At 47.5% G+C, this 487,587-nt stretch overlaps 1 protein-coding gene and 1 long non-coding RNA gene across 2 annotated transcripts; both read left to right on the top strand.

Moving 5' to 3' along the window:
* Positions 1-514: 514 nt before the first annotated feature.
* LOC144806437 (uncharacterized) lies at positions 515-267,267 on the top strand. Its single transcript, XM_078672805.1, has 4 exons — positions 515-2,320; positions 128,575-128,589; positions 137,543-137,552; positions 262,897-267,267. Exons 1-4 carry the CDS (start codon positions 1,243-1,245, stop codon positions 264,314-264,316), a joined length of 2,523 nt encoding a protein of 840 aa, XP_078528931.1. The 5' UTR covers positions 515-1,242; the 3' UTR covers positions 264,317-267,267.
* LOC144806439 (uncharacterized) lies at positions 227,996-238,750 on the top strand. Its single transcript, XR_013605799.1, has 2 exons — positions 227,996-228,141; positions 237,932-238,750. It is a non-coding gene; the product is annotated as an uncharacterized LOC144806439 (long non-coding RNA).
* Positions 267,268-487,587: the final 220,320 nt, after the last annotated feature.

Genomic DNA, 487,587 nt, shown 5'->3' with positions numbered 1-487,587 from the left:
GGCAATGAAGCCAGCCAGATCCATGTACAAAAATATTCGATGAATGCCACAACACTGTGAGGTGCAGCCTACTGCCTTGGGTCTTCTGTCCATCTCTTACTCCAAGCGCTGTTCTCGTTTAAAACCAATCTTGACTATATGCAGCTACAGAGAGCTGTAACTATTATGCAAATGCGATGCAAGTGTTCTTTCTTTACTAATTTACTCTACGAACTATTATTTCCTGAAATAAATAAGTTGTAACATGTTCAACTGAACTTTTATTGAAATATCTGTTTATAGTGAAATAACCTTGATAAGTTTCAAAGATGGTACAGCAGAGATGTTTTTATGGCCGGTTAAATATTGTTTACGCAAATTCCATTATCTTTCCATGTAGTAATCTTTTTTTTTTTACATTCAACAGAAAAAAAGCCTTGAATGCACAAAATGTTTATGAATAAAGAAGAGAATGCTGTAAATCTGCAAAAATAGCCAGAGTAAATAAGGCTCAATATTAAAGAAAGCTTTCACGTCCGAGACAGAGGACCCTGAGCATAAACTGACAGATCCTGGAAGAAGCAGTCAAGGGCAGTTCAGTGGATGTAAGAGTCGGAGCTGTGCACCTCCACGCAACAAGACGAAGAAAAGAACTCTAGAGAATTAAGGCAAACGACCTCCCGTATAAACAAGTCCGATAACAGCATTTTATCGTGGGATCTGTAGGATGTGGTTACAGCAATGCTTTGCTGTCCACAATTATAACAACCCACCATTCAGTGCTGTAGGTGTACTGCAAACACTTTCTAACTAAACAACATCAACCAGAGAAGAGCACTATGGAGTGGAGCCAGACAACTGAAGGGTGAAGGAAAGACAAGTTCTGCTATCTACAATACAAACTTTTTCCCAATTTGTTGTGACCAGTAGTAGGATTCATCTTTATCCACAAGCACGCAACACCATTATTGAATCTAAAGACACAATCGCCCACTAAGAAGGGCATTTAGTGATAATTGTACTTTGTTAAATCAGAAAGAAAATTTCTGAAATATCACACACTTGCAAGGAATGTGAGACTAACGCAAGTGCTTTATCAACCATGTTGGCCCATCCGGAAAAGCAGTCATAGGATGAAGAAAAATATATACCTGACCTAAAGAAAGAAAAATCATATACATGCAGCGAAAGCTTTAGCTTTTCATCACTACTAAAGTGCCCTCAGCAAACGCACACAGATGAAAAATCATTCAACTGCAGTGAATGTGCGAAGAGCTTCATTCAATTATCAGGCCAAAAAGACATTTACAAAAACACGCAAGGGAAAAATCTTACCATTGCAATGAATGTGGAAGTAGTTTTAGTGACTCCTCAAAGCTAAGGATTCATCAGAGAATGCACACGGGGGAAAAACCATTCAAGTGCAATGAATGTGAGAAGAGTTTTAGTAGGTTATCAACCCTAAAACAGCATCAGAGAACACACACCGGGGAAAAGCCATATCACTGCAATGAATGTGGAAGTAGTTTTAGTCAATCGTCAACATTAAGGAAACATCAGCGAATACACACAGGAGAAAAACCTTTCATATGCATTGAATGTTTGAAGAGCTTTAGTCAGTTATCACACCTACAAATCCATCAACGAAAACACACGGGGGAAAAACCATACCATTGCAGTGAATGTGGAAGTAGTTTTACTGAATCGGCAAAACTCAGGATTCATCAGCGAACACACACAGAGGAAAAACCATTTAAATGCACTGATTGTGGTTGTAGTTTTAGAGAATCCACAACATTAATAAATCATATGCGAACACACACAGAGGAAAAACCATACCATTGCAATGAATGTGGAAGCCGTTTTAAGAACTCCTCATATCTCAGGATTCATCAGAGAACGCACACAGGGGAAAAGCCATACAAGTGCAGTGAATGTGTGAAGTGCTTTCGTCGGTTATCATACCTACAAAGCCATCAGCGCACACACACAGGGGAGAAGCCATTCAAGTGCAATGAATGTGAGAAAAGTTTTAGTCAATCGGCGAACCTAAAACAGCATCAGAGAACTCACACTGGGGAAAAACCATATCAGTGCAGTGAATGTGGAAGTAGTTTCAGTAACTTATCAACATTAAGATATCATCAGCGAACACACACCGGGGAAAAGCCATTCAAATGCAGTGAATGTGAGAAGAGCTTTAGTCAATCGGCACACCTAAAACAGCATGAGAGAACTCACACTGGGGAAAGACCATATCAGTGCAGTGAATGTGGACGTAGTTTTAGTAAATCTTCTACATTAATGACTCATCAGCAAACACATACAGAGGAAAAGCCAAGTGCAGTCAATGTGAGAGGACCTTTTGTCGATTATCAAACCTACAAAGACATCAGTGAATACACACAGAGGAAAGCCCACTCAAGTGCAGCCAATGTGTGAAGAGCTTTAGTTAGTCATCACTACTACATAAGCCTTCAGCAAACACACCCAAGGGAAAAACATTCACGTACATTGAACAAGTGAAGACCTTTTTCTGATTATCACCCCTATAATCCTTTGAAAACCATAAGCAAAAACTCACCTTAATGACACGCGCATAGAAGTAATCCTAGCGGTGCAGCAAATACGCAAACATTTAAGGCCATCAACATCCTGTCTGTGGACACACTCAGGAATAAAAAATTGCAGTGCTTTTGAGATGAAGGAATTACTCAAAATAATAAAATTACAGTTATATGGAACCTTCGAATACCAGATTATAAAAAATAGGTGATAAAAGACTGGATTAGTAGGAAAGAAGGAAAAAACAGATATTTGTAACATTATAAAAGTGTCTGTTCTCAGTGAATGTTCATTTCTTTAAACCCAGGAAAAAAATCTAAAATACCAGCAAAACATACTGGGAGACGAGCACAATGTGAACTAAAACAAAATAACCATTGTTTATTTTTATTTATTTAGGTATAGTCAGAAAGAAAAACACCCAAGGACACCTGATCATGCTGCAACAATGTGAACAATGCTTGGACTAAAAAGGGTCATTTAAAAGCTATTTTAAAGGGATTAGTTATTAAACCCATAAGCCCAACACACTAAAACTAATTTAACAAGCACATACTGGTGGAAATTCATAACTGGTTTGGGTGTTAGGTCATTTTGCGGAACATTGCTGGTTCTGTGGCCGCATCTAGAGAACAGTGTCCAAAAGCAGGAGAAGTGAAAGTGTGGAAATATGAGCTGCAACTCTCAGGCTTGATGCGTTCAGTTATGGTTGTTATGCCAACTGGATTTGCAAGACGCGCTGATCACCCAGGAGGGAATCCAGGTCCCCAAATGAACAAAAACAGGCTCTGATGGCGAGGGGGGAGTTCCTTCTGGTCTGGGGGGCGAGGTGGGAGAAGACATATCTGGGAGTGAGGTGATGGAGGATTTGGTTGCGGAGTCGTCCAGTCCATTTGAGTTGCCTATTATGGGTATGGAAGTGAACATGGTTGTTGAGCTACACAAGGAGTAAGATGTGGAGTGCCTTTGTAGGTGAATGTGGGGAGATTGAAGGTGGTGTGCTTCTAGATGGAGAGTAAGTGAGGGTTATGTGGGTCTGTGGATGAGATTGAGTTTGAGTCTGCCGCTGTGCAATGACCTGCTTGACATTTGTTGGTGAGCTTGGTGTAGGGGGTGGTTCCGCCTGCGTAGGGGGTGGTTCCGTAGTCTTGTCTACTGATGAAGAATGCTTGTCTGATACTCCTGCTGCTGTCTAGTGAGATCCATTTGAATATTCTTCCGAGCATCTTGACAGTTTGTAAACATGTAGCTGCTACTATGTTGTCATGGCTGGCCATGGAGATTTGGCTATCGATTACGATACTGATTACCTGGCATCGTAATTGGGATAGATGTGGGGCGTCTGGTGCTGGTTTGCCTGGCCAGAGTCCAGAGAGTGGTGTACTTGCCAGACAGTACCACTTCATATTTGTCAGCATTTAGCTTGAGGTAGCTTTTTTTCATCCATTATGCTATATTGGAACTGCACATGAGGAAGGGCAATTGTGTGATCGATGTTTCTTCTGAGAGGGAGAGTATGAGTTGCATGTCTCCTGTACATGAGACGATGATGAGGCCGTAGGGCCATACGATGGAGGCCAGTGGAGCAATGTAGACATTGAAGAGGATGGGGTGTAATGAGGAACCCTGTGGCAGTGCCCAACATGTGCCTTCCCACCCATAATGCAGAAGAAGTGATGCTCATTTCCATCACATGCATCTTTAATGCACGAGCCATAGGTGCACAACATAGAGCTGGATCCTTGGGAGATTTGCAGGCTTGCCACTATGTAAATGATTCACAATTAGTATTTTAAAAGTTTCTTTTTTACAGAGAATCATTCATCCAAATCCAAACTGGTGAACGAACAGAACTGGTGCATGATAGCAAAATTATTGATAGGAGAAAGGGCTGTTGAAAAGTGTAGTTCTCATTGGGTTTCTGAAAGTATGACAGCTAGGGAGAGATTGAATCTTGAGCAGTGAAGTGTTCCATCTCTGAAGAGCTAGAATCCTGAACTGTCGACTCCCTGCTAGACATTTCTGGAACCTTGGCACTGGAAATCAAATCTGGATTCAGAAGAGGATGAGCACAAACGATACTGAGTCTTGACACAAATGATATTCAGGTTTGTGTATACATGCAAAAAGGAAACCTCATTGTATAATCTCTGCCAGTGTTTGAATGGACTTACAAAATATGTGCTGCCTCGTGTGCAAACAATAAACTCTGTTATGCATTTGGGGCTGCCTCAGACCACAAATAAGATAAACCACAGCAGTCTGAAAAATCTGAAATGTGCTTTTGTGTTGCTGGAGCCATCAAATACGCAGTGTTCCCGTAGCCTAGACTTGCCTAGAGGAATGAGCTCACCAATATAATATGCAGATCAGAAGAAAGGAAAGGGCACATCTTCAGTAGCTGAAGATGGTAGAAACGAATGCCATCCACTAGTTCATTTTAACAAAGTGCTGAGTCGGGGAAGTTCTTCCTACCATCGTCCACCATCATCAACACCACCAAGCAAGTGAGGAATTAGACACATGACTGGTCAAAAATAACACACTACGGGGGTCTGTACCAGGATTAAACTCACTTTACTTTACTTTAACAGGAACCATTTTTAAACTCAACTCTACATATTTAGGAATAAGTGGCTGGTACGGCCATTAGTGGCATAAAGACTTTGAACACTGACACTTTTAAATTTCTACTAATGAAGCACAACCAAACATCCGACCACGGTCCATGTATGGACATCCAAGAGCCTTTAAAAAACACACTGCAGAGGCGGGTACCAGGATCAAACCCAACTTACGCTCACATTAACATGAACTAAAATATAATCCAGTAAAAAGCAATCACAATGCTATACAATGTACACACTTAGGATTAGATTTGGCATATTAATAAGAAATCTATGTTTTTTTAAATGTAATAAAGCAAAATTATGTCTTTTAATTCATGGTATTTCACTCCTGATTGTGTAGAAAGAGATGTTAAATGAGATTTGTTCCCTAAACTATAAAGATAATTTGCGATGTCAACAAGGAGCCTAGTTTATTTGGCAATAGAGGGGTCCTATCTTGACAGCATGCCAGCTTTCAGCATGAGTCTGACACAAGTGATATTACAGGGCCCCATTCTCACCAGTGTGCCTGCTTTCTGAGTGAGAATGGGTTCTTTGCCTGATATGGCACTACCATCTCTCCTTCTGTGTTCATGAAGTGAGACGTGCTGCTAGTAATGCTGTACACATTCTATGTGGGATCCTATCTGTTTGCCACCATTGTTATGAGACACAGCTGCTGCAGAAAGAAGGGTATGAGGACTGTAGCGATGCCTTTTTGCAACTAAAGATCTTTCACAAACATCTCAGGTGTTAACACGCACTGTTGAGAATATCAGCCCTCACTCTACCTCAAAGAGAATATTATTTTACGCTGGCAAACATTTTCCAATTCTTTTCTCAGGTTTGCTTGCTGCCCCTGCTGCTCCTTTCTTGTAACATATAGGGGTGGGTGACATATTCTACCCCCTCTGCTGAGTTCACTGAGATTTACCCACTCAGCGTGGATCGTAGAGTTCTGGAAAACTACACAAACGGGCACAGGGCTGAGTTTTCCCTCTTGCGCGGCTCGTCAATGTTAAGTTTGGCAAGCGAGAGTGAGAAGTATCATATGGCTGGCCACCTCCAGTCGAGATTTCTCAATGCAGGCAGTCGTGGCAGGTCGCTACCGCTCATGTTAAGGAAGCTGCCGTGTGAGTAGAACATCTACTCAAGTGGCAGCAAAAAGCAGTGCCCTCTTACTATACTCATAGTGCAGTTTGCACTGATTTTATTGTGCAGTACAATGTCTTGGCACTAAAAACCGGTCATGAGCAGAGCGACTTACCGCACTTCGCATTTTCAGAAATCCGCAGAGTGTGGCAGAGTTTTTTCAGCACTTCGCAGAGTTGCGCATAGGAGAACTCCGCCCAGGCCTAGTAACATACAATACTGTGCTATCAGTCTGTTCCAGGATGCGGCTTGAAAGTATAATAAATTACCTGCTTATAGTAACTCACCTTATTAGCTGCTTATAGTAGTTTACCTTATTAGCTGCTTATAGTAACTCGCCTTGTTAGCTGCTTATAGTAATTTACCGTATTAACTGCTTATAGATACTCACCTTATCAGCTGCTGTCTTTGACAATTACAAGTTTACTTGTAGAAAAAAAATTACAAACAAAATTACGCTCTGTGACTTCTGTAGAGAAGTGCTTTAATTTTGAAAGTGTATTCTAAATGTATAATGCCTGTCTCTTTAAAATGTGTGCTCTAAAGTGGCATTATGATGTTTCAAATATTCCAAACACTGTTCCTCTCGTCCTCTTCTTATTTTGGAATAACAACTTACGGTGTAGTAGTGCTCATTGTATCCAGTTTACGTCCTTCCTTTCTTTAAGCCTACACATTTCAACGCAGCAGAGCACATTTCACCTTCTGACAAAGGCAGTGTGTTGTCTCATGTAGTGACCGTGTACATTTAATGGCCGCGAAAGGGGAAGCTTATAACCATTGCTCACACTAATTACTCAGTTGAATTCCCTAGGTTTAAAATGAACAATGGTTGGCTCTTGTAACATGTGGATGAATCGCAGTGTACTAAGATGTATTACATCATGAGTATTAGAATATAAAACCTATTTATGGGACACAGTGTAGCATAAAAGCCAGTCTATATCTCATCGAAGCTAGGAGCGAATTCGCTTAACACCATCACATGTTGTTATTAAAATGTTACAGATCACAATGACGAGTTGCAATTCAGTCAAACTGACCATCTCTTTTAAATGCTGTACCTGTGTCACTATTGTAAATATTTTAAGCTGCCTAGCGTCTTCATCTAAGTCTCACAGAACGGTGAACACACATAGATCGACCATTGTCTACAGCACACTTTATCGATGGGAAGCCCGTAGGGAAGCATCCATTCATTTGACTATTATGAAAAGAAAAAAAGATAAGTAGAACTCCTTTAGCGCAATATCAAATGTTATGATATGGTAATGTAGTCTTTATTGTGTTAAATGCTTGGCTGAGAATCCCAATTTCTCTCTGATGGGTCGATCGGCAAAATTGACCATTCTATTGCGTTTCAGATAGCAATGCTTTGGGTCTTTCTCGCTAGACAATGTTCTCCTGGAGTTCTTTTCTCACTTTCTAGCTATAAAAACATTTTTAACACCAGTGGATTATCCTGCCTTTCCCAAGCATCCAAATCTCTGTGTAGCTCGATGTCTTAAAGAGTAGAAAGCTTGAGCATCGGGTCTCTGAACAGATGAATCGCAAATCCTTATTTACTTTAGGAAAAGTCATTGTCCTGTATCCTCTGCTACTCTTTCCAGATGGGTTATGTGGTCCATGCAACCATCTGCAATTGATATAACCTGTTTCAGGGGTCATTCTTTTAAGGCGGGCCATGGCTTTCTAAGATTTTGCAACAAGAGTACATTCTCAAAGCAGCTAATTGGTTGTCGGCCTCCATTTTAAAAATTCTCTATTGCAAACCGATTGTGCATGATTCTGCAATGAAGCAGCTTTAAAATAGCATGATTGGAGTCTCCAGTCTTCCGATAAGATCCAGATTCCCCCAGTTTTAATAATGGAAAGTTGTTATTTCATGAAAGAAACTTAGACGACAAGCTTTAATTTTGTCGATAGTGGTTTGTGTCTCCTTTATATATATTGTCCCTCCCAATTTAGTTCTCTTATGCAGTGATGCTTAACTTGTGGTCCGAGGAGCCCTTGGAGCCTGCTGCGCCTGCTCAGTGGGTCAGTGACTGTTTTTTACAAAATTAACCCGTTGGCTGCTTCCGCTTTTTTGCGGCAGCGCGGCCGTTTTAAAAAACGGGCGCGGTCGCGTCGGCCATTGGCCGACGGCAGCACCAGCGAGGTAGTGCTGTCGTCGGCCAATGGCGGATGGCAGCAGCCAACGGGTTAAATAATATAAAAATGATTACATTCAAATTAATAAAGTATGTTCAAATAAAGAAGGAAAACTGAAATTTTGAAAACTTTTTCAATATTTGATTGTGGATTAAAGAAAAGATTTGAATAGTTGGGAATTTGGTGATTACTTGTTCCTATATTTTTGAGTATTGTTATGAGGTACAAATCATAGAAATGTCTTAGGCAAGGGAAATACCTGGCTTTCAATAATAACTCAGTGGGCACCCTGGATTCGAGTAATGATTCAGTGGGGGGCCTCAAAAGTTCAAGAACCACTGCTCTAATGTGTTGCATCTTTAACATTTTCCTCAGAAAAAGGGCTCTTTAGGAAAATGGAAGCAATTTGGAGAGCCTGAGTCAGTAGCCCTGCATGTACTTCAACCAGCCCAGCCGGTTTAACCTATCATCTTGCTTCAAACAGTATTCATAACTTCTACTGTTAGAAACTTAAAAGGGATCAAACAACAAGCACTGGCAAAGTCAATAGGTTTCGCCTTCGCTAGCAGAGACAGACCACTCGGGTCCAAGATGGCGGATTGAAACCGCTAAGCGGAGGAACGCTGTATGGGTCCGGGCTAGTGATTCTGCTGCTTATGCCGTGATTTGTGACCACCTTTTGGGATTACGGTTTTCCACACAATCGACTCAAAAAATAAGTTATACCGCAAGCTATACCGCAGGTTTCTGTGATAACACGGATTATACACGGGTGCCGAGAATGCTGAACGCTGCTTACCTGAAATGCTGAAGGCGAAGCTACGGCTGATTGCGGGCCGTTTTCCGCGTCTGACCACATCTGACCCCCCGGAGCTACATCATACACCGGAGCGGGTGTAGGCGGAGGCACATATGCTGGCGCCGAGATAGATGAACACTTGGGAAACTGTGGAGCACTGCTGAATGTTGAAACTACGGCTGATTAAGAGCCGAGTACGGAGCTTGCTGCGCTCTGCTCGATTACCGCGTCTGACCCCTGAGACCACGAGGGGTTGGTCGGCGATTAGTTGGTTTGGCCTGCGGATTTATCGGCAGTTCCCCTCTACGTCGACGGAGATAGAGTGTTCAGTGATGGCACCGAAACCTCCAGCAAGGAATACTCGGACTACAGCAGGAACGGGGAAACAAACGCCAGCGCCGCTCTTAATGACTTCTAATTCCAGCAATCCAGTCTCTCTGGGGGGTCCTGCTAACAACCTATTGACTTCCACGCTGGATGTGAACAAACAATTCTCTGGTAGGCAAGAGAAACTGGGGGAAATTGTGGGTGGTGTAGAAGCTGATACAATGCTTTCAAATGTGGGTGCTCAGCCAGTGATGCTCGAGTCTATGTGCAACAATGCTATTGTAAATAATCAGGGCATTGCTACAGTTTCCAGCATTGCTACAGTTCTCACGGTTGAGGCTAATACTGGTTCTTCTGTTCTGACTAATCAATATACTGATACCAGCACAGCCCCCACACATTCTGACTCTCTCTGTATGGAAAAAGTACCAACTAATCAAGCGCTGCCTATTAACCTGTCTACTGATTTAAATGTTAATTCTGTTGAAATATGAGTGCTAGGGGCTGAAGGCGGCGACAATGCTGAAAGCATTGAAACAGATGAGGAGTATCTTGACCTTTACGAACATGGGAACAACTAGCCTTCAGGATTGATTAAAGATAAAACTATTAATTTCAAAAAACTTAGAGGCAAAACTAAGAATGAAGCCAAAAAGACTATTAGCAAATCTAAACCAAACACTATGTTATGTTATGTTATGTTATTTTATTTTATATAGCGCACAGATGCCGCAGCCAAGAGGCGTCCCGGCGCTTTTTGGAGATGAAGCACACAACACAACAGAGAAAACCAGGTAGCACTAAAGCTAAGCAGAGGAGAATAAATGAGTTTTTAATAGTTTCCTAAACTGAAACAGATCTGGGATGGAACGAAGTGATGCAGGCAAAGAATTCCACAGTGTAGCCGCCATCACCGAAAAGGAACGTCCACCCATTCTGGACTTTTTAAAGCGAGGAATAATGGCTAAGTTAGACTCTGCAGACCGAAGAGCTCTTGAGGGGACATAGTGGAAAATAGTCTGGGTGAGAATAGGAGGGGAGGCCAATTTAAGAATTTTAAAAGTAAGGCACAGAGCCTTAAACTTAATTCTTTGGCCTACTGGGAGCCAGTGAAGGTCGTGGATAGTGCGGCGAGCAGAAACAAATTTAGGAAGGCCGACCAGCATCCTAGCCGCCGCGTTTTGTACCCGCTGAAGGCGGGCTAGCTCAGCTTCATTCACACCCAGAAACAAGGAGCTAGCATAGTCCAATCTGGTCAACTCCAGAGCTTGGACTATAATCTGCCTGGTGTCCGCGTCAAAGAATTTAAAAATGGGCCGTAGGCACTGTAGAGCGCCGAAACATGTTCCAGCGACACGCTTGATGTGAGGAATAAAGGACAGTTTATCATCAAGCCATACGCCCAGATTTCTGATTTCGGCTACAGGAGTGGGAGCAGGACCCAGTTCAGAAGGCCACCATTGGTCTCCCCAGAGCCCGCTGTCTCTACCGAAGATAATGACCTCCGTCTTGGTGGCGTTAAGTTGTAGACGATTATTCGCCATCCATCCGGCCACAGCTTTAAGGGCTGCCTGAAAGGTAGGGGCGTTCATGCTGGAATCGCCATTAAGTGACACAGCCAACTGTGTGTCATCGGCGTATGACACCATTGTGAGACCAAAACTGACAGCTACCTGCGCCGGCGGTGCAACATACAAATTAAAAAGGGTGGGGCTGAGAGCCGAACCCTGTGGGACTCCCTGCAGAGTGGGGCGTGGGGCAGAAATATAGGGAGATGTAGAAACTTTAAAGGTTCGATCCATGAGAAATGATCGAAACCATTCAAGTGCTTGTTCTCCAACTCCTGCCTCCACGAGGCGATGTAGAAGGATCGGATGAGAGCCGTGTCGAAGGCGGCACTTAGATCCAATAGGATCAGTGCCGCCGTCTGACCTTGGTCTAATATTTTTCTAATGTGTTCCACCACAGCCAAGAGGGCAGTCTCTGTACTATGGCCGGTGCGAAACCCATTCTGGGAGTTGTCCAGTATGTTTGCTTCTTGCAGGTGGGAGGATAAAATCCTATTGGCGTGAGCTTCTGCTATTTTAGCCATCCAAGGAAGGAGGGAAATAGGTCGGTAGTGCTCTGATTTGGAAGGGTCAAGAGAAGGTTTTTTAAGGATTGGTATAATAGTAGCCTGCTTCCAAGCAGTAGGAACACTACCAGTTCTAAAAGATAGATCAATCAAGCTCTGCATCGCCGGGTAACAGCAGTCGGCGAAATCGCGGAATTGCATGGGTCTCATAGGGTCATCCGGAGACCCAGATTTAACTTTGATCGTCAGAGTTATAAACTCCTCTTGAGTGGGACCTGGAATGGCTAGCAGGGATTTAGAGACCGGAGGGGCACTATTAATTTCCCTGACAAAAGGCAGAGCAAACGACCTGTATATGGCCTCCACTTTTTCGACGAAAAACGAAGCCAAATCTTCGCAATGTGTCATAGAAGCAATGAACGTGGAGGCAGTTATTTTATTAGTGAGGTCTTTGCACACCCTAAAAATGGTCTTGGTGGGGTTCGTACTATTTTTTATCTCCTGTGAATAAAAGGCAGCCCTGGCTGAACATATGGCCCTATGGTACGTTCTGGTGCAGGATCTGTAGGCTGCTTTAAGATCAGTATCATAGTTTCTGCGCCACGCACGTTCTGCTTTTTTACAAGATGATTTCAACAATTTAAGGGATTCATCATACCAGGGACTGGGGGGGCTAAACCTGGCCTTGCTCCACCTAGCTGGTATAAGGGTATCCAGAGAATGCTCAAGCCACTTGCAAAAGTTGTCATAACCACGGGAAACTTCCTCAGGAGGTTGGGGATGATGCTGCAGCAGAAGATGATGAAAGTGCTCTAGGTTCAAATTTCTCCAAGGACGCTTAAGAATCTTAGGCAAGTTATTATTGGCTGGAGGGATATTGATAGTAATGTGCGTTTCGATCAGATAATGATCAGTCCAGGCCATAAGCTTTGGCTGGAGCACTTCAATATTAGGGGAGATGTTCGTCAAAAAGGGATCCAACAGGTGTCCGCCGATATGGGTCGGGAGATCAACCAGTTGGACTAATTGGAGTGCCTCAAGATCAGAGAGCAAGCTTTGGACTGAATTGGAAAGTGGGGCATCCATATGAAGGTTAAGATCACCAATGATCGTAAAATTATTGGTTTTCAAAACTAAAGAGGAGACCACTTCCGGAAGACTGACACGGAACGCTCCCTCGGGACCAGGAGGCCTATAGATTAAGAGTCCCGCGAAGGTGAAATGGGGACTTACAGTGATGTTAAAGTACGCACTCTCACATCCAACTATAGAGGTGGGAGACCAGGCACACGAATAGCAAGTTTTTACCGCGACTGCGATGCCTCCACCTCTAGCATTACGATGGAATGTATGCATGATATAGCCTACTGGGAGGGCTAAGTTAATCACAGCCATAGAATTGTCATGGAGCCACGTTTCGGTAAAAAAGAAGATGTCCGGATTTTCATCAATAATCAGTGAGAAAACTTCTTGCGAGTGGCAGGCCAATGACCTGACATTCAAATGAAGGACTCTGGCTGGACTCAGGCGCTATGAAAGCTATTGCAGAAAACAGCCCTATCAGACAATGGGTGCAAGCTAAGGGCGGTGTTAAATCAATGGCAATGAGATTATCAGGTAACAGCCCAACTGATTTAGGTATGATAACCAATGATGTTAATGCCTCTGTAGCAATGACTGACGCGCCCGGTTCGATGGGTTCTAGCCAACGACCAAATGTAACATCCACTGCCGGTCAGATTGCAGAAGTTGAGGCGGCTACAACGGAAAGACAGGAACTATCTGGCCTTGCCTCTGGCAACAAACCACTAGAAGAGTCTCCCTTTTCTTCACTAACAAGTCTGCAATTGCCTTCCTTAATACCGACAATACCTATGAGCGATACTCCTATACTCTCATCTAACAATAACACCTCAGCAGAGGATACAACAAGCATAGTAAGATCAACAAAAGGGGGCTACGCACCGGCTCCAGTGATAGAATCAACTAAAGAGAATAATTCTGAAGGACCGGCTCAACCGTCTATACTATCAGCAGATTGGACCCTTCAAGGGGAGGTGTCCGCTTCATTTCAGACGATATTACAGTTACTTAATGAACAGAAACAAGAAGCCAAGATTCATTATCAACAGATGCGGGAAGACAGCAATAAAACTCAGGCTTCTTTGCAAGAACTGTCATGTAAATTGGGAGCTGTATCCCAAGAGGTGGAGGAATTACAGCAGAGAGTGGTTCTAACAGAGGAAAAATCACACCGTTCAGAGATTGCTGTGAATAAACATACTTCTCAACTTCTTCAGATGCAAGCTAAACTCGAAGATTTAGAAAATAGACAACGGAGACAGAACCTACGCGTTTTTGGCATAGCGGAGGGAGTCGAGGGAGCTGACCCTAGGGCATTTATTGTCAGACTGTTTCAGAAGGCTTTTCCTGATTTATCAGATTGGGATTGGGACTCTCAGATCCAACGCGCCCATCGGCTTCCCTTATTGCAAAGGAATAAGAGTGGTAAATTTCCTCGCCCAATCCTGATCTGTCTTGGTAATTATCTGCTCCGACAAGCCATATCAATAAAAGCTCGGCCAAATACTCCAGTTACTATTGACTCAGTTATATTTTTTGTTCGATCTGATTTAAGTAAATTTTCTTTGGAACGACGCTGGAAACTGAAACAATTTATTGATCCAATTAAGGAGTTGGGTTACCAAGCTTTTTTGCAAGAACCAGCAAAACTGAAAGTATTCAGGAATGGTCGCTCTTACTTCTTTCTGGAAGAGAACGAGGTTGAATCTGCTATTGCTAAGTGGAGACTGGAAAAATGAAGTGGATATTGACTAATGCTATGCTCTTCCTATTGTCCTATTGTCTTGCTCTGCTGTTAACATTTCAATTTCTTCTTTGACTGGTCTAACTAGATGACTAGGTGGGAATAGATACATTAGTTACTGATGACTTTAAACACGGTTTTCTTTTGACCATTTTTGAATGCCCGGATCCTACAGGCGGCTAAATCCGCTTGTTGGCTGCCATTATAGCGGCAGCCGAATTAAGGGGGGGACCTGCAGGTAACTATGGGGTGGGGGGAGGTAGGGGTAGAGTGTGGGGTGGGCAAGGGGAAGATATGCTTTGGGGAAAAAAATGCATCAAAGGACACAAAAACTATAAAAAAAACTATGAGGAATTATAATGCTGTTATGGTTTACTATAGAGGTCATATAGATAGCGATATACTAAATTTGAAATGCATCAAATAAAATGCTTAACCTGGAACGTGTCAGGTTTAAATAATAAAATAAAGCGGCGTCTTGTATATGAGGAGCTTAAGATGTATAACCCTCAAATTGTGGTTCTTACTGAAACTCATATTGCTTATAAAGATAAACACTTGCTTAAACAACTAGGATATGATATTTTCGTTTGCACTGACTTTAATGCTTCAATTCGGGGGGTAGCGATTTTAAAACATAAAGGATTAAATTGTGAGATACTTAAGACATTAACTGATAAAGCTGGTAGATGGGCAATAGCACAGATAAAGCTAGAAAACCGAAAATATACAATATGTGGAGTTTATGCATCAAATCAAGACGAGCCTATAATTTTTGATCAGATTAACATGGAATTACTTGTATGGGAGGGGGAATATATTGTGCTGGGTGATTTTAATTGTATAATGAACTATAACTTGGACATTACCAGGAAAAATTCCCTTCAGAGAATGAGGAAAACTAGAGCTGCAATTTTGGATTTAGCTGCTATTCATCTCCTAAAAGATGTATGGAGATGTTTAAATCCCAAAGTAGCTGGCTATACATTTTATTCTGCTGCGCATAAGGTATGCTCACGCATAGATATGATTTGGGCTTCAGACTTTATTCTTGGTAATTGTTCGATGGCTATATACCCAAGGGTAACCTCGGACCATAACCCGATCTCTTTAACATTTGAACTAGCAACTGAAGAGTCTTCCCCTCGTCTTTTCTCATTTCCACGATATTTGTTTTCTGACACGCTGTTTGTAACTCAACTTAAAGAGCATATAAAAGAATTTATTGATATCAACATACAATCTAGCTCACCCTGGATAGTATGGGATTCTTGCAAAGCTAGTATACGTGGATTCACCCAACAATACATTTGGCGACAAAATAAAGAACTTCGAAATTTAAATAAGGGAAGGCTTATTGAAATTTGTGATGTTGAACTTCAAATATCCGATGCAATTTCTAACGGGGTTTTGAACTTAGATGTACTAAACTTTAAACTAATTGAGCTTAAAGCTGCATTAAAAGATCTTCTCAGGGGTAAGAGTATTAGCAAATTAAAGAAATATCAATTAGATCAGTATGAAAATGGTGATAAAATTGGTAAACTACTGGCTTACAAAGTTGCTGAAGATCGATCTCAGAATATGGTTAAAGAAATTAAAGGGGATATCAATCAATTATTTTGTGACTCAAAATCGATATTACAACATTTTGCTTCCTTCTATCAAGTTTTATATACACCAGAAACTGCTATATCAGATGATAGCATTAATACTTATATAAACCTAAACAAAGCTAAAAATCTAAAGCCGGAACAATCTGTTCAATTAGCGGCCGATATTACAGCAATAGAAATTAGGGATGCTATCAAGTCTTTAGCAATGGGTAAAGCTGTAGGTGAAGATTTTATTCCTCTGGAACTTTATAAACACTGTGCTGAGGAATTGATACCATTATTTACTGATGTGATTTGTGCTATAGGTAAAGGGCAACAAGCACCCAGATCTTGGAATTTAACACAAATTATTTTTTTTTTTAAAAAGGGCAAAGTACCCCAAGAGAGAGGATCATAGAGGCCAATTTCACTTATCAATAGTGATGCTAAAATCTTTGCCAAAATATTGGCTACTAGGCTTGCGCCACTCATGTCCCAGCTTGTTTCTCCCCAACAACATGGTTTTATTCCAAAGCGAGATACTACAGCGCATATTAATATGGCCATATCTGCCTTTGATGCTGCACGGACTAAACCCGCCCCACTCGGTATGATCTTATTAGATGCAGAAAAAGCATTTGACCGGGTGGGGTGGGGTTTTTTATGGGCAGCTTTACAGGCATTTGGCATCAATGGTCAATTTTTACGATGGATTCAATCGATATACGGTAATCCCATGGGTAAGATCGCGTATATGGGGAAATGCTCTATTATGTTTCCAATTAAAAGGGGGACAAGACAGGGGTGCCCTTTATCACCCCTGCTTTTCGCTTTAGGGATGGAACCCTTTTTAACCGCACTTCAACGCCAGGCTTTAATTTGTCCTTTTTTTAATGGCTTAAATAAACTAGATATTACTGTATACGCGGACGACGTTGCAGTTTTTTCCTCAGATGTGTCTCAAACCATGAAAGGCATTATAATAGAAGCAGGTATATATGGATCTGTTTCTGGCTATAGACTTAATACTACTAAAACTCAAGTTGTTATGAATTATCAATCACCTGCCCCTATCCCTGGAACGTGTTGCGCTGCAACCTATCTAGGCGTCAAAATCTCTTCTGATATTGACTCTATCATAGCATTAAACTACGAACCTTTATTAAAAGAGACCGCTATGCAGTTTAAGAAATGGCATAAATTACCAATTAGTATGATTGGCCGAATAAATTTAATTAAAATGAAAATTTTGCCTAAGTTCTTATATTTGTTTCGAGCAATTCCCTTACGGGTTAACAATTCTTATTTTCTTAGATTAGAGGGTATTATTAGCAGCTTTGTATGGGGATATAAAAAAGCCCGATGTGCAGTATCATCACTTAAACTCCCTTTCAATCAAGGGGTATTGGCGCTTCCGGACTTCAAACTCTATTATTGGTCAGCGTTTCTGATTCGGCTACGTAGTTTGACAGTCATTGATAAATGTTTGTATTTTCATAGGTTTCTACTAGGACCGGATGCTAATATGTTTCTTTACAGGCTGAATGACCCTAACTACTTCAAAAGGGTTAAATTCAAGACAATACGTGATACTGTTAGCATTTGGCGATCTATTATGGTTAAATGTAATACTTCTCTTTTACATTATAAAACACCTTTATGGGGTAATCCTGGCTTTCCTTTAATTTTTCATGACCCAACTTGCCGATTACTTTTAGATTCTGGTATCAGATTCTTGGGAGATTTATATGACCATCAGGGATTTTATGTCATTTGATAAAATGAAACATTGTTATAATTTATCCGAACTGGCAAGGTTTAAATGTTATCAGATTAAAGACTATTTGGTGAAGAAACTAGAACTTACTATGGTACTAGATTCCGAGATATGGGATTGTATTTATAGAGATGTAGACAAATCCATGATTAGCTTAGGATATAAGCTTTTTTCTGACTTCAGGATTAGCGATGTCATAAACTTAACAGAGAAATGGAATAGAAAACTGGCTTTGACTGTACCAACTGATCTAATTAGTACATCTCTTAAAAGCCTAAACTTATCTGTTCAATCTTCTAGTCTAAAACTGCAAATGTTTAAAACTGTTTGTCAATTATACCATACTCCTGAGAGAATCCTTAAATGGACAACGAATAATAATTATTGTGATCGCACGAAATGCCCTAAATGTGACCTGAGTGGCGCTGATATTCTCCACATGTTTTTTTCTTGCCCACGCCTTAGTGAGTATTGGGATGGAATAATTAAGATTATTGCTGATAGACTTGATCAACCCATTTCATTTTCATCTATTGATGTGTTGGTAGGCATCAGTAGGGGTAATTGCACACTTAGAGATTTGTTGAATATTTTAATCACATGCGCAAGACTAACTATTGCTAGAGCCTGGATTAAAAAAAAAACACCAATAGTTCTGGAATGGTGGAGCCTAGTTAAGGAAACATATAATATGGAGACTGCTATTGCTGCTTCAAGGGGTCTACAGGCTGAACGAAAAATTGCTAGAATTTGGGGTTCATTTATGCCTCAGTAATTGTATTTGTCATGTTTCTTTTTTTGAATCCTTCTCTTTGGTCTTTTTTTCTAAAAACGTATGTATGTATGACCTCTTTATTGGCTATGGCCTATGCAATGCTTAATGCTTGTTTACTGCAATTATTGCAAAATTTTATTTCTGGCTTATTTTGTGTATCCATTTGATGCAAATAAAAAATCTTTAAAATAAAAAAAAAGAAACTTAAAAGGGATTATAAGGTATTTTTGGGGGATACAGTTTGTTTGGTTTCTGTACTTCACAATGTAAGGTTCAATTTAGAGAGAAAACTCATCAGGAAATCTTCAATCACAAAAATACAAATACGTTTTTTTACCTGAAAATTGTTCACAGCTGACCTTAGGCGCTTCCGCGTGCACCGACACTCCACTGTTCCGGGTTCTTCTCTTCCGCCTTCCAGTGACGTGTGATTGTTCCCCTGTTATATGGTTATATGCTTATTACAGATAATAATTTTTTCCCAAATAGATAACTAGACACACAGCTGTTGAGCGATCCCAACACATTCGCCTCTCTACCCTTGGCCCATATACAGGATGTTGTTACCCTTTAGAAAACTTGGGAAAGTGCCAATTCATCAAAACAACAACTTTGCTAACATACATGCTACTGTCTCGATGATATCTGCCTTTCAAGGTCTTAAAGTGAATGTGCAAAGTAAACACAGTTGACATATTTTCATCATGCTGGTTCATACCAAGTACGTCTTAAATAATGGAAAGTCCATCAATATAGGGTAAAATTCAGTGGGCAACACTATATATACACCCCATTAATTGTCCACTCCATTAGAGAGATCTTCGCCACAGGTAATCGCAAGAGCTCCTGCCAGACTGCCACAGCATCCATTCTTCTGCAGAGCACCAATACAGAGAGGAGCAGAGCTGAACCCGGCTGATGTATGTTTTCCTTTCAATGAGACACTCTTTCTCGACTGAAGTCTGTGTCCTTGCAGGCGCCAATGCTTGTTTCCCTGCTGGAGCTTGGAGGCGGCGGTTCTGTCAGCGGCCACCAGAGGGCGCCCCTCGCCTGCTGATGGAAGCCACTGAGATGCACATGGAATTAAATGGAGAAGTGTTAGACCTGTCAGCCCTAGGTTGGTCTTTCCCCGTGATTTTTTGCCCTTGCCTCATTTTTTCCACCTACGTTTTGTTGGCCCTTAGGTCTTCGGGCACCTTTTCATAGCTAATCTGTGTTAGGGTGCAGGTGCTCTCTACTTCCAACATGGCTGCCACTGGCCCCTGCTACTGCAGCGTGGTCTTTTTAGTGTAGCACCCTAGTTGCCAGGAGCAGGCTGGGTCCCCATACAATGTTGCAACACCAGCCACCCAGCCCCTGTCCATAGTTAGAGTGGGGAAGCTCCTGGAACCTTCCAGAAGAAAGGCGGACCTGACTTTTCCCGCTTTAGAGAGTGGTCACCTGACCTGGGCATATATAAGCCAGGGAGGGAACTTTTTCCAGTCAGTTGGGGCATCACTGACCTGGGGAACCCACGCAGGAGTTTTACACGGGAGGGCCTAGTGAGGAACCTATGCTACTGGGAGTGACAGGATCTAGGTGCTGCCTCTTAAGCTGGGTGAGGTGTTCAAATCTAGCGTCCTGATCTGGCCCAGTGGTAGGGAACCCCAGGGCCCATCTGCAGTGACTGAGGAGAAATTCTTCAAGCCTTCAACTCATCACCCCCCCCCCCTTCCACTTCAAGAAACAAGCAACTAAGGGCGCAGAACCATCCAAGCGCCAAGAAAACTGCTTCCTGAGACCAGGTACTGGACTGTGCTGCCCTGCGCATCCCCTGCCTACAACTGGGAGACCTGTCTCCCCCTGACTGAACTGTATGACAAACGCTATTATTTGCTCCCATCCTGCCTGCTTGGGCTAACTGTGCCCTCGTGACTCTAGCGCTGAAGTCCCCTGTGAGGCACTGGAATTCCAAGGCGTTTTTCCCCTCAGGGATCATCCTGCCTGCGAGGCGCTGCGTTGGCCCCCAAGCGCTCACCTGCTGTCCCCGAGCGCTGTGCCCAGAAGTGCTAATTGCCAGGCCAACTCACCGCCACGGCCCGGAGCTGTCTGCGCCCTCCCAGGGTGTTGTGGAATCTCCTAAGAGGGAGCGTGTATCCCCCCTCGGCGGCCCCTGTATGCCAGGAGAGGGCCGCCGGAAACCCTGAGAGGCCGCGCTGGGCCGGGAAGTATCCTCCTTTGTCTGCCCCGGCGCTCCGGTGAAGATGCGCGCCATTGATCCCCCCTCGGCGGCCCCTGGTGTCAGGAGAGGGCCGCCTCAACGTAATCACTAGGCCGCTAGGCCTGAGGCCTTCCCCTACCTGCAGCACGTGACGGGGGAACTCCGGCCTCGTCATCGGCCACGCCCCCCCGCCACGCCGCACAGCCATTGGCTGCTCCGATCCAGCCCTTCTTTCAAGGTCAGCACCCGGAACAGGCCGCGATTCATCGCGGAGGGGGCCCGAAGCTGGAAACGCCCCTCCGCTTGGTCCCGCAGTGTGTGTTTCTCGCCCCTGGCGCCGCCGCGCTGTAGCAGCGTTTGGCACCGCGTCAGGCCGCGAGAGGTACCCCAACCGGCGGAAGCTTCTCCCGCCGACTCCAGCCTACGCAAGGGCCCCGAAGGGCCGAAGCAGAGAGGTAACCCCCTGGGGAGGAGGGCGGTAGGCCGAGTGTGGCCCGAGGTCGCCCCTCCCCCGGGGTTAACTGTGACTGGGCCCCGTTGGCCCCCTTTTGAATGTGCCTCAAGTATTTGGAGGCTGGAGGGTCAGACACTTTCCTAATTAGATCGTAGTGCACCATATTTACAAGCCTGATAGGTTCAACGTGCACCATATTTACAAGCCTGATATGTTCAAAGTGCACCATATTTACAAGCCTGATATGTTCAAAGTGTACCATATTTACAAGCCTGTTAATGAGAGGGAGAGTCACTTCACTGTACTGAATTTTCTTGCAGAGGTGGACTTCCAAAATATTCTGATGATCTGATCTGGGTCGCAAACCGATCTGTATTCACAAGAAGAAAGACTTGTAGTTGCTGACTAAAGGCTGTGTTCTTTGAAGTTCCTTGTTAGACTGATAAGTACTTGCTGATATGTTGTATTACCTTCTAGGAAGAGCGTCCATGAGAGGTCTGATGTGTTACTTACACGCAATACTATAGTCGCTTCTTGTAGGATCCTCCAGGTTTATACAATTACCCTTTTGCCTGTCAAAGAGTCTGATGCGACAGGCGGGGTTAGTTAATGCTTCATTGTTAGATGAGCTGGTTATTATTTTAATGAAAAGTCTTACTGAAATGCTTAATGAAACGGTTACCCCTTGACAGGAAATGCAATCTGCACGTGATTCATGAAATGTCTTAATGAAATGCTTATCTGAAATGCTAATGAATTACCAATGCATTGATCTAATTGAAAGCCTACATAAAAGATCTTGATTTTTCAACTACAACTACTGGTGTGGTCTCCATTATTGCGCCACTGTGTGTTTCATTGGATGTGTGTGTTAAGTAGCTGCTTTACACGCAAGCCCCTTGCTGCCTTCCTGCTCGAGCCATGCTACCCCCCAGAGAACTGGTGGTCCCAGTTCTTACAAGAAGGGTTTCCTCTTCCGGGTCAGAGGCGGCAGAGACAGCACCAGCCTGCTGCAGAGGAGAAAGGATCCCCTGTCTGGTGGGCAGTTCTCTTTACCTTTGGACCCACACAGACCCCCCTCAGACCCCAGATCTGCCCCCCCACCCCCAAGACTCCCAGGAGGAGGAGAGAGCCTGGACACGTCTGCACATGTCTCTGCTCAGGTAGGAGATTGTCAGCACCTTCTGCTGTGCTTGTAGAAATAGACTGAATAATCCTGGAGGGAATCTCTGCAGAGCTGGGCTCTTCTATCCAGGGCCCCTGGGCTCAGCTGGGCTCTTCTATCCGGGGGTCCTGGGGCTGAGCTAGGCTCTTCTATGCGGGGGCCCCTGGGGCTGAGCTGGCTCTTCTATCCGGGGCCCCTGGGGCTGAGCTGGGATCTTCTATCCGGGGTCTCTGGGGGCTGAGCTGGGCTCTTCTATCTGGGGGCCCTAGGGCTGAGCTGGGCTCTTCAATCTGAGGGGCCCTGAGGCTGAGCTGGGCTCTTCTATCCGGGGGCCCTGAGGCTGAGCTGGGCTCTTCTATCCGGGGGCCCCTGGGGCTGAGCTCGGCTCTGCAATCCGGGGACCTCTGGGGCTGAGCTGGGCTCTTCTATCCGGGGGCCCCTGGGGCTGAGCTGGACTCTTCTATCCGGGGCCCCTGGGGCTGAGCTGGGCTCTTTTATCCGGGGGGCCCTGAAGCTGAGCCTGGCTCTTCTATCTGGGGGCCCCTGGGGCTGAGCTGGGCTCTTTTATCCGGGGGCCCCTGGGGCTGAGTTGGGATCTTCTATCCGGGGGCCCTGAGGCTGAGCCTGGCTCTTTTATCCAGGGGCCCCTGGGGTTGAGCTGAGCTCTTCTATCCGGGGGCCCCTCGGGCTGAGCTGGGCACTTCTATCTGGGTGCTCCTGGGGCTGAGCTGGGCTCTTCTATACGGGGGCCCTGGGGGTGCTGAGCTGGGCTCTTCTATCCAGGGGCCCCTGGGGCTGAGCTGGGCTCTTCTATCCGGGGCCCCCCTGGGGTTGAGCTGGGCTCTTCTATCCGGGGGCCCCTGGGGCTGAGCTGGGCTCTTCTATCAGGGGGCCCCTGAGGCTGAGCTGGGCTCTTCTATCCGGGGGCCCTGGGGCTGAGCTGGGCTCTTCTATTCGGGGGCCTCTGGGGGCTGAGCTGGGCTCTTCTATCCCAGGCCCCTGGGGATGAGCTGGGCTCTTCTATCTGGGGGCCCCTAGAGCTGAGCAGGGCGCTGTGAGAAGTTAGCCTGGCATATGATGTCCACTATTCTAGTGGGCACCTTGCACCAGTCTAAACGACCCTTATTGATGGTGGTTGTAAAGTCAACCTTATAGACAAGCTATCCTAGTGGTAGCATGGACCAGCAGTCTTAGGCTAAAACTTCAGAGAGCATGTGAAGCCAGCTGTTTTACCATATATAATCCCTTGAATACCTAATGAAAGGACACCACACAAGGCATATATCAATTATATATGTATTTATTACTAACACAACCCCTCTGGACTCTTTATGAGGCCAGAGATCGAGATACATTACAAGTTACTCAGTAAGCATACTATAAGTTGCAAAAATACAATTCTGCCCTAGGGGCCTCACGAACCATATACTAAGTCTGTATTTATTTGCTTATTAAGCGCGTCTGCCACCCAAAGGGTATCCTGGCGCTGAGACTGCGTCATTCCTACAGCTAGGCTACAATTACATTACTCTGGGGAACAAGAAAGGTCTTTAGGTCCTTTTTAAAGGAAGTGAGATCTTGTCTACTCCTCAGCGTCAGCGGGAGGGTGTTCCAAAGAGTAGCGGCCGTGAAACTAAAAGCACGGCCACCCATCCTCACTCTATTGATCCTGGGGACCGTCACTAGAAACGCAGAGGACGATCTCAAAAGTCTGGCAGCGGAGTACCAGGAGAAAAGATTTTGGAGCGGTATCGGTCCCTGTCCATGTAGAGCCTTAAAGACAAGGCATAACGCCTTGAAAGAGATTCTCTGTTGGACGGGAGCCAATGAAGATCAGCCAGTGCGCCGGAAGAAGAGGCAGAGCGAGGGCGAGATAGAGCCAATTTAGCCGCCATATTTTGGATCCTCTGCAGCTTTAGAATCAGAGTTTGGGGGGCTCCCAGAAGTAGGGCATTGCAGTAATCTAATCGACTAAGAATAGAACTGCGCACTACCACTGCCCTGGCCTCTATGGGGAGGAGCGGTAAGATCTTACGTAGGGCACGGAATAAGCCCATACAAAGTAAGTGGTATAAGAGCCACTTCAGGAATGGTGAATAGACCTAGAGCCTAGGGAATCGCTTGGGCTACACTAGACAACCAAGGGATTGGAAGTAGGAGGCCCACGGCAGACGCGTGCAGTGTCTAAACACACGCATGAGTTACCATAGAGTTATAATGGGAATGTAAAAGTTACAAAGTAGTTGATTCAGGACACTTCCGGATGGACAACGGTAAAACCCTTTTAAACTAGGACACTTGGATAGTCAACACCGACGGGAGCACCGGAGTACTCAAGTTACCTCACCCAGGGAAGCCAGGTGCATAGGTGTCTTTTCGTGACTGGTTTCGTCGCTTTTTCCTATGGAGAGCTGCAAAGAAGTGCTGCAGGTGACCAGAAGAAAAGTGTCAGGTGGATGCAAGGGTGGATCAAAGATGTGAAGAACTTGAAGGCAGAGGGGGCAGAGTCTGGGTCACTAGCCAGTGACCAGGAAGGAACCAGGCGGTGTTTCAGGTGAAGAAGGGGAAGCTTGTTTTTTCAGCCACGAGGACCAGGAGGCATCGACGACGACCAGGCGCTGGTTTCGAGCTGTCCCACGAAGGATCTAATTGACTGCGGTATCCGGATTGGACCCAACAAGCCTTGGCAAACGCAATCCACGCAGGAAGGGAAGATTAGCTTCGAGTCAGACCAGCAAGGTCTGAGGAGCTTCTCCTTTGCAGGGGAAGCTGGGGCGAGCCTGGAGCAACCAGGCCAGTGGTGCAGATTCAAACATTCGTCTTGAGAGGGCTTACTAGCCAACGGGCTAGCTACCGGGAAGACATGCAGCTGAATAGCAGGAGCAGGCTACACGCGGCCCAAGATTCTTGGTGGATAGCCTCTTGCTTGAAGTTTCCGGGTGAGGCTAGCTGTCTGTTCCCACGGCTAAAAACAACTTGCTAGAATTTACTAGTTTTCACCCACGCCCACTAAAAGAAAATCTGCCATATGGGCAATACCTAAGAATTAGGCGCAACTGTAGTGATGTCAACGACTTCAAGGAACAGTCAGCTAGCCTCACCCGGAAACTTCAAGCAAGAGGCTATCCACCAAGAATCTTGGACAAGCGATATAAAAGGGCACAAAACCAATCCCGGGAAGCAATCCTGGAGGACAAGATTGACCCACCCCAGGAAATCTCCCTAACCTGTGTAACTACATACAGCAGCCTGTCTAACCAAATGAAAAAATCAATTAACAAAAACTGGAAAATCATTTCCAGCATTAAAAGAACATGGGATAAACCACTGTTCTCATTCAAAAAGGGACGCAGTCTAAAGGACGCCCTCGTCCATACACGTCCGAAAGAAACAACCCCGCCAGGCCCACGCTCCATCACAGACATCTGGGGCATGCCCAAAATAGTAGGACATTTCCCTTGCACAGATTGCAGTGTTTGCCACCTGACAACTGCGTCTAAACAATTAGAACTTGAGCCGGGGAAAGTATGGACCCAAAGAGCCCATACTAACTGCAACTCACTAAATGTCATCTATCTAATCACCTGCCCCTGTGGCCTTCGATACATAGGAATGACCACCAGAAAAACCAAGCAGAGAATATGTGAGCACAGAAGTAACATCAGGTGTCTGAAAGCAACTACAAAAATGAGCAGTCACTTTTTACAGCACAACCACACCACCAAGGATCTACGCTGGACAATAATCGAACAGATCAATGGGGGTAGAAACATCTCTAATAGACTTTTTGAGAAAGAACAAAGATGGGTTTATAGATTGGGGACCCACTTAAGGGGACTGAACGAGGACATCCCTTGGAACTCAGTCCTGAAATAACTTCCTTACAGGACCCTTCAAATTCCCTCTGTATCCCTGTACCCACGGGATTTTGTGTACCTGGCTGCCCCCGCTCCCCCACCTCTAGCAACCTGGCTGGGGCTATAACCGAGAATACCATCCCGGTATTCAAGTTAACTGACAGCCTACGCACGCCAACCCCCCTATGCCTCGCAATCCGACTGGGATCACAATCGAGAATAACAGCTCATTGTAATTCTGACATCAACTACCTGTTTTAGTCGCCCTGTTAACTTCTCTTTCGCAATAAAGTTTTATCTCCAACTGCTACCATGGTGACTCAAGTATACCTTGTTGTCCACGCGCCCTCTACTCGGAGACTTATTAGGTTCCGCCCGCATTTTTGGAGACACGCGAACACACCCACGCTGCCTCCTCCTTCCATTGGTCTACCCGCTGTAACAGAGGCTCCCACCCCCTGTACAGCACACGAGCATGACGCTTACCAATCATGCAACGCCTATCAGATGACGAATCCAAGCCCACGCCTACCCGTCCACCAAACCACGCCCACCACGGAAGTGTGGTGCGAAAACGTCCAGACATTTATACCGCTACACCGGAGTCCACACTCATCTTCAGGATCCGGTAACGAGGGTGTCAGCAGGTTCCGAACGGGTGCCTGGCGTCGAGGGCGTAAGTTGGTATCTGGACCAGTAGCCCGCCTTGATCTATGCCATTGAGCTAAGTAGAACCTTTTCATTTCACCGCATTTAATGTTCGGTTCATGTTATTCCTCTCCATAGGGTGTGCCAATTACGCCACCACCCCCCTCCCGAGATCCATGGTGTGTACTCGATCCACCATTTAAGTGAGACATTTTAATTTTATGTTTTTTACAGGTGGGGTCACTGGCCATTGTGGTCCATTGATCCTATATTTTACATGTGCTAGCGTCCTAGCAAGGGCTACTTAACATCCATGAATCACTTGTAGCCCACTGCACCCCCATTAAGTCTAGTGCAATCTCTCCTGGGGCATAGTATGGTGTTAACAATACTGTTATGTCGCCATCCACTGTCCTTGCGTCACAACTGGAGCACTGCAGATACACCTATGAGCCTAGCAATCCTCTAATCGTTTGTTTTGTCTCCTATGTGTATGTCTCTGTCCCCTTTCTCCACAGGTGCATTTTTTTCACAAATCGAGAGGTCGCCTAATTGGTAGAACCTCAAGAGGAGTTCGCTCCTTTTTAATGCACTTCTACACATTAAATTTTTCACTTTCACGTCCCTAGGTTAGGGTGGGCCTTAGTGTGCCCATACCGCCATGGTTTAGTACACCACTGTCCTGATGAATGCCTGGTAAATCTACACCGTTTCAAGGCAGAAACATGTTGACTGATTCTTAACTTACTGGAAATAACCAAACAATTTATTTGGACCCTTTTCCTACATGATTTTAAGTCTGTCCCAGTGATCAAGCAATAAATAATTTTTTTTGATACACTGTAGACATTTTTCAGACTTCACTTTCGCCTCTTAATTCACTCACTACACATCTATCTTCACAAAAACCCGCTCCGCAGTAGTTCTGGCGTTGCAGCACACTGGAGAGGCACTCGGCCTCTTCAGTGGAGCCCGATGATGAAGCATGTCACCAACCAGGTTGGTGAGTGAGGGCTTTTTATACAGACCGAGAGGGGTCATATACTTCTTCTTGCTCCATTTGGATCCTAGTTGTATCTCTGGACACTCTTGCTTTGGTTGTACAGTCATAACCAGGGACTAAGAGTGTTCTCCTGACTCTCCCTACCTCTACTTTTGTTATCCTATACCTCGACATATACTTTGTACATTTTTTAGGTCCCCTGGGAACTATATGTCTGCATTTGGAGAGGTCCTGAGGAAAGTGGTTTGCTCCACCGAACCGCGCGTCGACCATTCTAGTGCGGAATCTCATTTAATGCTCTGAGATTCACTTATTGATAAAGAATTGTCTTTGTCAATTAGATCCCATCCTTGTTCAGATTGTGTTTAAGTATTGAAATATGTGAGTATGATTGGTGTGAGAGTGGCATGATTCCAGGGACTGTGTATATTTACTTGTGATAAATTGTGAATTTCTTTTTGATGAATTGTGTCTGTTCTTTGATAACAGTTTTTTCTCTTTAATTGTATATATTGAAAGTAGATTTTTTCTATTTATATAAATCACTTAATAATGTGTTTATGCAATTTAAAATATTTTAGATTTTTGGGTGTTACAAAACATGAGATGTAATTTACTGTTCTAAAAAAAGAAAAAGAATGAGATATATATGAAATGGTTTGAAAAAAGAAAAAGGAAAATAGAACTTGTGCAAAGAATAAATAATGAAATGAATTTTTTGTGATTGTCACTAATGTACTTTTGAGACAAAATGCAAAAGTAAGGAAAATGAATTATATCATGAGTGAATAAGTACGGTCTAAGAGGGAAAAATATTTGTTGTGTACCAAACAAGTATGGCCTCACCTTCTTCAGGACCCAAACCACAGCAAAGGCCTCTCTCTCAATAGCTGACCAACGTTTCTCTCTAGGGGTCAGCATTCTGCTAAAAAAAGCTATTGGCTGGTCTGACCATCTTTATTCAATTGTGAAAGAACAGCTCCCACACCCAACTCAGAAGCATCTGTTTGGACAATGAATTCTTTGGAGTAATCTGGATTTTGCAGAATAGGTGCAGTGCACATGGCCTGCTTCAGGTCATCAAATGCCTTTTGACAGCTTACTGTCCACTGAACTTTTTTTGGCACCTTCTTGGAAGTGAGGTCATTAAGAGGAGTCACAATGGACCCATAGTTCTTAATAAACTTTCTGTAGTAACCAGACAGGCCCAAGAAAACTCTGACCTGTGTCTGGGTGGTTGGAGGAGTCCCGTCCTTTATGGTCTGGACCTTGATCTCCATTGGTTGAACCTGACACCCACCTACAAGGTGGCCCAGGTACACAACCTTACTAGCCCTATCTGGCAGTTGGTTGCCTTGATAGTTAGGCCTGCCTTTTGCAGGGCCTCCAAAACATTTTTCAGGTAGATCAGGTGATCCTCCCAGGTGGAGCTAAATACAGCAATATCATCTAGATAAGCTGCACAGTAGTCATCCAGACCTATGAGAACTTGGTTCACCAACCTTTGAAATGTGGCAGGTGCATTTTCCAGACCAAAGGGCATTAACACAAACTGATAATGTCCTCCTGGGGTTGAAAGTGCTGTTTTAGCTTTTGCATCATCAGCTAGTCTGATCTGCCAGTAGCCAGCTGTCAAGTCAAATGTGCTCAAATACTTGGCAGAAGCCAATCTGTCAATGAGCTCATCTGCCCTTGGTATTGGGTGGGCATCTGTCCTAGTGACAGCATTGACTCTGTAGTCCACACAAAACCTCATCTCTCTCTTACCTTCTTGGGTGTGAGGTTTAGGCACAAGGACTACTGGACAGGCCCAAGGGCTCTCTCTCTGAGGGCTCAATAACTCCCAACTCCAACATCTTTTGGACCTCTGTCCTGATACAGTCCCTGACATGGTCAGGTTGCCTGTAGATTTTACTCTTCACCGGCAGACTGTCACCAGTGTCCACTTCATGGGTGCACCAGTTTGTCTGACTTGGAGTGAGTGAAAACATATGTCTGTAGGACTGTAGAACTTGTCTGCAATCCTGTTGCTGTTGGTCAGTGAGGCTGCCTGCTAAGGCTACACCATCAACTGAACCATCATCCGGGTTCTGAGAAAGTAGGTCTGGGAGAGGGTCACTCTCCTCCTCCTGTCCCTCATCTGTAGCCATGAGCAAGCCCATGTCTTCCCTGTCAACATATGGTTTCAATCTGTTGACATGAAGCACCCTGTGGGGGCTCCTGAGAGTTCCAAGATCAACCACGTAGGTTACCTCTCCCTTCTGTTCAACAATAGTGTGGGGTCCAGACCATTTGTCTTGGAGTGCTGCTGGGGCCACTGGCTCCAACACCCACACTTTCTATCCTGGCTGGTAAACAGTCAGCACAGCCTCTTGGTCATGCCAGGCTTTTTGGAGTTCCTGGCTAGCCTCAAGGTTTTTGGATGCCTTCTTCATATACTCAGCCATCTTGGAGCAGAGACCAAGTACATAGTCCACAATGTCTTGCTTTGGAGCTTTGAGAGGTAACTCCCATCCCTCCTTCACTAGACACAGGGGTCCTCTTACAGGATGCCCAATCAGAAGTTCAAAAGGGCTGTAGCCAACCCCCTTCTGTGGGACCTCTCTGTAAGCAAAAAGAAGGCAGGGCAGAAGGATGTCCCATCTTCGCCTAAGCTTTTCAGGTAAACCCTTGATCATGCCCTTTAAGGTCTTGTTGAATCTCTCTACCAGACCATTGTATTGTGGATGGTAGGGTGTGGTGAACTTGTAGTTCACTCCACTCTCTTTCCACATAGCAGTCAAGTATCCAGACATAAAGTTTGCACCTCTGTCTGAGACAACCTCCTTTGGAAAACCCACTCTTGGGATAACTCCCAGGAGGGCTCTTGCCACAACAGGTGATGTTGTGGTCCTTAGGGGAATAGCTTCTGGGTATCTGGTGGCATGATCCACTACCACCAGAATAAACCTGTGCCCAGATGCTGTTTTGGGATCCGTTGGTCCAACAATGTCTATCCCAACTTTTTCAAAGGGGACCCCCACCACAGGTAATGATATTAGGGGGGCCTTTGTGGTGCCACCTGATTTGCCACTGGCTTGGCAGGTGACACAGGAGCAACAAAACACCTTGGTGTCTTCTGACATGTGGGGCCACTGAAAGTGAGGGACAAGCCTGTCCCAAGTCTTGTTCTGTCCAAGATGTCCTGCAAGGGGAATATCATGGGCTAAGGTAAGAAGGAAGCCCCTGAATGCCAAAGGTATGACCAACCTCCTGGAAGCACCAGCTTGGGGTATCTAGCCTCTGAATAAAGGAGCCCTTCATCCCAATATACTCTATGGGTTCCTGTAGCATTCCCAGCAGCCTCAGCAGCAGCTTACTGTCTGGGGGGTTCAAGAGAGGGGCAATCGAATTGCGCCTGCCTCAGGTCTGGACTTGAAGGTCCCCCTGTCCCAAGAAACTCAACCTGATCAGGTTCAAGCTCTTCTAGGACAGTTCCTTCATGGGTCTCACACTCAGTTTCCTAGGAAGACTGATCCTCATCCTGAGGCAAGGGGGAAGACACTGTCTTAACCCTTTTGATTTTTCTCTTGGAAGGCAACTGGTCCATAATTTCAGGATCCACTGTCTGTTCAGTTTGGCACTTTTTGGCCTGTGACCTGGTCACAGCAAGGACATGTGCTGATATGCCCAGCATCTCTGCATGAGTCCTATACTCCACTTCAGACCAGACTGAAGATTCTAGGTCATTGCCCAACAAACATTCTACAGGGAGGTCTGAACTTACAACAACTCTTTTGAGGCCAGTTACCCCTACCCAGGAGAAATTAACAATTGCCATACTATGGGTGATAGTGGCATTGCTAGCATTGGTCACTAGGTAATTCTCCCCTAGTATGATCTGTCCAGGGTCCACAAAGTTAGGTGTCACCATGGTGACACTGGCACATGTGTCCTTGTAGGCCTGAGCCACTTTATTATTGATTAAAGGTGTCTGTCTGTACTTGCCCAGGTTACTGGGGCTCACAGTAGAGGACATAGCCATGACCACATCACAGACAAGAACGGCTTGAGTTGGTACTCTGACTAGGCCAGAGTCCATCTCAGTACCCAGGGTTAACCCTACTGCACCCTTCTGTTGAGAACCACCACTATTAGCTGCACTAGGGGGAACAGTTGCCTTAGGGGCAATGGTGACTGGAGCTGTCTCCTTTTTGGTGCAATCACTGGTCCAGTGAGTATTACTTTTACAGACATTGCACCAGGGTTTTCTTTGACATTTTTCTTCTTGCATTTCTTGGAACCCCTCTCATTAGAAGGTTTTTGGGGACCTGGTGAAGACTTCTGGTCTTTAACTTTCTGATCCCCACCCTTTTGGTCTTGCTTCTTCTGATCACCACCTTGGTTCTGGACCTTCTGCCTCACCCTGGTTCTGACCCATTTGACTGCCTTCTTTCCCAATTCTTGTGGAGAGGTCAAATCAGAGTCAACCAGGTGCTGATGCAATAACTGGTTTTGACAATTGTTAAGTATTTTCTCTCTCATGATCAAATTATACAATCCTGTATAGTCATTAACGTTACTGCCCAGCAACCAGCCTTCCAGAGCCTGTGGCACAATCAACAAAGTCAGTCCAGTCCTGAGTCTGTGTCTTCTGGGTGTCTCTGAACAACAACCTATATTGCTCAGTGGTTAAGCCAAATCCATGTATCAGAGCACTCTTCGGGGCTTTGTAGTTGTTAGCATCCTCATCACTAACTGTGAGGAGCTTGTCTCTTCCGTTTTCTGAGAAGGAGAGCCATAAGATTGCAGCCCACTGACTTTAGGGTACCTGCTGTACTTTGCAGGCCCTCTCCAAAGCAGTTTTCTATTTGTGGATGTCATCCCCACTCTTGTAGGGAGGACAATCTTACTTAGGTTTCTATGGTCATATGACCCTTCCCTATTTCTAGGGGTATTGTTGCCACCAGTGGATTCTACTCCACTTCACTGTTGCTCTCTTGCGAAAGCCAGGGTCTCTTTGGCCAGGGCAAGTTCTTGCCTCTGGATCCTAAGCTTGACTTCTCTCATCCTTGCTAATGTTCTCTTCTCTCAGGGGAAGTCATTTTCCTGAGAGCAGAGGCATCTGACCCTATTGAGACACCACAGTGCTGAGATTCCCTGGAAAGGGATCTCTTCCTTCTGTGCTCAGTGTTAAGCCTGCTTGGGGGTCTGTATGGGGCTATGCCCCCTCCAGCCCCATGTAGGCTTAGGTTGGTCTGGCTAAGTACTCCCACTTGGACCAGGTCATCATTCTCTTCAGCATCCTCCTCCACTTCACTATCATCATCTTCTGCATTGCCTGATGGACCTGGGTTAGATGCTTTCTTGGCATCATACTCTTCAATTATTTCTATCAGGTGCTTAAGAGTAGGGTTTAAACCCTGCTTTAACCTCCTAGTTGTACACAAGTGTCTTAACTCATGGAAGGTTAGGGTGTCATATCTAGAAGGTGCACTGGGAGGGTCAGCCGCTACTGGGACCACTAGGTTCTGCTCTCAGAGACATGATCTAGTGAGGTGTGGTGTGTGCACCTACCTACACTAAGTGTTACCTACTAAACCTCTCTAGGAGTTGTAGTCAGGGTGTGCTAGGCCCTTTGCTCTACAACAACGAAGTTCAGTAGAACTTAAGTATTTAAGACTTGATTTATATGTACCTCTAGGTACCTTAATGTGATATTTTAAATGATATTTCAAGATTATATGGTAAAACAATCAGCAAGTTCTTATCCCAACTGCTGCCACGAATGTGAGAAGTTGACCTGATATGTGATGTCCACTATTCTAGTGGGCACCTTGTATCAGTCCAAACAACTGTTGGACTTGGCCCTTCTGGCAGGTTTACCCCTGAACTTTTTGCCTTTTAATGTTACATCATTGTAGTGATTTCTGGTCTTTGCGCACTTTAGCACTGTGGCGCAGTGTAAAGTGCGTGTGCTATCTGAGTGCGTGTGTGAGAATGACCTGCCCTCCCATAGGAATGCATGGGGAATATGTGTGTCCATGGTAATTCCTGGTGCGTGGGGAGTGCAAGGTTGAGTTTGGTATGTGCGAACTCGTGAGATTGAATGCCGCGTGATGATGTATGTGGCTTTATTGTGGCTAGTGTGGAAGTGCCACTTCTAGAAGTTGGCCTGCCTGTGCAGTAAATGTGAATTGACGGTCTGGCTTGTGATTGGCTGGAGTTGGCTGGTGTGCCTGGCTCAAAGAGTCAGGATGGGTCTGCCCCGGTGGTGAGTGGAGAGGTCTGCATGTTGATGTGCGAGAGGGGTGCACCTGGGACTTGAATAGGGCTGGGCTTTCCCCACACAATGCTGGCTCTGCCCCCTTTGGTACGACTGATGGCCCTAGCCTGTCCTGTGAATATGGAGAGGGGCTGAGCAAAACAAAGTGCTCCAAAACCAGCTGCGTCTTGTTTTCCCCCACCCTGCACCCTAGAGACAAAGGGATTTAGTGTATGAAAAGAGGCTGTGACCTCATGTTAAATGTTCTTTTTTCCTGACTTGAATCTACCAGGGGCGTGCTGCTGCTGGGGCCCTGGGGAAGGCTTGCCTCCCTGGGCCCTGCCCAGCCCCTGGATGCCAGGATCCTAACAGGAGGGGGCTGCTGCTGGTGGAGCCCAGGAGGGACCGCCATCGGGGCCGTCTCCTTGCTGGAGTACCCTGTGTGCTGGCCCCTGTGCCCTGCATTGCCCCTCCTGATGCCCAGGATCTCTGGGACCCCTTTTGTTCTTTAGGAGGTTCCTTCTTTGGGGGGGGGCTTTGGTGCTTTCTGTGCCCCCAGCGCCTCGTGAGCGCTTTATTTCTATTCCTGGGCAGAGCGCTGGCATTTTCCCCGAGGGAAGCACTCCTGCCCTTTTTGTGCCCTTCGCAGGTGCCCACCCTGCATTATGCCAGTTTATTTGCTTTATTTGTATTTATGGGTGCCACCCCATTTATATGCTCCTTAGCAGGTGCCCACCCTGCTTCTACGTTTATTTTGTGTTGCGAGGGAGCCTACCCCTTGTTTTGGCTCCCGAGCAGTCACCGCCGCAGCCGGGCCGAAGACAGGAAGTCAGGCGGCCGGGCGCCTGGAGCGGGCGGGACTTCCATTTGCTTCCAGGAAGTCCCGCCCACCGCTGCGCTTGGCTGCCTGCCCCGCCGCCGAGACAGGAAAGGAAGCTGGCCGGGTAGAGGTCTGCCGCGGCCCGGGGCTCCCATAAGCTGGAGGGAGCCCCGGAAAAAGGGAAATTGCCCGGAGCCTCGAGTGTTCCCTACTGGTAGTCCCGGTCCCGAGATGAGGGACCGGGGGAAGAGGACATCGAGGGGAGGGGGGGGAGATTGCGCAAGTGATTCCCGTTTCCATGGGGAGCAGAGAGCTAGGGCGGCCCCGGAGGGCAGTGGTCCGCCCCACCGTTTCGTAAAGAGCCTGGGGGGCTCCAGAAAGGGCTCCAGCAGTTGGCGCAGTCTTTGTCCAGAGGGCTAGTGAGAGCCCTGTCGAAGTTCTGTTTCCCAGCTGCCCAGCAAGTAGTGGGCAGCTGCACCGTTTAGGACTTTCTTTCTAGGGACTTGTCTTTGGACTCAGGAGTGAGTCGCACCCCTTCATCCCTTAACTTCGCCTCCCACAGCTGCGCAGCACTTAGTGCCAGCTGCAGCGTTTAGGCCTGGTCCTGTCCTCAGCTGCCCAGCAAGTAGTGGGCAGCTGCTACGTTTAGGTTTTGGCGCAGTGGCTCCACCTGAACCCTAATGTGATTTATGCGCTAATGCTTTGGGTGTTAGGAAATGTACTGTGTGTAGTATGTTTTGCGCACCCTGTGTTCTGATACCTCTAGACATATGTTTATGCTTAGGAGGTGGTTTTACCTGGTATAGTTATACTAGTGAGTTCATGGTTCCCTGTGTGATATTTGCCTAAGGTGTTTAGGATTGCATAGGTGGTACCTACCTTCTACCAGTGGTTACTGGTTGTGTGCTACATTTGCTATTTGGTGCTACAAGTATTATCTGTTCTAAAAGTGCTTATTCCTGACAGTGGTCCATGGGGCCCTGTCCCTTGTATATAACCCCTTGTAAATATTGCCAGTGCCAGTTGGCACAATTTACATCCTGTGAATATGATTCTGATGTTTTTTGATAATACAAAGGCTATTTTTGATATAACCTTGTTTGGAGTTCCTTTTGTGGGGGGCCTGGGATGTTGTTGCTGGTGGGTGCCAGCGCAAATGCTTTACACATCGCCTCCGGGATAAGCCTGACTGCCCGTGCCAAGCTACCAAGAGGGTGAGCAGGGGTTATCTTGGCAGGTGACTTCCTTGCCCTGACGTAGAATGGTGGTTTCTGCCTGGCTTTGGCGCAAGCCTCAGCCAACCAGGAATCCCCATTTCTAACAACAACCCTTATGGTGATGGTTGTAAAGTAAACCTTATAGACCAGCTATCCTAGTGGTAGCATGGACAAAGCAGTCTTAGGCTAATACTTCAGAGAGAACGTGAAGCCAATTGTTTTACCAATTATAATCCCTTGAATACCAAATTAAATGACACCACACAAGGTATATATCAAATATATATGTATTTATTACTAACACAACCCCTCTGCACTCTTTATGAGGTCAGAGTTCGAGATACAGCACAAGTTACTCAATAAGCATACTATAAGTTGGACACATACAATTCTGCCCTAGGGGCCTCACTAACCATATACTAAGTAAGTGGTATAAGAACCACTTCAGGAAAGGTGAGTAGGCCTAGGGCCTAGGAAATTGCTGGGGCTACACTGAACAACCAAAGGTTAGGAAGTAGGAGTCCCACAGGATGCGTGTGCAGTGTCAAAACACAAACGCGTTACCATAGAGTTTCAATGGGAATGTAAAAGTTACAAAGTAGCAGATTTCGGACACTTCCAGGTGGACTACGGGAAAACCCAGTTAAACTAGGACACTTGGATAGTTATTACCCACGGGAGCACTGGAGTACTGGAGTTACCTCACCCAGGGTGCATAGGTGTTCTTTCGTGTCGGGTTTTGTCGATCAATCCTATGGAGAGCTGCAAGAAAGTGCTGCAAGCGACCAGGAGGAAAGTGTCGAGATGGATCCAAGGGTGGATCAGAGAAGTGAAGAACCTGAAAGCAGAAGGGCCAGAGTCTGGGTCACTAGCCAGTAACCAGGAAGGAACCAGGAAGGAACCACTCGATGTCGAGATGCAATCAGGTGAGGAGGTGAAGCTTGTCTCTGCAGCCACGTGGACCAGGAGGTGTCGACAATGACCAGAAGCTGGATACGGACTGTCCCACAAAGGATCAAGCTGTTGGGGGTGTCGGTATCTGGATTGGACCCAACAAGCCTCGGCAAAGGCAACCCACGCAGGAAGGGAAGATCGGCTTCAGTTCATACCAGCAAGGTCTGGGGGGCTTCTCCTTCACAGGGAAGCTGCAGCAACCCGGAGCAAGCAGTGTTGTTTTAAAAGGATGTCTTCAGAGGGGCCACTAGCCAACGTGCTAGCAACCGCGAAGACACATCAAGGAGAAATGCAGGCGCAGGCCCCACGTGGCACTCGTGGAGTGTGGAGGGCTGAGCTTCAGTGCACTTACTGCTCGGGGTTGGGGCTTCTCAAACCCCAATGCACAACTTCGAGGATGCCTCAGAAGCTGCACAAGTAGCAAAAAGCAGGTACTGCCGGATGTCCGGTCCCAGGTCTCTCGTGTCTGCCACGGGTCTCAGCTTTGCTGTGAATGTGGATCAGAGTCAGAGAAGTCTGGAAGTCCAGAGTCTACATTGCTAAGTTTTCGGGTTCCAGCAGGAGCATCGACAAAGCAAACCAGCAAGTTACTGGTGGTGCCTGTTTGCACAGGGTGGTCACTCCTTGACCACAAGGGAGATGTCTTCAGTCTTCCACTCGAAATGGAATGTCGAAGGTCCAAGACTTCATTTCAGAGTTTCTTTCCAGGATAATCTAATGTCTCTACACACAGCTCCTAACTTTATACCAAACTAAGGGGCTGGATAACCTGCTAGGTCCCTCCTATGGGTGAAACCTGGGAAGGGGGTGGTTACACACCTTTCCCTTTGTCTAGTTTCATGCCAGAGCGGGGCTGGAGTGCCCCAGCAACTGGTTGGAACCGGACTATGCATGGAGCACTTTGTGTGCCCCAGGCAGTGTCTGGAAACAGCAGTTTCCATTGAACCCACCCTGCCCCAATCCGCTACAGGCTGTCTGGGGAGGTGCTAGCACCCCCAAGGCAGGAAACCTATTGTCCAGGCCTTTCCTGCCAGAGTTTCATCCAGCAGCGGGTGGTCAGACTCGTGTCTGTGGCAGCAGCATCCTTTTTGTGATGCTGAGGCTCTTTTTAACTTTAACCAGGTAAAGCTACAACTACATGTCTTCTCCCTCTAGAAGGGTGGAATGCTACCCCCGCCGCCAGGACTGGCGGGGTGATAGTATTCCAAAGTGTTTGGCACCTTACACGACATGTTTTGATAAAGCCAAACCAAAGTTAGCATTAACCGCGAGGATTATAATGCACTTAAGAGTATATGGTATGGCTATATCATAGAACAGCTATGAGGACATGGTTCTGAAAGCTGCAGAAAGGCTCAGCTCATGCTAGAGCACCATATCACATAAAACCAAGCACTCTGCCTTTGGGATTGTCAAGGCCTGCCATAGGAGTTACTTATAGGTATATATGTGTCTATATATAAGGGTAGATATAGGAATACTATATCTAAGCAAAGGGTGATTACACGACCTTGCCCAAGCTGAGTGATCAGCCTGTGGTGTCAGTTTGGATGGCCAGCCAGGGGTGGCATAATACATGCTGCAGCCCCTGGTAGGCCTTGGATGCACCTATGCCCTGGGTACCTATGGTACACTATACAGGGGCTCACAAAGGTGACCCAATACCCAATTAGGTAGGTACCTAAAGTACATGGTATGAATTTAGAGAGAGCACAGCTGGGCTGTGGGTCTGATAAGCAGGCCCACAGCCACACTAAAGTCGAAAAACCAGTGAATCACAGCAAAAGTGGGGGTGACCATAGGAAGCAGACCCTACTCTCCTACACGCACGGCTCGGTCCATGCCTGCATGACGTGTCTGCATAAAAGTCACCAGCGTCGGTTAACATTGCAGTCAATGGTTAAGGCGTGCGCAGAGCTCGGTCAATGCCTGCACGACGCTTCTGCATAAAAGTCACCCGAGTCGGTTAACATTGCTGTCAGTGGCCAAGCTCTGCACACGGCACACTGCTCGGTCCATGCCTGCACGACGTGTCTGCCTAAAGGTCACCCGCGTCAGTTAACATTACAGTCAATGGCAAAGACTTGTGTACGGCTCGGTCCACAACTGTACGATGCATCTCTGTTGAAGTTACCCACATCGGTTAACATTGGTGTAACTTGTTAACGGATTCCACACACAATTACTTGCCAGGGACTCAGGTGCACACCTACAACGCCAAACCTTTGCCACACTGCATCCCAAGGCATGTAATGCTGCATTACCTGTGTGTGTAAGGGGGCAACATTTGGTTTGTTGTGTGGCACTTTGGTGCAGCCCCTCCCAGGCTGTGCAGGGGTTGATGGGGACAGAATCCTTTGTGTGTTGTGCACATTACCATTGTGATGTGCAACTGTTCAGTTATGAGTCATGGACACAGTTGTAGATTGGATATATGTATGACATGTCACATACACCCTGAGTCCTGGGTGGGATGGCATGTATGTCACAGTGAGACCCATAGCCACAATTCTGATGTACACCCACAGTCTGTGTGCATGTTGTGTCTCAGATGTCTCTGATTTCATGTGCCCCATGGGAGACAGTTTCCACATCCATGTGGTTTGTGCATCAACATTGATGTTGTATGTGTGTCTCAGAGACGTCCATGTATGGCCTGCGGAGACAACAGGGGCCACTACCTGTGGGACTCATGGTTGTTTTGTGGCATGTACATGATACGCCATGTCATGCCAGTGTCCATGTGACAATACAGGGACCCTGGGTATCTACCTGTCAAAGAGCTGTGATGCCTGGTAGACATCAGTCCTCACTTGTCACTGAGGTGTGTGTTTAGAACGTGACAGCAGTACATAGGTACTGTGTCACAGCCTAATGGTTTGCCATTGCACTACATGGAACTTATGTACACATGTTACGTTGAGATATAAAATGATGGGCATGTAGGTGACATATGTGTCCATACCCAACAGCACACACCTCAGTTCATTGTGTATTGTCATGATGTATCATGTGATATTTTGCTTGGTCGTATCCACATGGGTGGTTGAATTGACAAACCTCCTTTGCCCTCTCTGTACTGCAGGGCACCAACTGTCCATAGACCGTTCCCAGACCTTGAAACCATGGTGGAACGCGACTGGATCCGACGGTACCGCTTCACTAGGCCACTGATTGAGGAGTTGGCGGAGCAGTTGGCCCCACATCTGCTACCTGGCCGGACATACCCTACAGGACTGACCCCAAAGGTGAAGGTGAATGCAGCCCTGCACTACTTTGCTACTAGCCCAGGTCAACTCACTGACATAAAGGCTGCTTTTTATACACTGGGGAGGGTGCCAAACGTCATTGGCTCTATTGATATTACACATGTGGCCCTGGTACCACCACGGGCACATGAGCAGACATACTGGAACGGGAAACATTTCCACTCCGTCAATGCTCTGGTGTTATGTCTAGCAGACATGTGTATCACAGTTGTGTGTGGACGTTTCCCTGGTTCTGCGCACAATGCCTACATCATGAGGAGTAGTCACATTGCGACTATTATGTTGCAGATGCCAGACCAGCGTGCCTTGCTTGTCGGTGTGTACTGACTGTTTTCCATTCTGTGTGTTTGGCAATGTTGTATTCCACCCTCTTTCAAAACTCAGCTAATGTGTAATTGTTTGTATGTAGGAGACTCCAGCTACCCCAACATGCTGTGGTTGCTGACACTCCTCAGGAACCCTGTGACAGCAGCCGAGATGCGCGACAGTGAGGCACATGGTCAGACCAGGAGAGTGATCAAGCGGACATTTGGTCTCCTGAAAAGCAGCTTCCGCTGCCTGGACAAGACTTTAGGGGCCCTCCAATATGACCCTGCAAAGGTGTGCAAAGTTTTCATTGTATGCTGCATGCTACACAACATTCCAGTGCGGAAGGAGTTGCCTCTCATCCAGGATGACAATGACCAACACCTGCCACCAGTGGAGGATCCTGGCCTGGGCCACGATGCCAGTGAAGATGATGATGAGGGTGACGTCCGCACAAAGCTCATCAACAACTTCTTCACCTGAATGTGAGTTTACAGGGTTGTTATGTCAATGTATTGAGTTAGCCTGAAATGTGTTGCTGCTGCTCTATTGCTGTTTGAGTGTTTCTGTGTGCTATTTGACTGGATGCGTGAAGTGATGTGTCCTTTCAGGTAGTCTGTACTCCACAACAGTGTCGAAATGCTAAATTGTTTCTGTGTAGGTTTCTTGTGACATGTTTTGTGCATCTATATTGCATTTCTATCCTGTTCTGCTGTGCTTTTGACTGTGTCTTAAGTCTGTCCTTCCCAGGGTACATTGCCTGTTGTTTGGTCAACTCTGACCCCCAACACCCAGCATCAAATTCCAGGGTGGAAGTTGTCGATTCCCATCAAGTGATGTACCACACACCCCTGGACTTCAATTCATCGACACTTGGTGAACCTGTGCCCACTGTCACGTGGAATTATCTTGCAACTGTTGTGGAATAAACATGTTGCTGATGTGTAATATACCTGTGCTTCACTTTGTTATGTGCGTTGTCTGTCTTCACAAATCTGACTGACATTTGCTTACCTCACCTGTGGGCTTCTTACCACTGACTGTGGATAGGTGTGGTGTCTGTGCATTCCACTGTATTTCTGGTCAACATCATTGTAGGTGATGAGTTACATTGCCATGGTGAGTATGTGTTGTGGTGCCCTAGTGGTGTGTCTCCCTCTTATGTGTCACATCACCATCACATAACGGTGATCACATTGCTGTAGTAGTTAGCATGCACTGTGTTCTTTAGCAGCTCATCATCTCTATGACACATACTAAGTTGAAATCCCAAGAGAGGCAAGTATAGTGTAATAGTGAGTTTATTTACAGGTGTGAGGATAGTGCACAGGATGGTAGGTGCTGTACAATCCAAAGTTCACAGATGAGTTGGAAGTGTTGGTAGCTGAAATGTTCAGAGTAAAGTCCACATTAATCTGCTACATTAGACCAACATAAACCCTCCATGTCATGTCGGAGAGTTGGGTTATATTCAACAAGGTGAACCGTTTTCACACAAAGGACAATTTCCAGAACAGGTTTTGTGTTCCTGGGGGATGTGCATGGCCATCTGCATCTCACTTGTCCTTCTTCGGATGACCCCTCTTCTTCGTCCGAGGGGATCCTCAGGTGCAGGTGTCTGTGGTGCAGAAGACTCTCCACCAGAGTCATCCTCCCTCCCGTAGCATTTGCAGATCTTGCGGCAACAGTTGTTGTGGGCACACAGGGAGGTGTGGACATGTTGGTACTTATCTGGGGGAGGCATGTCAGTATGTCCCTATGCACCGCAGTAAGTTCATCAAACTTGGACTCCATGCAAGCATGATGGGCAGTCTGCTCCTGTTGAATGTCCTTGAGTATCCGCACTACCTGGCCGAATCCTCCGGTACTATCGAGGTACGCATCTATGATACGGACCAGTTGGGGGCCATCATGCAGTCCAGACCCCCCTGCAAGCCGTGACCTCTACCTACCACCCCTCCTACCACCCCTAGCCACATGGGCAGGACTTGCGGTGGCACGCACAGGTGACCCTGGGGTCCCTTGCGTGTTGTTACTGGTGGTGTTGTCCATAGCTTCCCGGGTGACCTGTGTCCCTGTGCTGTCGGAATTCTGTGTCCTTGGTCTGTCCGTGTTGCCGGGGGTGCTCTGTCTGTTGCCAGATGTTGGCAGCGCGGGTGAAGGGGGTGCAGATGGTTGTACTGCTGGTGCTGCATGATGCCTCACACAGGAGGTGCCAGGTTGTTCTTCGTCATCCAAAGAGGACAGAGACTGATCTACAACAGAGAGCTCAGGGTCCACCGGAGTCTGGGACAGGGACTCCTCTTCGTTTGCTGCTGTGTTCCCAGCACCACCTGTGTTTGGAAGAGACACACAATGTAAGTTATGTTTCTACAGGCATCAATGGTTCACATGCATGACAGTTGCAACTGTACACTGCATTGTCCTAAGTTGTCACAGACAGAGATTGATATAGCACATTGTCCAGCCAACATGAAGCATTTCAATGTGCATGTCGAAGTGTGTGAATGACCAGCTCATGTATAGATTTTATTGTAGAAGGCCATTGCTATGCAAGGGCCATCACGTGGCTGACACAGGTGTCATCCCTGTCCACATTTGACCTTTTTACGAGGACATATGTGCAATTCCACTTAGGATATATTGTAAGATTGGGGCATGTGTGGTAGCAGTTTTTGCTAGTCTTTGTGTGTCACATTGGTGTGTTGGTACAACATGGTCACATGCCTGAGATCTCTTGGGAGAATCAGTTTTTTTCCTGTGTTCCTAGTTCCCATCTCATTTCATACAAGTAATGATGTCACCGTAGCTAATAATGCAGGTGCTGAGTTTATTTATCTTGTCAATGTCCTCCATGGTGATAAGGATTTAGCACGGCAGCTCTCTGGCTTTTCCATGCTCATGACAGTGATAGCCAGTGTTGTGTGTGTTGCGGTTTTGCTGCTGTGAGTAGCATGTCTCCTCCAATGCAGTCCAGGTTATTCCTTGTGTCTACAGTGTCTATGACAGTGAGTGGTGTGTTGTGTGAAGGATGCATATGTTACAGAACGATGTAGGAGTGGAATGCAGCTCACAACAGCACCTAGTGTGAATAAGACCATGCTACAGTATCAGGTACATTGGTGTGTCCATTCCATTCACTGTCAGGTGTCCCCTGTCAATGATGTATATGTGAGCTCCTGTTTGTTTTATGCTATGTACAATGTCTGGATCTCCACACTTGTCATCTGCAGGACACACCTTCACAGCCAAGCCAGGGGGCACCTCTGGACATGCATCCCCAGACAGTGAGTTTAAACATACGGTTGCAATGGCTGTGAGTGCGAACGTGTTTGGGTTGGCCAGTGAATGAATGAATGAATGAATGAATGAATGAATGAATTATTTTATTGTTTGGTTACTCAAAACCATTACATTAAAACAAAATACAAGGTTACAAAATTACAAAAGTTAAAAGCGAAGGAGTTTGTACCGCCCAAGGGGCGGGGTTGCGGTGAATAAGGATCATATTGAGGCGTGGATCTGCAAAGTCTCTATGAGGGGAGGCCCTCCGGGGCCATCAGCAGAGTTCGTGTCTGGTAAATGAACTTTCCGAAGGAGGCCATATGCTTTACCGTTGTCAAAGTATAAAGGTAGATGGTCGCCTCTTTTGCAGTGCGGATTCCTGATTGTCTTAGGATTGGCCTGAGATAGAGACTGCGGGCCGTGTGCAGGTCTGGGCAGCAGAATAGTAGGTGGGTCAATGACTCACGTTTGTACCTGCAGAGCCTGCATTCCCGGACTCCTGATCCGGCCGTGCCAAAGGCATATAGTTCTTTTAGAGGCAGCGGGTGTAGTCTATAGGCTAAGATCTTATGAAGGGCTGCACGGCCCACGGCCTGCTTAAGGTGGTGTTTGGGGTTATGCAGGATATGTGGTAAGAGCAAGGACTCGTGTAGGTCTTTTTTTGCCAGCGACTCCAGGTCCAGTTCTCTTGACCGCGCCCGCACTTGTTTTTGATGGAGTATTTGATGGCAGTATAGCTGACATATTCGGGATTCCAAGACTCAATGGCGAGATTGAGATGGTCCTTCGCCGCCTTGAGAGTGGCCGACCAGGGAATCCCTGGTTCTCTGAAGATGCAGTTCAGCGTTGCCTTAAGTGTGTTCTCCTTGGCCGTCGTTGTTAAAAAGTAGTATTTGCTTAGGGCGGCCATCTCTTCCAAGTATTGCTGATTGAGTGAAAACTCCAAGCGGATGAGAGTGTTTCTGATACACCTCGGAAGATGGAATAATCTCTTGTAGGCTCTGCAATGAATTTTTTCTAGTTCTTTATGCAGTTTGCCTGGAAATGCTTGGAGAGCATAATTTAGGGCCGGCATTAATTTTGCTTTGAGTACTCGTTGGATGGCCATTGTGGACGGGCTATATAAGGAGGCATGCAGCTTGCAAATAGCGTAAGTTATGGTTTTGCCTTTGCCTTGGATGGTCTTTAGGTGCGCGCTTGAGAGCCCCGACTCCTGAAAGCAAATGCCCAAGTAAGTATACCGCTGAGTGCTTTCCAGCAAAAGGTGACCAAGCCTCCATTTTAATGATTTTTTCTTTGGGTACTTTCCAAAGATAATGATTTTGGACTTGGATGAATTTGCTACAAGCTTATTTTTATCGTTGTATACGGCAAGTGCCGTCAGCGCCTTTTGTAGCCCAATTCTCGTATGGTCCAAGAGTACCAGGTCGTTGGCGTATTGCATAAAATGGATTTTTGTCCCGCCGATCTTTGGGATGAGCAGTGCAGCCCCAGACAAGGCTCTTTCCATGTCCGCTGTATATAAATTAAATAGCCTTGGGGCTAGCACGCACCCTTGTTTTAGACCACGGTCCGTGTTGATCTTTACGGATGCATGCTCCCTCGAGAGTTTGATTCTTACCCACGTTTTATGATACAAGGATTGAATCGCCCTCAACAAAGCTGGATTGATGTTCTATTGAGCCAGCTTTCTCCACAGGATTGCACGATCTACACCGTCGAACGCCGCCGAATAGTCAATAAAACAGGCGAATAAGGGGGGGCTTTTGCGTGTCCGAGCGTGGTGGACCAGATGAGAGAGTGCAGTGATGTTGTTGACTGTGGCGGACCCTGGTCTAAATCCAGTTTGACAGAATGGGAGGAGACCTTCAGCGTTCGTCCTGTCTGTGAGGTCCCTCAAGATCGCGCTGGCGTAGGCTTTTCCCTCGATGTCCAGAAGGGCAATCAGGCGATAGTTTGATGGTTCAAGTTTGGGGCCCTTTTTGTGAATTGGCTGTAGGAGCGAGCCTCTCCATGAATCAGGGACATCCCCCAGGAGCCAGCATTCAGTGTACAGGTGGGTCAGGGTCTTTGACCAGAAATCGATGTTTGCCTTAAATAAGTGACCAGGAAGGCCGTTGGGCCCCGGGGCACCATTTTGTCTGATGTTTTTTAGAATTTTGGACACCAACGGTCTTCCCGGCGGGGTGGTCATCTCGGTGATTGGGTCTGAGTCGGCTCCAACGTTAATTGTTTCATTTCGCTTGGTGACGGGGCCTGTTTCAATGTAAAGGGCTTTTACATGAGCGACCAAGATGGGAGCCTCGAGGGAGTTTTCTCTGTGGTTTGTGCATCGTCCGAGGGTGCTTAGGAAGTGCCAGAACTCCTGCGATTTTCCTGGGCTCAGTAGGTCAAAGATTTTCAGCCATTGTGCTTTGCAGTGGTCTCGTTTTGCCTCCCAGACCTTCTTGGAATGACTTTTGCTGGCCTCTTGAAGTTGTTTCTTCATTGAGCTTGTGCCATATTTGTAGAAGAGTTTACGTTTCTTGCTCAGTTGTTTAGCGCTGATTTTGAGTTCCACCTTGTGTCCATATGTGGGTGGAGAGTCCCTGTTAAATGTGCTGTTTAAGGTTCCAAGAAGGATCGTAGCCAGGGTCTCAGTGATGGCATTCCAGGTGGCTCTTGCGCCCTTTTTCTGTTCATTCAGTGGCCAGCCTGGCCTCTGGTTTACCCAGTTGTTAAAGGATGTGATAGAGGTCTGTGCCCATTTAATTCTTCTAGGCAACTTTATCAGATCTTCGCCATTGGATGCTCCAATGTATTCGAGCCTGTGGCGAGTGTTCGCTATGAGATTCAATGTGATGGTTAAGGCAGCGTGATCGCTATCGTTACGCGGGTGAACTGTGAAATTTGACATGAGAGGTTGTAGTTTTTCGCTGAGAATGATGTAATCGATCGTTGTTTGGTTGTTATATGTAGGGCCGACAAAGGACCCTGGACTGAGATTTAGGAGGACCGAGTGTGCTGTCGCCAGCTTGTAAGTTTTTAATAGGTCATTCAGAGCAATGGTGGCCCCAGGCTGAATACTTCGTGTGGTTGATATCCCTATATTATCGGTATTGAAGCCACCAAGAATGATGCATTCCAAGGCCGGATGTTGGAGCATTAAGGACTCAAGGAGGGTTGTCAGCGTGGCCAAATTGGATATGGGTCCATGTGAATTATGATAGAGATTAATTAATAAAAACGCAATGTGTCCATTTGTCAGGCGGCAGCCTTTCCGGATGCCTGCCTGGAGATTGTCCGGGAGATTAGGAATTACCACGAGTTCCAAGTTGAGTGAATGCTTTATGTAGACACATATCCCCCCCGACGGTCTTCCGAATATATTAAGCTTTTTTGCAGGTTTTCCATATTCTGCGTATCCTCTTAATGAAAGCGGGTGGAGCTGCCAGGATTCTTGTATGCAGATGATATCTGCCTCTTCCATGAATGTCACGGCTTTTTTATTAAGAAGCAGCCTCCTAAGCCCTGCGACATTCCAAGTCATGATTTTCAGACAATCTAGGGGTGGTCCCTGTCTGGAGGCTTTTGTTGGGCGATGGTCATATTGCAGAGGGGTGGCTCTAGGCATCGTGGCTGTGTTAGGATCTTGAGTTTAGTGCAAGTGGCAACCAGGACAAATCTTTACTTGCGCGTCCTAAAGTTGCGCATATGCATGTACCCTGAATTGTGTTAGTTGTTATTTTAATTGGGGTGCTGATGGTTGGGCCAGTGTTTGTGGTACCTTTGGACCCCTGGCGGGTGGGCACCACGTGAGGCGCGTCAAGGCGGTGGGCATGCAGGCATGAGATCCCTCCAATTCGCTGATCTATGTTTCCCATCTGGGAGTGTGCGGTTTGAGTTTTAAGAAGGAATGGGTATTTTTGTGTGCACGTAGGTTTTATTATTATACCCCAACTTTCCAATAGCTTGTGCTGGCTTTTCAGGGCCTCGGCCTTGTGCGGGCTGACGAAGGTTAGCTCCGTGGGTTCGTTTTTCTCCTCCGCATCTGGCGGGAGGAAAGAGATGGTTTGAATGTCTTTAGTATTAGTTCCCTCCAACCCTGGGATGCTTGCAAAAAGTTTTAGTAGATTGCTACGGTTGAGAATGTCCCACGACCCCTGGGAGACGTAGTCAGGGTACAACGTTATCTTGCGATCCTGGGGGTGGGTTATTCGGAAGACTGAGTCCGCCCCATGGCCTCCTGTTTGTGGTATTTGTACTGTGTCCAGATGACTGTCGTTTCCATGCCTGTTTAACCCCAATGGCCCCAATTGCCGCGGGTGGGCCTCCATCTGTAACAGGCTAGGGACGCATATGGTTAGTAGCAGCTGTTCAATTTCCCTGAGGTCTGTAACAGTCAAAGACGCTTGCGATGCGCAACCCTTCGCGGACGTTGATAAAACAGCGACCTGAGGGTCGTATCTGTTTGGGTTTGCTTGAGTTGCTTCAGCGGAGCTTTGACCGTGGGGGTCCATTGCTTGTTTTAAGTGTGGTGCTGTTAAAACTGGCTGGGGGGTTGCAAGTGAGGTTATTACTGAGTTAGTAGAATGAGTGTCTTCTACGTTTGACTCGATTGTTTCCAGTATTTTAATAGTTGCTCCCAGTTTAGTCGTTTCCTGATTCACGATGTGGGCGGACATTTCATTCTCAGGCCGTAGCCGTTCCCGGATTGTTCTGGGAGCAAGAGATTTATTTCTGTTTGCCTTATTGAGTTTTTAAAATTTTTTCTTGTTTTTCCTAGATAGAGTATGGAAGTCTGGGCTGGTTGGTGTGGTAATATGCTGGGGCTCATGATTTCGTGTTGTGGTCGTGATAGCGTCTAGCCTGCTCATGCTGAGCATGGGTAATGGCGCCTCCCAGACAGTTTCATCTTCTTTATTAATCTGTGTAGAGTGGTTTGTTGGGTTTCTTAAACCTTTTGTTTTTGGAAGGTACGGAGCTGGTTCCTGAGAGATCGGGACCTTGATCTTGCCTACTTCATTCTTGAGGTCCTCAACTAGTGTGGTCATGATGTCCGGAAGTTTTCCTAGCTTGTTCAAGATTGGACTGCAACTACATGGCTCGGGCTTGAAGTGTGTGCTGTCCTGTACTCTACGAATCAGGGAATTCAGATGGTCCAGTTTACACCCGATTCCAGATATTAAGTTTGCGACAGTTTGTAGTATGTTTATCTGGGCTTGTCGGCGTGCATTATTGCCACACCTGTCATAGAGATGAGTGTCTCGTTGATCAGGGTTAGATGTTCTGTGATCACTGAGGAATTCTCCCCCCTATCCGAGCTTCTACTCATTGGAGATGGTAACAAGGTTGTTTTATCTTGATCCCGGGGGCTCTGGTGCAACAAGTTCGAAGGTGGGGGGTGCCGGCCCGGTATTTCTGTGATGCCTCCTCCTTCATAGATTTCATGTTGCGTCAGGCGTGTGCTCCCCTGTTGCCGGGGGTGCGCTACATGTGCCGATCAATATGTCCGCCGCGAGGGCCCCATTTAGGATCGAGTTCGAATGAATATCTTCCGGTGAGCAGTGTAAGGATGTTGTTGGTCTGTTGAAGTCGGGTGTGGATACGGCCCTGCCCGGAGCCTCTGGTTTGAGGGGTATGCCACCCTGTAGCGTGATTATTGTTGGTGATAGGGGCCTTCCTGGAGCCTGTGAGGGAGTGGGGCTGGGGGGTAGGCTGTCCTCTGTGGCTTTGTTGGGTGAAGTGCAACTTAAAGGTCTAATTGGTGCAGCTGAACTTGTAGCCAGGGGGTAAAAGAAGCTTCTTATGTCTCTATTTCCTAAAGAGATGTTTGCCCCTGGGCTGGGAATAGGGTGAGCCGGGTTATAACTCCTCCCATCTTGCCCTACTTGCGACGATGTCAGAGCTGGGAACGCAGTTGGTAATCCTGGGGATGTTGGCGTTGCACCAGTGGCACCAGGTGTTCCCGGGGTTCCCCCTTCCAACAGCCCAGGTCCGGAGTAAAGGCCACCCGCACCTGGGGGGTAGAAAAGTTTTGCTTTCCGTCTCCTGGCTGTTCTGTGTGGCCGAGTTTTTTCCTGCTCCTGCAGTAAGGACGAATTTCTAGTCCTCATTGTTTTTCTCTGTTTTGGCTGTCGCTTTTTTCCAACAGCAAGGTAGTCGCTGCGATGTTTCAATGACAATCAGTCAGGCGTTTTCACCGGCGTCTACGCCCTTCTGTTGGAGGCCACTGAAGGTCTAGCTGGAGCGAGCAGGGCACGCAGGGGGGGGCTGCTGCCGAAGTCGGACCTAGTCAGACCAGCCTAGGCCACCACCCCCGGGCTCTTACTTCGCAGCTGCCTCTAACGGCAGCCGCGCTCGCAGCCTCTCTGATCAGCTGAATTTTCCAGAGTCAATTCAATACAGTTCTGTAGGGTCTTGCCTTGATTGTGGCTTAGTTGTGGCTTGATTGTGGCTGGGGTGCGGGTGTGGGCCTCCCGATAATGTTCCAAGGGGCCCGTCAAGAGACCCCCACAGCAGGTCTCAGGCTACAGTGGGGGAGATGACTTTAATGATGCAGGCGATGCAGGTGCAGGGGGTGAGATAAGGAAAGTGGGGGAGCAGAGAAGCAGCACTGACCTGCTTCTACTGCTCTGCTGTCCCCCCGTCAACCCCCCGTCCTGAGTGGCACCACCCCCAGCTCCGCTTGTCCACCAAACTGCCGCCTGGACCCGAACCGCTCAGCTGCTCACCTGCCGCCTGTCGAGCATGAAGCACGGCCCTGGGTAGACCGGGCTGAAACCCCGCCGTACCCGAGCTTTTCTCCGTGTTTTTCGGCGTTCTCGGCGTTCTTGTCGGCTTTCGCGGTCTTCACGACTCTCACGGTCTTCACGGCGTTTCCCTCTGTATTTGGTGCTGCCTGATCCTCGCGGAGCTACAAACTGCTTGCCGGCTGCTTGCTGACTGACGTGACTCCTCCTCCTGTCTGCTCTGTCGGGTTGGCCAGTGCATAGGTATGATTTGCAGCCACATCATTTATCAGGCCCATGTGTCAGCCATCTTGCCAGGGCATTTAATTTGTGAGTGACTGGTACCACGTGTGCAATGTGCTTTAGCAGAGAAGGTGTGTGTATTGACGTCATCGGTGGTATTTGTTTTAAATCAGGACCTTCTTCTCCCCCAGGCCAGTTATCCCACCATAAAGCGTGCCACCATTGCAGTGGGTGCAGGTTAACTTTCAGGATGTCAGTCAGTGTTGTCCTGTTGTTTGTTGGTGCACATTTCCCAGCAGGGCCTTGTGCTCCCCACAACAGAGCGCAGTGTCAGACATCTTGTCAGTCCATTTCCACTCCCTGTGAGGTGAGAATGGTTCAGTGTGTGCTTGCTGGGCCATGTAGGTGGGTGAGTATTGTCTGTGACTATAAATTCCATCATGCTCTTGGCTACACCCCCTTCCCAGAATACCCATACTTCCTTCCTTTTGACTCTGTTTCCCTGTGAGGTAGTGTGCCTGAGCTGACAAGGTGGCTGACAGTGCAGTCCTGGTGTTTGTTTGGCTAACCGCTGCACACCAATGTGAGAAGTTGGCCTGATATGTGATGTCCACTATTCTAGTGGGCACCCTGTATCAGTCCAAACAACCCTTATGGTGATGGTTGTAAAGTCAGCTTTATAGACCAGCTATCCTAGTGGTAGCATGGACAAAGCAGTCTTAGGCTAAACTCAAGAGGGCATGTGAAGCCAGCTGTTTTACCATATGCAATCCCTTTAATAACAAATGAAAGGACATCACACAGGTTGTATATCAAAATATATATGTATTTATTTCTAACACAATCCTCTGAACTCTTTATGAGGTCAGAGGCACTATCACATAACAAGATACTTAATTAAAATACAATAAGTTGCACAAAATACAGTAATGCCCTAGGGGCACTTTGAACCATATACTAAAATAGTGGTATAAGAACCACGTCACGAACAAAGGAAAGGCCTAGGGCCTGGAGAATCGCTGGGGCTACACTGTACTACCAAAGGATAGAGAGCAGGAGGCGCACGGGATGTGCGTGCAGTGTCTTTACACGCACGCGAGTTACCATAGAGTTAGAATGGGAACGAAAGAAATGGAAACTAGTTATTTTAGGACACTTCCGGATGGACTAGGGAAAAGCTACTTGAAACTAAGACACTAGGATAGTCAATACCCACAGGAGTACCAAAATACTCGCGTTACCTCACCCACAGAAAGCGGGTGCATAGGTGTCAAAGTGTGTCGGGTTTCGTCGCTGATTCCTATGGAGCCTTAGAGAAAGATGCTGCAGGCGACCAGGAGAGAAGTGTCCGGTTGGATCCAAGGGCGGATCATGGATGAAGAGTACCTGAAAGCAGAGGGGACAGAGTCTGGGTCACTAGCCAGTGACCAGGATGGAACCAGGATGGAACCAGGCGATGTCGCGAAGTAATCAGGTGATGTCGTGAAGCTTGTCTCTGCAGCCACGTGGACCAGGAGGTGTCGACGGCAACCAGGCGCTGGATACGGACTGTGCCACGAAAGCTCTCACTGTCGGCGGTGTCAGCTTCCGGATTAGAGTCAACAAGACTTGGCAAAGGCAACCCACGCAGAAAAGGAAGATGACTTCCTAATCAGACCAGCAAGGTCTGATGGGCTGCTCCTTTTCAGGGAAGCAGGGGCCAATCTGGAGCAACCAGACCAGTGTTGAAAATCAAAGGTTTCATCATCACAGAGGCCACTAGCCAACGGGCAAGTGACCAGACAGACGCGTCGAGCAGGAAAATGCAGAAGGGCCCCACGCAGAACTCATGGAGTGTGGAGGGCTGATCTTCGGTGCAGTTAGTGCTCGGGGCTGGGGCTTCTCAATCCCCAATGCACAACTTCGAGGGTGCCTCAGAAGTTGCACGGAAAGCAATTCGCTGGCTTTGCAAGATGGCCGGTCCCATGTCTCTTGTTGCCTCCATGGGTCTCAGCTCTGCTGTGATTGTGGATCGGGCTGTTGGAAGTCTGGAAGTCTGGGTCTTGTCAGGCTCTATGCTCAGGCTCCGGCAGGAGCATCGACAAAGCAAACTGTTGATCGCTTGATGGTGCCTGCTTGTGCAGGCTGGTCACTCCTTGACCACAAGGGAGATTCTTCAGTAGCCTTCTTGCAAAGTAGATCATCGAAGGTCCAGAGTTTCGTATCAGAGTTTCAGTCATGATAAATCTAAAGTCTTGGGACTCAGCTCCTACCTATATACCAAATTTAGGGGCTGGATTACCTGCTAGGCCCCTCCTAAGGGTGGGACCCAGGAAGGGGGTGGTTACACCCCTTTCGCTTTGTCCAGTTTTGCGCCAGAGCTGGGGCTGGAGTGCCCCAGCACCGATTTGAACTGGACTATGCATGGGACACCTTGTGTGCCCCAGGCAGTGTCTCATTTCATTTAGCCCTCCCTGCCCCAAAAACACTATAGCCTGTCTGGGTTGGTGCCAGCAACTCCCAAGACAGGAAACCTATTGTCCAAACCTCCCTCGCTGGAAGGACTCCCAGCAGCAGGAGGTCAGACTTGTGTCTGTGGCAGCAGCATCCATTTTGTGATGCTGAGGCTCTGGTTAACTTTAACCGGGATTAGTAGGAACAACATGTCTTCCCCCTCTAAAAGGGTGGAATGCTACCCCCGTCGCCAGAACTGGTGAGGGGGTAGTATTCCAAAGCGTATGACACCTTACACAACATGTTTTAATAAAGCCAAACCAAAGTTAGCATTTAACCGCGAGGTTCATAATGAACTTAAGAGTATATGGTATGGCAATATCCTAGAACAGCTATAAGGACATGGTTCCGAAAGCTGCAGACAACTCAGCTCATGCTAGAGCACCATCTCACATAAAACCAAGCACTCTGCCTTCAGGATTGTTAAGGCCTGCCATAGGAGTGACTTATAGGTGTATATGTGTCTAGATATAAGGTTAAATATAGGTATACTATATCTAAGCAAGGGGTGATTACACAACCTTGCCCCAGCTGACTGATCAGCCAGTTGTGTCAGTTTGGATGGCCAGCCAGGGGTGGCAAAATATATGCTACAGCCCCTGGTAGGCCTTGGGTGCAGCTATGCCCTGGGTACCTATGGTACACTGTACAGGGACTTATAAGAGTGACCCAATTCCCAATTGGTGATGTACCTAAAATACATGGTGTGAATTTAGAGAGAGAACAGCAGGGCTGTGGGTCTGATTAGCAGGCCCACAGCCACATCTAAGTCGAAAACCAGTGAAGCAAAAACAAAAAGTGGGGTGACCATAGGAAAGCAGACCCTACTCTCCTACAAAACCACAGAAGCAGATCCTACTTTTCTACAACACGTATTTTACATTTTGGTCCCTCTGTATCCAGTTTATCAAGGCTCACTGTTTAGTGTTAGGTTAAAACATAATGCTAATGGCAGTACTGACTCCGTGACCTCTACGCAGTGTACAGGAAGGGGCATTTGCTGCCTTTGTCTTGTAAACTGCAGTGCACATAGATTACCATAAGTATACTAAGAGGCAGTGCTGTGTGCACACATTTTTCATAGTGCAGTAAAACACAGTTCAGTGTGCACAGATGAATCAGAGAGCAGTTAAAAGCAATGCGGTGTGACCTGACCTCTCACAGTAAAGCAAAATGCAGTGCAGCATGCAGATTTCTCATGGTGCAGTAAGATGCAGTGCACCCATTCGACAGATCCCTCACAGTGCAGTAAGATGCAGTGCACAGATTTCCTCTTTAGGACACATGATGCCCATAAACAGCCCCAGGGAGGAAGGAAATCCCCCCAGAGTCCCCCGGATAGAAGAGCCCAGCTCAGCCCCAGGGTCCCCGGATAGAAGAGCCCAGCTCAGCCCTAGGGGCCCCGGATAGAAGAGTCTAGCTCAGCTCCATGGGCCCCCGGATAGAAGAGCCCAGCTTAGCTCCAGGGACCCGGATAGAAGAGTCCAGCTCAGCCCCAGGGGCCCCGGATAGAAGAGCCCAGCTCAGCCCCAGGGCCCCCCGGATAGAAGAGCCCAGCTCTGCCCCAGGGGCATCCAGATAGAAGAGCCCAGCTCAGCTCCAGGGGCCCCTGGATAGAAGAGTCCAGCTCAGCCCCAGGGGCTCCCGGATAGAAGAGCCCAGCTCAGCCCCAGGGGCCCGGATAGAAGAGCCCAGCTCAGCCCCCGGGGCTCCTGGATAGAAGAGCCCAGCTTAGCTCCAGGGACCCGGATAGAAGAGCCCAGCTCAGCCCCAGGGGCCTCCGGATAGAAGAGCCCAGCTCAGCCCAAGGGGCCCCCGGATAGAAGAGCCCAGCTCAGCCATAGGGCCCCCTGATAGAAGAGCCCAGCTCAGCCCCAGGGGCCCCCAGATATAAGAGCCCAGCTCAGCCCAAGGGGCCCCGGATAGAAGAGCCCAGCTCAGCCATAGGGCATCCAGATAAAAGAGCCCATCTCAGCCCCATGGGCCCCCGGATAGAAGGGCCCAGCTCAGCTCCAGGGGCCCCCGGATAGAAGAGACCGGCTCAGCCCCAGGGGCCCCCGGATAGAAGAGCCCAGCTCAGCCCCAGGGGCCCCTGGATAGAAGAGCCCAGCTCAGCCCGGCTCCTGCAGAGATTCTCTCCAGGATTATTCAGTCTATTTCTACAAACACAGCAGAAGGTGCGGACAATCTCCTACCTGAGCAGTGACCTGTGCAGACATTTCCAGGCCCTCTCCTCCTCCTGGGGCTGTGGGGAGGGGGAAGGTGGGGGGCAGATCTGGGGTCTGAGGGGGGTCTGCAGATGAAGGTATCTGCCCACCAGACAGGGCTCCTTCCTCTGCAGCAGGCTGGACACACCAGGAGAGGCCGGAAGTGATGTCACCACTGCTGCTGGTGCTGTCTCTGCTGCCGCTGACCCGGAAGAGGAAACCCTTTTCCTTTCAGACAATGAGCAGTTCAGTGGGTTTCATTAGCAGGCGAGGATAACCCTCTCGTGGCCGCTGACGGAACCGCCGCCTCCAGGTTCCAGCAGTGAATACATTTCACATAAACAAGCATTTATACCTGTAAAGAACTGGGATTTCAGATGTCACAGATGTGAATGTTTTTAAGGGTCAGACAGTTCAAGTAGAGGGCCTCCCACTTGGCTGCTGCTGTAGAAAAGCATTTATAGCTTCACTTCAGATGAACATTTCCCAAACACTGATGTAAAGGACTAAAGAGTATTTACAGAAAGGTGACAACTGGAAGTGACAGTCTGTATTTCAATGAATATATCTGTATTTCAATTAATATATCTGAATTTCAATGAATATATTGCGGTCAGTTTTGCAATTAAACTGGGCAGCTTATTTATTTTTTAAATAATTCATTTGCAGGTTTTTCAAATCCACAGTAAACAGAGGATAGAACCATGCAATTTTAAACACCGGATCAAATAAAATATGGCATAGGTCCGGCACTGCCAAGTGTCACACATCAGGCGTTAGACTAACGTATTTTAGTGCGGGGATCCGCATCACTGCACTAAAATGCAAAGTCACGAATCATAGTGCTGCAGCTTCTTCCTTGTGATTGCCGGGCTATAGTACATTATGTGAAAGTAGCAGTCATTTGAGCAAGCAGCAGGAGCGCAGACCACGCGCTGGCCAGGGTGGCGTATCTGTGGCAGAGGCGGCTCAAAAAAGGCACTGGACATACATGGGTTGAACTGTACCACTCTACACACTGTGCAGAAGTCATTATGCGCTCCCGAGTGTTAGCAGGCTATTGGATTCACTATTGCAGCGGCTGAGTTTATGTTACATGGCGTCAGGACTGCAACAGTGTTTCTATCTCTTGAGGGGGAGACAGGAAGTTAAGTTACTCCTGAGGCGGGAGGGGCCGCGGTGCGAGCGGGCAGCCGTTACAAATTGTTTGTGTAGTTTAAGTGGCAGCCACTGCTCGCGCGGCTGCCTGTGCCGAATTGGTCACGGTGCCTCATCATGCCGCCCTGCGACTGGACCTGTTCAGAGAAGAGAGGTCACAGACTGTCATCAAGGAGAGGCGGCTGCATGGCTCACTGAAGTATTAATAAATAGTTTTAAAACTAACAGCCAGACAAATACAGAGCCTGTAGCTCTGCTCACTGCTCTCCAGTCTTAGGGTGGTGCCGCTGTGGGTCAGGCTCCATTCAGATGTCCCTTGATTGCTTTATTTACTGATTTAAAGCACTGACTGAGGGCCTCTTGTCCATGCGCAACCTCTCAGTGCTGCTCTGCAGGAGTTTGCGCTCACACTGGTACCAGGCAGGAGTGTTTTTAAGTCCTGCTGTGCCCCCTGCTGTCTCATCAGCCCTGGCCCCTAGGCAGACATTCAGTCTGGGCGGGCCTTTGATGTAAATCTCTCCCAAGAACAACTCGCTCCCTATTCAACTCTGGATCGCAGACATTAATGCTCTCAACTTCTCTCTCGCCATCTTCAACTCAAACAAATCCCTCGGCATTAGCGTCGATCAGAGCCTCAGTCTTACTCCCCATATAAAAAACTCAGCCTAAGGTGCTCTCTTCACACTACATCTCCTTAAAAAAATTAAAAATTAAAAATTAAACCCTTCATTCCAGCAGATGAATTTAAATCAGTTGTACAATCATAAATCCTGTCTAGAATTGATTACGGTAATGCCACTCTTGCTGTTACCCCTAAAGTCCACCTAGCCCCTATCAAATCCATTCTTAACTTCGCTGCCAGTCTTATTACTGACTGTAAGCGTTACGATCACATATTCCCTGTTCTCAAAAACCTTAAATGGCTTCCGATCGAAGGCAGATCCACCTACAAGAATGCCTGCATCATGCACAAAGCCCTTCATCAAAATAGTCCATCTTACCTCTCTGACAAACTTCAACAAGCAGTTATAATGCAATGGTCTCGGCATCATTAAAGGTAGAGCTATTGGCATTGCTCGTGACATTTTTTTTTTAAAATCATAAATAAATGGCACTGTCATTTACATTGCCAATAGATTAATCGTTAAATAAATGGCATTGTCATTTACAATGCCAATAGCTACACCCCTACACAGAGCCACCCTCACACAGAGCCACCCACACATAGAGCCACCTACAAAAAAACTATCCACACAGAGCCACACACACACACACACACACACACACACACACACAGAACGGTGGCATGATGCGCTTTAGATGAATATGTTTAAAAGTAAAGTGCAGCATAGTGCGATTGCTACAATAGTTAATTGTGGATGCGTTAACAATTGATGCGTGCATTGATGGTTGGTGGTGTGTGTGCCTGTAGAAATTGTGCACTGATGGCTGGTGGTGTGTGTGCTTGGTAGAAGCATGCAGTGCCGGCTTGAGGTGTGTGTGCCTGGTGGAAGCGTGCACTGACGGCTGGTAGTGTGTGTGCCTGTCAAGCGTACAGAGATGGTTGGTAATGTGTGTGCTTGGTGAAAGGGTGCACTGACAGCTGGTGGCGAGTGTGCCTAGTGAAAGAGTGCACTGACGGCTGGTGTTGTGTGTGACTTGTGAAAGTGTGCACTGACAGCTGGTGGTGTGTGTGTGTGTGTGTGCGTGGTGGAAGCCTGCACTGATGCATGGTCGTGTTTGTGTTTGGTGAAAGCGTACATCGATGGCTGGTGGTGTTTGTGCCTGGTAAAAGCGTGCACTGACGGCTGGTGGTGTGTGGTTGTGTGTGTGGTTGTGTGTGTAGTGGTGAGTGTGTGGTGGTGAGTCTGTGGGGGTGAGTGTGTGGTGGTGAGTGGTGATGAGTGTGTAATGGTGAGAGGCTGGTGTGTTTGTGGTGTGTGTGAGTGTGGTATGTGTGTGTGGTGCATGTGTGTGTGGTGTGTGGTTTTATGTGTGTGGTCCTATGTATGTGTGTGGTGGACTTAGTTTGAGTGTTTGTCTCCTGCACACTCAAACAGTGCCCCTACACACATACACTGCTCACCCTGCACATTCACACTGTTCACCCGGCATAGTCACACACTGTTCATCCTGCACACTCACACATTGTGCACCCTGCACACTTACACACTGTTCACCCTGCATACTCACACACTGTTTACCTTGCACACTCACACACTGCAGTCACTGTCACTCTGCAGTTAGTTACTCTGCAGTCACACTCACTCTGCAGTCACTCTGCAGTCACTCTCACGCTGCAGTCGCTCTGCAGTCACACTCACTCTGCAGTCACTCTGCATTCACTCTGCAGTCACACTCACTCTGCAGTCACTCTCCAGTCACACTCACTCTTCAGTCACTCTGCAGTCACACTCACGCTGCAGTCACTCTGCAGTCACGCTCACTCTGCAGTCATTCTGCACTCGCACTCACTGCACTCACTCTGTACCTGCACTAACTCTGCACTCACTTTGCACCTGCACACACTCTACACTCACTCTCCCAAAATTGTGCACTGATAGCTGGTGGTGTGTGTGCTTGGTGGAAGCGTGCAGTGCCGGCTGGAGGTGTGTGTGCCTGGTGGAAGCGTGCACTGACGGCTCAATTCTTGTTTTTAACCTCTATGTCAAAGATATAAGTTGATTTAGCCTTAATGTTAAACTTACATTTTGTTCAAGGGTGTGTGACCTGGGTGTGTGTTTGCGTTGGACTAGGGTGGTATTATGACTTTTGCTCGATGTAAAGTTCTATGTTCTAAATTTGAGATTGCTTGTTGAACCCAGGCATTTGGAGGTCCACCTGGAGAGTAGCTGCAGGTGCCCCTGTGGCTGCAACAAACTTACTTACATTGAACCAACATGTGTAGAGCTTTTTTTTATACATGTATTACCTATAACAGTTTAAAGGAACCAATCTGCGAGTACGCTCTCCCTCTCAAAATGTCATTAGAAGGCATGTTGACAAACTACCTCTTTTCGGCAAGAAAGAAACCAAAACCTCGATAGGACTGTAACACTGACTAAGCCATGCCAGCTAATCTGTCACCTTCACCTGTGGCATAGTGGGAGTACCTGGCCTGTAAGATGGCCTGCCTCTCTAGTGGACTTCGAGTAACCCAGGCATTGAAAGCATATGATGATGGGCACTTTGGGCTTCCAAATCTTCCACACATTTAAAACATGAACAGGGTGATAGTCTGTGCTGCTCATCCTTTCTTTGTGAAATCCTGCAGAGATCTGAGTTCCAGATTAATGACACGCTGCCTCGCGTTTCTGAGCCCGTTCTGTCTGTGAAGAACAGATTTAGCAACGTCCACGTACGTCCACAGTGAGAAGTGCACGGACATTCCTCTCTGAAGTTAGATGTTCATGGCAGTGTTACGTTGCTAAACCTCGAGAAGAAATGCACTCGGCCGCCAGCCAGTAGCAGTCTCCACTTGTTACTGCAGTGTGTCCTGCAGAACACCTTACCATACAGGACTGGGCTCTGTACTTTTCATCCAAGGACTGCCCTCGCCTCAATCAAGCAGCATGCCCCTTCTCAGAGAGATGCAAGGAGCCACCTTCACTTTGTCAACACTACTCCTCAGAAATAGGCATGAGAAAAAGAAGGTCGGTTTCGCCAGCCTTACTGTATTTGCTCGTTTCCAGCCCCAGTTCCCAGGGCAGCTCTGTTCGCTAATTGGTTCCCGAGGGTTTGTAGGAGAGGGCGGCTTTGAAGAGAAGGGTAGAAATAACACACTAGGTGTAGTAACTGGCAGCGTTTGCCGAAATAGATCTTGTTTTAAAAACGTCTCAGTTCCCAGCTGACATTATCAACACTGTGGTATAACTTCGGGTTGGTTAAATAACAATGTAGATGTACTGCTCCGGCCCGGCCCTCTTGGGACAAAGGGAGGTACTGCAAGGTGTTTCTTTAAGTATTGCGGCAGCCTCCTTCAACGATGCAGGGGGCCAAAAGCGGGCTCGTCTGTTGTCCGTGTGTGCTCTGCTCGGGTTGTGGGGGCACTTAGCGGGAGGAGGGCGGGACACGAAAAGCGGACCTCGTGAGACGTCCGATGTTGGGAAGCGAGCTGCAAAATGGCCGAAAAAAGCTCTGAGATTTTTTCGAATTTGGGGGCGTGTTCTTGCTGTTCAAAACAGGCGTGGAAAAAAAGTCGAAAGAACAGCAAGGAACACGCCCCCAAATCCGAAAAAGACGGAGCCTATTCTGAGAGACAGTTCTCTCCTCCAATGGCTGGCCTCCATTTAGGAAGCTAGCCAATGGAGAACGAGCAAAAAGAGGGAGGGATAAATGCAGCACTCTAAGAATCATTAAATCTCCGACTTCCGGTTTCTGCCTTACGGCAGAACCGATAGTCCTCGACCTAAAAAGTTGGGTGTACTAGAACATTGAGGAGCACTAACGCTCTTATCCTTGTCCCTCCTCTGTAAAAAAGAAATCAACTCAGTCGCACTCATTCTCTGGTAATGTGCCTTCTATCTGGAATGCCCTTTCCAAAGATCTACGTTGCAACCCCTCCTGACCCTGCTTTAAAAAACCTCAAACCTCTCCTTCTCAACAAATACTGGGGTTCTTAATTAAACTTACTGTCACTGGCCACAATCTCCTTCCCTGTACACTGTCTATATTGGCCCCCCTTTACTTATAGTTTCACCTCCTCCCTCCCGTCCACAAATGAACCGCACTATCTCGCCACTCCATCTACTGACACACTATATAATCTTCACTGTCTTCCAGTTCTACTATCTTCGATCTGATACCTGATTTTTATCTTCCTAACTTAAAACATTCTTAAAGTTGAAATTGCCTTGCCTTATTTTTTCAATTGGACTAAGTTTTTTTACTGTGTTACCAAATCGTGTAAAGCGCTCTGATACTCTTGGGACCAGCTAGCCCTATATAAAACCTATTCAATAAAAAAATAAAAAAATAAAATAAATCATTCTTCATGTGTGTTGCGGGAATGGTGGGGTCCTTGTGTCCGTCCAGACAAGCTCTGTGCGGTAGTATTTTCAAAAGAGTCTTATGTTATCTGTTGACACGAAATCAGGAACGCCACTGCAAATACGCTGAACCAACTGCTGTGGCATGAAATCAAAGTGATACAAAAGGGGATGATGGACGGAGCGCTCAAGCAAATCAAACACTCTCTCCCAATCAACTGATCTGGGTTTAATCCATTACCATTCTTTAGCTCACTCTGCCACCCCAGTTCAGACATGGCCATATGCAAATCAGTCTGACCCTGTGCCTCATGGGAACAGTCCAGCCCGAACTGCCAAGCCACGTCTTCCCTGGACCGGAAACAAGCATCCTGGGACCGGTTTCTGGCATTGCAGCCGTCATCAGCCAGGCTAGCTTGAATCCAGTGGCAAAGTGAGCAAGGGACTCACGTCTGAGCATACCCTGCCAACTTAGGGCAAACAAAGCGATACAAAAGGGGATGATGGATGGAACGCTTGAGCAAATCAAACACTCACCCCCCGTCAACTGATCTGGGTTTAATCCATCACCATTCTTTAGCTCACTTTGCCACCCCAGGTCAGACATGGCCATATGCAAATCAGTCTGACCCTGTGCCTTATGGGAACAGTCCAGTCCGAACTGCCAAACCATGTCTTCCCTGGACCGGAAACAAGCATCCTGGGACCGGTTTCTGGCATTGCAGCCATCATCAGACAGGCTAGCTTGAATTCAGTGGCAAAGTGAGCAAGGGACTCACGTCTGAGCATACCCTGCCAACTTAGGGCACTGGGTCAAGACTGATTTGCATATGGCCATGTCTGAACTGGGGTGGCTTGGTGAACAAAATAACGATGGATTAAACCCAGATCTGTGACTGGGTGTGAATATTTTGCCATTGTGCAACATTCCGTCCATCATCTTGTGTGTTTTGCTGTTCACCCTATGTGGGAAGGGTATGCCCAGACGTGGGTCCCTTGCCCGCTACGCCACTGGAGTCAAGCTATCCTGACTGATGAAGGCTGATAGCCAGAAACCGCTCCTAGGATGCTTGATTCCGGTCCAGGGAAGACATGGCTTGGCAGTTCGGTCTGGACTGTTCCCATGAGGCACAGGGTCAAGACTGATTTGCATATGGCCATGTCTGAACTGGGGTGGTGTGGTGAGCAAAATAACGATGGATTAAACCCAGATCTGTGACTGGGTGTGAATATTTTGCCATTGTGCAACATTCCGTCCATCATCTTGTGTGTTTTGCTGTTCACCCTATGTGGGAAGGGTATGCCCAGACGTGGGTCCCTTGCCCGCTACGCCACTGGAGTCAAGCTATCCTGGCTGATGAAGGCTGATAGCCAGAAACCGCTCCTAGGATGCTTGATTCCGGTCCAGGGAAGACATGGCTTGGCAGTTCGGTCTGGACTGTTCCCATGAGGCACAGGGTCAAGACTGATTTGCATATGGCCATGTCTGAACTGGGGTGGTGTGGTGAGCAAAATAACGATGGATTAAACCCAGATCTGTGACTGGGGGTGAATGTTTTGCCATTGTGCAACATTCCGTCAATCATCTTGTGTTTTGCATGAAATTCAGCACATGAAACAAGGAGATATCTTCAGACATCAATGCAAAGTACCAATGTTACGGGTCTCTGGAGTACTCAACTTGGACATTCAGCTTTCAAGAAATTGGCATGGAAATGTGTTAAACAAATTGCGGTGGGAGGACAAGTTAACCTTTGCAGATAGATCCCATGCCTGGATGACATTGAACTCTTACAAATTACTTGCACTACAAAAGTACTTTAATCAGGGCTACTCCAAAGAGATGAAAATGAAATTCTTAAAGCACAGACTGGGCATCCTCCCGTGCATCCAGCATCTTCCACCATAGCTGAGGACCATAACCCAAAGCACGTGTAGGCTGTGCAACTCCAAGCTAGGAGACATCTTACACCTAATCTGCCCCTGTAAGGATCTACATCTAGAACGGTTACTGCTATTAAAAGATCGCCTTAAGCAGCTAGGTATCAGCACCAGGAGACAAGCATTGTTGGCTTGCTTTAATCCGGGAAATACGCAGCTGAATTGCAGACTAGTAAAATACATAAAGCTGGCTGAACAAAAAACACTTAGTATTGGAATAGCCATATAAATAAGCCAAACAAATAAGAAGCCCTAGTGGTGCAACTAACTTATAAACCAGGACTGGCTTCCCTCAAAGGATAGAGAATCAGCACTTTTCTTGAACAACAATTTTTGAGCAAGAACTAACAACAAGAACAATACATTCTATAGGGCACCTTAACCAGCCTACACCCAGTACAAGCTAGGAACTGCAAATGTACTGCACTTTATCTTGCGAACAGATGAACCTTGCCATCGCCTGCATAGCCGAATTTCTTTGTATAGTAATTTTGGTCCCTGTTTTATGGTTTTTATCATTGTACAACAAGAATTTTAATATTTTTTAAGCAAATGTAATGGTTTTAAATAACAATGCAAAATAAAATAAACTTGAAACTTAGTACTATTTTCAAAATATTCTGCAGACTGTCAACTGTGTAATGCAGCCCAGAGCCGCCAAAGTCAAGAAAGGCCCAGCACCAGCTGCTATCAGCGGAACACCAGCACCTGTTCAGGCAATTGGCCATCTAGCAGAACCCTGTGGACCCGAAAGTTGGTAGGTGGCTTGTCCAGCAGAGGCGAGCAATCAGTGCTGATAGAGTGATGTATGCAGTTGGAGGGCTGGCATACACCCATGAAATGTTATAGGCAGTATTTTAAATGGAAACATAGAAAAAGTGCTGCTACTTATTATCTTTAGGACGTGCAGATGCTCTTTGTTAGAATCGTCTGGTCTCTAGTTGGCAGAGGTATACACTTCTGACAAATAGGGACCCACCTCCTCTAGTCAGGGCATGGGGATCACACACTCAGATAACCCCAGCTCACCCCCTTGGTAGCTTGGCAGAGCAGACAGGCTTATCTCAGAGGCAGTGTGTTAAGCATTTATGACCACATACAGTAATAAAATGAATACACCACAAACGGACACAACACAGTAGGTATTATAAAAATAAGGATGTTTATATAAGGCTTAGCACAAGACCAAATAACGACAAAAATATACCACAATCTCAATAAATACTCTTTGGAAGGAAAAATAATAGTTCAGGTAAAGTCTCTTCTTAGTAAACAGTTCTTTAGCAATAAAAGCAATCTTCTTCTTTAAGCACAGTTCTTGGCAACAATGTAACCCTCACAGGAGTCACACAACGTCGAGGCAAAGCTATTCCAAAGGTTCGGCGTCGACCGCGAGGAGCGCTACGTCGAGCCCGGAGTCGAAACAGACCCCACAAAATAGTACCTTTTAGAATGAAGAAAGCGATGATCCACGGTGTCGAGATGTACCGGCGTCGAGTCGTCGGCGTCGATCGGGCCTCGGAGTCGGGGAGATCTGCAGCGGCGTTGACAGGTGTCAAGCTTGAGCAGCGCTCACGGTGGCGAAGCAGGATACGGCGTCGTCATCGATGTCGTTGTTGCAAGAATGAGCAGCGCTCACGGCGTCGAGAGGGGCTGCGGTGTCGAGGTGATCGGTAGTAGCGTCCCTACTGGCATCGATCGGGCCCGGCGGCCGGCGTTGAAGGTGCGGGATATTGGAGCCGTTACTCACGATGTCGAGCTGGATTCGGTGGCATCCGACGACGTCGATATTGCTGGTTTCTTTCAGATGCGCTGGACTCCCACTTTCCAGCAGCAGGCCACTCAAGCAGATGATGAAGTCCTTTAGCCCTGTGAAGTCAACAGGAGGCTGGCACTCTTTCAGCCCTTGGAGATTTTCTTGGCAAAGCTTGAGAGTACACAAGCAGTTCCTCTCTCCTTGTTCCTTGGCAAAAATAAAGAAGCAATTGCAGGATTCCCCCCAGCAAACAGCACTCTGGCAGAAGGGGTAGGCAAGTCCTTGGATCAGCAGGCTTCTTGTCCTTGGTGTAGGTTTCCTTGTCAGAAGTGATCTAAATTCTTTGGTTCAGGGGTCCTTCTCTTATACCCCTTTTCTGCTTTGATCCCTTTGTCCATGCAGGGGGATTTCCTAATCCTGGGTTTGTTGTGGGTGTTGCCAGGCCGAGGCACCTGGCCTATTCATGGTGCAGGAGGTGGAGCCAGTATTGTCACTGGTAGGGGCAGGGCCATCAGTCGCCCGGCAGGAGGTGGAGACAGTATTATGTCAGGCAGGGCAGGCTATCAGAAACTACTCTTCCCCCACTCTAAATGCAAATGCCTCATTCGCCCCACACTGACTCATTCAGACCTCTGGAGCCACCCAGCTCCTGTCACACACACAAAAACCAGCAGAGACCGGTAGACAGTTAGACAAGAAACTAGTCACTTTCTAAAAGTGCTAGTTTTAAACTCAGAATCTAAAAACTATTCATCCTAAAGGATGTGTTATCAAATTCTGAGTTCAGGGATACTAAACTCGACTTTCCACCATGCTCTCTGAGTCTGTTAGGATTATATAGTGTAATAATTCCAGCAGCCCAGTCTGGCCTAAGGAGAGCAGGTAGCCTTACAATAGTGAAAAACGAAAATGGCTGTAATTCACTATTAGGACTTGCCACACACATCAGGGCTTGTCCTACCTTATGCTTTACAATGCACCCTGCCCTTGGGCCTACCGTAGGGGCGACTAACATGAAGTTAAGGGATGGTTTTAGGGACTGGCAAGTAGGTGTACTTGCGCAGTCAGCATGGCAGTACCAGACTGCACGCAGGTTCTGCAATGGCAGACCCTAGACATATTTTTCTAGGCCGCTTCTGTGGGTGGCACAACCAGTGCTGCAAGCCCACCAGCAGCATTTGTATTTACAAGTCCTGGCACTCCTGGTGCACTATACTAGGGACTGACAGTAAACCAAATAAGCCAAACATGGAATCCAATTGATGTACCAATTTAACATAGGGAGATCTTGCACTGTGGCACTGATCAGCAGTGGCACAGTGCCCAAAGCAATATTCCAGCAATGCATCGTAAACAGAGGAGGCAAACAGACAAAATGGAGGAGAGACTCATTCCAATGATGCCAGGTCTAACACGTGTCCCCTCCAGCTGAAATGTGGGGAGAACTACCCTTCGCCTAGGGAGTCCTCAGCACTAAGGCGGAAAAATCTGGACAGACCATCAGCATTGGCGTGATCTGTACCAGGGCGGTGTTCCACCGTGAAGTCCATCCCCTGTAGGGAAATAGACCACCTCAACAGCTTTGGGTTCTCACGCCTCATCTGCATCAACCATCTGAGGGGCCTGTGGTCTGTCTGAACCCGGAAGTGAGTCCCAAACAGGTAGGGTCTTAGCTTCTTCAGCGCCTAGACCACAGCAAATGCTTCTCGCTCTATCGCACTCCACTTCTGTTCCCTGGGCAGTAACTTCCTACTGATGAATGCTACAGGTAAGTCTCGGCCCTCCTCATTCTCCTGTGCTAGACCAGCCCCCACACCATGCTCTGAAGCGTCCGTCTGGACAATGAATTCCTTTGAAAAGTTGGGGGCCTGGAGTATTGGTGCAGTAACATTGCAGTCTTCAGGGTGTCAAAGGCCGTCTGACAGGCGTCAGTCCAGATCACAAGTCTTGGCTGCTTCCTGGAAGTCAGCGAAGTCAAGGGGTGCACAATGTTGCCATACCCCTTGACATACCTCCTGTAGTAACCCGTGAGACCTAAGAAGGCTCTCACCTGAGTCTGGGTTTTGGGTGGTGCCCAAGCCAGGATGGTATCTATCTTGGGTTGCAGGGGGGCCACCTTGCCGCTCCCTACTGGGTGCCCCAAGTACACCACTGAACCCTGCCCAATCTGGCATTTGCTTGCCTTGATTGTGAGGCCTGCTCTGCGCAGGGCCAACAACACTTCCTGAAGGTGGCGCAAGTGTTCCTCCCAGCTGGCGCTGAACACTGCTATGTCATCCAGGTAGGCGGCGCTGAAATCCTCCAGTCCAGCCAATACCTGGTTGACCAACCTCTGGAAGGTGGCACGGGCATTCTTCATCCCAAAGGGCATAACCCGGAACTGGTAGTGCGCATCTGGTGTGGAGAATGCAGACCTCTCTTTTGCCCCATCGGTCAAGGCGATCTGCCAGTACCCAGACGTTAGATCAAACGTACTAAGGTACTGGGCAGCCCCCAACCGATCTATGGGCTCATCAGCTCTGGGGATGGGGTGCGCGTCAGTCTTGGTGACTGAATTGAGTCCTCGGTAATCCACACAGAACCGAAGTTCCGGTGAAGCACCAGGCGCTGCAGCCTTTGGGACCAAGACCACTGGGCTGGCCCAAGGACTGCTAGAGGACTCAACCACCCCTAAGACAAACATCTTTTTTTTTTTTCTCATTTTGCGAATATATAGATAGGAAGGTGTTTGGGAGTTTGAAGTTTTTTTACGAGAGCTATGCCTTCACTGCCCCATGATGTCTATCGAGGATCCAAGGGGAGTTTCCTACGATGCTCAGTTATGACCAGTCAATTTACTCCTGTTTACCTTTATCATACCCAAATATTCCGTTGTTCCTGGGAAGAGCTAGCCTATAAGGCCACTCGGCAGAGTTCAGATCCTGCCTGGAATTATTGTCTCCGCTTTAATCATTGGAATCTCAAAAAAAAAGAACAAAAAAAAGAAAAGTTTTAGGGTGTCCTCTAGAAGTAATATAGTTTTCCCAAATCTCGCAGTATAGCGATCTTTTGGAGCGTTTCCCTGTTCTTTCTAGTCTGCACGTTTTTATTACAGAATTTAGCCAGTTTTCATTGGTACCGGTTTTAGCCAATTAATACAAATTTCTCTTCGTGCTAACAAAATCAGAACAAATATTAAACTTTCTTGGTGTTTACTTAGCCGTATCGTGCCTGGTTGAGTGTTAGAAGGGGCGATCTCAGAGAGCCAGGTTATGCTCACCCGGTCACCCCAAGACCCACCTCTCCCACAGATCTTGCCGAGTCTTATCGTGAGGTCCTCACCGGGGAGGACTTCGAGTCTAGGATCGTACCCACTGGGCTCACACCACACTACGAACAGACACCACACCGTTGGATTAAAGTAACAAGTTCTTTATATAAGCAATGAAACGAAGAAAGCACTCTTATGTACAACGTGGTCGCGGGACCACAAAGTCTTTGAGGATCCGGGAAGGGGGAAGCGGGACAGTCTTTTAGTCTCTGGGACAGTACGAGGCGTACCCTGCGCACAGCTCTCAATCCTCAAGCCGGGGGGTACGGGAAGGGGGTCGTACTGGCTGCTCCAGCTCTGTCGAGTCGGCTCAGGTCGTGATGGTGATCTCGATGGTCCAGCCGGACCAGAGTACTCCTCGAGCCGTGACGAGGTCAGCAGGGCTCGATCTGGAGAAGTTCGGGAGGAGCCGCGACAGCGTCAGCAGGGCTCCGAGGGTCTTAGAGAGATCGAGCCGCGACACCGTCAGCAGGGCTTCGATGGTTACAAGAGGACGAGCCGCGACAACGTCAGCAGGGCTCTGATGGTTCAGCTTGAGCCGCGACAACGTCAGCAGGGCTCCAATGGTTCAGCTTGAGCCGCGACAACGTCAGCAGGGCTCCGAGGTTCCAGATGAGTCTTCAGCCGCGATCAGATCAGCAGGGCTTCAGGTCCAAGATACAACTGCCCGCTAGTTGTCGGGCGGGCCCAGTTATAGTCCTTTGGCTCTTTGATCTCCGGACCCTCGCAGGCGGAGGTCTCAAGCCCTGGGGGCTGGTCGTTGGCGAGGTCCGGCGGTTGGCTCTTTGATCCCTTTGAAGGGTGGGCCCGGGAATTCCCAGACGCCCAGCGGGTCTGGAGCCAGCCCTCGGGGAGGCCAGAGGGGTGATCGAAACTGGCCCACAGGGGAGGGCCCAAGGTGTGACTGATACCAGACTCTCAGGGGAGGCCGGAGGTGCCATCGAAACTCCCTGGCTTATCTCACTCGGGGAGCGCTTACCCCCTGGCTGGGACTGGCGTGCCTTGGGAGTCTGGGTTTCGCTGGGGCCGGGGTCACGCTAGGCCCAGGGAGGCAGGGATGTCGGGAAGGGGAGATGGCGTCCGAGCCTTGTGGGGCATGCAAGGGTTAGGTGCTCGGAGCCGGGCGTGGAGCGGGAAGGGCAGGCCTGGTCAAGGTCTTTTGGGGGATCTAGGCTTACTTGGAGTAGGTCGACCAGGCTTGGGGGTGCAAGCTACGCTAATGGGGAGGCTGCGCAGGAGACTCGGGGTACAGGCCTACGCTCACAGGGTGTGGAGGGACAGAGGCGAACCACGCCATGAGGCCGGGTCCAACACGCATCCCCCCAGCTGAAGGTGGGGAGAACTACCCATTCTCTTGGGGGTTCTCTTCGCTGAGGCGGAAGAATCGGGACAGGCCGTCTGCGTTGGCGTGGTCAGAGCCAGGCCGGTGCTCAACAGTGAAGTCCATCCCCTGGAGAGAGATGGACCAGCGCAGCAACTTGGGATTCTCCTCTCTCATCTGCATTAGCCACCAGAGGGGTCGGTGGTCGGTCTGGACCCGGAAGTGAGTACCGAACAGGTAGGGCCTCAGCTTCTTCAGGGCCCAAACAACCGCGAACGCCTCCCGCTCGATGGTGCTCCACCTTTGTTCTCGAGGGAGTAGCCTCCGGCTAATGAATGCTACGGGTTGGTCTAGGCCGTCCTCGTTCACCTGGGACAGGACTGCTCCGATGCCATGCTCGGACGCGTCCATCTGGACTACAAACTCTCGGGAGTAGTCGGGGGCCTGTAGGATAGGGGCGGTGCACATAGCGTGTTTCAATGTTTCGAACGCCTCTTGGCAGGTGGGGGTCCAGCTGACTTTCTTCGGCTGGTTTTTGGAGGATAACTCCGTGAGGGGGGCTACGATGCTGCCGTACCCCTTGATGAACCGGCGATAGTACCCTGTGAGCCCTAGAAACGCCCGCACCTCCGTCTGGGACGTGGGGGCCTCCCAGGCCACGATGGCATTGATCTTGGGCTGGAGGGGGGCTACGAGGCCGCTTCCGACCTGGTGCCCGAGGTAGACTACGGACCCTTGACCGATCTGGCACTTGCTTGCCTTAATGGTGAGCCCGGCCCTTCTCAGGGCCGTCAGCACCGCCCAGAGGTGCTGGAGGTGCTCGGGCCAGTGGGTACTGTACACTGCGATATCGTCCAGATATGCAGCGCTGAATTCCTCCAACCCCGCCAGTACCTGGTTCACCAGCCTCTGGAAGGTGGCGGGGGCGTTCTTCATCCCGAAGGGCATCACCCGGAAATGGTAGTGACCATTCGGGGTAGAAAAAGCGGATCTTGCCTTCGCTCCCTCGGTGAGGGCGATCTGCCAGTATCCACTGGTCAGGTCGAACGTGCTTAGGAAGCGAGCAGCCCCGAGGCGATCAATAAGCTCGTCGGCTCGGGGGATGGGATGAGCATCGGTTCTGGTGACTGCGTTGAGCCCGCGGTAGTCAACGCAGAACCTCAGCTCGGGAACAGCGCCGGGGGCGGCTGCCTTCGGAACCAGGACCACGGGGCTAGCCCATGGGCTGTCAGAGGCTTCGACCACCCCGAGCGCTAACATCTTTGTTACCTCGGCCTTGATGCAGGCCCGGACTCGGTCAGGGACGCGGTAGGCTCTGTGCCATACTGGTGGGTTGTCCCCGGTGTCCACGTCGTGGACGCACCAGCTGGTGATGCCAGGGGTGAGGGAGAAGAGATCTGAGAACTGTCCCAACAGCTGGCGACAGTCCTCGCGCTGCTCTGAAGAGAGGGAGGAGGAGAGACTCACTCCCTCTACGGAGCCATCTTTTTCTTTGGTGGACAGGAGATCGGGGAGAGGCTCCGTTTCTTCTTCTTCCCCATCGTCCGTGGCGAGGAGCAAGCTCAACTCGGTCCGGGCGAAGTGGGGCTTGAGGCGGTTCACATGAAGGACCCGCAAGGGGTTCCTGGGGGACTCTACGTCGATGAGGTAGGTCACCTGACTCTTGCGCTCCACCACCTTGAAGGGCCCTGTCCACTTGTCTTGCAGGGCACAGGGCTCTACGGGGGCCATCACCCAGACCTTCTGTCCGGGCTGGAACTCGACCAGAGTGGCATTCTGGTCGTACCACCGTTTCATTTCTCCTTGGCTGGCTTCTAGGTTGGCCTCGGCCAGCTCTCTGAACTTCCTAGTCTGGTTCCGGAGGGCCAGGATGTATCAAAACACATCGGGAGGGGGTTCTGGGGCCGCCGTCTCCCACCCTTCCTTGACCAGGGTGAGGGGTCCCCGGACGGGGTGCCCGTAGAGCAGCTCGAAAGGGCTGAATCCCAGGGACTTCTGGGGGACTTCGCGGTACGCGAAGAGAAGGCAGGGAAGGAGGACGTCCCACTTATGCCTCAGGGGCTCTGCGAGACCCATGATCATTCCCTTGAGGGTCCGGTTGAATCACTCCACCAGACCGTTCCCCTGAGGGTGATAATGGGTAGTAAATTTGTACGTCACCCCACATTGGTGCCAAAGGGACTTCATGTATTTCGAGATGAAGTTGGTCCCCCGGTCGCTGACGACTTCTCGGGGGAATCCCACCCGAGAGAAGATGGCCATGAGGGCCCGCCCCACCACGGGGGCTGTCACTGTCCGGAGGGGAATGGCTTCGGGGTAGCGGGTGGCATGGTCCACCAAGACAAGGATAAAGCGGTGCCCCAAGGAGGTCCGGGGGTCGAGGGGACCCACAATGTCGATTCCCACCCTCTCAAAGGGGGTACTGACCACGGGGAAGGGTTGGAGGGGGGCCTTGCGCCTCCCGCCGCTCTTTCCGCTGGACTGACACGTGGGGCAGGACTTGCAGTGGGCCTCCACATCGGAGCGCATGCCGGGCCAGTAAAAGTGCGTGACCAGGCGATGGTACGTTTTGTCTTGTCCCAAGTGTCCCGCCAGGGGCACATCATGGGCCAGGTTCAGGAGAAAGCCGCGGAAGCGTAGGGGGACCACCAGCACTCGGCCGGACCCTAGCTCGGCGGACTTTTGCTCGCTGTATAAGAGGCCGTTTACCCAATATACCAAGTGGGAGCCGGACTGGTCACCGGCGGCCTGGGCGGCGGCCTGCTGCCGCGGCCCAACCAAGGACGGACAGGAGGTCTGCTCTAGGCAGAATTCTTCACGGGACGGTCCTCCTTCCTGTCGCCACTGGGCCAGCTCAGGAAGGTCGTCCAGGCTCGGGGTCGGTTCGACGCCAGGACCGAGGGGACCTGCGTCGGGAGGGGAGCTCTCTCCGGGGAACAGCTCGGTGGTCTCAGAGGGTTCAGGGACCTCGGGGTCCTCAGGGGCCGCCGGTGCCGCCTCTAAGGTCGCCCCTTCGGGGGTGACCCCTCGGGCGGTCATCGACCGGGTACTCACACAGGCCCATTCGGGCAGGCCCACCCTCTCCAGGTGGGTCCTTTTCTCGACCCGCTGCCAGGGGGAGCTCTCTAGATCGTTGCCGAGCAGGCAGTCCACAGGCATGTCTGAGCGGACTGCCACTCGTAACTCCCCAGAGACGCCCCCCCACTCGAACGGGACTTGAGCTATCCGGCAGGTGCAGACGGAGTTGTCCGCTGCGATCACCCTGCAGGAGATGTGGGGAACAATCTGGGCTTCGGTTACTAGGTGCCGTTTGACGGCGGTGATACTGGCCCCGGTGTCTCGGAGCGCCCCTATGTGATGGCCATTGACAGACACCTGCTGTCGGTATTTCTCTGTGTTGTCGGGTAGGGGGGCTCCTGGGACCATCTCCCTATCACCCAGGGAGACTAACATCATCGCTGCGGGGTCAGCTCCCTCAAACTCCTCTTCTCCCCCCTCTTCTTCTAGGGCTACTGAGGTGATGTGGCGCGCTGGGGGCCCTATAGCGGCAGGCTTCTTAAATAAGGGGCATCGGGGGTCATTGGCATAGTGCCCGGGTTGCTGGCAATGGTAGCATGCTTGGCTGACTCGGGGCCCTGGCTTAGCTGGGGGAAAACCTGCGCGCGCTGCGGGAGGTGAGGAGCTTGGCTGGTTTCTAGGGGGACTGCGCGGGGACCCTACCTGGGATCCACTCTGTCTATTCTGGTTTCCCCCTCCCCTCTGGCGGGAAGACCCCTGTTCGTTTCGGCCAGAGTCTCCCCCGGGCCCCCGGGGTACTCTGGTGCTCACCCAATGATCGGCCTCGACGGCCAGCTTCCGGGGGTCAGCCAACTTGCTGTCCAGGAGGTGCTGTCGGAGTTCCACAAAGCAATTCAGGGACAAATGTTCGTAGGCAATGAGGTCGATAAGCCCCTCGAAGGTGGATACTTTGCTGCCCTTCATCCACCCTTCTAGGGCTCGGGTGTAGAAGTTGACGTATTCCACCCATGTGGTGTCGGGGAACTTCTTGCAGTCTCTAAAGCGTTGACGGTACATTTCTGGGGTGAGCCCGTACCTTGTGAGGAGGGCTTCTTTCATGTGGCTGTAGGAGGTCTGTTCGGCGGACGGGAGGTCGAGTAGGGTGTCTCTCCCCTCACTCAGGAATCGACCCCACAGCCCGGCTCCCCAATCTTTCTGCGGAACTCGGTGGGAGGTCATGGCGACCTCGTAGGCCTTGAACCATTGCTGGATGTCGTCATTTTTATAATACTCTTTGACCACATCCTTGGGGATGTGGACCTTGGGTTCCACCGGAGGAACAGCCTCTCGGGTCGCTGCTGTTTTGTTGCCTTCGTTCCGGGCCTTTAGTTCGAGTTCCAGTATGCCGCGCTCGTGCTCCAGCTGGAGCTTCTTTCCGTCATGTTCTCTCTGGAGTTTCTTTTCCTCCAGTTCTCCTTGCAGCCGCAGCTGCTCGATGGCTAGCTTCTTCTCAGCTAGCTTGAGTTCTCCTTCCATCTTCAGACGTGCAAGTTCTAGCTCGTGGTTTCGGTTGCGTTCTCGGTCGGTCATCTCTTCTCGAGACAGACCTCTCTCTGTGCTGCGAGTCCGCGTCGGGGACTCTGTTCTTTCTCGCTCTGGGGCGTGGGTTTCGATCAGGGGTGCTCCCTCTCCATCGACTTCTGTCGGGGCTGGAGGTTGGGCTCCGCCCGACACCCAGGCTGTCAGAGCTTGTTGGAAGTCCTCTTTGGTGTTTAATCCCGTTGACGGGATATGGAGATCTTTGCAGAATTGCTTGAGCTCGCGGTGCGAGTAGTCCTTCATAAGCTCCATCCGGAAGGTGGTTTCGTCGTTTGTGATGCTCATGTTTGCTCTTTTTTCGGGTAGTGTGTCAGTAATGTACGATCCCTAGACGTAGGTTCTTATCGCGACGCTGCCACCAATGTTAGAAGGGGCGATCTCAGAGAGCCAGGTTATGCTCACCCGGTCACCCCAAGACCCACCTCTCCCACAGATCTTGCCGAGTCTTATCGTGAGGTCCTCACCGGGGAGGACTTCGAGTCTAGGATCGTACCCACTGGGCTCACACCACACTACGAACAGACACAGTGGTGACTTTGCTACCCTTTACCCAACCATCCATGGCTCTGCAAAACAATAACACATATTCAACCCACGTAGTACCAGGCAATTTCTTACATTCTCTAAAGGCTTGTCGGTACTTTTCTGGAGTTAGGCCATACCTTAACATTAAAGCATCTTTCATATGAGCATAAGACATCCTATCCTCAACAGGCATGTTCAACAAGGTATCTCCCCCTTCATTGACAAAGCTACCCCACAACCCCGCTCCCCAATCCTTCTCAGGGACCCAGTGTGCCAACAATGCTAACTCATATGCTTTGAACCATTGACCAATATCTTCATTCTTATGAAAATCTTTTATTACATCTTTGGGAATATAAAACCTACTTTCTGCAGGCCCAGATGGAATGCTGCCACCAGAGGGATTCAATTCTAAACTCTTAGTTTTGAGCTCCATGTCCCTCACTGTTTTCTCATGTTCAAACGCTAATTTTTCTCTTTCAAAATCTAAACTTTTGCTCTCCATTTCAGCATCTCTCCTGCTTCTTGCATTCTCTAACTCCAACTGCCCTCCTAATTTAAGTTTTGCCATTTCTAACTGGAACTCTCGTTCCTTTGCCCTGTCTTCCAATTCATCAGGAGAAAGACCCTTAGAGGAAACGCTGCTGCCGGGAGATGTCACTTGCCCATTCAGGAGCTCTCCAGCATCCTCTTCTCCTGTCGGTCCCACCACCGGATCAGAGGGATCTCTGGCCTCTAACCAGGCCTCCAGCGCTTTGTGAAAGTCCTCTTTCTTTCTGAGGCCTGTTGTAGGGACTTTGAACTGCTTGCAAAATTTTTCCAGCTCCTTTTTCTCGTAGTCTTTTATCAATTTCCTATCAAATTCCTCCACAACAGCAAGGGCAGTGACTCCGGCATCACTCATGGTCAAAACTGGCAGTGTTCAAAAAATAAGCTCCAAGAAAGCGGAGAACAAAAATATAATATCCTACCAAAATAGATTGTGGCTGTGCTATGGTCTGCTTTCACTATGCAGCGTACACTAATCACTGCACATGAGTCATAAATGCAAAGTTCAAATCCTCACCGCTGACCAACAATGTTAGAATCGGCTGGTCTCTAGTTGACAGAGGTATACACTTCTGACAAATAGGGACCCACCTCCTCTAGTCAGGGCAAGGGGATCACACACTCAGATAACCCCCGCTCACCCCCTTGGTAGCTTGGCAGAGCAGACAGGCTTATCTCAGAGGCAGTGTGTTAAGCATTCATGACCACATACAGTAATAAAGTGAATACATCACAAATGGACACAACACAGTAGGTATTATAAAAATAAGTATGTTTATATAAGGCTTAGCACAAGACCAAATAACGACAAAAATATACCACAATCTCAATAAATACTCTTTGGAAGGAAAAATAATAGGTCAGGTAAAGTCTCTTCTTAGTAAGCAGTTCTTTAGCAACAAAAGCAATCTTCTTCTTTAAGCACAGTTCTTGGCAACAATGTAACCCCCACAGGAGTCACACGACGTCGAGGCAAAGCTATTCCAAAGGTTCGGCGTCGACCGCGAGGAGCGCTACGTCGAGCCCGGAGTCGAAATAGACCCCACAAACACAGTACCTTTTAGAATGAAGAATCCACGGCGTTGAGATGAACCGGTGTCGAGTCGTCGGCGTCGATCGGGCCTCGGAGTCGGGGCGATCTGCAGCGGCGTCGACAGGTGTCAAGCTGGAGCAGCGCTCACGGTGGCGAAGCAGGATACGTCGTCGTCGTCGATGTCGTTGTTGCAAGAGTGAGCAGCGCTCACGGCGTCGAGAGGGGCTGCGGTGTCGAGGCGATCGGTGGCGGCGTCGCTACTGGCGTCGATCGGGCCCGGTGGCCGGCGTCGAAGGTGCGGGACAATGGATCCGTTACTCACGATGTCTAGCTGGATTCGGTGGCATCCGACGACGTCGGGATTGCTGGTTTCTTTCAGATGCGCTGGACTCCCACGTTCCAGCAGCAGGCAACTTTAGCAGATGATTAAGTCCTTTAGCCCTGTGACTTCAACAGGAGGCTGGCACTCTGCCAGCCCTTGGAGATTTTCTTGGCAAAGCTTGAGAGTACACAAGCAGTTCCTCTCTCCTTGTTCCTTGGCAAAAATAAAGAAGCAACTGCAGGATTCCCCCCAGCAAACAGCACTCTGGCAGAAGGGGTAGGCAAGTCCTTGGATCAGCAGGCTTCTTGTCCTTGGTGTAGGTTTCCTTGTCAGAAGTGATCTAAATTCTTTGGTTCAGGGGTCCTTCTCTTATACCCCTTTTCTGCTTTGATCCCTTTGTCCATGCAGGGGGATTTCCCCCATCCTGGTTTTGTTGTGGGTGTCCAGGGAAGACATGGCTTGGCAGTTCGGGCTGGACTGTTCCCATGAGGCACAGGGTCAGACTGATTTGCATATGGCCATGTCTGAACTGGGGTGGCAGAGTGAGCTAAAGAATGGTGATGGATTAAACCCAGATCAAGTGACTGGGGGTGAGTGTTTGATTTGCTCGAGCGCTCCGTCCATCATCCCCTTTTGTATCACTTTCATTTCATGCCACAGCAGTTGGTTCAGCGTATTTGCAGTGGCGTTTCTGATTTCGTGTCAACAGATAACATAAGACTCTTTTGAAAATAGTACAGCACAGAGCTTGTCTGGACGGACACAAGGACCCCACCATTCCCGCAACACACATGAAGAATGATTTTTTTTTTTTTTTTTTTTTATTGAAAAGGTTTTATATAGGGCTAGCTGGTCCCAAGAGTATCAGAGCGCTTTACACGATTTGGTAACACAGAAAAAAACAGACAAACTTAGTCCAATTGAGAAAATAAGGCAAGGCAATTTGAACTTTAAGAATGATTTGCATATGGCCATGTCTGAACTGGGGTGGCAGAGTGAGCTAAAGAATGGTGATGGATTAAACCGAGATCAGGTGACTGGGGGTGAGTGTCTGTATTGTCAACGCTCCGTCCATCACCACCTTTGGTTTTTCTTTGTTCGCCCTAAGTTGGCAGGGTATGCTCAGACGTGAGTCCCTTGCTCACTTTGCCACTGGAGTCAAACAAGCCCGGCTGAAGACGGCTGTAATGCCAGAAACCGGTCCTGGGAAGCTTGATTCTGGTCCAGGGAAGACATGGCTTGGCAGTTCGGGCTGGACTGTTCCCATGAGGCACAGGGTCAGACTGATTTGCATATGGCCATGTCTGAACTGGGGTGGCGGAGTGAGCTAAAGAACGGTGATGGATTAAACCCGGATCAGTTGACTGGGGATGAGTGTTTGTATTGTCAATGCTCTGTCCATCACCACCTTTGGTTTTTCTTTGTTGTGGGTGTTGCCAGGCCGTGGCACCTGGCCTATTCATTGTGCAGGGCAGGGTCTTCAGCCGCCCAGCAGGAGGTGGAGCCAGTATTGTCACGGGCAGGGGCAGGGCCATCAGTCGCCCGGCAGGAGGTGGAGACAGTATTGTGTCAGGCAGGGCAGGCTATCAGGAACTACTCTTCCCCCACTCTAAACGCAAATGCCTCATTCACCCCACACTGACTCATTCAGACCTCTGGAGCCACCCAGCTCCTGTCACACACACAAAAACCAGCAGAGACCGGTAGACAGTTAGACAAGAAACTAGTCACTTTCTAAAAGTGCTAGTTTCAAACTCAGAACCTAAAAACCATCCATCCTAAAGGATGTGTTATCAAATTCTGAGTTCAGGGATACTAAACTCGACTTTCCACCATGCTCTCTGAGTCTGTTAGGATTATATAGTGTAATAATTCCAGCAGCCCAGTCTGGCCTAAGGAAAGCAGGTAGCCTTACAATAGTGAACAACGAAAATGGCTGTAATTCACTATTAGGACATGCCACACACATCAGGGCTTGACCTACCTTATGCTTTACAATGCACCCTGCCCTTGGGCCTACCATAGGGGTGACTAACATGAAGTTAAGGGAAGGTTTTAGGGACTGGCAAGTAGGTGTACTTGCGCAGTCAGCATGGCAGTACCAGACTGCACGCAGGTTCTGCAATGGCAGACCCTAGACATATTTTTCTAGGCCGCTTCTGTGGGTGGCACAGCCAGTGCTGCAAGCCCACCAGCAGCATTTGTATTTACAAGCCCTGGCACTCCTGGTGCACTATACTAGGGACTGACAGTAAACCAAATAAGCCAAACAGGGAATCCAATTGATGTACCAATTTAACATAGGGAGCACTTGCACTGTGGCACTGATCAGCAGTGGCACAGTGCCCAAAGCAATATTCCAGCAAAACATCGTAAACAGAGGGGGCAAACAGACAAAAAAAAGGAGGAGAGACTCATGCCAATGATGCCAGGTCTAACACTCTTTCTTTTAAATTAAAGTAGTGCAGATACTCAGTACCAGACACCATCTGCTCAGTTAAAGCAATAGTTTACATGAAGAAGTTTGGAATAAATGATCACTCTGCTAAGGCTTTGTATCAGGAATGGCAATTTTACACAGGAGAGAGCGCTGTCAATTATCTGCAGCGCAAGCAGGTGTAAAGCCAATCAGATGGCAGAATTCCCAAATATCGATATCTGTAAATTTCGATATTTCTCCAAAACTACTGAACCCTTGACGAATCACCCCCACCCTTTCAACATAGGAGCTGTTATGAACAAAGAATTTGTTTGGAAAATGTCATGAAGATTCATCAAATGATGCCAAAGTTATACGCAAAACAAAAAATGCTCTTCCTATGGAAACTTGGTCCTAACTATAACTACCTACTGTTGACCGCCAGTAGGTAAAAATTATATATACATATGTATGCTACGTGAACTGTATTGTATGTAATGTATTGAATGTAATGAATTTTGTGGGTCTACATTAACCTCCTGGTGTTAATAAAATGTCTGGTTGAATAAAGAAAAATAATTGAATGAAAAAATATAAATGAGTGGCATTTGTGTCCCTTCCGCTTCTCATGTAAGAGGCCCAAATATCGGAAGGTGTCAACCCTATAGAGGCACACCCCTCCAGGCACCATTATGTTTTGGCAATATGTTTCCCTCAAACTCATGTGAGGTAGTGAACCTGTTCCAGTCTAATTTAAACCACACCCAGATATCACTCCGTAGAGTCTGCAGAGCTTCTATCAAGTTTCTTGGAGTCCCCTGTCTAGCGCCCCCTATTAATGCCACTTCCCACTGCCCTCTCAAACAGCAAGCAGACAGATCAGTTTAAGACAGTTCAGTAAGCATCGGCGAGGTGAGGTTGTGACCAGAGGTATCCCTGTTCGGTCGTGAGCTGGTTTGTGAGTAGGTGACCGGCTGGCTTCCATTCTCCTCACTCCATGGAGGTGACCAGCTGGCTTCCATTCTCCTCACTCCATGCAGGTGACCGGCTGGCTTTCATTCTCCTCACTCCATTGAGGTGACCGGCTGGCTTTCATTCTCCTCACTCTATGGAGGTGACCAGCTGGCTTCCATTCTCCTCACTCCATGGAGGTGACCAGCTGGCTTCCATTCTCCTCACTCCATGGTGGTGACCGGCTGGCTTTCATTGTCCTCACTCCATGAAGGTGACCGGCTGGCTTTCATTGTCCTCACTCCATGAAGGTGACCGGCTGGCTTTCATTCTCCTCACTCCATGGAGGTGACCAGCTTGCTTCCATTCTCCTCACTCCATGGTGGTGACCGGCTGGCTTTCATTGTCCTCACTCCATGAAGGTGACCGGCTGGCTTTCATTCTCCTCACTCCATGGAGGTGACCGGCTGGCTTTCATTCTCCTCACTCTATGGAGGTGACCAGCTGGCTTCCATTCTCCTCATTCCATGAAGGTGACCAGCTGGCTTTCATTCTCCTCACTCCATGGAGGTGACCGGCTGGCTTCCATTCTCCTCACTCCATGGAGGTGACCAGCTGGCTTCCATTCTCCTCACTCCATGGTGGTGACCGGCTGGCTTTCATTGTCCTCACTCCATGAAGGTGACCGGCTGGCTTTCATTCTCCTCACTCCATGGAGGTGACCGGCTGGCTTTCATTCTCCTCACTCTATGGAGGTGACCAGCTGGCTTCCATTCTCCTCACTCCATGGAGGTGACCAGCTGGCTTCCATTCTCCTCACTCCATGGTGGTGACCGGCTGGCTTTCATTGTCCTCACTCCATGAAGGTGACCGGCTGGCTTTCATTCTCCTCACTCCATGGAGGTGACCGGCTGGCTTTCATTCTCCTCACTCTATGGAGGTGACCAGCTGGCTTTCATTCTCCTCACTCCATTGAGGTGACCAGCTGGCTTTCATTCTCCTCACTCTATGGAGGTGACCAGCTGGCTTTCATTCTCCTCTTTCCATGGAGGTGACCGGCTGGCTTCCATTCTCCTCACTCCATGGAGGTGACCAGCTGGCTTCCATTCTCCTCACTCCTGCTTCTTTTATCAGAATGTTTGCACAGTTCTAGCCTTTGCATCTCGCAATGTGATAAGTCGATGGTTCGCGGGTGGGCCCAGATTACGATTTTTCAGTATAAGGTGGGAGGGGGGGGTCAACCCCTTTCCAAAACTCAGAAAGAATATTTGTCTCTAAAGAGGCCACAATCTGTCAGCCCAAAAACCAGGGCCTGCATCATAAACAGGGGGACCCTCTGCTCCTGGCCCATCATCCAGCCACTAAACAATACTTCCTTATCCATTTGAGTTGTAGAAAGTTTCACATCTTGTCATGTTATTGTTTAGGAATAAACTCCTCCTTTGAATTACCTATATAAAGAGCTGATATACGTCGAAGGCACCCCTTAATTGTAACCTTATGTCCATAGGGTTCCCTCGGTCAGCATCAAAGTCATTTTCAAACATCTACAATTGTTTCCGTTCTGGCATTGCAGAAATGTCATGAGATTGGACCACTGCCCCTCCTGTGATCTCACACTGACCTCTTAATATGATTTAAGAGGGACACTGTCTCAACTTGCCTCCGACACAGGGTTCTTCTTTGCGGTTATATGTAGCCTTGACTTTAATCCACACATTTCCAGTTCAAGGTCCCTTCTGCACCATGTGACTCTGGGCAATAGCTTGCTTAATCTTCCAGGGCGGCCCCAGCACCGGGACCCCACTTCGGAGGTAGCTGTGCGCTTTACAAATACTGGTATTTCATTTCACTTCTGTGCCACAATTGTCCTCAGGTGACTCTTGCCTTCATCTGCATCATTTAATCAGTACTTAAGAAGCATTACTGTACCTTAGAGCTACAAATCAGACTAGCATCAAGAGCCCTTTGTAGGCAGTGTGCACTATATTAATGATTCATTCTTTCGTTCTAATGCAGAATATAAGGAATAACTTGCTTTTCCCATAAATTGCCATCGAGAGCAGACGTCCAGTCGTGCTGTTCTTTCACAGATCCATCTCCTTTCCATCTCCTAAACTGTGATATAAAATTAAGGTCAGATTTGATATTTTTCAACAACTTAACCCCAATGAAGAATTCTAGTTCCTAGAGAGTGGGTGCTTTAGATGTTACATTTCCTGTCTAAATTATTGGTGCAGTGAGATCAAGGTCTCCTGTACAGCAGGGGTGGGAAGTGGGTGATATAAGGCATATTACACTTTGTAGGTTTCTGAATACCCACACGCTTGTACGTTTGTGAGCATTTATCCATCTAGAGCTGTCCCATCCTACAACAGATCCCCCTAGATTTGGTGAGCATAGTGAATGGCTTTCTCCATGGGGAAAATGGAAAATAAGCATTAGAAAAAACTCATGCAGCGCAGCACAGTGGAGCAAGTCACCCTTGGCGTGCTGCAGGAGAGGGAAAGGGCAGAAAATGCCGTATTTAACAATATGCAGCAAATTCCTGTCTTTCCACTTTGCTGGCGCACAATGTGCTGCCTAGCGCCAACGCAGGCACCCCTGCACCATGGTGCAAGGGTGCCTGCGTTGTACGCACCTTCCTGCACAAAAACAATCCTCTGAGACATTTTCCTTTCTGTGTGTGCAGCACAGACAGAAAGAGGGAGTAACGAGGAGAAATAAAGCTTTGTTCCCCATCTCACCTCACCCGGGAAGGATAGGTTTTTAACGCATTCCCAGGTACACCTGTAATGCACCAAACACCAAGGGTGGATGCGTGGAAACACCCACGCTCCACCCATGGAACGCCTCTCTGGGGCAGAGTAACGCAACGCAGAGATTGCGCTGTGTTGCGTTACTTTAGATTTATCACGCAACGCACGGCCTTGCGCGGTGACCTTGCGCGGCTTGATAAATCCTACTTAGTAGTTGTGTCTCCTTGCGGACCATTGCATGACGCAAAGATAACACAACTATTTGATAAGTCTAACCCTGTGTAAGGATTTTCACAGCTTCTTTGTTCCACGTGCTTAACCCTTTGCATGTGCGTGACGGCCGGGAACCATCACGGGTCACGGTGGGCGTGTGAGGAGGATGGCCCCCGGCTGTCCGTACCCTGCCCACTCATTAAAAACCCAGCACCGCAGTGGAATTTTCACCGCGGTCAAGGGGTTAAATTCCTGCTATGTACACTTCGGAGCAACAAGAACAGGAGACCGCAGGAGACCTCCCATGACAATCCCAGTAGTATGTCTGGAGACCAGCACCCAGTGACCAGCGACCTGCAACCAGCGCAGCTTTCCAGGAGTACTACAGTGAACTTTACAAGCACCAAATAGTAACTCTGCACCTGTACATCGGCATGCTTTTACGAGTGCACATATTCGTGCATTGGAGAATTGTCACTGTGTGCAAAGGTGCTGTGTCTCTCAAGACACATTTCATCCTTGAGTAATAATTCCTCTGGTTCCCTTGTGCTGTGTGCTTTCTAACCCCTCCACACTTCCAGGATAGAATGCGCAGATTCTCACAATCTTTCACTTGTGAATATTTGTGCACCTTTGGAGTCCAGGGTGAGGATGAAACAGTGGGCCCACCTCAGGTGCCAGTGCCCTTGACACCTGTAAGGGGTGAGGATGAAACAGTGGGCTCACCGAAGGTGGAAGTGCCCTTGGCACCTGTAAGAGGTGAGGGTGAAACAGTGGGCCCACCTCAGGTGCCAGTGCCCTTGGCACCTGTAAGGGGTGAGGATGAAACAGTGGGCTCACCGAAGGTGGAAGTGCCCTTGGCACCTGTAAGAGGTGAGGGTGAAACAATGGGCTCACTGAAGGTGGAAGTGCCCTTGGCACCTGTAAGGGGTGAGGATGAACCAGTGGGCTCGCCGAAGGTGGAAGTACTCTTGGCACCTGTAAGGGGTGAGGATGAAACAGTGGGCTCACCGAAGGTGGAAGTGCCCTTGGCACCTGTAAGGGGTGAGGATGAAACAGTGCGCTCACCGAAGGTGGAAGTGCCCTTGGCACCTGTAAGGGGTGAGGATGAAACCGTGGGCTCACCGAAGGTGGAAGTGCCCTTGGCACCTGTAAGGGGTGAGGATGAAACCGTGGGCTCACCGAAGGTGGAAGTGCCCTTGGCACCTGTAAGGGGTGAGGATGAAACCGTGGGCTCACCGAAGGGGGATTGTTAATAAGCCAGAGAGCACGAGTCCCACACCGGCAGGAATACTCAGTGGGTTGTGTGTGGCTACATTTACCTCAGACTTCTAAACTAAGTGATGGTGCACCATACCAATTCCTTCAACCTGTGGGTTAGAAATCTAAACCCTGTAGACCTGGCTGCTAGATCCCACAATCTGCAACATTGTCTTTACTCCTGTATGGGGTGAGGATCAGACTAGACACAACATGTGCTCCCACTTAGGGTGGCTCTATCGCTATTTGGCTCTTTACTTCTCTATAGGGGGAGGATCAAACTAAACACAGCTTGGAAGCCCCCACCACACAAGGTTGCATTTCACTTTTTGTGCCCTTAATTCCTGTTCGGCGTGAGGATCAGACTAGACACATCATTTGTCCCTTTAAAGTGACAATACTACTGAGGGGGCGCTAGAGGGCGCACGAGCTAATGGCCGCACCTTAGTGAGGCTCTGGCTGCCTGGTCAGCACTATCCTTCATATCTCCTGAACCCCTGCAGATACTTGCCTGAAACTCGCAGCAAGTGTGAATCTAGGTGCCCTATGGATCCTGACCGAGTTTGGCGGCGATCAGACATCAGATGCCGGACTTCGTCGCGTGGGAAGCCTGCTGCAGAAGGGCGGCGCAGCAGCTTGGAGGCGAGACCACGAGAGGCCGGGGATCGCCACGAGGTGTATAGGCCCTGGACGTGGGACGGCCGGCCCGGGGTGCAGCGTGGCCTGCAGAGGCTCGGCGGACCCGGTGTAGTGGTGAGTCTTCCCCCTCCGCTACCAACCGCTGGAGGCAGAGACGCTTGGAGGAGGCGCGGTAAATTGCTGACAATACGAGAGAGGCGGCTGCCTGCCGCCTGCACCGGGAGGTGATTGAGAGGGGCCCCGGACTGACTGTACTGCTGCTCGGTTGTGTCAGCCCATCCTTCGGGGGCTTGCCGCTGCTCCCGGCGACGGATTGAGAGGCATCAGGAGCCTCCTGGGGGGCGCTGTCTTGGGCCGGTCCTTCCACTGAATGTCGCCTGCTGACAACGCGGGTGGGCCCCCCCCTGAGACTCTTCAGCGAGATCCTGAATGCGTCCCTGCGAAGCGGTGGCCCTGCTCAAGCGCAATAGAAGCGCACTATGGGCCACATTACTTGAAGACGCCATAAGACACCCACGGGCGCGTGATTGCTGCGGAGCTGGGGATGTGCCAGGTGTCTGGGGCCCACAGGAGAGCGCTTATTTCCGCCATACTGAGGTGAGGACAAGTGCTGATTGGGACCTCTGACCCCCCTTGGGAGTGACTGTGGGCAACCACGGTTGCTGAAGCGGGAGTCACCTTCACTGGTGGTGCATGCTTGTGTATTGCTAGACGGCACATTGCGCAGAGGGGGTCACCGTATGAACGACTGACGGTCTTCTACTACGGATGCAACACAGATCATTGAAGAGCGGTGAGGACCGCGCTGCTCGTACTCCTCCGGGCGCCTCTAGCCCCTACAAGAGACGTACGATGGGGAAGAATGACAATAAACAGCCGAAAATATCATTCGAGCCGGCGGCCACTAGAAAACAGCTGCGAGACACGGCGGACACTGGGGGTGCCCGTGGGCCGGCGGGCGCTGAACCCCCTTCCACGTCCATGACACCTGAGATGCGCATGATAATGGAGGAGATGAGACAAGGATTCGCCACGATAGTGGACAAAGTGGATCGGTTGTCCTCTAGGATGGACGGGGTCGCACAGAAACTAGAAGTCCATGAGGAACGACTGACAGAGGCAGAGAGACGCATATCGACCGCGGAAGACACGTCGGCATCCCACGATACCCGCCTATCCAGAATGGACAACATATTGCGGGTGATAGCGGCAAAGAATGAGGAGTTGGAGGCCAGGAGTAGACGCAACAACATACGCGTCGTGGGAGTTCCTGAATCCACCAACACGGGACGAATGGAAGAATACGTCGAACGCATACTCACAACTGCGGTGGGCAGGGAAGCCTTCTCCAGCCAATTTATCGTCGAGAGAGCACACCGCTCTCTTGGCCCACGGCCCGAACCAGGTAGACCGCCGCGGCCTATCATAGCCCGGTTGCTCAACTATCAAGACCGCGACGCGGCATTAAGGGCGGCGCGGACAAATCACAACCTTTCCTGCAATGGTGTGAACTTCTCAGTCTACCCGGACTTCACCCCTATGGTACAGGAACAGCGGAAGAAGTTCCTGGATGTGAAGAAGAAACTTAGAGAAATGCAGGTGGACTACGCACTCTTATACCCTGCTCGTCTCAGAGTGACCCATCAGGCCAAACAATTTTTTTTCACTAATCCGCAGCAGGTGGAGGACTACATTAAAAAAATCCGAGCCGCTAGAGGAGGTAGGCGTAATGCGGAGGATGATGGTGAAGATGGAGCACCTTTGGAGAATGCAGGAGACTGACGGAGCATCTCCTCTATACACTGATAGACATCGCACCATCGATTTGGTAGTTGTTATGTTCCACTGAACTTGACCAAGTCCCTGTTGGGCTACCTTTGCTATGAGATTGAGACGTTGATCCAGAGCTACGAACACGTGTTATGACTGAGTTGGCACAGGACATATTGTGACCCGATGGTTTGGTCTTTGCTGGAGCGCACGGATTGTTGACGCAACTGGTGGAAATGTGAGCTGCAGCTGTCAAAGGAGCACTCTCACTCGAATGCCCTGGAGGCTACTCCACCTGTGATGAACGCCGTGAGAAATGCTGGCATGTTGGACAGGTTCTGATCTGCGGGGGTAATGTATACCAGGCACCACCCCCCCTTCTCTCTGACTGTTCTTGTATGGTACATGCGGGGCGGGAGGAGATCATCGGGGTGGATTGGTGCGTTCCTCTGACGCCCCCGGAAGGGGATTCCCCATTCAGTTGTTTGATGGTTGGTGAGCGTGGGTTTCGGGGAGGGGGGAGGCGATGGGGTACTGGCAAGATTGGGTTGCTTTAGTGGGAGGGGGGGAGTGGGAATGTCTGCGTTGTCCTGTTGCATGCGGGGGGGGGTACGGGAGATTGTTGGGGATTGGGATGATTTAACTGTTGACACTGATTTTGGAGCTATCCATGACAAACATGCAGACGTTGGGACTAGTGTGACTGACAGCGGTACGGTATGGGTGATGCGAATGTGTCATGCGATGAGGAGATTTGCACTTGGTACAGGACGTATGAGGGCTACTACTTTGGACATGATCCTGTATCATGAGCACGATGGTTGCAATGGGTGACAATGCATTAGATAACATCTCAATTGTATCCTGGAATGTACGGGGCCTTAATGATCCCAGGAAATGTAGAAATGTACTTGCATACTTAGATAGACATCATGTGCAGATAGCGATGCTTCAGGAAACGCACCTGGACCCGCGCAGAGACCCTAAATTTGCGTGTAAATGGGCGCATGTGAGAGAATTCTCTTCTTATTCCACGTATTCCAGAGGCACGACCATTTTGATTCACAGAGCACTGCCGTTCCAAAAGTTGGGAGCGAGGGTGGATGCGGAGGGGAGGTATGTGCTGTTATGGGGCAGACTGGGCACGGATGTGGTCATGCTTGTGAATAGTTATGCGCCCAATGTTGACACACCTGAATTTTTCCTGACATTGTGGGGTCATGTATTGGAGGTTGAAGCTGCGCACGTTATCTGGGGGGGAGACTTCAACCTGTCGCTGGTGCCTGTGGCGGATAGGTCGGATGGGAGTGGCCAATACAACATTAGGGCTCGTGACACACTGCAAGGTATACTAACTGAGGCACGGCTTATTGATAGCTGGAGATTCACGCACCCAGGGATTAGAGAGGGCACACACTTCATGGCACACACACGTACATGGGATAGACTAGATTACTGTTTTGTGTCACGGGGTCTGGCCAATGGTGTAATTAAAGTTAAACATTTGCCTCGCACCTACTCTGACCAAGGTCCGGTCTTGGCTGTAGTTGTGTTGCCTGGGCTGCGCAACATGCGACCACCGTGGCGGCTATTCCCCTCTTCTCTTCTTGACCCTGTTTTTAAACTTGAACTTGGCGAGGAGATAGAGGCCTTCTTCCCTAGAAATAAGGGATCCGTTGACAGTGTAGAGACGATTTGGGAGGCCTTCAAGGTAACTATAAGGGGTATCACGATTGCTAAGAGCTGCGGGATACTGAGAGACTTAGTACGTACGCTGAATACACTTGAATCAGAGCTTAAGGCCCTGGAGGCGAAGATGGTCCACAACCCTGACCCTGAGATAGCACAGGAGTTCAGGTCTAAGCTATCATCCTTTGAGGAAGAGGCGGCCAGGGAGGTGAAATTTCGGGGCAAGTACTGGACGGCTAGGAGGTACTGCGAGGGAGACCGCCCAGGGAAGGTACTAGCTGCACTTACTCGACACCAGCGCTATGCTACCCATATATTGGAAATCGCTGATGGTCAGGGGGGGACCTTTCAGGACACGAAGCTGATACTAGACACCTTCCTACAGCACTACAAACGATTATACTCCACGCAGCAGCAGGGCGATGTGGAATTCGGAAACTTCCATGATGACATAGCGTTGTGCTGGCTTAGCGACAGTCACAGGGCCTTTCTTGGATCTCCCTTTGAGCTAGACGAGATTAGAGAAGCTATCATGTCCCTTAGTAATGGCAAAGCTGCGGGGCTGGACGGCCTTCCAGCAGAATTTTACAAGTGCTACATAGACATCATGGCACCAGTACTGAGGGAAGTCATTACAGAGTCGCTGGAGGTGGGGAAACTGCCGTGCTCAATGAGAGAGGTGGCTATTACCTCGCTCCTGAAGCCAGGGAAAAACCCGTTGGATACCGACTCTTATAGACCCCTTTCGCTTCTGCACTGTGACGCAAAAATCCTTGCCAAAGTGCTGGCGACTAGATTGTCCCTCCTCATGACTACCCTGGTGCTGCCGGATCAGTCCGGCTTTGTGCCAGGTCGAGCGACGTCGCATAACCTTCGCACGCTATTCTCTCTTATTCCCACCATAGCGCCTGAGCTCCCTGTTGCCGCTGTTTTTTTGGACGCCACTAAGGCGTTCGATTCTGTGGAATGGGGCTACCTTATGGCTATCTTGGACAGGATGGGATTTCCGCAGATTTTTATTTCCTGGGTGAAGCTTCTTTACACTGCCCCGGTTGCCAGGGTGGTCATTAATGGCGTGCTTTCTGCACAAATGCCGATCACAAGAGGTACCAGGCAGGGCTGCTCCCTATCGCCCCTGCTTTTTGCATTAGCAATAGAGCCACTGGCATGCAGGGTACGGCAACTACACAAGGCCAGTGCCTTTAACTGCCACCAGCGGCAGATAGGGATTTCCTTGTACGCGGACGACGTTACCTTGTACGTACGGCACCCACAGCAGAACCTTAACCCAATCCTGAGGGAATTTATTGTATTTGGTGGCATATCCGGAGTGCACATTAACTGAAGGAAGTCTCAATTCTTCCCCCTCACGGCTTCGGTTGCCCGTTTCCAGCTGGACTACCCCCTGGAATGGTGCGATTCAGAACTCAGATACCTGGGTATTGAGATATCGCTCAATAGAGACGATACTATTCGGATGAACTATGGCGTGGCGATCTCACAGTTATCAGACAATGTTACTCGATGGCTGGCCCTGCCGCTTTCAATGGCAGGTAGAGCCTCACTGATCAAGATGATCATCCTTCCAAGGTTCCTGTACCTTTTTCAGAATATCCCCTACTATCCAGGCCCCTATTTCTTTAAGAGACTGCAGACTGAGCTTCTTCGATTATTCTGGGGAGGTAAGCAACCACGGATTAGCTGGGCGATCTTGACACAACCATACGACAAAGGTGGGTTTGATGTGCCGGATTTTGCTGCATACTATCTTAGTGCTCAGGCGCAATACGCATACCACTGGGTCAATCCTGCTCCCTTTCTGCCACAAACTGCGGTTGAAGACTGGATCGCGCATCCGCTTCCACTTAATGGTATGCTGATGGGGGTGATTGGAGATATTGAGACACCAGCCACCACAGTCACCTGCACTATTGACGCCTGGAGGAGAGTGGTGACTATGCTCGAAGCTCCCATGCTCTATTCACCGGCACTCCCCCTAACGTACCACCCGAGACTGTCGCTGTTATTAGAAAATGGATTTCGGTATATGTGCAAGCGCCTTCACTTACATACGTGGGGGGATTTGTTCAGGGACGGGCTATTTCGTACCAAGGATCAGATATTTCAGGCGGCTCCCCCGACTCCGATGGAGGTGTTTTACTATATTAGGCTTCGTCAGGGAATGCGCGACATACTTCCCAGCTTCCCAGATGAACCTGGGGTGGTGCTGCCATTGCACGCGCTCCTGGTGTCGGATGGGAGGCACATGGTTTCTAAGTTGTACAATAACATCCAAACGCAACGTCCGCCAGTGAGGTCCAAAGCGCGAGAGGACTGGGACTCCGAATTGGCAGCTGATCTCACAGACGAGCAATGGTCCTATTGCTGCTCGGCCACGGCGAATGTCTCGTCCAGCTGTCGTCTGAAAATCATCCATTACAAATTTCTTCAGAGGTTTTATTACACGCCAGTCAGGAAGTTGCGATTTCATCTGTCTGATGACGACAGGTGTGCGAGATGCCGCTCTGAGGGCGCAGGCTTCCTCCATCTGGCGTGGGAGTGCGGTGCGATACGGGAATACTGGAGGCAGGTACACGAGGCGCTCCAGGTCATGATTGCAGGCCCTCTTCCCCTAGACCCGGTGCTTATGCTATTGGGGTATACCAAGGATGTACCCAAACCGCACAGACGGTTTGTGGATATTGCATTACTGCTCGCTAAAAGGAGAGTAGCCTGCAAGTGGGGAAGGGGCAGGGCACCAAAATTCAAAGAATGGCTAGATGATCTTACATACTGCCAGGACCAACATGGCGTATATGCAGACTTAATGCCGGCACGGTGCAGGCCAAGGGATCTATGGTCCCCGCTGCAGCTCTACTGGCTATCCCAGGCGTCTCGTGACGTCACCTGTGCGGTTGAGGGTCAGCAGAGTGAGCAATGAGCAACTTACTGTTGGGCGGCGCCCTGATACAAAGACGGCACCCTAGCTGGTGAAGACACCCTCTTTCTGCTGACAGAGTGATGGGCTGCTCAGAGTAGAGGCGAGGTGGAAGGCTATGGGACACCTGCGGTTTGGTTGATGCTGTCTGCGCGGCTTGTGTCGCGGCTCCCCAGTTACACTCATGCTGCGATCAGATTGGTACCTCCCATGCACACAGGGTTTAGGGGCTGGGCGCCTGTAGCTGCACCCCCTGGGGGATGGGGACCATGCATCACATTGCGACAGACGCCAGTTAGTGCGCGTGCGCTTATTGTGTTCAGGGGGGGTGCGGTGGGGACATTTTGGATGGTGCACGTTAGGCACACTGAGGCCACCAGGGCCACTGAATGTCAACCGATGAGATTTGTATAAGTAGCAATCCCCGAGAGGGTTGACACTCGTCCTCCCTAATACATTGCTGGTACATGGCTGGGTTGTTGCAGGATAGGCATGCCGGAGTAATGGATGGTTCCTAACACTTGCAATTCTCAATGTGTGGCGTGAGGGGCTGTGTTACTGGTGTTTCCACCCTAATACCTGATGCTCATTAATGTACTGTTTAGATATGATGTGAAGTTCTAGCCCACGTGACTGTACGATGCTATATTGATGTATCGCAATTGTAATGTGCTGTTTGTTTGGAAATGATTTGAATGTCTTGTAACTCTGTGAAATGCGATAAACAAAGGTTTAAAAAAAAAAAAAAAAAAAGTGACAATACTACTTATAGCTCCCTGTACTCCACTATGCAGTGAGGATCAGACTAGATGCAACTTGTACTCCCTCTTAAGGTGGCGAAACCCTTCTTGTGCCCTTTACTCCTGTATGAAGTGAGGGTGAGACCAGCACAACTTGGTCCCCTATTAAGGTGGCAATACTCTTGTGCCATTCACTCCTGCACAGGAGTAGGCTCAGACTAGACACACCACGTGCCCCTTCCAAATGCTGAATTAGCTTCACAATGGAACTATCATGCCAGAAATCACTGTCGTTTGCGATGGCAAACAGTTGGAGAGGGGCTCTGGGAGTGGTGCAGAGAAATGGCCTTCAGTCCTGCCCTGTTTATCATACTCGGGCAAAGCTGTGATAGAGAATGGCCACACACAGAGAGAAGTTGTGCTGTGCGATCCATCTTAAGAACCTCGATGTACAGGGTTTCTATGTGCTGCTTCTGCTAAGTTTTATCACAGAGAATTTGGAAATCACAAATGAAACAGTATGCACAACATAGCTCCCCGCCCCACATTGTAAGAGAGATGAGTGCTTCCCAAAGATGCGCAACAAACAGCCGTCACTGCATTAATAATGTCCAGATTAGACTACTGCAATTGTCTATATCTCAAAATCCAGGAAGCATCTTTAAACATACTTCAAATACTGCAGAACGCAGCAGCCAGACTCCTTACAGGCACGCCAATGTTCGACTCAATCCCAGCCAAAATTAAAAAACTTCAGTGACTGACGGTTAGGAAGCGCACTCAATTTAAGTCCCTCTGTCTGGTGCTTAAAGCCCTTCAGGGAACCAGACCAGAATTTTTAAAACAATAATTACGCCGGTATACGCCTCATAGAACACTGCGGTCTTCAGAGGCAAGACTCATAAATGTCCCAAGGGAAAAAAAGCCACTTGGGGAGGAAGAAGCTTCACTGGGAATGTGGCCAGAGCATGGAATGCTCTGGCCATTATATCTGCGAAGCATGACCAATCTTCTGGCCTTCAGGAAGGCACTGAAAACATGGCTGTTTACTAACTGATCTTGCCATCCTCTCCCACGCCTTTCAATCCTCTGACGGCCTTCACACAGCGCCAGGACACCTCCGGGTATCAGTTGCACTGTACAAATACCAATAACATTACCATTAACACACTCAAGTGTGAACACATTTCACCTTACATATATGTCTTAGCAGAATGCCATGACTATCGCTGCGAGGCATCAGAGCTCTGTACATGGTCCAGGACCTAGAGAGTCAACATGTGATTAGAGGGGAGATGGTTTCTAAGAGTGATAGAGGACTGTTAATGCGTCACAATGTGATATTCTTTAAAGAGGTGCATTTTCAGCTCTTTTCGATCACAATTTGTAGCTCTGACAATTTCATATATGCCTGATGTATTATTTCTATTACAGCTCCTTCTGCATTGAGAAGGCCCATCCTAGAACAGCAGAGGGGCAAAACACATGCTGACAAATCGAGAATGAAGGGATTGTGACAAGGTCGATGAACACTAACAATATATCCTATGACAAACCTCGAATTTTTAATTGATGGAGCGCAAAGAGCGATAGAAAGAGATAAACTGAGAAAAACATAACTTGGAGAATTACTGGAAATTAACATAAATTGAAAACTAACAAAGAACTACATAACCACAGCTGTGTGACCTGGAAGTTGATTATTTCTCAATATAGCCCTTGTTTGTGATTACCTTACAGTGCTCACGTTATCATCCACTCTAGAAGAGATGGGAGCCTGGGGTGTCTGGCGACAGAAGCTCATTTACATACAAAGGGGGTGATGCCTGTTCACAACGCACAACACAACTTGTTTACATAAAATGCTTGTACACATCACAGTGTAAAGTGACTCAGGTAACAGTGCGACCGTTGTATGACATGAGTGGGCGGTCTTAGTTGTTGAGACATGAATCTCTGACGGGTGCATCTTTAGCTCTTTCAACTGTTCGAGAGAGGGTGGCAGTCTCAAATACGGAGGGCACATCTACCAACAGCTTTCCTCATAATCTTTACTTTTTGCATCTACAGTGGGTGCAGATGCCACCTAAGACAGTAACCGTTGTCAGGTAGGTGATCTGCTTCCTGGAATCAGCCTGCTTTGCTTTTCCCTACTATGGTCGGCAAAGGTAAATGTGTCTTCCACTAAAATGACACTAGCTCGCTTTCGGTAACATGGCTTGAGCAAATAGGCCACGCTCGAAGGTAAATCAAAACAGTTGATGTCACAAATTTCAATACAATGTAGAAAAAAGAGACAAAGAAATTCAAAATTCAAAGTTTAGAGAAACAGGAGTATTTAATAATTACTCATGAGTGAAAATTAAAACCAGGTCAGTAGTTTAAGGGTTATTAATTAGAAAAAACAACTGTCACAAAGGAAATAAAGGACTCATTTAGTTGTGTGTTCAAAATCACAAAAAAGGAAAATGAAGAAAAAAAGCAGATCCACTGAATCAATCAGGAAGTCACATACAAAAAAGTAGGGGACCTCGCAAGCCATGCTCGAGGGGCACTGGTAAGTCCAATTTCTGGTGATGATCAACACTGGAATTTGATGCAATGTTTTGGGCTCAATCAGTTCCAGAAGCTGACAAGCTGTCTACTATGGCGATTTCAGCCGGTGAAGCCATTACACTCATAACCCATGATCGGAGTACTCCAACCCCATTGGTGGATGCTGCGATCACGTGTTATACAATTAAACCTATGAGAAGCTATGTTGTTATGCGGCAAGCAAACATTTCGAATCTACTTGGAGGCGCGAATGCGCTAAGATTGACGTGAGTGTTATGACGGCGCGTTATTCGTTTAATATATGCCTAGTTAAAGAGCATGGAGCGTAGGCTTGCAATTTACTGTCAATAGTATTGATGCACGATGGTAGTTAATGCTTGACGCTGATAAGTAGAGAACATAGATAATGAGTACCCAGGCAGACGAATGTGTTTTATTTTCTTTTTCTCTTTATGTGTCAAACTAATTTTCCATTGAGATAGCGCGCAGAGTGACTAATTTGGTGCTGTTTTGTTTTCAATCCACAGACCCCTGACGAAGGGTCATGTGTTTCCGACCCGAAATGCATTGGGTGTTGTAAAAAAGTGGCGCATTATTTGTAATGATGTTTGCGGCATAAGAATTGGATTATGTTGCCAAATACAAGATAAAAAATTGTACAAACCTTCAATTGAAACACGACAAACTTGAACGTTTCAAATAAAAACGCTGATGAACCTATTATAGAAAACGCTGTTTTCATTGTGAATTGGGAACCCAGTCTGGAGGTTAGCGAGTCTAAACTCAACAATTGTTACAGATTTAGAAGGCACGTTCATGACTACGTGCGACGACGTGGGCACCCATATGTACACTCAATTAACTTACACTAAATAGGAGTGCTCGGGATACCATTCTTTTAGATGCGCAGAAGTGTCATGAAGTGCAAAATTCCCACAGAGTAGAGTTGGGTCATCAAGTTGAACCTGAATTCACAGACATCAAAATTTATGAAACTTCAGGCAGTTACAACAGCTGCGAAGTCTTCGGAGCTTCCAAGTTATAGAGATGGTCCAAGGTTGATGATAAGAGCCAAAGCATGGAACGCGGTATGAGACAAGCAGCGTACTGGAGCCCACGCTGGAGGTTCAAACATGAAACTTGTAACCACCAAGGTGTATCACAGCAGCTTTAAAGGTTGTTCAGCGATTCAAACACATATCTCACTTATAAAAGTGGAAAGGATACCAATAAAGGCAGATCAAGGTGCAGGAATATCAGGGTTTGGGCTCACTGTGCTCACACTGTAGCCGTACAGCGAAGGTGTTCATCGTATAAAAATGTATACAAAGGATAAGACCTCAGAACCAGGTAAAAGTAAAGTACATTTCTGTGCTTATGTTGTGGTGAAACCAACAAAATTAGGTAAAAGGAAGAGAAGGGAAAATACAAAAGCAAATCACGATAACATGGTTAAGAACAAGGAGAAATTACCTGATCCTACTACGGTATTGATAAATTGCTGCTACAGGAGGCCCACAGGAGGCGAGTGACGTAGCAAGTCCAGGAAAATTACTTCAAAGTATTCATTGCCGCTCCCCAGCCAAACAAACACACCGGACCATCCCATTTGCTCTAATAACAGCCCAAGTGCCCGCGTCCACTTTAGCGTTACCACAAAAAGGAAACACTTAGGTTGAGTTGGACACCTCGAGCTTATTCACAAAGGTACCTTACACCTGTGAGTAATCTATACATACAAGGATGCTAGTAGAGTAACTTTGCTAGTTTTAGCTATTCACCATTACGATAAAGTTACTCAAAAGTGTGGACTTGCACATCTGCATATGCTTAAACAGAGGTGGAGTAAAATTTACAAATGTAACTTACTTCGTCCAAAGTGGAGCAATAGAAAGTGCAGCACCATACATAGCCAACCACTGGTAATGCAAAGCCCTCCCATAGAAAATAATGGAGAGAGAGACTTAAAAATCGAACCCATTCAAAAATAAAGATAAAATAAAATTATGTATTCTGCCTTTTAAAAATACACAATCCTTGAAATGAATGTTATAAAATTACATATATTTAAAATTAATTAGTTCATGATAATATGTTAATCTTTTAATTTTAAAAATATTGCAACTATTAAAAAATACTTTCAATTAATTCTATACATGATTTTTTAAGGATGTACCCCTCGGAATAGAGGTGAATAAGGCAAATCAGTAATTCGGAGCACATAGTAAGAAAATCAGATGATTTTAGCTAGTTGGGATTTTTGAAACAGATCTGTGAGAAAAACTTTTTTTTACTTTTAAAATCAATTAGATCTCTAAGTAAACTGTGAGTTTTTAATTTGTTCAATATTTAAAGTTTATTTCATTTACATTTGCATTTAACATAAAAAATATTTTTTACAAGTGTAATAAACAATTTAAATATTCTCTTTATTTTTTTTACAGAGGGAAAACTCCACCCAAGTTGAATATATAGAAGATACATTTGTATTAAGGTTTAATTAAAGGTGTCCCACCGAAATTAACATTTATAATATGTATTAATAATTTTTAAATGTATTGTATTGTAATTGCATTTATCTACAGGCATTTGCATCAAAGTAAATACCGGTCGCAAATGGGCAGATTCTCAGTATCTGCCCCTTTGCGATCAGTATTTTTGCACTTGGGATGCATCATCCCAAATGCAAAAATCGCAATTTAAGGAATCTCTAAATTGAAATTCCTTAAATTGCGGTTGCATTTAAGGAATCCCAAATTGAGATTCCTTAAATGGAATGCATGAAAGTAAAAAAAATAGCGAATTCGCTAATAGGAGTAGCAAATTACCATGAAGTTGAACTTCATGGTAATTTGCTAAAACTTTGAAAAAAGCACTTTTGTGCATTTTTCAAAGTTTCATGTTGTGCACATACATGCCCTTAGGGCAAGTGTGTGTGCAACATATGTGCAAAGATCAATTTCAGGGGTGCAACAGGGTGTCATTTTGACACCCTTGCACCTACTGGTACTCGCAAATTGCTCATGCAATCTCCAATTTATTCCTATGGGCCTGTAGGCCCATAGGAATGGATGATTCAGCATTCCTTAATTGCGACTAGCAATTAAGGAATGTTTAGGAATCGCTATTTTAATAGCGCTTCCTACATGCATAGGCTTTTGCTATTCCTAAATAGCGATTCCTTAAAAATCGCTATTTAGGAATAGCAAAAGGCTACGTTGATGCATCTGCCAGCTTGTGCTTATTACCCCTCACGAGGCATCAAAGCGCTTTTTCAGAGAGTAGCACACTACTACTGAACCCATTAAAGGATTAGTGGTGAATTAGAATAGTGAAAATTTTAATTAATTTGAGTGGTGGACATGTTAGTCTGTTATTTGGATTGAAAATATAAAAATCTCTGCAACGTGGTGTCACCTGATTGCCTGAAATAACCTGAAATTTTATTTTGGGCATTAATTATAACATATGTAATTATACTTCACTAAAAATGAATGTTATATTAGTGTTGCAATTCAACAAATGTTATTAAAACATTGTAAAATATTTTTTTCTTTTTAGATATTTTTTGCCTTGAATGACAATCGTTTAGATTTTTAATTAGTTTAAAATATTTCATTTAAAGCCGTTTTAATTTATGTCCGTACCTCCATTATTATTAATGGGAGTGTGTTGCAGTTCCAGTGGATGACCATGTGTGATGTTGGACTCTGTGCTCGGGTACATTTACAACTGTTTTAGGTACATCATGGCTGTTGTGACTGTAGAGGTGTGGTTTGTAAATAGCAATGGGATTACTCCTTTGTGGGTGAATGCTTGTCCGTCCCTACACCCCTCCTTATTCCTCCCTTAGCCCCTCCCCTTTATTCATAAATATTTCCCATTTTACACCCACTCCCGCTCTGTCCCTCTTGCATTTACTACAAAAAGTATATAAACATGTGCGGAAACTCTGCAGTCCAGGCAGGCAACTCCACAAAGAAAAAGATAGGAGCACATACTTTGTGAATCGCATTTTCTTGTTCTTTAGTCGTCCTATAGTAGTTTATGAATAGGCCTGATTATCTGTGAGACTCTCTTGGGTGATTCTGATGAGATTGTAAAGCTTGTGAAACTGTCCTCAGCAGATGGGAAGCAGGTCCATTTGTAGCAAAAAGGACATGGAAAGAGGCAGCTAAAGTGGATCTTTGTAATACGAGGCCATGTCCCCTCGGAACAGAAGTCATTAGAACTATCTAGGCCAAGAATGGTTTGCATATGGCTGGCCTTGTCTGTAGTGGTACAGAGACTAGAGAATGATGTGGCGGGATGTTGCTGAGATCAACTACCAGTCATTCCATCACTTTTCGTTTTTCTCAATGATCAGCCGTAAGTGGCACAGACATGAACAGACGTGGGTCCCATAGAGACCTACGACAAAGGGACTACTGCTGCAGCCCCCTGGTGAGGCTCATTAAGGCTGGAAACAGTTCCAGGTTACATGCATTCCCGACCCTTGGGGGCGTGGCCTCAAAGTTCAGGATCAAATGGACTTTGTGGGTTGGAGCCATGGCTTGTAAACACTCAGGGAATAAAACACGCTGAATGGAATGAGGCCACAAATAGTTGCAAAAGAATGAGGTTAATTCAAGCATTTCCATCCCTCGCTTTGTGCTTTTCTCAGTAGACGGTTTGTTGGACAATCAATGGAATGGTGTCTTTGTGGCTGCTTCATGTAAAGGTTTTGCGATGCTGAAAGCTCCTCCTCAGGGTTGACAGTGAGCACCTTTTATTCTCCCACATTGGCTCGCTTATGTAGAAAGGTTACATTTACAACTGAAGTTTTTGTCAGATTGAGAGTACAAGTCATTTTCTTTCTCATTGTGCCTTCTCTCTTGTTGAATGAAATTGAATCTCCAGCAGATGCTTCCCTGGCATTTAGAACAATGACTAGGTTTTTTCCAGGTAAGTTCTCGCAGGTTGAGTGAGACCCGATTTCCGACTTTTTCAGCATTCAGAGAGCTAATCAGGTATTTTCAGAGAGTGAGTTCCCTCATGGTGAGTGAAAGTTATTTTATGACTGAAGCTTTTCTGGGATTCAGAACACCGATACGGTTTATGCCCAGTGTGGGTTCTCTCATGTACAGTAAGGTGGGATTTCTGCCTGAAGCTTTTACAGCATTCAGAGCACTGATACGGTTTGAGCCCAGTATGGATTCTCTGATGTTGAGTTAAACTGGATTTGTAATAGAAACTGTTTTGGCATTCAGAACACTGATACGGTTTATACCCAGTGTGGGCTTTTTCATGTACAGTAAGGCTGGATTTATGACTGAAGCTTTTCCGGCATTCAGAGCACTGATAAGGTTTTTGTTCAGTGTGAGTTCTCTCATGTACAGTAAGGCTGTATTTCTGAATGAAGCTTTTCCAGCATTCAGAGCACTGATAAGGTTTTTGTTCAGTGTGAGTTCTCTCATGTATAGTAAGGCTGGATTTATGAATGAAGCTTTTACAGCATTCAGAGCACTGATAAGGTTTTTGTCCAGTGTGGGTCCTCTCATGTGCAGTAAGGCTGTATTTCTGACTGAAGCTTTTCCAGCATTCAGAGCACTGATAAGGTTTTTGTTCAGTGTGATTTCGCTGATGTTGAATCAGATTGCCACTAAAACTGAAGCTTTTTTGGCACGTGGAGCACTGATATGGTTTTTGTCCAGTGTGGGTTCTTTCATGTAAAGTGAGACTGAATTTGCGAGTGAAACTTTTGTAGCATTCAGAGCACTGATATGGTTTTTGTCCAGTGTGAGTTCTTTCATGTAAAGTGAGATTGGATTGGGTACGGAAGCTTTTACAGCATTCAGAGCACTGATACGGTTTCTGCCCAGTGTGGGTCCTTACATTCACAGTAAGGCTGGATGTATGACTGAAGCTTTTCTGGCATTCAGAGCACTGATACGGTTTATGCCCAGTGTGGGTTCTTTCATGTACCGTAAGGTTGTATTTGCGAGTGAAGCCTTTCTGGCATTCAGGACACTGATAGGGTTTTCGTCCAGAGCTAGTTTTCTCATGTTTAGTGAGGTGGGATTGATGACTAACGCTGTTCTCACATTCATTGCTCTTATTCAAGTTGTTTGTTTCTCCAAGTTGGGTTTGTTCCTGGATACATGCCATCTTAAGACTGAATCTGATTTCTGATCATGTACTTGTTTGTTACAACTCAGCATTAACTTGTAAAATACATTTCAGATGCTCTCTTAACATATGAATTTAACTAATTATAGTTTTTTCCTGGAGATCATTTTCCTACCTTTAAAGGCACCGATCTAACTTGTCTTATAAACTTTCACTGAGGAGCCCCTTGTATTGATTAAAAGGCTCCTCATGGATTCATTTTCTCCAAGTTATGCCCGGGTGAATTCTATCTAGTTTAATTAGTCTCATTTAGTTATTCTAGTTTATCACATTTGATTTAGGAGTTTTAAAGGCACTGATAAGGTCTTTGGGGTTTAGTGTTTGCCTGTTAAGTATGTTTGTCCATACAAGTAATGGCAGGTAATTAGGGCATGCCAGGGTGGTTTATGAATTGTCAATAGCGTAAAACTGGTCCCTTTTATACTTTCTGTAGCAGTATATGCTTTTTTTGCTCAGTGGCTAAGACAAGTACATGATCCACTCTGGAAGTTACAGAACACTTTGAAACTACTCAGATCAACCCAAGAGACAGAGTTGGTGGGGGAAAATCTTCCTATATTGGAAATGATAATCCGGCATCTCTGCCGAAACAACATCTAAGAAAGAGCATTTATAATTTGTTTCTTTTAAACAATCTTTAATCTCCTCTGAATCACAGGAGACGGAGTCAAAAGCTTGCACTTGTAAATCGGGGATGTTAGTCTTTTTGACGGTTCTGTCACATCACAACACGTCTACAGATACTGATCTGTTGGGGAGGGTTTCGGTCTCCAAACCATTTCTCATAAACCATCAAACAGAATTTACAACACTGAGTTTTCTCGAGTGCTCTGTGCGGGTATCAGTTGTGGCCAATGTTCTCCTTAATCTCAATTACTGACACTTATGATCATTTTCCTTTAGGGATTTGACAACTTTCACATTCACCAGTTTCTTCCGCTCCAACATCCTCACCATTCCTGGCATATAGAATGTGTTTTTTCTCTAGAGCTCGAGAATGTTTTAACTTTCCTTGCAATAATCCTTTACGTTGTGTTTCACTAAAATTTAAACCTTCTTTTTTCTGTTCATGCTTCTGTCACCTGTAAAAATGGAGATAAAAAATTGTAAATGAACACAAAGATAAAATATTTGTGACTTTATACTTTGCACAAAGAAAGCATTAACAAAAACAAGATAGGAAATCAGTTTGAGTTACATTTCTGATAGTGGTGAAACAGTGTTGATCGGAAGCTTGGGATCACTGGAAATCAAGGATGTGAGAGCAAAAGAAGTAAATATTTAAGAAAGAAACACAGATTCTCAGGAGCAGCCACACTATCAAATTGCAATTTCTGTGGCAACGGCTGGGAACATAGTGAGATATTTGTAATTCTTGTAATAAATTGCTAGATGTTATTTACTCCCCTGCCCACCTAGACTGTTAATCTAATCCCTTTTCCAGTGATCTAGGAAGGGACATTTTATTGAACAGCACAACAGTAATGGAAACCAAAAAGGGTCAAAAAAAGAAAAACAGAAAACAGAGGAAAGAGAAAAAAGGCTATCTTCCACTTTCACCACAGGGGTCAGGCGTAGGAAACTCTGCAGTAGGCCTGGGTGGTAAATTCCGCTCGTGGAATTTGCTGAATTTGGGTAATTTACCGTTCTGCGGAGAATACGAAATTGCCAAAAAGGGTGAAATTTTCTGTGGGGGATGTTGTATAGTTTTTATTGAGTATGGAAATGTTGTAATGAGTTGTATTTTGAAAAAAGAAAAATAATTGATAATTGAAAAAATAAATAGATTAATTCAAACTGAAAGAGTGGTTAAGAGGGACTGGTTTTATTATTTTTCCCCGTTCTGAAGTAGAAAAACAAGTGGCAGTATTGGCGGTTGTAGTTGTTTATTGTCATCTGGAACTACAGCCCTTTAAATGTACCTTGTTTCAAGAGGAATAAAGAGAGGGCTTCCTGCAAGCTGCAGGTTAAAAGAGCTCACCTGCATCAACTCCACCAAGAGTCCCCTGCTTAGGGTGAATCCAGTGGACTTTTATTCAAGTCAAATTAATCTTTATTTCGGAAATCACCATAAAAGATAGTACATATAAAAACTTTTGTTAAAAAACATTTTGTAATTACACATACGACATAGCAACTCATTACATGAATCACACAGTTTTTTGTTGTTTTTTTTTAAAAAAAACTATTTAAAAACAAGTAGAAAGGTTTAAAAGGATTGGTATTAGGTTAAAAATAGGATTAGGCAAGAGGCTATACAAGGCTATCAGTTTTGTGGCTGGGGGCGTTGGTAGACTTGATGTGGGACCATCGCCTCCGCCACACAGCATGCCAGAAATGTTATACCGAAAAAACTAATAGGATAGAGGTATCAGATTTCATTACTCTATAGGCGTCCTTGTAATGTACAAAGCCTAAATTACGGCATGCTTGTACAAGCCAATGTTTCCTGATACATTTGTATGTTGGGCAAACAAACAGAACATGGATTTAATTTTCAGTTGGAGCACCGCAGGTTGGGCATTCAGATGGAGTATTAAGGGACCATTTAGCAGTCACAGCCCTGAGAGGAAGAGTAAATGTAAATGTAAATGTCAAGGTATTTGTAGAGCGCACGGTCACCAAGCGGTTTCCTGGCGCTATTACTCATACCGCTGTGGAACCCTTCCTGGCTTTCCCTGTGAAGTGTCCACTCCTGGGCACCCCCAGGGTGAAGCCAGGCATCCTAGCGCTGTTGGGGCCGGTGTGGAGGTTAAGCAAACTATTGCCCAGAGTTGCAGCGTGGGGCCCATGATTAGAATAGGCACCGAGGCGAGAATTGTCAGGTCCGAGGAAATTGAGCCCAAGACCCACCGAGACGGGAATTGAACCCTGGTCCCGGGCCAGAAATCTGCATCAGGGTCTGCCGCTCTAACCATTGAGCCACACTCCTCCACGAGTACCAAGTCTAAATTGGACGTAAAGTTTCCTTGCTGCCCATTGTTCAATGTAGTCCAAAAAGTCCTCGAATTTGTACTCTACTTTAATATCAAAGAATTCTGAAGTCAATCTGCCCACCCCGCTGTTAAATGTTGCAGCCAATTTGTTTGCCCTATACAGGTTAACCAAATCAGTATGTGACAAGTTAGAAACAGTTTGTTCTGGATTAAGCCAGAGAGCTGGGATGCCGAGGATTGCACTCGTAGTTTTTATATGAGCGAACCAAGGTATTCTAATAATGCCGGGTAGGCCCAATAGTTGTTTGAGTTCATTTTTGTAGTGCGCCAGCTCCGGCGTTGTCCACAGCCTACGCCAGTAAAGTAGTGGCCTCAGCGCAACTTCATCTTGTACAGGTCTGATTTTTTTTTTTTTTATTTGTTTTTATTGTTGCATCATCAAGCATGAGTACAGAGTAAATCATCTGCTGGCGTGGCGTCAACATTCAGCTGTGGTCAGCCAGTCGCGCAACTTTTCTATACATAAACCTGAGTAATTTGGCATTTCGTCCACTGAACATTACAGACCAATCAAACAAGTATTCAGGCTAGGATACAAGAAATAAACTCCGCAAGGGAGGAAGAAGATTAACCATAGACCTGTGGGTCCATGCCATAGGGATCGGTAGATCAGGGCCTGTATAGTTCGCATAGTGGTGGTGCCAGGTAACTGGGGGGACGGAACTGTGGGAGGGAGCATGTGGGCGGTAGCAAGAGCATAGCAGAAGGAGACGGGTGTCGGGCATCGAGTGACAAGGGGGTCCATAGTATTCGCTCACAGTGAGGTAGAGCAGTCAGAGGGTGGAGGCGTCCCGTGCATGTGGGTAGCGGGGCGGTCGACCTGGGGGGTGGGGGGCGTTGACGAGGGGGCATGGAGTACCGGGGTCCGGTACAGGCAAAGGGGCATCAGTCAAGGATTACACCTCCCATAGCTATACTTGCTAATCTGGGAGATAAGGAAGGGAAACTGGTAGGTGAAGGAGAGTTAGCCGGGGGCATAGAGATGGGGGATCCAGCAGACGCAACCGCAACCTCTCCTCCAGATCAGCAAGCCCCCACTGTAGCAGCGGGAAGTAACACAAATGACTTGGATCAATGCAGCGGGGGTTGCGAAGATAACGGCAGTGGCGATACCATTCAAGCCATACTTCTCAGTATGAGGAAAGAGATCAGAAACGGATTTGAGGAATCAAAGAGATGTTTTGAGGAGTCCAGACTCACTCAAGCAGAGATCCGGACAATGTGTGAAAATTTGGAGTCCAAGGTGGATGGTCTCTCACTAAGAACTGGGGGATTAGAGAACAGTGTTGAAGAACTCAAGGCAAAACTGGAGCTTGCCGAGGGAAAGATTCAGTCACTAAGAAGAGAAGGCAATACAGTCATAGAGAGGGTTGAGTCTCTAGAAAATTTCTCCAGAAGAAACAACTTAAGGCTTCTTAAAATACCGGAGGGAAAAGAAGGAGGAGATCTAAAGAACTTTGTCGCAACTATATTAAAGGACTCTCTAAATATGGATGAACCTTTGTCTGAGATAGAAACAGACATTCAAAGGGTACACCGAGATCCGTTCCGCCTTAAACAAGGTAGAGATAAACCAAGGAAGATACTGGTAAATTTCTTAACATACTCCCTGAAAGAAAGGATTTTGACTTTAGCCTTGAAAGCTAAGACCTTGAAAACCCTAGATTTCTCTTTTGAAGTGAGATCGGATTTGTCCAAAACTACACTGGATAGACAGTGGGAACTAGGTCAACGGATGGATAAATTCAGAAGCTTAGGAGCTACTGTCCAAATGAGATTCCCCGCCTTTCTAAGGGTAATGTACAATAATAAAATGTACAATGTCAAGTCTCCCTTTGAAGCTGATGAGTTACTTGTGACTATTAGCGAACACGCGAATCCTCCGGAACAGGGGTGAATAATAAATAATTAAATAAATAATAGAGCAATCTGTTCAATCAGTTAAGAAAGGGGGGTAAAGGAAAAGGAAAAAAATAAGAAGAGTAAAAAGGGAAAAAAAAAAAAAAAAAAAAAAATAGGTTAAGAATAGGAAATAATAGGAAAATGAATAAAAACTCATGAAGGGGAAATAGGGAAGGAAAAGGAAGGAAAAAGGAGGAAAAAAAAGTGGGAAGAAGGGAAATAAAAAGGTGAAGGATAAATGGAAAAAAAAAAAAAAAAAAAAAGAAAAGAAAAAATGATAGGATGGAAGGAGGAAAGAAAAAAGAAAAAAAAAAAAAAAAGGGAAAAAAAAAAAAAAAAAGGGATAAAAAGGTGGGGATGTGGAAGGGAAAAAGGAAAAGGGGAAGGAAAAAGAAAGGAAAGGAAAAAGGGAAAAAAAAAAAAAAAAAAAAAAAAATAAGGAAAAATGAGGAATATAATATATATATAGTTTCGTTATTAAAAACATAAGAACACTAAACATTAGGACGAGACAATTAAGTACAAGTTTATTAAACATGGAATCTCACACAGAACTTATACTCCTAGCATACTTATCCTCAATAGTCTGGGGGTAAAAGCGTACTGGGTCTTACTTCTAGCTCCCACACTACAGCTCTAAATTACCCTTGGCCACCTAAGCATCTTTAATAGTATAATCACCTTACAAAAGATCTAAAATAGGGCTTTATGAGTCATTACTGCCTTCATCTTAAACATAGTGACCAATAATATAGATAATAGGGCATGGAGCAGGAAAACGCCAGAGACGACAAGCTGGCAACACATCAAGCCAGAGTAAGTTGGGGGGGGTTTTCCAGGGGAGGGGGGGGGTGGGAAGGCAAAATATAAAAGTCCTCATAAACCGAATTTTAAAATCATAAAGGATATAGATCCATCAGTATTTCAAAGCGGCTGCTTGGTCAAAATAGTAAGAGTTACAATTAACATCAGGCATTTTTGCAAAAAAAAGTATCAGAGGAGAGGGGAGGGCAACTCCCCTATATATTAATGTCGGACATCAAATTTTTATCCTGGAACGTAAATGGTCTGCGTGTCAGGGCTAGAAGAAATAGAATTTTACAGTACCTACGGGACTCACCCGCGCAGATCATTGCGATCCAGGAAACGCACTTGAACAAACAAGAGATTACAGACATACTTAAGAAGCTCAAATGGGTTGACATATTTATAACTACAGATCACAACACTAGCATTCGTGGTATAGCCATAATTTTCAAAAAAGCGGCAAGGGCCCAGATCACGAGCTGGGAAACAGATTTAAGCAGTAGGTGGCTGATAGTTAAAGCTCAATTACATTCGAAGGATGTTACCATCGTCAGCTATTACGGACCTAACCAGGACGACCCTTCTTACTTAAACATCCTGCAGAACCACTTGATTACTTGTTCCGATCCCATAATATGGGTGGGAGACTTTAATCTTGTCCTAGATCCAAAGCTAGACAAATCTCCCACTTCTAGAGCGGTCGTTCATAGTAATATGAGGGATACATTGCTCAGATGTATGTCGAACCTTGGCCTAATAGATCTATGGAGACAAAGGTCCGGCAAGGTTTTGGGAGTCTCTTACCACAACTATAAATACAGACATAAATCACGAATTGATTATGCTCTATTTAGTCGATCTATCAAAGACCTGGTTAAAAGTATAACATACCTCCCTCTACACTTGTCAGACCACTCTGCCATCTTTTTCTCTGTAAAATTAGATCAGAAACCTACCCACCATTCTTGGTCTTTCGACCGTACAATTCTACTGGAGGAGGAGGAGAAAGAGTATCTGACGCAGGAAACAGCTTCCTTCCTAGACCAAAACTTAGGTTCTACCTCCGTGGTTATAGTATGGGAGGCTTGGAAGGCCTTCATCAGGGGGTGCATTACAGGGAGGGCCTCATACAGGAGAAAGAAATACGAAGAAGGAATAAGAAATATAGAGCAAGAATTAATTCTTTTAGAATCACTAGAACAGCTCCCCTCAGATAATCAAGAGGAGAAAGTCGAATTAAAAGCCAAGCTAGACACACTATTGCAGGAGAGAATTAATAAAAGATGGCAGGCAAGTAAACTTGCACACTTTGAATATGGGGAATCTGCAGGAAAACTGTTGGCCTGGAAAATTAAAGCGGACCAATCAAGAAATTGTATTAAAGAAGTGAGGGTCACTGGGGAAGCTAACAGTAGGTCAACAACCACAGCCATAGGAGAAGCTTTTAGGGAGTTCTTCCAGAACATATACACAGAGGATTTGAATGTCAATGATGATGAAAGGAACGAATGGCTGAATAATATAATCCTCCCGGAACTGGAAAGTTCCCAAACAGAGAATATAGATAAGGAGATCACTGAATTAGAAGTCTATAACACCATTAAGCAATTATCACAGGGCAAAGCCGCGGGACCAGATGGCCTCCCTGGGGAATTATATAGGACACTCAATTCCACCCTTACCCCTGTCCTTACAAATCTTTTTAATGACATAATGATCAGAGGGCAGACACCACCAAGCTCCTGGGGGGAAGCCAATATAGCTCTAATATTAAAAACTGGCAAGGACCCAGCCGAATGTGGATCATATCGCCCAATCTCGCTTCTCAATAATGATTACAAGATTTTTACTTCAATTTTGGCTGCGAGATTGGGAAGCGAGATTGGTTCGATCATCCACCCTGATCAAAAGGGGTTTATCAGAGGTCGGCAATTGGCTGATTTAACCTATGATTTGGTGGGAGCCTCGGATATTGCCTCAACCTTCGGCCTACCCCTGGCTATCATGACCCTCGACGCCACTAAAGCGTTCGATAGGGTAAATTGGGCATACTTAAATTTAATAATGACCAAATTTCACTTGGGACCCAAATTTTGTAGGACTATAGGCTTACTATATAGCAACCCCAGAGCATCTCTACTAATAAACGGTACACGAACAGTTCCTTTTAAAATCAGCCGAGGAACAAGACAGGGTTGCCCCCTGTCCCCCCTTCTCTTTAATTTATATGTAGAACCGTTTGCACAATCCATTAGGGAGGATACCAACATCCCACATTTTAATTTTTCGGGCTGGGAAAAGAAGATTGGCCTCTATGCCGATGACATTCTCATATACACAACTGATCCTACATTGGCATTTCCCATCATTATAAAGAAAGCGGAAAATTTTGGGAAATTCTCTGGTTACGAAATCAACGCAGGAAAAACCGAAATTATGGTCTGGAACATTCACAATTCTCAACTTCCGACAAAATCCTCAATGAGGTACCTTGGCATCACAATAACTAAAGATCTGGATCACTTGGCTCAAAACAACTTAGCCCGTATTTCCCGAGAATCCCAAATTCTTATGAAAGCCTGGTCTTTTCTCCAGCTCAACATTTATGGGAGAACTAGCCTGATAAAAATGAGTATTCTCCCGAAATTCACTTTTATTTTTAATTCCATTCCATTAATTTTTGACACCAAGCAGCTTGCAAAATGCCAGCAAAACATTAACTCATTCATTTGGGGATATAAATCCAGCAGATTAGCTTGGAAAAAGCTGAGAAGGAGAAGAGAAAAAGGGGGGCTCGCTTTGCCAGACCTAGAATATTATGCCTGGGCATTTCATCTGACCCACTCTAGGATGTTACTTAAGCTCCCCTGGGAAAATGCAAATGGGCTTATGTACAAGGCAATGTTATTGGGTTCGGACCTTCCAGTGAATGGTTTTCTCTTCAAGTTCGGCCACCAGAAGTTTTTAAAAAAAATTAGACTAAAGACACTATTGAGTAGCTTAAAAGAATGGTTCCAAATAAAATCTAAGATCGGGATAGGACACTTATCCGAACACGCCCCAATTTGGGACCTACCTGGACTAGCACCACAGGAAGCCAACACAGTCAAAAGAATCCTGCTGGACGCAGGGATCACAAAGTGGGGGGATCTGCTGATGGAAGGAACAATCTTGGGCTGGGATATCTTCAAGCTTAAAGTAACATCACCACTCTCCTGGATAGTATATCTACAAATAGGAAGTTGGATTCGAACTCAAATTAAGAAGAAAGGAATGATGGGACAGGAAAGCCCTCTCGAGAATATCCTAGTGGATAGACCGGCGGGGAAAAAAGAAGTTGCGCTCTTCTATTGGCATATTATAGAGGATGGAGAGCGAGACTTTAACCTCCCGGAAAAACTTTGGGGTGCTGAGGGAGAACCAGATAGGGGAGATATTTGGGAGGAATCTTTTATCCTCCTCTATAAAATCGTCAAGCCAGCATGGCTGAGGCGCAATCATTTCTTCACACTTCATAGAGCATATTACTCTCCTAAACGGTTGTCGAAATTCCAAACAGGGAAGTGCTGTAGTAAATGTTCCTTACCGGCAGCGTCAGACCTGCATATGTTCTGTGACTGTCCGAGTATTGCCACCTTTTGGCATGAAGTTAGAACAACACTCGAATCTATTCTTAGTGTCACTATCCCGTGGTCATGGTCTTTGGTCATCTTCGGATTAAATCATAACATCAAGGGATCAGAGAGAGATTTTCTGTTTTATGCCATCTTACTGGCTAGAAGAGAGATCTGTAAAAACTGGATTAACATAAATCCCCCAACGCATGCAGAGTGGCTGTCCTCATTATACGCAACCTCAAAGATGGACTTAATGAGAACATGCAGCCCTCGATCTCTTACATTTTGGCACCTTTTGATCGATTGGAGGAGGGATAGTTAGCTTACCCGGGGGTTTTTTTTTTTTTTTTTTTTTTTTTTTTTCCCCCGGGTCCGATGATTAGGCCTAAAATCTCTCTGTCCAAAAGGGTGGTATCGTACAGCAACAGGACATCTGGCCGAACTGGTCTGAAGGGAGTACGTCTATTCAAGCTCTGCTGGAAGCATGGGGGCCGGCTCTCTGGGCACCTGGGGCTCAGCATTGGGCTCCTTGGTGCTATGGGGGGGACGGTCCTCGTGTCTGAGAGGCTAAGAGCATAGTTGGATCGACTTTATGGCTAATGAGGACAAAAAAAAAAAAAAAAAACAGAACATGGATTTAATTTTCAGTTGGAGCACCGCAGGTTGGGCATTCAGATGGAGTATTAAGGGACCATTTAGCAGTCACAGCCCTGAGAGGAAGAGTAAATGTAAATGTAAATGTCAAGGTATTTGTAGAGCGCACGGTCACCAAGCGGTTTCCTGGCGCTATTACTCATACCGCTGTGGAACCCTTCCTGGCTTTCCCTGTGAAGTGTCCACTCCTGGGCACCCCCAGGGTGAAGCCAGGCATCCTAGCGCTGTTGGGGCCGGTGTGGAGGTTAAGCAAACTATTGCCCAGAGTTGCAGCGTGGGGCCCATGATTAGAATAGGCACCGAGGCGAGAATTGTCAGGTCCGAGGAAATTGAGCCCAAGACCCACCGAGACGGGAATTGAACCCTGGTCCCGGGCCAGAAATCTGCATCAGGGTCTGCCGCTCTAACCATTGAGCCACACTCCTCCACGAGTACCAAGTCTAAATTGGACGTAAAGTTTCCTTGCTGCCCATTGTTCAATGTAGTCCAAAAAGTCCTCGAATTTGTACTCTACTTTAATATCAAAGAATTCTGAAGTCAATCTGCCCACCCCGCTGTTAAATGTTGCAGCCAATTTGTTTGCCCTATACAGGTTAACCAAATCAGTATGTGACAAGTTAGAAACAGTTTGTTCTGGATTAAGCCAGAGAGCTGGGATGCCGAGGATTGCACTCGTAGTTTTTATATGAGCGAACCAAGGTATTCTAATAATGCCGGGTAGGCCCAATAGTTGTTTGAGTTCATTTTTGTAGTGCGCCAGCTCCGGCGTTGTCCACAGCCTACGCCAGTAAAGTAGTGGCCTCAGCGCAACTTCATCTTGTACAGGTCTGATTTTTTTTTTTTTAATTTGTTTTTATTGTTGCATCATCAAGCATGAGTACAGAGTAAATCATCTGCTGGCGTGGCGTCAACATTCAGCTGTGGTCAGCCAGTCGCGCAACTTTTCTATACATAAACCTGAGTAATTTGGCATTTCGTCCACTGAACATTACAGACCAATCAAACAAGTATTCAGGCTAGGATACAAGAAATAAACTCCGCAAGGGAGGAAGAAGATTAACCATAGACCTGTGGGTCCATGCCATAGGGATCGGTAGATCAGGGCCTGTATAGTTCGCATAGTGGTGGTGCCAGGTAACTGGGGGGACGGAACTGTGGGAGGGAGCATGTGGGCGGTAGCAAGAGCATAGCAGAAGGAGACGGGTGTCGGGCATCGAGTGACAAGGGGGTCCATAGTATTCGCTCACAGTGAGGTAGAGCAGTCAGAGGGTGGAGGCGTCCCGTGCATGTGGGTAGCGGGGCGGTCGACCTGGGGGGTGGGGGGCGTTGACGAGGGGGCATGGAGTACCGGGGTCCGGTACAGGCAAAGGGGCATCAGTCAAGGATTATGGGCTCGCTCGATTGGGCGGGGGGGGAGGGGATGGAAGGGGGGGAGATAGTCGGGGCCTATGTCGGGTCATCAGTGCGAAAGGACTGCCGGAAGCTATGAAGGAGCATGACCCATTCCATAGAAATGGGATGTTTACGTGCACCCCTGGCCTCCTCCTCCCGGAGGGCATCTTCCTCGGCCGCCGCCCACTTACAGACTGCCCCTGTCCAAGCCGCTATGGGGGGACCTTCCGGAGAACGCCAATGCATAGCTATACATCTTTTCGCCAGCAGCAGCGCTAAGGATACAAAGCGTCTGTGTACCGGGACCTGTTTAGAGATGTGAAAAATGCCTAGCGCTCTGGATTCCCAGGTGGTTTGGGTCGTGAGGCCTGTAAGATCTCTCAGCGTGTTGTGTACCATCTGCCACAGGGACTGGAGGCCGGGGCAGCTCCAAAACATGTGGCGGAAGTCTGCAACGGGGGAATGACATCTGGGGCATAGGAATTGTGTCGTGGGATAAAACTTTTGCAGTCGTGCCGGTGTGAGGTATGCCCTATGTAGTATGTAGTATTGGATGTTTTTGAAACGGGCGTTCCTAGATACTCGTTTCGGGGCCTCCAACGCCTTGGTCGACTCCGAGTCATGTAATGCGCGCCCGATGTCTTTCTCCCACGTGGCCCGTAGGGTCGCCGGGGGGTGCACGAAAGTTCTCGGATCGATTTATAGAGCCAGGTGACTAAGTGGCGTCCCATTCCCATACGCAGGATAGTGTGTATAACTGGATGCGTGTCAGGTTCGCCGGCCTGGAGATTATGATAAGGACGGAAACCTTCAAGCAGCTGGCGGTATCTGAGTAATTGACCTGGGGGGAGCGCAAACTCAGCGACCAGCCGGTCGATTGGTTTCAGCTGACCCTCCTCAAAGAGCGACTCCATGTCCGTGATGTCGCAGTGCGTCCATTCGGCGAGCATAGGAGCCGAGAAATAGGATTCCCGTCTGGGGCAACCAACCAGCGGTAGTAACGGGGAGTACGGGGTCCTCCCGGGGGATATCCGGTGGATCCACATAATGCATTGGCGTGCTATCGCGACTTGGAGGGGGTATGTAAGTCGGGGTTTGGTGCCCGGGAGGAGAAGGCGGATAAGCTCCGGGGTCGTGACTCTGCCGGTCAGGGTGTAAGCCTCCTGGGTATGTCGGTCAGCTGTCCAATATGACAGCCATTGGAGCTGCGCCGCCAGGAAATAGGACTCAAAGGAGGGAGCTCCGAGCCCGCCCTGTGTTGTGGGGAGTTGGAGGGTTTTCAGGGCCACTCTGTGTCGACCCGAGCCCCATATAAGTGTGCCCAGGAGGGAGTTAAAGTCTCGGAAGAAGGATCTGGGTGGCACCACTGGTAGGTTTACAAAATGATAGAGGAGCCGGGGGAGCATTACCATTTTAGCCAGGGCTATCCGCCCTATCGGGGCTAGCGGAAGCTTGGCCCAGAAGGCAACCGTCAAGCGAAGGCCAGCTAGCGCTCTACGGTGATTACCGTCAGAGATGTCAGTTGGAGAGTGATACAGACGGACACCAAGGTATCGGGGGCCTCCGCAGACCATGAGAGTCTATGGGTCCCCAGCTTGACGTCACGGGGTGGCAATTCCGGGTGAAAGGGGTAGATTGTGGATTTGTCCCAGTTCACTCGGAGTCCCGAGGCATCTGCGAACTCAGTGAGCGTCACCCCTATGGGGGTAAGGTCAAGTTCGATGTCCCGGACATAGATGAGGAGGTCATCCGCGTACATAGAGACGCAGTGCGTGACGTTCGCGAGCGGGATGCCCCAGTGTATTCCCTCCTGACGCAGTCTGATCGCCAGTGGTTCGACGGCTTGGGCGAAAAGCAGAGGTGACAGGGGGCACCCTTGTCTGGTGCCTCGCCGGACCTCAAAGGCAGGCGAGATGTGTTTCCCAATCCTGACACGTGTCGTCAGATCGGTGTAGAGAAGGCGTGTGTATGCTGTGAGTATCGGGCCAACGTTGAGACGGCGTAGGACCGAGAAGAGGTACGGCCAGGTGAGGGTGTCGAACGCCTTCTCCAGATCTAAGATGAGGCAGGCGGCACAAGGGAATTTGTCCCGTGCCTGGTACTGGACATGGAAGACCCGGCGGATGTTTTGTGAAGTGCTTCTACCCGGAACGAAGCCGCATTGGTCAGGGTGGATCAGTGGACATATGACCTGGGCGTACCTGTCAGCCAGTATCTTCCCGAGGACCTTACAGTCCGCCGATAGGAGCGTGATGGGGCGATACGAACCCATGTGGTGTGGGTCTCTATGTGGTTTGGGGAAGGTAACGATCACTGATTCCCGTAATGAACAGGGTAAGACTCCTAGATCTAGGGCCGTTGCAAACACCTGAGCCAGGCGAGGGACCACCAGGGGGGAAAACGTCAAGTAGTATTCTAGCGGGAAACCGTCTAGACCCGGGGCTTTATTACGAGACATGGCACGCAATGCTTGGGTGATATCTGAGGGTGCTATTTTAGTGTCGAGCGCACGTTTGTCAACATCCGATATCGCGGGCAGCGACAGTGGATCGAGAAAGTGGTCCACGAACGACGGAGAGAACCGCGGTGGGGCCCCGTAAACCTGAGCATAATAGCGTTGGAACGCCAGGAGGATATCAGCTTGAGATCGTACTAACACACCCTCGAGGTTGATGATGTCCATGATCAGTTTGATCTCGGTGGCTTGCTTCGCCATCCAGGCTAGCAGTGCTCCCGTTTTGTCCCTGTCTTTATGGACTCTGGTGGCATAGGCCCTAAAGTTATATTTCCTAAGATCCGCACAGGCAGCCTGGTATGATGACTTCGCCTCGGCTGTGAGCGCGGCGTGTGCTTCCGAGTCATCGGTTTGTTTAGTGAGTGCAGCTAGACGCTGTTCCGTGGTTGAGAGTGTCTGCGCCAATGTGCGGCGAACCCCTGCGATCTGTTTGATGCATTCCCCCCGGGCCACCACCTTAAACGCATCCCATTCCACCAGTGCCGATGATGCCGTGTTCGCATTGTGTGAAAAGTAGTCCTGTATGCTGTTTTGGTGTGAGTCCCTGAACACCTGGTCTGTCAAACATTCTTTAGGGAGTCGCCAAGTGGGGACGGGCGGGTGCGGGGGGCACCAGGTCAGGCGCAATATGTGGGCGTCATGGTCTGAGATGATACGACCCAGGTAGTCCGAAGAGATTAGTCTAGGGAGGATCGATGCAGAGCATAAGAATCTGTCCAGGTGGACCCGGAGGTTGTGGGGTATCGAGTGGAATGAGTAGATGCGGGTATGAGGATATAGGTGTCGCCAAGCGTCAGTAAGCGCCCAGTGCGAGGTCCACGCTCTGAATAGCTCCGCTTGCCGGGAGACTGGGGAACGCGCAGGGGGGGTGTGATCGGTCCAGAGTAGGGTCCAATGTGCAGTTGAAGTCACCCCCTAAGACCCACGGGACTGTGGTGATTGGGCCATGTTGGACTTGGCCCTTAAGGCAGGTTCACCCCTAATCTTTTTGCTTTTAGTCTGTGATCTGTATGGATGATTTTCTGGTCTGTGCGCACTTTTTCCCTGTGTCCCAGAGTAAAGTGCGTGCATGTAGTTAGGCTGGCCTGCTCTCCCATAGGAATGCATGGGGAATGTCTGTGTCCCTGGTAGTTCCTGATGCGTGGGGAGTGCATGCTCGAATTTGGTATGTGCGAGCTCGTGGGAATGAATGCTTCGCAATGGTGTATGTGACATGTGTGTGTCATGTGTAGAAATGCCATTTATAGGACGTGGCATATTAATGTAAAATATGCCTGCCGTGTGATTGGCTGGAGCTGGCTGGTGAGCCTGGCTCCAGGAAGGCTGGATGGGTCTGCCCGGTGGTGAGTGTGAGATTAGCATGTTGATGGCCTGGGAGGAGTGCACCTGGTCCCTGATGGGCCTGGGATTTCCCCACACAATGCTGGCTCCACCCCCTGTAGTGCGACTGATGGCCCTAGCCCTGCCAGTGAATAGAGAGGGTGGTTGAGGTAAACAGAGTACTTCAAAACCAGCTGCAACTGGTTTTCCCCCCACCCTGCACCTACAGACAAAGGAATTTACTGTATAAGAAGGGGCTGTGTCCCCATACAATTTGTTCTCTGTTCTGCTTTGGACCTTGCCAGAGGGGGCCGATGCCCACCCGGCCTCAGAGCCGATTTGGCGATTTTTGGCGAGCGAGTGCCCACCTCGCTTTATATTTTGATTAGAAGCCGGAGCCCACCCGGCATTGCCCCGCTGCTATTTTATTATTGAAAAGCCGGTGCCCACCCGGCATTGCCCAGGAGATCACCGCCGCAGCCCAGGAGTGTGTGTTGCCCCTGCCGGGACGCCGCGCTGCCTGCAGCGACCCGGAAGTCCCGCCTCCTGACCCCCAGGGCCGTGCTGCCATTGGCGGCCCCGGCGGAAGTCAGGCAGCGTGCAGGAGAGACAGGTCCAGGCGGGAGCGCGTGAGGAGCAGCCGGCTCCCGTGTCCGCGAGGCTCCCCGTGTGGAGAGGAGCCCCGCGCTGCTGCTGCTTGGAGGCTCCCCGTCGGAAGAGGAGCCCCGCCCACCACAAGACACCCGGTGAGTGCCGAGGAGGGAGAGGGGCGGCGGGACACATTGTCGGTGTCTGCCCCTCCCCCGTAGCGCGATCTTGCACGCACTGCTGTATGAAGCCCGAGGGCTTCAGGGGGCATTTTTCTTGAATACAGAGTCCCCCGTGAGGGACTCCAACGCCCCCCATTTGTGCTGTGAGAGCCACGAGGCTCTGAGGGGCCATTCTGTTCCACGAGCCCAGCGAGGCTCAACGCCCACATCGTATTGAGAGCCCTGAGAGAGGCTCTGGGGCATTGTCATTATTTTTAGAGCGCTGAGCTCTACGGTGCCACATTTGCTTTGCGAGCCTGATAGGCTCTAGGGGGACACAGGCAGCCAGTTGGTTGTAGCCCCGAGGCTCCCACGCTGTGTCTCCCCACTTTGTTCTTGAGCCCTCCTGGCTCCAACGTTGCCCAGTCCTGTTTAACAACTGTCCAGCACTTAGTGGACAGTTGCTACGTTTAGGTTTGTGTGCTGTGCTGCCTGCGCAGCTTCCCTGACATTGAGACTCAGGGCATTCCGCCCCTTTCGAGGCCAGTTGGCCTGAGGGACAATTCTAGTGTTGTGCTACATGCACCCTGCGCATTGTTATTTCTTTGCTATGTGATTCTTGCGCAAAAGTTCTAACCTGCACCTCTGAATGTGTTTTACTGCCTAATGTGCAATTGTTGATGTCCCATTTTATGTTTATCCCCTTTGCTAAAAGTGACCTGCTTAGAGGATTGTTTATGTCCGCTTACCTTTGCTAAAAGTGACCTGCTTAGGTATTTTATGTTTATCCCCTTTGCTAAAAGTGACCTGCTTAGAGGATTGTTTATGTCCGCTTACCTTTGCTAAGAGTGACCTGCTTAGGTATTTTATGTTTATCCCCTTTGCTAAAAGTGACCTGCTTAGAGGATTGTTTATGTCCGCTTACCTTTGCTAAAAGTGACCTGCTTAGGTATTTTATGTTTATCCCCTTTGCTAAAAGTGACCTGCTTAGAGGATTGTTTATGTCCGCTTACCTTTGCTAAAAGTGACCTGCTTAGGTATTTTATGTTTATCTCCTTTGCTAAATGTGACCGGCTTAGGTGATTGTTTGGGTTTCCTTCCCTTTGCTAAGAGTGAACTGCTTAGGTGTTGGTATTCCTTCCTTAGGTCCTGATGATAAGGTCCTAGTTCCCTGCGTGATTTTCCTACAGTGTTTAGGTTTGCGTAGGAGGTATTTACTCTTTACCAGTGATTACTGGTTGTGTGCTACATTTACTATTTTGGTGCTACAGTCATTATATGTTTATGTGCTAAGTGTTATACCTACAAGTATTATTTCTAACAAGTGCCTACCCCTGACAGTGGTCCATGTGGCCCTGTCCTGTACATAATCCCTTGTAAATTCTGCCCGTGCCTGTTGGCACATTGTAAAGTTGTGTGTTATCTACTGTGTTTTTATTATAATACAAAGGCTATTTTTATATAACCTTGTGTGGAGTTTCCTTTGTGGTGGGCCTTGGGTGTCGTTGCTGGGGTGCGTGCGCAAATACTTAACTCATACCGCCTCCAAGTTTAGCCTTGCTGCTCGCGCCACGCTACCTAGAGGGTGAGCGGGGGTTATCTTGGTGTGTGACTCCCTTGCCCTGACTTTAGAAATGGTGATCCCTGACTGACTTTGGCGTGAGCCTTGGCCAGCCAGGGTCCCGTTTCTAACAGGCCAATACTCCCGTAAGGTGATCCCAAAATGTATCCTGCTCAGTGTTAGGGGCGTAAATGCTACCCAGGAGGATCCCCTGTCCGTCTAAGAGTCCTTCTAGTAGTGCATATCTGCCTTCCTTGTCCACCACCCGTCTGAGTGCTCGGAAGGGGGTTCCCGGCCTAACCCATATTAAGGCGCTGCGCGCAAATGCAGAGTATGTCGTGGCACAGAAGGTCCCCCGCCATTTGGCGTGTAACTGGCCCAATTCAGTAGCATTAATATGTGTCTCTTGTAAAAGAGCAATACTAGCTGTCATGCGCTTTATGTAGGAGTAGACGGAGTAGCGTGTACTGGGTGTATGAAGGCGCCGTACATTCAGTGAGAGGACATTAACGTCCGAACGTGGAGCTGTCATTACTAAGGGATCGTGCTTGCGGTCGGGTTCCCCGAGGACAGTGAGGTCTTGTGTCTCGTGTTTACTCCTGCGCGCCATGCTTCCATAGGTATAGGGGGGGAACTGTCGGGAGTAAAAACAGATAGAACTAAGTGTGGGAAACAGTCCCAATACAGGGGATACATCACCGGAGGTGGCATATTCAAACTAAGGTCCTACCAGGGGAGAAATATAACGGAATTCCGTGGGGGCGGCAGCATGTGTTACCGCTGGGCTTGTGCGCGGATTGGGCTGTTGTAGGAGAAGTGCCTATCGAGCACACACAGATAATCAGTTATGCAACATTAGCACACAAACAGCACATAGAGTGTCCAAGGAAAGAGGATACAGCAATAGTCAGTTCCCTCAGGAAGAGGTGCCAGGTGGTTCAGCCAGGGTAGCGTCCACCGTGTGTGCGACAAGGAGAGGGGAAGAGATTGGGCCAAACCCTGACATTGTTCCATCGCTGTCTTGGTCTTTCTCAGGGGTGAACAGATGCGGTTGGTGTTCCAGGTCCGGTGCAAGGGGAGAGAGGTGTAGGTCGGTCACCGCCTTCAAAGCATCGCGTCTCTCCTGCATGATTTGCGTGAGGTCGGGTGAGCCCAAGGGGGAGGATGCTTGGCTTTTGGATGAGCCCATCTGAGTACGTTTCGTGCCCCGTCTCCTGGAGCGATGCGAGGTGCTGGAGTGTTCCCGTTGGGGCCCGGCTTTAGGGATCAGCGGACAGTGGAACTCAGCCCAATCCTGTGCCTCATCCGCAGTGGTGAAGAATATGGCCTTTCCTTTGTGTAGCACCTTGAGGCGAGCCGGGAACAGTAAGGAGTATTGGATATCGTTCGCGCGGAGGCGTCTTTTAACGTCCAGAAAGGTAGACCTCTGCTGTTGGACTTCTCGGGCATAGTCTGGGAACACCATGACCTGTTGGTCCTCCACCTGCAGGGGACCCGCCGCCCGGGCCGCTCCAAACACCGCATAGCGGTCCCGGAAGTGCAGGAACTTGGCCAGTATGGGACGTGGAGGGAGACCTGGCTTAGGTTTCCGGGCGGGGACCCTGTGGGCTCTATTTCAATAGAGAAGAATGCCGAGCGCTCCGACTCGGGGGTGAAGGAGCTGGTCCATGATTCCATGTAGGTCAGGGGGTCTGAGTTCTCAATTCCTTCCGGCAGACCCAGGACGCGGATGTTGCATCGCCTCGAGCGTCCCTCCAAATCAACCGTACGTTCCTCGAGGGCCGCCACGCGGCGTAGGATCTCCTGCATGTCCGCCCCCTGAGTTTTCACCCTTGGCTGCAGCGCGGCCACAATCTGCTCCCCCTCCTTCACCCTGTCCGCCAGTTTACGATGGTCATCGCGAATCAGGCTGATGTCTGTCGTCAGGACACCCAACCGTTCCTCCATCGAGAGTCGGGACAGTTCTATAGCTGCCAGCACCTGGTCCAGTTTCGCCGACAAAGTGGGGTCAGTGTGTGGGGTGTTGACTTGTGTCCAGGCCCGCGTTTGCGGCATGTTGTCAGGGGCCGTTTCAGGGACGGCGGTCACCTGCTGGCCTCTCGGTTTCCCCATGGGGCCGATGGGAAGGGTCCCGTACCGCTGTGTATTTAGGGGGCTGCGGGCTTCCGGACACCAGCTCGCTGGGGTAGACAACAACCCGGTGGGGGTTGGGACGTAGCCTTCGTTGGTGCGGGGGTGGTGAAGGGGCTCGCCCGCCCAGTGACCTCGTTTCAGCGGTGCGCCGAGTAGCAGAAGGGTGCCAACAGCAAAGATAACTGGTGTCAGGGAACTCCGTCTACTTGGCAGTTCAGGATCTCGGGGGAGTTGAAACCGGGGGGCCCCCAATCCGGAGTGGGCTGGTGGCCCGCAGCCGTTGGTGGCTTCCGTGGGGTGGTAAGGGGTGAAGTGCGCTGTCGCAGGCACCTATGGTCTGGAGAGCGTACCTTCTGGTCAAGTCGCTGCCAGAAGTGGGGGTCCCTCGTCGCCCATGATGAAGCTGTGTTGGGGCGGTAGGCCCTTGTCTCGGGTGTGGCGAAGGGTCGTCCTCTGTGTGACTGGTGGCCGCCGCTGTTCTGGGGGCGCCGCCGCTCTCAGAGTGGGGGTGTGGCAGCGCGCATCATGCCCGGTACTTGGGTCCTCGCAGGCGCCATGTTGAGGTCAGGCACCACAACCCGGAGAGCCGCCCACGGGCCCAGGAATGTCTCGGACCGTCCGCCCGGAGGGACGGAGAGGCGGGTGTCCTCCGATGAGTCCCAGAGAGCCCGGGGGGGGCAGGCACTCACCGTCCAGGAGAGCCGCAGTCGCTAGGAGGGTCCGGCGCCGCGAAGCTGGCGCGATCACAGGCTCAGTCAGTCTGCGATGGCAGGCGGGGCTGGTGCAGGGGTCGGGTCAGACTCCCGTCTGGGACAAGGCGCTGGTGCTGCGGAGCCCTGGAGCTGCGGTCGCCATCTTGTGCCCAAACGGGCGGCTTCGGCAGGGAGCTTGGTCCAGGTTTACCCCCACGGGCCAGTCACGCCCCACGGCCCGGATCTCCGTTGCAGCCGGCCGGCCGCACCGCCCAAGGCCACCGATCGGGTGTCTCAGGCGCACCGTGGTGCAGGTATCAGTGAATCGGAGCCGCGACCGTCATTTTGGAGCTTGGCGCGCGGCTCCGGCGAGGAGGTGTCGCTGGGGAGTCCGCCCGGCAGCGTGATCCACACCGTGCCTGGGGGGTGCCGCTGGGACAGGGGGCACCCCGGTTGCCGAAACTGGAAGTTGAGGCTCCCGGCAATCACTGGAACTGGGCAGGATGCTAGCCCGATCGCGGAGCCTCAGCAGAACACAGCCGCCATCGTGGCTTGCTAAGCCACGACCCCATCTTGTACAGGTCTGATGACGAGATCCATTCTAAGAGGGATTAAAGGAGTGCTGACTGGAAGGGCCAGTAGGGATCTGAAAAATGAGTTTTCGGCTGTGGTGATTTCCTTAATCTTAGAATGGCCCCATAGTTCGGCCCCATATAAATTTGCACCCCGAGCTTGGGCTCTATACATTTCCATAATGGGGGCAATAGGTTTTGTGGGTTTTAAGGATACCGCCACATAGCTGAGTAAGGCGTAATTTTGCCTTAGCTAGTTGAGGACGCCAATCCATGTTATCCGTTAGGGTTTCCCCTAGGTATTCAAAAACGGTTACCCTGTCTAGAGTAACACCATTTAAGCGGGGGGTCGGACGAGAGGAGTTAGGAGGGTGGCAAATCATATATTTGGTCTTTTGTGTGTTACTTTCCAAACCTCTCAACTGACAGAATTCTGAGAAGCTGTCCAGAGCACGTTGGATTCCCATCGGGGACTTTGACAGCAAGAGTGTGTCATCCGCTAACATTAACGCCACCACCTGTTCGTTGTTAAGTTTGGGGGCATCAATGTCTTTGGATCCCCTTAAATGGAAGACCAGGCCATTTACGTAGAGGGAGAAAACCGTGTGCACCAGAACGCACCCCTGCCTGACTCCTCTACTAACGGGAAACCTAGACGTCAAATTACCCATTTTGCCACTCCTAACTTGAGCAAAATTATCTAGATGCAATCTCTGTACGACCCCTCGAAGGGAAGGGGTAAACCCCATTTCTGTAAGTACCGCCCAAAGAGTCTGACGCGGTACCAAATCAAACGCAGCCTTGAGGTCTACAAAAATTAGGTAGAGGCTGCCACCCTCTACCCTCACGGTTTTCCAATAAAGAAGTAATAATCGTAAAAGTTGGTCCACCGTGGAAGTTTTTTCCCTAAAGCCAGCCTGGTATGGACTGAGTATATGTTGGTCCTCAATCCTTACCTGTACCCTATCCAAGATGATACGGGAAAAGAGTTTTTGGCTGACATCTATCAGACTAATTGGGCGGTAATTAACTGGGAGGAGTGGGGAGCCCTTTTTGAAGATTGGGATTATTTCGGCGCCAGCCCATGTCTCAGGAATGGGTGCGCCGTTAATTATAGCATTAAATAATAGAAAATAAGGGATCCATATTTCAGGTTGGTCCTTATAGAGGTCCCCAGGAATTCTATCTAGACCTGGGGCTTTGCCCAAGGGGAGCTTATTTATGGCTAATTCCACCTCAGTGAAAGTTATAGCTGTAATACTCTCCTTTGGGTCATAGGGATCCTGGTTAGAAAAAGTTAGAGGGGCATAGAGGTTCTGGTAGTGGTCTATCCACTGGCCCGGTGCTATATTAGGGTCATCTGCCACTAGGTCCCATTTAGTATCTGATCTAACTATTGCCCAGAAGTCCCTCATATCCCTTTTGTTTAAGGCTTCTTTAATACTTTCCCATTTTTCTGATTCCCAAGATTGTTTTGCCTCCCTTATCGCAGCTTTGTAATCAATTCTCCTGGACGCCACCAGTGTCCTATCGCCACTTTTTAAAGACTCCAGAAGTGCAGATTTAGCCACCTTACATTTGGAGTTAAACCATGTTAAGACCTTCTGTAGCTTTCTTGAGTTAGATACCACAGGATTAAAAAGGTCAGCTAAAGTAGTCACCAACTGGATGATAGAAATCATCCTCCTTTCTTGGTTCTCAGCAAGGGAAAGGGTGAGATCTGAGAGTGCTTTAGAGATAGCATTATTATTATTATTATGTTTGCACTTGTAAAGCGCGCTGCTACCCGCAGGTTTCCTGGCGCTGTGCAACGCTGGGGAACCCGTCCTGGCTTTCCCTGTGGGATGGTCCCTGCTGGGAGTCCCCAAGGTGGAGCCAGGCATCCCCGGCGTTGGGGGGGCCGTTGTGGAGATTAGGCAAGCTAATGCCCAGAGTTGCCGAGTGGGACTCCTGACTAGAGTAGGCACCGAAGCGAGAATTATCGAGTCCGCTGACCCGAGTCCACGACCCTGCCGTGTCGGGAATTGAACCCTGGTCCCGGCCGACTTCTGCTCTCGGGTCTGCCGCCTCTAACCAGTGAGCCACACCACTCCACATTATAAGTACATCTAATTTTTTCTGGGGATTTACTAATTGTTGGCCATTTTAAACGTCTCCTGTCATTAGTAAGTAAGGGAGGATTGGAAATTGCTTCATTGTAATGACTACAGGAATTAGGTAGAGGGAGCTTAAAGAGAAGCATTAGGGCGTTGTGGTCACTGTCATAACAAACAGAAACCGCAAAGTCTTCTACAAAATGCCAGGCTCTTGCCTCAACCAAAATGTAGTCGATGCGAGAGTTCTGCCCGGGGCGAGTGTAAGTAGGGCACCCAAGTAGGTCTGACTGTGCACGGCCATTGCAAGCTCTTAAGGAATGTGCGAGAGTTAGAGAGTTGATTTGAATTGCAAGAGGTGTCCATGCCTTAATCGGTGGAATTGAAAGATCTGGGATCGACCACTGGTCATCCTCCTCTCTAGAGATACTCTCAATAATACCATGTAGTGGTTCGAACTGACAATTGAAATCGCCAGCCACAATCAGCGAACCCTTTCCCGCTAGGGAGTATATAAAATCGTCCAGAGCTGCCACTGTGGGCGATTCGCTCCCTAGTCTACTAGGGCGGGAATAGACATTGACAAGGATCAGGGTAAAATCATTAGGGAACAGTAATGATAGGCATTGTAAGTCTATTGTGGGGGTGGTAATTTGGGAGACTACGCAGCCCAAGTGGGACGCGATAAAGATGGTTAGGCCCCCCTCTAGAGCCAATAAGAGCTAGATTGTTGACCGCGTGAAACCCCTGCTTAGTTAACTCTTGCCTTGCCCATAAATGCAAATGTAAATGTAAATGTTTTTGTACTTGTATAGTGCACAGCTACCCAACAAGGGTCTCCCGGCGCTTGTATTCATACCGCTGAGGAACCCTTCCTGGCTTTCCTTGTGAAGTGTCCACTCCTGGACACCCCCATGGTGAAACCAGGCATCCCCAGCGCTGTTGGGGGCTGTTGTGGAGATTAAGCAAGCTATTGTCCAGGGTTGCAGCGTGGGGCCCATGATTAGAATAGGCGCTGAGGCGAGAATATCAGGTCAGAGGAATTTATGAGCCCGAGATCCGCCGAGGCAGGAATCGAACCCTGGTCCTGGGCCTGAGCTCTGCATCAAGGTCTGCCGCTCTAACCATTTGAGCCACACTTCTCCACATGTCTCTTGGAGTAGACAAATGTCGTATTGGTTGATAAATTGGTTCCATTCCGGGCAAATTAGCTTTTTGGGAGTATCTGCCACATTCCATGACAGGATTTTAAGTTTGGTCGTGAGTGAGTCTGTCGAGCTACTGCTAGTCTGTTGGATGCTTATTGAAGGGTTGTGAGACTGCATATGGTTATGGGGGTTATCTCGACCTTTGTAAAGGGAAGAGATGGCCATATTTGAACAGGGTGGGGGATGGCAGGGAGACGATGGGGAACCATTGGCAAAACTCTTAAGGGAAGGGCATGATGGTGTGGGAGGGGCCCCGGGATAAACAGATCGTAAAGTGTCTAGGTCGGGGTTACTTGGTCTATGTATAGTAGCCCTAGGTGATACTTGAGCAGAGTTAGAAAGAGGTGGAACTTGGTCTTCCAGTCAATCTACGTCCTCTAGCGAAGCAAATCGATTATTGAGGGGAATGCGGAAAGAAGTCAGGTCTTCGTAATGCCCCAAGGGCGGATGTTGGAATCGTATTGCACCTAGCGTTAGCGCTCTAGTAGGGCTAGTTTCACCTAACCTATTACTAGGGGGATAAAAAGATCCAAGATTAAATGCAGTTATAGATGTAGAATTTCCCCGGAGAGGTACCAGCTGGGTAAGGACTCTTTGCGTGAGTTGGCGATCTCTAAAGTTAATACTCACGCAATCGCCATTGATATTGTTTTCTGTAGGGCCCACCCAGGCAACTCTCCTTACCATCAGGATTTCATTGGCCAGTTAATATGGAACATTTTTATGCTTAGCCAGCCAGAATAGAACTTTGTTACGGAGATCAGACTGGACCTCCCTAGAAGTATTTGTAAGTTCGGGGATGCCTGTTAGTACAATTACATAGGGGGAAGCTGCAGGGGGAAGATCTATCATCGGGAGGGTTCCAAAAAGTGGATCATTACTAAAACTAGGATGATTCCGTTGGATGGGCAATCCAACTGCCGGAACACCTATTGGCTCATCAGTCCTTGGGTGAGCACTATGAGCACTATGATTGGAGGGATGGTATCTGTTTGTTGATTGAGTCTTCGTGGAGCTTGTTGGGAGCGGGTAGTAGTTATGTGGGTGGTACTGGGGTTGTTGTTCTGCGATGGTGTTTTTGATGATGGTTTGGCCATTGTGGGGTTAGAACTTCTGTCAGCATTCCCTAGCCCAGCCCCGGGGCATAACAATGCAGGACGATTTTGATCGCTTTCAGTAATAGAGATAGTTTGTGAAATTGGTGCAGGAAGAGGGCAGTGATGTATTGCGGTAAAATCTGTAATGAATTTGAGTATTGGAGCTACCTCCTCTTTTATAATTGCCCTACACTAGATAACTAAATCAGATAGTAATGTATCTATCCAGGGTGGGTAGGAGGGGTTAGATGAAAGAAGTAGGGGTGTAGTAGTTGGAGGTGGGTTACTACTACAAGTATACTTACATTACATTACATTACATTACTTGGCTGACTGGAGCTTGTTGTCTGCTTCTCTTTGGCCTTTCTATATCTAGTCCCACCCTTACTTCCTGTTCTTTTTTTCCTCCCAGTAGTTCGACCTATAACATTGGTTTCTCCCCGTATATCATTAGGATGTTGAGTCAGGTTAGAGGTACTAACTAGGGAGGAAAAAACCTCACTAGGAGTTGGAATATCGTCTAGGGCTGGCTCAATGGGGGGTAGTGGGTACCAGTAATGATAGATCTGGTGTTATAGATAATCGGCGTTCAGTATTCACTATTTCGGTGTTTACTACACCAATTGCTTTCTGAAGCATTAGATCTATGGCGGTAACGGATTTTGTGGCAGAGGGGTTAGCTTGGACTTTGTTGGGCTTAAGTGCACAAGCTCGCTTCCCTTGAATACGTTTAGGAGGATTTGGCTGGATCATCTTGTGCAGGGAGGATTAGATCAATTTTGAAAAAACAAACAATGTTAAATGGTCCCAGGTTTAGGATGTTGAATAAATGACAGTGAAGAATCAACAATACCTCAGTCCATTTGAATAGTGTCCCTGCTCCAAATGAAAAGAAGGTGGCCCAGCCCAGCCTCTTCCGGGCGATGACGGGCAAGGACGGGCCCGCCCTTGGCCCAGCCTTCGCCCGGGCGCTGCCCGCGCGCATACCGTGGAGCGGGATGTGCAGGCGGATTTTAAGAGGTGTTGGTCGCCTCTTGATGATGCCAGTAGATGGCGCCTTGGTGGAGGATGCTGGGAGTTGGAGTCTCCGGTTGGGAACTCCGTCCGTTTCCCTCACGGCACTTTAGAGCGGAAAACTTGTCCCCTGGCCCCCACTGGAGCCTCTCAAGAACTGCCGTTCCCCTCACGGCTGGCAAGGTAAGTGGTTGTCAGCATCCCACGGAGCGGGAGGTGCAGGTGGATTTTAAGAGGTGTTGGTCGCCTCTTGATGATGCCAGTAGATGGCGCCTAGGTGGAGGATGCTGGGAGTTTGAGTCCCCGGTTGGGAACTCCGGCCGTTTCCCTCACGGCACTTTAGGGCGGAAAACTTGTCCCCTTGCCCCTAGTGGAGCCTTTCAAGAACTGCCGTTCCCCACACGGCTGGCAAGGTAAGGGGTTGTCAGCATCCCGCGGAGCGGGAGGTGCAGGCGGATTTTAAGAGGTGTTGGTCGCCTCTTGATGATGCCAGTAGATGGCGCCTAGGTGGAGGATGCTGGGAGTTGGAGTCCCTGGTTGGGAACTCTGGCTGTTTCCCTCACGGCACTTTAGGGCGGAAAACTTGTCCCCTGGCCCCCACTGGAGCCTCTCAAGAACTGCTGTTCCCCTCACGGCTGGCAAGATAAGTGGTTGTCAGCGTGGACTTTTAAGGGTGTTGTACAGGTGCATTGTGGGCATTGTAGTCCTAACCTTTCAAGGACCATTTTTGAGATTCCAGACCCTTAGGTTGTGTTTTGGACACTTTGGACCATCAAGAGGAACTTCGGGAAGAAGTTCCAGAGGTTTGGGAAAGTTTGGTGAATTTTTGTGAAAAAGCTCCATAGGGAGACCAGACTCTCACAGAAAGGCAGTCCGGCGAACCCTCACTGAATCCGGCCTGCTGGAGGAGGTTGCCCGACGTATGGTGAGAAATCCTCCAGAAAAGGTTTCAAGTGTAAAGGTAAACTATTGACAGGGTCTCCAGCTAAGTGTACCCACCAGGGATCGATCTCGCCGGCCTCAAACTTTGACCGTGTCTCAGTCAGAGGCGACCAAATGTCCAGAAGTGACTCTATTGGTTCCTAAGTACTAAAAGGTGTTTAATCTTTAAAAAATCATATCTCTGGTTCCCTACATTGGATTTTTTTGTTTTGATGTTATTTAAAAGATAAACATATTTCCTATGTTCGTAAATTGGTGTTGGGTTTTTATTGTGGGTTGTGTCTTAATTATTTACTGAATTAGTGTTTCTGAATGCTTTACATACCTGTCTCTGAAGTTAAGCCTGCCTACTCACAGCCAAGCTACCAAGGGTTGAGCATGGGAATACTTTTATGAGACCTATTCTGAGCCCTATATTGTGTCTGTGGTATTATTGTCAGTGGTAGATATATATTGACCACAACTAATAATCCACTTTCCAACAATGGGCCTCACCTCTCCTGGCTGCCCTGGACAAACCTCCTCTTCTCTGCACTCCCCTCCGAGTTTTATTTATTTATTTATTAAACTTATAAAGTGCGCTATCACCTTGCAGGCATCCTGGCGCCAGGCATCTCAGAGGACAAAAGACGTGTGTCAAATAAAAGGCAGAGGACTACACCTTAGGGAGCAGCCAGGTCTTCCGTCTCCTTCTAAATGGGAGGAGCTCCTTGATTTGTCTAACCTCCCACGGGAGTTCGTTCCATAGTTTGGCCGCTACCACCCCAAACGATCTGCCACCTGACCTGACTTTCCTAAACCTCTGTACCTTCACCAGCCTGGCTGATGAGGAGCGAAGCCTTCTCATTGGGACATACCAATCAAATTTCTTTCGCATGAGCGCCGGACCCAGCCCATGTAGGGCTTTAAAAACAAGGCAGAGAGACTTGAACTGAACTCTCTGTTTCAGCGGGAGCCAGTGCAGTTTGACCAATCTCACCTCCTCTGCACCCCTGCACAGGCCTCACCACCTTCGCAACCCTACAGGACAGGCCTCATGTCCTCTGCATCCTACCTAGACACGCCACACCTCCTCTAAACTCCCACAAGCACAGGACAGGCCTCCCATCTTCTTCATCTCCTGAACAATGCTCACCTTGTGGTAAATAAATAATTAATTACCGGTACTATTTTTGATTACAGCGAATAAAACAGATAGCTCAATAAATAAGAGACAGGATTCGAGGTATCTTGAGTCTACAGGCTTTAATCAGGCATAAAGGACAGGAACAGGACAGCCTGCATGGGAATAGACGGATGGCAGCTGCCGGGGAAATGGGAGTAAGGCTAACTTTTAACATGGGTGCACAGTATATATATTAAAACAATTGCATTACATTCAATACAGTAGGCGTAGCAGTAGGCGTGACTCGTAGCAGTCGCGAAAGATAAGGGCAAAATGATGTAACAAGAAGGCGTGTACAGGGCGTATACATAGACATGTGATGTAAACGTAACAGAAGTGTCATAAACGGGGCGGAAACATGGAGGGGGCTACCTGAGCAGCCGGGACCTCTAACCTAGTGGTGCGCGCAAACGGGCAATGACGTGTTACCAGGGAGAACTGGGGGCTATGACTTCTGCGCTAGAAGAGGAGACTAAAGTCTGCAGTGTCAGAGCGACATGTACCTATATCAAATCTGGTATCTGGTGTTTGGAGTACATGTTGATAGAATCCAAAAGTTATCAGGGCAAAGGCTAATAGACACTAAGGCTGATGCATGCATAATTCTACATGTATTGCGTGTGCGAGGAATATTCTATGAATATTAATACAGTATTTCTCTTACATGGAGACAGAAAGGCTAGACCATGACGGAAACTATTGATGCGATTCAGTAGCTTAGGAATGCAGAGAAGGAGGGCTGGACTGATAACAAGAAGCATAACATACTCTTGGCAGACTGGCAGGCAGAGCCAGGCCGAGCCGGGCACTGCGAGGCAGAAAGTAAGCGAAGGGTCAGGGATGCAGGTGGGGGCTGTATCGCTCCTCGGAGACAGGAGCTGAATCTGGTGTCCGGGCCCTTTTGAGGCCTAGAAACGGGGACAATTCAATGAATTAACGTGCACACTGTAAAATGTGGCAACATAGGTTTACATAGGCCTAATACTCGTTGCTTTCACGAGAACTGGAAACTGGCATACTAGAGATGGACACAACTATAATTGCGTCTTTAATCGATCAGAGGGGGGATACATGCATATCGATCATGCACATATAGTATAAGATGGGGAACACGTAGGCACATACAACATGGCAAAATTTACTTTTCCACATTCCCTCCTTGTGCCCTACGTTTCCATCAGGAAACATCAATATTCATGATACCATCTATCATTTCATATAGCATCATTTGCTCGTCTCGAATTGTCTTGGAACGGGATTTAGGACTAGGAATACAAGAGGTAGCACACATGCCGCAAATCGCAGGGCCACATTGTATACAGAGGCAGCAACTGAATATGATCATTACTGCAATACCTAGGAATGACAATACTTTCCATCCCCAGGCGGATATGATACTCCAGAGCCAACCGGACCATGTCCAGGTGCCTGGATTCTGGTGTAACTGATGGGCAATTTTATGAAGTCTGGTTATAGCTGAATAAACAGACGGCGCGTTATTAGGAATGAAAATGCAGCAACTAGATCCGATGACTCTACATGCTCCTCCTCTATCGGCCAGTATGACGTCAAGAACGAGACGATTTTGGAGCACGACAAATCTCATAGCAGATTGCTCTTCGGTTAAATTACCTAGAGCAGAAGTAGTCTCATTCACTACTGCTTCAAGGGTTCTGGTTAACCTACGTATTAACTTACTATTCTGGACAGGTCCTATAAAGAAGAAGAAACCTTTATTGAAGTCTTGATATTGTTCTAGAGCAGTTTCAGTTCGATCGACAATTGGGGACTCGATCTCCCTTCTATGTCTGACGTGTACTAGATGTGTGTTTCTGTGATAATCAGATGGGGCTAGGAAAACTGGTGGCAGTAGGAAGGCAATATAACATGTTCCATCCCAATCGAGGGGCAGACGAACATATGCGGTCTGACCACAAACAAAATAAGAATGACGTGAGGCTTTGAAAATAGATTTCCCACTGTCACTATACTCAACAGTAGTAGTACAATCACTATGTCCTACATGTGCGGAACCATTCTTTCGGACACATAATTCGCCTTTGACTGGTAGTACTAAAATAGCAGGCAAATCTGGAGCAGTATCGGACTGAACATTCAGGACCATGAAATTCGAAGAATAATTACCTAAATCATACACTTCATTTTCTAGATCTAACCCTGTTCTATGGGAAAGACCTTGCTTGTCTGGAAAACATGTTCGATTCAGAAGGGACATATCAGTTGATGATGACGTTAACGTGGACCATGCTCCACACAAACCATTATGTGAAAACGGATAAGGAAAAAGTGGCAGAACTCCCTTCGGTGTCTGGAAAGGGGGGAGTCGACCACACACCCAACAATTAGTGGCATTGCTGGTCTGGTGTGAATAGTGTAACATTCGGATAAATGTATTGTTTCGCATAGCAAGACGATAGGATAGCTCGTGAGGAGGCAGATCACTAAATGTGTGCTCTACTGTAGCATTAGAAAACATATGTACATGTGAAATTGGAAAACATAAATATAAAGCATAACTTGTGCAGGTAACCATGAGACTCAAAAATAACAAGAAGAATAGAACGATAATACATCTTTTAGAGTTTTGACTAACTCTCTCACTATGGGGGTCTATCTCATACATGTCAGGAACCTGTCTAACCGTTTCACCCGAGAGGGACTTAGACAATTAAACTGGCTGACTTATTTTACTAGACCTCAATTTATCTTTATACTCCTGCTGCGGAGTTTTCTCTAACAGGGGAAGCTTGAGTTCAGAGTCTGTTTTTAGGCAGTCTTTAGGAATAAGGCAGTCCTTAGCAAAAGTCTTTTGTCGGAGTCCATGGAACTTTTTAATATGGCTGGTGTGGACCCAGCCCTTCCTGCCTTCAAGTTTCACGGCGGTCCTTGTTGTTAACAACACCATTCGAGGCTCTTTCCAACGGGGCTCCAGCGGACTTGAACGATCAAAATTGCGAACCAGGACATGTTCTCCAGGAACGACCTCATGCGGTTTCACCTCGGTGTTGTCTGGAAATGCGGCGGCAACCTGTGAACGACAAGAGTGTAGGGCAGACATCAAGGAAGCTAGGTAATCTGTCAGCATATTACTGGAAACGTCTGTAATACTACGGGGTCTAGGTGTACCCCACATGTTTGGAGGGCGGCCGAATACGACCTCATAAGGGGACAGACCTGATCTGGAATGTGCAACCATTCTCATATAGAACAGAGCAACTGGCAGAGCGACTAGCCAGTCTACACCTTTTTCTCTACATACTTTTGCAATGCGGATTTTCAAAGTCTGATTATGTCTCTCTACGAGACCGGCTGCTTCAGGATGGCGCACGCAATGGAACTTCCACTGGTACCCTAACAGAAGGGAAACATGTTTCATGAGCTCAGATGAGAATGGCCGGCCGTTATCTGAATACACGACCCTAGGGAGTCCATAGCGGGGAAAGAACTCACGAACCAACTGCCTGGCAGTGGTCGCAGCTGTGTAATCTGGGACTGGATATGCTTCTGTCCACCTGGACAAAGCACATACAACTACGAGGACATACTTGAAACCTCGACATCGCTCCATCTGAATATAATCCATCTGGAGGACTTCAAAAGGGTAGTCAGGAGGTTGGAATCCACCTTGTTCCACCGGGACACTTTTACCTGGATTGAACTGACAACATATCATACAGGTACGGACTTTCTGCTTGGCTGCAGCTCGTAGATGCTTGTTGAACCAAAGGTTCTGAATACTGTCTAACATAGCTTTTTCTCCTAGATGTGCTGGACTATGTGCGGTATTAATAATGACTTGAACCATAGAGTCGGGGAGAAACCATGTGGCTTTTCCCTTCGTCAACCATCCTTGATCTGTCTGGACCCCTCCTTGTTCGGACCATTTCTTGATTTCTTCAGGAGTAGCATGTAACTGTATGTCTATGACATCTTGTGTAGGGTCCTTAACTGTCATACAAGTAGTCTGATCTGGAGTGGGTGTCTGTGTCGTGTTAACTGGAATGTCTGGAGTCTGAGCTGTAAGCTTGGCTGTTCGATCTGCTAGATCGTTACCTTGGGAAATGATGTCAGTGACTTTCGTATGTGCCTTGCACTTCATGATAGCGATAGCTGTCGGTAAATGTATTGCATCTAACAGAGCTTGAATGAGAAGACCATGCTGGATCTTGGTTCCATGAGAAGTCATGAAACCTCTCTCCTGCCAGAGCACTCCAAAGTTGTGTACGACTCCGAATGCATAACGTGAATCTGTGTATATGTTTACTTTCTGGTTCTTGGCACGTATGCAGGCTTGGGTCAGAGCGACTAGCTCTGCTGCTTGAGCAGACAGGGTGTCAATACGATGTGTTTCTATAACTTCGGTTTCAGTAGTCACTGCATACGCGGCTACTAGTTCTCCTGTACTTGTTCTCATACATGAACCATCCACATAAAGTGTCAGGTCTGGATTAGGTAATGCAATGTCTGTCAAGTCTTGTCTTGGCTTTCACATGGTGTTAATAACTTCCACGCAGTCATGTGTGGCAGGATTTGAAGTAACTGACGGTAACAGTGTAGCAGGATTTAGAATGTTGCAGCGTCTGATTTCTATGTGTGGCTGAAACAGTGTCAGTTCATAACCTGTTAAACGTGCAATTGTCAAGTGCTGAGTCTGGGTTCTGTTTAAAAGAACTTCCACGGAGTGTGGAACTTGTACTGTCAGGGAATGTCCTAACACTATGGAATCACTTTGTCTGATCGCTAGAGCTGTGGCTGCAACTGACTTGAGGCACGCAGGCAGAGCCTGCGCCACTGGATCTAATGTGCTCGAAAAATAAGCACAGGGCTTGTATTGTCCTCCTTGATCTTGTGTAGGAACAGATAATGCAGTACCATCACGTTCTGTGACAAAAAGTGTAAAAGGCTTACTGTAGTTCGGTGTTGCTAGAACTGGTGCTTGGCATAAGGCTTTCTTTAACTCATTAAAAACAAGTGTATGTTCCTGGGTCCAAGGGAGGACAGTCGATACGGCTGCCTCCTGTGTCGTTAACTGTATCAGTGGTTTGGCTAGAAATGCATACTGAGGAATCCATTGTCTGCAGTAAGAAGTAAGGCCGATAAAAGCTCGTACCTCCTTCTGTGTCTTGGGCTGTGGAAGACTCGCTATTAACTGGATACGGTCAGGTGTCAACTGCCTACCCCACTTGGACAGTAAGTGTCCCAAGTAGACCACTTGCTGGACACAGAATTGTAATTTGGAAGGGGACACCTTGTGCCCCTGCTCGGCCAGAAAATACAGAACTGTAAGTGACGCACGCTCGCAGTCACGTTCAGAACGGGCTGTGATCAGTAGATCATCGACATACTGGAGCAGGGCAGTGTCAGTTGGCATGTGAATATTGTCTAGTTGTCTCTTAAGTGCTTGACTGTAAATACTAGGGCTTTCTGTAAAACCTTGAGGAGCTCGCGTGAATTTATAGCTTCTTCCATTTAAACAAAAACCGAAAAGGTACTGGCTGTCTGGATGAATGGGGACACTGAAGAATGCGTTCTTGAGATCGATAACTGTGAAGAACGTGGCTTCAGAATCAATGGCTGTCAATAGGGATGAAATATCTGGGACTACTGGGTACTGAGGTATGATACATTTATTAAGCTCTCGAAGGTCAATCACTAATCAATATACTGGAGGTGCATTTGGATCAGTACGTTTCAGGACTGGAATGATAGGAGAATTACATACATTGGAGTCAGTTTCTACAACCACTCCTTGAGCAATAAGCTCGTCAATAATTTTGGATAAGGCTGTTACAGCCTCAGGTGGCAATTTGTACTGTCGGATTCGTGGCAAAACTACACCTTGCTTTAGAGTCACACGATGGGGTGTGATATGCATACAACCTACATCAGTTGGACCTTGCGCCCATAGATGCTGTGGTACATTCAATAATCTTGGATCAAAATCACGTAATACATAATGACCTTTAAAGTCTCTCAAAACCAAACGGACCCCCTCTGGGGAACAGCAAATTACTGCACCTAATTCCTTCAATGTCTTAATGCCTAACAAATTTTCTGGACATGATTTCGTGAGTAACAAATCAGTAGTTCGGGACAATGGACCGACTTCTAGAGTAACTGGTTTTGAGATTTCATTAACAATCGGCTTTCCTGAAAATCCAAGGGAAACATTTCTAGAGCCTGAGAGCGGAGCCCCTGGAACCTCGTCATGACTAATAGTAGTCCTACTTGCCCCTGTATCAATCAGAAACTTTCTGTCTTTCCCTAATACTTGACTGTGTACATAGGGACCCTCTTGATCTACAGGTATCTCGATGAGAGGCAAGCCTACCTCCCTCTCTAGGCTGTTTCATGAATACGGCTGATAGTCTGGATACTCTGTCTGGGCATACTGGTACATCTGCTGTGTAACGTGCTGTGTAGCAGCGATAGGCTGCGGTGCTGGAACTGTCTGTTGTGCATTCTGTGGTGACTGAGAAGTCTGTGAAACTTGTTCTTGTCTAGGCGGGCGTGGTCTTTCTTTAGTTTTACCAGTAGCTATGTTGTGTTTCAGAACTGCACACTCGTTTATAAAATGACCTGGCTGTTTACAGTAATTGCATGTCCCTTTAACGGGAGCTGCAGGATGACTGGCTTGATTCGGACCCCTCTTCTGACTGTCTTGTGGAACAGATTGTGCAACTAATACTTTCATTTTCGTGTCTTTCATATGTCTCCTTTCGTGTTCTTGCTCTTCCCTGATTCTATTCTGGTGATACTGGAGCATTTGTAACATTTGTGACGGAGTATTAGCTTGTCAGGTACTTTCGACTTTCAAAACTCGATTTTTAACTTGTGGACTTGAATTCTCGACTAGTTTGGTAACAAAAAGATGAGGGTACGATTCACTACTTGTTTTCAGACCACTGTTAATAATAAAACATTTTTCAAATCTAGAATAAAAATCACTAGTGTCTTCATCTTGTTTCTGTTTACAAGCTGAGATTGCATCCCAATCTTCCTTTTTCGTGGCTAGTAATCTTGGCAAAACTTGTATCAATAACTCGGGCAAATCTTTACATTTCTCCCCAAGACCGGTACCTGGTACTCGTATATTATCTTCAGCTTCTAGAGCTGTCCAATCAATCTTTTTCTCTCCCACCTCCCATTCTTTTTCCTTGAGTTTTTCATATACCCCCGCGGGCAACAGGACCTTTAACATTTTAATGATATCAGGATACGTGTATTCTCCCATACGGAGCATGTCTTTTAATTCTCGATGGAACCCTGCTGGATCTTTATCATGACAGGGAATTAACTTTTTCATCTCTAAGAGTTCCATCTTTGTGATAGGGGTGTAAACAAATACTCGTTCTAGGTCACCACCCGTTCCTCTAACCGGGTGTACTTCTCGTAACGGATGCTGTCTATCTATGTAAAATGATTTACTTTCTGGGGGCGAGACATGAACAAAATGCGGATTCAGGAACGTTCGATATTTGTGGCGCTGTTCTAGAATGATACTAATTAAATCGGTACCTAGACCTCTCCATCTATACTGGAGTAACTCGTTCAAAACCTCATGTAGTGGACCTGGATCAGAATGCTGTCCCTCATACAGTGTAATGAGGTGCTGAATCATATACATACCCACCAGTCGCTGCTCGGCTGGGGGCAGTTTCAGAAACATTTGTGCCACTATTTCGTCGGGAAAAGTGGTAGTATCAGTAATCCATCGGACTGCTGATCGGGCTAGTTCTTGTTCATGCATTGTACTAAGCTCACTATAACCTATTCGTGATTTCAGAATGTGATCGGTAGCTTGGAATACTTGCTCAAGAGAACCCTGTTCTGGTGCTGGAGAAGGGAAAACTTTCTTGTGATCGGGACGTGAATGTCGGTCGGGAAGTCTAGTTTTACCTACATACGCGATTCTGGAGGGATTCTCGTCATCTACCTCTTCATTATCAGAGTTGTCTTCTTTCTCGGTTACTTGTGCTGCTTCTCGTTTCTCGTGTAACTTTATTATTTCCCTACGAATTTCCTTGTACATACTCTCTATACAGTTCTGTGTCTTGTGTCTTCCCTCCCCTATATGGTCACTCCACCTAGTCAGGACTTTCATTTCTTCCGGATCTTTATCCGGATAATCTTGTTCCCTTATTAAACAATTAATTAGAAACTTTAAAAGCATGAGCTGAATCTCGACTTTTCTTTGAGCCATGGCGTCGCGAACACTTTCTGGATCTACTCCTGTACGGATAAAACGATATGTTCTGTCTAGATATTCCTTCATATTGGGCAGGGTGTCCAAATATTCGGTCACCCGTCTTAAACGCAATGAATATATGACCATATTACCATCGCCTGAAACTGGATCATAACGGCATTCGGTAAGTGCTCGCTTGATATCTGCAAATGACTGAATTTTTGGCGAACGCTGTAACGCTCGTTCATGTAGCTCAAGTATCGTCATACGTCTGTGTTGAGGCGGGGTTCCAGGAGGACTTCCCCCCGTGGCTCCTAAACTAGAATCGTCGATGGGTATTGTACGTGCTGGGAGAGTGACTGATGTAGCGGGTACATGTACTGTGGGCTGGACCGGGGGTGCCGTAACAGATGCTGCAACGGGTGCCCCGGTGGCTGGAGGAACAGGAATTACATTATTTACAGGAGCAGGCGGAACAGGATTAGCATATGCTGGGACTGTATCATCCAAATAGGACGAGAGAAAAATATCAGCTGCGGTCGGTTTGTGACGTAGCTTGATCGGAACTAATGGTGGCGGAAAATTACATGGTGCTTCCGGGGTTGCTTTTGGCAAGCCCTCGGCAAGAAGAGGATACATACCCTTAATAAGGGCATTTCTCTGTCTGTCTGACTGTTCTGCTTTAACTCGTTCCCCTACTTCGATTAATTCCCTTTCTTGGGCTCTTTCTGAGGATTCCCTACTTAGTTCTGTTTTTCTGATTTCTTTTTCGGTTCTTCTATGAGATTCTTTGCGCCATAACTCGATGGCATCTTTCTGGGACTGTCTGGCTTTCTTTTTCCATAATGCTTCTTCTTCTACTCGCATGATGCACTCGGCATCCCATGTACCTGACATGGGCCATCTATATTTCTCTTCTAACTCCTTGGTATAATCCACCCATAAGTCTAGATATAATATGGCACTTAAGCCATGCTTGTGATACATAAAATGACCTGGACTGTCCCTAGGTGGGACAGGAACTGCTTCCTCTAGTAACCCTTTTCGGGTCTTTAACTGACGTAACTTGGAGAATAGAGGCATTGTCTAGGCTGGAATACTGAACACAATACAATACACGATAAACACAATAATGACTGGAAAAACAAATCACTCATACCACGACATTGAAAACACATTAAATAACATTTAGAATAACAGTTCGGACAGAATATTACCTGGTATACTGAGAACAGAACACATGAATTTCTCGAGAACGAAACTTACTAGAATTACTAGATGCACTGCTAAAACAGTACGAAACATACCGGTCCCATAAAGAGACACGTCAGGACCCGCGTCCACCTAGGTGAACACTTCGTGTTGGATCTGCGTACCCAAACCCACGGACCAGAGACAAATTAATTGACCCTGTCTAGATACTACCCCAGCAACGGTACTCACCGGGCAGCAAGAACGGAAGGCCTCGGACTGGACTGGACTGCTACGACGACGGACTACGAAACTTCGGACTTCAGTTACAGGTGGGCCTCCGGATACCTCGGACCCTGGACTCTCGGCTTGGGCTCTGGTCGGGACTCGCCGCGTTCCTCACCGCCTCGTCTGGATGCTGGACCGCAACCTCCGTCTCCTCCGTGGGCCTGAGGGATACTTGAAGCAGAAATATCTGCACGTGCACGGTATGGTTCCGTCACGGCTGCAGAGGATCAGGGGGCCTGCGTGGCTTCACCGGCGCGTGGGGAAAGGGCAAGTCCCTGTTCGGGCGCCATTATGTGGTAAATAAATAATTAATTACCGGTACTATTTTTGATTACAGCGAATAAAACAGATAGCTCAATAAATAAGAGACAGGATTCGAGGTATCTTGAGTCTACAGGCTTTAATCAGGCATAAAGGACAGGAACAGGACAGCCTGCATGGGAATAGACGGATGGCAGCTGCCGGGGAAATGGGAGTAAGGCTAACTTTTAACATGGGTGCACAGTATATATATTAAAACAATTGCATTACATTCAATACAGTAGGCGTAGCAGTAGGCGTGACTCGTAGCAGTCGCGAAAGATAAGGGCAAAATGATGTAACAAGAAGGCGTGTACAGGGCGTATACATAGACATGTGATGTAAACGTAACAGAAGTGTCATAAACGGGGCGGAAACATGGAGGGGGCTACCTGAGCAGCCGGGACCTCTAACCTAGTGGTGCGCGCAAACGGGCAATGACGTGTTACCAGGGAGAACTGGGGGCTATGACTTCTGCGCTAGAAGAGGAGACTAAAGTCTGCAGTGTCAGAGCGACATGTACCTATATCAAATCTGGTATCTGGTGTTTGGAGTACATGTTGATAGAATCCAAAAGTTATCAGGGCAAAGGCTAATAGACACTAAGACTGATGCATGCATAATTCTACATGTATTGCGTGTGCGAGGAATATTCTATGAATATTAATACAGTATTTCTCTTACATGGAGACAGAAAGGCTAGACCATGACGGAAACTATTGATGCGATTCAGTAGCTTAGGAATGCAGAGAAGGAGGGCTGGACTGATAACAAGAAGCATAACATACTCTTGGCAGACTGGCAGGCAGAGCCAGGCCGAGCCGGGCACTGCGAGGCAGAAAGTAAGCGAAGGGTCAGGGATGCAGGTGGGGGCTGTATCGCTCCTCGGAGACAGGAGCTGAATCTGGTGTCCGGGCCCTTTTGAGGCCTAGAAACGGGGACAATTCAATGAATTAACGTGCACACTGTAAAATGTGGCAACATAGGTTTACATAGGCCTAATACTCGTTGCTTTCACGAGAACTGGAAACTGGCATACTAGAGATGGACACAACTATAATTGCGTCTTTAATCGATCAGAGGGGGGATACATGCATATCGATCATGCACATATAGTATAAGATGGGGAACACGTAGGCACATACAACATGGCAAAATTTACTTTTCCACAACCTCCTCTGCACCTCATTGGATAGGCCCTAACTCCTATGCACTCCCCTGAAGAGGACAGGCCTCACCTCCTCTGCCCCTGGACATGTCTCACCTCCTCTGCATCTATGGACAGGCCTCACCTCCTCTGCACTCCCTGGAAAGGTCTCTCCTCCTCTGCACTCCCTGGACAGGCCTTACCTCCTCTGCACTCCCTGGACAGGCCTCTCCTCCTCTGCACCCGCTGGACAGGCATCTCTTCCTCTGCACCCCTGGACAGGCCTCACCTCCTTTGCACCTGTAGACAGGCCTCAGCTCCTCTGCACCCCTGGACAGGCCTCAGCTCCTCTGCACCCCTGGACAGGCCTCAGCTCCTTTGCACCACTGGACAGGCCTCATCGCCTCTGCACCCCCTGGACAGGCCTCACCTCCTGTGTACCCCTGGAAAGGCCTCACCTCCTCTGCCCCCCTTGGACAGGCCTCTCCTCCTCTGCACCCCTGGACAGGCCTCTCCTCCTCTGCACCCCTGGACAGACCTCACCTCCTCTGCACCCCTGGACAGGCCTCGCCTCCTCTGCACCCCCTGGACAGGTCTCACCTCCTGTGTACCCCTCTGGACAGGCCTCAACTCCTCTGCCCCTCCTCTGGACAGGCCTCTCCTCCTCTGCCCATCCTCTGGACAAGCCTCTCGGTGAAGGATTCTCATTAAGGACAGAGGAGCCCAGAGTTCATTCCACCCCATACAGCGCCTCTGACTCCGCCCTGAGCCTCGGAGCGCTATGCACAGGCCCCGAAGAGAGACTCTGCTCACCTGGACCTGCCTAGAGGCGCCCCCTGGGGGCAGGACTCTGGCTCGGACCGAGGCGCTTTAATACCACACACCAGACACGAGGCGCTACACACGAGGCACGTGTTCATCCCTCAGAATGAGGGAAATGAGGGAAATATCCTGATCCATTTCCATCTTTCAGCCCCGGGACCTGGTTCCGGTGATGCTGTTGTCCCCCCCCCACCCCCCTCAATGATCCGTCCCCAAAAGTGACCTTTAACCCTGAAGTGTCCTCTCTGGAGGGGGCAGATCTCTGGGGTATTTCTGACTTGTGGGGATGATCGTGTCTTGTGCAGCTGACACTGCCCCCCACTGTACCCCACTCCTGATGTGTGTCCCTCTGGGGGTGTTATACTGTGTGTATCTCTTCTTGGGCACAACTTGTGATAATAAATGTTTAATCCGAGGCGCCTTGACTCCCCCCCGGCCTCGTTCAAGCTTTATAAACATCCCAAAATAAAGACAGAATAAACCCCTCCCTGGGGGACTGCTGCTGCCAACCCCTGGGGGCCCCTGTAGGAGGTTAGGAGGGTCCCTCTGCTTCTTCTTCTGGGAGGGGCCCCTCTGCTGCTCCTTCTCATGTGTATGGAGTCCTTGTCAGTCACGCCTCAGACATGCCTCTGCCTCCCAAACAAACACCTCTTACCTCCTTGTACCAAAGGCCCTCTTCACAACCACCCCACCCTCATCCACAACCACACACCAGCCAGGGACAACCACACACCAGACAGGGAGAACCACACACCAGACAGGGAGAACCACACACCAGGCAGGGGCAAACACACACCAGGCAGGGGCAAACACACACCAGAAAGGGGCAACCACACACCAGACAGAGACAACCACACACCAGACAGGGAGAACTACACACCAGACAGGGACAACCATATACCAGGGACCAGACAGAGACCACCACACACCCAAAAGGGCAAACCACACTCCCAACAGAGAGAACTACACACCAGACAGGGACAGCCACACACCAGACAGGGGCAATCACACACCAGACAGGGACAACCACACACCAGACAGGGACAACCACATGCCAGACAGGGACAACCACATGCCAGACAGGGACAACCACACACCAGACAGGCACAACCACACGCCAGACAGGGAGAAACACATACCAGACAGGGATAGCCACACACCAGACAGTGACAACCACACACCAAACATGGAGAACCACACACCAGACAGAGACAACCACACACCAGACAGGCACAACCACACGCCAGACAGTGACCACCACACGCCAGACAGTGACCACCACACGCCAGACAGGGACAACCACACACCAGACAAGGACAACCACACACCAGACAAGGACAACCACACAGGGACAACCACACAGGGACAACCACACACCAGACAGGGAAAACCACACACCAGACAGGGACAATCACACACCAGACAGGGACATTCACACACCAGACAGGTACAATCACACGCCAGACAGGGACAACCACACACCAGACAGGGACAACCACACGCCAGACAGGGACAACCACACACCAGACAGGGACAACCACACACCAGAGAGGGACAACCACACACCAGACAGGGACAACCACACACCAGTCAGGGACAACCACACACCAGTCAGGGACAACCACACACCAGTCAGGGACAACTGCATAGCAGTGCAGAGTGGACAAATGTGCATTCAGTAGCAATTCTGATGGTGTGTGTCCAGTCCACACCAACTCAGAACATCTTTAACATACAGAAGCCAGAGTTTGAATTAATTCTCACGCAGCTTGCAAATTCCACTTTTCATTTGTTTCCAGGGATACGCAGGCTCTCATAGGCACACACAGGTACAAAACTCACAGGCACTCAAAGGCACATACAAACACATATGGGCACTTACAGGCACACATAGGCCCGCACATGCACACAGAGACACACACAGGTACAAAACTCACAGGCACTCAAAGTCACATACATGCACACATGCGCACAGAGAGGCACACATAGGCACACACAGACACTCATAGGCACACACAGGCACACAGAGACACACAAACAGGCACTCACATGCATGCACAGGCACAAACAGGCACTCATGGACACACACAGGTATACACAGGAACTCATAGGCACACACAGGCACACAGAGGTACTCAGGCACATACAGGCACACATAAGCGCACACAGGCACTCATAGCCACACAGGCACGCCAGACACACATAGGTTCACCAAGTCACTCATAGGCTCACCCAGGCATACAAAGGCACACACAGGCATTTATTGGACCACAGTCCCATATAGGCACTCATAGGCAGATACAGGCACTCACAGGCACTGAAAGGCACACATTAGACCACACACGAACCCCCCGGGCCACAGAAGCACACACAGGCAATCACAGGCACACAGATGCACTCACAGGCACACACATATGAATGCACAGGTATGCACAGACACAAAAAGGCACTGGTAGACACACAGGCACACACCGCCACTAAAAAGCACAAATGGTCACACACACAGGCATTGATAGGAACACACAGTCCCATATAGGAACACATAGGCACTCATGGGACACACAGCCCTCATAGGAACATACAGCCACTCATAGGCATACACAGCCACTCAGGGGCACACACAGTCACCCCTGGGCATGCACAGGCCCTCATGGACACATACAGTCACTCATAGGCACAAACAGGCACTCATAGGCACAAACAAGTACTCAAAGGCACAAGCAGGCACTTACAGGCACAAGCAGGCACTCATAAGAACAAGCAGGCACTCATAGGCACAAGCAGGCCCTCATAGGCACAAGCAGGCACTCATAGGCACAAACAAGCACTGGGATGGGTATGCTCAGACGTGAGTCCCATGCTCCCCACACCACTGGAGTCAAGCTATCCTGGCTGAAGACGGCTGATAGCCAGAAACCGGTCCTAGGATGCTTGATTCCGGTCCAGAAAAGACATGGCTTGGCAGTTCGGTCTGGACTGTTCCCATGAGGCACAGGGTCAAGGCTGATTTGCATATGGCCATGTTTGAACTGGGGTGGTGTGGAGTGCAAAAAAACGATGGATTTAGGCCCAGGTCTCTGTACTGGGGTGAATGTATGACATTGTTCTGCATTCGGTCCATCAACTGCTGTTTTTGCATCATTTTTTGGCCAGCATGCCAATTCAGATTAGACCAAGCCCTCTGCAAATCAGTGTGCTCCTGCTGCAACATGAACAGAACAGCCCAAACTGCCAGGCCAGGTCCTCCCTGAACCGGAGCACAAGCAGCCCCGGCCGGTTTTGGCGGAGTTGGGGCTCTAAATCAGGGCGGACTGTTCTCGAGAGCGGCTGGGTTGGGACTAATTTGCATAAGATAGGTGAGGTCATCTTAAATAAATCATCTTCTTTACACCATGATTTAAGAACTTCATTTATTACAAAAAGTACATCTTCTCTACAGAAGAGACAACCTGAAAGTAAGTGCCTCATCTGGAAACTTGGCCTGTCTTCCTTCACCTTCTGAAGTCTGGAGCCCATGTCAAGATTCCATATATAACCACGAGGATATTACACATTCCCTTCTGTAAATTTGAGTTGAAGTAACATATGTACAGTTTCCAAACAACTTACCATAACACTTTATCAACCTCAAAACCTGTCTACATTTGTTACCTATAACCACGGGTGGGAATTAAAACTGGTGGTGATTTGGGACATCTCATAATCATTACTCCAAAGGGGAGAGCATTTCAAAAGAGTCATCAATCTTCCATTCCCTTGACCCATACTCACCTCCATGAATCCCACCGTAGTGGATGCATCATTATCTGTTATATGCTTCTTAGGCCACAGATATCTGTTTCAGTATAGGCACTTTGCTCATGTTGCACACATTCCCATCAGTCAATTCTATCACATTATGACCAACTCTGACAACTTTCATAGGTTCAGTGAAATTGGATTATCCTGCTCTTACATACCTCCCTTTTTTCACACTGACCCAATCACCCACCTTAAGAAACATATGAAAGGGTCAGATTCACAGAACTAACTTAAGACAAAATCCTAAACTTACTACCATTTTGGTATTCAGAGAAGGCACTTACTCATTTCAGCATTCACAGGAGGCACTTACTAATTTTGGTATTCACAGAAGTTAGTCCTAACTTTAGGACTCCTAAAGGCCTTCTGTGAATACCGAAAGTCTTAAAGTTAGGATTTTTCTCAGTTTAGAAGTAGTAAACTTAGGAGTCCTAACTTCTGTGAATACCGAAATGAGTACGTGCCTCCTGTGAATACCAAAATGAGTAAGTGCCTTTTGTGAATACAAAAATGGTAGTAAGTTTGGGATTTTGTCGTAAGTTAGTTCTGTGAATTGGGCCCTACGACTCTGACAATCAGAATTGGACGCAGTTTCACCACTCTATCTATCACTGCCATGCTGATTGGCATACCTTTTAATTTTCTCAAACACATTCAACGTCCACCATGGTTTCATATTGCACCCAGCAGATCTTCCACGCATCTTTTCAAATAGAGATTTTCCTACCACACCCCTAGGAGTATTGCGATAATTCCAAAACACTTTTCTAATGGTTTCATCACAATCTTTACCAGAAGCCACGGCCAATTGCAACCCTCCCTTCAACACTTTTATCCACCTTTCCACAATGTCATTACTTTGTGGATAATACACAGATGTGCAAATGCGTTCAATTCCATGACTCGATAAAAACATTTAGTCTCCAGATACGTTAATTGGACCCCATTACCCGTCACTAAACTTTTAGGGAATCCTTCTCTTTCCAACACTTCTTTTATAAATAGAATTACATTTTCGGATGTGACCTGATTGACAAACTTCACTTCCGGCCACTGGGACAGTTGATGAATCAAAACTAAACAAAACACCGGGGTGAACAACCTTTACAATGCATCTTTTACCACGCAGTGCCTTTACAATGCGGTCATTACAACGCAAACCATTACAACCCATTGCGCTGGGGGACGCTCTAGGATAGGGAATACGTTTAATTTACTATCCAACACCTTCCCTAGTGTCCACGGGGACTGGTGTTGGATTAGTAAATTAAACTTTTCACTATCCAGCACCCCAAAGCGCTATGCGTTGTAATGGATTGCAATGTTTCAGTTTCATAAACTTTTATTCGATTGCCACATGTTATTGCAACCATAAAAAGTACATAGAAAAAAACATTAAATTTAAACAATGTTAAAAGACGTTTAAGGAGTAAGTCAGTCATGTTAAAAACAGAATAAAAAGAGTATAGGCTAAAATATGAATTACTCGTGATTACGTCGGTATTTGATACAGGCTTTTAAAAAATTTGCTACATACTTCGCTATAAAAGGAGACTCCAGACATTGCAATGATAAATATGCTGGACGACAAGTTCTTAGGCCGAATAATCTTAATAAGGGCAAAATCCAAACCTTCCTGGGAAAAGAATAAAATTTACAGAAAAAAGAATATGTATTGTTGATTGGGGGGAAACATTATCGCAGGGACAGGAAGTAATAATGGGGGACCAGTTTTGGATATTTGGAAAGGTTACAAGCCGAAAAAATGAATTAAAACGAAACCTTGTAAGGAGGTATTTTTCATAATTGTTCAAAAGGAAGGTAAGATATGGTTGGATACCCAGATGAGTCTGTACAGCAATAACTTGTGAGTTTGTGGGTTTCGCCAGTTCTGCTGAACATCGGAGTGCTCTTAGATGGGACAAACATAGCTTTTTGAGATCTTTTCTCGATATGTCACTCATGCTCGGTGGGTCATTGAAAAAGTTTGTGCGGTCCATGTCATAACAAAAGTTCCTAATGTATGCTAGCCAGGGGATTTTTTCCCAGTAGTCGAGGGCTGTACAATCTAAAATTAAAGAACGAGTTAGGTGGCACTCTTCTTTCGTCCATATACGATGCCACAGTAGCAATGGTTGGCAGCGGATGGTGTCCGTAATAAAATCCATGCCTAGTTCAGCTAGCGAGGCGTAGGTTGGGGCACTCTGCGGTAAGGCCAACAGATATTTAACAAACTCGTTCTCAATCACTTGGAGTGGACTTATCGGACCGTAGCCCCAAACCCCTGCACCATATGTTGCCAAACTGTGGCATTTTGCGTAGTATATTGTGAGTAGTTCGGGGGGAGCCGGCTTCCCCAGTTTCCTTGAAAAAGAAACTAGGGCTGCCTTGGCTCGCAAGAAGAGCAGTTTTTTACTTGCCACGGCCTGCCGCCAACTCAAAGAATCGTCCACCAAAATGCCCAGATAGGGATAGACGCAGGTTCTTTCAAGTTTGATTTTATCAACAAAAATGGATTTAGGGTTTTTTATTTTGGGGCCAAGGTGCATTACAAATGTATTTTTTATATTAACCTTGAGGCCAAGAGAATCCATATAAAAACAGTATTTATTAAGCTGTACTTGAAGTTGAATCAGCGTCCTGGCAAAAATGACTGAGTCGTCCGCATATAACAACGTTGGTATGGGGCGATGTTTAATTTGTGGAAGATCCTGGCTCCCTTCTAGCATGGCTGCCTCCAAGCCATTGGTGTACAGGTTAAACAAGAAGGGAGCCAGTACACAGCCCTGTTTAACTCCTTTTGTGATTTGGAAAGGGGGGGTGAGTTCTCCACTTATCCTGTACCTAACTCTTGCAGTTGCGTCAGAGTACAGTTCACGCAAGAATATTATCAGGGCAGGATCGACTCCCATCTCCTCAAGAATAGCCCAGAGTTTCGAATGCTGTACACAGTCGAACGCTGCGCTGAGGTCTACATATACCAGAAATAGGTGGCCCTTTTTTGCGTTCACGTACTTCCCGATCAGAAGGGCTAGATTCAGGGCCTGCTCTACAGTCCCAAGACCCTCCTGGAACCCATATTGGAGGTCGGTTAAGATGTTGTTGGTTTTTGCCCACTCCTGGAGGCGTTCCAGCAGTAGACAACCCGCTACCTTACCCAGGGAATCCAGGAGGGAAATGGGTCTGTAGCAGACCGGATCATTCCGATCGCCCTTTTTGAAGATGGGAAGGCGAATGGATGTAGACCAAGAGTCAATAAGACCCGAAGTTGTTGCTGCAGTCAGGACCTGGGTGAGAAGTGGAGACCAAAGCTCGATGTTATGGGTGAAAATGTCTACCGGCACCCCGTCTGGACCGGGGGCCTTTCCTGGCTTAGACATTTTTAGGGCCCTGATCACCTCTCCGTGCTCAAACCGGATGTTTAGTGGGTAGATCTTTGGGTCCAGTATTGAAGTGGTTGTGGAACCTCCCTCGGTTGATTTAGTTGGAGGTCCTCCAAAGATTCTTGAAAAGTGGGCCACCCATTCTTCTGCAGTTACTGCGACGTCGAGATGTTGGGATGACGACGAGTTAGACAGGAAGGGAGATTTCACGACACGCCAGAAATATCCACTATCCCTTGTTCGACAGCTGTTATGAAGTTGTAACCACAGATTAGCCTTGATATCTTTGGTTCGTTTTACCCTTTCGGCCTTGTAGAGTTTTCGCAGTTTTGCTATCTCTTGGGGGTCTCTTGGGGAAATCTGGAGAGCTGCTTTGAGGTTTGAAAGTGCTTTCCGACAACCAGTGTTAAACCAACCCTCAGCCGATGGTTTCCGGGCGATAGTACGAGTTAGTTCCTCTTTAATTGCTCCCAAAATCTTGCCGAAACTGGCCAGCACTGTTTGAGGCGATGAACAGGGATCTAGGCAATCGTTAACAGAACAGATGGTTTTTTTGAGGACTTTCTCTGTTACTGCGTCGGGATCTATTTTAGCCCATTTCACTGTGAACCCATTCAATTTGTCCATTTTTAAAGTTTCTTGTGTTAACAGGCTTCTGGCATTTGTGTGGAGTGATATTGATTTTGATTGTATTGTAATTCTGTTTGGGTAGTGATCACTGGAACTGTCTGTACCTGTGGAGAATTTTACCAGTTGGCCCCTTAGATTCTGTGAGCAAAGAATAAAGTCGATTGTACTAGACAGTCCCCTACCATGAAATGTTGTGGAGAAGTCAACTTGAGGGTGGACCAACTGATTTGCATAGTCCAACTCTAGCGTGAAAAGGCTCTCATTCAGAGAGTTCCCGTTGGTACTATGTACGAAGTGGGCCAGAGGGCAGTCGGTCTCATCATTCAATCCACAGTTTCCGTTTCTATAGTTAGGGCATAGTGAGATGTTAAAATCGCCTCCCCAAATGATGTAAAGGGGGAGAGGTGATGGCTTATTCAGCTGTGACTTTAGACAAGTAATAATTTCGTTTATTATCTGCTCACAATCGATGGGTGAAAGGTTATTGTACAGATTTACCAGAAGGTATACAAATCTATTGTCGATATGGATACTTAAAATTTGGTAACAGACCTCTTCTTTCAAGCTGGTAATTTTTGTAAGGGGAAGGGTGTTGGTTACGTAGACAGTTAGACCACCCATAGGTCTTCCAAACAAACCCTGGGTTGCTGGAACGAAGAAAGTTTTATAGCCCACCAGGTGAACGGGGACCGTTAGCCAGGTCTCCTGGAGGCAAAGGATGTGATTCTCGTTGATCATATCCGCCCAAGATTGTAGGTTGATCTTGGTACGGAGACCAGCAATGTTCCAATATATGACGGATAGGGACATCTCATTGGATGAGAGGGAGTCACGGGCTTGAGTATGTAAGGAAGTTGTAGTTGCATTGTCAGTCATCATTAGTTGAAGAGGGCTTGTCCGAGTCTCAGTATGGAAGAAAGATGTGGAACCCTCAGTCAAGGGGGGCATTTGACCAGGAGAGGTTTCCAAATACTCCACAGCATGGCCTGTAGGAACAGGGGAACAAGGTAGAGGTATTGGTGATTGATCACAGGTAGGGGTCGAAAGTGGCCGATTTGCATTAATCGGTAAATTTACTGAAACTCTCATTCTGGTCGGTAGAGGGGTAAATGCCCTTTGAGGCTGAATAATGCACTGTGGAGTGGCTAACGGTCAGTCGACCATTTCCAGGCAGTCGTATCTATTTCTAGTTGGGAGACCTTGCCACCCCACCAAGGGAACCTGCTCTCTGCTGGAAAACCAAGACCTGGGCTGCCATTCTCTGCTGCTATTTCTCTGCGTAAGCCAAGGGCCCTCGTAGTCCCAGGGCCTCCTTAGGGGGTGCTCCCAATTTGGAGCCATTGGGTATTGGTTGTTATATTGGTTATATTGGTTGTTATATTTTGAGGGGTAAAAAAAGGAGAGACGATAAGCGTCAATCCCCCCGCTCTTGGCTAGAGCTGGCCATGAACAGATGTGATCAACAGTGGCTGGGTCTTCACAGTTAACTATAATACAGTCTCCCAGTATACTCTTAGGTTCCGGGCCTATCCACGAAACTCTACGTACAGTGTATATTCTACTAGTATATGCAGTTTGTGTTGGCCTGTTAATGTTAAGCCACTGTAGAACCTTATTTTGGAGGGACCAAGATGGTTCCTTGGTTGTTTCTGGGAGTTCTGGGACCCCTGTAAGAATGACGGTAAAGGGGGATGCTTCTCGTGGAAGATGTATCGGGCGTCTGGACTTAAACCCCCTATTGCCGTCACCTGGTGCATTTAACATGGGGTGCTGGGGAACTAGAGGTGGGATTGGTTTCTGGGATTGTGGCTGGACGGGACCTTTGTCTAAGGTAGACTGAGTTAAGGCTGGTTGTGGGGGTGCTATCTGGGTGAGGGTGGTAATCGAAGTCACATCTATTGTCCCGCTTCCAGAAGTTGGAGTTGGGGGAACGGGGGTGAGAGGCTTCTTAACATTTGTTTGTGTAATTTGGTGTATTGTCGTCTTGGTAGGCTTAGGTACCCCGACTTTCTGACCACCTTGAACACTAGAGCTTGTGGAGATTCCCTCACTAGCCCCTATGTTTGATTGAACCATACTATGATGGCTAGATGGTGTTTGGGTCAGTTTTGCAAGTTATTTTTCGATAGCCATTATGCTACGTTCTAGGGGCTGGAGATGATGTTTTAGAATTTCCCTAAAACTTGCCAAAAGCTGGGTGTTTGTGCTACATAAACTACATGAACTGTAAGGCTCCCCCATGTTAACTGTAGGTGGAAAACTTAAGTTGCCAGGTTGATCTGTTAAATTGATAGACTGGGTGGGCGGGGCGTTTAATAAACCCTGCGCAGTTTGAGAGCTAGCTCCTTCTTTATTAGTTGAACCAGTTTTGGTGTTGTTTGGATTGTCTTTTTTCTTGTCTTTTTTCTGCTTGTCTTTTTTCTTCTTGGGGATAGCTCCCTCCTTTACCCCCGTTTGTTGGGAGCCAGAGCTAGGTTCCTGAGACTGTAATAACTGGAGGTCAGGTGTGATTTCCAGATTGTCTAAGGTAACTGAGTCTAGTGAAAGATTCGAGACAGAAAGATCGATAGATTTCGGAAATGAATGGATTTCTGCTAGAACATTTGACTGTGGTTGCAATGGTTGAATTAATACAGGTGATTGTGTTAACACTGGTATGTCTGATGACAATCTGAGCGGGGATTGGGCTAAAGCTAAAGGGCCCAGTGACGACCGTCTAGCGATAGCAAGGTCTTGTGACACCTTTCGCTCTAGAAGGGATATGCTCTGGTTAATGACTTCGTTAGTCCTTGAGATAAAGCGGTCGATGGGGCCAGTAAGTAAAGCGTTGGTCATAGCTGTCTTACTTCTAGTCTCCCGGGTCATGGTGGGTGAGTCTAGGACTCTTCCTAGGGAGTTACGTTAGGTCTGGTAGCGACAACAGCGAATGATAGAATAAACGTACCTGGGTTGTCGGGATGCATGTAGCTTGAATGAAGAACCAAGGGGAGTGGCCCAGCCCAGCCTGGAACAGTCTAGAATGGGCTAAAACGGGCCCGCCCTTTGCCCGGGCTTCGCCCGGCGTCCCGCGAGACTGGTCTGATGCGATTTAAATGCGCCGCCTGGCGCTCCCCGGTGACACGGACCCCAGCAAGGGCTTCTAGGGGATGTAGTTCGCCCCTCGCCGGTCTCCTCTCGGCGGCCCCGCTCTAGCTGGAATCAGAGCGGGCGGGCAGCGGGAGACAGGCGGGCGGGTCCGTGGAGGCAGTCAGGGGTCTAGAAAGGCCCGCAGTGCTCTCTGAGCGAGACTTTGTCGACAGCAGCAAGGGCAGTAGAGGTTCCCCCTCTCGATGGGGCTGATGCGATTTAAATGCGCCGCCTGGCGCTCCCCGGTGACACGGACCCCAGCAAGGGCTTCTGGGGGATGTAGTTCGCCCCTCGCCGGTCTCCTCTCGGCGGCCCCGCTCTAGCTGAAATCAGAGCGGGCGGGCAGCGGGAGACAGGCGGGCGGGTCCGTGGAGGCAGTCAGGGGTCTAGAAAGGTCCGCAGTGCTCTCTGAGCGAGACTTTGCCGACAGCAGCAAGGGCAGTAGAGGATTGCGATGTAAAAACCGCGTTGTAAAGGCATGCGTGGTAAATGCATGCGTTGTAACGTCATACATCCAAACACTGGACATTTGACTAAACACATAGGCCCCTCAATATCTAGCGATACTCTCTCCCAAACTCTGCTGGGTCTTGTCATGGGACCTTTCTAATATTTAACAACTTTCTGCGATTTATTATTTGTTGCACATTTTATGCACAATCTTTCCTTGCCTTCAATCTCCCTGTCCACACTAGGCCACCAAACATCACATCTTACCCTCTGTTTCATGCTACTCATACCTGGATGTCAACATCCCATTAAATTCAGACCATTCGCGCTCCACATCCCAATATGCTAATACATTTTCATCTAACATATTTTTCTTTGGCCACCTGGATTTAATGTCCTTTAGCACTAATTGCATCTCAATATCATCTTCACTAGCCTCCCTCCATTAATATTCAGCTAAACACCCTTCTGAAATGTCATAAATCCGTATTACTCTACCATATCAGTATCACCTAACTGTAATTCATCGCTGATGTGTATTGGTAGCCTTGATAAACAATCAGCAAGGACATTACTGGCTCCCAGAATGTATTTTACCTGAGAATGGAAATCTATGCTGCCATTTTGCCACTCTTTGTGTAGCCCTCCTACACCTGCATGTAAAAAATAAATCAATTAACGTACAATGATCTGTCCTTCTATCAAATTCCATACCATATGCATATTTTTTAAAATACTAAACTGCCCACCAGCAAACAACGACTTCTTTTTCTGACGTTGAGTACTTATTCTCCACACCCCTGGAAGGTTTGAAGCAAAAGCTGTATTTACCACCTTTCCATCCTTTTCTTGCATTAGCAACGCACCCAGACACACATCGCTGGCATCTGTGGTTATTATAGTCTTACCATTGGTGTCAAATTGTGCTAGTGTGGGTGCACTAGCAATGCATTGTTTTAAATTGCTGAATTCATACTTGCAATCATTGAACCAGTCAAACATGTGCTTTAGCTTAAGTAATTCTCTCGTGTGTACAGTCTTATTTGTAAAATTGAAATGAATTAAGCATAATATTCTGCTAAACCTACAAATTATCTTAGTTGATCCTTGTCTTCTGATGCATCTTCAATAGTTCTCACTAAGCTATCCTTGGGTGCAATACGATGACTAGAAATATTATGACCTAAATAATCTACAGAATCTCTTTCAAACCTACATTTCTCTTTAGGTATTGTCAAACCGCTATTCACAAGAATGGTTAACATTTTTACCAAAGTTTCTGCATGCTTTTGTTTTGATTTTCCCACACCAAAATAACGTCTTGAAAGTACATAACATTATTAATATCTTTAAACAATTTGTGCATAATGCGTTGGAATACAGCTGATGCCACATTTAGACCAAACAGCATTCTCTATTTGCAAAAAGCGCCCCCTGAAGTTATGAACGATGTATAAGGCTTGCTGAAGTTATGAACGATGTATAAGGCTTACTGAAGTTATGAACGATGTATAAGGCTTACTACCATCATGCAAAGCAATTATCTAGAGTTGTGAACACTGTAGCACCCTTTAGCTTTGCAAAAATGTCTCCAATATTGGGCAGAAATGGCGATCTACAGTTGTTTAAATCCCTCAAAGTCACACATAATCTAATGTTCCCACTATATTTGTGTACAACGAAAACTGGAGACAACCAATCTTAGGACTCCATTTCTTCTATATCTAAATTACATAATCTTTCCAATTCTTTCTTCAGAGCTTTTTGCATTGATATGGGCACGTTTCAAACTTTATGAAATTTCGTTTCAGCACCCTCTTAAAGAATTATCATGTGAATAAAATCTTTCAATAATCCTAAATCGGTTATAAATACCCTAGGGAACTGTTAGACGGGGACCCGGAGGGTCGGCCGAGTACAGGGGGAGAGGCCTCCGGTGGGGGCCCTCTCCGGGAATCGTACAGACAAGTAACTTCCCCCCCACAGATAGACACCACACAGAGATGAGTTCTGCACACTTTTATATATCTCTTTTAGGCAAGGTGACTGACGATACAGCAGGACCAGGATACGAGGGTCCTGTCAATTCTAGTCTCTTAGGGGAAAAGGGTAGCGGGACAGTCTGAGTACCGGTCCGGTACAGGGGCAGCAGAGGGAGAGCTCACAATCCTCGAGCTGTATGGTTCGCAAGGAGGGCCGCGGCAGCGCCAGCAGGCCTTGAAAATGGTTTACGACGAGAAGGGCCGCGGCAGCGCCAGCAGGCCTTGAAGATGGTTCACGACGAGGAAGGCCGCGGCAGCGCCAGCAGGCCTTGAAGATGGTTTACGACGAGAAGGGCCGCGGCAGCGCCAGCAGGCCTTGAAGATGGTTCACGACGAGGAAGGCCGCGGCAGCGCCAGCAGGCCTTGAAGATGGTTTACGACGAGGAAGGCCGCGGCAGCGCCAGCAGGCCTTGAAGATGGTTTACGACGAGGAGGGCCGCGGCAGCGCCAGCAGGCCTTGAAGATGAGTTTGTCTCGGTGTCTCTCGACTCCAGGATACAACTGCCTTCCTGCTCTGGAGCTGCCCCAGTTATAGGTCTGGCGCCCTTTGATGTCCGGACCCTCGCACTTGGAGGTCGGAAGGTCCGGGATGAGGGAGTCCAGACACCCAGCAGGGGGGTGGAGCCAGCGCCCGGGGAGGCTGGGGGCGATCGACACCTGGAGGAGGGAAGCCATCGACACTCCTTCTCCCATTGACCTGCCAAGTGGTCTCTTCACCCCCTGGGTGGATGGTGGTGCCTCGATGTCGGGGCCTGGCTGGGCCCGAGGCCGGGGTCGACCCGAGGCCACGAGGCCTGGTCGTGTAGTGTCAAAAATGGCGGTTGGGCCGGAGACCGGGGTTCTGGAAGGGACCCGGGCCAGCCGATGCGGTGGTGTTCAGGAGCCAGGGGTCCGTCGGGGAAGGGCCGGGGGTTGCCCCGGCGGGTTGCAGGGGTGGTTCTTGTCCGGGGAAAAGGAGGAGCAGGGGTCCGTGCCCCGCCATGCGGGGAGGGGACGGGCCGGCCATGAGGCCTGTCCAACACGCGTCCCCCCCAGCTGAAGGCAGGGAGAGTCACCCATCCTCTTGGGTACTCTCCTCGCCGAGGCGGAAGAAGCGGGACAGGCCGTCTGCGTTGGCGTGGTCTTGGCCGGGGCGATGCTCCACAGTAAAATCCATCCCCTGCAGGGAGATGGACCAGCGCAACAGCTTCGGGTTTTCGCCCCGCATCTGCATCAGCCATTGCAGGGGTCGGTGATCTGTTTGCACCCGGAAGTGGGTGCCGAAGAGATAGGGCCGGAGCTTCTTGAGGGCCCACACTACGGCGAAGGCCTCCCGCTCGATGGTGCTCCAGCGCTGTTCTCGGGCCAGCAGGCGTCGGCTGATGAAGGCCACGGGCTGATCGACTCCTTGGGTATTGAGTTGGGAGAGGACGGCCCCCACGCCATGATCTGAGGCGTCCGTCTGTACAATGAATTCCCGGCTGTAATCGGGGGCCTGGAGCACGGGGGCGGTGCACATGGCGGACTTCAGCTTCTCAAAGGCCGCCTGACATTCGGGAGTCCAGTTGAATTCTTTGGGTTTTTTTTTTGGACGTTAGTTCTGTGAGGGGCCCCACGATGCTGCCATAGTCTTTTACGAAGCGCCGGTAGTACCCGGTGAGCCCCAGGAATGCTCGGACCTCTGTCTGGGTGACCGGGGGCTCCCAGGCCTGGATGGCGGCAATCTTGAGCTGGAGGGGGGCCACCAGGCCACTTCCCACCTGGTGTCCCAGGTAGGTCACGGACCCTTGGCCGATCTGGCACTTGCTGGCCTTGACGGTTAGCCCGGCCTGCCGGAGAGCGTTCAGGACCTCCCGGAGGTGGTGGAGGTGTTCTGGCCAGTGGCGGCTGTACACAGCAATATCGTCCAGGTAGGCGGCGCTGAACTCTTCGAGCCCCGCCAGCACCTTGTTCACGAGTCTCTGGAAGGTGGCGGGTGCGTTTTTCATGCCAAATGGCATCACCTTGAAGTGGTAGTGGCCATCCGGGGTAGAGAAGGCGGATCGCTCCTGGGCACCTGGGGTGAGGCCGATCTGCCAATAGCCCGCCGTCAAATCGAAGATGCTCAGGTAGCGGGCGGCCCCCATGCGGTCGATCAGTTCATCCGCCCGGGGGATGGGATGAGCGTCGGTCCTGGTGACGACATTCAGACCTCGATAGTCTACACAGAACCTGAACTCGGGGGCGATGCCCGGGGCGGCGGCCTTGGGGACCAGCACGACCGGGCTGGCCCAGGGGCTGTCGGACGGCTCGATCACTCCCAGAGCTAGCATCTTGGAGACTTCCGACTGGATGCAGGCACGTACTCGATCAGGCACCCTGTACGCCCTGTGTCTGATAGGGGGGATATCCCCGGTGTCAACGTCGTGGAGGCACCATGGGGTGACTCCAGGGATGAGGGAGAATAGGTCGGCAAATTGTGCTAGCAGTTCTTGGCAGTCTTGGCGTTGTGCTGGGGACAGGGCATCGGAGAGGTGGACTCCCTCCACGGAGCCGTCTTTCTCGAGCGTTTTCAGGAGATCGGGGAGGGGCTCGGAGTCTTCTTCAGCCCCACTGTCGGTAGCCATCAGGAGGCTAAGTTCCGAGCGCACAAAGTGGGGCTTGAGTCTGTTGGCGTGGAGGACACGTAGGGGGTTTCGGGGTGACTCCATGTCTACCAGGTAGGTGACGGGGCCCTTGCGCTCCACCACTTTGAAGGGTCCCGTCCATTTGTCCTGGAGGGCGCAAGGTTCAACTGGGGACATCACCCAGACCTGTTGTCCCGGCTCGAACTCGATGGACGAGGCATTTTGATCGTACCAGCGCTTCATGTCTTCTTGGCTGGCTTCGAGGTTGGCCTTGGCAAGTTCCCTGAACCGCCGGGTCTGGTTACGGAGGGTCAGGAGGTACTTGTATACATCAGGGGGAGTCTTCTGAGGGGCCACCTCCCACCCTTCTTTGACCAGGCTGAGGGGGCCCCGGACGGGGTGTCCATACAAGAGTTCGAACGGACTGAAGCCCAGGGATTTCTGGGGGGCCTCCCTGTAAGCGAACAGGAGGCACGGGAGCAGCACATCCCATTGGCGGTGTAGGGGCTCGTCCAGGCCCATGATCATCCCCTTGAGGGTGCGGTTAAATCGTTCCACTAGTCCGTTCCCTTGCGGGTGATAGGGGGTCGTGAATTTGTAGGTGACCCCGCACTGTTGCCATAGGGACTTGATGTACCTGGAGATAAAGTTCGTGCCTCTGTCACTGACAACTTCTCGGGGGAAGCCCACCCGCGAGAAGATCCCCATCAGGGCTCGGCCCACCACGGGCGCCGTCACGGTCTGGAGTGGGATGGCTTCGGGATAGCGGGTGGCATGGTCCACCAGGACGAGGATGAACTGGTGTCCCTGCGCTGTCCGGGGCTCCAGGGGCCCCACAATGTCTATTCCCACCCGCTCAAAGGGAGTGGTGACGATGGGAAAGGGTTGCAGGGGGACTTTCAGTTTTCGGCCGCTTTTCCCGCTGGCCTGGCAGGTGGGGCAGGCCCGGCAATGGTTCGCTACATCGTTCCGCATCTTTGGCCAATAGAAGTGGGTCACCAGGCGGCTGTACGTTTTGTCCTGCCCCAGGTGCCCGGCAAGAGGCACATCAGGCGGCCAGGTTCAATAGGAAGTCTCTGAAGCGGAGGGGGACCACCAGCACCCGGCTGGCCCCCAGCTCGGCAATCTTCTGTTCACTGTAGAGCAGCTCGTTATCCCAGTAGATCCAGTGGGCCCCCGAAGCATCCCCTGCGCTCTGGGCTAGGGCCTGTTGTCGGAGTCCCTCAAGGGAGGGACACGCTCTTTGCTCCTGGCGGAACTGCTCCTGAGTGGGGCCACCTTCCTGGCGCCAAGGGGCCAGCTCCGGGAGTTCTTGGAGTTGATCCTGTTCTTCGTTGCCGGCCCCCCGAGGGCCATGCTGGGGGGGGGGCTTCTTCTGTGACAATCGGCGGAGGAGGTTCGGGGCACTCCTGTTCTTCTGGGCTGGGGATGGCGCGGGCGGCCATGGATCGAGTCGTTACACAGACCCACTCAGGGAGACCAAGCATCCCCAGGTGCTCCCTCCGTTCAACGGCGGCCCAGGGGGAGCTTTCGAGGTCATTCCCCAGAAGGCAGTCTACCGGGGCATCGTCGCGGACAGTTACTTTCAGCATGCCGGACACCCCTCCCCACTCGAAGGGGACGCGTGCCATCTGGCACAGGCTTTCGGAGTTGTCTGCCGACCGTACTGGACAAAGTACATTGGGTAGGATCTGGTCAGGGGTCACCAGATGGCAGCGGACTGCGGTCACACTGGCCCCTTTGTCACGGAGGGCTTCAGCCCGGCGTCCATTGATGGTGACCCACTGGCCGTATTTCTGCGTGTTGGCGGGGATGGGCGCCCGCGGGACCATGTCCCTCTCCCCTAGACAGACCAGGGTCATGGTGGCAGGTTCCCACTAGGGCTGGTACTGCTCGTACTCTTCGGCGTCTTCTTGGCCCAGCTCTTCACCCAGGGCGGCGGCGGTGATCTGGCGGTTCATGGGGCTCTGATTTTTCGGACAGTTCGGGTCATTGGCGTAGTGGCCGGGTCGCTGGCATTTTTGGCAGGTAACGTTGGAGCGGAACCCTGGTCGCGTTGGAGGGCTTCCTCTTCCGGCCGGGGTCGGGGGTTTGTTCGTGGAGGGCACCGTGACGGTGTCCCGGCCCCAACCCTGGCCTCCTCCTCCCCCCCGTGGGCGGTGGGGCCCTTGGGAGGCTCTGTTCTGTTCGCTGGGCCAGCTCCGAGGGACTCGGGTGCTCTCCCATCGGTCTGCCTCGATGGCGAGTTTCCGAGGTTCGGTCAGCTTACTATCAAGGAGGTGCTGTCTTAATTCGACGAAGCAATTATTGGAGAGGTGCTCCCCTACCATGAGGTCGAATAATTGCTCGTAGGTGGTGACCTGGCTGCCCTTGATCCACCCCTCGAAGGCTCTGCAGAAAAAGTTCACGTACTCCACCCAGGTTGTACCAGGGATTCGTTTGCAGTCTCGAAATCTCTGCCGGTACATTTCGGGCGTGAGCCCATAGCGAGTGAGGAGGGCGGCCTTCATGTGATCGTAGGATGTCATCTGGTGGTCGGGGAGTTGCAGCAGGGCGTCTCTTCCTTCATTGACGAATTTTCCCCATAACCCGGCTCCCCAGTCGCTCCGCGGGATTCGGTGGGAGGTCATTGCTACCTCGTAGGCTTTAAACCATTGCTGGATATCATCGTTCCGGTAGTATTCCCTGACGACGACCTTGGGGATGTGCACCTTAGGGTCCGCAGGGGCAGTGGGGTTCTGGGGCCCGGAGACGCCGAGGTCCTTGTTCTGTCATCGAATTTCTAGCTCCTTTAACTTGCGCTCATGTTCGTATGCTAGTTTCTTTTCTTCCAGCTCCCTCTGGCTCTTTTTCTCCTCTCGCTCTTCCCTGAGCCGCAAGTGTTCGAGGGATATTTTTTGTTCGGCCAATTTGAGTTCTCCATCTAAGCGGAGTCGGGCCAGCTCCAGTTCGTGGAGCCGGCTTTTCTCTCATTCTCAGGCCTCCTCGGACGAGAGGCCCGCTCTTCTTTCGTCCACAGGGGTGGTACTGGTTTCGGTGGTCTCGAGGCTTTGATTTTGGGGTGGGGATGTCTCCGTCTCCACCCAAGATTCTAAGGCGTGCTTGAGGTCATCTTTCGTGCTCAGTCCCGTAGTAGCAATGCCCAGTTCTATGCAGAATTGCTTTAGTTCTTTGTGGCTGTACTCTTCCAGCTTCTCTATCAGAAATTTTTCTGTTGCTCCACTCTCCTTTGTCGTCATGGTGGCTGTGTGTCGTGGGGTGAGCTACTCTCTGTACGATTATGCGTCGGCTCGGATCGCGCCGCTGGCCACCAATGTTAGACGGGGACCCGGAGGGTCGCCGAGTACAAGGGGAGAGGCCTCCGGTGGGGGCCCTCTCCGGGAATCGTACAGACAAGTAACTTCCCCCCCACAGATAGACACCACACAGAGATGAGTTCTGCACACTTTTATATATCTCTTTTAGGCAAGGTGATTGACGATACAGCAGGACCAGGATACGAGGGTCCTGTCAATTCTAGTCTCTTTGGGGAAAAGGGTAGCGGGACAGTCTGAGTACCAGTCCGGTACAGGGGCAGCAGAGGGAGAGCTCACAATCCTCGAGCTGTATGGTTCGCAAGGAGGGCCGCGGCAGCTCCAGCAGGCCTTGAAGATGGTTTACGACGAGAAGGGCCACGGCAGCGCCAGCAGGCCTTGAAGATGGTTCACGACGAGGAAGGCCGCGGCAGCGCCAGCAGGCCTTGAAGACGGTTTACGACGAGAAGGGCCGCGGCAGCGGAAGCAGGCCTTGAAGATGGTTCACGACGAGGAAGGCCGCGTCAGCGCCAGCAGGCCTTGAAGATGGTTTACGACGAGGAAGGCCGCGGCAGCGCCAGCAGGCCTTGAAGATGGTTTACGACGAGGAGGGCCGCGGCAGCACCAGCAGGCCTTGAAGATGAGTTCGTCTCGGTGTCTCTCGACTCCAGGATACAACTGCCTTCCTGCTCTGGAGCTGCCCCAGTTATAGGTCTGGCGCCCTTTGATGTCCGGACCCTCGCACTTGGAGGTCGGAAGGTCCGGGATGAGGGAGCCCAGACACCCAGCAGGGGGGTGGAGCCAGCGCCCGGGGAGGCTGGGGGCGATCGACACCTGGTGGAGGGAAGCCATCGACACTCCTTCTCCCATTGACCTGCCAAGTGGTCTCTTCACCCCCTGGGTGGATGGTGGTGCCTCGATGTGGGGCCTGGCTGGGCCCGAGGCAGGGGTCGACCCGAGGCCACGAGGCCTGGTCGTGTAGTGTCAAAAATGGCGGTTGGGCCGGAGACCGGGGTTCTGGAAGGGACCCGGGCCAGCCGATGCGGTGGTGTTCAGGAGCCAGGGGTCCGTCGGGGAAGGCCCGGGGGTTGCCCCGGCGGGTTGCAGGGGTGGTTCTTGTCCGGGGAACAGGAGGAGCAGGGGTCCGTGCCCCGCCATGCGGGGAGGGGACGGGCCGGCCATGAGGCCTGTCCAACAGGAACATATTTTCTAAGCCCTTGGAACTATCCTCCTTCACCTGAGCAATCAAATCTTCATACCCTAATAATTGCTCATGATTGTTGTCATCAAGCTTAAACATTAAATCCCTTTGTTGTGGCCACCCCAATAAACATGAACCTTCTTTGGCAACATATATCTTAGCATCACTTGTTTCCCTTTGTAAGCTAAAGAAAACACTCAATCACATCAACCGGGTTTATTCCCTTAACCCACCAATAAAATATCTGGTGGAGACATATGTACATCAAGAAAACTGTGTAATACATCATCTCCAATAAAAGTATGTTCTCCTATTTCTGCCACACAAAATGGTGCATCCTTATTATTCTCTATCACTCCTTACACACCTAGTATATCTTCCTCCAAATTAGGCTCTTCATCTTGTCTAACCTCTCTAATCTGACATTGTTTACTGGCTCCACCATTAACATTGTGAATTCTATTTTTGCAAACCTTAGCAAAATGACCTTTAACTTTGCAGTTTCTACAAAAGTGTCCAATAGCCGGACATGTTCTGTCATTAGCATAATGGCCCACTTCACCACATTTAAAGCATTCAATACACCTCATCTCCTCAGCCATATCATTACTTTCGATAATCTTGGGTTTTGTTTCCCCACTCTTGCTAGATTTGAATATCTTTATGAGGTAATTCTTTCATACCAATTTCATCTGGTGTTTAGACAAAATATCGAGTTGCAATAATCGACAGGCAAGAATATCAGGTTTAAAATATCTTGACATGGAAATATCGGCGTCAAGAATATCAATGTTAAAAATAGCGATATGAACGTAAGTAATGTCAATTTTTTAAATATAGAAGTCATTTATCGTTTGCAATAATATAGTTGCTTAAAACATCGTTTTTTAATCAGTGTTATGTATTTTAGTATTTATTTAAATGTATGTGATGTAACTTTTTTGTAATTGTTGTTTATGTTTTTTAATGTATGTGTTACATTTTTAGTAGTTATTACATTTAATTTAAATACATTTTGTGTTTTTTAGTTCTGTAGTGTATTTATGAATTTGATATTTAACTGTTAATTGTGATTTAAAATTTTTGGGGGTAAATTTTATGTGTGGGTTGTAGGGTTTATAGGGTGGAAAGTAATATAGTTTTAATCAATTAATAATTAGTTATTAATTAATATTAATTAATTAATTGATCATTAATTCTGGTAATTGCGTAATTGTTTTGGTCCGCGTTGTGGGGATATAATGGTAAAAGTGTGGGCAGTAATTCATTTGTATTTAATAATTAGTTGATAATAAATATTAATTAATAATTATGTTAATTGTGTACAGACACCCGGTGTGGCCCTCTCTGAAGTGACACATTCACCTCACACAGGAGACGATGAGGTGAGTCACTGCAGACACCTGGTGTGACCCTCTGTACCGAGGCACACTCACCTCACATAGTAAGATGGTGAAGCGTGTCAGCACAGAACCCAGTTTGACCCTTTGTGCAATGACACATTCCACTCACAGAGGAAGATGGTCAAGAGAGTCAGTGCAGACACCTGGTGTGACCCTCTGCACCGTGGCACATTCACTTCTAACAGGAGATGGTGAGGCGAGTCAGCGCAGCCACCAGGTGTGTCTGTGCAGTGACTCATTCATCTCGCACAGGAAGTTGGTGAAGTGATTCAGTGCAGACACCTGGTGCGACCCTCTCTGAAGTGACACATTCACCTCACACAGGAGATGGTAAGGCGAGTCAGCTCAGACACCTGGTGTGATCCTCTGTAGCGTGGCACATTCACCTCACACAGGAGATGGTGAGGCGAGTCAATGCAGACACCTGGTATGACCCTCTGTACCGTGACACATTCACCTCACATAGGAGATGGTGAGGCGAGTCAGTGCAGACACCTGGTGTGACCCTCTGTACTGTGACACATTCACCTCACACAGGAGATGGTGAGGCGAGTCAGTGCAGACACCCGGTGTGGCTCTCTGTTCCGTTGCACATTCACCTCACACAGGAGATGGTGAGGCGAGTCAGAGCAGACACCCGGTGTGACCCTCTGTACCGTGACACATTCACCTCACACAGGAGATGGTGAGGCGAGTCAGTGCAGACACCCGGTGTGACCCTCTGTACCGTGACACATTCATTTCACACAGGAGACGGTGAGGTGTGTCAGTGCAGACACCCGGTGTGACCCTCTGTACCGTGACACATTCACCTCACACAGGAGACGGTGAGGCGAGTCAGAGCAGACACCTGGTGTGATCCTCTGTACCGTGGCACATTCACCTCACACAGGAGATGGTGAGGCGAGTCAGTGCAGACACCCAGTGTGACCCTCTGTACCGTGACACATTCACCTCACACAGGAGATGGTGAGGCGAGTCAGCTCAGACACCTGGTGTGATCCTCTGTACCGTGGCACATTCACCTCACACAGGAGATGGTGAGGCGAGTCAGTGCAGACACCCAGTGTGACCCTCTGTACCGTGACACATGCACCTCACACAGGAGATGGTGAGGCGAGTCAGTGCAGACACCAGGTGTGACCCTCTGTATCGTGACACATTCACCTCACACAGGAGATGGTGAGGCGAGTCAGCTCAGACACCTGGTGTGATCCTCTGTACCGTGGCACATTCACCTCACACAGGAGATGGTGAGGCGAGTCAGTGCAGACACCCAGTGTGACCCTCTGTACCGTGACACATTCACCTCACACAGGAGATGGTGAGGCGAGTCAGCTCAGACACCTGGTGTGATCCTCTGTACCGTGACACATTCACCTCACACAGGAGATGGTGAGGCGAGTCAGTGCAGACACCTGGTGTGACCCTCTGTATCGTGACACATGCACCTCACACAGGAGATGGTGAGGCGAGTCAGTGCAGACACCAGGTGTGACCCTCTGTATCGTGACACATTCACCTCACACAGGAGATGGTGAGGCGAGTCAGCTCAGACACCTGGTGTGATCCTCTGTACCGTGGCACATTCACCTCACACAGGAGATGGTGAGGCGAGTCAGTGCAGACACCCAGTGTGACCCTCTGTACCGTGACACATTCACCTCACACAGGAGATGGTGAGGCGAGTCAGTGCAGACACCTGGTGTGACCCTCTGTATCGTGACACATTCACCTCACACAGGAGATGGTGAGGCGAGTCAATGCAGACACCTGGTATGACCCTCTGTACCGTGACACATTCACCTCACACAGGAAATGGCGAGGCGAGTCAGTGAAGATAGCTGGTGTGACCCTCTGTACCATGACACATTCACCACAGACAGGAGATGGTAAGGCAAGTCAGCTCAGACACCTGGTGTGACCCTCTGTACCATGACACATTCACTTCACACAGGGGATGGTGAGGCGAGTCAGCTCAGACACCTGTTGTGATCCTCTGTACCGTGGCACATTCACCTTACACAGGAGATGGTGAGGTGAGTCAGTGCAGACACCCAGTGTGACCCTCTGTACCGTGACACATTCACCTCACACAGGAGATGGTGAGGCGAGTCAGTGCAGACACCTGGTAGGACCCTCTGTACCGTGACACATTCACCTCACACAGGAGATGGTGAGGCGAGTCAGTGCAGACACCCAGTGTGACCCTCTGTACAGTGACACATTCACCTCACACAGGAGATGGTGAGGCGTGTCAGTGCAGACACCTGGTGTGACCCTCTGTATCGTGACACATTCACCTCACACAGGAGATGGTGAGGCGAGTCAGTGCAGACACCTGGTGTGACCCTCTTTACCGTGACACATTCAACTCACACAGGAGATGGTGAGGCGAGTCAGTGCAGACACCTGGTGTGACCCTCTCTGAAGTGACACATTCACCTCACACAGGAGATGGTGAGGTGAGTCAGTGCAGACACCTGGTGTGACCCTCTGTACCGTGACACATTCACCTCACACAGGAGACGGTGAAGCGAGTCAGTGCAGACACCTGATGTGACCCTCTGTACCGTGACACATTCACCTCACACAGGAGATGGTGAGGCGAGTCAGTGCAGACACCTGGTGTTACACTCTGTATCGTGACACATTCACCTCACACAGGAGATGGTGAGGCGTGTCAGTGCAGACACCTGGTGTGACCCTCTGTATCGTGACACATTCACCTCACACAGGAGATGGTGAGGCGTGTCAGTGCAGACACCTGGTGTGACCCTCTGTATCGTGACACATTCACCTCACACAGGAGATGGTGAGGCGAGTCAGTGCAGACACCTGGTGTTACCCTCTGTATCGTGACACATTCACCTCACACAGGAGATGGTGAGGCGTGTCAGTGCAGACACCTGGTGTGACCCTCTGTATCGTGACACATTCACCTCACACAGGAGATGGTGAGGCGTGTCAGTGCAGACACCTGGTGTGACCCTCTGTATCGTGACACATTCACCTCACACAGGAGATGGTGAGGCGAGTCAGTGCAGACACCTGGTGTTACCCTCTGTATCGTGACACATTCACCTCACACAGGAGATGGTGAGGCGTGTCAGTGCAGACACCTGGTGTGACCCTCTGTACCATGACACATTCACTTCACACAGGGGATGGTGAGGCGAGTCAGTGCAGACACCAGGTGTGTCCCTCTGTACCGTGGCACATTCACCTCACACAGGAGATGGTGAGGCGAGACACTGCAGACACCAGGTGTGACCCTCTGTACGATGACACATTCACCTCACACAGGGGATGGTGAGGCGAGACACTGTAGACACCAGGTGTGACCCTCTGTACGGTGGCACATTCACCTCACACAGGAGATGGTGAGGCGAGTCAGTGCAGACACCTGGTGTGACCCTCTGTACCATGGCACATTCACCTCACACAGGAGATAGTGAGGCGGGTCAGTGCAGACACCTGGTGTGACCCTTTGTACCGTGGCACATTCACCTCACACAGGAGATGGTGAGGCGAGTCAGTGCAGACACCTGGTGTGACCCTCTGTACCGTGACACATTCACCTCACACAGGAGACGGTGAGGCGAGTCAGAGCAGACACCTGGTGTGACCCTCTGTACTGTGGCACATTCACCTCACACAGGAAGATTAATGCAAACTCCCACCGACCCATAGCAGCAGTCACCAGCCGAATGAAGTCCATCAGTGAGACACGTTGGCGCCCTAGAGAGACACACAGCGGTGGAGGTCGGAGTGAAGGAGGTGGGGCGGGGCGGGGGGTGCAGTGGAGGTGGGGGGGAGGGGTGGCTACTCCCTCACCAGTGCCGGACGGTCATGGCCCCCTCTCCCGGGGGTATCCTCTCTCTATGTCAGCGAATAGAAGCTGCTTCAAGGCGCTAGAGTGCAGAGCGCCTGGACACCACGGTGGTGAGGCTGGAGTGAAGCAGAGGGGGGGGGGCTCTGCTCACCCACGAGGGCTGGGGGGGGCCTCTGCTTTCAGCCGTTGAGGGGCCCGAACAGGTGCGGACCCTGAAATGGCCAATCAGAGAGCGGGGGAGTGAGTGTGGTATAACCCACACGTTCCTCCCCAGCATATCCTCTCTAGACTGCATTAAACACAACCACACACTGAGCACAGCCACACACACTCGTGCACTACACACAACAACACAGAGCACAGCCACACACACTCATGCACTACACACAACCACACACTGAGCACAGCCACCACACACTCGTGCACTACACAGAACCACACACTGAGCACTGCCACACACACCCATGCACTACACACAACCACACACTAATCACAGCCACACACACTCATGCACTACACACAACCACACACTGAGCACAGCCACACACACTCATGCACTACACACAACCACAGACTGAGCACCGCCACACACACTCGTGCACTACACACAACCACACTGAGCACAGCCACACACACTCATGCACTACACACAACCGCACACTGAGCACAGCCACCACACACTCGTGCACTACACACAACCACACACTGAGCACTGCCACACACACCCATGCACTACACACAACCACACACTAATCACAGCCACACACACTCATGCACTACACACAACCACACACTGAGCACAGCCACACACACTCATGCACTACACACAACCACACACTGAACACAGCCACACACACTCGTGCACTACACACAACCACACTGAGCACAGCCACACACACTAGTACACTACACACTACCACACACTGAGCACAGCCACACACACACTCGTGCACCACACACAACCACACTAAGCACATCCACACACACTCATGCACTACACACAACCACACTGAGCACAGCCACACACACTCGTGCACTACACACAGCCACACACTGAACACAGCACCACACACTGAGCTAGATGTGGTGAAAGAGAGAAAGCTTGGCATTGGTGTGTGTTCCTTTGTGTGGTTTGAAAGGTGGGTGTAAGCTTGTATTTTGTGATGGTAAGTATTATGAGGTGTTGTGCTTGGAAGATCTTGCTGTGTTGGTGTGCGTGATAGGTTTTGTTTTTGAGGAGTAGTGAAAAGAGTTTCTGGTGTATTTGCTTCATGCAATGGATTTGTTTGTAGAGTATTGTTTGTGAGAGGAGATTGTAAGGTAGAGGGGGTGATCATGTGTTTATGAGTAGAGTGTATGTTTTGTGTAGAAGGGAATGAAGTAAAGGTAAGAGTGTTTGTCTTAGACTGGTTTGTTGCAAGAGTTTAAAAGTGTGGTGCTGTGCAGTGTATGTGTTGTGTGTTTGTGTTAATATGGTAGAAGGAAGAGGAGGGTGTTGGTTAGATAAATGATGGATGGCTGATTATATGTTTATTAGGGATGAAAAGTGGTCTGTTAGGAGTAATTAGAGCAAGGAGTGCATGTCTGAATGGGATGTAGTTAAGTATGGTGTGGAATGGGGTTGTGTTAGTGATGAGTGGATTGGTTGGTAATTTAGGATAGAGTTGTGTATTGTTTGTAGAAGATAGTGGAAATGTGTGGTAGCTGGGATAGAAGTGTGTATAGGTGTGGTTTGTGTGGATTTGTAGTGAGTGCTGAGACATGGATTTGTGCATAGTGTTGGTTTGTAGTAAGTGTGTGGTGTATATTTGGTGTGGTGAGTGTGTTGCTCTGTTTGTGAATGTGAATGGTGTAGGCTGGGTATTACTGAATGGAAAAATGGCCAGCATTTCTGGCCCTAGGCTCGACTAGTGGGCTCAAACATTCTCGACCAGGCTCAAACAAGCAATTGCCCTTGTCCTCTCTGCCTTTAGCCTCGACGCCCAGGCTGATATACCCTAAGCTTTACCTTTTATCACCCAATTAATCAGCTGACCCCCTTGAGTCAAAGGGAACCCTACCCCTAACACTATCCAATCACAACACTAGCCCTAAAATCTAAAACCAATAGGAGACCAGGACCTTACAGCCAATCGTAGCCCTAGTCCAAGCACCCAATCAGTTCAAAAATCCTGATCTCTACGTCCAATAGAGGCCCTAGCCATACCAATAGTCTCAACCCAAGCCCAAGCAAGCAATGGCACAGGAAGCCCTTGTCCCTACTTCCTATAAAAAGCCTAACTCTACTCTTAGTCCCATACCTAGCCCAGCAACCAATCACACCAGAAGCCCTAATCGCTACTTCCAATTAAAGCCCTAGCCCCAACCCTAGTCCCACCCTAGTCCCAACAACCAATCACACTTGAAGCCCTAGTCCCTACTTCCAATAGAAATCCTCACCCTAGCCATAGCCCTAGTACCAACCATACATTGATTGAGTCACCAACCCAGAACCCAAACAGAACCCTCAAATACCCAACCAATGAAGACACTAACCCTAATCCAATAGCAACACCAGATACAATCACCAATCAGTGCACACATGTACCAACCAATAGCAGACTATATAAGGTCGCAGCGACCTCAGACAAGGTTTGCTGGCCAGGGAGTTGGAAGCTGGTCCAAATATTCAGAAATCTCCTAGGAGACAAACAGGCTCAATCCAAACTTTGGACTTCTGCAGGTAAGGGCCTAACAAACTTGTCCTCTAACAATACTGTTTGTATAAAATTGTACTCCCTTTTCCTGGCCAAAAACGAAGTGCACAGTCCCTATTAAACACAGCTTAAACAGAGGATTACTGTTGTCTTAGAGCACCCTCTGATCTCTCTCTGATGTAGAAATATCCCAATTGCTTGGGGGGATGGCTGGTTTCACTCACTTGCTAACACAAAATGGGAGCTGGGGTGGACTGCTTCACATACAGGTCTTAGCACAGAGCAAGGGAAAGAAACAGATGAAGTCTGCCTCCCTACCACTTCCGGACTCTGCTGAGTCACTGCAATCTGGGGCACAGGTAGACTGCAACTCCCCAACATGGTGGCAAATGTTATCACAAACAATGCTTTTTTTTAAGTTGACTCAAAGTATAAACCTTGCTGTATGGCACACTGCCAATGTGACAAAGCAAGAAACACCTCTCTCTCCAATGTTCATAATTCACACATCAGGATATATTACTCCCAACATCAAAACACTTACTCAACATCCCCACTGATGTCAACTTTGGATCAATATTTTATCAGGTCATACTCCAATATCACTGATATTTCACAACACTTCTGTCCCTGTATACAACTCCAGTTGACAGTTTTACAAATAATTGCTGAATAATCCAGATAAAGTAAATCTTTTCAGAAAATTCCTTAATGAATTCTCTAATATTAATGACACAGACAATTTAAAAAAAGACGATTGTGCTGTGCCCACAAAGCATGTCTTCGTAGAGAAAATATAGCGCAAGCCACCAAAACAAATCTAGAGACTACCAAAGGCTCTGTAGCCCTACGAAAGAGAAGTAAAACAAAACCTAGAAAATGTGTACATTAACAAGAAATGTACATATGTTGAAGACAACACCCTCCGCAGCATTACATTGTGATGAAATATTGGTGGAAATGGAGAAGGGAAACTCCTGGCCACCTACAGCAAAGTTAAGAAATAAAAAAGCTAAATAATATCACTTAAAAGATAAACCAGGGACTCAGGTAAAAAGATAAAAATATGATTATACTCTTAAATGATTTAGAAGTTTCTTTCACCTATCAGGAAGCAACAACAAGAAGTCTAAGATAAAAGACTTCAGACCAGCTGGACTTGTCCCTCTCTGCAAGGTCACCACCAAACTTTTTGCTTTCACTGCTCCTGTGTTTTTTAACCAGTTTTAGATGGCTTTTAGGACTATGTTCACTGTGCCACTGCTAACCAAAGCAAACGTGCTTGGGCTACTCTTTTAAACAATGAAGTTGGCATGCATTCAACTGCCACATTTAATTTACTTGTTAGTCTCCAGTAATGTGGTACTATACATACCCAGGGACTGTAAATTAAATGCTATAAGTGGGCATGCAGCATCCATTATGCCAAGCACTAAAGTAGCATTTTAAAACATGTCTTAGGCCTGCCACTGCAGCTGGGAACTGCAGCCTAAAACTTCCATTTCGACCTGGTAAAATGAACATTTTGTTAGACCCATACCGTCTTTTCAAAAACATATGTCGCCTCTAGGGTAGGCCCTAAACAACCCACAGGACAGGGTGCACTGTATGTAAAAGGTAGGACATGTGTTTTTAAATATTACATGTCTTGGTAGTGAAAAAACCCTACATTCGTTTTCACTACTTGAAGGCCCATCTTTCCTATTGGATAACATTGGGATGCATCATTACATTTTATAAGTGATACGTTTTGACTAGGAGCAGGTAGAAATAATGTGTTTACACTCTAATGAATTCAAGCACAGGTGCTGCCTCTCTTCACCCTGCACTGTATTTGCCCTCACAGTTTCACCACTGTCTTCAGTCCAGGGCACAAGCTTTCTCCTTCCTGGCTCTCTTTTGTTGAAGGATTGACACCTGTTGCCTACAGGCATCAACCAGCCTCAAAGGCCTTTTAAGATTGACACCGGTTGTCTACAGGCATCAACCAGCCTCACAGGCCCTTAAGGATTGACACTGGATGTCTACAGGTATCAACCAGCCTCACAGGCCCTTTAAGATTGACACCGGTTGTCTACAGGCATCAACCAGCCTCACAGGCCCTTAAGGATTGACACTGGTTGTCTACAGGCATCAACCAGCCTCACAGGCCCTTTAAGATTGACACCGGTTGTCTACAGGCATCAACCAGCCTCACAGGCCCTTAAGGATTGACACTGCTTACCTACAGGCATCAACCAGCCTCATAGGCCTTTTAAGATTGACACCGGTTGTGGGATGCTTAATTGCAGATCCCTGGTGAAACATTATCAGGAGGTGTCCGACGTGTTAGAAAACATGGATATGGACGTCCTCTTTTTAACAGAACCGTGGACTCGTACTGAGTCGTTGGTACAAATGAGCTTTGCTTGCCCGGATGGATATAAAAAGTTTCACAAAACAAGGACTGTTGGGAGAGGAGGAGGGGTTGGGGTGATTTTCAAGGAAAAATTGAACTTCTCACCTTTACAAGTAGACGATGTTACTGGGATTGAACGGTTGGGCTTCTCATTTCAAGAGGCTAAAGGTAGGCTACTCACAGGAGTGGTCTGTTACAGACCCCCGGGTGCAGACACCCAGTTTCAAGATCTGTTCAACTCCATCGCTGACCTGAGCCTCACCCATTCGAGAACGATCGTACCAGGGGATTTTAACTTATGGGATAACGGCAGCCTAGATAACCATTTGAGAGACTTAAGGTACACTTGTGAGAACGTTAATTTACATCAAATGGTCCTACCACCGACTCATCTAGGAGGACATGTCTTAGATCTCCTGTTTGCGAACAGGCCGAGCCTGAGGTGGTTGATGTGCTGCCTCAAAGCTGGACCGACCATTCTTTAATTCATTTCCGTATCATGACACCCAGTTCAGAAGATAATAATAACCAGTCATCGACCTATCGAAAACGAAGAGAATGGGTCAAGCTGGTGAAAAATAGAGCACTGCCGATCTTTCAGGATCAGAATCTCTTTACTCCCTCGGCCCCTGTAGGTGAAAATTATCAGACGTACTGTAATTATATTGCAGGAACCCTGGATTTAATAGCTCCAGTAAAACGTATCAAAAACAGGAAAAAATCTCTGCTTCCTGGTATAATGATGAATTAAAACAGCCACGGGTACATGCAAAAAGGCCGAGAGGAAATGGAGGAGGGCCTACCTAGAATCAGATAAGAAAGCCTTGAAATCGGTACAGGCCCAGTACAAGGAATCTATTGTCAGGGCCAAAGCAGACTTTTATGCTAAATCGGTTCTGCAAGCTCCAAATAGCACAAAAGTGCTTTTTAATATTTTTAGGGATTTATCTAGTCCTGCTTGCACGAGCAATGAGGTGGTCGCATCGCAGAAACTCTTCGATGAGATTGCCATTTTCTTCGAGGAAAAAATAACAAAAATTGTTGGAGAACTACATCCTGATAGTCCGGATGATTTAGCCTGGACGTTAGATGCAGAATCTCAGATAGAAACCTCTTTGAATATCTTTCATGCCCCCACAGAGGATTCTTTTAACCAGCTGGCTCAAAGTATATCCTCTGGCTCCCCGTTAGATCCTCTTCCAAATAAAATCTGTAAAACGTTTGGTCAAGAAACCTTTCCCTGGCTATGGAAGATCCGTTGTCAGTCGCTGGAGGGGGAGGTACCAGAGGTATAGAAGCAAGCAGTAGTAACTCCTTTGCTTAAAAAAACATCCCTGTACCCTTCTAATCCAGCACATTTTAGGCCAATCTCTCTACTGCCATATCCTGTTAAAATGTTAGAGAAGGTAGTTAGTAAAAGTCTATTGTGCTACCTTGAAGACAATCTCCTGCTGGACAGGGACCAATATGGCTTCTGCCCGGAACATGGTACCGAGACTGCTTTGGCAACCGTAATGAACAATCTACGAATGGGTGCTGACAATGGGAATTCCTCTCTCCTAGTGTTACTGGACATGTCAGCTACATTCGATACGGTGAGCCATACCGTGTTAGCGGAGAGACTGAAAGGTACAGGGGTGTTTTCCCTGGAGGGGAAACAAGCAGTATCTATGGACACCTTCCAGGAGTGTACGCGCCAGACTGCTGGTTGGCGTAGGAAAAATTCTCTACAGTTTAAAGGGGGGAAAACAGAGGTGGTGTACTGTCCTGCCACTAGAATGTCTTGTCATCGATCGGTGGAGTTTAAACTCACCCCCGAGGATGAACCCCCGATTCCGGCTAAAGTGGTGGATGAAAATCTTCAAATGGACTCACAAGCCAAATAAACGGCCAGTGTTTGCTTCACCTTGCTACGCATGCTACGGAAGGTTCTTCCGCTACCTCCAAAAGACACTTTTAAATCTCTCTGCATTATATACAGGGCAGTACTTGGTCAGGGTCCTGTCCCCCTGCAGGAGATGTTTACCTGGTATAATCCTGGGAGGCTGCTCCGCTCTTCGAATGTAAATCTGATAACAACTGCCGGATTTAAGAGGTCGCGGATGGGGGCAGAGCCTGTGGTGTGACGGCCTCGCGTGTATGGAAAGAGTTACCTCTGGACCTTAGACAGGCCAGTTCCCTGACATGCTTTAGGAAGAGCCTGAAAACCTCGCTATTTCCAAAGGGTGATCTTTAGATCCTCTCACTGACAACTGAGTCTGCTTTGTGGTGTCTATTCGACAATCCAGGCGCCAGGATACCCGTAGGGCGGCAGTTTTGCGCTATATAAGTGTATATTTAATTCATTCATTCATACATGCATCAACCAGCCTCACAGGCCCTTAAGGATGGACACTGGTTCCCTACAGGCATCAACCAGCCTCACAGGCCCTGGAGGGTGAACACTGCTTGCCTGCTTGAGGGTGGGCACAGCCAGAGGAGCCCCCCAGCAGTGCCTCCTCAGAGGAGCCCCCCTTGCAGAGCCTGCTCAGAGGAGCCCCCCCAGCAGTGCCTGCTCAGAGGAGCCCCTCCCCCGGCTGTGCCTGCTCAGAGGAGTCCCCCCTTGCAGTGCCTGCTCAGAGGAGCCGCCCCTTGCAGTGCCTGCTCAGAGGAGCCCCCCCTTGTAGTGGCTGCTCAGAGGAGCCCCCCTTGCAGTGCCTGCTCAGAGGAGCCCCCCCTTGCAGTGCCTGCTCAGAGGAGCCCCCCAGCAGTGCCTCCTCAGAGGAGCCCCCCTTGCAGAGCCTGCTCAGAGGCGCCCCCCCTTGCAGTGCCTGCTCAGAGGAGCCCCCCAGCAGTGCCTCCTCAGAGGAGCCCCCCTTGCAGAGCCTGCTCAGAGGCGCCCCCCCTTGCAGTGCCTGCTCAGAGGAGCCCCCCGGCTGTGCCTGCTCAGAGGAGCCCCCCTTGCAGTGCCTGCTCAGAGGAGCCCCCCTGGAGGAGCCCCCCTTGCAGTGCCTGCTCAGAGGAGCCCCCCCTTGTAGTGGCTGCTCAGAGGCGCCCCCCTTGCAGTGCCTGCTCAGAGGAGCCCCCCTTGCTGTGCCTGCTCAGAGGAGCTGCCCCTTGCAGTGCCTGCTCAGAGGAGCCCCCCTTGCAGTGCCTGCTCAGAGGAGCCCCCCTTGCAGTCCCTGCTCCCCCCTTGCAGTGCCTGCTCAGAGGAGCCCCCCCTTGTAGTGGCTGCTCAGAGGCGCCCCCCCTTGCAGTGCCTGCTCAGAGGAGCCCCCCTTGCTGTGCCTGCTCAGAGGAGCTGCCCCTTGCAGTGCCTGCTCAGAGGAGCCCCCCTTGCAGTGCCTGCTCAGAGGAGCCCCCCTTGCAGTCCCTGCTCCCCCCTTGCAGTGCCTGCTCAGAGGAGCCCCCCTTGCTGTTCATGCTCAGAGGAGCCCCCCTTGCAGTGCCTGCTCAGAGGAGCCGCCCCTTGCAGTGCCTGCTCAGAGGAGCCCCCCTTGCAGTGCCTGCTCAGAGGAGCCCCCCTTGCAGTCCCTGCTCCCCCCTTGCAGTGCCTGCTCAGAGGAGCCCCCCCTTGCTGTTCCTGCTCAGAGGAGCCCCCCATTGCTGTGCATGCTCAGAGGAGCCCCCCTTGCAGTGCCTGCTCAGAGGAGCCCCCCTTGCAGTCCCTGCTCCCCCCTTGCAGTGCCTGCTCAGAGGAGCCCCCCCTTGTTGTTCCTGCTCAGAGGAGCCCCCCCTTGCTGTGCCTGCTCAGAGGAGCCGCCCCTTGCAGTGCCTGCTCAGAGGAGCCCCCCTTGCAGCGCCTGCTCAGAGGAGCCCCCCTTGCAGTCCCTGCTCCCCCCTTTGCAGTGCCTGCTCAGAGGAGCCCCCCCTTGCTGTTCCTGCTCAGAGGAGCCCCCCCTTGCTGTGCCTGCTCAGAGGAGCCCCCCCCTTGCTGTGCCTGCTCAGAGGAGCCCCCCTTGTATTGCCTGCTCAGAGGAGCCCCCTTGCTGTGCCTGCTCAGAGGAGCCCCCCCCTTGCTGTGCCTGCTCAGAGGAGCCCCCCTTGCAGTGCCTGCTCAGAGGAGCCGCCCCTTGCAGTGCCTGCTCAGAGGAGCCCCCCCTGCAGTGCCTGCTCAGAGGAGCCCCCCTTGCAGTGCCTGCTCAGAGGAGCCCCCCCCAGCAGTGCCTGCTCAGAGGAGCCCCTCCCCCGGCTGTGCCTGCTCAGAGGAGCCCCCCTTGCAGTGCCTGCTCAGAGGAGCCCCCCCTTGCAGTGCCTGCTCAGAGGAGCCCCCCTGGAGGAGCCCCCCTTGCAGTGCCTGCTCAGAGGAGCTCCCCTTGTATTGTCTGCTCAGAGGAGCCCCGCTTACAGTGCCTGCTCAGAGGAGCCCCCCCTTGCAGTGCCTGCTCAGAGGAGCCCCCCCTTGCAGTGCCTGCTCAGAGGAGCCCCTCCTGGCTGTGCCTGCTCAGAGGAGACCCTTGCAGTGCCTGCTCCCCCCTTGCAGTGCCTGCTCAGAGGAGCCCCCCCTTGCAGTGCCTGCTCAGAGGAGCCCCCCCTTGCAGTGCCTGCTCAGAGGAGCCCCTCCTGGCTGTGCCTGCTCAGAGGAGACCCTTGCAGTGCCTGCTCAGAGGAGCGCCCCCCTGGCTGTGCCTGCTCAGAGGAGCCCCTCTTGCAGTGCCTGCTCAGAGGAGCCCCGCTTACAGTGCCTGCTCAGAGGAGCCCCCCTTGCAGTGCCTGCTCAGAGGAGCCCCCCCTTGCAGCGCCTGCTCAGAGGAGCCCCTCCTGGCTGTGCCTGCTCAGAGGAGACCCTTGCAGTGCCTGCTCAGAGGAGCGCCCCCCTTGCTGTGCCTGCTTAGAGGAGCCCCCCCTGGCTGTGCCTGCTCAGAGGAGCCCCGCTTACAGTGCCTGCTCAGAGGAGCCCCCCTTGCAGTGCCTGCTCAGAGGAGCCCCCCCTTGCAGCGCCTGCTCAGAGGAGCCCCTCCTGGCTGTGCCTGCTCAGAGGAGACCCTTGCAGTGCCTGCTCAGAGGAGCGCCCCCCTTGCTGTGCCTGCTTAGAGGAGCCCCCCCTGGCTGTGCCTGCTCAGAGGAGCCCCGCTTACAGTGCCTGCTCAGAGGAGCCCCCCTTGCAGTGCCTGCTCAGAGGAGCCCCCCCCTTGCAGCGCCTGCTCAGAGGAGCCCCTCCTGGCTGTGCCTGCTCAGAGGAGACCCTTGCAGTGCCTGCTCAGAGGAGCGCCCCCCTTGCTGTGCCTGCTTAGAGGAGCCCCCCCTGGCTGTGCCTGCTCAGAGGAGCCCCGCTTACAGTGCCTGCTCAGAGGAGCCCCGCTTACAGTGCCTGCTCAGAGGAGCCCCGCTTACAGTGCCTGCTCAGAGGAGCCCCCCTTGCAATGCCTGCCCAGAGGAGCCCCCCCTTGCAGTGCCTGCTCAGAGGAGCCCCTCCTGGCTGTGCCTGCTCAGAGGAGACCCTTGCAGTGCCTGCTCAGAGGAGCGCCCCCCTTGCTGTGCCTGCTTAGAGGAGCCCCCCCTGACTGTGCCTGCTCAGAGGAGCCCCCCCTCCCCCTGCAGTGCCTGCTCAGAGGAGCCTCCCTTGCTGTGCCTGCTCAGAGGAGCCCCCCCCCTGGCTGTGCCTGCTCAGATTGCCCGGTTGTCCTCGTGCTCATGACTGTGCCCCCACCCAGGCACTGGAGTCGGTCACACTGAGCCCTAAACACCCCCCAAGGCTGCTGCAGCCTCCGCCCAGGTTAATGGGATCAGAGTATCAGCAAAACCGACCCCCAGCGGGGCTGCGCCATAGACCCCTCAGGCCAGTGCAACCTGACTCCCAAAGACTAGCGCTTAGAGACCAAGCGCTCGACGGAGAGCGCTGCACAGGAGCTGAAGTCCTCAGTCACTCACTCACCCGTGCTCTGCGCCCTCTGCTGGACGGTCGGTCCCCGTCTCCAGGGGGCGCCCTCTGTGCCACCCCTGGGTGCAGGTCGGTGCTCTGCGCCCTCTGCTGGACGGTCAGCCCCCCTCTCCAGGGGGGCTACCCCTGGGTGTAGGACGGCCGGCGGCAGCAGCTTCAAGGCGCTAGAGTGCAGTGCGCCTGGACGGGCAGGCTGGAGTGAGTGTGAGTGTGCGTTCTCTGCTCACTCCGGAGGATCCAGGGAGGGCTGAGGGGCCGGTCTCTGAAAGGGCCAATCATAGAGCGGGGGCCACACCCCGCCCTGCACAGCCTCCCCTCCTGTGCTGCTCGTGCACTCACACTTATTGATTGATTTATACAGGGCCGGTCCTAGGCCTTCTGAGGCCCCGGGCGAAAGGGAAGATGCGAGGCCCCCCTAATTGCATATTGCGTCACAAGAAGTGACATCACAGAAAGCGACATCGCAGTACTATTGATCTTATTTGGCATCACTGAAGCTAACTAATGTGGATATCAGTAACATGGACAAAAAGTAGAGGGGATTGAAAACAGGTGAGCAAATATCAATTTATTATAAAAAGTAGATAAAATGAAATATTGCAATCAAACAAGGTTGAGAGAATGAACACAATGCTTGTTGCAAAATGCAGTGAGGTCACAAACTCCAAACCAAATCGCTTGTAACCACAAAAATGCTTTGAACATCTGGCCCATGAAATGCTTTGAACATCTGGCCCATGGCTCTTCTAGCTGACAAGTTAAAACTTTTTGATTCTGCTGGTTTTAGTTTGAAAGTGAAAATTACATAGATTGGTCCAAAGATCGCCGACCTTGCACCAGGAAGCCCAGCACCTACAACAGTGGTTACTCAGGATCAAGCACGTTGCCCATTGGGCTCAAAGGGCTTCAGCATCTTTTTAATTGAGATTTTTCAAACAAAATGTACAGGCACAGTATAGAAGAAAGAGGAGCAATTGCATAGTGGGGTATGAGGACTGTGAGACGGAAAAGCATGCTTTGCTATCAAGTTGTAGAGTCAAGGTACCATCATGACGGAACATAACATAGTAACATTTAATCTTAGTATCCTACGTCATAGGTGCTTGAGATGAGTAAGGAGCTATAAGAGGACTGGCGAGTGTTGAAGCGCCAAGAATTCTAGAGGAGGCCACCTCACCTACCAGTAGTGAACAGCAATGTAGAGCAGACTTTGTGTGCAGTGGCGAGCGTTACTATTACGTAATCTATAAGGGTGTGTGATATACCGACCTTGGAAGGATAAAAGTGTTAGCTTGCCTAGGTACGATTTACGTGTAGGAACCGCAGGTAAAAACCGATGTCAGGAGTGAGCATCTGATTTACTGACACATCTTGCCAGTAACGCATAAAGAGCATCTTCTGGTCTATGCCGTACTTTAGGACTAGAGGATAAAATGCGTTTTGAAGCAATATGGTTGAGATGTGATAGCATGGCCATCGAAATGATCACTGCAAGAAGTCACTCAGCACCACCATAGCACCACTCAGCACCACCACAGCATCACTCAGCGCCACTCCAGCATCACTCAGCGCCACTCCAGCATCACTCAGCACCACCACAGCACCACTCAGCATCGCCACATCATCACTCAGCGCTACCCCAGCATCACTCAGCACCACCACATTATCACTCAGCACCACCACATTATCACTCAGCACCACCACATTACTACTCAGCACCACCACAGCACCACTCAGCATCACCACAGCACCACTAAGCACCACCACAGCAGCACTCAGCACCACCACAGCAGCACTCAGCACCACCACAGCATCACTCAGCACCACCACAGCATCACTCAGCGCCACCACAACATCACCCAGCACCACCACAGCATCACTCAGCGCCACCACAGCATCACTCAGCGCCACCACAGCATCACTCAGCGCCACCACAGCATCACTCAGCGCCACCACAGCATCACTCAGCGCCAGTACAGCATCACTCAGCGCAACCACAGCATCACTCAGCTCAACCACAGCATCACTCTGGAACACTACAACATCACTCTGGACCACCACAGCATCACTATGCGCTACCACAGCATCATTATGCGCCACCACAGCATCACTCAGGGCCTCCACAGCATCACTCAGGGCCTCCACAGCATCACTCAGCGCCTCCACAGCATCACTCAGCGCCTCCACAGCATCACTCAGCGCCTCCACAGCATCACTCAGCGCCCCCACAGCATCACTCAGCGCCTCCACAGCATCACAGCATCACTCAGCGCCTCCACAGCATCACTCAGCGCCTCCACAGCATCACTCAGCGCCTCCACAGCATCACTCAGCGCCTCCACAGCATCACTCACGGCCTCCACAGCATCACTCACGGCCTCCACAGCATCACTCACGGCCTCCACAGAATCACTCAGGGCCACCACAGCATCACCCAGGGGCACCACAACATCACTATGCGCTACCATAGCATCACTGAAAGCCACAGCATCACTCGTCGCCACCACAACATCACTCCGCGCCATCACAGCATCAATCTGTGCAACCATTCAACAACAACTGGTTCAAATATATTCTCTCAATGTTTCAAGCTTTATTACAAATGTCACAAAACGATGTTAATATTTCACTTCTGTTCTTGGATTTTCGTCGCAATAAAATACACTGAACATAATCTTTACAAAAGTTATTTACAAAAGTTTAAGCTATTGCCATTATAAATTAAAATCACTTTTATTTAAGTATTAATTAATAAAAAAAATATAAAGCCATTGTTATTTGTAATATCAATACATCTAAGTCACGTAAATACAAAACATATTGCATTACAAATGCTATAGGTGTCACATTTGCGAAAGTTATAACTATTGGCATTGTAAATGACAAAGCTATTAATTTAGCTATTTTCAAAACCAACACATAAATAAAAAAATTGTCATTTACAAGACCAATAGCTCAAACTTTCCAAATGCGAGACCTATTGCATTGCAAATGCTTGTTTAAAAGGTCCACTATACTTAAACGGCAAGGCGCTGTTGCATTCTACAATAATTTATGAACATGGTTTCCACTGCAACTGATTTTGCTTCACTTACTTTTTCACGTCTCTGCTTCCTGCCCAATAGCCACCATGGCTTCAATGCCCACATTACAAAGATGATAATGTATCACCAATATAAGAATGAGTCCTGCTTAAAGCGTACACTCTTTCTGGCTTTCTGAAACAGACACAGAAGGCTACAAGGCCCAGGGAAGGGGGCCCCCACACCATGACCTTGCAGCTCGATCCAGTGCTATGAGGCCCTGGGACGGGGCCCCCCTCCCCTGGGCCTTCAAACCTTAACAAGGCACTTCCCAAGACACTGAGCTCATCAGAGTGCAAAAAAAAAAACCCTCAGCTGCAGGGGTGTGCTTCAATTGTAGCTGTACCTAGCTTAGATGGCAACGAGAACATTAAATATATTTTCGTTTTGTATGTAATACTGCCCCCCTGTGTCAAATCAGTACAAGTCAAATATTGCTTCTGCATAAATGAATTGCGTTTAATTTATCGAGCTAGGAGTAATGTTATTACTAAAGATACGAGACACTGCCCTACCAAGATTCGAAGTATAACAAAAGCCAGTTGATCTGGCTGCTCCCTCCTCCCCTCACCCACCTCCTCTTACCTGTGTCCGGCTGGTGCTCGAAAGAAACAAAGGGGCCTCTGTGTTGCCTGGATACAAAATGCACAAACAGAGCCGAGAATGGCCGGTACTTAACCGAGGCACTGCCGGGGGCCCTGTAGTGAGCTGTGACAGTGTGACCTTTCACAGGGGCGCGAGGCCCCCTGTGTTTTGCTGAACGCGAGGCCCTGGGCGGCTGCCCACACTGCCCATGCCTAGCGCCGGCCCTGGATTTATATTATCTGATGCGTTTTTATCTCGCGCGGACTTTACCCGAAGGCGTCGGAGGCTTCACAACAGGAACAGCAAAGAGACAAGAGCAGAAGAAGACAAGAGAACAAAGTACAGAAGCAGAGGACGAGTTACAGGAGGCAAAAGGAACAATTGTGAGCAAACAAAATACAAGAGGAGCGAACGGAGTGTTACTCACAGCCCCCCCCCCCTCCCCGCCCCCCACACGTCCTCGTGCAGGTGCTGCACCCTAATAAACTTCACCCAGTCTCACAAATAAGCTTCACACACGGGCTCTGATTGGCCAGGGGGCATCGGACATGGCACTGCCTGTGCACCCCAAACAAGGCTGCCTGTGCACCCCATAAAGGCTGCCTGTGCACCCCATACAAGGCTGCCTGTGCACCCCATACAAGGCTGCCTGTGCACTCCATACAAGGCTGCCTGTGCACCCCATACAAGGCTCCCTGTGCACCCCATACAAGGCTGCCTGTGCCCCCCATACAAGGCTGCCTGTGCACCCCATACAAGGCTGCCTGTGCACCCCATACAAGGCTCCCTGTGCACCCCATACAAGGCTGCCTGTGCCCCCCATACAAGGCTGCCTGTGCACCCCATACAAGGCTGCCTGTGCCCCCCATACAAGGCTCCCTGTGCACCCCATACAAGGCTGCCTGTGCACCCCATACAAGGCTCCCTGTGCACCCCATACAAGGCTGCCTGTGCACCCCATACAAGGCTGCCTGTGCACCCCATACAAGGCTGCCTGTGCACCCCATACAAGGCTCCCTGTGCACCCCATACAAGGCTGCCTGTGCACCCCATAAAGGCTGCCAAGGCTGCCTGTGCACCCCATACAAGGCAGCCAAGTCTGCCTGTGCACCCCATACAAGGCTGCCTGTGCACCCCATAAAGGCTGCCTGTGCACCCCATACAAGGTTGCCTGTGCACCCCATAAAGGCTGCCAAGGCTGCCTGTGCACCCCATACAAGGCTGCCTGTGCACCCCATACAAGGCTGCCTGTGCACTCCATACAAGGCTGCCTGTGCACCCCATACAAGGCTCCCTGTGCACCCCATACAAGGCTGCCTGTGCCCCCCATACAAGGCTGCCTGTGCACCCCATACAAGGCTGCCTGTGCACCCCATACAAGGCTCCCTGTGCACCCCATACAAGGCTGCCTGTGCCCCCCATACAAGGCTGCCTGTGCACCCCATACAAGGCTGCCTGTGCCCCCCATACAAGGCTCCCTGTGCACCCCATACAAGGCTGCCTGTGCACCCCATACAAGGCTCCCTGTGCACCCCATACAAGGCTGCCTGTGCACCCCATACAAGGCTGCCTGTGCACCCCATACAAGGCTGCCTGTGCACCCCATACAAGGCTCCCTGTGCACCCCATACAAGGCTGCCTGTGCACCCCATAAAGGCTGCCAAGGCTGCCTGTGCACCCCATACAAGGCAGCCAAGTCTGCCTGTGCACCCCATACAAGGCTGCCTGTGCACCCCATAAAGGCTGCCTGTGCACCCCATACAAGGTTGCCTGTGCACCCCATAAAGGCTGCCTGTGCACCTCATACAAGGCTGCCTGTGCACCCCATAAAGGCTGCCTGTGCATCCCATACAAGGCTGCCTGTGCACCCCATACAAGGCTGCCTGTGCACCCCATAAAGGCTGCCTGTGCAACCCATACAAGGCTGCCTGTGCACCTCACACAAGGCTGCCAAGGCTGCCTGTGCACCCCATAAAGGCTGCCTGTCCACCCCATACAAGGCTACCTGTGCGCCCCATACAAGGCTGCCTGTGCACCTCACACAAGGCTGCCAAGGCTGCCTGTGCACCCCATAAAGGCTGCCTGTCCACCCCATACAAGGCTGCCTGTGCCCCCCATACAAGGCTGACTGTGCACCTCACACAAGGCTGCCTGTGCACCCCATAAAGGCTGCCTGTCCACCCCATACAAGGCTGCCTGTGCCCCCCATACAAGGCTGCCAAGGCTGCCTGTGCACCCCATAAAGGCTGCCTGTCCACCCCATACAAGGCTGCCTGTGCCCCCCATACAAGGCTGACTGTGCACCTCACACAAGGCTGCCTGTGCACCCCATAAAGGCTGCCTGTCCACCCCATACAAGGCTGCCTGTGCCCCCCATACAAGGCTGCCAAGGCTGCCTGTGCACCCCATAAAGGCTGCCTGTGCACCCCATACAAGGCTGCCTGTGCACCCCATACAGGCTGCCAAGGCTGCCTGTGCACCCCATAAAGGCTGCCTGTCCACCCCATACAAGGCTGCCTGTGCACCCCATACAATGAAATGAAATGAAAAGAAATTTATAAAGCGCATGGCTGCCCTTGAGCGTCCCAGCGCTGAAACCAAACACAGGACCACCACCCAAATACAACAGAAGCGAAAGCCTAAAGGGGGAAGAGATAAGTTTTCAATGCCTTGCGGAAACGCACTAAATTGGATTCTTTCCGCAGGGCCATCGGCAGAGCATTCCATAATTGGCCTGCATTAATAGAGAACCGGCGACCGCCGGACTTCACCTTTTTGGCTCTGGGTATCACCACAAAATTACCATCATCCGAGCGAAGGGCTCGCGTAGGTTTGTAAGGGCGCACCAGGTCTCTAAGGATTGGAGGGCCTAATCCTTGCAAAGCTTTAAACACGATGCAAAGGGATTTAAATTTTATGCGAGCTCGAATTGGAAGCCAATGCAAGGCCTTGAGAGCAGGCTTAGCTGATGATCTTTTGGCAGTACCAGTGAGCATTCGTGCAGCCGCATTCTGAGCTCTTTGGAGCACATTCAGTGTGGATTCTGGTGAACCAAGGAATAAGGCGTTGCTATAATCCAGCCTTGACATGACTAATCCTTGCACCAGTAGTTTCCGGGAGTTTTCGGGGAGTAGCGGGAGGATCTTCCGTACTGACCTGAGCAGACCATAGCAAGTCCCTGCCACTCGTTTAGCTTGAGTGGTCATTGACAGTTCGGGTTCTAGCCAGACCCCCAGACTTTTTATTGCTTCTTTGGGAGCTGGGGGAGCACCTAGACTATCCGGCCACATGGATTTGGGGAGTGTTGAACATAGATTGCCAAGAAGCATCAGCTCCGTTTTCGTCCCATTTAGTTTGAGCCGGGAGTCCGACATCCATGACATGATGTTAACTAAACACGATGCGAACTTTTCCCCCTGGCTATCCGAGAGGGACAGCGAGACGATCAGTTGAGTGTCGTCTGCATAGGTTGCGATTTTCACCCCGAAGGGTGAAACCACCGCCTCCAGTGGGGCCATGTAGATGTTAAAAAGCGTAGGGCTCAATGAAGAGCCCTGCGGTACTCCACACTGAAGGGGGGTAGGCAGAGATCAAAAATTGCCTTCGCAAACCTGATAAGTCCGGCCACTCAAGTATGACGCGAGCCATTTGAGGGATGACCCTCTCACTCCAATCTTCCCCAAACGGTTGATCAAGATATTATGATCAACCGTGTCAAATGCAGCGCTTAGATCCAGGAGGACCACCGCAGCGGATCCTCCCGAATCCAAGATGCATCTGCCTTCCTCCACCATTGAAATCAAGGCCGAGTCGGTTCCCTGGCCAGGCCGAAAGCCCGTCTGAGTACGACCCAGTAGATCGTTAGATTCCAGGAAATGCGAAAGCTGGCGATTGGCAAACTTCTCGGCGATCTTGTTCAGCCCGGGCAGAAGCGAGATGGGACGGTAATTCGCCAAATCGGCCGGATCAAGGCCTGTTTTTTTCAGAAGGGCCTTGACAATGGCTTGCTTCCAACTAGGTGGAACAATGCCATGGGTGAATGAGGCATTCAGCAGGTCGATAGCTGGGCCTGCAATGATGTTCGTAAATTGCTTGAGGATCCGAATGGGCATGGGGTCCGACGGGGAGCCGCTCTTCAGGGCTGAAAGCTCCTCACAAAAAGCCTCCTTTGAGACGGGGGAGAAGCTATCAAACACCTTTACGTCCAGTGCGGCCTCCGGAGCTGCTTTGTCTACCCTACCGGTGCTCAGAGGAAGACTGGCAAGGCTGCCTGTGCACCCCACACAAGGCTGCCAAGGCTGCCTGTGAACCCCATAAAGGCTGCCTGTCCACCCCATACAAGGCTGCCTGTGCACCCCATACAAGGCTGCCTGTGCACCTCATGCAAGGCTGCCAAGGCTGCCTGTGCACCCCATAAAGGCTGCCTGTCCACCCCATACAAGGCTGCCTGTGCACCCCATACAAGGCTGCCTGTGCACCCCATACAAGGCAGCCAAGTCTGCCTGTGCACCCCATACAAGGCTGCCTGTGCACCCCATAAAGGCTGCCTGTGCACCCCATACAAGGCTGCCTGTGCACCCCATAAAGGCTGCCTGTGCACCTCATACAAGGCTGCCTGTGCACCCCATAAAGGCTGCCTGTGCACCCCATACAAGGCTGCCTGTGCACCCCATACAAGGCTGCCTGTGCACCTCACACAAGGCTGCCAAGGCTGCCTGTGCACCCCATAAAGGCTGCCTGTCCACCCCATACAAGGCTACCTGTGCGCCCCATACAAGGCTGCCTGTGCACCTCACACATGGCTGCCAAGGCTGCCTGTGCACCCCATAAAGGCTGCCTGTCCACCCCATACAAGGCTGCCTGTGCCCCCCATACAAGGCTGACTGTGCACCTCACACAAGGCTGCCTGTGCACCCCATAAAGGCTGCCTGTCCACCCCATACAAGGCTGCCTGTGCCCCCCATACAAAGCTGCCAAGGCTGCCTGTGCACCCCATAAAGGCTGCCTGTGCACCCCATACAAGGCTGCCTGTGCACCCCATACAGGCTGCAAAGGCTGCCTGTGCACCCCATAAAGGCTGCCTGTCCACCCCATACAAGGCTGCCAGTGCACCCCATACAAGGCTGCCTGTGCACCCCACACAAGGCTGCCAAGGCTGCCTGTGAACCCCATAAAGGCTGCCTGTCCACCCCATACAAGGCTGCCTGTGCACCCCATACAAGGCTGCCTGTGCACCTCATGCAAGGCTGCCAAGGCTGCCTGTGCACCCCATAAAGGCTGCCTGTCCACCCCATACAAGGCTGCCTGTACCCCCCATACAAGGCTGCCTGTGCACCCCATAAAGGCTGCCAAGGCTGCCTGTGCACCCCATAAAGGCTGCCAAGGCTGCCTGTGCCCCCCATACAAGGCTGCCTGTGCACCCCATACAAGGCTGCCTGTGCACCCCATAAAGGCTGCCTGTGCACCCCATACAAGGCTGCCAAGGCTGCCTGTGCAGCCCATAAAGGCTGCCAAGGCTGCCTGTGAGGTTCCGTTTTAATCATTACGACGTTTTGGGCATCACCGAATATGGACAAGTTTGGTGTCTATGAACCGTAAATGACGAGTTTAGTGGGTGTACGCATTTTCGCTACGCTACTTAGAAGGGTTCGCCTTATTTACGGGTTTCTTCACCTGAACCCTCGGGTTCCATTTTAGATACGGCATCCATTTTGTATCTTGCCCTCACGTAGTCAGCGAGCAGGCAACTGCCCGCCACATGACCCTTTAGTTCCTAAGCCTTATGGAGGACGCATATTCCTTTTGTGCATCCTTTATGACCGGGGGGATGACACTAAGCATGGGCGGATCTAGCGGATCTCGCGTACGCGAAATTGCGGATTTACGGATTCGCAATCCGCGAAGATACGCGAACTCTCGCGGATTTGCGGATTTTCCCGTTTTTTGTGTTGGCGCGCGTTCGCGACGATTTTGGGACAATTTCGCAATTGCGAACTTACTTTTCGGCACGCAACGGCCGCGACTATGTTGTTTCTACGTCTGGTTTATCATCACAGGTTCACAGCACCCTCTGCTTCACCACTGCCACCCTCTGGGACACCCATGCCACCCTCTGGTACATCCTCACTGCCACCCATTAGGTTTGTTTATCACTGTAGTTTATGGGGGGTGAAAAAAGCAAGCACACCTCCCCTACTTCAACTGCCATGAATTAATTGAGGGTTGATTAATGTGTCAGTTATTTAGAAAGTTCCAGTCTGGCTGGCACCTGCTTCCTTCCTTATCTGTAATTTGCTTTCTGTTGCAGTGAAATTTTTTTTCACAGGACCTTTATGGTCTACTTGTAGCTATTCTATGAGCCTGCTGTTTGGGTCATAGCAGGGTCATAGAATAGTTGCAAACTCTGGAGGGGCCCCTCAGGAAGCACTACAGTGAATGTTACAAATGTTAAGTTTGAACTTTTGCACCTGCTCATTGCTTTCAGTTTAGCAAAAAACGTTTTTTCTGCAATTTCGCGCGTTTTTTGTGGCGCGAATCCGTGCGAGATCGATTTCGGGAGCCGCGAATGCTTGCGAATACACTTTTTTTTTTGCGACGTGTATGTTCGCGGGCTTTTGCGCGTGTTCGCGAGGCGCTTGTAGCTATACGTTTGCCAAGTTACCCTAGCGGTCGTACACGGGCGCGGCCATCTTGTTTGCGTGACGTAATTCCGTTTCCGGCCGCTATGTGTAATCTCGCAAACTGTGCTGCTCGCTAGTACAATTTCGCGCGTGCTCGCGAGGAAAATCTCGCGCGAACTTACCCACGCGGTTGTGAACGGGCGCGGCCATCTTGTTTCTCATTCATTGCTATGGTTCTGGGCATGCTTTCTGTATCCTCTCTGAATCTCTGCCATCCTTTGCTTGTTTGAAGTTTATTTAATCTATTTTACTTATTATCTATCCCTCTATTTTTCTAGCTGTATATTTTTGTGTTTTCTGCTACTTTTAGTTACTTTTAAACTACTTTTTTAAACTCTTTTCTTTTCTTCTTCACTATTCCATTTCTTCTTTATCATTTAAGTTTATTTCTGCCCAGACCATGGTAAAGGGAGCCAGGAAGCACCCTGAGAAGGGGAAGGGTCCCGCACCCCGTGCCCGGCTCCCGTGCGGGCGTTTGAGGGGGGAGCAAGTGGTGCCGCGGGAGATCTTCAGCGCGGAGGAAGTGGCGGCACTCATCTTCCACGTCCAGCGCCGCCTCCCCAAGTCGATCCTGGGAGGCGGCAAGATCGCGACTGGCTATGGCATCCGGGAGCGCCGGAAGCGGTGGGAGAAGGTGTGCCGGGCCATGTATAAGCTCTCTGGGGTCCGGCGCACATATAACCAGGCCACCCACCGCTGGACCGATGTCATGGACCGGGAAAGGGACTTGCTGGACGCGCTCGGCGTAGAGGTCCCCGGGCTTGGTGAGTAGTAGTAGCTATTCATCACTACTCTGTTTTATCCGGCTCTGTTATTTGCAAATCTTTGTTCTTTACCAAGAGCAATAATGCTGCCGATTACATTGTAGGTAAATTATATTTCAAAATCTTCTATGCATTTCAGGTGCACTGCTCTCCTTCTCAGTAGCCTTGCTTGCTACTATGCATATTTGTTTTGTACATTGTGTTCATTTCATTGGCCTGAGAAATTATGTATGAGTGTAGTGTAAAGATAAGAACTGCGTAATGCTAGACACTAAGGGTCATATTTTCAATTACCGGCGCATCCCTGCAAAGTAGCAGGGATGCGGCAGTAATTGTGTGCCATGCCACCACCACCACCCATTGGCCCAAAACGTCACAGAAGCCTTACGCATCTGTGCCGTAAAGGCGGCGCATTGCTGGAGTTGCGTGCCAACGATGGCGCAGCTCCAGCAATGCTCTGGGGTACCCTATCTCCCCAATGCTGCATCAAGCCGTACGTCGGCTTCAAGCGCGCAGGGTTTGACTCATGCATCATTGTCTTAAAAGTGACTGATTGACATCTTGTAGATTTCCCTCAGCCACTTTTAGGATTCGTCCCTGCGCAGGTACGCCCTCCCTTGCGCCGGAACGCCCCCTGATGGCGCAGGGCTTTACAACGTGATGCATCGCCCATAATTTCTTTTTTTTTAATATATACGCCGCACCAACACCATGGCGAGTCTTTTGTTCTGCCGCAGCATCACAAAAGTCACGCAACAATGGAGGAAAATGAGCCGCAGGGACTTCTAAATCAGCCCCAACAGACTGAAGTCCACTCCTTCCTTTAGACACATGGCTATAAGAAGAAATAGTGGTGGTGGTGGGTGGATTGATAGTTTGAGTATTCACTGATCTGCAAGCAGGATGGACTTTGTCTGTCACTTCGCGTGCTGCGGACTGCTGCCTGCAGTGCCAGGCCTAGGCAAACCTCTTTAGTAGTCTGTTTATTGAGTTACATAGGAACTTTCTAAGTCAACGTTCCGCAAATCAGGCAATACGAATAACGTAGTATACCACATGAGATAGATCCCGTGGAATAGTTGTCTATCTATTTGCTATTTCTCCAAAAAATGTTGTTATTGTTCTTTTGAAATGGTTGATTTGGTTGACAAATCTCATCCATGTTTTCTGGTCTTTCTTTCTTTCATGTTGTACATCAGCTCCCCCCAAGGGCAAGAGGACACAGGAGGAGGAGGGTGCTCAGGATGCAGGCCAGGATCGGGCAGGCGAGGGCTCCTTTGCTGGCCCCAGTAAGTTTTAATTGTAATAAAGAGTACCTATTTTTTCCTAGCGTTCCTCATTCGATTTTTTCTAAATCGTCTTTGATCTTCTTGTAGACTGGATATAAATTCTTATCCTGGCTCTAATATGACTCCCTGTGGTATTACTAGATTATTCTTATTAGTCTGTCTGTGTAGCTAACTAAGATTGGACATTTGGCAATTCCATTGGACTCCCATTCTATTCAGCAATAGCTCTATGCACTGTCTCCTTACTGACTAGATAGTGTGGCAGAGTCATTCAGCTCCCGAAGTCACCGATTATTGATCCCCAATGATCTCTAGATTATCGTACGCAGGACAAGAGAGTACGGAGTCACAGCACAGTCAAGAAGTGTCAGAGGCACTCATGCTTGCAAAAATTCCAAAACCTTTAGCTCATCCACTCTAGTCTGGAGGACCAAAAACCACAGAGTCTATTTAAGTTTAAAAGCTTTATTAAAAGTAAACACATTTATTAAAATCTACTTTGTCATAAAACTATTTAACTGAAAACGGAAAAGTGGTTAGTGCTGACGATTAATTGGACACATTTCTTGTGGTCGAGCCGAGCTCTCACCTGGTTTGAACTTGATCCTGGTCGTGTTCTTAGGAGTCAAGCTTCTGTCTGTTAGGAGAAAAAGTGGTGCGTGTTAAAAATAAAAAGCAAGCATTCATCAGTTGTGCATAAAAGTGCAGCAAGACAACAGCCTTCCCTGGAAAAAGGGACATTTTTACTTTGGAGTAGACAGTCACAAATTATTACATTGTATTCAGTTTTTTTAACATTTCTCCTAGACCAAATATTATATAGTAGTGAGTGGTGTATTCTAACATTCTTAAATCTACTTTGTAGGTGTAACATCTGGTGACGGGGCCAGCGCGGAGGTGGCTGTGTTGGGCGAGGACTCGGAGGACTCTGGGGAGGAGGCGGTGCAAGAGCCGGCGGACGGTCCTGTGGGGGTTCAAACGGTGGTGGCGGAAACAGGTAAGCTATATATTCCTTACTTATTGAGATTGAAGACTGCATAGTGTGCTTTCTGCACGGGTGTATTACAAATCAACCAGGTAGTAGCCTCCTCGAAATGTACTTCGACTTAGCTGTGAAGTTTTTGGTGAGAAGAATCCCAATAAGTTCTTAGACGAACGTGATGGATGGGATGAACGAAAAGCGAAAGAAGGTTGTAAGTAAGTGGGACACGAAATTGTATGATGGCTGGCAAAGAAGAACGATATGTGTTTGCTTGGCCCCCGAGGTGGCTTGGAAGGAAAGAATATGGTATGGTGCATGGCTGGGTCAATGATGAAGCAAGGATGGGTGGAAGGACAGCAGCCTGGGTGGGTGAAACAGAAACTGTATGTGTGCGTATACTTTGACTGAATGGATGCCTGGAGCATGGTATTCTCTGACTCTTAGATAGCACATGTGTATCTAGAGAGAGTAGATGGTCGCCAGATGAACTAAGTGTTACCTTGAAGAGCATGTACCACCGCACCCGCACGTCCGTTCCAGTGCAGGGAAGGCAAGGAAAAGAAATTGTAAATGTGTCCAATACTACCATGAATAGTAGCAGTACTTTGTATTGCGTCTGCAATCACAGCATATATCTGGTTATTACGGTGGACACTCCGTACCTCTCTTAATAACTTTAGTTTGCTTGTAGTACGTCATTCATGTGTGGGTGTATCACTGTTCACTCAATATTAAGCAAAGCACCTAAAGTCATCCCATATGTCATCAAATACGTCCCATGTGAAGTGATAGATAATCAAATTAGTTAGCTTCTTCATTTTCCTTTTCTAGTACTCATTTGCACTGTAGGGTGAAAGGTAAATTAATTAAGCAGTAGCCCTTGTAACAGAGTATTCTCAGTGCCACCCGTAATAGAAAAGTAATAGCTTCACCACCTGCATGTACTGGACCGGTACAGTAACGCAAGTCTGTCTCACTCATCATGGTGTGCAACTTTTTTTCTCGGGTGCAAGTTCACTGTGCTGTCCATGTCATTCTGCCGGCTTGCATAAGATAACGTACCAATTTTCCTAAACAAGAGAGAAGAAGAAGAATAAGACTGGTGTACTGTCATAGTCGACTGTAATGGAAGTCCATAGTGGTCGTAGAATTTGTTCATTAAACTACCACTAATGTTAGAGCAAGGATGCAGAAGTGGGAGGTTACATAGATACTGTCCTCAATAGTTATGTTCTGTGCTTTCAATTTGCTACTTGTACTGTGACCCAACTTTCGGCTCAATCACTTTGTGTTATTAATGCTAAGGAGCATTGGTTACAGACTATGTCTTTCTTTCTTCATATAGTTGCTCCTTCCAAATCAACAACACGGAGGGAGCAGGCTAGAATGGCCCGGCAACGGAGGCTGGAGGCCACTGTCGCCGAATATCGGCGGCTGGTGGCCCTGGAGGAGGAGGAGGACACGCAGTCGAGCGGTGCAACAACAACATCCTCGACTGGGACCGCTGCATCGTCCTCCGTGACCCCACGGGACGCCAGCATGCGCAGTGCTCCAGCGGGACCGAGCCGGGCTAACAAAGACAACCGCCACCGCCAAGCAACAGAAAGACCAGCTGCCCCCCACAGGAGCTGCAAGGAACGCCAATGCCGCCTACGAGTCCGAATGTCCAACCTGGAGCAGGAGGTCCAGAAGTATAAGAACTTGGTGAAGGGCCTCCGCTCCGAGCTTGCCACCCTCCGCAAGGAGTATGATGCCCATGCCGCAAAATGCACCAGCACCAGCACCCTCCAGTAGTGGAGTGTCCCTTGCCCTTTTTTTATAGACTTTTGGGGGGTGGGATTTGGGAGTTGGGATCGTTTTGGGACGTTTCAAAGACAATTGTTGGGGTTAGGGTGGGTCTTGAGGGAGATTATTTTGTTAGGGCTACATAAATATACATTTTTAAACTTTATCTGACCATACCTGTTTTTTACTGCTTTTCAGTCTGGTGGGTGGGGGACGGGGGTGTAACAGTAACTTTGTTTTCCTGAACAGTCGTAGGACTTTAGTAGTACAACCGTCAATCTCTTGTCTACTCCAAAATAATACTCCATTATACTACCTCCCACCAAACGCTTATCTTACCTGTAATTAGTGTTAGAAATTAGGGCTAGGCCCAGGGCTGGCTCCACGTGAAATGGGGATTAACGTTGTCAATCCTGGGCGGGTGACATTTCCTCATTGCGGTGGTACTAGTGGTGTGACACAGTGGCAGTTGCATGCCTATGGAAAAAAAGAAAACGAAACCTTGTTTGTCCTTACTGTAGCATTACAACGGTTACGGTACGATCGAGAATATAGCAGGTGACAGTACACTAGAACAGTGCCATAATGTAGCCTAACAAATGGTAAAGTATTTGCTTGCAAGTATAACTAGTACTTGCGTTGAATTTATTTGACATTGGCTACTACTACTAGAAGATATAGTACTGAAGCTGAGTAAGTCTAGAAGATATCCTCGTATTCCTTCACCAGCCTGTTGCTATGACCTTATCCTCCCCAGCAAGTGTGTGGAATTATTGATGTCATTTTAGTCAGACATCAAGCAAAACAACACAGCCCGGGGGAAGAGGGTTAGGGTTTGTAAAATGGATGGGAATGGGGGTTTCTTTTTGGGTAGGTTTTGTTGAGAGAAGAAAAAAAAAGCAGAGCATGGACAAACAATAATTGAAGATAAAGACAATCTTTGGTTACAAACTAAAGCTAAGCACATGCAGTCACACTCATAGAATAAAACAATGGATACTGTATCTGTATTGCGTATGTTGTTGGAGTTGTCCTGTTGAATTTGGTAAGTAGGTTGCATGCAGCAAACAATTCCTCTTATTGGCGGCACTCCTCCATTCCAGCTGACGCTTCGTCCATCAATGTTGGTGACCACTGACAGAAGACACCCTGTCCACTGCCTGCCTGGCGGATGTTGACTGAAACCCGGCCTGTAATTATTGAACGGAAAACAGGAAGTGCTATTACAATACCACTGATAAATAAATAAAAGGTATGTACGCTGTGTGGTTCAAAAAGTGACACTTTGATTTCCCTAATAGACAGTACAATATTTTTGAAATTGCGTGCTCTGTCTGAGTCACCTTTTTAAGGATAAATAAGTATGGCCAAAATATTATAGCGGATCTTTCCCCTCAAGGTAGGTGTACTGTAAATTGTGTTTTAGAACAAAATTTGACCTTCCCAGCAATGCTCCCACCAAGACCCTTACTAAAGCCAGTCGCAAAAATGTAGAAAAACCCCAATCAGATCTCCAAAAACGATGCCTAGCAGAAAAATGGTTACAAAACGTACTTTGAAAGTAACAGTAGGCCCAAATACAGACCGTGGATTGTATTCAAACCACTTGCAAGCAAGCAAAAGTATTCATAGCCAGCATCGCTCTAACAGTGCTCTACAACACCAGAACTGCGTTGCAATAGAACCCCCCGAAACACATGCAATCCTGCTGCTAGGGCTAACCCTAACGAACCCTAACTTACAAAAAGTGCCAAAACTGGTGTTTCCTTATGGATTTTGTCCAAAACACTTCTAGCCGGTATTAGACCTTCCCAGGAATGCCCCAGGCAAGACCCGCCAACCCACCCGGAAAAAACCACCCGACAACACCCCCAAACAGCGAAAAAGCTAAATCTCATACTTACAATATCTCTCGGCCTTCGGTCCAAACGCGGCGCTGTGCAGCTAGGTCATCATCATCAATCATCATAACTCCTGTTTTCCACCATGGATTTCCTGAAAAGCAAATGCAATCAAGATTAGATTGTCGCAGCAGTGCTTCGACAGAGACCCCGGCCGCAACCCACCCACGAACAGCAGGAAGCCCCCCAAAACGCTACATTGAGCAAGATGACAGAAGAAATAGCAAAAAAAAGGCTGTTCCTTAAGGATTTTGTCCAAAACACTTCTATCCGGTATTAGACCTTCCCAGGAATGCCCCAGGCAAGACCCGCCAACCCACCCGGAAAAAACCACCCGACAACACCCCCAAACAGCGAAAAAGCTAAATCTCATACTTACAATATCTCTCGGCCTTCGGTCCAAACGCGGCGCTGTGCAGCTAGGTCATCATCATCAATCATCATAACTCCTGTTTTCCACCACGGATTTCCTGAAAAGCAAATGCAATCAAGATTAGATTGTCGCAGCAGTGCTTCGACAGAGACCCCGGCCGCAACCCACCCACGAACAGCAGGAAGCCCCCCAAAACGCTACATTGAGCAAGATGACAGAAGAAATAGCAAAAAAAAAGCTGTTCCTTAAGGATTTTGTCCAAAACACTTCTATCCGGTATTAGACCTTCCCAGGAATGCCCCAGGCAAGACCCGCCAACCCACCCGGAAAAAACCACCCGACAACACCCCCAAACAGCGAAAAAGCTAAATCTCATACTTACAATATCTCTCGGCCTTCGGTCCAAACGCGGCGCTGTGCAGCTAGGTCATCATCATCAATCATCATAACTCCTGTTTTCCACCACGGATTTCCTGAAAAGCAAATGCAATCAAGATTAGATTGTCGCAGCAGTGCTTCGACAGAGACCCCGGCCGCAACCCACCCACGAACAGCAGGAAGCCCCCCAAAACGCTACATTGAGCAAGATGACAGAAGAAATAGCAAAAAAAAGGCTGTTCCTTAAGGATTTTGTCCAAAACACTTCTATCCGGTATTAGACCTTCCCAGGAATGCCCCAGGCAAGACCCGCCAACCCACCCGGAAAAAACCACCCGACAACACCCCCAAACAGCGAAAAAGCTAAATCTCATACTTACAATATCTCTCGGCCTTTGGTCCAAACGCGGCGCTGTGCAGCTAGGTCATCATCATCAATCATCATAACTCCTGTTTTCCACCACGGATTTCCTGAAAAGCAAATGCAATCAAGATTAGATTGTCGCAGCAGTGCTTCGACAGAGACCCCGGCCGCAACCCACCCACGAACAGCAGGAAGCCCCCCAAAACGCTACATTGAGCAAGATGACAGAAGAAATAGCAAAAAAAAGGTTGTTCCTTAAGGATTTTGTCCAAAACACTTCTATCCGGTATTAGATCTTCCCAGGAATGCCCCAGGCAAGACCCGCCAACCCACCCGAAAAAAACCACCCGACAACACCCCCAAACAGCGAAAAAGCTAAATCTCATACTTACAATATCTCTCGGCCTTCGGTCCAAACGCGGCGCTGTGCAGCTAGGTCATCATCATCAATCATCATAACTCCTGTTTTCCACCACGGATTTCCTGAAAAGCAAATGCAATCAAGATTAGATTGTCGCAGCAGTGCTTCGACAGAGACCCCGGCCGCAACCCACCCACGAACAGCAGGAAGCCCCCCAAAACGCTACATTGAGCAAGATGACAGAAGAAATAGCAAAAAAAAGGCTGTTCCTTAAGGATTTTGTCCAAAACACTTCTATCCGGTATTAGACCTTCCCAGGAATGCCCCAGGCAAGACCCGCCAACCCACCCGGAAAAAACCACCCGACAACACCCCCAAACAGCGAAAAAGCTAAATCTCATACTTACAATATCTCTCGGCCTTCGGTCCAAACGCGGCGCTGTGCAGCTAGGTCATCATCATCAATCATCATAACTCCTGTTTTCCACCACGGATTTCCTGAAAAGCAAATGCAATCAAGATTAGATTGTCGCAGCAGTGCTTCGACAGAGACCCCGGCCGCAACCCACCCACGAACAGCAGGAAGCCCCCCAAAACGCTACATTGAGCAAGATGACAGAAGAAATAGCAAAAAAAAGGCTGTTCCTTAAGGATTTTGTCCAAAACACTTCTATCCGGTATTAGACCTTCCCAGGAATGCCCCAGGCAAGACCCGCCAACCCACCCGGAAAAAAACCACCCGACAACACCCCCAAACAGCGAAAAAGCTAAATCTCATACTTACAATATCTCTCGGCCTTCGGTCCAAACGCGGCGCTGTGCAGCTAGGTCATCATCATCAATCATCATAACTCCTGTTTTCCACCACGGATTTCCTGAAAAGCAAATGCAATCAAGATTAGACTGTCGCAGCAGTGCTCCCAGACACCAAAAATCACCCACAAACACCGGAACCCCGCCAAAGAACACCCCAAAGGCAAGCAAGTCAGCAAAAACGGCAAGAAATTTCCACCTCATATTTGGTCCAAAACACTTTTGTCCATTATTAGAGCTTCACAGCAATGGGCCCAAATCCGTCAACTCACCCGCAAAGAAGTACAACACACCCACAAGTGCTGAGTCTTTCTTCATTGGGCGTAATCCAGCACTCTGCTTTGAGGGAAATCGCAGTCTGGAGGAGGAGGATAGAGGAGCATGTTCTTCAGAACTTGTGAACCTGAGGAATGTAGACTGCGGCACCTTCAAATCAATAAGCAAACAAGTGAAGACAGTTCTGATGATGGTCTTGTTTTTGGGATTAGGTGATTAAAGTTTGAATTAAATTAACTGTGCAAAACAAAGAAAGAGAGACACAAAGCACACAGGAATAAAAGTGAATAAGGACGAAAAAGAAAGTTCTTGATTGATTGTCTCATTTTCAGGGCTCAGTGTCAGGGAATAAGAACAAGATTTCGTCATCGTACTCTGCGAATTCAGGCTGGATGAGGTCAGTGCCACCGAACAGAGAACAAATCCCCTCATCTACGTTGCCGTCCTCCTCGTCTTCATGCGGCGTGCTTTCTCGTACTTTGTAATCTGGTGGTATGAGGTGCTGATTCATCTTGATCATTGTCAGCCGCTCCACATTTTTGGGCGAGAGGCGGCTCCGTTTGGGAGTTACAATGCCACCAGCAGCACTGAAAACACGTTCAGAAGACACACTTGCGAGTGGGCAAGACAAATAGTTTATAGCCAGGTTGGAGAGCTGTGGCCACAATTGTTTTTTGCCATGCCAATACTGCAATGGCTCATCATTAAGAAAGACCTCTGTTGAGTCATTCAGATAGTCCTGCACCATCGACTCAAGGTCATCAACGGTTCCTCCACTTTGCTTACTTTTTGCTGTGCCTGTGACATTTTTTCGAGAACCATACCCAAGCAAACTTAGCCAATCCTCTACAGCAGCCACTGTTACTGTTGTGTGTGGTGCAGATGATCCAGTTGCCGGTATCTTTAACGGCTGAGAGGTCACTTGTGCCCCAGCCACAGGTGCAGAAGTGGATTCTTGTGACTGGGGATGGCCTGCTGATGCTGATGCTGATGTACTGTCTTCTCCTTCAATAACCTGCCGTTCTTTTTCAAACCTCTTGGCTGACCAGGCTAACCAATGTTTGTACTTTTGAACATCTGCATCAGCAAAAGGAAAGAATGCTTCGCCTGCCAGCGCCTTTTTGTAGCGTGGATCCAGAATAGTAGCACAAATGTAATGCTGTTCTGACTTGATTTTTTGAAGACGTTCATCACCACGTAGGCGCTCTAATAATTTCTCAGACAAAATAAAATGGTTTTTTTTTTTTCATCTTTTTCAAACTCAGAAGACACCGCCATCAGTTGGTGCTCCAGTATGCACAACAATGGGATAGCTTTTCCCAAATTACAGTCCTCCTGGCTGACTGCACGCGTGAAGAACTCAAAAGGACGAAGCATGTCTGTCAGGCTTTTAACTATGGCCCATTGCGCCTTACTCATCCGCAGGTCCTCCTTCTGAGATGTAGCCTCTGTCAAGAAATAGTGATCGAGTACCGTATACTGCTCATGCAGACGCTCAAGCATGTAGAAGGTTGAGTTCCAACGTGTTGCCACCTCCTGGATGAGTGTTTTCACTGGCATTCCACGTTGAAGTAGCAGTCTCCGCAGATGCTTCCGGGCCTTAAAAGAATGGCTGAAATGGTTGCACATTTTGCGGCAGGTGGCCATTACCTCGAACGCTGGACTCTCTTTATCACTCAAGAATTTTTGAACTACCAGGTTGATACAGTGCGCCAAACACGGCACTCTAACATGGTGACCCTGTGACATGGCCTTAACTACATTGGCGCCATTATCCGTGGAAACATAACCAATCTTGCGTTTTAGGGGGGATAGCATTGACAACACCTTTTTGTCAAACTCTTCCAAAAGGTTTTCTGCTGTGTGACTTTTCTCCAAGGCAAACATGGCTAGTGTTGCATGTTTCCGAGCAGCTTTGAAAACTTGGTCCGGGTCAACACCTGCGTTTAGCTTTGCTATAACACCTGAAAAAGAGACCCAGTGTGCAGTGATGCACATGTAATCATCGCCTGGGCCACTGGTCCACATGTCTGTTGTCAGATGTATTGTGTGAACAGCACTCTTCTGCAAAGCTGCCCCAATCGCCTGCAGCACATCTTCATGTAGTGCTGGAACCGCAACTCTGGCAAAATAGAACCGGCTCGGAACCTTCCATTTAGGGCAGAGCGTTGCAACTAATTCAAGAAAACCTACCGCTTCTACAAAAGAAAAAGGTAGAAGGTCCACAGCTAGCATTTTAGCCAGCTTAGTGTTATACAGACGCGTCAGTGGGTGGTTGCGTTCATATGGCACGTCTGAAGTAAGCATTGTTCTAATGTTGGCCTGGACCAAGCATTTACGGGCTGATAATGACTTCGTTGACCCAATTTTGCTCGCTGGTGAACTTTTGTGCGTTGGTGTCTCACTCGCTCCAACACTCTTAGTGTGCCTCACATTGGGTGTGCTGCTGAGAGGGATACTGGGTGTAAGGGAAGTGTTTGACACGTCTTCTTCCTGCTCGTCAACATCAGATGAAACATCAACGTTTCCTTGATTTTGGCCTTTCTTGATCGCAGCTAGGTGCGCAAACCATTGGACACCGTGCTTTCTGTCAAGATGACCACTCTGGCCGCCGGTACCATAGTTGCTACCTGGCTTACCACGACTAACTGCAAGCTTACAAAGGGTACAAATGGCAAACCTTGGATTTTTGGGACAAACAGTAAAGAAGTCCCAAACTGGGGACTTGAAGTGTCTGTGGGACCTGGAGGAGGCGGCGATACTGGTGGTGGTGGTGGTCATGAAGCTAATGCCAGATGAAGTGGAGGATCTGGATTGGCCAACTTTTGTACGTTTTCCACTTTCACCGCCACTAATTAAGGTCGAGGTTGACGCAGGTCTCTTCTTGCCAGAAAGAAATATGGAAGCGGGACGAGTTGGTGTACTACTTAACTCCAATGATTGTGGTGTTTCCACTGCCTCCTCATCGACAACATCATCATCATCATCATCACGCGCAGCAGCTCTTCGGGCTAGGGTCAAAATGTCTGTTTGCTGCATGCCCGCTGGGGCTGCAGTGACCTTTATGATGACTGGGTCGTCGTTGGCAGAGTCTTCATCAGCAGCAGTATCCGCCACTTCTTGTTGAGCCTCATCACACTCCATAAGTCTGAGACTTTGGACGAGCTTCCTTTTACGCTTAAGTACCTTTGTTGGATCATGGTGTGCCTCACTCTCAGACGGCTGTGGTGCTGGTTCCCAAGTTTGATCCGTATCATCAGAAGGAGGTGTGCTTGAAGAGGATGTAGACACCACCCTTGATCTCTTCCTTGCTAGGGTTGTGGAAGACAATGAAGGATCATCAGGAGGAGTGGCTTCCTCAAATGATACCTCGCCTTGATTGTCGATTTCCTGATGTGCCCCTACTTCGGGAGGAACAACTATTGTGGGCACTTGTTGTGACCCTCCATGCACCTCTGCATGCGCATCTCCTTGCGCTGCCTCTCCTTCCACATGTACTTGGGCTTGTACTTGCACATGTGATTGTTGTTGCCGCTGTGGTTGTTCAACACTCGTCAGATGAGCTACAACAACCTGTGTTGATTGAGGGACATTGCTGCTGCTTTCTTGCGATGAGCCAACATCACTGGTCGATGGTGATTGAAGAAGTATACTGGCTGCCTCTGCAGCACTCAAGGGCTTGGACTTAAGTTGGCGTGGTGGTGGTGGTGGCACTGAGCCCAATGGAGCGGGGGTGCTGCTGCCAGCTTGGTCCCCAGCAGATCCCGCTGCAGCTGCTGCAGGCATACTTTTTTTTTTACTCACAAAAAAAGGGGCGGGCGGCACACCAGTGTCCTTGGTAACTTGCTTCTTCTGCTCCTTACTGGCACCTTTCTTGCTAGAGGAGCTACGGGTTACTTTTTTTGGGGCCATCTTCTTCAGAGCAGGTCAGCAGGCAGCAGTTGCACGAGTTGCAGAGGGTTCTGTGTCCAGACGTGACGTCGCGTGACGTTATGCTGCACACACCGCTGCAGGACTTCTTCCTGGCACTGGTGGTTCTATTGAGTCTTCTTGTGCACCTAAAAGCAATGGAAGACAGAGGAACATCAGTTCAGTTATACACCCCAAAAAATCGACAAAACACAGAAAAATGAGCACAATCCCATGCCATCCATGATGTTTACATTGAAGACACCCCACAGAAAGACTAGGGACATGCAAGTATGCAACACTCACTACCCCTGGGCATAAGGGATGAAAAGTAGGCAAAATAAGTGCAGGCCTCAGACACTGCCTCTCCTCAAAATGGCCCCCTTACACCCCAAGCACATGTTGCCTGTACCAGCCAGCACTCAAGATGGCCACCACCACCACCCACATGGCCAGTCCACATCAACAGTACACCCCCAAAAAACAGAAAAACAGCCAGAAATCACCACAATCCAATGCCATCCATGATGTTTACATCAAAGAGAGTGAGACAACACCACAGGCACACTCAGTCCATGCACCACCACCACCCCTGGGCAAGCAAAAGGCCACACCAGCAGCCCCCCAAAAACGACAAAAAACAATAAAATAAGCACAATCCCAGCCCATCCATGGCCTCAATTATGTTTAAATTCAAGAAGACACCCCACAGAAAGACTAGGCCCATGCAACACTCACCACCCCTGGGCAAAGGGCCACACCAGCAGGCCCAAAAAAACGACAAAAAACAATAAAATCTGCACAATCCCAGCCCATCCATGGCCTCAATGGTGTTTAAATTCAAGAAGACACCCCACAGAAAGACTAGGCCCATGCAACACTCACCACCCCTGGGCAAAGGGCCACACCAGCAGGCCCAAAAAAACGACAAAAAACAATAAAATCTGCACAATCCCAGCCCATCCATGGCCTCAATGGTGTTTAAATTCAAGAAGACACCCCACAGAAAGACTAGGCCCATGCAACACTCACCACCCCTGGGCAAAGGGCCACACCAGCAGGCCCAAAAAAACGACAAAAAACAATAAAATCTGCACAATCCCAGCCCATCCATGGCCTCAATGGTGTTTAAATTCAAGAAGACACCCCTCAGAAACACTAGGCCCATGCAACACTCACTACCCCTGGGCATAAGGGATGAAAAGTAGGCAAAATAAGTGCAGGCCTCAGACACTGCCTCTCCTCAAAATGGCCCCCTTACACCCCAAGCACATGTTGCCTGTACCAGCCAGCACTCAAGATGGCCACCACCACCACCCACATGGCCAGTCCACATCAACAGTACACCCCCAAAAAACAGAAAAACAGCCAGAAATCACCACAATCCAATGCCATCCATGATGTTTACATCAAAGAGAGTGAGACAACACCACAGGCACACTCAGTCCATGCACCACCACCACCCCTGGGCAAGCAAAAGGCCACACCAGCAGCCCCCCAAAAACGACAAAAAACAATAAAATAAGCACAATCCCAGCCCATCCATGGCCTCAATGGTGTTTAAATTCAAGAAGACACCCCACAGAAAGACTAGGCCCATGCAACACTCACCACCCCTGGGCAAAGGGCCACACCAGCAGGCCCAAAAAAACGACAAAAAACAATAAAATCTGCACAATCCCAGCCCATCCATGGCCTCAATGGTGTTTAAATTCAAGAAGACACCCCACAGAAAGACTAGGCCCATGCAACACTCACCACCCCTGGGCAAAGGGCCACACCAGCAGGCCCAAAAAAACGACAAAAAACAATAAAATCTGCACAATCCCAGCCCATCCATGGCCTCAATGGTGTTTAAATTCAAGAAGACACCCCTCAGAAACACTAGGCCCATGCAACACTCACTACCCCTGGGCATAAGGGATGAAAAGTAGGCAAAATAAGTGCAGGCCTCAGACACTGCCTCTCCTCAAAATGGCCCCCTTACACCCCAAGCACATGTTGCCTGTACCAGCCAGCACTCAAGATGGCCACCACCACCACCCACATGGCCAGTCCACATCAACAGTACACCCCCAAAAAACAGAAAAACAGCCAGAAATCACCACAATCCAATGCCATCCATGATGTTTACATCAAAGAGAGTGAGACAACACCACAGGCACACTCAGTCCATGCACCACCACCACCCCTGGGCAAGCAAAAGGCCACACCAGCAGCCCCCCAAAAACGACAAAAAACAATAAAATAAGCACAATCCCAGCCCATCCATGGCCTCAATTATGTTTAAATTCAAGAAGACACCCCACAGAAAGACTAGGCCCATGCAACACTCACCACCCCTGGGCAAAGGGCCACACCAGCAGGCCCAAAAAAACGACAAAAAACAATAAAATCTGCACAATCCCAGCCCATCCATGGCCTCAATGGTGTTTAAATTCAAGAAGACACCCCACAGAAAGACTAGGCCCATGCAACACTCACCACCCCTGGGCAAAGGGCCACACCAGCAGGCCCAAAAAAACGACAAAAAACAATAAAATCTGCACAATCCCAGCCCATCCATGGCCTCAATGGTGTTTAAATTCAAGAAGACACCCCTCAGAAACACTAGGCCCATGCAACACTCACTACCCCTGGGCATAAGGGATGAAAAGTAGGCAAAATAAGTGCAGGCCTCAGACACTGCCTCTCCTCAAAATGGCCCCCTTACACCCCAAGCACATGTTGCCTGTACCAGCCAGCACTCAAGATGGCCACCACCACCACCCACATGGCCAGTCCACATCAACAGTACACCCCCAAAAAACAGAAAAACAGCCAGAAATCACCACAATCCAATGCCATCCATGATGTTTACATCAAAGAGAGTGAGACAACACCACAGGCACACTCAGTCCATGCACCACCACCACCCCTGGGCAAGCAAAAGGCCACACCAGCAGCCCCCCAAAAACGACAAAAAACAATAAAATAAGCACAATCCCAGCCCATCCATGGCCTCAATGGTGTTTAAATTCAAGAAGACACCCCACAGAAAGACTAGGCCCATGCAACACTCACCACCCCTGGGCAAAGGGCCACACCAGCAGGCCCAAAAAAACGACAAAAAACAATAAAATCTGCACAATCCCAGCCCATCCATGGCCTCAATGGTGTTTAAATTCAAGAAGACACCCCACAGAAAGACTAGGCCCATGCAACACTCACCACCCCTGGGCAAAGGGCCACACCAGCAGGCCCAAAAAAACGACAAAAAACAATAAAATCTGCACAATCCCAGCCCATCCATGGCCTCAATGGTGTTTAAATTCAAGAAGACACCCCTCAGAAACACTAGGCCCATGCAACACTCACTACCCCTGGGCATAAGGGATGAAAAGTAGGCAAAATAAGTGCAGGCCTCAGACACTGCCTCTCCTCAAAATGGCCCCCTTACACCCCAAGCACATGTTGCCTGTACCAGCCAGCACTCAAGATGGCCACCACCACCACCCACATGGCCAGTCCACATCAACAGTACACCCCCAAAAAACAGAAAAACAGCCAGAAATCACCACAATCCAATGCCATCCATGATGTTTACATCAAAGAGAGTGAGACAACACCACAGGCACACTCAGTCCATGCACCACCACCACCCCTGGGCAAGCAAAAGGCCACACCAGCAGCCCCCCAAAAACGACAAAAAACAATAAAATAAGCACAATCCCAGCCCATCCATGGCCTCAATTATGTTTAAATTCAAGAAGACACCCCACAGAAAGACTAGGCCCATGCAACACTCACCACCCCTGGGCAAAGGGCCACACCAGCAGGCCCAAAAAAACGACAAAAAACAATAAAATCTGCACAATCCCAGCCCATCCATGGCCTCAATGGTGTTTAAATTCAAGAAGACACCCCACAGAAAGACTAGGCCCATGCAACACTCACCACCCCTGGGCAAAGGGCCACACCAGCAGGCCCAAAAAAACGACAAAAAACAATAAAATCTGCACAATCCCAGCCCATCCATGGCCTCAATGGTGTTTAAATTCAAGAAGACACCCCTCAGAAACACTAGGCCCATGCAACACTCACTACCCCTGGGCATAAGGGATGAAAAGTAGGCAAAATAAGTGCAGGCCTCAGACACTGCCTCTCCTCAAAATGGCCCCCTTACACCCCAAGCACATGTTGCCTGTACCAGCCAGCACTCAAGATGGCCACCACCACCACCCACATGGCCAGTCCACATCAACAGTACACCCCCAAAAAACAGAAAAACAGCCAGAAATCACCACAATCCAATGCCATCCATGATGTTTACATCAAAGAGAGTGAGACAACACCACAGGCACACTCAGTCCATGCACCACCACCACCCCTGGGCAAGCAAAAGGCCACACCAGCAGCCCCCCAAAAACGACAAAAAACAATAAAATAAGCACAATCCCAGCCCATCCATGGCCTCAATTATGTTTAAATTCAAGAAGACACCCCACAGAAAGACTAGGCCCATGCAACACTCACCACCCCTGGGCAAAGGGCCACACCAGCAGGCCCAAAAAAACGACAAAAAACAATAAAATCTGCACAATCCCAGCCCATCCATGGCCTCAATGGTGTTTAAATTCAAGAAGACACCCCACAGAAAGACTAGGCCCATGCAACACTCACCACCCCTGGGCAAAGGGCCACACCAGCAGGCCCAAAAAAACGACAAAAAACAATAAAATCTGCACAATCCCAGCCCATCCATGGCCTCAATGGTGTTTAAATTCAAGAAGACACCCCTCAGAAACACTAGGCCCATGCAACACTCACTACCCCTGGGCATAAGGGATGAAAAGTAGGCAAAATAAGTGCAGGCCTCAGACACTGCCTCTCCTCAAAATGGCCCCCTTACACCCCAAGCACATGTTGCCTGTACCAGCCAGCACTCAAGATGGCCACCACCACCACCCACATGGCCAGACCACATCAACAGTACACCCCCAAAAAACAGAAAAACAGCCAGAAATCACCACAATCCAATGCCATCCATGATGTTTACATCAAAGAGAGTGAGACAACACCACAGACACACTCAGTCCATGCACCACCACCACCCCTGGGCAAGCAAAAGGCCACACCAGCAGCCCCCCAAAAACGACAAAAAACAATAAAATAAGCACAATCCCAGCCCATCCATGGCCTCAATTATGTTTAAATTCAAGAAGACACCCCACAGAAAGACTAGGCCCATGCAACACTCACCACCCCTGGGCAAAGGGCCACACCAGCAGGCCCAAAAAAACGACAAAAAACAATAAAATCTGCACAATCCCAGCCCATCCATGGCCTCAATGGTGTTTAAATTCAACAAAACAGTTGTATCATGCACCCATAACCAACCCTGGTCCTACTGGATACTGTGGCTACCCACAATATAATTTATTTAATTTTCTGAAAAAGTTCCAAAATTGTACTTGCAGCAACTGTAATGCCCCAAACAAACTTACTTGTGAAAGTTGATTTCTAATCCAAAAGTGATCCAAAGACAGTCAAAAAGGCCTCAAACCAAATATCCAGCAGCACCCACAAAAAGTAATCCTTCCAGCTCCAGATCCAAATGAAAGTGACCAGGAGATGGACAAAGCACTGGGAGGAGCCTGCTGGACAGGAACAGGAAGTTGGAGACTGTGGGGCACTTCCTTCCTCCCCCCCCCCCCAAAATGGACTCCTTGCAAAAAAAAAGGCCATGCAAATGTCAACCTGAGGAGTGATTCTGATAAAAATCATAATTTTCTGAAGGTTTATCCTGTTTGCTGGTGATTTTCTTGTGCGAAATTGCAAAATCTCTATTTCGCAAGTGCGAGATTGTTCCTTTCCGCCGCAACTACATGTTCGCAATTGCGAACTCTCGCGAGGTGTGCTGTGCAAGGTGGCAAGCCGCGAGTACGTATTCGCGGGCGACAAACTCCCGCGGGAACACGCAGCAAGATCTAAAATGGCGCGTCACTCGCAAAGAAAAACAACTCGGCAAACGCTAAAATGACGGAAAGTGAACGCCGTGCACCACGCCGCGCGCCGCAACCAAGCAAAAAATCCGCCGCGAGCGGATTCACGGATTTTCGACAAATTCGCGAGCGTTCGCGGATTGCGGATTTGCCGAAAATCCGAAAAATCCGCGAGCGGAGCGGATTTTACGCCCATGCTTAATCATGACTGATGACACAATATACGTGACTCATTTTGCAAAAAATGGAGGCAAATTTTATAAAACATGCGTTTCATCACTGAATGATTCTCACCACTTCTAAGCATGGCACAGGCATGACAATGACCACAGGGCAGTGGCATGATGGTAACTGTATGCTGCACTCAGAATTATGGATCCAGATTGTATGGTTTTAGAATTATGGGCCACAACGTAAGGCATATTTTTTCACACATGTGACGTTATTGAAAAACATCATACATTCAACTTCACATTTTGTAGCCAAAAGCATAAAGTGTTCTTCAACACACATGAAAGTGAAAAATAAAAACTTTTCCTGAAGATTACACTTGATTTGTACCTTGTCCCTATAAGCCACAAATATGAGAGTTACCACTATAAAGTGTAGATGTCTTAGCTACATACTGTGATTGAAATTAGGTCAGTACCTCATATGGTTCAAGATTTATAGTGCACCACATACTATGTAATATATCCTATCCATTTCAATGGGTGACCAGATGGCCGCAAATTAAAAATCGCCTCGTATGGATTCAAATTGCTTTGTATGCACCTTGTGTGTGAGCCACATGCATATAAAATGGCACACTGTAGTCGGCTATGTTATAGAATGTGTTGCAGTTGGAAATCAAGCTCTATCTAATATGGATCTTGACTGATGACATAACATACGTGACACATTTTGCAAAAGCTGGAGGAATTTTTTTAAAAATATGTGTTTAATCGCTGAAAGATTCACACCACTTTGAAGCTTTCCACATGCATGAAAATGAACACAGGACAGTGGCATCATGTTAGCTTAATGCTGCACTTCCAATTATGGATCCAGATTGTATGGTTTTAGAAGTATGGGACAAAATGTAAGGCATACTTTTTCGTACATGCGACGGTATTGAAAAACGTCATACATTCAACCTCAAATTTTGACAACTTTACAATACGCCACACACATAATAATTCACATGGGTAAGATGCACATCACTAGGAACAAAGTGCTGTTTAAATTATGTCTCTATAATGTACAGACTATGAATTATAGCCAAAAGTATAAAGTGTTCTACAACACACATGAAAGTGAAAAATAAAAACTTACCTGAAGGTTACACTTGATTTGTACCTTGTCCCTATAAGCCACAACCATGAGAGTTACCACTATGAATTGTAAATGTCTTAGCTACATACTGCAATTGAAATTAAGTCAGTACATCATATGCTTCAAGAAATAGAGTGCACTACATCCTCTGTAGTATATCCTATCCATTTCAAAGGGTGACCAGATGGCCGCAAATTAAAAATTGCCTCGTATGGATTCAAATTGCTTTGTATGACTGTTTTCAGGTCCCTGTAGCCACCAGGACCCCATAATATATCTCAGATGATATAACAAGAGTGGCTAGGGCTCATTTCCAGCCTCCAGGTACATGTCTGACTCCTATTTGTGACATTTCGAGGTGTTTGGGATCAAACTCATTTTTCCCAATATAGGCCATAGAGCTCAGAGTCACATCACATTGAGCTCAGAGTCACATCAAATTTCTAGTTCTGGACCTAAGGACCCCTTAGTATACCTCAGATGACATACCAGGAGTGTCTAAGACCCATTTCTGGCCTCCAGGGATGACTTTTTGAAGTTTTGGGGTTTAAGGGGGCATAGTCACTTCTTCCATCTAGGCTACGTTGCTCAAAATCGTGTACGATGTCAGGTTCTTCCCTTGGCTGGAAGCTGAAAAAAAAACTTCAGATAATAGCAAAGGTAGATAGATCAAATGAAAGCATCAGATCTGAGCTTTCTAACAAGTATATTTAGGTCATGGGTACTCACAAAGTGACTGTGATATCCATTCTGAGCTATTTGGAAAATTAGCAATCTTGTCAAAAAAACTTTTTTTGACGATTTTTGCTAATTTTCGGTATCAACCCTCATGACTGTTTTCAGGTCCCTGTAGCCACCAGGACCCCATAATATATCTCAGATTATATAACAAGAGTGGCTAGGGCTCATTTCCAGCCTCCAGGTACATGTCTGACTCCTATTTGTGACATTTTGAGGTGTTTGGTGTCAAATTCATTTTTTTCCATTATAGCTCCTAGATATCAGAGTCACATCAGATTTCTAGTTCTGGACCCAAGCAGACCATAGTATACCTCAGATGACATACCAAGAGTGTCTAAGACCCATTTCTGGCCTCCATGGGTGACTTTTTGAAGTTTTTGGGTTTAAGGGGGCAAAGTGACTTTTTCCACCCGAGGTCGTGGAACTCGGAGCTGGGTAAAAGTTTAGCTTGAGTGCCCTCCCCATGGAGGTCAAAAATGTTATTGCATCAAAATAATTTAAAAACTATATAGGTGTAATTGTAGTGCCCTGAATGCTATATGGCTGCATTTGCCCCGTTCTAGGTATTTACAAAATGAATTTCTAACACTTTTGAAGTATCCATGAAGTGAAAAATGACTAAGTCCAAAAACTTCACTGGTGCATCAAAGTGGTCCAAAAAGGTCAACATTGGGTTAAAATTAACAAAACATAGTGCTGCAGTGGTCCAATAGCAGGCTAAAGACATAATGAATGACACAGAATGAACAGTTTTACTAAACACTTTGAAAATTCGATTTTCAATTTCAGGGGGACAAGGTCATGGAAGTCATGGAACTCCGAGCTGGGTAAAAGTTCAGCTTAAGGGCCCTCCCCATGGAGGTCAAAAATGTTATTACATCAAAATCTTTTAAAAACTATATAGGTGTAATTGCAGTGTCCTGAATGCTATGTAACTGCATTTGCACTGTTCTGTGTGCCTCCTAAATGAATTTCTAACACTTTTGAAGTCTCCATGAAGTGAAAAATGACGAAGTAAAAAGACATCATTGGTGCATGAAAGTGTTTAAAAACGGTCACAAATGCATAAAAATGAAAAAAACAAAGTGCTACACTGGCCCAATAGCAAGCTAAACACACAATGAATGACCCAGAATGAATATATTTACAAATTACTTGGAAAATGCTATTTTAAATTTCAGGGGGACGAGGTCACTGAAGTCATGGAACTCCGAGCGGGGTAAAAGTTCAAACTTTCCACCCCTCATGGAGGTCAAAATTTTTAATTCATCAAAATCATTTAAAAACTATATAGGTGTGATTGGAGTCTCCAAAGTGACTTTCTAACACTTTTGAAGTCTCCATGAAGCAAAAAGTGACTAAGTCCAAAGACCATTTGGAGCATCAAAGTGTTCAAAAACGGTCAAAAATGCATAAAAACGAAAAAAAACAAGTGCTACAGTGGCCCAATAGCATGCTAAACACACAATGAATGACACAGAATGAATAGTTGTACACATTACTTTGAAAATGCAATTTTAAATTTCAGGGGGACAAGGTCACGAAAGTCATGGAACTCCGAGCGGGGTAAAAGTTCAACCTTTCCCCCCTTATGGAGGTCAAAATTTTAATACATCAAAATCATTTAAAAACTATATAGGTGTGATGGCAGTGTCTTGGATACATCCCACATGAATTTTAAACACATTAGGAGCATCTCTGATCAAAATAACCATAAAAATCCCAAAGCTGCATCAGTGCTTCAAAGTGCTCCAAAACGGTCAAAAATGGACGAAAATGAAAAATATTCTCCATATCTGAGTTTTTATAACATTCCTTAGATAATGTATATCTTGAATTAGTTTTAAATCCTTTTATTAAAAAGTTTCTTTTCTATGCTGCACTGGTGCAACGCCTCAAGTCTGAGAAGCTGCACCAGTGCAGCCGAAGCAGCACTGGTGCAGCCGAAGCAGCACTGGTGCAACAAGAGTCAAGCTGGTAGCCTGACCTTTGACCAATCCGAGAAAAAAAAGGTGTTTTTTTCCCTGGGCCCCTCCCCCAAACGAAAACACATTGACCTGAAGCCTAAGTGTATTCTGAGTCATAAAAAGTTTATTAGATGAAAAAATATTGTACGGGCACTTTTTTGCACAAAAAGTCACTTTTTAGCACTTTTTTGAGAGAAATAAAATAGTTCGCAGATTTTTTTTAAATCGACCGAATTAAAAAAAAAATGCTCTTGTTGGATGGCTTTGGACATAAGGCCGCATAAACAAAAGGAATTTTTCAAATATCTGTTTTTCTCACTTTTTTATTGCTGTTTGAAATTTCTGACTTGACTTTTTGCATCATTGGTGATGCATGTGTTTAACATTGAGCTTTGGAAAAATGAAAAAAAATAGACTTTGGGGATTGTTTACTAGGGCAAGTGATACATCAAATTAAGACTCATATTAAACTGAACCTCAAGCTGAAAAAAAAAACAAAATAGCATTTACGATCACTTTTTATAAGCGACTTTAACAATTGTTTTTTTAGCTATATTAAAAAACAAGGTAACGCCGTAAATTTTAGAAAAGAGATTTTTTCAAAGTGAAACATAGGTGTGACCTGCCTTCACATTAGGCTTCATAAACAAAAGAAAAAACATCTGTATGTGTTATATTCACTTTTTAATAACACATTTTCGTTTTAGGCACAAGCAAAAAGCAGCATTGGTGATGCATGTGTTTTTCAATGGGGTTTTTTAAAGTCTACCAAAATACGGTTTACCAATACATTTTCATTATTTTCTCTTTGGTATCTCATTATGCACATGTTAATAAACAGGTTCATGCATTATTAGCTAAATAGCATAAAAACACACTGAATTATTAACAATAATCTTTGAGATTTGGGTGACCAGATGGCCGGAAATCGAAAATCGCCTCGTATGGATTCAACTTCCATTTCGTGCACTTTCTATGTGGGCCACATGCATACGAATTGGTACAATAATGCATACGAATCTTAGCTAGAATCTGCAATTGAAATTAAGTCTTTAACTTATATGCTTCAAGAATTATAGGGCACATTCTGCTATGTATAATATCCTATCCATTTCAATGGGACGACCAGATGGCCGCAAATTGAAAATCGCGTCGTATGGATTCATATTGCGTTGTATGTACCTTACGTGTAAGCCACATGCATTTAAAATGACACAATGTAGTAGGGTATGCTATAGAATGTGTTGCAGTTGGAAATCAAGCTCTATCTAGTATGGATCATGACTGATGACACAATATACGTGACTCATTTTGCAAAAAATGGAGGCAAATTTTATAAAACATGCGTTTAATCACTGAATGATTCTCACCACTTCTAAGCATGGCACAGGCATGACAATGACCACAGGGCAGTGGCATGATGGTAACTGTATGCTGCACTCAGAATTATGGATCCAGATTGTATGGTTTTAGAATTATGGGCCACAACGTAAGGCATATTTTTTCACACATGTGACGTTATTGAAAAACATCATACATTCAACTTCACATTTTGTAGCCAAAAGCATAAAGTGTTCTTCAACACACATGAAAGTGAAAAATAAAAACTTTTCCTGAAGATTACACTTGATTTGTACCTTGTCCCTATAAGCCACAAATATGAGAGTTACCACTATAAAGTGTAGATGTCTTAGCTACATACTGTGATTGAAATTAGGTCAGTACCTCATATGGTTCAAGATTTATAGTGCACCACATACTATGTAATATATCCTATCCATTTCAATGGGTGACCAGATGGCCGCAAATTAAAAATCGCCTCGTATGGATTCAAATTGCTTTGTATGCACCTTGTGTGTGAGCCACATGCATATAAAATGGCACACTGTAGTCGGCTATGTTATAGAATGTGTTGCAGTTGGAAATCAAGCTCTATCTAATATGGATCTTGACTGATGACTGATGACATAACATAACATACGTGACACATTTTGCAAAAGCTGGAGGAATTTTTTTTAAAATATGTGTTTAATCGCTGAAAGATTCACACCACTTTGAAGCTTTCCACATGCATGAAAATGAACACAGGACAGTGGCATCATGTTAGCTTAATGCTGCACTTCCAATTATGGATCCAGATTGTATGGTTTTAGAAGTATGGGACAAAATGTAAGGCATACTTTTTCGTACATGCGACGGTATTGAAAAACGTCATACATTCAACCTCAAATTTTGACAACTTTACAATACGCCACACACATAATAATTCACATGGGTAAGATGCACATCACTAGGAACAAAGTGCTGTTTAAATTATGTCTCTATAATGTACAGACTATGAATTATAGCCAAAAGTATAAAGTGTTCTACAACACACATGAAAGTGAAAAATAAAAACTTACCTGAAGGTTACACTTGATTTGTACCTTGTCCCTATAAGCCACAACCATGAGAGTTACCACTATGAATTGTAAATGTCTTAGCTACATACTGCAATTGAAATTAAGTCAGTACATCATATGCTTCAAGAAATAGAGTGCACTACATCCTCTGTAGTATATCCTATCCATTTCAAAGGGTGACCAGATGGCCGCAAATTAAAAATTGCCTCGTATGGATTCAAATTGCTTTGTATGACTGTTTTCAGGTCCCTGTAGCCACCAGGACCCCATAATATATCTCAGATTATATAACAAGAGTGGCTAGGGCTCATTTCCAGCCTCCAGGTACATGTCTGACTCCTATTTGTGACATTTTGAGGTGTTTGGTGTCAAATTCATTTTTTTCCATTATAGCTCCTAGATATCAGAGTCACATCAGATTTCTAGTTCTGGACCCAAGAAGACCATAGTATACCTCAGATGACATACCAAGAGTGTCTAAGACCCATTTCTGGCCTCCATGGGTGACTTTTTGAAGTTTTTGGGTTTAAGGGGGCAAAGTGACTTTTTCCACCCGAGGTCGTGGAACTCGGAGCTGGGTAAAAGTTTAGCTTGAGTGCCCTCCCCATGGAGGTCAAAAATGTTATTGCATCAAAATCATTTAAAAACTATATAGGTGTAATTGTAGTGCCCTGAATGCTATATGGCTGCATTTGCCCCGTTCTAGGTATTTACAAAATGAATTTCTAACACTTTTGAAGTATCCATGAAGTGAAAAATGACTAAGTCCAAAAACTTCACTGGTGCATCAAAGTGGTCCAAAAAGGTCAACATTGGGTTAAAATTAACAAAACATAGTGCTGCAGTGGTCCAATAGCAGGCTAAAGACATAATGAATGACACAGAATGAACAGTTTTACTAAACACTTTGAAAATTCGATTTTCAATTTCAGGGGGACAAGGTCATGGAAGTCATGGAACTCCGAGCTGCGTAAAAGTTCAGCTTAAGGGCCCTCCCCATGGAGGTCAAAAATGTTATTACATCAAAATCTTTTAAAAACTATATAGGTGTAATTGCAGTGTCCTGAATGCTATGTAACTGCATTTGCACTGTTCTGTGTGCCTCCTAAATGAATTTCTAACACTTTTGAAGTCTCCATGAAGTGAAAAATGACGAAGTAAAAAGACATCATTGGTGCATGAAAGTGTTTAAAAACGGTCACAAATGCATAAAAATGAAAAAAACAAAGTGCTACACTGGCCCAATAGCAAGCTAAACACACAATGAATGACCCAGAATGAATATATTTACAAATTACTTGGAAAATGCTATTTTAAATTTCAGGGGGACGAGGTCACTGAAGTCATGGAACTCCGAGCGGGGTAAAAGTTCAAACTTTCCACCCCTCATGGAGGTCAAAATTTTTAATTCATCAAAATCATTTAAAAACTATATAGGTGTGATTGGAGTCTCCAAAGTGACTTTCTAACACTTTTGAAGTCTCCATGAAGCAAAAAGTGACTAAGTCCAAAGACCATTTGGAGCATCAAAGTGTTCAAAAACGGTCAAAAATGCATAAAAACGAAAAAAAACAAGTGCTACAGTGGCCCAATAGCATGCTAAACACACAATGAATGACACAGAATGAATAGTTGTACACATTACTTTGAAAATGCAATTTTAAATTTCAGGGGGACAAGGTCACGAAAGTCATGGAACTCCGAGCGGGGTAAAAGTTCAACCTTTCCCCCCTTAAGGAGGTCAAAATTTTAATACATCAAAATCATTTAAAAACTATATAGGTGTGATGGCAGTGTCTTGGATACATCCCACATGAATTTTAAACACATTAGGAGCATCTCTGATCAAAATAACCATAAAAATCCCAAAGCTGCATCAGTGCTTCAAAGTGCTCCAAAACGGTCAAAAATGGACGAAAATGAAAAATATTCTCCATATCTGAGTTTTTATAACATTCCTTAGATAATGTATATCTTGAATTAGTTTTAAATCCTTTTATTAAAAAGTTTCTTTTCTATGCTGCACTGGTGCAACGCCTCAAGTCTGAGAAGCTGCACCAGTGCAGCCGAAGCAGCACTGGTGCAGCCGAAGCAGCACTGGTGCAACAAGAGTCAAGCTGGTAGCCTGACCTTTGACCAATCCGAGAAAAAAAAGGTGTTTTTTTCCCTGGGCCCCTCCCCCAAACGAAAACACATTGACCTGAAGCCTAAGTGTATTCTGAGTCATAAAAAGTTTATTAGATGAAAAAATATTGTACGGGCACTTTTTTGCACAAAAAGTCACTTTTTAGCACTTTTTTGAGAGAAATAAAATAGTTCGCAGATTTTTTTTAAATCGACCGAATAAAAAAAAAAATGCTCTTGTTGGATGGCTTTGGACATAAGGCCGCATAAACAAAAGGAATTTTTCAAATATCTGTTTTTCTCACTTTTTTATTGCTGTTTGAAATTTCTGACTTGACTTTTTGCATCATTGGTGATGCATGTGTTTAACATTGAGCTTTGGAAAAATGAAAAAAAATAGACTTTGGGGATTGTTTACTAGGGCAAGTGATACATCAAATTAAGACTCATATTAAACTGAACCTCAAGCTGAAAAAAAAAAAAAAATAGCATTTACGATCACTTTTTATAAGCGACTTTAACAATTGTTTTTTTAGCTATATTAAAAAACAAGGTAACGCCGTAAATTTTAGAAAAGAGATTTTTTCAAAGTAAAACATAGGTGTGACCTGCCTTCACATTAGGCTTCATAAACAAAAGAAAAAACATCTGTATGTGTTATATTCACTTTTTAATAACACATTTTCGTTTTAGGCACAAGCAAAAAGCAGCATTGGTGATGCATGTGTTTTTCAATGGGGTTTTTTAAAGTCTACCAAAATACGGTTTACCAATACATTTTCATTATTTTCTCTTTGGTATCTCATTATGCACATGTTAATAAACAGGTTCATGCATTATTAGCTAAATAGCATAAAAACACACTGAATTATTAACAATAATCTTTGAGATTTGGGTGACCAGATGGCCGGAAATCGAAAATCGCCTCGTATGGATTCAACTTCCATTTCGTGCACTTTCTATGTGGGCCACATGCATACGAATTGGTACAATAATGCATACGAATCTTAGCTAGAATCTGCAATTGAAATTAAGTCTTTAACTTATATGCTTCAAGAATTATAGGGCACATTCTGCTATGTATAATATCCTATCCATTTCAATGGGACGACCAGATGGCCGCAAATTGAAAATCGCGTCGTATGGATTCATATTGCGTTGTATGTACCTTACGTGTAAGCCACATGCATTTAAAATGACACAATGTAGTAGGGTATGCTATAGAATGTGTTGCAGTTGGAAATCAAGCTCTATCTAGTATGGATCATGACTGATGACACAATATACGTGACTCATTTTGCAAAAAATGGAGGCAAATTTTATAAAACATGCGTTTAATCACTGAATGATTCTCACCACTTCTAAGCATGGCACAGGCATGACAATGACCACAGGGCAGTGGCATGATGGTAACTGTATGCTGCACTCAGAATTATGGATCCAGATTGTATGGTTTTAGAATTATGGGCCACAACGTAAGGCATATTTTTTCACACATGTGACGTTATTGAAAAACATCATACATTCAACTTCACATTTTGTAGCCAAAAGCATAAAGTGTTCTTCAACACACATGAAAGTGAAAAATAAAAACTTTTCCTGAAGATTACACTTGATTTGTACCTTGTCCCTATAAGCCACAAATATGAGAGTTACCACTATAAAGTGTAGATGTCTTAGCTACATACTGTGATTGAAATTAGGTCAGTACCTCATATGGTTCAAGATTTATAGTGCACCACATACTATGTAATATATCCTATCCATTTCAATGGGTGACCAGATGGCCGCAAATTAAAAATCGCCTCGTATGGATTCAAATGGCTTTGTATGCACCTTGTGTGTGAGCCACATGCATATAAAATGGCACACTGTAGTCGGCTATGTTATAGAATGTGTTGCAGTTGGAAATCAAGCTCTATCTAATATGGATCTTGACTGATGACTGATGACATAACATAACATACGTGACACATTTTGCAAAAGCTGGAGGAATTTTTTTTAAAATATGTGTTTAATCGCTGAAAGATTCACACCACTTTGAAGCTTTCCACATGCATGAAAATGAACACAGGACAGTGGCATCATGTTAGCTTAATGCTGCACTTCCAATTATGGATCCAGATTGTATGGTTTTAGAAGTATGGGACAAAATGTAAGGCATACTTTTTCGTACATGCGACGGTATTGAAAAACGTCATACATTCAACCTCAAATTTTGACAACTTTACAATACGCCACACACATAATAATTCACATGGGTAAGATGCACATCACTAGGAACAAAGTGCTGTTTAAATTATGTCTCTATAATGTACAGACTATGAATTATAGCCAAAAGTATAAAGTGTTCTACAACACACATGAAAGTGAAAAATAAAAACTTACCTGAAGGTTACACTTGATTTGTACCTTGTCCCTATAAGCCACAACCATGAGAGTTACCACTATGAATTGTAAATGTCTTAGCTACATACTGCAATTGAAATTAAGTCAGTACATCATATGCTTCAAGAAATAGAGTGCACTACATCCTCTGTAGTATATCCTATCCATTTCAAAGGGTGACCAGATGGCCGCAAATTAAAAATTGCCTCGTATGGATTCAAATTGCTTTGCATGACTGTTTTCAGGTCCCTGTAGCCACCAGGACCCCATAATATATCTCAGATGATATAACAAGAGTGGCTAGGGCTCATTTCCAGCCTCCAGGTACATGTCTGACTCCTATTTGTGACATTTCGAGGTGTTTGGGATCAAACTCATTTTTCCCAATATAGGCCATAGAGCTCAGAGTCACATCACATTGAGCTCAGAGTCACATCAAATTTCTAGTTCTGGACCTAAGGACCCCTTAGTATACCTCAGATGACATACCAGGAGTGTCTAAGACCCATTTCTGGCCTCCAGGGATGACTTTTTGAAGTTTTGGGGTTTAAGGGGGCATAGTCACTTCTTCCATCCAGGCTACGTTGCTCAAAATCGGGTACGATGTCAGGTTCTTCCCTTGGCTGGAAGCTGAAAAAAAAACTTCAGATAATAGCAAAGGTAGATAGATCAAATGAAAGCATCAGATCTGAGCTTTCTAACAAGTATATTTAGGTCATGGGTACTCACAAAGTGACTGTGATATCCATTCTGAGCTATTTGGAAAATTATCTTGTCAAAAAAACTTTTTTTGACGATTTTTGCTAATTTTCGGTATCAACCCTCATGACTGTTTTCAGGCTCATTTCCAGCCTCCAGGTACATGTCTGACTCCTATTTGTGACATTTTGAGGTGTTTGGTGTCAAATTCATTTTTTTCCATTATAGCTCCTAGATATCAGAGTCACATCAGATTTCTAGTTCTGGACCCAAGAAGACCATAGTATACCTCAGATGACATACCAAGAGTGTCTAAGACCCATTTCTGGCCTCCATGGGTGACTTTTTGAAGTTTTTGGGTTTAAGGGGGCAAAGTGACTTTTTCCACCCAGCCCAATGTTCTCAAAATCGGGTACGATATCAGGTGTTTCCCTTGGCTGGTAGCGGAAAAAAAACTTTATATAATATCAAAGTTATATATATCACATGAAAGCATCAGAGCTGACCTTTCTAACAAGTGTATTCATATCTTGCACACTCAAACAGTGTCTCTGATATCCATTCTGAGCTATTTGGAAACTTAGCAAATCTTGTCAAAAAACATTTTTGGACGATTTTTGCTAATTTTCAGTATCAACCCACCTGACTGTTTTTGGGTCCCTGTGGCCACCAGGACCCTATATTATATCTCAGGTGATATAGCAAGAGTGTCTAGGGCTCATTTCCAGCCTCCAGGTACATGTCTGAGTCCTATTTCAGACATTTTGAGGTGTTTGGTGTCAAATTCATTTTTTCCATTATAGGCCCTAGATATCAGAGTCACATCACATTTCTAGTTCTGGACCCAAGAACACCATAGTATACCTCAGATGACATACCAAGAGTGTCTAAGACCCATTTCTGGCCTCCAGGGGTGACTTTTTGAAGTTTTTGGGTTTAAGGGGGCAAAGTCACTTTTTCCACCCGAGGTCGTGGAACTCGGAGCTGGGTAAAAGTTTAGCTTGAGTGCCCTCCCCATGGAGGTCAAAAATGTTATTGCATCAAAATCATTTAAAAACTATATAGGTGTAATTGTAGTGCCCTGAATGCTATATGGCTGCATTTGCACCGTTCTAGGTATTTACAAAATGAATTTCTAACACTTTTGAAGTATCCATGAAGTGAAAAATGACTAAGTCCAAAAACTTCACTGGTGCATCAAAGTGGTCAAAAAAGGTCAACATTGGGTTAAAATTAACAAAACATAGTGCTGCAGTGGTCCAATAGCAGGCTAAAGACATAATGAATGACACAGAATGAACAGTTTTACTAAACACTTTGAAAATTCGATTTTCAATTTCAGGGGGACAAGGTCATGGAAGTCATGGAACTCCGAGCTGGGTAAAAGTTCAGCTTAAGGGCCCTCCCCATGGAGGTCAAAAATTTTATTACATCAAAATCTTTTAAAAACTATATAGGTGTAATTGCAGTGTCCTGAATGCTATGTAACTGCATTTGCACTGTTCTGTGTGCCTCCTAAATGAATTTCTAACACTTTTGAAGTCTCCATGAAGTGAAAAATGACGAAGTAAAAAGACATCATTGGTGCATGAAAGTGTTTAAAAACGGTCACAAATGCATAAAAATGAAAAAAACAAAGTGCTACACTGGCCCAATAGCAAGCTAAACACACAATGAATGACCCAGAATGAATATATTTACAAATTACTTGGAAAATGCTATTTTAAATTTCAGGGGGACGAGGTCACAGAAGTCATGGAACTCCGAGCGGGGTAAAAGTTCGCAAATGTGTAAAGTATTTGCAACCACGCTCCCAGTGACCCAATGGTGACACCACAAAAGGACTCCACATGAGTTTCATATAAAAAGAAGTATAAGCTGACATAAAAAGATATACGATGAAACCACACGATAAAAATCCAACATATGCGTATTTGTAATTTACCTTCTGACCAGTTATTAGGTCAGCCACCTCTTGTACATTCTGGCGGTAATAATGAGTAATTCTAGGTGGTCCTATGCAGTCCTAATGCAAGGCTATGCAGTTTGTAAGCAAGAACTGGGCACTTTGCAATGTAAAAATAATGCAGTGATGCAAATGAATACATTGCATAATACAACAATCAGGCAGTTCGTTATGCAGAAATAATGCAATGCGTAATGCAACACTCAGGTAGTTCATTCTGCAAACGAATGCAATGCTTAAAACAACAATCAGGTAGTTTGTAAAGCAGCATTATTGCAATGCGTAATATACACCAGCACCGAGCAAGGTGCTTCAGACGGTCTCTCCACCCCTCGTACTGACTCGCGGTCAGCTTCGGTCAACATATGACCCCAACAGGGATCTGGTGTAAACCACAGTGCAGCTCCACGCTCCGGCCCCGGTACTGCCACTCCTTGGCATGTACAGGCCGCGATACGAGCTGGAACAGAGGCTCGCGCTGCCAGAAGCGGTGCATCTCTCACTGAGCCAGCACCCCGCCCAAGGCGCCAACACATGTTACCAGGGGGGTGCGACCTCACTCTCTTCTCTGCCTCTTGCAACTTGGGCCTCCGATGCAACTTGGTTGATTACGAGTCGATGATGATAATGGAGATCTCAGGCTGCAACAGCGCACACGCACACAGTGTCGCTGAGAGACCCTTGAGCATCAGGTGTGCACTGTCACAGGGCAATCCTCAAGAAGGTCTCAGGCTGCACAAAGCACATGCACACAGCATCGCTGAGACTCCCTTGAGCCTCTGATGCGCACGGTCACAGGGCAATCCTCAGAAAAGTCTCAGGCTGCATGAAGCACACGCACAGAGCGTTGCTGAGACTCACTTAGACTCCTGGCACCCCCAATCACTGGGCAATTCTTCCGAGAGTCTCAGGCTGCAAAAAGCAAACGCACAAAGCTTTGCTGAGACACACTTGAACTTCTGGTGCCCATGATCACAGGGCAAATATTTTGAGGGTCTCAGGCTGCAAAAAGTTTACGCACACAGCGTCGCTGAGACACTTCTAGAAACTTTGGTGTTCCTGAGTTTCCACAACAGGGAGCCAAAAGGCCCATAGGAATGAATGGGGAGTATCCTTCATTTGCGAGTAGCAATTTGCTACTCGCAAATCAGATAGCGATTTTAAGGGTGCCAGGGGTGTCCAAAGGACACCCTGTAGCACCCCTAAAATGCAAATTTCTACTCGCAATTAGAGAACATGTAGGAATCGCTATTTATTTAGCAATTCCTACATGAATGCCGTTTTGCGTGTCCTCAATAGCGAGTCGCTATGATTCGCTATTAGGGCCACGCAAAACGGCCCGTACATGAATCAGGCTGATAGACCTTACACTGATGCACACAGAGGAAAGAAATTTGAGGGAACATTGATTACAGTGTGTGTCTTCTTAAGAGCGGGTCAATTCTAACATTCACATGGACAGTTCCCTCTGGTGGGCTATGCGTTCCTTTTCCAAATGGTGGAGGCACTCGTTAATGTCCCTCTAAGGCTCACTTTCCCCTTTGCCATAGCATGTGAGCTGAGGGCACTGCTGTGTATGGAGTGTTGTGAGTAGGAATTGTTTTTCCTGGTGCAACTTGTAATGAGACATGTTCAATTGAACTATTGTGGTCTTGCTTAAACACAAAGTCATATTTAAATGTGGTTGTGGTCCGAGCTCCTACATGGTTTAATAACTACATCACACAATAAATTTGGTGGTGAAATCAAAGTCAAATAGCAGTATATCTAAAAATATGTTCATGTACGCAGGAAGTCTGTGTGTATTGTCTGTCTTCTCCGTTCTTGGAAGTGGGGTGATTAGATTTGTCCAGATATGGGTCGGGTGCACTGTTCCTGACGCCCCCTTCCAGTATATGTCATGGGTTTTGTGGAGTGGAGAAGTGTGGATCAATTATTAGAGCGGCAGACCCTGATGCAGAGGTCTGGCCCGGACCAGGGTTCAATTCCCACCTCGACGGGTCTTGGACTCAATTTCCCCGGACCTGATAATTCTCGCCTCGGTGCCTATTCTAATCATGGGTCCCACTCTGCAACTCTGGGCAATAGCTTGCTTAATGTCCACAATGGCCCCAACAGCGCTAGGATGCCTGCCTTCACCTTGGGGGTGCCCAGGAGTGGGCACTTCACAGGGAAAGGCCAGGAAGGGTTCCACAGCGGTATGTGTACAGCGCCTTGAGACCCCTTCGGGGGTGATACGTGCGTTATATAAGCACTACTACATTTACATTTTTGAAGTTAAATTCTTGTTAGCGCCCTGAACATCTCATTCTCAGTGGAGCTTGGTCTGTATGCAAAACCAATGATCATGGACTGGATCTGTATTGAGCCCCTAATGAGGACGAAATGGTCCCTGGGATCTCACAACTCTATATTAGGATTGCCACTCCTAATTTGTGATATGACTTGGAGAGAGAGGCAAGATGGGACATTTTTACCATATTTGGCAGCATTACCGTCTCTCCCTTCCCAGTGATGGCACAACCTACTACTCTTAGTGTCGAAGGGGTGTGTTTCTTGAAGAACGACTATATCAAGGCATAGTGAGTAGAGTTAGGCAGTAATTTCTTCCTCTTGACATAATACGTATGTACATTTGTATTCAGTGAAATTACCGACAGACAGTTCAACAGAGCCTGTCCTTATTTGGAGAGCATTAGGGAGGGGTGACCCACTCTCTGCTCTTTAAGATAGCAATGGAATGGTGTGTGTATCTTTGTAGACGTACTACTCATGCATGTACTGTTGTCTTGCTATAATGCTGTGTACTAAAGACTTGATACCCACTGGATACCTATGGGTAAGTCAAAAGAAAGCTATCCTGTCCCTCACTTGGGCTTACCTATAGGCAACTGTGACAATTGTGCAACTATAACGGAGGTGGGATCCTGATGCCCGGGGGCCTCACTCTTCAAGCCAAGTGTCTTGAGTCATTGATTTTATCTGGGTACCCTTACCATGATAGTAAGAAGAAACCAAGGATAACATGGGTAGGCAGATGGGTTATGAATCTTACAAAAACGTACATCTGGTCATAAAACACAAACAGAATGAAGGAAATCCAAAATATGTACACCAATGTATTGTGCTATATAGGACTGTATGGTAATGTAGGTAAGGTAAGTATACTTGGAAAGCGCACTGTTACTCCATCTTGCGTGTTCGTTCACTCCGGACCTCGGATCGGCAACTGGCCAGTTGCCGATCCAAGGTCCGGAGTGAACGAACACGCTCACACCGAACGTCAAAGGACGTACTGACACGTACCCGTGTCTGCCGGGATATTATGCAGTAAACAAGTATAACGAATGAAAACAGTTGGAATACACGAGGATTTGTGAATACTTTACCTTTAATGAGATTTCGACTCCTGGGTATAGTAAGGATATTATAGCAACAGAGAGACAGTGAACTTTGCCCTGAAGAAGTCTAATGGCATGATAGGAATGTCAGACGAAACACGTGTTGGCTGTTATTCACGAAAGATGGAAGAAGAAAATAAATAAACTTGAATGATGCAGTAACGATCCACATACCCTTGTGTTTCAATTGGAGCAACTTTACATCGTTTGATTGAATTTGGATATTATTTGTTGATCAGATAACCCTGGGCAACTATTGAGATATGGACTAAAATCATATTGTTATATACAGATAGTAGATATTAGAAGTGCTCAGCAAAGATTTGATATAACCTTTGTTAATGCAGTGTCTTTAGACGTCCTAGCGAAAGTCACACGGACAAGTAATGAAAGTCTAATTGACAAGTTGGTTACCTTATTCTAGGTGTAGTACTGCCGGATCAGGGAGCTAGATAGCCCGGGTGAAGGGAAGCTGTCCCATGAGAAGACATGTTCTTAAGCTCCCCCAGGACAGATGAGATGTTCAACTGGTGTCTGTGGGTGTGACTCTACAGAGGGTTTGGGAAACACTGCGGCCATTTGTAAAAATTATGCCTGCAGTCGGACCTGATGCTCAATAAATCTCCTGCTATATAAGTAACTGTGTGGGTCCTCTCTACTCATTGTGGCTCTCACTGCTGATTCCTGAGCTCCTGCAGTATTGACAGTGTGCTGCTTTTCATCACGTTGTGTGATCATTCATGGCAGGCCAGTGCTCTGAACGGGACGAGTCGATGACCCGAAAATCATGGCCAAGAAGTTCAAGATTTGTTTAACAAAGTGTTTCCATATGTAGCCCATTCCAGAGTAGTCCAGCCAGACCATAATGAGGCCAAGTCCCCTTTCTTTGGCCCTCAGGCCTTGTCGAGCGCTCCTGGCCCAGGACTTGTCCCTCGTCTCATCTAGTTGATTCTCCAGGGTGCTGCCCCATATTGTAGTTCAGTTGTACCTTGGAATATAAGGATCTAGTTTACGATCAGCTCTGATGCTTTACTCTATCACCATACTGGGGATCCTTTTTCATTCCCTGTCTCCAAGTCTGTCACTAGTGTGGACTGCGCTTTTCACCATTGCTCAAATTCTCCTCTCTTGGCATTCAATAGTTCATGTCATCCATGGTCTATTTTGACAGGGGCATGCTCTGCCACATTAGGAATTTTAGTAGTAGGCGCTGCTTCTGTATTGGGAATGGTGTCCCAGGGTGTTGGCCCATCAGTCATGAACCATTTGCAGTCTTTGAAGCTTGGAGGCCTACTACGCACCCATGTTGCTGGCCTGCATCCCATGTGACTCGCCGACCCAACAGACCTCTATTCCTATGTCGCAGAGGCTCCCCTGACACTGGGCCACACCACGGCTTCCATCCCTTCCTCATAAAGCAGCTCCAGCCTTAGTTGACCTCTCAGGTTCGTCATCTGTAATTTCTCTCACAAGGGACCTCAGGTATCCTGCCCTCTCCCTCTGATCCTCTCTGTGCTCTCCAACCACTCTGCATGGGCCTTCCAATGGACCTATTCACCAACTGATGTAAACTTTTGAGTAAATGACCCTCACTCCACATATGTTTAAGTCTGTATCAGGACGCCAAAGCGTAGCACCTTCAAGTACCTCTTGAAATTTGCCATTCAGCCATTGCCTGGCTACCCCCCCCCCCCCACTAGTGTCTGAATGTATTTCAGCAGCTGCCAGTGGAGTCGCTGAGGCATTTAGCTGTTGCCTTGAAAGAGAGGCTAGACAAGAAGAGGAAGTGGCAAACTGCTGTGTCCCGTCTCCACACAACATCTTTCTCTCTAAGGGAAGGCAAGTCTACATGTGCCAGTTAGCTCTACATCTGCTCATAGTTTCAAAATGTCAGCAAGGGAGTGGACATTGAAAAACAAACAACATGTTTCTTAATTGAATCGTGAATATTTGAAGGTGAAATCAGTACACCATACTGGTGGCTGAAAATTGTCTGCTTGTTGAGGTCATGAGCCTACTTTGACCATGCCCTAAAATATGTATGTCTGTTGTAGCACTTTGTAGGTGCAATTGGGTGAGTTACAAAAACACTCAACACATTGGCAGAGATATTTTTTACTCAAAACCCAAGGGTACAATGCACTCTGGAGTATGGCTGATATGCAGGTGTATAGTTGCCTGAATTCTGCCAGACATGAAGAACACGGGGCCTAATTCACAAAGAATTGTAATAGGACAGTGGTTGAAGGAATTCTGCTGCTCTGCCCTACACCAATTTGAAAGGGAAGGAATCCACCGTATTTACACAATGTAGCGCATTCCTCTCCTTTCAACTAGCGTCGGGACACAATTAACAATCGAGCGCCAATGGAGGCACCCTTGCACCATGGTAACAGCGTGTCTGTGTTGTTGGTAAAAGTGTTTTCATGCAGGAAAAGGCACCTTCCTGCACAGCAAGAATCACAAGTGGCGTTTTACTCATTCTATGAGTGCAGCAGATACAGCACATGTGCAAAGGGGGAAAAGCTCCTCATTGCACTGCTCTTGGGAGGCATGTATTGTGATGCCCCAGGTTAACATGATTTGATAAATCAGGGACAGGGTCAAATTCCATGGGTGTTGATCGGGAACACCCGCAGCAACACCCATGGAATGCCTCCTTGTTGAAAGGCAAGGCAGCCCTTTGAGCTACCCTTCTCTAATCCATAAGGCCATGCAACGCCACGCCGCATAGATATGATTGTGAGGCCTGTGCCACCAGAGAGTCATGAATCTCTACATTGCGAGGGTGCTGGAGTCGTGAAAATGAGTGACACAATGCACAGGTCTAGTGCGTTACCAAAAACACACACTATTCTACAGCAGTCAATGAAACCCAATTGTCATTCTGGGCAAAAATTAAGTGAAAAATCTGTGCCTCATAAGTTGAACATAACATTTGTTTTATTTTCAGACAAAGTGTGGGATTTAATGCTGGTGTTGTTAGGTTAGGAGTATTTGGCCTCCACTTTGCACCCCTTTTCTGAACAAAATTAGATTTCTCAATGCCTGTCTTGTGTTATTTCAGTTCCTGCAGTAGACGAGACCCCCAATGGATATCAATGTAAAGATTGCTACACTGACCAGGCCTTGGACGCCTGCACAGTGGCTGGAGATGTTCAGTGCACCGGGGAGCATACCACCTGCGCCAGCTTCCACGGAACAGCCTCCATACCTGGTGAGTTAAACCAATTTTTGTAATTTTGAGTTATTTCTCCCACTGCAACAATCTTCTAGATTTCTAATCCTTTCTTTCAAACTAAATGCTGCTCACACTAGTCCAACTGAATGTCTTCAGCGTGCTCGTTTCCACAAAATACTAAGCAGAAATCATGTCGCTTTGAACCTGATGATGTGGTATTTGTGTAGCATAAACCTAGACAATGTTGGAGGCACAACAAGAATAAGTATCTCTATAACTTCCTCTTTCCACATGTGCTGCATTCTGCAGCACTCTTACAAAGAGGATAACACCTCTAAAGGTGTCCCCTCATTCACAAAAACAATACTGCCTCCAATGCAGGCACCCTTGCACCATGAAGCAATGGTCAATACTCTGGCGCTGGGCTGCACTGACAGAGAGCAGGTATGCAGCAAAACTTTTTTAAGTTGTCTTTCTGAGTTGCGCTGCATCACAGTTTGATACATCTGACCCATTGGAATGTGTGTATCTCAGTATCCAGATAGCTGCTGCTGCTCTGTACCACAACCAGGTCACCAGGCTCATTTTCAGCCTGTTAAAGACAATGCACTCAGCTGCTAAAGTGTTTATGGGATATGGCTACCCCTTCCTTAGAATTACACACACACCTCACAGCAGTTAGCGTTGCTCCTCCTATGTGTGTGTTCGACAGATCTCAAGTGAAGTAAGCCACCTGCTGTATGGCGAATGCTCATTTCCTAATGCCAGAAAGGTGCTTATTAGAACAGTCTTAATGCGTAAAATCCACATCATGAAATAGAGTGACAAAGCACATAAGCACTATGTGCATTTATGTATATGAAAATGTCTCTGGTTTGATTGAGCAGAGCAGCCTTGTACGCTCATTTCAAATCAATCAATCAATCAATCAATCTTTATTCAGTTTACATATGAAACCATAAAAATATAACACATACAGTTATTGCAACCAAAAAATTAAATGCATAAATCTTAAAAGAATAGGAAAACATACAACCAATTCATGTGATGAAGAAACTGATAGGAGAGGACATTTACTAACTCTCACAACATTATTTTTAAAACTCAATTCAGATGTACAGATAGGCACAGTGAGATAACTAAGGGCCGGTCTGCATTGGGTAAAATTGAGATCTTTTTGTTTTTAAAACTATGTCTTCCGTATCTGTAGAACGTATAGAAGACGACAAAATTTAATGGGGCTTATATACATGCCCCTTGCGTCACTCTTGTGTCATTTTTTACATGGGAAAAGTGCATATGGGTGGCGCAAGAGGCTTGCGAATCAGCCCAAAAGTGCTTTGTAATGAGGTTCCATGTCAAGAATAGACTCCTTAAATCAGTGTCCCATTCCAGCGGGTGCCATCACACAATATATAGAAAACTGGTGAATATAAAGTGATGAACAAATACAACTGAGTGCCTTCTCCAGGTAAAGTTATAGCATGGGCTGAGACTGTTTACATTTCACACCCTTCCCTGCAGCCAGTGTGATCCCTCCTAATTTTCATTTCAGCTCTTCTTTTGACAGAATGATGCTAATGGTGCCTTCTTCAGAGTACACACTTAAGACTAGGAGAAAATGCAAAGTTCTAATAAAATCTAGTCAGGGTATTTTAAAAGTATTATCAAGAGAAAGACAAATAAGAAATGAGACATCTGTTCAGAGTGGTTTCATATCTGTCCCAGTTAGATTAGCATATATCCATTGGTTGTCATCTGATGGTATCCTCATTATAAGGTAGTCCCAGTTCTTTGTGGCAGATAAACCCGGAGGTACACCGAACAATCTTAAAACTATTGGACTTGACCGCTGATTTAGAGGCAAATCTGAAAATAGAACAGACAAATTTTAGGCTGCTGGCCCTTGAGCATTATTTGGGGTTTCCAATTTCCAGAGCCTTCAAATACAATCCTTACTTTACAAAAGGTATTCATTGTGGATGTCTGTAGCCTTTAATAGAAAACTGTTGTGTTTGAAAACTCATTCACCATACGTCATTGTGAATGTTTTCTTAAGGATCACCTTTAAATTGAATCTTTCCATACAGACCATAACAGAATCAAAGAGCATTTGCAAACCATTCATAGTATGTGCCATTGGAATGGTATTGTTTGTGTTCTTAAGGCCAGGAATTGGACCGGTACCAATCCTTCTCAAGTCTAAAGAGGTGTTGTTACTAGGGCCATTCAAGACTTTTTATTATAGATATGGCCCTTGCCATCCAGAACAGCGTCCAGCGCTAGTTTACAATCATCTCCCAATATGATATGGAATTTTCAGAATTCATTGATGGGGTAGTTGCGGTGTGAAAGAAAGGCGGATTTGTCACTGTTAGGAGAACAGGCAAACCCACGCTGAACACCATAGTGCCTCTCCAGAGCTTGTCCCTCATCATCTCACCAGTTATGTAGAACATTACAGGGAAGGCATTTGCAAACGTGAATGGCCAACCTACATAGTTTGGACTTAAGCATAGTGTCACTGAGTACGGTAGGGTCATGACTGTTTGAGGTTCAGCAGTTTTAGAGGACTTGTACCACTCAGTCCTGCTTGGGTTTCTACGGCTCCCTTGCTGAAAGATGTGTCTCTTGGAAAAGGGCTAATGTCAGTGTGCTTAGAGGTCAGGGAAGATACGCTCTCCTTCTATTCAACACGAGAGTTCAGCACATTACCTTTGCGTGTGAGTAAAGTAAGGGGTGGTGGGCTACGGTAGTGGCAATTAACAAATTAAACCAATGAAGTATACAGCAGGAAGAAAGAAGGCATGTGTATTTTGGTAGGAGGCTACTGCAGTGGTGTCACAGTACCAATGAGTAGAAGGTGGGGGAGGTAGTTTGCAGGACCAGGACATTTGGAGAAAGGAGGGAGAGCACAGTTTTTATGAAGTGCTGTGGGTGCAAAGGAGAGGGGCAGGCGAGGGGCAGCCTAAACCCCAACATGATCTAAGGTCATGTGCTGGAGGTAGGCAGATGGGGGGATTTGGCACTGGGGGGTTAAGCCAATGAGGTTGTGGAACAGACAAAGAAAAAAAAGGGTGGTAAGGGTATGAGTGGTAAATGTTTGTTCAGGCAGTTTTACAGTATCTGTCTGTTTTGTTTTCATACCACTCCAGGAGACATATGAGGGCGTGGGATACTCATGATGGCCATAGGTGCAAGAGATAATTATGGCCAATGTCCCATCTCTGGGGGAGAGAGGAGAGAAAATAAGGGAGGGGTACAGCAGGTCCCGAGGGAGCCAGTGAGAAGGGCATCTTCTGGTCTGCCACGGTCATATACCCTGGGAAGCATGGGAATCAGTGTTGGTTTTGGCTGTGGGCTTCATGAATGAACGCAAGTTTTCCCTCAAATCTATCTGAGTTAGGTCTGGCACTGACCTATGGGTCTGATTAGGATGGCGGGCGGCCCCACCCTAAAGGAGATGGGTGTCCCACATATGAATCTATAATACGATGGTGCCTGCGGCGGTTGCATTGTACAGGTTTTCCATTGCGACGGGTGTGGCTGCTGCAAAACCCACCGCAATGGAAAAAAGGGATATGTAACACATCCCTGTCCTATATACACTTGGTACATGGAGCTGGTGGGGGACACCACAGTGCCCCCCACACCCATAGAAAAGGGCCCAGGGTGGAGGGGGCCTACTATGGACCCCCCATGTCCATCCCTCCATCCTTTCCATGGCAGCTGAACTGCCAAAAAAAGGCTGGTGGAGAGTGACCATCCTAGTCCTTACGGCGGTGCCTGGTATTCACTGGCACTATTGTAGGGATTGGGAGACCCGACCCAGCACCGGCAGGCTCAAGGAGCCCATTGGATGCATGGGTGTCAGGCTTTCCGCCCACAAAAGCTGCTTAGGATGGTGGGGAGACTACCACCAAGACCCTGTTGTTGGCGGTCTCCCCACCATCCTAATCAGCCTCTACGTAACATGTTATATTCAGAATAACACCTTTATGATTGGTCAGGTGGACTTCTCCAGCAGGGTTGCCGCTCCCCTCCATGTGCAGCCCCATCCTCTCGTTGAGTTATGGGGCTGTGGTGTCCATGGCATACAGGGTATGGCAGTCCAGGAAACGGGCCAGTTCTGTGGAGTCCATGAAATCTCTGGAGCGGCAATCCAAATGTATCCACATGGTGTCCAGCTCAAGAAAGTTGTCCGTACTCATCCCTTCCTGGTGCCCAAATTGGTCTTCTGTGTTGTCTAGCCACTAGTCCACTGTGTCTACTGGGGCCTGAAAGGAGCTTATGTTGTTCTATGTGGTTTTGGTGTCTTCATATGATGGGCTATCTTCAGGCCCATGGAAGACAGCTGGGTCGCTAAGGATTTAACTTTCTTGAGGATGGGGTCTAGGGTTCTTTCCGGTGATGGCGATACATAGGCCTACTTCTTGCCTCCCTCCCTGACTACACCCTTGAAGAGTAGCTGGTGAGAGGATTTACATGAGGACATTGGGTCAGGAGCCAGTTTGAGTAATAAATGTAAAGAAGGCAAGGCCCAGGTGCACCGTGATGTGAGACAGGTGAGAGACAGCAATCACTGTCCAGTCCAGGTGGGGTTAAACAGTGTAGCTGACTGGCAGGCTGCCACTGCAGGAACGTGTGAATCAACCAGGCCAAAACATGTAGTGCAGTAGCATCAACAAATACAGGTGCATAATTTAAGGCCCTATACTCCAGTGGGTTGGCTCATAAGACAGGGGTATGAAGGAGACCAACAATAAGCAAGGCATCCAGTCATTGGTGATAGTGTCCAAGGTTCAACAGTCTCTAGAAGCTTGGGAGGCAAACCTGTAGACCAGGACCGAGGTAGTAGGGAGGATCTTTTGTAGTGATGCCCAAGTAAAGGGTGGGGGGGTGGGCCTAACTTCAACAAGCCCAGGAAAATCCAGGTTACACCATTGTTTTGATATTGGAGTAGCTCCAGTGTGAGGATAAGAATTGTGTCCCCAAATGAGGCCCTCACATTCACTTGAATGACTCTCTTCTGGAAGACACTGCTAGAGCTATGGGGCCTAGTCCAGCATTCTGGACCTCTGAGGACAGCACATGGCATCTGTGATGGGCCGTGGAGACATTAGTCCTGCCAACTCCAATCAGCATTATGTGAAGTCATTGGGCGGCACCGGCAGCATTCATCAGAAAGTGGGGCGAATGGGCAGTACTCTTTTATTCATTATTTATGTTTTGCATTTGTGAAGCGCCTGGTTACACCCCCATGTGTGTCCCTGCGCTATATCAAATATTCTGCAATCTTCAGGAGGTGGTGTCTTACAGATTCATGTACTATTTCTTACTATTGGGTGAACAGCCATGTTTTCAATTATTTACGGAAGAGTTTCTCTGACGGTTCCTCCCGGAGGGTCAAAGGTAGTGTGTTCCAGCTTTTTGCTGCCAAGTACTCAAAGGAGCGTGCCCCCATTCATGCCTTCTTGAGCCTTGGGACTTTCACCAGATGGGTCCCAGTGGATCTCAGTTGCCTTTCTGCTTTATATGGAGTCATGAGGTCATTAAGGTACGAAGGACATCTGCCCTGTAAGATGCGGTGTCCAATGCACAGTGCCTTAAATGTTACACATTTCTGGATGGATAGCCAATGTAGTGTCTTTAGGGCATTCTTCAAGGGTGCTTTCCTTGACAGATTAAATATTTGACAGGCCGCTGTGTTCTGAACAGTTTGTAGCCTTTGGAGTCCTTTTTTGTTGGCACCAAGATACAGTAGGTTTACATATTCCAATCTAGATCTGACGAGCGCATGGGTCAGGGTTTTTCTTGCCGCCAGAGGTAGAATATCTAGGGTCTTCCTTAATATTCAGAGGATTCCGAAGCATCTGCCTGCAACCCTCTTGATCTGGGTCTCAAAGGATAATCTATGGTCTCTCCATATCCCCAAGTTTTCTACCTCCGTCTTCGGGGTGGGGACTTGTCCTAAGCTTACTGGCCACCGTGCCGATGACCAGATGGATGGGGGAGTTTCCAACTATTAATATTTCCGTCTTACTGCCATTTAGTCTCAGGCAGTTATCTGTCATCCACCAGGCTAAATCTTTCAGGCATTCCGCAAAGCTATTGGCTGCTTGTGCTGAATTTGGAGTTAAGATGACCACAAGCTGTGTGTCATCTGCGTATGACACTATCGTGACACTGTGTTTCTCCACAATCTCGGACAAGGGGGCAACCATAGATTGAACAACGTCGGGCTCAGTATTGAACCCTGTGGCACTCCCTGTGCTAGCTTGATGTGCTCTGAGGTGTATGTGGATTGTGACACCAGAAAGCTGCGCCTTCTGAGTCGGTGCACTAGCATCTCATGTGACACCGTGTCGAAAGCTGCGCTGAGGTCTAAGAGAACCAGTAGAGTTGTCAGGCCTTCGTCCTCTCATTTTCGTACTGACTCTGTAGCATAGAGCAGTGCTGTTTCTGTTTAGTAGGATGATCTAAATCCTGACTGTGTTGGGTGCAATAGGTCATGTTTCTTAATGTGTGCTACTAACTGTACATTGACCACTTTTTCAGCTATATTTGAGAAATAAGGGAGCAGTGAGACTGGTCGTAGATTTTCCATTATGTTTCCGTCAGCTGTCGGCTTCTTTTTCAGTGGGCAGACAAAGGCTTTTTTTCCATATATCAGGTACCTTCCCTTTTCTGAAGGAGCACTCTAACAGCTGCTGGATGTATGGTAATATTGTCCCTAGTCCTGCACTGATGACCTTGGGTGTAACTGGGTCTTGTGGTGAGACCGATTTTATGCTCAGTGCTATCTTTCTCAGCTCTTCTAGAGAAGGAGGAGTGAAATGGGAGATGCTATTTTCCCCCCACTCCTTCATTTGTTCCTTGTGGCTTAAGTGTCCATTTTGAGCATTGTCTGGAAAGGTGTCATGAATATTAGACACCTTTTCCGTGAGGAATTCTGCGATTTTATTGCATGATTCTTCTGAACAAGGGGCTGGTGCTACAGTTCGTTCTAGTGAGGATAGTTCTTTCAAAATGCCGAATAATACCCTAGATGAGTTCTCTGCTGTTTCTATTCTCCCCGTGTAGTATGCCGCCCGTGTTTTCTTTATAAGTGCATGATACTGTCTCAGTTTTAATTTATATACCGTCTTGCCAGAGTATAAGAAGCCCTTCCTACATTTACGTTCTAGCTTTTTGCACGCCTGTCTTGCCATCCTTAAATCCTGGTTGAACCACAGCGCACTCTTTGTATTTCTGCGTGGGGTACTGGTTGACCATGGGATCACCACATCCAGTGCACCTTTAATCCAGTTATTTACTTCCTGACTCTCCTGGTTAGTCTCTGTGTTTAAGGGAGGGGGGGGTTGCTGACAGAGCCTGTGTAAAGCTGCTTTCCTTGAAATGTCTCAATTTCCTATGTCTGCTAATATAAGGCGTGTCATTCTTTGATAGAAGTTTTGTTAGAGGAATTACAAAGGTGACTAAATAGTGGTCCGAACACAGGGCCGCTGTTGGGCAGTCAACTGACAGCCCCTGGAGGTTTGAGAAAATGGAGTTTAAAAGATGCCCTAGTTGATGTGTTATCCATGTTGATTTTAATTCAGGTTAGAAGCCTGCCAACTCTTGGATTAAGGCTTGCGCTTCCCCGCATGTTTTGCTGTCAAAATGTAGGTTTCGATCCCCAGAACTAACAGGTTATGATGATGGAGTGCTGGTTGGAATGGACACTCCAAAAGCTTTCCCCGAAGCCTGAAGATGGCCCCGGCGGTCTATAAATCAGAAAACCATTTAGTGTGAGCTTGGCGTTTATTGTGAATGATGCAGCTTCGCAGTAACCTATCACTGCCTCTTGCATCGAGCAGTCTATAGATAATTTATGTATCACTGCTATGCCTCCCCCTTTTTTATCGGGCGGTCCACTCTCAGGATCCCGTATTGCGGTGGGAGTGCCTGTAGGACATCAGGAGCTGAGAATTCATCCAGCCAGGTTTCTGTCAAAAATAAGAAGTCCACATTCTTTTCTATGATGCAGTCATATATTTCATTTTTGTGTTTATTTAGTGACCTGAAATTAATGAGTATGCATTTCAGCCACTTGACTTCTTGATTTGTGCGATCAGCTAATGCTGTGGTTAGCTTGAATGGGCAGTGAGCGCATGTCTGTACTCCTTGTTCTACTGATATATTATGACTCCAGTGTGTTCAACCCCTAGGTGTAGCTTTCTAAGTTTGCTGCTTGAATACTTTAAACTTTGACCCTTAGAAAATTGGACAGCATTTGTGGCCCCGGACGGCCGCGGACGGGCGCAGACGGGCGCGGGCGGACTTGCTTTTGGCGCGCCCACTGTGTGCGTCCGCTGCACAGTCTACTCTACGCCAGTGCTTTCAAGCTTTAGGTCCACAGTGGCTTAGGAGGTTGTTGGGACCTGTGATATGGCTCATAGCATGCCCAGATGTGTACACGGCATGTTCCCACAGGGGGAGTCAGCATGGACTGCTGGGTGTAGAAAGACCACGCTGTTCCCTGAGTAATTAGGAGCCTCACAGAGTAGGGCCTTCTATGATTGTGGTGCAACTCTGTCCCACCTAATCAATATACATCTAGAAAATGTGTTTTCATATTATTTTTGGTAATCTGTTGGGGGATGAGATGATAGAATACATAATTAGATGCCAAATACTAGAATTCCCTCAGTTCCGGCAATTCTTACCTTTTTGCTCTGACTAAATATCTATCATACAGTACATTCCAAGGGATTGCACTACACAAGAGCAATACCTTCTGAAATAATAAGACACTATGGAATGCAGTAAGAAGCAGGTGATCAGGAGGGTGATAATCCAGCTTTTCTAACAGTAGCAGTTCACTCTTACGTGTGTCCTGTGCTCTATGCAAGCACAGCAAGTTACATACTCACCGTTTCATGCTCTGTAATTCATGACTTGAAACAGACACAACAGACAGCCAGCAACAATACCAGAACCAGCATAGTGAACATGTGTTTGTCTGAGCTATTCGTGAATACGGGTTATGCCAGGTGATTTCAGAAATGTAAGGCAGACTGTGCAACTCATCTAGGGTGGCAAATTCAGGTCAGTCTCCGCCAAACTACATGTTGAAGCCATAGGAACCACAGGATTGTGTTGTTGCTGCTGTACCCCCAGCAGAACAAGAGATGGATCATATTTTTTCTCACTTTGCAACATTGGTTGCCAGAGGAATGTAATGTGATAAACCACAAGGATAGCCTCGTCACCAAGAGGAAGTGGTATTTAAGGACTATGCAAGAATACTGAAGAGCCCCAGAGGTGTTAGCATAAAGAGATAAGAGATACAAATAAGAAATTTCTGTCATGAACGTGGTACAGATCGCTATGACATTTGCAGAAAAACAACTGAGCATTCTTGAGTAGAGGTAATCAGTTAAATTAACAAGTACAGTGTTCAACATTTACTGTAAATGACAAAGGTAAACAAGGATTGAAAAAAAAAAGATTTATTGGATAACCTCCTTAAAATAATGTGGATGATTGACATTTATTTTTGACACAATCTATTACTTACCAGTCCGGCCCACGGTGTCCTTGTTCATGGCAGACCTCTTAATTCCCACCTTAGCTTTCGTGACACTCACAATTCAACCTGGAATCCCAGGTCCTTGAATCAGGTCCAGGTTGCTTTCAACATCTACCAGTGTGTGTATTAATGGCCAATCTGAGATCTTGGGAACTTTGGACCAGGATAGGCATATTTCTTTCTTAGATTGAGAAAAAAAGTATGTAGCAGCATTGTTAATGACTGATTATTGTCTGTGTGTTTTTCCCACAGGTGAAGCTGCGAAACAGTATAGCTTGACAGGATGTGTTTCTCAAGATTACTGTGAATTATTTCACCTGCCGGCGACCCAAATGTTCAGTTATGATTTACAGTGCTCACCTGCCGAGAAGCTTTGAGGTCATTATTTAAACCTCTGATGCAATCACACCCCATCTTGTGAAGAGGAACAATGTAAGAATGAAACAGAAGAACTCATGTCAGCCTCCCTGGGACACAGAATACAAGGAAGCAATGTGTGTAGTACTGTTTATGCCGCCATGTTGTTTATGTACCACCAGCCTTTATATTCAACCATGTATAGCGCCTAGGCACCTCAGAGGGAATGCTCTACTTGGTGCATTGAATGATTGAAGCCCTGGCACTGCAACCGCCCAAAGATACTGACCTGGGAAAAGATAAGAGGCTCCTTCTGATAGGATACTAATGCTGACTTAATGTGTAACCATGGAGGAAACTGAAATCCCTTTATTTGAAATAACATCAAAAAATTATGATGGTTTAGTCTATGTACATCCTGCCAATAATATAAATATAAATTACATATCAAGTCCTGGTGTTGACATGTGTTACACAGGGAGTGTACCATGCTGCTGCATGCTTAAACACTAGCTGACTTTGAATGTCAGACTCCTTCAATTTTATAACTTCCTTTTTACCACTAAACACAGTTCAATTATAAACAAATCTGTACCAGAGCCAGAAAGAAATGTTTACACTCCTGTCTCAGATACATCTCATGTATTACAATTGTAGCAGTACATTTCTTCTGCATGAGAAAGAAGACTGTTTAATAAATACTTTTATTGAAAACGCCTGTCTCTCTATTTCTCTGCACCTCTGATGAAACGAACCATGTACGATTGACTGAGTAAAATATCTATCTATTGTTTCCACAACTCTGAAGATACGTTTTATCTTGGGGAAACAAAGTTGTCATGTTTATGCGGTTGTCAGAAACTAATCCCTTCTTGTTTATTCGAGAAAGTTTCTAGTGACCTCTGAGCTAGCTGGCACTCACAATTAAGTCTAATATATTTGATAGAGACCTAGTCGACCTCAGTCCTATGTCAAATCTATAGGATATATTATTCCAATGCGCAGAGCCTATTGGGAATATAGGAACTACACTATACCGCAACATAATCAAGACCCAGTTCATTATGCACAGAAAATGTTGGAGTTGAGTGGGGGACCTGGATCATTTACGCAAGAAATTATTCTCCATTATGTGAATCTGATTCAACTTAACATACCCCAGACCTCACTTCCATACCACAGCTCTGCAATATACTTGGCCTGATGAATTTGTAAGAGATCCCTTGGTACCCTAGACCTAAGCCTATGTGCAAAACTAGAAACCACCCCCATAGTTTTTTACAGACTCCTATCTTTTGGCTTCAATCAGAGGTTTCCAACACTTCTTAACATTAAATAAAATACCCAAATAGGTGAAGGCCTTGACTTTACTCAGGGTAACATTTGATACCTTGATGCTTTGGGGCCCACTACCATTATGTAGGACTTTGAAAAGTTAGCCGTCGAGTCTAGAAGCCCCCAAAAAAACATATTCAGCCAACAACAGGCCCAACCCTTGTGCAGTCCAAGCTATCAGGACCATGTCATCCACATATAATAGAACAGGGAGAGATCTGTCAATAATCTTAGGACAATTGGCCAAAACAGGTAATCGCGCATACTCCAATCCATTAAAATATAAGCTGAACAAAAAAAAGGTCCGGTAACACCCCTGCGGAACCCCACAACTCATTCCAAAATGATTGAGTGCACTTAGCATCTTGAGAAAAGGGCACCAAGGCTGAGGTAAATGAGTGGAGATCAGCTAAAGAGCCAGAATTCTGGGATTGACCCCCATCTCACTGATCAAAGCCCATAGTTTGGCTTGGTTCACCCTAGTTAGAGAAGTCGTCAAGTCCATTAAAGCCAGGTGTAAGAATTCAGGCCAAGCCACTTTATACTTATTATTAATTCTTCAGACATTGCTATGAAGTTGACCTTCCACACTAACGTCATACTGGACATCACTCAGAATCTTCTTTCTTTTTATCTGCCCAGTCGCACAGCCTATTTAGAATCACCCTACCAAGACCCTAACTGTAGAATCCAGTAAGAAAATGGACGGTGATATTCTGGGTTCTCTTTATCCCCCTTCTTAAAAATGTGGACCTGTTGATAAACGCACTAGAAGAGAGAGCTGTCCCCTGTTTCACTGGCTTGACATAGCTCCTCCTAGGCTAATTCCTGTGAATTATATTTACACACCTTTTGTTCCTGCTTGTTATTAAATACAAATGAAAGTTGGTTGTATATAAATATTGTAGATTTATTTCCAGAATACAAGATTGGAGCACAGCACGTCAGTTATCTCCAGGTTTCTAGTCCAACTGCTAAGTATGGAACTTGGAACCTAGGATGTAAGATGCAGGCACGCATCACACATTCCAGGTGTCAGATCCATTCAAGTTAATAAACATGGAAAACATAAGGAAACAGAATAACGGAATGTAACACTTGTACACGTGCCTACAATTTCTAATCAGCTGCCCGTCCTTCGTGATTGCTTCAACTCCATCTTCAAAAGTCACAGGGATCCCAAGCAATCACTATCAAACCATTTCGGGTTTCGTGCCACCCGATTGGTATGAGACTACACAGTCAAGGTTTGCCAAACCCCCGAGCTATGCATTTAAAAGCTTCAAATACCTCCCTCCCGCCAGCCTCCCTATCCAAACAAACGACAAACTCCCATTGGCAAGTTGTAGAGAGAGAGGTTTGGGAGCACTGGGGGTCAACCTGGGACCATTTTAACCTTCTCCCCACGTCAACGGCCAAAAGGCACTTCAGAGCCCCCCTTGAGTAATGTTTTGGGCCCAAAGCAATATCCAAACTTACGGATAAGGGATTGTGGTCACTAGAAGGACTAGCAATGATATTAAATAGGAAATGTAGAAATATAAAGGTGCTGAAACAAAAATAATATCAATAAGCCTTCCTCTGCCCCTTCCTTTGTAAGACGGGTGAATTACTGGGTTTGAAGAATTCCCTAGTGTCTTTGCTCTAAAAACCATATTATTTGAGTCTAAGAGCTCATTTAACTCCCTACTGCCTTGTGAGTGAACAAAGTGAAGTTCAGCCGACAACTGCCAGAAGGGGAACAGCCATCAAGTAGAGGATTATATAAGCGACAATTAAAATCACCAGCCAACACAATTTAGGCTTGTCCACCCCAATTAACTGGAAAGGACCTCAAGTGATGGTTCAAATTTGAAAGTCCTCGGGGCTCTAAACCCCGCACTTGCATTTGTAAAAATTAACCACCACCAATTAACAGGCCCCAGGGATTGGGAACAGTAGTCCCTGCCTTGTATCACCATAGCAGTTAAGGTCTGCAATGTAACCACTCAGCTAAAATCTGAAAAGTATCACTAAACCTCCTTTTCGCCTCACTGCCATTTAGATAACAGCTGGTACAAAAAAAGTCATGTAACCCTCAAGGAAAAAGATGTTATCGATTTCCAGCGGCCACTTAGGTGGTCTGCCAAAAACCAGGTAATCAATAGCAGGATAAGCCACCGAGAGATGAGAGTCTGCTGGATTGGCTAGGATACCCGGTCTGTAGAAGAAACTCAGTGACAAGGCAACGATCCCTGATGAGCCTGGTGTTGATCAGGGGGCAGAAACAAGTAGATTCCCAGGTAACAAATGTTTATTAAAGTTAACCATCACACAATCTCCCACCAAGGGTTTCCTATCCTTACCAATGAAACCTACCCTCCATGCCATAATGATAGAATCCGCAAACCCCCTCCTTAAAGAGAGATGAGATCTAAAACAATGCATCACCTTATTCTTAAGCTCCTGAAATAATTCCCTGGTGGAGCCACCGCAGGGGGAACATTTCCCAGAACAATGACATAATGGGTTGCTTCTGGTGGCAAATTTACCACCATACCACTCTTGCTTTGAGGCACTGAGTGCCAACTCCTCCCCTCGCGCAGATGGTGGGGCAGGGCATCAAGTTCGACAAAAAAACGAGTAACCCCCGAAAGCCCTTGTCATGGGTTGATGCAAACCCATCCTCGAGCCCTTTCAATCAACTGGACCTTGCAGCTCTGCTAATAAACCCTGCTCCTGACCACCCTTGTACCCCGCCCTTTCCTTGGTCACAAGGGAAAGTACACATAAAACCCTATCCTCAATGCGGGAAATTCTAAGCAGGATTGGCTCCAACTTGCTGTTTAATAATGTTTCCAAATCCCTCATCAAAGTAATCCTGAGGGGAGAGACCTCATCTCCCACTGATATTGAAGGAGGTTGGACCCCTGGAAAATCCTCTGTGCGGGGCTGGGTCAATATGCAAGACTTCATTGTCTGCTTATGCCTTAGGTTGGCAACTGGGGTAGTGAGAGTCCCTACGAGGATCCTCAGAATACCCCAATGGTCTCCTGTTGCTGGTGAGCCCCTTCCCACTTGTGTCAGAGAGCGACCCACGAGGGCGGGAAATGTCTCTGTCCAGTGAAAGCCTACTTTCTACAAGTTCAATTTCCTTCGCTACAGCCACCACAGCCCAATGGAAAAAGCCTTCTATAGATGATACTCGGATAGCAGCAGCGTGAGGTGTCTATTTCTGAGGGGGATCTTTCTTTTTGTTTGAGGTAGCTGTTAATACCATTTAGCCCCTAGTAGGACTGGAGGGCAACAAAACGATTCCAAGCCGGGGGTTAAAAAAAAAGGCCAACAGGGCTAACAGACAGATTACTAATTATCAAATCCAAAGGACACAATACCTTACTCCTTGGCCCTGTTCTATGTGGTAGACTCCCTTAATCCTCGTTTACAGGTAGCAAATAGCCTTCACTCTGCTCACCAAAGCTCAAACCACAGAGGGCGTCCCGCCCCACCTCCTCTTGGCACTGGTTGGTGCAGATGGGTCCCCTCTTGGCCACGCAGCAGGAGCCCGAAGCAGCTGATGTAGGCACTTTCAGACATCGGCTTTGATGAATGCAGTGGATGCCATGGGCGTTTCTGCGGCCTGCAGTCCCTCCTGGTGACTACCCCCTTCTCCAACAATGCAGGCATCCCGGAAAAGAATGCCCCCAAACTGTACCCCAGTAGAAAGGAGGTAGGCACAAGCAAGGACGCTGCCCGTGAACGTGCAGGGCAGCTGCGGCCCTCTTCAGTCTCCAGTGCTTTCTGTTATCAGATTCTGAGCCCTCTGGTGGTGAGTGTCAGTAAGGGGGAGGGGCGCACCTCACAGGGTCCCCCACCTATAACCAGAATCACGCTGGTTGTCGAGGCAGCTGCACACTACCACACTGGGCAGTTGCTGTACATGGCAAATGGAGCTGTGCAGACTGCGCTGTGTGCCTGGCCTCTCGCTGTGTTCCTTCTGTCTCCCTCAGGCTGCAGATCAAGGTTACCGGAAAACACATAAACAAGCCTATTTATTGTTGTTTTCAGTCTTACATGCAGGAAGGAACAAGCATTGAAAATGCAAAAGGTCTCGCCTTTGATTAAGGTAAAGTCATTTGCTTTGCTAACGGTGTTGTATAGCAAAGCAAATGGCTTTACCGTAATCAAAGGTGAAACCTATTGCATTTTTAATACTTGTTATTGGTATCATTGTGTTATAGCATATACATTTTGTCATATATATATATCGGACGGCATCCAGTATTCTCAAACAGTGGTTCTTCCCATGTAAATCAGAGATCAATTATGCGCAGTAGTCTAAGTGGGGAAAAAAAAGTAGGGGAACTGTGGGTGGAGAATCAGGGGGCGGGAATAACCGAAGATTGAATCAGTGGGCGGAGTCAGGGGCGTGGCTAGAAATAGCAAAACATACCAATTTTTTGTACGTTTAGCATTTTACTGACCAGTTACAGCTTATAACGTTATTTAATTAAAACAATGGATACACATGTTTGAGGTTTAATTCAGGAAAAAGCAAACACTCATAGGGAATACAGGTTTATGTAAAGCATGTGAAATATAACCAGGAACAACATGTTACCTTAATGCTTTTACTCTCATTGTTCAGAAATCCATGATTATTTTTTGTCTCAAACATTGAGGTCATGAATCAGGGCTCCTCCTGTACACATGTGTTAAGCAGGGCTCAGAAGAGAAAGGAACTCCTCAGGAGAATCTAGACTCACAGAAACCCACAAAGGCTCCTTCATATTCATGTCGTCAGCAAGGTGCTCAATCATAATGTAGCAAAAAGAACAACTGAATGCAGAACAATATCATACATTCACCCCAGTACAGAGATCTGGGCCTAAATCCATTGTTTCTTTGCTCACCATGCCATTCCAGTTTGGATCCAGCCATATGCAAATCAGTCTAGATTCTGCACCCAATGGGAACAGTCCTGCCCCCTCCCTTCTCCTGCCCCCGTCACCGCTCCTGCCCTGTCACCGCTCCTGCCCCTGTCACTTCTCCTCCCCCGTCACTTCTCCTGCCCCCGTCACTTCTCCTGCCCTGTCACTTCTCCTGCCCTGTCACTTCTCCTGCCCCGTCACTTCTCCTGCCCTGTCACTTCTCCTGCCCCGTCACTTCTCCTTCTCCTGTCCCATCACTTCTCCTTCTCCTGGTCCCTTCACTTCTCCTTCTCCTGTCCCGTCACTTCTCCTTCTCCTGTCCCGTTACTTCTCCTTCTCCTGTCCCGTCACTTCTCCTTCTCCTGTCCCATCACTTCTCCTTCTCCTGTCCCGTCACTTCTCCTTCTCCTGTCCCTTCACTTCTCCTGTCCCTTCACTTCTCCCCCTGAGCTCAGACAGAGGGTTTAACAGTATAAAAAGGGGCTGTGTCCCCTTACAAACTGTTCTCTTCCAGGATCCTTTTGCTGAGGGGGGCTGTTGCTGTTGGGCGCCAGGAGGACCGCCACTTGGACTGCCTCTCTGCCTGGAGGCCCAGTGAGCTGGCTCTCGGCCCAGCCTTGTCCCCCTGCCTGCCTCCAGAACTTTGCTGGTGCTCTATTTTTGCTGATAGCGCCTGGGAGTGCTGTATTTTACTTATAGCGCCTGGGAGCGCTTTTCTCTTGTCCTTAGCGCTTGAGCGTGCTTCCCTTGTTCTTCGCCGGCGCCCATCCGGCATCTGACCCGTTTTTGCTGATTTGGTACCCCGATCGAGTGCCCACCTCGAATTATTATTTACTTAGGAAGAGCCGGTACCCACCCGGCATTCACCCCCGTGATTGTGCGCTTCTCGAGGGAGCGCCGCCAGTGTGTGCCAGGGCGGGCTGCCGCGCTGCCTGCGGTGACCCGAAAGCATTGCCGGCCAAACCGGAAGTCCCACCCCGCAGCCGCGGAGCAAGGAGGGCCTGCGGCTTGTATCCTCGGCGAGGCTCTCACGAGGGAGAGCCCCGCCGCCCAGGAGAAGCGCCGCCCTGGGAAGCAGCTTGAGAGGAGGAGCAGCCCCCATCCCAGCAGCCGGTGAGTGGGGCCGGGGGTCCGTTCCCTGAGAGGAGGGCGTCGGGGCACATTGCCGGTGCCTGCCCCTCCCCTCTAACACGTGGGGCACTGGTGGTCATAGAGGTCCCGGGAGGGCCCGGGCAGAGTCCTTGAGCGGCCCCGAGATACAGTGGGCCGCTCCCACGGTATCTCCGCTCCCCCTGCGAGGCCGCATTCTTGTTTGGCCCACGAGGGCCCCAGGGGCACTTTTGTTGGTTTGCGAGCCCTGCGGGGCTCAGTGGCATTTCTTTGAACCCCGAGGCTCTGAAGGGCATTGTTGATTTTGAGCCCAGAGAGGCTCAAGGGGGAATATTTGTTTTACGAGCCCTGGGAGGCTCTGGAGTGCCATTTTGTGATTGAGAGCCCCAAGAGGCTCCAGACATTCCTTAAGTTGCAAGCCCAGAGAGGCTCGTGGGGGCATTTCTTTCTTTAGAGCCACGGAGGCTCAGAGGGCACCTTTTCACTTAGAGCGGCCCCAGAAGGCAGCGGGACGCTCCCACCCTGCCCACATTGTGTTTTTGAGCCCAGCGAGGCACCAAGGGGCCAGTCCTTTGTTTAGAGCCCAGAGGGGCTCAGAGGACAGTCATTGTTGTTCTTGGGCCCACGAGGCTCCAGCGTTGACCCAATCATTGTCATCACAGCTGCCCAGCACTTAGTGGGCAGCTGCTCCGTTTAGGTCCCTGACTTTGGGACACAGGGCATCCTAGCCCCAACAAGGCCAGTTGGCCTAGGGACTGCTACAGGTGGTGGCTTATGTGAGTACTGCGCAACTGTTCTTACACCGCTGAATGCTTTTAGGCATCATGGGTTTGCCTTCCCTGCACCTCTGAATGTGTTTTGATGCATCATGTGCCTTGTCCTTACACCGCTGAATGTATCTTTATGCATCATGTGTTTACTGTTCCTATGCCTATACCCCTAAATGTATGGTGAAACTTAGGTGGTTGTTTTCTCCTAGTACAGGTGTTGCTAGGGAGGTCCTGGTTCCCTGCGCAATATTTTCCTAAGGTGGTTAGGGTTGCGTAGGTGGTACTTACCTGTTACCAGTGATTACTGGTGGTGTGCTCTATTTTCTAATTTGTGCCACAGTGGTTTTATATTCTATGTTCTAAGTGCTAGTTATTAAAGTGCCTATTCCTGACAGTGGTCCAGGTGGCCCTGTCTTGTACATATCCCCTGTAAATTCTGCCCGTGCCTGTTGGCACATTGTAAAGTGTGTGTTTTTATCTGATGTGTTTTGGTATAATACAAAGGCTATTTTTACATATAACCTTGTGTGGAGTTTCCTTTGTGATGGGCCTTGGGTGTTGTTGCTGGGGGTGCACGCGCAAACACTTAACTCACATTGCCTCCGAGTTTAGCCTTACTGCTCGTGCTACGATACCAAGGGGGTGAGCAGGGGTTATCTTGGCGTGTAACTCCCTTGCCCTGACATGGAAGTGGTGGTCTCTGACTGACTTTGGAGCAAACCCTGGCCAGCCAGGGATACCATTTCTAACAACCTGTAACTACACTGTCGGAAAAACTGCTGAGGTACTTGAAGGACTATCACTCTGCTTCGCAGCTGCCCTGGAAGTACTGCTTTTCTCATGTGCTGCCCTGCTGTCTGCTATTCTCTGACCCTGCTGAGCACCAAAGTGATCTCCAAGGGTTTGTTGGATTGCCTTCTGTTATTGAGACTCAGGGAGATCAACATCTCTACACCTGATTCTGTCCCTCATTTACTGGAAGCGTTTACTGGAAGCGGACGCAGACAATTGCTTCAGGGAAACTGGTGCATCCACTGACTGCATGAGCAGAATTCGAATTATTGTCCCTGTGGCAGAAGCAGACCTAGTGCTTCGCATCGGAACAGAAGCATCGCCTGCAGAACTCATCCCTCGACTGTGTGGAGAAACCGGTGCATTACTTCGGAACAAACACATCTCGGTTTTGGAACTGACGCTTCACCACCACTGCGTGAAGAAAATCGACGCACCTCGCTGTTGTCCTAGGATAAGATACTTTGTTCACCGAGGCCTGCTTAGGTCCTGTAGCCGGCCTTTGACTTTGGCTCTGTCCAGCATGACCAGATAACCCGCACTGGCACTTATTGCTTCTAAGCACTAGAACTATTTTTATTCTTTAATAATTCACAACTCGACTTCTACTAATTGGATTTTTGTCTTTTTGATCTTAATTTATTTATTAATTTATTGTCTATTTTTCTAAATGTGGGTGGTGTGTGTGTGTCTGCATCTGCGTGCATGCATGTGTGTGTGTGTGTGTGTCTGTGTGTTGCACAAATACTTTATACATTGCCTCTTTAGATAAGCCTGACTGCTCTGTGCCAAGCTACCAGAGGGTGAGCACAGGTCCTCTTTTAATGTGTATCTAGGTTACCCTGACTAGAACCACGCTAGTCAGTGGACATGGTGCTTACTTTTGCCATACTGAAACCCCTTCTCTCCCTGCCCTTTCCTGCTACATTTAATTCATGAGGAAGTTAAGTGTCTTTTTTCTTGTCACTTGAATACACATATTGCAGACTTCGTTTTAATTAGTATTTTTTTCAATCTGCTCAAATTGTGCATATAGCATATTTTTATGTTATTTTACAACACCCAGTTGATAATTATTGTAGATTGAGATAATATCTCATAGCTGGAAGATTTTTAAATATCTGTATATGACTGAGCATACCACCATCTGAGTGGAAATATTCTTGGACACTTAATTATATAGTAAATAACTATAACTCATTTAGAAATGGCAGCAGTTAAGCAGCAGTAATAATCTAGTGTAGTGAAGGGCTAAAAACATGGGAGCGTTGTTCTTTTGGTCTTTGCTAAACAAGGGTTTATTGAGTGACGCACTGCCTGCACGTAAAGTAAAGGACAAATGTATCCAGGTTGTTGTCAAATATGCACATTCAGCCTGTTCTGTTTTTTTTTAGCAACACATAAGCTTTCTGAAAACTTGTCAATTTACTTTTTCACTGGATCAAAACCATCAAAAGTGAGAGACACCATCTTGCCTGCCTCTTTCTTTGCTGCTTAGCAATCACAATGAGTTCCTCCGAGTTCTTTTGTGATATTTGCCTGTTATTGTAATTTATCCTGCATAATACTAGACAAAGCACGTTGAGAGCTGGAATTGTATCCTGTTTTTAATTACACTTATAGTGGACTGCTTGTTGCAAAGAAAGAGGCAGTAAGATGGTGCCTTGCTATTTTGTCAACACTGGACACTTCAAAAAGAAAACTAATAAAATAGTTTCAGAATAATTGTCCTCGTTTCTGTTCTGCTGTGAGACTTAGGGTGCATTGGCTGCCCAAGCTGTTAGAGGTAAAGTCCATTTATGCATTACGGTATCCGCAGCCTCAAATTTCACTAGATATTTAAGACTGTCTTCAGTGAAGGGCATATTTCATGGAATGCTAAGAGGTTTGCCCTTGTACCTGCCTAAAGCTGAAAAATGCGTAACATCGTTCCTGGCAATTACAGCATTAATACTGTTTATTTTGTGTGTGCATTTCCTTGTTTTGTAATATTTGCAACATCAATACTGTTAATTGCTGTTGCGTGGCACAATGCTATATATTCTCGAGCGACACGGAAAAAAACAAGCAGACGTGCACACACAAGCATTCCACACATTTCCTTTAATATCTTTTCCAAGAGTGTCTCTATTCGCTCCCCTTTCTCTCATATTTCACTCACACAAAAACAAACACAGGCAAGCAGATACACATAAGCAGACACTTACACAAAAGAGTCAGGTGGAATTCAAGCCATTTGAGTCTTGTTACCCCATGGCTTTCTTGATAGCGCTGTCACCGGGCTGCCTCGATTTCTGTGTTTACAACACAGCATGATGGTGAACACCCGGACGGTATGCAAATGAGCCCAAGCTGAATAGTTCAGCGGGGGCTCGGCTCAGGTCTACAGAAATGCCTTAGCTGTCAGAGAGGCCGCCAGCACCAGCGTTTCATGAGTACCAGTACTCTTCTCAGCAGAAGAGAAGTGCTGGTACTCAGAGTGATAAAACTAAGAAGTGCCGGCACTCAGAGTGATAAAACTAAGAAGTGCCGGCACTCATAGTGATAAAAACTAAGAAGTGCCGCTACTCAGAGTGATAAAAACTAAGAAGTGCTAGTACTCAGAGTGATAAAACTAAGAAGTGCCGGTACTCAGAGTGATAAAACGAAGAAGTGCCGGTACTCAGAGTGATAAAACTAAGAAGTGCCAGCACTCAGAGTGATAAAAACTAAGAAGTGTCGCTACTCAGAGTGATAAAAACTAAGAAGTGCTGGTACTCAGAGTGATAAAACTAAGAAGTGCCGGTACTCAAAGAGATAAAACTAAGAAGTGCCGGTACTCAGTACCTGTGAGTACCGGACCATTTAAAGCTCTTATTTTAGCTTGAACAAAATGGGAGCGTCCCATGTAAATTGAAAGTGTTCGATTCTCTATAGGGTGTGTTCCTGCAGAAGCTGCAATAATACATGGGATACCAACACACCATGCACATACGTTGCACTCTTAAGCAGCTTCATCTTGGGACTTGCTGAGCGATTTATTTGATCAGCAGATGCAGAAAATGATGCTCTTGTCTAGTTCAAGAATAACAACATGAGTGCGGCCCCCTGGGGGTGCTCAGCTGTAGAATTTAAAAATATCCTGTCTGCAGTGAGACAAAGGACACACGTGCCAAGTGTGGGTGAATCTGTTTTGATTTCAGATTCCACTGGGACGGACCCTAGCGGGCATGAATGAATGAATGAATGGACACGTGAAAAGCGCATGGGTACCAAAGGCCTCCCACCGCTAGAGAGTGCATGGGAGTCTGTCTGCCAGTGCTGGTAGCTGCTCAGCCGTGGGGCTGCAGGATTACTTTCATGAAAACATCCTGCCTGCAAACAGAAACTCCTTGCCACACTTCAGCGTGACCCATGACCTTCTCAATGCTGGTGGTCACCAGTGCAGCGCACGGACTTTACTGTATCACTCTGACTGGGGCGGGCATGGCAAGTTACCAGAAAGCTGCCGCCTGTTAGTGGTCACTCTGATCCCGCGTGGCAACAGCTGGGTGGACGCCCTCTCGTAAAACAACAACAGGGAAGGCGCGGGCTCCGTGATCCAAGGGGGTGCTGGCTGCAGGACCTGGAATTGTTTGTGACACAGACGTCCTCAGGCTCAGCTAGAATCATTGATTCACCTGCAGGCACCAACATTCCTTTATGAGGCCCTGCAGTGTAAACAATCACTGCCACGCGAGGCAGCAGGCTGTTGACCCAGCGCAGGCCAGGATGAGCAGGCAATACTGTGCAGCTGCGCAGATAGAGAGCGCCTCGAGCCAGGGTCAAGAGCACTATACAGGCAGGCTGATGCATGTTAGTGTAGTGAGGCAGTCACCAGCGTGAACATGCGTGAGTCTAACGCCGGATGCGTGACCTTGGCAGGGCTGCCCCTGCGCTCAGTCCAAACACTCCAGATTACCCGAGGTCCCAAGCGGCCACTTCACAATATTTTGGGCCTGGAGGCTCGAGGAAAAAAGAGACGAGCAGACTCTGATCTATCTGGACCCGCTTCCAGCCTCTGTCATTCCCACAGCTGTGCTGACATTATCAACACAACTGTAACTTCCACGTGACACGAGACTCTCCTGTAAAGCGCTCGAGCACCTCTGGGTGACGTCCGCGGTGTGAATATAAAATAAATACATACATAAACAGATAGCATTGGCAGTGCCTCTTAGACAGATACACTATCATTGTGCAGAATAGTGTCACCGGCTCCGCGCATGCGCACCGCTGCTGCAAGTGTCTCCGAGATCTGAGCATGCGCAGAACAACAGGACGGATGAGGTCACTGAGAACGGGTGGAACGGCAGTGAGTGTAACAAGAATCTGGGCATGCGCAGTACAGAAGAACGGGCCACTTTGAAAGCTGGGCATGCGTGAGAACCGTGAGCGATTAGTGTGCCGTATTATGGACATGCGCAGTACAACAGGAAGCAGGGGTCTCCGAGAACACGTAGAACAGCAGGGAGCGTAACAACAATCTGGGCATGCGCAGTACAACGGTCCCAAGTCTACGAGACAAGGGCATGCGCAGTAGAACCGCCGATTGGTTAGTATTCCGTATTATACATATGCGCAGTACAATCATGACAGAATAGAATACCATATTGTGGAGCTGCGCACTACAATCATGAATGATTAGTATATTTGCGCTAGACATGCGCAATACAGCCGTGAGGGACCCAAACCATGCAGTGGACATGCGCAGTACAGCCATCAGTGATCAGTATTCCTGCTGTGCGCATGCGCAGTACAATCATGACAGAATAGAATACCATATTGTGGAGCTGCGCACTACAATCATGAATGATTAGTATATTTGCGCTAGACATGCGCAATACAGCCGTGAGGGACCCAAACCATGCAGTGGACATGCGCAGTACAGCCATCAGTGATCAGTATTCCTGCTGTGCGCATGCGCAGTACAATCATGACAGAATAGAATACCATATTGTGGAGCTGCGCACTACAATCATGAATGATTAGTATATTTGCGCTAGACATGCGCAATACAGCCGTGAGGGACCCGAACCATGCAGTGAACATGCGCAGTACAGCCATCAGTGAGTAGTGTTCCTGTTGTGCGCATGCGCAGTACAATCTTGAATGGATAGTGCACAGCTCTTGTTTACATTCAGGAGTGACAGGAAAAGGCACCAACGAAATGTAGAATATCTGTGGAGACGCCAAAAAGCGGGAACTCCAGCGCAACTGAAAGAATAGACAAAGTTAGAGGTTAATAAGCCGGCTGTGGGCTCTGAAAAGGGGCATTCTGACCTCCATTGGTGTGGAACTATTTTTTTTTTTGTTGCATGGTTTTATATCGCGCGAACTCGACCCGCAGATATTGTAGCGCTCTACATGAGCACCCTATTTACATGACACATTCAGGCGCGGGGAGATGAAGTGATTTGCCCAGAATCACAAGATGTGGACGCGACCCGAGGCTCGAACCAGGGCGTTTATGCCGACGGACCACATCCTTGAGGCAGATCATTCTCCCACCTCGCCACCAAGACATGGAACACTCTCCCCATCCACCTACGGCACATCCAAGACCTGCTGACCTTCAGGAGGACACTCAAGACCGGGCGCGTCGAGCAGTAGCAGCGTCTGCCCATCCCCCAGCGCCTTGAGACCCTCGCAGGTGAGTACCGCGCTTTACAAATGCTAGGATTGATCGATTGATTGATTTCTGATTCCGGCTTGAGAACTGTCTGGAAAGGCCCCTCCATGCCATTGTCTTGTCTTAAAGTGTACTGAGCGGTATATCAGTTTGGGTTGTTATCGGAATTTGGTAAGTCCCAGAGCAGCGCCGTCGACACTACTTGCAGAAGGCGCTGCACAATTTGTGATAACACAACAGAGAGACCTACGCTGCCGGGGTTTTCACTCAAACTCCGTAAATTACCTACCAGTCATGCATCCTCTTTTGTAGGAAGCATTTTCCAGTCGTTCCTAAGGCCTTTCACCTGAAGAGCTGTCATTTATTTGGCTGCTCATGTCATATGTTTTTGGGGCCTCCCAGCTTGAGTCTTTTGTACACCGCTTGTCCAAAGGACTGTGCAGTGTTTCTTGTTCTTTGAGCCGCCCGCCTCTGAATGGCTTAGAGTTGTTTCACCTTATGTTGGCTCTGCCGCCTGGAGAGTTTACTCTACGTCTGTCAGGCTTCCCACCTGGAGAGTATTGTCCGCTTCCACTAGACTTGTGATGTTTGGTTCTGCCATGACATGCTGTTCATTCTTCCAGGCCTGTAACCTGTACTCTTATTTATTTCTTCAGTACCCATTAATAGATTGTGTTTGGCTCAAGGTTTTTGCACCTGGGGTATTTTCCAAACAACACCTGCAACTTTAACGGAATACTGTCCCATAGCATAGGTCTGTCTTCCACCATGTCTTCTGTTTCCAAAGGCCTTGCGACTGGCAACATGGTGATTTCTGTAGTCTTGTTAAGGATGGAGTGTTGATAATTTCTTCAGGCCGCTCGTATTTAGTATACTCACATTCACTACATTTATGTGGCTTTCCACAACAGTTATACAGCACCAAAGTAACAAACTATGTGGCCAATTTGAGTAAATTACGCGGCTACAAGAGGCCAATGATGTGAAGCATATTACCATTAAGTAACTATTCAGAACCGCTTGGTGTGTTTGGTATTCTTCTCAACTCTGAATGCCTTGTTGAATAACAATGATGCGAATTTGAGTGTATATTAAAAGTGAACAAATGATAATGAATTCCTGTGAACTCGATGTGCCATGGGGGGGTAGGCCTGGAGGGAGGCCACGAGGAGTGTGGGCACGTGCAAGGGGGGAGTTATGGGCCCTCAGACAGACCGTGTCACGATGGGGGAGATGGTGCACAGGCGGTTTTGGAAGCCCGCAGTGGCATTGTGGCTTATGGCTGTCAGGCTGCAAACACCGTCACTTTTGATTCGACAGTGGTCTATGTTTATGGTCAGAGTAGCACCCTAGAGCTACGCTTCACTGTTTTGCAGAATGCATGTGGCGCGGTTGTTGCAGTGCCCAGAAGGGGTTGGAGAGCTTTGGTGGTCGGTGAAACAGGGGTTCAGTTGAGTCAGTGGTTCCTCACCCTCTGCATTTCTGGTGCATCTGGGTTGGGGTTTGCGGTGCCAGACATGGGGGTGCTGCGCCCATGAGTGGGCCCAGGGAAGCCTGCGTTTGGATTGTTGGTGTGGCCTACTAGTGGGTTTAGTCGCAGGCACTAGGCACTTTGCAGGTGCGATGGCAGCGCAGGACATGGCTTTGCCTCCTTACCAGGGATGACGTCTCAGTGGATGGGGGACGGTGTTTGTGGTGCTAGAACCGGAGGTGGAGTGGATGTGGGCTGCGTGGCTTGTCCATGTGTTGATGGTGTAGTGCTGGTCACTCAGGGTTGGTGGCTTTGGACAAGCGCTGAAGTTCCTTGGAGGGGAGCTTTGGGGTTGCTCTGGCAGGAGGGGCGGCTGGTGCAATGTGAGGTGGCAGTATTGTATGATATGGCTGGGAGGCCTTATCGGGCAATACTACCACCATACACAGGAGAGGAGCGCAGATTTACACTTAGCTTGGTCCGGGTAGTACGTCACAGAGCAGTCAGGCACACTTAGTAACATGTGTTGAGCATTTCACAGTACCAACATTGAGAATAAGTAAATGCCGCCACTCGAAAAAAATCCGGACACCAATGTTGTAAATTTAAAAAGCGTTTAAAAATCAACGCAATACAAACTGTCAAATTTCCACCATTGAAGCTCGGGGTGAAGGTCATTGAGAATATTTACCTCTAATTACTGAAAATCTTGAAGAGCCCTGGGCTGGATCCTCTTGGAGTGGAAGGAAAAAACAAAGACCAGGCTGACTCGGGCTCTCATTGTGCCAAAGTCGAGGCATTTGAGCATCATTACATTTCATGGTATGCAATTCAGACCACAAGATGCATAAGAACAAACATGCCAGCTGGCAAGATGGCTCAGTGAGTCGAAAGCCCGAGGGAAGAGTTGTAAAGTGGAGGTCTCGCTCCGGTGTGAGGTCTGCGTTCTTGTGCTCCCCTCGCACCCCTGTGCCTCGGCTCATTGGAGAGGAGGGGAGGCGCAGATGCTGTTCATAGGGGTTCAGGCACTGCTGAAGTGGCAGAGGCTGACCTCTTGAAACAGCTCAGCTGCTTGTAATGTACGTGCTCTGGCGAACACTGGTAAAGGAGCCCATGATGCCTACGCTTTGGCACCTTTTGGGGAGTCAGGCTGTTTGCACTGTCCCTGCTACATGAAAACCGGCCCTAGGAGGTGCCCGGCTGCTCGTAAAGCTTGTGCTGCTCCCTGTGAAGCAAGGCTGCTTGTTATTTCTGTCTACCCCTTCTAAGATTGCTGGGCTCTCAGGCTTATAAGCAGCTACCACATTTGGGTTAACTGTATCCAAACCCACAAAAACACACCCTGTTCTTTTGGGGCAGCTCCATGCCTGGTGCTTCAACAATAAAAGCACTACATCTGCCACACACCTACAACATCGCGTTCCCTCCTCAATATTCGCTTCTATCACCTAATGCCCGCTGCACCTCTACCCATGCCCCATTGTGCCATCTCACCTCAGCACCATACAATATGCAATGGCACCCACTTCCTGCAGAGTATGCTATGCTCTCCAAACACAATCGCAGGCAGCCCACCCCTCTCCCCTGGACCAGCCAAAAGTTCAGAAAAAATACCCCGTTCTCGTCAAGATGCTGTCACTGGTTCCGGCTGCTCTCAAAAGCGTGTTAGTGCCCCGAGGCGTGCTTCAACTGCTGTTTTGGGGTGTCAAATTGTTCCAAATTAGGTAATATTAACCTGTTAAAATTCCAACGTTGTAAGGTAATACTGACACAAAATGTGCCGCATTATGCTGCAGAATTTGCCTTTTCTTTGTGCCTAATTTAGTTAGACCTAACGCATAACTTGGCCCTCCCCTGCCGCATACTTTCAGTGACCCTACTCATAGGTAATGTAAATACCAACTCTGGGGCGCCCACCATTTTAAATGCTGCAGCCCTGTCACTGCCACTGCACCACCTGTTGTGCACTCCTGAACTGCACCTATGTGTCCTTGAAGTGAGCACGGCTTGCATACAACAACCCCAAATTAATGTCACAAAATACCCATAATCCAACACAGCCGTTAATGAGTTAAAAAAGGAATTTTCCTCTAGGCGCTGCAATTTAACATGACGCCGGCCACAGCATTGCTGCTCGCTTCCTAAGTATTCACCTATCACTTCTAAGTTTAGGAAACGTAGGACATACATTAAATGCAAAAAATAATTAAATTCCCTGCTTTGTGGGTGAGAACCTACTTTCTATGGATATTTATTTGTCTATCTGTTTGTGTCTTCTACAGTTTCTATAGTCCCACTATGTCTGCTGGTTTATATGTTGTGGCTCTGATCTTCAAAAAAGAAGTTCACAAACAAGGTTTAGACATGGCATGAAATTACAATTAGGCTTAAGTTCTGTGAAAGTAAGATTCAGAACAGGGGATTCGATATAATGTCAGCCTACTTACTGCAAAGAAAAATCATAGTATGAAGCACATACTTCGCACAGCATTGCTGGCCTCCTTCTGCCTCCCCTCCACTCCCTTCCTGCCTTTCTATGATACAATCCTCTAGTCTTCTTTTCTCTCTCATTATTCTCCACAACATCCACTCTCTAATGCCTTATGTTCTTCCTCTTCATCAGCTATTACTTGCTTACAGTCACTTCATTCCTCTCTCCTTCTCTTACTTCACTCCTTTCTCTTCTCCTGTCCTCCTTCCCTTCTCCTCATTACTTACACCACCTCGACCCCACTCTCTTTTTCGCCTCATACTCCCTCTCTTTCTCGTTCACTGATTCCTTCTTTTGTCTCCTTTCATTGTTTTCCTTCATACACAAACTACCTATCCCTCTCATTCTTACTTTCTATCTATTTTATACAGCTCTCAGCCCTATCTATTCACCTTACCACATATTGACAATACACAAATAACACTACATACCACAGAATTCCACCTCACACAATTCAACAACTAACAATTCCAATTCAAACCACATAATTCTACTTCAAACTACATACATCCACTCCACTCCAAACAACTAAACATAAATAAAAAACATTATTTACAACGTCAAAAATTCAAACTTCCACAAATGCGAGACCGAATGCATTGCAAATGCTTGTTTTTCTTTACAGGAAATCTTGTTTCTTTGTGAAACTCTCCTATACATATAGTGGAGAAGCGTGGCTCAATGGTTAGAGCGTCAGACCCTGATGCAGAGGTCTGGTCCAGCACCAGGGTTCAATTCCCGCCTCGGCGGGTCTTGGGCTCAATGCCCTCGGACCTGATAATTCTCGCCTCGGTGCCTATTCTAATCATGGGTCCCACTCTGCAACTCTGGGCAATAGCTGGCTTAATCCCCACAACGGCCCCAACAGCGCTGGGATGCCTGGCTTCACCTTGGGGGTGCCCAGGAGTGGACATTTCAAAGGGAAAAGGGTTCCACAGCGGTATGTGTACAGCGCCAGGAAACCCCAGTTGGAGTATCAGTGCGCTTTACAAGTACAAATTCATTTCATTTCATACATGATGTGGAAAGCTTTGAGAATTTGGGATATGAGCACAGTGTGAGTTTATTAGACACATCATAAGATATAAAATGTTGGTTTTCATTTCAGATATTGTATGTCTGAATACTTGTGATACCTTTAGGCACAGGATGTCTGCCTTGGAATGAGCTATTTCTTCCACCTAGGTAAGAGGTATAAATTGAACATTAGTCACTATTTTGAGTAATAGGAGTAGTTGTGTGGCTTTCTTTTGCTATTTGATTTAAATATTCACTTTTTACAATCTGTTTATGGATAACTGTTCTCCTAACACAGGTGTTCTCTTCAGTGGTCACTAGGTGTCTTCTCTTTGGTATTGAATGACGCACTACTCAAACTCTTTCCTTTTGATGGTTTCTCTTGTTTGTGGTTGCACGGTTCTTAACTATAATTTTAATCTCAAGAAATAACACACACTTTTGTGCACCAGGGATACAGTGGTTGATTACTACATGAGAATGAGATTATGTGCTCAAGTATGTTTTTACTCTGTTTACTAGAGGCCCTGCTGAAGTTGATGGTAGATATACCATATTGAAGAAACACGAGTTGGCTACAAAGGTTATCAAGACTGCTGGATGCATGTGGAAATATGAAATAAAGCACTACTGATTACACTGGACATTGGACTGTAGGACATTGAATAACTCTTAATTTTGGTGTTCAGGGGATCTTATAATTTAGTGTCGGAAGTCCTGGCTCCCTATTGGAGTGTTTGGTGGCCACATCTTCTCCTTGGAGCACCTCTATGAATTAGCTGTTTCAGATAAATTGGGTACACACATGTTTGCGCAATCTTATGACCTTGCCACTTGTCTATCTTAAGTTGTATGCTGTAACTTTCATTCGTTGTTTCTTAGTTCTGCTAATTTCACAAAACTATATTGATTACCTCTTGCTGTTTTTAGGTTTATCAGTTAATTCAATATCATCCATGTGTGAGTGTGGCTAAAGTATCTGTTCTCCTGCAGATTGGTACGCCTGATTTTAGGAGTGTCAGCTGAGGTATACTTTCAGGATAACAAGCAAGGTACGTAGCATCTAATGGGGAAGTGGAAATGGCAAAAAAAGAATCACTGACATTATTTATGTTTTTCTTGTTCAGATATGATCTACTGTCTGAAGGGTGGCTGACTCACAAACCTTCAGATGCTAAGGATTGCTGACTTACAACCCTTCAGATGCTAAGGATTGCTGACTCACAAGCCTTCAAATGCTAAGGATTGCTGACTCACAAACCTTCAGATGCTAAGGATTGCTGACTCACAAACCTTCAGATGCTAAGGATTGCTGACTCACAAGCCTTCAGATGCTAAGGATTGCTGACTCACAAACCATCAGATGCTAAGGATTGCTGACTCACAAAACTTCAGATGCTAAGAATTAATGACTCACAAGTTCTCAGTTGCTGATTCACAGGTTCCTAGTGCTGAGGATTGTTTTCAGGCGCTAAAGGTTACTGACTGGTTACCAGAAGGCCAGGTCCGTCAGTTAGAATTGCGAGTGTCACCAAAGATGTGTCTTCTCCGTGAACATCTGCAAGGGTTGACACAGATGTCACTATCGCTGTGTCTTGAATACTAAACCATGTTCAAATTTGCCACCTGTCTTACTGGTTCTGTTTCCTCCTATGGGATTGATAGTTCTCGCTAGAACAGAGCAGATTTAGAGGAACCCACTGCCACATGACATTTATTAGAATCAGTATATCCTCTTCTAAAAATCCACAAGCAGAACAAGGTCCAGGCGGGTGGACCATGCAATGATCTTCCATGAAGCAGATCGTTGCCATGCTGACCAATTCATAACAGGCAGGAAGCGGCCAAATGATCTGACAGTACCAGTTGGAACCAGGCACTCTCTGGTGAATAAGCCACTGACAGTAATCTCTCTTCACATTGGCTGAGAGTGTAGTGCCAGCACTGAGACAGCAGAACTTTTTCACTCGGCTCAATCCAACCTTGCAATAAAGCGAGAATTAATCGAAAAATGTTAGTGTAACACATGAGACTTGTCCTTACGGCAAAATGTCTGTATGACCACTATAAATATTTGTATTTTCACTTGAATGCATGTACTACAAATATGATTCATAAGGCCAATTTTAATATTGATAAATATTGGATCCATGGAAGACACAATTTGTAATTTACAGGTATCAATTGCAGAGTAGTAGCAAAAGTCACCACGTTTTGTGACATTAAGACTGCGCTGTTGAATAAACCCCGGGTTCATTGCCACCCATTAAATTTGTAATCGTTCCGTAAAAGTTCCTTTTGATGCTGAGCCTAACTTTGTTCTCAAATGATTATTTTGATTAACTGTACCACATATTTTTTATCAGTTTTGAGTGGTCACATTCTTGGAAGCAGTTTAATTACATTTCAACTGAGCTCTAAAGAAGTACAGTAATTACAACTGTAATTACAAATTTTCCCTGTGGTCAAGTTCATGGAGACCCCAGCAGTTCTACTTTTCCCCTAGAAGAGGTTAATCTAGTTACAAACTGTTTAGCATAACATTCAAAGAAATCAGCACAGTTGATGGCCTGGGTCTTGCCAGCTGCTTGCTCCAGAGCAGGTATATGGACTGCACCCCAGCTTCGTGTGAGCTTCATGGGTAAAGTACAGCCCTGGCACGTGCCCTGCAGGATCTAGCGTGTGCAGCATAGGCGCTGTCATTCGCCATCCTTTTCCTGAGATTTGATTAGGCCGAGCCTTATGGTTTTACTTTGCGAAGTGGCAGTTTTCACTGTCTTTCTGGATTACAGGTGGTTGTTGATGGTTCTTGGACATGAGATCCGGAGCTCAGCTGCCTGTAGGGAAGCGGAGGTTCACCCCATGCATTCTTCTTGTAAATGACGATCAGTTGTGGCGCCAGTGTAGACCGGAGTGTTGTGTTCTGTACACAACTTTTAAGCCTGTAAGGTGGATGATTCTTTGTCACAGGTGCCTCTATGCTTTAAACAGAGACTGAGCAAAGATGAACATCTAAGGATGTGAAGGCAATGAAGAGATTTTCTTTCCATAGATGATCTGGTAGTAGTTGTATAACCACTGTGTTTTTAGTACTTTGTAACATTATTGATAGGGAGAGTGAAGCTCCATAGTAGAGTCAGTTCAGAAAATCAGGACGTGAAAGGATGATAGGTGGTCACCTGGACCTTCTGAGGGAACCCTAGCTCAGGTTAGATTAGTCTTATGGTTCACATAGGATCAAAAGTGCTTCTCATCATTTGGTGTACTCGCAGAGCCTGGGAAATCCACGATCTTTTAGGAGTTACTCTAACTTCCTGAGGTCTGAGCAACCTAGAGGATGGTAGTTCTCCCAGTGTCTGCATGTGAGGATCTCTGTTGTGGATGAGTTGAGTTTAACTTCACTAGTCACATCCATTGGTCGATACATTGAACATTTTCATCTAGACTTGAGCTATTCAGACCGCTCAGACTCCCCAGTTTTAGAGGGATTGGTGTGTCATCTGCTTGGCTGCAGCACGCCCGGTTGCAATGTTTGAGGTAGGCCTTGAGAAAAGTAGAGCAATGATTGCTCTTTGGAGGTATACCTCCTGCTTTGATGTTGATATGATGTTGACATGAATAAAGAAAGCCAGGTAATGCTCATGTTGTCAGTGAGGTAAGACATTGTGATAAAATGTGCTTAACATGGCAAATAAGCCCAGTAGAAAAAGTATAGGAGTATCATTCTTCCAAACTGTGGTTGTGCGGTCGGCCACGTTGGAGATCAGAGCAGATTCAATGTCTACCCAAGGGTGGATCCCAGTTTATTGGTTTGATGGTGATGTGTTTACTACAAGGACATTTCAGATCAGTTGGCTAAGAAATTAGCCATTTGAGATTTTCCATATGTGCTTGGTGGTATATGAAAGAATGCTGTCCACATGAGGTAAACTTGAATTATTTTGTGAGCATTCATGTATGCGATCAGCATTGCTCGAGTGAATCAGCAGCTGCCTAGTCAATTCAGACATACAGATTCCATGAATTAGAAGCCGCCTACATCACTATGCAAGTCATATGATTAAAGACCCAACAGTATGTATGATATCTTGGGAATACTGACTGCCTCTGGATGCTTGTTTTATTTATTTACAACATATATGTACATTTAGTTTCCACATACAAACCCCACAACTTTAGAAGTAATCTCTTGTAAAACTTGTGTTTGAGCGTCCTTCAGCTCCTTTTTTCACTTTGATGCACAGTACTTACAGCCAAACCTGAAATTCAACTTCGAGTCTGACTTCCCTTCTCACATCTCAAAAGGCTACCGCTCTGCATTGAATATGCTCATAGATATTGTATATTTCTGCTCATTTACATGCAGTAACAAACTCCCATTTTTATTTTGCAGGTCACTGAAGTATGATTAAAAAGGGAAGCGTAATTTATTAACATGAAGCGAAAATCACCACACTGAAGAGGTTTATGTTGAAGAGGTGAAAATGTCTCAGAGCCCCAATAACTAAACAGTACCAAGAAGCCGAGGAGGAAACAGAAGTAGAGAACCCTACTGAAAGTGAAATTGATATCACTAATTCTAAGCATTCATTATACATTGCTGAACAACAATTTCTTTTATCGCAAACAATCGAAACAATATTCTGCTACCGAGAAATGTGTAATGTAATCTTCCTTCCTTTGCACATGAATAGCCTACACTAAATCAAGATAATAACTTTGTCAGTGTTTTATAACCTGCCAAATAAATGTTAGTAAAGCTCCAGTCAAAAAGTGAACCTAACTCTGCCGGACAGGCTTCATATAGACATAACATGGAGACCATATCTCCATGAGAGAAATTTTGAAAGGTTCAATAGATTAGCCTAATTTGCTTAAAGAGGTCACAACACTACAAGTCTAGATAGATTTTCTAGTAGACTCAATACAAGTGTTAAGAACACGTGAAGCACATTGAGAGGTTTCGGCTAACAATTATTTAAATGTCCGGATTTTGAAATCGGGTAAAGACTTAACCTGCTGTGTACTCAAGAAAAAACTAACCTGGAGACAATAACCCAAGAAAGAAATCTTTTAAGTGCTCAAAATGTGAGGATGACATTTTCTCGCCAAGATAGTATACACTAAGGAAAACCTTACAATTACTCTAAATGTCAGAAACTCTTTTGGCAGAAATCTGATTCACTAAAGAGAATTAATACTGGATAAATCCTTTAACTAATCTGAATGTCAAAAAAGCTTTATTTGTAAAAAACCTTTCTTAACATGCAAGAGCACAAATAGGGGGAAACCTTTACAGTTCTCAGATTACCAGAACCGTGTTTGTTATGAATTCTCTCACTCAGCATGAGAGAACACATGAGGGGCAAAAACCATACCAGTGCTCTGAATGCAAGAGAACTTTCAGGCACAAACGCAGTCTCACTGAACACAAGAGAACTCACACTGGGGCGAAACCCTATGGGTGCTCTGAATGCCACAAAAGCTTCAATAGGAAAGGCAGTCTCATTAACCATGAGAGAATACACACTGGGGAAAAACCTTATCAGTGCTCTGAATGCCACAAAAGCTTCAGTAAGAAAGTCAGTCTCATTAAACATGAGAGAATACACACTGGGGAAAAACCTTATCAGTGCTCTGAATGCCAGAAAAGCTTCAGTCAGAGATGCAGTCTCACTCGACATGAGAGAACTCACACTGGGGAAAAACCATACCAGTGCTCTGAATGCCAGAGAAGCTTCAGTGTTAAAGCGCACCTTACTCAACATGAGAGAACTCACACTGATGAAAAACCTTATAAGTGTTCTGAATGCCAGAAAAGCTTCAGTCAGATATTCAGTCTCACTCGACATGAGAGACAACACAGTATGCAGAAACCTTATCAGTGCCCTGAATGCCAGAAAAGCTTCAAACTTAAAGACACTCTCACTCGACATGAGAGAACTCACACTGGGGAAAAACCTTACCAGTGCACTGAATGCCAGAGAAGCTTCAGTGTTAAAGCGCACCTTACTCAACATGAGAGAACTCACACTGATGAAAAACCTTATAAGTGTTCTGAATGCCAGAAAAGCTTCAGTCAGATAATCAGTCTCACTCGACATGAGAGACAACACAGTATGCAGAAACCATATCAGTGCCCTGAATGCCAGAAAAGCTTCAAACTTAAAGACACTCTCACTCGACATGAGAGAACTCACACTGGGGAAAAACCTTATAAGTGCTCTGAATGCCAGAAAACCTTCCGTCAGAAAGGCAGTCTAACTCAACATGAGACAAAACACACTGGACAGAAACCTTATCAGTGCTCTGAGTGCCAGAAAAGCTTCAGGCTTAAAGTTTGCCTTGCTCAACATGAAAGAACTCACACTGGGGAAAAACCATACCAATGCTCTGAATGCCAGAGAAGCTTCAGCATTAAAGGTAGCCTTACTGAACATGAGAGAACTCACACTGGGGAAAAACCTTATAAGTGTTGTGAATGCCAGAAAAGCTTCAGTCATAGAGTCAGTCTCACTTACCATGAAAGAAAACACACTGGGGAAAAACCTTATAAGTGCTCTGAATGCCAGAAAAGCTTCCTTCAGAAAGGCAGTCTCATTCTACATGAGAGACAACACAATGGACAGAAACCTTATCAGTGCTCTGAATGTCAAAAACATTTCAGGTTTAAAGTCAGTCTAACTGAACATGAGAGAACCCACGCTGTGGAAGAAACCATACCACTGCTCTGAATGCCAGATGTGCTTTAGTGTTAAAGGTTGGCTTGCTTGACATGAGAGAACTCACACCGGGGAAAAACCTTAAAAGTGTTGTGATTGTTGGAACAGCTTCATTCAGAGAGTGAATCTCATTTGCCATAAAAGGAAACACTCTGGGGAAAAAGCTTATAAGTGCTCTGAATGCCAGAAAAGCTTCAGTCAGAAAGGCAACCTCACTCTGCATGAGGGAAAACACACTGGACAGAAATGCTATCAGAGCCCTGATAGTCAGAAAAGCTTCTGTTGTGAATCCATTCTCTCTGTGCATGAGAGAAGCCATACTGGGCTTAAATTGTGCCTCTTTTCTGAGTGCCACAAAAGTTTCAGTCTGACTACATGAAAGAGCCCATGCGAGCGAAGTACCTTATCAGTGCCCTGAAAACTGGAAATACGTCTGTGAAAAAACGACTGTTTTATACTGCGAAAGAGCCTACACTGAAGAAAAAACAATAACCAAGACCAAACTGTAGCTCTACGCTTGCAGAGGCATGTCACAAAATGCAAAGGATGAACAACTACTTTTCAGTCCAAGGATAAAAAGAAGAAACAACACATTAAAAGCAACGTGCAAGAAAACTGGACCAGAATACAAATGCCTGTAAGAGAGCACAAGAATATAGTACAAGGTACATTAAACTCTTAAAGCAATTTAGTAGCTACTCCGAGTGAAAGTAAAAGTCATAGCTCAGAGTAATAAAGTCTGCCCAATTATTTTCCGTCTTAAAGCCTCATCGTCCGGACACAAGGGATTTATTGGAACTCAGTAAGTTAATTGAGAAAAAAAACAATGCATTTCCATACTAAACATTCAGAGAGCAGGATCATTTGAAGAAATCAATCCCATGCTGACAAGTAGCAGATGACTGAGCGGCTATGCATTGAGCTGTTACATCTTGGTTGGAAAAGAGAGACCAATAATGGTTGTTCACAATAGTGGCGTGAACATAAAATGGTTACTGTGCGCACAGAAAAAACTTGTAAATCAGGAAAAATAAATTACGTTCAAAAAACAAAACTTCTCCAAGTACTAGCATGCTGACAACAGACAGTTTAATCTCTGTGTTCCTGACTAGTGGCCAACTCGTGGGCCTGACGGTATTCCAATTGAGTTTGATAAAGTTTTTCTTCACACACTGTTGAATGTTTGCGACAATTGTTTGTTCAGTAATAGATTGATACTATTTGGGTTCTTTTGTTGAGGCACCAATTATTGTCCTAGCTAACCAGGATTAAGACCATAAACATGCAATTCATTTCAGCCCTTTTTGTTTTATTAAGCAATACTGACAAAAATGTTCGCAAATAGGGGCCCAGCTTTCCAAACATGTGTAAATCCGTTAATCACAAAGTCACACCACTTGTGCAATATATTAAACCCATTTTACAAGTTGGAATTGTTTTCTGATTCTCAAAATTGGTTTTGCGATCCATTCTGAATCAAAATGATATGTATCAATAGTTTATGACTGCCATTTTAGTCGCAAGCCATTGATCAGTTGCCCAGACCTCAGGGGAAGTGGTAACAGATTTGAAAAGTTGTCCCCTTGGGCCCCATTGTATTTCCACTCAGAAATCTTATCATAAGATATTAAATCATAAACAAATTGCAAAATATTGGTTTGTAATTTGAAACCACTGTTTGTGACCTGTCTCTTAGTGCATTGGACCCATACACTTTTAAAAGTGATCTGAGCCAGTTTTTCTTATGATCAATTCTATATTTAGAGACCAGATTATCATCCAGTAACACCACTGCTTCCCAACCGTTTTATACCACAAACTTTGGCGACCCACCTAGCTTTAATGGATTGTTTCTAAATGTCATGACCTTGACCTAGCCCTTCAATATCGGACTGTGGCCAAGAAAATGATCTTCCCATAGACGGTGAACTGCACTGGAGTCTGAAGCTGGAACACTATTCCAAGTGGGGTGCTGGCCTGTGGCATCCATACACTAAAATTGTAAGGCTTCTGAAAATGTTGGGGTTGATACCAATGATTTTAGGAAATTTGAGAAACCCCTTTGGCGGCAGAGTATGGGGTAAGACCTAATAGCTAGTTTTGTGTTAAAATGAGGCTTTGTGATGCAGTTAGACTCCATATATATGTGTATATTTTATAGTTTTGTCTTGTGTGAACACGGCCCAAGTGCATTGGAGCACTTGACATGAGCACCAGATTACACTACAGAAGGTCAGATTAGTTTTATCATAAACACGGAAGATTAAGTAATTTGCCCAGAATTAAAGGACCTTGAGTCGACACCAGGACACAAACCAGGTTCCCCAGAACCAAAATCGGCAGCTCTAGTAGTTTGGTCACATATATATTTCTCAATTTATGACAAAGTCATACACATGTCGAATGGTTGTCTATCATGTATAGTGATCACAGTCTGTTTTGAAATGGCTTTGTGAAGTAAAATACCTGCAGCAACTAATACTGGAAGGTGTACCTAGAATTTTTCTTGCGAATACTTGTAAATGTTTGTTTTAAAACTTATCTTAGGTGTATTGTTCAGCACTTTTGCACTAGTGCACAACCTGGGCTAATCATTTTAAATATGACTTACATATAGATCAGAACTTTCGCGACTTACCAATTATCGGCTCAGACTCACCAGTGGGTCCCGAGCCACAGTTTGAGAAAAGCTGCACTAGACCCATGTGTAATGTATAAGTCTAGGCTGGTTCATTTTCATCATTTATGAGTATTTTTGCACAGGTTGCAGAAAATGTTAATTATACATTTTTATTTAAAGCAATTTATTTCACTCTGACACAGTTTTCCCAACTGTTATAGCAAGAGGAACTAAGTTGTGTTGTGTATTTGCCCCTCCTGCATCCATACTAGGTGCTGAATTCTTGCTTTGTTTCATCCATAAATCTTATGTAAATTAAGTTATAATATGTGGGGTAATTAAATGAGACACTGATAACTTTTTGTTGGTCATTATTGATCCTACCACTGTAATTCCGAACATCTTGGAACTCTTTGTTTTGTATTCCAGAGTTTCAGTTTATGCTGCACATTGAAAAAAAACTAAATGTTTTTAACTAAATATGTATTTTACTACTAGCTTGTTTAAAGGTATTGATTTGATATAGCTTCATTCTCTTTATATAGCTTCATTCTCATATATATATATATATATATATATATATAAGAATGAAGCTATATCAAATCGATTCCCTCAAACAAGCTTGTAGTAAAATATATATATAGCTAATGTAATATTTCGCCATTATATATCATCATGTGACTCTTGGTACAAAAGAGCGGAGACAATGCACTTTGCTTTTTAGACTGTTTTCCTACTGTGACCAAGGCTGTTGCCGAAACGCGTAAGGAATGAAATCAGTGAGCTGCTCAAACCGCTGTGATTAAAGCTCTGCTTCCAGAAAGGGCATCTGTGTGTTTTCTGTCGGCGGTGACGATGGACAGGCTGCCCCATGCTCGTTGTTTTAGAGGCCGCCCTGCAGGGTCGAGGCTCCTTGTACTTGGGGACTTGTTTTTGCATATATATGGACCAAACACATCGTAAGATGGTACCGCTTCATCGATGATTTATTCATCGTATGGGACAGACCATTAGAGATGGCTAAAGAATATATCAAGATTCTGAATACCAATATGGTTAATCTTGAATTTTCTGGAGAAGTCAGTAAACTATCTAGATCTTAACATTTATGTAGAAAATGATAATTTGAAGACCAGACTTTTCCGTAAAGCCACTGCGGGGAATTCTGTCCTGCAAGCATCTAGTAGCCACCCCACTAACTTGGTGAGAAGTATCCCCTATGGGGAACTCCTGAGAATCAAGAGGAATTGTTCTGACGATAGTGAGTTTCATAGAGCTGCCAGAGAAAGCATACAACGTTTCCTAGTACGAGGATATAGACAGGAAACTTTGAGTGAAGCCTATGGAAAGGTTAATGTGATAAAAAGAAAGGATCTGCTGAAAGATAAAATTGCATCTACGAGCGACTCCGGTACTAGTGATGGTAAATTCCGTCTCATCACTACCTTTTCTAGTGATGCAGGGAGTCTAAAAAGGGTTATGATATATGTTAGTCCTCTTTTGATGTGGACGAGTGCTTCGAAGACTGTAAGGCTGCAGAAGAAGGGAAGTACCCGAAACGCGTCCATACATCAGTCTGATGCTTAATTGTCTGGCGAGGGCATTTGTTCTTACCAAAATAAAGCTTTTGGGGTAAAAGCTCTTTGTGCCCGAGTGCGTCTCAACTGTTGGACCAACCCCCTGAGCATGATATATATATATATATATATTACCTACTGGCGGTCGCCAGTAGGTATATATAGTTAGGATTTTTTCTCTATGGGTTTTTTGAAAATTCTATGTCTAATAACTTTGGCGTTTGTGGACGGAATTGGCTGAAATTTTCAGGAAAATGGCACATTTTGTTTCTGAGCAGCCCTTGAAAATTTGGGGGGGGTTCGTCCAGTGGGGGCCGAGAAAAAAGGGGGGTCCCAAAACGTGTTTTTAACATTGAGTTTTCCATAGGGCGGTTGGCCTCACTTTTAGCCCGAACGGCTGAATGGATTTGCACAAAACTTGGCAAAATTGTAGGGACTGGTAGCCCGATGTGCCTTTTGTAGGTCTCAATATATGTGCTCCAGTGGATTTTGAGAAATTAACGTTTAAAAAAAGATATATATCTGTAACAGCGGACCGGGCAGCGCACTGGTTCGCGGACTTTTCGCGCAACGGAGCTTTGTGAAGCGAAGCTGATTGGTTCTCCGGCGTCTGTCAACATTCCAAACAGTCCGTAGCGGCCGCCATCTTGTCTCTCGGTAGGATCGAGAGACAAGAGGAGGTCAAAACAAAGGGGGAAATAACTATAAGGGGGCATAGTAGATCCTCGCTGACCCCCTAGGTTTGATGTGGAGGTTTTAAAAGGGCCCCGGGGGGCAAAAAAAAATAATAATAATAATAATTGAACGGCTGAATGGATTTGCACGAAACTTGGCAAAATATTAGGGACTGGTAGCCCGATGTGCCTTTGCTAGGTCTCAATATATGTGCTCCAGTGGATTTTGAGAAATTAACGTTCAAAAAAAGATATATATCTGTAACAGCGCTCCGCTTCGCGTAACGGAGGTTTGCGAAGCTGATTGGTCATTCTGTCACTGGGCTATAGTTGGGCTACATCTGGCTGATATTTGGGCTACATTTGTTTTTTTGTGTGTCTGGCGGCCATCTTTGGGCTACATTGGGCTACATTGGGCTTCATTGGGCTACATTCGGCTAATTAGCAAATAGCTCATCGCAAACTAGGAATGGTAAAGAATCGCTATTTATTCCTTAAAGTTCGCTATTTAGGAAATGCAAATAACTTTGATGATACATATGGCGGTTCATCTCTAACAAGATAAGAAGCATAGGGATACATTTATGATGACTGGCGCATCACCAGGGATGTGTTAGTCATTCTGTGCCGCTGTTCCGTCACCTATGGTGTGCTGCATTTACAATGCGGCGCATCATGGGGCAAAAACAGCACAGATGCGTGATGTATCTGTGCCGTAAAGGTGGCGCATTGCTGGAGTTGTATCGCAAGTGTGATGAAGCTCCAGCAAGGGTCGGGGGTGCCCCTGTCGCAGGGTTTCTGTTCTCACACAGAACTGTGGACAGAGGATTGGAACCTCGGCGAATTAGGGTGTCCCAAAACTCACGTTAGTAATCAAAAACTATTTAGCTAGCTAGGTACAGTGTCACATTGGATATAACAAACTCTCAATGTTTAGACAATCCAGAATATGAACTTATAGTACCTCAGGATACGTGGAACTCATGAACAGTCGGTCGTTATAGATTTCTTAGAAACCAGAACATGGAGTTAAGAAGAACAGATGTGTATTTGAAATGTTTATTTACTAATGCCGTCTTCTCAGGCGTAGTACCTTAGATAATAAAAGTACACATATTATCAGTAGCAAAATTACCAGCATAGTTACTAGTACATAAAAAGTGAATGGTGATAGTATGTTAACATGCTGTAAATGAATAGGAGTTATCAACACTTATAAGCAGCCGCGGGCCGTGGAGGGAGTTACGGTGGGGCAGGGAGGCGGGGAGGGGGAGGGGCAAGGTAGAGAGGGCTCCACCCTGCTTCTCCCCCTCCCCGCCTCCCTGCCCCATCGTAACTCCCTCCACGGCCCGCGGCTGCTTATATCTCACCCTCCCTAATACACATATTATATTATTTGCTAAGAAGGTCTCTTTGTGTTGGTTTAGGGCGTGCCCATACTTTAGTGTCTTAGATTTGAAGGAATCACATCAGCATACACCAGCTCTCTCTTCATGTGAACCGCATCAACTGTTGTGTATGTGTGTTCGGCAAAGCAATATAAAACCCGCCTCATGCCCAGAATTGGCAGAAGTTGCACTTATGTTATGAGTATGAAGTCGTGGAGATCAGACCTCATAACAATTCTGTATCTTGTTGTTCTTGAAACTTTAGCACTCGCTGTACAGATATAGTTTAACAAGTAAAGCAGATAGTAGACCAATAACATATTATTCTCATGTAAACCACGATGAACTACTAGGTGGAAAGCTAAAGCAACAACTAAGTGTCGTGTGCAGAAGTTGCAAAAAAGGAAAAATGGCGTTTAAACCGGTAATGAGCCCATGCTAACTTAACACGGTGTAAAGATATCCAGGACCTAGATGACACCTCCTCATGATCCGGAAACGAACTGAATAAGATAATAGAAGTGCCATCTCATGAGAGCAGATTGCAAGTTTATATGTGGACGGTCCGCAAGGTAAAGCATTAAAAACTAGGAAAATTTAATGCTAAAGAAAAATAAAACAGCCAAGTACTTTATCGAGTCTTAAGCCAATAGGCAAGGTAAATAATAAAAACTTGACAAATAAGTCAATGAATTGTCAATGAAATGCTAGTACTCAGCATATCAAACATGAAAAAGGTCTATGACATAACTGTGTATGCAAAATAAGCTGCAACAGCCTCCAATAGGAAGTCACCGTCTTCATCCGAAAACAGTTCAGCCATCCAATTTAAAAGCGGAAAAGAACATACGTGCTCTCCCAGCACCGGATCCTCTATCACCATCAGAGGACAGCTCGGTGGGTTTTCAAGAAAGCTCTGTTCCAAGAAAGACTGTGCTGCCGCCAGTAAATTCCAGGGACCAAGTAGTCCATGCATCAATGCCACAGCCATAATCCTTTCGCCAGGACAAACCAACTCGTGAGTAATGATAGGAGTCATCAGCTGATTAAAGTCGACGTCAGGAGAAACCGGTCCGCAGAGACACAAATCAATGGCCCAATCGAAATCACAGGTCAGGCAGTGAAATACAGGCTGGACACAGGTGAAGTAGGAGAACCGAAAAGATAATCCATATGCCGTGCTTAATATCGCCAACGGCATTGTGCCATAATATTCTAGCATGCGATTGCGGAACAGTGTCAGCAGCTGCAGGGTCGGAGGTTGCATAGGAGGGACATCCATATTTAAAAATGTAAAAAAGCACAAGAGCGTCCGCTGGTAATGCAAGTAAAAATGCCAATCCACGAACCAGAGTGCAGAAAATACAATGAAAGGAAGCAGGGATGACTCCAAAGATTTTCTCAAATGAAGTCACGAGACCACTGGTAACAACTTTAAAAAAGTGCACCAGGGACTTTGTGGAGGATGCGTTACAGATAGTCGGAAACATGTTGCTGAAATTGAAAGGCAAATGTTAATTGAAAAAGGTTTTGCACCTCTGTATGGGTGTTCGCTATGTGAAGTACGAAAGTTTCACGGGCCGAACTCAAGGCCACCTCTCTCTGAGACAAAAGAGCTCTTATTCTTGCCATGCCGTTGAAACGTGTCTCAAGGTTGGTATTTGTGGCCAGATTGAAAACTCCCTATGTTCATGTGTGGGAGGAAATAGAACATTTCTGCAGCAAATAACCCGTTCACTTACTGTTACGATAAAAGGAATACTTTTAATTAACTCAGAACAATCTTCATTATTGAGCATCAAATAACTACCATTTTCCAACAACTTGAACGTGGGGATGATAGCAGGAACTGGCGTGCCTTGCAACACGCAAGCCATATTTGGTCGGTGTTTGTTGCATGAACCGTGTAAATGTATGTGCCTACACATTAGTGAATGATCTGGCGTCTCAGTGCATTCCTCTCCATTCAGATAAACTTCTTGATCATCTTTGAAACATCTGTATGTGTATGGAAGCGACCAGACCTCATGAAGAAAAGCACTACCTAAAGGTTCATAACGACCTATTGGTATATATTTCATACAATTTGAAAACTTATATAAAGCAAAAGGCAGCGTTATTAAACCGTGGATAAGGCATGTTGCCAAAAAACCCGCAATCCTCTGCTGATGATGTCACTGAGCATGTCATGAATGATGTAATATGTGACATCATCAGCAGTGGATTACGGGTAATGGTATCTCTAGTTTACTCCCTTATAGCTGTCTTTCTTTTAACATAAGTGTCTGTTTCCTTCCCTTATACTTACTGTTTTTGGGTCGCTTCCGGTTCGCGTACCCGCGAGCGAACTGGGAAGCGAACTAAGAGAAATAGAGGTTGGCACAGTTCCAAATATTGTACCAATTTTTTAATAACGGGGAGGTAGTTCTGAAAAGAACTTTTTTTTTTATTTTTCTGAACATTTTTTTACTGTTTTTGAATTTTTCGGAACAGTTTTATATTTTTTGGGGTTTTTCTTGGAGGGGGCAATGAAAACGATTCATTGTAAAGGGCTCAACAGGAGCAACAAAACAAAAAAAAGAAGTATTTATTATTTTGGGCGTTTCGGACAAACTTGCATATGATAGTCAATAGCTCTGTTGATCAGAGTGATGCTTTTTTCTCCGTAGGAAATGAATCCATCGCAAAATGCGCAGATGTGTTTTACATCACCAAATCTCATTTGTATATTTGGCACCATCTCCCTGCCCTCTGGTCCCGTTACTTCCGGTACAACAGATCTTCTGGCCATAATAGGGAGATTATCTAGGTCGTTCCGAAACTGTGCAGCACTGTAGTTGTTAGGATGCCACCTAGTCATATGGCGATGCATTGTGTAGTTTCCGAAACTGTATTTTTTGTCGGTCCCTCTGGACAGTCTATCTTGACATATAAGGCAAGTTACGTATCTTGCATTTACTTTTTTCTGACCTTTGGGAATTTTAAAAAATTGCCAAATGAAGTTTTCTTTCCGGTGAGACGTCCTGGGCTGCTCAGGCAAAAACTGCCTCTCTTCGTGCTCGTCCTCCTGTTCCTCTTCTTCTTCTTCTTGTTGAATTACAACTTGAGCAGGTGGTCCACTCTTCCTTGGATGTGGTGGAGGTGGTGGGGAAGCACCAGCTGAAGCTACTAAAGAAGCCATTGCTCAGTGATCACAAAGGGTCTTTCTCTCACAATGATGAAAGTCAGAGTGAGGAAAGAAGGAGGGATTTTCATCATTTGGGAAAAACAAGAGTTCTCAACCAATCAAAAGTGTTCATTTTAGATTATATGACCTAGTCTTACATCATTAGGAAACCAAAAGTGAAATGAACCAATGAAAAGTGTTATTACCAAGTCACATGACTTGCTGTGTTTACGTTAAGCGCTTTGCAGGGCCTCCCGGTTTGCTTCCAGAAACCTGCGCTTTGCGACTCGCTTCGCGTACCAGTTCGCTAACGTAGCACGTCATATGACGTATCACGCGACAACGTGAAACGTCATGCGGACGGGAGGCGTCACGATGTTGTTTTCTAACGCGGCACTTGCGGTAAAGAAACGTTTACCGGCTCGCGGTCTATTTCGCGGCATCAAGGTCAGCTAACGGGAAGCTTCCCGATTCGCGAAGCGGGAACGAAGAAAAAAAAATATTAAAAAAAAAAATTATTCATAAACATATAAAATATATTTTTGGATTTAAAGAAGAATACATTTTACAGCTACAGATATTAGCTGTTAAAAAACCAATGAAATTCACAGAAAAAACCATAGGTTATAGACCATATATAGTTAGGAATTAGCATTTACAAAACCTTGAAAATTCACTGAAAAAACCATAGGTTATAGACCATATATAGTTAGGAATTAGCATTTAGAAAACCTTATTTTACTCACACAAAACCATTGAAATTCCATATATAGTTAGTTGCACTAACTATATATCGCGCACCCGCAATCCACTGCTGATGATGTCACATATTACATCATTCATGACATGGTCAGTGACATCACTGATGACATCACTGATGACATCTCAAATGACATCACTGATGACAACATTCAGTGACTGTATGTTTCTGTAAAGTTAAAATATGTCTTAGATATTGAAGAATGAGTGGATGTATAAGTGTCTGGATGAAGGATTTAGTAGGTGTGTGACTGACTGTATGAGTGAGTGATTAAATGTGTCTCACTGAATGCATGGGTTAGTGACTAAACTGTCTTAATTTGTGCATCATTATGTCTGTTGTGATGTAAACTGCTGCATGTGTTGATCATTAGCTATACGAGAGGCTATATGTGTTATTAATTGGTTGCCCAAGTATTTCTATGGGAGATTGAGTTTGTGTGGGGGTGGCTGGGAGGTGTGTGACTCTGTGCATAGATGTGTGAGCAGTTGATTCACTAGGTGTATGAGTTCAAGAGTGCATGTGGAAAAAGCTACATGGGCGGTTGACTGTGTGCATGAGTGTATTGATGAGTGAATGGATATCTCAATGCTACATGTCATAGTAAGTACATATGTAAAACACAGTACATGTGAGAGTTGGCATATATAAATAACTGTGCATGAGAGCCACTGAATGTGTGAGTGGCTGTATGGATCATTGTGAACTTGTATCAGGGATTGTATAAGAGAGTAAATATGTGTTAGTATATGTTTGAATAAGTAAGGTGTGTATAACTGTATAGTTGAGGAAATGGAGGTGAGATTGTTTCTTTGCATGACTGACTAGGTGTGTGAGTAACTCCATGGATGAGTGACAGTGTGTGAGTGTCTGTATACACTGAGTGTATCTAAGGTTATATTAGAGTCTGAAGAGGTTTATCGTATTAGCACAAGAATGATGTCAAATGAGATGTCATCAGTGATGTCATCAGTGATGTCATTTGAGATGTCATCAGTGATGTCATCAGTGATGTCACTGACCATGTCATGAATGATGTAATATGTGACATCATCAGCAGTGGATTGCGGGTGCGCGATATATAGTTAGTGCAACTAACTATATATGGAATTTCAATGGTTTTGTGTGAGTAAAATAAGGTTTTCTAAATGCTAATTCCTAACTATATATGGTCTATAACCTATGGTTTTTTCAGTGAATTTTCAAGGTTTTGTAAATGCTAATTCCTAACTATATATGGTCTATAACCTATGGTTTTTTCTGTGAATATATATATAAATGGAATGTTACACTAGATGAGAAACAAATTATCGAACTGCGACTAAAAAATGATGGTAATTAGTATTTCGACAGTTTTCATGCTGATGTAATGAATATAAACACAATAAGATGGCGGTGCACCTGTGTGATAAAGGCTGTGAGTGGTGGCAGAAACGCGTTACTGCGTACTTTTGCCAAGTACAATAAAACAAAATTGCTAGCAGTATCCTGTGTCTGCATGAATCCTATGGGAGGTGACACACGCTGATGATTTACTGTGTGCCTATAAATTTTTATTTATTTAATGTAGTTCAATTATGTAATTGTTTTAATGTAATTTCATTTTCATTTTCATTAAATTCCATTTTAACTTAATACAGATCTTTTACAACCGTATACGCTATCCATCCCTGAGCCCTAACACTCCCTACTACACTTTTACAGTACAGATCTCTAAGCCGTAACAACTGGCAGTTCAGCTGGAAGCAAACAGGTCCACCCTGCATGAACCCATGGTCAGACCTGGGGATTTAGCATCCGATCGTTGGGATGCAAGAGAAACTTGGAGTTCCAGTCTGCTACGTTGTTCCGACCCTGAAATTTATTTGTTACCACTGCAATCCTGTGGCATAGGCGGAAGTAGCATAAGTCTTTGGTGATTTCCGACAGCATACAATATCTGGTTCTGCTTAGCTTGTTTATATAGTAAATAGCTGATATGTTGTCCATTATCAGAAGAATGCAACAGTTGGTTTTTCAGGGGCACAGCATTTTTGTTGTGAAGGAACCTGCTAGAAGCTACAGACTTGGCTCCCCAACACCATCAGCTTGCATCTGATTCGATCATCAGATCCAGGAAGGCCTGAAAATGGCTCCAAGCCTCCATGTGTTGCAACCACCAGGTTTCTTCTACTCTTGCTTCCTGAGATAACGGGATCTGTGAGTTGTAAGTCAGTCCATGATAAAGAAAAGGGGTCTGTATTGCAGAGGACCCATGGAAATCACCTGAACTGAGGAACCCAAAAGAACCACCAATCTGGCAACGTATTTCAACAAGACAGTCTGTTTGCTCAACTCAGGTCGCCGCTCCCTCCCTCATGATCGTCTTCAGCTTTTGGGAGGGAAGAAACAGCTGAGTCTTGACAGCATCCACCTGGAATTCCAGAAACTCCATTTGTTGCAAAGGGGCCAGAACTGACTTGTGATTCAGCCAAATCCCAGTTCTTGCAACAACTTGATTGTGTAGGCAATATGCTGGAGGAGAACCCTTTGAGTCTGAGCAATAATGATCATATAATTGCGATAGACGATCACTCTCACACCCTTCTCCCTGAGCGTTTCAACCACCGACTTGGTGATGGCACAAGGAGCTCAGGGCACATCAACGGGAAGGGCAACATATTCGAACTATTTAGAATGCCATTGAGATTGCAAGAAACTACAGTGGAGGGCGAAGATGGATATCGTAAGGTAGGTGTACTTGAGGTCCAGGTGGCCCATCCCGTCCCTTTCCCGAAGCATGTCTCTGGAAGATGGATATCTTTCATCTTGAAGTGGTGATAGACCACCAATTGGTTGAAGTGTTGCAGATTGATGGCTAGCCTGTGCCCCCCTCCTTCTGCTGTACCAGGAAGATAGTGCTGCGAAATCCCCAGGGGTGAGAAAGAGAGAGGACTCTAGACGGCTTAAGGGTCTATAAAACTCACCTGTTGTTGGGAAAAGTGGAGCCGGTTAGGTATTCTGCTCTGGGAGGGCACCTGAGTAAGTTCTATTCTGACGCCTTAAACTGTATTGAGCATCCAAGTGGTGTTGGAAATGTTGGCCCAGTTGTGTACAAAATAGCCAATTCTGTCCCCCAAGAGTACAAAAGAGGAAGGAATAATTGTTAGCTATAAACTGTGTGTGGCATTGGTCTGGTTTTCTCGGTACGAGCCTCTGTTCAAGTCATTCCTGAAGCCAGCTCAGAGTCATCATGCCAGCATCTGCAAATGGGGGTGGGGTCGCACACTACTCACACACCGGCAGTATCGCCCCTAAGGACTATGGTTAATGTAGTTAGGTGTTCCGCGATGCATCTTCTTTCGATTCTCTGCTATCTTCGCTGTCTTCGCCATCCCTGGACACGTGTTTCGGGGTATCACCCCTCGTCAGCAGGGATAGGCCGTGTTCTGGGGTTGCCGGTGGCTGCCAAATATCTGCCAGGTTTAGTACCACTCAGGCGCGCAGGTGCGGGGTCCCAGGCTCGTCAGCCAACTGCTCAAGGGAGCTTTAACATTACAAATGGGGGTGGGGTCGCACACTACTCACACACCGGCGGTATCGCCCCTAAGGACTATGGTTAATGTAGTTACGTGTTCCGCGATGCATCTTCTTTCGATTCTCTGCTATCTTTGCTGTCTTCGCCATCCCTGGACATGTGTTTCGGGGTATCACCCCTCGTCAGCAGGGATAGGCCGTGTTCTGGGGTTGCCGGTGGCTGCCAAATATCTGCCAGGTTTAGTACCACTCAGGCTCGCAGTTGCGGGGTCCCAGGCTCGTCAGCCAACTGCTCAAGGGAGCTTTAACATTACAAATGGGGGTGGGGTCGCACACTACTCACACACCGGCGGTATCGCCCCTAAGGACTATGGTTAATGTAGTTACGTGTTCCGCGATGCATCTTCTTTCGATTCTCTGCTATCTTCGCTGTCTTCGCCAACCCTGGACACGTGTTTTGGGGTATCACCCCTCGTCAGCAGGGATAGGCCGTGTTGTGTGGTTGCCGGTGGCTGCCAAATATCTGCCAGGTTTAGTACCACTCAGGCGCGCAGGTGCGGGGTCCCAGGCTCGTCAGCCAACTGCTCAAGGGAGCTTTAACATTACAAATGGGGGTGGGGTCGCACACTACTCACACACCAGCGGTATCGCCCATAAGGACTATGGTTAATGTAGTTACGTGTTCCGCGATGCATCTTCTTTCGATTCTCTGCTATCTTCGCTGTCTTCGCCATCCCTGGACACGTGTTTCGGGGTATCACCCCTCGTCAGCAGGGATAGGCCGTGTTCTGGGGTTACCGGTGGCAGCCAAATATCTGCCAGGTTTAGTACCACTCAGGCGCGCAGGTGCGGCGTCCCAGGCTCGTCAGCCAACTGCTCAAGGGAGCTTTAACATTACAAATGGGGGTGGGTCGCTCACTACTCACACACCGGCGGTATCGCCCCTAAGGACTATGGTTAATGTAGTTACGTGTTCCGCGATGCATCTTCTTTCGATTCTCTGCTATCTTCTCTGTCTTCGCCATCCCTGGACACGTGTTTCATGTGCTCTTATACATGATGACAAGTATAAGAGCCTCCTTGGTCAGAAACCTGCAGATCTTGCGAATTCTGCGGAGATGAAAAAAGCAGGAAGAGGTAACTGCATTGATTTGAGGCTTCATTGATAGGTCTTTACAAATGATGACGCCAAGACTCTTCACCGAATCGGCAGGACGAGGAGGGGAACCCAAAGAAGAAGGCCAGGAGCTAGCATTCCAGGGGTTGGCAGGCCCACCCGTAAGGACTAGCTCCGTTTTGTCGGAGTTGAGCTTCAACTGGCTGTGGTACATCCATTCACTAATAGAAAGCATGATGGATTGGAAGTTAGTACGGGAAACAGGGGTGGAGTTGAGGGTGAAAACCAGCTGAAGGTCATCAGCATAGTTGAAGATGGTAACCGGGCTATTGCAGAGGGAAGCTATCAGGGGTTGCATATAGAGGTTGAACAAAAGAGGGGATAAAGCCGAGCCCTGAGGGACTCCGCAGGACAGACTAGAGTAAGATGCCGCAAAAGTGGATAGGTGAACCGCCTGGGTGCGCTGATGCAGAAAGGATCTGATCCACCTTAGCGCCAATCCCTGGACACCAGCGTTATTGACACGATCGATCAAAATTTCGTGATCGACCGTGTCAAAGGCCGCCGATAGATCCAGTAGCACAAGTGGCTGGAAGATGTTTTTATCGGCGCCCTTCCTAAGCTCATACATCACAGCCAAAATAACTCTTTCCACATTTATCAACAATGAAGGCAGATATGTCTTTGCTGAGGGCTGCCTGTATATATGTATTCTTGGGATCTATTTACATGCCAAACACAGACCAGCCCAACTCCTGAATCTCCTTGTGAGATGTCCTGGTGCAATAGACGGGTATGCCATGGATATAAGGGAGAGACCACACCAGTGTCCTAGATATCCATCACAATCTGCCACACTCTCCTGTCCCCCAGGCGGCAATCCATCTCCGTGATTAACACGTCACCCCGCTGGGCCCGAAACGGGGCACTGTCAGATGCCTGGAGAGTGCACAATCCTACCTTTATACAATATTGGCACTACTCAGCCCCCGCGCTACTTCGTGGGCTCTGTCCCTTTCAGAGGTGGCAGAGTGGGCTAAAGAACGGTGATGGATTAAACCCAGATCTGTGACTGGGGGTGACTGTTTTACCATTGTGCAACATTCCGTCCATCATCTTGTGTGTTTTGCTGTTCACCCTATGTGGGCAGGGTATGCTCAGACGTGAGTCCCTTGCTCACTTTGCCACTGGATTCAAGCAAGCCTGGCTGAAGACGGCTGACAGCCAGAAACCGGACCTAGGAAGCTTGTTTCCGGTTCAGGAAAGACATGGCTTGGCAGTTCGGGCTGGACTGTTCCCATGAGGCACAGGGTCAGACTGATTTGCATATAGCCATGTCTGAACTGGGGTGGCAGAGTGGGCTGAAGAACGGTGATGGATCAAACCCAGATCTTTTGATTGGGTGTGAGTGTTTGATTGGTTCTGATGCTCCGTCCATCACCACCCCCTTTTGTACAGCTTTTGGCCGCCATAAGTGTGTCAGGGTATGGTCAGACGTGAGTCCCTTGCTCACTTTGCCACTGGATTCAAGCAAGCCGGGCTGAAGACGGCTGGAATGCCAGAAACCGGTCCTCGGAAGCTTGTTTCTGGTCCAGGGAAGGCATGGCTTGGCAGTTCGGGCTGGACTGTTCCCATGAGGCACAGGGTCAGACTGATTTGCATATAGCCATGCCTGAACTGGGGTGGCAGAGTGGACTAAAGAACGGTGATGGATCAAACCCAGATCTTTTGACTGGGTGTGAGTGTTTGATTGGTTCTGATGCTCCGTCCATCACCACCCCCTTTTGTACCGCTTTTGGCCGCCGTAAGTGTGGCAGGGTATGCTCAGACGTGAGTCCCTTGCTCACTTTGCCACTGGATTCAAGCAAGCAGGGCTGAAGACGGCTGGAATGCCAGACACCGGTCCTCGGAAGCTTGTTTCCGGTCCAGGATAGGCATGGCTTGGCAGTTCGGGCTGGACTGTTCCCATGAGGCACAGGGTCAGACTGATTTGCATATAGCCATGTCTGAACTGGGGTGGCAGAGTGGGCTAAAGAACGGTGATGGATCAAACCCAGATCTTTTGACGGGGTCTGAGTGTTTGATTGGTTCTGATGCTCCGTCCATCACCACCCCCTTTTGTACCGCTTTTGGCCTCCATAAGTGTGGCAGGGTATGCTCAGACGTGAGTCCCTTGCTCATTTTGCCACTGGATTCAAGCAAGCCGGGCTGAAGACGGCTGGAATGCCAGAAACCGGTCCTCGGAAGCTTGTTTCCGGTCCAGGGAAGGCATGGCTTGGCAGTTCGGGCTGGACTGTTCCCATGAGGCACAGGGTCAGACTGATTTGCATATAGCCATGTCTGAACTGGGGTGGCAGAGTGGGCTAAAGAACGGTGATGGATCAAACCCAGATCTTTTGACTGGGTGTGAGTGTTTGATTGGTTCTGATGCTCCATCCATCACCACCCCCTTTAGTACAGCTTTTGGCCGCCATAAGTGTGGCAGGGTATGGTCAGACGTGAGTCCCTTGCTCACTTTGCCACTGGATTCAAGCAAGCCGGGCTGAAGACGGCTGGAATGCCAGAAACCGGTCCTCGGAAGCTTGTTTCTGGTCCAGGGAAGGCATGGCTTGGCAGTTCGGGCTGGACTGTTCCCATGAGGCACAGGGTCAGACTGATTTGCATATAGCCATGCCTGAACTGGGGTGGCAGAGTGGACTAAAGAACGGTGATGGATCAAAACCAGATCTTTTGACTGGGTGTGAGTGTTTGATTGGTTCTGATGCTCCGTCCATCACCACCCCCTTTTGTACCGCTTTTGGCCGCCATAAGTGTGGCAGGGTATACTCAGACGTGAGTCCCTTGCTCACTTTGCCACTGGATTCAAGCAAGCCAGGCTGAAGACGGCTAGAATGCCAGACACCTGTCCTCGGAAGCTTGTTTCCGGTCCAGGATAGGCATGGCTTGGCAGTTCGGGCTGGACTGTTCCCATGAGGCACAGGGTCAGACTGATTTGCATATAGCCATGTCTGAACTGGGGTGGCAGAGTGGGCTAAAGAACGGTGATGGATCAAACCCAGATCTTTTGACTGGGTGTGAGTGTTTGATTGGTTCTGATGCTCCGTCCATCACCACCCCCTTTTGTACGGCTATGGGTAGACTGAGACCGCCTCTGATTGGCAAGGCGGGCAATCTGCCATTGGCCGATGGGCCTCTGCCTGAGGCCAGTTAGCGGGCCGGTGTTTTGGTCTAGTAAGGACTGGTGTACCCCGTGAAAAGCTGTTGTTACAGCCTTCACACACATGACCCCATGCATGTGAAGTCAGGCCAGAGGGCTAATGTCAGAGGCAGAATGACAGTGGGATGCTCGGCTGTCACAGCAGGAGGTGTGACTGCCCTCTGGCTCCCTCCAGGTGTGACAGGGACTGCAAGGAGCTGCTGATGGGAAGCCATTAGCACTTACTATTTTGAGGTATATGGGTGCATCGTCTTCCCTATTCAATATTGATACACAAAGAATAATTCAGGATCTTGGACTGTGATTTTAAGTTATCCTTTTATTCATGATTTTCATTATTTTTTCAAGATGTTGCAATATTCGGTATCTGATTATCGACAGCTGACACGTGTTTCACCCTGACATGGTCATCAGGATCAGGGCTTCCTCAAGGCTTTTAAAATTGGTAATAGCAGTTCTTATTTTGTTTTTCTATTTCAGGTGTAATTCATATTTTCGCTTAGCTCAGTTAGTCAGAGGTAAAGATTTGGTTGCAGTCTGTTGCGCTGCTTCCTTGTCTACAATATCCCAGTTAGCAAATGGTTCTATTTGTATTTATATTGTAAATATAAATACATATTTATATTAAATATATATATATATATATATATATATATATATATATGTATATATATTACCTACTGGCGGTCGCCAGTAGGTATATATAGTTAGGATTTTTTCCCTATGGGATTTTTGAAAATTCTATGTCTAATAACTTTGGCGTTTGTGGACGGAATTGGCTGAAATTTTCAGGAAAATGGCACATTTTGTTTCTGAGCAGCCCCTGAAAATTTTGGGGGGGTTCGTCAAGGGGGGGCCGAGAAAAAAGGGGGGTCCCAAAACGCGTTTTTCCCATGTTAATTTCCATAGGGCGGTTGGCCTCACTTTTAGCCCGAACGGCTGAATGGATTTGCACGAAACTTGGCAAAATTGTAGGGACTGGTAGCCCGATGTGCCTTTTGTAGGTCTCAATATATGTGCTCCAGTGGATTTTGAGAAATTAACGTTTAAAAAAAGATATATATCTGTAACAGCGGACTGGGCAGCGGCCCAGGACGCGTACTTTTCGCGCAACGGAGCTTTGTGAAGCGAAGCTGATTGGTTCTCCGGCGTCTGTCAACATTCCAAACAGTCCGTAGCGGCCGCCATTTTGTCTCTCGGTAGGATCGAGAGACAAGAGGAGGTCAAAACAAAGGGGGAAATAACTATAAGGGGGCATAGTAGATCCTCGCTGACCCCCTAGGTTTGATGTGGAGGTTTTAAAAGGCCCCGCGGGGCAAAAAAAAATAATAATAATAATAATCGAACGGCTGAATGGATTTGCACGAAACTTGGCAAAATATTAGGGACTGGTAGCCCGATGTGCCTTTGCTAGGTCTCAATATATGTGCTCCAGTGGATTTTGAGAAATTAACGTTCAAAAAAAGATATATATCTGTAACAGCGCTCCGCTTCGCGTAACGGAGGTTTGCGAAGCTGATTGGTCATTCTGTCACTGGGCTATAGTTGGGCTACATCTGGCTGATATTTGGGCTACATTTGTTTTTTTGTGTGTCTGGCGGCCATCTTTGGGCTACATTGGGCTACATTGGGCTTCATTGGGCTACATTGGGCTACATTTGGGCTCCAACATATATATAGGCCAATGTAGCCCAATATATATTTTTCAAAGTTAATTTTCGTAAAAACCACTGGAGCATATATCTTGAGACATAGCAAAGGCACATCGGGCTACCAGTCCCTACAATTTTGCCAAGTTTCGTGGAAATCCATTCAGCCGTTCGAGCTAAAAGTGAGTCCAACCGCCCTATGGAAATGAAGGAAATGAATGGGTAATTTGTAATTAGCAAATAGCTAATCGCAAACTAGGAATGGTAAAGAATCGCTATTTATTCCATAAAGTTCGCTATTTAGGAAATGCAAAAAACTTTGATGATACATATGGCGGTTCATCTCTAACAAGATAAGAAGCATAGGGATACATTTATGATGACTGGCGCATCACCAGGGATGTGTTAGTCATTCTGTGCCGCTGTTCCGTCACCTATGGTGTGCTGCATTTACAATGCGGCGCATCATGGGGCAAAAACAGCACAGATGCGTGATGTATCTGTGCCGTAAAGGTGGCGCATTGCTGGAGTTGTATCGCAAGTGTGATGAAGCTCCAGCAAGGGTCGGGGGTGCCCCTGTCGCAGGGTTTCTGTTCTCACACAGAACTGTGGACAGAGGATTGGAACCTCGGCGAATTAGGGTGTCCCAAAACTCACGTTAGTAATCAAAAACTCCTTAGCAAGCTAGGTACAGTGTCACATTGGATATAACAAACTCTCAATGTTTAGACAATCCAGAATATGAACTTATAGTACCTCAGGATACGTGGAACTCATGAACAGTCGGTCGTTATATATTTCTTAGAAACCAGAACATGGAGTTAAGAAGAACACATGTGTATTTGAAATGTTTATTTACTAATGCCGTCTTCTCAGGCGTAGTATCTTAGATAATACAAGTACACATATTATCAGTAGCAAAATTACCAGCATAGTTACTAGTACATAAAAAGCGAATGGTGATAGTATGTTAACATGCTGTAAATGAATAAGAGTTAGCAACACTTATAAGCAGCCGCGGGCCGTGGAGGGAGTTACGGTGGGGCAGGGAGGCGGGGAGGGGGAGGGGCAAGGTAGAGAGGGCTCCACCCTGCTTCTCCCCCTCCCCGCCTCCCTGCCTCACCGTAACTCCCTCCACGGCCCGCGGCTGCTTATATCTCACCCTCCCTAATACACATATTATATTATTTGCTAAGAAGGTCTCTTTGTGTTGGTTTAGGGCGTGCCCATACTTTAGTGTCTTACATTTGAAGGAATCACATCAGCATACACCAGCTCTCTCTTCATGTGAACCGCATCAACTGTTGTGTATGTGTGTTCGGCAAAGCAATATAAAACCCGCCTCATGCCCAGAATTGGCAGAAGTTGCACTTATGTTATGAGTATGAAGTCGTGGAGATCAGACCTCATAACAATTCTGTATCGTGTTGTTCTTGAAACTTTAGCACTCGCTGTACAGATATAGTTTAACAAGCAAAGCAGATAGTAGAGCAATAACATATTATTCTCATGTAAACCACGATGAACTACTAGGTGGAAAGCTAAAGCAACAACTAAGTGTCGTGTGCAGAAGTTGCAAAAAAGGAAAAATGGCGTTTAAACCGGTAATGAGCCCATGGTAACTTAACACGGTGTAAAGATATCCAGGACCTAGATGACACCTCCCCATGATCCGGAAACGAACTGAATAAGATAATAGAAGTGCCATCTCATGAGAGCAGATTGCAAGTTTATATGTGGACGGTCCGCAAGGTAAAGCATTAAAAACTAGGAAAATTTAATGCTAATGAAAAATAAAACAGCCAAGTACTTTATCGAGTCTTAAGCCAATAGGCAAGGTAAATAATAAAAACTTGACAAATAAGTCAATGAATTGTCAATGAAATGCTAGTACTCAGCATATCAAACATGAAAAAGGTCTATGACATAACTGTGTATGCAAAATAAGCTGCAACAGCCTCCAATAGGAAGTCACCGTCTTCATCCGAAAACAGTTCAGCCATCCAATTTAAAAGCGGAAAAGAACATACGTGCTCTCCCAGCACCGGATCCTCTATCACCATCAGAGGACAGCTCGGTGGGTTTTCAAGAAAGCTCTGTTCCAAGAAAGACTGTGCTGCCGCCAGTAAATTCCAGGGACCAAGTAGTCCATGCATCAATGCCACAGCCATAATCCTTTCGCCAGGACAAACCAACTCGTGAGTAATGATAGGAGTCATCAGCTGATTAAAGTCGACGTCAGGAGAAACCGGTCCGCAGAGACACAAATCAATGGCCCAATCGAAATCACAGGTCAGGCAGTGAAATACAGGCTGGACACAGGTGAAGTAGGAGAATCGAAAAGATAATCCATATGCCGTGCTTAACATCGCCAACGGCATTGTGCCATAATATTCTAGCATGCGATTGCGGAACAGTGTCAGCAGCTGCAGGGTGGGAGGTTGCATAGGAGGGACATCCATATTTAAAAATGTAAAAAAGCACAAGAGCGTCCGCTGGTAATGCAAGTAAAAATGCCAATCCACGAACCAGAGTGGAGAAAATAGAATGAAAGGAAGCAGGGATGACGCCAAAGATTTTCTCAAATGAAGTCACGAGACCACTGGTAACAACTTTAAAAAAGTGCGCCAGGGCCTTTGTGGAGGATGCGTTAAAGATAGTCGGAACCATCTTGCTGAAATTGAAAGGCAAATCTGAATTGAAAAGGTCTGCACCTCTGTACGGGTGTTCGCTATGTGAAGCACGAAAGTTTCACGGGCCGAACTCAAGGCCACCTCTCTCTGAGACAAAAGAGCTCTTATTCTTGCCATGCCATTGAAATCTGTCCCAAGGTTGGTATTTGTGGCCAGATTGAAAACTCCCTATGTTCATGTGTGGGAGGAAATAGAACATTTCTGCAGCAAATAACCCGTTCACTTACTGTTACGATAAAAGGAATACTTTTAATTAACTCAGAACAATCTTCATTATTGAGCATCAAATAACTACCATTTTCCAACAACTTGAACGTGGGGATGATAGCAGGAACTGGCGTGCCTTGCAACACGCAAGCCATATTTGGTCGGTGTTTGTTGCATGAACCGTGTAACTGTATGTGCCTACACATTAGTGAATGATCTGGCGTCTCAGTGCATTCCTCTCTATTCAGATAAACTTCTTGATCATCTTTGAAACATCTGTATGTGTATGGAAGCGACCAGACCTCATGAAGAAAAGCACTACCTAAAGGTTCATAACGACCTATTGGTATATATTTCATACAATTTGAAAACTTATATAAAGCAAAAGGCAGCGTTATTAAACTGTGGATAAGGCACGTTGCCAAAAAACCCGCAATCCTCTGCTGATGATGTCACTGAGCATGTCATGAATGATGTAATATGTGACATCATCAGCAGTGGATTACGGGTAATAGTATCTCTAGTTTACTCCCCTATAGCTGTCTTTCTTTTAACATAAGTGTCTGTTTCCTTCCCTTATACTTACTGTTTTTGGTTCGCTTCCGGTTCGCGTACCGGCGAGCGAACTGGGAAGCGAACTAAGAGAAATAGAGGTTGGCACAGTTCCAAATATTGTACCAATTTTTTAATAACGGGGAGGTAGTTCTGAAAAGAACTTTTTTTTTTTATTGTTTTTGTTGTTTTATATTTTTTTTATTATTTTTCGGAACATTTTTTTACTTTTTTTGAATTTTTCTGAACAGTTTTATATTTTTTGGGGTTTTTCTTGGAGGGGGCAATGAAAACGATTCATTGTAAAGGGCTCAACAGGAGCAACAAAACAAAAAAAAAGTATTTATTATTTTGGGCGTTTCGTACAAACTTGCATATGATAGTCAATAGCTCTGTTGATCAGAGTGATGCTTCTTTCTCCGTAGCAAATGAATCCATCGCAATATATGCAGATGTGTTTTACTTCACCAAATCTCATTTGTATATTTGGCACCATCTCCCTGCCCTCTGGTCCCGTTACTTCCGGTACAACAGATCTTCTGGCCATAATAGGGAGATTATCTAGGTCGTTCCGAAACTGTGCAGCACTGTAGTTGTTAGGATGCCACCTAGTCATATGGCGATGCATTGTATAGGTTCCGAAACTGTATTTTTTGTCGGTCCCTCTGGACAGTCTATCTTGACATATAAGGCAAGTTACGTATCTTGCATTTACTTTTTTCTGACCTTTGGGAATTTAAAAAAATTGCCAAATGAAGTTTTCTTTCCGGTGAGACGTCCTGGGCTGCTCAGGCAAAAACTGCCTCTCTTCTTGCTCTTCTTCCTCTTCCTCTTCTTCCTCTTCTTGTTGAATTATAACTTGAGCAGGTGGTCCACTCTTCCTTGGATGTGGTGGAGGTGGTGGGGAAGCACCAGCTGAAGCTACTAAAGAAGCCATTGCTCAGTGATCACAAAGGGTCTTTCTCTCACAATGATGAAAGTCAGAGTGAGGAAAGAAGGAGGGATTTTCATCATTTGGGAAAAACAAGAGTTCTCAACCAATCAAAAGTGTTCATTTTAGATTATATGACCTAGTCTTACATCATTAGGAAACCAAAAGTGAAATGAACCAATGAAAAGTGTTATTACCAAGTCACATGACTTGCTGTGTTTACGTTAAGCGCTTTGCAGGGCCTCCCGGTTTGCTTCCAGAAACCTGCGCTTTGCGACTCGCTTCGCGTACCAGTTCGCTAACGTAGCACGTCATATGACGTATCACGCGACAACGTGAAACGTCATGCGGACGGGAGGTGTCACGATGTTGTTTTCTAACGCGGCACTTGCGGTAAAGAAACGTTTACCGGCTCGCGGTCTATTTCGCGGCATCAAGGTCAGCTAACGGGAAGCTTCCCGATTCGCGAAGCGGGAACGAAGAAAAAAAAAAATTTTAAAAAAAAATTATTCATAAACATATAAAATATTTTTTGGGATTTAAAGAAGAATACATTTTACAGCTACAGATATTAGCTGTTAAAAAACCAATGAAATTCACAGAAAAAACCATAGGTTATAGACCATATATAGTTAGGAATTAGCATTTACAAAACCTTGAAAATTCACTGAAAAAACCATAGGTTATAGACCATATATAGTTAGGAATTAGCATTTAGAAAACCTTATTTTACTCACACAAAACCATTGAAATTCCATATATAGTTAGTTGCACTAACTATATATCGCGCACCCGCAATCCACTGCTGATGATGTCACATATTACATCATTCATGACATGGTCAGTGACATCACTGATAACATCACTGATGACATCTCAAATGACATCACTGATGACATCATCTAGTGTCTGTGTGTTTTTGTAAAGTTTAAATACGTTTTACATATTGAAGAATGAGTGGATGTATGGAAGACTGAGTGTGTGTGTGGCTGGCTGGGAGGTGTGTGACTCTGTGCATATCAATGTGTACTTGTATCAGTGATTGTATAAGAGAGTAAGTATGTGTTAGTATATGTGTGAAAAGTATGGTGTTCTGTGTTTAACTATAGATGAGGAAATCGAAGTGTGATTGATTCTTCACAGGACTGACTAGGTGTATGAGTGCATATGATAGTGTTGTAATAATGAGTGACTGTATGTATGAGTGATTGTATGGGTGAATGAGTGAATGTGTGTGTAGACGTAGGAATCAGTGAGTGCGTATGTAGTAACTGGTATTGGTGTGTCATGATGTCATCAGTGATGTCATTTGCCTCATCAGGGACATCTAGGGACGACGAGGTGAACTGCAGCTTGATGTATAATATTTTAAATGCTATTGCATTTGCCTCATCAGGGACATCTGGGGACAACGAGGTGAACTGCAGCTTGATGTATAATATTTTAAATGCTATTTCATTTGCCTCATCAGGGACATCTAGGGACGACGAGCTGAACTGCAGCTTGATGTATAATATTTTAAATGCTATTGCATTTGCCTCATCAGGGACATCTGGGGATGACGAGGTGAACTGCAGCTTGATGTATAATATTTTAAATGCTATTGCATTTGCCTCATCAGGGACTTCTGGGGATGACGAGGTGAACTGCAACTCTTTGTAGAATTATTTGGATACTATAATATTCACTTCCCACTGCTAATCTCATCCCATAATGCTTTGCAGGGGCTTTTAATTGGGACTGTATTTGTGCCCATAACTGTGCTTGTGGTAGTCCTAAGAGGATAGGACCACCACCGATTTGAATCGTTCAGCAAGATGTGCTCTTTGTTTTGAAGGCATCTTGGTTCTCCCCCTAGGTTAGGGAGGATCTCAAAATCATCACCTCTCTCACTGCTTGCTAGACCTTACTTTCATGTTTGTGAAATGACTATATGCATTTTAGCATGTAAAGAAGAAAAAAAAAAAATAATAATTGTTATTTTATCGACTGTAGCAATCCATTAAAGCTAGATCTGATTTAAAGTGTTTGTATGTTTGTGGGTGGAGGAAAACCATTAGGTTTTATAAAGGTCTTCACCCACCAACCTAGTTGGTGGCATGCTTCATCATCGGGCCCCACGCGAGGTACCCAAGGGTTTTTTTGGTTCGTGAGGGTGCTGTGAGTGTGCTCTGAGTGAGGTTTAAAATACTGTCCTAGGGGTCCCAAAGACTGTTTTAATGGTGGGCCCCAGGCAGTCAATAAAAACAAAGGCTTTTGGACGTGCACGGTGGGCTTCTGGCCTCCGACGTCCTGTGCGGTCAACTAGTTTCAGCCAGGCATTTTCTTCAGGACCTTATATGTGTAGGGTGTTACAGGGGTTTCTATGAGTTTGTCAGTGCCCTGTGTGTAAAGCACACGCTACGGTGCTTATATGTGCAAGAGGTGTTTCCTCTCGAGTTGTACCTGTGGGGGTAAAGAAAACAGACATAACATTTAAGTAAAGGCTCCTTGTAGCGGGCTAAAAGCATTCAGTGAGGCCACACAAACACGGCGGGGGGCAGCATGAATGGTGGCTGTACCGTTAACAAAGTCGAGCTCAGGTACTTACTGTGCCATGTCGCTGGGCCCGCAATGAACCTGTTGTCCAGGCAGAGACTCCGTGAGAAATGAGCTTCAGTGTAGAGAGCACTTAAATACCAGGAGAAAGCGCCAGGTGTTGCTTGTTAGCAGTGTCAGGTGTTCTGGCCTGGGCACTTGTAGCGGGGCGTGTTCAGCTTCCTGTTGTTTTGAGGAGGTGCCTGTTGTAGAGGAAATAGAAGAAAGACCCGAAATAGAGGAAATAGAAGAAAAATAGAAGAAAGGCGTGCATGCTGGTGTATGTAGCGCTTTTTCTAATTTTTCTCATTGGCGCTGCTAGGCAGGATTACAAAAGCCTAGATTGTTTATGTGCGCGTGCAAGTGTGCAGTCGTGTAGGAGAGTGCTAATCCATATTGGGGCAGTCGCGCTCCATCTGTGCACTGTAATGGAGGGACGCCCTCTCTATTTATTCATATTGCAGCAGCTAGGCGGGACAAAGATGGTAAAGGGCGCTAGTATGCAGTGATGTTGATGCATATTGGTTCTCCCATGAAGGGAGGTGATGAACCCACTGTGTGGGGGGCTCATGGGGATGTGCAGGGGGATTACACCTGTGGTGTTTCACGCGCTCTCCTTGGAAGGGACATCGCGGGGCTGTGATGGTCCCGTGTGGGTGTATACCCTGGCACGGTGTAGTAAGTCGCCCCATGGAGGCTCAGTGCCCTGTCGGTGGAGTAAGGTTCGGGGGGCATCAGTGGGCGAGATCTAGTGTCGTCTCACGGAGTGTTGGGTTAGCGCATTCTAAGAAGGAACTGTGAGTGAGTTGGTCAGAACCTAGGTGTTAGATCCAGTACGTCTCACTGTGGATGTTTGGCATTGGAACATGTGGCAGGGCAGGGACATTTCAGGCCCAGCAAGAGCGCTGTTGGTGAGATGGCACTGGGAGAGTGTGATGTGTCAGGTATTGACAGGGGGGAGGCCTTATCTACTGAGGCTGTTCCAAGGAATATTATCATTCAAACCCTCCGTGTGGGTTGACAATCTGTAGATCCAGCGTTGTTCTTTGGACAGTGGGTGCTTCTCGTTGTCTGTAGGGTAGTCAGGGATCTGCTCGATGACTGTCCATCTAAGGTCATTGGTGGTATGTCCATGCCTTGAGAAGTGCTCTGTGAGTTTGCTGATAGTCTTCTTGCACCGAACCGTACTTCTGTTTTCAGTGATTCCGGTGCGTACTTTTCTCGTGGTCATCCCCACGTATCGGAGCTGGCATGGGCACTCAATCAAGTACACTAGGTTGGTAGAATTGCAGTTCGTGTGCTTGCGTTGGTGCCATGTTTTACCCGTATCCAGACTGAGGGTTTTGGTATGTTATGTTATGTTATGTTAAAATAGCTTATATAGCGCTCAGCTGCCTCAGCAAAGGGGCGTACCGGCGCTTTGTAGCAGATAGATAACTGACTCCGATGAGATTCATCAGGGCATAATTCCAGAAAAGCTTAGTTTAGGGGGAAGAGATGGGTTTTGATTGCCTTTCTGAAGTCCAACAGGCCTTCCAGTTCTCATATGTGGGCTGGTAATGAGTTCCACAATTTTGCTGCTAAGTAGCGGAAGGAGCGTCCTCCCGCTCGGCAGCGCTTAATCCGGGGTACCCTGACCAGATGTTGACCTGCAGAGCGTAATACGCAAGTTGGAACATACGGGGTCAAAAGGTTGCAGAGCATTTTAGGAGTAGCAAGTTTTAAGATTTTGAAAGACAGGCATTGAGTCTTAAACTGAATTCGCTAAGCTATAAGGAGCCATTGAAGCCTCCGGATGGTATCAGAGATGGAGCAGAATCGGGGAAGGCCTACTAAGGCTCTAGCAGTCGCATTTTGGGTGCGCTGCATCCGAGAGATCTCTGCTCGATTGGCTCCCAGCAGCAGGAAACAGGCGTAGTCCAATCGGGAAAGAACCGTGGACTGGACTATCAGCTGCCTTTTAGATGAGTCAAAGAACTTTAAAATAGGTCTTAGACCTCGTAGAATGCCAAAGCATGTAGCAGCGACTTTTTTTGTCTGCAAGCAAAAATTAAGGGAGGAATCCAGCCAGACCCCCAAGTTTTTGACTTCTGTTTTGGGTTCTGGGGCTTTACCCAGAGCATTGGGCCACCAGTGATCACCCCATAGGTCTAAGTTTTTTCCAACCAGTAGCACCTCTGTCTTATTTGCATTTAGTTGCAGACAGTTAGATGTCATCCAGTCTGCCACGGCAGTCAGGCCGCTTTTAAACCTGGAGACATTTGGGGCCGATCCTTCCGTTAGGGCAACCACTAGCTGCGTGTCGTCAGCATATAAGACGATGGCAAGGTCCCATTATTTGGCGACAGCAGCTAACGGCTGAACATAAAGATTAAACAATGTGGGGCTCAATGCCGAGCCTTGTGGAACACCCTGCTCAATAGGATGTGCCTGAGATAGGAAAGGAGGGGTGGAAACACGAAATGACCTCTCGGTCAGAAAAGATCTGAACCAGGCAAGGGCCATATTAGTGATCCCTGCCTCCTCAAGCCTGTGGAGCAGAATCTTGTGGGAAACAGAGTCAAAGGCGGCACTGAAATCTAACAGGATCAGTGCCGCCGTTTGACCATGGTCAAGGATAGATCACAGGTGTTCCGTCATAGCCAAGAGAGCGGTCTCGGTACTATGACCAGCGCGGAAACCATATTGTGTTTCATCCAGAATGTTATTGGAGCTCAGAACGTTGGTAAGTATAGTATTAACATGTGATTCGGCCACCTTCGCTATCCAGGGAAGAAGAGAGATAGGCCTGAAATTTTCAGGCTTCATAGGGTCTACGTTAGGTTTTTTAAGGATGGGAGAGACCCACGCCTGTTTCCATTTCACCGGAACAATGGCGGATGAGAAAGAGGCACTAATCAGCTGGTGTAGCGGGGCCATACAGGGCAGAGAGGATTCTCTGAACTGGGCAGCTTTGAGTGGATCAGCCGGAGAGCCGGACTTAATTTTCACAGTCAATGTGCTAAATTCTTCCCATGAAATCTCAGGAATAGCCGTCAGATCAGAGGCTAAGGCTGGTCTAATGAAAGGAGATGGAGCGGGCATAGTCATGGAAGAAAAAGATTGATAAATAGCCCGTATTCTCTCCACGAAGAAGGAGGCCAATTCTTCACATTGGGATTCTGACGTGGGAATAGGCGCTGGAGATTTTTTGGCACTGAGATCTTTTGAGAATTTTGAAGATGACTTTAGCGGGGGTTGGAGCTCAACTTAATCTCAGAAGCATAGTACTCCACTCGAGCCCTGCATACAGCTCTATGATATGTTTTAAGTTCGGCTAGATAGTAAGGTTTTTTTCGGGAGCATAGATTTTCCTCCACTTGCGCTCATACCTTTTGCATGTCTTCTTTAGGGAAGTCAAGGTGTCATTATACCAGGGGTTAGAATCCTGTGTGCGACCCTTAATCCAGGTTGCCGGTATAAGAGTGTCAAGTGCCCGGGTGATCCAGGCACAGAATTAATCATATCCTGTCTCGACAATTACTAAAAGGGCCTAAAGGGTCCGCTCCTAAGAGTGCTTGGAAATCTTCAAGTCGAAACTTGCGCCACGGTCTTTTAAATACCGAACGTTGAGTATTGTTGTGTGAAGATGCAGGTGTGGGAATGGTCATTTCAACTAGGAGATGGTTGGACCAGGCCAGAATAGTCTGATCCAGGTCCAGATCAAAGTGGAGGTTAAGATCGCCAAAAATGCTAAAATTATCCGATTCCACAGCAAATGCTCCAACTGCCTCTAAGAGAGCATTGTTAAAACCGGAGGCAGGTCCGGGAGGCCTAAATATTAATTAGGGCTCCCTGTTTTCCGTTTTTCCGGATTTTTACATATAATTACAGACAGAAAACAATGGGTTTTCTGTCTGCATTTATTTTTAAAAGTGGATAAATACAGAAAATTGTGCTCCTTTAAAGAGACTCTCAATGCTGTCTTTGATGAATTATAGGTCAGCAGCTGAGCCTATGGACAGCATGGTTAATTAAAAAACAGGACAAAATGTATTTAAATAAAAGCATATGTCAACATACATGTAATCTGTGCACTGCACTGCATCTCAGGGCGCTATGAGTCTGTGCACTGCAGTGCTTCTTAGGACACTATGAATCTGCGCACAGCACTGCTTCTTAGGACACTATGAGGGATCTATGCACTGCAGTGCATCTTAGGACACTATGAGTCTGTGCACTGCACTGCTTCTTAGGACACTATGAGTCTGTGCACTGCACTGCTTCTTAGGACACTATGAGTCTGTGCACTGCACTGCTTCTTAGGACACTGTGGGCCCGATTCACAGAACTAACTTAAGACAAAATCCGAAACTTACTACCATTTTGCTATTCACAGAAGGCACTTACTCATTTTGGTATTCACAGAAGGCACTTACTCATTTTGGTATTCACAGAAGTTAGGAGTCCTAACTTTGGGACTCCTAAATGCCTTCTGTGAATATCGATTGGTATTCACAGAAGGTATTTAGGAGTCCGAAAGTTAGGAGTCCTAACTTTACTACTACTAAATTGAGAAAAATCCTAATTTTAAGACTTTCGGTATTCACAGAAGGCATTTAGGAGTCCTAAAGTTAGGAGTCCTAAATTTACTACTACTAAATTGAAAACAAATCTTAACTTTAAGACTTTCGGTATTCACAGAACACATTTAGGAGTCCTAAAGTTAGGACTACTAACTTCTGTGAATACCGAAATGAGTAAGTGCCTTCAGTGAATACCAAAATGAGTAAGTGCCTTCTGTGAATAGCAAAATGGTAGTAAGTTTCGGATTTTGTCTTAAGGTATTTCTGTGAATCGGGCCCTATGAGTCTGTGCATGCTCCAACTCATCTTACTTCACTGAGGAAGCTGCACTGCACCTTACTGTACTATGAGGAATCTGTGCACTGCACTGCATCTCAGGGCACTATGAGTCTGTGCACTGCAGTGCTTCTTAGGACACTATGAATCTGCACACTGCACTGCTTCTTAGGACACTATGAGGGATCTGTGCACTGCAGTGCATCTTAGGACACTATGAGTCTGTGCACTGCAGTGCTTCTTAGGACACTATGAGGGATCTGTGCACTGCAGTGCATCTTAGGACACTATGAGTCTGTGCACTGCACTACTTCTTAGGACACTATGAGTCTGTGCACTGCACAGCTTCTTAGGACACTATGAGTCTGTGCATGCTGCAACTCATCTTACTTTACTGATGAATCTGCACTGCACTGCACCCTACTGTACTATGAGGAATCTGTGCACTGCACTGCATCTCAGGGCACTATGAGTCTGTGCACTGCAGTGCTTCTTAGGACACTATGAATCTGCGCACTGCACTGCTTCTTAGGACACTATGAGGGATCTGTGCACTGCAGTGCATCTTAGGACACTATGAGGGATCTGTGCACTGCAGTGCATCTTAGGACACTATGAGTCTGTGCACTGCACTACTTCTTAGGACACTATGAGTCTGTGCACTGCACTGCTTCTTAGGACACTATGAGGGATCTGTGCACTGCAGTGCATCTTAGGACACTATGAGTCTGTGCACTGCACTACTTCTTAGGACACTATGAGTCTGTGCACTGCACAGCTTCTTAGGACACTATGAGTCTGTGCATGCTGCAACTCATCTTACTTCACTGATGAATCTGCACTGCACTGCACCCTACTGTACTATGAGGAATCTGTGCACTGCACTGCATCTCAGGGCACTATGAGTCTGTGCACTGCAGTGCTTCTTAGGACACTATGAATCTGCGCACTGCACTGCTTCTTAGGACACTATGAGGGATCTGTGCACTGCAGTGCATCTTAGGACACTATGAGGGATCTGTGCACTGCAGTGCATCTTAGGACACTATGAGTCTGTGCACTGCACTGCTTCTTAGGACACTATGAATCTGCACTGCAGTGCATCTTAGGACACTATGAATCTGTGCACTTAAGGGCATCTTAGGACACTATTAATCTGTGCACTGCAGTGCATCTTAGGACACTATGAGTCTGTGCACTGCACTGCTTCTTAGGACACTATGAGTCTGTGCACGCTGCAACTCATCTTACTTCAATGAGGAATCTGCACTGCACTGCACCTTACTGTACTATGAGGAATATGTGCACTGCACTGCATCTCATGGCACTATGAGTCTGTGCACTGCAGTGTTTCTTAGGACGCTATGAGTCTGTGCATGCTGCAACTCATCTTACTTCACTATGAGGAATCTGCACTGCACTGCACCTTACTGTACTATGAGGAATCTGTGCACTGCACTGCATGTCAGGGCACTATGAGTCTGTGCACTGCAGTGCTTCTTAGGACACTATGATTCTGTGCACTGCAGTGCATCTTAGGACACTATGAGTCTGTGCACTGCAGTGCATCTCAGGGCACTATGAGTCTGTGCACTTCAGTGCATCTTAGGACACTATGAGTCTGTGCACTGCAGTGCATCTCAGGGCACTATGAGTCTGTGCACTGCAGTGCTTCTTAGGACACTATGAGTCTGTGCACGCTGCAACTCATCTTACTTCACTGAGGAATCTGCCCTGCACTGCACCTTACTGTACTATGAGGAATCTGTGCACTGCACTGCATCTCAGGGCACCATGAGTCTGTGCACTGCACTGCTTCTTAGGACGCTATGAGTCTGTGCATGCTGCAACTCATCTTACTTCACTATGAGGAATCTGCACTGAACTGCACCTTACTGTACTATGAGGAATCTGTGCACTGCACTGCATCTCAGGGCACTATGAGTCTGTGCACTGCAGTGCTTCTTAGGACACTATGAGTCTGTGCACTGCAGTGCATCTTAGGACACTATGAGTCTGTGCACTGCAGTGCATCTCAGGGCACTATGAGTCTTTGCACTGCAGTGCTTCTTAGGACACTATGAGTCTGTGCACTGCAGTGCATCTTAGGACACTATGAGGAATCTGTGCACTGCAGTGCATCTCAGGGCACTATGAGTCTGTGCACTGCAGTGCATCTTAAGACACTATGAGTCTGTGCACTGCAGTGCATCTCAGGGCACTATGAGTCTGTGCACTGCAGTGCTTCTTAGGACACTATGAGTCTGTGCACTGCAGTGCATCTTAGGACACTATGAGTCTGTGCACTGCAGTGCATCTCAGGGCACTATGAGTCTGTGCACTGCAGTGCATCTTAGGACACTATGAGTCTGTGCACTGCAGTGCATCTTAGGGCTTCATCCTGGACTCCTCCCTCTCCATGACCAGACAAGTCAACGCCGTCTCCTCGTCCTGTTTCAACATCCTGCGCATGCTACGTAAGATCTTCCGGTGGATCCCCACCGAAACCAGGAAGACGGTCACCCAGGCCCTCGTCACCAGCCGTCTGGACTACGGCAACGCCCTCTACGCCGGAACCACCGCCAAGCTCCAGAAGAGACTCCAGCGTATCCAGAACGCCTCGGCGAGACTCATCCTCGACGTCCCCAGACGAAGCCACATCTCCAGACACCTGAGAGACCTGCACTGGCTCCCGATCAACAAAAGAATCACCTTCCGGCTCCTCACCCACGCACACAAAGCCCTACTCAACCAAGGCCCAGGATACCTCAACAGCCGCCTCAACTTCTACGCTCCCAAACGCCACCTCCGATCGACCAACCACGCCCTCGCCGCCGTCCCCCGCATCCGAAGAGCGACAACAGGAGGAAGGTCCTTCTCCTACCTGGCCGCCAAGACCTGGAACTCCCTTCCGACCCACCTCCGCCTGACCCAGGACCACCTCTCCTTCAGGAAGAAGCTCAAGACCTGGCTGTTCGAGCAGTAGCAGCACCCCCCCCCTAGCGCCTTGAGACCCTCCGGGTGAGTAGTGCGCTCTATAAATGTCTTTGATTGATTGATTGATTAGGACACTATGAGGAATCTATGCACAGGAGCTGCCCGTGCAGGTAAGGGTGGCGGGCAGGGAGTGAAGAGCCGACGACGAGGGAGAAGATCGCCAGCCCACAGCAGCTATACTTAGGGTGACCAGAATTTTAAAGCCAAAAACCGGGACATTTCACAAAAATAGAAGAAGGACTACAATATTACTTCAAGCGATGAGAGCGCTCCTCAGCAGAGAATTACAGAACAGGCAGTAAGAACATACATAAAATGTAATTTGCCTGTTAATTAAACTGCTTTCTTGAAATAACTGCTAACTTTCCTTGTTTTGTAAAACATAAAAAAGGGAAACGGCCACTACAACGTGGCCGTTTCCACGGAAATATTAACCATGCATGCATTACAACGCATGCGTGGTTATCACGAAAGCCTTTACCACGCATACTTTTACTACGAGGTACGTAGTAAAGGCATGTGTGGTAAAGGCTAACATTAAAAAGGGGGGCTTGGGGGGGTCTCCCCCCCAAAAAAAAGACTCACCTAAAGTCACTCGGCGTCGTTTAAGAGGAAACGGAAAGAAACTTCCGCTTCCTCTTAACGACGTACGACGTCACCACGAACAATGAGTGTAAAAGGTTACTTGTTGAAATAGCATTCCGTTGTAACGCATGCATGGTAAAGGCATGCGTTGCAACGGAATTCGTGGTAATAACATACAACCCATAAAAACCACCTCCCACCGTTTTCAGTCGACCCTCTCTAAACCGGGACATGAGCTACATTTCTTGAAATTTACTGGGACAGCTGGTGAAAAACGGGGACGACTGGTCACCCTAGCTATACTGTCTGTGTGTGCCTGGGGAGAGACTGGGAGATTCTACCCCCAGATAGATGCAATACTTTTCAACCAGAGCGCGGACCTTTCAATGTTGAAAGGTCTTCCAAAAATTGACCAAACCTTCTCCTCAGCGGCACTCGTGGTCCAGCTGATTTCAAGAAGGGCAATAGCTATCGTAAAATGCGCAGATATTGTTCTCAGCTCCTGAGCTGGTTCAATGGCGCGCGCTTTCAATGTTACGCCGACCCCACATGCGGACGTCACGCGGCCACGAGCTCGGACAGGCGCGTGCACGTCATGCAGAGTCTATCACTGAGGTGAGGTCTCACGAATGCCAAGAGTTATTTATTGTGTTCGGGAGAAGGGTTTGCCGTCTTTGCAATGCATTATGGGCCATTGGATGTGCGTTGGGGGGCTGTCACGCGGTACAGGAAGTGTCATCCTAGCACCGGATGTGCGCTGGGAGGCTGTCTCAAGGCACCAGGAAGTGCCATCCTAACACCGGATGTGCGCTGGGAGGCTGTCACGCGGTACAGGAAGTGCCATCCTAACACCGGATGTGCGTTGGGAGGCTGTCACGCGGTACAGGAAGTGCCATCCTAACACCGGATGTGTGTTGGGAGGCTGTCACGCGGTACAGGAAGTGCCATCCTAACACCGGATGTGTGCTGGGAGGCTGTCACGCGGTACAGGAAGTGCCATCCTAACACCGGATGTGCGCTGGGAGGCTGTCACGCGGTACAGGAAGTGCCATCCTAACACCGGATGTGCGCTGGGAGGCTGTTACGCGGTACAGGAAGTGCCATCCTAACAGCGCTGCTCAAGGAAACAAGCATTTGCATATGCAAGTGATCACGCGTCAGTGATAGTTTGAGCTGTTGGAGCTGCAGGGAAGGAGCGCAGCTCGTAGATTGTCCGCACTATCAAACACCCTCTGCACTCACACCCTGATACTGTGAACCAGCACCTCCCCGCCTTCACACGCATGACACTTTATGTGGCTTTAAACGCTAATATGAGGAACACAAGTGTGATCCATTCCGATGTGGATTCATAAATGTGTGCTCATGAACACATAGGGGCGGTCAGGTGACAGTCAGGTGACAGTTGTCATGTATGAGGAGGCTTGAGTTGGACTGGGACCTCTAGGGACGACCCCTGGTACTGCACGCTGGTGCATGCACAAGCTGCAGCCTGGCTGACCTGACCATGAGGGTGCTGCTTCCAGCATTCCCTCCTCAAACCAGGGGTTTATGCTGCACAACTTCACTAGGGACTTATAAGTAAATTAAATGTGCCAATTGGGTGTAAGTCAATTGCAAAAATGGTTGGAGGCGTGAGCACAAGCGCTCTAGCACTGATTAGTTGTAGTAAAGTGCACAGAGTCCTAAGGCCAGCAGAAACAGATTTCAGCAAACATGGGTGGAGATGGCAAACACTTTGAAGGAAGACGACTCTGAGGGCTGGCAGGTCTAACAGCATCGTTTAACAACCACATATTACCCAATAACAAAATAGGGCTTCAGGCACAGCTCTGTACTGCCGAGGCCTAAGAATGTTTCTGTCTTTGTATCATGCCCTAATTGTACTAAATACTGATTTGCTCAAAACTTTGGCTGATGAGTCAGTGAAGGAAACTGGCTTATAACATTAAGAATCCCAATGCTTCCCTTTTTTTAAATTGAGCTAATCCAGGAAGTTGACCATGAAGGCGGGATTTTATTGGAGTTACAATTTTTAAAAACATTAGTAAGGAGCCCAGCGCATCTAGTCCAGGTGTCCTAAAGGCCTCGACAACCTCCCCAGCTCCATTCTAAGATAGGAACCCCATATCTTAAAGCCAGTACTTGAGGGGTAGTATACTGATTGATCACTCATGTGATAAATGGTAGAGAAACGGGTAACCCACTGGTCAGCGTTGATATGAGGAGTAACAAAGGGCAGTATACTCTCCCGGCTGCAGACCTTATGGACCACCTGCCAAAGCACCATTGGGCATTTATTCTTGTGGCTTCAATAAGGACACAGATTGATTGACCTGATCGCCCTTTTCCGAGCTCTAATGGTAAGTTTATAAATGAGATTGAGATGGACCACCCCTGCTCCGACCCTGGAGACCTTGGCAAGTAGATGTCCTGGGCGTCTATTTGCTAGACAACACACAGCGTTTAGCCGTTTAGGAGGTTATTCGGAGCGGGGAAAGATTGGTTTCATGAGCAGAGATGTGGCTGTGGCACACAGCGCCGACTGTAACGTGTCGAGCCATAGGCACTCATATCACAGACACAGTGTTAGGGTTTCTGGAACTGGACCACAGAATGTGTGCCCGGCCCCTTTAATTACCAGGGTCACATGTCCTGTGACACCTGTGATAAATGGGTGTGGGGTGAGTGTGGAGACCAGCCCTCTAGAAGGGGCTGGGGGAAACACATTATTAGGAAACACTAGAATGTGGCCAGCCAGTCACTACATTCCTCCCAACCTTTATAAACAAGCATTGGCATAGCCAATAGGCCTCACCTTTGGGACCTTTTAACTGTTTAGCCATGCAACAGCTGAAGTTGTTGCACCAAGGATATTGTGCTGGATAACTAAACACGTGTAAGGTCCCAAAGGCAAGATCTATTGGCTATGCCAATGCTTGTTTAGAAGGTTTGTGGCCTGTTTTATGGTATGGTGGGCCGGTTTTGACTGTTGGATTCCATCACATCACCTGTAGCAAGCACAATGGCAGGCAGACTACCATACCCGCAAATAAAGTGTCTTTACAAGTTCAAAATTGCCTTATTTGCAAATGAGGTGCATTTTTTTTTAATCTAACTAATTCGCTAATTGTGTCTACTTTATTTTGGTAACCGGGCCTATTTTCTGTTCAAGTTCAGACGTGCAACTATTAACTTACAAAATACATACCGCAGATTAATGGGAGAAAATAACCTCTTCTTTACAATTTTCTCAAGACTGGAAGGCAAAGGGCTGGGTGCATCATACCTGCCTCCCCGTCCCCATTCCTCCCCAGCCCACAGCTACAAACAAGCATTTACAATGCAACGGTCTCGCCTTTGCAAAAGTTAGAGCTATTGGTATTGTAAATGACAAATTTTTAATGTATGTGTTGGTTTTGAAAACAGATAAATAAATGGCATTGTCATTTACAATGCCAATAGCTGAGCAGTAGAGAGTAGTAGTAGTGAGTAGTAGTTTGTAGAGAGTGAGTAGTAGACTAATAGACCGTAGAGTTGTAGAGAGTAGAGTAGTAGTGAGCTGTAGGCAGTAATAGAGATGAGTAGTATAGATTAGTAGGAGTAGTATAGAGGGAGTAGGAGATAGTGTGTAGGAGATAGCGAGTAGTAGAGAGTAGTAGACTGCTGACATTCCGTGCTGATGCCCACGAGGCTAAGCCAGCAACAGACGAAAGAACCCCCAAACCAACTCCTCGGGACAGTATGGAACCACCAAAATGTCAAAAATAGTTTATTGTATATGATTACTTAAAATCGTTACAATTTATACTTTTTTATAAAATAAAAATAAAATTTATGTTAAACTTAATCTTCCGTTAAATTCCAATTTTCGACGATGCATTTCACAATATTTTAAAATCTGAGAAAACCATATAGCGCACATAAAATGTTATCTCACGGTTTGAGCAATCTGTGAGAGGTTCTATTATTTAAAACTTTCAAAAAGAAGTTATCTAGAACTAAATTGGCTAGGTCCTGTGTGAGGTAGAATGTCCATTTCAAATGCCAACTATACAATAAGTTTTTGTTGATTACTGTTTTCTATGTTGTTCCAGTTATCCTGTTGATTAGGGCTTTTTTCCACTTGCTTTTTGGGCTTATTGAGGTGTACCCTGTTTGGGAGGCCCCTGCCGTCCTTGTTCATACTTTATTGGCACCCTCTAGATCAGTTTGTTTAAAAAGTTCCCTTACTTTTGACAGGTATTTAACACCCCGGCAAGCCAGGATTATAGAGAAGCCATCCAGCCAACGTATCACGGCTTGCCTGCACGTGCGAAGGTTCAATTCATTAAACATTGATTTTAACAGCCCCCTCCTTATTTCCTTAACTGTGGGGCAAGCACACAGCAGGTGTGTTACCGTTTCGTTACGAAAGCCGCATAGTGGTCAATATGGTGCCTGATTGTTGCTTTGCCAGAACTTTCGAATCATGCATGCCCAAACGGTAATGGGTGAACCTCCTTTTTACCTCATTTCTGAAATGTGTTACTAAATAGGTCTGAGGCTTTGTTGATGTATAAGAGTTAATCACAGTCCACCCATGCCTGCATTTCAAAGTTGTTATTTTGTCTTCTGTCTTTTTTGCCAGTTTTTCAAAAGTTGCCTCGTCTAATTGGTTGTCCCATGTTGTTTGTATGTCAAGTTCCGCCAATGATTTCCTCAGGTATGCTCCCCATGAATTTGGAATTTCTTGTTCCATCTGGATTTTAATTTCTTTCCAGCATAGGTATGGAACCACCAAGATAATCCTACATTTGCTCAATAAAGCATTATGGATGCTTTTTATACCTATTAGTGCCGAACACTCTGCCAAAGAAAAGACTGAGGCAGAAAACTTTTCAAAGTACAATCGCCTTTATGCACCGTCAGCTAGGAAGTAGGTTTTGCTACAACACATCCAGAACAGAGCAAATAAGAGAGGGGGAGGCGTGGCCATACTATTTAAAGAAACTTTCACCTGTCTTCAAGAAGCCACCACACAAATTGGTAACTATGAAGCCCTGATATTTTCACTCACCATAAACACGCAAGCAATACTAGGCGGCGTAATCATCTACAATCCCCCTGGGAGCACAGCAGAATTTAGCACCCAGCTCCTCTCACAAGTCCTTCCTTTCTGTCTCAAAAACAAAAATGTCCTAATTTTAGGTGACTTCAACTTCCACTACGACAACAACAACAACCCCCTAACCAAACACTTAACAGAGGATATGAAAATATTGCAACTGACACAGAAAATTGAACTATCCACACATAGAGCAGGACATACGTTGGACCTTATCTTTACCAATGTAGAAAGTACCCCCATTAAAGACATAAAGCCACTTACATAGACTGACCATCACATGATCGAATTCACCATGAATCTACCCATAAAGCACATGAGACCATTACTCCAGACTGCAGGGAAAACAATAAGCTGGAAGAAATTTTCTGTGGAGAAATTTCACCATAAAAACATCCCTGTTTCCTCCAGTGATCATGGAATTCAACACCTGCAATACAGCATCATGAATGCACTAGAACCTTGTTCAATGCCATGCCAAAACAGCAAATCCAGACGAATGTTCTCAGAGAAATGGTACTACCCGAATTAAAAATCCTAAAAAGAAAATGTACCTCACTGGAACACAAATGGAGATTAACTAAAGCACCCAGTGACAGACTCAACTATAAAAATGAACTTAAAACCTACAACACTGCCTTAAGGAAGGCAAAAAAAGACTATTTTATGCTATGAATCTCTACGAATCTCCGACAACAGAAACTCCTCTAAAGAGCTCTTTAAAATAGTCAAGGAACTTTGCAGCCCTCCAAGCCTTATGCTAAACCTGACCCCATCACGAGAGGGGTGCGACAAAATAAGTAATTATTTCTGTGAAAAAATAGAGAAAATCTACACCTCCTTCTCTAATAATCTCCAGGAACAAACTGAGCAACACATATATCCCATGCCATCGGCAAGTTGCTCAACTTTTGGCCCCTATTCTGAGGAGGAAGTGAGTAAAGCCATGCTGGAGATTAAACCCCATGTCCACACCATATTTTTTCACAACTAACCCCCGTAATCTGCCCTGCAGTTACACAAGCACTAAATTTCTCACTTGACCAAGCAGAATTTCCAACAATTTGGAAAAACGCAGTGGTCACTCCACTATTAAAAAAAGCCGGTGCAGACATAAACAACCCTGCCAACTATCAACCGATTTCACAACTACCATACCTATCAAAAGTCCTTGAAAGACTGGTAAACAGACAGTTGTCCAACTTCCTGGAAACCAACAACCTGCTGGATATCTCCCAGACAGGTTTTAGGGCAAACAACAGCACCGAGACTACCCTTCTGGCAGTGCTTGACGACATTAGAACACAGGTAGCTCAGGGCAAGACGGTCGCCTTGATACTATTAGACCTGTCTGCAGCATTCGACACCGTGTCACACAACCTTTTACTAAAAACCCTTGCCTCGAAAGGCATACAGGCAAAAGCCCTACGCTGGCTCGAATCTTTCCTGTCAGACAGATCGCAATCGGTACGCCTAGGCAATTTCTCATCTACCCCCAGGAAGATCAAATACGGTGTCCCACAGGGGGCATCACTGAGCCCGACATTATTCAATGTCTATGTATCATCTTTGGCAACCATTGGTAAAAAGTGGGGTATCAATATCTGCTCTTATGCAGTTGATACTCAACTAATGGTAACCCTAAACGGCAAGGACGGCACCAAAAACAGGCTGGCCAACTTCCTAACCGACTTGTCCAACTGGATGTACAGTCATTGCTTAAAGCTAAACACCGACAAATCGGAGATCCTCCTATTCGGAGATCCCAACAGCTTTGGGATAATACCTGGTGGCCAGCTGACCTAGGCGCTCCCCCCACTCCAACACAGACCGCCAGAAACCTAGGAGTCCTTATTGACAATACCCTGTCCATGAAAAACCACGTCACAAGCCTATGTGGCAAAAGCTTTGCACTGCTAAAAATGTTAACACCTTAGCTGCTTTGGAACGTCCAGCTCCAGTGCTGAACGTTCCATTGCGCAGGTGCAGTTGGAACGTCCAACGGCCGACGGCAGCACTCCCGAGGTAGTGGTGCCTTCGGCCGTTGGTATAGGCGCAGCACTTAAGAGGTTAAGAAGAGTCTTCACATGGATTCCCGTAGAATGCAGAAAATTACTAGTCCAGTCTCTGCTGATCAGCAAACTGGACTATGGGAACTCCCTATTCGTCGGCATGGCAGACTACCTATTCACAAAACTGCAGCTGGTTCACAATGCGGCAGCAAAGGCAGTCTGCAACAACAAAAAGTATGACTCAGCCAAAACTTGTATGAGAACCCTACATTGGCTTCCAATGAGGCAAAGAGCCTCTTTCAAAATGTTATGCATTACTCACAGGGCACTACATAACACTGGCCCAAATATCCTAAAAAACAGGATCAAGTTCTATATACCTAACCGGAATCTCCGCTCACAATACACAGCAAGAGCAGCCACCTCACGAGTAAAGAGAACCAGGATGGGCGGTCGCTCCTTCTCTCATTTGGCCGCGAACATTTGGAATGACTTGCCTATAGATCTCAGGCTCACAGACTGCCACCTCACCTTCAGGAAAAAAACTGAAAACTTTACTCTTCCCCAAATTTGACAAATCCCTCTAAAACCTTTACCATCGGGTCACTGACTCTAGCAATCTTAGCGCCGTGATATCCTACCCAGGATGAATGTTGCACTTTACAAGCACAAAATACAAATACAAATACATTCAGCATAAGTGGAGCTGTAATGTGGAGAAACAATTGCCATCAAGCATAAATTGAAAAAATATTAAGGGAATTCCACTGTTACGTTATGGAATTAATTTGGGCAAACTCAATCATCCACAAGTTTGTGAGCTGCTAGGTCGCCCTCCTCCTAGAACTGTTGGAAAATATGCTTGGTAAATATATGGAGACCTGATGTTTACATTGCTGCCTGGAGCACAGGCCTGCTGTCAATACTGGAAGCGGATGTACAACCATGTACAACACAAAAAGTGGAAAAATGTGGGACGGCCGACAGTAGGGTGCTCAAACTGTCTGCCGAGCTAATAAGTGCAGGTGTTTGATTTTCTATCCCCACCCACAACGTGTCCTTCACGAAGGTCTACATAACTCCAGTACTTTTAACCCCTGGGAGAACCCCGCTCCTCTCGTGGCCGGAAGCCTGTAAGTAATGGTCAATGTGTGAGTCTTTCTGAACCCTTCTTTCATTGAAAGTCCCATACAGCACTGAACAGCGCGTGACAATGTAGAGGACTCCATGGGTGGCGGCCCGCGGGGCTCTAGGAGAGAATGACGGAATAATGTACGTCGATCCCACCTGTACTCACAGGTAACTCCTACTGGGACTGTAAGTCAGTGCTCCATCTTGAACGAGGTCATATTGGCAAACTGTTAAATATTCAACATTGATTTTTGGTTGTGTTTTTTTTGTTTACATAAACGGAACACTGCCTTGACTTTGAATTGCAACATACTACAATGAGCCAGTACTTCAGCTCATGTGTAGAAGGATGGGGCACCCTGAGGCTCTCAGTGGGACTGGGGCTGGGGGCGGGGCCTTGTCAGTGTGCATGCCTTGACATTCTGAGGTGAGCCAGTGTTTAACAATCACGTGGTTTATCCTACGTCATAGTGCCCACACTACCAGCGCTCGCTCCACTTTGTGCACCATAACACTTACATACCAAGGAAACTCATGAGACAGATTTGTGGGAAAACAGTGGTGCAGGTTTATTTTGCACAACAAGTAGCAAATAAGGTGGGTCATCTTACAGGCGATCCAATGCGGCAGCCCCTCGCTGACCCGCATGCCTAATGAGCCATTCTTGCACGGCGAGTCGATGCTCTGACGGTGCAGTACATTATCACTTCCTTTCGTTCAACTCCCGCCCCCCCTGTCAGGGCGGAGCGATGAGGCACACCCCCGGTCGGTTCAGGCCCCCCGCCCGCCCGAAGGACTAACGGGGCGCCGACACTGTTTCCTGGAACCCCCTCGGCTCCAGGTTCTTGGCTCAGGCACCCCTACTGTGCCAGGCAGAGGTATTGACTGTATCCTTCTGCCGCAGAGGTACCCCTACTGTCCATCTGCTTCCAGATCGCCCTGTACTCCGCCACAGCTCTGGAGGAGGCCCCCGTCGATGTCAGAGCCCCCCACCCACCTAGCCACTTTCTGACGCTGTTTCGTGCACCTCTATCATAGTCCCCTTTGCCACACCACTATGGAGATATCTTTAAAACCGTTCTTAGGACACGCCCTTAGTTACATCAGCCGCATCTCTAATGAGGATTGCGTAGACACGCCCTTAGTTACACAAGCCGCACCTCTAATGGGGATTGCGTAGATACTGTTCTTAGACACAGGGTGCTGTTCTGGTTTTAGCCTCAAAGTGCTTTATTACATAATGGATACCTGGTTATCGCATGGTAACGCCCCATCTGAACCTGCCCGCACTTGATTGTGCTACCATGGCAGGTCTCACTCTCGCCGGACTAGTTACCACAACATTGATCTTGCCACCTCGGGACCTGAATAACCCATAATTCATTGACTCGGGGCCCTCTTAATAGTGTACCTGGCCCAGGGCCCTCCACCTCTTGTGGATCCTGCAGTTTGAATTAAGCTGTTTACCTGCCAATATCCACAAGAGGAGCCGCACATCCTTGCTTAGTCCCTGCTTCTCGTTGCATTCTGCATGTTATTTGCAAGATTTTTATTGGATGCTACTGGAAGACCGGTGAAATTGGTCCCAGGAACCAAAAGAGATGGGTATGGCAGGCATAACGTTAATGCCTGCAGTGAAAAGCCCTCATGTATCACGCCGAAGACTTATTAGTAATTGTTATAGCTTGTTACTTGCAGCTCATAAAACTAGAATCCTTCTAACGTACCACCGTGCACAGTGAAGGAATGGGACTCCTGTACCTTGTGACCCTCGCCGTCACTCGCCGTCACGTGAAACACTCTGTATACTGCTGTCATTACCCACTTCTGCACTGTATTGTACCTGTAATGTGCATGTTACTAAAAAGCGCTCTACCAGCCTGCAATGGCAGAGAAGTGCTAGAAGGAATGAATAGCGCTTCATCATCGTTGTTTGGGTAAGTACCAGGACAGGGAAAGATATCTGGCAATCTTACAGTGCTTGTACTTATATGTAAGTTGAACAAAGTCAGGCATGTCTCTCCTAAGTCCCTGCCGTTGTGCTACAGTATTCTCTTTGTAATTGTGTTTAGTACTCTTTTGTAACATGTAACCATAATGCGGGCACGGCATGGTAGTCTTTATGACAATGAATTTACCGTCAAATCGCCCTTCCCGTTTAATGTTGTAAATACGGTATAATTGCTATAGGCCTTCAGTGCCCTGACATAGCTTCCAGGCTCTATCCTCCCCTCAGTGAACTTAAGGGTGTTATTACAATGTCCTATTAGTCCTCTTTCTTACTGTCTGCTTAATGAGCCAGCGTATGCTGTTTTATGTGACCAAGCAAAGCGAAAGCATTATGGGCATCACCCTGTGATCAGTATTAATTACTTGCTGCGTGAACACAGTAGCCGCAACAATTATGACAGTGTCTGTCCTGGCTAAACACTGCAAGGTCATTACCAGGAATGGTTATAGTATGGCCTGAAGGTCCACCTAACAGGTGGTGGTACTCCTCTCCCTTGTACCCTCACCTCTCATGGAACCCCTCATGTATACTGCTATTACCCACTTACGCCATGTATGTCCATGTATCGTGTGCATGCTACCTCCAAGCGCTCCCCATCCTGCCTTGGAAAGAGTAGTGTAGTCCCTGTGAAGTATTTGCCATTTATTGCAGTATTATCCCTGCACCTGTGTGTGGTACTCTTTTTGTATTTGCCCACGTTGCCCCCGTCACTTCCACTTGTACACTGTATGCTACTTCTTAATTGCTGTTTTGCCTTTGCTACTTGGACAAGTGCCTATTTTGTTTGTTCACAATTGTCGCTTTCACCTCATGAACTTAACGTCTGCTTTTATCAATTTTCACCTGTCATTTACTGTTCCCATTGTAAACCTTCCTTAGTGTTCAGGACCTACTAACTATCATCGTTGGCGGGTGTGTTTCCGCTTGCGAGCGGACCTTCCCGTCCCTGCTCCAGAGGTGCAGCTGCTAATCCTTGCGACGTGATCCAGGCGTGATCTGGAAGAGCATAAAATGTACTCGTTGCGTACACATTGGTTTGTGTTCCAACTGCCTCGCACGTTCCTCCAACTGCCAATGCTGTTTCTTTTCGTCTGTTTTCAAGACCAACACCTACCTAAAATTGTATCATTTACAATGTCAATTGCTCTAATTAAGAAAAGCGAGACCGTTGCATTGTCATATGCGTGTTCTCTTCTCATACTTGGAGGATAACAAAATCGTAACTGTTGGGTAAATCCCCCTGATCAGCCATCATTGCCTGAAGATTACTTCGAAGGAGTGGATCACCATCCTCCGGCTCGACCCCCCTGGAGGACAGAAGGGATGGCAGTTTAAAACCCTTTCCTTTCCCACGAGTAATTTATGCGCCGGGAAACTGGACTCCGAACACGGGCACGTCACCCTGGTTAGAATAGCCGAATGTCTACATCCCACAGATGTCACGCGCAGCGCTATACTTTCGGCTGCTGCACATTTTCCTGTTCTTTGGGCAAGGGGGGGAATGTCCTACTTGTTACATTACTTACACGGATAATGGAACAGTTGACACCGTTACCCATGCTTCGCTGTACATGCTGCGTAAACATCTTTTGCCAGCAGCAGGAATGAGCAGAAAATATCTGCCGATAGTGTAGTGCACTGAAACCAGTAGTGCTGGGTAAAACATGGGGCCTTCCTCAGGATGTAAGAGGAGGGGCTGCCGGGGGCTGCTAAGTACCAGACTGAATTTGGAGTAGCTAACCGCATAGCTCTCGACGCCTGCTCTCATCAGATGGCATCCACCTACGAAATTCTACCAGCGCAATTTGCCTTGTTGGTCCCTTGCGCACAGTGGGCTCGGACCTGTTGCATGGCCAATGCTTGTTTCTAAATCGTTCATACTGAAATTGTGTGTGTGTGTCTGGTGACAGCAACTACAAGCGCAAGAATTTAAGGTTTCCTATCTCACTCTCCATCATACCGATGAAGGCTGTCCAGATGTGCAGCTCCGCTTACAAGTCGGGGAGAGAATTTTTATTCCCCGTGGCAAACCTGCGTGACATTATAACAATGATGCCAGTCCCTTTACTGAGGGGATATTACTCAAGGCCCTCAAAATCCCGTTTGGTGAATTATGTTTACTTTGGGGATACTCTGAATTCCGAATTTTAATTGTTGCTCCCCCGTGGAAACCTATGCATGACCTCGTGTCGCACTTGTGAAGTTTAACCCCTCCTGACATCGCTGAGCCTGTTGCGGGTGCTCACTGGTCATGCTCCACTGTTGACCTCCAATTTCAGCAACTTTAGTATCGAATTAAAGGCCCCACCTGGAGCTAGCTGGTGTCGCATGCGGGGACTAAGGAGAGACAGCCTACACGCAAGGAAGGCCTGGCGCACAACGCACTATGACCCGCGCGTGTCACCGAGCACAGATGCCACGAAAGGATAGCACTTCTACAATTTGTTCGCTTTCTTCTTAGCCCCATTCTCATGTATCCTTCCGTACCTGCTGTACTAAAATTGCTTTACATAATTAAAATCCCAACCTTAATCCTTATTCCTTGCAATCGTTCTTTCATAACGCGCTCAACCCCCTCGGGTCATGTTTGCGCTATATAAAACCGCGTTAAATACTTAGTATAGAACCTTGCATTGTATCATAGTCTGCTAAACCTCCTCGTCTGTCTCCCCTGTTGAGTGAAAGCGCGCTGTACGAACGTATCGCTTAAGGAACGCACGAGTCGCAGAGCCTGCCGAGCGCTCTGAAGAAGTTTTGTGGCTCCCTTCAAGAAAAGCCACGTAATCATCCTCGACTGTCTCCTCTTTTGACTGAAAGAGCACTTTACGAGCCCGGGGATGTCTTTATATTTAAAGTTTAAACAATGGCCAGGAACATTTTGGAAACATGTTAGTCTGTACAATGCGCTTCCAGAACAGAGTGAGTGGTAGGAGCATTGGCACCTCATTTGCATAATGGAAGAAATTAATGCACCGCTCTAGGGCCTTTTTATTTCTTCCAAATGGAATATTTTACGACCACGCGGTATCTCAGAGCACGCCCACGCGCATACAACGCCGGCCAGCAGTTGTCACCCCAGCAGTCTTTGAACGCACGGTAAACATGCGGTTAGTCACTGCTCATTTCTAAAATTGTGCCAAGAGCTAATTCAGGAACTGAAAGGGGTCTGTTGCCATAAGCCTGAGCTAGGCGGGAGCACGCGATTGATTATGAAAAAACGCCTGAGCACACGAGGCGCGGGTTAATGTCCCCTGGCGCTGTGCATCGGGGCTTACATTGTAAGAAGGTTATAATGTGTTATGGGAGAAATTCCTAACTAAAACCTAAAAAACCCATTACCGCAGGAAAAAACCAGAAAGCATGGCCTCGAATCTACAAAGTGAAAATTGGAAAATAAAATCATTACCGCACAGGAGGTGTACGAAACTAACTTCGTGAAATAGTAACATGCATGCATCTGAAAATGCAAAACCATGAATGTTATATCCTGAATTTTGTCGTTGCTTAGTTATCGTAATCTTTGAACACACGGTAAACATGCAACACACGGTAAACATGCGGCTGGTCACTGCTTATTTCCACAAACATTATAGCAAAATTCACAAACAACAATAACAAGAGCGACAGAAGTAATAAACAAGAGCGACCGGAGTAACAATATTGTACAAATCAGGGACAGAAAACACAATTCAATGGACAATTGCATTTCTATCATCTAGAAAGAAGTGATTAAACCGAAGTGTGAAAAGGAATAAAACATAAAAAAGTTACTAATGCTAGAATTGCTTTTGGCTGCGTTTTAAGAATAAAACTTTGAGCACTTAGATTAGAGCAAAACTAAGACGAGCCTCGTTAATCTTCAGTATAACTCTCAAAACGTGATCAGCAACAAGGTTGTTAAATTACGATTACATGACGTCAGACCCATTAGTCTCTGAAAACGCAAACTAGTTTGTGGACGGAAAACAATTTGTGAGATCGCCTTGACGAAACTTAAAACACTTATACTGCGCTTTTTACAAGGAAATCGGTGTCACTTTCCTTATGTATTTATAATACACACGGAAATCTTCACATTGTTAATGTAGTGGAAGCCAGCTTCGACAAACTGCATGACGTCAGACCCATTAGTCTCTGAAAACGCAAACTAGTTTGTGGACGGAAAACAATTTGTGAGATCGCCATGCCGAAACTTAAAACACTTCATACTGCGCTTTTTACAAGGAAATCGGTGTCACTTTCCTTATGTATTTATAATACACCCGGAAATCTTCACATTGTTAATGTAGTGGAAGCCAGCTTCGACAAAATGCTGGTGTTTACTTTAAAGCCATAAAGCATTTGCTTGGGTGGAGAAGCTACAAATTCGACATAAAGTATTTGAAAATATGGAACTTTAAAAGTCTCTCTCCGGCGAGCCTGGCTTCCCCTCTCTCCGCAGAGGTCTAAAGTGAAGCAGCCTGTTTGAGCTCTCTGCCTGCACTTCTTTTTCCCGAGTTCCCACATAAATCAGTAACTCCACATTCTATGCAAAACAGCATTTTACATCCTAAACTGGGGCAACAATATTGTACAAATCGTTTTTCATCCTAAACTGGGGCAACAATATAGTACAAATCGTTTTTCATCCTAAACTGGGGCAACAATAAATGGAATATGATCAGCAAACATTATATCACGGGGCCCGTCCGGAGCTGGAGGCCTCTATTTCACACGAGGGCTGCCTGGAAGAGACTGCCCCGCGTGAGCGCCCAAGCATCTCTCCAACACCCTGTCCTCCCGCATCCCCACCCGATGCAAGAGCGGGAACCAAAACGGGAAACTCGACCGGCTCCATCCAATGTCCGTGCAAATCATTCACGATCTCTGCACGCAGAGAATGCAGGACAAAATATATGAAAGCGTCAATCAATGCACCAAAACACGAACTCTGACGAAACATTCAAACGGCCACCACCATATCTCACAATCTCTGCCCCTTTGTCTCCACGGCACCCCACCTCTGATTTCCGAGGCACAGCCACACCGCATCACAATCCGTCCACCACGCACACTTCATCTCCTCAGGGGCCCAGTGGCATCCATTCTAACCCTTCCCGCTCAGGGGCGGGAGGCAAAGACCGCTCTCGGCAACAGGAACAAACTCACCAAACATCAAAGAGCGCTAAACATTCTATCACAGGGACCGTCCGGAGATGGCACACGCTCTCCCTCGGCCCCCCAGACCACACAAACCGCTGCTCAGCATCAGGGACAACACGTCCCAAAAAACCTCCGATCATCGCCTCTTCCCGCTCAGAGCCCCACCATCGCCGAACCTGCACAATTTCTTAAAGCAGTGCCCCTTCTGCAGCATTGCTAATAATGAGGCCGCCCGCAATTAAATTAAGGCCATACCAGGTCCACTCCCTCGAACCTGCACAATTTCTTAAAGCAGTTCCCCTTCTGCAGCATTGCTAATAATGAGGCCGCCCGCAATTAAATTAAGGCCATACCAGGTCCACTCCCTCGAACCTGCACAATTTCTTAAAGCAGTTCCCCTTCAGCAGCATTGCTAATAATGAGGCCGCCCGCAATTAAATTAAGGCCATACCAGGTCCACTCCCTCCATTAGGGCACTGCCCCGCACGCTCCCCCTCGGCCCCCCAGGCCACACAAACCGCTGTTCGGCATCGAGGACAACAACGTCCAAAAACCGTCCGCTCCTCGTCTTCTCCCGCTCTGAGCCCCTCCGACACAGAACCCCCGCACGCGGACCCCCAACACAAAACTCACCGCTATTCCGACGAAGAAAATTCGACACATTACCCACGAGACAGCTAAGGCCGAACAGGAACAACAAAGTCGCGGGAAGCCTAAACAGCGCTTATCAGCGCAGAGCCTAGGGACCCAGGCGCGGGAACAGCGCAGAGCAGCCCAGGAAACGCGACGGCAGGAAAGACCGAGCCTCGCTGCCGCGCTAACTTTAAACCCCTTGGGGCCGCCCCTCCCACCCGGTGGCCCACGCCCATTGGACGCGCATGAAAAGGGGCGGTTCAGGAGCTGACGCACACCGTTTTGCTCGCGCGGGATGTGGGACTAAGATGCTGTCTCGCTTAGCTCTCCTTCGTGTCGCGCGGCCAGCGGCATTTAACATGGTGTCCCTGATCCAGAAAACCACAGTTTGCGATGGATATTAGCAAGGTCAGCTGTGCTTATCATTAGCTCTCTATTTTAACAAGAGATTACAGTGAAACATAGTGCCAATCATTGTAAAGCATTCCAAGCATTTCAACTAAGCTCTCCCATTTTTACTGGAATTGTCTTAAAACAACAAAGAGAAATGTGGCTCATGAAAACGCGCTTGGTGCCAATGTCTGTGGGGACCCAGCTCGAGCCAGTTAGCAGGGCCACACGTAGCAGGGTGACGGTGCAGAACTTGTGAAGCTTCCACAAGCACCCCACTTCCAACAAATATGAAATGATATAGGTTCCCCCCCCTGCCCGACAACTCAACAGCCACAACACACAATACAGGCGTCACACGGAACCATGCCCAGTATGGCGAAGGGCCCTTACTCTGCCATGCCTGGGGACATTGGACCCTCTGGGGCCTCGTCACTCGCAGCCTGCAGGGACAACCATGCGACACAGGGCCTCCCAGCGAATGGGTTGACCCTTAATAAGCTTCATGAGAGGCGGGGCAGAGGACACAAGCACGCTGCACAATGAGGAGGAATCAAGAAATGGTATCCACCCCTCTGCTCTTCGAGCTCATTTGCATATGCATGCGTGTTCCTCTCGGTGCGCCGGCATACATGTGTATAGAGGGCTTTATTAACAAAGGGCTTTCCATTGCCCCTTCTTCTGGGCAGAATGATGCCAGACCTAATAAAGGCAGAGAATATGTTTAAATGCATGAATGTACTTCGCGTACTGAGCAATAAACACCGAGGGGCAGATTTACAAGTCCCTTGCGCCACTTTTGCGTCACTTTTCCCATGTTAAAAGTGAGGTAAAAGTGGCGCAAGGGGCTTGTAAATATGCCCCCGAGTTCCAGAGTCTGCGTGTAAACCACGTGGCTCTCCAGGAACAGGGTGCGTCCGCCACACATGGCATTATAATGTCCCACATTCCGTAACATGACACACACGCCATCTCTTACATAGCGACCCACCCACTACACGAGTCTGCAGGTATTTAGAAAACACGAGAATGAGGCACATACTGGAAAATGAGAGACGGGCGCAGACAGAAGGTGGAGACAGGCGCCCAGGGTGCCAGCCAGAGAGGAGGGTGGCACAGTACCGAGAGCAAGGTAGGCTGATGGTAAGTGAGAGAAAGAAGTGGCAAGCGAGGGCAGGGTGGCTGGCAGAGATGAATTGGACATACACCTGGTGCCCACTAGACTTTGCCGAGAGCCTGTGTACCAATTGCGAGACAGACAGGAGAATGGAATGGATAGAGGCAATTAGTAGGGCATAGTTTTTTTTTCTCTTTGTTGTTTCTAGATAGAAAAGAGCAGTGTTGTTTGCACAATGTGACAGACTGGAGTTTTGTAGTGAGGAAGGTCCACTCAGGAAGGTAGTATTTCAAGATGATTTATTTTATGAAGATAACAGGTTGCAAGATACAGGACATCATGTGGAATTGTGGTAGATCAGAGCCCCACCAGGAGCTGCCTGTCAGCTGCTCAGCCCATGACCAACAGTCTCTCTGCCTCCCTCAGTCCCAACATTCCGAGGCATCATCAGACTCCAACATCTAATGAGTCAGAGCACAGGCACTGGCAGAGCAGGGCTGGTAAAACACCTTACAGTATAATATGCAGGATACTACAAATCCCCTTTCGTTCTAACAGAAGCATTAAACCACTACGTGAATAACAACTAGCGAGAGAGAACCAAGAAAGAGATAACGTAGAATAGCAGAGGGACCGAAACAACAACAAGGAAAGGTGTAAGCAAAGCAACGTGAAGAGACAGGTGGAAGAATAAGAGGAGGAGGAAGAGAAGAGTAATACGGAACCAATAGAGATAACCCAGGCTCACAGACATAGAAAAGATGAGGAAAAAACAAGTAATCAGAAAATGGAAACATCATGGGGCAGAAGAACTAACACGCACCAAGGACTGACCCCCGAACGCACCCACTGGCCAGGCAGGCAAGAAAGGGAAGAAAGAACAAGGCACGATGGAAAACTGACACAAGCCTCCACACAGACACAGGAAAGAGGGAGTAACAGATTTCCTCCGGAACAGGGAAGGAAAGAGTAAAAAAGAACGAAAGAAAGCTAGGAGGCAAAAGACGACAACAAGACATGTAGATCCAGAAACCAGGGATGGCAATGAGAATGACACCACGAGGAAAGCTGGACGAATAGGAACACAGAGAAGAGGCAAAGTAGATATAAACACATAACTACAACTTCCCTCTGTTTTCAATAAACAATATAAATACGATGTAAGTGTAGCATTGCGTTATATAATCAAAAAATGGAAAGTGTTCCTCTGGTTTTTTTTGTCGGTTAGGGAGACTTAATCATCACCATACAAACCACTCAGGCGTCTTGTACCAACATTCAATCTACACATCTTATGTATTAACCCCTTGGTGATAGTAGAACCACAAAAGCTACATAAATTCACAATGGGATATTTATTATATAAAAAAAAGTATTGTGTCAAGGACACACATAAATTCATACAAGGGCAAAATGACCATCAATGTTTTTTCTATTTAATACAGTGCCTAATGCTCGTGATTAAATGGTCATATATGTGCACACAATATAGCTATACTTCAGAATTAAAAACATACGTTCACACTTATAATGCAATTTTAGCAAACAGTTAAAAACAGTTAAAAATCAATTAAAAACCCCCTTTCGGGTTGTCGACGCGTTTCGGTGGATAAGGCGCTAGGCCCCACCTTCTTCAGGACAGTTTATAGCTCAAGGATCTTAAAAGAATCTTAGAAGTATTCGTTGAGTAATTGGAATACTTGGTGACCTTTGGCAGAAATAATTCTTTTGGTCGCTTTCAGTTGTTTTGGTCCTGCAATTATTTATACTCAACTGTACATCGGTGTGTTCATAGACCTTCTTAATTGGCCATATTTTTCATCACTCCCTTTTGGGCCATATTGCTATTGGTTTATAACTCGAGTCCGTGTGTTAGGTAACCTGGTTCAGAGGACTCGACCTTTGTAAAATATGCTTTTCCAATTATTGCGTATATGCTGCAATCTTGGGTCCATGTTACGAGTCCACGCTCTTTTCCTGTTTATCATTTTCCTTTTTTCGTCTCACGTTCAATTAGTAGGTGATTGTTACCTCATAGCAATAGTGGCTCGCTTCCACCGATGTCTCCTCTTCATTCAAAATACTGATAGAGCGTTATATAAAACAGCAAAATTACAAAATGTAAATAGACAATAACAGTCAGAGCGACTAAAACCCATGACCGTCCTCTACTCCTGTGCAAGAGTGTGAGGAGCACTGTAAATGGGACTGAAACCCATGTAATGCCCTATGTAGGGTGACCATGTAAATGTAAATGGGACTGTAACCCATAATAAGCCCTGTGTGAGGGTAAAATGTAAATAGGACTGTGACCCATAATAAGCCCTGTCTGAGGGTAAAATTTAAACGGGACTGTGACCCATAATAAGCCCTATGTGAGGGTAAAATTTAAATTTACATAGGACTCACCCATAACACTGTTCCCTGTGTGAGGATACTCGTGTACAAGTAGGAAGGGCTGTGACCCTAGCTACAGTGCCCTTGTAAGGCTAAAATTCGTATGTTACCTAAGTAGGCAAATGTATATGGGCAAATGGGGCTAGAACCCATTCCCATCCCTTTGTAGGGTAAAAATAATGTGAACAGGCACATATGTGTGGGCAAACGGGGGAACACCCATTCCCACCCCTTGTTAGAAAGGTGACCCGGGGGAGGCAGAAGATGTCTGACTGACCACCCCTAGGTCCACCCCTCCGTCGAGAAGTAGCCGAGCGTTACCGAGAGGCCTCCTGAATGAGGGCCCTCTCCTAGGATCGTACAGCAGAGTAATCACAACACTACAAACGGACACCACACAGGAGGTCAAGTTCTCAAGCTTTTATAAGTAATAACGGTTGCGGGTTCTTGGCAGTATATACAGCTGGATCGTGGGATCCGTAAAGTCTCGGACAAGGAGGGTAAGGTAGCGGGACAGTCTTACTCTGGGCGGAGGAAGGGATACCCTACGCACAGCTCTCAATCCTCGAGCTGGGGGGTTCCGAGAGGTTCGAGCCGCGGCGGCGCCAGCAGGCTAACAAGATGGTTCAGCAAGGTAGGCCGCGGCAGCGCCAGCAGGCTCTCAGATGGTTCAGCAAGGTAGGCCGCGGCAGCGCCAGCAGGCTCTCAGATGGTTCAGCAAGGTAGGCCGCGGCAGCGCCAGCAGGCTCTCAGATGGTTCAGCAAGGCAGGCCGCGGCAGCGCCAGCAGGCTCTCAGATGGTTCAGCAAGGTAGGCCGCGGCAGCGCCAGCAGGCTCTCAGATGGTTCAGCAAGGTAGGCCGCGGCAGCGCCAGCAGGCTCTCAGATGGTTCAGCAAGGTAGGCCGCGGCAGCGCCAGCAGGCTCTCAGGTGGACGTCGGGTTACAGGAAGGATGAGTTCGTCTGGTGTCGGCCGTGACAGCGTCAGCAGGGCTTCCAGTCCAGGATACAACTGGCGTCCTACTCCGGGGCTGGCCCAGATATAGGACGGAGGTCCTTTGATGTCCGGACCCTCGCGCCTGGGGGCCAGAGGGGCCGGGATGATGGTGTCCAGACACCCAGCAGGGGGGTGGAGCGAGCGCCCAGGGAGGCCGGAGGGCGATCGATACCAGGCGTCCGGGGACGGCTGGAGGGCCATCGAAACTCCTCTCCCTCCGGGATCTGTCGAGTGGCCACTCGACCACCTGGGTGGATCTTGGTGCCTCGATGTCTGGGCTTCGCTGGGGCCGAGGCCACGTGGTCGTGACGTGGTGGGCCCAAGATGGAGTCGGGCACGGCCTCGTGCTTAGGTCGTGATGGGCCTACGCTGGGGCCAGGCCGATGATGGGGATCCGGGATGGTAGCCGGATCTGTGGTGGTGGGGCGTGCAGGGTCGGGCAGAAGGGGCCGCCCGAGGTCCGGAGGAGGGCTGCTGTCGTCCTGGGCCCGCCATGCGGGAGGGGTAGGACCACGACATGAGGCCGTGTCCAACACGCGTCCCCCCCAGCGGAAGGCAGGGGAGAGTCACCCATTTTCTTGGGGATTCTCCTCGCCGAGGCGGAAGAATCTGGACAGGCCGTCGGCATTGGCGTGGTCGTTGCCGGGGCGATGCTCCACAGTGAAATCCATCCCCTGCAGAGAAATGGACCAGCGCAGCAGTTTCGGGTTTTCTCCCCGCATCTGCATCAACCAACGCAGGGGCCGGTGGTCGGTCTGGACTCGGAAGTGGGTGCCGAAGAGGTAGGGCCGGAGCTTCTTGAGTGCCCACACCACGGCAAAGGCTTCCCTCTCGATGGTGCTCCACCGCTGTTCTCTTGCCAGGAGGCGTCGGCTGATGAAGGCCACAGGCCGGTCGATTCCTTCGGGGTTAACTTGGGACAGGACCGCCCCGATGCCGTGCTCCGAGGCGTCGGTTTGGACTACAAACTCTCTGCTGTAGTCGGGGGCCTGGAGCACAGGGGCGGTGCACATGGCAGTCTTTAAAGTCTCAAAGGCTGTCTGGCACGCAGGGGTCCAGTGCGCCTTCTGGGGTAATTTCTTTGAGGTCAGTTCGGTGAGGGGCCCCACAATGCTCCCGTAGTCTTTTATAAATCGCCGATAGTATCCGGTGAGCCCCAGGAAGGCTCGGACGGCGGTCTGGGTGACCGGGGGCTCCCAGGCCTGGATGGCGTCTACCTTTGGTTGGAGGGGAGCTACTTGACCGCTCCCTACTTGGTGTCCTAGATAGGTCACGGACCCTTGGCCTATCTGGCATTTGCTGGCTTTGATGGTTAGTCCGGCCCGCCGGAGGGCCGTCAGGACTTCCCAGAGGTGGGACAGGTGCTCATCCCAGTGAAGGCTGTACACCGCAATGTTATCTAGATAGGCGGCGCTGTATTCTTCTAGTCCGGCCAGCACCTGATTCACTAGCCTCTGGAAGGTGGCCGGCGCATTTTTCATGCCGAAGGGCATCACTTTGAAGTGATAGTGGCCATCTGGCGTCGAGAAGGCCGATCGCTCTTGTGCGCCAGGAGTAAGGCCGATCTGCCAATACCCCGCCGTGAGATCGAAGGTGCTGAGGTATCTGGCGGCCCCTAGGCGATCGATCAGTTCATCCGCCCTGGGGATGGGATGTGCGTCGGTCCTGGTGACTGCATTCAGTCCCCGGTAGTCAACACAGAAGCGGAGCTCGGGCGCTGTTCCGGGGGAAGCGGCTTTCGGGACCAGGACAACGGGACTGGCCCAGGGACTGTTGGAGGGTTCGACTACCCCCAGGGCCAACATCTTGGCCACCTCGGATTGGATGCAGGCCCGAACCCGGTCGGGCACTCAAAAAGCTCGTTGTTTCACAGGGGGGCTGTCTCCGGTGTCCACATCGTGGACGCACCACCAGGTGACCCCCGGTGTGAGGGAAAACAGATCCGCAAACTGCCCCAGCAGCTTCCGGCAGTCTTGTTGCTGCTCTGGGGTCAGGGTAGAGGAGAGCTGGACCCCTTCGAAGGAGCCGTCTTTCTCGGTGGTGCTGAGGAGATCTGGTAGTGGCTCGGAGTCGTCTTCAGCTCCGTCATCGGTCGCCAGCAGCAGACTCAGTTCAGTGCGTGCAAAGTGCGGCTTGAGCCGGTTAGCGTGTAGAACCCGGAGGGGGTTCCTGGGGGACTCCAGGTCTACCAGGTAGGTGACGGGGCTCTTGCGCTCCACCACCTTGAAGGGCCCCGTCCATTTGTCCTGGAGGGCACACGGTTCAACCGGGGACATGACCCAGACTTGCTGGCCCGGCTCGAACTCGATGGACGAGGCGTTCTGGTCATACCAGCGTTTCATTTCCTCCTGACTGGCCTCCAGGTTGGCCTCGGCAAGTTCCCTGAACTTCCGAGTCTGATTGCGGAGTGTCAGGAGGTACCGGTAGACATCCGGTGGGGCATCTCGAACTGCTGTCTCCCAGCCTTCCTTGACCAGGCTAAGGGGGCCTCGAACCGGGTGTCCGTACAAGAGTTCGAACGGGCTGAACCCCAGGGATTTCTGGGGTACCTCTCGGTAGGCGAACAGGAGGCAGGGCAGCAGGACATCCCATTTGCACCGGAGGGGCTCTTCTAGGCCCTTGATCATTCCCTTCAGTGTCCTGTTAAAGCGTTCCACTAGTCCATTTCCCTGGGGATGATACGGGGTGGTGAACTTATATGCGACCCCGCACTGTTGCCATAGGGACCGCATATGCTTCGAGATGAAGTTGGACCCCCGATCACTCACGACTTCTCGGGGGAAGCCGACTCGGGAGAAGATGTTCATGAGGGCTCGGCCCACCACGGGGGCCGTGATGGTTCGGAGAGGGATGGCCTCAGGATAGCGGGTGGCATGGTCCACCAGGACGAGGATGAAGCGGTGCCCCTGTGAGGTGCAAGGGTCCAGGGGCCCTACGATGTCTATTCCCACTCGCTCGAAGGGGGTGGTTACCACAGGGAACGGCTGGAGCGGGGCTTTGACTTTCCCCCCGCTCTTCCCGCTGGCTTGACAGGTCGGGCAGGTCCTGCAGTGGTTCTGTACATCAGTGCGCATTTTTGGCCAGTAGAAATGGGTCACCAGGCGGCTGTAAGTTTTGTCCTGCCCCAGGTGCCCGGCGAGGGGCACATCATGTGCTAAGTTCAGGAGGAAGTCTCTGAACCGGAGGGGTACAACCAGCACCCGGCCGGCCCCTAGCTCGGCAATCTTCTGCTCACTGTAAAGGAGGTCGTTGTCCCAGTAGACCCAGTGGGACCCCGCGGGGTCTCCAGCGGCTTGCGTAGCGGCTTGCTGTCGCATCCCCTTGAGGGAGGGGCAGGTTTTCTGTTCCTGCCGGAACTGTTCGCGGGTGGGGCCACCTTCTTGGCGCCAGTGAGCGAGTTCTGGGAGGTGGTTGAGCTTGGTGAGATCTTCTTGGTCGGGCCCTTGGGGGCCGGGCTCGGTGTCGGCGTCCTCGGGACGACGGGTGGCGGAGGTGCGGGCCACTCTGGCTCCTCTGTTGGAGCTTCCCCCGTTGGGGCGGAGGCTCGGGCGGACATGGAGCGGGTGGTCGCACAGACCCACTCGGGAAGGCCTAGTATCCCCAGGTGCTCTCTTCGTTCGACGCCAGCCCATGGGGAACTTTCCAGGTCGTTTCCAAGGAGGCAGTCCACGGGGGCATCGTCGCGGACAGTCACTTTCAGCACGCCCGACACTCCCCCCCACTCGAAGGGGATGCGGGCCATCTGACACAAAGTTTCGGAGTTATCTGCGGATCGGACTGGGCACAGGACGTTAGGAAAGATCTGTTCCGGGGTCACCAGATGGCAGCGGACCGCTGTCACGCTGGCCCCAGTGTCACGGAGGGCTTCGGTCCGGCGACCATTGATGGTGACCCACTGGCGGTACTTCTGGGTGTTGCCGGGGATCGGCCCTCGGGGGATCATGTCGTGAGTACCCAGGCAGGCTAAGGTCATGGCGGCGGGCTCCCACTCGGCCTGCTCGTGGTCGTCGTCCTCTTCCTCACTTCTTTCTTCACCTAGGGCAGCTGCCGCGATCTGGCGGACTGGGGGCCCGGTGGTGCCGGGTCGCTGGTTCATCGGGCAGAGGGGGTCATTCGCATAATGACCCTGTCGCTGGCATCTGTGGCACGTAACGTTCGGGCGGGGCCCCGGCCTGGCTGGGGGGCCCCCTCTCCGGCCCAGGGATGGCGACGTGGAGGTAGGGGATGACCCCTGGGGGGCGTCTCGACCCCGGCTCTGGCCTACTCCGCCACCTCGTGGTAGGTGGTTCTCCGGGGACCCCCGGCCGTAATCTCCCATCGTGTTCCGGGGAACTCGGGTGCTGGCCCATCGGTCTGCCTCGACAGCGAGTTTTCGTGGCTCAGTCAATTTGCTGTCGAGGAGGTGCTGCCGGAGTTCGACGAAACAGTTATTGGACAGGTGTTCCCATAGAATGAGGTCGACCAACTGCTGGTAGGTGGTGACCTGGCAGCCCCGAGTCCACCCCTCGAAGGCTCTACTGTAATAGTTCACGTATTCCACCCACGTGGTACCGGGGATTTTTTTGCAGTCTCGGAATCGCTGCCGGTACATCTCGGGGGTGAGTCCGTAGCGAGTGAGAAGGGCGGTCTTCATGTGCTCGTACGAGGTCCTCTCGGTATCAGGGAGCTCCAGCAGGGCGTCCCTCCCTTCGTTGATAAACTTCCCCCACAGGCCGGCACCCCAGTCCCTGAGGGGTACTCGATGGGCGGCCATGACGACCTCGTAAGCTTTGAACCACTGCTGGATGTCATCGTTCTTATAGTACTCTTTGACGACATCCTTGGGTATGTGCACCTTCGTGTCCACCGGGGGAGGTGAGGTCTTGCTTCCGGAGGTGCCGGTCTCGTTTGCCTTGGCTTTAAATTCTAGTTCTTTGAGGACGCGCTCGTGCTCGAGCATGAGTTTCTTCTCCTCGAGGTCTCTTTGTCTTCGCTTTTCTTCTAGGTCTCCTTCTAGCCGTAGCTGCTCGAGGGCTAGCTTCCTTTCTGTCAGTTGGATCTCTCCTTCTTGTTTGAGTCGAGCAAGCTCCAGCTCGTGGAGCCGGTTCCTCTCTCGTTCTCGGGCGTCTTCGTGGGAGAGGCCCGTGTTTGGGTTTGCGGGTCTCTCTCCCGCTGGGTTCAGCTGAGCCTCCGGGCCTCCGTTCGGGCCCGGGTTATCTTCACTCGGAGGTGGCGCCTCACCGGCGTCCACCCAGGCCTGCAGGGCCGATTTGAAATCTTCTTTGGTGCTTAAGCCAGTGGTAGCGATGCCTAGATCTTTGCAGAATTGCTTCAGCTCCTTGTGACTGTAGTCTTCCATTTTCTCCTTCTGGAATTCTGTGCTCATGGTCGCAGCGGGTTTTTCTGGGTAGCGAGTGAATCACTCTCCATACGATCTGCGTGGGCTCGGATCCCAGCGCTTGCCACCAATGTTAGAAAGGTGACCCGGGGGAGGCAGAAGATGTCTGACTGACCACCCCTAGGTCCACCCCTCCGTCGAGAAGTAGCCGAGCGTTACCGAGAGGCCTCCTGAATGAGGGCCCTCTCCTAGGATCGTACAGCAGAGTAATCACAACACTACAAACGGACACCACACAGGAGGTCAAGTTCTCAAGCTTTTATAAGTAATAACGGTTGCGGGTTCTTGGCAGTATATACAGCTGGATCGCGGGATCCGTAAAGTCTCGGACAAGGAGGGTAAGGTAGCGGGACAGTCTTACTCTGGGCGGAGGAAGGGATACCCTACGCACAGCTCTCAATCCTCGAGCTGGGGGGTTCCGAGAGGTTCGAGCCGCAGCGGCGCCAGCAGGCTAACAAGATGGTTCAGCAAGGTAGGCCGCGGCAGCGCCAGCAGGCTCTCAGATGGTTCAGCAAGGTAGGCCGCGGCAGCGCCAGCAGGCTCTCAGATGGTTCAGCAAGGTAGGCCGCGGCAGCGCCAGCAGGCTCTCAGATGGTTCAGCAAGGTAGGCCGCGGCAGCGCCAGCAGGCTCTCAGATGGTTCAGCAAGGTAGGCCGCGGCAGCGCCAGCAGGCTCTCAGATGGTTCAGCAAGGTAGGCCGCGGCAGCGCCAGCAGGCTCTCAGGTGGACGTCGGGTTACAGGAAGGATGAGTTCGTCTGGTGTCGGCCGTGACAGCGTCAGCAGGGCTTCCAGTCCAGGATACAACTGGCGTCCTACTCCGGGGCTGGCCCAGATATAGGACGGAGGTCCTTTGATGTCCGGACCCTCGCGCCTGGTGGCCAGAGGGGCCGGGATGATGGTGTCCAGACACCCAGCAGGGGGGTGGAGCCAGCGCCCAGGGAGGCCGGAGGGCGATCGATACCAGGCGTCCGGGGACGGCTGGAGGGCCATCGAAACTCCTCTCCCTCCGGGATCTGTCGAGTGGCCACTCGACCACCTGGGTGGATCTTGGTGCCTCGATGTCTGGGCTTCGCTGGGGCCGAGGCTGGGGCCGAGGCCACGTGGTCGTGACGTGGTGGGCCCAAGATGGAGTCGGGCACGGCCTCGTGCTTAGGTCGTGATGGGCCTACGCTGGGGCCAGGCCGATGATGGGGATCCGGGATGGTAGCCGGATCTGTGGTGGTGGGGCGTGCAGGGTCGGGCAGAAGGGGCCGCCCGAGGTCCGGAGGAGGGCTGCTGTCATCCTGGGCCCGCCATGCGGGAGGGGTAGGACCACGCCATGAGGCCGGGTCCAACACCCCTGTGTAGGGAAATGTCTTTTAATTCTTTTCTTTGAAGTTCTTGTTTCTTCCTTGCAGTTGTCTTCATTGTACTGTGTAGGAAACGCTTTTTTCTTCTTCGTCGTTAATTCCTTCTTGTGGTTACCTCTTCTTCTGTAAATTGTAGTTGTTGCCACTGTAGTTTCATTATTTTGCGCCATCTCCAGGTCCACTTTTAAATCAGGTACCTGAGATTTGCTTGTAGGTGTAGGTTCTTCATCACCTAGTCGCCAAAATATGTAGTGAGGAAGGTCCACTCAGGAAGGTAGTATTTCAAGATGATTTATTTTATGAAGATAACAGGTTGCAAGGTACAGGACATCATGTAGAATTGTGGTAGATCAGAGCCCCACCAGGAGCTGCCTGTCAGCTGCTCAGCATATGACCAACAGTCTCACTGCCTCCCTCAGTCCCAACATTCCGAGGCATCATCAGACTCCAACATCTAATGAGTCAGAACACAGGCACTGGCAGAGCAGGGCTGGTAAAACACCTTACAGTATAATATGCAGGATACTACAGATTATTTTTCAGCGAAGCATACGATACTTCTCACTCTTAGAGGAAGAAATTATTTTAAAGCCGAACAATATATGTATGTTTACTTATCCTGTAAAAGAACTGCATGTTGCCTGCAAGAAAGAAATGTACATATGCGCAAAGAAGCAAGCACACAGACACATACTCTCTTACTTCGAAGTGCGCCTTATTTTCAAAAAAATATGATTTGCTGACACACCAGTCCTTAATTGGCAAATAACATTTCGGCTTTATACCGATATTAAATACGATTTAGGTGTTATGCGATGACGTTAACAATTCTGCTCTGAAAAAACACATTCCTCCGACGGGAAGTGTAGTTCTCTCTGCAACAAACTCGTGACTTGCGTGGAAGGAAGTGGACGGGAGTCGAGGGAGCCAGGAAGAGTGGATCAGCCCGCACTGGCCAGAGGCTGCGGTGAATGTCTGCAAAAAAAAAACAAGCAGTCAAAACACCGGCCCATATACTGACCTTTCAGATCAGCCCATCAGGCACTGCCTGATTTCCCAAGAGGCCAGTCCGACCCTGATTAGAATTGAACAGTGCTTAATTTGAGCCGGAGGTTTCCAGTGCACAGCACCAGAACTTAATTGTCAACACCAGCAGCGCTTGTAGCAGTGTGCCACAAAGGGGTGCTGTCTGAGATGACCACAACAACAGTCAATTATTAATTCAGTATACAATAAAAATTACTATTACTTACCGCCCAAACCATTCTTATAGCTTTGGGGGCCTGGAATAGTCCGAATTGTCACGCTTGTAAGATTGTGATAGTTAGCAGTTGTGTTGTTGCTATCATAGGCAGCGCCAGCAGGGGCAATGTGTGGTGCAAGCTGCAGTGGCCTCCTGAGGAGAGCCCTGGCACTTTTTTGTTTTACAAATTAAGTACTGGAGTTGAAAAGTCTCTTAAGAGCAGCAGATGAGGATCTTTCCTGTGGAATTCATTTTCTGTTCTTAGTGTTTATTGGTACTGATTAAAACCGGTCTTTTCCAAACTTTTCGTCGTGTCACTTGTCTCTGCAAAGTGCCCTGAAGCAAACGCTCACTGGAACGACGCTGTCAAAGTGCCACTTGAGTATGCTGCAGATATTAACCCTTTGGGAGTCGCCGGTCAACATCAACAACATCATTCATTCTGTAACGAGGCTCAGTGAGATGCCTGCAGGAGGGATCACTGGTGGCGGCATGTTTGGGCGAACGCTGAAGCACGAGTAGCTGGCTCCTACCCAAGTGGAGTTGTGATTTATTCTTTCTAACACTCAAGGACTTCTAAATACACCGCGTGGCGCTTGCATCTACATACAGAGAAAGCGAGTGGTGAATGGTTAACACTCATTAGAACATTGGAATGTTGAGAGCTCCATTGAAAACAATGGAGTGCTCCGGGCTTATAATGGCTGGTATAAGCCCGGAGCTCCATCATTCCAATGCTTCTTTGTTCACAGCTCTGGCTGTGAACAAAGGCTTCAGGGAGCCTGAGGGGATTCCAATCCACTCACGTTCCCATAAGGCTTTGTTCTTTTTTGTTAGAACATTCTGTCCTCTAGAGGCAGAATGTTCTAATAGCCCTATAGCCCTTCGTAGCTGGGCTATACCGGCTATTAAAGTCCCTCTCCCTTGTTAAAGGCCCTCGCCTTCGGCTCGGGCCTTTAATGCTGGAGAGGGCCTTAAATAGCCGGTATAGCCCTCTACGGCGGGCTATAAGGCTATATTAACATTACCATACGGACGCCTCCAAGAGTGTCATTACAATGTGTGTGTACAAAGCGCACAATATTTTACACAGGATGTGGGGCACTCACCAACCTCCTGTATATGTTTACAGATATAGAGACCCCGAACCGCGGAGGACGTGGCCCCGCCTTGTAGAGCAGCGATGACTACTTGTAGCGACATCTGTTGTTGCCTCGAGCATGTTTTGCTCTTTGACATAAGTGATAAGACAGGACTGATAGGAGTGTGCGGTGAGGTCTGCACCAGAACAGTCTGCAATGAGAGCGCTGACAGCCAAGAACTGAGTAGTACACTTTCACAATATGCGCTGGGTCTATTTTTAGTGAATGGCCCCTTGGTATCAGCTGGACAGTTCATGCATTTCTTTCTATGAAAAGTTTCCCTGTTAATGATGGAATGTACGGGAATTGTATTTTAAGCAAAAATCAATAGGTGAGCAACAAGTCATGCCAGTGAAGCTCTACTGAATAAACTGAGAGAGGGAGGATGAGCGGAAAAAGACAGAGCGCTGAGCAAGGGGACAAGCACAGAAATGAGAGAAGAATGAAACGAACTGGACTCCGGAGGCGGGGGGGGTTGCTGCTCCTGAGTTTTTCACTGCTCAGTGCCCAGCAGCCTGCCTGATTCCTCCTCTGCGGCGATGCCTCGCTCCTACCTCGGATGCAGCTGCCCCCTCACCTGCTGCCGCTTCACAGGCAAAGGAACATCACCACGCTGCCGAAGATCACACAAAACCTGCTTTTCCAGATGAAAAGAGATCTAACCGGCCTGCTTTTACCCACAATCCCCATGACGTGTCCGGTCGACATACTTTCAATTCTTTCTCGGGCAGAGGGGCCGTGAATTGGGAGCCGCGAGCAAAATGACGAAGCAGAAAGCCCCCTCCCCCCTTGGACGTTGACTGAGATTAGTCAGAGCAGCGCCAGCAGAGTACATCCCGGGGTTAGCGAGCCCTGCCACATTCACACATGGGATCGGGGGAGGTGCCCCAAAAAAATAAATAAACAGCGGCCGTGAAATGGGAGCCGCGAGCGTGCCAGTGGAACAGAAGAGCTTGATGGGGGCTAGGGGAGGGCAAAACCTCCGTAAGTAAGTTAAAGCAGATGGCGGCCGTAAAACGGGATCTGAGCTAAGAAAAAGTAGTCCCTAAATAGACTGATTACAGCACAGCAGCGTAACTAAACAGTAGTTAGTCGGTGCTGCTTCCTGCAAAACGGCCATTACCAAGACGGGGTCTGGGCTCAATGGCAATAAGGACAAGCCTCAATTCTAATTATAAACCAACAATAGCACCAATATTGCCAACCTATTTCAATAGTGATCCTTACTTGTCACTCGAATAACTGAAGCAAAACAGTGACTCGCGGGAAAAGCTTTTTCCAGAATAAATCAAATGAGTTTTAATAATTTTATATAGAGATAACCAAATCAATGATTACACATTTTTCTGTTTTTTGTGCAACACAATACTTATTATACAAATTTTACAAATCCACATCACATATAAATATACAAAATCATCCGACGTAACAACTTTCACTCAAAACATTCATACACAACAACACATGACTATATACAACTTTACAGCCGGTTCCCGCATTGACTGAGAGAGGCGAGACAGCGCAGACACCCTGATTGAGTCAGCGGTACCTTAATCTAAAGATTAAACCCCAGCGGACCCCCTGGCCGCCTAGAGCCCGGACTTCACTCTCGGCTAAAGCCAAACGCCTTTCAAATTTCCACTTCCAGAACTTCCAATCGACTCCGGTAGCTTAGAAATTTACATCCCCTTGAAAGGAAACCAGAGCACCCAAGAGGCACATGGTCCTGACGAGATTTCCCCACATTTAGGGGTTATCGAAACGCGTAGACCCCCCCACCAAGCATTAGGATTATCGAATTGAATTACAAATCATACAAACGTCTGCATTTGTATTTTTCCAGTGCTAACCTTGAATTTGATCAGGAAATTGTAAATATTGCTGTAAAGTTGTATATAGTCATGTGTTGTTGTGTATGAATGTTTTGAGTGAAAGTTGTTACGTCGGATGATTTTGTATATTTATATGTGATGTGGATTTGTAAAATTTGTATAATAAGTATTGTGTTGCACAAAAAACAGAAAAATGTGTAATCATTGATTTGGTTATCTCTATATAAAATTATTAAAACTCATTTGATTTATTCTGGAAAAAGCTTTTCCCGCGAGTCACTGTTTTGCTTCAGTTATTCGAGTGACAAGTAAGGATCACTATTGAAATAGGTTGGCAATATTGGTGCTATTGTTGGTTTATAATCCTGCAAAACGGCAGCACAAAGGAAGAGACGTTTTGCATCCCAAACCAACCATAAGCAAGATAAGAAAGAGCAATGCAATGTTCAACAAATGGCAAGCAGCAGCACATATTAGCTGCCAATAGGCGGAGTTTCACTCAACATTACTTTAGTCCCGCTGAGACAGCGCATGCGGCGCATGCGCCGTCCAACACGAGACCTAAAAAGGGCAGAGGGTAACAGGGGCAGTTTAAGGACCAAAAGGCAAAGATGAGCAGAGAGACACAGAGACAGCGAGGGGTACAGAAAGTAAAACCGCGCAGAGAGACACGGGGACAGCAAGGGGAACAGAGGGAAAAAACAGCACAGATCAAGTACCGGCAGCGGGGGAGGACAGAAAACAGCAGTCACAGGCACAACAATGACAATAACGGCAATACAGTGAATACAATACACTACAATACAATAAATAGCGGAAAAATAGCAGAGATGAACAAACCTATAGCCTACCACTGGCCACCAGGGATGAGGCGCAGGAGGGAACCAGCAGGTGGAGGAGGGCCTCAAGCTTCCTCAGCAGCGGTGGCTGGGGCAGGGACACACAGGCGGTGCGGTGTGGTGCGGAGGGGGAGCGACCTACCTGGTAGGATCAAGGGTCTTTCCCCTCACCGCGCAGCGGCCAACATATATGGGGAGGTGGGAGGGAGGAGAAGCTGGGAGGCGGTAGGTGGGGGCAGCGAATGGGCAGTCAGGGGGACAGGGCCACAGGGGGCGCAGCGTCAACAGCGGTGAGGGGCGACTAAGGGAACAGAAGGCAAAGGGCACAAAATAGAGGGGCAACAAATGGAACAGAAGGCAAAAAAGGGCAGAGGGTTACAGGGGCAGCTTAAAGAAGAAAAGGCAAAGACGGGCAGGGACACAGAGACAGCGAGGGGTACAGAAGGTAAAACCGGGCAGAGAGACACGGGGACAGCGAGGGGAACAGAGGGAAAAAACGGCACAGATCAAGTACCGGCAGCAGGGGAAGACAGAGAACAGCAGTCACAGGCAGTGTTCCCTCGAACGTGCGCACCTGAGCGCGCGCTCACATCAGTGCCCCCGAGCGCGCAGTGCTGTGTGTGTGGCGCGCACACACATCCCCGAGACCATTAGCGCCGCCACTGCAGCGCGAAAAACGGGTATTTCAAACTTTCAGAGGAAGAGGAATTTAGCAAGTGCTCCCTCCCAAGGAGGGAGCACTTGCTAAATTTCTTTTGTTTTCTAGAGTGCAACTGTGGGGCTCATTATTTGCTTTTGTTTAAGTGTTCGTGTTAATGGCAGAGCCCGTCAGGAGCTGCGATTATAATGAATGCTTCAAACAAAAGCAAACAATGTGCCCCACACTCACACTCTAGAAAATGAAAGAAATGCAGCACCAAACACAGTGTGTGCTTTTAGAATCACCTAAAAGCACACGCTGTGTTGAGGGAAGATGGTTCTAATTCTAGGTCGCCGCAGTCAGCAGCGAGTGATCTTGTGCATTATAAACGAGGGCAGTTCAAAAGAACGTTTATCTGCCTTAAGCGCTATGTGCAGCTGGGAGTTATCTTTAAAGTGCAATGGTCAACAACAAAGACGCTTTTGCTGTTCGTAAGGGCCACCAAGCCTAAATCACTAAAACCATCACATTATATATTACATTCTTCAATTGGAGATAATTCTGTAATAATGCTCACGGCGACGGGGGCCCTTTTGAATATGGCACTGTTAAGAAACCAGAAGCGTTCCTAATTGCAGATAATTTTATGAATATGCACCGTTGCGGTGGAATTCTACCCCGGGCAGGCTCGAGAGACAGGGGCGGGGCGAAGGCTGGTATCTTGGCCAATGGCTCCAAGTTTACTGGCCCGTCCCAAATTGTTTTTTCTCGAAAGGGCATCATGGGGCAGTCTTTGAAAGCTGGGAAATCTAACATGTGCAGGGGAGTCATGGAGCTGTGGGAGGGCGAAAGGCTAATGAATGCAAAACGTAGCCTAATTAATGCAGATCTGAAGTGCTGCTTCCCCAGCATAATAAAAGCCTAGTTCTAAGAAAGCAGTTTACTGCATCTGTGCTTAATTCTTAGTGGTAATGAGAACCTAACCATCCTCCCAAGTGCACAATTATACAGGCTGAGTAATTACATCGGATTTGTGTTTTCATGCCAGCACACTGAGCATTTAAGTGTGCATGTTTTGTAAGCCTTGCAAAATGCCTTTTTACTCAACTCTGACAACTACAGCAGAGATTCACACATAAACACCCTGCTCACTACAAACTCACAAAGATACAGCAAAGCTTCTACTCTGACATTCAGCTTGTACTCAACCAAGCACACCTCATTCTGCAGTCACAGTCACACCTCTCACACTACACTCACACAGGCATGTCTCTCACCCTGCTATCCCATAGGCACATCTCTGACCCTGCAGTCAACCAGGCACAATGCCCACCAGGCATCCACACAGGAACAATGCTCCCCCTGCACCACACTGGCACAATGCTCATCCCTGCATTCACACAGGCACAATGCTCACACCACACTTACACTCCACATATTACCACTTAACACCACATATTTCAACTCCACCTAATTACACCCTACTCAATACCACATAAAAACACCTCAGATAATACACTGTATGCCACATAACAATCCATATAAATACACTCCATTCCAAGCCACATAATTCCACTCAACATAATTTCACTCAATGCCACCTTGTTCCATGGACCACTATTCAACTTCACACAAATCAATTACACGACACACCACATATATCCAAAACACAACATAAAATGCAACATCATACAACAAAACTCAACAGCACAATGCAAAATTAAACTCCACTACATAACACCCCACAACAAAAAAAACAATTCCACATAATCCTACTGCATGACACAATTACATAATCCCACTCCACATAATTCCAATATACTCAAACACAAAATTCCTATCCACTTCCTATCTTGCGCATCTGCGATACCACCACCAATACCGCCAGCAATCGAGAGGGAAACCTTTCCATGAGTCAAAACTTCCACTTGACCAAACTCCATCTCTCTCTAGGACATTAATCAGTGGAGTTTTCATGACGTTTTTATCGTTGCCTAAAATTGATGCAGGCCAGGAAGGAGGCAGCAAGTGCTTTTAGAAACATAATATACTTGCAAGCATGTCACCCCTCCCGAAGTCGCCTCCCGGTACGATCGCATCGCCCTAGAGCCACCTTGCTCAAGGGTCCTGTGACCTCGGTGACTGTCACGCTAGGGTGTGCTGCTTCATAGGCCTGCCCGTGGTGAACTTCAGTATGAATTGTGGTTGACAGGCCTTTAAGGTTAACCCACATTTGCCACTGTTAGGGTCCACATGCTGGTGCTAAGACACCAGGGCTTCTAAGTTCTAGCAAGGGAATGTGCTCCCTGAGGAGAGTGGTCTAGTGGACTGGTCATGAAGGCTGAACCTGGTTCCCAGTTCCAAATTCGGCAGCTCTGACCATAGTGCCACATCATCTCCTCCACTGAACACCATACTGCCCCATTGAGAGAAATGTGCGCTGCCTTCAGCTACAACCCAATTGTGCCCCGCTATAAACACCTGGATGTGACACAAACCTAACCCTAACCCAGCCCTGAAACTGCGAAAAGTTAAATTATAATAACTTTATTATAATTTTATTTTTCCTGCATTTTTTAAAGTTTTCATGTTAATCGCAGCACCCATTCATGAGCTGACATTAACATGAAAACTTGAACAAATGTACACAATCACCCCACAGCCCAGCTCTATCAAGAAAATAAATGCAGCAACATAGCTGCCAAGTTTTCAAATTGCTATGTGGGACGGTTTCAAACAGGCCTTAACACCGTTCACGTGGATCTATATGTGAGGAAATACACCGTCTTTTCACTTTTTTAAGCAAAAGTTTGGAGTGATATTTGGCGCTGCAACAACACGCGCGGTCTGGTTACTGGCGCACATAGCCTTGGTTGCAGCGCACAAAGACCTTACACTACCGCACATAGAGGAAAAAAATTAGAGGGAAAATTGGTCACAGGCACACAAAAAATGACAAGAATGGCAATACAGGCAATACAGTGAATACAATACAATAAATATTGGAAAAATAGCAGAGATGAACAAACCTATGGCCTACCACTGGCCACCTGGAATGAGGCACAGGTGGTAGCCTGCGGGTTGAGGAGTGCCTCCAACTTCCTCAGCAGCGGCGGCTGGGGCAGGGACACACAGGCGGTGCTGTGCGGAGGGGGAGCGACCTACCTGGTAGGGTCAAGTTAACTCCCATGGAGTATTGCCTCTGGATCGAGCAGCGCCGTGCATGCTGCTTGAATGCCTTTATCCTCTTTCCTTTCTTTCTTCCTTACGAAGAGCTTATATTTTAAAGTGTTTTACTGTTAACCTAGCCACAAATCCCCAAAGCTTTCTTTGCTATTTGGGGATTCGGAACCCCTTTTTGTCTCTTGTTATTTTCTGTGCAAACGTTTTGGGAATTTCACTTCAAGCACATATGAAAACATTCAGTTTACTGCTTTTCCGAACATCGTGTTGTGGATAATTACCTTTGATGCTACTTAAAACACTCCCAATGGACCTGTCGGAAATCACACAGGTCAAGCCCCAGAATTATAGCTTTAGAAGACAAAGAGCCAAATGCATCAAGCATTTTTGCCCTCGCGAGGGCAAAAAGGACTTTTCTGAAGCATGAAAGGCTTTGTATTTGCAAATTAGGTAATTGCAATTTTTTGAAATTACCTATATAGCGAATGCATTCAGGAAATTGCAATTGGTCATTCTATTATATATTTTTATATATATATATTATATATATCAAGCCCTGAACAGTATTTTTTTAATGGCGTCGGAAACGCTTCTGTTATCTAAAGGTGTAATATCTGACATTAGTTTTTATCCATTTTAATCCAGAAAATCCTAGCCACTGGCAGTCGGTGGATCACTCCTGAATCTCCAAAGCTCGGTGTGTGTGAATCTACTAATGAAAAAGTTACACGGATTCATTACAGCTCCCTGAGTCAGCAGCAAGGATTGCTAAGCCATAGTGGTGGCCACGTCTCCCCTACTGTCAAGATCATTTGCCCTACCAATCCACCCGCCTCCCACAATAAGATACATTTTGTGCAAACTGTTCCTTCAAATGTACAGTGGGCCTCATTTATGGAAAGTGACGCATCACTGCGTGAAAACAGCGATGCGTCACTTTTCATTGCGCCCTCCATGCGACATGCTGGATGCGTCATATTTATAATATGACGCATCATGTCGCAAGGAGTTACAGATACGTCAGTATTTCTGACATATCTGTATGGCGCAAAAGTGACGCATTGATGGAGTGTGTCACAAAAGTGACGCAACTCCAGCAATGTGTCCTTTCACATGGGGCAAGCCCCATGTGAAAGGGCCTGCGTCAGTCTTACGCCTGCTGTGAGGCAGGCTTAAGAAATTGACGCATTTGTGTCCTAGAAGTGGCGCAGTGAAATCTCATAGATTTCACTGCGTCACTTCTACGACCCTTTCTTGCGTCAATATGCCCCCCTTGCATACATTATACCTGGTGCAGGTATAATGTGGCGCAGGGGTTTACAAAGTGACGCATCTACTTAGATGTGTCACTTTGTAAATATGGCGCAGCAAGGTGCATTTTTTACGCCACTGGTGCGTCACAATAAGTGACGCACCGGTGGCGTAAAAGTGACGCACAGCCTCATAAATGAAGCCCAGTCTTTGTAGCTATTTGTGCATGCACTCAGGGATGTCAGTGGGGCAGCAACACACATTTCAGGTCTTTCTGTGCTGCACATTGTTCCTTTCCATACCCTGTCCAGCTGGTGTTAGTCTGCTAAGGACATCCACTGATTCTTCGGCCAACATGTTTTTCACACTTTAACCTCTTACACTTTAAAGGCCAGGCGTAGATCAAATGTTAAAGTAAAATGTTCTTTCCTTAAGTGACTGGAAATAAATCTTGAAACTCTGGGGTATATTACCAACCAATAGAGATAATTTTTGTCTCTAACTTGTTTAGAGACAAAAATTATCGCCGCACATCGGCGATTTTTATCGCAGATAAACCTTGCTATTAGCAAGGTTTATCGCAAATGCGGTAAAAAACGGCCGCAATGCATGAATATCGCTGAAAAGTCAGCGATATTCATGCATTACCGAGCTAATGTTCTTAGCCATGTTATCCACCTCCCATTGGTTAACATGGCTAAGAACTGCTCAGGGCAGGTGTTAGCTTTTGGAGATATTCGCGCTTAGCGCGAATATCTCCAAAAGTTGGTAATAGGAGATAGCGATGTTAGCGACTGTTTCCAGTCGCTAACATCTTGGCACGCCCACTTTGCATGTCATTAGTGATAAATATCACTGACATGCAAAGCGGGGCCCAAGATGGTCGCTATCTCCTATTAGCTGCCGCTAACTGGTGTTAGCGACAGCTTGGTAATAGGGAGATAATTTTATCTCCGCTTTCTTGGCTTTTAAAGCCAAAAAAGCGGAGATAAACCCCCTTGATAATATGCCCCTCTGAGAGTTGTAAGAATGTGAAGAGTGCATACTTTATGTTGTCTAACCGAGGAGCAGCAGGGGAGCCCAGTTTGAGCCGTGCATTTGTTTACTGTATTCATTTATTATCTTCATTAGAGCCAGAGGTATGTCCCTCCTGCTTCTGTCCTCTGCATCCATGTTGGCTGCGTTCATGATTGTCACTCGCTTTGGTACTCTATCAGTTGGGTTAGGTAGGTCTTCCATTTGTCCAGCCCACTTCATGTCCTCATCCATTTTCTTGGTATAGGGCTTATCTCTTCGCATCTCAGGGGGATCTTCTCAAGAACGTGTGACAATCATCGGCGAAATCGGTAATCCCCGTCCATCATGGGAAAATAACTCTGGGGCATATTACCAACAACTAGCGATAATTTTTGTCTCTAACTTGTTTAGAGACAAAAATTATCGCCGCACATCGGCGATTTTTATCGCAGATAAACCTTGCTATTAGCAAGGTTTATCGCAAATGCGATAAAAAACGGCCGCAATGCATGAATATCGCTGAAAAGTCAGCGATATTCATGCATTATCGAGCAAATGCTCTTAGCCATGTTATCCACCTCCCTTTGGATAACATGGTGAAGAAATGCTCAGGGCAGGTGTTAGCTTTTGGAGATATTCGCGCTTAGCGGGAATATCTCCAAAAGTTGGCAATAGGAGATAGCGATGTTAGCGACTGTTTCCAGTCGCTAACATTTTGGCACGCCCACTTTGCATGTCATTAGTGATAAATATCACTGACATGCAAAGCGGGGCCCAAGATGGTCGCTATCTCCTATTAGCGGTCGCTAACTGGTGTTAGCGACAGCTAGGTAATAGGGAGATAATTTTATCTCCGCTTTCTTGGCTTTTAAAGCCAAAAAAGCGGAGATAAACCCCCTTGATAATATGCCCCTCTGTGTTAACGTTCTATTTACAACACGGCGATTACATGCGATATGTTCTCATCTCCTCAGCTGCCGAGGAGGCCCGGCCCCCGCCAGTAAACTCACATTTCAACCATTCACGGAGTTTCTTGGACAGAAATCCTCCAAAAATTGGGTCTAGGTCCGCTTCTCACGGCCCCTCGGAGTGCACGTGATCAGCGAAAAGCATACGACAGAAATTCCATGAACTTGTTGATCTGTTCGCACAATCACAATAAAAATATCACTTACTACTAGTAGGGTGACTTTGCAGCGGTGACGTGCCGGTCACTTTCATGAATGCCTCTGTGTGCACAGGTACAGATACTCCTTATAATATTAAACAGAGGCCTGTGTCGGCTGCAGTGATGAATCGGGTGTTTGCCGCAGAGGCTTCTGGGTATGCAAATGACTGTGGCCCCTGTAGCATCCTGCTACAGATACACACAGACTCTGCTTGGCCTTTAACTGGAGCTTTATTAAACACAACCTGTTTCTTCCCTGTCCCTACTCTAACTGCCCACCAGCCAGTCCCGGCTCCTCCTGTTCCCCTTCCTGGCTCCGCCCTCCCAAACACTAGACTGCACAGAACAATGCTACATCTCCCCCTTTCTTAATAAAATGAAATTAACTTCTACCAAGTTCGCAATTGTCCACTCAGCCCCATGAGTCGGCAGACAGTCTGTTTGGGCCACAGGAAGGTGGCTCCATGCATGAGCTCAGACTCAGTTCTGTCCTCAAGCATCAGCAGTGTCGAATCAGTGATGGGTCCGTCTTTGGTCGATCCTTCGGTCGTCTCACCACAAACATCTTTGACCACAGGAGCGCGTTCTTGAAAGTGTGAGACATTGTGTGTGAACGGCTTGTTCTCAGATTCCACAGTTGTTATGGTTTCGTTCTGCTGTGTGACTACTGACGTCTCGGTGTGCCAGTGACAGTCCGTTCTCCATCGTGACACATGTCTTCCTGAGCATCCGCTTGTGCGTTCACTTCCTACACCCCTTCGGTTAAGGGCATCAATGTTCTCGTGCTCATGATCCTGCATATTGGAGGATAGAGTGCTGGGTGTCTTGGTTCGGTTTTGGGACTCATGTGCGGGTTTTGTTTATCCTCTCAGTTCCCACCCGCATTCGTAAATGTTGAGCTCATTGAGCACGGAGTTATCAGGCTCTTTTGATCCTCTCTGCTCCCACTCGCGTTAGAAGATGTTGAACTCTTCGAGTATGGGAGTATGGACATGTTCCGTTCTCGCCCCTTCTTGTCTCCGCGATGTGGACCCATCTTCGTCAACACACCTTGTCTCCTTGACGGAGTGATGAGATAGTCCTTTCCCACGCCAATGTGTAGTGCCCCATATGGCCCCCTCTTTTCTGACAACTCTTGGAGTTAGCCTCGCAGACCCCGTCAGGGGTGATGGTATCCTCCTCAAGTCCGGATATGATCGCGACAGACCGGACAAGTTGCTTGGCGGGGTAATCAAATGTTCCGAGACACCTACGTGCACTATGCTGTTTTGGGTGAGTGAAGTAGTCTCTGAGTTGAAGGTCCGTTCAGGTGATCGGTGCCATGGATGTTGTCGTGAACTAGATCCTGTTGACCTCCGTGATTGTACCGACCTGTCCTCTGAATCAGAGAGATCTCTTGCTGCTTTTCTATGAGACCCTTCTTTCAAATGTGTTTGGACTGATACATTTCTTGCATTGGTAGGCTGTGGCAAATGACTCTCAGGTTTAGAGTTGTCCGTGGGACACTTCTTGGGGTATGTGTCTCGCCATGTCTTCCATGCTGTTTAAGTGAAATGATTGTCTGAAAGCCAAGCGGGTATTTCTTTTGTTCGATCCCGAGGTTTTTCGTTGCTGCCCTTCTCGTATGATGTCACTAGTCTCCTCCCAGTTCTCTCGCTTTCATGGGTGTCCTGAGTGTACTTGCCTCTCTCTTTCTGGTGTCGGGGCGAATCACTCAGGTTTGTGATGTCTCTTTCGTCTTCTGGCTCGCTGGGAGCCCTGGTGTCTGTGTCCGGGGAGTGGTGTTTTCTACGACTGCATGTTTCTTCAAACTTGTCTGTGAAAGTCGGTGACCCGCAGATTGTTCGGGTGTGCTCGTGTACCGGCTCCCAGAGTTGACAGGACTAGTCCGATATCCTATAGCTTGTCTTTTCGTCATGCTCGTTGAGTAGGCTGACATCGGTTCCATCCTCGTGAGCTATCTCACTTGATTCTTCTTCAGAATGGCTTGTGTCAATTGCTGATTGACTCCTTGAGGTTGAGTAACTCCCGAGGTCATGTCTGTGCGGCTGTTATGATTCTGGATCATCCCAGTCTTTTGTCTTCGCGTCGTTGACTCAGAGTGTTTTGTGTCACTTTGCCTCTCCCACTGTCTTGTCTCTAGTCTACCTTCGCCCTTCCGTTTTCTGGTTTCAGTTGCCTCTTGAATCTTATGCTCAGATCTGAGCGAGGTCTCCTTTCGCTTCTCTTCTCTTCTTGAGTTGATGTGTAACTCTCTTGACAATTCTCTTGTTTCAGCTCGCTCTCCAGCTTTGGCCCTCCTGACAATTTCCTTCAACGAGAATTGCCTTTGAAGTATCTTGCGCTGTGTGTCCGGTTCTGAGCAGCTCTCAATCACTCGCAGGCCGATAGCTTCCTCATCGGTGAATGCGTTGAATTGACAGTATCGTACCAACTTGTGTAACCGCGTCGCAAAGTTTGATAAGGATTCTCCTGGTTCCCGCCGTGCTGTATTGAAAGCGATGCGTTCATGATCGACATCTTCCTTCGTGATGAAATGAGCACATAACGCCTTTTTGAGTTTCGTGTATGTTCCGGTATCCTTCGCTGAGAAGGTTCTGATCAGGCGTCGGCCCTCGTGACCCACCAATTGGAGTAGTAGTAGTAGACGTTTACTATCTCTTCGCTCTCCGATAGCGTCCAGGAATGCATCCAGTGACTCCAGCCATCGGTCCCATTCCGGACCCAGACTCTGGTCGCTGTTTTGTGTCACTGGGGGTGGCACTCCGATGCAGGGGCTCGATGTGCGTGTTTCTTCTCTCACCGACATGATGGTGGAATGTGCTGGCATGCCTAGGTCACGGGACTGTTTCCTCACTTTCTTCTTGTCTTCTTTTGAATTGTGGTAAGGTTCGCCGCTCCCGGGTGACTACTGTATGTAATCAGTCTTAGGCGCGACTGTCTCGGTATGCTTCCATGAGTTGGATTGGGATTTCCTGAGGGCAACTGGCCACCATTCAGCTGTGTCATACGTGGCTCTGCGAATTCCCGCTTTCCTTGATGTTGCGCGCCGACTGCAGGTGGTCGGTGGTGCCTCCGTAATGATACGTGGCAACGTTGTCAGTGTTCTTGCGTTTCGTTCCAAGCTAATTCAGATTATCCAGTCACTCTGTTGATGAGAGGTGACTTCTTTTATACTTGTCCGCTCCCGCTTCTGGATCATTTGTTTTCTTGACTTATTCCACTTTTGCAGCTATTTGTCTTCCCGTGGTGCGGAGGTTTACTTTGGTACTTGTCTTTGCTCGTGCTTGCTCGTGTTGTTAGCTCTTGTGTTTGCTCGGGCTTGTTTGTATGACGTCCCTTTGTGTTGATCAATGTTTGTTTACTTCTTCTTGCCAATGCGTGTTTGTTTGCTCTTGTCAATGCTTGGTTTCTTAGACTGCTTCTTGTATTTGCATGTGCTTGTTTGTATGTGTTAATGTTTGTTTTGTTACAGTCACCACTGCTTGTTTATTTGCTCTCGCCAACGCTTGTTTGTTTGCTCTCGCCAATGCTTGTTTGTTCCTTCTTGCCATGCTTGTTTATTTGCTCGCGTCAATGCTTCTTTGTCTCTTCTCGCCAATGCTTGTTTATTTCTGCTCGCCAATGCTTGTTTACTCCTGCTTGCCAATGCTTGTTTCTTTCTATGCGCCAATGCTTGTTTATTTGCCTCAGTCAGTGCTAGTTTCATTTGCTGGGTGCCTGACTTCAAAAGGGCCGCTCTGCAACCACCAAAGGTTTTGTCCTGAAAAACGCCTGACTTCAAGATGGCCGCCGTCACTGCAGGCACATACGAGGCTTTCTCTCTTGTTCCATTCACCACCAGTTCTTTCAAGACTCACCGGTGGTCGACTTCAGGGTCAGCACACATCGGAATTCACTCACTGCAGCCTCTGCTACCACCAGGTGAGGTTGGGGTGGGCTCCCACCTTGCTTTTCAAGTTCTCGCTCTTCCACGCCGATAGCGTGCCAAAGCTCACGCATCGGGCGTGAGGTTTTCCGACCTCCGACGGCACCCGGGCTCCGGCTCCAGCGCGTTCAGCGACGCTGGTCAGCAATCTCTCGGGGACAGCGTCCTCCACCTCGAGGTACCTTCGTTTTGCTCTGGGGGTTTAGGCAGGGTCGGAGTGGGCTCCCGACTCCTGTTTCTTTAAGGGTGCCAAATTGCACGCATCAGGCGGGACTCGCGCTTCCAGCGCGAACAGTTTCTTCTCTCGAGCGTCTCAGCGCTCGTTACAGTGGCTCCCTCAGGGCTCCTCACGGTCACTGGAGGAGCAGGGTCACCTGCTGCTGTCCTCTGTCTTCAGGCAGCAGCACCACACGGCAGCGAGCTCCTTTTCTCGACGCTGCATGGGCACAGGGGCACTCTCCTGAGATTCTATGGGTTGCAGTCATGCAGATCCCACCCTCGTCGCCAGTTGTAGCATCCTGCTACCGATACACACAGACTCTGCTTGGCCTTTAACTGGAGCTTTATTAAACACAACCTGTTTCTTCCCAGTCCCTACTCTAACTGCCCACCAGCCAGTCCCGGCTCCTCCTGTTCCCCTTCCTGGCTCCGCTCTCCCAAACACTAGACTGCACAGAACAATGCTACAGCCCCCTCCAGTGAGAGCAAGGCTCCTGCAGCAGCCCCATGGGGACTTGTGCTCTTGTGATACCAAATGCATAAATTCCGTCTAGAGTCGGTTTGCAGCAATGGGGGCGGATACACTTCATTTGTTCCCTTCCTTCTCTGGGCGTCATTTCTGACTCTGACCCATCACTAACTCTTAATCTTCAATGTCCCTCAATTGGGCTTTATTGGCTTTATTAAAGCTTCGATTTAATTACATGTTGTACAATACACAATACACTAATCACCCGGAATTTCCCTTAGAAACGTAGTGTGCCTAGTTTCGTCCCTTCCAACTTGAGGACTGATACTCTGGCCCCCTCGTTCTTAAATGTCGGCTCTTTCTCGTTTTCAATGCCACAAAGAGCCCTGCATGTATATGAAAGTAACGCAGCTTTATTAGGCGCGCACAGGATTGTGGGTTTGCAGATTAGGAGTGACGCGCTGAAGGTTCCTCTGGCGCATCCTGACCTCCAGCGACAGTCCCGCCAGTCCTTACGCACGGCGCCTCGTTCTGCGTCACGTGACGTTGTGACGCCTTACGTCACCCGGTGTTGCGCGCGCGGCGATGGCGCCTTCCTGAGGGAAACGGCGGGCGCTCCTCTCCTCAGCGGCCGAGGAGGCCCGACCGCCCCCATGACGGCTCCCTCGCGCATTCATGAGTAAACACATGTACATCAGCCCATTAACAAGCCTGCACATATTTGTCTCCCGATCTCGAATCCGTTATTTTCACATTTTCACCCACACACGGAGCTTCTTGTGTAGAAACCCTTCAAACATTACAGCGTTCGCCTCCCGGCGTCACGGCCACTCGGGGTGCGCGTGACACACGGACAGTGCGCAGCTGCGAACTAACGATTATTCAGACTGCCGAGTCCGCCCTTGATCATAAAAATATACCTTCCTGCTGGTAGGGTGACTTTACACCGGTGACGTGTCAGTCACTCTCATGAATGCCTGTGAATGCACAGCTACAGGTGCTCCTTCTGCTATTAAACAAACGCCTGCGTTGCCTGTAGTGATGAATCGGGTGTTTGCCGCAGAGGCTTCTGGGAATGCAAATGTTTGTCTGGCCACGCCCCCTCCAGTGACAGCCAGGCTCCTGCTGCAGCCCCATGGTGACTTGTTCTCTGGGTCCAGGCTGTGAAGAGTCTCAAAATCCAGCAATAAAGGGAATGTGTGAATCAAATTTAATAGTGACAAAAAGTGACACTAGAAGTCCCACCAGAAGTAATCCTGCTGAAATAAACAAAACAAGCATTGGCATAGCCAATAGGTCTCGCTTTTGGACCTATAAGTATTTACTTATGCAGCACAATATCCTGGGTGCAACAACATTAACTGTTGCGTGGCCAAACACTTATAAGGTCCCAAAGGCGAGACCTATTGGCTATGCCAATGCTTGTTTATATTTGTTATGGCCTGCCCTATGTGAACTTCGAGAGTTGGCCCAGTACTAAGAATTAGCATTGTGTACTCTGTGGAAAAGTAAATTTTGCCATGTTATATGTGCCTACGTGTTCCCCATCTTATGTTATATGTGCATGATCAATATGCATATGTATTCCCTTATGATCGATTAAAGACGCAATTACAGTTGTGTCCAACTCTAGTATGTCAGTTTCCAGTCTTCGTGAAAGCTACGAATATCAGGCCTATGTAAAGCTACGTTGCCACGTTTCACAGTGTGCACGTTAATTCATTGAATTGTCCCCGTTTCTAGGCCTCAAAAGGGCCCGGACTCAGATTCAGCTCCTGTCTCCTGAACCCTCTCCAAGGAGCGATACAGCCCCCACCTGCATCCCTGACCCTTCACTTACTTCATGCCACGCAGTGCCCGGCTCGGCCTGGCTCTGCCTCCCAGTCTGCCAAGAGTATGTTATGTTTCTAGTTATCAGTCCAGCCCTCCTTCTCTGCATTCCTAAGCTACTGAATCGCATCAATAGTTTCTGTCATGGTCTAGCCTTTATGTCTCCATGTAAGAGAAATACTGTATTATATTCATAGAATATTCCTCGCACCCGCACTACATGTAGAATAATGCATGCACCAGTCTTAGAGTCTGTTAGCCTTTACCCTGATAACTTTTGGATTCTATCAACATGTTCTCTAAACACAAGATACTAGATAGGCTTTAGGTACATGTCGCTCTGACACTCCAGACTTTAGTCTCCTCTTCTAGTGCAGAAGTCATAGCCCCCAGTTCCTCCTAGTAACACGTCATTGCCAGCTTGCGCGCACCACTAGGTTAAAAGGTCCCAGCTCCTCAGGTAGCCCCCTCCATGTTTCCGCCCCGTTTATGACACTTCTGTTACGTTTACACCACATGTCTATGTATACGCCCTGTACACACCTCTTGTTACACCTACTTTATGCCTTATCTTTCGCGACTGCTACAAACCCCGCCTACGGCTACGCCTACTGTACTGAATGTAATGCAATTGTTTTAGTATATATATGTTATGCACTGTTATTAAAGTTAGCGCTCATTCCAGATCCTGCCCCCGGCAGCTGCCATCCTATTCCCGTGCAGGTTGTCCTGTTCCTGTCCTTTATGCTTTATTAAAACCTGCAAAACTCCAGCTACCTCGAATCCTGACTCTTATTTATTGAGCTACCCGTTTATTGATTATTCCGAAAAATAGAACCGGTATTTAATTATTTATTTACCACATAATGGCGCCCGAATAGGGACTTGCCCTTTCCCCACGCGCCGGCGAAGCCACGCAAGCCCCCTGACCCTCTGCAGCCGTGACGGAACCATCCTGCGCAGCGGCAGATATTTCTGCTTCAAGTATCCCTCAGGTCCACGGAGGAGACGGAGGTTGCGGTCCAGCATCCAGACGAGGCGGTGGAGGAATGCGGCGAGTCCCGACCAGAGCCCAAGCCGAGAGTTCAAGGTCCGAGGTATCCGGAGGCCCACCCGTAACTGAAGTCCGAAGTTCATAGTCCGTCGTCGTAGCAGTCCAGTCCAGTCCGAGGCCTTCCGTTCTTGCTGCCCGGTGAGTACCGTTGCTGGGGTAGTATCTAGACAGGGTCAATTCATTTGTCTCTGGTCCGTGGGTTTGGGTACGCAAATCCAACACGAAGTGTCCACCTAGGTGGATGCGGGTCCTGACGTGTCTCTTTATGGGACCGGTATGTTTCGTACTGTTTCAGCAGTGCATCTAGTAATTCTAGTAAGTTCCGTTCTCGAGAAATTCATGTGTTTCTGTTCTCAGTATTCCAGGTAATATTCTGTCCGAACTGTTATTTTAATGTTATTTCAATGTGTTTTCAATGTCGTGGTATGAGTGATTTGTTTTCTCAAGTTATTATTGTGTTTATCGTGTATTGTATTGTGTTCAGTATTCTAGTCTAAGTTATGCCTCTGTTCTCGAAATTACGTCAGTTAAGAACTAGAAAAGGTCTGCTCGAGGAAGCAGTTCCTGTCCCGCCTAGGGACAGTCCAGGTCATTTTATGTATCATAAGCATGGCATAAGTGCCATATTATATCTAGACTTATGGGTGGAGTACACCAAGGAATTAGAAGAGAAATATAGATGGCCTGTATCAGGCACATGGGATGCCGAGTGCATCATGCGAGTAGAAGAAGCATTATGGAAAAAGAAAGCCAGACAGTCACAGAAAGATGCCATCGAGTTATGGCGCAAAGAATCTCATAAAAGAACCGAAAAAGAAATCAGAAAAGTAGAATTAAGTAGAGAATCCTCAGAAAGAGCCCAAGAAAGGGAATTAATCGAAATAGGTGAACGAGTTAAAACAGAACAGTCAGACAGACAGAGGAATGCCCTTATTAAGGGTATGTACCCTCTTCTTGCCGAGGGCTTGCCAAAAGCAACCCCAGAGGCATCCAGTAATTTTCCGCCACCACTAGTTCCGACTAAGCTACGTCATAAACCGACCGCAGCTGATATTTTTCTCTCGTCCTATTTGGACGACACAGTCCCAGAATATGCAAATTCTGTTCCGCCTGCTCCCGTAAATAATGTAATTCCTGTTCCTCCAGCCACCGGGGCACCCGTTACAGCACCTGTTACGGTACCCCCGGTCCAGCCTACAGTACAAGTACCCGCTACATCAGTCACTCTCCCAGCCCGTACAGTACACACCGACGATTCCAGTCTAGGAGCCGCGGGGGGAGGTTCTCCTCGTACCCCGCCTCAACACAGACGTATGACGCTGCATGAGCTAGCGGTACAGCGTACACCCAAATTTCAGTCAGTTGCCGATATCAAGCGAGCACTTACCGAATGCCGTTATGATCCAGTCCCAGGCGATGATGATATGGTCTTGTATTCATTGCGTGTAAGAAGGGTGACCGAGTATTTGGACACCCTGCCGAATATGAAAAGTTATCTAGACAGAATATATCATTTCATCCGTACAGGAAGAGATCCAGAAAGTATTGGTGACACCATGGTCCAAAGAAAAGTCGAGATTCAGCTCATGATTTTAAAGTTTTTAATTAATTGTTTAATAAGAGAACAAGATTATCCAGGAAAAGATTCAGAAGAAATGAAAGTCCTGACCAAGTGGAGTGACCATATAGCCGAGGGAAGACACAAGACACTAGCTAGTATAGAGAGTATGTACAAGAAAATCCGTAAAGAAATAATAAAGTTACACGAGAAACGAGAAGCAACACTAGCAACCGAGAAAGAAAATGACTCTTCTACTGAAGAGGTAGACAGCGAGAATCCTTCCAGAATAGCGTATGTAGGTAGAACTAGACTTTCCGACCGACATTCACGTCTAGACTACAAGAAAACTGTTCCTTCTCCAGTACCAGAACAGTGTTCTCTTGAGCAAGTATTTCAAGCTACCGATCACATTCTGAAATCACGAATAGGTTATAGTGAACTTAGTACTATGCATGAACAAGAACTAGTCCGATCAGCAGTCCGATGGACTACTGATTCTACCACGTTTCCAGACGAAATAGTGGCACAAATGTTTCTGAAACTGCCCCCAGCCGAGCAGCGACTGGTGGGTATGTATATGATCCAGCACCTCATCACTTTGTATGAGGGTCAGCATTCAGATCCAGGTCCATTACATGATGTTCTGAACGAGTTACTACAGTATAGATGGAAAGGTCTAGGTACCGATTTAATTAGTGTCATTCTAGAACAGCGCCACAAATACCGAACGTTTCTGAATCCGCATTTTGTTCATGTCTCACCTCCAGAAAATAAACTATTATATATAGACAGACAGCATCCTTTCACGAGAAGTACACCCAGTTAGGACAGCGGATGGTGAAATGCAACGAGTATTTGTTTACACCCCTATCACAAAGATGGAACTCTTAGAGATGAAAAAGCTAATTCCCTGTCACGACAAAGATCCAGCAGGGTTCCATCGAGAATTAAAAGACATGCTCCGTATGGGAGAATACACATATCCAGATATCATTAAAATGCTAAAGGTCCTGTTGCCCGCAGGGGTATATGAAAAACTCAAGGAAAAAGAATGGGAGGTGGGAGAGAAAAAGATAGATTGGACAGCTCTAGAAGCTGAAGATAAAATACGAGTACCAGGTACCGGTCTTGGGGACAAATGTAAAGAATTGCCTGAACTGTTAATACAAGTTTTGCCAAGGTTACTAGCCACGAAAAAGGAAGACTGGGATGCAATCTCAGCCTGTAAACAGAAACAAGACGAAGACACTAGTGATTTTTATTCTAGATTTGAAAAATGTTTTATTATTAACAGTGGTCTGAAGACAAGTAGCGAGTCATACCCTCATCTTTTTGTTACTAAACTAGTCGAGAATTCAAGTCCACAAGTTAAAAATCGAGTTTTGAAAGTCGAAAGTACCTGGCAAGCTAATACTCCGTCGCAAATGCTTCAGATGCTCCAGTATCACCAGAATAGAATCAGGGAAGAACAAGATCATGAAAGGAAACGTATGAAAGACACGAAAATGAAAGTATTAGTTGCACAATCTGTTCCCCAAGACAGTCAGAAGAGGGGTCCGAATCAAGCCAGTCATCCTGCAGCTCCCGTTAAAGGGACCTGCAATTATTGTAAACAGCCAGGTCATTTTATAAACGAGTGTGCAGTTCTGAAACACAATATAGCCACTGGTAAGACTAAAGAAAGACCACGTCCGCCTAGACAAGAACAAGTTACACAGACTTCCCAGTTACCACCGAATGCACAACAAACAGTTACAGTACCGCAGCCTATAGCTGCAACACAGCATGTTACACAGCAAATGTACCAGTATGCACAGTCCGAGTATCCAGAGTACCAGCAGTATTCATGAAACAGCCTAGAGAGGGAGGTAGGCTTGCCTCTCATCGAGATACCTGTAGATCAAGAGGGTCCCTATGTTCACAGTCAAGTATTAGGGAAAGACAGAAAGTTTCTGATTGATACAGGGGCAAGTAGGACTACAATCAGTCATGACGAGGTTCCAGGGGCTCCGCTCTCAGGCTCTAGAAATGTTTCCCTTGGATTTTCAGGAAAGCCAATAGTTAATGAAATTTCGAAACCAGTTACTCTAGAAGTAGGTCCATTGTCCCGAACTACTGATTTGTTACTTACGAAAGCATGTCCAGAAAATTTGTTAGGCATTAAAACATTGAAAGAATTAGGAGCAGTTATATGCTGTTCCCCAGAAGGAATCCGATTGTTTTTAAGAGACTTTAAAGGTCACTATGTATTACGTGATTTTGATCCAAGATTATCAAATGTCCCACAGCATGTATGGGCACAAGGTCCAACTGATGTTGGTTGTATGAACATCACACCCCATCGTGTGACTCTGAAACAAGGTATAGTTTTGCCACGAATCAGACAGTACAGATTGCCACCTGAGGCTGTAGCAGCCTTATCCAAAATTATTGACGAGCTTATTGTTCAAGGAGTGGTTGTAGAAACCGACTCCAATGTATGTAATTCTCCTATCATTCCAGTTATGAAACGTACTGATCCAAATGCACCTCCAGTATATCGATTAGTGATTGACCTTCGAGAACTTAATAAATGTATCATTCCCCAGTACCCAGTTGTTCCAGATATTTCTTCCCTATTGACAGCCATTGATTCTGAAGCCACGTTCTTTACTGTCATCGACCTCAAAAACGCATTTTTCAGTGTCCCCATTCATCCAGACAGCCAGTACCTTTTCGGATTCTGTTTAAATGGAAGGAGCTATAAATTCACACGAGCTCCTCAAGGTTTCACAGAAAGCCCTAGTATTTACAGTCAAGCACTTAAGAGACAACTAGACAATATTCACATGCCAACTGACACTGCCCTGCTCCAGTATGTCGATGATCTACTGATCACAGCCCGTTCTGAGCGTGACTGCGAGCGAGCGTCACTTACAGTCCTGTATTTCCTAGCCGAGATGGGGCACAAGGTGTCCCCTTCGAAGCTTCAATTCTGTGTCCAGCAAGTGGTCTACTTAGGACACTTACTGTCCAAGAGGGGTAGGCAGTTGACACCTGACCGTATCCAGTTAATAGCGAGTCTTCCTCAGCCCAAGACCCAGAAAGAGGTACGAGCTTTTATCGGCCTCACTTCTTATTGCAGACAATGGATTCCTCAGTATGCATTTCTAGCCAAGCCACTGATACAGTTAACGACACAGGAGGCAGCCGTATCGACTGTCCTCCCTTGGACCCAGGAACATACACTTGTTTTTAATGAATTAAAGAAAGCCTTATGCCAAGCACCTGTTCTAGCAACACCGAACTACAGTAAGCCTTTCACACTCTTTGTCACAGAACGTGATGGTACAGCATTATCTGTTCTCACACAAGATCAAGCAGGACAATACAAGCCCTGTGCTTATTTTTCGAGCACATTAGATCCAGTAGCCCAGGCTTTGCCTGCGTGCCTCAAGTCAGTTGCAGCCACAGCTCTAGCTATCAGACAAAGTGATTCCATAGTATTAGGACATTTCCTGACAGTACAAGTTCCACACTCCGTGGAAGTTCTTTTAAACCGAACACAGACTCAGCACTTGACAATTGCACGTTTAACAGGTTATGAACTGACACTGTTCCAGCCACACATAGAAATTAGACGCTGCAACATTCTAAATCCTGCCACACTGTTACCGTCAGTTACTTCAAATCCTGCCACACACGACTGTGTGGAAGTAGTTAACACTATGACAAAGCCAAGACAAGACTTGACAGATATTCCATTACCTGATCCCGACCTGACACTTTATGTGGATGGTTCATGTATGAGAACAAATACAGGAGAACTAGTAGCCGCGTATGCAGTGACTACTGACACTGAAGTTATAGAAACACATCGTATTGACACCCTGTCTGCTCAAGCAGCAGAGCTAGTCGCTCTGACCCAAGCCTGCATACGTGCCAAGAACCTGAAAGTAAACATATATACAGATTCACGTTACGCATTCGGAGTTGTACACGACTTCGGAGTGCTCTGGCAAGAAAGAGGTTTCATGACTTCTCATGGAACCAAGATTCAGCATGGTCTCCTCATTCAAGCTCTGTTAGATGCAATACATTTACCGACAGCTATCGCTATCATGAAATGCAAGGCACATACGAATGTCACTGACATCATTTCCCAAGGTAACGATCTAGCAGATCGAACAGCCAAGCTTACAGCTCAGACCCCAGACATTCCAGTTAACACGACACAGACACTCACTCCAGATCCGACTACTTATATGACAGTTAAGGACCCTACACAAGATGTCATAGACATACAGTTACATGCTACTCCCGAAGAAATCAAGAAATGGTCCGAACAAGGAGGGGTCCAGACAGATCAGGGATGGGTGACGAAGGGAAAAGCCACATGGTTTCTCCCCGACTCTATGGTTCAAGTCATTATTAATACCGCACATAGTCCAGCACATTTAGGAGAAAAATCTATGTTAGACAGTATCCAGAACCTTTGGTTCAACAAGCACTTACGAGCTGCAGCCAAGCAGAAAGTCCGTACCTGTATGATATGTTGTCAGTTCAATCCAGGTAAAAGTGTCCCGGTGGAACAAGGGGGATTCCAACCTCCTGACCACCCTTTTGAAGTCCTCCAGATGGATTATATTCAGATGGAGCGATGTCGAGGTTTCAAGTATGTCCTCGTAGTTGTATGCGCTTTGTCCAGGTGGACAGAAGCATACCCAGTCCCAGATTACACAGCCGCGACCACTGCCAGGCAGTTGGTTCGTGAATTCTTTCCCCGCTATGGACTCCCTAGGGTCGTGTATTCTGATAACGGCCAGCCATTCTCATCTGAGTTAATGAAACATGTTTCCCTTCTGTTGGGGTACCAGTGGAAGTTCCATTGTGTGCGCCATCCTGAAGCAGCCGGTCTCGTAGAGAGACATAATCAAACTCTGAAAATCCGACTTGCCAAAATATGTAAAGAGAAAGGTGTAGACTGGCTAGTTGCCTTGCCAGTTGCCTTATTTTATATGCGAATGATTGCACATTCCAGATCAGGTCTGTCCCCGTATGAGGTCGTATTCGGCCGCCCCCCAAATATGTGGGGTACACCTAGACCCCGCAGTATTACAGATGTTTCCAGTAATATGCTGACAGATTACCTAGCTTCCTTGATGTCTGCCCTACACTCTTGTCGTTCACAGGTTGCCGCCGCATTTCCAGACAACACCGAGGTTAAACCGCATGAAGTCATTCCAGGAAACCTCGTGTTGGTGCGGAATTTTGATCGTTCAAGTCCACTGGAGCCTCGTTGGAAGGAGCCACGACTAGTTCTTCTGACCACCCGCACGGCCGTGAAGTTGGAAGGCCGCAAGGGGTGGGTCCATCTGTCCCACATCAAGAAGTTCCATGGAATTCGTGAAAAAACATTTGCCAAGGACATTTCTAAGGACTGCCTCAAAATTGACTCTGAATTCAAGCCTTCCCTGTTAGAGGAAACTCCGCAGCAGGAGTGTAAAAAGAAACTCAGGTCTAGTAAAATAAGTCAGCCAGTTTAATTGTCTAAGTCCCTCTCGGGTGAAACGGTTAGACAGGTTTCTGACATGTATGAGATAGACCCCTCTAGTGAGAGAGTTAGTCAAAACTCTATCAAGTGTATCATTGTTCTAAGTTTTCTAGTATATGTGAGTCTTATGGTTACCTGCACAAGTTATGCATTACATTTATGTTTTCCAATTTCTCATGTAAATAAGTTTTCTAATACTACAGTAGAGCACACATTTAGTGATCTGCCTCCTCACGAGCTATCCTATCGTCTTGCTATGCGAAATAACACGTTTATTAGAATGTTACACTATTCACACCAGACCAGCAATGCCACTAATTGTTGGGTGTGTGGTCGACTCCCCCCTTTCCAGACACCGAAGGGAGTTCTGCCACTCTTTCCTTATCCATTTTCACATAATGGTTCGTGTGGAGCATGGTCCACGTTAACGTCATCCTCAACTGATATGTCCCTTCTGAATAGTACATGTTTCCCAGACAAGCAAGGTCTCCCCCATAGAACAGGGTTAGACCTAGAAAATGAAGTTTATAATTTAGGTAATTATTCTTCGAATTTTACGGTCCTGAATGTTCAGTCTGATACTACTCCAGATTTGCCTGCTATTTCAGTACTACCAGTCAAAGGCGAATTATGTGTCAGAAAGAATGGTTCAGTACATGTAGGACACAGTGATTGTACTACTATTGTCGAGTATAGTGACAGTGGGAAATCTATCTTTAAAGCCTCACGTCATTCTTATTTTGTTTGTGGTCAGACCGCATATGTTCGTCTGCCCCTCGATTGGGATGGAACATGTTACATTGCCTTCCTACTGCCACCAGTTTTTCTAGCCCCATCTGATTATCACAGAAACACACATTTAGTACACGTCAGACATAAAAGGGAGATCGAGTCCCCGATTGTCGATCAAACTGAAACTACTCTAGAACAATATCAAGACTTCAATAAAGGTTTCTTCTTCTTTATAGGACCTATCCAGAATAGTAAGCTAATACGTAGGTTAACCAGAACCCTTGAAGCAGTAGTGAATGAGACTACTTCTGCTCTAGGTAACTTAACTGAAGAGCAATCTGCTATGAGATTTGTCGTGCTCCAAAATCGTCTCGTTCTTGACATCATACTGGCCGATAGAGGAGGAGCATGTAGAGTCATCGGATCTAGTTGCTGCATTTTCATTCCTAATAACGCGCCGTCTGTTTATTCAGCTATAACCAGACTTCATAAAATTGCCCATCAGATACACCAGAATCCAGGCACCTGGACATGGTCCGGTTGGCTCTGGAGTATTATATCTGCCTGGGGATGGAAAATATTGTCATTCCTAGGTATTGCAGTAATGATCATATTCAGTTGCTGCCTCTGTATACAATGTGGCCCTGCGATTTGTGGCATTTGTGCTACATCTTGTATTCCTAGTCCTAAATCCCGTTCCAAGACAATTCGAGACGAGCAAATGATGCTATATGAAATGATAGATGGTATCATGAATATTGATGTTTCCTGATGGAAACGTAGGGCACAAGGAGGGAATGTGGAAAAGTAAATTTTGCCATGTTATATGTGCCTACGTGTTCCCCATCTTATGTTATACGTGCATGATTAATATGCATATGTATTCCTCTCTGATCGATTAAAGACGCAATTACAGTTGTGTCCAACTCCAGTATGTCAGTTTCCAGTCTTCGTGAAAGCTACGAGTATCAGGCCTATGTAAACCTACGTTGCCACGTTTTTCAGTGTGCACGTTAATTTATTGAAAAGTCCCCGTTTCTAGGCCTCAAAAGGGCCCGGACCCAGATTCAGCTCCTGTCTCCTGAACCCTCTCCAAGGAGCGATACAGCCCCCACCTGTATCCCTGACCCTTCGCTTACTTCATGCCTCGCAGTGCCCGGCCCGGCCTGGCTCTGCCTCCCAGTCTGCCAAGAGTATGTTATGATTCTAGTTATCAGTCCAGCCCTCCTTCTCTGCATTCCTAAGCTACTGAATCGCATCAATAGTTTCCGTCATGGTCTAGACTTTATGTCTCCATGTAAGAGAAATACTGTATTATATTCATAGAATATTCCTCGCACACACAATACATGTAGAAATATGCATGCACCAGTCTTAGTATCAAGTAGCCTTTGCCCTGATAACTTTTGGATTCTATCAACATGTTCTCTAAACACCAGATACTAGATAGGCTTTAGGTACATGTCGCTCTGACACTCCAGACTTTAGTCTCCTCTTCTAGTGCAGAAGTCATAGCCCCCAGTTCCTCCTAGTAACACGTCATTGCCAGTTTGCGCGCACCACTAGGTTAAAGGTCCCAGCTCCTCAGGTAGCCCCCTCCATGTTTCCGCCCCGTTTATGACATATTCTGTTACGTTTACACCACATGTCTATGTATACGCCCTGTACACGCCTCTTGTTACACCCACTTTATGCCTTATCTTTCGCGACTGCTACGAACCCCGCCTACTGCTACGCCTACTGTATTGAATGTAATGTATTTTGTTTAAAGTATATATATTGTGCACCGATATTAAAGTTTGCTAGTCATCCCAGGTCCTGCCCCCGGCAGCTGCCATCCTATTCCCGTACAGGCTGTCCTGTTCCTGTCCTTTATGCCTGATTAAAGCCTGTAAACTTCAGCTACCTCGAATCTTGACTCTTATTTATTGAGCTACCTGTTTATTGATTAATTCCGAAAAATAGATCCGGTAATATTTATTTATTTACCACACAGGGGTGCAGAGGAGGAGAGGCATGTTCAGGGGTGCGGAGGAGGAGAGGCCTGTCCAGGGGTGCAGAGGAGGTGAGGCAAGTCCAGGGTGAGAGGAGGAGAGGCCTGTCCAGGGGTGCAGAGGTGGTGAGGCCTGTTCAGGGGTGCAGAGGAGGAGAGGCAAGTCCAGGGTCAGAGGAGGAGAGGCTTGTCCAGAGGTGCAGAGGTGGTGAGGCCTGTTCAGGGGTGCAGAGGAGAAGAGGCCTGTCCAGGGTCAGAGGAGGAGAGGCCTGTCCAGGGGTGCAGAGGTGGTGAGGCCTGTTCAGGGGTGCAGAGGAGGTGAGGCCTGTCCATGAGTGCAGAGGAGGAGAGGCCTGTCCGGAGGAGGAGAGGCCTGTCCAGAGGAGGTGGGCCCTATCCAGGGATGCAGAGGAGGTGAGGCCTGTCCAGAGGAGGGGCAGAGGAGGAGAGGCCTGTCCAGAGGAGGGGCAGAGGAGGAAAGGCCTGTTCAGGGATGCAGGGGAGGTGAGGCCTGTCCAGAGGAGGGGCAGAGGAGGAGAGGCCTGTCCAGAGGAGGGGCAGAGGAGGAGAGGCCTGTCCAGGGGGCAGAGGAGGAGAGGCCAGTCCAGGGGTGCAGAGGAGGTGAGGCCTGTCCAGGGGAGCAGAGGGTGAGAGGCCTGTCCAGGGGTGCAGAGGAGGAGAGGCCTGTCCAGGGGCGCAGAGGAGGAGAGGCCTGTCCAGAGATGCAGAGGAGGAGAGGCCTGTCCAGAGGAGGAGAAGCCTGTCCAGAGGTACATAGGAGGTGAGGCCTGTCCAGAGGAGGTGAGGCCTGTCCAGGGGAGGGACAGAGGAGGTGAGGCCTGTCCAGAGGAGGAGAGGCCTGACCAGGGGAGTGGCAGAGGAGGTGAGGCCTGTCCAGAGGAGGAGAGACCTGTCCCGAGGTGCAGAGGAGGTGAGGCATGTTCAGGGGTGCAGAGGAGAAGAGGACTGTCCAGGGGTGCAGAGGAGGTGAGGCCTGTCCAAGGGAGGAGAGGCCTGTCCAGAGGAAGAGAGGCCTGTCCAGGGGAGGGGCATAGGAGGTGAGGCCTGTCCAGAGGAGGAGAGGCCTGTCCAGGGGTGCAGAGGAGGAGAGGCATGTCCAGAGGCGCTGAGGAGGAGAGGCCTGTCCAGGGGTGCAGAGGAGGAGAGTCCTGTCCAGGGGTGCATAGGAGGTGAGGCCTGTCCAGGGGTCCAGAGGAGGAGAGGCCTGTCCAGGGGTGAATAGGAAGAGAGACATGTGCAGAGGTGCAGAGGAGGTGAGGCCTGTCCAGGCGTGCAGAGGAGGAGAGGCCTGTCCTGGGGTGTATAGGAGGAGAGGCATGTCCAGGGGTGGAGAGGAGGTGAGGCCTGTCCAGGGGTGCAGAGGAGGAGAGGCCTGTCCAGGGGTGCAGAGGAGGTGAGGCCTGTGCAGGGGTGCAGAGGAGGAGAGGCCTGTCCAGGGTTGTAGAGGTGGTGAGGCCTGTCCCGGGGTGTAGAGGTGGTAAGGCCTGTCCAGGGGTGCAGAGGAGGTGAGGCCTGTTCAAGGGTGAATAGGAGGAGAGGCCTGTCCAGGGGTGCAGAGGAGGTGAGGCCTGTTCAGGGTGAAGAGGAGGAGAGGCCTGTCCAGAGGTGCAGAGGAGGTGAGGCCTGTTCAGGGGTGAAGAGGAGGAGAGGCCTGTCCAGGGGTGCAGAGGAGGTGAGGCCTGTCCAGGGGGATGCAGAGGAGACAAGGCCTGTCCAGGGGTGCAGAGGAGGAGAGGCATGTCCAGAGGTCAGAGTCGGTCTGTCCAGGGGGGCAGAGGAGGAGAGGCCTGTCCAGGGGTGCAGAGGAGGAGAGGCATGTTCAGGGGTGCGGAGGAGGAGAGGCCTGTCCAGGGGTGCAGAGGAGGTGAGGCAAGTCCAGGGTGAGAGGAGGAGAGGCCTGTCCAGGGGTGCAGAGGTGGTGAGGCCTGTTCAGGGGTGCAGAGGAGGAGAGGCAAGTCCAGGGTCAGAGGAGGAGAGGCTTGTCCAGAGGTGCAGAGGTGGTGAGTCCTGTTCAGGGGTGCAGAGGAGGAGAGGCCTGTCCAGGGTCAGAGGAGGAGAGGCCTGTCCAGGGGTGCAGAGGTGGTGAGGCCTGTTCAGGGGTGCAGAGGAGGTGAGGCCTGTCCATGAGTGCAGAGGAGGAGAGGCCTGTCCGGAGGAGGAGAGGCCTGTCCAGAGGAGGTGGGCCCTATCCAGGGATGCAGAGGAGGTGAGGCCTGTCCAGAGGAGGGGCAGAGGAGGAGAGGCCTGTCCAGAGGAGGGGCAGAGGAGGAAAGGCCTGTTCAGGGATGCAGGGGAGGTGAGGCCTGTCCAGAGGAGGGGCAGAGGAGGAGAGGCCTGTCCAGAGGAGGGGCAGAGGAGGAGAGGCCTGTCCAGGGGGCAGAGGAGGAGAGGCCAGTCCAGGGGTGCAGAGGAGGTGAGGCCTGTCCAGGGGAGCAGAGGGTGAGAGGCCTGTCCAGGGGTGCAGAGGAGGAGAGGCCTGTCCAGGGGCGCAGAGGAGGAGAGGCCTGTCCAGAGATGCAGAGGAGGAGAGGCCTGTCCAGAGGAGGAGAAGCCTGTCCAGAGGTACATAGGAGGTGAGGCCTGTCCAGGGGAGGTGCAGAGGAGGTGAGGCATGTTCAGGGGTGCAGAGGAGAAGAGGACTGTCCAGGGGTGCAGAGGAGGTGAGGCCTGTCCAAGGGAGGAGAGGCCTGTCCAGAGGAAGAGAGGCCTGTCCAGGGGAGGGGCATAGGAGGTGAGGCCTGTCCAGAGGAGGAGAGGCCTGTCCAGGGGTGCAGAGGAGGAGAGGCATGTCCAGAGGCGCTGAGGAGGAGAGGCCTGTCCAGGGGTGCAGAGGAGGAGAGTCCTGTCCAGGGGTGCATAGGAGGTGAGGCCTGTCCAGGGGTGAATAGGAAGAGAGACATGTGCAGAGGTGCAGAGGAGGTGAGGCCTGTCCAGGGGTCCAGAGGAGGAGAGGCCTGTCCAGGGGTGCAGAGGAGGTGAGGCCTGTCCAGGGGGATGCAGAGGAGGCAAGGCCTGTCCAGAGGTGCAGAGGAGGTGAGGCCTGTCCAGGGGTCCAGAGGAGGAGAGGCCTGTCCAGGGGTGCAGAGGAGGTGAGGCCTGTCCAGGGGGATGCAGAGGAGGCAAGGCCTGTCCAGGGGTCCAGAGGAGGAGAGGCCTGTCCAGGGGTGCAGAGGTGGTGAGGCATGTCCAGGCATGCAGAGGAGGAGAGGCATGTTCAGGGGTGCAGAGGAGGAGAGGCCTGTCCAGGGGTGAAGAGGAGGTGAGGCCTGTCCAGGGGTGCAGAGGAGAGAGGCCTGTCCAGGGGTGCAGAGGAGGTGAGGCCTGTTCAGGGGTGCAGAGGAGGAGAGGCAAGTCCATGGTCAGAGGAGGAGAGGCTTGTCCAGAGGTGCAGAGGTGGTGAGGCCTGTCAAGGGGTGCAGAGGAGGAGAGTCCTGTCCAGGGGTGCATAGGAGGTGAGGCCTGTCCAGGGGTCCAGAGGAGGAGAGGCCTGTCCAGGGGTGAATAGGAAGAGAGACATGTGCAGATGTGCAGAGGAGGTGAGGCCTGTCCAGGGGTCCAGAGGAGGAGAGGCCTGTCCAGGGGTGCAGAGGAGGTGAGGCCTGTCCAGGGGGATGCAGAGGAGGCAAGGCCTGTCCAGGGGTGCAGAGGAGGTGAGGCCTGTCCAGGGGTCCAGAGGAGGAGAGGCCTGTCCAGGGGTGCAGAGGAGGTGAGGCCTGTCCAGGGGGATGCAGAGGAGGCAAGGCCTGTCCAGGGGTGCAGAGGAGGTGAGGCCTGTCCAGGGGTCCAGAGGAGGAGAGGCCTGTCCAGGGGTGCAGAGGAGGTGAGGCCTGTCCAGGGGGATGCAGAGGAGGCAAGGCCTGTCCAGGGGTCCAGAGGAGGAGAGGCCTGTCCAGGGGTGCAGAGGTGGTGAGGCATGTCCAGGCATGCAGAGGAGGAGAGGCATGTTCAGGGGTGCAGAGGAGGAGAGGCCTGTCCAGGGGTGAAGAGGAGGTGAGGCCTGTCCAGGGGTGCAGAGGAGAGAGGCCTGTCCAGGGGTGCAGAGGAGGTGAGGCCTGTCCAGGGGTGCAGAGGAGGAGAGGCAAGTCCATGGTCAGAGGAGGAGAGGCTTGTCCAGAGGTGCAGAGGTGGTGAGGCCTGTCAAGGGGTGCAGAGGAGGAGAGTCCTGTCCAGGGGTGCATAGGAGGTGAGGCCTGTCCAGGGGTCCAGAGGAGGAGAGGCCTGTCCAGGGGTGAATAGGAAGAGAGACATGTGCAGATGTGCAGAGGAGGTGAGGCCTGTCCAGGGGTCCAGAGGAGGAGAGGCCTGTCCAGGGGTGCAGAGGAGGTGAGGCCTGTCCAGGGGGATGCAGAGGAGGCAAGGCCTGTCCAGGGGTGCAGAGGAGGTGAGGCCTGTCCAGGGGTCCAGAGGAGGAGAGGCCTGTCCAGGGGTGCAGAGGAGGTGAGGCCTGTCCAGGGGGATGCAGAGGAGGCAAGGCCTGTCCAGGGGTCCAGAGAAGGAGAGGCCTGTCCAGGGGTGCAGAGGTGGTGAGGCATGTCCAGGGGTGAAGAGGAGGAGAGGCAAGTCCATGGTCAGAGGAGGAGAGGCTTGTCCAGAGGTGCAGAGGTGGTGAGGCCTGTTCAGGGGTGCAGAGGAGGAGAGGCATATTCAGGGGTGCAGAGGAGGAGAGGCCTGTCCAGGGGTGAAGAGGAGGTGAGGCCTGTCCAGGGGTGCAGGGGAGAGAGGCCTGTCCAGGGGTGCAGAGGAGGTGAGGCCTGTCCAGGGGTGCAGAGGAGGAGAGGCAAGTCCATGGTCAGAGGAGGAGAGGCTTGTCCAGAGGTGCAGAGGTGGTGAGGCATGTTCAGGGGTGCAGAGGAGGAGAGGCAAGTCCAGGGTCAGAGGAGGAGAGGCTTGTCCAGAGGTGCAGAGGTGGTGAGGCCTGTTCAGGGGTGCAGAGGAGGAGAGGCCTGTCCAGGGGTACAGAGGAGGTGAGGCCAGTCCAGGGGTGCAGAGGAGGTGAGGCCTGTCCAGGGTCAGAGGAGGTGAGGCCTGTCCAGGGTCAGAGGAGGAGAGGCCTGTCCAGGGGTGCAGAGGTGGTGAGGCCTGTTCAGAGGTGCAGAGGAGGAGAGGCATGTCTAGGGTCAGAGGAGGAGAGGCTTGTCCAGGGGTGCAGAGGTGGTGAGTCCTGTTCAGGGGTGCAGAGGAGGAGAGGCAGGTCCAGGGGTGCAGAGGAGGTGAGGCCTGTCCAGGGGAGCGGAGGAGGAGAGACCTGTCCAGGGACAGAGGAGGAGAGGCATGCCCAGGGTCAGAGGAGGAGAGGCTTGTCCAGGGGTGCAGAGGTGGTGAGGCCTGTTCAGGGGTGCAGAGGAGGAGAGGCAGGTCCAGGGGTGCAGAGGAGGTGAGGCCTGCCCAGGGGAGCAGAGGAGGAGAGGCCTGTCCAGGGGTGCAAGGAGGGGAGGCCTGTCCAGGGTCAGAGGAGGAGAGGCCTGTCCAGGGTTGCAGAGGAGGTGAGGCACGTCCAGGGGTCAGAGGAGGAGATACCTGTCCAGGGGTCAGAGGAGGCAAGGGATGTCCGGCGGTGCAGAGGAGGTGAGGCCAGTCCAGGGGGGCAGAGGAGGAGAGGCCTGTCCAAGGTCAAAGAAGGAGATGCCTGTCCAGGGGTGCAGAGGAGGAGAGGCCTGTCCAGGGGTGCAGAGGTGGTGAGGACTGTTCAGGGGTGCAGAGGAGGAGAGGCCTGTCCAGGGTCAGAGGAGGAGAGGCCTGTCCAGGGGTATAGAGGAGGTGAGGGAAGTCCAGGGTCAGAGGAGGAGAGGCCTGTCCAGGGGTGCAGAGGAGGTGAGGCTTGTCCAGGGGTGCAGAGGAGGAGAGGCAAGTCCAGGGTCAGAGGAGGAGAGGCCTGTCCAGGGGTGCAGAGGAGGAGAGGCCTGTCCAGGGGTGAATAGGAAGAGAGGCATGCCCAGGGGTGCAGAGGAGGTGAGGACTGTCCAGGGGTGCAGAGGAGGTGAGGCCTATCCAGGGCTGCAGAGGAGGTCAGGCCTGTCCAGTGGTGCAGAGGAGGTGAGGCCTGTCCAGGGGTGCAGAGGAGGAGAGGCCTGTTCAGGGGTGCAGAAGAGGTGAGGCCTGTCCAGGGGTGCAGAGCAGGAGAGGCCTGTCCAGGGGTCAAAGGAGGAGAGGGCTTACCAGGGGTGCAGAGGAGGAGTGCCCTGTCCGGGGGGCAGAGGAGGAGAGGCCAGTCCAGGGGTGCAGAGGAGGTGAGGCCTGTCCAGGGGAGCAGAGGATGAGAGGCCTGTCCAGAGGTGCAGAGGAGGAGAGGCCAGTCCAGGGGGGCAGAGGAGGAGAGGCCTGTCCAAGGTCAAAGGAGGAGATGCCTGTCCAGGGGTGCAGAGGAGGAGAGGCCTGTCCAGGGGTGCAGAGGTGGTGAGGACTGTTCAGGGGTGCAGAGGAGGAGAGGCCTGTCCAGGGTCAGAGGAGGAGAGGCCTGTCCAGGGGTATAGAGGAGGTGAGGGAAGTCCAGGGTCAGAGGAGGAGAGGCCTGTCCAGGGGTGCAGAGGAGGTGAGGCTTGTCCAGGGGTGCAGAGGAGGAGAGGCAAGTCCAGGGTCAGAGGAGGAGAGGCCTGTCCAGGGGTGCAGAGGAGGAGAGGCCTGTCCAGGGGTGAATAGGAAGAGAGGCATGCCCAGGGGTACAGAGGAGGTGAGGACTGTCCAGGGGTGCAGAGGAGGTGAGGCCTATCCAGGGCTGCAGAGGAGGTCAGGCCTGTCCAGTGGTGCAGAGGAGGTGAGGCCTGTCCAGGGGTGCAGAGGAGGAGAGGCCTGTTCAGGGGTGCAGAAGAGGTGAGGCCTGTCCAGGGGTGCAGAGGAGGAGAGGCCTGTCCAGAGATGCAGAGGAGGAGAGGCCTGTCCAGAGGAGGAGAGGCCTGTCCAGGGGCGCAGAGGAGGAGAGGCCTGTCCAAGGGGGCAGAGGAGGAGAGGCCTGTCAAGGGGTGCAGAGGTGGTGAGGCCTGTTCAGGGGTGCAGAGGAGGAGAGGCAAGTCCAGGGTCAGAGGAGGAGAGGCTTGTCCAGAGGTGCAGAGGTGGTGAGGCCTGTTCAGGGGTGCAGAGGAGGAGAGGCCTGTCCAGGGTCAGAGGAGGAGAGGCCTGTCCAGGGGTGCAGAGGTGGTGAGGCCTGTTCAGGGGTGCAGAGGAGGAGAGGCATGTCTAGGGTCAGAGGAGGAGAGGCTTGTCCAGGGGTGCAGAGGTGGTGAGGCCTGTTCAGGGGTGCAGAGGAGGAGAGGCAGGTCCAGGGGTGCAGAGGAGGTGAGGCCTGTCCAGGGGAGCGGAGGAGGAGAGACCTGTCCAGGGACAGAGGAGGAGAGGCATGTCCAGGGTCAGAGGAAGAGAGGCTTGTCCAGGGCTGCAGAGGTGGTGAGGCCTGTTCAGGGGTGCAGAGGAGGGGAGGCAGGTCCAGGGGTGCAGAGGAGGTGAGGCCTGTCCAGGGGAGCAGAGGAGGAGAGGCCTGTCCAGGGGTGCAAGGAGGGGAGGCCTGTCCAGGGTCAGAGGAGGAGAGGCTTGTCCAGGGGTGCAGAGGTGGTGAGTCCTGTTTAGGGGTGCAGAGGAGGAGATGCCTGTCCAGGGTCAGAGGAGGAGAGGCCTGTCCAGGGGTGCAGAGGAGGTGAGGCATGTCCAGGGGTCAGAGGAGGAGATACGTGTCCAGGGGTCAGAGGAGGCAAGGGATGTCCGGCGGTGCAGAGGAGGTGAGGCCAGTCCAGGGGTGCAGAGGAGGAGAGGCCTGTCCAGGGGTGCAGAGGAGGAGAGGCCTGTCCAGGGGTGCAGAGGAGGAGAGGCCTGTCCAGGGGTAAATAGGAAGAGAGGCATTTCCAGGGGTGCAGAGGAGGTGAGGACTGTCCAGGGGTGCAGAGGAGGAGAGGCATGTCCAGGGGTGCAGAGGAGGGGAGTCCTGTCCTCGGGTACAGAGGAGGTGAGGCCAGTCCAGGGGTGCAGAGGAGGTGAGGCCTGTCCAGGGTCAGAGGAGGTGAGGCCTGTCCAGGGTCAGAGGAGGAGAGGCCTGTCCAGGGGTGCAGAGGTGGTGAGGCCTGTTCAGAGGTGCAGAGGAGGAGAGGCATGTCTAGGGTCAGAGGAGGAGAGGCTTGTCCAGGGGTGCAGAGGTGGTGAGTCCTGTTCAGGGGTGCAGAGGAGGAGAGGCAGGTCCAGGGGTGCAGAGGAGGTGAGGCCTGTCCAGGGGAGCGGAGGAGGAGAGACCTGTCCAGGGACAGAGGAGGAGAGGCATGCCCAGGGTCAGAGGAGGAGAGGCTTGTCCAGGGGTGCAGAGGTGGTGAGGCCTGTTCATGGGTGCAGAGGAGGAGAGGCAGGTCCAGGGGTGCAGAGGAGCTGAGGCCTGCCCAGGGGAGCAGAGGAGAGGCCTGTCCAGGGGTGCAAGGAGGGGAGGCATGTCCAGGGTCAGAGGAGGAGAGGCCTGTCCAGGGTTGCAGAGGAGGTGAGGCATGTCCAGGGGTCAGAGGAGGAGATACCTGTCCAGGGGTCAGAGGAGGCAAGGGATGTCCGGCGGTGCAGAGGAGGTGAGGCCAGTCCAGGGGGGCAGAGGAGGAGAGGCCTGTCCAAGGTCAAAGGAGGAGATGCCTGTCCAGGGGTGCAGAGGAGGAGAGGCCTGTCCAGGTGTGCAGAGGTGGTGAGGACTGTTCAGGGGTGCAGAGGAGGAGAGGCCTGTCCAGGGTCAGAGGAGGAGAGGCCTGTCCAGGGGTATAGAGGAGGTGAGGGAAGTCCAGGGTCAGAGGAGGAGAGGCCTGTCCAGGGGTGCAGAGGAGGTGAGGCTTGTCCAGGGGTGCAGAGGAGGAGAGGCAAGTCCAGGGTCAGAGGAGGAGAGGCCTGTCCAGGGGTGCAGAGGAGGAGAGGCCTGTCCAGGGGTGAATAGGAAGAGAGGCATGCCCAGGGGTACAGAGGAGGTGAGGACTGTCCAGGGGTGCAGAGGAGGTGAGGCCTATCCAGGGCTGCAGAGGAGGTCAGGCCTGTCCAGTGGTGCAGAGGAGGTGAGGCCTGTCCAGGGGTGCAGAGGAGGAGAGGCCTGTTCAGGGGTGCAGAAGAGGTGAGGCCTGTCCAGGGGTGCAGAGCAGGAGAGGCCTGTCCAGGGGTCAAAGGAGGAGAGGGCTTACCAGGGGTGCAGAGGAGGAGAGGCCTGTCCAGGGGGCAGAGGAGGAGAGGCCAGTCCAGGGGTGCAGAGGAGGTGAGGCCTGTCCAGGGGAGCAGAGGATGAGAGGCCTGTCCAGAGGTGCAGAGGAGGAGAGGCCTGTCCAGGGGCGCAGAGGAGGAGAGGCCTGTCCAGAGATGCAGAGGAGGAGAGGCCTGTCCAGAGGAGGAGAGGCCTGTCCAGGGGCGCAGAGGAGGAGAGGCCTGTCCAAGGGGGCAGAGGAGGAGAGGCCTGTCAAGGGGTGCAGAGGTGGTGAGGCCTGTTCAGGGGTGCAGAGGAGGAGAGGCAAGTCCAGGGTCAGAGGAGGAGAGGCTTGTCCAGAGGTGCAGAGGTGGTGAGGCCTGTTCAGGGGTGCAGAGGAGGAGAGGCCTGTCCAGGGTCAGAGGAGGAGAGGCCTGTCCAGGGGTGCAGAGGTGGTGAGGCCTGTTCAGGGGTGCAGAGGAGGAGAGGCATGTCTAGGGTCAGAGGAGGAGAGGCTTGTCCAGGGGTGCAGAGGTGGTGAGGCCTGTTCAGGGGTGCAGAGGAGGAGAGGCAGGTCCAGGGGTGCAGAGGAGGTGAGGCCTGTCCAGGGGAGCGGAGGAGGAGAGACCTGTCCAGGGACAGAGGAGGAGAGGCATGTCCAGGGTCAGAGGAAGAGAGGCTTGTCCAGGGCTGCAGAGGTGGTGAGGCCTGTTCAGGGGTGCAGAGGAGGGGAGGCAGGTCCAGGGGTGCAGAGGAGGTGAGGCCTGTCCAGGGGAGCAGAGGAGGAGAGGCCTGTCCAGGGGTGCAAGGAGGGGAGGCCTGTCCAGGGTCAGAGGATGAGAGACTTGTCCAGGGGTGCAGAGGTGGTGAGTCCTGTTCAGGGGTGCAGAGGAGGAGATGCCTGTCCAGGGTCAGAGGAGGAGAGGCCTGTCCAGGGGTGCAGAGGAGGTGAGGCATGTCCAGGGGTCAGAGGAGGAGATACGTGTCCAGGGGTCAGAGGAGGCAAGGGATGTCCGGCGGTGCAGAGGAGGTGAGGCCAGTCCAGGGGTGCAGAGGAGGAGAGGCCTGTCCAGGGGTGCAGAGGAGGAGAGGCCTGTCCAGGGGTGCAGAGGAGGAGGGGCCTGTCCAGGGGTAAATAGGAAGAGAGGCATTTCCAGGGGTGCAGAGGAGGTGAGGACTGTCCAGGGGTGCAGAGGAGGAGAGGCATGTCCAGGGGTGCAGAGGAGGGGAGTCCTGTCCTCGGGTACAGAGGAGGTGAGGCCAGTCCAGGGGTGCAGAGGAGGTGAGGCCTGTCCAGGGTCAGAGGAGGTGAGGCCTGTCCAGGGTCAGAGGAGGAGAGGCCTGTCCAGGGGTGCAGAGGTGGTGAGGCCTGTTCAGAGGTGCAGAGGAGGAGAGGCATGTCTAGGGTCAGAGGAGGAGAGGCTTGTCCAGGGGTGCAGAGGTGGTGAGTCCTGTTCAGGGGTGCAGAGGAGGAGAGGCAGGTCCAGGGGTGCAGAGGAGGTGAGGCCTGTCCAGGGGAGCGGAGGAGGAGAGACCTGTCCAGGGACAGAGGAGGAGAGGCATGCCCAGGGTCAGAGGAGGAGAGGCTTGTCCAGGGGTGCAGAGGTGGTGAGGCCTGTTCAGGGGTGCAGAGGAGGAGAGGCAGGTCCAGGGGTGCAGAGGAGGTGAGGCCTGCCCAGGGGAGCAGAGGAGGAGAGGCCTGTCCAGGGGTGCAAGGAGGGGAGGCCTGTCCAGGGTCAGAGGAGGAGAGGCCTGTCCAGGGTTGCAGAGGAGGTGAGGCACGTCCAGGGGTCAGAGGAGGAGATACCTGTCCAGGGGTCAGAGGAGGCAAGGGATGTCCGGCGGTGCAGAGGAGGTGAGGCCAGTCCAGGGGGGCAGAGGAGGAGAGGCCTGTCCAAGGTCAAAGGAGGAGATGCCTGTTCAGGGGTGCAGAGGAGGAGAGGCCTGTCCAGGGGTGCAGAGGTGGTGAGGACTGTTCAGGGGTGCAGAGGAGGAGAGGCCTGTCCAGGGTCAGAGGAGGAGAGGCCTGTCCAGGGGTATAGAGGAGGTGAGGGAAGTCCAGGGTCAGAGGAGGAGAGGCCTGTCCAGGGGTGCAGAGGAGGTGAGGCCTGTCCAGGGGTGCAGAGGAGGAGAGGCAAGTCCAGGGTCAGAGGAGGAGAGGCCTGTCCAGGGGTGCAGAGGAGGAGAGGCCTGTCCAGGGGTGAATAGGAAGAGAGGCATGCCCAGGGGTGCAGAGGAGGTGAGGACTGTCCAGGGGTGCAGAGGAGGTGAGGCCTATCCAGGGCTGCAGAGGAGGTCAGGCCTGTCCAGTGGTGCAGAGGAGGTGAGGCCTGTCCAGGGGTGCAGAGGAGGAGAGGCCTGTTCAGGGGTGCAGAAGAGGTGAGGCCTGTCCAGGGGTGCAGAGCAGGAGAGGCCTGTCCAGGGGTCAAAGGAGGAGAGGGCTTACCAGGGGTGCAGAGGAGGAGAGGCCTGTCCAGGGGGCAGAGGAGGAGAGGCCAGTCCAGGGGTGCAGAGGAGGTGAGGCCTGTCCAGGGGAGCAGAGGATGAGAGGCCTGTCCAGAGGTGCAGAGGAGGAGAGGCCTGTCCAGGGGCGCAGAGGAGGAGAGGCCTGTCCAGAGATGCAGAGGAGGAGAGGCCTGTCCAGAGGAGGAGAGGCCTGTCCAGGGGCGCAGAGGAGGAGAGGCCTGTCCAAGGGGGCAGAGGAGGAGAGGCCTGTCAAGGGGTGCAGAGGTGGTGAGGCCTGTTCAGGGGTGCAGAGGAGGAGAGGCAAGTCCAGGGTCAGAGGAGGAGAGGCTTGTCCAGAGGTGCAGAGGTGGTGAGGCCTGTTCAGGGGTGCAGAGGAGGAGAGGCCTGTCCAGGGTCAGAGGAGGAGAGGCCTGTCCAGGGGTGCAGAGGTGGTGAGGCCTGTTCAGGGGTGCAGAGGAGGAGAGGCATGTCTAGGGTCAGAGGAGGAGAGGCTTGTCCAGGGGTGCAGAGGTGGTGAGGCCTGTTCAGGGGTGCAGAGGAGGAGAGGCAGGTCCAGGGGTGCAGAGGAGGTGAGGCCTGTCCAGGGGAGCGGAGGAGGAGAGACCTGTCCAGGGACAGAGGAGGAGAGGCATGTCCAGGGTCAGAGGAAGAGAGGCTTGTCCAGGGCTGCAGAGGTGGTGAGGCCTGTTCAGGGGTGCAGAGGAGGGGAGGCAGGTCCAGGGGTGCAGAGGAGGTGAGGCCTGTCCAGGGGAGCAGAGGAGGAGAGGCCTGTCCAGGGGTGCAAGGAGGGGAGGCCTGTCCAGGGTCAGAGGATGAGAGACTTGTCCAGGGGTGCAGAGGTGGTGAGTCCTGTTCAGGGGTGCAGAGGAGGAGATGCCTGTCCAGGGTCAGAGGAGGAGAGGCCTGTCCAGGGGTGCAGAGGAGGTGAGGCATGTCCAGGGGTCAGAGGAGGAGATACGTGTCCAGGGGTCAGAGGAGGCAAGGGATGTCCGGCGGTGCAGAGGAGGTGAGGCCAGTCCAGGGGTGCAGAGGAGGAGAGGCCTGTCCAGGGGCGCAGAGGAGGAGAGGCCTGTCCAGGGGTGCAGAGGAGGAGGGGCCTGTCCAGGGGTAAATAGGAAGAGAGGCATTTCCAGGGGTGCAGAGGAGGTGAGGACTGTCCAGGGGTGCAGAGGAGGAGAGGCATGTCCAGGGGTGCAGAGGAGGGGAGTCCTGTCCTCGGGTACAGAGGAGGTGAGGCCAGTCCAGGGGTGCAGAGGAGGTGAGGCCTGTCCAGGGTCAGAGGAGGTGAGGCCTGTCCAGGTTCAGAGGAGGAGAGGCCTGTCCAGGGGTGCAGAGGTGGTGAGGCCTGTTCAGAGGTGCAGAGGAGGAGAGGCATGTCTAGGGTCAGAGGAGGAGAGGCTTGTCCAGGGGTGCAGAGGTGGTGAGTCCTGTTCAGGGGTGCAGAGGAGGAGAGGCAGGTCCAGGGGTGCAGAGGAGGTGAGGCCTGTCCAGTGGAGCGGAGGAGGAGAGACCTGTCCAGGGACAGAGGAGGAGAGGCATGCCCAGGGTCAGAGGAGGAGAGGCTTGTCCAGGGGTGCAGAGGTGGTGAGGCCTGTTCAGGGGTGCAGAGGAGGAGAGGCAGGTCCAGGGGTGCAGAGGAGGTGAGGCCTGCCCAGGGGAGCAGAGGAGGAGAGGCCTGTCCAGGGGTGCAAGGAGGGGAGGCCTGTCCAGGGTCAGAGGAGGAGAGGCCTGTCCAGGGTTGCAGAGGAGGTGAGGCACGTCCAGGGGTCAGAGGAGGAGATACCTGTCCTGGGGTCAGAGGAGGCAAGGGATGTCCGGCGGTGCAGAGGAGGTGAGGCCAGTCCAGGGGGGCAGAGGAGGAGAGGCCTGTCCAAGGTCAAAGGAGGAGATGCCTGTTCAGGGGTGCAGAGGAGGAGAGGCCTGTCCAGGGGTGCAGAGGTGGTGAGGACTGTTCAGGGGTGCAGAGGAGGAGAGGCCTGTCCAGGGTCAGAGGAGGAGAGGCCTGTCCAGGGGTATAGAGGAGGTGAGGGAAGTCCAGGGTCAGAGGAGGAGAGGCCTGTCCAGGGGTGCAGAGGAGGTGAGGCCTGTCCAGGGGTGCAGAGGAGGAGAGGCAAGTCCAGGGTCAGAGGAGGAGAGGCCTGTCCAGGGGTGCAGAGGAGGAGAGGCCTGTCCAGGGGTGAATAGGAAGAGAGGCATGCCCAGGGGTGCAGAGGAGGTGAGGACTGTCCAGGGGTGCAGAGGAGGTGAGGCCTATCCAGGGCTGCAGAGGAGGTCAGGCCTGTCCAGTGGTGCAGAGGAGGTGAGGCCTGTCCAGGGGTGCAGAGGAGGAGAGGCCTGTTCAGGGGTGCAGAAGAGGTGAGGCCTGTCCAGGGGTGCAGAGCAGGAGAGGCCTGTCCAGGGGTCAAAGGAGGAGAGGGCTTACCAGCGGTGCAGAGGAGGAGAGGCCTGTCCAGGGGGCAGAGGAGGAGAGGCCAGTCCAGGGGTGCAGAGGAGGTGAGGCCTGTCCAGGGGAGCAGAGGATGAGAGGCCTGTCCAGAGGTGCAGAGGAGGAGAGGCCTGTCCAAGGGCGCAGAGGAGGAGAGGCCTGTCCAGAGATGCAGAGGAGGAGAGGCCTGTCCAGAGGAGGAGAGGCCTGTCCAGGGGCGCAGAGGAGGAGAGGCCTGTCCAAGGGGGCAGAGGAGGAGAGGCCTGTCAAGGGGTGCAGAGGTGGTGAGGCCTGTTCAGGGGTGCAGAGGAGGAGAGGACTGTCCAGGGGTGCAGAGGAGGTGAGGCCTGTCCAAGGGAGGAGAGGCCTGTCCAGAGGAAGAGAGGCCTGTCCAGGGGAGGGGCATAGGAGGTGAGGCCTGTCCAGAGGAGGAGAGGCCTGTCCAGGGGTGCAGAGGAGGAGAGGCATGTCCAGAGGCGCTGAGGAGGAGAGGCCTGTCCAGGGGTGCAGAGGAGGTGAGGCTTGTCCAGGGGTGCAGAGGAGAAAAGGCCAGTCCAGGGTCAGAGGAGGAGAGGCATGTCCTGGGCTCCAGGGGTGGAGAGGCCTGTCCAGGGGTGCAGAGGAGGTGAGGCCTGTCCAGGGGTGCAGAGGAGGAGAGTCCTGTCCAGGGGTGCATAGGAGGTGAGGCCTGTCCAGGGGTCCAGAGGAGGAGAGGCCTGTCCAGGGGTGAATAGGAAGAGAAACATGTGCAGAGGTGCAGAGGAGGTGAGGCCTGTCCAGGGGTCCAGAGGAGGAGAGGCCTGTCCAGGGGTGCAGAGGAGGTGAGGCCTGTCCAGGGGGATGCAGAGGAGGCAAGGCCTGTCCAGGGGTGCAGAGGAGGTGAGGCCTGTCCAGGGGTCCAGAGGAGGAGAGGCCTGTCCAGGGGTGCAGAGGAGGTGAGGCCTGTCCAGGGGGATGCAGAGGAGGCAAGGCCTGTCCAGGGGTCCAGAGGAGGAGAGGCCTGTCCAGGGGTGCAGAGGTGGTGAGGCATGTCCAGGGATGCAGAGGAGGAGAGGCATGTTCAGGGGTGCAGAGGAGGAGAGGCCTGTCCAGGGGTGAAGAGGAGGTGAGGCCTGTCCAGGGATGCAGAGGAGGAGAGGCAAGTCCATGGTCAGAGGAGGAGAGGCTTGTCAAGACGTGCAGAGGTGGTGAGGCCTGTTCAGGGGTGCAGAGGAGGAGAGGCCTGTCCAGGGGTACAGAGGAGGTGAGGCCAGTCCAGGGGTGCAGAGGAGGTGAGGCCTGTCCAGGGTCAGAGGAGGTGAGGCCTGACCAGGGTCAGAGGAGGAGAGGCCTGTCCAGGGGTGCAGAGGTGGTGAGGCCTGTTCAGAGGTGCAGAGGAGGAGAGGCATGTCTAGGGTCAGAGGAGGAGAGGCTTGTCCAGGGGTGCAGAGCTGGTGAGTCCTGTTCAGGGGTGCAGAGGAGGAGAGGCCTGTCCAGGGGTGAAGAGGAGGGGAGGCCTGTCCAGGGGTGCAGAGGAGGAGAGGCAAGTCCATGGTCAGAGGAGGAGAGGCTTGTCCAGAGGTGCAGAGGTGGTGAGGCCTGTTCAGGGGTGCAGAGGAGGAGAGGCAAGTCCAGGGTCAGAGGAGGAGAGGCTTGTCCAGAGGTGCAGAGGTGGTGAGGCCTGTTCAGGGGTGCAGAGGAGGAGAGGCCTGTCCAGGGGTACAGAGGAGGTGAGGCCAGTCCAGGGGTGCAGAGGAGGTGAGGCCTGTCCAGGGTCAGAGGAGGTGAGGCCTGTCCAGGGTCAGAGGAGGAGAGGCCTGTCCCGGGGTGCAGAGGTGGTGAGGCCTGTTCAGAGGTGCAGAGGAGGAGAGGCATGTCTAGGGTCAGAGGAGGAGAGGCTTGTCCAGGGGTGCAGAGGTGGTGAGTCCTGTTCAGGGGTGCAGAGGAGGAGAGGCAGGTCCAGGGGTGCAGAGGAGGTGAGGCCTGTCCAGGGGAGCGGAGGTGGAGAGACCTGTCCAGGGACAGAGGAGGAGAGGCATGCCCAGGGTCAGAGGAGGAGAGGCTTGTCCAGGGGTGCAGAGGTGGTGAGGCCTGTTCAGGGGTGCAGAGGAGGAGAGGCTTGTCCAGGGGTGCAGAGGTGGTAAGGCCTGTCCAGGGTCAGAGGAGGAGAGGCCTGTCCAGGGGTGCAGAGGAGGTGAGGCACGTCCAGGGGTCAGAGGAGGAGATACCTGTCCAGGGGTCAGAGGAGGCAAGGGATGTCCGGCGGTGCAGAGGAGGTGAGGCCAGTCCAGGGGTGCAGAGGAGGAGAGGCCTGTCCAGGCAGAGGAGGAGAGGCCTGTCCAAGGTCAAAGGAGGAGATGCCTGTCCAGGGGTGCAGAGGAGGAGAGGCCTGTCCAGGGGTGCAGAGGTGGTGAGGACTGTTCAGGGGTGCAGAGGAGGAGAGGCCTGTCCAGGGTCAGAGGAGGAGAGGCCTGTCCAGGGGTATAGAGGAGGTGAGGGAAGTCCAGGGTCAGAGGAGGAGAGGCCTGTCCAGGGGTGCAGAGGAGGTGAGGCTTGTCCAGGGGTGCAGAGGAGGAGAGGCAAGTCCAGGGTCAGAGCAGGAGAGGCCAGTCCAGGGGTGCAGAGGAGGAGAGGCCTGTCCAGGGGTGAATAGGAAGAGAGGCATGCCCAGGGGTGCAGAGGAGGTGAGGACTGTCCAGGGGTGCAGAGGAGGTGAGGCCTATCCAGGGCTGCAGAGGAGGTCAGGCCTGTCCAGTGGTGCAGAGGAGGTGAGGCCTGTCCAGGGGTGCAGAGGAGGAGAGGCCTGTTCAGGGGTGCAGAAGAGATGAGGCCTGTCCAGGGGTGCAGAGCAGGAGAGGCATGTCCAGGGGTCAGAGGAGGAGAGGGCTTACCAGGGGTGCAGAGGAGGTGAGGCCTGTCCTGGGGTGCAGAGGAGGTGAGGCCTGTCCAGGCGTGCAGAGGAGATGAGGCCTGTCCAGGGAATGCAGAGGAGGTGAGGCCTGTCCAGGGAATGCAGAGGAGGTGAGGCCTGTCCAGGGGGCTGCAGAGGAGGTGAGGCCAGTTCAGAGGATGCAGGAGAGGCAGAACCTGTCCAGAGGGTGTAGAGAAGGTAAGACCTGTCCAGGGGCTGCAGATGAGGTGAGGCCTGTCCAGCGGTGCTGAGGAGGAGGTAAGGCCTGTTTTGCCCATGGGGGTGCAGCCGAGGAGAGACCTGTGTGGGTGGTACAGAGAAGGTGAGACCTGTGGAGAGGGGGAGAGGCAGAGGAGGTAAGACCTGCCCCTTGCAGAGGAGGTGAGTCCTGTCCTGTTGGGGGAGAGAGGTTAGAGGAGGTGAAGCTTGTCCAGGGGGAGGCACAAAGGAGGTGAGGCCTGTCCAGTAGGAGCAGAGGCGGTGAGGCCTGTCAAGCGGGGGGTGGTGGGGGCTACAGAGGAGGTGAAGCCTTGAGGGATAAAAATCGATTTGTGTGTAATCTCCATATGTTTCAGTTGTTAGCACAATGTCGTGTCAACATGCAACGCCCACAACAATGGTAAATGCAACGCCCACTTGTATTGGGATGACACCCACTCCTATTGGGACGGCACAGCTCCATCCGATGAAAATTACACGCCCCACATCGTGTCAACGGCCAACTCCTACACCAATGGTAAATGCAACGCCCCCTCGTAGTCCCAGCAGGCCGCGCCCATCGCTCTATGCACATGCCCACGGCTTTCCAGCAGAACGCCCACGCCCACGCCGGACTACTTTTACCCTAACATTCTTTCTTTGGCCCACTGTTGCGGTAAATGCCACCCCCCTCTCACTTAGCACGGGGACACGCAGAGATGGCGTAACCATGCGCTTTATAAAAAAGAAAAAAAATGTATATGGTGGCCAGCTGTATAGCCTATGTCCATCTGCTGCAACTGTCCTTTCCAACGCTGTATTGGGTGTTGTGATTGGTGCTGTGGTTCCTGAGATTACCCGCCTCAAAGGTTTAGGCTCTCTCTTTATTATATTAGTATAGATTCCCGTATATCATGTCTTATAGTACGTTAGTAGTAGGACTAGCCCCTACTCGTGTTATATGGTATCCTTGGTTACACATTGCGAACTGCACCAACGCCATCTTGCATTTTACATGAACTAGGCCCGGGCAGTGGTCACGTGTTGTTTGTCAAGTAGCCGAGCAGGCTCCAATTAGTTGAGTTACACAAGACAGCTGAATTCATGATGTTCTCTCCTCGCTCTGATGCCCAAGGTCGCATCTGGCCTTCAAGGAGATGAACACATTCTCGGAGGCGCCGGGAAGGTACTCCCATGTACCGAGACAAAAGGGAGTCACCACTCCTGACCTTCCCCAGTAATAGCGAAAGCAGACTTCTGAACAAGCTTTGTGTGCCATATATGGTCCTTCCTCAAATTACTGTGCCAACTGGTAGTTTTCCTTGTACGGTGACCTCATGTACTGTAACGAAGGTATATATGATGTGAAGTGTGATGAGGCAGTCTTCTCGGCACGCCTGCTGGGTGTGGATGGAGAGGCTCCTTGATAGAGTATTTTGAATAATAAACAATTGCCTTTTCTTTACTGCCAACTGACTGATTATTTGGTAAGATATCTATTGCGGGCCATTGGTAAGTATGGCTCATTAGATTAATGAATTTGTAGTACAGCAGTTGGCGACTCCGCCCGGACTCCGCATTTGGGGTCGTCCTCCCATAATACGGGGTGAAATAAGGACATTTAAAGGGGTACTCTGGTCGAGGGGTGGACTGACTAACGATTCTGGCTGAACTCCACTCTCATGATCAGGGAGCCCCAGCTGCTAGAGACCCCTCGCCGGAGTCCTACGGGTGTAACCCAGGAACTAACCCGTGTTGGTCTTCAGGAGTGGGCAGTGGAGAACTCGCAATGATACCTGAGTGCACCAGGTGAGTGTATTAGTTTGTTGTGTTTGGATTATGCTGTTGAGCGGCATTTTTGAAACAGTTAGCTGATTTTGGTTTTGGTGGTTGGTGTACCACGGAGAGTTTCGGAGGTCTGACGGGGTGGCACTGAGGCTGCACGTGCAGATGCTCCACGGACTTCTTTGGTGAATAATAGAGGTTTTGATCAGACACCTTGGTGTGGCACGTTTGGTGCTCACCCAGCCGGACTGCACTCGGAAAAGTCTGTGGTTGTACCTGGGTAACTTCTGGACACCATACAACACATTTTAGGTAGGGTCAGAGGCAAAGGTTTAAAGACCACCAGGATATATAGCCCCACATTAACTATACACACAACAACAATAATCCAGAGTCTAGACACGAATGGAACCACGTATATTTTAACTAGCCAAAGCGAACCCAATAATATCCTGAAAAAATATTCAATACATTTTTGGAATCCCATCACTCACCGTTTGATAGTCAACCTTGTGACTATAAGGTCTACAACTCCACCTTATTGATGAAGGAGCCCGAGGATGTTTTATAAATCTATACTAGATAGTTTAATCACACAGATGTGAGCAGATGTATTAGAGAGTGTATGGGAAAAAGTGCAGTGCTATCTTGAAAGTGAGGTTAAAATTGAAGCATGGCGAGACCACAACTTTATTCTTGTCTGCCACGGTCCAATATTAAAAACGGTGCAAAAGAACAGTTTCAAAAGATAGCTGTCTCTAAATATTCAAATGGTCAACATGTTTCAGCACCTCTAGGCAATCCTGTGCCTTGTGCTTTCATCAGGACCTATCCAATTATGTATGCTACTGCAAAAGTGAAGAAATAATTAAACCATTAAATTGTGCCTATGTATAAGCTCCACATTGGAAACAATACAACCATGTCACCTGTTAGTCACAGTTCACAATTCTCGTATCTCTTGAAGAATCTAAAAGGAAATACAGAAAGGAGTACATGTCAAGGCAATGTAAGCCTTGGGTGTAAATCACACGTGTTCCATACTAAGGACCATTGGGGCATCACATTTTACCAGCCGGTTATCCCTTGTTCAGGGCACTCAACGTTCTATTCTTACCTCAAGTATACGGAGGAAATACCTCGCCCCACCTGGCAACGGCTCAGGGTAAAGGAGGCACCACTCTAAAAAGGAAAAAACAGAGCAACCCAACGTTTGAATTGCCCTGGTTAGCCTTACATCTTTTACCTATGGTTCAAATTGCAGCACACCAATATAGACTCCTATGCATTATCATAAACCAACCCTTCCTGTTATCATGGGCCGGTCCCATATTACTGGTTTTAATGGCGCTCGATGTTATTTACACCTAACTTAGACTCAAACATAATGCAGACTGAATGGTATTATGGTGTGGGTGGTATCTCTCTCACCATAAACCATCCCTCCGTGTCTGCTCAGTGTCTCTCCATTAGCAGAGTGCAAATCTACAAAACCCACTGGGTACATTCATAATTGACGTTGCTATCCAAATCTTATTGTGTAGTCCGATTGTACAGATAAACACAATAGTCATAGCCCAAATAGAGTTTAGGATAAAGACGTTCTTGAAGATCATTATCTATTCCCCTCAATCCTCCTAAGTCATGCAATGTGACTAGCATAAGGGGGACAATATCTATTTTCCGGCGCTCGAGAGACCCCTCAACTAATGCTCAGCCTACGACAATCATTCATCACGCTTGGTCTTACCTGTCCGTCGGTACCTCTGATGTTGTCTAAGCCGTCGGCGAGGTACCGACTACAGGAACTGGCCATGTTTATCTTTGCAGGCTCCTTACATTCTGCTCCGTGTTGCTAGCACGTGATTACACGAGAGCCTGATTAAGTCATTGCACGTCGCCTCATGGGAACTGTAGTTCCCTCAAGTGAGAGCGCGACGTTGCCAGTCAATGAGTCCTCACTGATTACATAAGACTCATCGATATGCCCTCACCAGCATGGATACTGACGACATGTTACCTTAAGAATACGAGCGCGGAGAAATGTTAAAGCACTCCAAAATTATAATCATTAAGAAAAGTAAATGATATATGTAAATAACATATGTAAATCATAGTATGTTGTTTCATACGCTAGACTCTACCTTACAAATGGTAATACATAAGTTATCAGGTGTAATCTTATTTTTGGCCAAAGCATAACACAAACAAAGACTGCAAACACAGCTTATGTATAATTAATGGTAATGCTCGCACTCTAGTAAATCAATATCTAAAGGTAAGAGATCTAGACCTTTCTAGCGCACCATTATGATATGTGAAGAAGAAATAAGTCTAGATACCAAGAAGTGAGTTGTGAGTTGTGTGGCCTGTTGCGTATTTTTCGGCAGTATTGGATTATGTTGCCAAAGCACTTCCTAGTTGTTTGACGGCTACAGCCGCGGTGGCCATTCGGCAGTCGGAAGGACTCATGTTAAATTCTGACCTCACAGTGATGGTACCCCACGCTGTGGACACGCTTTTGAATAAAACTAAGACACAGCACCTTAATAGTACTCGTCTTACTGGATATGAATTGACTTTATTTGCGCCCCATATCACTATCAAAAGGTGTGCCACTCTGAATCCAGCCACGTTACTACCCCTCCCTTCGGATGAACCAAATAATGACATACATGATTGTATATTTCGGACTGAAGAAGAAACGAAGGGACGGGTGGACATCACAGACACGCCCCTATCTGACCCCCAAGGGGAGTTGTATGTGGATGGCTCTTGTTTTAAGTTATTAAACAACAAAGCGGGGGGCTGAACTGTTCCTACAAGGAAGGTTAGAGGAATACTAGAAGGGGCTACGAAAAAACTGGCGTGACCAGAGGTGTACATGTAACACCTGTGGGCATCCCTTTGTTGGATGTATTTGCCTCACACACCCCGAAGGATGTCATGCTTCATCATCGGCGGTTGCTCCTCGTCGGGGGGGCGGTGCAATCCCCGACGGGCACACCTCAAAGAGGGGCACTTTGACGGAGATCTTTTGTATCCAACTGCCCTATGGTGAAGTGTGGGTGTGTGGGCGGGGAGGCAGCTGAGTCTGTGGTGCTAATTAAAATGCAGCAAGGGGTGCCGGAAACTATTTTATTCTGGTGGTCCCCCTGTTGCAGTTAAAATCGTGCAAGCGAGCCCACTCAGTGTCACCTCGTTAGGTAGAGTGACCCGTGTGGAGCTCTGAAAAACAAAAAGCGGTCAACATGTTTCTCGCGAAGGGATTATTATACAGCGATTCATCAGGACCTTAAAGGTGAAAACTATAAAGAAAATAAAGACAATTACGAAGCCAAATGCCTGATTATCAGGAAAGGGAAACATTGAATAAGTTAGCACGAAATTGGGCTATGGATACAGCGAGATATGATGTAGAGTCTGTCATGAACGTTTTCCGTCAATGGGATGAACCAACGCAAAGATACGTCTTTGAGCAGATGTGTGTTTTCCTGTGTGAGGATTTGGAAGATAATGGTCAGAAGAGCAACATGCAGGAGTTGTGTAGGTTACGATTTAAATTTGGGGAGGGTATGATAGTTGGTCCCGATGTTGAAAGAGCAGTAGAGATATTATTATCACATCGAAGTACAGGTGGTAATTCTGGGTCATCCTCTGACAGTGGTACATCTAGTAGGAAAAGAGCGAGACAGTACCCTATGAGAGAGGTTCCTCCGGTTTGGAGGGAAGGTGATGCAAACGCAGTTCCACCGGTTCTGCCTCATTTCCAGCGTGTATGGGTACATGTCCCCTGGAAAAGATCAGAAGTTCTAGCACTCAAGCAGACACTACCCGATCCCCGTAAAAACCCGACTGGGTATTATAAGGAGTTGTCCCAAAATGCAAGCTCATGTATAATGAATTCAGCGGATATAGACATGTTGTTTGGGAACATTGTTCCACATCCTTTATGGAGTAAGATACGTCATACGGATCATGACCAAGAACTAGGTGACTCATGGGCAAACATTGCGACTACAGATGCTAAACAAATCGGTGGTTTCAAGCCTGAACCGTTAATAGCTGAACTTCCTGGTAGAATTATTGCATACATGAAGACAATTATGCCTGAAGTACGTGTAAACTGGGACAAGCTATCCGCGTGCAAACAGAAGAAAGACGAGAATGTGTCTGACTTCTTCACGAGATTTGAGGAAACCTTCACTGACCATAGTGGTCAGGATATGGCTACCGAGGGTGGCCAAAGACTGTTTGTAGACAAGTTTGTACACAATTTGCTTCCTGAATTGTGTGCTAAACTAAAAGACTCAGAAAGTGCTTGGGCTGTCTCTACGTCAGCGCAGATTCTAGCAACAGCCCAGTACTATGAAAATAGGCGTAAAGACGAGTTAGACAAGGCAGACAAAAAGACGAAAGATTTGAAAACTAAAGTTCTTCTCCAACAGGCCTATCAGCCTCGTATGGCTAGCCAGTCTAATTATCAACATAATCAGCAGTACTCTAGAGACGCGCAAGGAAACGAGCTTTCCCATCAGCGTCCTACGTATGGCCCGAATCAATGTGCGTATTGCAAAGAAGAGGGTCATTTTAGGAATAATTGTCCGGCTCTTGCACGACGTTTAAACGGTGCACAAGGTGTAAGGGGAAGAGGTGTTCAGCATGCCTCTAGAGGTAGAGGCCGTGGAAATTTCACTCAGAATATAACTTCTTTTCCGCCTCAGAAATCCATGAATAGCTTTGATCAACAGGGTAATTCATCGTCCAAGTCAGCTCAGTACTATGCTGACGACTATTACACCGAACACGACAATGAGGGTAACGATCGCTAGGACAGCCATGGACAAAGAGAGGGAGTTGTTTCAGTTCCAGTAGATCAGGATGGACCTTATGTCGAGGTAATTACCTCAGGAGTGTCAGAGCCATTTCTGCTGTATACTGGAGCTACAAAAAGTTCTATTATGCACTCAAAACTTCCTGGCGCACCTTTGTCTGGCGAAATGAATGTCTCAGTAGGCTTCTCTGGCGCCCCTGTTAGAAACCCGATCTCTAGTCCTATTTCCCTTTTTGTTGGCCCCTGTGAATTAGAAGCACCCCTCATTCTTACAACAGGTTATGGTGAAAATTTGTTAGGATTGGATTTGCTAAAGAGGTTGTACGCGACTTTGTACTGTTCTCCCTCGGGAGTACAGCTTACTTTAGGGAGAAAAGTCATTTCTCCAATGTACTTGTCAAAAGACGGTATCCCAACCGAATTGTCATCACTTCCAGATTTACTATGGGCTAATGGTTCCAACGATGTAGGTCGTTTAGAGATAGCACCGTATGTCATAACTTTGAAAGCAAACGTCAGATTGCCACGTATTCCCCAATACAAAATTTCTAACGACTACGAACAGGCATTGTTAACGATCGTTTATGATTTAATCGATAAAGATGTTATCGAGGAAACAACAGGAAACATTTGTAACAGTCCAGTTTTACCGGTCTTGAAACGTACTGATCCTTCACAGCCCCCTGTGTATAGGTTTGTGATTGACCTCCGAGAAGTAAATAAGGTAGTTATACCGCAGTTTCCAGTCGTCCCCGACATTACTGCTTTATTGACAATGGTTCCAGCTTCAGCAGCTTGGTTCTCGGTGATTGACCTGAAGAACGCTTTCTTCAGCATCCCGATCGCCGAAGAGAGTAGAGACCTTTTCGGCTTCAATTTAGGAGGACGAAGCTTCCGCTTCAAATGCGCTCCTCAAGGCTACTGCGAAAGTCCATCAATATTCAGTCAGGCTCTGAAAACACAACTAGACACAATTGTACTGCCAGATGGGTCAACATTGATTCAGTACGTAGACGATCTTCTGATCGCTGCAGACACTGAAGAGATTTGCAAGGAAGCTACGTTGTCGCTATTACGTCACCTATGTGACATGAAGCACAAAGTCTCCCTTTCAAAACTGCAATTTTGTCGACAAGAGGTAACCTACCTAGGTCACATCTTGTCGAAGGAGGGAAGGAGACTGACACCAGAAAGAATACAGGCAATTGCAGAACTAAGTGCCCCAAGGACACAGAGAGGTGTCCGAGCTTTTTTGGGCATTACATCGTACTGTAGACAATGGATACCGAATTTCTCACTACTAGCCAAACCTTTACTGTCACTACTCCGCAAAGACACGCCTAAACCTATGCCTTGGTCTGAAGATTGTCAGACGAGTTTCCGCGAGTTGCGCGATGCATTGTGTTCGGCTCCTGTGTTGGGAAACCCCAACTACAGTAAGCCTTTTACATTGTATGTCCACGAAAAAGAAGGTTGTGCATTATCAGTCTTAATGCAACTCTTTGGGGACAAACAACGCCCATGCGCGTATTTTTCGGCAACTCTGGATCCAGTGGCTAAGGCACTGCCAAGTTGTTTAAGAGCAACAGCCGCAGCAGCTGTCTGCATTCGACAGTCTGCTGGATTAGTCATGAATAACACTTTGATCGTTATGGTTCCGCATGCAGTAGACATTTTACTAAATAGGACAAAGACACAACACCTTACTAGCGCTCGACTATCCAGTTACGAACTTACCCTGCTAGCAAGTCATATCCATATAAAGAGGTGTGATACACTCAATCCCGCTACGTTATTACCCATCCCGACAGAAACAGACAAGATTGACAAGCATGACTGCTGTTTCAGGACAGAGGAAGAGGCAAAAGGGAGAGTAGACTTACAGGACACTCCCCTTCCCGAATGCAATGATACTCTATGGGTTGATGGTTCATGTTTCAAGTTACCGAATGGTGATACGACTACAGCATATGCCGTAACGACGTTACACACCATTGTAGAGACTGCACGCATTCCCCACAGTTCTGCACAAGCTGCAGAGTTGATAGCGCTTACTAGAGCATGTGTGCTGGCGAAAGGAAAGCGAGTGAATGTGTACACTGACAGCCAATACGCCTTTGGTGTGGCTCACAGTTTTGGGAGATTATGGCGTGAACGAGGGTTCCTTACGTCCCATGGTGCAAAGATACAACATGGCCAGCTAGTCAATGAGCTCCTTGAGTCACTCACCTTGCCCCTACAAGTCGCCATTATAAAATGTAGTGCACACAGAAAGATTCAGGATGATGTTGGCCGCGGAAATGCATTTGCAGATGAGGTTGCGAAAGGAACTGCAAGGAACACAATGAGTCGGATGTATGTCATGGGTCCCGCTAGGTGGATTGCTGATGTTGGAATGTGTGAGGACACTATTGAAAGCGTAACATCAATACAAGCCGAGGCCACTGAGAGCGAGATGAATGAATGGAGAGAAAGCACAGGTAGATTGGATGCGAATGGTTGTTGGGTCGAACTATCGGAACACCAGCGATGGTTACTACCTAATGCATACGTACTTGCAGTGGTAACGATGGCTCACGGAATGGCACACATCAATTCGAGAGGAATATGTAAACTATTGGCCCCAGTATGGCAGTATAGCAATATCCCAAAGTACGCAGAAAACGTGGTCAGAAAGTGTATGGTATGTTTGAAGTACAATCCCGGTAGGGGAACGCCAACTCCAGCTGGTCATTTTGCGCCTCCAACGTATCCGTTCGAGGTTTTGCAGCTAGATTTCATCCACATGGAGAGGTGCAACAACCTGAAATACGTTCTCGTTGTTGTTTGCGCCTTTTCAAGGTGGGTGGAAGCGTACCCCCTTAAGGACAACACCGCCTTATCGACTGCCAAAGCCCTCGTCAAAGAGTCTTCCCTAGATTCGGTATGCCTAGAATTGTCTGGAATGATAACGGAAGTGAATTCGTAGGATGCGTGATGAAGAGAGTGTGTGAGTGTCTAGGCATACACCAAAAATTCCACGCTGCAAATCACCCCCAATCAGCTGGATTAGTAGAATGCTACAATGGCACTCTAAAACTCAAACTAGCCAAAATCCAAGCCAGTACAGGTCTTAAATGGCCTGATGCCTTGCCTCTAGCACTTTTGTCAACCAGGACGACTGTCCACTCCAGGTTAGGACTTAGCCACCATGAAATCGTGTTTGGCCACCCAGCCAACGTCTGGGGCGTGCCAAGACCCAAGAAACTGAGCGAGATAGAGCACCTTGTACTGCTTGACTATTTGTGCAAATTGACAATTAAATTGCGTGTTTTACACCAACAGGTTCACAGTTCTTCTCCACCAGCCTCTGACGATCCAGGTCACCTCATCGAACCCGGTTCGTGGGTTTTGTTGCGGAATTTTCAGCGCACCAACAACGGACAACCGAGGTGGACCGGACCGCACCTGGTACTACTTTCAACAAGATCTGCTGTTCGGGTTGAAGGCAAAAAGAACTGGGTACATGGGACACACTGCAAACGGGTCCCTCTACCCCTTCCATACGACCGGTGGGTCAACAAAGGACTTGCTGACTCTGAGACAGAATCCGTACCTCGCTTCATCCCTTTCAGCGATGCCCGTTTGAAAGAAACTAGTACCGAAAAGGAGAGTGATCATATTTTGCAAGGACTTGTGTCACCATCTATGCAATTGGACACTACTGAACCTGAAACGCTGTTTGAAGATCACACCGTACCTGGGAAACGACGATACGACCTGCGGTCTAAACAAAAGAACTAATAAAAGTGTGATCTAATGTAATTTCTTTTTCCCCTAAGAACTATTTTTGAATTTTCAGCTCTCTCGTCCCAAGGGAACTAGCTCATTTTTGATTTTTCGAACCGCCATCCGGTTCTGCTGCTAGGGTCGCGGTTGAAGTCTGGGGAGTGCAACTGGGAAGTTCTAGGTCCACGGTTCTGATTGGTCCACGGGAGTTACCCCGGATGGAGCAGAGCGCGCTCCCTGGGAGAATCAATCAACCACGGCGGGCAGCAACTAGAGGATGGAGTTTCCAAGGGTAGAGAGACCGGTCAGACTCACGAACTTTGAAAAACAGTTATGCACGATACTGTCCAGAAGAACATTCCTGATATTATGTGTTTTAATGTTATGTAGCATACTTGTGTTTTTTATTGGTTATGCTTTGTTCGTATTTAAAGTTACCTTTTCGAATGACACCCAGACACCACCTCCTCCCACTATTTCTCCACACTACTTTCACCCTTTACCTGAAAACGAGTCTGCCCAAAAACTCGAATTTGTAAACAACTCTTTCATCCAGCTTCTACACCAACACCAGTCCATAATGAACACGTCAAACTGTTGGATATGCGGACTTATGCCACACACAACCGATAAGGGGATCCCATACTTCATTTTGCCCTTTAGCTACTATGGTTCTCTGTGGGCTTTCCAGACCCTGTTCTTATTCACCCTAGAACCATACCCGACCCGTTCCGCTGCGAGCGATTCCAGTAACAAGGCGCTAATCGCAGGGATAAGGAACATGAGTAGGGATATCGACACCTATCTGACAATGCCCAAAGATGAACAGAGTCCCTACTCCCGTTGGAACGTGACCAAACATGGGGTTTACCTGGTCAAGAGCCAGGCAGCACAGAAATCTCGCCCGGTTTGGATAGTTCCCCACTGAGGTCACTTATGCTTACAGGGTATTGGTAGGAACCCCACAGGTAGGAAAGAGCATTTGCACGGAAACATACGTATTTGCTTCCCGAACTTCCCGTATACTCTTGGCAGCTAAAGGCACGTATTTCGTTTGCCACGACCAAGCCTACACGTGGTTGCCCCCTGATTTCTCAGGTTCATGTTTTATTTCATTTCTGCTGCCTCCTACCTACACGGCCCGAGCAGATTACCATCGGACAAGGATAGCTAGAGGTGTCGTGAGTAAAGACGACACCGCGGGTCAGGAATTCGCTGACTTCGCAAAGGGTTTTCTGCCATTTTGGGGGCCTATGGTGAACAGCAGGAATATTCGCCAGTTAGCGAGGGTAGTTGAATCCGCCGTGACTACAACGGCCGGAGCACTTGGCAATTTGACAACAGAGCTTCAGTCGGATCGACTTATGACCCTTCAGAACCGAATTGCCTTAGACATTATACTCGCCGATCGTGGTGGTGTGTGTAGAGTCATCCAATCCAGTTGCTGCATTTTCATCCCTGATAACGCACCGACAGTATACCAGGCCATCTCCAAACTACACGAAATATCTGGTTCCCTTCACATTGAGAAAGGGGATTGGTCCCTGCTGGGGTGGTTCTGGGAACTGATCACTGCCTGGGGATGGAAAACTTTGATTTGGCACTTCTGTTCATGTTTTGCTTGTGTATACAGTGTGCTCCTGCACTATGTGGCCTCTGTGCTACCTCGTGTGTACGGAAGCCTGTGTCACAGGACGAGCTGAGTAACAGAATGATGCTCCAGCAACATCTCCACGAATTTCTTCATACCGATTTGGACTCAGATTAGCATGAGTTATTGCCTTATATGAGGGCAAAAGGAGGGTCTGTGGTTCCCAAAATCCGGACCCTGTGGTTTTCCCGATATCGAGGTCCAATACCCGTGTCACAAAATCTCAACGTACCAAGACGATTTTGGTGTCTACGAACCGATAATGATTAGGACATCATTCCTATGTATTTGCGTTACAATCGAGGGTTGCCAACACTCCTAAATCACAGTTTCCGTCCCATCCCTTAAACTCCATTTTGTGAACGGCATCCATCTTGCATCTTGCCCTCATGATAAGTCAATTAAAGGTCGAGCTTGATCCAAATAGACACGTCCACCTTTCGTGACTTTCCCCTGACCTGTCCCAACTGTCTCCACTGTCTTCGGCCAAACCTGTTTAGGCAGCTCCTCGCCCAGTGGCCGAATACGATAGCATCTACGCATAACATTCCACAAACCATTCACTACATACAGCCCATGTTTCCTTCAAACACGCACCTGTCCCCGTATCTTGTTTATGGCCCTTTTATGGCTGGGTTGTACCTTCCTTTATTGGTGGTTCATCTATATCTGATGGGAGTTCCCGGTCCAGCTGGGTAATATATCAGCAAACTGGACATCTAAAATATGGGCTTGCTTACATGACTTCACTCTTTGTATTGTTATAGAAATATGTGTGTTGCCATACCATAAACTCAAGAATTCTTGCTTGAAGCCATATATTTGATATATAAGGAGACGGCTGGTTCTGTAAAAACGAACAGTCTCCCAAGAACCTACTCTCTGTGTGGTGTACTTCTGGGACACGTGTTACTTGGTAGCTACCAACAAAACTTGATCTTTGACTGCGACTAGAAGACTACGTGTTTCTGTGGTCCGGAACAAGGGAACTCAGAGGTCTTCGGGTGTTATCCCCTGACACCGGCGGGTTCCTAAAAACCCGTTACCTCAGTAGGAGCGTCGACAAAGGAAACCGGCAAGTTACTGGTGGTGCCTGTTTGAACAGGGTGGTCACTCCTTGACCACAAGGGTGATATCTTCAGTCTTCTAGTTGGTATAGCATGTCGAAGTCCAAGAGTTTCATTCCAGGATAATCTAATGTCTCTAGACACAGCTCCTGTCTTTATACTAAACTAAGGGGCTGGATTACCTGCTAGGTCCCTCCTATGGGTGGACCTGAGAAAGGGGTGGTTACATCCCTTTCTCTTTGACCAGTTTCGCACCAGAGCTGGGGCTGGAGTGCCCTAGCAACTGGTTTGAACCGGGTCAAATGGCCAGAATTGGCGGGGGGGGTAGTATTCCAAAGCGTTTGCCACCTTACACAACATGCTTTGATAAAGCCAAACCAAAGTTAGCATTTAACCGTGAGGATTATAATGCACTGAAGAGTATATGGTATGGCTATATCATAGAACAGCTATAAGGACATGGTTCTGAAAGCTGCAGAGGGGCTCAGCTCATGCCAGAGCACCCTCTCACATAAAACCAAGCACTCTGCCTCCAGGATTGTCGAGGCCTACCATAGGAGTGACTTATAGGTGCATATGTGTCTATATATAAGGTTAGATATAGGAATACTATATCTAAGTAAGGGTTGATTACACCACCTTACCCAAGCTGAGTGATCAGCCTGTGGTGTCAGTTTGGATGGCCAGCCAGGGCTGGCATAATACATGCTGCAGCCCCTGGTAGGCCTTGGATGCACCTATGCCCTGGGTACCTATGGTACACTATACAGAGGCTCACAGAGGTGACCCAATACCCAATCAGATATGTACCTAAAGTACATGGTATCAATTTAGAGAGAGAACAGCTGGGCTGTGGGTCTGATTAGTAGGCCCACAGCCACACTAAATTAAAAAAAACAGTAAATAACAACAAAAAGTGGGGGTGACCATAGGAAGCAGACCCTACTCTCCTACATAACCCACCCACCCCCCAAACGCAGGGACATTAACCTTGATCAGGTGAGTCTTCATGTTCTAAGTGGAAATATCTGGAGAGTACATCTGCATTAGCATGGTCACTCCCAGGTCTATATTCCACTGTAAAGTCCATCCCCAGTAGGGAAATGGACCACCTAAGCAGTTTGCCTCATGGGTTGCTTTGTTCACCCTAAGTAGGCAGGGTATGTCCAGACGTGGGTCCCTTGCTCACTCTACCACTGGATTCAAGATAGCATGGCTGATGAGGATTATGAATCCAAAACCGGTCCCAGGATGCTTCTTTCCAGTCCAAGAAGACATGGCTTGGCAGTACGCGCTGGACTGTTCCCATGAGGCACAGGGTCAGACTGATTTACATATGGCCATGTCTAAACTGGGGTGGTGGAGTGAGCTAAAGAATGGTGATGGATTAAATCCAGATCAGTTGACTGGGGGTGAGTGTTTGATTTGCTCAAACGCTCCATCCATCATCCCCTTTGGTATCGTTTTCAGTGTTTGAAAGCAGTGACGACGATGACCTGGGCAGACATGTCCAGGCTTTTGTTGATAATGATCCCTAGGTCACTGGTGTGCAAGCTTGGGGTGGGAGTAGGTACTAGGGTGGCTGGCCATCAGGTGGAGTCCTGTGGGCAGGTGTTGTTTCAAAAGATCAACATATCTGTCTTGTCAGTGTTGAGTTTGAGACAGTTGGATTTCATCCATGTCCTGCAGCTTTCGTTGCACCTTTGGTAGCTGTAATACAGGCTCCTTTACCGCACTCACCGGCTACTCTTCAGCTGGCTCCTGTTTCTTTGGCACAGCCTCCTCAAGGCTCACCGATCACATCTATTTCTCCTACCGTTCCTTCTAAAATTTCGCCTAGCGCACCTTCTAGTCTCTCTGATACTCGTTCTACGAACATTTCTGTTTCTGCTTTGCGTGACTCTGTTCTACTACCAGCTATTCCTTCACTTTCACCTTCCGTCTGGCATAAAATGGCCAGCATTGTTACTAACTTTCCTTCACCACTTTTTCGGTCGCCTAAAACGACCCCTAACACGGAACGAAGACAATTACGAAGCCAAATGCCTGATTATCAGGAAAGGGAAACATTGAATAAGTTAGCACGAAATTGGGCTATGGATACAGCGAGATATGATGTAGAGTCTGTCATGAACGTTTTCCGTCAATGGGATGAACCAACGCAAAGATACGTCTTTGAGCAGATGTGTGTTTTCCTGTGTGAGGATTTGGAAGATAATGGTCAGAAGAGCAACATGCAGGAGTTGTGTAGGTTACGATTTAAATTTGGGGAGGGTATGATAGTTGGTCCCGATGTTGAAAGAGCAGTAGAGATATTATTATCACATCGAAGTACAGGTGGTAATTCTGGGTCATCCTCTGACAGTGGTACATCTAGTAGGAAAAGAGCGAGACAGTACCCTATGAGAGAGGTTCCTCCGGTTTGGAGGGAAGGTGATGCAAACGCAGTTCCACCGGTTCTGCCTCATTTCCAGCGTGTATGGGTACATGTCCCCTGGAAAAGATCAGAAGTTCTAGCACTCAAGCAGACACTACCCGATCCCTGTAAAAACCCGACTGGGTATTATAAGGAGTTGTCCCAAAATGCAAGCTCATGTATAATGAATTCAGCGGATATAGACATGTTGTTTGGGAACATTGTTCCACATCCTTTATGGAGTAAGATACGTCATACGGATCATGACCAAGAACTAGGTGACTCATGGGCAAACATTGCGACTACAGATGCTAAACAAATCGGTGGTTTCAAGCCTGAACCGTTAATAGCTGAACTTCCTGGTAGAATTATTGCATACATGAAGACAATTATGCCTGAAGTACGTGTAAACTGGGACAAGCTATCCGCGTGCAAACAGAAGAAAGACGAGAATGTGTCTGACTTCTTCACGAGATTTGAGGAAACCTTCACTGACCATAGTGGTCAGGATATGGCTACCGAGGGTGGCCAAAGACTGTTTGTAGACAAGTTTGTACACAATTTGCTTCCTGAATTGTGTGCTAAACTAAAAGACTCAGAAAGTGCTTGGGCTGTCTCTACGTCAGCGCAGATTCTAGCAACAGCCCAGTACTATGAAAATAGGCGTAAAGACGAGTTAGACAAGGCAGACAAAAAGACGAAAGATTTGAAAACTAAAGTTCTTCTCCAACAGGCCTATCAGCCTCGTATGGCTAGCCAGTCTAATTATCAACATAATCAGCAGTACTCTAGAGACGCGCAAGGAAACGAGCTTTCCCATCAGCGTCCTACGTATGGCCCGAATCAATGTGCGTATTGCAAAGAAGAGGGTCATTTTAGGAATAATTGTCCGGCTCTTGCACGACGTTTAAACGGTGCACAAGGTGTAAGGGGAAGAGGTGTTCAGCATGCCTCTAGAGGTAGAGGCCGTGGAAATTTCACTCAGAATATAACTTCTTTTCCGCCTCAGAAATCCATGAATAGCTTTGATCAACAGGGTAATTCATCGTCCAAGTCAGCTCAGTACTATGCTGACGACTATTACACCGAACACGACAATGAGGGTAACGATCGCTAGGACAGCCATGGACAAAGAGAGGGAGTTGTTTCAGTTCCAGTAGATCAGGATGGACCTTATGTCGAGGTAATTACCTCAGGAGTGTCAGAGCCATTTCTGCTGGATACAGGTGCTACAAAAAGTTCTATTATGCACTCAAAACTTCCTGGCGCACCTTTGTCTGGCGAAATGAATGTCTCAGTAGGCTTCTCTGGCGCCCCTGTTAGAAACCCGATCTCTAGTCCTATTTCCCTTTTTGTTGGCCCCTGTGAATTAGAAGCACCCCTCATTCTTACAACAGGTTGTGGTGAAAATTTGTTAGGATTGGATTTGCTAAAGAGGTTGTACGCGACTTTGTACTGTTCTCCCTCGGGAGTACAGCTTACTTTAGGGAGAAAAGTCATTTCTCCAATGTACTTGTCAAAAGACGGTATCCCAACCGAATTGTCATCACTTCCAGATTTACTATGGGCTAATGGTTCCAACGATGTAGGTCGTTTAGAGATAGCACCGTATGTCATAACTTTGAAAGCAAACGTCAGATTGCCACGTATTCCCCAATACAAAATTTCTAACGACTACGAACAGGCATTGTTAACGATCGTTTATGATTTAATCGATAAAGATGTTATCGAGGAAACAACAGGAAACATTTGTAACAGTCCAGTTTTACCGGTCTTGAAACGTACTGATCCTTCACAGCCCCCTGTGTATAGGTTTGTGATTGACCTCCGAGAAGTAAATAAGGTAGTTATACCGCAGTTTCCAGTCGTCCCCGACATTACTGCTTTATTGACAATGGTTCCAGCTTCAGCAGCTTGGTTCTCGGTGATTGACCTGAAGAACGCTTTCTTCAGCATCCCGATCGCCGAAGAGAGTAGAGACCTTTTCGGCTTCAATTTAGGAGGACGAAGCTTCCGCTTCAAATGCGCTCCTCAAGGCTACTGCGAAAGTCCATCAATATTCAGTCAGGCTCTGAAAACACAACTAGACACAATTGTACTGCCAGATGGGTCAACATTGATTCAGTACGTAGACGATCTTCTGATCGTTGCAGACACTGAAGAGATTTGCAAGGAAGCTACGTTGTCGCTATTACGTCACCTATGTGACATGAAGCACAAAGTCTCCCTTTCAAAACTGCAATTTTGTCGACAAGAGGTAACCTACCTAGGTCACATCTTGTCGAAGGAGGGAAGGAGACTGACACCAGAAAGAATACAGGCAATTGCAGAACTAAGTGCCCCAAGGACACAGAGAGGTGTCCGAGCTTTTTTGGGCATTACATCGTACTGTAGACAATGGATACCGAATTTCTCACTACTAGCCAAACCTTTACTGTCACTACTCCGCAAAGACACGCCTAAACCTATGCCTTGGTCTGAAGATTGTCAGACGAGTTTCCGCGAGTTGCACGATGCATTGTGTTCAGCTCCTGTGTTGGGAAACCCCAACTACAGTAAGCCTTTTACATTGTATGTCCACGAAAAAGAAGGTTGTGCATTATCAGTCTTAATGCAACTCTTTGGGGACAAACAACGCCCATGCGCGTATTTTTCGGCAACTCTGGATCCAGTGGCTAAGGCACTGCCAAGTTGTCTAAGAGCAACAGCCGCAGCAGCTGTCTGCATTCGACAGTCTGCTGGATTAGTCATGAATAACACTTTGATCGTTATGGTTCCGCATGCAGTAGACATTTTACTAAATAGGACAAAGACACAACACCTTACTAGCGCTCGACTATCCAGTTACGAACTTACCCTGCTAGCAAGTCATATCCATATAAAGAGGTGTGATACACTCAATCCCTCTACGTTATTACCCATCCCGACAGAAACAGACAAGATTGACAAGCATGACTGCTGTTTCAGGACAGAGGAAGAGACAAAAGGGAGAGTAGACTTACAGGACACTCCCCTTCCCGAATGCAATGATACTCTATGGGTTGATGGTTCATGTTTCAAGTTACCGAATGGTGATACGACTACAGCATATGCCGTAACGACGTTACACACCATTGTAGAGACTGCACGCATTCCCCACAGTTCTGCACAAGCTGCAGAGTTGATAGCGCTTACTAGAGCATGTGTGCTGGCGAAAGGAAAGCGAGTGAATGTGTACACTGACAGCCAATACGCCTTTGGTGTGGCTCACAGTTTTGGGAGATTATGGCGTGAACGAGGGTTCCTTACGTCCCATGGTGCAAAGATACAACATGGCCAGCTAGTCAATGAGCTCCTTGAGTCACTCACCTTGCCCCTACAAGTCGCCATTATAAAATGTAGTGCACACAGAAAGATTCAGGATGATGTTGGCCACGGAAATGCATTTGCAGATGAGGTTGCGAGGTATTCGCCCTAGAACCATACCCGACCCGTTCCGCTGCGAGCGATTCCAGTAACAAGGCGCTAATCGCAGGGATAAGGAACATGAGTAGGGATATCGACACCTATCTGACAATGCCCAAAGATGAACTGAGTCCCTACTCCCGTTGGAACGTGACCAAACATGGGGTTTACCTGGTCAAGAGCCAGGCAGCACAGAAATCTCGCCCGGTTTGGATAGTTCCCCACCGAGGTCACTTATGCTTACAGGGTATTGGTAGGAACCCCACAGGTAGGAAAGAGCATTTGCACGGAAACATACGTATTTGCTTCCCGAACTTTCCCTATACTCTTGGCAGCTAAAGGCACGTATTTCGTTTGCCACGACCAAGCCTACACGTGGTTGCCCCCTGATTTCTCAGGTTCATGTTTTATTTAATTCCTGCTGCCTCCTACCTACACGGCCCGAGCAGATTACCATCGGACAAGGATAGCTAGAGGTGTCGTGAGTAAAGACGACACCGCGGGTCAGGAATTCGCTGACTTCGCAAAGGGTTTTCTGCCATTTTGGGGGCCTATGGTGAACAGCAGGAATATTCGCCAGTTAGCGAGGGTAGTTGAATCTGCCGTGACTACAACGGCCGGAGCACTTGGCAATTTGACAACAGAGCTTCAGTCGGATCGACTTATGACCCTTCAGAACCGAATTGCCTTAGACATTATACTCGCTGATCGTGGTGGTGTGTGTAGAGTCATCCAATCCAGTTGCTGCATTTTCATCCCTGATAACGCACCGGCAGTATACCAGGCCATCTCCAAACTACACGAAATATCTGGTTCCCTTCACATTGAGAAAGGGGATTGGTCCCTGCTGGGGTGGTTCTGGGAACTGATCACTGCCTGGGGATGGAAAACTTTGATTTTCATTGGGATGATCTTGGCACTTCTGTTCATGTTTTGCTTGTGTATACAGTGTGCTCCTGCACTATGTGGCCTCTGTGCTACCTCGTGTGTACGGAAGCCTGTGTCACAGGACGAGCTGAGTAACAGAATGATGCTCCAGCAACATCTCCACGAATTTCTTCACACCGATTTGGACTCAGATTAGCATGAGTTATTGCCTTATATGAGGGCAAAAGGAGGGTCTGTGGTTCCCAAAATCCGGACCCTGTGGTTTTCTTGATATCGAGGTCCAATACCCGTGTCACAAAATCTCAACGTACCAAGACGATTTTGGTGTCTACGAACCGATAATGATTAGGACATCATTCCTATGTATTTGCGTTACAATCGAGGGTTGCCAACACCCCTAAATCACAGTTTCCGTCCCATCCCTTAAACTCCATTTTGTGAACGGCATCCATCTTGCATCTTGCCCTCATGATAAGTCAATTAAAGGTCGAGCTTGATCCAAATAGACACGTCCACCTTTCGTGACTTTCCCCTGACCTGTCCCAACTGTCTCCACTGTCTTCGGCCAAACCTGTTTAGGCAGCTCCTCGCCCAGTGGCCGAATACGATAGCATCTACGCATAACATTCCACGAACCATTCACTACATACAGCCCATGTTTCCTTCAAACACGCACCTGTCCCCGTATCTTGTTTATGGCCCTTTTATGGCTGGGTTGTACCTTCCTTTATTGGTGGTTCATCTATATCTGATGGGAGTTCCCGGTCCAGCTGGGTAATATATCAGCAAACTGGACATCTAAAATATGGGCTTGCTTACATGACTTCACTCTTTGTATTGTTATAGAAATATGTGTGTTGCCATACCATAAACTCAAGAATTCTTGCTTGAAGCCATATATTTGATATATAAGGAGACGGCTGGTTCTGTAAAAACGAACAGTCTCCCAAGAACCTACTCTCTGTGTGGTGTACTTCTGGGACACGTGTTACTTGGTAGCTACCAATAAAACTTGATCTTTGACTGCGACTAGAAGACTACGTGTTTCTGTGGTCCGGAACAAGGGAACTCAGAGGTCTTCGGGTGTTATCCCCTGACACCGGCGGGTTCCTAAAAACCCGTTACCTCAGTAGGAGCGTCGACAAAGGAAACCAGCAAGTTACTGGTGGTGCCTGTTTGAACAGGGTGGTCACTCCTTGACCACAAGGGAGATATCTTCAGTCTTCTAGTTGGTATAGCATGTCGAAGTCCAAGAGTTTCATTCCAGGATAATCTAATGTCTCTAGACACAGCTCCTGTCTTTATACTAAACTAAGGGGCTGGATTACCTGCTAGGTCCCTCCTATGGGTGGACCTGAGAAAGGGGTGGTTACATCCCTTTCTCTTTGACCAGTTTCGCACCAGAGCTGGGGCTGGAGTGCCCTAGCAACTGGTTTGAACCGGGTCAAATGGCCAGAATTGGCGGGGGGGGGTAGTATTCCAAAGCGTTTGACACCTTACACAACATGCTTTGATAAAGCCAAACCAAAGTTAGCATTTAACCGTGAGGATTATAATGCACTGAAGAGTATATGGTATGGCTATATCATAGAACAGCTATAAGGACATGGTTCTGAAAGCTGCAGAGGGGCTCAGCTCATGCCAGAGCACCCTCTCACATAAAACCAAGCACTCTGCCTCCAGGATTGTCGAGGCCTACCATAGGAGTGACTTATAGGTGCATATGTGTCTATATATAAGGTTAGATATAGGAATACTATATCTAAGTAAGGGTTGATTACACCACCTTACCCAAGCTGAGTGATCAGCCTGTGGTGTCAGTTTGGATGGCCAGCCAGGGCTGGCATAATACATGCTGCAGCCCCTGGTAGGCCTTGGATGCACCTATGCCCTGGGTACCTATGGTACACTATACAGAGGCTCACAGAGGTGACCCAATACCCAATCAGATATGTACCTAAAGTACATGGTATCAATTTAGAGAGAGAACAGCTGGGCTGTGGGTCTGATTAGTAGGCCCACAGCCACACTAAATTAAAAAAAACAGTAAATAACAACAAAAAGTGGGGGTGACCATAGGAAGCAGACCCTACTCTCCTACATAAGCCACCCACCCCCCAAACGCAGGGACATTAACCTTGATCAGGTGAGTCTTCATGTTCTAAGTGGAAATATCTGGAGAGTACATCTGCATTAGCATGGTCACTCCCAGGTCTATATTCCACTGTAAAGTCCATCCCCAGTAGGGAAATGGACCACCTAAGCAGTTTGCCTCATGGGTTGCTTTGTTCACCCTAAGTAGGCAGGGTATGTCCAGACGTGGGTCCCTTGCTCACTCTACCACTGGATTCAAGATAGCATGGCTGATGAGGATTATGAATCCAAAACCGGTCCCAGGATGCTTCTTTCCAGTCCAAGAAGACATGGCTTGGCAGTACGCGCTGGACTGTTCCCATGAGGCACAGGGTCAGACTGATTTACATATGGCCATGTCTAAACTGGGGTGGTGGAGTGAGCTAAAGAATGGTGATGGATTAAATCCAGATCAGTTGACTGGGGGTGAGTGTTTGATTTGCTCAAACGCTCCATCCATCATCCCCTTTGGTATCGTTTTCAGTGTGTGAAAGCAGTGACGACGATGACCTGGGCAGACATGTCCAGGCTTTTGTTGATAATGATCCCTAGGTCACTGGTGTGCAAGCTTGGGGTGGGAGTAGGTACTAGGGTGGCTGGCCATCAGGTGGAGTCCTGTGGGCAGGTGTTGTTTCAAAAGATCAACATATCTGTCTTGTCAGTGTTGAGTTTGAGACAGTTGGATTTCATCCATGTCCTGCAGCTTTCGTTGCACCTTTGGTAGCTGTAATACAGGCTCCTTTACCGCACTCACCGGCTACTCTTCAGCTGGCTCCTGTTTCTTTGGCACAGCCTCCTCAAGGCTCACCGATCACATCTATTTCTCCTACCGTTCCTTCTAAAATTTCGCCTAGCGCACCTTCTAGTCTCTCTGATACTCGTTCTACGAACATTTCTGTTTCTGCTTTGCGTGACTCTGTTCTACTACCAGCTATTCCTTCACTTTCACCTTCCGTCTGGCATAAAATGGCCAGCATTGTTACTAACTTTCCTTCACCACTTTTTCGGTCGCCTAAAACGACCCCTAACACGGAACGAAGACAATTACGAAGCCAAATGCCTGATTATCAGGAAAGGGAAACATTGAATAAGTTAGCACGAAATTGGGCTATGGATACAGCGAGATATGATGTAGAGTCTGTCATGAACGTTTTCCGTCAATGGGATGAACCAACGCAAAGATACGTCTTTGAGCAGATGTGTGTTTTCCTGTGTGAGGATTTGGAAGATAATGGTCAGAAGAGCAACATGCAGGAGTTGTGTAGGTTACGATTTAAATTTGGGGAGGGTATGATAGTTGGTCCCGATGTTGAAAGAGCAGTAGAGATATTATTATCACATCGAAGTACAGGTGGTAATTCTGGGTCATCCTCTGACAGTGGTACATCTAGTAGGAAAATATGTCTTCTGTTAGGTTGCTGCTATGCTTGTGGGGGTCCAGGGTGTTGGTGCAGGTGGTAATCCATTCATTGCACTTCTTGATGTCTTCCATTCGGCTGCTGTGCTTCAGGGGGTCCAGGGTGTCGGTGCAGGTGGTGATCCATTCATAGCAGTTCTTGATGTCTTCTGTTAGGTTGCTGCTGGTATGCTTGTTGTCCAGGGTATCGGTGCAAGTGGTGATCCATTCATTGCAGTTCTTGATGTCTTCCATTAGGTTGATGTTGTGCATGAGGGGCTCCAGGGAGTCGTTGCAGGTGGTGATCCATTCATTGAAGTTCTTGTTGTCTTCCGTTTGGTTTCTGGTATGCTTGAGGGGGTCCAAGGTGTTGGTGCAGGTGGTGATCCATTCATTGTAGTTTTTGATGTCTTCCGTTAGGTTGCTGCTGTGCTTGAGGGGGTCCAGATTGTTGGAGCAGGTGGTGATGTGTTCATTGAAGTTCTTGATGTCTTCCGTTAGGTTGCTGCTCTGCGTGAGGGGGTCCATGGTGTTGCTGTAGGTGGTGATCCATTCATGGAAGTTCTTGATGTCTTCCGTTAGGTTCCTGATATGCTTGGGTGGGTCCAGGGTGTCGGTGCAGGTGGTGATTCATTCATTGAAGTACTTGATGTCTTCCGTTAGGTTGCTGCTGGAATACTTGGGGGGGTCTAGGGTGTCGGTGCAGGTAGTAATCCATTAATTGCAGTTCTCAATGTCTTCCATTAGGTTGCTGCTGGTATACTTGGGGGGGTCCTGGGTGTTGGTGCAGGTGGTGATCCATTCATTGAAGTTCTTGATGTCTTCAGTTAGGTTGCTGCTGTGCTTGAGGGACTCCAGGTTTCGATGCAGGTGGTGATCCATAAATTGAAGTTCTTGATGTCTTCCGTTAGGTTGCTGCTGTGCTTAAGGGGATCCAGGGTTTCAGTGCAGGGGGTGATCCATTTACTGCAGTTCTTGATGTCTTCCTTTAGGTTGCTGCTGTGCTTGAGGGGGTCCAGGGTGTTGGTGCAAGTGGTGATCCATTCACTGCAGTTCTTGATGTCTTCCGTTAGGTTGCTACTGTTCTTGAGGGAGTCCAGGTGTCCATGCAGGTGGTGATCATTAATTGAAGTTATTGATTTCTTTCATTAGGTTGCTGATGTGCATGAGGGGATCCAGTTTGTTGCTGCAGGTGGTGATCCATTATTTGCAGTTCTTGTTGTCTTCCGTTAGGTTACTGCTGGTTTGCTTGAGGGGTCCAGGGTGTCGGTGCAAGTGGTGATCTATTCATAGCAGTTCTTGATGTCTTCCGTTAGGTTGATGCTGTGTGTGAGAGGGTCCAGAGTGTCGGTGCAGGTGGTGCTCCATTCACTGCAGTTCTTGATGTCTTCCGTTAGGTTGCTGCTGTGTGTGAGGGGGTCCAGGGTGTTGCTGCAGGTGGTGATCCATTCATTGCAGTTCTCGATGTCTTCTTTTAGGTTGCTGTTGCGTGTGATGGGGTCCATGATGTTGCTGTAGGTGTTGATCCATTCATTGAAGTTCTTGATGTCTTCCGTTAGGTTGCTGTTATGCTTGGGTGGGTCCAGGGTGTCGGTGCAGGTGGTGATCCATTCACTGAAGTTCTTGAAGTCTTCCGTTAGGTTGCTGCTGGTATACTTGGGGGGTCCATTTGTCGGTGCAGGTGGTGAACCATTCATTGAAGTTCTTGATGTCTTCCGTTAGGTTGCTGCTGGTATACTTGGGGGGGTCCAGGGTGTCGGTGCAGGTAGTAATCCATTAATTGCAGTTCTCGATGTCTTCCGTTAGGTTGCTGCTGTTATACTTGGGGGGGTCCAGGGTGTCGGTTCAGGTGGTGAACCATTCATTGAAGTTCTTGATGTCTTCCGTTAGGTTGCTACTGTGCTTGAGGGAGTCCAGATTTCGATGCAGGTGGTGATCCATTAATTTATGGGTACTCACAAACTTTCTCTCAGGGGCCAAATTCACAGTGTGGTTTGTGGCCGAGGGCCGCACCGGTGTGGGCGGGATCAGTGAGAGAGGGGGCGGGGCTAGAGCCAAAAAAACCTGTGACCATGAGGTTGAACACAGGCCCCTGCAGCAGACGTCTTCGTCTACTGACCCACCAGATCCAGCATACACACATATCTCTCTCTCTCTCTCTCTCTCTCTCTCTCTCTCCCTCTCTCTCTCTCTTCTTCTCCCTCTCTCTCTCTCTTCCTCTCCCTCCCTCCCTATCTTTCTCTCCCTCCCCCCTCTCTCCATCTCCCTCCCTCTGTCTCCCTCCCTCTCTCTGTCTCCCTCCTTCCCTGTCTCCCTCCCTCCCTGTCTCCCTCCCTCTCTGTCTCCCTCCCTCTCTGTCTCCCTCCCTCTCTGTCTCCCTCCCTGTCTCCCTTTCTCCCTGTCTCCCTCCCTCCCTCCTTCACTGTCTCCCTCCCTCCCTGTCTCCCTCCCTCCCTGCCTCCCTCCCTCTCTCTCTGTCTCCCTCCCTCTATCTCCCTCCCTGTCTCCCTCCCTCTCTGTCTCCCGCCCTCCCTGTCTCCCTGTCTCCCTCCCTCCATATCTCCCTCTCTGTCTCCCTCCCTCTCTGTCTCCCTCCCTCTCTCTCTCCCTCCCTCTCCCTCTCCCTCCCTCTCTGTCTCCCTCCCTCCCTGTCTCCCTGTCTCCCTGTCTCCCTCCCTCCATATCTCCCTCTCTGTCTCCCTCCCTCCCTCTCTGTCTCCCTCCTTCCCTTTCTGTCTCCCTCCCTGTCTCCCTCCCTCCCCCCTCTCTGTCTCCCTCCCTCTATGTCTCCCTCCCTCTCTCCCTCCCTCCCTCTCTCTGTCTCCCTCCCACCATCTCTCTTCCTTCTTTCCTGTCTCCCTCCCTCCCTCTCTCTCCCTTCTTCCCTGTCTCCCTCCCACCCTGCCTCCCTCCCTCTCTCTGTCTCTGTCTCCCTCCCTCCCTTCCTCTCCCTCCCTCTCTGTCTCCCTCCCTCCCTCTGTCTCCCTCCCTCTGCATCCCTCCCCCTCTCTCTCTGTCTCCCTCTCTCTCTCTCTGTCTCCCTCTCTCTCTCTCTGTCTCCCTCCCTCCCTGTCTCCCTCCCTGTCTCCCTCCCTCCCTGTCTCCCTCCCTCCCCGTCTCCCCGTCTCCCCGTCTCCCCGTCTCCCTGTCTCCCTCTGTTTCCCTCCCTCTCTGTCTCCATCCCTCCCTCTCTCTCTTTCTCTTCCTCCCTCCAGTGGTCTCCCACTCTCCGTCTGTCGCCCTCCCTCTTCCTTTGTCTCCCTCCTTCACACTCTCGGTCTCCCTCCTTCTCACCCTCTGTCTCCATCCCTCCCTCTGTCTTCCTCCCTCCTGCTCTGTCTTCCTCCCTCTCTGTCTCCCTCCCTCTCTGTCTCCCTCTCTCTCTCGCTGTCTCCCTCCCTCTCTCTCTGTCTCCCTCTCTCTTTCTGTCTCCCTCCCTCTCTTCCTCGCTCCCTCCCCCTGTCTCCCTACCTCTCTCTCTCTGTCTCCCTCTCTCTTTCTTTCTCCCTCCCTCTCTTCCTCGCTCCCTCCCCCTGTCTCCCTACCTCTCTCTCCATCCCTAATTCTGCCTCCCTCCATCCCCCTTCTCTCCCTCTCTTTCCCTCCCCTGACTCGCCCTCTCCCTCCCCCCTCGCCCTCCCTTGACTCTCTCCCTCCCTCTCTCTCCCTCCTTTGCCCTCCTCTGACTCTCTCCCTCCCTCTCTCTCCCTCCTTTACCCTCCTCTGACTCTCTCCCTCTCTCACCCCCCCTCACTCTCCATTGCTCCCTCGCCCTGCCTCTCCCTCTCTCTCCCTCTCTCTCCCTCCTTCGCCCTGGCTCTCCCTCCCTCGCCTTGGCTCTCCCTCACTCTCCCTCCAGCCTCGCTCTCCCTCCCTCTGTCTCTCCCTCCCCCGCCCTCCCCTGACTCTCTCTCCCTGTCTTTCCCTCCCTCGCCCTCCCCTGACTCTCTCTCCCTGTCTTTCCCTCCTTCGCCCTCCCCTGACTCTCTTCCTACCTCGCCCTCCCCTGACACTCCCTCTCTCTCCCTCCATTGCCCTCCCCTGACTCTCCCTCTCTCCCTCCCCTGACTTTCCCTCCCGGGAGCCCGCCAAGCCCCAGCAATGCCTTCTTGGGGGCAAAGGGCAGCAAGGCTGGTAAAATTAAAAATATGCATTTTAGCAACTCTGCAAGTCGCGCTCTGACATCCATGTAAAGGCTGGTCAGCAGCACACGCACACTCCGGCCCCCCACTTTCCCTGTGTCTGTGTCCAGCACCGTGATAAGAAAAAGAGTGTTCAGAGTTGTAGTTGGCAGTTTGGTTCCTGTTGTGAAGCACGTTATTTAAGTAACTCTTTCAAGAGCAGATGTACTTGGCACAACGTTTAACATTTGCTGGTTAAAAACGACATACAGTGAAGTTCTTAACAAAAGTACCGTAATAAAAAGGAAATTGTGGCAGACTGGAAGACGCCTCATTGGACGTGCTGCCGTAAACTGCTTTTGGGAACAAGCACAAGTGTCTGTCAAGATTTTCCACCAGAGAGCCTGGAAAAAAAGCTAAAACACGCCATTACCAGTGCCACGAAATGATTATGACATGTCATTAAAAAATAATAACTCTGTGCACCAGACTCGCACTGTTTTGTTGAATGGAGCTCTTCCTACCACATCGTAGTGCCAAGCAGGGTGTACATGCATGAGCAGACACGAGTATACCTGGGTGCAGGCAGCTCTGAAACTAGCTGGTGAAAAGAACGACGGCGATGTGCGTAACCTTTTAATTCTTAAATAATACCTGACGGGTGTGTGGTGCCTGCTGGCTCACTGATGGGGCACCTGGAGCGCATGCCCCGCCCGCAATGCGGGGGCTACGGGGGGCCTTTGTTCCGCCCCTGCCACCCCCTTGTCAGCCAGGTGTGAGACAGCTTGCCTGGCGCGCGCACAGCCGCGCCGGAGCATTTCACAGGTCTTTAAAGACCATTAACTTTTTAATGAGGCTTTGTTCTGTTTCACCTCTTCTGAGGCCCCTGCAGCTCCACTCTAAGGCTGGAATCTCTCGGCCCCCAGAGAGCAGAGCCTCTCCGATTCCAGGCTGCTGCAACCGGTGGTGTTTACTGACACTCGAGAATTTTTTTTTTTTAAACTGGTACATGTCTGTAAGGTCCACGGGCCGCCAAGGAAGGCTTGCCGGGCCGCAGGCGGCCCGCGGGCCGTACTATGAGTACCCCTGCACTAACAAAAGCATGCACCCTAATATGCCAATTCTCCTTGCATTTTGAATATACTAGTGTATTTGTTTTTTGAACGAAGTAATTCTAATGGTTGAGAAAAGGTCAATGCAAGGAGAATTGGCATATTAGGGTGCATGCTTTTGTTTTTAAAAATGTATTACTACCCGGAAGGCCGGAAATATCATATTATGTAAATTATTTGTTTTTTTTTACAGTGTCTTTACTTAAGTTACCATGTATTTTTGGGTATGCATTTGCAATGCGTTATTATCTAGACCGTTAGATCAAACTAGTTTCCTAAATTTCTTCCAGTTTGTCTGCGCAGGCTTTAGCAACTCTGCTGATTGCAGCTCATACTTATTGACTTTTCATTCAAGCGCCACCAGGTATTGCTTGGTGCTATGCTCATCCTTTCTTCTGACATTTTCTCATCGTTTATGAAGGAGCCAATCTTCTTTCTTTCCGTCATTTCCTGAATACATTTTTGCTGTGTGTCTTTTCTCGGCCTCTTTAGCTTAGCTGGGAGCAGGTTTTTGCGCAGGTCACAAAGGTCACAAAGTAGAAATAGAGCAGGATTTTTATACGAATCCTTGCTCAAACCAGATAAATTACTGGCATCCGTTTCTAGCACTTACATCCCTGTAAGAACAGAGAAGCACCCATTTTGCATTTTTTACATCCATGGTATGGATCAGAACTCCCTCATGAGGTCTGAGCACTGCCAAAGCCAGCAACCGCCCTGCCATCCTCAGGCACACCTTTGTCAACTAGCCACGGTCCACCCAAATATGCACAGAGTACCCTTACAGCCAGGAACTGGCCCCAGATAGCAAAGCACAACCACCTTGTCACCGGTCAACCTATCTGATAACCAGGCACACCCCATACCTGTCAAGGAAGCCAATTTGACTTGGAGAGAGCACTTAAAAAGGCTCTCTACTGGGAGTGATCAGGGTGTTTGAAATTCTAGAATTGTCAGTTTCCAGTGGGAGCAGGACCACAAGAGTATATTACCTTAACATCAAGTATTTGATGACAGCATGGACCCAATGAATGTCTTTTCTGTTAGGGCTATGTATGTGGTCACTCTCCAAGCCCTCAAGCAGTGTCTGTTTCAGTGCCTCCAGCAACCACTATGGCACAGTATTGGACAAGGATGTAATGGTATTCTATGTGCCATCTGCACCTGAGAGTGCGTATCCCAGTCAGCAAGGTCTTAGAGCTTAGAATTTCATGAAAGTCGGACGGAATGTATGAAGCTCTCTGGTTATACTGAATAAGCAGCTACCTATGTTATGTCATCTATTAATGTAATAACTGCACTTTCACAATTGCTTTATTAACCTTCCTGCTTTCTCCAATTTGCTTGAAAATGCACGATTTTTCTTCTCTTTTTTCTCGGGGGGGGGGGCTAACCCCCTCAAGCCCCCCTTATGGGGTTCGGGCTCGCTCGCTGCGCTCGCTCGCTACTGTGCAGTATGCAAATCAGTTTGCGCCTCACCACTTTAAAATGTCACCAGCCGCCCCTGCACTAAAGACATATCAGACAGTTCCTTTTCTTGGACTAGAGAGCATGCACAGGCCTTCCAAGATTTAAACAAGCATTCACAATGCTATGGACTCGGATTGTTAAAGTTAGAGCTATTGGCATTGCTCACGACATTATTTTTATTTATGTTTTTGTTTCTAAAACATAAATAAATGGCATAGTCATTTACAATGCCAATAGCTTAATCGCTCGGAAATGCCAGACCTATTGCATTTGCACCCACACAGAGCCACACACAGAGAGCCACCCAAGCACACACACACAGAGCCGCCCACACACACACAGAGCCACCCACACACACACACAGAGCCACCCACACACACACACAGAGCCACCCACACACACACACAGAGCCACCCACACACACACACACACACACAGAGCCACCCATACACACACAGAGCCACCCACACACAGAGCCACCCACACACACACACAGCCACCCACACACACAGAGCCACCCACACACACACAAAGCCACCCACACACACACAAAGCCACCCACACACACACACACAGAGCCACCCACACAAACACAGAGCCACCTACACAAAGCCACCCACACACACACAGGGCCACCCCCCCCCACACACACACACAGAGCCACCCACACACACACACAGAGCAACCCACACAACACACACAGAGCCACCCACACACACACACAGAGCCACACACACACACACAGAGCTACCCACACACACACACAGAGCCACCCACACACACACAGAGCCAGCCCCCACCCACACACAGAGCCACCCACACACACACAGAGCCACCCACACAAACACACAGAGCCACCCACCCACACACACACAGAGCCACCCACACACACACAGAGCCACCCACACACACACAGAGCCACTCACACACACACACAGAGCCACCCACACACACAGCCAGCCACACACCCACACACAGAGCCACCCAGACACACACAGAGCCACCCACACAAACACACAGAGCTACCCACTCACACACACACAGAGCCACCCACACACACACAGAGCCACCCACACAGAGCCACCCACACACACACAGAGCCACCCACACAGAGCCACCCCCCCACACACACAGGGCCACTCCCCACACACAGAGGGCCACCCCCACACACACACAGAGCCACCTACACAGAGCCACCCACACACACACACAGGGTCACCCTCACACACACACACACAGAGCCACCCCCACACACACACAGAGCCACCCCCACACACACACAGAGCCACCCTCACACACACACAGAGCCACCCACACACACACAGAGCCACGCACACACACACAGAGCCACCCACACACACACACAGAGCCACCCAGCCACATACACGCACAGAGCCACCCACAGACACACAGAGAGCCACCCACACACATACACAGCCACCTACAAAAAAAGCTACACACACAGAGCGGGAGGAAGGGAGCGGGTCAAAGGGAAACCCCAGTAACATGGCGGCCGGCCTGAGGAGAGGGAAGTTCAGCCTCCGACTGCAGTATTGGTGAATTAAGCATCAAACGTGGCCGCAGGAGCGCTGGGCCAGCCGCATGTCCATGGCGCATTAATTCTTGATTAAGCGTATTTCAGAAGGGTCACATTCACCCTGGGGAGAAGGGGGAGCATAAGTAAATGGTAAATGCCGGCTTGTGTGCCTACATCTTCCAGACCTCTACTTCCGTTGGTCCCTGGCTTGCTAGAGCCTGCAATGGAGCTTTTTTTCACACCGGCTATAATTAAGCCTGCTATGTCAAGGCTTCAGAAGAAATACTGGGTCCTGAGCAAGACCCTCTGTTGCTCAGCTCTAATCCTTCACCAGACTCTGTGATAATATTAGAGGCCAAGAAGTACCCTTCCACATCTTTATCATGATCTGCTCCTCTGGATAAAGACAGCAGGAAACTGGACTCGCAGGCAGCAGAGTCTGCAGCACGGCAGCAACATGAATGAAAGCAGTCAGCAATAGAGCTCTCTTGGGAGATCTGACAGCAGTCAGCAATAGAGCTCTCTTGGGAGATCTGACAGCAGCCAGCAATAGAGCTCTCTTGGGAGATCTGAAAGCAGTCAGCAATAGAGCTCTCTTGGGAGATCTGAAAGCAGTCAGCAATAGAGCTCTTTTGGGAGCTCTGACAGCAGTCAGCAATAGAGCTCTCTTGGGAGATCTGAAAGCAGTCAGCAATAGAGCTCTCTTGGGAGATCTGAAAGCAGTCAGCAATAGAGCTTTCTTGGGAGATCTGAAAGCAGTCAGCAAAAGAGCTCTCTTGGGAGATCTGACAGCAGTCAGCAAGAGAGCTCTCTTGGGAGATCTGACAGCAGCCAGCAAGAGAGCTCTCTTGGGAGATCTGACAGCAGTCAGCAATAGAGCTCTCTTGGGAGATTTGACAGCAGTCAGCAAGAGAGCTCTCTTGGGAGATCTGACAGCAGTCAGCAATAGAGCTCTCATGGTAGATCTGACAGCAGTCAGCAATAGAGCTCTCTTGGGAGACCTGACAGCAGTCAGCAATAGAGCTCTCTTGGGAGATCTGACAGCAGTCAGCAATAGAGCTCTCATGGGAGATCTGACAGCAGTCAGCAATAGAGCTTTCTTGGGAGATCTGACAGCAGCCAGCAATAGAGCTCTCTTGGGAGATCTAAAAGCAGTCAGCAATAGAGCTCTCTTGGGAGATCTGAAAGCAGTCAGCAATAGAGCTCTTTTGGGAGCTCTGACAGCAGTCAGCAATAGAGCTCCCTTGGGAGATCTGAAAGCAGTCAGCAATAGAGCTCTCTTGGGAGATCTGAAAGCAGTCAGCAATAGAGCTCTCTTGGGAGATCTGACAGCAGTCAGCAAGAGAGCTCTCTTGGGAGATCTGACAGCAGCCAGCAAGAGAGCTCTCTTGGGTGATCTGACAGCAGTCAGCAATAGAGCTCTCTTGGGAGATCTGACAGCAGTCAGCAATGGAGCTCTCTTGGGAGATCTGAAAGCAGTCAGCAATAGAGCTCTCCTGGGAGATCTGAAAGCAGTCAGCATTAGAGCTCTCTTGGGAGATCTGACAGCAGTCAGCAAGAGAGCTCTCTTGGGAGATCTGACAGCAGCCAGCAAGAGAGCTATCTTGGGTGATCTGACAGCAGTCAGCAATAGAGCTCTCTTGGGAGATCTGACAGCAGTCAGCAATAGAGCTCTCTTGGGAGATTTGACAGCAGTCAGCAATAGAGCTCTCTTGGGAGATCTGACAGCAGTCAGCAATAGAGCTCTCATGGGAGATCTGACAGCAGTCAGCAATAGAGCTCTCTTGGGAGATCTGAAAGAAGTCAGCGATAGAGCTCTCATGGGTGATCTGACAGCAGTCAGCAATAGAGCTCTCTTGGGAGATCTGACAGCAGTCAGCAATAGAGCTCTCTTGGGCAGATCTGACAGCAGTCAGCAATAGAGCTCTCTTGGGAGATCTGACAGCAGCCAGCAATAGAGCTCTCTTGGGAGATCTGACAGCAGCCAGCAATAGGGCTCTCTTGGGAGATCTGACAGCAGTCAGCAATAGAGCTCTCTTGGGCAGATCTGAAAGCAGTCAGCAATAGAGCTCTCTTGGAAGAGATCTGAAAGCAGTCAGCAATAGAGCTCTTTTGGGAGCTCTGACAGCAGTCAGCAATAGAGCTCTCTTGGGAGATCTGAAAGCATTCAGCAATAGAGCTCTCTTGGGAGATCTGAAAGCAGTCAGCAATAGAGCTCTCTTGGGAGATCTGAAAGCAGTCAGCAATAGAGCTCTCTTGGGAGATCTGACAGAAGTCAGCAAGAGAGCTCTCTTGGGAGATCTGACAGCAGCCAGCAAGAGAGCTCTCTTGGGTGATCTGACAGCAGTCAGCAATAGAGCTCTCTTGGGAGATTTGACAGCAGTCAGCAATAGAGCTCTCTTGGGAGATCTGACAGCAGTCAGCAATAGAGCTCTCATGGGAGATCTGACAGCAGTCAGCAATAGAGCTCTCTTGGGAGACCTGACAGCAGTCAGCAATAGAGCTCTCTTGGGAGATCTGACAGCAGTCAGCAATAGAGCTCTCATGGGAGATCTGACAGCAGTCAGCAATAGAGCTTTCTTGGGAGATCTGACAGCAGTCAGCAATAGAGCTCTCTTGGGCAGATCTGACAGCAGTCAGCAATAGAGCTCTCTTGGGCAGATCTGACAGCAGTCAGCAATAGAGCTCTCTTGGGCGATCTGACAGCAGCCAGCAATAGAGCTCTCTTGGGAGATCTGACAGCAGCCAGCAATAGAGCTCTCTTGGAAGATCTGACAGCAGCCAGCAATAGGGCTCTCTTGGGAGATCTGACAGCAGTCAGCAATAGAGCTCTCTTGGGAGATCTGACAGCAGTCAGCAATAGAGCTCTCTTGGGCAGATCTGACAGCAGTCAGCAATAGAGCTCTCTTGGACAGATCTGACAGCCGTCAGCAATAGAGCTCTCTTGGGAGATCTGACAGCAGTCAGCAATAGAGCTCTCTTGGGCAGATCTGACAGAGCTCAGGGGTTCCAGCCAGCATTTCACTGAACCTCTCCTAAGAGACGAGATCTCCAGCTCGGGGACCATGGGGTCCAGTCAGCTGCGGATTCTTCTACTACCTCCTGAAGTATGTTGTGCATTTTAAGTTAATTTGGGAAACTTTTTCCAATAGTTTTATACTATCCCTCTGTAATAGTTATAGATTTAGATAGACTTCTCTGTTATAGTTATGGATGGATTTAGGCTTGTCTTGTATAATTATGAATTTACTTAGGCTTCATCACATACACTTTTTTATATTTCTACTTCCAGTCTGATACCATACACTACCCAAAGATAAATTCACTGTTTAAAAAATCCAAACTACCTGTCAGAACTTAAACCCAACAGTGCCCTATCTCTACTGATGTTTTTTATTTTTATGCAAATTTCAGCACGAAAATGGAAGGAGAACAAAACGTTTCCTTTGAAATTGTCCTAGAGACGAACAATGAAGAAATCATTGAACCCAATGACTTGGAATTCATGGATGAGTCACGGGACCATGAACTTCAACAATGTGTAGAATCTGTGGATTGGCTCATTCAAAATGAGGACATTTCTGACAGTCAAATGATAGAAGTTATGTTTAATTTGGAAAAAGAATCTGAAAAATAAATGTATATTTAATAATTCTAAAATTGTTTGAGACAATATTCATTTTTATATATAATTCCTACACTAGTACCAAATTGATTATAATGTAAAGTCAGACTTATAGTATACTGTGCAACTTCTTTATGTTACATAGTAATTTTGCTCATAGATACTTCCTTTCTACCACTATATTATCTCCAATGTGTATTTGACATCTCTTTTTCATCTCCTGCCTCCATGTTCTTTCTGCTTTCCTGACAGACTATAGTATAGATTCCATATACCACAATAACTTCTGTAACAACATGACTCTGCATTGGTACCTACATGTTGGTACTCAAGTCACCCACAGAACACAACAATTCTATTCAGAGCTACCCTACCTCTAAGCACTTTAAATTATCATTTTACTGTTTCACTGAGTTTTCCCCATGTGTGTGGGGGCGGGGGAGGTGTGTGTGGAGGATGGTGGGGTATGTCTGTGAGGTGTGTGTGTGTATGTGTCTGGGGGGTGAGGTGTATAGGTGTATGTAGGTGTATAGAGTATGTGGATGTGGGTGGGGGTGTGGGTGTGTAAGGTGTGTGTGCGGGTCTGGGTGTGTGGGGTGTTTGACTGTAGGTGGAAATGTGGGTGTGTGAGGTGTGTGTGAGGTGTGTGTGGGGGGTGTGTGGGTGTGGGGGGTATGTGTGTAAGATATGTGTGTATGTGTGGTATGTGTGGGTGTGTATGTGAGGTGTGTGTGTATGTGTGGGGGGCGGAGGTGTGTCTGCGGGATGTGTGGGGTGTGTCTGTGAGGTATCTGTGTGTGCGGGTGTGTGTGTGTGTGTTGGGGGGTGGTGAGGTGTGTGTATGAGTGTGGGTGTGTGGAATGTGTGGGTGTAGGTGTGGATGTGTAAGGTGTCGGTGTGGGGGTGTGGGGTGTTTAGGTGTGGGTGGAGGTGTGCGTGTGTGAGGTGTGTGTGGGGAGTGTGTGGGTGTGGGGGTGTGGGGTTGTGTGCGTGTGGGTGTGTGTGGGACGTACTTGTAGGTACCTAAAACAGCCACAGAACCCAAAAGCTCTTTTAAACCCAAAAGCTCTTTTCAGAGCTACCCTACCTGTAATCACTCAAAATGATTATTTTACAATATTATTTTAACTATTTTTCACCAAAGTACGCTCCCTGGTGCGCTCCCCGGTGCGCGTACCGGGCGCTCCCCCCGCGAAAACCGAAATTTAATTTTTTTTTTTTTTTTTACCCGAGGGACCCTTTTATGGCCCCCACATCAAACCTAGGGGGTCAGGGGGGCCTACCCTGCCCCCTTTTGGTTATTTAGTGTGGGTGAAGTAGTGTGGCTCACTGGTTAGAGGCGGCAGACCCGAGAGCAGAGGACGGCCCGGGACCAGGGTTCGATTCCCGGCGCGGCAGGTTTCTGGACCAGGGTCAGCGGACTCGATAATTCTCTCGCCTCGGTGCCCACTCTGATCAGCGATCACACTCGGCGACTCTGGGCATTAGCTTGCCTCATCTTCACTAACGGCCCCACCAGACCGCCGGGGATGCCTGGTCTCACCCTGGAGATACCCATTAAGGGACCATCTCTCAGGGAAGCCAGGAAGGGTTTCGCAGCGGTCGAAGCGCCTTGGGACCCTACGGGTAAGTAGTGCGCTATATAAATGCCTATACATTTACATTTCCCCCTTTGTTTTTACCACCTCTTGTGCCTCGATCCTACCGAGGCACAAGATGGCGGCCGCTCTGGACTGTTTTGAATGTTTACAGACACCCGAAAGCCAATCAGCTTTCCGTGCGCAAGTCGCGTGGCGCGCCCAGAGCGCTCCCCGGTGCGCGTACCTGGGCGCGCTTACAGATATATAATTTTTTTTGAACCTATATTACTCAAAATCTTCTGGAGCACATATCTTGAAACATAGCAAAGGCACATTGGGCTACCAGTCCCTACAATTTTGCCAAGTTTGGTGGAAATCCATTCAGCCGTTCGGGCTAAAAGTGCGACCGACCGCCCTATGTAATTTAACATGGAGAAAACACGTTTTGGGGACCCCCCTTTTATCTCGTCCCCCGCTTGACGAATCCCCACCAAACTTTCAGGGAAGGAGCGGAGAGCCGCGAGGCAAAGTTGCTGAAAAATTCAGGCTGATTCCTCAACCGGCGCCAAAGTTATTCCAAATAGAATGTTGTGATTTCCCTATGGAAATCAATCCTAACTATAACTACCTACTGGCGACCGCCAGTAGGTAATATATATATATATATATATATATATATATATATATATATATATATATTCTAATTAGTTACACATATTTTAGTCACAAACTAGATCTCTAACATCTTTTCATCTATTCTAAGGAGCATATCTACATGAGCATCTGTTAAAAACATCATAATTGAATCATTAAAAAAAGAGGATTTCATAAAACCATCATGACATATATAGCCCACGTTCATATCTGTTCAAACTAGATTGCTGTATTGCTATCTAATAGTATATTTTATATAACAATCAATATTATCTCAGCTATTATCCGCAGAACACATGAAGCAGACAAATCCATTTGGTGTTGTTCCAGCTGACCACTATGCCACATATGTACATTCACTATCATCCATAGTTTATCTTCTAGTTTATGGATATATATCTCTGCTAAACGCTTAAAATTATTGCCATTTGATATGAATCAGTGTCTATGCTTTTCTTATGGGCTTACTCCATATCGTTTATACCTATGATTGAATGAGGATTATTATTTTGCCTTTATTATTTACCTCCAGACGGATGACCAATCAGTCCACCCGATAATTTGTTCTTTTCTTCACTTGTTTATATGGAACAATATTGGATAATTTCTTCCCTAAAAGATATTAGCGCCCTAATCAGTAAATTCATATCAGGCACAGGCATTTTTCTTACTCTTAGCTTCATTTCTCGAAACTGGACTTACCTCTCAGTATTTCCAGAGTCTTATTAAAAATATAACATGTTTCAATCTTCTCCCGTGTTTTCTTTCAGTGATCCTGATTATATCTTCTTTGGGCATATTAACTCCTGTGTTATGCTTTTTATACCTGTACCTAAAAGGGGAACCGTGTATATAGGGGCGCAACTAAATAGTATCCCCTTATATTCTATACATGCAATCCTACACATCCTCTATTTCTCCATATAAGCATACAGATGCGCTTACCTTATACATAGAAACTACAGGACTTCCGTTAGGAGGGGCTATTTTATATCTCGTTCCCAATCTTGTATCCTCTTCTTAAAGGAGCGATCAATATGGAATTTATAAAAATGCAGGGCTGAGGACAAAGAAAGTTTATGTATTATTAGTCTATCCTAATGTCGTTATGGCTAAAATTATATTATTTCTCTAATATAGAAGCGCTCCTCCTTATCATTATTTCATATTGGGAGTGTTCCTTATTGAGTGGTTATTTATCCACCAATTTGCTACATCCCGTATTTATATATAGCGTGTCTTTCTCCTATCGCATATACATTTATTTCCCCCATCCTCTTAGTGTTTAAACACATGGGGCTCTATTTTAATAAACCTCCCCGCAGGCCTAATTCGGTTTGCAATTATCATTATCTCCCCGTTCGTATCCCCGTAGTTTTGATGTCCGTTAATTCGCAACGATTAAAATATCACGGACATAACTTTGATGCCTCTACCCACTTGACTGATTCGATTTACAGTTAACCTTATCTCCCCGTTCGTCTACCCTCAATTTTAATGTCCATTAATTAGCTACAGTTAAAGTGTCTCCGACAGGACTTTTATGACTCAGTATGAGATATTTACTCGCATACTCAAGCTCTCCGAGATTAACAATCCCCTTCGGTAGAGACCATTAAGTTTCCTGCATTCGGACTTACCCGTATAGCTCCTGACTCGTATTTAAAAATCGATCCCTGCTGGGCCGCCTCCCGCGTACGTCTAGTTCTGTTTAGAGAAACAAACTACCTCATTTGATCCGCGCTTTTTATGCGCGCTCTAGTGCGTGTTACGTGTTTCTGTTTCCGGATTGATTTTTAAAGGGGACATTACCTTTATCTATTGTTTTTGTTCATTTCTTTAAAGAGCCGACTTTGTTTATTAAACAATGTTCATTTATTCAAGGAGAAGGAGAAGGGAGAAGGAATTCTGCCTTGATGTAACTTACAGCTACACACTCCGTCCTTTCCTTCCACCAATATTTTTTAAAAAGGTAATTATTTTGTCCTTGCTTCAATCTGCCAACTTAGATTCTTTATAATCAAGGGTAGTCCTGATAAATACAGTATATATATCGTTAATATTATTTGTGAATCTCACATATTTATTATATATATGTATGGCTAGGTTACTTTTATTTAGCAGAGTTACTTAAAACCATTGCTACAAACAAGTCATTACAAGTTCAAAAGTTAAAATCGATTAAAAAACATTATGATATCACAGTCCATTAATAAAAATGATTATTCTAGCAACATCAGTCTCTTTCCTTGTCAGCTGCATTGCCAATCTGATTTAACATTTTCTTCTCCACTTTTCCTAAAAACTTCACAAGCCTGCAGTTAAGCTGCGTGTCCCCAGGAGAAAAGCACGCTAACACGGCTTGCCTCCGTGTATGGATGCCTCTCTGATTGAAAAGTGGTTTTAAAAGCTGTCTCCTTTCCTCTGTTAGGTCTTTGCACGTACAGATGAGATGCAGCATATATTCCTCCGCTATCCCACACAGACGGCAGTTAAAATCAGATTGTTTTTTCAGTCAATGTGGAAAGTGCTTTGTGCATGGCAACACGCCTAGTCTGTATTTTAACATTTCAATTTTATATGTTTGGTGAAGCCGGAAGCTAAGTACTTTTGTGCAGCCTGAGAAGAGTAAGTGCCCAGGGTCAACCAGCCATGCAACCTCTTTGCTAGGGTTGCCTTGTATTCAATCCAAGATTCCATTTTTATAATTTTCTTTGTAGCTTTTTTGAAAAGACAGTGGCTTGTCGGGGTTGCCCAAAGGTCGGTAAGGCCCAGGATTGAGACTCTAGTAGCTAAATATTTAGCTGCTGGAGATGACTGTTTCTGTTTTAACTCAGTCCATAAGTGCCAGTTTAAGGTGCCTGGTTTAGATTTCCTGACTCTGTCCCAGAAAATAACTGTTGCACCTTTCCACAGTCTGTTTTTGCACGCCAAACTCAAGCCTGATATGTGCTGGAGAGACTCGTGTAGGAGACCTAAGACCTAAGACCATTCTGTATATTAGCAACCACGGTGTCCAAGAGCTTGGAATCCCTTCCTCTCTGTGTCTCGCTCCCGTAAGTTATTCTCGGAAAAAGTTGTGCTCGTATAACTTCGACCAAAGGGGCGAGTGAGGGGCCAGTTAATCTGGAGTTTAGGTTTCTCATTGAGAGGGCTAAGGCTATGCCTTTCCTTTTGATTACATCTCTTTGGGTTGCAAAATGCCCACCTTTATCAATAGTCACCCCCAGGTATTTGTACTCTGTGACTGAATCTATTGGATCTTATCCCATAACCAGACAGGTATTTTCTTCAGGTTCTTTTTGATTGTCATGGTTTTGGTTTTCTCCAGGTTGATGGTTAGGTCATTAGCCTCAGAGTATTGGGACGTGATGTCTAGAAGACGCTGCAGACCCACCTTTGTTTGACTAATCAGTACGAGGTCATCAGCATAAAGGAGACATGGTAGTATTAGATTCCCAATCTTTGGGGAGTGTGAGTTGCAAGCATATAATAACGGAATTTGATCTGCAAGAAACAGGTTGAATAGCGTTGGGGCCAGTACACAGTCTTGCTTAAGGCCTTTTGTTGTTGGAATTTTCCTAGATAGCTTTCACCCGTCACCGAGCTTTACTTGCACCCAAGTTTCAGTGTGCAAGCTGATTAACAGGTTCAATAAAACCTGGGGAATGCCCAGCCTGCCAGTTTCAACCAGAGTTTCTGTCGGTTCACATGGTCAAAGGCTGCCCGGTAATCGATAAAGCATAGATGTAGTGGTGTTCTTGTAGCCTCAGCCTTATCAATTAACAAAGCCATTGTTGTTATGTTTGTCGAGGTCCCCACGAATTTAGAGAAACCTGTTTAATTTAGGGGAATGATTGAGTTATCTTCCGTCCAAAGTTGCAGCTCATCCAGCAGTGTCCCAGCAAAGTATTTTGCATCATTGTCCAAGAGGGCGACTAACCGATAACTTTTGGGGAGGGACTTATCACCTGATTTGTAGATTGGTGAAATTATCGAGATCCTCCAAGATGGAGGGAGTTGGACTGTTGTTCTTATTTCCCAGAATAAAGGGCTAAGAGCCTTTGCCCAGTATTCTACATTTTGTTTATAGAGCACGGGTGGGATTCTGTTAGGCCCCGGAGCCCCTGCTTGCCTTCCCTTCTTGATGTACTTATTAATTGATTTTGTATAATCACTTAAAGGAGTAAGTCCCGATGATTCTCCTTCAAACAGTTCCTCTGAAATTACATTTCACTCATTGACTTGCTGCTTTGAGATCCTAAGCCGCCTCCTAGAATCTATGCTGGTTTCAGCGTGCGAAGCAGACCTTCCTTGCTTGAAGTGGTTTCCAAGAAAGTGGCCCAGTCCTCTGCAGATATATTTGAAGATAGGCCCTCGTGCGTTGGGTGAGTAAATCTTTTTATAGTTTCCCAAAATCTCGCACTGTTTTTTAGTTTGGTGTCCGCATGAAGTTTTGCCCATAGGGTATCCTTGTTGTTGTGCCTGGCTTCCCAGATCGCTTGCTTTAAGCATGCTTTCTGTTTTCGCAAGTCAACAAGTTTCATGATGTCAGTTGGATCCTGGTGCACCTGCCGCAAAGAGTAATTAATGCCTTTTTTATGGACTTTATCTTACTCTTTTGTTGCATGGTAAAGTTAGCAAGTCCCTGCTTTGTATTAGATTTAATTGGGGCGGAGTATGTCGTAGCCAAGGCATGAGTAAAGCTTATCCATTTCTCTATTTCATTGTCCCCAACCCGTGATTCAAATAGACTTTTAGCAGTTTCCTGAAAGTTATCTTGCGATGCCAGCGTGAATTTTATTTTCCTGAGGTTAATAGTTGCAACTGTGCCACGTAAGCCCTTCCATTTTGTGAATCCAGGAATGTTTGTATGCAAAGTAAGTTCCCGGGGCCGGTGATCGCTGTCAGCTTTATCTCCCATATTAAATGAAAATATTTTTTGGAAGAGAGTGATGAGTAAATGCAGGGGGTGTATCGCCTGTTATTCTTCCATTTGTTGCTCGCAGCATAAGATGTTCAAGATCCTCTATAAGAAGTTGTCCAATTTTGGAGGGAGCTGCTTTTGAATTACTTCCCTGATGCGGTATGTCCCATAACTGGTTATGTAAAGAGACTTCCTCTGCTTTTGATGAGCCAAGTAGATGTAGATTGAAGTCTCCTGTCAGTATCATATCCGACGTATTGATTTCGCTCAAACAAGACTCTACGAAGTTGACTAATTGCTTTGCGTCATCAGATTTCCTCTTAGGATGTATGTATGTATTTATTATTATTATCCTGTTATGCCTATATAATGGCCTTTTTATGGATGAGATTTTAATAGCGATAGTTTCCAGTGTTAGACTTGATGGACTGAATTTTTGCAGTTGTTGCTTACGTAAGTCACCAGACCACCCTGGAGATGACCGAATCTTGCTCTTCTAAGAGCTGGGGCAAGGAACCGTAGATATCCTTGTAGGTGAGGTGGATCCGTTAACCATGTCTCCTGGAGGGCAAGGATGTGGAATGACTTTAGATAATTCATGGTGGCGCAATCTGGCAATTTGCTGTTTAAGCCATTGATGTTCCAGGAGCATATCCGTAATAGATTTATTTAATCTTCTAAGAGATTATGCCTGCTATCCTGTCATTTACTTATTTCATGCTTGGAGACTACCACTCTCATGGGCCATCTTGGGTCTTCGTAGAAGGGGTCTCGATAGGAGTGACTCTGACGGTGGCTCCCATTGTCCTGAGACTGCCTCAGGTTGACCGGTGAGGGACCCCTTGTCCCTCTCAATATTGATTTAGAGGCGTAAGATCGTTCGGACACCCAGCAATCCCCTTGATTTTGTAATAGAGGTGCTGGATAACCAGAAGAGGTGAAGGGTTTTAGTTCTATGCCCCAATTTTCAAATATCGATGATTCCGATAAGATTTTTTGGGCAATGAGTTCCGACCCCCATGTTGTCCGTGTGGACTCACCCCTCTTAGGCCTCCATGTTTGATAAACTCAACGGAGTCTAAATCTTTTGAGTTTACTTCCCTTAGTGAGGGTATATGTGAAAATAAGCGAAGAATATTACCGCGATTCAATGTGTCGTGGGCCCCTCTAGATCTATATACTGGAACAAATTCTATTGTTTTCATATTCGTAATGGGATTGTTTATTGGATTATCGCTTTGTGGTCTGTTGATATACTCATGGGTGTTTTTACTTGGGTTAAATTACTTTACAATAGTTCCTGGCCTGCTCTGGGTATCTGAAGATGTATTTATGGCAGCCCCAGCATGGAGCTGCCTCGTAGATTCCACGCAGGCGGACTCAGTTCTTAAAAACTCATGTTTAGGTTCTATATGTTCATCTTCTCCAATTTTAGAAGCAGAGCCCGGCAGATAGGTTGGCGTCCTTCCTAATTGCTGGTCAGGCTGGTTGCCTGAAATGTTGATTGTAGAAAATTTGCTGTCTTTAACTGTAGTTCCTGCAAATGATCGGTGGAAAATAAGATCCTGTGCAATAGGATATTTTATCTTCATTTCATGTGGTAATAGTTGATGTTCAACTTCTTCCCTGGGTAAGTCGCAGTCCTTGGGAGTTCGGGTTCTTCCGATTTCCCCTGATGGATTTTGTTGCGTGCAGCCTGCTGGAGCCGGCTCTTGTTTGAAGTTTGAGAGCAACCCTGGCCCTGGCCCGGAGCTCGATGTCCTCAGATGTATATTGCCCTTCTCCTCTAAAGGACTTGGATTAACTAAGTCAGGTTTAGGAGATGGGAGATGATTGAAAAGACGAGCAAAAGCCTCCTTTTTTGTGATTATTTTTTGGTTCCTGCCTTTTCTCCTCTGAGTTAACCTTTGTTTGGCATTAGAGGTTGACCTTATTTCTACTGGCTTTTATTACAGACCCCAAGAGAGTTGCTAGTTCCTGCTTCTTAATATCCTTGTCTTTAATTGGAGATCCTGTGCTTACAGGGTTTGTAGCAGGCTTTATCAGACATTGGTCTTTCGTGATATGTATGATTGTTCCGTGCTCGACTTCCACCGGGTGGGAGGCCTTTTTGCTGTGCTCTGTGTTATTCCGTGCAGACTCTTTAACTTGGGCGCACAAGTCCTCCAATATCAGGGGGAGAGAAGTAAGTTTGTCAACTATTGGGCTGCAGCCACAATTTATCTCCAGAACTTGCTGTTTCCCATGAGAGCTCTGAAAGAGTAGGTTCTGTGCGCCAATTTTTTCTTTGATTGCAGCACATACACAGCCAATGTGTTTAATAAAGTGAACTGGGCGTCCATTTTGTCCTACTGGTATTGGAGTGCTTCTACCAACAGTTGCACTGTCTTTAATAAGCTGGCGTAGGCGTTTTCAGAGTTCGGCTGCTGGTGAGCTTTGGTTCCTAACTCGGGTGTTAGTGAGAGGGCCTCCCTGCCCCGAGGCTCTTTCAGTTTTATGTTCTCTACTGGAGTTTTCACCACTGAAGGGGAATTATGGGTATTTGACTTGAGTTTCTCCAGTGTTTGATGTATGTGGTTTATCAATGAGTTATCCCAAACCCCCTCATCCAACTTCTGTATTTCCTTCACGTTTTCAAGCTTATGTCCAAGTACAGGTTCACTGATGTGCGGCGTTGATGACAATAATTGACAAAGCGTTGGCGATGGTGTCAAGCTGATCCTTGGTTTTTTAATACTAATGGGTGGAGAACCTATCTCTATTATGGACTGGTCCTGGTTTGCTATGCAGTTATTCCCCAAGCCCCTGTTGTAGGTTCTCACTGCGTCCTTCTCCTTGTTATGTCCTTGAGGTGTTACCGTCTTGTTTAATGTTTCTAATTCACTTGATGAAATTGCTTTGGCTATATCGGCTATTTATCTAGGTCATCCTGTGAACTCTGCCGCAGTGGCAATAGTTTAATTTTGCCTTGTGCAGCTGATGTTAGGTCCAAAGTGCTCTGTGGATTGTGAGTTGATTTATTTGATCCAGGGATACCTTATATGCCAATTGTTGCTCTTTGGTCTTTGACTGGAGGCCTAATCACCCCATTGTCCGAGAATATAAACGAGAATATAAACGGTGAAATCGGGGTTTTAAGGACTTGTGCTGCGATTGAACTTGATAAAAGAGCGTCACCCGGATTTTTTTAGAACTGAAATTTTGTGTAGATTTTGGGCTGTGACCATTTTTGACACTTTTGGGTGTGTCCTTCCTCCAGGATGATGCCAATTATATTCAAACCCACATCTGGGGATTGTCTGCTGGTTCCAGATTTGTTTTGGGTAAGTGATTGGCCAGGCTATCCTTAGATGACAGTGGTTCCCTTTTGCGCTTGCTCATTTTTTTCTCTTTTGTTGTTCCGGATGAGCACCCCCTAAACCTACCAGACCTCATTTCTTTGTTAGGGGTGATGACAGAAACGTTGGTTGGCCTCCCTGACTTTGGCCTTTATTCAGTATTAAGCTCAGAGAAAGTGGAAACCCACAGCTGCACACCTCGCCTCGCCTTCTTCCCTGGAGGCCGAGGCAGACCTCACCACACCTCGCCTCTCCTCTCCTCGGTATCCTCCGCAGCTCGTTGGCACAGTGGCAGAGCTAGCGGGGATGGTGGGTTGGTGAGGACTATAGTTTGCAGCTGTGGTAACTCGCACCAGGCACTGTGCACCGTGCACCACTGGAAGTGCGAGATGTAAAATACTCCTCGTGTTTCCGACTACCACTTCTCCCCTTTTCCCCTAAGGAGATGAATAAATTGTGGGCCGCCATGGGCTGCAGTAGGTCGTGGGTTGCCCGAGGGAAAACCTTCCTATTCAGCCGTCAGCCACCGTCCACCCTCCAGAATTGTAGATAGCGTCAATAAAGCGGAATCACTCCAACCAGGTCTAGAATCCGCGTATATATATGTGTGTGTTTCTTGGTGATTCCGATCCAAATTTAAAAAATGGAATCCTCTGTTTTTTACCCAACCCTAGTAACACAACTTTATTGATTTCCCTCACTGCCTCCCTATCTATTATGGCATCAATTCCCCATTGATATTCTCTATATTAAAATTTGTTCGTGTTTTGGCTCAGCTATTTTAACATATTCTCAATGATATTACGATGGTACATTCAGATATTAGATACATATTTTCATCTGTTCTACTTTAATCAATCCCTTCATATTGTCAGTTTCATCCAATCCTCCTTAGTGTTCAATCCCGTCATTATGCTATTTAGGATTGAGATGTACCACATTTCTCTATTTTTTCTTTTTATTTCTAGAAAAGAACACTTACAGTAAACCCAATGACCCACCACAGACGAACACCAGTCGAAGGTTGTATCAAAAATATGTAGACTTTATGTAAAAGATACATTTCATATGCAGGATTACTTTACAAGACCATATAACGTTTAGCAAGAGGCCACCAGATTTTAAATAGGCAAAAGTTCTTTAGTGTTCTTGTCAGCAAGGTACACTGAGGGTCGATGCGCGCTTCGCGCTGGGGAAGCGACCCGATGGTGAAGAAGGATGGCAGGAAAAACAAACGTTGCGGACCCTGGATCCGATGTGAACTCGGGATCGAGTTCAAGTGTACCTTGTTGCGGATGTCCGAGGCGTTTCAGGTCCCGCCACTGGTGAGGGCGGACCCAGAACGGGGCCGGCAGTTCTCCGAAGAATTATCCGGCTCGAAGCCCCCTCGAGGTGCGAGGCGGGTGAGCGGGACGGTGTGGAGGGTTGCGGGCGGGGGCAGTCAGTGACTTTATCCCCGTAGAGGGAGGGATCTATGGCACCCCCTCCAGAGGGCTGCCCTCAGGGGGCGCACTGCCACAACGCCCCCTGCTGGTTTCTTTTCCTTTGCACCCACATCCCTAATACCACACAGGTGTAGAGTCAAAGTGATTTGCATAGGAACACGCCCGATGCAAATGAGAGAATACCCTCTCAGGATAAGGCTAGAGCTACATGTGCGTCAGCACTATCCATATTACACAAAGGGCCAGCAAGTGTCTGGGGCCCCTTCTGTAATGCCAAAATGGCCCGTGGCGCACCTGCCAGTTGTGTCCCAGGACACTTGTGCAATACAGCCCATGGTGCCTCTGTCACTGTCTCCTGGTGCCTGATGTGAGCTGCAGCAGGCAAAGGGGGCTTCAAGAAACAGAGATGGGGCAAGGGAGGGTAAAAAGAGATCAAAGAGGGAGACAAGAGAAGAGAGAGCTAATGGACAGGTGCAAATAGACAGATAGAGTGAGCGATGAAGAGAGCAGGGATGGAGGGAGAGAGAAAAAGATGAGAGAGGAGCGACAGTGGATAGGTGAAAACAGACAGACAGTGAGAGATGAAGAGAGCGGGGATGAAGGGAGAGAGAAAAAGATGAGAGAGGAGCGACAGTGGATAGGTGAAAACAGACAGAGTGAGAGATGAAGGGAGCAGGAGGGAGCGGGAGGGAGACAGAGAGAAAGAGATCAGAGAGAGCGAAGAGAGAGAGAGAAGAGACTGGACAGGGGCAAACAGACAGAGTGAGAGCTGAAAAGAGCAGGGAGGGAGGGAGAGAGAAAGATTAGAGAGGAGAGAGAGTGGATAGGTGAAAACAGATGGACAGAATGAGAGATGAATGGAGCAGGAGAGAGGGAGGGAGACAGAGAGAAAGAGAGCAGAGAGAGAGACAGGAGAGACTGGACGGGACTAACAGACAGACTGAGAGGTGAAGGGAGCGGGGGGAGGTATGTAGAGAAAAAGAGATCAGGGAGAGAGAGGAGAGAGAGATTGGATAGGTGAGGACAGATAGACAGAGTGACACATGAAAGAAGCAGGGGGAGGTAGAGAGAAAGATCAGAGCGAGAGAAGAGGGAGCTTGGATAGGTGCAGACAGACAGACAGACAGAGCGAGAGATGAAGGCAGCGGGAGGTAGAGAGAAAGAGATCAGAGAGAGAGAAGAGGGAGCTTGGATAGGTGCGGACAGACAGACAGACAGACCGAGATATGAAGGCAGCGGGAGGTAGAGAGAAAGAGATCAGAGCGAGAGAAGAGGGAGCTTGGATAGGTGCAGACAGACAGACAGACAGTGTGAGAGATGAAGGCAGCGGGAGGTAGAGAGAAAGAGATCAGAGAGAGAGAAGAGGGAGCTTGGATAGGTGCGGACAGACAGACCGAGATATGAAGGCAGCGGGAGGTAGAGAGAAAGAGATCAGAGAGAGAGAAGAGGGAGCTTGGATAGGTGCGGACAGACAGACAGACAGAGCGAGAGATGAAGGCAGCGGGAGGTAGAGAGAAAGAGATCAGAGAGAGAGAAGAGAGAGATTGGATAGGTGCGGACAGACAGACAGAGAGAGCGAGAGATGAAGGGGGCAGGCTGGTTTTTAGGATGTTTGCCATGCCTCCTTCCGGTTCCCCAGTCTGGCCCTGATGGGACTGGCTGATGTAATGTTTGTGATGACACCAGATTGAACTTTGACCTTTGACCTCTGCCTTGGGCAGACCTCTGGCGCCACTGGACTGTTGTAGGAGCTCTGGAGGTGTCCTTTGGTGACGTATCATAAACCACTTATCCTCCTATTGAAGGATGATCTTGTAAAAACCACAGTCTGAACATTAGTAGAGTTATTTCAAAACAGTTCATGCAGGTAAGAGTAGGCCTCACCTGTAGAGGAGCCTGGTGCCATTTCTCTGCCCCTCTGCCCACCCCTGGGCGCTCTGTGGCAAGAGAAGAAAGGCTTGGGGGCTGATTTAAGGTTTGGCAGACATGTTTCTACACCACAAATGTAGTGGAATGCCCTGTCTGCCAGACTGACGTCCACCCATCCTTTTCTAGTCAGATGGTCAGAAGGTCCATCGTGTTTCCAAAGGCGGTGATCCTGATAGCTGAGCTGGCGAGGTGCATGCTACAGAAATACTATCTGCTTACCTACACATACGCAATGACTGTCCGTGCGGATGTAAAAGTTGAGGCTGTCAATATATTACTTAACAATAGTTTGTGCTTCTTAAAGTGTAGCACATTATGGGTTACTCTAAAGCTCTACATTCTTTATAACAAATGAAAGAGAGGTATGTAATGTAACAAACTCCACAATCTAAACCCTGGATAAACGAGGAGACCCTCCCCTGCCCCCAGAGACCTTTAACAAGTCCAACAAAACCGAGAAAAGAAAAATGTGGCTAGTCCAAATATCATGGGGATAGCCCCCATGAAGACTAAAAATAAAGACAAGAGTGTGGTTGGCAAGGAGAACAGAAGTGCAGGCTTGCTCTACACCTGTAGGTTGACTGTAGACTTTCCCAAGCAGACAGATAAAAGTAGAAGCAGATTAATAGACCCCACGGAAGCAGATGTAATGAGCAGCTCAGGCCCGGTCTAACTTCCAGGTCAAACCTCTATGGACCCCATCACATTAAGTTCTGTGATGTCATGAGAGAGCATCACTGCGGATAACACAACCTGAAACACAGGCAGCGTAGACTGGAGCTACAGATCCAAAGACCACAGTCACATGGAAGAAAACGAGGAAGGCCAACACTCCCATGGAAATCCATGACCAAAGCCCACAATCCCACGTAACTACATGACCAAGGTTCACAATCCCATGGAACTACTGATCCAGCGGCCTATAGAAAATATATCATAAACAACGCTACCCAACTTCATAACCTATAAACAAAATTCTATACTTAATATGGACCCATTTATAAACCTGACATATTTTGGGCCTACTGAATCAGGTGGTCAGATTAAATCTATATACACATTATCTACAAACTATATACATTTTTATACATTTGCGAAAGGAATATTGTCATTAGAATAAAACTTAACCATTTAAATGACCACCATTGGCGACGTGATCTAGCTAATAGTAACCTACACTCCTGAATAACCAAGACCAGCTTGCTTGTCAAAAGTAAGATTTTATTTACTAAATTATGGTATATAAGTTGATAGTTTTATAAATGAATTTTATTAGCAATAAAGCAAGCATGATTGTAAAGAAATATGAGAAAATACAATTTAAGTAAGTGAATCAAAGTTAAAGTAAATATATAAAGTTTAGCATTTCTAAAACCTAATTTCCTAACTGAGCTAAATAGATAGAAATTAAAGTAAAGTTCTTTGAGGATTCTTACGTGCTCCAAGCAAAGTCCGTCAGCACTTCACCCTCATCGGAAAGTCAGAAAGCAGCAGCCAGCCCATCCCTAGGGGCATGACTTTTTATACCTTTCTACGCTAACTAAACTACTCAAAGGAAAGTTTTCAGAAATCTTCGACGTCCCATTGGCTGAGAGTGACAAGTGACATGTCACCCACTTTTCAAAAGTTCCATTAGCTCATGTTTCATAAAGACCATTGTCTCTTCCACGTGAAACCAGGAGCTTCCTGAGTTTGCAACAAATGTTCAAATTTGTTCTCACTACGTCCAAGCAACTTCCGCGGATGCCAAGTTAAGGCTGACAAAATGTTCACTTTCGACCTTGGCCATGTCCGACAGAATGATGACAGCACGTTAGTTTTTGCTTTGTGAACGCAGCTTTTGACGAATAATTCAGAATGGGCGTCTCGTGACGTTTGCAGAATTACAAGTCAGCTCTTTTCTGCGACTCAAGTGACTAGGCCCAAAAGCAGGCAACTTAAGCTTTCTAGTATAAAACAAACACAAGAAAAGTATTAATGTAAGAAATAATGTAGATTCTGTATCCACCCCAAGATTTACTAATTAATTAACCCACCCGATTAATCAAAATGTTACCTAGCCAAAGCAAACAAATAAAGCAGCGTTTATATCTACCAGTCTCCGTTATTCCATGAGACTTATATGCACCTAGAATAGTAGAAATGACATCACACAGACAAGGAAAAGCAAAACAAGCACATGCTTCTTTTAAGTTTGCAGCAGTTAGTAATGACAAAAACGAAAACAATAAATTATTTTATTATTTTGCACGAACAAAAAGATGCAACAATTATGCACGTTTATGAGCACACATGTTAGTCCCCCCATGTGTAAAGTTTAATCTAAGTTGTATTAGCACGACATATCACAAATCATTAATATTATTATTCATGTTATGGAAATGTGACTTCACGAGATTAAACAAAATTTTGTTTTCTATCTCGCTCCATCAACTCCCTCATCTGGTGATTAACAAATCACCACACCAGCACTCAAAATTTTGATAATTTAAATTTTTAAGAAATCGATTCAAATTCATTTGTATCAGTAAACCTAAAAGTCTGTTTCTGCATAATCTTTGGAATTAGCATAACGCTCTCTATGTAACTCCTGTAATTCGATTTCTCTTTCTTCTTCTTTTCTGAGTTTATAGATTCTTTTCTTTTCTTTCAACTGTTTCTTTCTTTTATGTAACAAACAACCTATTTTGGTCAAAATAAAAATGAATACTATTATAATCAAAGGTGCCAGAATCTTGCCAAGAATTGAACTTCCGATATTATGAAACCAGTTTTTAATTGCTTGAAACCTTTTTGAAAGTTTCCCTGTAAAATCTTCTTCTTCTAAAGGAATTATCTCTGAATGCATTTGTGTAATATTCTTAATATACATTTCAATATTCTTACTTTCATCAGGTATATATGTACAGCAATGTTGTACATGTAAAATGCCACAGACTCCTCCCTCTTTTGCTAGGAGTATGTCTAAAGCAAGGCGGTCTTGTATCACCATAGATCTAATTGCAATAACTTCAACATTCACTAATTGAAATCCATCAGCTGTGTCAGTTGATAATCTATCAACTATAGTGGACAATTTTCTGATTCTCCCTGCATTTAGGGTTATACCAACAAAAGGTATTACAGCTTGAAAAATATCTCCCAGAACTTCAGTAAAAGTTTCTCTTTTAACTCTATTTACATAATTATGAATTTTAAACAATCCTTCTGAATCTCTGTCAACATGAAACACTTTAGGAAAAACAATTCCCACATAACAAGTTCCATACCAGTGGTCTGGAAGGTTGTAGTAGGCTTTGTCACCACAAACAAAATAAATCCCAGGAAAGATAGGATCTTTTCCACCTTTAAATCCCCAACCTCCCAAAATCTGATAAGTATCTTCACAGTTACTTGCACCTACAAAATAATTATCAAAAAGTGTATTATCTCTTCTAATGCAAAGTTTTCCACTAACTGGTTTGTCTATGTGAATTGCAATATTTTCAAGCATTTTGCCATTTAATTTCTCATCCTCTTTTGCCAGAAAGCTGACTTAGTCTGCTTGACTAATTCATTCCTCTTATAAATTGCTCTTCTCTCCTCAACCATATTCAAAAAATTCTTTCCTTCAGCACTTAATTTACATGTTAGATTATTCTTGTAAGCATACTCGTAAGTGAGTTCATTAGTAACAAGGAAAAATTCTTTCATTTGTTTTGCTTTCTTATGCTTATTTAAAGCATTATCAATCTTAATATTTGCAAAATTTTCATCATAATTTGAATAGTAATATTCTAAACGTCCAGTTTGATAAAATAAACTAGTTAATACACTACATGTTACAGCATAAGTGAGAGGAAGCATATTATATGTTACTCCCTCAGAAACAGAAGCAGGTAACTTAACGCAGACGTAACAGTCTTTTGCATCCATTACCTTAACATATTCACTCAATAGCTTTGTGAATGTATTACTTGAGAAATCACCAATTGATTTATCTTGATGAATGTTAGGCTGATGATCAATAACTTTTGCAGACGCACTATGTTTAGTTTGGCTAACCAGAGCTTTGCTTGTTATGTTAACTTTGTGTAATTCTCTATTCATCTCCAAAGGGATAATTACAGCTAGAACCAACCAGAGCAGAACTAAAATAAGCAGACACACCAGAGTCATCTTACAGCATCTTTTAAAAACAGAACACTTTGAAGTGCTCTCCTTAATATAAGGCATTCTTGATTAATTTTAGCCTCAAAAATAAAAATAAATTTTAAAATTCTAAATTTATATTTACACCCCCCTTTTAAAATATTTTTTTTTTTTTTTTTTTTTTTTTAAAACCCTAAACAAGATTTCTTCGACCTTATGTCATACATAAGTTTTCTTCAACTAAACAGTTTTTCTTCGACCTTGTGTCAACTAACAAATTTTCTTCAGCCTTTTGCCAATTTAATATTTCTGTACTTCAATCATTGTCACTAATTTCTTGGATTTCGTTTTCTTCTTCACTACTATCATATATGTCAATAACAGGTGGAATTACTAAGTAAGTCCACTCAGGAGACTTGTATTTTTGGTTTGGTCTTATTATTCTCTTCCCTTTTCTCGATATTACTTCAATTTTTCTTCCAACTCCAACTTCTTTTCCAGGACTCTTTTGACTACTGATTTCTTCAACTTGTTCTTTTGGCTTTTTGATCAATCTGACTCTCAATCTTCCACCTGGCCAGTAGTCTGCTTTTCTCACATACTTCTTCTTTGGTTCAGAATTATTTGATTCTGACTTCGAAGTCCTTTTCTTTCTGTTTTCACTTTCACCTTCCACGTCACTTTCTTCAGTTTCGTAGTCTGAAATCTCAATTGACTCAGGAACTTCTCTATTCGGCAATTTCACTCCTTCAGGAACACTTTGTCTTCCATCACTGGTACTTGGTAATTCGTTTTCCTCCTCTTCCTCAATTACCTCCAACTTCCCAGATTTCGGATTTTTGTTCCTTACTTCAGAGTTTGTTCTCTGCCTTTCGATACTCTCCTGGTCTGAAACTTCTTTTTGTTTTGCTTCTTTGTCTTCAATGGAGACAACCGAATCTTCAGTTATCTTTCCTTTTAACAGATTCTCTTCACCTTCAGAATCTATTTCAATTATTTCCAAGTCTTTTCTTGTCAAATTTCCATTCACTGGCACAGTTTCCAGATGTCGACTTTCTTGTCGATCTTCAGAATCTGGAATTATTTCACCTTCTGTTTCGCCTTCTGCTTCAGAATCAGAATCATCTGTGGTATCACTTTCAACATCAGAACTCTCAGGAGTTGGTACTGGAATAGTATGACTAGGATGAATCCAACGTTTCAATCCTCTGCACTTTACAGCATTAGTAGTGATCAAAATTATCTGCCTAGGTTTCTGCCATCTAGGAGCTAGACAATTCCTTCTCCGATGTACTTTCGTTCTGACCCAATCGCCAGGTCTCAGATCATGTGTCAAAACCTTTTCATCTGATTGAGCTTCAGTTCCCACCTGATTAGACACAGAAGTTACCATATCAGATAACCTTTTACAGTAATCCAAAATTGCACTGTCATTTATGCTCAACAGTTTACCTACAGGTACAAAAGCTTGCCTCATAACTCTTCCCATTAAAATTTCATGAGGACTCAAACCTGTCTTTTTATCTGGTGTACTTCTTAATGACATCAAAACAAGTGGAAGAGCATCAGTCCATTTTATACCTGTTTCAAGACACATTTTTCCAATTCTGTTTTTAATTGTTCCATTTATTTGTTCTACTACTCCTGATGCCTCTGGTCTGTATGCACAGTGTATTTTCTGCTCAATGCTCAAAGCTTCGCAAATTAACTTCATCAGTTTGTTATCAAAATGGCTTCCTCCATCACTCTCAATAGTGACTGGAAAACCGTACCTTGGGATGATTTCTCTGAGCATTAGTTTTGCCACTGTAATTGAATCACAATGTCGTGTAGGGAAAGCCTCTACCCATCTTGAAAATAAGCATACAATTACAAGCACATATTTCAAACAATTGTGTAAGGGCATTTCAATGAAATCCATTTGTAACCTGGTAAAGGGACCACCTTCTCGACCAATTATTCCTGTCCCCACCACTGATTTTCTGTTTGGATTCATTTGTTGGCATGACAAACACCTTTGACAAAAAGATTCAGCAATAGTTCTAAACTTGGTATTGAACCATGTTTCTCTGAAAAGTCTAACCATAGAATCTCTTCCTAGATGTGCTGGACCATGATATAATCTGGCCATATCAGCAATCAAACAATTTGGTAAGACTACTCTGCCATCTTTGTAAACCCACACTCCATCTTCTTCACGTGGTCTACAATCTGATCTTAACCATAAGTCTTTTTCTTCATCTTCTGTTTCATTTTGTAAATCTCTAATCTCATGCCATGTTTCTACAACAGTTGTTAGCATTAATGAATTTGAATCAGTTTCTTTACTCCTCTCCCGATTGTATGAATAATTTTTCCTTGCGCAGTATTTAGCTGTTTCATCTGCGAAGGCATTTCCTTTGGAAATATAATCAGTTCCTCTAGTGTGCGCTGCACACTTAACAATGGCGATTTCTTTTGGCAATTGTATTGCTTCAATTAATCTCCTAATGAAAACTGCATTTTTAATTGGTGATCCTGCTGATGTCATGTATCCTCTCTGTGACCAGAGTTGTCCATAATCATGCACAACTCCGTACCCATACTGACTATCAGTAATGATGGTAACTCTTATATCCTTTGATATTTCACATGCACGAATTAAAGCAATCAATTCAGCCACTTGTGCTGAACGAACTCCTTCAAGACATGATGCTTCTTCAACATCTACGACTGTACAAACTGAATATGAAGCTTTTAAGACACCTCCTTCGGATCTTAAGCATGACCCATCTACAAAGTAGACAAAATCCGATTCAGACAAAGGTCTGTCTTTGATGTCTTTTCTTGGTTTAGTGCAGAATTCCATGACATCTAAACATTCATGTTCTGTTTCAATGTCATCAACAATTTCAGAATCAGGCAGTAATGTAGAAGGATTCAGATTTAAACATCTTGAAATCGAAACATTATCTGCTCCCAGTATGATTTTCTCATACTTTGTCAATCTACTACTTGTTAGATGTTGAGTCTTACCTCTTGTCAGTAATATTTCAACTGAATGAGGCACAAAAACTTTCACAGGAAATCCCATAATGATCCCCTCACTTTGTTCGAGGCTGATACTTGTAGCTGCAACTGCTTTCAAACAACCTGGTAATGCTTTAGCAATTGGATCAAGAACTGCAGAGAAGTATGCAATAGGTTTCTTTAAATTTCCGTGTCTCTGAATTAACACAGATAATGCACATCCTTCTCTCTCACTGCAATACAGTTCGAAATCTTTCTCATAATTTGGCATACCTAAAGCAGGAGCTTGGCATAAGCTCTTTTTCAGGTTCTCAAAAGAGTCCATCTCAGCATCATTGAGAATAATTGGATCTTTTACATCTGACTTTGTCAGTCTTTGTAGTGGTTTTGCAATTACTGAAAATCCACTTATCCATTGTCGACAGTAACCAACCATTCCCAAGAACATTCTTACCTGTCTTTGTGTTCTTGGTGGTAACATTGCTTGAATCATTTTTATTCTTTCTATTGTTACTTGTCTTTTTCCTTTTGCAATTCTGTGACCAAGATATTTTACTTCTTGTTTGCAAAACTGTAATTTTGCTGGGGACACTTTATGTCCTTCTTCTGCAAGGCGATTTAACAGAATTATTGTGTCTGTTACACAATTTTCTCTTGTCTTTGCAGCTATTAACAAATCATCAATATACTGCACTAGCGTAGACCTACCAGGTAAGTCTAGATCTTCTAATGATCTTTTTAACAGTTCGTTAAAAATTGAAGGACTTTCTGTATAGCCCTGAGGGATTCTTGACCATCCGAGGGTCTTACCTTGGAATCTGAAAGCAAAGATTTCATAACTGTCTGGATGTAAGGGAACAGTAAAGAATGCATTGCAAAGGTCAATGACTGTATACCATTCAGCATCATGTGGAATCTGAAATAGAATTACTGCTGGATTTGGAACCACAGGACAACATGGAACGACAATTTGATTAACCTTTCTCAAATCTTGTACGATTCTAAATGTTCCGTTAGACTTTTTAACTCCCATAATTGGTGAATTACAAGAGCTACTCTTCATTTCTTTTAATACACCTTGCTTGATTAATTTTTCAATTATAGGTGTAATACCTTCAATTGTTTCTGTTTTCATTTTATATTGTGGAGTGTTTGGAAATTCTATTCCCTGTTTCAATGTAATTTTTACTGGATCTACGTTTTTCATCAGACCCATCTCATTTCCAGTAAAATCCCATATTTCAGATTTCACTGTTTCTTTGAGTTCTTCAGGTAAATCTTTTTCTTCAAATGCAGGAAACAATTTTGTTTCTTCTGCTTCCATCATCATCATTGTCATTCTGTATAAACCATCTTCCTCCATTGTTTGTAACTCAACTCCATCAGGAGAACAATATATTCTACAATTCATTTTACATAGGATGTCTCTGCCCAATAGATTCACTGGACTACTATTACAAACCACAAATCTGTGTTTGTCTCTGTAATTTCCAATTTCAACTGGTACTGGATCAGTTAAGTCAGTTTTAATTTGTTGATTACTTACTCCGACAACTTGGATGGTATCCCCAGAGAGAGGTAGGTTTTCAATTTCCACTGATCTAACAGTAGAACGGGTAGCACCAGTGTCCACTAGAAAAGTGATGTCTACATCATTAACTTTCCCGTTTACAAAAGGACCAGACTGGTCAACCTCAAGAGTGGCTCCAACAACACACTCTTCCTCCTCTCTCGGGCACCGTCAACAATAATCATCAGAATCGCTGTCTTGACTTTCTGCTAATAAAAATTGTTGTGAAGCATTTTGCATTTGAACCCTTTGCTGCTTTTGCTGTTTTTGTGGTTTTATTACCTGTTCACTTCCCTGAAATCCCACGTTTGGATTATATTTTTGAACTCCCCCACAATTCGGAAAAGGTGGTTGTGGCAATTGGTCTTGACGATTATTCACCTGTTGTTGTTGCTGTTGCTGTAACTGTCGCTGAATATTAAATTCGTTTAACCCCTGTTGCATCTGTAGCTGTCGCTGCAGGTCAACACCATTCTGCATCTGTGGATTCAATAAGGGATTCTTTAAGTTTTTAGGAGGATGAGGACACTCGTCTCTCCAATGTCCAATTTCGCCACAATTAAAACAAGGTAATCTTTGCTTCAACTCCTCAATCTTTGGGCTAAATTTCTTTGGGAAATTATTATTTTTAAACTTTCCTTGTATCTGGTTTGTATTTCCAGTTTGAACAAAATTAGTGTTCTTATTTCCCATGCTGGCAATCTGTTGCTCAGCCACCTTTACCTGAGCCCACATGGCTTTCTCCTTCAGCTTCTTCTGTTTTACTTCTATTTCATCACTGCAATACTTTGCTTTTCTTAGAATATCATCTACAGATAGTGATTGCCATCCGACAATACTATTTCTGATCATTTCTCCAATTTCAGGTTTTAGTCCATAAACAAATCTATAGACAAAATGGCTCATGTCTTTTTCATCTAATTTTTCATAACCACTGTATTGTTTAAAGATTAACAGTAGTCTTTCATAAAAAGAATGAACTGATTCTTTTGTTTCTTGTTCTGTCCTTTCTATTTTAACCCAATCGACTTCTTTGGGTGGAATTTTGTTTTTCATCCAAACAATTACTTTTTCATAAAAATCCATTACAAGTGGATTTGGAGCACCTGTTTCTTTGATTCGCTCAGGTTCTGTTTTTGGCCAACTAATCGATATTTTACATTCTGTCCAAAGATCTGATGGAACGACAATGTCAAAAAATCCATCTAAATCAATCCACAGAACTTTTGACACTTTGATAAATCTATCGACTTGCCTGTACCACTCAACTGGTTTTTCCCTCAATTTCGGAAAGTCATTTGTAAATAACAGAATGTCCTGTCTCGACCAAGGGACATGAACATATCCTCCACCTGCAATTTCTCTCATTGGAAATTGTTTTGACAATTTTTCCAATCTTTCATCTTCCTTCTTTTTCGTCCATTTTACTCTCCATTTGTTCAGTTCTCCTAGCTTTTTGATATAGACAATCAAATCTTTAATATGAACTATTCTTCCCATTGAGTTTAAACTCTCAATGTCACTTTCTGAAAAGTCTAATCTGTAATGTTTTGCAAAATTCTTTTGTTTACTCACATCGATTTCAAGTTCAGCTGCTAGATCCTCTAGTTGATCATATTTATTTTTTGTTTTCCACTGAATGCTTTTACAAATGAACAGTAGTTCATCATCTCGATAGTAATTTAAACTATCTGGACCAATTGTTCCAATTATTAATTCTTCGATATTCGCTTTTAATTTGGCCACATCAAGTTTTGGTGTGGTTACCCTGACTTCAGGACTCCCTATATCTGATATAGCACCCATTGGTGTTTTTGGAGATAAATCCTCATTAAAGGTTAAATCAGGCATTCTCGATTTAGAAGAGTTTATTTCAGATAAGTCTGAATAAAATTTTTCAGCAGCCTTTTGAATTTCTGTATTTAAAGGAATAGTTAATCCAGTTTTGTTTGTTTCCTTTTGGTCAAATACGGGCTGAACAGGACCAATTGTTACTGGAACTGTCACAGCTTCCATCCCTTTTGTCATTCTTTTTATTAATTCTTCTTTTGATCTTAAATATTCATTATAATCAACATCTTCAACATTTCTTGCCTCTCTTGTATAATCTTTTGGAGGTTCTCTTGCTCTTGGAGCCATTGTAAAATGTCTACCTTCATTTCGAGCATTCTCGAATTCTGGTCTTTTAGGAGTTTCAATGATTTCACAATTATTTGGATAAAGTTTAGGAGCTTCATTAATTGGAGGTGCACTCGGTGAAGTTTCTGTAGAAACCACTGGAGTAGACCATGATCTAGGAGGTCTCAAAGGCTGATTCTTTCTAGCAGTTGTATATATTTCTTCCATAACTGCATCCTCAGATTCGCTTTCCATAGATTTCCCTGTAGGAGTACCCATTACCATTTCATGAATTAAATATAATCCTTCACTCATGTTTCCCTGTCTCCACATTCGCAATCTATCTTCATGTGTTTCTCTTCTCCAAGGTGGATTTTTAGAAGGTCTTTTAATTCCACTAGCTTCTCTTTGTAACTGATACATCTCGTCTTCCCACTCAACTAAAGCTTCAAATTGAGTTGGTCTCGGTTTCGGAACAAGAGCATTCATTTTCTCTCGTAAATTTCTTAAGACTTTTACATTAAATGAACCATCATCAGGCCAAGTTAAAACACCGTCGTTTTTAGTATAGCGTTTCCAACTATCGAACCATAAGACAGTATGATATCCATATTCACCTTCCATATACGCTGCAGGTGTTTTATACTTATGAAGTAGTTTACCACCTCGCGTTTCGATTTTCTTGTCAGGTGAAAATAAATTCTTAAACTTCTGAAATAATGTTGGCTTTTTCTCAACATGTTTAAAATGATAACTCATTTTTAGGAGTTAAATCTAATTCACAAAATCGTTCGTAAAATATTTCCGGGATGTTCCGTAAAACAACCAATCCGTGCGCGAAACACACCAACAAGCCAATGACAGTTGAGCTACGTCACTTTTCTGCTCAACCAATAAATTTGGAGTTTTTCCGAAGACCAATCAGCTCACAGGCCGTCAGAGACTCAAGAGCCAATCAGAATATAGCTTGTGACGTAGGTCACCCAATCCCAGCGCGGCTCTGTGACGTACACAGCAGCTGCGGTTTCTCGTTTCTCACTCCTGGCGCTTACCCCTCCTTCACAAAATCTTTTCACAGCGCCATTTTAAGAACACTTTTCAGTGTAAATTAATTCTTAACAATGACTATAAAGACAACATCTGTTCGTTTCACTATTTAGGATAGTTTACATACATTCAAGTATCCACACTTCGGAATAGACGGCGCTATTCACACTAAGGATAATATTCAATTGTTAGTAGAGTAACCTTACCCCACCCTTCTAACACGTATAATTATGAACTCGCTTTGCTCTGAACCCACCGCGAAGTGAAAGTTCTAAGAGTTCCACTTGAACATAAAATACAATTCAAACTCGCACTTTCACACTGAAAATTCCCTAATTTCAAACACACATGAAATCCGTACAGGACTCTCACCTGTTTATAGAAATCATGCACCGTTAGCAAAATAACGACGTTATCCGTACAGGGCTCTCACCTGTTTATAGATATGAAACATGTACCCGTACAGGACTCTAACCTGTTTATAGATAATCATGCACCGACGCTAATTTACCCTTCACTCAAGCTCGGATATAACTAATACTCTCATCACAGTGAGTTTTATGGAAGGCGCTTTGTCCCTATTCTCATGCTGCTTTAATTTCTTAGAAAACTCTCACTTTACAAGATTCAGACCTAGCCCTAAAACTGTGCTGCTCGGCGACAACACTATGGTATACGGCGATACCTCTTGTGATACTCGGCGATATCACTACAAACAGAACAGATGGCTTGCGTGACTAATTTCTCGCCACACAATCTATACCGGTATAGCTTACAGATAGCACGAAAAACGAACTCAACATGTGTTAAAACATCGATCCTATTTCCATACCATAACGTTTTAGTAACCCTTAGCAACCAACATATTACCTTGGTTACCCTTAGCAACCATCAATTTCTGCTACCAGAGAATTGATCCAGCGGCCTATAGAAAATATATCATAAACAACGCTACCCAACTTCATAACCTATAAACAAAATTCTATACTTAATATGGACCCATTTATAAACCTGACATATTTTGGGCCTACTGAATCAGGTGGTCAGATTAAATCTATATACACATTATCTACAAACTATATACATTTTTATACATTTGCGAAAGGAATATTGTCATTAGAATAAAACTTAACCATTTAAATGACCACCATTGGCGACGTGATCTAGCTAATAGTAACCTACACTCCTGAATAACCAAGACCAGCTTGTTTGTCAAAAGTAAGATTTTATTTACTAAATTATGGTATATAAGTTGATAGTTTTATAAATGAATTTTATTAGCAATAAAGCAAGCATGATTGTAAAGAAATATGAGAAAATACAATTTAAGTAAGTGAATCAAATTTAAAGTAAATATATAAAGTTTAGCATTTCTAAAACCTAATTTCCTAACTGAGCTAAATAGATAAAAATTAAAGTAAAGTTCTTTGAGGATTCTTACGTGCTCCAAGCAAAGTCCGTCAGCACTTCACCCTCATCGGAAAGTCAGAAAGCAGCAGCCAGCCCATCCCTAGGGGCATGACTTTTTATACCTTTCTACGCTAACTAAACTACTCAAAGGAAAGTTTTCAGAAATCTTCGACGTCCCATTGGCTGAGAGTGACAAGTGACATGTCACCCACTTTTCAAAAGTTCCATTAGCTCATGTTTCATAAAGACCATTGTCTCTTCCACGTGAAACCAGGAGCTTCCTGAGTTTGCAACAAATGTTCAAATTTGTTCTCACTACGTCCAAGCAACTTCCGCGGATGCCAAGTTAAGGCTGACAAAATGTTCACTTTCGACCTTGGCCATGTCCGACAGAATGATGACAGCACGTTAGTTTTTGCTTTGTGAACGCAGCTTTTGACGAATAATTCAGAATGGGCGTCTCGTGACTTTTGCAGAATTACAAGTCAGCTCTTTTCTGCGACTCAAGTGACTAGGCCCAAAAGCAGGCAACTTAAGCTTTCTAGTATAAAACAAACACAAGAAAAGTATTAATGTAAGAAATAATGTAGATTCTGTATCCACCCCAAGATTTACTAATTAATTAACCCACCCGATTAATCAAAATGTTACCTAGCCAAAGCAAACAAATAAAGCAGCGTTTATATCTACCAGTCTCCGTTATTCCATGAGACTTATATGCACCTAGAATAGTAGAAATGACATCACACAGACAAGGAAAAGCAAAACAAGCACATGCTTCTTTTAAGTTTGCAGCAGTTAGTAATGACAAAAACGAAAACAATAAATTATTTTATTATTTTGCACGAACAAAAAGATGCAACAATTATGCACGTTTATGAGCACACATGTTAGTCCCCCCATGTGTAAAGTTTAATCTAAGTTGTATTAGCACGACATATCACAAATCATTAATATTATTATTCATGTTATGGAAATGTGACTTCACGAGATTAAACAAAATTTTGTTTTCTATCTCGCTCCATCACTACATGACCGAGACCCGCAATCTCATGGAACTGCATGACAAAGGTCCGCAATCTCATGGAACTGCATGACAAAATCCCACAATCCCATGGAAATGTATGACCGAGGCCCACAATCCCATGGAACTGCAAGGTCCACCATCCCATGGAACTGCCTGACCAAATCCCACAATCCCATGGAACCGCAAGGCCCACAATCCCTTGGAACTGCATGACCAAATCCCACAATCCCATGGAAATGCATGACCGAGGCCCAAAATCCCATGGAGCTACATGGCCAAGGCCTACATTCCCATGGAACTACATGGCCAAGGTTCACAATCCCATGGACCTACATGATCAAGGCCCACAATCACATGGAACTGCATGACCAAGGCTCATAATCCCATGGAACTACATGACCAAGTCCCACAATCCCATAGAACTAAAAGACCAAGGCCCACAATCCCATGGACCTACATGATCAAGTCCCACAATCCCATAGAACTGCATGACCAAGGCCCACAATCACATGGAACTGCATGACCAAGGCCCACAATCACATGGAACTGCATGACCAAGGCCCACAATCACATGGAACTGCATGACCAAGTCCACAATTCCATGGAGGATGTGAAGAGTGAATACGTTGTCACCAGAGAAAACCCAGATAGCTCCAGATAGTTACCCACTCGCTGTAAAGTGACATAAAACATGTAAAGAAGAAAAAAATGCATGAGATCTTTAGATACATGTAAATAACGATAGGTATCACCAATTCATATTAAACATGGACACTTGAAGGTTTTGCTTAATTCTTTATTAAACACCCTTCTGCTGGACAATATTCAGAAATAGAGACTGAAGTGCAACAAAGCAGAAATATAGGTGGATTGCAAAACAATATAAAATGGCAGGAGTACAAAAATGGGAGTGGAAAAACTCAAAGGTAAATTACAAAGAAGTAGAATATGCTACCAATCAGGAAACAAGACATAACAGGGTGGTAAAATTGTCTGGTCTCCAGATAAGCCCATTTTTACAAAGACACTTAAAATCCTAAATGGGGTCATTTTGTTCTATACCAATTTCTCAGTGGGTGGAGTAAGGAGGGGGCATTATCTGCTGGTAAGCAACAAGGAACACTAATCGGGAGAAGCAGTTGATTAATCAGAAGATTTTGGTTTCGGATTGGACAGTCAATATTAGCGGTCACAGGTAGGGTGCCAAGTTAGGTTTCACTTTCTATTCTCTGTGCCGACATTAGGGGTGAACGTAACTCCATGTAGCCTTTTCACACTTAATTACCTAAAAATTCCAAAGGATTATGCAAAATTACACACACCTGTAAGAACCCCTTTGTGACGACGTGAAATATAACACAAGCTAGGGCGAGGTTCGCCCTATCCCATGAGCACCACACTCTGCATAAGGGATCTTCACTTAGTGGACAAGAAGGGGGATTTATGAGTCCTGATTACTGCTTGTAGAGGGAGGGGCCAAGTTTGGCAATCCATGGGAACACGCCTGGACCAATAAGCACCTGGGTCCTTTCAGGACACACATGACTGGGGCGCAGGCAAGGCCTGACAGCCCACGGGTGGTGGGAAGGCACGGGGGCATGAATTGCAAAAAACACAGTGGGCTGGGTATGCTCAGACGTGAGTCCCAGGCTCTCCACACCACTGGAGTCAAGCTATCCAGGCTGAATGAAGGCTGATAGCCAGAAACCGGTCCTTGGATGCTTGATTCCGGTCAGGGAAAGACATGGCTTGGTAGTTCGGACTGGACTGTTCCCATGAGGCACAGGGTCAGAGCTGATTTGCATATAGCCAGTGTCTAACCCAGGGTGGCGTGGAGTGCAAAAAAACGATGGATTTAGGCCCAGATCCTTGTACTGGGGTGAATGTATGACATTGTTCTACATTCTGTCCATCAACTGTGTTTTTTGCAGTTTTCTCCCCAAGTGGGCTGGGTATGCTCAGACGTGAGTCCCAGGCTCTCCACACCACTGGAGTCAAGCTATCCAGGCTGATGAAGGCTGGTAGCCAGAAACCGGTCCTTGGATGCTTGATTCCGGTCTGGGAAAGACATGGCTTGGTAGTTCGGACTGGACTGTTCCCATGAGGCACAGGGTCAGAGCTGATTTGCATATAGCCAGTGTCTAACCCAGGGTGGTGTGGAGTGCAAAAAAACGATGGATTTAGGCCCAGATCCTTGTACTGGGGTGAATGTATGACATTGTTCTACATTCTGTCCATCAACTGTGTTTTTTGCAATTTTCACCCCGAGTGGGCTGGGCATGCTCAGACGTGAGTCCCAGGCTCTCCACATCACTGGAGTCAAGCTATCCAGGCTGATGAAGGCTGATAGCCAGAAACCGGTCCTTGGATGCTTGATTCCGGTCTGGGAAAGACATGGCTTGGTAGTTCGGACTGGACTGTTCCCATGAGGCACAGGGTCAGAGCTGATTTGCATATAGCCAGTGTCTAACCCAGGGTGGCGTGGAGTGCAAAAAAACGATGGATTTAGGCCCAGATCCTTGTACTGGGGTGAATGTATGACATTGTTCTACATTCTGTCCATCAACTGTGTTTTTTGCAATTTTCTCCCCAAGTGGGCTGGGTATGCTCAGACGTGAGTCCCAGGCTCTCCACACCACTGGAGTCAAGCTATCCAGGCTGATGAAGGCTGGTAGCCAGAAACCGGTCCTTGGATGCTTGATTCCGGTCTGGGAAAGACATGGCTTGGTAGTTCGGACTGGACTGTTCCCATGAGGCACAGGGTCAGAGCTGATTTGCATATAGCCAGTGTCTAACCCAGGGTGGCGTGGAGTGCAAAAAAACGATGGATTTAGGCCCAGATCCTTGTACTGGGGTGAATGTATGACATTGTTCTACATTCTGTCCATCAACTGTGTTTTTTGCAATTTTCCCCCCAAGTGGGCTGGGTAAGCTCAGACGTGAGTCCCAGGCTCTCCACACCACTGGAGTCAAGCTATCCAGGCTGATGAAGGCTGATAGCCAGAAACCGGTCCTTGGATGCTTGATTCCGGTCTGGGAAAGACATGGCTTGGTAGTTCGGACTGGACTGTTCCCATGAGGCACAGGGTCAGAGCTGATTTGCATATAGCCAGTGTCTAACCCAGGGTGGTGTGGAGTGCAAAAAAACGATGGATTTAGGCCCAGATCCTTGTACTGGGGTGAATGTATGACATTGTTCTACATTCTGTCCATCAACTGTGTTTTTTGCAATTTTCCCCCCAAGTGGGCTGGGTAAGCTCAGACGTGAGTCCCAGGCTCTCCACACCACTGGAGTCAAGCTATCCAGGCTGATGAAGGCTGATAGCCAGAAACCGGTCCTTGGATGCTTGATTCCGGTCTGGGAAAGACATGGCTTGGTAGTTCGGACTGGACTGTTCCCATGAGGCACAGGGTCAGAGCTGATTTGCATATAGCCAGTGTCTAACCCAGGGTGGTGTGGAGTGCAAAAAAACGATGGATTTAGGCCCAGATCCTTGTACTGGGGTGAATGTATGACATTGTTCTACATTCTGTCCATCAACTGTGTTTTTTGCAATTTTCCCCCCAAGTGGGCTGGGTAAGCTCAGACGTGAGTCCCAGGCTCTCCACACCACTGGAGTCAAGCTATCCAGGCTGATGAAGGCTGATAGCCAGAAACCGGTCCTTGGATGCTTGATTCCGGTCTGGGAAAGACATGGCTTGGTAGTTCGGACTGGACTGTTCCCATGAGGCACAGGGTCAGAGCTGATTTGCATATAGCCAGTGTCTAACCCAGGGTGGTGTGGAGTGCAAAAAAACGATGGATTTAGGCCCAGATCCTTGTACTGGGGTGAATGTATGACATTGTTCTACATTCTGTCCATCAACTGTGTTTTTTGGGACATGGGATGAAGGCATGCTGGGACATGGGATGAAGGCATGCTGGGACATGAGATGAAGGCATGCCAGGAAGTGAGATGAATGCATACTGGGACATGAGATGAAGGCATGCTGGGACGTGAGATGAAAGCATGCTGGGACATGAGATGAAGGCATGCTGGGACGTGAGATGAATGCATACTGGGACATGAGATGAAGGCATGCTGGGACATGAGATGAAGGCATACTGGGACGTGAGATGAAGGCATGCTGGGACGTGAGATGAATGCATACTGGGACATGAGATGAAGGCATGCTGGGACATGAGATGAAGGCATGCTGGGACGTGAGATGAAGGCATGCTGGGACGTGAGATGAAGGCATGCTGGGACAAGAGATGAAGGCATGCTGGGTCTTGAGATGAAGGCATGCTGGGACATGAGATGAAGGCATGCAGGGACGTGAGATGAAGGCATGCTTGGACATGAGATGAAGGCATGCTGGGTCATGAGATGAAGGCATGCTGGGACATGAGATGAAGGCATGCTGGGACATGAGATGAAGGCATGCTGGGACATGAGATGAAGGCATGCTGGGACGTGAGATGAATGCATACTGGGACATGAGATGAAGGCATGCTGGGACATGAGATGAAGGCATGCTGGGACGTGAGATGAAGGCATGCTGGGACGTGAGATGAAGGCATGCTGGGACATGAGATGAAGGCATGCTGGGTCTTGAGATGAAGGCATGCTGGGACATGAGATGAAGGCATGCAGGGACGTGAGATGAAGGCATGCTTGGACATGAGATGAAGGCATGCTGGGTCATGAGATGAAGGCATGCTGGGACATGAGATGAAGGCATGCTGGGACATGAGATGAAGGCATGCTGGGACATGAGATGAAGGCATGCTGGGACGTGAGATGAAGGCATACTGGGACATGAGATGAAGGCATGCTGGGACGTGAGATGAAGGCATACTGGGACATGAGATGAAGGCATGCTGGGACGTGAGGTGAAGGCATGCTGGGTCATTAGATGAAGGCAGGCTGGGTCATGAGATGAAGGCATACTGGGACATGAGATGAAGGCATGCTGGGACATGAGATGAAGGCATGCTGGGACGTGAGGTGAAGGCATGCAGGGACATGAGATGAAGGCATGCTGGGACATGAGATGAAGGCATGCTGGGACATGAGATGAAGGCATGCTGGGACATGAGATGAAGGCATGCTGAGACATGAGATGAAGACATACTGGGACATGAGATGAAGGCATGCTGAGACATGAGATGAAGACATACTGGGACATGAGATGAAGGCATGCTGGGACATGAGATAAAGGCATGCTGGGACATGAGATGAAAGCATGCTGGGACATGAGATGAAGGCATGCTGGGACATGAGATGAAGGCATGCTGGGACGTGAGATGAAGGCATGCTGGGACATGAGATGAAGGCATGCTGGGACATGAGATGAAGGCATGCTGGGACATGAGATGAAGGCATGCTGGGAAGTGAGATGAAGGCATGCTGGGACATGAGATGAAAGCATGCTGGGATGTGAGATGAGGCATGCTGGGACGTGAGATGAAGGCATGCTGGGACGTGAGATGAAGGCATGCTGGGACATAAGATGAAGGCATGCTGGGACATGAGATGAAGGCATGCTGGGACGTGAGATGCAGGTATGCTGGGATGTGAGATGAAGGCATGCTTGGACATGAGATGAAGGCATGCTGGGGCATGAGATGAAGGCATGCTTGGACATAAGATGAAGGCATGCTGGGACATGAGATGAAGGCATGCTGGGACGTGAGGTGAAGGCATGCTGGGACATGAGATGAAGGCATGCTGGGACATGAGATGAAGGCATGCTGGGACGTGAGGTGAAGGCATGCTGGGACATGAGATGAAGGCATGCTGGGACATGAGATGAAGGCATGCTGGGACGTGATATGAAGGCATGCTGGCACGTGAGATGAAGGCATGCTGGGACATGAGATGAAGGCATGCTGGGACGTGAGATGAAGGCATGTTGGGACATGAGATGAAGGCATGCTGGGACATGAGATGAAGGCATGCTGGGACATGAGATAAAGGCATGCTGGGACGTGAGATGAAGGTATGCTGGGGCATGAGATGAAGGCATGCTGGGACATGAGATGAAGGCATGCTGGGATGTGAGATGAAGGCATGTTGGGACATGAGATGAAGGCATGCTGGGACGTGAGATGAAGGCATGTTGGGACATGAGATGAAGGCATGCTGGGACGTGAGATGAAGGCATGCTGGGACATGAGATGAAGGCAGGCTGGGACGTGAGATGAAGGCATGCTGGGACATGAGATGAAGGCAGGCTGGGACGTGAGATGAAGGCAGGCTGGGAAGTGAGATGAAGGAATGCTGGGACATGAGATGAAAGCTTGCTGGGATGTGAGATGAGGCATGCTGGGACGTGAGATGAAGGCTAGCTGGGACGTGAGATGAAGGCATGCTGGGTCATGAGATGAAGGCATGCTGGGACATGAGATGAAGGCATGCTGGGACATGAGATGAAGGCATGCTGGGACGTGAGATGAAGGCATGTTGGGACATGAGATGAAGGCATGCTGGGACGTGAGATGAAGCCATGTTGGGACATGAGATGAAGGCATGCTGGGACGTGAGATGAAGGCATGCTGGGACATGAGATGAAGGCATGCTGGGACATGAGATGAAGGCATGCTGGGAAGTGAGATGAAGGCATGCTGGGACATGAGATGAAGGCATACTAGGACATGAGATGAAGGCATGCTGGGTCATGAGATGAAGGCAGGCTGGGACATGAGATGAAGGCATACTGGGACATGAGATGAAGGCATGCTGGGACGTGAGATGAAGGCAGGCTGGGAAGTGAGATGAAGGCATGCTGGGACATGAGATGAAGGCATGCTGGGACGTGAGGTGAAGGCATGCTGGGACATGAGATGAAGGCATGCTGGGACATGAGATGAAGGCATGCTGGGACATGAGATGAAGGCATGCTGGGACATGAGATGAAGGCATACTGGGACTTGAGATGAAGGCATGCTGGGACGTGAGATGAAGGCATGCTGGGACGTGAGATGAAGGCAGGCTGGGAAGTGAGATGAAGGCATACTGGGACATGAGATGAAGGCATGCTTGGACATGAGATGAAGGCATTCTGGGAAGTGAGATGAAGGCATGCTGGGACATGAGATGAAAGCATGCTGGGACGTGAGATGAGGCATGCTGGGACGTGAGATGAAGACATGCTGGGACGTGAGATGAAGGCATGCTGGGACGTGAGATGAAGGCATGCTGGGACATGAGATGAAGGCATGCTGGGTCATGAGATGAAGGCATGCTGGGACATGAGATGAAGGCATGCTGGGGCATGAGATGAAGGCATGCTGGGACATGAGATGAAGGCATGCTGGGTCATGAGATGAAGGCATGTTGGGACATGAGATGAAGGCATGCTGGGACGTGAGATGAAGGCATGCTGGGACATGAGATGAAGGCATGCTGGGACATGAGATGAAGGCATGCTGGGAAGTGAGATGAAGGCATGCTGGGACATGAGATGAAGGCATGCTGGGACGTGAGATGAAGGCATGCTGGGTCATGAGATGAAGGCATGCTGGGACTTGAGATGAAGGCATGCTGGGACTTGAGATGAAGGCATGCTGGGACATGAGATGAAGGCATGCTGGGACATGAGATGAAGGCATGCTGGGAAGTGAGATGAAGGCATTCTGGGACATGAGATGAAGGCATGCTGGGACGTGAGATGAAGGCATGCTGGGTCATGAGATGAAGGCATGCTGGGACTTGAGATGAAGGCATGCTGGGACTTGAGATGAAGGCATGCTGGGACATGAGATGAAGGCATGCTGGGATATAAGAGGAAGTGGGGCAATTCTCTTTTCTAGAAGATAAGTTTAGTCTTAAATAGATTTCAATCCTAAATTCTAGTCCTACACCCTTTAATGTTCTCCAAGCTCTCTGAAATTTTAAATAGACACTCAGATCCCGTTTAAAAAACACACACACACACATTCTTCTTTCAATGCAAGTGGTGAGACAACTGCTTGCATTATTTCTTCTGGCACCACCATGTGTCTCCTTTTCCCACTGCCGGAAGTCCGAGGGCTGGAGTTCCGGCTGTGGAGAGAGTGAAACACAGGCCCAAGTGAGGCTATTGTAATTTACCCTTCTCCCTCTGTCCACTTATAAAAAGATTAATGTTAGCAGTTACATGTGCTGGATCGCTTTTATTCTAAACTACAGAGCTCTACCTTGACACCCACCATGTGTCACTTAAAAGAAGCGGGAGTGTCTCCCTTTTATACCAACAGGTTGTGTTGTATAGTTTTCAGTTTGTACTGAACCCTGAGGCAGATGGATTCTGTCAGCTCTGGTAGGGTTTGGTGAAGCTCTTCATAGTACTTCCATGTGAACACGTGGGTTGCAGCCGGGGGGCTGGCAATGGTTTCCAGCTCACTGAGCCTCGAGTCCCCCACACCAACAACAAAGACCTCCATCCCTGTGCTCTGGAGCTCCAGGGCTGGACCTGTGACATCATCTGTTGACCACCCATCTGTGATGAGGACCAGGACCCTGGGCACATTGGCTCTGGCCCCCCTGCTCTCGGCCAGCACCTCCCATTTGACGAAGGAGAGGGCTTCCCCTGTGTAAATGGATCCGTAAATCTTTTTGAGGGTTCTCATGGTGTCAATCAGGCCACTGACGTTGTGGGACTTGCTGAAGGGGACCTCTAGCCGGGCATCAATGCTGAACATGACCAGGCTGAACTGCACAGAGTCCCGAGACACGTGGAAGCTTCTCACCAACTCCTCCAAGAAGGACATCATGAGGCGGAATTCATATTCAAACAGACCGAAAGAACCACGGGCTAAAAGCACGATGTCCGCCTTTATATCCTTCCGCCCAGAGCATTCTGTAGAAAGAAAAACAGGGACGTGTCAGAAGGGAACAGGCAACATGTGCCGAGGAAGACAGGGATGAGGTTGGGGTTTGGCGTGGATTCTACCTTTCAATATATCAAGAATCAAAAAAAACCTGGGTGCTTGAGTAGAATACATAAACACCAGCATCCATACTGAGCTGTCACCAAATACACGCCAGCATCCATTCTGCACTGTTATCAAATACACACCTGTATCCATACTGCACTGTTACCAAATACACACCTGCATCCATACTGCACTGTTACCAAATACACACCAGCATCCATACTGCACTGTTACCAAATACACACCAGCATCCATACTGCACTGTTACCAAATGCACACCAGCATCCATGCTCAGACGTGAGTCCCATTCTCTCCACACCACTGGAGTCAACCTATCCAGGTTGATGACGGCTGATAGCCAGAAACCGGTCCTTGGATGCTTGATTCCGGTCCAGGAAAGACATGGCTTGGCAGTTCGGGCTGGACTGTTCCCATGAGGCACAGGGTCAAGGCTGATTTGCATATGGCCATGTCTGACCTGGGGTGGTGTGGAGTGCAAAAAAAACGATGGATTTAGGCCCAGATCTCTGTACTGGGGTGAATGTATGACATTGTTCTGCATTCTGTCCATCAATTGCTGTTTTTGCATTTGTCACCCCAAGTGGGATGGGTATGCTCAGACGTGAGTCCTATGCTCACCACACCACTGGAGTCAAGCTATCCAGGCTGATGACGGCTGATAGCCAGAAACCGGTCCTTGGATGCTTGATTTGGGTACAGGAAAGACATGGCTTGGCAGTTCGGGCTGGACTGTTCCCATGAGGTCCAGGGTCAAGGCTGATTTGCATATGGCCATGTCTGACCTGAGGTGGTGTGAAGTGCAAAAAAATGATGGATTTAGGCCCATATCTCTGTACTGGGGTGAATGTATGACATTGTTCTGCATTCTGTTCCTCAATTGTTGTTTTTGCAGTTACAAAATACATGCCACCATTCATACTGCTCTGTTACCAAATACACACCAGCATCCATACTGCACTGTTACCAAATACACGCCAGCATCCATACTGCACTGTTACCAAATACACACCAGCATCCATACTGCACTGTTACCAAATACACACCAGCATCCATTCTGCACTGTTACAAATACACTCCAGCATCTATACTGCGCTGATACCAAATACACACCAGAATCCATACTGCACTGTTACCAAATACACACTAGCATCCATACTGCGCTGTTACCAAATACACACCAGCATCCATACTGCACTGTTATCAAATACATGCCAGAATCCATACTACACTGTTACCAAATACCACCAGCATCCATACTGCACTGTTACTAAAGACACACCATCATCCATTCTGCACTGTTACCAAATACATACCAGCATTCATACTGCAATGTTACCAAATATAAGAGAGCATCCATACTGCGCTGTTACCAAATACACACCAGCATCCATACTGCACTGTTACCAAAGACATACAAGCATCCATACTGCACTGTTACCAAATACACTCCAGCATCCATACTGCGCTGTTACCAAATACACTCCAGCATCCATACTGCACTGTTACCAAATACACACCAGCATCCATACTGCACTGTTACCAAATACACACCAGCATCCGTACTGCGCTGTTACCAAATACATGCCAGCATCCATACTGCAATGTTACCAAATACACACCAGCATCCATACTGCGCTATTACCAAATACACACCAGCATCCATACTGCACTGTTACCAAATGCACACCAGCATCCGTGCTCAGACGGGAGTCTCATTCTCTCCACACCACTGGAGTCAACCTATCCAGGCTGATGACGGCTGATAGCCAGAAACCGGTCCTTGGATGCTTGATTCCGGTCCAGGAAAGACATGGCTTGGCAGTTCGGGCTGGACTGTTCCCATGAGGGACACAGGGTCAAGGCTGATTTGCATATGGCCATGTCTGACCTGGGGTAGTGTGGAGTGCAAATAAACGATGGATTTAGGCCCAGATCTCTGTACTGGGGTGAATGTATGACATTGTTCTGCATTCTGTCCATCAATTGCTGTTTTTGCATTTGTCACCCCAAGTGGGATGGGTATGCTCAGACGTGAGTCCTATGCTCACCACACCACTGGAGTCAAGCTATCCAGGCTGATGACGGCTGATAGCCAGAAACCGGTCCTTGGATGCTTGATTTGGGTACAGGAAAGACATGGCTTGGCAGTTCGGGCTGGACTGTTCCCATGAGGCCGAGGGTCAAGGCTGATTTGCATATGGCCATGTCTGACCTGAGGTGGTGTGAAGTGCAAAAAAAACGATGGATTTAGGCCCAGATCTCTGTACTGGGGTGAATATATGACATTGTTCTGCATTCTGTTCATCAATTGTTGTTTTTGCAGTTACAAAATACATGCCACCATTCATACTGCTCTGTTACCAAATACACACCAGCATCCATACTGCACTGTTACTAAATACACGTCAGCATCCATACTGCACTGTTACCAAATACACACCAGCATCCATTCTGCACTGTTACAAATACACTCCAGCATCTATACTTTGCTAATACCAAATACACACCAGAATCCATACTGCACTGTTACCAAATACACACTAGCATCCATACTGCTATGTTACCAAATACACAAGAGCATCCATACTGCACTGTTACCAAATACACACCAGCATCCATACTGCGCTGTTACCAAATACACACCAGCATCCATACTGCACTGTTATCAAATACATGCCAGAATCCATACTGCACTGTTACCAAATACCACCAGCATCCATACTGCACTGTTACTAAAGACACACCATCATCCATTCTGCACTGTTACCAAATACACTCCAGCATCTATACTTTGCTGATACCAAATACACACCAGAATCCATACTCCGCTGTTACCAAATACACACCAGCATTCATACTGCAATGTTACCAAATATACGAGAGCATCCATACTGCGCTGTTACCAAATACACACCAGCATCCATACTGCGCTGTTACCAAATACACACCAGCATCCATACTACGCTGTTACTAAATACACAACAGCATCCATATTGCAGTGTTACCGAATACACACCAGCTTCCATACTGCGCTGTTACCAAATACACGCCACCATCTATACTGCGCTGTTACCAAATACACACCAGCTTCCATGCTGCGCTGTTACCAAATACACACCAGCATCCGTACTGCGCTGTTACCAAATACATGCCAGCATCCATACTGCAATGTTACCAAATACACACCAGCATCCATACTGCACTGTTACCAAATACACGCCAGCATCCATACTGCGCTGTTACCAAATACACACCATCATCCATTCTGCACTGTTACCAAATACACTCCAGCATCTATACTTTGCTGATACCAAATACACACCAGAATCCATACTCCGCTGTTACCAAATACACACCAGCATTCATACAGCAAGGTTACCAAATATACGAGAGCATCCATACTGCGCTGTTACCAAATACACACCAGCATCCATACTGCGCTGTTACCAAATACACACCAGCATCCATACTACGCTGTTACCAAATACACGACAGCATCCATATTGCACTGTTACCAAATACACACCAGCATCCATACTGCACTGTTACCAAATACACGCCAGCATCCATACTGCGCTGTTACCAAATACACACCATCATCCATTCTGCACTGTTACCAAATACACTCCAGCATCTATACTTTGCTGATACCAAATACACACCAGAATCCATACTCCGCTGTTACCAATTACACACCAGCATTCATACAGCAAGGTTACCAAATATACGAGAGCATCCATACTGCGCTGTTACCAAATACACACCAGCTTCCATGCTGCGCTGTTACCAAATACACACCAGCATCCGTACTGCGCTGTTACCAAATACATGCCAGCATCCATACTGCAATGTTACCAAATACACAACAGCATCCATACTGCGCTGTTACCAAATACACGCCAGCATCCATACTGCGTTGTTACCGAATACACACCAGCATCCATACAGCGCTGTATCAAATACACACCAGCATCCATACTGCGCTGTTACCAAATACATGCCAGCATCCACATTGGGTTGTTACCAACTACACATCAGCATCCCTACTGCACTGTTACCAAATACACTCCAGCATCCATACTGCACTCTTACCAACTACAAACCAGCATCCATACTTTGCTGACACCAAATATACACCAGTATCCATACTGCACTGTTACCAAATACACATCAGCATCTATACTGCGCTGTTACCAAATACACGCCAGCAACCATACTACACTGTTACCAAATACACGCCAGCAACCATACTACACTGTTACCAAATACACATAAGCATCCTCCATACTATACTGTTACAAAATACACGCCAGCATCTGTACTGCACTGTTATGCACTGTTGCCAACTACAAACCAGCATCTACACTTTGCTGATACCAAATAAACACCAGCATCCATACTGCGCTGTTCCCAAATACACACCAGCATCTGTCCTGCGCTGTTACCAAATACAAACCATCATCCATACTGCACTGTTCCAAAATATACACCAGCATCCGTACTGCGCTGTTACCAAATACACACCAGCATCCATACTGCATTGTTGCCGAATGCACAGCATCGTCCATACTGCGTTGATACCAAATACACACCAGCATCCATACTGCACTGTTACCAAATACACACCAGCATCCATACTGCGCTGTTACTAAATACACACCAGCATCCATACTGCACTGTTACCAAATACACACCAGCATCCATACTGCGCTATTACCCAATACACTCCAGCATCCATACTGCGCTGGTACTAAATACACGCCAGCATCCATACTGCACTGTTACCAAATACACACCAGCATCCATACTGCTCTGTTACCAAATACATGCCAGCATCCACATTGCATTGTTACCAACTACACACCAGCATCCTCCATACTATACTGTTACAAAATACACGCCAGCATCTGTACTGCACTGTTATGCACTGTTGCCAACTACAAACCAGCATCTACACTTTGCTGATACCAAATAAACACCAGCATCCATACTGCGCTGTTCCCAAATACACACCAGCATCTGTCCTGCGCTGTTACCAAATACAAACCATCATCCATACTGCACTGTTCCAAAATATACACCAGCATCCGTACTGCGCTGTTACCAAATACACACCAGCATCCATACTGCATTGTTGCCGAATGCACAGCATCGTCCATACTGCGTTGATACCAAATACACACCAGCATCCATACTGCACTGTTACCAAATACACACCAGCATCCATACTGCGCTGTTACTAAATACACACCAGCATCCATACTGCACTGTTACCAAATACACACCAGCATCCATACTGCGCTATTACCCAATACACTCCAGCATCCATACTGCGCTGGTACTAAATACACACCAGCATCCATACGGCACTGTTACCAAATACACACCAGCATCTATACTGCGCTGTTACCAAATACTTGTCCGCATCCACATTGCGTTGTTAACAACTACACTCCAGCATCCAGAGTGCACTGTTACCAAATACACGCCAGCATCCATACTGCGCTGTTACCAAATATACGCCATTATTAATACTGCACTGTTACCAAATACACGCCAGCATCCATACTGCGATGTTACCAACTACACACCAGCAGCCATACTGCGCTGGTACTAAATACACACCAGCATCCATACTGCACTGTTACCAAATACACACCGGCATCTATACTGCGCTGTTACCAAATACTTGCCAGCATCCACATTGCGTTGTTAACAACTACACTCCAGCATCCAGACTGCACTGTTACCAAATACACGCCGGCATCCATACTGCACTGTTGCCCAATACACGCCAGCAATAATACTGCACTATAACCAAAAACACACCAGCATCCATAGAGCGCTGTTACCAAATACACGCCAACATCCATACTGCTCTGTTACCAAATACACACCAGCATCCATACTGCACTGTTACCAAATACACCCCAGCATCCATTCTGCACTGTTACCAAATACACTCCAGCATCTATACTTTGCTGATACCATTTGCACACCAGCATCCATACTGCGCTGTTACCAAATACACACCAGCATCTATACTGCGATGTTAGCAAATACACACCAGCATCCATACTGCGCTGTTACCAAATACACATCAGCATTCATACTGTGCTGTTACCAAATACACGCCAGCATCCATACTGCAATGTTCCAAATACACACCATCTTCCATACTGCCATGTTACCAAATACACGCCACCATCTATACTGCGCTGTTACCAAATACACACCAGCTTCCATACTGCTCTGTTACTAAATACACACCAACATCCATACTGTACTGTTACCAAATACAAGCCAGCATACATACTGCGCTGTTACTAAATGCACACCTGCATCCGTACTGCGCTGTTACTAACTACACACCAGCATCCATACTGCACTGTTACCAAATACACACCAGCATCTATACTGCGCTGTTACCAAATACTTGCCAGCATCCACAATGCGTTGTTAACAACTACACTCCAGCATCCACTGCAATGTTACCAAATACAGGCCAGCATCCATACTACGCTGTTACAAAATACACGCCAGCATCCATACTGCACTGTTACCAAATACACGCCAGCATCCATACTGCGCTGTTACCAAATACACACCAGCATCCATTCTGTACTGTTACCAAATACACTCCAGCCTCTATACTTTGCTGATACCAAATAGACACCAGCATCCATAGTGCGCTGTTGCCAAATATACACCAGCATTCATACTGCGCTGTTACCAAATACACGCCAGCATCCATACTGCACTCTTACCAACTACACATCAGCTTCCATACTGCGCTGTTACCAAATACATGCCACCATCCATACTGCGCTGTTACCAAATTCACACTAGCTTCCTTGCTGCGCTGTTACCAAATACACACCAGCATCTGTTACGGCGCTGTTACGAAATACACACCAGCATCCATACTGCGCTGTTACTGAATACACACCAGCATCCATACAGCGCTGTTACCAAATACACACCAGCATCTATACTGCGCTGTTACCAAATACATGCCAGCATCCACATTGTGTTGTTACCAACTACACACCAGCATCCATTCTGCACTGATACCAAATACACCCCAGCATCCATACTGCACTGTTACCAAATAAACGCCAGCATCCATACTGCACTGTTACCAAATACACACCAGCATCCGTACTGTGCTGTTACCAAATGCCTGCCAACATCCACATTGCATTGTTACCAACTACACACCAGCATCCATACTGCACTGTTACCAAATACACACCAGCATCCATATTGAACTGTTACCCACTACACACCAGCATCCCTACTTTGCTGATACGAAATTACCACCTGCATCCATACTGCGCTGTTACCAAATACACACCTGCATCCATACTGCGCTCCTACGAAATGCACACCAGCATCCATAGCGCACAGGTACCGAATGCACACCAGCTTCCATACTGCGCTGATACCAAATACACACCAGCATCCATACTGAACTGTTACCAAATACACACCAGCATCCATACTGCACTGTTACCAAATACACACCAGCATCCATACTGCACTCTTACCAAATACACACCAGCATCCAGACTGCACTGTTACCAAATACACACCAGCATCCATACTGCACTGTTACCAAATACACGCCAGCATCCATACTGCACTGTTACCAAATACACGCCATCATCCATACTGCGCTGTTACCAAATACACTCCAGCATCCATACTACGCTGTTACCAAATACACACCAGTATCCATACTGCACTGTTACCAAATACACGCCATCATCCATACTGCGCTGTTACCAAATACACTCCAGCATCCATACTACGCTTCCAAGTTCAAGTTCAAGTTCAAAAGACCTTTATTCGAATTTCATAAAATTCATACAAGTACCACATAAAAACAGTTCATTTGCATAACACATTATTACGAAAATGTCAAGATTAAAAAATATAATTCAGTACAATACAGTTCTAATGAGGCCAATTTCAAGGATTTTCCATCATTTTACGCACTCGCGTTATCAGTCTCAGTAAAGTGCTAGTGCGAAAAATTAGTTCATCTCAATCCAGGGAAACCAACATCAAATAAGACTTCTCCAGCAAAAGGGGTCTATATTTCCTAAAATATGGAGTTAAAAACCATTTTATATATCTTAAATAAAAGTTACAGAAGAATAGGAAGTGCAAATCGTTCTGTGTACCGACACCATCACACGGGCATGGGTTAAAGTTAGTGCTATGTCGATAGCCCAAAGGGAAAGACAACAAAAATTCCACTGAGCCCGCTCTTAAACGAAACAAAAGTGATCTCTCCCAGTTGGTCATAGGTAGAGTAAGGTAGGGCGGGAGTGGATGCCTGCACAGTTAATTTCCCATATATTTTGCAACAGTTGATTTTGTTGATTCTCTTCCCATCCTTTCAGATTTAAAAAGTGCATACAGTGCATGTTTAAAATATCAAGAATCAAAAAAACCCTGGGTGCTTGAGTAGAATAAATAAACAACAGCATCCATACTGAGCTGTCACCAAATACGCACCAGCATCCATTCTGCACTGTTATCAAATACACACCTGTATCCATACTGCACTGTTACCAAATACACACCTGCATCCATACTGCACTGTTACCAAATACACTCCAGCATCCATACTGCACTGTTACCAAATACACACCAGCATCCATACTGCACTGTTACCAAAGACATACAAGCATCCATTCTGTACTGTTACCAAATACACTCCAGCATCCATACTGCACTGTTACCAAATACACACCAGCATCCATACTGCACTGTTACCAAATACATGCCAGCATCCACATTGCGTTGTTACCAACTACACACAAGCATCCATACTGCACTGTTACCAAATACACGCCAGCATCCATACTGCACTGTTACCAAATGCACACCAGCATCCGTACTGCGCTATTACCAAATACACACCAGCGTCCGTACTGCGCTGTTACCAATTACACACCAGCATCCATACTGCACTGTTACCAAATACACACAAGCATCCATACTGCACTGTTACCAAAGACATACCAGCATCCATACTGCACTGTTACCAAATACACTCCAGCATCCATACTGCACTGTTACCAAATGCACACCAGCATTCATACTGCACTGTTACCAAATACACACCAGCATGCATACTGCACTGTTACCAAAGACATACCAGCATCCATACTGCACTGTTACCAAATACACTCCAGCATCCATACAGCACTGTTACCAAATATACACCAGCATCCATACTGCACTGTTACCAAATACATGCCAGCATCCACATTGCGTTGTTACCAACTACACACCAGCATCCATACTGCACTGTTACCAAATACACGCCAGCATCCATACTGCACTGTTACCAAATGCACACCAGCATCCGTACTGCGCTATTACAAATACATGCCAGCATCCACATTGTGTTGTTACCAACTACACACCAGCATCCATACTGCACTGTTACCAAATACACACCAGCATCCATACTGCACTGTTACCAAATACACACAAGCATCCATCCTGCACTGCTCCCAAATACACGCCAGCATCCGTACTGCACTGTTATGCACTGTTACCAACTACAAACCAGCATCCACACTTTGCTGTTACCAAATACACACCAGTATCCACGCTGCGATGTTACCAAATACACACCAGCATCCATACTGCGCTGTTACCAAATACAAACCAACATCCATACGGCACTGTTACCAAATACACACCAGTATCCATACTGCGCTGTTACCAAATACACACCAGCATCCATACTGCACTTTTACCGAATGCACATCATCTGCTATACTGCGGTTTAAACTGGTGCAGTGAGAGACAGAGCACTAGCACAAGGGAAATGTATAATTATGATGACTCCAGTACCAACCTTAGAGGGTGTTACCAAAGCAAGCATTTTAAATGCAAAAGCGGTGCATCCACGATGGATACAATGGGCTAATTCTCTTATTGCAACAGATGTAGGTTACAGATATGATCCTACACTGAAAACACAAGCATTTCTGCAGTACAAAAAAGAATATCCCCTCCCGAATACAGTTCTGCATCTCATTCAGTGTGAATGGATCATTTATACTGATGGATCTGCTCAGCCTGCCGTAGGAAGTAAACAGCAATACAGTGCAGAATGTGCAATTGTGAAGGGACATATGTGGGACGGAAAGTTCCATCCTAGTATTATGCAGACACTGTCCCTGGGAGATTACACAGCACAGCTGACAGAACTAAAAGCCCTGATACTGGCACTACAAAATACAGATCGGGAATTCTCCACAAACATTGTGTGCGATTTATTTTACTGTGTTCAGTCATACAATGAATATCTTCATATTGGGGCGCGAATGGCTTCAGAGTAACACTGAGCATAATAACGGAGCATGCAACATTAATTCGCACTTCACAAATTGCACATAGTACAGTACAAAAACTGTGCTTAATCACATAGAATAGCAGCTAAATCAACAACATCCTCAGATACTTTGAAAAAGCAATTTTACATGCTTAAAAGCATATAACTAATTCACAAAAGTTAACTTTTTCAATGAAAACATTAGGCAATGAGAGAGCTGATGATTTTGGGGTCCCCCCTAACCCAGGGGCAGGACCAAGCTGATGCCTTGAACCCAAAGCATATTTTGTTGAACTTCAGTGGTGGTCCCATCCTCTTAGGACCACCCCAAGCAGAGTTATTTGCAAAAAACAATCCCAACCAAAGGCCCTGCAAAGCATTATGGGACGAGATTAGCAGTAGGTAGTGAATATTATAGTATCCAATATCAAAATAATTCTACAAAGAGCTGCAGTTCACCTAGTCGTTACTAGATGTCCCTCACGAGTCAAATGCAAAGCATTGAAATTATTCTTACATCAAGCTGCAGTTCCACTCGTCGTTGCTAGATGTCCCTCACGAGTCAAATGCAAAACCATTGAAACCCATTCATCAAGTATTTGCATTTGACTCGCGAGGGTCATCTAGTAACCACCAGTTGAACTGCAGCTCTTTGTAGAATTATTTTGATATTGGAAACTATATAATATTCACTACCCACTGTTAATCTGATCCCATAATGCTTTGCAGGGCCTTTGGTTGGGAATGTTTTTTTGCTAATAACTGTACTTGGGGTGGTCCTAAGAGGATGGGATCACCATCAAATCGTTCAATAAGATGTGCTTTTTTGTTTTCAAGCCATCTGTTTTGTATTCCCCCTAGGTTAGGGAGGATTGCAAAATCATCACATCTCTCAGTGCTTGCTAATTTTTTTGTTTCACTTTTGTGAAAATACTATATGCTTTTTAGCATATAAAAATAGAGATACTTATTTTATCATAACTGGCACTGTGCAAGATGCCATTTGCAATTATTTTGTAATTTTTTCACAGTGCAGATAAGTACACAGTGTCGTGAGCTACGCTATGCAGACTATGACTACATGTACTACGTGTAGTGCTACTACGCAAACTACGGCCAGGGTTACTTTAGAGATTTCAAAAGTTGCACAATAAAGCACAAGTGGGCATATGCATCAAAATTCGGTAAAACGAGTCCTTATTTGTGAAAAATAAGGAATCGCAAATAAGGACTCGCATTCCGCGATGCATCAACAGATTCGGTATTCAATACCGAATCGCTAAAAATCGGCAAAATATACCGAAACCATGTTAGCGTGAGTCCAAAATAAAGAATAGCAAATACGGAATTAGCAAATAACGAATCGGTATTTGCGATTTCGGTATTATCGAATTCGCAAAAAAAAGGTCGCGTTGGAAGCAGGTTGATGACATCACAACCAGGAAGTCTCCCAGCCCATGCTTCATTCAGTGCCCAGAGGAGCTCATAGGAGGAGGCAGAGCACAGGAGCTGAGGAGAGAAACAGCGATGGAGAAGGATGCACCCTAAAACAAGGACACGCGCAGAAAGAGGAAAAGGAAGTTTTCAGACAAAGAACTTGAACTTCTGATCGAGGGGGTGAGCAGCAAACATGACAGGCTGTTTGGCAAGCTGTCCCTAAAGGTGCCTGAGGCAAAGAAGCGCAAGATCTGGCTGCGCATTAAGGAGAGGGTAAATGCTGTAGGAGTCACCCACTGCAGAATAGACAACCTAAAAAAGAGGTGTTATGACCTCAGGAAAAGGGCGAAGGAGAGGTTGCAGAAAGGGTCAAGGATGCAGCTGGCAAAGGAGGGGGGACATCCAACGTCACACCCAACACAGCCCTTGAGGACCTCGTTGAGGGTACCATTGAGCCTGAAGCAGTTGTGGGGGTCACCCAATTGGACACTTCCGGCGCTGCGGCAGGAGAACAAGGTAAGATGCATGCCAGTGCAGTTACACAGTGTGTTATCTACCCCTGCCCATTCCCCCAGGCCAATCACAGTGCACATGTAGTAGTGCCTAATGCATTTACCCTCACCAAAATGTTTCATCATGGGAGTTTTAGTCATATCATCAAAGTTTGCATGTATGATCCCCAATGTAAATGAAATGAGACCAGCAGCAGAGGGCCAATAGTCAGTCCAAATATGTCATTTATGTAGTTGAAAGTATGCAACACATATACATTCAGACAAAATAATGACAATGCACTGTTTCACAAACAGATGCATCACCCCTGGATTCAGATGACAGTGAATGCCTCATAATCTCTGAAACCCCGGCAGGGACCGATGCAGAGACTCCGCAGGGACGTCATCCCATGACACCACCAACACCACCAACACCATCACCACCATCACCACCACCGCGGACAACACCACCACCACCACCACCGCAGACAACAACACCAAGCCGCAGGGCAAATGTCCCCTCCCTGCAGGTGATGGCGATGGAGCAGAGGCCAGCAGCCACAAATGTTCCACAGCAGTCAGTTGTCACTCTGACAGCTCAAACACCAGCACGTGTCCGAGTCTGACAGCGGGGCTGGCCCCTGGGAAGAGCTGCTGAGAGATCTGAGGAGCCAACACACGGCTACGGTGTGGTTGAGTCACGGATGCTGCGTGTTCAGCGCCTGCAGGGGAGACACATGGGTGCCATTAACATCAACATGGCAAAATTGGCAAACAAAATGGCCACGATGACGGACGCTGTGCGTGAAATGACCACAGCCGTTGCTGAGGGTAACAGAGACATAAAACTGTGCCTACAGGAGCTCACACATGCCGTCATAGCAGGGCAACAGAGCGAGCGCAGGAGGCAATGCCAGAACTTGCTCCGTTCCAATGCCTCATTTAGGGCCATCACGAAGCTCTGCAACAGCACAGCTGTACTGTCAGGGAGATCTGTGCCCCTGCAGGTCGACCTGGGTCATTACTCTGGAGATGTGGCAAAGGCCTTGGGCCAAGTGACCACTGCAATAGAGCATCTGCAGTCTGGGACTTTTAGTGCCAGCTGTTTGGGAGTGGAGGAGTGGAGTTAGGCTGCATTAAGGGTAAGCGGCGTCTCTGTGCCGGAGGGCAACAAGAAGAGGCGCAGTTCGCGCAGCTCCACAGCCACTGACGGACATCGTGGGGATGTGGAGGAGTCATGCGACAGGAGGCTGGGGGTACGTGGGAGGCGCAAATAGCCATGTTCCATAGGGTCCTTGGCCATGGTGATGTAACCATGAGCCACCTACACTACTACTAGATACTCCCGTGATGACAACAGACATGTATCCTCACCTATGTTTTGATTCTGTATCATGTAGACGTATCATTGATATTCACCTGGCATGTGCTCATGTGAATTAAACATTTGCACACCAGATTATGTTGTGATGGTTCATTCTTACCTGTCTCTGAAATGGTGTTGTATGATGTATTTCCGCCTCCTTTGACCTTCAGCTGTGTTAGGCACATGTACCTGTTGGTGTTGGGGGGGTTGCTGTGCACGAAAGTCTTCATCCCCGTCCACCTCTATTGCAATCCTCCTTCTTGTGGCAATGATGTGAAGCATGGCACATACCGCTATTATCCGGCAGCAGGTTACCGGGTCATACTGCAAGGCACCTCCTGTCTTGTGTAGGATCCGCTCAAGCTGTTATAAAGGATTTGTGAGTCTTTATAGGGACATATTCAATTGGCACGCTACATTCTTACCGTGGGAAGTATGGGTGTGGCCTTGCAGTACTCCTCCCCATATCATCCTGAGGGAAATTCGATCTTGGAAAGGAAGACCCGGGACTTAAAGAAATCCTTAACAGCTAGGGTATTAGGAATGGGTGGCAGTTGGTTTAATCACTTATATGGGGCCCAGAGGGCACTTAACAACATGCCAAGAAAATCCCTAGGAGGCTGTACTCCATGCAAAGTCCTGTTCAGGATAAGAATGTGGGTACCTGACCTCGATAGTGGCAGCACATTGGCAGATGTAAAAACATTTGACATCAATGATCGTTTGGCTGTTTTACAGGTACTCAGCGAATTCTGGGCTGTACAAAGCAGCGTCCAAGTAAAATGCACTGCCCCTGAACAAGTGAAAGTTGTACCCGCAAGACGTATCTGGGTCCCTAAAGTGTGGGACCTGGTCAGAGAAAAGATTGTTGACAAAAAAGAATTTGGGCCACCGTACAGAGAGGTTGTACGTATCCTGGCTGTTGAAAGAACAAGAACAGCACTTCTTCCGCCCCTAGCCAGCTGCAAAGACTAGAGATTTGTCTCAATTGATTCAATCAAATCACACTATGTGACCGATTCTCCACAGTAGGCCACGTGGGCTCCTGGGTAGCCACCATGCAGGAATTTCAGATGGAAAGACTAACAACGTTTGAAGACTCCACTCTCCGAAATAAAGGCGTTACCAACAACAGAATGCAACTTGTACCTGTTGAGATTGAACTACATCATATTACAAATGACACACAGATCTCAATTAGGCCTAATACTGACATCTGTATAAATATGTCTCAAAACGAGTCATCTGCCAGTTCTACAAAACCTCCTGAGCTACCAAAGATAGATCGGATGATGTCTGTTACTTCATCAACTTTGATGACTTCTCATCGGATCCAAGCAAACCTGAGTTACCACGATCGCCTGTTCCCCTAAACAACAAATTTGTGATTTCTACCTTTGGCTGAAAAAGACTCACTTTGTTTTTCCCTGGCCACAACTCTGGATTACAATTACAGTGGTTCCAGTTCCTGAGGGAATAGTATGGGATAGGGTTTCCTACGATGTTTATGGTCCTACTGAACTTTTAAGAATCCCACATTCATTTGAAATCTCTTTAAATGATTTCATCACCTCTAGTATGTGTGTAGTATGATGTCAGATTTAGAACAATCTGCTGCATTTTGAAATGATGAATTGTATGATGGTACATCTAATTTTGACATTTATACACCAAAGACCTAGTCCCCAAAAGGCACTATTTTAAGGCCCTGTTAGACCGACGTACCACACGTTGCACCAAAATTACAACTAGCTCCCCTCTTTGAAATTCATGGGGTAGGGGGGTACATCAGAACCGTGCCAAATTTAAAATCAACCACAGTCCCTTAATTCAACAGTTGTGAAACATAAAACACACACACTTTTGTGTCTATGTGAAAAAAATTGTGTGAAAGCGAGATGGCACCTCACGGGCGCACCACCATCGGGGAACCTGGTAGGTACTCACCAGGGTTGCCCTGTTCTCATCATCGGTATCATCAAGCCTTAAATGAAAAGTGTCCTAATAAAACATACAAGTGTTTGTGAAAAAGTGCAGTGGAGACACAGTGTACTACACAGACAATACACAGTGATGTAACACAACATAAAAGTTGAATTTACAAACAACACGAATATGACAATTTTATTCTGTTCCTTTCGTGCTGATTGTATACTTTAAAAAAGTGAGTGCGGCTATTACCTATCAAGCCAAACTCAACTTGCCGACATGTTTCATTGCCATATGAACTCGTGGCAATTTCTTCAGGGCACTAGTTTTACGCCACTGCATTAGACACTCCAATCTTCACAACTGTTTAAAACATATAACATGGAAAACTTTTTAACATGTCCTGTACTTCATAGAGCCAGCCAATAGTGCACAGAAACACCATATGTTATAATGTTTGTTTACCCTCAATCAGCCATTGTGACTCCTACTGGCCGAGAGATCTAGAGTTAAAAACGTAGAGGTCAACTCCTCTTGTAAGTTGTCTCCAAGCTCCCTCCGTAGTTTAGCTGCAAGAGACAGTATACAGGTTTTCATATTCACACTAGACTAGAAATGTTTTCCAAATTATACTAGATTAGAAATGTTCATAGTTTACCCTCCATAGCTTATCGTACAAGTTGTTCACTCTCTTTTTAGAAGGTTACTACTAATGAATCGCTGCCATTCCCCGTTTGCACTAAACTCGGAATAATCGTTATTCACTCTCTGCACCGTTTTTTATAAAAAGAGTCCACTCTCTATTTTGCAAAAATTTCTTCTGGTATCTCGCTGGCATTCCGTTTTACAACCCTCTGCCTTTGCCTTACCGGTAAACGGAGCACCTGTCGGCATTACCTCGACCTGTATGTTCGTGGTGGCTCTACTGGTTATTTACATGCTAACGTCACTGAATTCTCGCCTTGATTGGCGTCTCGTGTCTCGAGAGAAAACAGCACCGCCATCTTAGATTGGGAAAACCCCTATAATGTTTAATGGCCGATCTCGTATTGGTGTAATCTCGCGAAAAGTCGCAAAAAAGAGCTTTTTTTAGGAAAAAATGTTATTAACATTCTTGGATCGTAGTCATATGTTTGTATAGTTATAAATAAACTTTACTGTGCTCAATTAGATTAGTCAACAACAAACTTCCAGTACTCATTTCCAAAGAATGAATTCCAAAAACTGAGTTAGCAGAGTACCTTAGCTCTATTTTTAATTGTGAGAAGTCTCACCATATTTGCCTCTACATGTAGGCTAAGGATAGTCTCGTTAAAGGATATCACATTTTCCTATCAGAGGGACTTAGACCATTTATGTTTTTTTTTTCTTAATTCGGAATATCCACATACTCTCACTTTGCTGTTGTTAGGGAAACCTATATTTCAAGGTATCATCATTGTGTACACCCTCACAACTATACATTCACGGATTTCGGCATTAATCCTTTTTGTCTGCAAGGACAAGTTTCATCAACGCACCTTGTTCCATTCCAACAATTCATTGAGCCCTCTCTGTTCACTTCCCTCTTGATAAATCCATGGGGCCTCTTTTGATATGAGCAGTCTTTCTAGTGTCTGGAGATCTCCTGTTACTCTTTCGAGAACCACCCAGGTAGAGGTGTGCTTGTTTGTATGGCAATGTTGAACAAGTTTAGTGGTTAGTTTGCCTGCTCTTATGGTAATCAGGTGTTCCTGGATGCGTGTTTTTATCTTGCGTGTTGTTAAGCCTATGTATTGTAGACCGCATTCACATTGCAACCTGTAAACCACATCTGAGGTATTACAGTTGCTGAACTGTCTCAAAAACCACCCCTTTACTGATTGTAATGTTACACTTGATGTTTTTGTTGTAAGGAGGCAGACCGAACATGTTCCACACGGGAAATGTCCTTTTGGAATGGTATTACTTTTCAGGTCTTTAGCTGGCCACACCCGTGTGTGTACCAACTTATATTTAAGGTTACACGATCTTTTGAAGGCGAATCTTGGGGGCTGCATCTTAAAGTCTTTATTAGACAGTAAAGACCAATGCTTCCTGATCGACTGCCTGATCTTGGTGGCCAAGGGATCGTATGTCATTACCACCGGAATACACTCGTCCTCTTTTTAGGATTTACCTCCAGCAGAGTACTCCTGTCTTGTAGCGTTTTGCTCAAAAACTGCGCCTGCTCATTATATGCAGATGTGGTTGAGCAATTCCTGCGATATCGGAGGAACTGTCCCACCGACAGGTTGTCCCTGAGTTCACGTGGATGGTAAGATTCATACGAGAGCAGGGAGTTCCTGTCGGTGGGTTTTTGATGGACACAGGACCTAAGACCTCCTTTACTTGCTTCAATATCCAAGTCTAAATAGACCGCTGAAGTCTGGCTATAGGACCATGTGAACCGAAGGCTCTGGTCCTGCCCATTCAGTCAGTTCAGGAATTCCAACAGAATGGGGTTTTCCCCGGACCAGACGCAGAACACGTCATCAATATATCTCCTCCAAAGGCGCAAATGCCCCTTGAAGGGATTGGTGAAAGGGTAGATGACGTGCTCCTCGAACTGGCCCACATAGATACAAGCTAAGCTTGGTGCCTTAGTAGCACCCATAGATGTTCCTGTGGTCTGTAAAAACAGCTTGTCCTTATAGCTGAAGAAGTTTCTTGTTAAAGCAAGTTCAATACACTGTAGAATGAAAGTTTGTGGGACATCATAAAACCATTCCTGTCCGGCAAGTGCTCGCACTGCTGCCACCAGCGCAGCATCTTGGCGGATACAGGAATATAAGGATTCAATGTCAATGGTGACTAATATTTCATTTGAAGGGTCAAATGTCATATCCCCCACTATATTCAGGATATGAATTGTATCCTTCACAAACGATTTTTCGGTAATCATCGATTCAGGTAAGAAAAAATCAGCGAACTGGGATAAAGGCTCTAGGACTGATTGAATCCCAGATACAATAGGCCGACCTGGGGGTGGCCGGGTGGGCTTATGTATCTTGGGTAAGATATAGAAGGCGGGGGTCCTGGGATTATTGTTCACCAGGAACTACGCCTCCTTAGATGTTATCCACCTTATTTCTTTGGCCTCACCGACCATGTCCTTTTTGATCTTTAGTAATTCAGGTGTGGGATCTTTTTTAAGTGGTTGGTAGTTGGCACGAACATCGAGTAGCCGATGGACTTCAGCTTCATAGTCGCAGGTATTAGGCACGACTATCGCCCTGCCCTTGTCGGCGCTCTTTATAGTCAGGTAGGAGTTATTTTGCAGGCTTTTCACAGCATCCCAATCAAGTTTAGACATATTCTTGTAGCTCAAATTTCTATTCTTAGATTCTAAGTTCTCAATGTCCAAAAGGACTTTAGATTCAAACACAGCTATCTCTGGACCTATGGCCCCACTAGGAGGGCAGAACGAACGATGAGGGTTTTTTAAAATTTGTATTAAATAAACATCTGTCATCTTGGGGTTGGTTGGAAAAAAACTTTTTAAGTTTAATTTTTCAAACGGTTTCATAGAACTCGACTCTACATTTAAATGAGTCATGGGTCGGCGTCGGAACGAAGCAGAGTCCCTTATTTAGCACCTTGTTTTCAGAGTTGGACAGGTTGTAGTCAGAGAGATTGACAACAATGCTATTTACAGCTGTTGTCTCCCCCTGCTCCGGGTCAGTCGTGGGGAGTAAGTCTGCAATTGGGGGGGGGGTGGATGATTGCCCCGTCCTCTTCCTCTTCCTGTTTGGCCTGTCCCCCTGTTGGTCCCCTGTCCCTGTCCTAAAAAAAGAGCGGAGGAGAACTCCAAGATCTGCGTTATTCTGCGCTTGTGGGTTAAATCTTACTCTGTTAACCTTGTCGTAATTTGGCAGTGACTAGGTTAGCATTTAGCTCAGCTACACAAATTTTCACTGTTAACTTGACCATGTTTGCGGAGGCCATTTTGTATTTCCTGGCTTCCATTTTCTATAAACATGCAGCCTCGTGGTCAGCATGCCCTTTTGTCCTTTCTCTGTACCAATGACCATTTACCTTGCCCAGTGTTGGACTTGGCCTTTTCCCCCCACATTTTTTCGCTTTTGACCCCCTTATCTAGACTGTCTCCCCCATGGGGTTAAACCTGTATAGGCCATGAGTGGTGTGAGACACCTTTGTGTAAATGTACTTACATGTAATAATATGAGCACTTGTAAAATCCCCCATTTTAAAACTGCACCTGATTGAAATGTATTGTATTTAAAATGGATGCCATGGCCCTGGGTTTTGACACTGGACTGCCATAGGTCAGCGGTGTAGATAATATTACCCAGCTACCCCTAGTTTTTGGAGGGAAAGCCTGGCACCCAGGGTGCTCACCCCCTCCCCTAGAACCAGTTTAGGCTAGATGTGCCAACATTTTAGAAGGTCCTGGCACTGCCTGGGAGGAGGGTATAAATAGGGAGAAGTGTCACCAGAGAGTCAGTCAGCGCTGGGACAAAGAAGGGAGGGGACCTGCTGCGAGGTGCTACTGCCACATGGGCCTGTGAGCTGGGCCCTGCACCCCTATAAACCCCCCCTGCTGCTGTCCCCAAGGGCCCCTGACAAGGAAGGGCCCCTACCCAGGTCACTGATGCTGTTTGGACCGGGTACCCCGCCAGTACTGCGTGAAGAAGCGCCCAGGAGGTGAGGAGTGTGCCCCTGAGGAGGACTGTGGGACTGTTCACCCTCCTCTGTGAGGTGTGCTGCCAGGTGCTGTGCTGCGTAAACCCTGGGAGTCCAAAGACTGTTACTGCCTGTGGAGCTGCCTGGGGAGGATGGTGCCCCCAAGGGACTTTGCCCTATGATTGGTGTGGCCCCCGAAGTGCTGTTGGCCCTGAGGACTGAGAGGACTGAGAAAGGAGACTGTGGTAGCTTGTACATAGCGCCATTTTCGCTGAGTCCTGAAGAGACTGTGGCAGCTTGTAAATAGCGCCATTTTCGCTATTTCCTGAAGAGACTGTGGCAGCTTGTAAATAGCGCCATTTTCGCTATTTCCTGAGGAGACTGTGGTAGCTTGTAAATAGCGCCGGTTGTGGAAGCGCGCTTTTGCCGCTATCTTAAGGAGTAATTAAAAGGGAGCCTACCCCTTATTGTTGCCATTGTCACAGCGCCGCCAAGGGACCCCCCACCGCTGTGGACAGCGTCGCGGCGGCCCCCGGTGCCAGGAGAGGGCCGCCGAAGTGCAGGGAGGGCCGCGCTAGGCCCTGAGGCCGTCAGGTTCCCTCATCACATGACGGGGGCCCGGCCGCGTCATCGGCCCGCCCCCGCCGCGCACTGATTGGCCTGCGCGGCCGTGACCTTACGAAGGCCGTACAGGGATTGGCTGACGGCTGGGAAGGCCAGGAGAAGGGGATTCGAAGCCCCGGGTCCCCGTGAGGTAGGAGAGGGACCCGGGTGAAGTTTCGTTGCAGGGCTCCCGTGCCAACGAAGGAGCCCCGAGTGAAGCGACCGGAGCGGGAGGCCACCCCGCCGGTCTGTGCCCCGAGGGAGAGGGTCTGGTGAGGTAGGCGGGGCCGGGGCACACTGTTGGTGCCAGCCCCACCTCCCGACCTGAGGCGCCCGGAGGAGAGCCGCTGCGAGGCTCCCGTGAGGACCTGAGGAGCCCCGATTGAGCCGCCCAGACCTCCGGTGAGGAGGAGGAGTCGGGTGACTCCCCCAGAGGGGAGAAAAGTTCCCTTTGCGTGTGCTATGCCAGGGGGCCTCGAGGCACATTGTCGGTGCCTGCCCCCTCTGCCTTGCAGCCCGGGTCTCCACAGGATCAGAGGGGCCTGGGAGAGGCGGAAGTCACGAGAAGGTCTCGCAGGGCTCCCGGTTGGTCAGGGAAGCCCTGCAATTGAGAGCACTGTACAGCAGGGGCATCGAAGCACATTGCCGGTGCCTGCCACCACCGCAAAGGAGGTCCTGGACAGCCCGGTGAGTGTGGGCAACAATATACAGTGTGGGGGTGGAGAGGGCAACGGAACACAAGGTCGGTGTTCGCCCCTCCTCTGCCTCTGTTGACTAGGTGGAGCCTAAGTGCCCAGAAGCCAAGTAAAGGCTGCTAGTGACTGTTGCTGCAGAGTCCCGGGATACCTGAACTGCCTATAGAAGCCCCTGTGCACCCTAACAGTCTCAGGGAGGGAGGTAGAATGTTGTCGTGGGCCCCAGGAAAAGGTTTGACATGCCCAGCCCAGCGAGGGGTTCATTGAAATGCGCCTTTTTGCCTGTTGCCTAATTTTCCCTGAAGTGTCTCACCTATATATGTAGGCCCCGAGGAGGGTTTGCCCTAGGTTGAGGATCTTAGGCCCAGAGGCTGGCCCCATTAGGTTAAAGGTAATACGGGCCTAGTGGTTAGGTGATTGCTATCTGCCTGTTCTCCCTAGTAAGGATTGAGCCGTAAGCTCAAGCTGAGTGCCTAGCGTACTGCGTCCCCTACCTGGGATTGGGACGTCAGGGGGCTTAATAAGGGTGGGCTGTTGTGTACACCCTGATGTTGATTCTCCAGGGTTTATGGTAGAGGAAGCCTTGCTGTTTTCGTACAGGTGCTCCTGGTCCAGAAGTAGGGCCCCTACCTGATATCTATGCTGGGCAATGTATGTTCCGCCTAGGTTGTTCAATAGGTTGGCCTGATGTTATTCCAGGCCCTTGTTTATGTACCAGATTGATGGGCCAGACAGGCTGATTTATTGCAGGTGTTCCTGTCCATGTTATGCCGTGATGCCCTAATGTTTTCTTTCCCTAACAGGGGTTGGGTTGGTGTTAATGTGCATGATGGTTAACTATGCTAATGTAGAACTTTCACATTTACAGCCTTCCCTGTAGGATGAGAGTCTGAGTTGGCCCCGCCAGATTGGGCTCCAGAACTAATGACATTTTCGATTCCATCCTTTTTCTCTTTCAGCATGGACTACTTCCTATGTACATAATTTCCCCCCTTTATTCACTTGGTTCTGGCGCCATTGGGCGCCTTGTTTGACACTACTGTTTTGCATTCTTTTGCCTTGCAGGTTGGAAACCCTACTAAACGACGTATCTTTTTCCAACTCAAACTGGTGTCCTGCCTCTTTTGTGGTGTGCCTGGTGTGTTGATTGTGGGTACTGCGTGAATGCTTCACATGTCCTCGAAGTTTGGCCTGCCCGCTTGATGCCATGCTACCCCCTTGGAGATTTGGGCAACCCCCATTTCCAACACCCAGCAACAGGCTATTTTTAGCACTGGTCAAGCTCACGCATGCGTACTCGAACATTTAGATTAATGAGCGGTCACCTCTTAGGAATGTTCTCCAAAACTGACCAGTGGTACTAAATTCCTCCCACATGTTGGCTGTGTTCCAAAAATGCCCTTATATGTACTTAAACTGTTTCAAAAGTATACCGCCTACCCTTTTTATTGCTGTTAAACTGTATAAAAGAGGTCACGCACCGATGTCCGGTGTGATACTTCTTGCATTACCGAAGGGTGCTGTAGGAATGTACCACCACCCCATGGGGACTTAATAAACTTGTCTTTTGCATTTCCAGTTTCCGTGCCGACTTCTATTCTATGGTGTTCAAGAGTGTTTTGCAGAGTATGTAGACCTGACAAACCCGATACCACAAATTGGCGACCACGAAGGGACTCATCGGTGACTCGGATGCCCGAAGGAGTGGTCACGACGAAGGATTGGAAACTCGCCCTGGACGCGTACGCTGCCATTGAGTGACCCGAGTCTTGGCACCCACGATGGTTTTTTCCTTTCCTTCCGATCTGACCTTCCAGGTGGCGCCGGTGCTCGACTGAGATCCTGATCGGTTGGGTTGTCGTGCAGTGCCCGTTTGGCTGATTCAGTTAAGGAATTTGGCAGTTGGAACCTCGACGTTTGAGAATATTTGGTAAGCTTGTGATTGGTGAGGTAGTCTACTGACACTTACTGTGGCTTTTTGGATTTGTTTGAGTTAGCTAACATTTGGACCTATGATTTGAGTTATATGTGGAGTGCACCTCACATAGGCAGGTATGTAGAGATATTTCTCTGATTTTGTATTTGTTTGAACGGCACACCATGTGTAAAACATATTAAGTGCCATTTTTGTAATATCGCGTTTTCGTGATATTTTGACATGCCTGTTTTAAGCACACTCCGAGGACTGTGCTGTTTTGGAAACGGTACCAGTTATCGATTAAATGAATCTCAGCCGGCTCCCCCAGAGGGGACACCTAATCGTGAAATGTACATAAAATTTGGCCTTCCCCCTATTATGTATAGTACATTGTGGCACAAATACACGAAAACCGATCATGAATTACAATGGCCACTACATGGGTCGTTTGATTTACGAAAGGTTCAATATGTGGAGCAGTGTTTGTTTCAGCGCAGGTCTAGACAGGATATGTTTGATTGTGTGCGTATATGGGAGAAAGCGGTGCGTGAACGAATGAAGCGTGAACAAGCCTTGGCAGACAAAGAGCAGCGAAAGGCTGCTCGTGACAAAGCTTTACAGTTGCAGGAAAAAGAATTGCAGGAACAGAAAGAGAGGGAGACTCAAGAACGTAATTTGCAGGTTAATGGTCAGTTTCCTATTCGACGTCCTCTTTATCCTGTCCTTACTAATGAATCAGATGATTTTTCATTGCTAGATCGTTGCCCGCCTCCGTATGTTCTGCCTACGGCCCCTGATGAGGACTCGGGCGAGGATGATCAGAGGGATAGTCGCACCAGGCTAAGTGTTGATCGGGCTGCGGAATTACGCGGGTTTGCTCGTAAACTTAATATTAATTCTATAACTGTTTCAGAGATTGATGGTTTTATGCGTAAGTGGTCTGAAAAAGAACGATTGTATTTTCTGGATCATTTTGGAGAGGAAGTAGTTGAACGGTTTAGAAAATATTCACCTGAGTTGGAACCTAAGGATATATCAGTTGGTCGTGATAATTTACATAAAGGTATTTTTGTTCTTACAGATGCGGATGGGTTTTTCCAGCGGTTGGTTCAGCTACGGGATGAGATGTTACAACTACGGGCGTTGAAAAAGGCATCGGGTTCGCCTGCGTCTGGATCGACGGAAGTATCCAAAGAGTGTCCTATCTTTGAAACAGATAAGAGTGCTACAGTCCATATTATGCCTATGCGAGAAGCTGCGCCTCTGTATGTTCCTCCTAAAGGCCAAGGTACAGATGATAATAAATTGTTTGCGGATGCAAAGGGTTATTTTATATATAATTGGGTTTATACGCCTTGGAAAAGAACAGATGTTATGGCTCTTAAGAATGCTTTGCCTGACCCCCGTAAAGAACCAGCAGCTTTCTATGAAGAAGTGGAAGGTGCTATTTCTTCGTGTGTTATGACATTAGTTGATATTTATCTTTTCTTTGGGTTAATATTGCCTCCTGATATGTGGAGAGCGATTCGTAAGTTTGATGATCGAGCGGTTTTGGGTGCAGATTGGAAGGACTTAGCTCGAGCTGATTTGGATAGGGAGCCCGCGTGTAAGCCATGCCAATTGATTTTAGACCTCCCGGAGGCTATTTTGAATAAATAAAAAACGCTTGTTCCCCCTAAGAAAATTGATTGAACAATGTTGGCTTCTTGTAAACAGAAGCCGGATGAATCGGTCTCTGACTTTTTTTCACGTTTCGAGAAAGCGTTTCATGATTACAGTGGTCAATTATTAACAGAGGATACGGGCAGGCATTTGTTCGTTGATAAGTACGTGGCTAATCTCCTACCGGAGATTGCAAAACGTTTAAAGACTAGTGAAAGTTCATGGACCTCGGCAACCCCTGCTTCTTTATTGACTATGGCTCAGTTTTATGAACGACAGGAATTGGAGGCTAAGGAAAGTAGTGATAAGAAAGCAAAAGATTTGAAGACGAAGGTGATGTTGGCTCAGGTTTACGCTACGCAGCCGAGAGGGAATGATAGGGGTAGACGTGGATCGTATGGTACGTCTTCTGCTCGTTCCGATATTTTTGAGGATCAGTGTGCATACTGCAAACAGTTTGGACATTGGGCTTCGGATTGTCCGGTGCTTCGAGAACAGCGTAATCAGCGTGGTAGAGGAAGTGGAAGGTCTCGGAATAGTTATTCAGGGTTGAGGGGTGGAGCAAATGATCGTGGTAGGTTTGAAGCGAGGGGCCGTGGTCAGGCTGATCATAATACTTTTGATCGACGGAATCAGTATCAGATAGCTGAAGGAGAGTCTTTTGAGCCTCAGGATAATACATATGCATAGGATTGCGTAGGATGGGGTGTGGAATCAGTTGAAGTACCAGTAGATCAAAGGGGTCCATATATATCAGCGCATATTTTGGGTTCTACTGATCAGTTTCTGGTTGATACAGGAGCTACTCGTAGCACTCTGTCCAAACACTTGGTTCCAAGGGCTCCCCTGTCTGACGAAACGATTACATCAATAGGGTTCGATGGAACACCTTCTCTTAGCCCATTGTCTCAACCCCTTACATTTCACATTGATAAGTTTACTGCCCCATGCCCGTTTTTGTTATCTCTGAATACACCAGATAATATTGTGGGACTCGATATGCTTAAACATTTTCGAGCAACTATACGCTGTGCCCCTGAAGGGGTACGGGTTATTTTAAATGAGAACTATCCAGGGGTTGAGAGATTGTGCCTCATGCAGGAGGTCGATGCGTTAGCCTCTCTTCCAAATACTTTGTGGGCTACTTCCGATACTGATGTGGGACTGATGATTATCCCTCCCGTACGTATTACTGTAAAGGAGGGAGTGTCTTTGCCTCGCGTACCACAGTATAAAATTTCCAGAGATGGTGAAGTTGCCTTGACACATATCGTAAATGACTTGATTATGGCAGGGGTGGTGGAGGAAGTCCCCTATAATGTTTGTAACAGCCCAATTCTTCCGATCCTAAAGAAAGATACAGACACTAAAATCTATCGTTTTATTATTGATTTGAGGGAAATTAATAAGATAGTAGTACCCCAGTATCCGGTGGTGTCTGACATTACCACCTTACTTACTTTGATTCCACCTACAGCCACTACATTCACTGTTATCGATTTGAAGAATGCTTTCTTCTCGATTCCCATTCATCCCGATAGCCGATATTTGTTCGGCTTCACACTAAATAACAAATCTTATAGATTTTGTCGGGTTCCTCAAGGCTACACTGAAAGCCCTAGCATTTATAGCCGGGCTTTAAAGAGACAGCTTGATTCTTTCAACTTACAGTCTGGGGTGGTTCTTATTCAATATGTTGATGACATTTTATTAGCAGCAGACACGCAGGAACAATATGAGGAGAGTACTCTTTCCCTGCTTTCTTTTCTTGCCAAGAATAATCACAAAGTTTCGAGGAAGAAGTTGCAATATTGTAGACAAAAGGTGACCTACCTCGGTCATCTTTTGTCTAAGGAGGGACGTGCATTGACATCAGATCGAATACAAGCAATTTTAGATACACCAGTCCCTTGCACTCAGAAAGATGTTTGTGCTTTCATAGGTTTGACGTCCTTTTGTAGACAGTGGATATTAGGATTTTCACACATTATAAAGCCTTTGTTAGCATTGTTGTCCAAAACTACACCGATTCCCATTGAATGGACAGATGAATGTCAGAATGCTTTTGAACAATTTAGGTAAGAACTTTGTTCTGCACCAGTGTTAGGTACACCGGATTACACAAAGATCTTTACATTATATGTCCACGAGAAGGATGGGTGTGTATTGTCAGTTTTAGTGCAGACACACTGAGACAAACAGAGTCCTTGTGCGTACTTCTCAGCAGTACTCGACCCTGTGGCTCGAGGACTGCCTGGGTGCTTTCGAGCAGTCGCAGCAACAGCAGTGGTTATACGACAGAGTGAGGGAATAGTTTTGTCCCACAAATTGTTGGTGTTAGTTCCCCATGCGGTAGATGCTTTACTGAACCGAATGAAAACACAGCACCTAACTAGTGCTCGTTTAACAGGATACGAGCTAACGCTGTTGGCGCCACATATTACACTGAAGAGGTGCGCCACTCTGAACCCTGCTACTTTACTGCCATATCCTGTTGCTGAGACCCAGAAGGAAGAACACCATGATTGTGTTTTTCTGACTGAAGAACAAACAAAGGGTCGTATCGACTTACAGGATACGCCACTTCCAGATGTAGATGGGGAACTGTGGGTCGATGGGTCGTGTTTAAAGTTGCCAGATGGTACGACTTGCGCAGCTTATGCGATCACGACACTTAAGACAGTGGTAGAAACAGCACGAATACCGCAAAAATCGGCCCAAGCGGCTGAATTGATAGCCTTAACGAAAGCATGTGAGTTAAGTACTGGATTATGTGTGAATATCTACACTGATAGTCATTACGCTTTTGGAGTAGTGCACGATTTCGGCCTACTCTGGAAGGAACGAGGGTTTCTGACCTCGCATGGAGTGCATATTATGCATGGAGAATTAGTACGTGATCTCCTGAATGCACTATTATGTCCAAAGAAAGTAGCGATAATCAAATGTAGTGCACATAAGAAGGTGACGGACAAAATAGGGCAAGGAAACGCTTTTTCAGATAGCATAGCGAGAGAGACTGCAATATTACAGAATGTCTCTCCTATGTGTGTGGTGAAATCACAGGCTGAGCGATGGCATGATGCTAGAGAGGAAATATTAGACATTCAGAAATCAGCATCTGAAGCAGAACTTGCAACCTGGGCAACAGAGGGAGTGTTGGATGATGAGGGTTGTTGGCGTAGCAAAGATATGGAGAGATGGAAATTGCCTGGTGCTTATTTGCAAGCAATGGTTCAAATGACACATGGGCTGGCACATGTTGGAGCTCTTGCAATTACTAAATTGCTTACGTGAGTTTGGGAGCATCCTGAGATTGCCAGCACGGCTAAGAGAGTGGTACAGACCTGTCTGATATGCTTACAGTACAATCCTGCAAAAGGGACTTATACTCCTAAAGGAGGGTTCGTTCCACCTACTGCACCATTCGAAGTACTGCAAATGGATTACATCCAGCTTGAGCGCTGTAACAATCTCAAGTATGTCTTAGTGGTGGTGTGTGCCTTCAGTAAATGGATCGAGGCCTACCCCATGAAGGATAATACAGCATTGACAACAGCTAAGGTGTTACTCAAAGAGTACTTCCCGCGCTTTGGTGTTTGTAAATTTTTGTGGAATGACAATGGTCCTCATTTTGTTGGGAAAATAGTGCAGTATGTCCTAAAAGGATTGGAAATTAAACAAAAGTTCCACGCTGTATTCCACCCGCAGTCAGCAGGTTTGGTAGAGAGGTATAATGCAACTCTGAAGCTGAAGCTAGCAAAGATCGTGGCATCCACGTCTTTGAAATGGCCGGATGCCTAGCCCTTGGCATTACTGTCTATTAGATCAGTGCCACATTCCCGATCTGGCCTCAAGCCTTATGAAGTGGTGTTTGGAAGGCCTATGAATATCTGGGGAGTCCCTAAGCCTCGCTTAATACATGATGTGCCTTGTATAATGATGAACGATTATTTGGCACGATTAACAAATGATTTACTCTCTATTCATCAACAGGTTCGAGAAGCGCTCCCCGATAATTCCATTGGAGAGGCTCACGATCTTCGTCCGGGGGATCATGTGATGGTCCGAGCGTTCGAGAGAACCAGCAGTTTGGAGCAGAGGTGGCATGGCCCTGAACAAGTATTGCTGGCAACTCGGCGAGTCACGAACAAGAAACGGTGGGTGCATTCCACTCACTGTCGTCGTGTCTCTCCGGACTTGGTGAATCCTGCGGTGCTGTCTGATTATCGAGACATCCTGGATGCAGAGAAGAGCCCAGCTACTACGCCTAACTAATCGGAGGGAGCCTTCCCGGACCACACTGTTTCTGGTGGAGCGAAATATAACCTACGGCCAAGAAAATAGTTGTTTTGTGCGAGACTGGTTGAGTTACCGTTCTGAGGTTTGTGAAAACGGAAGCCGAGAATATCAAGGGGGAGGATCAGTTCTGTCTAGTGTAGCGACACCCGTCTTGAATCTCGGAGAAGAAACCAGCGGCTACCTCGGAGCTCAGCACTCATTTATATTTTTTAGCTTTGTTTTGAAAAAATTTGGTTTTTGAACTATGGCACCTACTACGACGAGAAACAGAAGAATTCTGGGTGCAGTGCTTTTTGTTATGACCATAGTGGTAATAGCAGTAATAGCTTGGATCATAGAACGATTGCTTCCTGCACGAGAATATTTACTGCCTACCACTCCAATCCCATCTGAACATTTTCATTTCACTCTGCCTTATCATGAAGAGAGACATAGACAGACTTATTTAAATAACAGCTTCATTCAAATTCTACATCATACCCATAATATGACGAACACTTTGAACTGTTGGGTATGTGGAATGTTGCCTGGACATCAGAAGAAAGGAGGAACTCCACTTATTCCTCTTCCGTTCTCTCATAATGGTTCTTGTAATGCTTGGTATACTCTTCTCTTTACCTTGAGATGGCCAACAAAAGGTGGACTACTTTTTCGACTTAATAAAGTTTGTTATAATGATAGAGATGGTTACCCGCAGGCAGAAGGAACTAAATTTGAATGGGAAGAATATCGACCGGACAATGTATCTATGCCTCGTATTTTCACTAATCAAAGAATTGCAAATATGTCCAGTTTATATGTGATTACAGTTATTGATACCAAAGCTGACTTATGCGTATGGAATAAAGGTACTATTCCGGTAGGGAAGAGCGAATGTAATATTACTCTCACATTTGACACACCAAATAGTATTGCCTTTGTAGCCTCACAAAATGCTTACTTTATTTGTGGAAATAAAGGATACCGTCTTCCCATCGGGTGGTTAGGAACTTGTTACATATCTTTTGTGCTACCCCCTGTATTTATTGCACCGCCTATGTATCATAATGACTTTGTACTATATCACGATTTTATATTAAATAGGGTTAAGAGAACATTAGAGATTGAGAATATTGATCAGACTGACACCTCCTTGCAGCAATATGTAGATTTTAATTTAGGCCTGTTTTCCTTTGTTGGTGCTGCCTTAAATAGCAGGAAAATAAGACGGCTAACACGTGCTGTGGAAGCTGTTGCTAATGAAACTGCTTCTGCATTAGGGAACTTGACTGAGGAACTCCAAATTACGAGGATTGTAACTCTTCAGAACCGAATGGTTCTGGACGTAGTATTAGCTGATCGTGGGGGTGCATGCCGCATTATCGGTAGTAGTTGCTGTGTGGACGTCCCTGATAATTCACCTTCTGTATATGATGCCATTTCTAAATTGCACAAAATTGCTGCTGAAATTCATCCTGAAAATGGTACATGGACATTCTCTAACTGGTTCTGGACTTTGCTTAGTACCTGGGGTTGGAAATTATTGACTATCCTGTGTATGATCATTGGAATACTTTTCTTCCTTTGTTTATGTATTCAATGTGGCCCTACCTTGTGTTCTGTATGTATTACAGCCTGCATTCCGTCCAAACGAGCTATTGCCAAAAATGAGCAAATGATTAGCAAAGAAATAACAAATATAATGTTGATTAATATTGATGATGAATATCCTGATTACTTCCGTTATGAGGTAGCTTCAGCTAAATGCTAAAAGGGCCGTCTGTCGTAATTTGGCAGTGACTAGGTTAGCATTTAGCTCAGCTACACGAATTTTCACTGTTAACTTGACCATGTTTGCGGAGGCCATTTTGTATTTCCTGGCTTCCATTTTCTATGAACATGCAGCCTCGTGGTCAGCATGCCCTTTTGTCCTTTCTCTGTACCAATGACCACTTACCTTGCCCGGCAACAGGCTATTTTTAGCACTGGTCAAGCTCACACATGCGTACTCGAACATTTAGATTAATGAGTGGTCACCTCTTAGGAATGTTCTCCAAAACTGACCAGTGGTACTAAACTCCTCCCACATGTTGGCTGTGTTCCAAAAAAGCCCTTATATGTACTTAAACTGTTTCAAAAGTATACCGCCTACCCTTTTTATTGCTGTTAAACTGTATAAAAGAGGTCAGGCACCGATGTCCGGTGTGATACTTCTTGCATTACCGAAGGGTGCTGTAGGAATGTACCACCACCCCATGGGGTCTTAATAAACTTGTCTTTTGCATTTCCAGTTTCCGTGCCAACTTCTATTCTATGGTGTTCGAGAGTGTTTTGCAGAGTATGTAGACCTGACAAACCCGATACCACAACCTGAGGCCCTTCTTGTTCTTCTTCGCTTGACGTATTGTCAAAAGTCCAGTTTGCGAGGGTACGCCTTTGTTGCTGTCTACCTCCTCACCCTCTACGTTGACCCCCTTGGTTAAGTTGTTTGTGTATCTTTGCAGATTACGTTGGAGTCCCTTGAACCTTTGATTTACCATATAGTTTTTGTACTCACTGAGGTACTCCTGGATTTTACTTAACTGCTCTTTAGTGTTCGTGAAGGTGTTATCACGACTGATGCTCTCTTCTAGTTCTAAAATTTCTTTCAAAAGTTCTTCGCTTAGTCTCTGTGCTGTGCTTATAATAAGAATAAGCCAATCTCTGGTACACTTATTGGCTATATAGCTCCAATCTAGCCTAAACTATTGTCTGTGTAGTACACTGTGTCTCCACTGCACTTTTTCACAAACACTTGTATGTTTTATTAGGACACTTTTCATTTAAGGCTTGAAGGTACCGATGACGAGAACAGTGCAACCCTGGTGAGTGCCTACCAGGTTCCCCGATGGTGGTGCGCCCGTGAGGTGCCATCTTGCTTTCACACAATTTTTTTCACATAGACACAAAAGTGTGTGTGTTTTATGTTTCACAACTGTTGAATTAAGGGACTGTGGTTGATTTTAAATTTGGCACGGTTCTGATGTACGCCCTACCCCATGGATTTTAAAGAGGGGAGCTAGTTGTAATTTTGGTGCAACGTGTGGTACGTCGGTCTAATAAGACCCTAAAATAGTGCATTTTGGGGACAAGGTCTTTGGTGTATAAATGACTTTTTGAGTGAAGGGCGACCTATGTCCGTATTTTTCCCTCTGTGCTCCTTGTTGTTTTTGAAATCTAATTTTGACACAATGTTTTGTTACCAACACTATGGTCAATCTTTTTTTGCACAAAGGAAATATACCACATAATGTTTTCACTCACCATCAATAGGAACATTGCCCAACACCACCGAAAGGTAGTTCATCAACGTTTGCACAGATGTTTTCCTTTTTTCTTGTTTAAGACTTTAGACCACGCCTCTTTTATCACTATATACTTGCACAAACACCTGCAAAGAAAAATATGCTCACTAACACTAAGCTGATATACTCTGTATCCAAATGGGGCAATCTCATCAATCTCATCAAAATCCAAAAGTTCAGTCAGATCTTGACAGGATCCAGGAGTCACGCAGATGCTCTGACAGTAACTTAATTGTGTCGAAACTAGGGGACAATGTGCTGAGCTAGGGTGGGGATGCGTTGCTGTCGAAGGCAATGCGTTTTTCCAAAGTCGGGCAAAGTCGCAGATGCGTTGATGTCAAGTAACGATGTACGTTGGGCTAATGCGTCGATGTCGACCAGCTGGGCTGTAGGCGATGTGTAGAGTACATAGCAATGCATTTGCGCGAAGCAGCACAGGTCCAGGAAAGCACTGACGTCCAGGGATGGTGCGTCACAGATATCAGCAATGTGGTTTACGAGATTCATGCAGCAGTGGTGATGCAGAGGCACTGCATAGGCTGAGTCGGGCTGTATTGTAAGTCATGATCATTTTGTTGCAGTCAGTGAACGGTGACCACGGCTTCCGCATTGGCAGCAGTGATGCATCGATATGCGCTGGTTCCGCTCAACGCATTGGTGTTGATGCATTTGTTTTTCAGATTAGAGCACCAAGTTGAGGTTCCGTAAAAATTATTACGACGTTCTGGGCATTACCGAATATGGACGAGTTTGATATCTATGAACCGTAAAGGGTGAGTTCGGTAAGTGTACGCATTTTCGCTACACTACCTGGTAGGGTTCGCCTAATATTACGTGTTCTTCATCTGAACCCTCGGGTTCCATTTTAGATACGGCATCCATTTTGTTTCTTGCCCTCACGTAGTCAGCGAGCAGGTAACTGTTCGCCCCCTGACCCTCTAGTTCCCAAACCTTGCGGAAGACGCATATTCCTTTCATGCGTCTTTATGGCCGGAGGAATGACACAGCGAAGGCAGATGGCTCAGCTTGAGGGTAATCTGGTCTTGCCGGCCTATTGTGACAGCCGTGCAGGCGATGGGATCCAACTCTTTGATCCTACGATCATGCTTCCGATTTTACCCCCACACTCTTTTCTCTACTCGTGTCTGACTTCCTTGCAGCTGCTCTTGTCTCTTCTTCTTGGCCATTTACAACTCTAATGGGTATGCCTAATGGTGGGAAGATGTGCTTTTACAGTTGGGAACCGGTACTGCTATTGTAATCATGTTCCGGGATTCTGAAAACATGAAAGCGACCCTTTTGAAGTTTACTGTGGGAACTGGATTGTAACCTTTTGTTCACATGTTGTGCAATGGCAACATTTTGTATAAAGAGAGCGACCTACATATGCAATTTGAAGCAGACTCGCAGAACCTACATGCCGATGTACTTCTAATGACTCTTGTTTCCCTGCAGTAAATAAACGCTGACCTTTGACGCCGAAGGAAGTGTCCCGTGTCTCTGTAGTTGTGCGCCGAAACAGGTATCCCATGAAGGTTATAGGTGTTGTTCCCTGGCACCGCTGGTTCTGTTAAAAGTCCAGTCCTTCAGTTGGCGCCCAACGTGGGGCGACATCAGCGGTACCGGTCCAAAGCCTGACGATCGTGAGGAACTTCGTGTGAAATCTCCGAGGGAAGGTGCACCCCGCTTCATCGATCCTGTTGTCGAAATAAGTGGCCCGAAGATTTTCCCTGCGAAGATTCCCGCCTCCTGACGGCTGCGACGGACCGATGCCCTGACTGTCGACCTGTCTTCGACTCCCGGCGCAGATCTTACGTACAAGCGAGACGATAGACGGGCCTTCCTGGTGACGCCATTGAAGTTCTGAGTTAAGTATTTGTGGGTCGCTCCCAGTCCTTAGTGGTTGTTCTAGCTTCCTAAAGCTTTGTTGTAGCCTTTTCAGGCTTTGTTGTATTAGCTCACTGAGCTTTGTTGTAGCCTTTTCAGGCTTTGTTGTTGCAGCTCACTGAGCTTTGTGGTAGCCTTAAGGCTTTGTTGTATTGCATGGTTCCATTGCATTTGTGGTTCTTAGTTGTGGTTCTTAGTATTTTATTTGACAGTTGCAATTGCCAAAAACCGAGGGTTTTGTCTTACACCAAGATTTAGCGCTTTGGTAACCCTTGAAGTTTGATACTAGGTTAGTGTGCACGATGCCTAGCCATAGTGGTTTGTTTGATATCTTCAAATGTTGCGCAATGGATTCCCGGTTGGAGGACTCGTGTCCGATACCTCCAGTTGGAACTCCGATCCATGAGCTCTATAGTCGACATGGGGTGGGTCCGATTATATATAATGAATACTGGGTCCGCTACACGAGAAAAGACGGTGTCCTTAGTTGGCCACCACATGGCAGTTTTGAACTTACGATTTTAGATAATCTCGAAGCTAAATTATTCCAAAAGAAAGCTAGGCCAGCTATGTTTGATTCTTTTCGGCTGTGGCGTAAAGAGGCCAAGCAGAAAGAAATCAAAAAGCTTAAAAAAAGATCAAAGAGAAGGGTTTGTTCCGATAATGCAAACTGTGCGGGAATGTAAACAAGAAAAAGAAGAAAAGGAAAACGAAGTTTCCACTAGATTACATCATATGAGTATAGATAAATGTTATCCGGTTTTACCGACTAGTCTAGATAAGAAAGAAGAAGATTCGAAGGAGGATTCCCTGTTAGCGTATTTGATGAAATCGCCACCTCCTTATGCACAGGGTGCTACGGCTCCTGTAGCTCCTCCTGTAGTTCCTCCTGTTGTTACGGCGGCTGCGGGTCAGCCCATTGTTAACCCTACGTTTGTCCAACCACCTGTCCTCGTTCCTACTGCTCCTGTAACTATACCTCCTCAAACCGTTATTCCTGTTACCCCGACTACTCTGTCTGTTTCTACTATGCCTTCCTTCGCTTCTAATATTGTTGCTCCTGCTCTTCTTTCTTCTTCCCCTTCTGTTCGTAATCGTATCCCTAACACTGTTGCTACCCTCTATTCACCGCTTTCTGGTCAGTTATTCCCGTCTGGTTTTTCCGAAACTCCACAGAGACGGAGCCAGATCCCTAGCGGAAGGGAGAGAGCGACATTAGTGACTATGGCACATAGATGGATAAGACACCCTGCTAACTACACTCCACGTGTGGTCTTCGACACGTTTTCTCAGTTTAATGAGCCTACGCAGAGATTCATGTTTGAAGAAATGTGTAACTTTTTGAGGGAGGAATGGTATAACGATGATCTAGATAACGTACCGCCCGATATGACTGAACTCCAGAGTCACTTTTCGAATGGTATGATTGTCGGGGGTGATGTACGACGTGCCGTGGAACGTTTGTTAGCACTCAGATCCACAGTGCATTCTCGAGTGTCGTTTGATGATGCCACTGAGAATTGGAAAGCGGCTCCTGGTCAGTACCCTATGCGAGAGGTTCCGCCACTTTGGGTTCCTGGTGATCCGCAAGCTAACCCTGCGGTTTTACCGCATTTTCGAAGAGTGTGGATACACCTCCCATGGAAACGATCGGAAGTTTTGCAAGTGAAGCAATCCTTGCCTGATCCGCGTAAGAATCCGGCTGGTTATTATAAGGAACTATCCCAATTGGTGGAAGCTTCTGTTATGAACCTTGCCGATATCGACATGTTATTTGGTAATGTCGTACCACAACCAGTTTGGGCGAAAATCCGCCAAGCAAACCACGCAAATGAGTTAGGTGGTGATTGGGCTGCACTGATAGCGGCTGATGCATTACAAGTCGGTGGGGCTAAGCCAGAGCAGTTGATCTTGGATTTACCGCAGAAAATAATTACGCTCATGAAAACTCTCATGCCAGCGATGAGGGTGAATTGGGATAAGTTATCAGCCTGTAAACAAAAGAAAGACGAGAGTGTCTCGGATTTCTTCACGAGGTTTGAGGAAGCGTTTGTCGACCACAGCGGTCAGGACATGGGCGCTGAGGGAGGTCAGCGGTTATTTGTCGATAATTTCGTGTCGAATTTGTTGCCTGAGCTAAGCAACAAATTGAAGAATTCAGAAAGTGCATGGGCGGTTTCTACAACTGCACAGATATTAGCAACGGCTCAATACTATGAGAATAGGGAAAAGGAAGAAAGTGATCATGCAGATAAGAAAACAAAGGAGCTCAAAACGAAGGTTTTGTTGCAGCAAGCATATCCTCCACGATTAAACCAAAATGATTCACAACAGCAGTATCGACCGCGAGCACAGCCCAATAGGATGCAGTGGCGCTCTGACAACTCTGACTATAGGTTTTCACTTGGGTATAATCAGTGCGCATATTGTAGAAGAGAGGGACACATAAAATATGATTGTCCTGCGTTACGGGACCGTCTAAATGGTGTGTCGGTACGAGGAAACCGTGGTGGTGGTCCTCAACAGGCACCACGAGGTAGAGGTCGTGGTGCACCCCAAAATCAGAGTGATCGTCTTCAAAATCAATCAGATACGAATAATTGTTTTGACCAGCGAAATGCGGGATCAGTTCGATCTGCACAATATAATGTGGACGATTACTACATAGAACATGAGACTGTTGCAAACGACCATTACTAGGACAGCCACCGACAAAGAGAGGGAGTAGTATCAGTTCCGGTTGATCAGAGTGGGCCTTACGTTGCAGTGGCTACATAGGGCGTAGTTGAGCCTTTTCTGTTAGACACTGGTGCGACGAAAAGTTCCATCATGCATTCGAAACTCCCTGGCGCACCTTTGTCTGGCTTAACGAACGTTTCCGTTGGATTCTCTGGCGCCCCTGTTAGTAATCCTGTCTCTAGCCCTTTGCCCCTTACGATTGGCCCTCGTGAGCTGGAGGCTCCACTGATTCTGTCTACCGGCTGTGGTGAGAATCTTTTGGGTCTGGATTTGTTGAAACGACTATATGCGACTTTGTATTGCTCTCCCGAAGGAGTGGAGCTCACATTAGGTCGGAGAGTGATCTCTCCTATGTACTTGTCGATCGATAAATTCCCACCGGAATTGAATTCCCTTCCTGCGTCTCTATGGGCCACAGGGCCCAATGATGTGGGCCTACTGAACATTCCACCTTATGTGATTCAATTGAAACCAAATGTGCGATTACCACGTTTACCTCAATATCGTATCTCTCTTGATGGTGAGCGAGCGCTGTTAGCGATCGTTCATGATCTCATTGGGAAAGGTGTTGTTGAAGAAACTCGTGGAAACGTGTGTAATAGCCCTGTATTGCCTATTTTGAAACGAACTGATCCATCCAAACCTCCTGTGTATCGCTTTGTAATAGATTTGAGAGAGGTCAATAAAATAGTGATTCCTCAATTTCCCGTGGTCCCTGATATCACGGCCTTACTAACAATGATTCCGGCCTCTGCCTCCTGGTTCACGGTGATCGATCTAAAGAATGCTTTCTTTAGTATCCCGATTGCTGAGGAAAGCAGAGAACTATTCGGATTTTCATTAGGTGGTCGCAGTTTTAGGCTAAAACGCGCTCCACAAGGCTACTGTGAGAGTCCGTCAATATACAGTCAAGCACTTAAGAGTCAGCTTGATGCCTTTGTGTTACCAACGGGTGCGGCTTTGATTCAATATGTTGACGACCTACTAGTGGCGGCTGATACAGAAGCTATTTGCAAAACGGCTACAGTATCATTATTGCATTATCTACATGATTTACATCACAAAGTATCACCTTCTAAGCTACAATATTGCTGCCAAGAAGTTACCTACTTAGGTCACTTATTGTCAAAAGAAGGGAGAAGGTTGACCCCAGAGAGAATCGCAGCGATTTCCCGAATGACTGTGCCAAAAACCCAGAGAGATGTACGTGCCTTTTTAGGTATTACGTCCTACTGCAGACAATGGATTCCAAATTTTTCATTGTTGGCGAAACCATTGATAGCCCTTACGTGCAAGGATGTTTCATCTCCTTTGCCTTGGACTGAAGAGTGTCAGAAAGGTTTTTCTGAATTGCGTGATGCGTTGTGTTCGGCTCCTGTGTTGGGTACCCCTGATTACAGTAAGCCGTTTACACTATACGTTCACAAGAGAGATGGCTGTGCATTGAGTGTTTTGACACAACCGTTTGGCGGCAAACAACGTCCATGTGCATATTTTTCCTCGACTTTAGACCCAGTGGCTAGAGCCTTGCCGAGTTGTTTAAGAGCAACAGCGGCAGCTGCGGCGTCCATTCGACAGTCCGCAGGTCTGGTCATGGATAATATGCTTACGGTGATGGTTCCACATGCAGTTGACACTCTTTTAAATCGAACGAAAACTCAACATCTGACGAGCGCAAGATTGTCTGGATATGAGTTGACGTTACTGGCCAGTCATATACGGATAAAACGATGTAATGTGTTGAATCCAGCAACATTGCTGCCGATCGACACGGAGCCAAGTGGTGAAGCACTACATGACTGTTATCTCAGAACTGAAGAGGAAACCAAGGGTCGTGTTGACCTAAAGGATACTCCATTGGCAGACACCGATGGTACTTTGTATGTGGATGGTTCCTGTTTTAAGTTACCGAATGGTGATGTGACGACTGCGTATGCGATAGTAACATTAAGTACGATTGTGGGAAGCGCAAGATTGAGTCAGAATTCGGCTCAGGCTGCTGAGTTGATCGCATTGACAAGAGCGTGTGTGTTGTCTAAGGATAAACGGGTGAATGTGTTTACAGATAGCCAGTACGCGTTTGGTGTGGCGCATAGTTTTGGGCGATTGTGGAGAGAAAGAGGGTTCCTTACGTCGCATGGCACGAAGATTCAGCATGGACAGCTTGTGAATGACCTTTTAGATGCACTCACATTGCCTAAACAGCTGGCCGTAATCAAATGTAGTGCACATCAGAAAGTGACGGATGATGTGGGTCGTGGTAATGCGTTTGCGGATGAGACGGCTAAAGAGACAGCAAAAGATTTGACGAACCGAATGTATGTTACGAGTTCAGTGAGATGGCCAACGGAGACTAGTATGTGTGAAGACACGATTGAGAGTGTGAAGGGAATACAGAATGAAGCCACTGAGACGGAAAAGACTAAATGGAAAGAGAGCATGGGAAGGCTGGATGAGAACGGATGTTGGGTTGATTTGTCAGAGAAGCAGAGATGGATGTTACCGGATGCGTATGTGCTCGCTGTCGTTACAATGGCTCATGGTACGGCACACATAAGCACGAAAGGCATATGCAAGTTGTTGTCTCATGTATGGAAGAATGATGGGATTACTAAGCGTGCAGAGAGAGTGGTTAAGAATTGTATGGTGTGTTTGATGCACAGTCCTGGTAAGGGCACTCCCACTCCACCTGGCCATTTTGCCCCTCCTACTTACCCTTTCGAAGTTATCCAGTTGGACTTCATCCACATGGAAAGATGTAACAATTTGAAATTCGTGTTAGTTGTGGTGTGTGCATTCTCCAGATGGATTGAGGCTTACCCCCTTAAGGATAATACTGCTCTATCCACGGCAAAAATTTTGCTCAAAGAGTATTTTCCCCGCTATGGAATGCCTCGGGTTGTATGGTCGGACAACGGAAGTGAGTTTGTGGGAAGTGTGATGAAGAGTGTATGTCGTGGCCTCAGCATCAATCAGAAGTTCCATAGTGCAAATCATCCACAATCAGCAGGCTTGGTGGAAGGATACAATGGCACCCTAAAACTAAAATTGGCTAAAATTCAGGCGACAACTGGTCTATCATGGCCCGACGCTTTGCCACTAGCTCACCTATCGACCAGGGCAACTGTACACTCACGAGTTGGGCTTAGCCCATATGAGATTGTATTTGGCCGCCCTGCCAATATATGGGGAGTCCCAAGGCCTAAAGAGTTTGATAGAATCGAATATCCAATGTTGATTGATTATCTTCATGATCTGACTGCTAAATTGAGTTTGATTCATCAACAGGTCTTTGAGGCTCTGCCGTCACGAACAGAGGGTCCTGGTCATCGGCTCCAACCCGGGGATTGGATTCTTGTCCGAAATTTCGGACGAAAACAGAACCTTGAGCCGAGATTTGTGGGACCATTCCAGGTGCAGCTAGCAACGAGGACGGCAGTTCGGCTGGAAGGCCGGAAGAACTGGGTACATGCTACCCACACCAAAAAAGTCCCGCTTCCTTTGCCGTCGGACACCTGGATGAGAAGAGGTCTTTCTTCATCTGAAACCGACACTCCACAACGTTTTGTCCCATTCAGCGAAGCTCAGCTTGTATCTGACACCCTTGTTGATCCCCCTCAAACAATTCCCTCTCCGTCAACCTTGGAAAATTCGAGTACTGAACAATCATCTGAACAATTGACCACTCGTTTGCCATCCAATCCACTATTTGAAGATCAAACTCGCCCTGGGAGCAGCCGATACTTTCTTCGTCCACGCACAAGAGACTAAATAAAAAGATTTTTGTTTTTAGGTTTTCACACTTGCCCTGAATATAGTGGACATTGTATATTGTGTATTTTTTTCCCTTTTCGTACAGCCAAGAATGTTATAATTGAATGTTCAATTTTAGCTAGAACCTATCATCCAGGTTGGCCGTGGGGCCGTGCGGGTACTTCCTTCTGTTTAGCAGCTATCGACACTAGGTCGGTTTCTTTTGTCGATTTCTGGGAACTCCTGGGAATTGATAATAGCTACTCAGAACGAAGTGCGTCAAGAACGTCGCGGACGGTCGTTAGGGGATGGA

This window comes from Lissotriton helveticus (genome assembly GCF_964261635.1).
Source record: "Lissotriton helveticus chromosome 1_1 unlocalized genomic scaffold, aLisHel1.1 SUPER_1_unloc_71, whole genome shotgun sequence".
In the NCBI taxonomy this organism is placed as follows: Eukaryota; Metazoa; Chordata; class Amphibia; order Caudata; family Salamandridae; genus Lissotriton; species Lissotriton helveticus.
The sequence above is the reverse complement of the archived record's forward strand: the minus strand, read 5'-3'. Positions and strand labels throughout refer to the sequence as shown.

What these genes read in the sequence shown, in the direction of transcription:
- LOC144806437 (XM_078672805.1), top strand. Translation starts at nt 1,243, where the DNA reads ATGTGCGAAGAGCTTCATTCAATTATCAGGCCAAAAAGACATTTACAA.